Genomic DNA, 544,453 nt, shown 5'->3' on the forward strand with positions numbered 1-544,453 from the left:
TACTCCCAAAATACCAGCGCCTTGTCGCAAATTGATGAATTCAATTTGGAGTTTCCGAAAGGCCGCCGCCAAAGACAAACTTTTGTCGGGGAATATAAATAATGCTGCAGCATTAATTAAAGTTGCAAGTCCGAGTGGAGAGTAAAAACTGTACAGGACCTGAGGACGCTGAGTTGAAAACGAAACAGACGAGTCCATTTATTTATTTACTTTGGGGCTTTAATTAATTTTAATTATTGTATTTGCATTTGCTGAGGCCGGGGCTTGTTGTTTTTAAAACGCGATGGCCGGGAATGGAGGCGCGGTTTATGCAATTCCGACAGCCCGATATTAACGTTTAATGATAGGATACCATAATGACGATAATGATGACGGTTCTCCGCTAAGACAGAACGAGCAACAGATACGAATATATTGTGAATTCATAATGAGGACATAGGCCGTTGCGAGTGCGACTGAATAATGAATTAATCGCCCGTTTCAGCTGCTTTTTCCCGGGAACCTCCACGCCATTTATTACCGGACTACGGACTACCATTCCGGCGGAAAACTTTGATTACAATTCCCACACTTCCCGGCCCAAGGAGGGGAGGGGTGGGCTCTCGGTACCAATGGAGCACTTAACATATTATGCCCAGAGACATGGCGAAGATAGAGCACGGGCCATGCCAATAACAGACTTAGAGTCCCAATCGGCATTCCTACTTTATAAATAGCTTTAAATTGTCCAATGCCCATCAGAGTCGAATGAATATTAAATCGTGTCTTTGGGCTGTAATTCCGCTTTGTCATTTCATATTCCATGAATTTTATGGTTTGTAAGCCGACAACTTAAACTCTTTCATTTGGCCAATGTGTGTACCTAAAATCACCATTAAAATAATTAGTACAAAATTACATACTTAACTGAGGACAATACATTTTGCAAACATGGACAATTAGCAGTCTTATGGAGTGTTAAATTCTGAATTGGTTTATTGAATCCTATCAGTTTAGTGGGCTCCTTTAATGGCTTTGAGGTGTTCAATTAACAAATTAATTTCTTTTCAAACAATTATGGACAATTATGGATGAACATACATATAATGTTTTAATTCCTATTAAGTAAGAACTCTGTTCTGCCTATTAAGTATATTCCTATTTATGTCCTTAAATAATTTGTATTTAAACGTTTTTTTTCGCTTTTATATTCTGTATAACTATATTCATCTGAAGTATGCATAACAGATATATGCACTTTCTCCAGCGCTTTTTTTGGACTAAATACATTGTTTCTCTATACAAATAATCACCCCGGCAAGTGCCAAGTGTTTTCCGCCGTGCAACCGAAGCCGGAAAGCACGCGACCATAATTAGACTCAAGCCAGCATTAAGGCAGCCCGGAAGCATGTCCCGAGTCCTGGGTGCCCCTAGGGTCCTGAACGTCCTCGGACTGAATGGCGGGGCCTGCGTAGCATCACAAAACGGGCCTGGAAAGGATGGCTCTGGGACTCGGTCTGCTCTCCCAGACACGGACGAGATAATTATGGCAAATGCTTTGGATTTGCGAGGACACCAAATGGATATTAAATTTTTGCAGCCACTGGGAGGACTTAGAGGACATGGCCACCAGGAGTCGAGGCCCGTGGCCCGTTGCCCAGCTGTGCCTAGAAAAGGTTGAAGGTATCCGGACAGCAGGACAGCAGGACGCCAGGGCGGACAGGACAACAGACACGCCCACTAACATTAATGATATGGCATTTTCATTTTACTTGATGCCGCTCTCCACATAAATATCATTAGGCAGTTAATTTTGTATTTGCACTGGGCAGTAATTATCCTTGCGGAGGCTCCAGATGAACAGCTTAGATGGTTTTCGGTGTTTTGTTTTTTAGCATTTTGGCCCTTGGCCCCGCCAAAAAAAATAAAGCCCACCTCTCGACCTTTATACTTTATTGACTTGGGCGAAAATCCTTTTCTGGCTTTTGCCAAAACTTTTATTTAACTTGGATCATTGTTGTTGTTGTTTCGCATCTTGCCGCCATATTTTACGAGGCAAGGCAAGGCGAGTCGAGGCGAGTCCTTTTCAGTTCTAAACTCGAATTACGTTGAAATGCGCAAACAGCCAGCATCCCTGTTGCTCCTCGCTTTCATAAATCGCGGCAGAAAAATAAGTAACAACAAGAAGAGCAAAGAATAAAGCCCTGAATCCAGAATCCCCCTGAGAAAAAAGCATAAAGCAACAGGAGCTGCAGGGATAAGACAACAAAGAAGCTAAAAAAATGTTCACTTAGTCAGTTAATTAGCTGAGTTGCCCTGCAATTGATTTCCAGAAACCCAACCCAAAGGATAAGGTCCTGCGGCAAGGGTCCTGTCCTGCCGCCTATGCAAATACCGAAGCGATTTCCATAGAAGTCAACGATTACATTTTAGCCAGATTAAATAATTCTGGACTCCGTCGATGGATATTAATTGAGCAATCAGGATGCAGGTTACAGGGATATCCCTCAAGCAGCCCCAGCTTCGACTGTCAATCAGAGAGCCTGTGTTAGTCAAGGAAATATAAATTGGCCGATCCCAGTATGAGGTCCTTTTGCCTCGCCCCCACTCCTGGCTGGTCTCTACAAATATAGAATCAGGAATCAGGCTGCCCGATGTTGGTAAAATGTATTAATACCTGCGACATGGCCTGCCATTTGTAAACTGTTTTCTTTTTCTCAGGATTTATTTTTGGCCAGGCCAAGCCACGCCAAAGGTAAAGTAAATGTTGGTCCTTCGCCTCTGTACTCTGTTCTCTGTTCTGTGGCATTTTATGTATTTTTGTTTTTGTTTCTCGGTCCTGCTTAGTGTTTACTGTTTTGCCAGCTTTTTGCGGTGGAATGATTAATATTTGTGCACGCCCTTTGGCCTCCGTCCTGCATCCTGCCGCTCCTTGCAAAATCTGTGGGGAGCCATTCTAATTCTGAATCCAATTCCGATTCCACCCGATTTCTTATTTTTGGCATTTTTTTTATTTTTATTTTCGGACGACCAGCTGCCCATTTGGCAGGCGTGGCACGTCTGCCGGCCTACATTCCAAAACATTCGACGGGAGTGCGGACAGCCACCCAACCACCCACTCAGTCGCTTAACCACCCAACAACCCAGCCACCCACATGTATGGAGCCCACTTTGTTTGCTATGAGCCCTTTAAATTGACGTTACGCATCCACCCTGTTAGCCGACACGCACTGAAATCTTTATGAATGGGATGGCCCATCGACCAGCAGCACAGTGCCCTGAATTCTTAAAAAATATAGATTCAAAATACAAAAACATTTCTAAAAACTAAGTGTTTAATTAAAGGGATTAGTTCATTTAACAATTAATTAGAATGTAGAACTATAATCTCTATACCTATAACTATAAACTAAAAGAAGATGATACGATAATGTTTTTAAAAAAGTATATAAAAAAAGTATATTACTGTTTATAAACAATAAACACAAGAATTACATATATTCGAGACCACTGTCCTGAACAGTTCATGTGTGATGGCAGTCATTTGCATTTCGCTTTCATATTTTTGGTAAAAAATTACAATGTGTGCGACATGTGGCTGAAATAAATCAAAGCATACGCCCAGGATACGCAGGACTCAGGATTCGGAGGACTGTGGGAGGCAAAATTATGCGATGCTCTGATTTGTAGCCATTAGCTTGAAGCTTGCCAAGCAAATGTCATAAATTCCGAGGCTCAAAATTAATGAAAAGGCAAGCAATTTATATTGAATGAAGGGACACGGCACGGGCCGTGTGTACACCAGTATTGATATTTCAGCATCTTTCTGGGTAGTTCTGTCCTTGTTTTCTGGACAAAAATAGTGATGTCCCAAAATCTCGTACCGGAATTTATCTGGAAATTCATAGTACCATATCGAAGGTTACCGAATATCACACTTACGATCTAATTACAATTATAATTGAAAGGATTCTTTGATGCAGATCGACGGAGATTAGTTCCTTGATTCGTAAATGGTACTCCGTTTTTGCGATGCGAAATAGTTAAGATATACGCCAAAAAGTGAGAGAAAAGCGACGATCACACTTTTCCAAGGGCTACCAAGGGCTAAAATAAAATTTAAAGAATTTCAAGGATCCTTTGTTGCAGATAAACGGCGAATTCTACACAATTCTACAGAGCTTCAACGCATTATTTTAGGTGCTCTGCTTAGGAATTGGGTGCCTGTTGGCACAGATACAGGCATTGCTGGCTTAAAACTATATCCTACACAAATTTAATTCAAATTTGATGAAGCTGCAATGTCGACTGAAAGATGCTCCATCTGATCATTTCCAAGTATGTATAGATCTTCAACAAGAAAGTGCAACATTGGCTTAAGCTATCTTGGTTTCTATACGTCCAGGCACCCGGGAGCAGACTATCAATATCAGGAGCTGCACGGCATCAAAGAACTACCGGACCTATCATATTGCAAACACAAAGATGCCTGGGGCTTTGACCCCAAACATTTAAGTTCTTTATTATTTGTCTATTTACCCGGCATATCCAGTTACAAATTATAACGCCAGGTAAGATACATTGAACGATTAAGACAAATAATTTTAAATTGCCCGCTTTGGGAATTCAGTGCTGCAAAACGAGAAACATGCCCTAGAGGTGGAATGAAATGTGTATAGATAAACGGCGATAGTAACTATCGATAAGACAAGAGGTGGGGTAATAGGTGTGTTGGTAAGCGCCGATAGATACAGGCTCTCGAAACTCCATTTGTGGCCCGATCTGGCAACTCTGTGCATTTTTGGAATCAGCGTTCCAATGTCCTTCGAACTGCATCATTAGTTTTTCGATATCGAACAACTCATTTCCGACCCGATTTTCGAAAAACTGGAAAGGGGTTACATCACGTTTTTTCTCGATTTTCGCTGAAAAATTGATTGTCCGATTTCGGCGATTTTTGGGTCCATTTCGACTAATTTCGGGGCGCTGATTCCGAAAATGTACAGCGTTGCCAGATCGGGCTACAAACGGCCGAGATACAGGCTCTCGAAACTCCATTTCTGGCCCGATCTGGCAACGCTGTGCATTTTTGGAATCAGCGTTCCAATGTCCTTCGAACTGCATCATTAGTTTTTCGATATCGAACAACTCATTTCCGACCCGATTTTCGAAAAAATGGAAAGGGGTTACATCACGTTTTTTCTCGATTTTCGCTGAAAAATTGATTGTCCGATTTCTGCGATTTTTGGGTCCATTTCGACTAATTTCGGGGCGCTGATTCCGAAAATGTACAGCGTTGCCAGATCGGGCCACAAACGGCCGCGATACAGGCTCTCGAAACTCCATTTCTGGCCCGATCTGGCAACGCTGTGCATTTTTGGAATCAGCGTTCCAATGTCCTTCGAACTGCATCATTAGTTTTTCGATATCGAACAACTCATTTCCGACCCGATTTTCGAAAAAATGGAAAGGGGTTACATCACGTTTTGTCTCGATTTTCGCTGAAAAATTGATTGTCCGATTTCGGCGATTTTTGGGTCCATTTCGACTAATTTCGGGGCGCTGATTCCGAAAATGTACAGCGTTGCCAGATCGGGCTACAAACGGCCGAGATACAGGCTCTCGAAACTCCATTTCTGGCCCGATCTGGCAACGCTGTGCATTTTTGGAATCAGCGTTCCAATGTCCTTCGAACTGCATCATTAGTTTTTCGATATCGAACAACTCATTTCCGACCCGATTTTCGAAAAAATGGAAAGGGGTTACATCACGTTTTTTCTCGATTTTCGCTGAAAAATTGATTGTCCGATTTCTGCGATTTTTGGGTCCATTTCGACTAATTTCGGGGCGCTGATTCCGAAAATGTACAGCGTTGCCAGATCGGGCCACAAACGGCCGCGATACAGGCTCTCGAAACTCCATTTCTGGCCCGATCTGGCAACGCTGTGCATTTTTGGAATCAGCGTTCCAATGTCCTTCGAACTGCATCATTAGTTTTTCGATATCGAACAACTCATTTCCGACCCGATTTTCGAAAAAATGGAAAGGGGTTACATCACGTTTTTTCTCGATTTTCGCTGAAAAATTGATTGTCCGATTTCGGCGATTTTTGGGTCCATTTCGACTAATTTCGTGGCGCTGATTCCGAAAATGTACAGCGTTGCCAGATCGGGCTACAAACGGCCGAGATACAGGCTCTCGAAACTCCATTTCTGGCCCGATCTGGCAACGCTGTGCATTTTTGGAATCAGCGTTCCAATGTCCTTCGAACTGCATCATTAGTTTTTCGATATCGAACAACTCATTTCCGACCCGATTTTCGAAAAAATGGAAAGGGGTTACATCACGTTTTTTCTCGATTTTCGCTGAAAAATTGATTGTCCGATTTCGGCGATTTTTGGGTCCATTTCGACTAATTTCGGGGCGCTGATTCCGAAAATGTACAGCGTTGCCAGATCGGGCCACAAACGGCCGCGATACAGGCTCTCGAAACTCCATTTCTGGCCCGATCTGGCAACGCTGTGCATTTTTGGAATCAGCGTTCCAATGTCCTTCGAACTGCATCATTAGTTTTTCGATATCGAACAACTCATTTCCGACCCGATTTTCGAAAAAATGGAAAGGGGTTACATCACGTTTTTTCTCGATTTTCGCTGAAAAATTGATTGTCCGATTTCTGCGATTTTTGGGTCCATTTCGACTAATTTCGGGGCGCTGATTCCGAAAATGTACAGCGTTGCCAGATCGGGCCACAAACGGCCGCGATACAGGCTCTCGAAACTCCATTTCTGGCCCGATCTGGCAACGCTGTGCATTTTTGGAATCAGCGTTCCAATGTCCTTCGAACTGCATCATTAGTTTTTCGATATCGAACAACTCATTTCCGACCCGATTTTCGAAAAAATGGAAAGGGGTTACATCACGTTTTTTCTCGATTTTCGCTGAAAAATTGATTGTCCGATTTCTGCGATTTTTGGGTCCATTTCGACTAATTTCGGGGCGCTGATTCCGAAAATGTACAGCGTTGCCAGATCGGGCCACAAACGGCCGCGATACAGGCTCTCGAAACTCCATTTCTGGCCCGATCTGGCAACGCTGTGCATTTTTGGAATCAGCGTTCCAATGTCCTTCGAACTGCATCATTAGTTTTTCGATATCGAACAACTCATTTCCGACCCGATTTTCGAAAAAATGGAAAGGGGTTACATCACGTTTTTTCTCGATTTTCGCTGAAAAATTGATTGTCCGATTTCTGCGATTTTTGGGTCCATTTCGACTAATCTGGCAACGCTGGCAACGCTGTGCATTTTTGGAATCAGCGTTCCAATGTCCTTCGAACTGCATCATTAGTTTTTCGATATCGAACAACTCATTTCCGACCCGATTTTCGAAAAAATGGAAAGGGGTTACATCACGTTTTGTCTCGATTTTCGCTGAAAAATTGATTGTCCGATTTCGGCGATTTTTGGGTCCATTTCGACTAATTTCGGGGCGCTGATTCCGAAAATGTACAGCGTTGCCAGATCGGGCTACAAACGGCCGAGATACAGGCTCTCGAAACTCCATTTCTGGCCCGATCTGGCAACGCTGTGCATTTTTGGAATCAGCGTTCCAATGTCCTTCGAACTGCATCATTAGTTTTTCGATATCGAACAACTCATTTCCGACCCGATTTTCGAAAAAATGGAAAGGGGTTACATCACGTTTTTTCTCGATTTTCGCTGAAAAATTGATTGTCCGATTTCTGCGATTTTTGGGTCCATTTCGACTAATTTCGGGGCGCTGATTCCGAAAATGTACAGCGTTGCCAGATCGGGCCACAAACGGCCGCGATACAGGCTCTCGAAACTCCATTTCTGGCCCGATCTGGCAACGCTGTGCATTTTTGGAATCAGCGTTCCAATGTCCTTCGAACTGCATCATTAGTTTTTCGATATCGAACAACTCATTTCCGACCCGATTTTCGAAAAAATGGAAAGGGGTTACATCACGTTTTTTCTCGATTTTCGCTGAAAAATTGATTGTCCGATTTCGGCGATTTTTGGGTCCATTTCGACTAATTTCGTGGCGCTGATTCCGAAAATGTACAGCGTTGCCAGATCGGGCTACAAACGGCCGAGATACAGGCTCTCGAAACTCCATTTCTGGCCCGATCTGGCAACGCTGTGCATTTTTGGAATCAGCGTTCCAATGTCCTTCGAACTGCATCATTAGTTTTTCGATATCGAACAACTCATTTCCGACCCGATTTTCGAAAAAATGGAAAGGGGTTACATCACGTTTTTTCTCGATTTTCGCTGAAAAATTGATTGTCCGATTTCGGCGATTTTTGGGTCCATTTCGACTAATTTCGGGGCGCTGATTCCGAAAATGTACAGCGTTGCCAGATCGGGCCACAAACGGCCGCGATACAGGCTCTCGAAACTCCATTTCTGGCCCGATCTGGCAACGCTGTGCATTTTTGGAATCAGCGTTCCAATGTCCTTCGAACTGCATCATTAGTTTTTCGATATCGAACAACTCATTTCCGACCCGATTTTCGAAAAAATGGAAAGGGGTTACATCACGTTTTTTCTCGATTTTCGCTGAAAAATTGATTGTCCGATTTCTGCGATTTTTGGGTCCATTTCGACTAATTTCGGGGCGCTGATTCCGAAAATGTACAGCGTTGCCAGATCGGGCCACAAACGGCCGCGATACAGGCTCTCGAAACTCCATTTCTGGCCCGATCTGGCAACGCTGTGCATTTTTGGAATCAGCGTTCCAATGTCCTTCGAACTGCATCATTAGTTTTTCGATATCGAACAACTCATTTCCGACCCGATTTTCGAAAAAATGGAAAGGGGTTACATCACGTTTTTTCTCGATTTTCGCTGAAAAATTGATTGTCCGATTTCTGCGATTTTTGGGTCCATTTCGACTAATTTCGGGGCGCTGATTCCGAAAATGTACAGCGTTGCCAGATCGGGCCACAAACGGCCGCGATACAGGCTCTCGAAACTCCATTTCTGGCCCGATCTGGCAACGCTGTGCATTTTTGGAATCAGCGTTCCAATGTCCTTCGAACTGCATCATTAGTTTTTCGATATCGAACAACTCATTTCCGACCCGATTTTCGAAAAAATGGAAAGGGGTTACATCACGTTTTTTCTCGATTTTCGCTGAAAAATTGATTGTCCGATTTCTGCGATTTTTGGGTCCATTTCGACTAATTTCGGGGCGCTGATTCCGAAAATGTACAGCGTTGCCAGATCGGGCCACAAACGGCCGCGATACAGGCTCTCGAAACTCCATTTCTGGCCCGATCTGGCAACGCTGTGCATTTTTGGAATCAGCGTTCCAATGTCCTTCGAACTGCATCATTAGTTTTTCGATATCGAACAACTCATTTCCGACCCGATTTTCGAAAAAATGGAAAGGGGTTACATCACGTTTTGTCTCGATTTTCGCTGAAAAATTGATTGTCCGATTTCGGCGATTTTTGGGTCCATTTCGACTAATTTCGTGGCGCTGATTCCGAAAATGTACAGCGTTGCCAGATCGGGCTACAAACGGCCGAGATACAGGCTCTCGAAACTCCATTTCTGGCCCGATCTGGCAACGCTGTGCATTTTTGGAATCAGCGTTCCAATGTCCTTCGAACTGCATCATTAGTTTTTCGATATCGAACAACTCATTTCCGACCCGATTTTCGAAAAAATGGAAAGGGGTTACATCACGTTTTTTCTCGATTTTCGCTGAAAAATTGATTGTCCGATTTCTGCGATTTTTGGGTCCATTTCGACTAATTTCGGGGCGCTGATTCCGAAAATGTACAGCGTTGCCAGATCGGGCCACAAACGGCCGCGATACAGGCTCTCGAAACTCCATTTCTGGCCCGATCTGGCAACGCTGTGCATTTTTGGAATCAGCGTTCCAATGTCCTTCGAACTGCATCATTAGTTTTTCGATATCGAACAACTCATTTCCGACCCGATTTTCGAAAAAATGGAAAGGGGTTACATCACGTTTTTTCTCGATTTTCGCTGAAAAATTGATTGTCCGATTTCTGCGATTTTTGGGTCCATTTCGACTAATTTCGTGGCGCTGATTCCGAAAATGTACAGCGTTGCCAGATCGGGCTACAAACAGCCGAGATACAGGCTCTCGAAACTCCATTTCTGGCCCGATCTGGCAACGCTGTGCATTTTTGGAATCAGCGTTCCAATGTCCTTCGAACTGCATCATTAGTTTTTCGATATCGAACAACTCATTTCCGACCCGATTTTCGAAAAAATGGAAAGGGGTTACATCACGTTTTTTCTCGATTTTCGCTGAAAAATTGATTGTCCGATTTCTGCGATTTTTGGGTCCATTTCGACTAATTTCGGGGCGCTGATTCCGAAAATGTACAGCGTTGCCAGATCGGGCCACAAACGGCCGCGATACAGGCTCTCGAAACTCCATTTCTGGCCCGATCTGGCAACGCTGTGCATTTTTGGAATCAGCGTTCCAATGTCCTTCGAACTGCATCATTAGTTTTTCGATATCGAACAACTCATTTCCGACCCGATTTTCGAAAAAATGGAAAGGGGTTACATCACGTTTTGTCTCGATTTTCGCTGAAAAATTGATTGTCCGATTTCGGCGATTTTTGGGTCCATTTCGACTAATTTCGTGGCGCTGATTCCGAAAATGTACAGCGTTGCCAGATCGGGCTACAAACGGCCGAGATACAGGCTCTCGAAACTCCATTTCTGGCCCGATCTGGCAACGCTGTGCATTTTTGGAATCAGCGTTCCAATGTCCTTCGAACTGCATCATTAGTTTTTCGATATCGAACAACTCATTTCCGACCCGATTTTCGAAAAAATGGAAAGGGGTTACATCACGTTTTTTCTCGATTTTCGCTGAAAAATTGATTGTCCGATTTCTGCGATTTTTGGGTCCATTTCGACTAATTTCGGGGCGCTGATTCCGAAAATGTACAGCGTTGCCAGATCGGGCCACAAACGGCCGCGATACAGGCTCTCGAAACTCCATTTCTGGCCCGATCTGGCAACGCTGTGCATTTTTGGAATCAGCGTTCCAATGTCCTTCGAACTGCATCATTAGTTTTTCGATATCGAACAACTCATTTCCGACCCGATTTTCGAAAAAATGGAAAGGGGTTACATCACGTTTTTTCTCGATTTTCGCTGAAAAATTGATTGTCCGATTTCTGCGATTTTTGGGTCCATTTCGACTAATTTCGGGGCGCTGATTCCGAAAATGTACAGCGTTGCCAGATCGGGCCACAAACGGCCGCGATACAGGCTCTCGAAACTCCATTTCTGGCCCGATCTGGCAACGCTGTGCATTTTTGGAATCAGCGTTCCAATGTCCTTCGAACTGCATCATTAGTTTTTCGATATCGAACAACTCATTTCCGACCCGATTTTCGAAAAAATGGAAAGGGGTTTCATCACGTTTTTTCTCGATTTTCGCTGAAAAATTGATTGTCCGATTTCTGCGATTTTTGGGTCCATTTCGACTAATTTCGGGGCGCTGATTCCGAAAATGTACAGCGTTGCCAGATCGGGCCACAAACGGCCGCGATACAGGCTCTCGAAACTCCATTTCTGGCCCGATCTGGCAACGCTGTGCATTTTTGGAATCAGCGTTCCAATGTCCTTCGAACTGCATCATTAGTTTTTCGATATCGAACAACTCATTTCCGACCTGATTTTCGAAAAAATGGAAAGGGGTTACATCACGTTTTTTCTCGATTTTCGCTGAAAAATTGATTGTCCGATTTCGGCGATTTTTGGGTCCATTTCGACTAATTTCGGGGCGCTGATTCCGAAAATGTACAGCGTTGCCAGATCGGGCCACAAACGGCCGCGATACAGGCTCTCGAAACTCCATTTCTGGCCCGATCTGGCAACGCTGTGCATTTTTGGAATCAGCGTTCCAATATCCTTCCAACAGCGTGGGCCTTGATATCAATAATTCTGAAAAATAGCGGAAATTTTTTACCCTTAAATAAAACACACAATCCATCACTCGTTTTAATGAATACTACAGGTTACAGACTTAAAATATTTAAACTAATCTTGAAAGAAGCTTCTTAATTAATAATCTCTAAAATGCTATTCGGTTTTTTGAAAATTAATTCGAGGGGCCTTAAGGGCCATGAGTCAAAACAGTTTTCTAAAGGCATGTGCGACGACGCAATTTTTAAGATCCGGCGCTTACCAACACACATTATACCCCACCTCTAGTCTTATCGATAGTTACTATGGCCGTTTACCAATACACATTACATTCCACCTTTAGTGTTTGTCGTTTTACAACACTGACGTCCCAAAGCGGGCAACATAAAATGGCGTCCTGCTTAATTGCTTCTTTTTTAGCGCCTTCAACTGGGCCATGGCATTGGCCAGATCCTTTGTCTTGTAACAAGGGCTCCTTTAGGATGGACTTTCCGGAGGGGCTCCTCTTCAGCTACACCAAACATGCCCCGTTTGGTTACTGAAAATAGTAGATTCCGTGATACCAATAACAACATGAAAATCCCGGCGTACGTTTACCGACTCCACGTTGATAATCTTGCAGTTGAGTGGTACCACGTCAAGATCATCTTTCACCACCAGACAGCGGCTACAGTTCGCCTAGGACAGTATGAGCTCCTCGTTGAACCAGCAGGGGTTTTTTCGATGGGCCTCTGTAAGAAACATACTTCGATATGGCCTCATCATTGTTCTTATTGCATCGAATCACATTCGGCCGGCCTACGATGGGTCGATGGGGACTTAGGCAGGGTGACGTACAGCATCGGAACTTGGAAGCGCACCTTGTTACCAGTTACAATGCACGCGGTCTATTGGCTTGACGTCTTTCTTTATCATCACCCGCATCCTCTTCTATACAGTTTCATCAGGGTTGAGTCGCTGAATATTGGAACAAAAAATAACAAGTGCTTAAAGACGCGCAAGCTACTTAGCGATGAGCAAATCGTCATAGAGATGATAAAATCGGCTATCGGCGCTTACCAACACACCAAGTACCCCACCCCTAGTCTTATCGATAGTTACTATCGCCGTTACATTCCACCTCTAGGGCATGATTCTCGTTTTGCAGCACTGAATTCCCAAAGCGGGCAATTTAAAATTATTTGCCTTAATCGTTCAATTTGTCTTACCTGGCGTTCAAATTTCTAACTGGATCTGCCGGTAAATATACAAATAATAAAGAACCTTAATGTTTGGTGTCGTTTGGTAAATCTGGATATCTAAGATACAAACCAGCATCCAAAGAACGCCCCATTGTAGCCAAGACACCATCCAGGGGTGACGTCACGGCCTGCTATCCGATAAGGACATCAATATCCTTCGGGCTGCATCACAAGATCCTCATGAAATCGTAGGCCACGTCACTCATCGTGTCATCAGCCACGTTATCTTAAGTCTATCTTAAGGAACCCACTGAAACCACATGATCCGCGACGTCCACCTTAAATGATTTGGAGACATAAAAATCTCGAAACAGAATATTTTTGGGACTTTTTGCTTACTTCGTTTTTTTCACACACAGGCAAGGCTTCGATTTGGGCAAAAAGGACGAAAATGGGCTGGGGGTCTGAAGTGCGTTGTTGGTGTAAGCGGTTGTGGGTGTGCTTGTGGCAAAGACAAAGGGCCAAAGCTATTGTCGCCCCGGGTTAGAAATGACAGTTCATCACAAAAAGGTGTCGGGAACAACAAACAAACAACAGCCATTTACTTGTGTCATCGACGGGTGCCTTGACTCTAATTTTGATTGATGACTAAGCAGCAGTCCTCAAAACCTCCAACATCCTTTATGGTGTGCATCCTTCCGATCATAATCGATTGAATCAGGTAAGGGGTCCAGGAGTGTACCTATACCACCTATATTACTTATGATCACTCATCATGTTAAATTTATTGTGGCACTTTTCCTTCCCATTGCTAGTTTCTTATCCTTGGTTTCAGTCCCGTGATGCTGATGCCCCCGCAAGGAGGTCCTTTAGCTCGCTTATGCGATTAGGTTGAGTGCTGCCGAGCGATTCTTGAATCGTTTAGCAGTCAACGTCGAAGCCCACTTTTAACTTACACACTGCACCTGCACCTTGTCTTTCTTTTGTCCGAAGTCCTCAATCCTTAGTCCTTTGCCACGCTTCCTCTTTGGCTGCCTCCCTCTTGCTTCTTACGTATCTGGATCCTGCAGAAAGTGCATTTCAATTTCCTTCTGTGTTGACACGCGCTGTCATGCTTGTAGTTATTCTTATATCAATACCCGGTACTTTTAAGGTGAACGGATATTCTCTTAATAGTTTTGATATAAATAATGAAAGATTGGATTGGATTGGAAAAAGTTTTCAGAAGAGACTAGAATTGGCAGACCTGTTTTCCCAATTCAAGAGAAGAGTGAAGAGGTGAAATAAAAGCCTTTATAGCCTCTTCGCTTCAATTTATTCAATTTATCGCTTCATATTATACCTTTTTGAAACCTCCAAAAGTGCAGGGAATGTACAGTGTCGGGACTTTCCACCTCAGTCCTCCTACTTCATTCTGTTTATTATGACGCACACTTTTGCCCACACACCGGAGAACCTGCTGCATCATTTCCAAGCTTCTTCCGGCTTTTGTTTGTGATTCGATTCATAACTTTTTTCCTCCTGGCTAAAAATAGAGCCGTTCAACACCAGGAACAAGGCGCGCCAGAGCCCGGGCCTTTGCATGATATAAACAAGAAGAAGGAGCGTCCCCAGGACCATCAGCCTTTATCCGCCTTATCGTCGTCATTATCCAAATGCGCGGCACACTCTGCATACAATATACAAGACTCGGAACGCCTGGCCGAAAGTTTTCCAGGACGAAAAGCCGTGTAAATACGAAACAAGGCTCCAGCTACTGCTCCGACGCCGGCTGCTGCTGCTGCTCCTGCTCCTTCTCCTGCGCCTGTTCCGGTTCCTTCCGCAGTTCCTTCCTGCTCATCAAGCAAACAATGAAAGTCAAGTGCAATATTTGGCCACATTAAATTAATGTTCGCTATAAAGACGGGGGAATAAAATTCTGACCACCCAGGCCTGCACTTTTCCTCGACGGCTTATCAATGTTTAAACAGAGCTGCAGCCGGACCAAAAGCAAAAAATAATAATAATAAAGAGCAGAGCCTCCGCCCGAAACGGGACAGTCATAAAAAGTCTTAAATCCCGTTCCAAGACACAAACACAAATATGTTTAAGTACAAAAAGGTATTAGCCTAGGTGCTAAGTCCCATCGCCTGTATCCTGATGACCCAGCGTCCCAAGTGTCCTGCTGCGAATGTGTGACATGGCCGGACAAATCGGCTTGTAATTAATTAACATCTGACTTTTTGTACCTTCCTGTGGGGTAATTAGTGTGTGGTCTGTCTGGTTGCCCCCTTCCTCTTGGCTTTGCCCATTTTAATTAGTCCTTTGGCGATTCTCTAAAGTTTTTAATGGCCATTCGATTAGCTTGACCATTCGATGACAGACCATGAGCCCTCGCTCTCGCTTTTTACGAGTGTGTCCATAATGCATGTCCTTTTGCCCTATTTTATACCCTTTTCAGGGAGTCTATTAGTTTTCTTTAAAGAATCTTCTGTCAATAACTAGGGGATGAATTGATGCACGAGGTCGTGTCTTTGAATATCATTATTATTGGTAATTATTATTGGCCAGTATCTACTAAAAGCTTAAAATGTAGCGCACCTCTTCATTTTGCAGTCTGTTTGCAAGGTTTAGTTGCATTATCCTTTTATATATCCGGTTGTCCGTCTGTCCTCGTTCTTAATATTCATGTCCACAAAAACCTTCCCCAAGAGTATATAAACTGCGACTTCCAAAGCTACCTTGTGGTTTTTTAAGTCCCTATTTTTGTTTTTTCTGTCTTGCCACTAGAAGAGAGATGTCCTGTTCGATGGACGTGTCCTGGACGGGGTCAGTTTCCCATGGAGGAATGCAGGTTTCGCTTAGTGCGCTGCGTATAATTAAATCTGTAAGCCGCTTACTTATGGCTTCCACTTACTCTGTCCCCATCGCCATCTCCGTCCCGAGCCCCCATCTGCCAAGTGAAGCCAATTGGCACGTGTCGCCACCCCAGGACCTTCAATACGGACACGCAGCCACACTCCAGCCCACCAGGACTCCTGATGGATCCTGATTCCCTGCAAAGTTAATTAGATGTTGACTCCCCGCTAATTGGAGACAGACATTCGGGCTCCATTCTGGCATGCGTACCCGTATGTGTCATCCTCTGAGAAAAATATGCCTTTTAGGCTGGGAAGCCGGCAATTTGTCAAAATTTTAATTAAATTCCAGTTGTAAGTAATTGCATTTCCCTGAAGATGATGATTTTATTTCTATTCCTTCCCTCAATGTCTTGCTATTGCTGTTGGAATCAAACCAAATGCTCTTTGAACTGTCCATTAAATTCCATGAAGTGGACTGACTGCCCCGTGATGGCATTACTTCAAGTGCTTAAAAAAGGATCTGGGAAACCAAAATCCAGAGTCCAGGGTCCCGAGACCGGAGTCTGATGCGTCCAAAGCACATTACTCAAATCCACTTCCTCTGTGGTACTTGTATTTCAGGGCACGGAACCGGACACGCAACAATTCCATTTGCAGGACGTGGGGGAATTCTGGCCAGTTTCCCACATGCACTTTAAGAAAATGTTTATATTCAAATGGAAGCCTTAGTTCTTCATTTTTTTGTTGATTTAAACTTTTGTTGGGGTCTTAAGGTTAAAGGCAACCCGATTGAAAACAAATGACCAGTTTTTTACTATTTTTTTAAATACAAACTTTGTTTTGTTTCGTGTGCACTATTTTTGGCTAGTTTCCTTCAGCCGATGACCCCATGGCTCATTAATCCTTGAAGCCCTCATGTTAATTTTTGGCAGAATCATGTGATGAGTGCCCCGGGTCCTGGCCCTTTTACCTTTGGCCCTGTGGCCTCTTCGGGATTGCAGATATTTTTGGAGGACACGTATGGGGATCTGTGGGCGAAAGTTTAATTGCTAGGGGATTCCCAGGAGACGGTGGAGACACAAGGGCAGTGGTGGAGAAAGTCTTGCCACTGTTGAGCACCCGCAGGCCGAGTAATCACAATTTCTGCTCAATTGGTCGTCTTTTGCGGCTTGGGAGAGACAGAGTCCTGACGTCGGCGTCGCCCCTAGTCCTGTGGGCCATGCTCTAGACAGTTTAGTGACCCCGGGTTCAGGGAACCCTCTGCCTTCGATGGGCGCGTACATGCGGGACGGATTCCCAATTTGTAAGCCACACAAAAAACTGGGCAACATATTAAATATTTAAGCGTCAAGCCATAAAAATGCCAATTTTCCAAATATATAAATGAACATTCGCCATTTTTTCTTTCGGGTATGGCTGGCATATGCCATACGGTTGGTTTTTTCCTTTAAACAAAAAAGTTATAACCAAATATATGCGTATATTTCATCCAAGCCATCCATTTCTTGCGTTTTGCAATTCAAATTATGCTTAGCGTCGTGAGTTTTCATGGAGTATGGGATATGGGAGTGCCTTCTGCATCTGATTCTGGACATTCCGGTCTGGCAGTTGGCAGACCAAGGATACTCGTCTACGCATTCCCATCACCATTGCCACTCTAAGCCAACTATACAAGTTCACTGAAAAAACGAACAAGGAGGAGCAAAAATGAAAGGAACTGGGATAGGAAACAATTGGTATCTGCTGTCAGGAGCACTTTGCATCCACTTTGCATATTCGCTTCTCGGCGTCTTGGCCAGCCCGACAGGACATCGACAGGATACCGACAGGACCGAGGCGCCCACAGAAGAAGTTGGCCCAATCGATACACGTCCAAAAGGCCGGTGCGATCAATATCCTCTCGAGGCGTCAATGTCTTTCAAAGGATTCGAATCAACGAAATACAAGGGCAAGTAGTCATTGCTTTTTTGCAAGCAGGCCTTGACAAGATGTTTCGTCTACCTTGTCATTACAATATCCTACCTCATTCCAGTTTACATCCCCTACTGATCACAACAAGAACAATTTTAACTGTGATAGATTCTGAAAATAAAAATATATATTTTGAAAATGCCGAAACCGGGCTATAAACTAAGGAAAGCGGAGAATACAGTCTACTTGAAGAACAAAGTTGAGGTCGTGGCCGTGGAGGAGAAGTATATTGATGTGCTGAAGATCAACATGGAGGACTTTTACAAGGTTGGCGAAAAAAAGGCAAATGGTGGCGGGTCGGAAGTAGATTCATACAAGGTTTTCAATAAGAAAGGCTCGTGGACTGCCAGTAAAGCACTCACACCGACTGCTGGAAACAATCAGAAGGACCTACCAAGCTCCTCGAATGTATTGCTTGACGAGGAAATAACAAAATTATCCTTGGATGTGCCAGCGGACAACTCTGAAAAGAAATCTTCTGAAGACTCTTCTGAAATCTCTCTTATTAAGTTCGACTCTGAGAAAGATGGAAGCCCAATCTCCCCTAGTCTAGTTGATTCGGAGAAGGATGCTGTCGTTTGCGACGATCCATCATCTTCAACCTCTTCTCTTTCAATACCCTCTGGATGTTTAAAATTACAGTCAGTTGGTTCCGAAAGCGAACTAATACTTAAGCCCAGTACATCAGATTCGTCCAGCAGCCAGACGACCTTGTCCAAACGGGACTGCATGCTGTTGGATAAGATCAGAACCTCGAAGATCAGGCTTGGAAAATCTCAATCAGAAGAAATATGTAAGACCAGTTCCATACGGATGGAGGAGGCTCCTCCAATAAAATCCTGGAGGGGGGTCTTTGGGGAACATCTGCTCGTGGACTCCTGTTTGGGCGGGCGGAAAATCTTTGGGGTCCGTAAAAATATGGAAGCCAAGAAAGTAAAATTGAATATGGACCAGTTACTACTGGCCCCCCGGGACCCCGATCTGAGCAGCGATTTCCATTCCGATACAAGCAGCCAAACTTCGGCGAAAACTACGAAGTCGAGTGAGCAAAAACTGGGGGAAAATCTCGATACAGACGATGAGTCCTTCAAAGAATTTTCCGATGAAGGGATACCGGAGCTCAGCCAGGACGAGGCGAGCGACGACGACGAAACGTTCTATGACGTGCTCGACCATCCAACCGACGATGAACTGGTTAGACAAGTGAATGGACTATGTGACCGCGTCACAAATCTATCTTACATCAGACTGGGAAGGATTTATTCGGAACGCAGACCTGACGGGTCGATGCCCAAGGAGGCTCGTGAGGAAGCAGTTGAGACCGTAAATCGCCTAATTGTTCTGACCGCTCTGCGGAGGAACTCTTCAAATATTTAATGTATTTTCGTAATGTTGTTGACTAGTGAACTTTCAAATTAAGTGTTAATTAAATGCTTGGAGGTGTCCAAGTTTAGTTTACCATAGACCCTCTTAAATAAGCGCGTAAATTCCAAGATTTTATTGAAGGAGGAGGACCTTTATATGTACTTTGGGATAATAGTCGGGGGTCCTTTGTGCAACTGTTTGCTTGCAGAAATTAGAAAACTCCGAGGGGAGCCGGCTGGTTTGCAAAATTTGCAGTTTGTGCTGCCTGGCGATGCATCGCCAGATAAAACCAACCGCCGAGGTAAACAAACCTCCAATTGCTTTTTGCAGTTTCCCCAAAAGCAGGCAAAAAGGTGGTAGCAGGAAGCAGGTGGTGGGATGGGTTGGAACGGGGAGGGCTGCCACCTCACTTTGGCGGCTCAAAGAAAACATTGGTATTTGTTTTTCAAGAGTACATCCATTTATGGCCACATCACATCCGCACATCTCACGCTCCATCGCCTCACCTCCTGTCAACAAAATAAGGACCGTACCCCCAAAGTTTCTGCCAACATTTGCCGAACATTTGGCAGGACTCCTGGCAGGATCAGACTACATAGTCTGAGTAGCCGTGCAAGTTTCGCAACGATGACTAGCCGAAAGGCAAAAAAAAAAAAATAATAAAATAAACAAAGTTTGGGAGCAAACATCTAAACATTCAAACAGCAACTTTGCTTAACGAATTCAATTTCATTAGCACAACAAGCATAATTAAATAGAACATGCTGGCCGGGAAGGAGCGCTTGCACTGGAAACAAAAACGTGTGGTACACTTATAAGAAATTCTATTAACTGTTGCTGATTGCGTGGACTTTAGATACAATTGCAGTTGTTTATCCTAACTATCTACTTTCTTTGCCAGTGCAGAAAATGGTTGTTGGTCCGGGAATCGCGTCCGACTTCCTCAGCTTCCACCAGCGACATCTGTGTCGGTTTGGGCCAGCTTCTAAGCGGCTTAAATGCCGAAAAAGACGCGGCCAAACGCCTTCGAAGGCAAATTGAAAACGAAAACGGAAAACTTTTGGCCATTGACAAACGCATTAAGAGTTAAATCGCCTCCTGACTTGTGTCTCCTGGCTCTCCCCCGTGTCCTGGCTGCTGCCTGCTGCCTCCAGTGTCCCGGACCATCCTTTACTTGTCAATGACTTTGGCTAATTACTTACCGCCTGCCATCCTTTTCACTTTTTTTCGGGCATTCCTGAGTGGTCTCGATTCCCGCGAATTCATCGGATTAGAAAAGTTCCGGTTGAAAGGAAAGAAACGCAATGGCTGCCACGGGGAGGAAAGTGCCTGCCACAGTCTGGCAGCAGCTTGAAAATGCACCTGACACCCATGGAGATTACACAGTAAAGGGCTAAGAAATCCATTTTGCATTTTGCATTCCGCCGTCTCCGGCTAAAAGCTTCATTTCCGCTCGCAGGTCAAAGGTAAACTCACTTTCGGTGCGTGGGAAGCCACGCGAATTTCCAAGTATCACACGCTGCACCCGAGGTCCTGGAGGTATGATGAGGCACCTTTTACGCCCACTTCATTTGCCGGCAAGGATTACACTGGAAAAAAGGGCATAGATGGGACATGGATTAATTGATATAGTTTTAAAAATATTTAGAGCTAAGCTTGTAAATAAAAGTGTATTCTATTTATGAAATATAAGTGCAACGGAACCAAGGACCTTCATCTGATTTAGTTCGTTTAACCACAAGGAAATAGCAATGTAAAAGTGTTATTTTTATACCTTCAAGACCTTGGTTTTCATTAATTCCTAGAACCATTTGAGAATTAAAGGGATACTTCAAATACTTCAAAAGCACAGATCTCGAGGCACACACGTGCCCTAATATCCTTTTTGGGAAGTGTATATGTGTGTGGTGTCGCTTTCTGTCGCCACTCCCCTTGCCGCCCACTCCACTGGCACGCATAAATTGGCAAAATTTTAATTTTCCACTAGATTTGCGTGGATTTTGGTTCGGTTTCTCCGTTTCGTATCTTTTTTCCCGCCGGTGCCCGTTTTGCTTTGATTTTTTACACTCTCCGGCGTATTTGCTAACGGAATGGCCGGGGCAGGCGCAGGACGGAGGACGAAGGACGAAGGGCGGTCTGCGATGGCAAAATTTATGACTGCATCTCTTTGAGGTTTTTTATCCTGGATCTGTTTGCCGAGTTGCCTTCGCTTGCTTCATTTGCAAAAAAAAACTTTAGTACGTCTTTTCCTTTCCTTGCTTTCCCTTTTTTACTTTCTCCTTTCTATTTTTAGGAGAGTATCCTTTTAGATACCCTACTGGAATCATTTTTTCAAAAACTACCTACAGTTGTACTAAAGGTTTATTATATTTATACAACTATTTTATGCAGTTTATTATATTTAATAATTTTTAAAGGGCACCCCAGAGAGGCATAATTTTGTTTGTTGGTTTGTGAGATCCTTGTCATTGTCCTTCCGTCTGCTGGTGATTCCCTTTCTTGCTGCAGCTCCTGCCAGTAGTCCTCTTCCTGGCCGAGTCCTTGTCTGGCAAATCTCAAGGGATATCAGTTACGTGTCCTTGTCCTTGTTCTCACTCTATTCCCTTTTCCATTCCAGACGTATGACGAATAATTCCTTTTTGTTGATTTTTTCTTACAGCCAATAAAATATAGTTTTAGTGGATAAACTAATCCTTGGACCATGTCTCCTAGGTTGGGGAAGAAGAAATCATTTTCAAGACTTTCCATACCAATTGAATATCGCAGGGCTTTTGAAGTTGTGTGGCAACAATTGTGGCAACAGAGACGCTCCTTCATGGTGACGTGCTCCTCCGCAATTTGATTAATTTCCGACTTTTTTGCCAAATGATATGGAAAACCTCCCCACCCTCATGGATTCTGTCGGCGTTTTCAACTTGCCTGTGATTTATGAGTGAGATAAAAAGAAGTCCTTTCTGAGCGCCGAGCACAAAACTTTTCCCTTGCCAAAGATTGAACTAGGACAGGAAAGTATTTTTAGCCAGGCCAAGATAATGACACCAACAGCAAAAAATAATACAATATATATAGGAAGTTGGAGGAGCGTTTGAGGGCTTGGAGAGGCACAAACAAATGACTCGTGGCAAGTGGCAAGTGGCATCCATATGCCAAATGGGCTCATTAGAGAATGCCGGCGAAATCAAATTAAATCATGGCCCGTGGCAACGGAAAACGAGACGTCCTGCAAGGACACCGAACAAATCACACACAGCAAAAGGCAATTTAAACCACCACCGGACCATTGGGGTCAAAGAGGACCTCTTTTTAGTGCCCCAAAGGTCATTCACTCGCTTTTAAATGTGTTAGCATAAAATATATTTTATTTAATGCTGTGAGTTGCCTTAATGATATGCTACTTTATTCAAATTTTCATATTTTCATAAGAGTATTTGGGATTTCGTGATTTGCATATGGGAAGTTGGGGTTTGCGGACTCACAGATTTCCTTTTTAAGCGAAAAGTTATCATTCTTTTAATCCAGAATATGCTAAAAACTGATGCAAAGTTCTTTCAATTTCATTAAACAATGTCCTTGGGGAGGATTTAGGGTACATATGTACATATTTAGGTCACATCATTTACATTCTTAATGTTTAAAAAGTAGTAGGGAGGGATTACTTTCTTTACTTAAAATTTAATTGATTCATGAATTGAGTAAAGCTAGTACAATTACTTTGGAATAATGGCAGTTGATGTTTTTGCTTACAATTATTTCAAAAAAATTATCTTTATAGCCGCAACAAGGACAGAAGGACAGAGGATGTTTTTCAAATCCAATGAGGCATTATAAGGAAAGAAAACATAATAGTAAAATATAAATTACAAACTTTTAATTTTCGTTAACAAATGAGTGAAGTATGTTGCTCCTTGATCCATTTGACCCTTTAATCCCTGTCCAGGGAGCGCAGCTGCTCCTCTACAGCATCTCGGCAGGCCTCGTCCAGTTCGGTGGCCTGGATGCACTTCTGAACACCAACGAAGTCCCTCTTGAGGACGGCGAAGGAGCTGGAGTAGAGCATCTTGTCCTTGATGCGAGCCTGCGAAGGACACCACAGCATCAGGAAGAGCTTTTCCTTGAGGCAGGTGGACGAGGTACCCTGGCACTGGTGATGATACGCATAATCGTAGACGGCGAACCGGCATTGATTTTGACCAGGGCGTAGCAAATCGGCCAGGAAGTCCTCGTAGCCTGCCTCCCGCACCCCCAAGCACTCCACCCTGATCTGGCGCTCGTCCTCAATGGAGAGGATAGCGTAACGGTGCTGCTTCAGCTTCCGGATCTGCTCGAACACGTGCCGACACTCGCGGGTCAGGTCTATACCGGAGGCCATGGCTTCTCAGGAGTAAAGGACTAAAGCTCTCGGTCTCTGCACGGACAGGTGTTTTCTAAAAATACTAATAGAAATTTTGATTGCTCTGAAGCTGCCGCAAAATAAAAGCCGAGAATGTCGCAGTCAAAGCCAACTGGGCGATACACAGGAAGAAAAAACCTACTATAATTAGAGTTTTGCTTAGATTTTATGTGAATTTCTAAATGATGATAAGTTATATGAATTTTGTGACTAATAGAAATAAGTGCATTGGTATTTAAGATTTAATAATATATCTTTACAACATTTTTCTTTAAAAAGAAGGCTTTAAGAGCCAGAATCTAGAGCGAAAAAGTTTTAAGCCTTTATTTCTAGTCACTAGCAAACTTTTAAAGACCCACATAAAAATTTGCAAAAATTTCATTAAAAACTGTGCTTTAAAGTCTCCTAAAAACTCCATCAATTTATAGTATATGCCATAAACTCAAAAGGAAAAAAAAGCACAAATTTTGAACTAATAACTTTGAAAATCCCACCTTTATTCCATCAGCTTTATTACTTTTCTGTCAATTTTAATTTTGCACTGTTTTTTAATAACAAAAATATGCAAACTGCTGGAACATCACAACAAAAATAATATAAATTTATTGTTTTACGATTTTATCAATAACCCGACATTTTACTATTTTGGGTTTTATGATTTTTGCGAGCTCAGCTCCGAATGGGAACTTTTGCAAATTTTTTATGCGCCATGCCTTTAGGCTCATGAATATTTATGGCTTTAAGTTTCAGTTGAAAGCCACAGATGCGACTGCAAAGTGCTTACCACCTAATCAAATAGAGATAAATTTCAGGGCTTTCTGTAGTCCTGCCATTTGTTCTGCCGGAGCAGATGTGGTGTCCAATGCATGTTTGTGAATGCAAAACGGCTTAATGCCTTTTGTGGTCCATTGCAATGGGGAGGGTTGTCCTCCCACCTCCTTCACTTTTGTGGCTAATTCAATGCAACATTTTTAGTCAGGAAGCTGGAATGAAGCGGGAGGGCGCTGACGAGGGGCGCTCGGGTGACGAGCACAAGGATCTGGGCAGGACATTGTTTTTTCATTAAACTCAACAGTTTGCAGTTTTGCGCATGTGTGTGCCTGGCAAGTTGTTGCGACATTTCGACTGACAGGACAACAAGGCACATGAAACAGACCCCCACACAAGGGAACATGCAAACACCCACGTACACCCACGCCCAAGTGCATCCTGAATGAGTATTAATTGTTTAATGGCCTCCTGTTGGTTAAGGCACGAGTTTAGCAAATACATAGGCAGACTGTTTAATACTAGGTACTTCTCTCATATCCTTTTTCATGGAAGGATACTTATTTTACATTAAGTTTAAAAGATTCCTAAAAGGCTTTAAGGCTTTGGGTAAAATTTCGATAGATTTTCTTCATGTTTTCATGAATGTGTTCATGAATGAAGGAAACAGCTGTGGGGAGCTTTGTGGCCCAAGGAAGGGTATAACTTGTCTCTGAGCGATCAGATCCTTACGTGGAATACCTTAAAACAACCGGAAAAGTGTTCTCCATCATTCTCCATCACAATCTCCTAACCGAAATTTCGATAGATTTTCTTCATGTTTTCTGAAGGGACCCCTTTTGAAATGGAGAAAACGGCTATGTGGAAAGCTTGTGTCCTGAATATACAATTTATTGTTATTTCCTATATTTAAGGAACCTGAAATTTAAAGAAAATAATTCATTTAAGACACTGATTGAGGCTTTTTCAAGGCAAAATAAAGAAAATGTTGTATAATTTATTTATGGTCGCTTTTATGCTTTTCTAGGTCGTTACTTGTTTTAAAACAGGCATTGAGTGGCGGCACTCATCGACTTGTTTGCAATTGTACACATTATGTCTGAAAATGTCACAGGACTCGTCGGTTTGAGATCTGGAGTGCCGTGTTTGCCTTGCACTTCATTTCCTAATTAATCTGTGGCAGAGGCATTCACAACTTGGAGTGCCTTCCGCCGAAGAAATGGTGGCATCCATCTCAAGTGGATGCCGGCAATTTCCCAGTATCCTACACTCACCATGGGCCGCAGTTGAAGACTCCTTTTATGTTTTAAACTTTCATAAAATCCGTTCCATAATATTTAGGGCCTAGTATTCGCGATTTCCTTCCGGAATATAATGTCTGAAAATTATTGCCTGCAAAACTAGCTTTTCATCCCATCGTGCATCAGTAAATACTTGTGGGCGCCAACTTCCGGTAACAACACCTCCAAGAGGAAAATCCTCAAAACCGAATCTGTTCTAGGCTTTTTTAAATTCAATGCGCTCATGCATATTTAAGTACTATGTACAGAGATATATACATATTTATAAGATTTTTTAAATTTTTTTTGGCTTGTAATCAACATGTATGGCTTATACTTTTATGCCGCTAAAAGCCGCAGTAGTACAGAACAAATCCCGGGGGAGCCTGGGGCTGTAAATTAAATACAAAATAACGTAAAATACACTCGAGGCAGCCACAAAGCCCGAGTATATGGTAGTGGTACTGGCACTGCGGCAACCTAGAACAACAACCAGGGAAACCCCCCCAAAAAAAAGGGCCCTAAGGCAACACCCCTCCCCGAAGAAAAGGACGAAAAGAAAAGGAAACACCCAGACCCTCCTACCGACCTTGTTGGGAACTGAAAAAGCCGCCCGGCGGCCATTGTTTGGCGAAGATTTCGTTTTTATTACGCGTAAATGAAAGACATTTGTCGTTGAATGTCGCTTAGAATGCAGGAAGGAAGGGGCCTCCCACTATAGCACCCACTAAGCGACCCTCTAGACGACCCACTAGCCGCCCCCTTGGCCCGAAACACTTTGCATAGGCCGCGTGCTAAACGAAAACGATAAAAATCGCTTTATGGCTCCACCTGACCTTCATCCTCCGGAAAGTTGACCAAAAATGCGAATGATTAACAAGCCATCGAATAAGGTAAAGTTCATTCAGAAAAACCTTTATATATATATTTTCCTTTAATTAGATTTAAATCAAGTGCCATAAAAGATTGATGACGGCGATTAACAGGCCATCAAAAATGGTGCCTGGATAAAGAGGGATGTTAGCTAGACAAGACCGGAGACCTTTAAATTAAGAGGGGCCTAATAAATTTCCAACAAGTATTATATTTAAACATGGCTTTTCTTTTAGTCTAGTTTATGAACTTCTCTCTAGTTCTTGAGCCGAGAAACCCCTTTCATAAAAACGACAGTACCATATCACTGTTTTGCCAGAAAAGTTCGGAGAACCAAAGCCTTCAATGAGGATTACTTCGATTTTTATCCACCAAGAAACTATTTTAATGGAAAGAGGAAGTTGGAAAGGAAGAGGAAAAAAGGATGTGAGAAATAGAAAGGGTCACGGAAGTGAAAACACATTTTTGATTTAATTATTCTGATGCCATTCATTCCAGGCATTCAAATACACATTCCCATTCAAACTCCCATTCAATTCTTTCATTGATTTCCACACTTTTTCTTTTTTATTTGTTAGATTGTTAGTTTGTTTGTTCTCCTGTTTGTTTGCCGGAGCCCCGAGTCTATAGTCCCCCCTGTTGCCAGCTTCGAGGAACAAAAGAAGTCCAAGTGCACGTGCCACAACTGGGCCTACAGTTTTCTGCTGGTGCTTTCGATTTCTACGAAACCAATTAGTATGTGTTTCCAGCAACATGCTGCCACTTTAAGAGGCCATTGTCCTCCGCCAAACAAAACAATGCCGCGCACAGAGCCTTGAATTCTTGTACTCGCATAAAGTTCAGCAATTTACCACCTTACCGGGGACCGGCGCAAGGTAACCCCTTTAAATTGCTGGAAAGCCAAGCCATCGGCATCAGGTGCATTATCCTGGTCGTGAAAGGTAAAAACAAGTCAATGGAGGAGACTGCCGAGAGGAAGTGCCCGGCCATCATCTGCACCGAGAATCTACTGCTTAAGCCACTAGTTGTGGCTCCGGGGTTGTGTGTTTAATGTTCCCTATAGATCCGAGGACAGGGGTATATAGTTGGCAAACATTTGGAATTGATCGGGTATCTATATATTGCCGGTATGAGTGCTGGGCTTGACTTTATGTAGTTGGGTATGATACTGGGTTTTTGTAAGTTCTTTTACAAAAATTCAAGTGACTTCCCTTAGTAGTTCTTCCAAGCCCGCTAAAGAAAATTTTTCAAGCCTTTCTTCATTGGCAAGTACCGGGTATCTGTTGTCGGGACTGCTTACTCGACACTCTCCAAAGTGGGACAGCGGCATCGTTACTTACCTGTCGACACTTAGCAGCACTCCTGCGGCGAGCCTGTGACCTTCTCCGGATCCTGCCGCCCGTTGGCGTGGAAAAACAGCCCGCAGCCAAGTCAAGTCGGAAGACTTGACAGAAACGAAAACAATAACCTGGTCTTTTGGGGGCGGAGAGGGGCTGGTGCCGGGTGGCGGATGGCGGATGGCGGGGCGGCGGTGGAGGAGGTCACGGGTCGATGGCTAACAGGATACCAGGTCAAAGTGACTCTGCGCCATGTTAATGTGCGTGCATATATCGCTCCCACATTCTATTCCATTCTATTTTCTATTCCACAACAAAGGAAAGAAGCCAAAACAAGGAAAGCCATTAGGAACATCAAAGTTCATTTTTGGAATGGCTCTGGAGCCGTAAATTACCCGCAAATGGGTGCATTTAAAGTCGAGAATATTCTCCGGCATCCCGCAGGATTATCCTTTGTGCGGTTACTTCCGCCTGGAGGGCCGGGAGGTGCAGAATGGGGACGTGGGTTTCCGATTCCGCGTCCGCGGTGTCGTGGCAAATCCTCTCAAGGTTGTCTCTTCAACTGATGCACGGGAAATGAGAAGCGGCAATTAGCAAATGACAGCCGACGACGGCAGACGGATTTGGAATCGACTGGAGGCGCCGCAACTCAAAAAACCATGCTTGATTGGATGACTGGCTCGATTGATCTGTGGTTTGACACTGAAGGCAAGAGTCCCAGAGCTCCTAAAGGATGTACAATTTATTCCCCCCTTTGAATAACTGAATTTAAGCTCAATCATTTCTCTTTTGAAATAAATGTATTTCTCCAATTTTAAATTTCTTTTAATGCCATTTGCAGTCTGTTATAGTTCTCCAATGGGTCATCGATTCAAAGAAATAAGGGGCGTTTGAGCAATTCCTTTTTGAAATAGTTTGTGTTTCAGTTTCAGCATTGATTTCCATTCCAGAAAAGGACGTGGTGGCTCCTGCCCCTGTTCCTGCTCATTTGCCACACAAATGGCCAGAGTTTGAAATATTTGCACCAACTATTTTTGGCCAAAAGCAGAGAGAGCCCTTTTACGCAAGAACTTTTCGACCAGTGACACTCCAAAAGTCCCTGAGTCCAGTGACCACACCAAGCCCCCAATCCCCCCCTACATATGCCTTGTGGCGGTATGGACACGATCCCAATTGAATCCCAATCCGATTTCGCTTCCGACGAGTCCACGCTCTTTGACAGTCGTCCATGCAAATTACTTTCCAGTAGCAACCTCCCATAATTGGCATTCCTTACGGACGATTGCTTACCTGCTGCCCTGGACGCCTGGAGTCCTAGAGTCGTGGAGTCGTGGAGTCGTGGAGTCGTGTAGTCCTCGTTTTCATCCTCGCCATTGCACCTGCATCTCCGCTTGATTACATTTTCGGCCACTTAATGCAGCCGGAGCCTGGAGGCGAGCAAAAGCAGGGAACGCAGAGTCCTGTATTGGTTTCCATGCCGATTCCCCGTAATTTGTCTGCCGCGTAATCCGATTAATGGGAATTGCGGCGCATTAACACGACATCGGGTGATTAACGCGCATCCGTGCACCGTGTCCTTGATAAGGGGGGAATTCAATCAGATCTCTCAAAAATACGCCTCTATCTGTTTTAATTTATACTTCCACTAAATGGGATTTAAGACAGAGATTAAATACACCATGAAATGTAGTAATACAGCTGGGTGAAGTCCATATTAATAAAGTTATTTTATTTAGCTACGAGATAGTGGTGCCCCTCGCTGGTGCCCCTCGTTTGTCCAGCTCTCAGTTAATGGAGGATTCGGTTTGTCAACACCACGCCATACTCCGTGTCCTCCCCGGCTCTGGCTCTGATTCGGTCTCCACTTCCTGAGATGCTAATCAAAATGTAACTGCTCTTGGGCAATTAAAGTCGCAACATGACACGAGACAGGAGGCAGCCGGCAGGACTCAGTTGCGCCTTCCATTTGTATTCATGGCACAGAGACACACACACAGATGCCACACACACGGCTTTGGCATACCCACTAATACTTAATCATCCGGAGAGCACTGTATGCGGTACTGTGAACGGTGTCCTGGATCCTGCCGCTCCTTGCCGCCGTTTTGTGGGGTGGCTGCTTTTGGCGAACCTCGCGAACTGCCAACTTTTTCTGAAATGCAAATGAATGACATGGCGATGACACGGCAAGTTTAGTGACTGCTCCGGCCGCAGACTACAACTATACGGGAATTTCTATATGTAGATATTCAAGATATATGTATAGCCTCATTTACATAAGGAACTGTACGTTCATGGAGTGTGTTTGGGGCGCGGAAGCCTCCCTCCCACACAGAAAAGTCCTCAAATAACTGCGACAGTTGCTCAGTTTTGCATCCATTGACATTCCGAAACAAAAGGGTCCGTTGTGTGGACTGTGTAATACCCGGTACTTGGGCCCAACTAGTCTCTAAGCTTGCCACTCCAGCATTAGCATCCTTTCAATTAAATCCTTCAGCATTCCAGACTAAATAATAGTAATAGTACTAGGGGCATAAAATACCTCTCCAGTTACATCGCGGAGGCATAAACCGACAGAATATAGAATGTTGAATTATACAGCATACTAGGAAGGTAAGATAAACTTTTAGGAAATACTTAATTTCCCAATTAAATTAATACCTAATCTTTGCTGGGGAAGTTCTTAGAAAAATCAAACAGGACCTCCCCACGATCTATGTGCCTGTGGCAAACCGACATTCGATTGTAGTATACCTTTCTGCCCCTTGAGTATCGCCTGGAATATAGCCAGAGCGAATAGTTGATACCCTCAAAGGACCTGCCTTCTTCGATCCACTGACAGTCGGGCATGGAGTAGCAAGAGTCCCCTTCTAGGACCCTGGCGGAAATAATAAAATGCAAAAATATTATTTTTTAATTAAGTCATAATAGCAATGTCTGTTAGGGACCAAGGGAAAAGGCCGAAGGAGTGGGATGCGGACAGGCTAATCGGCAAAGGAGGCGGCTGGCGTCGCCCTGCCGAATGTCGGATGAATGCCTGGTGAATGCTAATGACCCGGGCAGGATGATGATGATGTCCTTGGAGGCGGGGCAGCATGATGTCTCTTCATATGCGGACGTGCTCACAGTTTTCGGCAAAACGCGCACGCAGTTTGCATATTTTCACATAATTTTGCACTCCTTCAAGGACGATGGCAAGTCAGGATGTAAAAGGAAATGGTCAAAGGAAATTGCAGGAGCGGAAAGCCGGTCCTCACTGGCCGTAATCTAAACAGTAATTACTTGTATCAAAAACTGCGCAGGGCAGGCGGACAGGCCAGGAAATTTGAGGTCAGAGTCCTTTTCGGCAAGGATATTCGTTACTAATTTAATCAATCTATTAATCAAAAGGGGGAAAACGCTTACTGGCTTACAGGGTTTATTGGAGGAAATTAAATTTAATTTTCCCGCTAATGAGAAACGCTTGCCAGAGGAGGCGGAAGTCCTTCGGTGGCGTGGCCAAACGCGGCCCCTCCTACCCATCCTCCTCGCCCCTTAGCACGTGTGAGTGTGTGTAATTTCTGAAAGTAATTTCGTAATTTGTTTTGGCAGCCAGAAAGTAATTTTCTGTCGGTGGTTTTTGGATTTGCGGCAAGAGTTCTTGGTTAACGTCGGGACTTTTTATTATATCCTTATGGCAAATATTCATATATCATGGCCGCGCACACACACATCCTGGCCGAGGCTGGTTGGCTGGGAATTAATCAAACTTCAAACGAGCTAGGGTCTAAGCACTAGGGTCTGGGGGAGCCCTAGCGAGAATACGTTCGAGAACAATTTAATGGCTTTTAGCTACAGATGGCGGTGTGTTTGGCTTAAGAGTATCCTTTAAAATATATCCTTTTCGCCTGCGGGCGAGCCAGCCAGTGGGGACTGCCCGTTCCGCAAGGATCGCTGCTGGTTCCTCACCTCCCAGTGCAAAGTGTAGAGCTCGTCGTCCTCGGACTCCGCCTCCCGGTTTTGCTCCAGTTTCTGTCTTGTCCGCATCTTGTCCGCGGACAGCTTGGTCTTGGACACGGACTCGCCCGGCCGAGCTTGCAGGGTTGGCGGCACATCGGATATTTCCAGACTGGACGACCCGGAACTGGGCTCCGAAATCCTGCCCCCTATGGCGCTTCTCCGCATCCGGTTAAGCTGGAGGCGTGGGAAGGCCATGTGCAGGGGAACTGGAAGTTGCCGCGACTCCTCCATCCGCTCCCTGACCATACCGGCGATACTGGGAATGGCACTAGGTGTAACGCCCACCGAGGGTCTGGACCAGCGGAAGACGGAAATCTCTGAGTCGGAGCTCTTGGAGGACTTCGTCTCGCTTTGCCCGGTGTCGTCGCCCCTCGAAGTGGGCACTGTGTCCAGGAAAGCGAAACGGTCCACGTAGTAGGGCTTCTCCGGTGCCTTACCAATTCCGGGCGTCATCTGGTACTCGATCATCTGCAGCTTGTAGACATTCAACTGATGCCGCATGCTGTGCACCCGGCTCCGGACAAAGGCGGCCGTCAAGTGGCTTCCCAGCTCCTTGGCTATCTTCTCCCAGGCCCCGCGCTTAAGCTCCACGTCCTCGTGCTCCGGCAGCGAGGTGTTCCACAGGCAGGACTGTCCTCCGTACAGGTCGACCAAGCGCAGATTGAACTCCTCGTCCTGACTGGAGGGCAGTGAGGTCGCCGCCGTCGCCTTTGCTGATTCTCGACGTTGTCGCTCCTGGCGACGTGCCTCCATCATTTTGGAGGAGTTTTCCAATTGTAAGGGAAAGCGATGAAAAAATATACGGTGGACATCAGACAGATGTCGAATAATTCAGAGCCAACTGAATCAGTAAGTGGGGCTTACTAAAATTCTGGAAATAACTAAAACTAATCCTAAAAATGTAGAAAGCGATCTACTCTTTTCTGTTTCTAAAAAAGTCTAGTTTAGGAGTTAATTTTGCGAGAAACAAAGTTTCTGAAAACATGAATGCACCAGAAGCATTCAAAGCTTTAGGAAAAACAATGTTCTTCCAGATAGTTGTCCAAATTAAATTAAAGAAAATCCCTTCTCCGACAGAAATATGTATATATTTTGATTCAACTTGAAAGAAGTTTCTAGTTACTTGGGTGTTCGCATTTTCTATTTTTTGGGCACTTTTCGGTTGCGGAAAGGAAAAGAAGTCTTTGAGTCTTTGCTCGGGGTTACAGCCGGTTGCAAAGTGCAAATTGCCTGGCAAGAAGCCCCTGAGACAGGAGACAACAGGACAAGGGACAGGGGACAGGAGACAAGAGACAGGAGTGCAGGCGAGCAGGAGAAGGACCCGGAGGAGAGTCCTTGCTAGATGGCCGTGATGGAAAAAAGAAAAGTAAGCATGCCAGCTATGCCATCACTCACATGCTCTAGTGCATCCGCATAATGCGGAAGGACGAACGGAAGGAGCGGAAGCCGTCGGAGGAAGGAAGGAAGGATGCAGGGATAAAGGGATCGGTGGCTCAAAGGCATCAGAATGTGGCAGCCACATAGTTGCCAGCCCCTGTTTCCGACAGCCAACGACCTGCCACAGAAGGTAACAACTTAAAGGAAACGCCAAAGGACAAAAGGACACCAGTATACCACAAAGCCTGGCAATAACCTTCAGTCGTTTCTAAGCCAGATTTCACTTTCATTCAATTGGTTTTAAATGCCGGCTTGTCGCACCTTCGAACACTTTGAAATTATGCTAGCTTCCGTTTAGTCAAAAGTCAAACCAGGCTCTACCCCAGAGACTAGACAGAATTAAATGACTAGATTGTATGACTTTCCCAACAATTTGATTCCATCGTACAGGTCGATGATCTGTTATAAACATTTATACTTTATAGAGAAGAAATCGCATTAGCGAACAGAAAATATACCCTTTTAATTTCAAAATACCGGGTCTGACACTTGCCGGCAAATTAAGGCTTGAAGCCCAGTATTAGTTGGCCGGAGCATTTGATTTGATCGCCTCCATAGTGTAGCAGGACCTCCGCTAATTGCCCGCCAGTTGATTGGGAAATTTTTGGAAATGTTTTTCCAAAATTAATGCCAATACGCGGCAAGCCTCGGATTGGACGGGATTACTGGGGACAGCTTAGCTTACTAACCCTATCAAGTAGCCCAGAGTGTGATTAATGTGGATTTTCCAGGAATCCCACCCACCAGGATCTCCTCAAGGCTCCACAGTTAATTATAATACGCACTTAATGCGACTTTTGTTTCTGCGGTTCCTGCTTTTCTCAAGCGGCTTACTTTTCTCCCACTCCCTCCAAAATATCCAGCCTGGTGCATTGCGACTTTTAAGCGCTTTAAATCATTTAATTTAATTGATTGAACAATGCGTTTACATGGGCCATTGAAGCCGATTGCATTAAGGAGATTTCAAATTTGTGTCCTTAATGAATTCAAGAAAAGAGCGGCGAGGAGCGGGCCACATAATTCATTGTATTGATTGCCCATTCAACGCTAATTAAGTTATTGTCCCTTTGATTAAATATTAGCACGTTGTTTTCAATTTGACCTCCCTGGGAGTTTTATACTTGTAAGTGGGTTGTTTGAGCTGAGAGTTCTGTGTGTGTGTTTTGTTTACTTAAGTACCGATACTTCCTTGTAATCCTTCCAAGTATATTTCTGCCTAACCTTATATTTATGATAGTTCTCCGTATCCGTATTGTTAATCTGTCTATCTTGTTTTGGAGGCATTTCCCTATTCTGTTTGTTATTCAATAATCAAGGCAATGCAAAATAACAAGCCTGTTGCGGAAAGTTTCGAGAACCAAATGCCTTTGGAGACAGATGATAGACAATGGATAGAAGTTTAAAGGACATTCCCAGATCTGGGCAATTCCAGGAATGCAACAAGAAAAAAACCAAGAAAAGAAATCGAATTCAAATTCCAGTTTATTTATTTTTCAACTGCCAGCACAGCATTTTTTTTATCCAAACACAGAAATTGCGCAATTCCAGGCTGTTTTTTGTTATTTTTTGGGCATAACCTTTGATAGAAGCGTTTATTTTTTGCGATATTGTATTTTTGGCGCGTTTTCGGCTACAAGTTTTCATAATAATTTGACCGTCAGGTTGCGCCTACTGGCTGCTGGCCAGCTCCCGCCATCCCGGCACTGTCCATCTAACCGAGAAACTTCCGAATAGACAAACGAAAATTTAATAAAGTCCGCCCCGGGCAACACCCCAGTCCGGTAATTGAGTTTTGATGGTCGAATGTCATAGGCCCGGCCCTCGTCCACGGCCACATCTGTTGCCAACATGTAAATAAGGATCTCTGCAAAGGCACTGAGGGAAATTCGGCTATTCGAGAGGATGTTGTTTTAAAAATAATGGTTTATACCGGAAGTGCATGCTAACTTGCTTTTAAGGGATAACTTATTTTTATTGCTTAGCATACATAATAAATATACCATAAAGGCTTAGCATAGTTTCTTTTTCTAATTATTCAGTCATTAATAATAAATTAAGATAACCATTTGATTAATTGTCATAGTGACATAGTGATACGAAAATGTGTACAATGTACATGGTATTGCTCAACAGGGCGTATGAGTAATACGGCTTTGAAATATTACTCATACGCAGTGTTGTTCAGCTCTGATTTGGTTTGTTCATTGTTTCCTATTTCTTTAAAATTCTTAATGATTTCAGTTAAAGCTACCTCTTATGAATTAATATGATTTCCAGAAAGTTGATATGAGCTTTTGTTTAATGAACCCGGCGTTAGTACATATTTAGGAACCTAACAGGTATTTTTAAGAAACTATGTTTTAAAGAACCATTTCTCAAATTTAAGGCTTAAATTTAAGGCCTAGTATATTTTCTTCTGGTGCACAAATTCCCACACAGGCAGTCGGCTAACGACATCCATTTGTCGCCATCGGCCGGCAATATTCGAGTCATCGTGGGGGTTCTTTGTCGCTGTGACAACCCCTCGAAAATGAAGGACGCAGGCTGCCAGGATACGCCGGGGCACGGCACGATGCCGCCGAGGACTCAAGGAGATGCGGAATAGAAATGGAAGACGTATGTATTTCATGGGGAACTATATTTACCGACAGCGAATTCCCTCCAGAATCGGATGCACTCTTCCAAGAATAGGTCCATTGGGATTCCAGCAGAAAGTCGGCACGAAATTAAGCGATTGTGGGCGGTTTCTGCGTGGTTAGATTGTGGGTGGGTGGGTGAGTGGTGACCTTGCAATCAATGGCCACAAATATACCGGATATAGGGCTCTTGATTTCGTTGCTAAATAAATATTTGGCTGCAAACCAACTAGTTTTCCCCGCCGGACTTAGCAATTCCCAACATTTCGGCATTTGGAACTGACAGTAGATTAATTTTACGCCGATTGTAAATGTTACGCCTTTAATATTTAATACTGGCGGGATTTTAATTAAAAATCAGAAAAGGCAAACAAAATAATATAAAGTATTTCTAGGTGAACGACAGGTGTGTGTTTTTTCCGAATTTCGGGGGGAGGCTTTTGGTCGGAAACGGCGGAAAAGCCAAATCCATGACAGGAAATCAAAAATATTCCCCAGCTGGCGCCATAAATGAGATAACAAGTTTGTAATTTCGCCATAATTGTGGGGGCCCTGCCTTCTGGCCTTTAGTCCTTTGGAACAGACACACAGATATACATATATACGAATTTCTGTTTTTTTATTAAAATCAAACTCTGAATCTGACTGCGGCACAATGGTTACAAAACTTTGTTTTCCATTTGCCTTTCTTGGGGCTGCAGGGATACGGCTTCTGATGGGGCGCCAAGCATCCGGGGCCACACGTGTTAGCAACAAGCCAATTAAGAACGAGTGTCTTGCCCGAAATTACATTCAGACTGCCAAAAAAATGGATGTTTAAAATCGGTTTTACAGTTTGTAACATTAAGGGGAAATTAATGTAAATAATACAAGATTCTACGGAATTGATTATTATAATTAAAATATAGAAGAGAAGTCTGTGCATTTCCAATTTCATCTTTATACCTCCACTAAATAGTAAATGACAAACGTAATGAAAGTGTTGGTTTTCCAATTTTCGCGCAAATTTAAAATCAAATTAACATATGATAAGCTCGTTTAATTAATTCCCTTGAGGATTGCGGCAGTTTCCATTAATTTGAATTTTTTTCGCCGTGCAAAAATAAGCGGCATTCCTGATTATTGGACATCCTCTTGAACTAGGGAGGGGAATGGATTGGGGATGGGGATATGGAGATGGATGGGGACAGCTACCATAGTCGCCGCCAACACCCACGAGATTGTCTCGATTGGCAATCGAAATTTGATTCATGACACCAGAAAGAGTGGCCAATAAAGTTTTTATATTCATTTTGATTTGATTGTGATTTTGGTTTTTCGATATGGATTTCAATTTTGTCGCTGACTCGGCTTGGCATACAGATACAGATACCGATACATTCTCTGTTCTATGCATCCTTTGCATCCTGAGAGTCAGACAAGTCCAACTCATCGGTTCATTTCCATTTCCAGGCCACTGGGTCCGATGCCAATTCCGAGACCCAATTCGATTAAAAACTTTAATGAAAACTTTCGAAAGCTGGTGAGTCGCCAGAAAGTGGAAAAACAAAGCAATAAAAAGGCCTTTGACCCTTTGGCTCGGTTGCTCTTATTGCGGCTCCACTGTACCGACTGACCTGGCCCTGGGCAATTGCCGAGAAATATTTATTATATTGTAAATATAATAAAATAGAGGGGCAGCTAGGGCAAAGGCCTTTGTGCGCATTGTTGGCAAAATCAAAGTCGACATCCCCCCAGGGCGCACTTTCTTCCCCACTTTCACCACCAGAAGGTATTTCACTCCCTCAGTGGGTTCTAGCTATTTTTTGTTCTGCTCTGATATTGATACCCGGTACTGGAGGAGGGCAAAGGTATGTTGCAATAGTGTCTTGTCTGTTTATATAATCTTAGAAGCTCAACAACTAGATAGAGATATTATTATTTCTTTGAAATAGCTCTTTACTTTAAAATTATTACAATGGGTATCATATACGACTCAAACACTAGTTCTTCTGTGGTTTATAGGATTGGTTAGAAATGAGAGGCCCTGGATAAAACTTCTTATTTATTTTTGCGATGTATCCAACCTTAAATAGGTAGTACCGGGTTGTATCATATGCACACTTGCTAGGATTGATTATCAGGAATTATATATATTTTTTGATTTTACCTACCCCTACATGTATTTAGAAATCACCGGGTATCACCTATTCGATACAACCAACTATGTTCACTTCTCTGGGCAATTTTTTTTTATGTGGCATGTGGCATCATTGGCCGTACATGCTGAAATTGATATGTCATTGTGCGGATTTGCAGGGGATTTTCGAAATTAATTGCGCTTAGAGTGCAGCATGTGTGTGAAATGTGAGGTGACAGGACTGGATGGCTCCCTTTAACAGCAGTTTTGCCGGATTTTTGTGGTAGATTTTAAGGCCAAGCCCAGAGGCCAAGCCGAAAAGCACAATCTGGGGAGGGACCCCAGCCAACAAAGCCCCACATATCCCATGAGTGAGTGAGTGAGTGCGGTTCTCATTAGGAATTCAATAAATTTATAAAAAATACTTCCAAAAGAATGCTGTTCTCGTTATTTTGCCCGCAGGCCGTGGCCAGTTGTGGGCAATAAGCGAAAATAAATTGCTAACCAGCCAACGCATTTAAGTTTCATCCTTAAAGCCACGCCAGAGAATACCAAAAAAAACTGTATTCAACAAAAATATTGAAACTGATGAAAGTTCTGGCCAAACACAACGACGGACTCTACCACGCCGATGGGAAAATATGGGCACAATTCCTGATTCTGTTTCGGCAGACAGTGTTGATGATTTTGACCAAAACACTGATGATGTTGACGATTCTGATGCCAATACTGATGATGGAGCCGTGAGCCTGATGTTGATTTATCGCCAGGACCCAGGAATCAGGACACAAAGCAATCGCTGGACCATGACAAATGCCCAAATGCCCAAAAGTGGCCGAGTCGACAGTTTCCGGGTTGGCCAACTGCACACTGGTCTGGGGTTACTCATGAAGAGGACGAGATTGCCTTGATTGAGCTCCAGTTTATGGTATCCAAATACCAGGGTCCATGGCCAATAGAAACATTTAATAAAGATTTGAACATATTACACATAATTCAATTATTCTTTTTAAAGAAACTAACAACGAATTTCATCACGGGTTTCAGAGAGTCTTCCAAAAACTCATAGCTTGCGAAGAAAGCCGTGACAAGGAACACGCCAACTATGAAACAAAACAGTATATTGAACATTTCGTCGGCTAGTTCCTGGGAAATAAACGGCTCCACATGGGGCTTCAGGATAACCCGGGCAATCCTTTCCCTGTCCACGCCCTGTCGTACAATGCGATCGCGTAGCATAAGAATGTGACTCACTAACTCATCGTCGTCTGGAACAGATGGGTTGGCCTCCTCCTTCAAGGACCTCGGCACCTCCTTTACCTTCTCAATCGGAGGCTCCTTGGAGGCAGCTGCGTCAAGACTCTCCGAGTTACCTAGGAGAATCTCCTTCTTCGATTTGGCGTCCGCTCGGTTATCCGCAAAAGATTTCCGTCTTTCTTCCGTCCCGCGCACCCGAGGTGCCTCTCTCTTCACGTAACGGAGGGTTTCATTGGACTTCTGGCTGTCTTGGCGATCCTCGGAAGCAGCTTTCAAATGAGTGTCTCGGGAAGCCTTGTTCTCTGTGGAAGTATAGGGAGGGAGAGGCCTAGGTTGAGGCTCTAGGTTCTCAGAGACGACCATACGGACAGGTTTTGATAGAGAGTCCGGTGGGACCAGGACCTTCTCCGAGTGGTTATTTCTGGAGAGGAGTAGTGGAAAGTCTAAGGTCTCGTCTAAGGACTCAGAGCCCAACACATTCATGTCTAGGAGTACTTTCGAGGTGCTTGGAAGAGGCTTCGTGACTGAATCCTTTATCTTATCCTTGGAAGCTTTCAAGTCAATGGTCAGAAGTTTCAGCTCAGTGATATCCTCCCTTTGGCCAGTTGTGGGTGCCTCAGTAGCAGTAGTGGGGACATGAACGACAATCTTGTATGAAGCTCTTTGTGAGCCGTCATCTTTCGGCATTTGGTCGAGGTCCTTCTTTTTGATTGTCAGAACGTTACTGCGCCTTTGCATGCTTATGGTTTCAGCTTCGTTTTTCAAGTCTACGGCTCTCTCAGTTTCCTTGAGCTTATCCCCAAAAGGATTTTCAGTTTTTCCCATTTTGTTTTCACTTTTTAAAATATAAGACTCGTTACGATGTTGATCAGAGAACTTTATGGGATTGAATGAGAAGTTTGAAAGGGCGGAGGCTCCATACAGTTTAGAAGTTGAAGTCCAGGCCTGTTTTGTTTTATATTTTCGATTTAAAAGAGAGCCTAATGTAAAACGTTGCACTTTCTTTTAGGGTAAGAAGAGTAAACAAAGGTCATAAAGTGTAGAGTCTGGCCAAGAAACTGCCAAGTTAACACAAATCCGGCTATCGTGTAAGAACCCGATAAGTTGCCCAACTACACTATGGCCCCCTTTTTATTTATCTTTTGCTTGCTTGCTTTTTTTGGCTTTTATTAAAGTGATTTTGGCCAAGTGTGCCTGCCGCGAAAAGTTGGTTTTCGGCCATTTCCGTTTCCGCGCCGCTGGCTCGGACTCTTTATTTGAGCGGGAAGAGGGTCAGGGCGGTTTGTGTGAAATATTTTCGGGCCCAGGACATAAAAATGTTGTAAAACAAAGCGAATGGGCTTGATGGAGGGTCGGAGGGGAAGGGATGGGGAGGTCCTGGACGCCTAGGCAGTGAGAGAGCCATCAACCAAGCGTGACAGAAACAAGACAGTGTCGTGGTTACCTCTGGATTTCCTCGAAGAAAGGCTTGTACTACCGGCTAATGTCCTTGAGTGGCAGGATACGTGTGTGTTAGTAGCTGGGGCCCCTCACATAACACAATTACGCAATCAAACAATGAACAAAAGAACTTTGTCCGCTTGCCCATTTGCAGTTTCTTTGTTGATTTTCAGATGAAGGATGTCTGTATGAGGATGCATGTCCTTGCCGCTGAAAGGAACGCCCATTCAAGAGTCCCCAGAGCAAATTCCAAAGGAAAGTGCTTAAAAAAGTGTCTATAAACAAGATTCTTATCAAAACATCAACGAAAATCCTTGAGAACATTCACAACGAATTAGTAATTCTTGAAATGCTAATTTTTTCTTCGGAAGAGATCGGCGGCTGACAACCAGAAAGGATTATTTTTCGGGTTCGTTAATTTTTCAGACACCCCATGCCACATTCCATTTGGCTGAGCCTGAAAATTAAAAACCCATTTTGAATTCGGGGCGCGTGACCTCACGACCCCGCCACAAAAATCAAGTGGACAATCAACAAATGCGAGCCAAATTGCAAGGACGTCGATGCCCGCAGGATTGCCAAACGGCGGCAGACAATGGCGGTTCATCAGCGGGTCCCCCGGATCGAGCGGAGTTCAATGACTGAGTGTTTTTCCAACAATTAAAACATGGCCAAGACATGGACAGAGCACCAAAATAAGATTGGCTCCTATATTTATGTTTTTAAGCCCAAGGAATAAGAATCACATACAAGGATATGCGATGTGTCAGACCCAAGGACATTAGGTGGCATTATATAGGCTTTGGCTTTGCATAATCCCAGCTTGTCGCCCAGCCCCAGTTCCGAACCGTTCGGGGGGAATGAGTAATGAGGGGGCCGCAAAAGGGACAGGACTCACTGCGTCCTGCAGGACAAGACGTGGGATGTGCGTGTGCAGACAGCAAACACGTCAATATGCCAGGGCCATAAGCACCAGACAGCCATCACATCCGGAACAATGAGCTCACAAATACTGAGGGGCGAGTCCTGCGAGAATCCTGCTGCCCCTCCCGCCCCCTCTCCCCGAAGGGTCATCCAGTAAATTAGCGACCCGACCAGTGCCCTGCCAGCTGAAAAATACCCGTAAAATTTGATGCCTTGTAATAAATTCATCGATTTGCTGGCCACGCAGGATAATAGACGTGCCTCGGTTTCAATCATTTGTCAAGATTCCCTTTTTTCGCACCAGAGTGGGGGCTCCCTCGAGTGCCGGCTGTTTATGAATATTCAATCATCTGGCCACGATTCTATTATCCCATGATTATATGCCGACACTTCGCCGAAAGCACCAGTGACGGGGACTCGGCTCGGGATGCTCTTTGTTGAGTTAAATAATTGGAAGCCAAAAGAATGTCTGGGAAGATGTTATATGTTTCTAGAGATGTACTATTTTCTAGAAATTATAAAAGCTCTTATTGGGCTTTGGATCTGATACTTTATACAAACAGAAGCAAAATAAACACATGTTTACTAACAAAGTTAACCAAATTAGGGATTGGCAAAGCCTCAATACATTCAGTCTAGCATACATAATAAGTTTCCTGAATATCCTGCCACTTAATGCCTAAAAACAGCAACGGAGAGACCGGCAAGTCGACAAAAGGACACACTCTTATGCCAAATAAGTTCGTACCACTTTCCTATCAAGGTTAAAAGCCCCAACGGACAGACGGACAAGCGGACTAGTAACACCTTTTGTGGATAAAAACGCCCAGAGCATGGACAATATTGCTCGCCGTGTAGTTTCCAGAACACGAGGGGGCAAAAGCAGAGTGCCCCCCGCGCAATTACGCGGAAATACTGATACCGAATACACGCATGTCGTCTCCCGGCCTCATGGCGGATTAATGGCCATCACTTGTCGAGCCAATCACGAAAGAAACTCATCATGCCCGGCGGGCCAGAGGTCCTGGGCACAACCTGGACACGGCAAACGGCTGCCCACTGGCTGGACTTTAATCAGGTCTTTATAGTCTCCGCAATCCAGCTCGATTTTCCATGGCCCCTGGTGGTTGCCGTCACCTCCTCTGGCGTTGCCCAGCCCACTTCCTTCCTTCCTTTTAATGGTCCTTCCCCACTCTATCCGGTTTGCGGGCGATCCGGATCAAAACAACAAGCGGGTGAGCCACTTTAGGGGCATCATTCCGTGGTGTTTGTTTATGCCACAGACGACGGACTGTGGACTGTGGACTGCGGACTACGGACTACGGACTACGAACTCCGTACACCAGACTACGGACAACGGACTTTGGTATCCGGAGCGTGTCGTGAATATTTATACGTATTTGATTAGAGTCTAGCTGATGTGGGGCATGTGGTGGCTGTGCAAGTTTGATTAGATCAACTATCCGGATATTGGTCCTGAACGGAATGTATCATTTAACGGGCCATATAATTGAGCGACCTGAGTTGTGGGTGACCCAGTTTCTGCAGAGTATCCGTACACTCATTTATTATCTACAGCTTATGTCTAGCGAATTACGACAAATAGTCCCCGGAGTGATGACTCCCCATTAGGCAGTTAATGATGTGGGTGGGCGGGTGGCGGTCTTATTCTCGGCCTGGTCCTGCTGGTCCTGCTAGTGATGTGGTGGCTCCGACAGGCTGTCAATAGACCATTGCAATTCCGCATCCTCTCTCCGGGTTATGATGCCGCAACTTTCTGCCGACGTTGCACAAGAAGTAATGAATAAAGGAAGGCCAAGGATGGGAGGAGGTGGACCGGGTGGAGGTCTAGGCCAGAGCCTCAGCGCCAGCACCAGAGGCATCATCAGGAGGTGGTGAGCCATCATCACCGAAGTCTCTGCAGCAGAGAAAACTTTTTCCGGGCCTGAACAGGGCACAGTGGTACTTCTGATAAATATGTGGGTGTTTGGGGCTTGGTTTTCAAAAAATATATCTGAAATTGAATAAAATTTCTTCTGGAAATACTTTAGGGATTATTTTATAAAACATAAAACCAACATAGTTTGGGCATGTTTTGTCAGACATCCGTCGGCCACGGGATTCGCCATAAATTAAATTACCCTGAGAAGCGAAAAGCAGCTTCTCTGGTTGACAACAGCTCGTTTACGGCCATACATCTTCCGGATTCCGGGGCAGGCCGGAATGGGCCGGAATGGGCCGGAATGGGCTGTCTCTGCTTTTCTGCATACGCCGACACTTTCGGTGCACATTCGCCGAAAGCCCGCCAACCTCTAGGTTGGGACTTCTCGAATAGATGCGTGAATAAAACAAATTGCAGTCTTTCGCTTCACTTCATTACTCTTGGCTTGGGGTACTAAAAAGGAGACGGATAGTGTCCCCATCCCCAGAAATTCAGGACAGCCAGGGTTTCCGGCTCTAGCTTCTCGATATACAATGTAGCTTATCATTTTCAGGAATTCTGTCCCACATTTTATACTTTTTTAATGGCGAAAGTAAGCAAAAATATAAACTGAGGAAGGGAGGACCAATGGAAGGATCAGACTCATGGCTCCAGCTTTCAAAATCACTTTGGAGCTTGTATCCGAGAGTTTGTTATCGGGATCAGCCTTTACGAGAGAGCTGTATATGAATTGCAACTCTTAGCAACGTTTATAAAAACTTTAAAGGTAAACTAAATATATATAACATCTTCAAAAATTTATACAAAGTATCAATCAAAAACACGTTTAAAATAGCTAAAGAAGAACTGCGTCAACGATTTCAAGAAGTTTTCGAATACCAACACAGGTCCTGCGAAGCAAGGATAGAAGGTCAGGAAAAGCATGCAGAAAACTAAGCAGTAGAGCAGCCTATTGACGGTCTTGTCTACGGAGTTCTTCCAAGCCACAGACTGTGGAAAAGGTTTCAAGATTGCCCGGGCCAGCTTCTCCTGGTCATGGTCGCCCATCTCAATGTGGTCACTCAGCCTACGGATGCAACTTATCATCAAATGGTCCAGTTCAGGTTGCTTCTGGGGTGGTATGGGGTCACTTTCCTTCGCCTTCCGTGTGAAGCGCAGTGTCTTGGCCAGCTTCACCTTCTCGGCCGATCCCATCTTGGAGGACGCTATCTTAATATCCACAACATCGCCCAACCGGACATTAGCTGTCTCGTTGGGAATCACCACTATATCCGCCCTCTGCGGGTCGGCGTCCTGTCCTTCATTACGGATGCATACTCTGTAGACCTGCCCCTTCCTCAATATGCGTACTTCAGACATCACTCTTTCTTCTTGGCTGGTAGCTTAGCGACTAAATACTCTTACTCTTTAAGATTTTGATCGGAGAAATATATACGTTATAAACCCAAGCCTACTTTGTTTAACTTACTCCTAATATCTTGAGGAAGTCAGGCCCTTCACTCTTCTGAAGGAATGGAGTCAATCCAAGGAAGTGACCCGATCGATGGAAGAAATACTTTGAAATAATAATAACTTAACATACTAATTGGAATAAAACACGTATTTTGAGAAGGTGCTGCAAAGGTATGGGAGTTCCTTTCTTTAACGTTTAAGACATTATTGCAAAGGCTTAGCGAACTGGGTAGGCCTTGTACGTAGGAATTTTGGAATATTTGGTATATAAGGAGGAGCTTCTGGGCGAGCAGAACCAGTTACTTGCTGCCTTATAAGCAGTTAAGAGCTCTCTTCTTTTCTTTTTCATTTATAGACACACGTTTTAATTTTGTCATATTTTTTTACTTACGACGTATATACTGCTCCAGTTTGTGATTTTTCTTCTTTGCTTATTTTTTAATTTTTCATTTTTTGTGCTTACACATTTACACCTTTACATTTATATTATTAATTATATATTTTTTTCATTGTGATCTTATTTTTATTTAATAATTTATTCATTCTTCAATTCAGTGGACTCTACTTACGACGTATATACTACTCTATGCTGGGTTCTCCAAGAATTTAAAAAAAATACTGTATCCCTGATTTAAATTATTTCTTATCTTGTAAAAAGGACTATACAACAACGAGAGTACTTTCACTTTTCGCTTTGTAATAAAAAGTGATGGGATAGCTAGTAAATACATAGCACTTGTTGATTGCCGGGAGGAGCAGCAAGGACCCCGGCGACAAACAGCTGAACAAACAGAAAGGGTTCCAGGCTGGCTAGGACTCTGCACTTTAAAATAATCATCTCTCTCGTCCTCGGAGGCGTGCCGGCTTTGGGGCTTAATTGTCGACACTGTGTGTCCTCGGAATGCCCTGACCGGAGATCCTTCTGAAGGCGACGAACCGAACTGGACCCGCACCCGGTCCAGATGAGATGAGTTCGCGGCAAGTCAACTCGGGTTGAGTTGAGCCGAGTGCAGGGCAAAGTACTGGGGTCGACGACGGAGGAGGAGCAGGACTGCGAGTTACGGGCTCGGAGACTATGGGGTTCCGGAGACCCTCGTCCAGGCATAAGCCGCTTGTGCTCGACTTAACGCGTCGCCTTTTGATGCTGCTGTGAACTTGCAATTAAAATGCTCACTTGGGGTCCTTAAATTAAAATGCAGTAAATGCAGGGCAGTAATGAAAGGACCACAGCACTCCCAGTGCTCACAGCCAGCACTCGATACACTGACACACTAAGCCAAAGAAGTGGAAGGCTTCTTGCCGCCGCTTAAGCTGGTTCCAAGCTCTCAAAAAGCATATGGAAATAAATCTCTCTAATTAACTGAATCTGAAATAGAACACTAGAGCCTGGAGTCCAGATGAAATGTGCACTATTATGGTTCTGTGTATGGAGTATAATGCAGATAAGTATCCCTATCCCTAGCCACTGAACTCTCATAGTATCGGAAATGAATGAAGGAGTTTTGACTCACTTTGCTTACCTTCTATTCAAACTCACTATTTGAATAGACATCTCCCACTCAGTCCCCAAATAATTCTCAGGACACACTTTTGAGTTAGACTTTTTATTTTTGCTGCAACCTTAGGAAGTTCAATTGAAACACCAATAGAGTTTAATTACGATTACGATTAAATACAATTACGAGTAGATAAAAAAAAATACTCGACTCGAGTCGATTCGATTCGATTCGATTCGATTCGAAAAAAAAACACGCACACGTACGAGTTCTAACGGTATAATATACATATTTACACCAATCGCCTTGGTGTGGGTGGGACGCCAACTTAGAGCTGGGGACTTTCCACGGCGGCGGAGGTGGTGTTCGAGTGGACCACCGAGTTGAGGACCTCGTTCCGCGATCGACTCCTCCAGGTGCCCATTCCCATGGCTTGGCCAGGATTGGGGTTCGCATTCACATTCATGTTCGGATTGGGACTAGGATTGTAGACGCCGGCCTGACTGGCGGTGGACTGGCCAGCTCCGCCAAAGCCAGCTGCGCCGCCTGCTCCTCCAGCTCCACCAGCACCAACCGGCATCCACGGCAATCCCTTAAAGGTATCGACAAAGGCCCGCCGGAAGCTGGCGTTCATGAAACAGTATGTGATCGGATTGCAGCAGGACGACGAGTAGGCCAGGAGCTGGAGGAAGCTGATGGCCGTATAGTCCACGTACTCGTACACCACCGGTCCAACCAGCATCGTCAGCGTGTTGATCACATAGAGCGGGGTCCAGCAGATGAAGAACTCCAGCACCAGGACGAACAGCATCTTCACCACCCGCTTCTTGCTCTCCAGGGTCTTGGCCTCGTTGGATCTGCAAGTAAGTGAGGCAGGTATTGGGAACAGATAAGTGGATGGTGGAGTAGGCTTCTGGTCTCAAAAATAACACAAATATTTAAAAAAAATAAAATTTGAATATTTTTAAGACTATTACACATTTACCTGCGAAGAGCAGCATCATGAACCCTAATGCTGGGCGAGGAGGTCTTGGCCAAAGTCACAGTTGCCGAGGTTGTTACCATATTAGAGTTGCCAGGTCTTGTTGCCAGAGTAGTCGTTGTTGTTGTCGTTGCCGTGGTCGATGTTGTTGCTGCACCTGCGTTGTTGTTGTTGCTGCTCTCTGGATTAAAAAGGGATTAAAAAAAATAACAAAAACAAGCATTAAAACTTTCGTGACTTTCTTTTTAAAATGAAGTCAAAAGCTTTATTTATTCGAAGCCATAATAAAGTTGTTAGGAGGGACTTATAAAGTACGTTACGTTGAATAAATCTAAGTAGGAAGTTGCTTAAAATGTATTAGATTTAATAAATATTAAAGTAAAGATTTTCTAAAAAAGAATTCTCGTTTGAGGCTCCTGAGTCCCCTACTTCAAAAATACAACTGTTTAGTCTTATTAATATTTAATATAAAAAATTAGCACACTCTTTGTCCTGCAGCGAACTTGCCACCAAGCAATTAAAAATTAACAAAAAATTAACTTACCGTTGTACACTCCGCCGGAGCTGGTCAGGACCAGGATGCAGTTGCTGCTGCTGCTTGGGCCGGGAGCTGCCGGGCCTCCGCTAGCGCCAGCTCCTGCCCCGGATCCTGCGGATGTGGCGGTTCCGGTGGCCTGTTGCTGCAGCATCCGGCTACTATCCTTGGCCATGCCGATGTAAAGAGTGCGCGTAATAAGGATGTAGGCGATGCAGAGGATGAGGAGGGGCAGGACGAGGAGCAGGAAGTCCAGCAGGATGTTGTAGAAGCGCTCGTATCCCTGGTCGGGCCATGTCTCGCGACACTTGCAGTATCCTGCAGGGGCATGGCAGATGCTAAAGGACAGCGGGGTGGGGGCAGGATAACGAACTCACCTGGCCGACTGGTGGGTATCAATTGACTGAAAAACGCAATGGGGCTCATGCAGAAAATACCGCCCAGCCAGATGACGCCGATGATCTTGTAGGCGTGGCTGATGGTCTGCCAGGAGCGGGATCTCAAAGGATGACAGATGGCATAGTAGCGCTCACAGGATATGGCCACCAAGGTCCACGAGGAGACGGCCACCGAAGCGGCTGAAAAATGCAAATAGTTCTCTTACAAACATAATCCTTAAATACACATTTTATTTTTGTGAAAGGGCTACCAAGGTGATTTAGGGGAAGTTTAGGGGAAAAGCGGAGTCCTTGTTAGTTCTACAGGACAGTTCGTAGGAGAATGCATGACACCCGCTAAGTTTCGATGACAAAATCATTAGAAGCCTACTCACAATAAGCGTAGTAGTTTTATCAAAACTTTGCTACCCATAGTCTAAAAAGAAGACAAAGTGCTGGCCCTATAATTTCGCAGCTTGTCACCACATCCTTCTCCTTGTTGTCGCCAACATGCAGAGCACACATGTCGACCCACACCCCGCGTCAAATCGCTTCCATTGGACCCTCATCCGCCCGAACTCGTTGCATTTTAATTACGCAATTTGCATATTTAACCATTTGGCTCCCTTTTCACTGTTTTCGCCACCAGCCGGCCAGGCAGCCGACAGTATCTAATCCGAATGTCCTGGCAAACGGGGAGCAATGCAATTTGTGCAAACTGCAATTAAACTATTCCCCTACCGTCTTCCAACATCTCCTACATGTTTTCTCGCCATCCCCCTGAACTTTTTTTACGGCGAACCTGCGTCGGCATTCTCACACCTCGTCCCTGAAGCCCACTCCCCGCCCAGGGACCTCGTCCTGGTGCCATAAAGCAATTCCCCGTCCCGTCGTTTGAGTGCACTTTACACGGACAAACACCGCCGTTCAATATGTACATTGTACATATCACCTCTCTGCGGCGGCGGCTGGGACATAAAAAACGGCATGTGTTGCATGTCCTGCGGCTTTATTCGAACTTCAATTCAATTGTTTCGGTGCCACAGCACGAAAAGAAAAGCGAATTGAAAGCGAAGGAATTTGAATATATATCGGGAATCACGTGGAAAAACAAAGACTATTCGAACGGCAACGAGTCACCAAGGCAGCCCAAAGTGGCTACACTTTGCAAATCTTATGGAAACTAGAAGAGCCACGATTTTTCTTGGAGTGCACTCGCCAAGTTTGCTGAGCTTACCTGGGCTGAAGTGCTGGCATTTGTGCGCCATAAGTCCGGGATTCCCCTTTTGACTTGTTTGTAGTTGATTTTCGGCGCCCCCCACCAGAATCAGATTCAGAATCGGAATCGGAATCGGAAAACTTAAAGGCTAAGCAGTTTGATTGATTCGACGCCTGCCGCGGCAACTCTTGACAACTAAATCATTTTGAGGAGTGCCGAGACGCCTCAGAGGGCTCTTTCCGAGGGTTCTCCGTGTGTGCCTGTACGAGTACTGTGTGTACATGTGCTGTGTTTGCAAAATAAAAAACCCAATTCAATTGGCAAATGCAAAACTGACAGCAAATAAAGAGGCAGCGGCAAATGACGAACCCAAATTGAATTTGATGTCCGTACTCCCGTCCGTCGCTAGCATCCGTTTGCATTCTATTTCGGCTAAGGCTGCTCTCTTTTGGGCCCAAAAACTGATTGAATTTGATTTGTTGGTAGTGCGGGCAGTCCACGCCTCCTCCTCGGGGGGCGTGCCGGTCCGTACAAGGCATCGGGAGCATGGAAGTCCGGAAAACGTGTTGAGCATATTACGCATACGACACGCAGTCCCCGAGTCCCGGACTCGCCCGCATAAATATGCGACTCTGACAGGCCGGAATTTATAAGCGTCAGTTGGGTGATAAAATTTGATTGCCGCAAATAAAAGGGGCATGGCCGTGGGCAGGATGTGGCGGCCCAAAAAAATAATAATAATCATTGTGACCACTTTCTCCTTTCGGGCCGGGCTGGATTACGGCTTTAAGTGTTCAGGTTTGCGTGTTTCTTTAATGAAGTAACATATTGCGGGGCCTTGAGTGGGATATGGCTCTAATAAAATAAAACTCCAATTAGTTGTATGTGAAAAGGGCGTTGATTCAACGTCCTTCCGAGGCTCAGCCTAATCAAAACTATGTCTCTCCTGTAGCTCTCCTTTAAAGTCCTTAGCACAGGACTAAGTCTAAGCAAGCAAAGTAAGAAATTGCAGAACAAATTAGAAATTCCCGTGCCACCCCCGCTGGCTCTCGGCCAATACAAAAAAGCCAGAAAAGTCTCCAAATTAGTTTTTAGGCCAGTGATTGACAAGTGAATGTAGGCGGTGACAGCGAACAGAAAGCTACTCCTCCGCCAGGTGACAGAAAGGACATCTACTAAGGACACTCTCTAGCTATCACTTCAATCGAAGGAATGCCTTTTATTTCCGTGGCAATTTTTTTGCGCACATTGTGCAGAAAACGACGTACACGGCCGGGCGGCGCCTTATTTTATTTTATTTGTAATTCAATCTGAGCTCTGCAGGACGAAACTCATTTAAATTCAATGATTCATTTCAATGTGGGATTTTGGAGGCGCCAATGGCAAACTTTTGCGGCATTTTGGGCTCCAAGCGAAGCCAGAGTTTTGCCCAAAAATTCTATTAAAGTTGAAAGAGAAACAAAGTTGCTAAAACGCTTGGCTTTTTTATCGAATTAAGTACTCGAAAGCGGAGATGGCGGGACGGGCTTCATCCTCCAAGTTTTCTCTGATGGGCCACTTTCCTAAGCCGAAAAACTCATATGTCTGGTGCAGATCCCAGCCAAAGCATCCACGATTCATATTAATATTGTTCTCAAGTGGCTTCGCAGAGGCCACTTCACGTACTGCAGGATACTCCTACTCCCGCCAGGAGCGCCAGGAGCACGGAGCCAGGACACAGGAGCTCTGATCTGAGAGCAATGCATTAATTAAAAAACTTCATGCTTAACAAATCCCAGAAGGCACAAAACTTTCCTTCTTTCGGAACAAAAGGGACAAAAGTTGTGGAGTAAGTTTCTTGGCCTAGAAGAGTAGTGGGAGTCTGTTTCCGTTTGTCCAATGCCCCGAAAATGAATATGAATCCTAAGAATCCAGGGGACCCTGGACTGCTGGACCAAGGACACGGTTCATGCAGGAACTTTACACTGTTTACGCAGCTTTCACAGTTTTTATTTACCTGAGAGCCAGCCGGCGGCCAAAGGGACACTTCTACCACGTAATATCCTGGCCAGGTGGACAGCAGTCGGTGCGAGGGGTAGGCCCAGAAGAAAATGACACTTTTTTTGAATTTTCGTAACTTATGTAACATAACGCCCCTAAAAACTGATGTCGAACACATGTTCCAGCGCCAGCCAGTGTATCCTGGGCAGGGAGCACGCGTGAAACGTGTCCTTTTTTCCGGTATTTTTGGCCAAGTGTTTCGGGATTTTATTGCCGTTGACAACTGCTCTGCGTAAGGATTTTTTGTGAGCCCGGCTTACCCGCCTTCACGTTTTTATTCCTGCCGACAAATAAGTTTTAATGCCCGTGTTCGGGATTGTACGGGCTTTTAGGGAGAATGTCACGCTAATTGCCGCAACCCTTGTCAGGGCTGTTGCATGTTGCATGTTATGCATATCCTAATGCTCAGGTGTCCTGTCACAGCAACGCCCTCGTCCTGGCCACGGCCAAATTGTCATTTAATTCCCCCTTGTTTTTTTTTGTTAGCTTTAAAATGTCAGGCATTTCATTGCGCTAGTTTTTTGTTTTTTTCTAGACCTTCCTTTGCCATTGGATATCTTCTGGTGTCCTCACTGTCCTGGCATCCGCAGGACAAAAGCTGGCAGTGGCAAAAGCGAAAGCGAAAGCGAATACGAAAACGATGACAAATTGAAAGCGACAGCCCTGACGACCAGAGTCCTGCCTCCGCGCCCGCGACTCGCGTCCAGGATTAAGGGATATGCTCCAAAGTTTACGCATTACGCAACGGGCCACAATTTCTAATTTCTGCTCCTAAGTAAAATATCCTGCGTCCTTGGGGCGTCGCCCGTTAATGCGCCTGCATCATAAACATGAACAGCCACAGCCACAGCCACGACAGCAACAGGACAACAATGGGAACATAATGGCATCGGTGGCACAAATCCCATTTAATTGTCTGTAGCGCCCCGAAATGACGCCTCGAGTTCCTTTTTCGTCCTTTGCGGGCCAGCTTGCCCGAAGATGTGGCAAATGTCTTTTTAATAGCCCCCACGTCCTGGCCGGCAGTGCCGACAAGTGTTTGATTTGAAATTATGTAATGGACCGCCGCCGAGCAGCCGACTCAACAAATCCTGATATTATGATTTCAATCTCGAATTGTTTTCGCTGGAATACGCTGGTCGAGACAATAGCTGGCAGGACAGGACTCGACTAGGACACAAAGGGTAGTCGTGGAGTTAAAATGTAACGAATGTGGGTATAAAAAACGAAACCAGGACACTGTTTGCCATTCTATTGACTATGTTGCCAGGGGACCCGAAATTGTGCGGTTCCCCTTTCACCTCTGGGACTCCGAAGTCCCAAATGAACTCCCTAGAACACGGCCAATAAAACGATCCACATGCAACGATAATCGTAAAAAATTATTTTAATGTCCGCCATCACACACACCCGCCCACCCCCATGCACACACAGCACACACTCCCACTAAGCTCCAATGAATATTTAGCAAGGATATCCACGAAAGTGTGCTTATGTATTTGTAATTTCGGCTAATTGAAGGCAGTTCGGGACTTTGGATGTCAAATATTAAGTGTTCCTCCTTTGGGACAGGTTGAGTCAGGACACGCCTAGGTCTCGACGGGACAATACCCGGTACTACAGCACAATTGCTCCTTAATCGCGATTACGGCTTTTTCATTTATTAGGAGAACAGCTCTTATATAATTGTACAGTATCTAATAGATACTATCTGTACTAGCAGTGGGCGGACATGGACTCGACATGGCTATATACGTCGGGAATGATTCCCTCTCCTTGTTACATAATTCGCACAAACACAGCATACTCCTCCCGTACTCTACGAGCAAAAAGGACAATCGAACCATGTCCTTTAGCAACTTACCCTGCGAGAATTGAAAGAGCTTGCACAGGAACTCCCCGAAGATGAAGTTACGCAACAGAGTGCCCACCAGGGTCACTGGCATGCAGAGCACGCCCAGCAACATGTCCGAGATGGCCAGGTTTAGGAGGAAAACGTTGGTGATGGTGCGCATCCGACGATTCTGGACCAGAGTGGATATGACCAGGAGGTTGCCCAACACGGCGAAGAACAGGATGAGGGTGTAGCTGGGTATCAGCCAAATGGGCATGCCCGAAGGCGTCGAGTAAGTCGAGGTGGAAGTGGAGGAGGTGGCGCCAGGACCTCCGCCAGCGCTAGAACCTGGGGCGGCGGTGCCGCTCGCAACCAAATCGTTATCCTGTATGGCATCCTCTAGGCCGCCACTGTCGCTGCTGTTGGAGTAAGCTCCCGTGCCGTTGTAGGGACCCGTCGACAGGGATACTATGTGCCCTGCAGCGCTGGGAGCGTTCGAGTAGTAGTCAAGGAGCGCTGCCAGGACCGTTTGGGCAGCATCCTTGGCCCCGTGACTGAACATCCCGTTGACGGGACTATCACTAACCACGTATACGGATCATTTTCGGCGGGTGACAGCCCCGATAAAATGTCCAAACAAAAAAAATGCAAAATAAAACCGTTAAACGACACACTAAGCAAATGTCAAAAGGAGAACGCTTGCGCGCAGGATGCGAACACGAGTTCCGCGATTTATGACTTGTTGTCCGGCGAACGACACGAGCTGGACTCCGAGACTCCGGGGTGCCTGATTTTACGGCTACCGATACGGATAACACGTCGTGGGCATCTGACCGACTCCTTCGCGGGCGGCCACCGCCTGGCAAGATGTTGCGTGGGCGTCGCCACTTGGCGCAAACTCACCACGACGACTTGTGGCGGCAGCATGTTGCGGCAACATGTCGAGCAACATGTGTAGGTACCTTGGCCAATTCCCATCCGATCCTGAGCGGAGTACCTTAAACGATTTGTAGCTCCAATCCCCTTCCTGTATCCTGATCCCTGCTAGCTCTAGTCCTTGTCTAGGCTAAGTCCTATTTTAATCCTCTTCCTGTTCTTCTTAACAAAGGGATTGTCATAAGGTACACGTCAGCCGTGGCGAAAACCTACTGTTGTGTTAGGTACACGTCAGCCTAAAAAAGCTATAATATATTTTTTTTTTAAATTAAATTTTAAATAAAAACAGCGCCCTCCTCCTCGATTCTCATAGGGTGCACCTAAGCTCGGCCGAAATTCGGAAAAAATATAGAAATTAAGTTAATTTAAGCTTTTATTTTTAGAGTTGTATCCTGATCCCTGCTAGCTCTAGTCCTAGTCTAGGCTAAGTCCTTTTTAATCCTCTTCCTGTTCTTCTTAAAAAAGGAATTGTCATAAGGTACACGTCAGCCCAAAAAGCTTTTTTTTTAAATATTAAAAATAATTAAATTTTAAATAAAAACAGCGCCCTCCTCCTCGATTCTCATAGGGAGCACCTAAGCTCGGCCGAAATTCGGAAAAAAATATAGAAATTAAGTTAATTTAAGCTTTTATTTTTAGAGTTGTATCCTGATCCCTGCTAGCTCTAGTCCTAGTCTAGGCTAAGTCCTTTTTAATCCTCTTCCTGTTCTTCTTAAAAAAGGAATTGTCATAAGGTACACGTCAGCCCAAAAAGCTTTTTTTTTAAATATTAAAAATAATTAAATTTTAAATAAAAACAGCGCCCTCCTCCTCGATTCTCATAGGGAGCACCTAAGCTCGGCCGAAATTCGGAAAAAAATATAGAAATTAAGTTAATTTAAGCTTTTATTTTTAGAGTTGTATCCTGATCCCTGCTAGCTCTAGTCCTAGTCTAGGCTAAGTCCTTTTTAATCCTCTTCCTGTTCTTCTTAAAAAAGGAATTGTCATAAGGTACACGTCAGCCCAAAAAGCTTTTTTTTTAAATATTAAAAATAATTAAATTTTAAATAAAAACAGCGCCCTCCTCCTCGATTCTCATAGGGAGCACCTAAGCTCGGCCGAAATTCGGAAAAAAATATAGAAATTAAGTTAATTTAAGCTTTTATTTTTAGAGTTGTATCCTGATCCCTGCTAGCTCTAGTCCTAGTCTAGGCTAAGTCCTTTTTAATCCTCTTCCTGTTCTTTTTAAAAAAATGGATTGTCATAAAGTACACGTCAGCCTAAAAAAACCTTTTGTCATAAGGTACACGTCATCCTAAAAAAGCTTTAATATTTTTTTTTAATATTAAATTTTAAATAAAAACAGCGCCCTCCTCCTCAATTCTCATAGGTAACACTTAAGCGGCCTAGAAACAAGAAATTATTTATTTAAGAATTAATTTTTTGTATTAATTATTTTAGTCATTGACCCATAGATCCTGGCAGGGATCTAGGACTACAATTAAAATTTTTTTTTTAATAATTATAATTTATTATTAATTTTTTCAGGCGGGTCCTGGCAAGATGGTTCCTCGAAAGCGAATACCACAGCGCCCCCCTGCGACAACTCCAACGACAGCGGCCTCGGCTTCGATCAGCACAAGGAGCTGCGTGCCTCGGCAGCGGCGATGGGGCGATTGTCGCCGGACAGCAGCGATCCAGTCTGCTGATGAACAGCGCTTTCACCAATACAGTGGCGGTAGCAGCGGCCGCAGCTGCAGTGGCACGAAACAATTTGCAGCACCACCAGCAGTAGCAGCAGCAACAATAACAAAAGCAACAGCAGCAGCACCAACAACAACAGCAACATTCACCGCAGCAGCACTTAATTCGAGCGATACCTGTATCAAGGTAAGTGTTATTCTTTTTTAATTTATTTCTTAAATATCAATTAATATAAATATATACAAAATATTTTTTCGATTATTTATCAAATTTTCTGGGGGGTCCCCTTCAAAAATGCATGGAGGGGCTATTTGGCCCATAGGGATGGCTATATCTTGGCCAATTTCCATCCGATTCGTGAGCGGAATACCTTAATCGATTTGTGGGCCAATTCTCCATCACTCTGCATCAAAATCTGAGAACAAAATATTTTTTCGATTTTTTATCAAATTTTCTGGGGGGTCCCCTTCAAAAATGCATGGAGGAGCTATTTGGCCCATTGGGATGGTTATATCTTGGCCAATTTCCATCCGATTCTTGAGCGGAATACCTTAATCGATTTGTGGGCCAATTCTCCATCACTCTGCATCAAAATCTGAGAACAAAATATTTTTTCGATTTTTTATCAAATTTTCTGGGGGGTCCCCTTCAAAAATGCATGGAGGGGCTATTTGGCCCATTGGGATGGCTATATCTTGGCCAATTTCCATCCGATTCTTGAGCGGAATACCTTAATTGATTTGTGGGCCAATTCTCCATCATTATGCATCAAAATCTGAGAAAAAAATATTTTTTCGATTTTTTATCAAATTTTCTGGGGGGTCCCCTTCAAAAATGCATGGAGGGGCTATTTGGCCCATTGGGATGGCTATATCTTGGCCAATTTCCATCCGATTCTTGAGCGGAATACCTTAATCGATTTGTATATTGTTCTTAAGGGTTTTTAAGGTAAGCAATCAAAACAGTTCATTGTAAGGGACAAAGTGTGACTGTTTAATTTTATTGAAAGCGTTTCACATACATAATATAAGCAATATAGATCAATAAGGTGAAATTACAAATTATTTTTGAACTGCGGGCGGGCTTTTCTTCGATTACAGTATGGAACAAACATAAAAGATCGATAAGCTACCGTTCGCACACGTGCAGAGCTGCCATTTCTCGTTGGGGACGTGACGTTGCCAGATCGTCAACAAACGAATGAACGACAACCCTGTGGAATCTTTTTGAATCTCCATCTGCGAAGAATTGACTGAATCCACGAAGAACCGTTGATTCGAACGGACTGTTGCGGCAGAGTATCTTTCTATCTATCTATCTTTATATCTGGAGCTTGTGCATTTTTTTTTCGGCTCGCCGTTGTGTATATTTTTGTTTTCGTTTGTCATTTTGTGTGCCGCCTCAATTAGTTCGCCGGTTCCCCGCCCCAACCGCCGGGCCATCCGCTCCTCCAAGTGCCGCACAGATTCATTGAACCCTCGACTTTTGAGATTCTCAGTCCCGCAGTTGCGGCAAGAGCAGCATCAGCGCCAGCATCCCCAGTTTCCAGTTTCAACCCATCCAGCGTATCCAGAATGTCGGACGGTATCGAGGTCGAGCAGATAGTGGAGAGCAAGCCGAGGAGGGTGAGTCAAGTTCCTGGCCAGATTGCCGATCCTCCCATTCCTTGTACTATTCCCCCCCCGCCCCTGTCTGTCCTTTCCCCCACTCCCGGGGGACTCTTTCCGGGGAGATATGCGGGCAGGAAAGTGGGAAGTGTGTGTGTATACCAGCAGAAAGCAATAAATGCGTCAAGGGACAATCGAAATTAGGGGGGCACATCCTCTGCTTGAGAGGCAAAAGATTATTTTTTTTTATTGATTCTATAGCCTAAAAAAGTACTGCTAACTGTAGAGTTTAAAAAGAGTGATCTGGAATTGAAAGTTGCCCTGGCTAAAAGACTATGTATTTTTATATTTCATGCAATTATTCATAAAAGTTATTCATTTAATGAATCACATCGTTTTTTTCCACCGTGTGGAAGGAGGTCCCCCCTTAATCCCATGGTACGATGGGGGCCAGCCCAAAAGAGCGAAGATACCGGGAGAGCGCCAAGAATCAGGAGCAGGAGAATGAAGGAAAAGAAACTAAAAGAAGGCAAGAGGGAGATATGCGACTGATGGAGCAGTGTGTATGTGTATGTGTGTGTGTGTGTGTGTGTGTCTGAGTGGTGGGCTTTAAATAACTCTGACTTCTGGCTCCAAAAAAAAAAAAGAACCGGAACATGTTGCCGGCTATCCCGTCTCTGCGGGGGCGTCTGCACACGCACTGCCACACACATACACACACACACACACACACCCAACACACGCACACACTCCCGACATGACCAAGTAGCAAGTATCAAGTTCAAGTGCACATGCGAACGATGCGGTTTCGCGTCCCCGCCGGCGGCATATACCTTTCCAAGATTACGGTTATTTCCAGCTGTCAAAATACTAATGGGGCTAGACCCCAACCGGAGAGAGCGCGGCAGTGGGAGAGAGAGCAAGAGTGGGTGGCAGTAGAACGAAAGCTATCTTTGGAATTCAGCTGATCGCAGGTTCATGTGATTCGCCCCAGCCGCCCCCCCCCAGCCACTTGAGTGCACTCCGGTCTAATCTTTACAGCTGCAATTGCTCCCAACAAAGAACTCCTTCACTCCGATAGCTTTGTTCGGGGGCGGACGGCAAGGAATTCAAATTGAAACCCGCCGGACCGGGTTCCAAGGGGAACAACCTGACACTTGACTTCTTCCATTTTTGGCGGTCGTCCGCACCACTCCCGCCCGGGGAATGAATCACTCAAGACTGCTCCTTTGTTTCCACCCCAGTGAGTCACCCACTGACTCGATCACCTCCCCAGTGGGGAAGCGGAGGTCCTCCTCCGCCCGCAAATCGCGGCCGACTTCCTTCCTTCCCCCAGTTAATTTTATATGCTCGTGTTGGAATCTCTGCGTGGAATCTTTGGTGGCCCGCTTATCTGAAGCCCATTAGTCAACAGGCGGAAAGCATATGCATGGAGCAGCGGGCGATAAAGCGGAGCACAGGCTAGAAACACTCTCATTTCGATCCGATTGCGAGATAAAATTCGGTCCTCTGCCCATACTCTGTGCGCTGCGGGGCTCCAAAGTGTTGGATGTACAACTGGGTGATACATACACACTGCACCTGCAATTCGCTGGCCGTATTCAGTTTCGTTTTCGTTGGCAGTTTTGCTTGCCGCTTTTTATGAGTTATATATATTATATATTGTACACACAGCACATACTGTATATATCTTTATAGGCATTCCAACTCACCATGCTTGGCTACGTTCCGATCGACTGAAGCATATTGCTCAGTTATTGCACATGCACTCAAGGCGGGTGGGGACTACGACCCGTATCTACACGGCGAGAAACGATCTTCGTACAGCCGTATTGATTTCCTTGTCGCCTTCCGAGGCGGGCGGGGCGGGCGGGCCTGAATCACGAGAGTCAGTTTATGAATCGTTTATGGAAGTGCCGCAGTGCCACTATCGCCATTACCATATATGGGGGGCCAGGAGTCGCCTTGTGACGCACACACTCGAGAATATGAACAAACACAATATATACAAATATATCGTACTGTCATACCCAACCCCATCCGACATGACTAACCCACCAGATTGTTTTTTATGATCTGTAAAATTGGAGCAAAATAGAGTCACTTTACTCGACACTAATTGGCCAAGTCCAGATCCCCAGATCCCCAGATCGCCGGGCCCAAGATACGCCGTACACACAGAAATTTCCGTCGTAAATCAGTTTCGACGCGAGTGTGTGCTGTCGCTTTGCGGCTCCTTATCAGTCCCGCCCCGGCGGAGAAACACACCCCCGACTCCGGGCCCTGGAGCCTCCTCCTGGGCGCAGTCGCATCTAATAATTTCTGTTTCTGTCGTGTTGTCACCACACCACACACAGTCACTGGTCGCTGGAAGAGATATCACGGAGGCCTTATCGGGCTTATCGAGTTGCTAATTTTAGGCCATCACGTATCAGGGCGGTACTTCCTACAGGGCAGAGTGTACACTGTACAGGGTACTCCCGCCTTCGCTACTAATCCAGTTCAGTTCAGTTCAGAATATACAATATTTCTGCAACGGTTCAACTAATTAATGCAAAACGAACGGGAGACCCAGCTCTTCTCGAGTTCTCACCACAACCACCACACAACGACAAAGTGAAGAAGCTCTTCTTGTGAAAGTTCGACTCTGGGTTTGGGGCTTTAATTGTCCGGCTTTTTGATATTTTCGGCAGACGAGCACAAGTTGCCGTTTGTCGCTGTCGTCTCCCCTCTCCAAATCCCCAAATCGCTTTGCGCTTTTCTAATTGATTTTTCTCACAAAACGTCCGGTCATTGAACGCATTATGAAGCGTAGCTCTTGGCTCTGGCTTCCAGCTACCAGAATACCAGCTCCCGGCCTCAACCCGATCTCTATCTGTATCTGTATCTGTATCTGTGTCTATTTTTGTTCCTTCCTCTAAAATGGAATAAAAACCCTACAGCACAATACCCGCATCTCCATCCCGGTTCCCGGTTTCGATCTCATTCGTTCAGACCCCAAAAGAGTCACTTATCAAAATCTGTGACCTGCTTTTCTGTCTGATTGAAAATTGTCACGCGTAAATTGCTTTCAATGAAGCGATCCGACGGAGCTTAAGACAATAAGAGCCAGACAATAACCGGCAATCGTACACCGAGAAAAATGATGGCTTCCTGTCACAGAAATAACTATAACTGAGAGATTTTTATAGAGATCTAAGAGAGAGGTAACTAGAGATATAAGATCTTGAATCCTTTCTTAATCTTCAATTTTACTTCAAGAAGCAGGCCTTTCTTAGAACTCCTTTAGGCCTTACCTTAACATTGAAAATATGTTTTCAATCAAAAATAAAACAGAGTTTTGAAAAACACATACTACATATAATCTTTCGACAGATGTATAACTATTTAAAACCCCAAACTTTTCTCTCGGTGTAAGAGCAGACTTAATACAAGGGCATCGATCCCAGTTGATACCATTTTCCAGCAGAAGTGCAACGTAATCCCAACATTTACGATGATAATAAACAAACACTCCGGGCACTAAAATGTGAACAAATAGTTGCTATGTATTTCCCGAAACTCGGCGCATGGCGTGCCGGGGCTTTGGCTTCTCTCTGACACGGAAATAAATCAAATCGGATTGGAATGGATCGAATTGAGTAAAATCGAAAGCGAAAGCCAGCCTCGAGGGCGGCTGGGCGGAGGTGGGGGTGGAGGTGGAGGTGGAGGCGATCCGCTCGGTCGAACCATGACAGCACTTCCTAAAATTACTATATTAATGCTGTTGTTATACCCCACAGATGCCACTGGCTACCTCGCTGGACAAGGACTCCATCCGCGAGGCCTACGAGGACGTGCGCTCCGATCTCACAGACACCGAGTGGGCGGTGTTCAAGTTCGACGGCCCCCAGATCGTGGTCCATGCCAGGGGCCAGTGCTTCGAGGAGTTCCGCCAGCAGTTCGGCGACTCGGAGCGCGCCTTCGGCTACATTCGCATCCAGATGGGCGACGAGATGTCCAAGCGCAAGAAGTTCATCTTTCTGACGTGGATCGGCCAGGAAGTGGGCGTCATCCAGCGGGCCAAAATGTCCACGGACAAGGCGCTCATCAAGGACGTGCTTAATGTGAGTACTTGCTCTCCACCACGTCCGATGGATGGACATTGAAATTCCCCTTGATCTCTTGCAGAACTTTGCCGTGGAGCTGCAGGCTGGCGTGGAGACGGAGCTGGACATCGGCCTGTTCCGGGAAGCGTTGAACCGCGCCGGTGGTGCCAACTATGGCACCGGTATCCGGGACATCTAGGCGTTCCTGCAATCGTAAAATTAAACTATTTTTTTTGTGCATCTCTTCAATCGCTTACCAAACTGCTCCTTTTTACTTAATTATGAATTAATTTTTACGCAATTTTAAATTTGTATATTTTACGTAATATAATACGAAAATTGTAACATTTATTCCGATGCGTTTGAGATTCCGGGCTTTTAGCAGAGCGTGCCATCGATGGGGAGATCGAGGACTTAATTAGGGTTCTCTTGGAACCCATCGTCAAATGGGAGACACGTTTCATCCATGTCATTTGGATAACACTTGGGATTTGGACTAAATTAGGGTTCTCTTGGAAACCCATAGTCATGTGGGAGACACTATATAATTTTGACAACACTCGGTGTTTGGAGTCAATTAGGATCCTCTTGGAAACCCATCGTTATATAGAAGACACTATGGAATTTGGACAACACTTAGGATTTGCACTTTCTAGTCTTTTTTTTGTTCTGTGCCGGCAAAGGCTTCGTAAAGACATCGATTACATCGCCCCACGCGACATCCAAGCTACTGGCTGTGTCGTTGCTGCGGATGAGCACCCCTCCGTAATAGAACCGGATCTTCTCCACGGGCGTCTTCGTATGTAGGCTATAGGCGCCCATCAGCGTGGACATCTTGGCGGTGTCCTTTATCTCGAAGCGCATCTGGCGCTCGTTGTCATCCACCAGCTTGACGTAAGTGCGCCCATCCCGCTTCACCGGAAAACATCTGCTCGTGGCACTGAAATCCGACATTAAAAACGAGGGTATAAAGCTCTACAAAACTTTTACTTTCAACTTAATCAGACCAAAAAAATAACTTTAAAAATTTATAAAATTTCGGATGTTGACGAAAGGAATACCGATTGAAGACTGATCTTTATGGGAGTTATCCGAAGCAGGACAGGTTCTGACAGTGGAGGTCAGACTACTTGGTTTCAGTTTTTAATAACTATCAGCTATGAAGGGGTATCCTTCAGAGTACCAGTTGGTCATGGGTTTAATACCTAAAACTATACATATTAGTACACAACGTAGTAGTACAACCTACTTTAGTATAGAAACTACACCATTGTTATGTCATATTATTAATATTAACCACCCATAGGAAGAGTACATTTGTTGAAATTTTACATTTTTATTATAATTGCCAAATAGGGTATTCAAAAGTTCTGCTAGTTCTGGACTTCTCTGGCCATCCTTCGGTGAAAGCCAAAAACCGGGGGCTCAGGTCTCATACTCGCACACATCACATCGGAGAGTGCTTCAATTTGAACAATTACATCGAATTTAGGAGTTTGAAAGTATCATCCCATCTAGAAGGAGCGGTAAAGGAGTCGATGACAGCACCCCATCGCATGGACAGGGTCTGGACAGTGTCATCCTTGTTGAATAATTACATCGAATTTAGGAGTTCCTTGAAAGTATCATCCCATCTAGACAGATCGGTAAAGGAGTCTATGACAGCACCCCATCGCATGGACAGGGTCTGGACAGTGCCATTCTTGTTGAATAATTACATCGAATTTAGGAGTTCCTTGAAAGTATCATCCCATCCCGACGGATCGGTAAAGGCGTCGATGACAGCACCCCATCGCATGGACAGGGTCTGGACAGTGTCATTCTTGTCGACCACCTTTCCCCGGTAGTAGAATCTGAAGTTCTCAATGGGCAAACCCGTGTGTATGCTGTAGGCGCCCATCAATCTGGCCATTTTCGTGGAGCTCTTGATCTGAAACCGATGAACGGTCTCTTTATCAGCCACAACCTTCAAGTACATGCGTTCGTCTTCATCCAGCTTGGAAGCCTTGGCTCCCCTACTACCCTTGGCACCCTTGCCCCGCTTGGCTCCCTTGGGAGGCTTGATAACCTGGTTAGGCTGGATAGCCTCGACCTCTGGGACCTCGTCCTCGACATCCACCTCGTCCTCGTCCTCGATGTCGTCGTCTATGATAGATACCTCCGGTGGTTCATGCTCAAAATCAACGGCTGCGTTGGGACTCTGGGGTCTCTTGGCATTCATAGACTTCTTGTAGGAAACGACTGCAGACTCTCCCCCGAGAGAGTTCCCTGAATCTTTGATCGAGATGTTGAACGAAGACGCGGTTGTATCAGACATAATTACTTAAATTCGAAGGGGCTTTATATAAAAATAAAAAGTGTAAAAATCCCAAAGTTATTCTATTATTACAAAATTTAGAAACTTGGCTGATGTTAGCTCTACGAAACCAGATTGTATACTGAACCTTCTACGAATCGCCCGAACTATTGTACATTTGACAGTTCACATCATGGACTACTATTTGTCTTAATTTTAAACTTAATCGTACATTCAATGTTTCTTTGAATTAAAAACTACTTCAAGTAGGCCGTGGGTTCAAGTACGACGAGGTTCTTCAAAATACATCGTTGCTGAACAACTACAGAGGTTTTTGACTGTGATGAAGGACTGTAATCAACAATAAAAACATAAAAAGGAAATTAGAAGACTAAAAGATGGACAAACGGATTACATACATGTCTGTATAAGTTATAATACGATACAATAGTATTCTACATAGAAATAGCGACTATGATGCCTTCGTCCTCATGATCTTCAGAGTAGCTTTCCTAACAGAACCTCAGAGGAACCTTGATCAGCAGACTGAGAGGTATATCAGACCTGATCTTCAGAAAGGAAACCGATCCTCCATCTACCCTCCCAAGAAACTAAAAATTACTGAGACACTATTTAAAATATTTTACAAAATATGTTTATAAAAAAATGCAATTTTGGCGTATTTCTTCTTGTTGTTTACTGAATGGAAAAAAAACGCTACGTCGTTCTTTCTTTTCGTCGTCTCATGAGTTGCGGACAGCGCCTGAAAGTCTTAGAGCTAAAGAGATGATGCATTTGAGTATGATGCGCAATATTTTGGATGCTGGATGCTGTTGTATATAGTTAGTCTAGCTGGAAAATTTCCTATTTTGCGTTACATAATTGCTGCAGCTGGCCAGGTAGGAAAAACGGCCTAGCGGTCCCGGAAAAGCACCGAATGGAGCGCATCAATGTCCACCTCCACGCCGGAGGAATTTGTAGTCACTGTGCGTGAGCTGCAGAAAAAATAATATGAGTCTCGACCACTCCTCCCCAAAGAAAAATGATGTAAGCTTACCTTGCCGAGTGCGAGGATCGATTGGACGAGTGCGGATTGACCAGCACACAATGCATTGGCTGGTCATCGAACTCGCGATGGTGGTACGCCTCCACAGCCATTTCGGCGTGCTCCAAAGTCTTGTATATCACCTCGGCAGTACCGGGGCGGACCACATGGGCATCGTACATGGGACCAATGTCGTTGAATAGCTCCCGAATATCAGCCGTAGTTACATTCGCATGTAAGTTGCTGACTAGAAGACGGTAGCCAGCCTTGTTGTTGGCCGCACCCAGGGGTGGAGAACGACGCGAAGATATCGATTGGGTCAAAGTAGAGCCAGAAGAGCCACCGACACCGCTGCCGCCACCGCTGCCAGTACGTCCACCACCACCGGCGCCGCCACGTCCACCTCTGGGGATGACCTGTCTTGCACTAGCCCGATTCCTGTTTTCATTGGCATAGATCCCATGAGAGACACGACGATCCGGTTCGCCGCCAAACAACCGAGCACGCAGCGACTCCGGAAGATTGGTAGTGGCCACCATGTTACGCTGGCGGCGCTCAAAAAGCTTATCAACCGTATCAGAACGGCCCACAATTAGCGGGGATGGCAGCGAGGGGCGCTCGATGCGATTGCGAGCCGCCTCGTATATGGCAAACGGGTCATTGGCAATGTTGTTCTTTAGCGGAGCCGTGGACATCTCCACGTCGTCGTCCCGATTTAAATCGTAGCCACCAAAAGTGTAGCGTGCTGGCGGCTGGTTAGTATAGTTTCCAAAATGCAAAGTGCGGCTTATTTCCTCTGGAAAAGAATAGTTTTCAACTCATTTCGGATAACATCAATGCCCTTTACTAACCCTCTTCCAGTTCTTGCATATTATCGTGATCCACATAGCCGCGAGGTACAAATGCCTTGGCAGCCGGGTTCAATTTGGTTGCGTTAAAGGGGCGCTCCAAGCGGCGCGTCGGAGGACCGCGGTCGTCATCAGACTCGGAATCGTAGGCAGCCTCGATAACCCCACCAGGCCGGTCAGACATGGTGATGGTGCGCTGTCCAAAATGACCCATGTGGACGCCCACTCCTCGAGCATGACGAGAGATGCTACGAGCATTACGAGACGATAACTCAGGCGGCAGGGACAAGGATTCCTCGTTCACATCAATCGGACGCTCCTTCTTACGCTCGAGCAGTAGCTGACGAGCATCGATGCCCGACTCTCGCATGTTTTGGTTGAGTATTTCGCGGGCATCCGCAATCTTGGCACGTGTCTTCTGAATAATTTTGTTTCGAGCATCAAAAGAGCGCGGCACCGGCTGATCCAACTGCATGCCCCCTGGTCCTGGTCCAGCCTTAAATGCCGGTTTATTAAGCAATCTAGGACGCTGCTTTGTAAAGCTCGCCGTACTGCAATTTATGCATTGAATACCCAATCTCCGATAAACGCCATTTTCAGTTCATTTAACTTACAACTTCTTGTCAATTGGACGGCCTCCTCCTTGAGAGCGCTTTCGCTCTATGATTTCGTCCAGACTTAGCTCGATGTCCATGGCTACTTAGTTTGTTTACGCGCGCTGCGCAATATCTATAATTCCAAACTTTACTAGATATGCGAAGGAAAACAACTTTTATATTTTCGGCGAAAAAATAATAAGACAAGCGGTGGCTTTTCAGTGATGGAAGGGCAAAAATCAGAGTGACCAGTTTAGTGTAATACAAAAAATATCGATTTGAAAACATCGATATTTTTTTTTTGCGATAATAGATAAATTTTAATATATTTTTGTTTTTATTTTAAATTGTATATTTCAAAATATTTATTTATTATTGAATTTTTTTCAATTTTTACATTCATTTTTGAATTTCTTGGTGAATAAATAAGACTCAATCGTATTTATTGATTCAGTGATTATTGACTCATTTTGGAAAATGATTACAATTTTATGATTTGTGAACCACAATTTACTTTAATAAATGCAACTCTATAACTACTGCGTCTTCTTATCGTCCTTGGAGCTCTTGCCAGTGGGCTCGTCCTTGAAGTGCAGGAAAACGAAGGAGAAAACAAACACCCCGATCATCATCGAGAAGGCGCTGGTGTAGTAGGGAAAAGCGCTTGGAATGAATCGCTCATACTGGGTGTGCTCCAAGGGACGCACTGACACCTGGGTAGTACTGTACAGATGCGTGTAGCCAACACGATCGTAGTCCACCTTGAATTGGTACACTCCATAGACGTCGGGGATCTTAAACTTGGCTTCGTAGGCTCCGGTCTTTGTTTGCTTCAGATAGGTGCGCACGAAAGGATCGATGCGGACGAACTCCAGCTGAATATCGTTGGCTTTGAAGGCACGCCACTGTCCATCCACTAGCTCCTCAATGGCGATGGTGTAGACGACGGGATCGGTGATGGTGTAGGCCTGCTCAGGTGGCAAGCGTTCACCTTCCTTGTTGTGCTGCACGGAGCCGACGCGAAGACGTCCGGTTTCACCAAACACCCACTGGCTGATGGACTCGGCTACAGCCCGATTTCCGGCCTGCTTGTGGAAGACACCACTCTGTGCGTACTGCACCGCCGTGGTGAAGCTCTCGTCGGAAAAGAAGACCAGTGAACCGGAGAAGACCACACGGGCGTTGTTCCTTGCCTGAAGGGCAGCAATCAGCAGGGTACCGCGGCCCACGGCATGTGGATAATCTGTGACACTGGAATCGGGGTTGTAGCTGTAGGCGCTGCTTTCGGCAGTGAGAACTTTCAGGACTAATGGATTCTCTTTGTCGGCAATAAGACCAGTGCCGCGATAAATCAGAGGAGCTGCATCCGATTTCCTGTTTGCTTTGCCCACTATGGTGTCCGCCTGGATAAGGTTCTTGGCTGAAGTAAGAATGGTGGTGTGGTCTCCAGCATCGCTGGCATCATAATTCAGATGGTCAATCACCGCCGCGTTCTCCTCGTCCAGTTCGAAGCCACATTCGGAGGCGAATTCACGCAGAGCATCGCCGGATTTCTCGCTACCCGCCACCAGAACATTACCGCCATCGTCCACAAACTGAGCCAGTCTTTCCACGCTGATGTCTCCGCCGAATTCCTCGACACTTGGGGCAAAGATGATCACGTTCTTGTACAGATACTCGCCATACCGCGAAAGCAGCAGACTGGAGTCATCCGCCAACTTGTATGTCAATTTGAAACCACGATCTGAAGAGAAAGATTTTGTTAGTTGGAGGAAATAAGAGGCAATATGATAATATAAAAAGGTATGAGCTTAGTATTCCCTAACAGACAGTAAGTGGCAGACGCCCTATATTTTTGTCCACGTCAGAGGTTAGCCGGCGTTTTCATTTTACCTTGCAACGATTTGAAGAAAATCGAGTGGGTTTCACGGATGGCCAGGTTGTCCAGTAGAACCAAGGTGTTAGCATCCGTTTCCAGGACCGCCTGGCAGTGGGTAAATGCCAGGACGGCAATTAGTAGAGCCTTCCACATCATTTTTCGAACTGCTTTCCGGCTCTTTTCACGAAACACACAAAAAAATGTACGGTCGCAATGTGGCCAGGTGCTAGTAATTTTTAAATATCCCATATTTTCCCTTTGATATTATTTTTAAATTGTTGTAATCGCTTTATTTCAACATAAATATTTTAAATTTAGACATTTTTTATATATTTGAACGCATTTAAATTATTAAACATAAATAGTATTTTTTTAAAACAAATTAAATTGTAAAGGTTTTTCGTACGGTCTCACTGCTGACTCAAAAACACAAGTTCTTAGGGTTTGCGAATTTTTTGTAAAAACTGAATTAAAATGGACATTTTTGAGAGCTTCTGCCGAACCTGTGGCAACGAGTGCATGGAGTCATTGAACATCTTCGATGAAAGCACCAGAACAATGGACAAACTGGTTCGAATTTCCGATTTGATGGCCTCTTGCTTACCTCCCAGTTTGCCGCCTCTGGATCCCGCAGATGATTATCCCAAGCAAATATGTCGCATTTGCCTAAAGAAGCTAACACTGGCCTACGAATTCCATCATCAGTGGCTCAGAGCCCACAGCGAGTTCAATGTGGCACTGAAATTTGAGCAGCGCAGGAAACGCAGCATTGCTAACAAAACAAAGCCATCAAAAACAGAGGAGCCACCACAAATACCCACAGAGCTCGTCGAGGAGGCTTCGCCGGAAGTAACAGATGCCGATTGGATGGGTTCCCTGACTGAAGTAGCTACTGCTCCTGTTCAAGAGCAGCAAGTCAAAAGTACTAGTGGTTTCGACAGACTCAGTTTTAAGTGCAGCGTTTGCAGTGAACGTTTTCACACTGAAAAAGCCTGCAGATTTCATTACAAATTCTCACACAAGGCTCAAGAATAAGCATTCTTTCAAAGAAATCTCCATTAGTCCATATTGCGTCTATAAAGCTTTCAACAGCAGGAATTGTCAATAAACGGGTGCTTTTTATAAGACCAAAGCTATCCTACAAAATCTAGTTGGATTTCAAAACGTGTAGTCTATGAAGTAAGCTCCACTAGAGAAAACATATTCTTCTGTACATTTAGATTTTTTTACTTAGCTTTAGCATGAACAAAAAAAAGGAAGGCTGAGAATGAGACTACCCGCTGGCGAAGATCCTATCCCATGTTCTGTCTCCATTCGTTTAATCGTCCTCATCGTTGCGCACCTTGTCGGCACGAGGATCGTCATGACGGAGGACAACATATCCCAGCTTGTAGCGACGGTTGTCACCATCGTTGGCATAGTAGTTGGCCACTCCGATGGTGGCCATAACAATTCCGCAAAGTGCCAGAGCAGATCCGCCGACAATATCGGGAATCTCGTTCCAGGCGCGCTTCAACAGCGACGTAGAGCCACGGGCAGCGTTTGCCGACATCTTGTAATCTATGCAATATATTTCCACATTAAATCAAAGCAGTTAAAAGCATTATTTTGCCAATATTTACCAGAAATCCAAGCGTTTTAGTTACACAACAAGAGGTAAGCAGCTGCTGCAGGTGATGGCACTGGGATATCGATAATTCAACACAGCTATCGTTACTTCACCTCTTTGTTACTTTTTCAAAAAGAAAGATCAATTTTATGCCAAATATTCGAGAGAGATTTGTAGTCAAGTCTTTAATGATTGCAATTATATGTTAAAATAAATATCTTTTCATTTGTGAAGGAAATCAAACTGAATACTAGCAAGATGTCGACATTGATTTGTGTGCTTTTTGTTAGGAATTTTTAACTTAAAAAAACAAAAAGGAACAACATATATATTTAGTTTTATATATTCTAGAAACTAAACTTAATTTATTAAATAAAAATTATGCTCGAAACAGAACACAGTATTTCAAAATTTGAATTTGTTGGCTCCATGCTTTAGCGCCACCTGGTCACACTTGAATTTCGTTCGCGCATCGTCTGAGCAAAAAAAAAAGACTAATTGAAGTCGGCGAATTTGGCTAAGTGAGAGTGCAACAAATAGGTAACTCTCGGATTGTTGTTGTTATTGATGCATCATTAAGCCAAACGGGGAACGTTAAAACAAAACCATTCGCCTGCCAGCGGGAATAAGACTGAGATTTTGCAGCTGGTTGTCCCCCACCGCCTCCGCCGACGTCCCTGCCCCTTCCCCCAACGGACGCCGCTGCCGCTGTTCGTGGATTGTTGTTGTTTTCCCCCAAAATTTTCGTTAGTTTTCGTTTCCTTGTTTGTTTATTGAAACGAAAGCAAGCCGAAAGTACAGCGGATAAGGAGCTGGGACAGGAACAGGACTAGTAACTGGATTAGGAGCAAGCGAAGGAGCCGGAAGAGCGCGACGAAAATGTCGAAGAACAAACTGAACCTGGTGCTGCCGCCGGTGAATTCGGAGGCAACTGGTGCGGCCACCCAAGTGGCTCCAACTCCGCCATTCAAAACCCCCTCGGGCACAGAGTAAATATCCCATTCAACCTACTAAATAGCATATAATGCAATTTTAATCCCAATTCTCGCTCCTCTCCCAAGTTTTCATTTATCAAAGGTGCTCTTTCGTGAAGTTTTTTTTTTGATAAGATTACAATTAAGTTACAAGCCCGATGATTCGAGGAAATCCAATCCGCCCAAGGAAAGAGAGTGAGACGAGAGAGAGAGTTGTCGGCCAGGTTGCTCTCTTTTTCGCTGGTGTGGGTACTTTGGGCCGTTCTTTTAGGCTTCTTTGATATGACGCAGGCAGCACACACACCCACCCACACCTGCAAACAGTGGCAGTCAAGATGCTAGAACTCGGAATCAAAATGCCATTTAGAATTTTAGAAACACCTGAAACCGTTGCATTTAGATACCAACTATCGTAAACGACGATTTTAAATTAAAGTTAAATTTTTTAGAATTAGTCGCCATTAAAAGAGGAATATAAAGTTCAGTAATTGGTAACATTAATTGGAAATAACTTAAGATTTCTCAACAAATCAATTTATCAAAGCTATTCACCAAGATTTTTCTATATTTTGTACAATGCAACTTATGCGGATGCTAGTGCACTAACCGCCATTGTAAACAGAAACCAAAAGAAATCGCGAAAGTGCACCCTCACCTCACAACCCACCACCCACCATCCAACCCTAAAAGCCCGAACCCAGTCCTGTAACCACTTCCCCTGGCCTCGAATCCAGTTTTCAAGTTTTCGTTTTGACTCGCAAAAATTCATTAAGAGGTTAAATTAAAGCACACACAGTTTGCTGGGCAAGCCGAAGACGAGCATCGATGCGCTGACGGAGACACTGGAGGGCCTGGACATGGACGACACGGAACGGAAAAGGATCAAAGTGTTCCTCAGCCAGAAGGAGAAGATCGGCGAACTCTCGGACGAGGATCTGGAGAAGCTCGGCGAGCTGGGCTCCGGCAACGGAGGCGTCGTCATGAAGGTCCGCCACACGCACACACACCTTATAATGGCCAGGAAACTAATCCACCTGGAGGTGAAGCCGGCGATCAAGAAACAGATCCTGCGCGAGCTGAAGGTCCTCCACGAATGCAACTTCCCGCACATCGTTGGATTCTACGGAGCCTTCTACAGTGACGGTGAAATCAGCATCTGCATGGAATACATGGATGGTGGATCCCTGGATCTGATCCTTAAACGGGCGGGTCGGATACCGGAGTCGATTCTGGGCAGGATAACGCTGGCCGTGTTAAAGGGCTTAAGCTACCTGCGCGACAAGCACGCCATCATCCATCGGGACGTGAAGCCGAGCAATATTCTTGTCAATAGCAGCGGCGAGATAAAGATCTGTGATTTCGGCGTTTCCGGCCAGTTGATAGACTCCATGGCTAACTCGTTTGTGGGCACCCGCAGCTACATGTCGGTGAGTGGGCTAAGGATCCGTATCCGGACTCCGTACTCTTAAGCGATGCTTCAATTGTATTGGGTAACCATAAGCAAGTTTGTACTCCTTACTAATCTTCCCTATTCTTCCCCATTATACAGCCGGAGCGACTGCAGGGCACTCACTACTCGGTACAGTCAGACATCTGGTCGCTGGGTCTGTCACTGGTGGAAATGGCCATTGGCATGTACCCGATCCCGCCACCGAACACCGCCACATTAGAGTCAATATTTGCGGACAATGCCGAGGAGGGTGGCCAGCCGGTGGACGAGCCCCGGGCCATGGCCATCTTTGAGCTTCTGGATTATATTGTGAACGAACCGCCGCCAAAGCTGGAGCACAAGATATTCTCCAACGAGTTCAAGGACTTTGTGGACATTTGCTTGAAGAAACAGCCCGACGAGCGAGCCGATCTCAAGACCCTGCTGGTACGCAATAAAACCCCTGCGAAGTACCTATTTGCATCTACTCTATCTATTGCAGAGTCATCCATGGATACGCAAGGCGGAGGTGGAGGAGGTGGATATATCGGGCTGGGTGTGCAAGACAATGGATCTGCCGCCGTCGACGCCAAAGCGAAATACGTCGCCCAACTAGATGCAGATGCAGCTGCAGCTGCACGGCATTCACTACATCTATGGCATCTCCGGCAACCCGGGGTCCCGCCGCATCACCGGCACCCCGATCCGATCTTCATTACCTTCCTATATCCGCTCACGCATACACGTTATTTATTTGTATGTAGCCATGTACTGTTGTATCATATGTAGGCGGGTATATATACGTTTTAGGTATATGCATGTTATATATATCCATTTCTTTCAATTCCTTCCAACCTCTATCTGTATGTGTCTCCCATCACAAGACCCCTGTCTCCCGATTGCTTTGGCATTGGCTACGTGTCTGTGCAACTTCGCGTCGCCGGCACACAAAGCCAGACAACTGAAAGAAAGAACTTGCAATTAAATCGAAAATAAAGAAATCGAAGTCATACCATGTACGGTGAGAAATTTATCCCGATTTGTGATTTGGTTGGGGGAGTCGGATCTCTTTGTTTTTGAGTTGCACAAAGGGGATGACTATTTCTGCACTATAAATTACCATATGGAATGTTTCCCTTGCAAGACTTTAGCGCAGAATTGATGACTTTCTGCATATGGGTCGGATTAGCACTGGTTCCTGGACAAATTCTTGTGATGAAGCTTTATTGTTAGGGGTTTTCTTTTGGTAGCCCCTGATATATGCAGTCAAAGGCATCAAGTAGGCCATGGAATCCTAGTAGGCTGTCGATCACTAACGTCAAAGCCGAATTCTGAGCTGGGGTCGGCTCCGGTCCAGCAGCCTCATTTGTCGACCGACTTCAGTGGCATACACATCTCAAAATCCAACAAATTTTCTAACCCCAACTCTTCGAAACGATGTCTAGGTTTTTGCGAGTATTTCGCCCGCTGCCACGCGCCCTGGCCCTGGCCATAAGAAACAGTCGGTTGGGTGGAGGCTCGGATCTGTCTGCCGCTCTGGTTGGATATGAGGGAGCAAGCTCCACTGGACGGAGGACAGCCGTGTATAGCCTGACTAGCCGGCGATCAATCACCACTGGCAGCTGGCACGGGCAGAAGGTGACTCGCAAACCGCTGGCGGAGCTGAAACAGCAGGAACAAGAACAGGAGCAGGACCGAAAAGATCATCAGAGTCTCAGTCTTAATCAGAATCAGGTGGAGGTGAGCCCATCGGATCGCCATCTGGTCGAGTTTCTAACCGGGGAAATCATTGAGGAACGCCGGGTGCAGTTGCAACTGAATGCGCCGCTTCTGGTGGACGACTACGTAGCCATATTCCGTGGCTCGGAGGTTGAGTTGGTTAAGACTACGCCCACGGAGCGGGTGAATATCTTCTTTAATGTTAGCAAGAGCGTGCCGCGCCGCGTCGATGACACCGCCACTCCGGTGCGGAGCGTTCCCAAGTTCGAAGTCCTGATCAAGCGGGGCGACGCCCTACTCTCGATTTACTGTCACTTCTCACGGACGGCCTTTAAGGATGGCAAGGTGGTGAAACCGAAACCGAACCAAAAGTGGCCCGACATCTTCTTCATCCAGGAAATGTCCTTGTACGAGCACGCCTGGAACGAGTGTTCATACACCATTGAGGCCAGCCTGATTGACGACAATCTCTACTGCCTTATTATGGAAATGCTGGCCGAGAAGGGGATCACCAACGAATTTGCCGTAAAGGTCTCGGACTTGGCCACCGCCCACGAGCATGCCTCATACATTGACTTTCTGGAGAACTTGTCCAAATTCGCGGTGGGCCTGCCGCCGCCACTTGGTGGCGATGATGGTGGCACCAAATAATTTGCTACCAGTCGGGCAGGCAAAATACCTTTCCATTTTTTTTTAATTTTCAATAAAGACGCCTCTTTGAACAGCGCGCTTCCATGCTAACAAGGATACTTTTCTATGGTGTTTTCCAACACTTTTTTCATGTCCTAGAGATGACATTTAAGCTTCATACAGGGATTAAGCTTATTTAATTCGGAAATAAAAGTATTTGAGGCTTAAAATAAAAAAGGTGACGGGTCTATTTTTAATGTTTAATTGTTTTTCTTGTATTTTTTTTAGTTGGTCTAGCAACATTGCCAAAAATCTAGCCATAAACGGCTAAAAAATAACCGTTATATCTGGCAACTCCAGCTGGGACGCCAAATCGAGCCACCTCTAGCTGGTATGTCAAAATAAATAAGTTACCAGTAACAGCTGTAGCAAGTTAATGGTATATAAAGGCCCCCAAACAAGTAGTGACGTTCTCTGATAAGCGATTTACAGTTACAGATTGGGGCTCAGAACGCAATTGCAGTAATGTGCGGGAGCATCTTCCTAGCTAATTGAAAACGCAACAGCAACAGCAGCAGATTGAATGGAAAACAACAAAAACAAAACTGAAACCGAAAAGAAAACAAAACAACGCAGAGAGTGTGGAGAGTGGAGAGCGCAAGAGAGGCCAGCGACAAATTGAGGCAAGACAGCAGGCGCGCGTTCTTTGTTGCAAATTATAGTTGGCTACGATCCGAACCATTCCACACCATTCCAATAAGCGTGCGGGGATCCAAGCGACCCATTCCGACAGATCCGACGACGACAATAGCTTCAAGACAGAGCTCCGATGCGGACGTGCCGCAACCGAAAGCGCTCTCTCTAAGCGGGACATCATCACAGGACAACAGCAGCCACATCAGCCAAATCAGCAGCATCAGGGCGCCATGTCGGCGGTCAACAATCAAAAGGAGAGTCCCAGCCGGGACTCGACGGCGTCCACATCCGGTCACATCTCCATGCTGGCGGACAACACAATGGGATCACTGTCCAGGGACTATAGCCTGGGCAGCCTGAACTCGACCGGAAGCCAGGACGAGTTCTTTCGGTGCAGGGATCATGCGGACAACATCCTCAAAAAGATGCAGCTCTACATGGACAGCCAGCAGCTGTGCGACGTGGTCCTGATCGCGGGCATCGATGGCAAGCGGTGAGTGCTGGAAGTGCTTAAAGTGCTGGAAGGGGTTTGGGCCTCCACATGGCCACATCCAACATATCCCCGAGACAAAGGAATATTTCTGAATTGGAAAGTTCATTAGCAATTCCCGCCCCCATCTCCCCCATTCTCCGCTGACCTTCACTTCGGCGCAGTTCACTTGGGTTCTTTGTCTGTTTTCCGTTTTCTCTGCTGCGCTGTCCCCAACGCAATTCCAACAGTAAACACTCACACACACGCTCATGCAGGCGGCAACAGTGGGGGGCAGGAGAATAGTACTGAAATTGCATTAAGCCGGAAGTGGCCAACCTACTTAAACTGCACTCTTACCTCTGAAGTAGTAGCCTTCGTTTGGGTTTTATTTCATCCAGGCTTATACTTTTTTAAAAGCTTCGGATTTATCCAATTCTTAATTCATAAATTACTCTTAAATATTTAAAAACAAATCCTAAAGGTAATGAAACTCTGAATGGTCAGTTTCCAAATGGAAATAATAGTTGATATGAAATAAATATTCGATATATGGGTGCTCCTATTGCTTTGTCCATGATTTCTTGGAAAGGATTTATTACTCAATTGTTATTAATTACGTTATTGTTGATATTGATAAAGCTATTACACTTTGCTTATCAACGGCACCAGCTGATAAATACATAATTAGTTTTATCATAAGTTTAAAAATGTGCGAATTCTGTAGGATTGGAATGAGTTTAGTGAACTGCTAGGAAGATCCTTCTTCCCCAAATCCCTATTGAAAACAAGGACAGCCCTATATTCTTGGTCGCTGCTGTGAACGCGTCGCACTAATTGCGACTTCTGCAGAAAGAGCGAACACGAGAGATCCCCAAAGCCCCACAATTGAAACCCTCGCACTGGGTTAGACAGAGACGGGATGAATAACAGTTGCAGTTCCGTAGTTTGTTTTGAGTTTGCTGGGGTTTCGGTTTCGGTTTCGGTTTCGGGGGGAGGAGGACCAACAACAGAGACGAGACTGAAAGCAAAACAAAAACAACTCCAGCGAGGAAAGATATAGATTCAGCGATGTCTGATCGAGATCTGTGTGCAGTGCAGTTGCAGCTTTATTTGATTTCTTATGCAGCTCGCTGCTCCGAACCGGTTTCGGGTCGCAGAAACCTGCCGATCTGTGCCATGGTAAACAAAGGGGCAAGAATCGAAACTCGCTACTCCAACTGGCATGCAGAGTGCACTACCATGGTACAGTGCGTTTCGAAACTGTGATATTTACTCATTTTTTATCTTGCAGAGTGCCTGCTCACCGTCTGGTGCTATCGGCGTCCAGCGCCTACTTCTCCGCCATGTTCACAGGATCGCTGCGCGAGACCAAGGAACAGGAGGTGACCCTCGGCGAGGTGCACGGCGACGCACTGCATCTGCTGGTGCAATATTGCTACACGGGGTTCATCGAGATGCGCGAGGATACTGTGGAGACGCTGCTTGCCACCGCCTGTCTGTTGCAGCTCAACTCCGTGGTCACTGCCTGCTGCAACTTCCTCGCCCGCCAGTTGCATCCGTCTAACTGCCTGGGGTTCGCCTTCTTCGCGGAGCAGCAGAGCTGCACCACCCTGTTGCGATTGGCCCAGGCCTATACCTGCCAGTACTTTACGCAAGTGTGCCAGAACCAGGAGTTCTTCCAGCTGAACGCTGACCAGCTGGGCAAGCTGCTGTGCAGCGACGATCTCAATGTACCCTCGGAGCAGGAAGTCTTCCACAGCCTGATGTCCTGGGTGCGTCACGATTCCCCCGCCCGGGAGCAGTACATCCCCGAGCTGTTGGCCTTGGTCCGACTGCCCTTGTTGCAGCCCGGCTTCATCATGGATCACGTGGAGAACGTCTGCAATGCTAACGAGTGCCAGCAGCTGGTGATGGAGGCATTCAAGTGGCACTTGATGCCCGAGCGCAGATCCCGGATCGCCACGGAACGCACCACGCCCCGAAAGTCGACGGTGGGTCGCCTCCTGGCTGTCGGGGGCATGGATGCTCACAAGGGCACCATCAGCATCGAGAGCTACTGCCCGCGGCTAGACAAGTGGACACCTTGGAAGCACATGACCGGACGTCGGCTGCAGTTCGGCGCCGCTGTGATGGAGGATAAGCTAATATTGGTCGGTGGCAGGGATGGATTGAAGACCCTGAACACTGTGGAGAGTCTGGACCTGAATACGATGACCTGGGCGCCGTTGAATGCAATGGCCACGCCGCGTCATGGCCTGGGTGTGGCGGTGCTGGAGGGTCCCCTGTATGCCGTGGGTGGTCACGACGGCTGGAGTTACCTGAACACAGTGGAGAGGTGTGTTATTTTCTTCTTACATAATGTGTATAAAATACAATTAATTTTAATCCAAACCAGATGGGATCCCGTGGCGCGTACCTGGAGCTATGTGGCACCCATGTCTTCAATGCGTTCCACAGCCGGGGTGGCAGTACTGGGTGGTCGCCTGTACGCGGTAGGAGGACGGGATGGATCGGTCTGCCATCGCTCCATCGAATGCTACGATCCGCACACCAACAAATGGAGTCTTCTGGCGCCGATGAATAAACGTCGCGGCGGCGTGGGCGTAAGGCTCCTGGGATAGTCTTGGCGACAAAGCTTAATGTATATTTTTGGTTTTCAGGTAACCGTGGCCAATGGTTTCCTGTACGCTCTGGGAGGTCACGATTGTCCGGCCAGCAACCCGATGGTGTGTCGCACTGAGACGGTGGAGCGTTACGATCCAGCCACTGATACTTGGACAATGGTGAGCTAGAAATGAATGCGATACGATTTATTTGTTATGATTTTTCCCGTGTAGATTTGCGCCCTGGCTCTGGGGCGAGATGCCATTGGGTGTGCCCTGCTCGGCGATCGTCTGATTGTCGTTGGTGGCTACGACGGCAACCAGGCCCTAAAGAACGTGGAGGAGTACGATCCGGTGCGCAACGGATGGAACGAACTGGCGCCGATGTCGTTTGCGAGAGCCGGCGCCTGTGTGGTGGCCATTCCGAATGTCATCCCGCCTGCGGCCCACCAGCCGCCGCCCAGTGCTACAGTTTAGTCTAAACCCACTCTTTTGGTTGCAGTGTAATGGCTGTTCAATGCATCGTAACTTGTCTACGGTTTTCCTTTCACAATTTCAAGAAATGAGAAGCAACAGATCAGAAGACTAGCTGGATAGTTAATAGATTTTGAATTGTATCTTGCAAGGCAATGTCTTGGAAGGGCAGCTACCTCTTTTGCCAAAACTATGCCTTTGAGTTGGATCAAGTTGAAGCTATGCATTTGGTGGCCATTACGCTGTAACCACTTCTATTGTAGTCGTTGTTGCTGTTGCTGTTGCTATTTGCTCGTGTTTTGAATAACCCGGCCAAGTTATGAGAAAGCGCAGCTCACACTCGCCTCGCTCTCGTCTGTGTTCTCCGACATGATTCCTTTTTCGGTTTGGTATCCCCGATCCCCGATCCCCCAGTTCCTAAACCCCTTTGGCTAAAATAGTTGAAAACAAAAGTGAACATTTCGTTGAAAATGTCCAGAGAAATCTCATAAATTTTAAGAAGTGCATGCTGCGAGGCTTTTCCCCCCTAGCCGTAATTAACCAACGTAACTTCATGAAACTCACTGTGAGCTAAGAGTTATCTCTACTGTAATTACTGAGTTCATTTATGTACCCATATCACACCCACCTGACCATCTCCAATCCACCCACTCCCTGGTGTTGTACACTGCATTTCGCATGCCATTTGGTGACAGTTGGTATCCAAGCATTCCATCGATATCGTCTATTCTAGGCTAAGACTGCGCCGAGCCAAAATTACAAAAATTAATTTAAAGACGAAACAATCAAAAAGACACCTACAACTGCTTAGTTTTAGTTAGAAAAGAGAAAGAATGTGAAGAGAATCTTGCAGCTACGATTCCGTTGAATGATTGAGTTTTGATTTCAGTTGCATGTTGCATCGTACCGTCATTTCGTGCCCCCGATATTAGCCAGTATTCCTATATCTTTTAACTCTCACATTCTGCATATATACTCTATATATATATACCTGTACTTTAGTTGTGTGTGTGTGCATAAAGAGACGAGCATTTATTTCTAATTGTTTATTATGTTTTTGTTTCTTTTTCTTTTATTCCCCCCCTATTCTGATCTGAACAAAAATCTGATCTGAACAAACTATTTTTGCATTTAACGCGCGCGTGTGTTCCGTAGAAAAAGAAGAAGTGGAAGCCTGTGAGATTGGATCCAATCTGCTACAGTAGGCGTCCAAGATCGGTCGAGTTTGTCGACTTCTATAACATGTAAATGCAAACACAGAAATCAAACAAACAAACAGACAACCAACAATCAAAACAAACAAACTATAAACATTTAAGACGCCCATCTGGGAATACAAGAAAGAGTACGATTCAAAAAACATCAATTCCCATTGACATTAATCAAGATGGAAGAGAATTCAAATATTACGTATTATTTTATATTTACACATATATATATTTTTACACAAAACATACACTATGCATAAACGTATACCCTAAAATGTATTTTTTGTAATAAAAACAAGTTGCATCGGTTTTCTTAACGATGCCAAGCTGCCAGTGCAAGAATAAAGTCCAAAATCTGAATCAAAATCAGTTTTTTATTATAAGTTATTCCCCAGACCCTTTCTAGAACCGAGGCCCCACGATTCCAAAACGGTGTCCCTTTTTAGGATCTGATGGATATTTTTCAAGATACATCCCTCGCAAGGGAGCACATGCGGGTTTTTGTGGCTGACCCCATTTTCCAAGGGGGTCCATCAGAAAATTTTGAAAAAAAAATGGAAAAAAAATTGCCTCCCATATTTTAATGCAGTTTAAAAGAGAATTTATCCACGATTCCAAAACGGTATCCCTTTTTAGGATCTGATGGATATTTTTCAAGATACAGCCCTCGCAAGGGAGCACATGCGGGTTTTTGTGGCTGACCCCATTTTCCAAGGGGGTCCAAGAAAATTTCCAAGAAATCCAAGAAAATTTTGAAAAATATGTGAAAAAAATTGGCCTCCCAGATTTTAATGCAGTTTAAAAGAGAATTTATCCACGATTCCAAAACGGCATCCCTTTTTAGGATCTGATGGATATTTTTCAAGATACAGCCCTCGGAAGGGAGCATATGTGGGTTTTTGTGGCTGACCCCATTTTCCAAGGGGGTCCATCAGAAAATTTTGAAAAAAATGGAAAAAAATTTGCCTCCCAGATTTTAAGGCAGTTTAAAAGAGAATTTATCCACGATTCCAAAACGGTATCCCTTTTTAGGATCTGATGGATATTTTTCAAGATACATCCCTCGCAAGGGAGCATATATAAGGTTTTTGTGGCTGACCCCATTTTCCAAGGGGGTCCATCAGAAAATTTTGAAAAAATTGTGAAAAAAATTGGCCTCCCAGATTTTAATGCAGTTTAAAAGAGAATTTATCCACGACTCCAAAACGGTATCCCTTTTTAGGATCTGATGGATATTTTTCAAGATACAGCCCTCGCAAGGGAGCGTATGTGGGTTTTTATGGCTGACCCCATTTTCCAAGGGGGTCCATCAGAAAATTTTGAAAAAAATGGAAAAAAATTTGCCTCCCAGATTTTAAGGCAGTTTAAAAGAGAATTTATCCACGATTCCAAAACGGTATCCCTTTTTAGGATCTGATGGATATTTTTCAAGATACAGCCCTCGCAAGGGAGCATATGTGGGTTTTTGTGGCTGACCCCATTTTCCAAGGGGGTCCATCAGAAAATTTTGAAAAAAATGGAAAAAAATTTGCCTCCCAGATTTTAAGGCAGTTTAAAAGAGAATTTATCCACGATTCCAAAACGGTATCCCTTTTTAGGATCTGATGGATATTTTTCAAGATACAGCCCTCGCAAGGGAGCATATGTGGGTTTTTGTGGCTGACCCCATTTTCCAAGGGGGTCCATCAGAAAATTTTGAAAAAAAAATGGAAAAAAATTGGCCTCCCAGATTTTAATGCAGTTTAAAAGAGAATTTATCCACGATTCCAAAATGGTATCCCTTTTTAGGATCTGATGGATATTTTTCAAGATACAGCCCTCGCAAGGGAGCATATGTGGGTTTTTGTGGCTGACCCCATTTTCCAAGGGGGTCCATCAGAAAATTTTGAAAAAAAAATGGAAAAAAATTGGCCTCCCAGATTTTAATGCAGTTTAAAAGAGAATTTATCCACGATTCCAAAATGGTATCCCTTTTTAGGATCTGATGGATATTTTTCAAGATACAGCCCTCGCAAGGGAGCATATGCGGGGTTTTGTGGCTGACCCCATTTTCCAAGGGGGTCCATCAGTAAATTTTGAAAAAAATGGAAAAAGAATGTGCCTCCCAGATTTTAATGCAGTTTAAAAGAGAATTTATCCACGATTCCAAAATGGTAACCCTTCTGGGATCGGCAATCCTTCTGAATTAGTTGAGACCAGGCTTCCCTAAGTTGTATGAGGAAATGTAAAGGATAGTAGGCCTGGGTTTCAATTTGAAAGATAGATGTGCTTAGTTTCCAAACATCTCATTCGTCAAGCAACGTTCTCGTAGCGAGTGTGTTTTTTGTGTGAAAAAAAAAGTATATTCCGGCGATCTAAAATATTATTGAAATCAAAATAAAATTTCCATTTCAAAATGGGAAAAACGGATAACCCTTCTGGGTATAAGCTGAAGGAAACGGAGAAAACCGTTTACCTGAAGAACGATACTGAGGTCATAGGTGTCCAGAAGAAGTACATTGACGTCCTTAAGATTAACATGAAGGACTTCTACAAGGTTGAGGACAAAATGGCAAAGGGAGACGGGTCCGAAGTACCTCCATATAAGGTTTTTGCTCAAGGTCCTAGTGCTTCTACTACGGCCCTCGCAGCTGCACAGAAGGAGGATACCACTGACCTAGCACGCTCGAAAGCTTCCAAGGATTCGCCGAAGAACGCAGCCTTGAAGAATTTGCCAAGTACCTCGAAAGTATTTCTAGACGGAAAAACGATCAACTTTGGGTACGAACCGAAGCACACAAGGGTATCCTTGGGCATGCCAGAGGACAACTCTGCAAAGAATAAGGAGCCACTGCGCTCCCCATCAATCTCCCCATGTAAGGGCGAAGCCATGAAGGTTCCAGTCCCCCCAAAGTCGCTATCAATCTCTCCCAGAAAGGTCAACTCTGACAAGGACTCATTTTTCCCGGAAAAGGTAGACTCGGAGACAGTTCCAGTGCCCTCGGACTCGCCACATATCCCTACCAGAAAGGTCGACTCCGAAGATGTTGTGGTCCCTTTAAAAGCGCCACCGATGCTTCCAAGAATGATAAACTCCGAAAGTGTTCCATCTCGCTCCGACATTCCACACATCCTTCCCAGAAAGGTCGGCTCGGAGAGCGCTCCAGTCCTTTCGGACTGTACACCAATCATTTCCAGAAAGAACAAATCTAAGCAAGGTATAGTCCCATCGGCCCCTCCAACAATCCGCATTCAAACATCTACATCTGGGAACAGTTCAGGTCTTTCCGATCGTTCCCCAATCCAATCGGAATCCTCGGACTCTGCATTAATTCTTTTCAGGAGGGACAACTCTAAGAAAGTTCTTGGCCCTTCGGATGTGCCACCAGTCCACCCCAGAAGAGTCAACGCTGCGAAGGATCTAGATCGCTCCAACTCCCCAGCAATCGTCCCTAGAAAGGTGAGTTCTGAAAACAATCCTGCCTCCAAGAACTCAATTCTTCCCACAAAGGTCAACTCTAAGAAAGTTTTAGACCACTCAGACTTGCCGCCAATCCACTCTAGAAGAGTCTGCTCTGAAAAGGTTCCAGCTCCGTCCGACTATTCAACTATCGACACCAGAAGCGTGAGTTCCGACATGAGCACTGTCTTCTCAGTTTCGGCATCAATTCCCGGAGAGGTCAACTCTACAAAAGAACTCAGCTCAGATGACGACTCATCAATCTCCGACTTTTCGCCAATCATCTTCAGGAAGCTCAACTCTATGGAAGTTGTGGAGCCTTTGAATTCGCCACCAATCCTCCCCAGGCAGTATAACTCTGACAAATTTGCAGTTCCTTCCGATTTCTCATCAGTCTTCCACAGGAAGAACAACTCTGAAAACAATCCGGTCCCCTTGGCTTTTCACCAGGACTCTTCCCCAACCACCCACAGGAAGTTTAATTCTGGGAAGACTTTAGCTTGTTCCGACTCTTCACCCATCCTCCCCAGAAAGGACAACTCTTACACGGCTCAAGTCCCTGAGCTCTCTTCACCAACAGCACCCGGAATGGCCGCCTCTGAGAAGAATCTAATCACCGCGGTTCCTCAATCTAGCCCATCAAGTGAGTCACGGCAATATTATTTATGTGGCATGTACTTCTTCCCTCCAAAACTCCCACAGCTTCCACAGCCGGTCGACTGGACTCCACCTCTGCCAAGGACCTTGGAAAATACAACTCTGAGGAGACTGAAGAAGAAGATGCCGACAGCGCCAAGGAAGATGATGCTCCGAAGGAGGACACATCGAAATCGAACGTGCTCTGGAAAGAGAGCTTCGGGGAAATTTTGCTTAAGAATCTAGAGGACAGTGCTATGAAAATAATGGAACCGCACGAGTCCCTTGAGGAGTCTTGCAATAAATTCGATCCGATTCAGTTTGAGAACGCTGCCAATGGAACTGATCCAAAACCTGATTCCAAGGATGGCGAAATCAACCAGACCTCCACTAGGGTCTCCAGCCAGGGGGAGAATGAGAAGCCTCGAATGCGCAGATCGAAGAAGAAGAAGGCTTACAGGAAATGCCTCAGCAATGAACAGCCTGGCCCAGATCCCCAGATCCTCCTGGCTCAGACAGAGACCGGCGAGCTGAAATTGGTGGATGTGGTTGACTTTACGCCTCCGTCCTCCAATGTTTCGTCATCTGAGACTCTAAAGGAGGTGAAAGTGGGGTCCGCACAGAAGCCGAAAAAGGAGGAAAAAGAGGAAGGCCAAAATCCAAAAGAGGAACGAGACAATGAGCTGATAAGCCACATCCTTAGGCTACGCGAACGCTATGAACAGGGTATAGACAGGGAGAAGATTGCCCGGGTAATCTTGAAGCCCCATTCAGAGCCTTTCATTTCGCAGGAATTGGCAGACAAGATTTTCATGAGATTTTTCTACTTCTCTATTTTCTTCTTTCTCTTCTTGTTTGTCTGTCCTATCTTTGACAGTCCTCCGTTGATAGAAGTCTTTCTGAAGGCTGTGATGCGATTCATTGTTGAGAATTGCAAGCGCGATATTTAATTATTTGTTTACTGTTTTTAGATTTTTAATTCAATAACGTAGCTACAAACTATAAAAACTTAATTATTTAGGCCAGGCGCAAAAGTGAGAGCTGATGTTCCTCCAAAATTATTTCAAGTAATGAATACTAATAGAACTCTGTCCAATTCAATGCTGAACGGGCTTTTTGCAAATTCCTTTCAAAACTATTTTTTCCAACATATTTTAGGCTGAACTCTGAAATTTATTAATGAATCGATTTGGAAATTTTTAAATTTGAATAGCCGTTACTAATGTCAGAATGTGAAGCAAACTTTATTCATAGATATTGTTAATTAAAATATATTTTGTTGTTGAAATGTTGACCCAAACGTGCTTTTTTCCTTAAATTGCAACTTATGTATATGTCAAGTCCTGACCGTTGTTGTTGTTATTGTTGTTGCTGTTCTCCATTGTGGCGCATCGAGTTTCAGCCCTGCACACTGTTCCAGTTCTGGTACGCAACTGCCGGCGTCCAACTGTCTACCAACTGTGCATACTACCAAACCTCGATCGGCGACAGCGACACAACGCTGTCGCCTCGCTACAACGGTACTTTGTAAAGCGACAAAATCCCAGCAACGGTTGCCTGGCAACCACACACTCACAGCGCAAGAGGCTGATACAATACTATCACTCTGGTGAAATACCCGAAATGTGTATTCGCACACACACACACACACACATATATCCGCAGCCACGCAGTCTCAATGCGCCGACACGGCCATCCTGACTCTAACACGACCTCGTGTAGAAAATAGCAGCATTCGAATTTCCTTACTTTATTAGACTGAACATTAAATAGTTTCATCCAATTTTCTTATCTTAACTTATAACAAATTATCGTATTGACTGTTTCACAAAACAGTATTCAGTTCCATAACTATAATTTTTTTTATCAATTCAATTCAACTTTTTCTTTCTTTCTCTTCATTTCTTTGTTTTACTTCTTCTTTTATATAATCCATTCTTCTTCATTATTCACTCCTATAGTCGCATAATCAAATACCCCACACGCCATGATCAAAACAAACAATATGTTTTGCACTTGTGCTTGCATTATATTTTATGGACTCAGTACTCTGCCATTTTCATTGGCCAGCAGTACAACTTTTTCACCCTTATTGGTGTACTTCATTTTCTTCTACAATACTCTCAGTATTTTCATCTTCACTCTTTTCTTCAATACTCTCAATATTTTCATTTTCACTCTTTTCTTCAATACTCTCAATATTTTCATTTTCACTCTCTTCTGTAGCGGTTACGTTTCTTTCATCTAAATTATTATAATCATCGTACACATTTAGCTCTTCGGGAACTTGCCCCTCTGGTAATTTTCTTAAATCCTCATGTGCATATTTATAATTTCTTTTACTAGTTAAAGACTTTAAAATGTACCTGTCACCTTCTAGAACTTTTACTATTTCAAAAGGTCCCCTAAATTTTGGACTTAGCTTGGTCTGGTGTCTTTCTTCGCTCTTAAGTAATACGAAATCTCCAATTTTGTGCCTTTTTATTTTTGCCTTATTTCTATCAAATCGTTCTTTATCATAAGCTGCACTGGCTAATACATTCTTTGCAGCTTGCGCTCTTACGTTTGGCAAGTCAATAACATTTTCTACATCACTAGGTGGAAGTAATCCCAATGGGCGTGCTACCTTTCCCAATAACATTTCTAAAGGACTTGCTTTCGTAGTGCGATTGGTTGTACAATTGATTGCCAACTGTACCTCTCCCAACGCATCCTGCCAAGATTGTGTTCCCGTTTCAACCGCCGTTAACATATTCTTCAACGTGCTCATAGTTCGCTCCACTTGGCCATTAGCTCGACTTGCACCAGTGGCTATCAAATGCAATTTTATTTTTTGATCTGAACAAAATTGACTGAACTTTGCGCCTGTAAAACACCTTCCCTGGTCAGCTATTATTCGGTTTGGTACTCCAAACAATGAAACGGCAGATTGAACGGCCCTTATACAACTCTCACTGTCTAATTTAAGACTATGACTAAGATAGACATATTTGGTAAACGCGTCTATCTGAACAATAACGTACTCCTTCTGATCACTCTTGCCACTTAATTTTCCTGTGATATCGATGTGGATAGTGTGCCAAGGAATAGTGACTTTTGGTATTGGATGTAATTCCGCCTGTATTTTTCCTGAAGTGGATTTTGACATTTTGCAAGTGATGCAGTTGTCGACAAATTTTTTTACGTATTTTGACATATTGTCAAACCAGTAGAAATCGTAAGTTTTATCTAATGTCTTTTCGAAACCTAGATGCATTATGGACTCATGCACTTGATTTATGACAGACCATCTGAAAGCTCGTGGCACCACTGGTAAGCAACGTGTTCTCCCATTTCTTTGTATCTTTCGATGAAGAACTTCTGCCCTTAATTCATAGGTTTTCGCAATATCTTCAGGAAGAGAAGAGTTTTTAAAATGTTTAACAATTTCGACTATGTCCACATCTCTACGTTGTTCAGCAATAAGCCAGTTGCTTGAAATTTCAGCTAAATTTACTCTTTTCTCTTCGACTATTTTTGCGGTTGTAGTAGACTTTTTTGAAAGGGGATTTCTCGATAAAAAGTCAACGTGTGCCATCCTTTTCCCTTCTCTATACTGAATATCGAATGTGAATTGCTGCAAATAACCCCACCAACGCTGTGCTCTGGGGGTTAAATCTCGTTTATTTCTCGCCGCCTTAAGCGAGTTGCAGTCAGTATAAACTAAAAAGTTCCTGCCCAGCAAATAATGTCGAAAATGCTTAATGGCGTTCACGACAGCTAAGGTTTCCAACTCGTACGAGTGATATCTTGATTCTGCCGGTGAAGTAGTTTTGCTAAAGTATTCTATTACCTGGGGTTTGTTATTAATTTTGTGTAATAAAATTGCACCGTACCCACTGCAACTGGCGTCTGTGTGCAATTCGATTGGATAAGAAGGGTCAAAAATAACAAGGACTGGTTTGTCGGTAAGAGTGGCAATAACCTTTTTCCGTATCTGTTCATGCTCTGTTTTCCAAATAAATTTGTTTTTATCTGCAGTTAAGAAATATAACGGTTTCATTAATTGTGAAAATCCCTTAATAAACTGTCGGAAATAGGATGCTAGCCCAATGAATTGTCTAAGTGAAGTGACTGACTGTGGAGGCGGAAGAGCAGTCAACGCTACAACTTTCTGTGGGTTTGGACGAATCTCACCCGCACTTATATTGTAACCCAAATATTGAACCGATGTTTTCAAGAATGAGCACTTTGTAAGATTGAATGAAAATCCAGCCTTTGTCAAAACATCTAGAACGATCTGTAATCTTTCTAGGGCCTCGCATTTTGTTGAGGCGGCTATCATGATATCATCCATATAGACGATGACAAAGGAATTTGCTAGATCCCCTAGCGCCTGTATTACTAATCGTTGAAAAACAGAAGGTGCGTTTTTGAGTCCAAATGGCATGGACAGGAACTCGTATTGACCATCCGGAGTCACAAACGCCGTGTACTCGATAGAATCTGAATGTAAAGGAATTTGGTAATATCCGCTGGCCATGTCTAGACATGTAAAGTAATTAACTCCCCCAAGCCTATTGATTTGATCTTGTATAAGTGGTAAAGGGTATTTATCAGCGACCGTATTTGAATTCAGCTCTCTAAAGTCAACACAAAGTCTGTCCGTACCATTTTTTTTCTTCACTAACAATATAGGGCTTGCATAAGGTGAGCAGCTTGGCCTAATTATATTGCATTTTAGCAGTTCATTAATTTTGTCCCTAACCAAATCTCGCTCGCATGGACTTAAACGATATGGCCTTCTCTGTACGGTTTTTGTTGGATCAATCAACCTAATTTTCATTTCGCCAATTCTGACTTTAGTACTTGGGATCCCAGTTATAAATGAATTTGAGTACTTTGCCAACAGTGAATGTAGTTTTATTTTATCTTGTCCCTCAAGCTCAGTATCAATATCGGCTGGCTCATTGCCGGTACACAAATTAACTACTTTGGTCTTTGAGATCCTAAATTGGTTTGATGAAATGACAATATCAAGACCCTGATTTAATATCTCACGGCCAATTACAATGTCGTTCTGCATATCATCATCGCCTATAACGTGAAACAAAATTTCAATACAGTAATCGTCAATTTTTACATTGCTTAATATTTGTACAGTACTACATATTCCATTGCTGCCGATACCTTTTAACATAACAATATTATTGAATCTTTTACCAGAAAATTTGGTACTTAGCTTTTCTTTTATCAACGAGCATTCCGATCCCGAATCGAAGGTGATTTCGAAAATTTGGCCTCTATGGTTCAGACATCCCTTTGGTACTGCAATACTGCACTGTTCCACTCGCTTCTCCCGATTGAATGCCTTGTTCCTATCGACTTCCTTCTTTGTACATTGGGTGGATATGTGACCCAATTCTCCGCACTTGTAGCAAGTTAAATTTGATTTTCCACGGTGATGAACATCATGCCTGCCATGTTGGATTTTATCAGTCGCGAATTGATTCTGTTGTTTCCTGAATCTGCATTCAGCCATTTTATGGCCCACTTTTCCGCAGAAATGGCACTCCATCGGTGATTGTTTTTGCCGTTTAGAATAAGTTTCAGCCTGATGCTCCATAGCGCCGCTTTTCCTTTTAATAAAAGTGAATGCTTTTAATTCGGACTGTAGATCGACTCTGGTTCGAACATTTGATGTGAAACTTAAACGCTGCAATCGGTGATCGAAGCTTGCCAGCAGCGCAAGGGTCACAGACACAGCAATCTCTTCGTTATCCATTTGACGCCATTTTGTTGTAAGTTCGGTAACCATGCGACTTGCATGAACAGCCAGACTCTCGCCATCAGTCGGTCGATTTGATAGCATATTAAGAAACATAGCGGCTGGTGTTTCTATAGTATCGAAGCGTTGTATAAACAATTCTTTAAACTCAGGCCAAGTAATTTCAGCATAGCACACTTGCGAAAGCCATTGCGAAGCACTTCCTTCTAAAGCCGAACTCAAGGCCATAACCAATGCACTGCTTCTCAACGTGTTTTCTTGTAAAATCACTTCCACCGTTGTGCACCACGATGATGCGTTGGCGCCTGATTTGTCTGGGTTGAATTTGGGTAGTTGCACAGTTTTGTTCTGCCCTGCATCAGGTACAGTTGTTTTTATGGCTTTCACTAGTTCAATTAAATTTTTATTTTGTAGCTCCATCAGGGCACGCCATGGTCCATCTAGTGCTGAAGGCTGGTGGCCAGATCCCACTTCTGATGTCAAGTCCTGACCGTTGTTGTTGTTATTGTTGTTGCTGTTCTCCATTGTGGCGCATCGAGTTTCAGCCCTGCACACTGTTCCAGTTCTGGTACGCAACTGCCGGCGTCCAACTGTCTACCAACTGTGCATACTACCAAACCTCGATCGGCGACAGCGACACAACGCTGTCGCCTCGCTACAACGGTACTTTGTAAAGCGACAAAATCCCAGCAACGGTTGCCTGGCAACCACACACTCACAGCGCAAGAGGCTGATACAATACTATCACTCTGGTGAAATACCCGAAATGTGTATTCGCACACACACACACACACACATATATCCGCAGCCACGCAGTCTCAATGCGCCGACATATATAAGATTTTGGTTAAAAAATGGTTTTATCTTGTTGTATTTTATGAAGGATATCCATAGAAACCTTCATGGGGATTTTAAAAAAGTCCCAACTTTTTAAGTGTGACTGTACTGAGGCAAAGAAAAATATTCCGTTTACCAAATAACACCATTTGCCTTTGAAGATTTTAAGGCTTTTTTCCTTGACAAAGAAAACTTTGAAGCGATTGTCTGGGAGTTCAATCAGTACCTGACGTGGGGTCGAATACTCCACATCTATCTCCCCATTCAGTTTATTATTTATTTATTTTTCTTTTCATTTAAATATTTTTCAATTATTATTTTATTTATAATATACAAATTTGGCATAAACCAGATAATCTATCCTGTTTCCAATATTGTAACTTTAAACATGATTTTCTTATTTTATTTTTTGAAAATTATGTTTTTCCAATTTGCTTCGTATGAAGCCTTATATCCATTTTTAATTAATCCCTGTGTTGTCTTGTCTCCTTTTCTTTTCTCATTTTCTTTTTCAAATGTCTTAATTTATTCAATAAATTATTATTCTAATAAATAAGCAGCAATGGTATGTCCTTGCGTTTGAGATGATAATGACGTCTTTTTCGAGTCCTTGATACGCATCGATAGTAAGCGGAGTAACAATCATGTCTTTTTTTTATCACTTTACCCAAGGAATAGCGTTGATAAACCAGATCCATATAATACAACAATTGAAAAATGTATGATTTAAAATTGTATTTATTGGAAAAATAACGTTATTTTCTTATCAATGAAATAAATCTAGTGTGTGCGGTCACACTATTCGAAAAAGTGTTACCCGATTGTTAAATAAATGTGTGATAATCTGGCAGCGCCAAAATATACCAGATAAAATACTAAATATAATGAAATGGTATCATAATACCAACATCATCAGAGACAACACCGAAAAACAGCCCCCCGCACACAAAGAAAATGCTGAAAAGTGAAGGAAAAGCGCTGGAAAACTCCGCCAATTGATAGTGGCCGATCGATTCCAATTGGGGAGGTTCCATTTGGGAGCTTCGTCCTGCTAAAACAAAGGGAGGTAATCCGGAAAGCGGCAGGCAATCCCCGTCCCCCGCTGTGCAACCGAGAGCGAGAGACAGGTAGTGGGAGAGGGAGAAGGTGAAGCAGACGGAGGAGTAGGAGAAAAGAAATAACAAGGATACTAGGCTCCGCAGAAAATGGCCACCCAAAGGACACAGATGCAGGCGAGGAACGCCAGTGCCAGTGCCAGTGCCAGTTCCACCGAATCCGACTATGAAACTCTAATGCAGAGACTACATATCGGCGGAGCAGGGCCAGGAGGCGGGGTACCACAGCAAGTGGGCGGAGCCCACAGCATGAGAGGATACCAACGCTCTCCGGGCGCCATCGAGAATTTCCTGCACGATAGCCAGCACAGTCAGCACTCGAATATACATCATCCGGACTATAAGATGTACGAGAGGAACAACATTATAGCCGCCTCCAAATATGCCACGCCCCGGCCCGTTGAGCAGCTAATGACGACAACGAATGGCAGTGCCCAGATCTATGCGCCCACCGCCCAAATCCTTGGCCAACGGATTGTGCCCCAGAAGCACTCGCCGGTCTACGAAAATCTTGAATTCTACGGCCAATTTGATTCGAATCACAAGAGGGCCCAGCCCCAGAGTCCTGGCAGCAGACAGAGCACCATGCTGAACGACTACCTTCTGATGCAGCCCATTCGCTTCGCCCACACGCCAGTGCCAGAGCATCCACCGCTAGATGCGCGGATGGGGCGGGGTGCCGGGGCTTCGGAGGAGCATGCTGCGCCGATCTACGAGAACATCATTCCCCATTCCGGGCAGAGGGCCCAGCCACAGGCCTCGCCGGCCACGGCCACCATGTACCAGGAGCTGCAGACCACCACTACCACCAACAGTGCGGGCGGATCCAACTCCAGCTCCACCAGTGGACTGGATCTGCATGCGTTGATGGCATCGCCGCTGCATCAGCGTAGCATTAGCAGCAACACGGCCAGTTCCAACTCGCTGGGATCGCCGACGCAGCGGTATCGCAACTTGTCCTTGCCCAGCCACCTGAGTCCCGTCCCCACAACGCACTCGGTGGCCAAGCTGCAGCAACACACGCCCATTAAGTCGCCCATCAACGTCTCCGTCAATCCCAACTACATCGAGGACATCAACAGCTCCGACTACGTCTGCATGACGGCAAATCTTCACAGGAATCCCGGTTTGGGAGCTGGACTGGCCACGGGGAAGGTGGCCACCGCAGGAGCAGCCCCACAGCGAGCCGTCCCAGAGCCTAGTGTTATGCTACCATCTACCTCGGGGGCAGGAGCTGTCGGAGTAGCGGCCCCTGGACTAACAGAGGCAAGTGCCGCCTCTTCAATGGCGCCTTCCTCATCGACGGCGGCATCGGCATCGGCAGTTCCTTCGCGGGCCACGCCCATCGCAATGACAGCCCCCTTGGCGGTGGCCACATCACCCACTCCCTCCCAAGGAAGCACCGGTAAGTGAACCGTTTTCCAGTAGGACCTGACACGACCAGCGGTCCAATGAAGAACTCTCTCGCCTCCTGTGATTCCTGGACCCCGGGTCGTGTCACAAAGCTATCTAATCCAACTAATGAATCGCAAATATTTGAAACCTCCAAACAATGCTGCACGCAGCGGTCAATGCCGCCCTGAAGCCCAGGAGAGGTAGGAAATGGGATTGGTTAGATTCCAATGGGGCCGGGGGCGGGCCCGAGGGCGGGTGGCGGGTGGGGGACATCAATCATCCATAAACCGGTTTGGCTGGGAATCCTTTACCTGAATCGCTAAGGGATGAGCGATGAAGTGGAAAAGGAGTCTGATTTTGGTTTCTATTTCTGCGTTATCAGTTCTTTGTGTTAATTATTCGTCAGTAGATCCATGATTCACTGCATCTGGTTGTGAAGCTTGGAAGTTTTAGCTACCTGGCTTATTTATTTTTTCCATTAACGATTCGCCGACGATGACTAAGCCCGACTCTGGGTGCGTCATCGGACTGAAAGCATGACCTAATCTCTGGCCAATTTCGAACAGGCCTCACCAAGAATCTGCTGCCGTACAGCGTCACCCCGCCGCGTCCGGCTGGACCCACGGAGGCGCAGCGCAAGATCGAGGAGCTGACCCGCCAGCTGGAGGAGGAGATCGAGCAGAGCGAGGAGCACGGCGAATATTTTGGTAAGAAAGTCCGCATAACACGAAGAGAATCCCTGATCTAATACTATTCTCCCAACAGGCATCTGCCACACCTGCGGCGAGAAGGTCAAGGGCGCGGGCCAGGCGTGCCAGGCCATGGGAAACCTCTACCACACGAACTGCTTCATCTGCTGCTCCTGCGGCCGGGCTCTGCGCGGCAAGGCCTTCTACAACGTGCACGGCAGGGTGTACTGCGAGGAGGACTATATGGTGAGTTGAGTGGCGTTCCTATCCACGATTTGAAACGTAATCCAGCCCCCGCTCTTCCAGTACTCGGGCTTCCAGCAAACGGCGGAAAAGTGCGCCATCTGCGGCCACCTGATCATGGAAATGGTTAGTACTCCCTCGCTCTATCCATCCCCCTCTATTTGATGGTCCCTCTCTGTTTGTACAGATCCTGCAGGCCATGGGCAAGTCGTATCACCCGGGCTGCTTCCGGTGCTGCGTGTGCAATGAGTGCTTGGACGGAGTGCCCTTCACCGTCGACGTGGACCACAAGATCTACTGCGTCAACGACTACCATCGCATGTTTGCACCCAAGTGTGCCAGTTGTGGAAAAGGTGAGCTCTCATATCTGATGGCCCTGTTGCTCACCCGAAACTAATCCTGTGCCTTCATCCAGGTATTACCCCTGTGGAGGGCACCGACGAGACCGTTCGGGTCGTCTCCATGGACAAGGACTTCCACGTGGACTGCTACATCTGCGAGGAGTGCGGCATGCAGCTGACGGACGAGCCGGACAAGCGCTGCTACCCGCTGGACGGGCGCCTTCTCTGTCGGGGATGCCACCTCCAGCGACTTGCCCTCCAGTCCTCGCCGCACGCCCGCCACCAGGAGCCCGTATGCGCCTCCTACCAGTATATGGGATAGATCTGTATTGGCCGCCGGAGGAGAAGCTGTCCTCTCTGACTGAAAAAGGAGCACAAAAGCATTAAAATTCATTCGAATCACGAACAAACTATCGCAATCAACATATTCCAACTACCAATTACCAATATTATTCTTAAACAAAGTGAAACAAATGCATTTATATACAAGAATTGCTAAAGAATGGCTTTTATTATGGCTTTTTTGTGGCAGTGCTTCGAAGACAGGGCTTTACTTTACTTTAAGTTCGATATGTGGTTTCTAGACTCGGAAAGTATTCTCTTTTTTAACTCGAAATAAATCTTTTAAAATACTTTTTTTTCTTTGTATATCTCGGCCAGTTTGCATCCAATCCTGGATCTGGATAGCCCAGAATGCAAAAAAAAATTAAATCTTTAATAGTTACTTTTAAAACAAAAACCTTTATCATTAATCCTTTATTATTACAGAAAACAGGGTATTCATGGTAATTTCTTAAGCTGGCAGTGGGCGGTGGGCAGTGTTAGTGCATAAGGATCTCCAGTTGGACGAGCCGTTGATTGGTCTGGTTGGGCATGCGGTAGGGAACACTGGCAGCCATGTTGGTCAGCGCCTTGGCTCGGCCGCGCAAGTGTCGCAGAATCGCCTCCAGGGCCTCGTTGCTGGCCTCCTCCTCGTACTCGGACGCCTGTCGAGCATTGCCCTTCGTCTTCACATACTCGTCGTATATGATGTCCATGGCGGCGAGCATCACATCCGGGAGCACCCTAATGATGTCCGGGCCCATGCGCTTGAGGTTTCCGACGCACTCGTCCACCTCCGCGGTATTGGCGGGTATCAGACGATTCTTGGCCAGGACATCGGACGCCAGGCGGGGCTGTCCGGCGTGCACAAGGTTGAAGAACCGCATCAGCTGCGTGAGCATCGTGTAGGTGGTCAGGATGTGGGACTCTAAGTCGGTCTTGCGCACAGCCAGTGCCCTGTCCAGTCTCGTGATGACATCGCACAGCCTCTCGCGGAGCGACCCGGGACGCTGCTGTTGGTGGACCACCTGCGATATGAGGGAGCAGGCCAGCCGCAAGGCCTTGTCCAGCTGCCCAGCGATGAAGTACAGCCGGATGGCCGACTCGAAGTTGCTACGCTCCGCCAGCTCGTCGCCCACCTTGCCGGCCAGCGTATACTGATCGCAGTCCAGGTTGGTGAATTCCGAAAATATGCCACTGAAACGAGAGACGGAAGGGATCAGCTGCTGGAATCGGAAGACGGGAATCACAGAGTGCTTACCCAAATAGGTGGCCCGGATCGGTCTGATCCTCGTGGCCGAAAACAAGCGCCAGCATTTGGTCGTCGGAATTCTCAACCAGCAGGTCGCAGACACAATTCAGCATCACGTTGCCGCCCTTCGGGTCCTTGAAGTTGCGCAAGAGGTAGTAGTACTGCAGCGCCTGGGCAGTGTCAGTCAGCTCGAAGCACTTGGCGTACATCACGATCAGACGGACCAGGTTGAGTCGCTTCATGGGCGCCGGGTCGTCCGGCTCGCAGCTCAGCAGCGGCGCCTGCACGGAACTCGGGGTGCCGAGCATGCAGAGCTCGTTCAGGGCAATGGCCATGTGAACGGCGTGGGCCCGATTCGCTTCCGTACGGGAGAGGAACTCAATGGCCGACTCGAACTGGCCGGTGAGGGCCAAGACCTGGAAGTACAGCGGGGCCTTTTCGCGGGCATTGAAGTAGTTCTCGCCGTACTTGTCCAGAATCAGAGACTGCAGGCCGGGGTAGGTCAGCTGTTCGATGTCGTAGTGGCGATTCTCGTTCAGACGAAGGATCGAGAGCTGCAGCCACAGGAAGTCGTCGATGGTGCGCATCAGCTCCACGTGTCCATCGTGGGGATCGCAGGTGAGCACTATGGCGAATACCTGTGGCATAGAAAGAGTTTGCACTAATTATACACATTCTGTAGGAGATATTCCCACTCCTCCACGCCACACTCACCGCCTTTTTGTAGGGATCGTTGCAGATACGCAGTTTGTTGTTGTAATCTAGTTTCAGTGAGGTCTCAATCTTTGAGGTTGGGGTCTCCGTATCGCCGCGCTTCTGAAGCATCATCAGCTTCAGCAGATCGGGACAGACGCCCGCTTCCTTGAGGAACTGAATCGCTGCCCCCAAATCACCGCTCCTCAAGCTGTAGTAGATCAGTGGCCATAGCGGCTTTCCCTCGCTGATGTCCTCCAGCCCGACTAGCGACCTTGGCTGGTAAAAGTTGACGCCCACATAGGAGGAGACCAGGTTGTAGGTGTTGGGGACTCCACCGCGGGCGGCCACGAGCAGATTCTTCTGGACGACCGAGTTCATGTAGGTCTTGTAGCGCCGTTCCAAGTAGGTGCGCGCCTGCTGCACGAATTGGGGTGCGGTTTGGCGGGTGTGTATGGGATCAGTACTGCGAACCATCGGCGTCACATCGGCCATGTATTCCAGCACACCCCACATTTCCTGCACGTGCTCGTCATCGAATTTCTCAGACAATTTGGCAAAAGTGGCAACCAGGTTTTCACGGTGCGTGCCCTGAATGTTCGCTTCGTTGTAGGCCTTGATTCTTTCGGCATACTGCTTCTGTATATCGTCCAGCAGGCGGGAATACGGTTGTGGATTATCGGCCATGGTCGTCCTCACAGTCTGGCGCTGTAATTCGGGGAAGATCCCTGGACGAGGGCCCACCAGAGCATTGAGAAGCACCTCCTTTTCCTCACCCCATTCAGCGTAAACGCATCGCCATTTCTGCCGTTCCACAGCCTCGAAAATCTAAAGAATGTCAGGAAGGGATTAGTTATTGAGAAACTGGCAAAGACTTCGAATAGACTTACACTGCGGTTGGTCTCTTCAATGACAGACAGAATGGCGTTCTCCCGCTCGTTCTTTAGATATCCCTGCACATCGGTGTCTGTCACAGGATCCAGGGGTTCGAAGGATTTTCGCGCGCTCAGCGACTCTAGCTTTTGCGACAGTATCGGGAGGTCCACGCCCTTCGAGCCAAGCAGTATATGACTGAAAATTAAATAGGCCTTTAAAGAAATCCCCCTAACATTTATTTAAAGCGAGAGCTTACGCTTGGAGATCATTGGTGCCGGTTTGGGTGACACGCGAGTGCAGTTCCTGGGTGGCTTGGAGCACCTGGGAGATGGTGCGCTCCACTCGCGGCATCTCCGTGTCCATCTTCGTCTCGTTGGTGAGGCGCTGGGCCTGTTGCAGCAGCTCCACCAGGTCCATGGTGATGGGGATAAGCCGGTTCGTTTTTTCAGGAAAATTATAAAAAAAAAACAAAATCGGCTTCCAAAGGCGCGTGCTAGTGTGACCAGAGTAGCAGTGTGGCCAGTGGCGACGCTGCTATTTCCAATTTTGTTGCAATTATTTGTGCAAAGATTTTAGAAAATAGGTAGAATTTTATTGTGATAGTTAATATTACGCTCACAAAAGACATTTAAGTCGATATTTTTAGAGCTCAGATAATAATATTACAGTAAAGACATCCAGAGCTTGCCCAACTTGTCAAACATGCTGGTGTCCAACTTAAAATCGAAATTAAAATTTCTCTCGTAATGACATACCGTAAGCATCACGGCGTATAGAATTAATTTTAAAGTAAATTAATAAATAAATTAAATTTGCTTTTACTTATTGGCAGCACTGAAAACAAACTGCTACCAAGCGTTAGCCACAAACAGATTAGGAATAGCACCTGGTCACTCAAGCCAACCCAAAGTCGCTGGTAAATTGCCCAGAAAACACATTCGAATCGCAAATTCCGCCTCGGCAGTCCGCAAATCAAAGAGCAGATTAAGAAGCAACGCCACAACGTATTTATTTAATTTTTTTTAACTACGAGATCTTCTCGTCTGTGTGTGTGAGTGTGAGTGATAGCTTGGTGTCGTCCAGTGACTGTGTCGGCGTCTGTGCGTAAGTGTGCGTGAGTTGGCCAAAAAAATTAGCACAACAAACAACAAAAGCGACAAAAAAAGAAAGAAGAATTCAAGAAACGCACCGCCAGTCACGCGGACAAAGCAAAGAATTCATTTTTGAACAAACTATCTATCAAAGACTACCCGAAGACCATGTCGGCCGACGTAGAAACGCAGCAGCAGGAATCCACCAACGGCACCAGCAAATTCGATGTGCCCGAAATCGAGCTGATCATAAAGGTAAGCGGAAAAGTTGGAAAACTGGGAAAAGTGCAACAACAAACATACATACGTATGTTGTATGTACATAAATGTGTATGAAAAAATCTACTTTGCATCCACACACACCTACATATGTATGTACGTGTGGCGTTGCGAAAATTTCCATGCAGCGGCGAGGGAAAATGCAGCAGCAGCTGCCGAAGCAACAAAACAAAATGAAGGGAGACTAGAAAAAAACAAAAACTGCCGTTTTTCTTATCTTCTTCTTCTTTATTCTCGCACTTTGCAGTGTGTCACAGAATACTATACACAATGGGGGTCAAGAATATAGAACCACTAGTGGCTCTTTTTTTTTGAAGAATATTAATTATAAGAAATATTGTAACAAAGAGGCAAGAAAAATAGTTATAATTAATGACTATTCTATAATTATTCTACAACTGTTTAGTTAGTAACTTACTGTTATTCTTAAACTAGTCATATCTTGTATCATAATCAATAACGATAGTTTTCTGCCTAACTAGCCCTTTCCGTGTGGCCTGGAGTGTCGATCCCCCCTTCTTCACACTTTTCCCCACCTTCTTCCGTTGCGCCTGTATCTGTATCTCTGTGTGTGTGTGTGTGTGTTTTTGTAGTTATTGTTTTTTGTAGTTTCTAAGCATCGCCAAAACCGGTTCCTCTTCCTCGCCAGCTCCAGCTCCCTGTCATCCGAAAAGAGCCAGAGCCCCACTCGTATCTGCATACAGAGGGAGTAGTGAGGAGGGGAGGGGGGTGGGCTATATCTGCACTTGTGGAACGTAGCATACTTCCCCCGATTCCTTATCTGCCATAAACTTTAATCACATTTCATTGCGCCAATTGCTCGACAATGCTCTGCGACTCCTGCTTTTCGGAATTCGTTTCCAGCCCCACAACGCCTCTATCTACATATGTTAGTCTGAGTGTCGAGTGTGTGCGAGTGTGAGTGTGTTGTGTGGTGTGTGGTGTGCTTGTGAGGGTTCTTTTTTTTTATCGTTTAGTGATTTCTAAATTTCTTGGCGCATACGTCATGCCCCACGTCCAAAGAACCGAAGAGAACACAACTGCCAACACCTACAGCGCCGGTCAAGGTGCTGGCGCTCATAAATCCCAAATTCCTGCTTCTTTGCTTCAAGAACTTGAAATTTGTATCTTTATTTCAAAAGTATTTACTTGAAATTGAGCCCAAAGGTACATGGTTTCAATTCTTCAGAGAAAAAACAAAGAAAACTCTTACTTTTAATCGCAATTGTGATTCCAGGCAGCAGATTCCGAAGTACAAGACCTGAAAATTAATTTTCCCACAATTGTGGCTCAGGAGGATGACTCCGGTTCGGTTCCCCACTGTTTGCCCAACTCATTGTGGTTGTTTTCGGAACACTTTGGAGCCGGAGCCCTGCTGCTTGTTGATTCTATCGAATCACTCGCTAGGCCGCACCCCGAAAGCCATGACTAAACCCGAGCCCACAGCTCCGTCCCTGCCCCCTGCCCGCTGCCCGCTGCCATTCCCAAAAATAAATGAATGCCACTCCGCTCCCTCTTCCTGTGGACTGTCTTCTTCTGCGGGAGAAAGTGCTGCGGGGCGCACCTGTTTCCTCTTACCTGAGCTCTCCTGAAGACTCCCAACCAAGACTCCCAAGGAGAGGAGCGCCGGCGGAAGCCTCTTTGACATAACTCGTTGCAGCAACGCACTCGAGCCTCCCAACTAGGGAAGGCGCAGGCAACGCAACATTTCCATTTTCATTTCCATTTCCATTTCCACATTTCCCAGCGTACTGGCAGCGTCGCTGCGAAAAAAAGTGAAAGTTCAAATTGGTGCGGAGGAAAGTAGGAGCTGCGAGCTGCGAGGCACTGGGCATCGGATCGTGGCATGCCTCTCTGTTCCGCGCGTGCAGGCAACAAACAAATACAAATGTGTTTTCTTGTTTCAAAGTGGCAGCTGAGGCAGTGGCAGTGGCAGGGGCAGGGGCAGGGGCACGGCCAGCACTCTAACAAAACAATCATTGAACGCTAAACAGGTTTTTCTCGTGCGCGCTTTTCCGCCTCCTCGGCTCGGCTTGGCTTGGCTTGGATTGGCTTGGCTCGGGTTGGCCGCTTCCAAAACAAGCTCCAAAGCTGGAGGAGTCGGAGTCGGAGTTGGAGTCATCGCCCACGCGATCTGCAGAGTTCCAGAAACTGGCGATGGCATCCATCGGATCGAATCAAAACAAAGCGGCGATCAAAACAAAACAAGAGCACGAACAGAGGAGCTCACTTTGGATGGGCTTGAAGATACTAATATTATAGAGTACTGATCCTAAATTCTAAAAACTAAACATAAACATAAAAAAAATAATATTTTTAACAAAAAATAAAACAAATACCTCATTAGTTGTATTGCCAGGCAAAGTGGCTTTTAAACTGGAACTTTCTTTGAAGAACTCCCCGTGGGAGAAGAGTAGTCTTCTGAGAACTGGCCCCCCTTCTGGGCCACTCAGGCCCTTGTTCGGCGCCCACAACGCCGGCGGCTGTCGGCCCTCGAGATGCCCCAAGGAAAGTGCGACTCTCTGTTGCCTCTTGAGGCAAGCAACAAAGGCGACAGCCCACACTGCACTTTTTAGACGAGCCAAATGAGCCCCTTTAACGAAAACAACAATGCCTGACCTACAGAGTCTGTGGACTGGTAGTTTATCGCTCGCAGGTTCCATAAATCACTCAAAGAAACCCCCTAGACCTTGGTGGCGTAAGATTCCATTTGGGAGGAGTGTTGTAATGGAGTGCTTACATAGGAACTGGGCTAGTGACTAAAGTCAACCCGATAAGCCCTGAAGCTCTTTCCAAAAATGATGATAAATTAGGAATTCCATATATTTTTATTCAATTATTGTGCAAACGTTGCGACACACTTTGTTCTCCTCTCTCGCCCTCACGTGCTCTGCTGGCATGTGCACAGTGCACTGCAAAAAATACTTCTTAAAAGATAAACTGTGGATTAAATGTTGGCATATTTGTTCTCCCAATTTAAGGCAGTTGAGGGCCTCGTTTTGTGACTTTAGTTGTCAAGAACCGCCAAGAAAACTCCAAACGCAACTCCCACTGCCACCCACTCAGCAGCAGGCCTGGTGTCTCCTCCTTCCTGCCGTGCCACACACACACCACATCACACCACATTACACACAATCTCATGTACAATTTTTGGACTCTTCAATTACCTTTCGCAACTCGCACATTATTTATTTCGAGTTAATTACCCAACGCTCTCAGGTTGTCCAACCAAACTGGCAATTAACTCGAAAGGTTCTGGACACAAATCTAGAGAGTGCTTGCCGGCTGGGAGTACAGTGGAGCTTGCAGAAGATTGCTGAATATGTATCTAACAGATACATGTTTCTCTCTTAAGGAATGTTCCTTCTAAGATGTATGATTATTATTATTACTATTAATACTATTAATACTATACTATTATTTCTTATTCATAGTATTTATTGATATGCTATTTATTATTATTTTATTGTATTTGTTTCAAACTGTGACTGGAGAACCCATTAGGCCATCACCATTTGCGGGCCAATATCTTGGCAGGCTGACTTCACCTGCCAGCCCGGCACTCGCGCTGATTGGGTTTCTATTTCTGATTCTACTATTTTGGCCATTACTTCATCGCCCCGCCACGACCGTCATCTTCGCTCCTCATCACCGTGCGGCGATAACTTCCGCCGACTCCGATAAGATACAGCGCACATCTCTGAGTGTGTGCGGGTGTGGGTGGGGGTGCTCGAAAGAAATAAAAGTCTTGGCTTGCCCCAAGGTTGCCTTGTCCCAAGATGCCACCTCGCACCGCCCCCCGAAACTTGATGATTTTCAGAAATGAAATTGTGGCGCTGCAGCCGTCAGCGAACCGGTTCCCGAAATAGATACTTTCTGCACTGCGAATAATTGTAGATACTTTCGGATAAAAGTATCTACTTGTGTTGTGTATTGTGTATTTTATAGATACAGTGACCAGAGGATACAGTCCCTTAGTGCCTCGTTTTAAGAGCTATTCCCACTAATTTCATTTTCCTATTAATTATTATTTTTTATTGACGATCGCCGCAAAAGGCTCCGACTTTACTCAACTTTTGGCTCTATCTTATCGCGCCCCGAGCCCGCAATTGAAAGGAAAACAAATCGAAGATGTGGAGGGCATTATGTAGGTGGATGGGAGTGCAAACACACAGATATGGGCGCAACAATAGCAACAGCAGTGGGTGGAATGGAATTCCAGCCGATAAGATAATCAATGCAATTCGACGGCCTCCGGAGGGCGCTTTAATCCCCAAATTCCCTTAAGATATCTTTTATTCAATTGCTAATTATTTAACCCCAATTGTGGCCATGTTGCAAGCTTGGTATTTGTTTTGTTTGCGGTCTGTGGCTCTTACTATTAGCCAGATGTTGCGCCATATATGGCCAAGTATCTGTATCTGTACGTGGCTCTGTGTATCTGTGAATGGCACTTGACATTTGCTAACTGCCTTTCGTGTTTCGTGTTTTGTGTTTCGGATTGCCGGCTCTCGTCATTTCTATTTTGAAAAGAAAACAGCCGTCAATTGCATCCGTATCTGTTGGATGTGCCAATACGTGTCTCTGTATCTGTATCTGTATCTGTAACTGGTGATTGGCCCGAGTGACTCCGGCCGACCTTTTGACGTTGCCACACGTTGTGCCGTACAATTTCCATTTCCATTTCCAATTTCTGCAACTCGCCCAAGTTATGACAGAAAACGCAAAGAATGCGGGCCAAGTTACAGATACAGATACAGATACAGATACAGAGCAATCCGGGTCAGTTGGGACTTTGTGGCTATAGATAGTTCTGTTCAAAGTGGCAGTACGTGCACAGTTAATGGCAGATATTGTATCGGGAAGATAGAAGAGCGCACAAATAAACCGTTTAAGCCTCGCGGCACAACTTGATACGGAATGTGGCAGTTATTATTTGTTCTTTTTGCCTTTTTTCACTGTAGTTGCTGTTGATTGTGTTTGCAGAGCCGTGTGGGCTGGGCTCTCAACTCAGTTCGCTTCAGTTCGGTTCGGTTCGGTTATTAAGCCATTAACACACACAGGGCAATGCTAATTAACTCCCAGCACTCGAAATAGTGTTTAATTGCCCGCAATTGGTGCGTAAAATTCAATTTGCGGCGCGGAGTTAGCGCGTATTAACTTAATGCTAAATGGATAATTACTAAGCCTCGTTATCGCCCCCGAAAGTGGGCTTCTTGAGGCCCTCTTGAGGCTTGAGTTTCTTGAATTTTTATTTGGAATTTGTCATTAGTCGTGGAAACCCCATTCAAAGCTTGCTTTTGGCGTAATATCCTAATTGATTTGTGAGCTTTTGAGGTTCCCAACCACATCTCCATAAACACTATGGAGTTATGGCCGCCCCAATGCCGAAGTTTTCAGTTTTCTGGCCGGCAGTCGTCGGCTGGCAACCTCGTTCTTGACTCGCGACTCCAGCCACACACATATGCATACTATTTGTGAGCCACCGCTTTACTCCAGCTCTGTACTCCCAACTGTGTAAAGGCAAACAGCCATGTGCCGGCTTATCTAACGAACGACGAACTCAAATATGCACAACAGCCTTATACGCACATCGATTGCCTGGCGGCCGCTGGGGCCCTTGAAGTCGAGCCGGCGGAGAGTACAGAGTTTAAAAAAAGATAAATAAATAGTGGAATATAGAGAAACAACACTCGGAAGGCTGGCAGCGACAGCTCCGATGACATCATCCCCGGCCGGATCGTCATCTGCTGCAGCCCCGCACAGTGGGCCCTGGCTGGGAGCTACTTGCTTCTAGACTCCTGTAGCTGCGTGGCTCTTAGCCTACTACCACTGTAGTTGCCCCCGCCCCTCCGTCCGTCTCTCTATCGCGGTTTCCCAGCGAGTGTATCTCATTCTGAGGTGCTGGCCTTGGCAGTGCAGCGGTGCAGAAGTCTCGTCTGGCTGGGATTGCTCTCCCCTCTTGGAGGGCATCCTGGCCCGCTTCCGGTGGCCCACACTGAGTGGAAATCGCATTGAAATGCCAACAAAAACGACGACGAGCGTCAATGGCTCAATGGCCCATCACGCGACGTTTATGGTGATGATGGTGTGCCGGCCTGGCGATGATGTCACATGACGGGAATGGAATTATGTTGTTTTATTTCGTTGAATTTGTTTGATTTGTTTATCGGTAATTGCCGGCACGCGAAGCCTCATTATGCAAGCTGGCTCCGAGGGGGAGTGGTTCACGCTGTCCAAGCGTTGATTGCTCCATTAGCACGGAGTTCAAGACACAAACATAGATACTCATCCCCTCCTTCGATGATCCTTTACAGGCCTCCACCATCGATGGCCGTCGCAAGGGCGCCTGCCTCTTCTGCCAGGAGTACTTCATGGACCTGTACCTGCTGGCCGAGCTGAAGACCATCAGCCTGAAGGTGACGACGGTCGACATGCAGAAGCCTCCGCCGGACTTCCGCACCAACTTCGAGGCCACACACCCCCCGATCCTGATCGACAACGGGCTGGCCGTCCTCGAGAACGAGAAGATCGAGCGGCACATCATGAAGAACATACCCGGTGGCTACAACCTCTTCGTCCAGGACAAGGAGGTGGCCACGCTGATCGAGAACCTCTACGGCAAGCTCAAGCTGATGCTGGTGAAGAAGGACGAGGCCAAGAACACCGCCCTGCTGACCCACCTGCGCAAGATCAACGACCACCTGGCTGCGCGCAACACCCGTTTCCTCACCGGCGACACCATGTGCTGCTTCGACTGCGAGCTGATGCCTCGCCTCCAGCACATCCGTGTGGCCGGCAAGTACTTTGTGGACTTTGAGATTCCGGTAAGTGTTCAGAGGGCATACTTGGGGACTACCATACCCCTACCATACCCTCCATAAGTAGATGCACTCGTCCTGTTGACCAATAGTGACTCACCTCTCCTTCTCCCTCTCAGACGCACTTGACGGCGCTGTGGCGCTACATGTACCACATGTACCAGCTGGACGCCTTCACACAGTCGTGCCCGGCCGACCAGGACATCATCAACCACTACAAGCTGCAACAGGTGAGTGGCATGCCCCATTCTATCGATCTCCAATCTAATGCTTGGATGCAATGCTTGCAGAGTCTCAAAATGAAGAAGCACGAGGAGCTGGAGACACCGACGTTCACCACATCCATTCCAATCGACATCTCGGAGTAGTTTCCTCGCCATGCTCGCCATGCAGCCCCCACAACATTTTGGATAACTTTACAATATCAACCCGACCGTAGAGGAAGAGCAGCTCCGCCACACACCTCCAGCTAGGACCACACACACACACCGTATACTTAGAGGATATAACCACCCATATATTATATAATCTACTATATATGAGCGAGGGCACGACAAGTGTTCTTAAGCAGCCGCGTTGCCTTTCCCCAGCTATGCTTAATTTAAAACCTAATTTTAAAGAAGTATCCACGACCTTGACTCTAATTAGCCCCGCCTGCCTGTTTTTTTACTTTTTTTTTTTTATTGTTTTTGGATAATATTAGCGAACTGCTCGTATTTGAGATACGACCTAGAGGTTCGTCCCCATCATGTCCACTGTTAGCCGCCTATCGGCCCCCGGATTTGGCTCCCTTTCCTGTACTTTTCATCCGACAAGGAGCCCTTATTCCCCATGTGTCTGTCCCGTATCCCCATCTTTATTTTTGCGCAAAATTACGATTTTGGTTTTTTTTTAACGCTCCCCGGCGCAAGTTGCCATTTTGTTCGCTTTTAATTTTTATTAAAATATTTTTATCGTAACAGGAGAAGAAAAAGAATTGAAAAGAAATATGAAGAGGAATGAAGAGTATTTTTTGTATTTAAGTGAAAAATTACAAATAAAAAACACAAAAAGACAAGCGCAGGGCTCTTATCTTAAGAAAGGTCTGGCCTAATCCCGCATAGAGTTGTCCGACACCTGGTTCCGGTTGCGGGCTGCCAGCCACGGCGTCTTGAAGGGCCGCACGAACTGGACACTGTTCCTGAGGCAGTCGGGCAGCAGGCTGGCGGGCAGGAGGCTGTGCAGGAAGAGGAGCGTCAGGTAGGCGGTGATGCCCCACACTCGCCGGGGCTCCACTGCGAACACGGGGATGCTGTAGCCGCTACGGAACTGGGTGTGCCGGGTGGCCGTCGGCTGGATCATTGAGTTGAGCGGCACGGTGAAGACCTCCTCCACCTCGTCTGGGTTCAAGCGCAGCTCGGCCATGTCGAAGTCCGGAATCACGCCCACCACCGGCACAATGGACGAAGTGCGCGGCAAGTGGATGACCATGGCCTCGCCCCACACTTGGACGCGGTGGCCTGGCAGTCCAATCTCCTCCTCCGTTTCGCGCAGCGCACATGCCACATAGCTGGCATCGTTTTGCTCCATTCTGCCGCCCGGAAAGGAGGGATGCAGACTGTGGCTGCGGAGGTTTCTGGAGCGGCGGGTGTACAACAAAGACACTTCGTCCCTGGGGGTTAGGATAGTGATTATTCTGTCTGGGCGAGTCCTTCGTCGGAACTTACTTGCCCCGCTCCTGGCAGAGGGCTATGAGCACGGAGGAGAAGTTCTTCTCGTGGTCGCTGGGCGGCAAGCCCCGGGGTCTCTTGAAAACTGGCAACTTGTGCATCTTCTCCATGCACTTGGTCCTGTTTTCCTCCCCCAGGAGGTACTTATAGTTCCCGGGGCTCAGCTGGAGGGGATCGGTCTGTTCCGGCACAGATACAGGAACGCTGGAGGTTCCTAGGTGGCAAAGAACGGGGCGATTCAGGAGTTTCAGACCCACCTTCAATAACTGGGGGGACAGGAGCACGAAGCTCCGCACGAAAGTAAGCGACATCCTCTTGGCTTGACGAAGAACTCCCAATTGAAACTAAAGCTATCATTCCCGATCTATATCTCTTTGATTCTATCTTATCCCTATCTGATATACTTTGTAAGGCCCATAAACGGTTATGGGAAACTAATTGATAGCGAGGATTAGCCAAAGGATTAGCAGTTACTGGGATGACTATACCCTTGCTTGGGCCATCGCTGGCCACTTGAATACATTCTATATTATTGCATCGCACATTACATTCAACTACAACAACAATTTGTACACAAAGAACACAAAGATTTTGGAGCATTGCTTGGTTCGACCAAAACAATATCATGGGGAGCGGATCGGCCCAATTACATTGGGCACTTGGCCTGAGTTGGAGTCGCTAGTTAGGTGGGTTAGATGGCAGCCGGTAGCTCCTCAGTCTCGCATCGAGGGATCGGTCGTACTCTGCTTGTGATGATGCGCCGGCTTGGGGGGAATCTTGAAGGGCCGGATAAACTTGATGTTGGTCTTGAGGCAGTCGGGCAGCAGGTTCGGGGGCAGGAGGCTGTGCAGGAAGAGGTGCGTCAGGTAGCCGGTGATGCCCCAAATACGATAGTGGTCCACTGCGAACACGGGTCCGCTGTAGCCGCTCCGGAACTGCGTGTGCCGAGTGGCCTTGGGCATGATCAGCGAGTTGAGGGGAACAATAAAGGCCTCCTCCACCTCCTCCATATTGAGATGCAGCTCGGATATGTGGAAATCGGGGATCACACCCACCACCGGCACAATGGACGAGGTGCGTGGCAAGTGCAGCTCCTTGGCCTCGCCCCAAACTTTAATTCGATCGCGTGGGAGACCGATCTCCTCCTCCGTTTCCCGCAAGGCGCAGTCCACGTTGCAGGCGTCGTGCGGGTCCCGTCTCCCGCCTGGGAAGGATATCTGAAAGCTGTGACTGCGCAGGTGTCTCGATCGTCGGGTGTACAGCAAAGAAACCAGGTCCCTGTGGTAGAAGGCAAACCATTAGAGAGATCTTGAGTATTATACACAAAAGTATAGTTACCAGATAGAGCTCTATATACTTTTAAGATATCTATCTATGAGATACAATGTACATTAAGCTCTACCCAGCCAGAACTTACGACTCCCGCTCTTGGCACAGGGCAATGAGAACCGAGGAGACGTTCTTCTCGTGCTTGTTGGGCGTGAGGGTCTTGGGACGCGGAAAGGCGGGCAGGTTCCGCATCTTGTCCATGCACCTGTGCTGGTTCTCCGCCTCCAGGATCGACTTGTAGTCGTGGGAACTCAGATGCAGGTGATCCGTGTGGGATGGTGGGGCGACACTGGACGGCGAGGAAACGGCCATCGATTCCGGCATGGATGTCCCCAGGTGGCGGTACTGAGGACTCAGTAGCTTCAGATGCGCCATCATTAGCTGGGGGGTGGAGCGGTTCGCCAGCACCAGGCCGCGCACGTTGGCCAGGGACATCTTCTCCGGGTTGACAACAAATTTGCTTCGATTATGTGTATTATTATGAGTTCAATGCTAAATGATGTAAACAAATGGGGAAACGAACTTTGGAATTGAGTGGAATAACAGCGAATGCTGTGCTGTTACGCGCAAACGCTGAACCGTTAAGTAGATCTGTACAAATCAGCTGACTCTACAGCTGTTAAAGAAGGGCGCAATATTTGAAATAAAAACTATTCCATATCCAAGACAAATATCTGATTTAAAATATATAGGCCCAACTCTTTCGTTTTCAAACTCTTCGGGTTCGCTTCTTTTTATTCAGAAGAAAATTCAGAACAATGTCCATTTTTTAAAACGTTTTATTAAAATTTGTCATCGCTTTGGGAGTCTGCTGCACAAAAAAATATATATTGCATTTATTTAATAATAATCGCCAGTGTTAACGCTAAATGTTTCTGTTTCCCTAGGTAATCGGTATGCAAAATGTTAGTTTGTTAGTCAATCGACAATTATCGACTGGTTTGGGGGGTTATCGCTTTGCTATCGTTTGTTATCGCCGTGCTATCGCCTCTTCACAATCCAGGCAAGGTACTGCTTACAATTTACAACTATTTAAACATTACTTTCGTTATTGGCGGCCGTCTGCTTGGCCACCGAGCCGGCTGCCACTCGGGTTCGGGTGAATTTGCTAATGGACGTGGGAGATGCCGTAGCAGCAGCAGCAGCGGCGGCGGCGCCGGCGGCAGCATCCAAATGAAGACTATTCCCGGCCGGATAGACACATCCTTTGCGACGACGTCCCGCCGGCGAGCCAGAGTTCCTATCACCGATTTGTACTAGGCTGGGCATGTCCTCGCTGCGGGTGAAAACGAACTCCTCGGACGAGAGCCGCTTCCTCACCCGTCCGCCGACCACATCCGGTCGCTTCCCGTTGCTCATCGGCGATGGAGAGGCGGGCGCCACCAAGGCCGGAGTCTCCAGGCCAGAGCCACCGCCCAGAACCGGAAAATGCGACTCCAGTACCCCCGGACGCATCAGTATCTCTTCGAGATGGGGTCCGCCATTCTGGCGTGCTGGCGTGACGACCTGCTCTAGCGAGGAATTGGCACTGTAGAAGCTTGTGTCCGTGGAACCCAAGCCCAGTCCGAGACTGGCGCCCGTTCCAACCGCGAGATCACTGCACTGACCGTGCTGGGAGCGAGTGCAGCATCCGCTCTGGGCATCCCGGCCACACGGACAGTGCGGGCACAGTCGCAGGCAATGGTCATCGGCTAGGATGTCGCTATCGCTGAAGGTTAACTTCTTGACAGGCTGAGCCTCCCTGGACACATCCTGCTCCCCTTCCAACGGATCCGCCGACTTGGAGGTCTGCGGCAACTGGGGCAGCCTCTGCAGACTGTGCGCCGAGGCTGACTCGAAGCTTTCGTCACTGGAGTCCAGACTGTGGTCCGGATAGATGCGCGGAAAGGTGACAAAGACGCGGCCCATTCGCTTGTACTGGTCCAGATTTCTGCTGTCCTCGGCACATCCTGCCAGGTTTTCCGTGAACTTGGGAGCCCGCCGCATCACCTTGGGCGTGTGCAGCTGCGACTCGAAGATGTCTTCGAGAGGTACCTTATGGGGCCCAACTGCCACTCCCATGTGGTGCAGGTACCGCTCAATACTGTTGGCCAGGCTAATGGGCACGCTGGTGCGCGATGAGACACTGGAGATCTCCGAGAGCGTTTCCGGGCTGGCCAATGGCGCCAGTCCGTACCAGTCGTCGTGAAGCAGGTCTACACCGGCACCTGTTCCTGCGTCCGAAGCCCTACGCAGAGCCTGCCGTTGGGCGAGGGGCAGAGTGCGAGGTTTCTTTTCCGAGTGCTGGCGCTCGAGGAGTACCCTTTCGCCCGACTGCCATCCGACCAGGGACCTCTCTTCCAACTGGCGGCCGAGCAGGACCGGGGGAGGGGTTGGGGCCATGTCGAAAGCCACCGCTTTGAGCCGGGGCACTGGTACGTCCTCCGTTTCAGGCTCGTGATTAGCAATCACTGTGCCCGTCGTCTCTGAGCTCATGAGGGATGGACTCTGCCGCAGAGCCACGGTGGCCAGGCTGTCGTCCAGAGCGCTTGATATGTCATAGGGGGTAAGGCTGCGGCCCAGAATGCTGCCCGCCAGGGAGGAGGCCTTACTGCCACGAGGTGGCATTGGTTGCAGGGGCATCGTACCAGTTCCACAACCAGATCCGTTCGTGAAGGATGTTTCCAGGCAGAGCTTGTGCTGGGCACTCGGCGTCAGTGGCAGGCAGTTGCTCAGGTTCGTGTAGGAACTTTGCGAGGGCCGTTTGCAGTGTGTCCGGCCATGATTCGTTTCCGTTTCAACTTCCGTTTCCGTTCCGGAGTTCGGTCTCACTGGATCCGAGTCGCCATTAGTGCTGCTATGAGCCAGCTCCTGGTGATCCGTTTCGGGACCCTCGTTCGATGCAGTGGAGAATGCATTGGATGTCTGGCGCTGGGGTTTGCGTGGCCCACTCGTTGTTACAACCTAGAGGAGAAGTGTCATGGATTAAATAATACCCTGTATTTTGGATCCAGCTTAGACGTAGTTTAGAGTCCTACTGTGTCTTTTAGTCGATTAATTGATCGATTGCTAGATAAATTTAGATCTTCTTCTGCGATAACTGCTTGACTGATGATTAATTTATCGAAATAATCGATTATTTATCCAGCAATCGAACCGATCAATCATGCTTTATACAGCTTATACAGTTACATTCAAATGCAGAAAGAGACGAATAGACGAATGTTGCGAGCGAGAGAGATTGAGAAAGCGAGCAAGTATGCAAGTATGCAAGTATGTATGTACAGTGGACAGTCGGACAGTGGGCTAGAGTGAAAGAGACAGATGCATATGCAGATAGCGTGTGACTAAGTACAGTTGAGTCAAAGGGTGAGTGAGTGGTACAGTTGCGCATATGGATTAAGAGTTCGATTTGGTGAGGAGTGGGTGTTTTTCTGGTTTTGGGTGGATCTGTGATCAGTGGGAGCTTACGGGTGCGAGACACAATATCGATATTCGTTGTACATACACAGCGAGTTCAATTACATTTAGAGATTATACAAAAATTAACGGGTTGTTTTTATTTTATTTGTTTGAGGTTAGGTTGAGAGCGGGAGAGAAAATATACATAGAGAGAGATAGAGAGAGAGAGAGAGAGAGACTTGTAATTCGGTTGACATAAGAAATTTTGTTTGGTTTTAGAGAGAGAGCAAAATGGAAAGTTGCTTTAGATCACTTGTTTAATGATTTAATTTGAGATTGACTGTTATTTTATTCTAATATAGAAGTAGAAGTAGGCGGGCAGCTGTACCTGGTATCAGTATTTTGTGTTGTCGTAGTTGTTGTAGTTGTAGTTACTGTCGTGTTATCATTACGTCTACGAGAGGTACATGCCTTTACGGTTCGATCTCTACAAGACACGACCTGTGCACATCATCGGGTAAGAACGATCGTATTTATCGTATTTGTATCGAAAATCGTTAAGTTTCGAAATCGAAAAGAAGCAGAACAAGAAGCGTTATTAAGTTCATCAAATTGTACACAAAGTTCGACTTAATTAGGTTTTGGGACTTTGGGGATAGACGGAGGTCCTTTTAGCTAGGATCCTTTTAGCCACTACTCTCTCACTGGCGTCTAAGCACCCAACCTCCCCCCAGCTAAGCCATTACATAAGCTTCACAACAACAACCATTCCCATGCAGCAGATGTTTCGTGTTCGTGTCGGTGGTTTGTGATTGGTGGCTTGTGGTTGGTGGTTAGTGGTTAGTGGGCTTGGAGTGTAAAATTCGAAATCAATAAACTTACCAAACCAAATCCGCATAAAGAACTCAAATCAAATGATCATTTTTCAACAAATTCAAACCAGATACTAGCGGTGAGTATTCCAAGTGCGTCCAAGATCCACAAACAGCTACTGAAACCTTGAAATTCTAGCAGAGCATGGGGAACTTACATGGGGAACTGCACAGATACCCACTCGACGCCTAGGTGTCGGAAATAATAAAAAGCATAATTCAAAATAAAAATTGGTGTATATTGATCGTAAAAATAAAGAAATCAATCCAGTTGAAATCCGGCCAGGGCCTCGACTCAAAGTCGAGATATTTCGCGGAGAGCATTGTGACACAGAGATTGGGAAACGAAATGCAATTACATTTGTTCAGCTTACTCGTTAATGGACAGACACGGGGAGTACTTAAGTGAATTACAAACAAAATTACAAACAATTTAAATATACAACTTAGGCGTAATTGTAAAGATTCAAGTCCGTTGTCAAGGCCTTAAATACAAAATAGTGGACTGGATCTGGATCTGGACCTTAAGGTTTGCAAGTGCTGGCTAAGTATCGGTTCAGTATCTGAGGACATTAAATCAAAATATCTTAAGCGACAATAAATTAATACAAAAAAAAGATGTAAATGTAACATTACTCAAAACTATAAACAATAAGCGATAACTCTTAGACTAGATACAATAAGATATTTGGGCATTTATGCTTGTCATGACTGAGGGAGTGTGGTTTTGTGTTCAAGTGGCTTTCTTTCAGGTGTTTTTAGTTTTTAGTTTTTAGTTTTCAAGTTTCAAGTAGTTTTTTGTTTCTTCCTTCCCAATGAACAGAGTCTGGACTAGTGGGCAAGGTAGAGACACAAGGACTAACTATATCGGTGCTGCGTACTCTATATAGATACGTTGCTCTAGGGACTATAGTTAGACTATATATATATACGATTCTAGGACAACGACGACGACCACGGGTGGTGTACTAGGAGGGTGATGTTCATTCCCATTCCACTCCAGTCCAAGTAGTCAGATCAACTGGCCGTGGAGTAGCTGTGCTCCGAGGAGCTGGGCCCGTCCTCGAACTCTGAAATTACCTTTTTGAGAGCGGCCAGGACCTTGTCGGGCATGTGATCCTGCAGCATTACCGGCGAAATCAGCACCTCGTCAAAGTCCGTGGAGTCTGCCCAGATGGCCTGGTAGACGGGCTCCCGATTCTTCAGGACATTTCTGCAAAAATACACAAAACAGCATTTAGAATCTGTTTCTATCTAAAGGTTTTCGAAATGAAATACAAACTACTTTCTATGGGGATATATTACACAGAGTTCTGCTAATCGATTTTTTACCACAAAAAGCTATATATATATATTTAATATCGTAGAAATCTGCTTGAGATTCCTACCAGTATGATTTTTACTGAAAGTTTTGGATCGAAATTCATGCTGGGTCTTCTAATTCTCTAAGAATCTAAAAAGGAACTGATAAGGACACAACTCGTGTGAGTGTGAGCAGGGGGGGCAGAGAACGAGAGAATGAGAGGGGGAGACACAAAGACAGAGATAGATTCTAAGAAAGGGATGGAATGAGACATGCAACAATTAACATGCAAAAATTATACAAGAACTCTATGAGATAGTATCTTAAAACAGAAATTTAATAGATTCTTCTTTCGAACACACAACAAACCAAACAAGCTAATCAAAAACACAGAGAAAGTGTGCGAAAGAAAGAGAGAGAGCGCGAGCAAGAGCAGGATAGACATAGAAACAAAGAAAGAGACAGAGAGACGGAGAGGGAGAGAGAGAGAGAGAGAGATAAACAAAGATAGAGATAGATGTTCAGTTACTGCAGCGCTGCTCTCAAGCTCTTCATCTTTCAATCTGTTGGATGCGATTTGTATCTGAATCTGAACTCTGTGCTGTAGCTGTGTGGGTGTAGGTGTATATGTGGACGTATGGGTGTGTGATGTGTGTGGGTGTGTGTGCCTACCTCCAACCACTGTCGTATTTTTGCCTGAAAGAATATTTTTGAGAATTATTTTCGTTTCTATTACGTTTGGGAGGGCTTTTTGGAGGGCTCGGGGGTTCAAAAACACAAATTTTCAACAAAAACACGTTCAGCAACACAAATCTTGAACAAAACAATACGAAAAACAAACCAAAACTTTAACAAGTGAGAGTAGTCGAGATATAGCCGACTATGTGATGCGCTGTCTTCGGATTTCAAATAAGTTCTTAGGCTGGACTTTCCTCTCCTAGGCCTGGACTTGCCCTAAAGATGGTTATATTTATGAGAAAATGTTGTGGAGAAATAAATTCAGAGTTTCGAGTTAATGGGACTACACTCTAATGGTCCCAGTAACTGAGACATCACGTTTCGTACGAGTAGTTACATAAATCTCACGGGCATGCCAGTCTTTGGACAGAAATTAGAGGTTTCGGTGGCGGAGCGCGAAGGGCCCGACCTCAATACTCGTGGAGTTCAGTGCCCCCCAGGTGCCAACCAGATCATGCACCGAGAAAAGTACTTAGTTTCAGGCAAGAGAGTATAGTGGTCTGAGAGCTAGTATCGAATGGGAGTGAATGGAGCTTGGTGGGTGATGTGACAGGCCCCAGTATCAATAGTCTAGCGAATGAGTAGGACTCCTGAACACCTGGCATATGAATACTCAATTTATGACCCATTTCTCGTACTGGGGCGCTGGGGTGAAGCTCAAGTCTAAGCAACTGACGTCATGGCGGTGAGTCAGTTGCGGATCAGTCCGGCATTCTCGCGACTCTCACTGGAGGCAGCTGGCAGCTGATAAGCCCCTCAATTAGCACGGACCTTGGTCAGAGACGCGGATCTGTGATCTTTGGCGAACTCGGATCTCAATTCGAACCAAACAAAACGACAACAAATAAATCACACGGGCTTTGGGGTCGAGGCGGAATCAAATGCGGATACGGATTCGGATTAACGCATTTAATTCTAAATTTGGAATCTTCTTTTCGTTTCTGGCCAATCGTCAACTCACTCTTCAGCCTTGGGATGGTGCCGCACTATGTGGATGATGCGGCCGGGCGGATACAAGGGCTGGTGCAACGTCAGAGCAATCGAGCTATCCGTCGGATGGGCGCTGGTCGACCGGGCAGTGCCACGTTCCTGGGGAAGAGTTCAGAGATACAATGTTATTGGAATGGCCAGCCAGTGGAATGGGAGATTTCAGTGGGAAGTACCTCCTGATACTGGTTTATGTGCGTGTCCTGGCCGGACATGTTCACCACGGAGGTGGGCTCCGGTCCACAGCCACAACAAATTACTGAGCAGGAGATTGTTTTCCACTAAAATGGGGCAAGAGAATGTAAATTTTAATAGTACTATCGGGGTGTCAGAGAAAGGACATCTACCTTGGGATCCACACTCCGCTGAATGGCATTTATCAGGTCGGCTCGCAGGGCTTCCATCTGGTTCAGGCCGATCCTGGGCACAACGTCCTTGCCCAGAACCACCGAGGTGATGAACGACTTGGAGTACTCCACGGCGGGCATACTGCAATTCGAAACAACAAACTACAGATCGGAAAACCAACAAGGAAGAGACCAAGCCCACCTGAGGAGTCCTCCAGGAGGAGAGTAGCTGAAGCACTGCAGAGTGGGATAGTCGGGTTTCAAGAGAATCGCCAGTATCGCCGCGGTTCCGGCGCCCAAGGAATGACCCACCAGCACCAGGTCGAAGGAGTGCGTCTGGCGATCGGGATTCCTCTGGAGCGCCTTCTCAATTATGTTGTCCTCCTGCAGCTTGTTCTTGATGTAGATCGCCGCCTGCACCATTCCCTTGTGGCCGAGCCAGTCGTCCCGCGGCGGCTGCAGCGGCAGCACCTCGCCCTCCGCATTCAGGTCCGTGAGTATGTCCTTCATGCTCAGGGTGCCCCGTATGCTGATCACTATCGCCCGGTGGGTGTAGTCGACGGCCACAAAGAAGGGCGTCTCGCCCACGTCCACGTGGTAGGTGGCGTACACGATGTCGATGTCGCCCATTTGGAGGGTTTTCTTCAGGGCGGCGTAGTTGCAGAGGCAGCAGTTGTCCTGGATCACTTCCGCGTCGTCGCCGCTGCCACAGAAGCAGCCAAAGCATCTGGGGGATAGGAAGATACATCATTCAATCTCATATCCAAATAAGTCATGATAACTTTTGATTATACGACTCCTGCCGCCCTCAAAAAGGTTGGCCCGGAAATGTACTTGTTCCCCTGCTCGTTAAAAAGTTTCAGTTAATAAAACTGAACTGAGAGAGCGTCCTGCCAGAGTCCTGCCACTCCCCGAAGCCTTGAAAATGCATTGCAAAATAAACTCACAAATTAACACGAAAAACGCCCCTCAAGGCTTCCCGATTCACAGCAAATGCGTAAACATTTCCCATCATAATGGCTTGTAGTTTTTTTTAATTAAAGCTCAAATTTGCTTTTGTTTATTCGTGTAGCACATGACACACCTACGCCCTGGCTGCGGGGCTTTCCGCCCATATTTGTGTTTGCAATTTTCACATTTTCAGGGAAATAGCTGACTGAAAACTGCACCGCCGCTGCATGGCAACTTTTTCCCCTTTTCATCAGATCAGAGAGTGGGTTTTTGCGGGAATTCCACGGAATTACAATTTTAATGGAGAGCACAACAAAATAAATCATTTCCTATGGCTTACAAATAAAATGTCCGATTTATTGAATTAAATTTGAGGCTTTGACGCAAACACAATACTAAAAGCTTTCAATTACTGGCCCGAGGAATGGTAATATAATTGTTGCAGCAAAAAACTCCATCAGATATAATATGTTTGTGTAAAGTGCTTTGATTTTGTCCGATTGATGTTGGCAGTACATTGGGTAATTGGGTTATTAAGAGCCCAAATTGATGGTTATTGGAGAGCTCTGGCTGCCTGCTTAGTTTGTAGCAACTATTTTGGCCAAGAACTGAACATTAAATAAATTACAACTCACTTCAGTTCCGGCAAGAGGTGCCACATCTTGGTCCGGTTTATGATGACGTACATGGGCCAGCCGTAGGCGCCCTGGGCGAAGTACATGTAGTGGATGACCGTCTGAAAGAAGTCGTAGTTTTTGGCATCGTTGAGTGCTAGGAACTGGGTACGCTCCGTGATGGGCACGCCGCTGAGGAACTCGTAGGTGCCGTTCTTCCTTTGCCTGACAATGGCCTCCCTCTCGAGGCGTTGGAACTTCCGGAGCAGGACCAGTCCGGCCACCACGTCCGACGGCACCACGTCCAGCTCCCGGAAGAAGTCGCTCAGCAGTCGGGCGATGTCCGTGAAGGAGTTCCGGTTCCGCTCCGAGGAGCCCATGCAGCAGAACAACAGGCGACAGCGATGGTCCCAGCTGTCCTGGTAGGCCCTCATCACCTTTCTGGACGTGGGAAGGTTGGAAAAAGGGGTTTGAATTAGTTATGGACTGTCTATCCCATACTGTCTATGTGTAATAAACAAAATATGTGACATTCACTTGCCTTTGCCGCCAATTTCGATTCATGGAGTTGCTTCTTTTGTAGTTGAATCTCGACTCCGTTTCCCGCATAGATCGCTGGTACTTCTTCATCTTCACCCACGAACGGCCTGCGGCGTCGAAGGTGCACCAGATGGTGATCAGGGTGATGACCACCAGGACCCAGTTGCAGATGATAATGGCTGTAAATCAAAGAATAATGACTACAAATCTAATCTATGTGAGCAGAACCTACCTATGTAGACCTTCTTGGGATCATCGATGGGGGAGGTGGAATAGTAATGTCCCAGCCAAACGGAGCCCACTATCAGCCAGGCAATGTCGAAGAGAATTACCACTGAAATCGAAATAGTTAGTAATTAAACTAGTTCAAGTAAATGCCAACCACTTACAGCTCTTGAGATATATCCAGATATTGATGGAGGTTCTCGCCTCGGCATCTAGAATACTTCCTCGCATCGAGATCACACATATCCCTATTTCTACGCATATTGAAACTGCAATTCAGACGTTATATGTTCAGATAGACAGATTTAATACTGTTCATTGAGTAATACTTACAAAAAAGTATCAACAAGTAGCCTATTAGGTGATAGAACAATAGTTTTACGCTTAAAATTCGTGTATTATACTCAAAGATAACCAACGAAACGCTAACGATCACAAAACTGTCACAACAAGCCGAGTATATTGAGTGGAATCGAAAGAACAGGAAGAAATGTATTTATTGTAGAGGTTTCTTCTAGGATCCAGGCTCTTTGGGGGGTGCTTACCATATAAAGTGTATAGTCAGGAGAAATGCACCTGGCACCACGAGATCATCAGAGCCCACAGACCAGCGGCGTCTGAAGACCACAAGTCCAGGCATCTGAAAGTTTGAATGGAAACTGGGATTAGTATTAAGTGGAGGATGATGTAAGGGAGTGCGTATGAGTAATAAATTCTTAAAATATATAAGTAGAACAGAAGACTCCTTGTAACCGAATCCCTGTCTATTGAATCATTGGAAGAACAAAGAAATTAGAGAGAAATTAATTGGAATTAATTTGAAAGCGCGGGCTGGCTGCTTTGGGCGACTTGTAAGCTGTTACTCGGATTATAATCCCCGACGGTGAATCAAGGCAGCCCTAGCAGTGTGTTTGTTTCAGTTTTTGTTCTATTCGATGGAATGGAATGCCGGCTGGGTGGCTGGTGGACAGGGGGTACAGTCATGCTTGCATGCAAATATGCCGCCAACCAGGCGAACGAAACGACTTGGGACAGCTTAAGGTCCCGGAACCGTCGCACTCCCAGCCCCCATAGCCCCGACAGCTCTCGTCACCCACACCGCCAATGTAAAGCAAAGCCAGATGGAACTACAGTCGAAAAAATATATTTAAACAAGATTTTAGTCCAGATATTGAAACTAGTAGGAATCGCCGTCAATCTCAATTACTATCCCCTTGTAAGATAGTTTATTTCACAGTGTAGGAACTTGTTTGGGGGCCCATGGGGAGGAGGCAAGTAATCATGTTCTCCCCTCCCTCGGACTCGACCGCCATAATCAGTGGCTCGACATTGCACCGGGGTCCGATAAGGCGGCTCCAACACGGAAATCGTACAAGGGAATGCATATATAGTTGCAGTGGCAACTACCATTTTTGCATATCCGGATCTTGGATCTTGGAGCTTGGAGCTTGGAGGGATTAGGCCCCAGACTGGAAATGCTAATGAAGCCAGGGCCATCGATAGTCAATATGGAATCGAGAAGTAGTCTGATCTCTTGCCAAATCACCATTCCAAGAGATATTTTCCCAGCCAGCTTCCCGGAGGTAATTGGCAGTATTTATAGAAGATACACTTTCCCCCGGAGGCCTCGGGGCGGCGAAAACAAACTTTACGAGCTCCGACAATATAAACATAAACAAGTCGGGCCATAAACGTGCCGATTGACTTTTGCAATGGAACTCAATATCTGCCCACTAATCGCCTTGAAAAGTGGAAAATGTGCCGGAAAACAGACTGGCGACGCACAGACTGGTAATTGGCCAGAAAACTATCATGGTTATTTGGCGCATTTTCATAATTATTATGAGCGGAATTAATAGCCGACGAATTACAAAATAAACAAACCATCAGATACATTGGAATGGAGGTACATACCTATGGTTTCAGAGACTAGTTTTTCGAAAAGTAGACCGAGTTGGGGGAAAAACAACAAACATGGCACGACGGATTTTGAAATTTTTTGAAGACACTGACACTTTTTGGCTATTTGGTTCTAGTAGGCCTTAAAAGCTGGCAGGGGAAACTAGAACACTCTGCCCATTAAACTGGGTGACAAGCAACTCAAAGTCGTCTCGAAACGAGCGACGATTACTTCATTAAAGCTTAGATAAACTTTCAATTTGAGGGAAATGGTATCTCTCGGTTTGCGCGGCCAGGTCGAGGCCGGGTTTTGCAAACTGAAACTTAATTACAGGAGCTGCTTCCTTTAATTAAAAGCAAACAACTTCAGTACATCTGATACTCTGACCTTTTGGGGAGCCATTTGTTTGTTTGTTTGTTTGTTGCCATTATTTTCCTGCCCAGGCTGGTCAGATTTTTGAAAGCTTACTCCTTGGGTTCTCCCAGCTCCCTGCTCCCAGCTCCCAGGAGTTCTATAATTTCAAGGTCAACAGTGTCCTTATCGGCAAGGATACATATTTACCTTGTCCAATCAAAATAGCAAAGGTGAGAAACGACGACCAGCTCCCAACACCCAACACCCGACACTGACACGGACACTGACACTTTCAACGGAAGCTCTCCGAGTAAGACAAAGGCCGACATTGAACTTTCGGCCAACAATGGCCAACAATGGCCAAAATGGTTAAATGGACAAATGCCGATGACGAGCCATGATTTTGCATTTATTTGCACACCATTTTGCTATTCATCAGACAGTCGACCAATGAGCCGTGCCATGGGAGCCGAGGACTCTGCAGAACCAACAATGGCCACAATGGAAACGTCCTGGACGGGCGGCGAAGCCTGGGGCAACTTCGGGAAAGCCATTAAAACCAACTGCAGGTATTGGCCATTAGCCCCCAGCTCATGCACGGGCTCTTCCTCTGTGCACTCGACGAAAAACCTGTGTGGCTCGCCTCTAATGGCTGGATAATTAATGGCCATTTTTTAATAAAACGAGACTCCAGAGACTCACCTTGATCTTGGGAGCTCGACTTCAAGTTGTGAACTGAATAGAGAGTTGGGAATGGAACGAATGAAATAAGATTTGCGACATATTTTAATGCATTTCCATATTCATAAACTGACTTATATCACAAGTTAGTGGGGAATACTGGCAAGTACTTGTAATAATACATATATCAACTACTGATGAGAATCATTTATTCAAAACAACTTATCCCTTTTTTTACGTAAAGTTTCAAACTCAAGAACTTATGGAACCATGCCCCATATTGATGGACCCTCTGGACATGGATCCAATATGCAAAATAGGTATCCAAGTGCAGTCCAAGTGTAGAAAAGCCACGCAGCTGTCGAAGAAGCCGCAGTGGGGCAAGGGCAGAGTAATTGATGGCAATTACTCCCTTGTTCCGTCCCTGTCGCATATCGCAGCGTATTCAATTATTCAGTTATTGCCATTATAAATGACGATAATTCCTGTCACGGTTATTGGCAAAATAATGATCCCGCCGGCCGCTCATTTCGCTTCATTTCGTTGATTAGCTTCAGTTGTGGCTCGGGTTCGGGTCTGGATCGCCCCATAAATCACACACCTGGAACTTTTTATTCAATTCTTTTAGTGTTTCCACTGCCCGATAAGATAAGTCACTGCAGCCAGCTCCTGCCTGCCACACAGTTTCCATATCTCTGCGATGTTCAAACAGGTGACACATGCACTCGATTCCACAATCTCCTGGCGGTAGATACCATCTGGGCAATAACAAAGAATCTCTGGTAAACAGCCTTGATGGCGGCAATTAACAACTGGATTTGTGATAAGCCGTCAGAAGCAATTCAGTTCGGTGCTGGATTAATTATTTACCCGACTTTCGGGCCAAAATCAATTATCTGAGTGATGGAGGGAGACTGGTACGAGGGAGTTGGTTCGATGAGCTCCTAGCTTAAAGGATTTCCGAGCCCTTCTCGGCGCTTCTCACGAAAGTTAGCTCTGGACTAGGCCCCGGACTACTCCCCCTTTCGTTCTCCCATCAAACTTTTTATTCGGACTGACTACCCCACAGGCATCCAAATTTCTCTCTTCTGAACAAATTCCAAATTCCAAAATACAATTCTCTGGTCATGGTCAAGGTTGTGGAGGACATCTTTGGGATCGCGGTGAATCCTTTCAACAAGCAGGCCCAGGTGATTCGGCGCTATACGATAACGAACACCAATCGGCTCTCGGTGTCCATAATCCAACTGGGCGCCACCGTTCACAGCATCAGTGTGCCAGATGCGTACCACCAGACGGCCGACGTGGTCCTGGGATTCGACGATGTGGCGGGCTACAGCAAGTACCGCGACTACAAGTTCGGCTGCTGTGTGGGCCGGGTCTGCGACGTGGTCAACAACGGGGAGTTCATCATGGACGAGCGGCGGGTGATTGTCTCGAAGAACCTGGACGAGAAGCACCAAATCGATGGCGGCTACGTGGGCTTCGACAAGGTCATCTGGGACCTGCACATGAAGCGGCCCGACGGGGTGACACTGCGGCATGTGTCGATGGATGGCCACGAGGGCTTTCCGGGCAACCTGGCCGTCATGATTCACTTCACCATCGACGACGACAACAGGTTCTTCATCCGCATCGAGGCCACCACCGACCAGACCACGGCGGTGAACATCTCCAACCACATCTACTTCAACCTGGCGGGCCAGAACACGGGGCTCGATGGGATCTTCGGCCACCGGATAACCATTGAATCGGACGAAACGATGGAGACCCTGGAGGGGCAGATCCTAACCACGGGCCAGTTCAAGGACGTGACCGACTCCGTCTACGACATCCGGCTGCCCGTCTTCATGGGGGACAGAGTGCGGCAGTTCGAGAAGAGCTTCATTCCCGGCTACGACGTGTGCTACGCCATCGACAAGGAGTTCGATGCGAATATAACGCGGTATGTCGGCCGGTTCCTTCATCCCGAGTCCGGCCGGTTCATGGAGATCTTCAGCAACCAGCCCAGCATACGCTTCGCCACGGCCAACAACTTTCCGCAGGAGCTGCACGGCGAGGAGCCGATCCTGGGGAAGCGGTGCACTCGCTACTGGCAGCACGCCGGCTTCAGCCTGCAGCCGCAGAACTATCCGGATGCCGTGAACCAGCCGGACTTTCCGCGCATCTTCATCAACCCGGGGGAGAACTACTTCCACGAGACCATCTACCACTTTGGCGTGCAGGAGTCGTGGAAGTGCTGCGCCGATCCCGACGAACTGGAGCAGATGGGCGAGGAGTCCATCAAGACCTGAGTGCCATCCTGTTTACTGCCGGTTGGCTGTGCTGTTCCCCGTTTCGGTATGTAATTAGTGAATAAAGTATAGCGAAAACAGGGAAGGGACGGGCAATTAGCGACCAGGAAGCCTGCATGAGAAGCGCGTAGAGGGGCCCTCGTGGGTGAAAATTCCGCTCGCGGGGCATCTGGCACGTCTCAGATCGATTGGGCATGTAACCCGATGGTCTGATGGTCTGATGGTCTGTGTACCCCAGATTGTTGACTGTTTGCTTCTGGCCATACTAAATTTAGCCCTGCCCGTTGCGAATCCGTTTACTTAAAGTCTATTAAAAGCAAAACCGGGCGTACGGGAAAATCGATCTATATTTAGATGGACCACGGCGATGGAAAGGCCTCTCTCCACTGGCAACTGTTTGGATTATGGGACCATTTTCCGCATATTTCGCAATTGGATTTCGGCTGCGGCTTTTGTCGCTGCAATTTTGAATAAATTATATTCGCATTTTCGCCCATTTAGTGGATGAGGTGGCTGAAAGGTAGGTGGGCAGCGCCACACACTCACTCACTTACTCACCCACTCACCCACTCGCCACTCACCACTCACCCACGGAAACTGCAGTTGCCCCCAGGGGTTAATTGCACTGGCCTTTGCCCTCCACCATCCCAGCACCTTCCTCCACCTCCACCTCCACCTCCTCGTCGTCGTCATCGTTTATGAATAACTTTATAAACCTGGGCCTGTGCCGCACACTCTGATTGCGGTTTCCACTTCCTTTCCGCCTTATTATATAGCTTCAGGATTCGTGACGTGCTCCCCTCCAAGCAATTAAAAAAAGCAGGCCCCGAAAAAATTCCACCGCTTAGCCCCACAAAGGCTCTGCACTCGGAGAAAAAGCTGCCAAAATGTAACAATTGCTTCTGAAACTGAGTCAGTCCTGGGAAGATGGTATAGACGGACACTAGCTGGATTTTTTGAGAAGCGCAGAGGAGGCACCTAAACGAAACTGTTCCTCCTAATTTTAATGAGATTCCTATTACGTTTTTTTGAATGAGAGGAATGAAGGGTGACGACCAGGTCGAGGGTGGGTCGGGTCGGATAGATGGTAGATGGTGGCTGGAAGCGAGCCTGCGCTTTGGGAAAGGTAAACACACGGAACATTTGGTGGCAGAGGGGCCCATTTGGTGGCCGGGGAGCCAACGCTTTTCGCCAACGACCCGCTAATGCTTTGTGGCCCAGCCCCTGGCTATGGGCTCGGTTTCCTTCTCGGTTAGTTTCTGGCCCGGCATTATGCGACACGCTCACTCTATTTAGCCTCCAGTGGTTTAGTGGGCCGGAATTTTAAATTATAATTGTGGGCCCAGGTTTACTTTAAGATTTATTCATCTCGCTGCTTAAAGGCAGCCGATTACAGCAAGTTACAGCAGTTTCATTTAAAAGGAGGAATATGCTAATGAAAAGTCAACTGTAGGGCGGGGGAATGCATAATGCTGTTTGTCCAGCTTCCAGCTAATTTAAAACTTAAAGGGGGGTTTTATCCGCTAACTGGAAATAGACTGCACTGGACAACTCTTCAACTCCCCGTGCGATCCGGTAAATTAATTAGTTTTGCTCGTTTTTGCGCCAACCTTTGATTTTTGAATCTTTAATCCGCTAATGGGAATTCTAATTACAGGAATCTGGTTATAAGCGCGACCTTCCGCTTACGCAACACGGATGGCTGGACAATTTGCTGAAATGTTCACTCGACATCCACGCATCAGTACGCATTTGTTCGGCTGTGTCCGGGGATTTAAGTTCTGTTATTTATTTTTACACGGAATTTGGAATTTGGATCAACAATGGGTTTTTGGGAAGCGCAGAGAGGGTCTTGATTCTCCTCAGGGTTCTATACTGGGCTTAGGAAAGCACTTTGAGAAGCGCAGAGAAGGGCTCGAGTGCTAGTCCCTCATCGGGCTAGCACCTAGAATCTAGATGGAATTAATTAGCAACAAAACTGATAGGCGTTTGACCCAAATTGCCCAGCCAAGGCCGAGCCGTCCGCTGTTGGCCATCGCGTCAATAAAGCACATCGGCCGTGTGGCTGATTGGCAGCCCATCAAAATCACCATCCCCGGCCTGGGAGGCCTTTGTGCTATTTGTTGCAATGGGATCAGTTTCGCACAAAGCCGAGAACCGAGAACTGAGAACCAAGAACCGAGAAGCAAGAGCCCCCCCAACAAAGTTGGCTCCCAGTGCACATCCACACAATTCACATAGTATATGTAGGAGCATATCCTTTGTCTGCGTGGAAAGGAAGAGGGCGGAGGCCGCGTCATAAAAACAATGTCATCCAAAGTAGGAGAAGGCAGCGTGTCGGACGGAAATCAACTAAAAGGCCAATGCCAAAGCGAGATGGGAAATCAGCGAAAGTTGCGGCAGGAACCAAACAAAAACAAAAGCAAAAACAAAGGCCAGAACCCAGCCCCAGAACCAGAACTAAAAGAAAGTTTTATGGCCATGATGACGAACCCGTTTAACGGCGATAGAGGCGATGATGGGGACGTGAATGGGGATGAGCTGGAGCCAGGAGCCAGGCCAAGACATTCAAGAGGCACACACATATTGAATATAGCACTGCATATGTCAAGGCTATGCCTTTCGATCCATCGGAGTTGGCTAATTTCGGGATTCAAACTGGAAACTCTTAGGAACATTTTTTGAGAAGCGCGGAGAAGGGCTCTAGAGAGTCTAGATACTCTTTTATCTCCTAGATACTCTTTTTTTATCCTCTGAATGGGCTCCTTTCCCACTGTATTTTTAATGGATTTGTTTTAGAGAGTCTCAGTAGCCACAAATTAAATAAAATAAAGCACTATAGCCTTAAGACACTTTGTGGCAAGTGCTGAGCCTTCTCCGCACCACCGCCTTTGTTTTGTTCACACCTAGTACTGTCACACTGTAAGTGACATTCCATGTTTGTTTTATTTCCAAAATATATCAATTTTCTTTGTGAAACAACCTGGAAACAACCGAACTGCTCGGTTTAGTTGGCGACTCTCCTAGCTTGCTGTTTTTGGGCCAACAAGGCCGAAAGCAGACCAGGAATGTTGCTCGTTTGACATTTTTAACCAATTTGCTGTGTGTGTGTGTGTGTGTGAGTGTGCGCTTACCCACACTAGACCAAATACCGCAAACACACACACCAGCACACATACACACAAAGGATAATTTCGTCCTGCTGGGAATCCTGCGTCCCCCGCTTCGGCGCTCCATCCCATTGTTTCTGTTGCGAGAGCTTTACATTGCTTTGCATTTTTAATTTCTTTTGCCCGCCTTTTATATCGCATTTTGGCATTTATTATATCCGATGGAATGTGGCAGAGCCTGGAAGCTCTGGATGAGGATTTCGGGGCCAAAAAGCTGGCGAGGAGGAAAGTACAAGCGGGAGGCATTCGAGGAATGCCTGCTTTGGATTCTTTTCCCAAAAAAGGGTTGTCTTTAAAAGGCCACTCAGTTGGGACCGAGAGTTTAAAATAGAATCAATTATATTTTTATTTTTAAGCTTTAAGGTTTAAACTAAGCAGAAATCTTAAGAATATCCATAAATATCTTTGGAATGCACTTTCTTCAACATATCCTTCTTTCGCCGGATTACCGGCTACAACAACAAAAACAACAACAAAAACAAAGCTTCTTAAAGCGTTTGAGGAAGCCTTTCGCAAGTTTTGTTTTTGTTTTTGTTTTTGTTTTCGCCCCTCTCCATTGTTATTGTAACTGTTGTCAGCCAGTACGGAGAGAGCGGAGATTACGAGAGCGAGAGACAGTGGGGTTGGGAGAGAGAGGCGTAACTGTAAAAGGGAAAAGGAAGTATGAGGGACGACGTGTTGAGTACCGCAATTTCTGTCTCTCTGTCTCCATCTCAATCTCCATCTCCCCTCCCCCTTTCCGCCTTTCTCTTTTCGCCGCTTCTGCGACGGTATTTACCCGCAGGCTGTGCAAAGAAAGAAAAGTAAAGAAAGTCCCAAAACCGGAAGAACGTCAGAAGCATTTCGAGAGCCTGCAAAAATATGCAATTGTTTGTGCCAAACAATTTGCCAAATAGGACAGGACAAGCCGTCAAACAAACAAGCGTCTCACAGAAACCAGAAAGGAGGAAAGTTTTCTTGGGAAACAAAGAGTCTGTAAGGAGGCCAGAGTAGCTCCTATTCCTCAAATCCCAAATACTTCTACCCAAAGTTGGAATAACTTCCAACACAAATTGGCCTTTAAAGTCAAGGCGTTTTAACATAAAAATCATATATTTCAGGTATACTTCTTAAGGTTATTTTCAGTGTAACCTAGAGCAAGAGAGCCTGGAGGCAAGAAGTAAGAAGAAGGCGGTTTGCCAAAAGACGGTGGTGAGTTTTTCAAAATTCACCCACCACACCCTCCCTCGAAGCCCCCACACACTCACACACTCGCACGCAGCACACACCTCTTCTGGCTCCATTCCGCAACAACCCTCCTAGAGTCGCCCGGACAGGGGCGTCGACAGTTGGGCTCAAAGGGGGATAACTTTTGAGTATTAACTGTTTCACATTAAATAATTAAAAACATTTAAATTTACAGATAACTGTAAAACACTTCAATAAAAGAGAGTTCTTGTCATTGCCCCCAAAACCGACATCCCCCCTTGACACGCCTCTGGGCGGCTAGAGGAGCATAGAGAATACGCGTGGAATGACAGACAATAACAACAGCAACAACAACGATTTTCATTCCAACACAAACAAAATCCGCTAAAACTCGCCGATGGCCATAGCCGCCGGGGGGGCTGAGGGGCTAAGGGGCTGAAGGGGATGGATGGGTGGTGGGAGTAGGGTGGGTGTGGCAAGGTGGCACAAGTGTCGCTTACGCTTATGGCGACAGCCTGGTAGCTTTGACATTTGCATGTGTATTATGCGTGACTCTCTGTGCTCCCAGAGTGTGTGTGTGTCCTGGAGAGTTTCTGCCAACAGACACACACACACTTGGCACACACTCAGCCACACACACCAGCATCACAGATGTGAAGAAAATCCTTCGAAGTTGGCAAACAGAAAGCAGGCTACAAAAATTCATCGACATCTCGCCAAGTTGGTGCTTTTTTTGGGCCGACAGCTCGATGGAACAAAGGACGTGATACGGACAGATGGTCAGAAGGATAAGTGACAGGACGCTTTAAAAGGAGGACCTCCTTCGAGCAGATCATTCACAGACTTTCCTCGCTTATATCACTCGCTTATTCCATAGTTCATATACATTTTATGGACAGTGCCGGGACAGGCCCGGAGCCGGGTATGCGAAGGTGAAACAACACACGTTGCCCTCGCCACAGGCATCCACCACTGGCACACACCCAGACACACACATGTCCTGCGACCTGAGCTCGAGTCCTGAGCTCACAGGGCTGCTGCTACTGCTGTCGTCCCCAAAAATAACTAACCCCCGAAGCGCCGCAGCCGCAGCCGCTTTCGCATCCGTAGTCGCTGTCGCTGCTGCCGTAACCGTAGCCGTAGTCCTACCCGGAGCCGGTGCCACGGAAGTTTTTTGATGGGGGAGGTCGAAGGCGTGGACTCCGGCGGGGGGGGCAGGGGAGGGGAGGGTGATAGGAAAGTGGAATGCCTGGACATGGAAGGACAACCACTATATACCGGCTTATTCTGTGTCCTGTCTGCCTTCCTTTGGCCTAGGCCATCCCCCAAGCTCCTGCTCCTGCTGTCCTCTCCCTCTCGTTCCTCTCCCTCCCCCTCCCCCTTCCACTTCCAATTTTCATTTTCCTTTTCCCGATGATGCCAAAATGCCACCACCCAGGAATGGCCACCCACCTTTTGGCCCACAGGGAGAGAAATATAATAATAATATGATTTTTTTTTTTAGAACCAATTAAATATATGTTTGTACTCTATTTTCCCAAAAACTAGGCTTGATTAGATGGCAATTAAAATTTAAAATATAATATTTTGTAGTCCATATTTTTTCAAAGTGTACTTTTGAGGCAATGCTTTCGACTGAAACCGAATACAGTGGCCGGCAGGCAGCAAGCGCCATCAGCGAATTTTCTGTCTATTTTTATCGCTTTTTGTTTAATTTTTTTAATTTAGCCCCCCCCCCCCCCCCCATTGCCCCCTGCCGTATTTGTTTTTCTTCAATTTTTTTCCAGCTTTCTGCCATCTCACTCTGGTGGCCGTTAATTTTCATTTCAATTTGCAAAATCATTTACACTTGCAGCAGTTCGAAGCGATTGGGGATGAAGGAAGGCTTTTTAGGGCCGGAAAGAATTCTAATCAGAAGGAAGCGGCAAAAAATGGGAGGTCCTGGGGGTGGCTCGGCGTCAACATCCTTTCAGATGGGCTTAAAGCTTATGCTTTTAATGCGGGGATGACACTTGCCTATCACTTAAACGGATGAATGGCCAAAAAGCAGTTTAAAGTTTAAACTAATTTTTACTAAAAAACTCAAAAAATTGTCTCAAAATGATGAGCCAAATCAGCCACCACTTTCGTACTAACATTTTTGGGCTTTTGGGCCCAAATAATCCACCACTTTCTGCCACGAAATTAGTTATCCAATAATCGGTGGCTTTGGTCGGGATTTTGGGCAAGTGGGATTTGGATTCTGAATCATTTTTGGCCTTATTCTGAATTATCTGAATTTTCCGGCTGCCGTCAAACTTTGCACTACATTTCGAGTTTTTGTCTCTCGTTTTGTGTGGTTTATTGTGCTGAGTCCACATTTTGGCAAAATCACAAACCAAACAGTGAAATCATCTACAGAAAGTAAATATATGCTTGAATGTGTGTATCTTTGGCTGTGGCTGGGACTCAGACGACTGTTTGAGAATGAAGGAAAGGTACAGTCTGCCCTCCGTACATTAGAACCCAAACTTGGGGTCAATAAGATTTAAGATTTAAATCCCAGAAGTTCATATAATTCATTTTTATTAAACTTAACCCATAAGTTTATACAAATATATATCTCTTACAGAATAGATACTGTATCTTTTTCTGTTTATTTGGAAAATGGAAAAAATTTGCAAAAAAAAAACAACAACAAATGTCATACCGCTATTTGTTGTTGCCAGCGCAACGCTGGCTGCAGTCGGGCGTCGCTGCTGACGCCGCTGCCGGCTGCGCCGTTGACTGCGCTGCCACTGCTGCTGGCTGCGGTCGAAAAAGTTGGCAACTTTTGATGGTGGTTTTTGGTTTTCGGTTTAATTTATTTATTTTTTCCTCTGCGGATTTTTCTCTTTCTTGGTTAGCGTTTTTCACTGATTTTCCAGCTTCTGCTGCTCTGGCGGCTGCTGTCTATTTTTTATGGTTTTTTATTTTCTGGCCACTTCTTTGGAACGAATTTCGAAAAAAAAAAAAAGCGTTTCACGCTTGGCTTCATTAGCATTACTATTGTGGTTGTGGTTGTTGTTGTTTCTGTTTTCTCTCAACACTTTCTAATGAGTTCAAGATACGGAAAACGGAGAAAGAGAGGGCGCCAGAAGAAATTCATTTCCCCAGAATCCCCAGTATTTATTTTCAATCGCATATTTGGCTTTTTTTCTTTTGGTAATTTAGGAGGAGCTACTTGGTAGTCTGGCCCACTTAACACTAGTTCCCAATAGTGCAGCTTGATTAACTTGTACGCCCATTGCCGCACTGGTGCGGGTGTCATTTAATCTCGTTTATATCAACGCCATCACCATCGTAGCCGACGTCGTGTGACATTATTTGAGGAGTTTCGCAGCAGTCTGCTAGGGGCGGGCTCGGTTGCATTTAACGAGCCTGAACTTTCAACCCGCACAGTGGCTGAAATCGCCCAATAATGAGTGAAAACAATTTTGAAAATAATCACTTCCCAGCCATTAGTCAAGAGTCAAAAGTTCAAAAAGCGATAACGGCAATTTTCAATTTAGTCATGACTAATCGATCGTGTTTATCAGTTTCTTATCTCTAATAAAAAACAATCACAAAAAACATCAAAACAATAATGGTTTTTGTATTTTAGTTGTTTATACAAAGTAAAGTAACATTTGCGAACATTATTTTAAACTGAAAATAGATGACTTACTATCTCTCCTTAATATTAATTAATTTTTTTAAAACTAAAAATTTTTTAAAACTTAATTTATATAAAACTGACAAATGCTTACGACTATTATTTTAAAATTAAACAGATACATTTTAATGAAATAATGCTCTTCCGCAACCACTGTGCCACCTGCAACCTGCACTGCTTCAGCTAACGGTATAAGACATGGCTCGAGCACCGACGGCCTTGCAGACTAATTACCGGTTACCGGTAATGCGGTCGCAGCGCAGTCGGCGCCGCAGCCTTAATCGCGCCCCATCGGATTATGTTGATGAGATGATTCCGCTGTGCGCTTTTATTTGTCTTTAATTCAGGTGTTTGCAGATCGATAAGTGGAAAGCGCTAACTGTAGCTGTAACCTCTTTCTCCATTTATTTTCTAGTTTTAGTTTCATTTACCATTCACTGTGCTGATTTATCCGCCGATTGCTATTTATACACGAACATCTATCTGGAACCACCACCGAGGAACACAAAAACAAAAATACCGGAGAGCACTACAAAAATTCGTTAATGTCCATCAGCATCCAAAGAGATTCTGCTGGCTGCGCTGCCTTAGCGGTTTCTGCCACTGCCACTGCCACTGCCGTCGTCGCAGTCGGCGTCGCCATGGCTGGCGCTTCTTTTGATTTCTTCAATTGTTTTTGTTGCTTTTTATGGATTTACACACGTTTACGTTTGTTTACGTTCTTCTGCTGCCGCCGCCGTCTGATTTTATTTCTTTTATTATTGGCGTCAGTTACTAGAACGCGATTTTTTTGCAATTTCTTTTATTGATTTACGTCGATTTTGTATCAATGCATCGTGCACTGTTTCGAGTTTGTCGTGATTTACGATTTTTCTGTTATATTTCTCTGACAAGACGCGCTCGCAGCGTCTCGGCAAGCGAAGAAAAAGAAAGCGCTGCTGCGCCCGTTCTGTCCGACAGCTTTCGCGCAAAAAAAAGGGCTCTTGAAATTTACCAAAGCGTCAAAATATCGATACCCTTTTATAAAAATGTACCTAACTATCGCTTGCCTATCGAAAATACGATACTTCAGACGATAGTTGGCAACGCGACACGGCTTCTCTCTTGAGATTAGAATCCACACTCATTTTCCGAGTAGGAAATTGGATTTGATTTCAAATAAACAGCTCTAGGACAAAGATATAATCAACAACAATGCATTCTTACTCAGAAAGTTTAAAATTCGATGCCATTATTTGAAATTAGTGTAGCCAAAATGACCCGGCCGAACTAAACACGTATCTCGGTAAATCGATAACAGATACATTTCACAGTGCGCGAAATGAAGATAATTTAAAATGTAAAAAAAAACTAATATATTAACATTTTAAATGTGTTCTATGCAGTTTTAAAATATATTTTCACTTTTTATATCATTTTATCCTTTTCAAGGACTAAGACACTGGCAAGAGGTATCCGGTTAACTAAATTATAAGTGATGTGGCTAATATACAATGGTTTTCGTATAAAATTTGATTTTCAAAGATCATGTTGTGATTGGATGCAAACCTAAATGCTAGTTGGGAGATAGCTCACTCCACAAGAACTGTATCACCGCAGGACAATTGCAGATCCCCAGTATCCTTGGAAATCCTTGTTATGTAAATGCCAAATCGCATGCGCCCGCTTTGGAGACGGGAAATGGTAGTCAGAGTTTCTGGAGAACGTTCACCGGTCTTCTGGTTTATGCAGATCATATCGCATCGCTGGCAAGGACCTTGCACCTGGAACTGGACTTTGCCAATGGACAGCTGCTTGAAGCTGAGCTCCTCGAAGGCCAAGCCGGTGTCAATGATTATGTTGGCCCGAAAACGATCCACCGTGTCGTCCAGGGGCTCCTCGAACTGAAGGGATCGCACCGAGGAGCGATTAACAAGCAAGAACTGAGCCTGATTCACCAGGCTGAGCTTCTGCTGGTCCTTGGAGGAGTTCCTTTGACCCGATTGCCTCAGCAGGCGGAGGCCGTCTTGGCCAAGATTCGTGCTCAACCACTCCGCAACTCGCTCGCCGCAATCCAAGCCCTCCACAGGCTGGCGACACACTTTGCTCACGCATTTCGCCGAATCGGCGGCCTGATCCTCAAGCGAGAGCGGCACCGACACGCAGGAATCTCCAAAATGCAGTTCCAGGACGTCATTTTTGATCAGTGGCCTGATCAGACACAGCTCCGTGCAACGCTTCTGGGTTAGAGCCATGCCGTTCATGTCCACGATCATCCATTCGCGGTCGTACTTCAAGCCCTGGTCCGTCAGGGGCCAGGATTTCAGATACCCTTCTATTTTGAAGGCAGCACAGGACTTCACCGGAAAGATGGCCATTTGAAGGAGTTTGGGCCTCAAATTCTGGACACGTTTCTGCAGCACAGGGGGCAGTTGGCCCGCCTGTTCTTCGATGAACAGAATCCTTTGCTGCGGTTTCGTGGCCAAGTAACTCGAGCGCAGCATTTTAAGCAGCTCCTCCACATCGTGAATCGTGGTCATGTAGCCGAAGGACACCCGCACTGCTCCAGTGGGCTGCCCATCAATCAGATCAAAGTAATCGCCACAGATCCTTCCAGCACGCTTGTAAATCGCATCCATTGCGTCGCCGTCGAGCCCCAAGTAATATTGGCAGGCTCCAATGTTGCAAAAGCAACCGGTACGCAGAAGAATACCATGCAGGGCAGCCACGCAAGCAATCTCACCGAAGCCCACATAGTCACCGCTGTCGGTGCGCACATTGAAGGCGACGATGCCGCCCTGTCGGGTTCTGTCCTGGTAGCCCGCTTTGTTGTAGAGTTGGATGAGCGGTTCGCCATTCGGATGTTTGAGTTGCTTCAGCTGGTCCTCCAGGTACTTGGCCAGGCCATGGACATGTCTGTGGAAACGTATAACAAGTAAGTAACGACTAGCGTAGCATTATGAATTTAACCCGCCTGGAAATCCTCTCCATGGTGGCCAGCTCCTTGGTTTTGGGTACTATTCTCTCCAGGGTGCGGAATCCCTCGAGCAGGCCCACAATCGCCAGAAATGGCAGGGTTCCGTCCTCGTACCGCTGGTGGAAGGACTCCCGCAGTTGATACTCCATGGTATGGGGATAGGCATAGTTGATGGTGCCTCCCCCGAAGAACTTCCTGTCTCTGAAAGCTTCTGCGCCCCGTTTGCTGACTAGCAATGCACCCACTCCCGTGGGATAGCCGAAAATCTTGTAGAAACTAAGGCACACGAAATCAGGGCGATATCGCTTCAGGTCCAGCGGATTAGTGGCTACAAAGGACGCAGCGTCCAGGCAGATATAGTAATCATTATTGCTGGTTTTCCCTTCCGTTCCCCAAATGTGTTTTCCTGGAGTGTGCAGGCCATTTTCCTGAATGTTTCCAATGGCGTCCAGGGGAATCTTGTAGCCACTAAAGTTGCACTGCGCGGAAAATGTAACCAGGGATCTGCCTGGATCTGTGGGCTTCTCTTTGGAGGAACCATTTTGAAGGGAGCATCCGGTGATTTCCCTTTCTGTTAGCATGTAAATCCCTTTGGCATGGCTGACCCTCTCCCGCATCCCCAGTACCGAGGTGTGATTCTCCTGGCAGAAGTGGAAGTTTCCGAAGGAGCCAAAATCAAAGTTTTCGGCGACCAAGGATAGGGAGGCCGTGGCGTTTGCGGTGAAGATGACGTGGTAGTCCTCGGAGGTGGTGTTGAAAAATTCCAAGACTCTGCAATTGTTTAAAAAGGTTCTCATTTTATTTCTGGTGCAACGTGGAAACTATGTCTTCAAAACCTCGTTCTCAATTACTCTCCCAAGAGATTAAAGTTGGCATTGCGTGTTTATAAACAAGTTATTTGTTTATGGAATTATTTAACAATACTATTTACAATGGGAATCGGACTGGAGCGTGCACTAAAGTGCAATGGAATAAATAATATTTAAAATATAAGGAAAATCGTAGCCCCTCCTGCAAGGGCATTACAATGACAACGCCCATCCAACATAGGTTATAGATCCCCGATCTGCACTGCGATTGAAACTCACTTGTATCGAACCTGGTCCACAAAGTCGCCGGTGAGGCGACAGGTGTGCGGATTGCAGATGACATTCCGTTGCAGTTGCTCTGCCGCCGCCTTCACCTGGCTTTCCGCGTAGAGGGTGGTGCCTGCATGATCCAGGTAAACACTCTTGTTCTCTGAAAATTACATTATATCAATCGCGGCTCTTGTTATCTTTTTTGTTGCGTATTTCACAATGTTGTTTAGCGTGCCTCTTCTTCTTCTTAACCACTTACCGGTAAGTCTAGAGAATTCTGCGTCGATTTTTGACTGCTCCGACTCGCTGAACTCCGGGCTATATAGCGTCATGTTTGGAACTGATAGGTACGTATGCGATCGGGTACTTATTTATATGGGAAAGCAATAATAACTGCTGCTAACAATAACAGGCGGCCATACTCTTTCCTGGGAGGTTGGCTTGGATGGGTGGATCGGTTGGATTCAGTTGGACACATCCCTAACTAGCGTCGATAATTTTGAAAATACTTCGATTTCCAATTAATAGATTTTTAAAAGTTAATAGTTCTTTTTTATTAAACATATTTTTTTCTATATCTTATCATGTAATAACATTTCTTGTAACAGCTGTTACCCAAGGGTATTCATTAGCTGGTATATAGTTTTTGTTCTGATAACGATCATATGTTCTAGGCACTGAAAAAAAATGTAAAACGTATATGGATAAAATATATGTATTGTAGTTAATTACTTACAAAATAGTTTTTCAATCATTCAGCAAACATCAATAAATAAATAAATTCAAAAGCGACTAATTAGTAAATTGAAAGTTATCGATAACTATCAACTTCAACTGGTAGTTCCATCCCTAACACCACTTTCCTCAAGTTTTTGTTTTCATTGCACATTTCACAACTTTAACAAATATTCGCTGAAAGGATGCCCAAGGAGAAGTCAAAATCCAGGAGAAGGAGTCGCAGTCGCAGCCGCGACAGGGAGGATAGCAGTCGACACAGGGAGCGGGAAAGGGAGCGAGAACGCGACAGGGACCGAGAGTCTCGCAGGGAAAAAGAGAAAGATCGTGAGCGTCGCAGGGAAAAGGATAAGCCCAGGGACAAAAGAAGGGATAACGAGAAGAGCCATAAAAGCAGCAGCCGCAAACGTCGATCCTCCAGTTCCAGCTCGTCCAGTTCTTCGTCCTCCGACAGCCCCAAGTCCCCGCTCGCCACAAGCTCAATGAAATTGCTTCAGACACTGGAAGCGCGTCGCCTAAAGGAGCAGCAAGAGCGCCAGCGAAAGAAAGAGGAGCTGAAGGCGCAGGAGACACCGGAGGAGAAGCGCGCCCGTCGCCTCCGCGAGAAACAAGCCAAGGAGCAGCGCCGACGACAGCGAATGGGCTGGGATAATGAGTACCAGACATATTCCAACGAGGACAACCCCTTTGGCGACTCCAATCTTACGTCCACCTTCCACTGGGGCAAGAAGCTGGAGGTAGAGGGCCTCTCCAATCTTTCAACCAAAACGGTGGAGGTGCTATCATTGCAGAAGCAACTGGAAAACCGCAGGGAACTCGAGAAGGTAAAGAAACGGCGGCAGGAACGGGAGCTGGAACGACAGGTGCGCGAGGACGATCTCATGCAGCAGCAGCGGGCCAAGGAGGCAGTCCAGTTCAGGGAGTGGCAGCGCCAGGAAGATCAGTTTCATCTCGAGCAGGCGCGTCTACGCAGCGAAATCCGGATACGTGATGGCCGGGCGAAGCCCATCGATCTGCTGGCCCAATACGTGGCCGCTGGCAACGCTCCCCTGGAGGAATCTCTCGAGATGCAAATGCACGAGCCATATATGCTCCTCAACGGGCTGCCCATGGAAGAACTCGAGGATCTCCTGGTGGACATCAAGGTCTACGAAGAGCTGGAGCAGGGTAAGCACATTGATTTCTGGAACGATATGATCACCATTGTACAGGACGAGCTGCAGAAGCAGCAGAAGAAGCAAGCCGAGAACAACTCAATGAATCAAAGGCGAGATGGCATCCACCAGAGCGTCGTAAAGGATGTGGCGGACATATTTCGGGGCAAGAACGCGCAGCAGCTGGATGAGATGCGCCAGCGCATCGAGGCCAAGATCAGTAGTCGAGCGGATGGAGTGGACATCAGTTATTGGGAGAGTCTCCTCTCCCAACTCAAGGCCCACATGTCCCGAGCACGTCTCCGGGACCGTCACCAGGCACTGCTTCGTGAGAAACTCCTGCTGCTCAAAAAGGAGAACGAAGACGAGGCAGCCCAAGAGGAAATGGCCATTCGGATTAAGAGGGAGGAAGAGCAGGAGCACGAGCTGGCTCAGCAGCAGACCGAAGCGACTGAAGGTCGCGAAGACGAGGATGTCGCTGAAGACGAGGACGATGACCCTCTGCGGGAAATCCGAGAAGCAGTGAATCGCTACCACGCCGGAAACTACAGTCCGCGTTACATACGCGAAGAGGACTTCACGGGCCGGCGGCTCCAGACGGAGGAAGACGAGGATGAGCAGGCCGATGGCGTTCTCTACGACGAGGAGGACGACGAACGAAGAATCCAAACGCAAAGGCTACACGTACTGCATCCCGAGCGGGCCGAGACAAACCAGCTGACGGCCCAGGAAGTCAAGATGCGAAACGAGGCTCGCCAGGGCATGCAGGGCGACGAGGCCGAGTTCAGTGTGGAGACCACACTGGATGCAGTGCCGCAGCTGGCCACCGACAAGTACCGCCCACGAAAGCCGCGCTACTTCAATCGCGTGCACACTGGCTTCGAGTGGAACAAGTACAACCAGACGCACTACGACATGGACAACCCGCCACCCAAGATTGTCCAGGGCTACAAGTTCAACATCTTCTACCCGGATCTAATGGATAAGTCGCAGACACCACAGTATTTCCTAACGCCCTGCCCCGACAACGGCGACTTTGCTGTCCTACGTTTCCACACGGGTCCTCCCTACGAGGACATTGCCTTCAAGATCGTCAACCGCGAGTGGGAGTTCAGCTACAAGCGCGGCTTCCGCTGCCAGTTCCACAATAATATCTTTCAGTTGTGGTTCCACTTCAAGCGGTATCGCTACAGGCGGTAAAGGACACACCTCTCCTGCTCGCAATTCGAAAAAGGGTATCCTGATTACTTTCCTTTTTTTTTTTTGTGTAAACATTTTGTTGTGCGAATAAATTTAAGAACAAAGGTATAAACTTAATGGAACATCTATAGGTTGCACTCTAGGTACTCTTAACATATAATTTTAAAATTGGTATTATCCCAAAAATAAAGTTAGCTGCCTCACATCAGGATGCAATCCTTGATGGGCTCCTCCCGCACTGTGTTCACAGACTCGCCGCGCTGTGCCCTCTGAACCTGATCCAAGACGCTGGCATGCTGCGGGAAGGCTAGCGAGGAGAGCTTCGAGTGCACCAGTTGCCCATCGATGGCCACCTCGAAGGATCCGCGGCGTCCCTGCCGACAGGAAACCTCCAAATCCGGATTGGACGCCAGCAGAAATTGCCGCAGGAGCTGGCACTGCCCACTAAAGTTGCAGGTCCCGCTAAGGGTGCAGAGTGGAGGGGTCATCAAGAGTGTCATGTCAAGGGTGTTCCAGCTCAACTCACCAGTACTCCACCTCCACCTTGACCATTACATAAAAATCCAAATAAAAAGGCCGGTTCAATCGGATGAGCTGTTTTGAAACTGCCAGTTTGTAGAGTTGCCAGATGGCTCCGGTGTTTCAAATAAACAAAACACGCAGATATATGATCTATATTTTTAACTTCAATATATACAATTTATATACAATACATTATTTAATTCTTATCATTATTTCATAATAATTTATAATTTAATTAAGAAACAAAAACTTGATCTACGTGTTCCGCTTCCACTGTTCCCCATGGGCGCCAACTGAGCGAAGCTTATTTGAGGACCATTGTTTTTAACTGGACTGGTCACTCTAAGGGACAATCGAGCGCACTGGTTGCACGTTGCGGCTTTATTTTACATAAATAAATACGTTTAAACAACACACAATGTCCACAGTGGGCGCCACAAGTAGCAGCAATGCTTCCAGCTTGTCGCAGGAGGCTGTCCGCAAGGAGCCCATCTTCCGGGAGATAAACGCTGAGCAGACAGACGAAGTGGTAGAGATCGAGTCTGCCTGCATGGGATGCTTCCAGACGGGAGTCACCCGCCTGTTGCCCACTAAGATTCCCTTCTTTCGGGAGGTAGTTCTGATGTCCTTCAAGTGTGACCACTGTGGATACACAAACAACGAGATGCAGTCCGCCTCGGAGATCCAGAAGTCCGGAGTTCGTATCGAGCTGGAGGTGAAAACCGTTGCCGATCTTAATCGAAGAGTTGTGCGATCGGACAACTCCAGCGTGAGCATACCAGAGGTGGAGCTAGAGATTCCAGTGCAATCGCAAAAGGGCGAGGTGACGACCGTGGAGGGAATCATCGAAAGGACCATTGCCGGCTTGTCTCAGGATCAGGACAAGCGGCGGATAGACCACCCGACGGAAGCAGCTACCTTAGACGCCTATATTGAGCGGCTGCACAAGCTCAAGGAGGTTACCACGCCATTCAGGGTGCTCCTCGAGGACATCTCCGGCAACAGCTTTATCGAGAATCCCCTGGCTCCGGCGTCAGATCCCCAGCTCAAAACAGCCCATTTTACGCGTACCAAGGAGCAGAACGAACAATTGGGTAGGTTTCCGGAGTTCTCCGACCCACAACCCAAACTGTATTATTCAAATGATTCCAGGACTCTACGAACAGAATCACGAGGAGCAACATCTTCTGAAGCCCATCGCCGAGGACGAGTGGCCTATAGAGAATCTTCACGGCGAAGTTCTGCAGTTCCCCACGAACTGTCCCAATTGCCAGGCGCCCTGTGAAACCAACATGAAGCTAACGAACATCCCCCACTTTAAGGAGGTAGTTATAATGGCCACTGTCTGCGGAACCTGCGGTCATAAGACCAATGAGGTGAAGTCTGGCGGCGGTGTGGAGCCCCAAGGAGTCCGCTTCAAGGTAAGGACGCCGTAGCAGATACCACATGGTCTATTAAAATATCTTTTCGTTTCTAGGTGCGAATAACCAACAAGGAAGATCTGACCCGCGATGTCCTGAAGTCTGAAACCTGCAGCTTATCGATACCGGAATTGGACCTCGAAGTGGGACCTCATGCGCTGTGTGGTCGGTTCACGACAGTGGAAGGCTTACTGGTGGCTATGCGAGACCAGCTGGACGGAACATTCTTTCACGACTCCGCCGATGAGACGACAAAGCAACAGATGAAGCGATTCCTCGATACCTTTGAGGCAGTCACAAAACTGGAAAAAGTTATCACGCTAGTCTTGGAAGACCCCGCTGGTAATACCTACGTGCAATCATTAAGCGACGATGATGCGGAGCCTGATGACAAGCTTACTGTGGAGCGGTACGATCGCTCGTTCCAGGATAACGAGGAGCTGGGTCTGAACGACATGAAGACAGAGGGCTATGAGCAGGATGCGTGATTGTGATGATCAATTGTAACACAATGGACTCGGCCGGACTCTGCATTTACCAATAAACCTTAAATCAAAAGTGTCAACTTAGGCTGAAACATTTTTCTATTCCAAATCAAATACGTTTCTTATTCAATGTGTCACTGATCAGGAACAGAATCTGGCTATTCTGTTCAAATTCGAATTATGTTTAGGTAACAAAATAAAAACGCATTCATATAAAAGTTTAAATAAAATTGGTATTCTAGAGGATTCAAATTGTTATTTGATATTAGATACTTGATTATATTCAAATTAGATATTTGAAAATATTCTTTGCAATTAAATAGGCTGTTCCCCTAGCTGGTATTTTTTTTGGTATTTTTCGCAATACCACGCGTTGGGCACACTTAAACAGCTACAATTTCGGCAAACAAATAACATTTTATTACAAACGTTCATTATAAAGGAATCTGGCTAATACATTGCCTCATCATGCGATTTCAGCGTCAGTGCATTGTGGTCAACATGCGATCAGCCATAGCACTGATCCTAATCTTCGTCCTGACCGGGATCAGGAATAGTGAAACCGCCAGCGGTGGAAACCAGATGGATCTCACAGATGCGAAATCCGATCACAAGGACAACAGCAACGCTAGCAACAATGGAAATGGCCACGGCAACGGGAACAGCAACGACAACGAGGTCTACGTGCCGTCAATGGGCTCAAATATGGTCTCCAAAAACGGCGGCGGAGTTTTAGATAACATAACCACGTACAGCAGCTCGAACTCGGTTAACAATAACAACATGCTCTGCCCATTCGATAAGGACACGCCTTGCGAGACGCTGCAGTTTCCGTGCATCCGGTGCGCCTACAACTACGGCTGCCTGTACGGCCGAGATGTGAATGTGACGTGCGAGATCATAGGGAATGTGCAGTGCCAGGGCGAGCGGAGCTTTCAGCGGAAAATGAACTGTCGGTACTGCTATCAAACGGAGCTATGGCAACAGAACTGCGTCCAGCGGGCCCATTGCAACTCTGCTGCAGGCAAATACTATCGGACGAACTGCACTGTCCACCAGGACGTCCTGTGCCTGGGCAACCGCTCCTTTACGCGAAACCTGCGCTGCAATTGGACGCAAGGCTATCGCTGGAGCACCGCCCTCTTGATCAGCCTAACTTTGGGAGGATTCGGAGCCGACAGATTCTATCTGGGTCACTGGCAGGAGGGCATTGGAAAGCTATTCAGCTTCGGCGGCCTCGGCGTTTGGACCATCATCGATGTGCTGCTTATCTCTATGCATTATCTCGGTCCGGCAGATGGGTCGCTGTACATTTAGTTTAACCGCGTTGGGTTGGTGGAGGAGGATCTAGAAGATGTGGGAAGACTGCAAGCCAAAAGCATAGAATCTAAGCAAATATTTCCATTACCATGTATATATTATAATAGGAGTGCTATGTAATCATCAAAAAATATTTATTAAAGTTTATGAATCAAAGCCAAAACAATAAAAGGATAGATCATCTGACGGGCAATCGCAGAAAAGTATAATTTTAATATATCTGCCTCTCTTTCTAGTTAATGAAATTACTGGCGTTTAATTTCTGTAAAAATTTTAAAATGATACCTATTTTTTTAAAATATAAAGATATTGTTTGATGTTTAAAAATTCATATGAAATTTGTATACAATTTCTGCATAATAATCTTAGCTTTTTCTTTTAAAAAGTTTCCTAGCTCTGGGAATTATAACTATTATTCTATGGATGCCACTGGGACATCCCCATCATCGCCATCGTCGAACTTAATGTGTTTTCCCAGCATCTTCGACACCTTCTCTCTACCTCGCTTTTGTTGAACGCGCACTTTCTTAGAGAGCTTCGCCTCGCGGTCCTGCTCGATCTTGCGCCAGTAGAGTGCCTCCGCCTGGCCCCGCAGGATCGTTAGCTGGCGCTCAGCACAATTCAACTGGCGGACGAGCTCCTCCGCGCCCTGGGGCGTGGACAGCCGCAGCTGAGCCACCTGGTCGCCCTCTTTGATGTCCACATACTTGATCTCCGGGTATTGCCGCATATCAGCTTTAAATTCCTTGACACTAGTACATGGTTCCAAGAGAGCACACTCCACTATCAGGCCAGGTTCGTATTTGAACAAGGGCGTTCGCTCCTGCGAGGGTTCCTCAGACTTCGTGGTATCTCCGCCGCCGGCACCATAGAAGTTCATGTTCATCTTGTGCACCGCCTTGCGTCGCTTAGTCGGGATGGGTCCCGCTTCACCAACAGGTTCCCCTCCTCCACCATCACTTAAGACGTCGCTGCTGGTATCCTCCTCTTTGGTAACCTCCGGCTGGGGGGGATTGGCGTGGTGGGTGATTGGGTGCTGATGCTGCTGCTGGTGATGCTGGTAAGGATGTTGCTCGCGCCACAGCTTGCTCTTGGCCTCGCTAACCAGGCGACGCTGCAGGTTCAAGTATTTGTTGCGCAGGCTGCTCCAACTGGTTTTGGGTAGAACTTTCAGCTCCAGGGCACTGGGATCTATGTTTGGCTTGTCTACCACTGCCTTTTTCTTGCGCTTACGGCGACGCTTCTTGGAAGTGTCCTCGCCGTCTTTAGTGTCCTCCTTGCGCTCCCCTTCGGAGGCTTCGGCAGTGGCTTCAGCGTCCGTTTCGCTGGCATCCGTTTCTTCTGCTGTCGAGGTTTCTTCGGGCTGTTCAACAGCCTCCAACTTTGCACGCTTTACGTCTAGCAGTTCTTCTTTGTTTTTATCGGTTGCCTCCCTTTTAAGGTTTCGCTTGGGTGGGTCCTCTGCTGAAATCTCTTCCTTCTGCGGCTGCTGCTCCTGTGGAAGCGCTGGCTGCTGCTGTTGTTGGAAGGACTTGATGCTGGCGAGCTCACTAGGATCTGTGTCCACGGCCAAGACTCCTTGAATTTGCGTAAAAGCCTTAACGGCCTTCTCCACAGAGCTGCTCTTTTCGAATTCTATAAAAGCGAACTCCTTGATTTTCTTCGTGCCAGGATAATGGGGCAGCGAGACGTACGCCACTGGTCCATAGCGACTAAAGACCTCCTTAAGCCAATCGTGGTTGGCATTCGCTGGAAGTGCCTCAACGTACAAGGTCTTGTCGTTAACCTCCCTCTGCACCGGTAGCTTGGTCTTCCTCTTCACCTTTAGCCCGCTTTCGTCCAGCTCCAGGAGCTGGGAGTTACCCAACGACTTGGCAATCTGCCCAACATCAAGGGTGAGCGTCTTGATCTTGTTGAAAGACAGGAAAATCTCCAGGGGCACATCTAGAATTTGAACACAAAATGGTAACAGAACAAATAGCAGTGTATTGGAGTCCCAAGTCCCACCCTCTGGAAGCATCCAGGTTACTTACACGGATCCTGGTCGACATAGCGTCGCAGGAAACGATCTTTACTTAAGTTAGCATCCCCAAAATAGAACTCCATTTGTCCCCTTATGGCGTTGTAGAGATATCGCTTTCTTTTGCGCCCTCCATTTGGCTTTGCCGGTGAAGAGGTTTCCGCTTCAGGCTCTACCTCCGTCTCGGTTTCCGTTTCCGCTCCCGGCGGCTCCTTGGGCTCCATAGCGGCTGTTTCACTAGGATCTGCCGGTTTCGTGTTCTCTCCGGTTACACCGGGTTCGTGACCGTGCTTGCGCTTGGTCATTTCTCATGAATATATCACAATAGGCAATTGTTTATTGCAAATTTCCATTTGATTCCTGGAACTTCTGGTAACGCCGGTTAGCTGTAAATGACAGGGTTGCCGGGCAAGCTTATTGTTCAACTATCGGTATAGATGACTATCGAAAAGAAGTTTTATGGCTTATAATTGTGTTTGTGGCGCAGAGAGAAAATAAATAAGTAGAGAATAGCGATCTCTTTATATTCTATGAGTATTTTAAAGAAATAAGAATAATTTAAAAGCTTCGAAACTCATTTCGTTTAGTTGAATGTAATCGATAGTACGAATCTATCGATATTCTGGAAAGTCGGCAACCCTGTTGATTGTTTTGGCGGGCACTGAACAGATGCTAAAATTGAGGCGTTTAGGTGTGTGTTTGTACAGTGCGCCGCAGCAATCGGCAACAACAAAACGAAAATAATAGTCAATAGGCAAAAGGTGTGTGTTTATTTACTCATTGCATCCGATACCGGAGATTTGCAGTATCAGCGCCACAGCAAAGTCCATAAAACCAAAGAACTTCGACGCTGAAAAGTCAATCGGCGACAGCGGAAATAGTGAAGCGTCCACTGGAATGCGTTGTTAACAACCGCTTTGTCCAGCAGTCATGGAGTCCATAGTGCTGCACTCTGATGTTGCGCGTCTGGTTTTGGGTGAGTCCTGTACCTCCAGTTATTCCTGAATTTCTTACTGAGCTACTTACGTTTGGGACTCATTCCAGGGTACTTGGTGAATCAGAACCTGACGCGAGCCGCTAACACACTGTGCCGCACTTCGCCCCACCTGCGCCACGAGTTTCTGGCCCTTAAGCAGGGCCTTCAGACACACAACTTCCTCAATGGCGGCCTGGAGGACATCATCTGCGAGCATGTCAAGATCACCGGACTGGGTAAGGATGCAATAAAGTGCTTCCTTTTCCCGATCGACGTACAGTTGTTTCCTTTTTATTGCAGTGGCCAATGCACTACAGAAGCTTCCCTTGGAAGCACGCCTCAATCTCCAGCAGCTGAAGTTGTCGGAGCGGGTCAACGAACTGATTTCCTTGTCGGAACGGAGCGCCAACAGCACCACCAACAATGAGAGCAGCACAACGGGAGAGGCCAGCAATTCGCATTCTCATAGGAAGCGAATGCGACGGTAATTCGGACGGATTGCTATTTCTTAGGTTTCACATATTATATTGTGATGTGTTCTCCGTTTCTCAGACGCACACAATCGCCGGTGGACACCCTATCCTCGCCTTCCAATAGCAAGCGTCCCCGGCTGCTGCCACCGCATTTCTTTTGCAGCGTCAATCGCGACAAGCCAAAGCATAGTTTCCTGGCCAATAAGGACGACCAAGAGGCGGGCGAGGAGGAGGAGGACGAAGGCAGCAGCACCACGGCCACCGAGGACCTGGATGAGGAGTTGGCAAGCGTTGACGGTCCGGGGCCGCGGAACAATTCCACCCCTCGCCAAGTCAACGCGGAGCCGAATTCCATTGTGTTCACACCGCAGACTATGCCCGTAAGTATAAAAAAAACTAGCCAAGAGTCTAACCAGTGACCAACTACCGTTCTCCAGGAGCTGGCTAGTGCGATTATCAAGAACCAGAACTTTCAAGAGACTTTGGTTAACAACATCAACATGGCGCTACAGTCGGTGACGGTAACCAATCCCATCGTGAGCTGCGAAGCCGTGTTGGACGGTCTGGTGAAAAATATTCTGGAGGCCACGGAAAAGGATCCGTCCTTCGATCGTATTATTCAAGAGGTGGTTTCGGGAGATACTCCATTGGAAGGTGCGGAGGAATCTCAGGTGGCCCCGGTTTTGAATCCGGCTCCGACAGTGATCACGGTAGGAGCACCGGCACCAATGGGGCCCATTGCAGTTCCAGATGCAGCAGAGAGCCGCGAACCCGTACCGCCACAAACACCTCTCATAATCCGCACAGCAGTTACTGCGGCAACAACTGGCACCAATGCCGATCCTAATTTCTCTATTTCAAAGCTGATTGTGCTAAACGCCAACGAGAGTGTCCAGAAGATACCCGGCGGGGAGTCTGCTAACTTGAGCTTCACCAGCGACGGGTTGAACCTGAACTTTGGCGATCCTACAGCCATGCTATCGGACGCGGATGCTGCTCAGGTGTGCGTGGATGCCACAACGGGGCAACTGACGTTTCCCATGTACCTCTCCAATGGAGGGCTGCTCTCGCACTTCCCTTTTCTGGTGAACAACGAGTGGGTGGCCCAGCAACTGGGACCCGATGCCTTCGCCAACGTGGAGGAGTCGCACATCGAAATCTCATTGCCGGAGCCCATTACCCTGTCGGCCAATCAGCTGCCGCCAAACTCCATCATCATTAACAGCGCCCAGAAGCAACCACCTCCGCCGCCGACATCCGAGCCGCCGGCGCAGCTAATAGCCGAGGAGAAGATAGCCCAGAAAGAGGAAGACAAGAAAGAGAAGGAGCGAGAGCACCAGAAGACGATGGCAGAGGAACAGCTAAAGATTCCGCCGGCCTCGCTGGACTCGTCGCGGCAAGTTATGGAGCGCGTTACACCCTCCACGGCGGGGATCATCAATGTGAAGGCTTTCCGCAGCCTTTCTACTCCGCGGAAGCGAACCTCTCATGTCCGAACTCTCACCTTCTCTCCCAAAGTGGGCGGTCCGTTGGGTGGTGGCCTGCATCCCACTACCCCGCTTTCCACGCGGCGTACCGGTTTTCTGGCCAAAGCAAAAGAGAAGCCTGTTATAAAGCAAGTGGAGATTATTCAGACCCCCACCGAAGTCAGCGCATACGAGTCCACCGAAGGTGTACCTCCGCTCTTCGCCATGGACACGGAGTGCAGCAATCAGACGGTGATCCGGGCGAATCCTCCTGCTGCTCCTTTGGTGGCCACTCCCAAGCGAAAACAGAAACGTCAAGCGGCGGTTAAAGCCTGCAAGCGGATTATATCGCAAACAGAAACAGAGGCCAAGTCAAATGACAAGCTTGTGAATAAGGACAACGAGAAGGGGAAGGAAAAGAATAAGGAGGAGAACAAAGAAGAGAGAAAGCCTCCACCCAAGAGCAATTCGGAAATCTTCACCGCCAATGATGACAGTCCTGAGGCCAGCAAGGAGAACGTACAGGAGGAAAAGGAAAAGAAGCTGTCTAGTGGTTCGGAAGCAGGAGCTGCAGCAACAGCAACCACAGCAGCCGACGATCTCATGGCCGCCTGGAAGCGGCAGTTGCACGGCTCCCAGAACGACCTAGAGAATCGGCTGCGGGAGATCAACTCCAAGCGGGAGGAGACCGTCAAAGCAGTCGGTCGCGTGAGACGACCCAAGAAGAAGGAGACCCCCACCACGGGCAGGACCAAGAAGACCAGCATCCTGGCCACTCAGCAGACCAAAAAGTCACCGGCAAATCGCAAGGTGGCCCAGCGAGGTGGCGGTGAGCCGGTGGAGAAGATTAGCATCAAGATAACCACGCCCCAGAAGCCAAAAGCCGTGCGAAAGAAGAAGGATTCCGTCAATAAGGAGCCAGCAAACGAACAGCCTCCCAGTGAACCTCTTGCGAAAGAGCAGGAGAAGCTTCTTGCTCCTCCTAACATGGCCATGCTCCTTGATACACCCTTCAAAGCATCTCCTAGAGCAGACGCGGCTGACGGACAGGCTGGAGGCACTGCAGGACAAGACGGAGCGGTCGGTGGCTCTGGGGAAGGAGGCTCCGCTATTCCACCCACTCCGGGCACTGCCATTTTGCCGTTGGATACCCCATATGGCAAAATTCCGACCAGTTCCTTCCTGTTTGGCTCGGACACGAAGAGTATTGTGAATACGCCCCAACTGAGTGCAATTACGCCGGGATTCCGATGCACACCTTTCGGCCAGAGGCCGGGCACTCCCCTGGGCAGCGCGGCCAAGACGGAGTACTCCTCCGGGAGCTCCTATTACCGACCGGACGAGGCGGAGCACACGGATGCGAATGCGCAGTGCGCTATCCAGCAATGGGAAGAAATGAAGGAGAAGCAGGCAGAGGAAGAAACGGAAGGCAGTGATCTCAAGAAAGGCAAAGAGGAGCAGATGGCCGAGGACGTAAAGGAGCAGCCTGTCCAAACGGATCCGGAGCCCCCACTGGTCCTAGCGGTGGAACCCACGGTACTGCGTCGGGTGCGTTCCTTTGGTTGCGAGGCAGTGGATAGTGCAGAGTCCGCCACTGCCGGCTCGTATCCGTCGGACCAGCAGCACCAGCCGCACTACAAGCTCCTGCGCGGTCTGCCCGAAGCAATTATAGAGGGCTCCAGCAACTCCAGCTCCTCGGCGACCAGTACCTCCTCCTCGTCCAGCTCGAGTTCCAGCTCCAGCAGCAGCTCCTCGTCAAGCTCCACGTCGTCACAATCTTCTCACGACGAAAAGGAAGAAGGCGAAGTGGAGGCGGACGACGCAGAGAAGAACGAGGAGATCCACATGAACGTGGAGTCCAAAGAGAGCCAGGTTCTGCTCAACCTGGACAATCTGTCCAACATCAGCAGCACGGAGGACGAGGAGTGGCTCAAAACGGCGGCTGCTGGCTCAGGGTCACAGAGTGCCGTGCTCCCAAGCCTCTCGATCGATAGTCAGCCGGGTCAGTTGCTGAGCCAGGACGGTGAGGTTCGCTATCCGATTAGAAACTGGCTGACGCCCAGCAAAGAGCAAGGTCATGAGGCGGCAAACACCAGTGGGCAGTTGCTGGCACTATGCGGAGTGAAAGATCCTCCCCCGCCTCCTCCGGTTGCGGATCTTCCACCACCTCCTCCACCGCCACCACCACTTCCAACAACATCAGGATCAGTTCCACCTCCGCCTCCTCCGACAGAGATTACACCGGACCCTGGTCCCTCCCAAATCAGCAAGGAGCAACGACAGCAGCTGGACGAGAAGCGCCAGCGAGTAATGGCCAAGGTCAAGGAGAAGGAGAAATTCCAGCCAGTCAAGGTACAGGCCAAGAAGACTGCAGCCAGCAAGAAGCTAACGGCCATCCGGGAGTCCGCCAAACTGGCTAATCCGAGCAGTCAGAAGTCGCCCAAGAAATGCGAACACCTGGAAGCCACCAAAAACAAGACAGCCAAGGCCGAAGATCCCCCAAAGAAGTCCCTGGAACCCGACAGCGCGCCTGCCACAAAATTAAGCAAACTGGCCGTGGCCGAAGAAGGAGAAAAGGATGAGGAGGCGGCAAAACCGGAGACACCGCCGGCCAGTGCGTTAGATCCGGCTCTGCTGATGGCCCTGAATCTGTCGGTCAAAAAAAAGGAGCCTTCAGCAACCAGCGTTGTAACTAAACCGAAGGCGCGAGCTGCTGTCGAGATTGCTGCCCAGCCGGCACCAGGAAAACGGGGCCGCCCCAAGAGGTGTCAGAACGGAGAGCCACCCAAGATCTCCATGCGCAGGTCCTCTCGACTGGTGGACCACAAACGTGAGTAGCAACCTATCTTTTCCAAAGTCTTTCTTTAATTCCCATTCTCTTGATCCGACAGCTGCATCTCCGGACCCCCCAGGTCCCAAAGCTACTGCCCAGGAATCACAAAAGACATCGAAGGCCCAAGCCAAGACCACCGCGAAGAAGCCGGTCAAGAAGAAAGTAGAGACAAGACCGCCCTCCACGACTCCCATGGGCTCCAGGCTGCCCCTGGTGGCCGAAGCTCAGACCACACGGGATTCCCCGGATGACCAGCAGCCGCCTGCCGTTCTCGAGCGAATTTCAGAGCAACCGCACGAACCGCTAAACGATGGAGCGTCCGACCCAAACGATAGCGACTACGAGTTGGACTTGTGTATGAGCAAAGATCTGGAGCGCCACCATTTTAGCTACAGCTACGAGGACAACGGCCCCAAGCTGGGTAACAATGTGGCGCGCCAACCGGCTAACTTCTTCAAGAACTACCAGATGCGCCTGATGACGGAGGACGACCAGCTGCACACCATGCGCATAGCCAATCCGAATCAGGTGTTCGTGGGCAAGCCGTTGGTGGCCATCCGGAACATCCCAAAGAAGCGTATACGCCGTCTGACCAGCAACAGTGGAGGCGTTGCAGCGCCGGCTGCCCCTTCGAATCAGCCTGCGGCCACATCCACGCCGCTGGTCGAGAAGTTAGCTGCGAGAAGCGCTACTCTGCCGCAGGACGAAAACGATCTGGAAGTCGCCAATATGTAAGTAGCATCGCCTTAGGGAAAACATGGCTGAAGTGAGCTTACACTTATTTTTCTTTAAACAGTAACACCAATCTCAGCGGTGGCGATAAATCGGAGGATCTCCAGGACAAGGATAAGAACCAGTCCAGCCACAGTGTGGAGATCGAGGACATCGAGTCAATACTGTCGCATCTCCATGGAACCTGATAGGATATACGCCGCAGCCCCCCGTATCCGATATGGATCCATACCATCCCGTCGCCGTCGCCGGAGTAGCCCACATCTTTCTCAGCTTTATAAGCTCACCTAGTTAAGTGTTTTTTGGAAAACCAGTTTAAAAATGAATTTTTCACCGTCGTATAACTGCAATCTAGGATCGTTTAGAATTGATTTCGTTACTTTTTAAGACGTACTTGATCTTTCGCCGATTGAATACCTACCTTTAATTTATTTATTTTCGTTGTAAGTGGACTAGGAGCAGGAGATCCCCAGCTGCTCCATCAAAACTACTAAAACATTCACACATTGCGTGGAGGTGGGCAGGAAGGATCGCTAATTTGGGATTCATTCGTGCCCCCACTCTCTATATACCAGAGTATATATCGTTACATATATAAATGCGCTGTAAATCAAGCCAAGTTGATTAGGTTGTTAAGGCCGCAGAACAAAATCGATGTTTCTTCATTATTTTTTTTCTTACCCATAAACTGAATCTAAGGAATAACCAAAGCTGGACTTTAATTTCCTCGATGGAGTGGGGGAAACGTCCTGGGTGTCTATCATTTCCAGGTGCTTTAAATATTCATACTTCCTGTGATGGGCAGCCACACGCGAAACTAATAATTGGCGTAATTGGGAAACAATCAAAAGTGACACCGCCAGGTCAGGGCGGACGTTAAATCTCGGCGAGTCCTCAAGGAGGAAGGTTAGCCATGGCCGGGCCTCTGATTCTGGCGCACAGTCTGGCGATCCTAATTTTCCAAGGAGTCCTGGCTGAAAACCTGAGAATAAGTGGGTAGTTCCGAGCGAAAGACTCCTCCATCTTAACATCCATTTCCCGTTCAGCCTTTTGGATTGAGCCTCTTCAGCGGGCGGAGTTTGACGCGGATATGGCGGTGGTGCTGAAGGAGCTGGATGTCCTGCAACTGGACACTAAGGTGGAGGATGTCTCTCTGACTCTGACGCGTTCCGAAGACGGCCAGGACATGCAACGCTGTATGAGGCGTGGGTCGCTCATGATACCGGAAACTAATCTTCATTTTCTATCAGTCTGTGAAATCCTCTCCACTGTGGGCACCAGCATTGTGATCGACATGACCTACAACCACTGGACCGAGGGCTATGATCTGATCCGCAGCCAGGGCATCGCCTATGTGCGCTTGGAGCGCATCCTGCGCCCTTTCCTGGAGATGTTCGGCGATTTTATGCGCCAGAAACGGGCCAACAACGTGGCCATGGTCTTTATGAACGCCCGGGACGCTGGCGAGGCCACACTCCAAATGCTCATCGGCTATCCGTTCCGCACCCTCATCCTGGACGCTAGCCAGGACGACCCGGGCCAGGATTTTCTGGAGCGCATCCGCGCACTCCGTCCGTCCCCCGCTTACGTGGGTCTGTTTGCCCGCGGCGGCGCCATGAACGGAATCTTCGAAAGGGTACGAAGTATCCAGTGTGGATGAGTAATTATTTCCTTTTCTTTCCAGGTTCAAAAAGCCGACCTTTTCCAACGACCCTTGGAGTGGCACTTTGTTTTCCTGGACACGAGGGATCGTGTGTTCAAGTACAAGCGGCAAGCGGAGCTGTCCACTCGGTTCACCCTCAATCCGCGGGCGATATGTCGGTCCATGGCTATGCCAGACCTCTACTGTGGCAGTGGCTTTACGGTAAGGATATGGTATGATGTTCTGCCCTGGCCTCATCCTCATAATCCCCCTCAGATTCAACGCGGAATGCTGCTGAATGTGCTGCGCAGCCTGATCGATGCGGCGCAAGTGAGCCCTGAGTTCCCGGTTCCCGTTTTTTGGGAGTGCAATGCCACAGACTCGTCGTCGGAGGCGAAGGACGGGACAGAAGCTTCCTGGCTGGACCTGGTGCACTGGAGCAACTTCTTGGCGTATGCCGCGCCACCTGAACGCGTTTCCGACGACTCTACAGAGTCCCTTCCCGGCTTGAGTTACGCCATCAACATTTCCGCCGGCTACTACAGCTCCGAGCATGAAGCCAAAACGGATCTGGCGGTGTGGTCGTCAGTGGGGACTCTCCGACTCCTCAACGAGACCATCAGCCCTGCTCGGAGGTTCTTCCGGATCGGCACCGCCGAGAGCATACCCTGGAGCTACCTGAAGCGAAATGAGCGGACGGGAGAGCTAGTGCGGGACCGGAACGGCCTGCCCGTTTGGGAGGGCTACTGCATCGACTTCATCATCCGGCTGGCTCAGAAGCTGAACTTCGAGTACGAGATCGTGGCCCCCCAGACGGGGCACATGGGCGAGTTGGATGCCCATGGAGAGTGGGACGGCGTAGTCGGAGATCTGGTGCGTGGCGAGACTGACTTCGCGATAGCGGCCCTCAAGATGTACTCGGAACGCGAGGAGGTGATCGACTTCCTGCCGCCGTACTACGAGCAGACAGGCATATCCATTGCCATACGGAAGCCCGTCCGGAGGACCTCGCTCTTTAAATTCATGACCGTGCTGCGACTGGAGGTCTGGCTGAGTATTGTGGCGGCCCTGATTGGCACGGCCATCATGATCTGGTTCATGGACAAGTACTCGCCGTACAGCTCCCGTAACAATCGGCAGGCGTACCCGTACCCCTGCCGGGAGTTCACGCTCCGGGAGAGCTTCTGGTTCGCTCTCACCTCGTTCACGCCCCAAGGTGGCGGAGAGGCTCCCAAGGCCATTTCTGGACGGATGCTGGTAGCAGCCTACTGGTTGTTCGTGGTCCTTATGCTGGCCACTTTCACCGCCAACCTGGCAGCCTTTCTCACCGTGGAGCGCATGCAGACACCGGTCCAGTCCCTGGAGCAACTCGCCCGCCAGTCGAGGATAAACTATACCGTGGTGAAGGAGTCGGACACCCACCAATACTTCATCAACATGAAGTTTGCCGAGGACACGCTGTACCGAATGTGGAAGGAGCTGGCCCTGAACGCCTCCAAGGACTTCAAGAAGTTCCGTATCTGGGACTACCCCATCAAGGAGCAGTACGGTCACATTCTCCTGGCCATTAACAGCTCACAGCCGGTGGCCGATGCTCGGCAAGGATTCGCCAACGTGGACGCGCACGAGAACGCCGACTACGCCTTCATACACGACTCCGCCGAGATCAAGTACGAGATCACTCGGAACTGCAACCTCACGGAGGTGGGAGAGGTGTTCGCGGAGCAACCGTACGCAGTGGCCGTTCAGCAGGGCAGCCATCTGGGCGACGAGCTGAGCTACGCCATTCTGGAGCTGCAGAAGGATCGGTTCTTCGAGGAGCTTAAGGCCAAGTACTGGAACCAGTCCAACCTGAGAAACTGTCCACTGTCGGAGGACCAGGAGGGTATTACGCTGGAGAGCTTGGGCGGTGTCTTCATTGCCACCCTGTTCGGCCTTGTTCTGGCCATGATTACTTTGGGCCTGGAGGTGATATACTACAAGCGGAAGAAGACCAAGCTGGAGGGGCCCATTACCCAGGTGCGTCCTGCGGACGGCTCAACTGCGACAGCCCCCCCAACTGCTGTCTCTGGCACGGCCAAGAAGGCTTGGAGCATTCCCACGGAGCAGGAAAAGCCGCCGCTGCACCCAGTGAAGGTATCGCCTCCGCCCTCGTTTGAGGTGGCCACTTTCAGGGGCAAAAAGTTGCCGCCAAAGATTACCTTGGGCGATGGCAAATTCAAGCCACGTCATGGCCTCCACCCGAGGAGAAATATTGGGGGCAACGACTCTCAGATGGGCTACATGGAATGAAGTATTAACTCTTGTTGTTTTTTTCTCTCTTGTGCACTGAATCGTAGTGATGTTGGAAGTTGTCTAAAATAAAGCAAACTCTATAGACTTCAAAAGCTTTCAAAAGTTTTTGAATTTGAATTTCAGTTACTGGGGCGCCACCTGGTCCCTCTGCAATTGCATGACGAGCTGGCAACCCTGGTATCTGGCAGCTGGCGCCACCTGGTCACACTTTTTTTAGAAGTCCATTCTCACCTTTCGCAAAGGCCATCCAATCGGCAAAAAGAACAGGAAAACCATTGAAGCTTGATTGAGTGTGAATAATATGAACTGTGACGGCGGACGCGGTTAATCGATTGCCATATTTTCGAACGCAGCAGGCACTGAAGTTACTGCCCCAGGTCGAGAAGGGGGAATAGTGCGGAAAAGTGCCACGACGAGACGTCGTCGGTGAAAAACGGGGAAAACTCTGCGATACTCTGCACGAAGACTTCTAGGAGCGGTGTCTGACTGCGGCATGGAAGTTGGACGAGGTGTTGGATCAATATTGTGGCCAGTGGCTCTGGCGGTGGCCCTCCTTTGCGCCCTGCCCCTACAAGTGTTCGCGCGGAAACATCATCTGGAAGTTCGCGTAAGTTCGCCGGCGGAGTGCCTAACTAATCTACGTGATTCATTATATTTATTTTACTTACGCCCCACAGAATGACGAGCGCCCGTACATAGCTCTGAGTACCTTTGGGTTCTACACCAACGGCCACCTGGACGTGCAGCTCAGCAAGCTGGCCATAGACGATGAAAGAAGCACGGATCTGGTGGGTTAACCGGTTTCTTATCGCCTCTACCACCTCTAAGCTTAACCCTTTTTTTTGCAGTTTGGCTTATCCCTGGATAAGACCACCATCGACCAGTTGAATCCATATGTCGACTCTCACCAGAACAAGTGCATCTTGGAGGAGGCTGTGTCGAAGCAAACCAGCGGGCCCATACTCTTCTTCGTTTTGGATCTGAAGGAGCTAAAGTAAGTTTTTTAGAGTAAGTTTCAGGATGTATTTGAAACTTAATTGCCTTTTTGATCCAGGGTTCGAGTGAAATGCTCGCCGGAGTGGACAAATATGCATATATACAATACCATATCTGGAAGGACTAAAAGGAACTCCCATCTGGTCAAGGTTAGTGACTCAGTCTTGTTTCGTCAGAGTCGCGAGGTTCCGCCACCCGACATGGCTGAGATTCCTGATGAGTCTGTGGAGGATCCTTTGGACGTTGAGCCTAGGGAACCAATGGAGCCGTTAAAGCTATCCTCGCCGTCGGTTCCAATTGCGGTGGCTGGAAAAATCGAGGGGCCGAAGGAAGAGAAGGCTGCCAATGATGAACAGCCCAAAGAGGAGGTAGCTGCCCCCAAAGTGGACAACTCTGTGAAGCCCCAAGCGTCTTCGGGCAACCAGAGTGAGGGTTCAGTTAAGCAAGAATCCCCACTAGTGCCCCAAGATGAGCCTATTATCCCGAAGAAAGAGGAGTCGCCGCCTAAAGAAGATCCAGCGCCAGCCAATGAATCCGTAAAAGTCTCACCAGCAAACTCTCAAGAAGCATCTGCTCCGGTGAACATTCCACCTGTCCCGGAAGCCCCACTTGATCCTGGAAACCCTCCTGCTGCAGCCGCTGTTCCGGAAGCTCCTGCTGAATTAGAACCCGGTCCGCAAAGCGAGGAATCTGATTCAGATGGTGTACCAGATCAATCAGCGCCACTAAATCCTTTGCCCCAAGATCCCACGGATGAGCTGTACGGTGTCGGCTCCTATAAGCATTCATCGGAGAACCTGTGCAGGGATTCCACAATGCCCTTGGGCAAGGAAACCATCCAGGGGGTGAACTACTACAGCTTCAACTTCTCCATGCTGGTGGCCACGCAGCACGACGAGGGTCTGTACAACGTGTACTTCCATGCCTGTCCGAACTACTACCCGCACACCAAGATTGTGTCCTTTAATGTGAGTAAAGACTGGCCATTTTGTTAAGAACGCGAAAATGATTATATGTACTCCTTCTAGGTGGACATCGAGGAGAACAACAATGGAAATTACTTGTCGGCTGGCGAGATGCCTCTGCCCGCTTTATACTTCATGATGAGCTTGCTCTTCTTTTTCTCCGGCCTGTTCTGGGTGTTTATTTTGAAAAAGAGCAAGTAAGTACGCATATTTTGTTTCTTATTGATCAGAATTAATTGGTAAATTATTCTTTTTCAGGCACACCGTTTACAAGATTCATTACTTGATGGCCGTGCTGGTCTTCCTGAAGTCTCTGTCGCTGATGTTCCACTCGATCAATTACCACTTCATCGAGAAGCGGGGAGAGCACGTGGAAACTTGGGCCATACTCTACTACATTGCCCACTTGCTCAAGGGCGCCGTGCTCTTCATCACCATTGTGCTGATTGGAACCGGCTGGACATTCATCAAACACATTCTCTCGGACAAGGATAAGAAGATCTTTATGATTGTCATTCCACTGCAGGTGAGTGAGGAGAAATACCATCACTATACTATACGCGGCTTCATTGGAACCATTTGTCTTCCAGGTTCTGGCCAACGTGGCCCAGATCATCACCGATGAGTCGGACCAAAGTGACGCCGAGTTCCGTACCTGGCATAACATATTCTTCTTCGTGGACCTGCTGTGTTGCGGCGCCATCCTGTTCCCCATCGTCTGGTCGATTCGGCACCTGCACGAGGCGTCCGCCACCGACGGCAAGGCGGCCATAAATCTGCGCAAGATGAAACTTTTCCGGCAGTTCTACATCATGATCCTCTGCTACATCTACTTCACCCGCATCATAGTTGACCTGCTGCAGATGACGGTGGTGTTCCAGTACGCCTGGCTAGACGAGATGTTCCGCGAGATGACCACCTACGTTTTCTTTGTGCTTACGGGCTATAAGTTCCGGCCGGTCTCCTCGCATCCATACTTCACGGTGCCCGACGAGGATGAGGACGACGACGAGGTGGAAGTGCTGACAGAGTCCGGTCTCACAGAGACAGTGCACCGGGTGAAGCCGCTGAATCGGAATAGTCACGCCGCTGGTGGCATCACTATCATTGAGGGAAACGACGATGAACGTGAGAATCTGATTGCTAAGCGGGAGTCCAGTCACGAGTACGATTAGAGAAGCCATGTTACATGCAACGCCACTCCACAACACACCACACCCTACCACTCTACACTCTACACTCTAGACTCTAGAAATATTCCCTGCATTAGTCCATAGCCTTTAATCTGTAATCAGTAATCTTCAGGGTCCTATGTATACGGCTCATTCGTCAAATGAGCCATCCAGCAGTTATTAGCCAGCATCCTTTCCTTCGACGATCCAATGTGTTAGCCCAATCTCACCAGGTGATCCTGGCATCCCCCGCCAGGCAATAAACACTTGTAAATAAAATACTTAATGACCTTGCTGCTGCTTGTGACCGACCTCTGACCCCTTATTTGGTTTAAGATACGCATAGAAATATACACAATTATGTAATTAAGTATAATTTTATGAATATAACAAAGCTTTAATATGTAGAAGGTTTATTTTCCAAGGGCATGAACTTTGACACAGCAGTTGGACATTGTATTCGTTACGATAATGTGGTATAGTTCATCCAGAACTCCTATACGTATGGAGCGCTGAATTTCGGCATAAACTGGATGGTGTAGATCATATATGTTCCAACGGAGCAGGCAATCTGTAAGAAGCAAGCAATCAGAAGGACTGGGATCACCCCAAAGAGTCACTGCACCAACCCGCGTGAGGAAACTGCAATCCAGGACGGTCAGTCCCATGCAATTAATGCTGATGGGTTGGTGTAGAAGTTGCAGCGAAAAGTTCTGGATCTGGAGAGGATATGTAGTTGAAAATTCCAGAACAGGGGGAAGGCTCACCTGCAGCGAAAGGTCGGGATAACTGCAGCTTCCGGAAGATGGCACGATGTTGTGTAGTTGATAAGCGATCCGGGGCACGTGAACCATGCAGCTCTGGGAGGCATAGACGAAGGCGGGTATCTCCAGCACGGCGGGTATGATCAGGAAATAGTCTGCAGTGACAAAAATCCTTGACTGAGGATCTCAATACTCTCGGAAAACCCACCTATGTTGGACACGTTGTTATAAATGGTGTAGTACATGAAGTAGCAGTCTACCGCTATCCGGATGTTGATCGAGAGCAGGACGGTGAGGATGGAGTAGTTGAAGGCGCCCTGGAAACTTCGGTACATTTCCCAGACACCGTTGTAGACCCTCTGTTTTTGGAGCAGCCGGCGCTGCAGAAAGGTCTCAAAGCCGGGAAAGCTTCGTCCCGTTCCGCTGCAGGCGAATCTCGAATACTCGGCCAGGAGACGGAGCTCCTGTTCCAGCTGGGCCAGCTGCTGACGGAGTAGCTCCATGTGAAGGATAAACTGGATGTTTCGGAGGTAGGTCAGGACCACCAGGGGCTCGTAGGTGGTCCAGAAGAGCAGAAACTGCTTGTTGATGGGCTGAATCCACCACATGACCACAAACATTATCAGCTCACACAGTATCAGGCCGTACAAGGTGATGATGAAGCGGCGGTACTGCCGGAACTCCCTCCGGAGACTACCGGCCTCCATCATTCGGCTGCTGAGCCGGAAGTGGAGGTACCAGAAGTTCGCCAGGTCTCGCTGGCTCGTCACTGTCTCCAGGTAAATGGCCAGCACGGCCAGCTCGGCAAAAACGTACTTTAGGGCGTCGTTGACGCGCCCAAACATGTCCTCCTGGTAGAGGAACTCCTCGTCGCTGAAGAGGCAAACCAGGACGAGGCCGCTTAAGGCCAGCAGGAGAAACAGGCCCCAAGCCCGCATCCTGCGCCGCCAGCCGGAAGGGTCCCCGTCCCCGGGCAGGGGCAGCCCGTGAAATCCTAGGCACTGGAACAGCCGCAGGTGGAAGTGCAGAACCTGGCCCCCTTGTCGGCTCATCGTGGACTGGCCACGGGCGAGCCAGCTCATCTGGAGCCGGGCTTATCCTCCGGTAAGATCTCCAATAAGTGGGCCAAACTGGCGATACAATTCCATTAGGCTAAGTGTGTGTGAAAGGGGGGATCTGATAGAAAACGGGGGGTCTAAAATGGGGCACTGAAGAAAACTAGAGTCTAATGTTAAATTTCTGTTTATTTATTATTCATCCAATAAGCACTGGATAAATATGAAATATTTAATAATAATAATAAATAATATACTGTTCCTTTGCGACTAAGCCGAGTGTGGTATTGTACCGATTCCCATTCACTTTTTAGATTTCTAGCAAGGCTGAATGAGTTCTCGCTGTGTTCGGAGTGGCATCATAATCTATTAAAAAATATATAATATATAAAATATCCATTATAATACACACACATTCCTTGGTTTCTGAAATATTTATTCGTTTTCAATCTTAGGATAGTTTTTGTTCAACTTACAGAGCTACGAAAAAAAAACACAAAAAGTCAATAAATACGTCTTAGGCATAGGGCACTGTATCTCTAAGCAACTCTACAAGTAGGGCCCACTGTACTGGTAGCCGCTGGAGCCGCCGTACCCCTGCACATGGCCCACGTTGTAGCTGTCGACGCCGCTGTACGTCTCGGCGGCAGCTCCGTTGAAGCCCGCCGACTCCGGCCAGTCGACTAGGGAGGGCCGGCGGCGTCGTGGGGGGGCGCCGTAGGTCTCCGCCGGATCCTCCTCCCCATAGGCATCCGCTAGCGGGACTTGGGGCGACGGCCGGAAATCACTGGAGCCACTGGACACGGGCCGGGAGTAGCCGTAGCCAAAGGAGCCCGAGGAGGACTCCTCGGGGGCCTCCAACGTGTAGGCAGGCGCCCGGTTCGCCTTGGAGCCGCGTCCCCCGGAGTGGCCAGAGTGGGAGTGGCCGTGACTGTGGCTGGATGGGATGTAGGCGTGGCTGGGTGCTGGCGGGGAGTAGCTGTAGCCCGACTCTGGCTCCAGATCGTGTTCAACGTGCTCCTCCACTGGCGCGGGTTCTGCGTAGGCGCCGATTCCATGCTTGCTGGGGTAGTGGTAGCCGACGTCCTCCTCGTCCTCTACGTCCTGGTGGGAATGGTGGTGATAGGAGTGAGAGTGCGCGTGGGAGTGAGTGTGCTGTTTGGGACGGGACTCGATCACCCTGTAGGTCTCCACACCATGCTCCGGGTGCTCCTCGTAGTCGTAGCCGTGCGGCCGGTGCTGCTCCTCGATGATCGTGTACGTGTTCACCTTCTTCTTCGGCGGAGGCGGGGGCGGGGGCGGGGGAGGCGCCTTCTTGGCGTACGCGTCCGTGAGGTGCTCGGCCAGCTCCTTGGCGTGGTTCAGGTAGTCCGCATGCTCGCTCATGTGCAGTGGCTTGTCCAGGTCCGACAAGATCACGCTTTCCAGTAAGGGACTCGGCTTGGGCCGCGACGGGCCTCCACCGGGCCTAGCCCCGCGACTCCGGAGCAGCTGGTGGGGATGTGGATGATGGTGGTAGTGGTGGATGACCTTGTGGGCCGGTGGCAGTTCCGGTTCCGGCGGCGACTCCTCCTTGGGCACATGCACCTTGATGTGGACGTACTCGTTGCCGAATCCGGAGACCAGCGGCAGCAGGAGCGTGCCGGAGAACAGAAGTAGAAGCATCTGCAGAGTGTGCTCGAGCGAGTCCATGTCGCCGCTTCGAGTGATCGTCACCTTATGGCCGCCGCCTTGCCAAAATTGGTTTAAACCGAAGTCTTTCTTTTGTCCAAAATTTATATACAAGAGCCGATGCTGGCCAAGCTCATGACCTACGAGCCCTCCGGGTGAAGTGGCTAATATCTTCAGGGCCACGTCGACGAGTGCATGCCCTTCTGCGGGCACTCTTTCCGCAATTTTGTTTTCTGGGGCGATGTGCGATGGCGGAATTGCGCAGTTCCCCTTCTTAGTGGACCTCTGGGAATTGTTTTATGATGCATGTGCTTCTCGTATCTCCCACGTCATAGTTTCCTTTGTCCTACAATCAATTAAATTACATTCCATTCTTTTCCCAGCAAGTTCCTCTATCAAAGTTCTCTCGGGGAGTTCATTGACTGGAAATCAAAGAATATACATACATATCAAGTATACGCACTGAGGGAAAATTCCGATGGGAACTTCTGTTGGCTTCCCTGGAAATTCCACGCTCCACAAGCAGTGGCAAACAGAGCCCCAAAGTCCACACAGTCTTTCGGCAGGTGAGAGCAGCAGAAGCAACTGTAAAATGTTATTTTCTTGTAATCACCGTTTGACAGCGCTTAGCAGCATCTCTCTTTTTAACTCTCGCTCTCTGTGGCGCTCGAGCAGCCCCAGATAGCGGTTATTTTGTTTTATTTGTTTTAACTTTTGTTTTCATTATTATTGAAATGCGCCACATAAAGACACACACACACGTATGCCACTTACATACATATACTTTTCTAGCCGCCAGGTGAGACAACAACAACAACACTAACAACCAACGAAAGTTAATGCCTTTAAAAAAATTCAATAATGAAAGCGACCGATCTGTTTCGCTATCTTTTTCGTATATTTTTCGATCGAATCGCTCCAAATTGCAGTTTTGGGGAAATTACAACGTAGCCATTCATAGGCCGCATTCTCACTTATATAATCGGTTAATGTTGTCTTAGTTATTGTGGTGTGTTTACCTCAAAATTAATAAACATTTAATTGTGATGCTAATGGGCGAACAGAAAACAAAAAGCGAAAAAAACAAGCTGAGAAAGTTGCCCCGACGATCATCATTATCGTCGCGAAAGCTCTCCCATAAAACAAAAAACAAATCCAAATAAATAATGCAAATGCAAGTGGCATATTGAGGGTACTTTGATAAATTCTAATTTATTCGCATTAGCTCCGAAAATCAATCAAACGTATCTGTATCTGCATCTCCAGTTCCCACGAGTCCAGTTCCCCAGTTTTCATGTTTTTTTCGTGGAAAACTACCCATCAGATGCAGGTTATATCCCCTCAAATGAAATGGAATTACAAACAGATTACTAATCAAAAGAAAAGGCGGCAAAACAATCGAAAAGGTGAAGAAGAAAACGTGTTTATATTCGACGGCGAAATAAAACAAAAGCGAAAATATTCATGGTCACCTAGTCAAGAGGAGGTGGTGGTGGTGGTGGAGGACGGCGGGCGGACGAGGGAAAGTGTTGGAAACAACACTGGCATATTACGTATACGCAGAGGAGGAGGCTAAGAATAAAGCCTATTAGGAGCTAATTGACTTAGCCGTGTAATATTCGAACCTTTCCAAAATCTCGAATAAAAAATAAACCTTATAAACCACTAATCGGTCAGATGTTTAAGCTCAGTTAAAGCTAATAGATCCAATTATCATATTTTTTGCCGAAATCCCTTCTTAACCCCTTAGTATTTAGCACCTATTAACGTAATCTCTTCAAAGATGAAGTTCAGCGCTTGTTAATACTTAAAATTACATTTATTTTTACTATCTTAGATCTAAAAAGTTTCTCTGCTTTTGATTAAACCTTTCCTTGACATAAAAATTAATCAAAACGATTGGAATCATACAAATTTATGCAACACTGCCACTTCATTCTGTGCATCAAAATGGCGCCAAATTTGAGCTTTTATTTTGAAATTTGAGCTATTTTGGCTCTTAAGCATTTTCTTGACTTAAAAGTTGCATCACTTTCGGGCGTTCTGGGACTGTAACGGGTTAAGTAACGCCTGTAATCGATAACGCGTACCGCCGCCGGCCAATAGCGGCCGCCGGCAGCGCTAACGTCAACGCCAGCGCCGGCTGAGACGCGACTGCGACGCTTGCTTGCGACAGCGCCAAAACAAAACAAATCAGTTTGAATTCTGAATTCAAGCGCTCTAGAACCCAACAAACAGCTGTCCCGCCAAATAGCCCCAGATATTACCACTTACAAAGAAACTCTTGGAGTTTCCCGCCCGCGTTTCTGTTTATACTTTGCTTTTGTGTGCTATCATTATCAAGTTATCAGGCTGCGAAAGCTCTCCCGCCGAGTGCATCAAGTTTCCAGTGCGATAAGCCCAGGCTCTACCACACCAACTGCCAGATACTCTAGTTTGGACGCTCCACAGCCCAGAAGAAGAATGTCCTCCGGAAAGATCCTGCCACGTCGCCAGGCTGTCCCAGTCCTCTACACCAGGGGGACGCACTATGAGGTTGGATTCGATATGGTGAGTACCTCGGGCTAGACCCTGACCCTTGACCTCGTTTAAGACTCCTTTGCCCCACCATCAAGTCACGAAACTTGAAAGTTAAGGCTAAAAATAGTGGGAAAAGTGGAAAAGTGTGGTGGAACTTTTCAAGGATATTTATAGACGGGGTGGACATTCCATAACATATCATAGAACTACATAAAAGCCGCAACCACAATGAAATTTAAAGTTCTACCTTGATAAGTGAACATGAAAGCATAAATCGCATGAAAAATTAGAGTAATAATCGCACTTTGGTGGAAAGTAGAGCACATCCTACATTTTACCACCAAGTGATAACCCAGAAAAATGACAAACTGGGCTATCTGGGACATGGGGGCTAAAAGCCGCAGATGGGCTCTATCTTTATGATAGCCCCCATAGGCCTCGATTAATTGGACAAGTCCCGGACCCAGACGTTCTTAACTAATGCAGTTCGTGATACTCGTGGCTTTGTTGACTTTTTCCCGACAATCGAGCCCAGAGCACTGGCTACACTTGACAAAATCTGCATGTGAATAAGATATTCAGATAGCTGGACCAATAATGTATGGAAAGCTATCCGGATCAACGGCCGTAACCCTAGCCACATCCGTTTGACGCGTCGTGCCGGAGGGGCCCACCCAAAAGTTCACTTCTGTTTCCAACAATTTGTTTATATTGCGAATAATTATTCATATTTTTTGTGTCTTAGTTGGAGGCTTTGTTTACACAGCCATCGATCGATCGGTCGTGATCGATTATGTTTCTTATTTCTTTACCTTTCAAGTGTCTCTGACCAGTACGAGTTCTGAAATCTGAAAAGTATATAATGAAAATAAAAAGCTAAATAAGCGATAGGGGGCGGCAGCCTCAGATCGTGCTCAAAATTGGAAAGCATTTAATCGTTTCGGTAATAATAATAATAATGAATACAATAATTGCAGGGCCGCACTTTTGGCTCGATGATCAAGAACTTTCTGATCTTGTCGAAGCCGCTGAACGAGACCTACTTGCCGCTCTACCAGTCCCCAAAAGGCCGTAAGTATCTGCGAGTGTGCCACTCGAATGTATCTGACGGATCTGGTCGCTCTGGACGCTGTGACTCATCCAGAACTAATCATCCACTTTCCTAGGCCAAATCTACAACGAGACCCTTGAATCGGTGAAGGACAGCTTCCCCCAGTATGTCCGCGAGCTGGAGGGCGTGGCCGACGGCGCGGAGGTGGAGTTCCATAAGGTGAGCTCCTCAAACCAAATTAATTAGCACCCAACGGTAAATAAGTTAACAAGCTAATGAGCTAATAAGCCGGGCATTAGCTAATTCTTAGCACTAGCCCGCAATTAAAGGCCCATTAAAACGAAGCCTAGGCATAAATATTGTAATTTAACGCCAATAGTTGCGTGGGAGGCGATTCTAACTGTTTACGTATCCATATCTTTTGTATTAGCCAGTAGTAGCCACAACCTCAGGTTGCAACTAGTGACGTGTTGGGTGTTGGGTGTTGCGTGTTGCATGTCGCTGGTGGCTTGCCGTCTGTTTCCAATGACAACATTAAATGCAATTTGCGAGTGCACTGCTCTACGGCTTACGGCTTACGGCTTACAGTGATAATGGGTCAAGCCAAACACTAATTAGCTCGAAAGCAAATTTTATTTATTTATACAATACAAAATAAATAATTAGTCGGATAGTTCGCGGCTTTAATTTCGTTTTAATGAATCGGACTTTGGCAGTTGCACAATCCTCTCAATCCCAATCGGCATAATTATAATATTATTAACTGAATAATTGACTGTTGTTGGCTGGCACTCGGGCAGTGGCGCTTAGGCAGTGACTACTGTGCCGGCGCAGTCACAAATCGAAGTGGTGACCGTGCAGAGCGCGCAGACATTGAACTAGTTCCGTTTTGCCGGCGTCGCTGCTTCTGCCAGCGTCGCTGTCTGCGCTGACCCCCCACTTGGGGGATGGGGGGACTTGACCATAAAAAAAAACCAAAAAAGAACTTGAATAAAAAGCAAACATATTGGGAAAAACGTAAAAGACAGATCTGCCTTTTATCGACATTAGAGTCTCATAAAAAAGGGTGCTTACAGTCTCCTCGAATGCCGCCTCATTTAAAGCCAATTTGTCTTTTGGCCAATACAATAAAAAACCCAGAAAAGCCGTCGAAAGAAGCCGGCAAAATACGGCTGACGAACCCTTGGTTGGCTTCTTCTTTGGGGTTCTTCGATCTGGGATTGGATTGTCTTTGGAATTCCAAGTGGCAGGCAGGGGATTGGCCGGCCGATTGGAGCCATCAATTAAACGGCTCATTAGCATGGCCGAGTGGAACCCGATAATGTGTTATAATTTCTGCGATCTCCGATCCGATCCGAGACTCGACTTGGCTTTGGCTTTGGCGTTTCTGCCAATTAATTGCACGCAAAAGTCGCCGCATGACGACCTTGGCCGCATCTGAATCTATTCGCACGCAGGCACTGAAAAAAATGAGCCTCAGAGATACAAATGTATCTGAAAGCATATTGCTTAGATTCTTTCAGTGTTTGGGCCAGTGATCTTGGTCGGACTTGGCCTAATGCTCTCCGATTCTCAGGTTCTCAGGTGTCTCCAACCACTTAGGCAATCTTTTTGAGTTATGGATGCACTTGTTGCCATTTATTGTTCTACTTTCATTACAATTTTACCATAACCCGTAATTAGCCGCGGATCAGGGCGCCCCAGGGCTAATCACTGATCGTCTTTAGCGATTAAGATTGTAATTAGCATCATGAGTGCATTTTGCTGGGATTTATGTATGATTTGCATGCTAATGCCTTAAAACGAGACTGATACAAAGTAACTAACTAACTATATTATACTGTAATCATTACACCATATCCACAGTTGTTCCTGCTCCACCTGGACGAGATCCTGCCGCAGGCTCTCAAGCACCAGCCTCGCAACAAGAACCAGCCCACTGGCTGCTCCACCATCATAGTGAACCAAAAGAACTGCGTAAGCTTACAGAGCTCTTGATGGACTATCCTGATCTAACTTAAGTGAATGTTTCCAGCGTCTTTTGGGCCACACGGAGGACGCCCTGACGGAGACCCTCAACCACTACTACTTCGTGGTGGCCCACATCGTCAGCGACAAGCCTCAGGGCAAGTACAACGTCAAGGAGGAGCACTTCATGTCGCTCTGCTACGCAGGACACTTGCCGGGCTACACTATGAACCAGAACCACCACGGACTTGTCTTCAGCATCAACACCATCAGTGCGGAGCTGCTGCGAAGTGGAAAAACTCGTAAGTTATAGTTTATTCCCATTACTATGTCACTTTAATGATTAACCTGTTCCTGTAGCTCGTCATTTTCTCACAAGAGCCCTGCTGGCCACCAGCAATGTGGATGATGCCTTCCGGGTGCTTAAGGACGCAGGAGTGGGAGCTGCAGATGCCTGTTCTGTGAACTTTACCTTCCTGGCGTAGGTTTCAAGTTCAATTACTTATCTATTAAGTAATATTTTAATAACTTTTTCCCTTCCACCCCAGTGATCCCCGTCAGATGTGCTTCAACGTGGAGGTGGCTCCCTCCCCGGAGCGAAAAAACGAATCCTATTTGAGCATCAAGGAGATACCTCTTGGCCAGCATAACTACCATGTGAATCAGTATGTATACCTACAGGACTCTTTACATATCCTTTATCCTTTAACCTTGTTTCCTCATTGCAGATTCGATCGCATCCGCCAGGACCAGGCCAATGAGCTGATGATTGATTCCAGCATCTCCAGGATGCAGACTTTCGGGACCTACAAGCCGCCGATGAGCGAACAGGATGTCCGGCACATGTTGGGCGACGTGTCCGGCGGAGTCTACTGCGTGTGGCGGGAGAACGGCAGCTGCGACGAGGTGGTGAAGACCATTGCCGTGGGTATTTTCGATCTCAACGCCAGGACGATGTCCTTGTACTCGGACAATCCCAGCGAGACTGAGCCGCACTGCCGTCTGCCCCTGCTCTTCAAGTAGTTTCTTCTCTTCGTTTCTTCCAACCGAGAAATCTCTTCAAATTTAAATAAGTTGGATCACTTAGATCTCCAAATCGTACTCATCCAGATGTTTCTAAAACATAATCCTTTAAACCAAATGTTCAGAGGTTTTTTTACTCAATTATTATTTTCTATTTTCCATACCACTCATGAATATCTGCATTTTATAGCTCAGACTAACCAACTATACAAAATATACCTTATATGGTACCTATACCTTAAAACAGACCAAGCGAGAAAGGTCTTCTATGGCATTAAACTACATCATTCTATATATTGGTTCTATACTATGGGTTTACCATACCACGATATTCAAGTAAACCCACAAACAATCTATTGATTTAACCGCAGATAACCAGAAGTTAAAGTTTACTCCACTGATTACAATCATATCATACTCCATACATATGCTTTGTTTCCCCAACTATAAAGGCTCTCAAATATTTTTAGATTAAAAGGATTAAAAGACAAAGGCTTTCAAATCCTTTCAAAATTCAAATTGAAACTCAGATATGTAACATGTGTTTTATAATAAATAAATGATATATTTTTTATTGAACGAAAATGAAAGTGGCAGTCCTGGCCAGAAGTTTGTGCTTACTGGCTAGTATCTTTCTGACAATAGATTGTCAAGGTAACATTTTGTTGTGACAAATGAAGAAAGTGATGAAAAAATGAAATTGGTTGTTGTTCTGGCAGTTTATTCTTTATTTTCCGTCTGCCTTCTATAGAATATTTTTCATGCTTCCATAACTAGAACTATCGACTTCCGCATCGATGAGGAAAAGGATGAAAGGCATGCTCGATTTGGCTATTTATATTTGGCTATTGGGTTGGGTTGTTGGTGATTTTTATGCTTTTTGTAAGCTCCCTGCTTTGCTTTCCAGGTTTGGCGTATGGCTGATGGCTGATGGCTGATGGCTGAGGTCTTGTGGCTTATGGCTTGCGGCTTACGGTTTCGGGCGTTTGGCTTTGGCTTCTCAGCTCTTGGTTCTCGGTTCTCGGTTCTTAGTTGTTCCGTTTTAAGTTATCCGTTTTTTGGGTTATACGTGTCGTTTTTCCGGCTACATCCGACTGGACATATGCAATATAATTGGCGTTAACAGTGCCGCGAAGAGGTGTGTATAAAATATAAACAGAAACAACCCGTATGTGGAATCAGGATTGGGTCGTTGTTCCGGTCGGGCAGTTCAGACGTTCAGAGCTTCCGTAGCTTGCTGGCGACGATGACGGGATTGTCGCGACGAATTTCGCTAGCGCCCATCTCGCGGTAGTCGAAATTGCATTCATGGCGGTCACTGTAGCGGTGGAAAGCGCAAAAGGTGCCGCCGCAGCGGCAGGGGAATCCGCCGGTGAGTCCGAGCTTCTTGCCGCACTTGTCACAGCGCTTCTTCTCCGTGTCCACCGCTGCCCCACCTCCGGCGTCGGCCTCGGCTCCTGCCCCAGACCCGGTGCCAGTACCGGCCCCACCTCCTGTGTCAGCGCCGGCCGTGGCTGCGCTGCCCTGTCCCTCGGCTCCAGATACCTGATCTTGATCCATTGGTTGTTGCTGATCTGGATGCTGCTGCTGGTGTTTCTTCAGTAGCTGTTCGGCCCCGCCGAATATGATGCTGCCCGGATTACCGAGCATCGGTGGCTCCGCCTCGACCTTCATCGGATGCACTTCCGCCTCGTGCTGCTGCTGGCCCTGCTGCTCTTGCTGCTCCTGCAGGAACAACTGCTCGGTGCCGGTTCCCGACTCCACAGACGACTGGCCGGCCATTCGGAAGGTGCGCGGACGCGAACGCGGCGCCGGCGCGGATGCGGTAGCGGAGACTGTTGTGTTTGCGGTTACAGTGGCCCGACTGCCATCGCTGCTGCTATTCGCGATAGACTCCAACGAATCCTCTTCCGGCTGAGCAAAATCGCGTATTTTTCGGTTTTTCATGCTTTCTGGTAATCCGAATCGATGATCAAAGCTCTCCGTTTGATTTGTTCTAATGTAACATATTTTCGAATTTAGCAGCTATGACCTACTACGTTCAACAATCGGCCCAGACGATGTTTTTTTAGCTTTTAGCCCGTTCTCACTGGCGCAGCAGGCCTCTGAAAATGCACTGTCTTCGAGCTGTCAAAATAAATTCCAAGGATCAAACTCCCCTCGGTCGATCTTCTTATTTTGCGAAAATTGGCGGGCTCAAAAGCTTCTAAAAAAGTTTCTCCTCGCATTCGATATTTCCTGAATGCCGATGTGTCACGATCCACATTGCGATCACTTTTGGGGCCAAATAATCGATTACGCACGGTATTGAGCGAAATTTGAATAAGTTTGAACCAAAAAGTGGTTTATTTGTGATCAAAACTTCCTGTAAGACTTATTATTTAGTTATTTCATCTTTCAAAAATTAATTCGGGTGGAAATTGGCCAAGATATAGCCATCTCAAGGGGCCATATAGGGCTTCCATGCACTTTAAAAGGGGATCCCCCAGAAAATTTGAGAACAAATTTAAAAAAAATGTTGTTTCTGGATTTTAATGCAGAATTGTAGGGAATCAATCCAGAAGTCGTTTAAAACATTCCGCTTAAAGATCGGGTGGAAATTGTCCAAGATATAGCCATCTCAGGGGGCCCTATAGGGCTTCCATGCACTTTTGAAGGGGATCCCCCAGAAAATTTGAGAAAAAATTTAAAAAATATTTTGTTTTGGGATTTTGATGCAGAACTGTAGGGAATCAATCCAGAAGTCGTTTAAAACATTTCGCTTAAAGATCGGGTGGAAATTGTCCAAGATATAGCCATTTCAGGGGGCCCTATAGGGCTTCCATGCACTTTTGAAGGGGATCCCCCAGAAAATTTGAGAACAAATTTAAAAAATATTTTGTTTCTGGATTTGGATGAAGAATGACGGGGAATCGATTCAGAAGTCATTTAAAACATTCCGCTTAAAGATCAGGTGGAAATTGTCCAAGATATAGCCATTTCAGGGGCCCTATAGCAGTCTCAAATTTGGAACCATTTTTGAAGGTTTCATAAATATTGGCCAAAAAATATATAGATTTCTCAAGTCTTATTCTAATTACTGTATTTTATCCCACAATTCCTTTCAGATTCCGTCAGAATCCCATCATAACAAAAAATACAAAATTTGTTAAGAAATGTTTGATGTGAGTTTTAAGGGAATTGTTTTGGGAATCGTTTAAGGTATTCCGCTTAAGAATCGGTTAAAAATAGTCAATAATGGGGCAATGTGGGTGAAAGAGAGTTTCTCAATCATTTTCCATGAATTCTCGCTTGACAATTGACACTTTCTGCAAATAAGCATGACAGATAAGAAACATATATTCGTCATTAAACCCAGACTGGTGTTCTACTCGGTATATGCCATAGACGATAAATATGTATATATCTGATTCCCCGCAGCGCTCTGGGGTGCTGTTGCTCCTGGCTTTTGAGTTGTTTTGTGAGGCGAAAATTGGCAGGGGCAGCTGCTGGTCGTCATCTGCTTTATGTTAGCACATGAGTCCCGGATGGATCACTGTATGGGCGGTGCGGATCATCCTCAGATCATGTGCATATGGAGCGCAGTAGGAGAAGCAGCCGGAGGTGAAACATTTTCGTAACATTCCACGCTGGCGTTTGGCTTGTAAACAAGTATTTTGCTTTTTGGGGATTTCTGAGGTGGAACGGTCGAGGATGGTGGATGTGGGCGGGTTAACCTTGCCAATGGCGGTGCAGAAGGCAGAATCCATGACGATACCACATCCTCATCCAAATCCAAATCCAAATCAAAATCAAAATCCACATCCAAATCCGAATTCACTTCCCCGCTAAGAAAACATCGCGCGCATTCAAAAGCAAATCAAATTGAATTCGATTCGACAGGCAACTGCAACGAGAGCAATAAAATTGATTGCGTTTAAGTGTATTAAAATCAAATGCGAAATTCTAATGCTTTTTCTCGTTCCTAGAGGCCAGATGGGGTCTGGGGACTGGGGACTGGGTACTGGGGCTTTGAAAATGTCCATGCCGGGTAATTGGCATTGAGGTGAATGAAGTTTGGCATGCCCGTGATGGTCGCCATCTGCCCCATGCCCCATGCCCCGCCATTAAAAATGCCAAGAGTGACCCAAACCGAAATATATTTCTGTATCCAATAGGATTTGTATCCAATGGCCCACATCGTCTAATATGTGGCTATATTTTGGTACTTTTCGTGAAACAATACAATTATTTACACAATAAACACAAATCATTGTATTTAAGCGCTCAAAAGTATGCAATATTTGAGCGAAAATCAACAGGGATTAAATAGTATTCATTTTTCGTAAAAAACTAAAGCTAAAACTTATGGTTAAGGTTGAGTTTTATGTTGTGACATAACTGTTGCCTCCATTTCATTAAATACTATTTAGTATTCATATTATAATCACGGAAAATGCAATTAAACTCAAATCGAGTGCGGGATGAGGTGAACAAACCATTTCCATTTCCATTCTTTGCCATTTTGTTTTTGCTTATACTTCCAATCAACGGTACTAGCCTTCCATGTCGAGAGACACATTTCCCGGTTCCGTTAACTGGCCTAGGCTAGAACGGGACGGCACGGGCATGAGTAGCGGTTCATTCAACGGCAAATTTGCCGCCATCTTCCCCAGGGACCCCCCACCACCCCCAAGAGCGCCCGAATCCGTGACAAAGTCGCGCAAAAATTTTAATTGCAATATTTTTTTGTGTCGCTAGCCGTCGTCGGTTTCGTCGTCGCATTGCATTTTAGCCTACCTTAAAATTATAAGTAAAATTAACAATTTTTAATTGACTCTGAAAATTAAAGAGGAGGAAAAAACTAAAACTATGACCGAAACAAAAACAAAAACAAAAACAACCAGAGGGGGAGGAAAATGGAACACATTTTCCGAAAATGTTCATAGATATTTTTGGGCGGCCTAACAAAGGGTACAAATGGGGTATGATGAGTCTCAATGTTTAATAATATGATTAAAAATATTTCGAATCATTACCAACTCAGAATAAGTAACTTATTCAGAATGCCAACTGTGCGTATGAGTAATATTTGCCTCTAGGGTACAAGGAAGTCCTCTCGAGGCTTCAAAACCTCCTTTTCATTTGTTTATTTTGTTACATTCGGCAGAAATATTATTTTAGTATCAGGCTAACGATAGCTGTGTGTTTTTTTAAATGCATTTGATTTTGGACTTTATATTCGAAAGTGTTTTCGTTCCGATTAACTTGCAATTAGTTTTCACCTCACTCCCCACCATTTTCATTTTCGATTTAATTAAATTTTTTATTTTACATGCGGAAGTGTGATTGTCGGTTTTTTGTGGGTGTTTTCAATCTGGGGACTCTGGGGTCTCGGGGACTTTGGGGACTGGGGTCTGTGGGGTTCTTCCGCCGTGACCACTTTGGTGACATGGACGACGACATGGCCAATGGTGGCGCCAAATTCTTCATTGCCAGCGGAGCGAAGCAAAAACGCGTCAAAGCGCCAATAAATTGTTGTTTCTTCAGCCTTTTTTTAAATTTATTCGGTTTTTTTCGTTAGTTTGTGCATATTTTGCAAGCCATTTGCATACATCGAATTTTGTTATAATATTTTAGTCGGATTTTGCTGCTTGATTTGCACATTTTGATATTTATGCATTTGCATTTCATTAAATTAAAGTTGTTTGCCGCTGTCGGAAGATTCGCGAATGCAGATTCTTAGCCAACTTGCAGTCTCTGCAATGCACCTAACACGTGAGTTCGCTTCGTTGTCATTGCCACATGCGGCGGCAGGGGCGGAGCGAAAGGGTCGGGGGCGGGTGAAAGTGCAGGCAGTGGCCAATTTGCAATTTGTCGCCTTCATTAAGTTTATTTTGCTCGCCGTCGAGGTGGCACTTCCCCGGCTCATGATCAGCGCAAATAAATATAATAATTGTATATAAATAATTTTTTACATATATTTAACATTTAGAATTCGTTTTGTCTGGGATCACATTTCCATGATCATGGCCCGGGTTTTTTGTCCACAAATTACCCGAAATTCCCTTGGAAACGCACCTGGAAGTACCAGGCAACCAGAAACCGGGAGAAAGTAAGCTTTCCCGCTCAGGTGCAATGACTCCATACACCGTTGGGTGGTAGCCTCGCCCCATCTCGCTTTCCCCACACAGTCGAATTAGCAGAGCTTTCATTTTCGGTTCGACTCCCGATTGGCCAATAATTGCTCTCTCGCTCCCCCTTTGGGCTGCACTTTCTGATAGTTAGAGGTGGGGCACATCCTATCGCGATGGGTGGGCTATTGTGACCTAATTAAGCTTATCCGGCGCTTGAAGTTGCTAAGATTCAAGAGCTACAGGATGCAGGTGGCGGACAGAACATACAAACGGTATTTCTTCAACTATCTGGAAGCCTTTTCGTGGAACTTAATAAATTTTAATCGCAATTGGGAAAACAGCGGGACTGTGAAATCATTTTCTGGGGTCATTACTTCCGCGGGCGATTGTCCGGTCCACTCAAGTGGATTAAGCCTCCTCCCGCAGTCACAGACACCTTGGCCCACACAGCACCCCCACTCCACTCCACTGCACTCCACCCGCTCCGGCGGAGATCGTTCATCATTCCGGGTGATGGGTGGCATTCTTGGCGCAACTCCAGAGCGCTGTCAGAAGAGCACAAATCCATGCCGATTTGTATGTACCGACATTTCAAAATGTTCAAATGTACATCCGCCAGCCGACAAGCCATCCGTCCGGATAACCGACCATCCGTCCGTCCATTCAACTGCACAGAAAAAAATATTATCCTAGGAATGATCCTAGTTCAAGTTCTGGGAGATGAGTTCTCTGTTAATTTTTGTCGATATTAAAAATACATAAACTCCTGAATTTAAACGTAATTGACTAGCATTTTCCTCCCTGTTTTTCTGAGTGTGAGTCTCCCTCTCGGCATTCCCATCACATCACTCGGAATCCGCACGCCGTTCATCAATCCATCCAAGTGGGCATCAGGATTTCTGGCGGGGATTGTCGCCTGCCACCTCCTGCTCCTGCCTGCCTCGCCCACAATTTCGAGAATCTTTTTGAGAATCGTGACTCGCTTAATTATTATTATTATTTTATATCTTTTTTTTGGCTTGGCCTCGTCATCGGCGGTCTTCGGGTGGCTTTCGTTCGTTCTCTGTGCTTTTTCGAATTTTCGGCTTTTCCGCTGAACTTTTCACATAAAAATCATGTAAGGCTGGAACACGGCGACAGTTTACTCACGGCAGTCGCGAAACAAACGCTGCAGGCTATAGAACTAGATCCAGATCGCTTCAAGATCAGATATATAGAATCAGAGATCGAAGGGACACATTATCGGGGATCAGACAGACTCTAAACTATTCATTGACTCCAAAATTGATGAGTTCTGTGACGCATCAAGAGTACTGACTATACATTTTTGATCCGATCGGGAAAACTGCATACACAAGTGATCCGAAAGGTCCTTGAAAGGATAACGCAAACCCTTTGAAAACTCAGTGCTTTTTTGTTCGAGTGTTTCGTGTCCGTGAGACTCAGAAGTGGCGTGTTTGGAAAAGTTTGAATAAGACCGAGAAACACCTAGAGAACCGTGATGATCTGCCCGAAAAGAACCTCGGAGCTGCTGGACCTTCACCTGGCGCCCTTCAAGGACAAGGATCCCGCATGGGAGATCGGCGTGTCGAAGATAGCCGGACGCGGAGTGATGGCCACTCGGAGCCTCAAGCGGGGCGAGATCATCTTCAAGGACAGCCCGCTCCTGATCGGACTGGCGGCCCACGAGGAGGACGCCCTGAATGCGTGCACTGTGTGCTTGAAGGAACTCCCGGACACGAAGTTCATGTGCCGGCAGGGATGCGGCCTGCCAGTGTGTCCTTTGTGCGCCAAGAAGAAGCAGCACAAGACCGACTGCGACATGTTCAAGTCGTGGGGCCCCAACGAGCCGGAGGTGGCCAACTCGGTGATCATTCGGCTGCTGTGCATCGCCCGGGCCATCAATCTGACCAAGGACCAGCGGGATCTGATCTACTGCCTGCAGGCGAACCTAGATAACAACCACCGCACCGAGGTGCGGAACGCGGCAAAGTGCTTCAAGAACTTCCCCACCGACAAGAAGCTGATCGAGATCATGAACCGCACCGTGGCCGTGATGAGGACCAATGGCTTCGACAAGACCACCGACCGGACGAACGACAACCAGGAGTTCAACTACCGCGCCCTCTACCCACTCTTCGGGGTGATGAACCACGACTGCATTCCCAACTCGTACTACACCTTCGACGAGAAGACCAACCACATGGTCGTCCGGGCTGCCGTCGACATCCCGGAGGGCTTCGAGATCACCACCACCTACACCAAGCTTTTCACCGGCAACATCGCCCGCCATCTCTTCCTCAAGATGAAGAAGGGATTCACCTGCAAGTGTCCACGCTGCTCGGATCCTACGGTGAGTAGGGGCTTCTATTTAATGTAACATTTTGGGAGCTTCTTTTGAGTCCCTTTGGGCTCGACAATTAAAGAGACTGGGATGAGTTTAAGAATAAAGGGTTTGAAGATGAAAAGAGTATAAGGATATCGGGAAGGAATCTAACTAGATAGACCCTACAGAACTAGATCTTTATTCCTTAGACTACGAAAGTAGGAAAGTGGGAGTCTCAGCCATAAATCAAAGTGAAGAAGTCGTGTTAGGGCCCTTTAGTGGTTCGCTTTGATATCCCGCAATGAAAGAGCCGCTGGGGACCCTGGTCTCTGCTTTTTGGCCATGTTTCTAGTCGGACTAGCCAATTGGATCGAAACTGATGATCGATGGGCCAGCTGTGTAAACTATTTAACCAATTAACCGAAGAAATAATCAAACATCTTTATTGTTTCGCCGAAGGCGATTGAGGTCGGCAGTGCCTTCGGGCTCTCGTGTTTTGATTTCTCACAAGGGAGTGTGAAATAAATTTTTGGCCAAACTACTTTGAATGATCCATCAAAGAAGCCATCGGATCGCTTCTTTTTGATTTTCCACATTTGCCGAGTCGGCTTTTCCGATTCCCCGATGGATGGAAAGACTTGCATTAAGGATTTCCGGCGCGCATCAAAAAATTCATCCGAAAACAATTAAAGATTTTCAATTACAAGTTCTCGTTTTCGTTGTTGATCTTGGCCATCAATATCTCTTGGATATATGTGTATGGGAGCATGTTCAGATACTCTTCCAGGCGCAACAAGTGGCACACAATCCGAGCCCCAAAAAATAAATAAATAATAAAACAACAAAACAAGGCGATAAACAATTTTGTTTATTTTTAACGGACTGAAAACAATTCAATTAAATCACAAATAAATAGACGGATTCCAAAAAGCTTCTTAATTCGCTTGGCGATATTTTCGGAAAGTGCCAGTCGCTGTGAGAACGACCATCTATATCTTTTCTATATGTTCTCTATGGAATTCGGGCATTGGTATTGATTTGATTTTTAATTCGATTTTTTTCGAATGGGTTGTCGTTTTGGCCATTTACTTACCCGTCTAGTACGCCATTAAACACTAACTTTAATTGTCTTAATTGCAGGAAAAGAGACCATAATTCGGGGAAGAATATTAATGGCGGGCAGTTAAAACACAAGTCAAATGGGCCATAAAAAGCTCCTCCCAATTCAAACAAATTAATAACGAGCCCCAAAATAATCAATAACAATACATTGTTGCCACTCAAGAGCCGAACTATAATGTAGATCGAAGGATATATGGACTGATATAACTACATTCATTATTTATCAAAGGAATGTGGCAAAAATTGGCAAAGATTCTATTTCGAATCGTGTTCAAAGTTTGAACACCAGGCAGAGTTCATAAATCACAAATATGACGACAAGCTTGTGATTATAAAATTCTAGGCTCCCCGGAATTATTTTAAAGCATTCTGATCAGAAACATATATATTTTAGTCTTTTGTCTTTTAGTCTTTTAAATATATATTTCTGAAATCAAACGATTGCTGTTGACAGGGAACTTAAATCTACAGGCAGCATGTTTTCGTGATTGATGATTAGATTTATACCAGAACAGTTCCAGAAGAAGAAAACTCAGTTATTGGTCTTGGAAGTCCATTTGTTATACATTGCTGTGTTATCCCCCAAGATCTATTATCATAATTTGTAAAGTGTCACCGGTAAAGCCCTTGACTCTGGCACGTGTTGGTGAAAATCAAATTATAGTCTGATTTATACTGGTTCGATGAACTGGCAAAGGGCTCAAACACTCGAGGAAATATATTTAGAAGCGGCGCACGTCGATCGCTTCCTTTGCTTTCGATCTCTCGGGCTTCCATCACCTGTTATCTGCTCCGGATTTTGTAGTTCTTGGGCCAATCTTGTGGATCGGAAATATTAATTATCTGGCTTAATTTACGATCAAGCAAATTGGCCAAGCGATTCAGATTCATATGCACAGATTCTGAATTTAATGGAGATGACGTGGCCACGGAGGACAGATACAGATACAGATACAGCTAGAGGAAGAGATAGAGCGTGTGTAGAGTGTAGTCGGAGATACAGATACTTTTAGGAATCGGTGTGCGGGGATATTTATCGATCGCACGAGCGAATATTAAAACGCACACGTAGCGACATCTTTTTTATTTATTTTGCCAATCCCAGAGATCGGCACGGACATATACTTTTAATGTCTGATATTGTTGTTAGGAGCAGTAGGAGGGGCAGGGGAACCTCACCCAATCCCATCCCAATAGCTGGGGGGATTATTTTTAGCTGGAATCGGAATCCCAACAATGCGAAAATGATTTTCATTAGCCGAGACATTTGGCCCCAATGATTCACTTGCCAAGAATCTCAAGTGTTTGGCTCACAAGTTCTCACGACCCCGATGTAATCGGGATATCACTGGCCCTTCAAGTGGGAGTTAAGGGTCTTATCTTTGGTGTCTATTGCGCTTTTATCTAGGGCTCTATTAGAGGTTAACTGCAAAGATCATTACTAATATCTGTCCCGGATCTTTCCGCAGGAGAAAGGCGCCTTCATCTCAGGCCTGTACTGTCGGGACACAAACTGCACGGGCCTGGTGGTGCCGGAGATCACCGGACTGCCCCATCCGAACTGGAACTGCCTAGAGTGCAAGCAGAAGTCCACCCACGCTCAGATGATGAAGTCCCAGGACTTCGCCAGCGGCGCCATCAACGCCAAGTCCAACTCGAACTCGCTCAAGACCCTGGTGCAGTACCTGAACGAAAAGTGCGCCAGCTTCATCCCGGACAGCAACTACGTGGTGATCGACGCCAAGATTACGGTGCTGCAGCGCCTGCAGGTGGGCCGTGAGGACTGCTCCGAGGAGTTGGCGGCCAACACACGGCTGCGCTACAGCCGGGACATCACCCAGGTGATGGATAAACTGGGCCTGGGCGACTCCCTGCTGCGCACCCAGTGGGAGGAGCTGCTCCGGCGTGAGGAGGAGCGCCGCGCCAAGCGGCAAGCCGAGGAGGCCGAGAAGCAGCGTAAGCTGGCGGAGCTCCAGGCGAAGGCCGCCGAGGCGGACAAGATCCTGGCGGCCTTCGAGGCTGAGCAAGCGGCCGAGGCGGCAGCAGGCACCTCCGCATCCTCGGCGGGAGATCCTGCCACCGCTCCGGCTCCTCCGCCGCTAGCCGAGTCCGTCTAGAGGATAGCAAACTAACTGGGTGTTTTCTTTTGGTGTATCTCGGGCGGAATTTCGGTTCGGGTCCTGATTTGAATGTCTCTCGACCAAAAAAATTGAAACTAGTGCTAGTCCCCTCAACCCCCACTCGGTCCCCACATCCGCCCCCGGATGACCTCCCCCTAGTTCTGTTCTTGTGTCTACTAAACTAAATAATCGTATCTGTATTTGTATTTATTGTATTTATTTATAATAAATTAAAAATTATACTCGACGAGCGCCTAATTCCTTGGAAACCGTGTGCCAAAATCGCCAATGTCTCGGGGGCTTTGGAATCGTTTTGTCAGAAACGTTTTTTAATCCATTTAGTCACGAATTTCTCTCGAAACAATTCTGCAGATACACTAATCTCGAACGGGGAATGATCGTTCCGCGCAATAATTCACCAATTCACCAATGAGAATATTTAAAGGAAGGCTCATAAAAACTGGGAAAAGTCATGAAAAAGTTGTAGTTCTTGCCAGTCTGTAAGTTATAGAATTATTCTGGAAAACGATTCAAAAACTTTGTGGACTTTATTCATAAATTTGTGGGGCATTTAATTCGATTTGGTTGCTTGCCGTTTGTTTTATTCGCCATTAAAAGTTGCAGTCGACTTTGGGCGGCCGTTAAAGTTGGCGGCCATATTCTATTTTTGAGGCCCCGACAAGTCCCCGCCCGGCGGATCCCCCTCCTGGCCACATTTTACGATCTAATATATATCCATATTCATAAGTTTTTCTATAGAAGCGAATGGGAATTCGCAGAGCGTCGATAGTCGATCGAGGAACGAATCGAATTTGATTTCGAATTTAATTCAGTAAACTGCTCATTAAATGGCAAAATCGTGTACATCGAGGTAATTAAATAAATCTCACTCACTGCGGAAGAGCCGCATGCACAGAATATATATGAAATTATATAGATTCCTGTTCGGTTCGGCTCCACCTGTCTCATCAATTTGTTCGAGAGCCTTCGCCTCACCGCCTTCCGATGTCATCGGGTGATCTTAATAGATGGCTCTGCGAACAGATAGATATATCCTATAGATCGGTGAGTCCATAAGCCTCGATACACGTACGTGTGCACTATATATCCGATACACATACCATACGATACCTATATCTGCAATAATAACAATAAAGCTCTTCGGAACAGGACCGAGCCAAACAAATTCGAAGTCTCAGAAATCATAAATAAAATTATAATAAAAATGCCAATAAATTATGTTGCATATAGATGAAAATAATGAGCCCCGGCGACGTGTATCTATCCGTCGATCTATCCACCTATCTATCTATCTATTTATCTGCGTATCTGGTAGGTTGCTCTTCTACATAGTATAGCCCGCATATCGCCTTGTCGCCTCAGATGAAAGGCCCCAACTCGAGGAGCTTGTCGCATGTGGCTGTTCTAATCACAAATGGCTTTTAGCCCGCGCCATTTTTTCAGTGACACGACATGGACGTCTGACTAGGGGGGGCTGTGATCTTGCAGTCGCTCCAACTTGATTAATTGCACGCATTTTCTGTTCATTTAGGCGACATTTGTTTGGCAACACCCTCGGAAGAAGGGGTTGCAAGCAGGAGTGATGGACTACGGGTCTGTTGTTCCCAAACTAGTACTATCTGGTACGCTCCGATCATTTCAATTCGCAATATTAAGGCTGTTTTCACAGGGTATCCTCTGAGTCGTTTCTCAGCCGACTCAGCCCAGTGTTGGAACCTTCAAGACCCTACGAGAATGAATGAACGATGTGACAATGGGCCCTGATGGGGCCTGTCCGAGGTAATGCCCGTCCAAAAATATGAAAAGTGAAAAATCAGAAAGGCGGAATAGAGCGGAAAAGTGGAAAAGCGGAAAAGCGGAAAAGGGGGTAACCCCCACTCAAGTCAACAGGCTGCTGTCCGAGTGATGGGGAAAAATAAATTCTCAATTGGCTTGCTTATTTTGGCATGCATTCGAATGTAATTTATTGTGCGCCTGCCGCGTTGCATTGTTTATTAATTAAATGCTCTGGTTTACTTGCCCAGGGGGGGTTTGCCTCTGTGTAATTTATGCCTTTTTAATGGGCGCCCCGTGGGGGTGGTCGTTGCATTTTCATTGCCATTGGCCTACAATCCGGACCTCTCAGACACGGGATTATTTCAAGTTTATTGCCAATGTCATGTGCCACTGCCAATGTGCCTGCCACTTGCCACTGCCACGCCACTGCCACCCACAATGTCCGTCAGTTAATGACCCAAAATGATTACAGCCTCGTAAATCAGAGCTCCATGGGACTGTATATATGGGTATCTATAGGTCGCCCCTGGCTGATCCCTCACAGATCATGTCCAAAAATATTTGGAGACGTGCAGAATGTTTGGTTGCTTACACGAACAAATTAAGAATTTATATATGCAGATGCGAATTAATGGGTCTGCTATACTATATATAGTACATACTTAACAGTATTCTTCTAAAATCTTAAAAAAGATACTCACTTTCAACTTTATTAAGTTTTAAAACATACTTTTTGGCTGGTGTTGCGATGTAGAATCTGTGTAGAAAAATGCTATAGACCTTATATATATTCTGCGATCTTGTAAACAAGAAAATAATCTTGCAGATTTCTTGATTTACTTTCCCAGCAATTCATACAAAATAAGTCTATAAAATAAAAAATGTTTAGCAGGCGATATAGCTCCTAATCCGATGCCCTCCTTAATCGCAGAACTGTAATCGGAGCTACTGCAATATTGCAATATTATGGGGACTGTGAAATAGAGAGCCATGAGAGTAAATCAATACTTCTAACGATCGTATCAGGGCACTCCCTGAACAGTATCTTATGGGTAGCTTTGTAAACTAAAGTGATCGGGAAGGCATGCAAGTGGCCACAGGGGGCCCGAAACCCCTTTTTAGATATTGAAATTAGATACTCTTTTGTCTTCCTGATTCCCTGTAACTACTCCTAAGAAATTAAGATAAAAACAGGCAGGTGTCCCAGGTAGAAGTATGGTCTATACAGAGCTGACCTTAGCCAGGGGTTCTTCGTGAGATGGTCCACCCCCTCGACGGCGCCCCTGCCCCAACATGTGGCCACGGAAAACATACAGTGGCGACCAACAGTACTCGCCCCCACTATAAATATTAAGATACTTGTGTGGCGACCGTGTGCTATGGCGACAAGATCTCCCCTCCATATGAATACTTTTGGAGCAGGCCGTGTATCCGAAGTAGCTTTGTTTATTTGGCGATAGTGGAAAATAGCACTGACGGCGACGGCGACGGCGACGGCGACGGTGACTGCGACTGCGACAGCGACAGTGACGCGGCTGCGACCGAAAGTCAACTTCGGTTGTGAAACTGCTCTCCAAGAATCATTTCCAATTTGGCGTTTCCAGTGTGAAGACCAATTCGTCTTATTTTCCCCCATTTCCCGCGTGTGTTTCGTAGTTTTGTGACTCGGATTGTGTTTGAATCTTTTTTTTCTGTGCCTTCTCCTAAACACTTCTGATCGCAGAGCTCTTTTCGCTTTAATTAGAAGCAATATCCGTCTTTAATCGGTGGGTATCTGTATCTGTATCTGGATTGTTTGCTGCCCAAATATGAAAAGGCGAAACAACAACAGCCCTGTTCTAAGCTCTGAACTTGTTTTTCGCATTTTCGACGCATTTTCGATTAGCATGAGAATCCATAATGAAGAAACTAAGTCGGAAACCTGATAATGCGGCCGAATGGGGGTCATGGGGGAGTCGAGCAGCTGTGGGGGGAGCTTGTTTATTAGCGGTTCAACTATTGTGTCAAAAAATAATCAAAATTCTACAGCTACATATATGGGGGCTCGAGAGCGGCGAGAGCCAGATGGCTCTGGAGAGCGAACATTTGAATTAATTCGATTAAGTTTTCAATGTGTTGTAATACACGTGTTGTAATCTACGTGTTTTCCAAGTTGAGCTGATTAGCTTTCATTCATCCACACTTTTATTTACGTAATGGAAACTAGAACTAGAAGTAGAGTACTTTACATCCTCTCTGCTCCCATTAACGATAAACTCTATCTTCGATCAAACACAAGAGCTCGCCAATTAAGTCTATTATCTCTCGCAAACAAATGGAAAAAATAGAACCACGGGCCTCCCATGAACATGACCTTCACTCGCCGTCCCCCTAATCGGGGCCCGCTCTTCGGGGGGTGGCCCCATTTTTTATTGTTCCAGCCGCCGAAAATTTCAATAAATAGAAAACAAAACTAAAAAATGGGGTGGTGCCACGCCACGCACAATCTCCCCTGCCCGTCGCAACCTTGACTGATAAATGATAACGCCCTTATAAATGATAAGCCAACTATGGTGCTAAAAGTACTCATAGATACAGTTGTTTCTCCGGCCGCGGCCGTCCAACTTTGCTCTGATAAGAGGCCAGTCGGCCGGCTACTCTGATTAGGAGCTCAGATTATCGGCATTATGCTCCTTCCAATACAATACCCCTCTAACATCTTCTCATTTCTTCCAGGTGAACTGCAGAAGCGTCCCTCGAGATGAGTCCGCCACAACTTCTCAGCAAAGACACGCCCGACATTGAGGTAGGTCCAGGTGCCACTGCCACCAATATATCTTTTATACTTTTACCCAAATGCAAAGTTACAGCTCGTACTCAATTAGTACGAGATAAGATAACACTAAGTGCCAATTGAAAAGAAACTAGGAATAATCGTTCGTTGGCAACCAATTGGCAGATTTTCAAGTGAATGATTAGAAAATATGATTTTTGAATTTGAATAATTAAAAACATGATTTTGAAAGGAGTCTATTGGAAAATGGTGGGATGCCCCGTGTGGCCTCAATCGAAGGCTGTATCTTCGGCAATATTCATCCGATCCTGAAGCGGAATACCTTAAAAGACTCGTGAATAAATCCTCTTCCGATCTGCATCAAAATCTCAAAATTTATTTTGCGATCGATTTTTTTCAAATTTTTTATGAGGGAGTCCCCGGAAAGGGATGGGATGCCCCATGTGGCCCCAATCGAAGGTTGTATCTTCGGCAATATTCATCCGATCCTTAAGCGGAATACCTTAAAAGACTCGTGGATAAATTCTCTTTCGATCTGCATCAAAATCTCAAAATGTATTTTGCGATCGATTTTTTTCAAATTTTTTATGGGGAGTTCCCGGAAAGGGATGGGATGCCCCATGCGGCCCCAATCGAAGGTTGCATCTTCGCCAATATTCATCCGATCCTGAAGCGGAATACCTTAAAAGACTCGTGAATAAATTCTCTTCCGATCTGCATCAAAATCTCAAAATGTATTTTGCGATCGATTTTTTTCAAATTTTTTATGAGGGAGTCCCCGGAAAGGGATGGGATGCCCCATGTGGCCCCAATCGAAGGTTGCATCTTCGCCAATATTCATCCGATCCTTAGGAGGAATACCTTAAACGATTTGTGAATAAAATTTGTGAATCCTTTTCAATCCTCCTGTAGGACCTGCTGGCTCTGAACCCGCGGGTCAAAACCCAATGCACGGTGGTGCCCACGAAGCAGACCAAGGAGAACAAGAAGCACTGGAAGCGGAACGCCGACCACGCCGCCCCGCCTTGCACGACTTTGGCTAACGACTTCTCGGACATCAAGCACACGACCCTGTCGGAGCGAGCGGCCCTCGAGGAGGCGGGGCGGTGCCTGAAATGCGCCGACGCCCCTTGCCAGAAGTCCTGCCCGACACAGCTGGACATCAAGAGCTTCATCACCTCGATTGCCAACAAGAACTTCTACGGCGCCGCCAAGGCGATCTTCTCGGACAACCCCCTGGGCCTGACCTGCGGCATGGTGTGCCCCACCAGCGACCTTTGCGTGGGCGGATGTAACCTGCAGGCCTCAGAGGCAGGCCCCATCAACATCGGCGGCCTACAACAGTTCGCCACCGAGGTGTTCAAGCAGATGGGCGTCCACCAGCGACGCACGCCCGAGGCGGAAGCCAATCCGCTTGGCCAGAAGATCGCCCTTCTCGGCGGCGGCCCCGCTGGACTCTCGTGCGCCACCTTCCTGGCGAGGCTGGGCTACCGCGACGTGACCATCTTTGAACAGCGGAAGTACCTGGGTGGGCTAAGTGCCTCCGAGATTCCACAGTACCGACTACCGATCGCAGCCGTGGATTTTGAGATCTCTCTGGTGAAGGATCTGGGCGTGCGCATCGAGACTGGACGCTCCCTGTCCACCAAGGACTTGACCATTCAGGTGGGATGCTTTTTAGACACAATGTGATTCACAAGATCTCATATCTCATATTTTTAGGGCCTCCTGTCGAGCGGATACGATGCTGTATTTGTGGGCATTGGCCTGCCGGAACCGAAGCTGAACCCGATCTTTAAGGGGCTCAGTGCCAGCAACGGCTTCTACACCTCCAAGAACTTCCTGCCTTTGGTGTCCGAAGGCTCTAAGCCGGGACTGTGCGCCTGCAAGGCGGCCGCTGGCCTGCCCAAGCTTCACGGAAATGTGATTGTGCTGGGCGCGGGCGACACGGCCTTCGACTGCGCCACCTCGGCATTGAGGTGCGGGGCCCGGCGAGTCTTTGTGGCCTTCCGGAAGGGATCGTCTGGCATCCGGGCGGTGCCCGAGGAGGTGGAGCTGGCCCGGGACGAGCGCTGCGAGCTGCTGCCGTACCTGAGTCCCCGCAAAGTAATTGTCAAGGACGGGCAGATCACTGCCATGGAGTTCTGCCGCACCGAACAGGACGATCAGGATGCGTGGGTGGAGGATGAGGAGCAGGTGGTGCGGCTGAAGGCGAACTTTGTCATCTCGGCGTTCGGCTCGGGACTGGAGGACGCAGACGTCAAGGCGGCATTGAGTCCGCTGGAGTTCCGTGGGGAGCTGCCCGTGGTGGACCGCGTGACTATGCAGAGCAGCCTGAAACAGGTTTTCCTGGGTGGAGACCTGGCGGGCGTAGCTAATACCACAGTGGAGTCGGTCAACGACGGCAAGGTGGCCGCCTGGGGCATTCACTGCCAGCTGCAGGGCCTCCCACTGAGCACCCCGGCGGCCCTGCCGCTGTTCTACACGGACATCGATGAGGTGGACATTTCCGTGGACCTCTGCGGCATCCGATTCGAGAATCCTTTCGGCCTGGCCTCGGCCCCGCCCACCACCAGCACAGCCATGATCCGGCGCGCTTTCGAGCAGGGCTGGGGCTTCGTGGTGACCAAGACCTTCGGGCTGGACAAGGATCTGGTGACCAATGTCTCGCCCCGCATCGTACGGGGCACAACCTCCGGCTACAAGTACGGCCCCCAGCAGGGTTGCTTCCTCAACATCGAACTCATCTCGGAGAAACGAGCGGAGTACTGGTTGCGCGGAATCGCCGAGCTCAAGAAGGACTTCCCCGAAAAGGTGATCATCGCCAGCATAATGTGCAGCTTTAATGAGGCCGACTGGACGGAGCTGGCGAAGCGGGCGGCCGAGTCCGGAGCTGACGCCCTCGAGCTGAACCTCTCCTGCCCGCACGGCATGGGGGAGCGCGGCATGGGTCTGGCCTGTGGCCAGGACCCAGAGCTGGTCGAGCAGATCTCCCGCTGGGTGCGCCGGGCCGTCACCCTTCCCTTCTTTATCAAGCTGACGCCCAACATAACGGACATTGTTGCCATCGCGGAGGCAGCGAAACGCGGCGGAGCCGATGGCGGATCGGCGATCAACACCGTGCAGGGCCTGATGAGCCTCAAGGCGGACGCCACTGCCTGGCCGGCCATCGGCAAGGAGCAGCGCACCACCTACGGTGGCGTCTCCGGCAACGCCACCCGACCCATGGCCCTCAAGGCGATCTCGGACATCGCCAGACGGGTGCCTGGATTCCCCATCCTCGGCATCGGTGGCATAGACTCCGGCGAGGTGGCGCTTCAGTTTATCCAGGCCGGCGCCACGGTGCTGCAAATCTGCTCCTCGGTTCAGAACCAGGACTTTACTGTCATCGAGGATTACTGCACAAGTCTCCGGGCACTACTCTACCTGAAGGCCAATCCGCCGCCGTCGAACGGCGCCTTCTGGGACGGCCAGTCCCCGCCCACTCCGGTTCATCAGAAGGGCAAGCCGGTGGTGCACCTGACAGGGTCAGGCAATGCCACCCTGGGCTTCTTCGGACCCTACCAGCGCCAGCGCGACCTTCAGCTTGAAGAGGTACGCCGGCAGAAGGGCGCTCTTTGGGACGCTGAAACGGGCGCTGTCCAGGAAACGCCAGTCCTGGAGAATGGCAGCGCACCGAAATCGGCGCCGCGCATCAAGGATGTCGTTGGAGCGGCGCTCGAGAGGATCGGGCCCTACAACAAGTTGGACAATAAACAGCAAAAGGTGGCGCTAATCAATGATGTGAGTGGAAAGGGTCTGTTTCTCTTTTAGGATTTCTAAAGACTTCTTTTTGCAGGACATGTGCATCAACTGCGGCAAGTGCTACATGACGTGCGCCGACTCCGGCTACCAGGCCATCGAGTTTGACAAGGAAACCCACATTCCCCATGTTAACGACGACTGTACCGGCTGCACCCTCTGCGTCTCCGTCTGTCCCATCATCGACTGCATCAGGTGAGTGTCCTCCTCTTGTTGCTCCTCCTCCTGTTTCTGCTCCTCCTTCTCCAGTAATCCTCGCTAATCGCCGTTTTCTCTCCGAATTTCCAGCATGGTGCCAAAGAAGATTCCGCATGTTATCAAGCGGGGCTTGGAAGAAAAGACCTTCTACACCCACGCCTTGAGCCAGTGCCAGTAGATCCTGCCCAGATCCAACCTAGTTGTATCCCTAACTGATATTACGTTCCATACTAAAATGAAATCAAAAATAAAATAAAATATTCAAGAGCAAAAATGTTTAATCTTCGTCCATCTGTGGCGACATTCCCGATTTGATGGGCGTTCTTTTTGGGTAACGCCCCCTCTTCGCCCGAAATTGATCTGAAATTGAAAACCCAAGTGGAGAGGCACAGTCGTCTTTCGGCTTCCAAGCGGATCGGACTTCTTTTCGCGTTCCTCTTCTGCGGAAATTATTTTTTTTAGTTTATTTGTTTAGTGAAAAGTGAAAGTTGAAAATGCACGGAGCTGCCAGGAGGAGCAGACTCCTCGTTCATTCAATCCTGATATTAGCCTACATTCTGGACGTGTCCCCTGGTGCAGATGGCTTTGTTAATTCGTAAGCATTCGAGCACTGTCCTTGGACAGCCGCAGGGATTCGGGAGACTGGATCTGACTTTCCAAATATTCTAGACCAAAAATAATCAGCAAAGATGGCAATCTTATTTTCGAGTCTGGGGCCAATCGAAACATCAGTTTTCGGCTGAGCGGAAGCTCAAGGCTCATCGTCAATGAGGACTTGGACGTCCTGGAACTGCTGCAAGCCACCGGTGGCGCCAAGAAGCGATCTTCGGCCGGCGCCGGCAAGAACGAGGAGTGGAATGCCGGCGAGGATGTGGATCTACGGGAGCTTGCCGATCAGTTGGCCGATTTCAATAGAAGGGCCTTTGGGCCCAATGGCCTGGACACAATTCTGCGCCAGCAGCAGAACAGGTAAGATTCAGTAACCTGCAGGACGACAACTTGGAGTCATGGAGTTCTCCTCTGGCATTGAACAGATCCCGGGGCTCCTTGGCGCTGATGCGACGCTACCAGACACGGCTGCGGATGGCGGAGACTAAACTGGACCGGCTGAAGTCACATTTAGAGACAGACAGCTGCGCCAGTGGACCTTGCAGCAACGGAGCCACCTGCTCCAACACATACAATGGCTTCCGGTGCCAGTGCCGGTCTGGATTTGAGGTGGGTTTCCCTTTGCCCTCCGATGAAAAAAAGGGGAGTATTCGGGGGCGTTGTTCATGTTTTTGTGTTCATTTCCAGGGACCGAGGTGCGAGCTGGACGTGAATGAGTGCTTCCTGTACGAGGGCACGGATCTGGGCTGCCAGAACGGAGGTCTCTGTCAGAACAACGTGGGCTCCTTCAGCTGCACCTGCCTGCCCGGCTGGCACGGGCTGCACTGCACCCAGCGAAAGGGGGACTGCTCCCTGGCCAGTTCCTGGGAGCTGTGTGGGCATGGAACCTGCGTACCCAGCGCCGACGACACGGGCTATCGGTGCCTGTGCGAAGCCGGCTGGAAGACCAACGGACTGACCCCCGTGTGCGGGGAGGACGTTGATGAGTGCCACGAGTCGGCCGCCCACACACCCTGCTCCACCAAGTGCATCAACCTGCCGGGCAGCTTCACCTGCGCCCCTTGCCCCGCCGGCCAGACGGGGAACGGCGTGAGCTGCCAGGACATGGATGAGTGCAAGACCAATAACGGCGGCTGCAGCCAGAGCCCCTTGGTGGACTGCATCAACACGTTCGGGTCGTACCACTGCGGCGACTGTCCGATTGGCTGGACCGGCGATGGCCGGACGTGCGAACGCAGTGCTCCGGCTCCGGTTCCTGCTTCCGGATCCAGCTCGGAGCTTTCCACCATAAGCAGCTGTGCCCAGCGAAGGAGCCAGTGCCATCCGGCGGCCAACTGCTTCGAGATCTCCGGCACGGCGGTGTGCAGTTGTCCAACTGGAATGGTGGGTACCGGATACGGTCTCACCGGCTGCGTTAACGGAACTGCCAAAAACTGCGGCGCCACGAATCCCTGTCTGGTAAGGATGCTTCTGGTAAGCATAATGATTATTTAACTTACTGTTACTCCGTAGAACAACGGTATCTGTCTCGATGTGGGTCCCTCGAACTTCACCTGTGTTTGCGGACGTGGCTTCCGGCCGCCCCTCTGTGAGCCCCTGCCAAGCCCATGCAGTGCCAATCCCTGCCAAAACGGCGGACGCTGTCGGGCCACCCAAGGAGCCGATGGCTTTGTATGTCAGTGTCTGCCCGGCTACAGGGACCGGCTCTGCTCGACGAGATTTAGCAGCTGCAATTCCCTGCTGAGTGCGGCCAGCGGACGGCTGAGGTATCCGCCAGAGAACGCCGGCTACGAGCACAACGCTCAGTGCGCCTGGGTGATCCGGACCAACGAGTCCCTAGTTCTCAACGTTACCTTCCACTCCTTCGACGTGGAGGATTCAACGGAGTGTCGCTTCGACTGGCTTCAGGTGAATGACGGTCGCTCGGCGGCGTCTCACATAATCGGTAGGTACTGCGGCAACCATTTGCCCCACGGCGGCAACATCATCTCTTCCGGCAATCAGCTGTACCTGTGGTTCCGCTCCGACAACTCAACGGCCGCCGCCGGCTTCGACCTTACGTGGACTTCGATGCTGCCGCAGTGCGGTGGCCGCGTGGAGTTCGAGACTCACGGGACATTGGCCTCCCCCGGATCGCCGGGCAATTATCCGAAGAACCGAGATTGTCAGTGGCATCTAGTAGTGGCCAACACGAAACGAATAAAACTGACCTTCTTCAGCCTGCAGCTGGAGCAGCACACCGACTGCAACTTCGACTATGTGGAGGTTAGTTCCACATAAAAAAATACCAGCCTTTTAATCCATACGCTTTGTCATTTTGAAACTCGACAGATTCAAGACGTCATATCCGGTGGGCAGATAGCCAAGTACTGTTCCAGTGGACCGCCGGCTCCTCTGCTCTTGCCCACCCATGAAGCGCGGATCCTATTCCACTCGGACGCAGAGGGCACTGACACCGGCTTCCAGCTGCACTACTCGGCGGAGGAGCGGATTCCGGGATGCGGAGGCGTTTATACCGCCAAAGAAGGCACCATTTTCGGACCCGACATCCGCGCCGGGGAATCGGCGTCCTGCGAGTACGAAATCCACTTGGCTGTAGGTGAGGTAATTGCGATCTGGTTCGAGATTCTAGAACTGGGCACCAACGAATGCCTGGAGATTTGGGATGCCAACGATGAAGGCAGCTCCTACCTGCAGGATAAGATTTGTGGCCCATTGGGCGGTGATTTTCCGGACTACACCTCTCAGTACAATCGCCTCAGGATCAAGTTCTTCGGTAGTTCCGGCATGTTCAAGATGCAATACAGGATGTCCTGCTACCAGTTGCTGGACAGTGCGGAAGGAACTGTAACTTCTCCGGGCTTTCCGAATAGAACCTTCTGGACGGACCAAATGTGCACCTTCACGGTTAAAACGTCAGTGGACACGGTGATCACGTTGAAGCTGATTGATTTCGACCTGGAAGACCAATACGATGGTTGCAGCCTAATGGTGAGTTTTGATTCAATATCGAAAACGAAACAACGAAGAAAATATATTTGAATATGACCGCCCTTACCACTTTCATTCCCGATACTATCGCATACCCCAATCGCATGCTTACCAACACTAGGCGAAAGCTTTAAGCTTTAAGAATTCGATATAAACAACAAGTCTTATCGGACAAAATTATTTTGATTGCAGATCAACGATGGGATGAACAGAAATATCCTGGGACCCTTCTGCGGCTCCACAAAGCCGCTGACGGAGTACATTAGCGTCACAAACTTCCTGCAGTTCCACCTGTCCACGTCCTCATCTACTAGCGGAAGGGGCTTCAAGTTCACGTACGTAGCTCTTCCGGCGGCCACCGGCCATTGCGGTGGAGTGTACACAAAGCCCGGCCAGAACATACGGCTGCATGTGGACGGTGAAGGAAATTATGACACGGACGCCCTTTGCTACTGGGTGATTGCAGCGCCCGCAAACAAGGTGATCCGATTGCACTGGCTGAGCTTTAGCTTAGAGGCCACCTCGGACTGCAGTAATGACTACGTGGAGGTGTATGATAGCCTCGATGTTAAGAGTGTCAACTACCTCAGCAAGTACTGCGACCACCATCTGCCGGAAGACTTGCTCACCCACTCCCGCCACTTGGTCATCAAATTCGTTTCGGATTACAGTGACTCCGAAGGCGGCTTCGAGCTGGCTTATACTTTCGAGGATCGTCCTGAATGCGGTGGTCACGTGCACTCCTCCAGTGGGGAAATTACTTCCCCGGGATATCCGGCGAACTACTCCAATGGCCTGCACTGTGACTGGCATCTGACCGGAGGCGTGGACAACAGGATGGAAATTCAGATAGAATCATTCGACTTAGAGATGTCCGTCAATTGCTCGGCGGATTACCTGGAGGTGCGGAACGGCGGCTCACCGGACTCGATTTTAATTGGACGCTTCTGCGGCAATACTATTCCCACCCGGCTCCCCGGATTCACCAGCGAGATGAGAGTGCTCTTCCACACCGACGTGGCTAGGAGCGGACGCGGTTTCAGGCTAAGGTGGCGACTGTTGAACACCGGATGCGGAGGCCGTTTAAAGGCCAACAGGGGCGTCATCACTTCGCCACGTTACCCGAATCCCTACCCCCACCTGGCGAACTGTGAGTGGCGAATAACCGTACACCCCGGATCCGAGATCGCACTGCTCATAGAGGACTTCGAGCTGGAACCCTGGAACAATTGCTACTACGACAGCTTAAAGATCTACGAAGGTCAAAAGACAGTTGGCCAGGAGCCAAAAATTAAGGTGTGCATGGACAAGTCGGACGGCGAACAACTCATCAGGATTCACGACCAGGAGGCAACCATAGTCTTTAACTCCGATGTCAGCAACGCCTTCCGCGGATTCCGGATCTCCTATGAGGCAAGTTGCGGGGTCACCTTAAGCAAGACCTACGGAACCATCGAGAGCCTTAACTACATGGAGCCCTTCGAGGACTCCATTCCGATCAACTGCACCTGGACCATCAAGGCGCCCCGCGGCAACCACATTCGCCTAGAGGTCTCCCACCTGGAAACGCACGAGGAGCACATACCCAATGGCCTGCCAGGCGGCCTGTACATCCTCGACGGCAACCGGACTCTGCAATTAACATCCCTTGCCTCTCTTAATTCCAGCGGCGACACTCTGACCGTGGTCCACAATTCAAGCAATCTGAACTTCCAACTGGACTACCACATCGACGGCTGCCAGCAGGAGCTGCGCGGCGAAAGTGGCTCCTTCCATAGCCCCAACAACCCGGGCATGTACCCCAACAACCTGGAGTGCTACTGGCTCATCGACGTTGGCAGTGAAATGGGCAGTGTTGTCGAGGTTACCATCTACCAACTAGATCTCGAGGAGAGTGCCAACTGCACCAAGGATGCGATAACGGTAAGTGAGTGTAGTACTGCCACTTTATATCTAAACAGTTCTTCGCCAGTTCTCCAACCACGCCGACGCGGTGCAGGCCCATGATCGCCATTGCGGATCGACATCTAAACTGGTCTTTACCAGTTCTGGCCACCGGCTGCACGTGCGCTTCATCTCGGACGGATCCCATAACGGTCAAGGGTTCGCAGCAACCTACCGTGCCGTGAAATCGAGTAAGTAAAGCGGTAGGAGACACCAACTCCTGGAAACTTACCTTATCATCTCCTATATGCATAGCTTGTGGGGGAAAAATAAGCTCCCGAAACGGGGTCATCCAGTCACCCAACTACCCGGGCGCGTATCCGGTGAACAGCCACTGCGAGTGGCAGGTGGAGGTGTCGCCATATCACCGGATCGTATTCGATGTGCAGGACCTGCAGCTGGAGGTGGCAGCGACCTGCAACTGGGACTACCTGGAGGCCTACGACTTGGGCGAAGACGAGCTGGAGGGTCGGCGACTCTTCCGCGTATGTGGCGAGGATAGTGACAGCAGCGTTCCCGTAATGAGTGCCAGCAACCTGGCCTTGGTGCGCTTCGTCAGCGATAATTCCGTTTCCAGCGCGGGCTTCCGGCTGCACTTCCACGAGTCCTGTGGCCAGCAGATCAGCATCGACGAGTCGGACTTTGACTACATTGAGCTGTCGCGGCAGGCGCCGCGGAACGAGAGCTGTGTGTGGGTCATCCAGGCCCAGGAGGCCACAAAGCACATCATCCTGACGACGACGCATATAAATCTGCGGGAGATCGCAGATTCCCAGTATCCCACCGAGGGCGATTGCATGCCCGCGGGCGTGAAAATCTACGAGGGTACCGAGGCCACCGGCACTCCTCTGCTCTCCTTCTGCCGCTCCCATCCGCCGGCGATTATCTCGAACGGCCATGCCTTGACGATCAGCGTGCCGCTGATGCTAGTGGAGGAGTTTGAGGCACACTACATGACCATGGATCAGGCCTGCGGCAGCGTGTACAACGCTCTGTCCGGGCGGTTCACCACGCCCTACTACCCGTCCTCATACCCGGCAAACATGGAGTGCACCTGGCAACTGATAGCGAATGCCGGAAACTCGCTCAGCCTCACCCTGGAGTCGATGGACCTGGAGGACTCTGAGGGCTGCAACCGGGATTACCTGGAGGTGCGGGAGAAGGACCCAGAAGGCGCCCTCATCGGTGTCTACTGCGGAAATACAGTGCCTCCGGTAATCCGCTCCAGGGGAACCATCTGGATGAAGTTCAAGAGCGACGACGACAACGTGGGCGAAGGCTTTATGGCATCCTACAATTACGGTGCGTACCACGTCTTACAGACTCCTCCGTTTGGTGTCGTCCTTTATAACACTTATTTTTTTTTTCTTTAAAGAACACCACAACGAACTGAATGGAACCGAAGGCGCTGTGGAGTCGCCCCATTATCCCAGCAAGTTCAAGAGCTCCGAGCCATACAGCTGGAGGATCACCGTGGACAAGGACTACGTGGTGGTAATCTCAATGCAGCATCTGCGAGATCTGGACCAGGCGCATCTGCGCTTCTACGATGGCTACTCGGATATTGGCTCCCAGATCCCACTGGTCGACTTGGAGGAGCCCATCCAGTCCAGCAGCAACGTCTTATACTTCACGGCCAGACGCGGACCCTTCCGGCTCACTTGGCAGCGGCTGTCCAAGGAGGAGCTGCGCTCCAACCGCACCCTGATCGAGCAGAACCAGAAGTGCGGAAACCAGCTCATCAAAGTGGGCAGGGCCATTCTGCTTTTCAAATCCCCAGGATATCCGGACGGCTACGAAGCCAATTTGCAGTGCGCCTGGAACCTAGTGCCCTGGAGCCCGGCCGTGCACGTGATGCTCACGCTGGACACGGTGGATATGGAGAAGTTCGGCGACGACTGCATCGCCGACTACCTGCGCATCTCCAGCAGCAGCGACCTGCAGAACTGGTCAGAGCCGAAGAAGATCTGCGAATTGCCGAGTGATGCCCCGTCGCGGACCTTCCACGGGACACCCTACCTGCGGCTGGAGTTCATTACGGACGCAAGCGTTAACCAGACAGGCTTCAAAAGCTTGCTGCGCACAGCGTGCGGCTCGGAGATCTTCGTAACTGGAACGATGCTACTGAATGTTACGGAAGTGCTGAATATTGGTCCGAGCGTCCAGCAGGACTGCATCTGGACGCTGAAAGTGCGCCAGGGGCGCCACATAAGATTGGAGTTCCCGGAAGTCGTACTCAGGAACAGCAACAGCCCCGCGGACTCTACCGGCTGCGATAACTTCCTGGTCCTGCGCAACGGCGGCGCTGGCGACTCACCCTTCCTGGGCAGAGGCAAGTACTGCGAGGACAACATCTCGGACGCACTGGAAACCTCCTCCAACACGGCCTACGTAAAGTTCCACCACAAGAGGGGCCCGATCCGCTCGCAGGTGACGATCCGCGTAATGGAAGTGGGCCAAGCCTGCTCCCGGCGCATCCAGCTGACATCCGCCAAAGACTCGGAGGTGATCAGCTCGCCCCTCTACCCGAATCTCCCCAACCCGCACTCGGAGTGCGTGTGGGTTGTGACAGCTCCGCCCGAACACCGGATCATGCTGCACTTTGAGGACCGGTTTGACTTGGAGGACCTCTCGAAGGACTCTGGCGAGTGCCAACGGGAGTTCGTCCAAGTCTTCGACGGCGGCACGGAGCTCAAGCCGGAGGTGGGTCGCTACTGCGGCAATCGCAAGCCCGACACCATCTATTCCAAAGCCAGCCAGATGAGGATTCGCTACTTTACGGACGTGGCCGAGCCACACGCCGGGTTCAAGGCCACCGTGAAGTTGGCCAGCTGCGGCGGCTCCTTCTACAGCTCCGAGGGCGTAATTTCTTCGCCCTCGCGAGAGCTTCTGCTGTCGCACATGGAGGACGGGAGCTCTATCCGGGAGTGCGTCTACACCATCGAGATGGAAAAGGGAACAACCATTGATTTGGAAACGACGAGCCTCTTCCTGCCCAGCGCAGAGAATGGCAACTGCTCGCAGCACACCCACATCCTACTGGAGGAGATGGAGCCGTACGGGGAGGAGGGTTTGGATCGCGTCTCCGACCAGCTCTACATATGCGGCTCGGACAACCGTCACCTCCTCGTGGAGACCAACAAGGTAGTGATACGCTACCGGATGGTGGATGGAGTGCCGCCCGAGTCCTACGTCTTCAGCTGGGTCTACAAAGCGGTGGGCTCGCGCTGTGGCGAGACCATCCATGCCGTCCAAGGCGTGCTCCAGACCCCCGGATACCCGGACGGTGTTACTAAGCCGGTGCACTGCATCTGGAAACTGGAGGTGCCCAAGGGGCGCCGCGTTAAGCTGGAAATCCTGGACTTTAGCATTCAACTGGAGCCTCCTTCCACCAGTAGGTCCACCTTCCGCGGCCGACTCACCGTCGCCAACGATCACAGGATGATCTCCATTCTGGGCAGGTACACCGACAGTGCGCCCGCGACGGTCATCTCCACTGACAACACCATGGGCGTCGAAGCCTTCCTGATGCCCATCTCCCGGCATCGGGGCATCAAGCTTCGTTTCAGCGCCTACGGACTGACCCAGTGCCGGCGCTTCGTCTTCGAAGTTGGGGACGTGAGCAGGGAGATCGCCTTCCAGAGGACCAATGTCACCCAGGCGGTGCACTGCAGCTACGACTTGACCCCGCCGGTCAACACAACCGCCCTGATACAGGTAAGTTATTTCTATTTTATGCCAATCCAGTTCGAGGACCAACTGCCACTCCTTCCTTGCAGGTCAAGGCGTACAACAGCAGCTCTACCATGATGCTTAGCTCCAGGCTCTGCTCCCTGATATCGCCCCTGAAGCTGAAGCGCCAGGACCAGTCGGAGCAGCTGATGCGCCGCATTCTGTGCGGCTTCGAGTCCCTGAAGCCGGACCAGCCCCTGCCCACCGTGCGCCTGCCCTTCCCCATCCAGCTGACGGTAACGGCGAGCGTTCGCAACGCCCTGACGAACCTGGTCCTGGGATACAGCTTGCAAGCCTGTGGTGGCATGATCGTCTTGGAGCCGGGTGACAGCATGGTGGTGCGACAGCCCAGTAACATGGCCGGCACCCAGGGTGCCATTGACTGCGCCTGGGCCATCGGTCCGGGCGTCTCGACCGCCGGAGAGGACGGCGAGCTGGCGCTACAAGACATCCAGTTGGAGGTTTCGGTGGAGCTGAACCTTCCCAGCCCCGCTCCTGCTGCAGGTTCAACCCTGGCGCCCTGCCAAAATCACTATCTGAACGTGAGTCCGCCAAAGTGGCAGGGGATTTGATGAATTCAGCTAACCCAATTGCTTCCACAGGTCTACAGTGGTCCCGACCAGAACTCGCCCTCACTGGGACTGTTCTGCAACAAGATTTCCGTGACGAACCTGGTGGTGGAGCGCGGTCTCTTCCTGGAGTACCACGCGGAGAGCTTCTCGCCCAATGCCACCTTCAACGTTTCGATCAAATACGGATCCGGATGCGGCGGCAAGCTTCAGTATCCGTACCGATCCATCGACTTCGGGGAGCAGTACAAGAACAACATGGAGTGTGTCTGGGAAGTGGAAGCAGAGCCGGGCTACCACATCGGACTCTCCTTCCAGGGTCGCTTTTTCATCGAGGACAGCAGCGGCTGCACCAAGGACTACCTCCTGGTCCAGCAGCGGAACGAGAGCACTGCCAACTGGACCGATATCCAGAGGATTTGCGGACGGGTTTCGCCGGGGCAGATCAACACCACGATGCCGTACATGCGGTTGACGTTCCGCTCCGACGGGGACGTGGTCGGCGACGGATTTCTGGCCAGGTTTGAGCGGAACTGCGGCGGAGTGCTGTACGCCGAGGAGGAGGAGCACGAGCTGGCTAGCCCGGGATACCCCACGGGCTACGAAAAGAACCTGCACTGCAACTGGACGATTTTGCCGCGGGACCCGCATGCCAGCGGCGTCCTAGTGCGCTTCCTGCACTTCGATCTGGAGAACTCACCCACAGGTTGCATCTACGACAACGTCACGGTGACCACCAACGACGACGATGACGGGTACATCGATAAAAGCAAGCAGGCCATCATCTGCGGAATGAAGCTGAAGCACGAATACCGGGCGAAGAAGTCCGTGAACCTGTTGTTCGCGACTGACAGCACCTACTCCGGCCGCGGCTTCCAGCTGATGTACACCAGCCGGGTCTGCGGCGGCGTCATCTCCCAGACAAGCATCGTCCAGTCGCCCAAGCAGCACACCGACAACAGCTTCCCGCCGAACAGCGACTGCTACTGGAACCTTACGGCCCCCCCAGGCCACAAGTTCACCGTCAAGTTCGAGAAGCTGGACTTTGAGGCGCACTCGGAGTGCATGTACGACGGCGTGGAGATCTTTAGCGGACCGGCTCCGGTGGAGGCCGAGAGACGGGGCCGTTACTGCGGCCGCATGACCGATAACCTGCCCATGATCAGCATACCGCGGGAGCGTGGTCTTATCCACAGCTTCTCGGACGAACGGGATCCGTCGCAGGGCTTCCGGGCCCTGGTCCGTGTGATGCGGAACTGCGACGAGGTTATAGCCCTCAACGGCTCACAGCGGTACACCTACAACAGGTTTAACACAGCCGGCGGCTATGCCAACGATCTCGACTGTGAGGTGAACTTCCAGGTCAACCGGGATCAGCATATCAGGCTCCAGTTCAACAGCTTCCATGTGCAGCAGTCCGCAGACTGCCAGAAGGACTTTGTCGAGCTGCGCGACGGAGCCGGTCCCTTCGCCGACCTCATAGGGCGCTTCTGCGGCCAGGACCTGCCACCCACTCTGGTCAGCACGCGGCACACTCTCTTCCTGCGATTCGTCACGGACGCGACGGGCAGCGACTCCGGTTTCGAGCTACAGATCAACGCCATACCCAGACTGTGCGGCTCTTCGGACATAAAGCTCGAGACGACTGGACAACAAATGGCAACACTGGCATCCCCGCATGTTGAGTCATCGGACGCGATCTCGGGGCTCTCCTGCTACTGGAAGATTAGCAGCGACAAGCCCATAAGCCTGCACTTCCAAGAGCTCTCGCTCCAGGTTCCGGACGCGAACGGTAGCTGTTCGGACGACTACCTGAAGGTGTACACTCGTGAGGTGAGTAAGAGTGGCAGCCTAATCCAGTAAGATAATACATCCCCACCTTTTACAGGATGCCGAGATGGTGAGCTCGGGCTTTAGCAGCGAACTGGTCATCAACGGCAACCAGGACAGGCGCAACTTCATAGACTACGCCACGGAGCACGTCTTCTGCGGCAACTCGACGCCGGACACCTACTTCTCGAACTCGAACGAGGTCTTCATGAAGTTCCACCGGAAGAACCGGACGGACGAGCGCGCCTCCTTCCGCGTCAATGCCATGGTCAGCTCCAACTGCCAGTGGCAGTACACGGGCCTCCAGGGCCGCGTCCACCTGTCGGAGACCTCCGAATGCGACGTGCTGATCAAGGCACCGGAAAACTACACCCTCAGCCTGTACTACACGGAATTGGTGTTCGGGGCCTACGACTGCGAGGAGGAGAACCTACAGGTCTTCGACCGGGGCAACCGATCCCTGCAGAAGGTCTGCGCCTACGTCGACACCGGCAAGAGCCTCTTCAGCTCCACCAACGAGCTGCGGCTGCACGTCAAGACGGGCACCTATTTGACCACTCTGGACTTGACCTACTTGGCCAGCCCAGTGGAGCAGGGACCCGGATGCGGGGGCCAGTTCTACAACACCGAGGGCCTCTTCACCAACCCCTTCTACCCGGCCAATATCCGGAACAACTCTGACTGTCGTTGGGTGGTCCGGGTGCCGAGCAACAACAAGGTGCTGCTCAACTTCGACGGTGAGTGTTTCTTTATCGGCATTGTCCTTCATCATTCACTATTTGAGTACTCCCACGCGTAGTGTTCAATCTGGGCAGCCGCAGCACCTGCCACACAGACTACCTGCAGATCCTGGAGCAGGACGTGGCCGGCGGAGCGGAGAAGGAGGTGCGCCGCTTCTGCGGGGACGACAATCCGCGAAGCTACATCAGCAAGAAGAGCCAACTGGTGGTCCGCTTCCACAAGACCGTCAACTACGACGGCGTGGGCTGGGTGATCCGGTTCGCCGGCGTCTACTCCAACTACAGGCCTCCCGCCTACCTCATGGGCGGTATGCCCTAGGCGGGATCATCCATCTTGTCGAATCATTCCCGGGGCCTCCCCATGGCAATCACTTGTGTCCCTCAAACGTATCCTTCTTCTCCATGATTTGTAAACGCATTAGTATCCTTAAAAGTCAGTTTCCTGAACAAATCTTAAATAAAAAGCATTTCTTGGTATAAACTAATGTATTCCTCATCGGAAACCTTGCTGATTAATAGCTTATTGATGTTCCTATTTAAATATTTTGGAAACATAACTTTTTGAAGCCCTGTGTCCTCATCGCTCTGGCATCTGGAATTTGTATTCCCACTTATTTATTTGTTAGTTTTCGGTTTTTGGTCAAAACACATTTCGAGCGGCACATTTGAATAGATATGACAGGCGCATCGTAAACCAAAAGTTTCGGATTGCATAACCCGATTCCGATTCCGGTCCATTGATCTGCCAAGTCGCCACTATTTGCACATCGAATCGGGGCGGAGGCTGATGCCGATTTGCATTTGGAGGGCCAACAATTGGACTGGGGCTGGGAACCACTTCCATCAGAGCCACCTCCAGCCACGGCCTGCCCCAACACAAGGTGCTTTGACACCCAAAAGCCCAAACAAAATACAAAACTGGCAGCAGCCAGTCGGGCGATAAAAGCCAATAGCTTAAGTATGTACAGTAGACCCTGGCTATCTAGAATCTCCCTGCCTTGTTTTGTGGCTCAAAAGCTGTTTGGGAAATGGAAAAATGATTCCATTTCAGGCCTCTTTTGGCTTCAATTGTACTATTCAATAATGGGAATTCGGCCTGTAGCTCCGATATTTGGCCATTTAGGCGAAACTGAAACTAAAAACCGAAAAACGTGCTGGTAACGGATCATCAGCAAATCGAAAGAGATTGGGAGCGACAGAGGGTCTAGGTTTCTTCAGCTTTTTTTTTTTTGGAGGCTGCGCATGCGCAACAGCGCGCATTAAATAATTTATACAAAAATGCACACAAAATTAACAAATTTGAAAACGATGTTGCATGATATAATAATCCGGCTGCGGCGATGCCGAGATTCCGATGCCCGCGATGCCAATCCACGATCTACGATGATAGCGTAGTGGCTTCGTAGCGGCTTCCCAGACCCAGACCCAGACCCAGACCTAGCTTTCTGTTGCAATACGCTTGCTTCTACACGGAGAGAAAAGTAGAGTAGAGTAGGAAAGTCAGGAATATATGTACATCAGATGGTCTGCATGGTGGGTTCTTCTCCCCCAGGCCCTTACAAGCCGTCAGTCTTATTGTACATATATGTAGTATGCAGAAAGTATATAGCACTATTTATGTAATATCCATAATAATCATTGCTACCCATTTTTGTCAGTGTAATTAGTGAAGCTCCCAAATCGATAATCATATGCAAAAAGCCGGTCAGTCGGTTTTCGAGGCTTGACCTACGACGCACCTTTCTCTGCCTCTGCCTCTGCTACCTGCCTCCACTGCCTCACCTGGCTGCTCTGCCTCTGTAAGCGGAGCAGAGCGTGGCGGCAGAGCGCATCTGCTTAGGGCTGAGCTTTCGTTGTAAGTTGTGTTATCTGCCTCAAGCTGTTGTTGTTTTCTATTTGTTTGTGTTTGCCGGCAATTTGTTATTGTTGCTTATGAGTTTGTTGGTCAGTTGAGGAAATCCATAGCTGATTGCGGCCTACAGGGTGTTTTTTCGGGAAGTACATGCATAATTGAATAATAATTATCAGATATCTGAAGCAAAGTGGAGGAACTAAAACATATTAATCATATTTCGTATAAATATATTCAACACAAACCCTTATAGTTCAACAGAAATAAAGAATAAATAATCTCTTTTTATTTATTCACATAATATCTCACATTTGCTAACCATAGATACTAGTTTTTGAAAGCATTTCTTCTTTTATTTATATAATTTATTAATCTTAGCCCACAGTTAAAACTATAAGCTTAATCCTTGCACTTAATCCTTAAAGTAGCGTCTGGTTTTCCAAAAACAGCTTCAGTTTTCTGAAATTCTCTTTGGGAATGCCAGAAAAAAGAATTCCCAGACCAGGCACCCTGTTCGGCCCGCAGACCATCATCTCTCAGGTGAGTTGCAAGAGCAACGGCTACGGCTACGGCTACGGCAACGGCAGGTGTGTTGAATCAATTCCGTGGGCCAGCAACGGCGACGGTGTGGTGATGGTGACGTCACGGCCTCAGCGCATCTAACGGTTAGCGGATCTCCGGCGGATCTCCGATCTGCTATCTGCGATCTGCTTGTATAAAAGCCGAGGGCCAGTGTGGAGAGAGGCATCATTCGCTGGCCGGGATCAGAGCGACGAGCATCTCCCAAAGGGAACTACGAGTGGAAACCCCAAAGAACACAAAACACAAAAATGAAGGTGAGTCTCAGGTCCTGGACCTGAACCTGAATCGGAAGTGGATTACGAGTGGAAACTAAACGGATTACCCAAACTATGTGTATCTGCAGGTCTTTGTCTGCCTCTTGGCCACTGTCTGTGCTTGCAACGCCACCTTCCTGTCCTTTTTGGGCGGCGGTGGCGGAGGTGGAGGCACCAAGACAACCTATGACGTGATTGCCACGCCCAGTGCCCGAGGAGGCGGTGGTGGAGGAGGTGGTGGCGGCCATGGCTACGCCCAGGGGTACGCCCATGGTGGCAGCTACGGCGGAGGAGGACACGGACACGGACACGGAGGCTCTTCACAAATAATCAAGGTTATTCTGCAAGAGGGTCAGGGCTACTCTAACGGCGGAGGAGCAGCGGGTGGAATTGTCTCCACTGGCTACAGTTACGGATCAGGTGGCGGCTCTTACGGCGGAGCATCTTATGGCGGACAGCAGCATGCCCAAATTTACAAGGTCATCGAACAGGCTGCGGCTCCAGTTCCAGCTCCAGTTCCCGTCTCGATTGCAGCCCCGGCACCCGTTCCGATTCCCATTTCAGTGCCCGTCGCTGCTCCCGCTCCGGCTCCCATTGCCTACCACGCCTCCGGCGGCTCTAGCGGCGGCGGCTACTCCTACGGCCAGTCCTACGCAGCCGGCCACGGCTATGGAGGCGCCTCCTCCTTCGACGCCCAACAGTTCAACGCCATTCTGCCCCAGATCATCCAACTGGTGCTGCAAGAGGACTCACTAGGCGGAGGTGGTGCCGGAGGAGCCGACGTGGCCGCCATCAACGGGCAGCTTATCAGTACGTTCGGATCCAAGGGCAAGGCCATCATCTTGAAGGCCGACCAGGCGCAGGGAGCCTTCTTCAAGAGCGGGCACGTGGTGCAGAGGGGCACCTTGAAGGTGATGCAGGTGCAGGAGCAGCAGGGTCGCAGCCAGCAGTCCCAGGGCGGTGGCTCCAAGGGAGGCTGGGGCTTTGGCGGCGGTGCCTCTTCCAATAGCGGCGGAGGCACCAGCGGCTGGAGCTCCGGTGGCGCCTCCCCCTCGGGAGGCTGGAGCTCAAGCGGCTCCTCCTCGTCGGGGGGCTGGAGCTCAAGCGCCTGGTAGGCACTTGTCCGCCTAGTTAGTTAGACCAAATGAATTACTTTTTTTTTGTTTTTTTTTTTCTATCCCCTACCTCTATTGTTATGTATTTTTTTCCTAGGCTAAAATCCTTCACAGTCATTACTGAAAATCACAAAGAAACACACCTCTTCATTATTAACTTAAATTATTTGTTAATAAACAATTATTTGAACCAAAACAAGAGTATTTTAATTGCGAAATGGCGAAATCATCATTAAAATGTCGAAGAAGAGCTTTTCTTTCCCACGATAATTATTCAAAAAATGTGTCGCAACAATGTTTCGAAACTCTCATTTCACGAGGCTCTCTTTAATTGTAATTGTTTAATAAATGCCGTAAATTAGTCAATATTTAATTTTAATAAAACGCCTCATAAAATTAATCATTTTATTTTCCCGCAAGCCGACTAAATAGGCCGATCGTTGGGCCAACATATTTGTTAATGGCCAAATTTTAATAACCATAAGCCGAATATGCAAAACAAGCCACAGATTTGTAACTTGTTGTGGGCTTGGGGCTGCGTTTCGACTGGGTTATATCATTACATAACGACTTTCATTGATGGCGACGATGGTGAGACGACGATGTCGGGATGATGGCCCTCGACCGGCAATAGTTTAGTTTGAATTGATTACCCGGTGGAATTGGAATGGGAATTGGACTTGGACTTGCACTTGGACTTGGAGTTGGCGACTTCGACCGATTCGGAGGCGTTGCGAAATGCTGTGACCCGAAAACCGGAACACCCGACCAATCATCCCAACCTCAAGTCCCAAGTCGAGGGTTAAATTCAAGAGGTGAAGAAAGAGGTGGCCGCATAAACGAAAGGTATTTTTCCAATTATTAGATTCAAAAACTACGCATGCCTGTGGAAAAGCGTTAAGCACATCCACTGAATTTTATTAATATTAAAAGCACAATAGAAATGGTTGTCGATATATGTATTTAAGTCTGTTTGAAAATAGATCCCAAATAACTGATTAACGATCGATTGCACCTGTCTGTGTCGGAATACGACCATGTCCATATAGCTGACACAAAGGTTGCTGAAGTTTTGACCCCAGAAATTAAATTCTTTAATCCTTTTTTTTATATTTATACGGCACAACCAGTTAAATATTATAATTCCAGGTAAGACTAATTTAAACATAATGGTACCTAATTTTAAATTGCGCGCTTGCAATTCAGTGCTGCGAAACGAGAAACATGTCCTAGAGGTGAAAGATAATGTGTATTGGTAAACGGCGATAGTAACTATCGATAAGACTAGGGGTCGCTTGTAATTTGTGTTGGTGAACGCCAATAGTAACTATCGCCTGCGACTAATCGATATTTTTATCATTCCTATGACGCTGCTTGCTCATCCTTATACCGACTTGCCAATCATTAAGCAACTACGTTTCTAAGCAAGTTTTATTGTTTGTTCCGCCAATTTGGCGACTCAACTGTGTAGAACAAAATACGGGTTATGATGGAGAAAGGCTGGCCCACCCGAGCACGTTCATTGTAATTGATAACAAGGCGCGCATCCAAGCGACGATGCTGTTCGACATACTATGTAAATCGGCGGGGTAGGCCTCTCGAACGTGTTTTAATGTTAAAGAACAAGGATGAGGCCATATCAAAGTATGTTGGGTGTGAATATTTATATTAAATTAATAATAATCTTCTATTTTTTATTTCAGCTGTGGAAAGAAACGGGCCATGAAGATAGCGGTTGACAAGGTGGACGTAAACGAGGCAGACATGTTGAATGCTTGTTTTGAGGCGTCAATCATCTTCGGGCTTTGCTGAAGCAGCTCTACCTTGCGAGCATGGATGTCTAAAAGCAGTTTCTCACAGAGGCCCACCTAAAAACACCCCTGGCGGTTCAACGAGCAGTTCATACTGTCCTAGGCGAGCTGCAACCGCTGCCGCTGGTGAAAGATGATTGCGACGTGGTACCACTCAACTTCAAGGATTATTAACGTGGAGTCATTGAACGCGATATCTACTATTTTCAGCCCTCAGGCGAGATCGATTACCAAACAAGGCATATTTGATGTAGCTGAAGGGGAGCCTCTCCGGAATGTCCATCCTGAAGAAGCCCTTGTTACAAGCCACAGGATCTGGCCAATGCCATGTCCCAGTTGGAGGTGCTAGTAAAGAAGCAATTAAGCAGCACCCCATTTTATGTGGCCCGCTTTGGGGTTTCAGTGTTGTAAAACGAAAAACACTAGAGGTGGAATGTAATGTGTATTGGTAAACGGCGATAGTAACTATCGATAAGACTAGAGGTGGGGTATAATGTGTGTTGGTAAACACCGGATCTTCAAAATTACGTCGTGGCACATGCCTTTAGAACACTGTTTTGACAAACGGCAGAGATACAGGCTCTCGAAACTCCATTTCTGGCCCGATCTGGCAACGCTGTCCATTTTTGGAATCAGCGTTCCAATGTCCTTCGAACTGCATCATTAGTTTTTCGATATCGAACAACTCATTTCCGACCCGATTTTCGAAAAAATGGAAAGGGGTTACATCACGTTTTTTCTCGATTTTCGCTGAAAAATTGATTGTCCGATTTCGGCGATTTTTGGGTCCATTTCGACTAATTTTGGGGCGCTGATTCCGAAAATGTACAGGGTTGCCAGATCGGGCTACAAACGGCCGAGATACAGGCTCTCGAAACTCCATTTCTGGCCCGATCTGGCAACGCTGTGCATTTTTGGAATCAGCGTTCCAATGTCCTTCGAACTGCATCATTAGTTTTTCGATATCGAACAACTCATTTCCGACCCGATTTTCGAAAAAATGGAAAGGGGTTACATCACGTTTTTTCTCGATTTTCGCTGAAAAATTGATTGTCCGATTTCGGCGATTTTTGGGTCCATTTCGACTAATTTTGGGGCGCTGATTCCGAAAATGTACAGGGTTGCCAGATCGGGCTACAAACGGCCGAGATACAGGCTCTCGAAACTCCATTTCTGGCCCGATCTGGCAACGCTGTGCATTTTTGGAATCAGCGTTCCAATGTCCTTCGAACTGCATCATTAGTTTTTCGATATCGAACAACTCATTTCCGACCCGATTTTCGAAAAAATGGAAAGGGGTTACATCACGTTTTTTCTCGATTTTCGCTGAAAAATTGATTGTCCGATTTCGGCGATTTTTGGGTCCATTTCGACTAATTTTGGGGCGCTGATTCCGAAAATGTACAGGGTTGCCAGATCGGGCTACAAACGGCCGAGATACAGGCTCTCGAAACTCCATTTCTGGCCCGATCTGGCAACGCTGTGCATTTTTGGAATCAGCGTTCCAATGTCCTTCGAACTGCATCATTAGTTTTTCGATATCGAACAACTCATTTCCGACCCGATTTTCGAAAAAATGGAAAGGGGTTACATCACGTTTTTTCTCGATTTTCGCTGAAAAATTGATTGTCCGATTTCGGCGATTTTTGGGTCCATTTCGACTAATTTTGGGGCGCTGATTCCGAAAATGTACAGCGTTGCCAGATCGGGCTACAAACGGCCGAGATACAGGCTCTCGAAACTCCATTTCTGGCCCGATCTGGCAACGCTGTGCATTTTTGGAATCAGCGTTCCAATGTCCTTCGAACTGCATCATTAGTTTTTCGATATCGAACAACTCATTTCCGACCCGATTTTCGAAAAAATGGAAAGGGGTTACATCACGTTTTTTCTCGATTTTCGCTGAAAAATTGATTGTCCGATTTCGGCGATTTTTGGGTCCATTTCGACTAATTTTAGGGCGCTGATTCCGAAAATGTACAGCGTTACCAGATCGGGCTACAAACGGCCGAGATACAGGCTCTCGAAACTCCATTTCTGGCCCGATCTGGCAACGCTGTGCATTTTTGGAATCAGCGTTCCAATGTCCTTCGAACTGCATCATTAGTTTTTCGATATCGAACAACTCATTTCCGACCCGATTTTCGAAAAAATGGAAAGGGGTTACATCACGTTTTTTCTCGATTTTCGCTGAAAAATTGATTGTCCGATTTCGGCGATTTTTGGGTCCATTTCGACTAATTTTGGGGCGCTGATTCCGAAAATGTACAGGGTTGCCAGATCGGGCTACAAACGGCCGAGATACAGGCTCTCGAAACTCCATTTCTGGCCCGATCTGGCAACGCTGTGCATTTTTGGAATCAGCGTTCCAATGTCCTTCGAACTGCATCATTAGTTTTTCGATATCGAACAACTCATTTCCGACCCGATTTTCGAAAAAATGGAAAGGGGTTACATCACGTTTTTTCTCGATTTTCGCTGAAAAATTGATTGTCCGATTTCGGCGATTTTTGGGTCCATTTCGACTAATTTTGGGGCGCTGATTCCGAAAATGTACAGCGTTGCCAGATCGGGCTACAAACGGCCGAGATACAGGCTCTCGAAACTCCATTTCTGGCCCGATCTGGCAACGCTGTGCATTTTTGGAATCAGCGTTCCAATGTCCTTCGAACTGCATCATTAGTTTTTCGATATCGAACAACTCATTTCCGACCCGATTTTCGAAAAAATGGAAAGGGGTTACATCACGTTTTTTCTCGATTTTCGCTGAAAAATTGATTGTCCGATTTCGGCGATTTTTGGGTCCATTTCGACTAATTTTGGGGCGCTGATTCCGAAAATGTACAGGGTTGCCAGATCGGGCCACAAACGGCCGAGATACAGGCTCTCGAAACTCCATTTCTGGCCCGATCTGGCAATGCCGTGCATTTTTGGAATCAGGACTCGAATTTCCTTCGAACTGCATCATAAGTTTTTCGAAATCGAACAACTCATTTTCGACCCGATTTTTGAAAAAATGGAAAGGGGTTACATCACGTTTTTTCTCGATTTTCGCGAAAAATTTTTTTGTCCGATTTCGGCGATCTGTGGATGCATTTCGACTAATTTTGGGGCGCTGATTCCGAAAATGTACGCCGTTGCCAGATCGGTTGAGAAATGGCCGAGATATGAGCTTTTGAAAAATGTGTACTTTCTATAGCTTATATCTCGGCCATTCCTGGTCCGATCTGGCAACGCTGTGCATTTTTGGAATCAGGACTCGAATGTCCTTCGAACTGCATCTTTACTTTTTCGAAATCGAACAACTCATTTTCGACCCGATTTTTGAAAAAATGGAAAGGGGTTACATCACGTTTTTTCTCGATTTTCGGAAAAAATTTTTTGTTCGATTTCCGCGATCTTTGGATGCATTTCGACTAATTTTGGGGCGCTGATTCCGAAAATGTAGGGCGTTGCCAGATCGGATGAGAAATGGCCGAGATATGAGCATTTGAAAAATGTGTACTTTCTATAGCTTATATCTCGGCCATTCCTGGTCCGATCTGGCAACGCTGTGCATTTTTGGAATCAGGACTCGAATGTCCTTCGAACTGCATCTTTACTTTTTCGAAATCGAACAACTCATTTTCGACCCGATTTTTGAAAAAATGGAAAGGGGTTACATCACGTTTTTTCTCGATTTTCGCGAAAAATTTTTTTGCCCGATTTCGGCGATCTGTGGATGCATTTCGACTAATTTTGGTACGCTGATTCCGAAAATGTAGGGCATTGCCAGATCGGATGAGAAATGGCCGAGATATGAACGCTAGAAGCTCCGTTTTCGCAAAGTGGTGCAATACCTATGTATATTACCAAGAAATTACATATATATTTGCAACAAGGGATAGAATATTATTTATTATTTATATATTTTATGTCTCTTATGTCTTCTTTGCAGTTCTCAACGAAAACGAGGACTCCATCGACGATTTGCAGGTGGAAACCAGACCTATGCTGATGGTAGACTGATGAATGACGGACTGGATGACTATGAGCTACGCCTGAGGGATCGAGATCAGCTTCTTCGTCACAGGATCATCGCCCACAACCTATGGAGGATCTTCAGTTATGTGTCGTCGGAACCTGTGCCCGCCCATTGGCTTTAGGCGAAAGTGGCGAAACAGCACCTCCCGAATGTTAACCATATAGTTCTAAGCATCTGTATGGACTAGATATAGTAGATATTGTTTAGTTATAACCTAGAATAGTCTGTATGATATGTATGATAATAAATTGAATAAAAAGTTGAAAAATTGTGTTTTTTTTTAAAGGGGGGTACCAAATAACTTAGATTTTTTCAAACTTAACAATTTTCCAGCATTTTTACAAGTTTTTCCGCATTTTTTCCAATTTTCCTAGAATTTTCTAAAATTTTCCGCATTTTTTTTTAATTTTTAAAATATTCCAGAGTTTTTCCAATTTTTTTAGACTTTTTCCTGAATTTTCTAGAATTTTCCTGAGTTTTTCAAAATGTTCCATAATTTTTTTATTTCTTGGAATGATTTGCACTTTTTTTGGCGCCTTCGGAAAGCTGTGACGTCACGAATCGAAGCTCAAACTGTGACGTCACGCATCGAAGCTCCAGCTGTGACGTCACGCCCTTAAGTGGCCGAAAATTTCTTAAGTTTTGGCCGCTACCAGGCTCGAAGTACTAGGCGAACAGAAACGACTAGTAGGTGGATTCGATTTTTTGAAAATGTTTTTTGTGAATATCTCGGCCATTTCGCGTCTAAGCCAGGATCGTGATAGCTCAAAAAATGCGCAAAAATACGGCCCATCTGTGAGGCTAACAAGATCTGGTGTTGGCCAAGTTAACACCGAGTGGTAAACAAATTTGGCCAAAACGAATATACTTTTAATTTCAAGTGTTTATATCTCGGCCATTTCGCAACCGATCTGGAAACGAAGTACTGATCCTGGATCCGGACATCAATATCCTTCGGACTGCATCACAGGATTCCCCCGAAATCGTAGGCCACGTCACACATTCCGATGAATTTCCAATCCGAAAAAACAGCTGCCGCTCAGCACTAAGCTGTTAGATTTCCGAAATCCTTTGATGCAGATCCAAGGATATGAAGGTCCTGATTCCAAAATTGTAACCCATTTTCAGATCGGCCTTGAAACTGCCGAGATATTCACATTCCAAATTATGAAAAATGACGTGTCCCGGTAATTTAATTTCCCGTTGGTGTTCCCTTTAACATTTTAAATAGTTCTGTTTGCCAGCCGATGCGCCTTTTTTTTGCGCATTTTTTGACCTATCGCAATCCTGGCTTGGATTCGAAATGGCCGAGATATTCGCAAAAAACTGTTTCAAAAAATCGAATCCACCTACTAGTCGTTTCTGTTCGCCTAGTACTTCGAGCCTGGTAGCGGCCGAAATTTGAAAATTTTTCAGCCACTTTTGGCCGTGACGTCACGGGTTGAGCTTGGATCTGTGACGTCATCACTGGGTGGTGTCTTGGCTACACTGGGTCGTCTCTTGGATACAGGTTTGTGTCTGAGTTTTCAAAATTGGCGGGTTCGGGAAAATATTTTTGAATTTGAATTTAAATATAACGGATCCACAGGCGCGGGCGGGAAACTTTTTTTTTCAAATTTGAATTTAAATATAACGGATCGAAAAAACTCAAGACATAAACCAGGACATCTAGGACACAAACCTGTATCCTAGACACGCCCACTTGTAGCCAGGACACCATCCAGTGGTGACGTCACGATCAGAGTGACGTCACGCCCTTAAGTGGCCGAAAAATTTTAAATTTTCGGCCGCTACCAGGCTCGAAGTACTAGGCGAACAGAAACGACTAGTAGGTGGATTCGATTTTTTGAAAATGTTTTTTGTGAATATCTCGGCCATTTCGCGTCTAAGCCAGGATCGTGATAGCTCAAAAAATGCGCAAAAATACGGCCCATCTGTGAGGCTAACAAGATCTGGTGTTGGCCAAGTTAACACCGAGTGGTAAACAAATTTGGCCAAAACGAATATACTTTTAATTTCAAGTGTTTATATCTCGGCCATTTCGCAACCGATCTGGAAACGAAGTACTGATCCTGGATCCGGACATCAATATCCTTCGGACTGCATCACAGGATTCCCCCGAAATCGTAGGCCACGTCACACATTCCGATGAATTTCCAATCCGAAAAAACAGCTGCCGCTCAGCACTAAGCTGTTAGATTTCCGAAATCCTTTGATGCAGATCCAAGGATATGAAGGTCCTGATTCCAAAATTGTAACCCATTTTCAGATCGGCCTTGAAACTGCCGAGATATTCACATTCCAAATTATGAAAAATGACGTGTCCCGGTAATTTAATTTCCCGTTGGTGTTCCCTTTAACATTTTAAATAGTTCTGTTTGCCAGCCGATGCGCCTTTTTTTTGCGCATTTTTTGACCTATCGCAATCCTGGCTTGGATTCGAAATGGCCGAGATATTCGCAAAAAACTGTTTCAAAAAATCGAATCCACCTACTAGTCGTTTCTGTTCGCCTAGTACTTCGAGCCTGGTAGCGGCCAAAACTTAAGAAATTTTCGGCCACTTAAGGGCGTGACGTCACAGCTGGAGCTTCGATGCGTGACGTCACAGTTTGAGCTTCGATTCGTGACGTCACAGCTTTCCGAAGGCGCCAAAAAAAGTGCAAATCATTCCAAGAAATAAAAAAATTATGGAACATTTTGAAAAACTCAGGAAAATTCTAGAAAATTCAGGAAAAAGTCTAAAAAAATTGGAAAAACTCTGGAATATTTTAAAAATTAAAAAAAAATGCGGAAAATTTTAGAAAATTCTAGGAAAATTGGAAAAAATGCGGAAAAACTTGTAAAAATGCTGGAAAATTGTTAAGTTTGAAAAAATCTAAGTTATTTGGTACCCCCCTTTAAAAAAAAACACAATTTTTCAACTTTTTATTCAATTTATTATCATACATATCATACAGACTATTCTAGGTTATAACTAAACAATATCTACTATATCTAGTCCATACAGATGCTTAGAACTATATGGTTAACATTCTGGAGGTGCTGTTTCGCCACTTTCGCCTAAAGCCAATGGGCGGGCACAGGTTCCGACGACACATAACTGAAGATCCTCCATAGGTTGTGGGCGATGATCCTGTGACGAAGAAGCTGATCTCGATCCCTCAGGCGTAGCTCATAGTCATCCAGTCCGTCATTCATCAGTCTACCATCAGCATAGGTCTGGTTTCCACCTGCAAATCGTCGATGGAGTCCTCGTTTTCGTTGAGAACTGCAAAGAAGACATAAGAGACATAAAATATATAAATAATAAATAATATTCTATCCCTTGTTGCAAATATATATGTAATTTCTTGGTAATATACATAGGTATTGCACCACTTTGCGAAAACGGAGCTTCTAGCGTTCATATCTCGGCCATTTCTCATCCGATCTGGCAATGCCCTACATTTTCGGAATCAGCGTACCAAAATTAGTCGAAATGCATCCACAGATCGCCGAAATCGGGCAAAAAAATTTTTCGCGAAAATCGAGAAAAAACGTGATGTAACCCCTTTCCATTTTTTCAAAAATCGGGTCGAAAATGAGTTGTTCGATTTCGAAAAAGTAAAGATGCAGTTCGAAGGACATTCGAGTCCTGATTCCAAAAATGCACAGCGTTGCCAGATCGGACCAGGAATGGCCGAGATATAAGCTATAGAAAGTACACATTTTTCAAAAGCTCATATCTCGGCCATTCCTCAACCGATCTGGCAACGGCGTACATTTTCGGAATCAGCGCCCCAAAATTAGTCGAAATGCATCCACAGATCGCCGAAATCGGACAAAAAAATTTTTCGCGAAAATCGAGAAAAAACGTGATGTAACCCCTTTCCATTTTTTCAAAAATCGGGTCGAAAATGAGTTGTTCGATTTCGAAAAAGTAAAGATGCAGTTCGAAGGAAATTCGAGTCCTGATTCCAAAAATACACGGCGTTGCCAGATCGGTTGAGAAATGGCCGAGATATGCGCTATAGAAGGTACACATTTTTCAAATGCTCATATCTCGGCCATTTCTCATCCGATCTGGCAATGCCCTACATTTTCGGAATCAGCGTACCAAAATTAGTCGAAATGCATCCACAGATCGCCGAAATCGGGCAAAAAAATTTTTCGCGAAAATCGAGAAAAAACGTGATGTAACCCCTTTCCATTTTTTCAAAAATCGGGTCGAAAATGAGTTGTTCGATTTCGAAAAACTAAAGATGCAGTTCGAAGGACATCCGAGTCCTGATTCCAAAAACGCATAGCGTTGCCAGATCGGACCAGGAATGGCCGAGATATAAGCTATAGAAAGTACACGTTTTTCACATGCTCATATCTCGGCCATTTCTCATCCGATCTGGCAATGCCCTACATTTTCGGAATCAGCGCCCCAAAATTAGTCGAAATGCATCCAAAGATCGTCGAAATCGGACAAAAAAATTTTTCGCGAAAATCGAGAAAAAACGTGATGTAACCCCTTTCCATTTTTTCAAAAATCGGGTCGAAAATGAGTTGTTCGATTTCGAAAAAGTAAAGATGCAGTTCGAAGGAAATTCGAGTCCTGATTCCAAAAATGCACGGCGTTGCCAGATCGGTTGAGAAATGGCCGAGATATGCGCTATAGAAGGTACACATTTTTCAAATGCTCATATCTCGGCCATTTCTCATCCGATCTGGCAATGCCCTACATTTTCGGAATCAGCGCCCCAAAATTAGTCGAAATGCATCCAAACAGTTCCTGTTTGAAACAGTTTTTTGTGAATATCCCGCCCATTTCGCATCCAATCCTACGAGATCCAATCCTGAGAGAATCCTACGAGATCCTACGAGAATTTGTATAAATTTCTTTTTGGGAACAAAAAAACCCCAAAAGGTATTTTGTCTCACTTTCAGGAAAGAACAAAAAAATTTATCGAATGGGCGGGTGAAGGATTTTGTTACAGAATGATAGAAAAAGGTTCTCCGATTGTTCTGAAGCTCTTCCGCACAAGGATCTGATGCTCTTATAAGAAATATCTTAAATAAATACGCAATTATATTTACGATATTACAAATACTTTTACAAAGTATAATTGGATTTATTAAGAAACAATAGTAATTAGCATAAGATTAAATGTTTCCGGTAACACTCAGTGGACACCGATTACGAATCAGTTGTATTGGATTTAGTTTTAAGCAGACGTTAATACAGACATGGACTTGGACCATTTCTCTGGCGCTTATCCTAGAATTGGATAAATAATACTATAATATGATCGTCGGTTGCCGTAAGATGGATTGCAAATTGCAGATTGGCTAGATTGCACGCTGGAACAGATGGGCCAGCAACTCGGCCTCGCTGAGGTCCATTTTGTATTTCTGGACGATGTCCTGGACTTTGAGGCGCCGTCGCACATGCGGTGGTTGGTAACTGTAAAGGAAATAACATAGAACCAAAAAGCTTACTATTATTGATCCCACTCACTTGTCGTTGTCCAGTCGCCGCCGTCGAGATATGTTCAATGCCGTCTGTCGCACAAGGTTGCCCACCACCCGCCGGCTCAGCACCATGCCGTCCACCAGCGGCGTGGCGAAGCTCATCCTGCCCGCCGGACCCTGCAGCTTCACCCGGAGCAGTCCCGAAAGCAGCGAATGGACGAAGATCACGTGGCAGTCAGCCGCCCGAGGCAGTTGAAGCGTGTGCAGCTCTTCGCCGGTGCGCGTATAAGCCAGCAGGTCCTCCAGCGGGAAGTTCAGGTAGTCCTCGTAGCTCTCCAGCCACACCAGGAAGATCTTGGCCGGGGCCTGAGCCAGCAGCGTCGGCTTTGTTACGTTGCCTTTCCGTCGCGTCGGCGGCACTGGTTCCTTGGCCGCGCTCAGCTCCAGGCTGAGATTCCTAGACTTGGTCTTAGCCAAGCCGGTATCGCCGTCGCCACGGGCCCACACGTTGCTAGAGCCGCTGACTTGATCGGCACTGGAGACGCTTCCCCCGTCACTGGAGTCGCTGTTGTGACGCAGATTCCACGCCGTGGGTACTACGAAAGCAATTTCCGAACACACATCTGCCCAGTAAAGCACCTTTTGGGATCCATTAAAGTTCAGGGAATCATTGGCGACGGGTCCCGTTCGCAGTTGCTCCTCCGGCGTTCCCTTGAGAGACCAAGAGTTGTGGGCGAATCCCGTCCAGCCCGAGTGTTCCGCTACCTGAACCGGCCATCCCAAAGTTTGCAGCATGGTGGCAAAGTGTGGATCCAAGCTCAGAGAGTGCTGCTCCTCGGTGAGATTTCCGATGATCTGCTGGGCACTCGTTTGTCCCGACTGAAAAGAAAATCAGTTGGTGTTGGCACTTTTCTTAACTCTTTTATATGCAAGTGTCTTACCTTTACGTAGAACACGTAGACAGTGTCGTGGGTCCTGGCGCTCAGCTTGTCCAACCTGTCGAGGTCTGCGGCGAAGGCCGTTGACTTGGTGTCCAGCACGATGAGCGGCCTCTGCGGCGGAGTACCCAGTGACTCGGCCGGATTGTGCGGATTCCGGCTCTCGAAGCCAAGAAAGCCAAAGTGTGAGAGGAAGAGGCGCGCTGCATGGAACTCGTGGCACACAGCCGGCGGCACACACTCCTGAGCGTGCGACAGGCTGTCGGCGCTCGTGTCCGCCTCCGCCCAGGCCAGCTTTTCGTGGATGCTCTGATTCTCCAGCATAGCCTCCAGGTCCCGGATCCCGCCCGCTCCGTACTGCTCGCGCATCTGCTCAATGGTGGGTATGGAGTAGTCCGCCACACAGGGCTGCACCTTGTCAACGCCCTCGGGAAAGTTCTTCTGCTCGCACTCCGGCCGCTGGCTGATGTCATTCATCGGAATGGGTCTGCCGGGGTTGATGGCGTGGTACTTGATGCCGGACTTGCTGCGCGGCAGGTGTCGCAGTTGCATGGTCCAGGCATGTCGTCCGAACGGGCCTCGAATGAGTACTGGTCGGGGGAAACGGAGATTATAAAACATATTTGGATGAATACACCAAAATACGTACAGGTCACTGTGGGCTGGGGGTCCTGGTCGTTGCCGAGCGGCTCCTCCAGGAGAGCCAGGATGGTGGAGTTCTCCGTGACAAAGTACTTGAACTTGGCGATGGCCTGTTCGCTGCTCGACGTGGCCGGGGCCATGGAGTTGCAGTGCTTCATGAGGGCCACCTCGTCCAGGAGTGAGGATATTGATTCGGGGCCGCACTCGCTGGGGAAGTAGCCGACCTGCTCAAGGATGATGGTCAGCAGGTTCTCCGCCGCGTCTCTCACCCGCATTGAGGCCGGCTTCAGCTCCTTCTCGTCCTTGAACTTGGGTATGTCGCCGCCCTTGGTCTGGCTTTTGGTGCCGGAGATGCCCAGCTCCACCACCTCCAGGACCGTCTGCAGGCAGTCCTTGTCCTGGAGCAGGTAGGGGTGCTGCATCAGCCAGGCGGCGGTGCACTGGAACGCGGCCACGATGGTGCTGTGCAGATCCTTGCTGTGGGCCGGAGGGGGCCGGGAGCACTGGTAGCAGATGTAGTCGCAGATCCACTTTACGGCCCGCTTGCACTCTAGAGCGTCTGAGGAGATTATCGTTAGATTCTGACTAGCTTCGTATATTTTCACTAAAGTGTCTACGTTGGTGGTTTAGTTTGGTGTTATGTTGTGGTTATTTACATTGATTTTCGGGTGGATCAGTGGGTTATTTAATTAATTGGTTTTTGGTGTTTAATTGTCAGTTTGTTGTGGTTTGTGGTTTGTGGTTTGTAGTTTGTGTGTGAGTTGCAAATCAAATATATATACACAAACAAATTGCAATCGTCAATTGTTGGATGAGTTCATGATGGGCGTATGGCGGATGGCGGATGGCGGATGTCGGGTTGTCGGGTGACGGATGGGAATTTGATGGTGGTGCAGTGGAGATGGTAGTTGGTGGTTGTGGTTGGTGGTGGCGGAGGTTCGATGGCGGTTAGAAAAAGAAACGCATCAAAAAAAAGAAAGAAAGAAAGACAGAAGAAAGTGGCGTTAGTTAGGTTAGTTGCTTTCATCAATCAATTACCATTTGTAAATTTCCGGGCTGCCGCACAGAAAGCATTCAACAGTTATGGGTTAAGATTTGGGGTTCGTGGGGTTTAGTGGTTAGGGTTATTGTTTTTTTTTTTGGTACAACAGTGGGGTTTCGGGGTTCAAAATATACACACACATGGGGGAAACAAACAAACAAAACAGAAGAGGACAGAAAACAAACAGACATTAAAATTGTAAAAGCAAAAAAGCCTCGGGAAGCATCCGAAGCTTTGCAGAGCGACTCCTGCAAGGAACTCCTGGAGACTATAGAACACAAACATTTAAGGTCTCAACCAAGAGCCGGATGAGCACACTCATTCCCAAGACAACCTCCTGGAAGGACTTCCTTGCAAGAGCTCAGAATGCATCATATACAATGAAACACATGCGAGCCGAGGCACTGGATCCTTTACCTGTCTCCCGTATGTGCAGTCTGGCCAATCCGGAGAGCAGCTCCAAGGCCGCCAGGGACACGTTCAGGTCGGTCTTCCACGAGGATATCAGGCGGTGGCAAACCAAGTAGGTGGCCCGCACAAACAAGGCGTGGGCGTTGTCTGGAAACAGGGAACAGCATTAGAATCAAACTAGTTTTCAGCCCGAAGCTATACGGTTCTTTGGCTCGATGGATTATTCTTTAAACTTGGTTAATTGCACAGAGAATGGAAAATGGACGAGCAATTAAAAAAGATCTTGGCTCTACAAAAGCAAAACCTTAACTTAACACAAAAAACAAAAGTAAAGTCCGTTTACCATATGGAAGCACTCCCTCCAGCTCCTGACCGAACTCGAATGACATGTCATCGGATATGGTCAGGCTGGGGTAGTCGTGGCCGGAGGCGGTGTCCCGTATGGAGCCCGATCCCGCCCCCATGGTGGCCGTCGTCTGGCCGCCCAAGCTGGCGGTGCCGGCGCTGACCAGCGAAGCGGAACGCTCCGAGCAGGCTGATGCCGCAAAAACACAGCCACACACACAAAAAGAGCGCGGAAAAAAACGAAAGTAATTAAAAAATAAAAATGTAAATAAATCAGGGGTATGGGTGAGGCGAAATCACCGATCCAACAGACCCAGTCGCCATACCTGAGCTCAGCAAGTTGGCCTCGTGGTGCTGGACGGCTCCCCCGCTGGAATTGTGCGACAGATGCGCCGTGGAGGCGTTTCCTCCGCCCAGCTCGGTCTCCTCGAAGGTAACCGCGTCCTGGACGCAGAGCAGCAGGCCTCCCAACAGCATGTGCGTGTTTTGGGCATCCGTTTCCACTTGCAGGGCATTCATCAGGATGTTCATGAGCCGCGACTTCAGCTGGATGAACGTGAATATCCTGTTGAAACAAAGGAATAAATAAAAGAAGTAAGAATGGGATTCCAGCTCTCACTTCTCGCTAGTTTCGCTGGTCAGATCCCTGATGGGCAGGCTCTGGTAGTGCAGCGGCAGGACCATGATGGAGAGGAGTATGTTGATGGCGGATCTCCGCAGCTCGGTGCGATTGAAGGCCATCGACTGGGTCTTCAGCTTGAGGTCCTTGTCGGGCAGCACGATCTCGAGGGCGGCAATGAACCCGGGCAGCAGGACATTGATGCCGTCCAGGTCCAGTCGGAAGAGGTCGCTGGAGTGCAGCAGGATGCTGGCCAAGGTCTCGTCGCACTCCCGCGACTCGGTGATCTTGAGGCACTGCTGCAGGGCCATGTAGAATCGGGCCAGGTACACGGGCAGGATCTCCTCGCCGGTCTTCTTCGCGCAAAAGATCTTGCACAGCGTCCCAATGGCCTCGGCCCGCCCGGACTCGTACTTGTCGATGGTCAGGGTGGGCGGCAGGGACTGCGGGTCGTTGAGGGAGTTGGGCTGCGACAGCGAAATGGAGCCCTTGCGGTGTTCCATGATCATCGACGAGGGTCGCTTACTGGCCTCGCATGCCTGTTCTGTTTGGTGGGAAGACACTGTTAGATGCGAGACTAGATCGAGGACTAGCCCTTTGGGCCACTTACTCTTCCGGTTCTGGCGCCAAGTGTCGCCGCCAATGTGCGCCGCCTCGAAGAGCCACTCGTGGAATACGTGGAGAATGCTGTTGCACTTGGGCCTGGCCACGGCGAGCTCGGTGCCCGCTCCCATTGAAGTCAGCGGCAGCGCTGTGGGTGGATCGGATCGGATCGGAGGGAGAGAGAGCGAGCGAGCGAGCGATTGAGCGCGTGGGAAAGAGAGAGAGGGAAGACGGTGGAGATACAGGGCGGGTTAGATAGATACTTATGGCATCTGTTAGATAGTTAGTTTGCTTTTTGCGGCGCGGCAGAAGCTCACACTCACACTCGACAAAATTACAGCCACAAATAATAGCATTCGAAGGGTAATTGAGGCCTTAATTTACAGCCAGGTTGGTTTTTGTTTCGAGTGTTGCGGGAATGGCAACCATTTAATACGGAACTGGTTCTCTCTGGATTCTGGAGCTCGGAAAACGTACTACCATCTGGCTGATCAAGGCCTCTGTTACCTTTTATTCGCTAGGTGCACTTACAGTTGATGCTGCTGCTGGCCGACGGCGGACCCGACGTCGACGTGGGAGTTGTGGGCGCCGGAGCAGGAGCTGACCCGCCGCCCGAGCCGGGAACGCTGGCCGAGCCGACAGGGATTCCCGCTCCGACGCCTGAGGCTCCACCAGCAGCGGAGACGGCGGTGGCGGAGGCGGAGCTGGAGACGGCAGCGATGGAGCTGGCGGCGGCCGCTGAGGCAGGGACGGCGGCGGCGGAGGTGGAGCCGGAGGCGGCAATGGTGGTGGTGCTGCTGCTGATCGCGTTGCGTGCACCGCCGCCCGTGAGGCCGATAAGCGAGGTCTTGCTCAAGCCTGATCCAAGCGATGATGCGGGGAGGCGAAGCCGGGGAGCAGGGAGCGGGGAGGGAGCAAGTGTGAGAAATTAGTGAGCGGCACAGATACACAGACACTGTTCAGATACAAAGGGAACAGAATAGAACAGAGCAGAGCGGAACATGCAATAATTGTGGGCGTACGAGTACATCAGCTAATTACAATGCATACTCGCATACTCGTAATCCCCGCCAGCGTGCGGAACAGTTACTCAGTGTCGGCGGGCAATTACTCCGAGATTATTCCACTCATGCCTCGGAACAAATTATGCGAAAGGAAAAAAATGAAATAGTACAGCGGAAAAATGTGCCAGCGAGCATTAAATGACGGAGGCAGAAACCAAAATGCAAACTCGTGAGATGGCTAAAACGTGTGGGGGTGGATCTATCGAGCTGGTTAAAAAGCAAGCTACGGCTACAACAAACTAAAATGGAGTGGCTTCGGGGCTCCGAAGTCCTGAGTGCCCTGGCAGGTGAGTTCTTACACATCTTAGCTTCGCATTCAAAGCTGAATTATTCGGAAGAGGGCTTCCTGTGGGGGCTCCAGTCTCCTAAGGACAGCCACCAGCCAACCTGCCAGAGTACGCTCATCTATAATGGTGACAACATAGAGCACAACATTCGGTGGTATTCCAAACTGAGAATCAGGCAAAAAGTCGCACCCTTCTGCTGTGTAATGGTCGGAGTCACGCTGAAGCTCTTCGCCAGGCGTCGCTGCAGGGGGGGTGTGGGCGTGGCAGAGGCCGAGGAGGCAGGGCCCACCCCGTCCGGAGCGCCGAACGAGATGCTGCCCACCACGCCGGCGGAGTGGCTGCCCCCGGCGCTGGTGCTGCCCACGGCGGAGGCAGTCGTGGCTAGGCTGCCGGTGGGCGAGGCACTGATCTGGAGATTCTGGTGTTGGCCGTGTCCGTGGTGGCCGTGGGCATGCCCGTGGCCGTGGTGGCCCATGATCGCGTTCAGGGCGGAGCTGGCCGAGCTGCTCATAAAGTTGTCGCGCAGAAAGCTGCCGGCGCCGTGCAAATGCAAGTGCGGATAGTGAAGGTGATGATGGTGATGCTGCGTCGGCGGGTTCGCGATGTTCGTGGCGCTGCTGGAGTGGATGAACTGCTGCAGGGTGGAGGAGGTGGCCTCGTTCAGCGAGTGCCGGATCTCCAGTAGGTTGGTCACTACACCCTCGTGCTGCTGCGGCGGCGGCTGATAGATGCCTGATCTCACGATTGTGTTTAGCCGCATTTCGGGTTGCGTATTTTAGATAGTTTTGATTTTGTTTTAAGAGGTTAGCGAAGCGAGAAACCAACGAGAGTAAGATATAGTATGGAGCAGTACTAGGGCTAGCCTACCACGAATCTAGGCCTAAACGAATTGCTAAGAGAAAGTCGGCCAAGCCGAGACTTTACAGGGCACGGTACTAGGATAGGCCTAGCGCTGGAATGGCAGCCACATGAATGGCATGCCCCTAACAGTACCGTGCGTTCTACGCTAAATACCCAACTCCACTTCGCATCTGCCTCGGAGATCTTACCCAGAAATGCGTCCACTTGGCTGGAGATCCCCTTCATGGCGTTGAGAAAGATCTGGGGCAGCTGCTGCAGGCAGGGATGCTGATGCGTCTCGGCGCCCTTCTCGTGTGTCAGAGCCCACTGGACAAAGTGTGAGGACTTGCTGATGATGTGCGGCGAACAGAGCGCCGTGGGATTGCCGATCATGCGCAGGAAGCGGTACCAGGTCTGGGCCACACAGTCATTGGACATGCCCGCCGGGATGAGCTGGCCGTCTTCGTCAGCTGTGGGAGAATAAGAAGAGCTGGCTTATTGAAAACCTCAAGCACTTAAGACAGTGGTTCATACCGTTTTTGAGTTGTGGAAAGGCTGGGCCGTAGCAGAACTCCAGCAGGCGGGCCGTGAGGGCGAGATTCACGCGGTTCCACTGGTCCACCAGGGCCACTCGATGCCGCCACATGGCGCACGACTCCTGCAGGGTCTTCCACATCGAGGGCGAGGGAAAACTGCGCACGCAGGCCAGCAGCCACACCTCGAACAGAACGGACAGCACCCGCTCGCACAGCTGGTCGCCCACGTCGTCCTTGACGGTGGGCGGGGCCAGCAATATCTCGTTGATGGCTAGCAGGAAGAGGAGTAGTGTGTCCCACGTCTGGCGATCCATCACCAGCGATATTTGGGCCGTCTGCTGGAGCGTTCTAAGCACCCGATGGCATAGCACTGCCTGGCGTTTGATAGTGTCGGCACCTGGAGGAAGGTGAGGAGGAAATAGAGATTATTCTCGTATTCGGTTTCAGCTGGAGGACATTCGATTCGAGCAACCTACCAAGCGTGGTTTGGTAAAGAAATGGCAAGACTTGAAATTTAGTTTAAGGTTTTTGGTCAGCAGAGTGTTTTGTCGTGGTGGAGGGGGTTTTCGCGGAACTATATACTTACTCTCGCCCTGGCGGGGCACGAAGAGGTTGTGGAAATGATTGATGATCTGCCGAGCGTACAGATTGGCGTCTTCACAAATGGGCTTCGGGACACTGATCCTGGGCTGCGGGTGCAGGGCAGTCAGCCACTCGCAGTAGACGTTCACGCAGTCCTTGATGGTCTCGTGCTCCTGCAGGGGCAGGGACAGGCCGAAGCATATCACATCCATGCACCACTTGACCTGAAAGATAAAACGACAAGCATTAATGAAACACCTACAGGTGGCGGCGGATTTCTCTTTCTTACTTCTTCATCTTTCACCAGGTGGCTGGGCTCGGCGTTCTGGGTGATGCCTAGGTTGGTCCCGAGCTGCTTCACCACGGAAACGACCACTTCGCGTCCCGCGGAGGCCGGGAACTTGTTCAGGACACTGAAGCACTGGGCCCCACAGCTATTGGCCGTGATTTGGGCCGACAAGGAGGCCCACTCCGAGTACATAGCGAGGGGGGTCGGGGTGCCCGGGATTAAGGATGGGGGTTATCGAGTCCGGGCAGTGGGATTCTCTGGCTAGCCTTCCCGCTCTTTGCGCTCTTCCCGCTCGATTCTTCTTATTGTTTATTGTGGCTCTCTGCTCGGATTTCACTTTGTTGACGTCAACATCAAGACCTCTGCTGCTGCTTCTTCTTCTGCTGCTGCAGGTGCGCCATGTTGTTGTTGCTGCTGCTGGTGTTATGGTTTTCCCTTGTATCGGTGGCTTTCCCGCTCTCCCGTCCAGACATGATGCACTTCACGGGCGTATGCACGGGCCAGGTGCTTGGCCAGGTCCTCGGAGGGTTTATGAATACTAGTTGGCGTGTTTATTAGACAATTGTATTCCGTGAGAGGCACCCAAAAGAAAAATAAAAAACACCCACGAACACATTCCACACACACACTCTAGTGGTGGACCATCGGCCATCGGCGGGAAAGTAATCGATAGTTCAGCAGGGCGCGCACTTTCAAATAATGGAGAAAAATTAAATAAAGATGCTTTCTGCTCTTTGTGTACTAAGTATTTAAGGTAGACCATAAAATACAATAAAGTTTTCATTGATTTATTTTAATGCCTGCTAATAACGCAAATAGACAAGCCGCTTTTGTTGTCTTAACAGAGAAAGTTTGAGAAAAACAAAAGCAGCATAATAGCAATAAACTTTACATAAATATACATAAAACAAAAGACCTTAAAACTACGTAACATGTAAGTCTAGAAAGGTGATTATTAATACAAAAAATATGGAACCTATCAAGATAGCTTACATCGCAAAATTGCAAGCTTTTAACTAACTACAAATTGAACTAACTGAACACTTTTATTTAATAAAAACTAAACGATAAGTTAATAAACTTACAAATTTGTTTGTGAAAAATGGCACTCCAACACCAAAATCAAAATCTTTTTACCCTGAAGCAAAAGCAAACAAGTGTTTATTATTTTTTAAACAATGTACAAGTCTTAATATTTGCTTTTGGGTTTTTTCTCCATTGAGGAAGCTCCGGCGGATTTTGCATAAATTTGCATTCCTGGTGCCGTCCGACGTGTCGGACCAAAAAGCATAATAGGGCGTGGACAATGCCTCATAAATAAAGTTTAGCCAACACAAAAAAGGAGAAAAACAATACTGGGGATTATCAAAAGCACTGCGCTTATGCCTCGGCGATGAAGTGGCAATCAATTTGCACAAGAATTCATCAACGATGCGGAGGAAGTGGCCAGAACTGGGTAGCCGGAGAATACGCACGGCACCTGGCCCAAAGGCCAGGAGAGGAGAACGAGTTCTCATTGTCTTGGCACTCTTTGACACTTTGAAAGGCGTCGTCGCCTCAAATAAGTTATGACGATAACTGGATAGAGGGTATTGGTAATTTCGGCAATAAAGCCATCGCTTAGACGTTTCTGGCCAGTTTTATTGCTCCACTTTTGGTTAGGCCCCTCCGGGCGTTCTGACGTTCTCATCGGGGGGTATATAAGCCTTCCAAACTCCAATCATTCAATCACAGCCCAGCCATCATCCAGCAATCCAGCTAGATCCGCAAAAAGTCAACTCAACCCCCAGAAAAATGAAGGTGAGTTTGGTTCGGAAAAGGATAAAGTTCTAAGAGTATTAAGGACTCCGAAAACCTTTTTTTTTCTGTGCTTTTGAAAAGTGTGATTTCCAAAATCAAGAGTGAACTTTGAAATTATAAAGTGATTAGTCAAGTGAAGCGTAAAACCAATAATCACTAAGACTGGCCTTAAATAATGGCATTTCATAATTCTAAAAGTCTAAAGAATGTCTCAAAAACAATTCAGTTACTGAATAAGCTTTCTCCAAAATAAAATTTAAACCATCTTCAAGACCAGCATCACCCTAAATGCCATATCCTTCTTAAGTATTGCTTTTGAAACATATGTATGTGATTACCAACGATGATCTTCTCTTCCAGTTCTTCATCGCCAGCCTCCTGATCGCCGCCTGCGTGGCCTTCGTCCAGAGCAGCGTGCTCCATGGAGCCGGCATCGCCTACGCCCCAGTGTCCGTTCCCGTGGTGCGCTCCGTGCCCGTAGTCCGCTCCGTGCCTGTGGTTCGTTCCGTCCCCGTAGTCCGCTCCGTTCCTGTTGTGCGCTCCGTGCCGGTGGTGCGATCTGTGCCCGTGGTGGAGTCCGTGCCAGTGGTGTCCTCGGTGCGCCTGGGACACTCCGCCGTGTACGAGTCTCCTCTGGCCTACGGTGGCTGGCTGAAGCAGAAGTAGGATGCTCCCTCCAAAGGAACGCCACTTTTTCTCTATCTGTATAAAATAAAGCCCGAATAAAACGAATAAGTAATAAAGTTGTCTGGATTTTTGGGGGATTAGCCACATCTTGGTGGGGCGAGAAGGGCAACCGAATACGGAACATGATTTACTGGTGGATCAGGTAAAGCACTAGATGATTGATGCTGATGTGGCTGGAAATAATTTGGCTTATAATTCGACTGGAAAGATCAAGTGTTAAAGAGGTAATGCCAAAGGTAAAGGTCGATTAGGGAAATAGATGATTATGCGACTTTCCGTGAATTTCTCCAGACAGTGCGGCATCAATTAAGCCGCATCACATGGCCGGAAAGACGATAAGATGGTCACGATTGGAGGAATGCTGGTTTGGCAACCGACCCGATGCAGCCTCTGATTTCCCACACTTGATTCACGGACAGGTGGCTCCAAACCCGATCTGCCCACTGACTCGGACACCGCCTAATTAGCCCTGCATTTACAGATCAAGAAATATGAGCAGAGATTTTCCGAGAAAACTTGGTCTACGGACTAGCGACAGGTTTCGAAGAGCCCATGTCGCATGCCACCCGAGTAGCTCTCATCGCTCATTCGCCCCGTTGGCCAATTTACAATGTTTGTGGCCAAAACAATAACAATATTATAATAGGTTTACAAGTGGTATGTGGAATGGGCCTGGCTTGCGCAAGCCTATATGATGGCCATCATCGTAGCCCCAAGATGAATCTGCAGGCCGGTTGACAACAGATTCGATTCCGACTGGCACTCACCTTGAAATCGCTGGGCTTGGATTGGATTGGATTCATTTTGATTCGATTAGGCTGGCTTGGGATGGGATGGGATGGGATGGGCTGGGCTGGGTCTCTGCTTTATGACAGACTGCCGGCCGCCTTGTGAGGCAACTCTCCGCCGCCCGTGTATGCAAATGACAAAACCTCAACCTAAAACTATGTAAAACTGAAACGAAAACGAAAACTGAAAATATGAAAGCAGCACTGCGAGAAAAGAGGTACAAATCTAGAAGTATTTGAATGAAATGTTGAAGGGAGTCACTTCGGAAGTGAGTTATGGAGAGAGGAGAAAGGGATTCTTTAGATTCTACTTCCTTACATGTTGGTTTAAGTATAGAACCTGTTGGAAATCGTAGTTAAATAGCTATTACTTCAGACTATGGCACATCATACTCCCATTTTCTTCCTGCAGCATAGGGCTCTGTTGTCCCTCCGTTGGATTCTCTCAGTGTAGCTGGCTTACCATTTTCATGCTAATTGTGGGAGCCTCTGTCGGAATTTCGGAAATGCAGCACAAGTCGGAGCCCGACTGGAAACTGGAAACAGCATTACCGCATAATCGAAAACGAAAACGAAACCAAAAACCAAAATTCCGAAATCGCAAAAGAAGAACCTCGTCGGCAGATGGGGAGTTTTTGGCTGGGTGCGCCGCCCCATCCGAATCTTAGGCCAGCCGAGCAGACCACTGGCCACCAGACTTGGTGAAAATGAATCGAAAGCTAATGCTGATGGGTCTGGGTGGTTTGGAAATCTTAATGAAACGCCTTTGTTCGCCCATGATCGCTTAATCGCTCCGCTTACATCGTATAAAAGACTAGCCCGCCGATCGATCGGACATCAGTCTCGTCTCTGCTCATCTCAGCACTCAAGGCGTTATCTCCGGGAATCGGTATCACCTCACCAAGTGGAATTGTAGTCAGCATGAAGGTGAGATATCCTTGGATATGGACTCGGACCTCTATATTTTTTTTTGAGTGATCAAGAGTGACAAAAACCTACAAACACAGTGAAAATGTTTCAAAACACATTCTGAAATTCAATCAAAACTTTTGGAAATCATACCGAATGTTTCAAAAACCTTTTTTTTGAAATCCTATACATTTAGGAGCGATTTTCAATCAGAATCAGATAATATGGATATACGAATTATGATTGAAAAGAACCTTAATGCTACAAGAGATTGAGAATCCACGAAATGTGCCTCCTAGTCTTAAAAATAATAGTCTGGGAAGGACTAATCCTGAAAATGCACTAACCACAATGCTTCATCTCCTTCCAGGTCTTCGTTTGTATGTGTGCTCTGTTCGCTGTGGCCAACGCTGGCTTCCTGGGTCTCCTTGGAGGCGGCGGAGGAGGTGGCGGCGGCGGCGGAGCCAACCTGAAGGGCGGATTCAGCCTGAGCGGCGGTGGTAACGGTGGAGGCGGTGGCAACGGAGGCGGAAGCTACCACGGAGGTGGCGGCGGTGGTGGTGGCTACCATGGCGGACACGGTCCCAGTGGCCCGGTCCAAGTCGTCAAGGTCATCCACCAGCAGGGCGGCGGATACTCCGGTGGCTACTCCTCTGGAGGATACTCCGCTGGCTCCAGCTATGGCGGCGGCTACGGCTACGAGGCTGCTCCCCAGGTCATCAAGGTGAAGGTCATCTCCGGAGGCAGCAGCGGCGGCCATGGACCCGCTCCCGGACCCGTCTACCTTCCCCCCGTTGCTGGCCCCGCCCCATCCTCCGTGAAGGTCATCAAGGTCCTGCAGGAGTCCGCCCCTCTGGTCAGCGCTCCTCTGGTTGAGAGTGCTCCTCAGATCGTCAAGGTGGTGAACGTTGCTTCCGGCCCTGCTCCGGCTCCTGCCTTCATCGGAGGCGGTGGCGCTTCTGTCGGTGGCGGAGCTGTGTCCCAGGTCATCAAGGTCGTCCACGAGAGCCAGGAGGGCGGATACTCTTCGGGCGGCGGATACTCTTCCGGTGGCGGATACGCTTCGGGTGCTGGCTACTCCGGCGGTGTCACCAAGGTGGTCCGCGTTATCCATGAGCACTCTGCCCCAGTGGCTGCCGCTCCTGCCTACGCTCCCATCGATGTGCCCACCCCAGTGGCTGCTCCGGTGTCTTCCTACCTGCCCCCTGTTCAGGAAGTCGCTGCTCCCGCTCCAGTCTATGCTCCTGCCCCAGTGGTTGCTCCTGCTCCGGTGTACGCCGCTCCTGCTCCAGCTCCAGTTTACTCCGCCCCAGCTCCAGCTCCAGTTTACTCTGCCCCAGCACCAGCTCCAGTTTACTCTGCCCCAGCTCCAGCTCCAGTTTACTCTGCCCCAGCTCCAGCTCCAGTTTACTCCGCCCCAGCTCCGGCTCCAGTATACTCTGCCCCAGCTCCGGCTCCAGTTTACTCTGCCCCAGCTCCGGCTCCAGTTTACTCCGCTCCTGCTCCAGCTCCAGCTCCAGTTTACGCAGCTCCAGCACCAGCGCCCGTCCTGAGCGTGCCCCATCCCGCTCCGGCGCCGGTCTTCGCCCCCGAGGAGCCCGTCCTGCCAGTGGGCCACGCCCCCGCCCAGACCTACGGCCCACCCGCCTACTAGAGAGGATCCTTCCTGCTACTACATCGAGCACCCTACCATTCCTACACAACGCCATGAGTTTAATTTAAGACATTTTTTTTACCACGCATTTTTTTGTTAGAAAATTAAAAGAGAAATTCCAAAAAACGCTAAACGTTTATTATAATTAGGGATAGCTATCGAAGAAATAGACACCGTAAACTTGACCTTCGGGGAACAGGTTTGGGGTTTCCACACTGGGAAAAATAGCGGCGCCTGGCGCCTGGTGGCTGGTGGTTGGTGGTTGCAATCGTTATGCAATTTTCCATTAGGCCATTTAACGAAAGTGTGTGGAAATTGGTCGATTTCGTACTATTACTAATTTATATTACAAAATTGATTAGCGCTCGAGAGCAGCCGAGAGACCAGGCTGGCTAATTCGTCTTGAGGCTGGGCCAGAATTTGCATAAGAAAGTTGGCGGGAGCAGCACATTCCAGCGCACAAAAGAAACGCCTTTAAATATGATTAAAGGCTAGAGGCCAGTGGATTAGCATAACGAGAGTACCACAGGGCGAGGAAATATCACACATTTCTCTTCGGCGAATGTTTAATCACTGAATTGGCAGCGAAACAGAAAAAAAATTACAAAAAAACAATCGAAGACTGTGACGAGGCGACGTTTGAAGTTGTTTGGTGATCACGGTCATTAATACGGATATTATGATTCGCTTTTTTATTGTTTCATAACGCCTTGCTTTTAAAGAGGATCGTTTATGTTTTATTAATTTCAGACACAAAACATCGGTTTGTGGATGTTGGTGGCGGTGTGTGTGGTGTTGTTGCTATTATTGTTGTTGATTACGTCTATTCGGCAGCCTTGACTAACGCCTCGGCGACTTCCACGGCGATGGCAGCCTCAGCCTTGGCCTGCAAAGAGGAATAAGGACATTACATTAGTTATGGTCTGGTATTTTGAACAAGAACTCCGTAAAGCTAAGAACTTTTTCACAAATGGTATTTAAAAGTATTCTGACAGTCTATCTTTCTTTCTTTCTTTCTTTATCTTTCCTATTTCAGTTCTTATAATCATACGTAGAAGTTAAAGACTCTTAAAACATAACTGATGTTGGGGCTTTAGGTTCTTTTGTAAAATGAATCAAGGAATGGTTTCCTCACATAGAAGTCTATCATGGAGATGCCTACTTCAACATAAGCCCGACACGATAAACCCTCACAAGATGATGAAAACTTTGCAATAGAATCTTATCTATCGCTAACACTATATCGCACCTTCTCGTCACCAGCAGAGCTCAACTGCGACTGGTACTTGGTAAGCAGCTGGCGAGCCTCGTTAATGTCAATGTCCTCGACATTGTGCGCCTCCTCGGCGAGCACCTGGACAGAGGAGTCATCGTTGACGGTGACAGAGCCGCTGGAGATGAAGAACTTGATCAGCTTGCCGTCGTTCTCCACCACCTGGACCACTCCGGGCTTCAGGACAGCTGGAAGTCAAATAATTGGGTGATATAACAAGATCGCAAGCGGAGAAGTGGCCCATGAAGGGGCAAGAACTTACCGAGGGTGGGCACGTGCTTAGCCAGGATACCGAAGGAGCCAGAGAAGGATGGCACATCGATTTGGCGCACCACGGCGGCATCGTAGAATGTCTTGTTGGCGGCAGCGAAGGTCAGCTTCATCTCGTCGGAGTAGCTGCGGGACTGGACCATGCGGGCGCCACGGGTGGCCAACAAACGGGCAGTCTTGGAGAACGACATTATGCTCTGTAGAAGGAAAAGAGATTTGCACCAGTTAAGTAGGAATACCTATTCATAATAACAAATAACCGATATTATGTAACTTTGTAGGTTAGGCGGCTGGACTAGCGGATCCCTTCCAGGTCCAGTTTAATCGGGCTCTCGCTCTGACGCCAATTTGGGAACCTGTAAAGTCGCTTTTTCTCTGCATGGCCTAACCTTTTTCTAGTTTTGAGTGATCTCGAACAAAAAAACAGAGAAAACTTTTACAATCTGTCGTAAGTGCCGCTGTTTTTGCCAAAATGCCAGTGTGGCCAGATTTTGGATGGACTAACATCGATGGAAAAATCGATATATAGAACATCGATATTTGTACCCCTTTTGGTGTTTAAAATGTGTTTTACATTCTCATGGCGCTTGAAAACAATTGGTTCTTTATTAATATGAATAAATTTAACTCTAAAATTGTGATTTTACCTTGTTCCTTTTTCTTAATTTCCACAAATTTGGTATTTTCGGTATTTTCTTTTTTATCCAATTGGAGTTCTAGAGTTGTCAGGCCAATAGGAAAGGCAAGTGACCAGATTTTCGGATAAGACATTCGATGGCCATTAAACCAAGTTTACTTTAAAATAAAGGACTCGTTTTTATATTAAGAAGGATAGATATACGTTATCAATGTTAAATCATAAAAAAAACATGGAAGAAAAATTCTATTTCCACCATCTTAGCATCATAAATCGTAAATTATGTGTGTCCATCTTCTTAAAGATTAATATTTTATATATTTCATAAGTAATCCCAGTGGTTGTACTATTTTATATAGATATTTCTGTGATTCTCGCAGTACCCGCTCAATTTTTTAAACTTATTGTGCAGAAACTCTGGCAGTATTTGCAGTGGAGCGATTGCCTGGTCCCACTGGCTGGCTGCAGAGGTACAACAACTAAGGTTGAAATAGAAAACAAACTGCAAGTGAAGAAATAGAGAAGCGCCAGAAGAGAAGAGCCATTGCCAATTTTCGTTTTCCGTTGGCCATAATCGTTGCATATTGCTTTTGGCCGTGCTAGTGTTGCAGTGTGTGTGTGCTGGTCCAAAGGAAGAGGGGAAACGCATCAAACTAGAATCAAACTAACATGTAAGTGCTTGTACAGTTATAATGTTTCAAAATCGCATCGCGTCACCCACACTTTGAAAGCTGCCAAAAACTGTACCCCATGCGTGTATGCGCTTGCAGATAGATTTTTTTTGCTATTTTGTTTTGTATACAAACGTTTGTGCGTGTGTCTGTGCTCTTGGCGTTTTATTTGGGGCTCTAAGGAAAGACTCTAAACAAATTGCGACTCCAAATCCTGCTCTGAAGTGCCCTGCTGCTGTTGCACACACGCAGCTGACTTTGTTGTGAAAGAAGGAGTGCAGAGGCGGCGTGGGGGCCCACAGGATTTTCGCATTTTCTGCATACACACAGCAGCTGTAGTGCGCAGGTGTGTGTGTGTTCTGTCGCAGCTGTTTGTGTATTTTTGTTTACCTCTCGCTCTCCCTCTTTGGGGGGCCTCGCTAGTCCTCTCTGCTTTTGTTGGCGTCGCAGCCCCCAGTAGCGTCACAACGCAATAAATTTCATGTTATTTTCTGATAAGAAAAACGACCACAATCGAATGTTGCTAATGCGGACTATATGTACATACATGTACTATATACCGAATAATATAAGCCTGATCCCAAGCCCGATCCAGTGCTCTCTCACCTCGGCCGCCTGCGCCGCTCTTTCTGGCTCTTTGTATTGCATCAGCTGTTGGCTTTGTTTTGTTTTCGCCTATCTGCCAGGCCGTTTTTTATCTGGCCGCTGCTAATCACCGTTCTATTTTATTTATATTTTCGCTTCCTCCAAGACGCGCAAAAACAAACGCAAAACAAGTGGGGGAGAGCGGCCAGAGACAAGTTTTTAAAGAGCAACGCCATTGACCCCCCCGATTTGGCGCAAGGGAGACGGCAACACACCAGAAAGGCGAGAACCAGAGGGAGAAACGAACAAAAACGAAAGAAACCCAAACAACAACAAAGAACAGCTGTGGGGAAGGGTGGCCAAGGAGGGGGGCGACCTGTCGGTCGTTGCTACCAGCAAACTCTTCCTCTTCTTCAGCTCCATCATCTTCTGGTGCTCTTCTCTCATGATTCTTTCGCACATTTTTTGTTTTTGACGGGCACCCCCGCTTCGTACAAGGCCGGGATACACCCCAGAAATACCTTTCGAACAAAGCAAAACGGCCAGAGAGAACGACGCAAAAGTTCTTAGCCGTGTTGACTTTTTGGCTAAAGGCGACGTCGACGTCGACGCCGACGCAGAAGCAGACGCAGAATAAACAGTAAACAATAAACAATATCAGCCGCAAATGAGGTTCAGTGATTGCGCTCCAAGAAGTTATGCCAATTAATGCGGTCTTGACAGGAGTTCTGCACAAAGAGTGCTGATACTGTGGCTTATTTTTGCCTTTAATTAACTAATTTCGTGTGCAATCTGTTGCAAGCGGCTGCACTTTCAACACGCGAAGCCAGTCACTTTGCCTCGCCATCGCGGTCGCAGTCGCTGCCGCGGTCGGCGTTGCAGTCGACGCTGACACACTACCGCGGTACATGAGTTACATACCTGGCGGAGTTACCGTTACCCGGCTGCTGTTGCTTTTACCATGACAGCACAGTGACGGCCAGCACATTGGAGCCGCCGGAGGAGATAAATGAAATCCGGTGATTAGAGCCGTTTAACGGCGGCAATCAAAACGACATTGTTGCTATAATTTGTCCAGCTGTTTGCCATTAAAACGCTGTGTTTCACTGCGGCAAATAGGCAGTACAGCTTTTGTTTAGGCAAGCATGTGTTTCGAACAAGTTTCCGAGCTGTTACCACTTTTCTGCACACCACTGTCCCCCACGCACATGAGCTTGCAAGAGAGGACAAGAAAATGGCAAAAGCCGCTTTGTTGCTTGCCCACATCGGGTGGTGGGGTCGTTTGGGGGGGACAAGACGCTAGAGGCGAGAGGCGAGAGAGAGCAGTAACAAGAATATTGTTAACATTTCTAACGGCAATTGCGGTTACCGTTTTCTATCTTCATCTTGTATCTTGTATCTGTCGTCTTGCAGCTGCGTCTTGATTGCAATCGCAAATTGCACGTAATTTGTTTGTTCATTGAGCACGCATTGTGCGTTGTTGCTCCAATTGTTGCATGTTTTTTGTTTGTTATTCAGCCTCAGCCGTTTTGCATTTCATATTTGTCCTTTATCGCTGGCGGCGCTGCCACCTGCTGCGTCTCAGTCGCAGTCGCAGTCGCAGTCGCAGCGCTGCCGCCGCCATGGGGTTCGCCCGCCGCCATGCCGGCAGAAAAACGGCAAGCCAGCGTCATTCGCTTTTCGAGTTTCGCGCTGCGCGCTTTGCTTTCCGACTTGTCGCGTGGAGAACTTGGCAAAAAATCTTGGCAAGAGCCAGCCAGAAGTAGTGCTAGGCGCTAAAAAATAAGCCCAAAAGGTGCAAAAAATTAACAGAATTCGCACGCAGAATAATTGTCGGAGCGAGAGAGAGAGAGAGCCAGCCCCAGTGAGTGACAAAGAACTTTTGCAGGCTCCCCTGCCTCTCTCTGCCCCGCTCGTCCTCTCCTGTTTTTGGTTTTTTTTTGTGGTTCAGTGAACTGTTGTTGTTTTGTTTGGTTTCCTGAAGCTACTGCTGCTACTATGATAAAAAAAAGAGCTAATTAATTAAGTTGGCTGACAGATTTTCTAATCGAAATGCAAATTATTTCTGGCGACACGCCCCCCGGGGCCACGGAAGGTGGGGGCGGATTCGATCTCTTTGTTGTCTGGGGCCAAGTGCATTTCCCTTTTATGCACTCTCGCTCTCTGCCCCTCTGCTTGCCCCGCTCCCGCTCCCGTTTGGCGCTCTTTGTTCTGCCAGGGCGCTCCTTTGGGTTTGGTGTTCTTTGTGCTGAAGTCGCCGGCGCAGGCAGAGCAGCCGGCGTTGGCAGCGGCGTTGTTGGCCAATTTGCATTCGGAGATTGAGCCGAAGGCGCTGATGACTGGGCAGCGGCGTAGTTGGCGGGAGGGGTCCTCAGTGCAGTCCCCTAGCAAAGCCCCTCGAGCCGCCCCTGGCAGAGTGAAAAAATATTGTGGGGCCTAATTACAAGGGCATCTACGCTCCTGGCGGATTCATTACTTCTGGGCCGGCACAAAAGCCAAAAAACAAAGCTCAGACACAAGAATGGGCGGAGATCCCTCCCTCAGACTTCCCCTCCGCCGAGCGAACCCCTCGAATTTTGACTCGCACGACCTCACCCCACTCCCCGAACGTATTCATTTAATCGGCCATTGTCTGCCCGTCTGCTCCGACTTCCTCGCAGCGAGAACCCTTCGCCTTAAGCTCTCCGCTTATCAATCGGTAAGCATCATCAATCGGCAAGGCCGCCAATGAATAACAATTAACAGCTTCGCCAGGAGCCACAAAAGGCACACGAAGGGAACTCGGAGAACTCGACTCACGACTGGAATGAATAAAAGATTGCGGGCTGGCATTATTCATGGGCATCCCGCCGTACTTGTCCTATTTAGCAGAGCCCCACCTGGGTTCCGCGCCCGAAAATCGGGCATTACACTTACTCAGACCCGGCTGGGTGTTTACGGCGAACGGCCATCAGTCGTTTAGCACCCGAGACGGCGCTAATGGGAGGAGAGTTCTCTCCAGTCGATCCCCGCCATTGCTCGGGGGTGGAGGTGCAGCGTTTTGCTGCCAAACTGTGCGTGAGTGCAACAAATATCTATTTGTGCGGGGTATCTGCACATGGCAAAGGTAGCATGGAATGGAGCCTACCCCTTAGAACCATCAAGTACTATCAGTCTTCTATGAGTTGTATGAGTCTTGCACCTATTGCTCCTATTAAAAGCATTATTAACTAGCCCTTGTCTTTACAGGGTACTCCCTAGTCCAGTGCTTTTCGCCTGTTCTCGTTGCGCTTTGTTTGGTTGCGGGGGTGGGCAATTATCCCTTGTGTGCTCCGTGTCTGTGTGCTGGTTGCCGACTGGAATTACCAACGGCAGAAAGATTGCAAATGGAAATCAATAATGGAAATGCCCGGCCATATCTAGCTTTTCCACCCCACCCCACCCCTCTCCGCCCCAGCGGCACTGTTTTTCCTTGGCTCGAATTCCCTGCTTTGCATAACAGACGTCGCATGCATTAATAATTCGCCTTTTGTTTCCACTTGCAGTTTCTTTGGCAGCCTGGAAATCTGATATAGCCGGGGATCAGAATCGGAATCAGAACCAGATTCTATAGCCGGAGAGGAGTCCACTGAATTCGCAGCAATTATAACTCAATGACAGCAGCCGAGCCAGTCTCCACCGACGCCGCCCCCAGTTAACGAACGAGAGAGACCCCAGGCGCGCGAGGGAGGAGTGGAGGAGCGACTCCGCTGTGGTCCTGGTCAAGGTAAGTGGCCCATAAATAAGTAAGCAGGAGCCGCAGGTCCAACTCGGCTAGCTCGCATTAATTGGCGTCAAAATAATCGAAAACTTTGTTCGGCAACTGGAAAACAAGAAAACAAGAAAACTAGTTCAAGGATCAGTATCGATTTCTATGAATTTGACCAAAGTTCAAGCTAAAAGCAAAAGTAGGTGAACACTATTGTATTTTACTAACCACTAACTACGATTTATACTGACTTACATATGTGGCCAAGAGTTAGAGGGCGGGTCTTTGGGGAACTCTGAAAAAAAGGCCTAAGATTCTGGTTATTTCCATTTCGAAACTTGATCGGAAGAATGAAATGTGCTGGGTTCCTCGAAAGTTTGGAAGATGAGATCCTCTAAAGCTAACAATCGGGCAGACGGATGGACAGTCTGACGGACAGACAGGCGGACAGAGTGGCGGACAGACGAGCATGGCAAAGATACTTGGAAGTGACTCTGATACAGAATGTACTTTATACACAATGGGCCAAATTACACCCTCCGCAATGGCTTGAAAGCTGATCATCTGTGTTGTTTGGAAGCGGACAGAGTTACGGACAGACGGACACACGGACACCTTCGAGATGCAAATGATTCCGACGACAAAAGCGCACAGAAACTGAACGACAGACTGCTAGAAGTTGCTACTATTTCCTTGAACACGCACCAAATTGAATGCTTTTTCAATCAAAACCTGAGTTAGACACCGAGTTGAGTTGCTATTAAATATGAAAAAAAAAACACGACTAAGCTATTTCTCCTCCTCAAATGACAGTTAAGAGGACCACGATAAGGACAGACAGGAACAAGACGAGGAAAGTCGACCACAAGCTACTATCCTGCTGCCTGAGATTGCCGGAAGGAGCTCCGCTTCACCCACAACATGGTGAAGACGTTCCAGGCCTACCTACCGTCCACGAACCGGACCTACTCATGTGTTCACTGCCGCGCCCACCTCGCCTCCCACGACGAGCTCATCTCGAAGTCGTTCCAGGGCAGCCAGGGACCGGCCTACCTCTTCAACTCGGTGGTGAATGTCGCCTGCGGGCAGACGGAGGAGCGGGTCCTGCTCACCGGGCTGCACGCCGTGGCGGACATCTACTGCGAGTGCTGCAAGACGCCGCTGGGCTGGAAGTACGAGCACGCCTACGAGTCCAGCCAGAAGTACAAGGAGGGCAAGTTCATCATCGAGCTGGCGCACATGATAAAGGAGAACGGCTGGGACTGAAAGACGATGGCTGGTTCGGTTGAATGGCTCGGTTGAAATCACCAAGGACGAAAGGACGCAGCGGGAAAGCAGCGAGTTCACATACCAGAAACAGAAAATCAAACAGTACGAACCACATACACGCATGGCCAGGCAGATCGGATCAGACACAGAGTGTATCAAATGGCTAAAGTCTGGGATTGGAATTGGGATCGGAGCTGGAGCTGGAGCTAGAGCTGGAGCTGGCACTGGAAGCGGCGAGCGACGAGTGGGATCAGGGACTGGCCAGGAGCAGCAGGTGCAGCCGGAGCGGTTTTAGCGATCGAGTTTTAGGGTACCACATTATATATATGCTATTTTATAGTGCATAACTCGTCGTATCTTATAGAACATCCAATCAGACAGACACCCACATACATACCACATACCACACACCACACACCACCAACAACAAACTACAAACTACAAACTACAAAACTACAAACTACATACATACTTACAGCTCGATTGGGAAGCTGGGGAAGAAGGATCTCTGCGCTGGACGCCATCTATCAGCCAGGCTTGATAGGACTCTCATACTTTCATTTGGGCTCATTGGGATTTTGATTTTTTTTTTTTTTTTTTTTCGTCTATTTTGTACGTGTTTAGTTCACCCTCGCACCGTTTGGCCCCGCTTGCAAGTTGCAACTGATTCAGTTGAGTGTTCTGCCCAAAACCCACATACGACACTAAAAATAAAGCAAACTTGCACTGCCAATAAACAGAGAAATGTTTAGCAAAGAACTGCAGGAATCATTTCGACCATCCATGGGGGGCATGCGACGCGAAACACACTCCAGCACATCCAGCACACACACCCATTTCTACACCCACCCAACACCCCACACTCCACACCCCACACCCACTCTCACTGTAGTAGTTATTTAATACTATAATTAAAATTAATTATTTAATGCTGGCTAGCTTGAAAGAAACAAAACACAAGCCCGGAAAAGAGAGATAAACTTTAATAACAAATTCTAATGTTGTCGATGGGCGAGCTGAACAATAAGGACGTCCTGGCCGCCAGATGGACCGACCGAAAGTCCTGGGCGTCGTCCCACTGGTGGCCTGGCCCTCTGGCGGCCCGGACGAGGGGGATATGAGCGGGCGGGATATGAAAGAAATTATAAAAATACAAGCACTCGAGGTGCGAACTTTAAGAGAATAAAATACACAAGAATTATATACAAAACACAGTATATGTACACAGTATATATGTATATTTATATATGTGAGAGATGCGTATTTATGTCGCAAATATCGTACGTTAATCAAATCTAATCGATGGAAGAGGACGGGCGGAAGGAGTCTTAGGGACTCCTACCAGGACGAAGGTAGCGGACGGACGAGCGAGGCGATTTTTAAAGCAAACGGATTATGAAAATGTAAATGCAAAAAATAACTGCCAAGAACTATTCAAGTTAAATGATGTTCTCTAAGTAGTTATGTAATGTATCTGAGGAATATATTTTGTGGTAGCATTAAATTAAATACGAAACTAAACAAGCGAGCAAGTAACGAATCAACAGAGTTCAATAAAAGCCAGATAAGCCCGAAGCTAAAAAAATACAATAATGAAATCGAGTTATGGAGTCAATAGTAAAATAGCTTTCAGTTTTCAGTGACTACAACTGCTTAGGTTCTCGTATCTAGTATCTCTATCAATTGGCCGTACTTAACTCGACACTCGACACTCGACACACTCTGTATCTTTCCGACCTAAGGAGCTGGTTTTGGAGAAGCTTTGAGCTTTGTTCGATCATTTAGGCATTGACTACTGTACTCCATGCATGTGATGCACCAGAAACGAAACAAGAAAACAAATTTTGAAACCAAAACCAAAAACCAGAGAGCAAACGAAGGAATTCATACAAAAAATAATTGAAGCGAACCGATGTTAGTATTTACATACATACATACCACTATGTACTTCACACGATGTGCATACTATACATACTTTCATGGGCATACGACATACATATGTTACATCCTAGAACGAGACCACCTTTACATCAAAACACATCCGACAAGTACAGTCACTCAGAAGATATTATATTGAATATTGAATATTATATTGTATACACACAGATCGTACATCGTACATGCATTCTATGTATTAACAAATCTCAATTCAAGATTGCAATAAAGCGCATTTTTAGCTCACTTCTGGGCGGGGAGTTCTTTCGGGAGGGTGATATAACACATAAGATACAAGATATAAGATACAAGATAGAAGGCACTTATATTCGATTCTTATAATCGCCTTTATTCTCGCACCACAGTTCACGCTTCTTTACAATCCAAGGAAGAGAACGGAATTGCCTGCGAGTGACAGTGACAGTGTCAGTGACAGTGACAGTATTGTAATGATTGTACGAGTGTCGATTATTATCCTAATTATTTACCAATTGCGTAAGAGTGTGCGAAGTGTGGTGAGTGTGTGGAATGCAACAATTCATGTCCGGTTATGAAACATGTTGGGGGCTACGTGTGCGGAGTGAGGTATATGCATGTGTCTATTGTAGAGACTGAAGTGTCGAGATATATATTCAATATTCTGCGTGGCAATGTCTTACGTGGCATGTGCTACGCAGGGTGTCCTGGGTGTGTAAGGGCGGTAGTTACATTTGTTTGGCCGAATAGTGTAATGAGTAAACAAATTATGTTTATGGGCTGTGACCAGTCAGTCCTCAGCTGGGCTGGTTACAGAGTGTGCATGTTGGTGTCCCATAGCGTATGTAGTGTCCTTCGGTGTGGGGGCAGTGTAAAGTGTAAAGTGTACAGTGTACAGTGTACATTGAACATAGAACATATAACGATCCTTGGCAATCGATAATGCTGTTGATAGTTTAGCTTGATGGCGGGATAGTGGATGGGTTATCGAACACAACGGTTGCAGCTTGTGTACTTGTCAATACGAAACGAAACGGCAATTCAATAGGCTATCATCCTCGGCATCATCAGCATATTGTCCCTCGCTCGTACTCGTGTGTGGTTGGAATGCTTGTGTCTGGCATGTGCGTGGAACGGGCTTCCGACTCCCACTCCCTACTTCCACTGGTTGCGCTCGTAGCACCACTTGGAAGACAGCCCGGTGATCGGGTTCATTTGCAGCTGAATGATTCGGCGCAGCTGGGCAGAGCGGCGGTCCTCCTCGAACGTCTCCGGCGGATCGTTGTACAAGTTCAGCTTGCTTATCACGGTGATGGCGCAGCCGATCGCCAGTGACCACAATCCGAGGCCCAGGACGAGCTTCCAGTCCGGGGTGAACTTCTGGAACTCTGCGTAGGTCTGGCAGAAGCTATGCCGGTACAGCATCTTCTTCTCGCACAGCGACAGCTTCTTCCAGTCGCCCAGCTCCTTCTCGCGGATGGCGCAGACCTCCGGGGTGAGCTCCCGGAAGCGGATGGCCGGAAAGGGGCAGTCCTGGCTGTCGAAGTAGATGGGGCGTCCGTTGATGCCGTAGCCGACCACCTCGCGGTCGCCGCTCATTATGCGGGTCTGGTCGCCGCTGGCGAAGCGCAGACCCATCACCACGCTAGAGTCCAGATGCATCGGTCTTGCACGCGGGAGCATCCGCAGTGCAGACATCTTGGCCGCGCCGCACCTGGCGAAATATAAACTGACAAATTTTTCATCAAATTTCGAATTCACTTCCTACGCTTTTACTTTTTTTTTTGCTTTTGAATCTTACGCACGTTTTCGAGACCTTTTTGAATTTTGATTATAGAGTTTATTTTCCTGATTTGCCGTCCGAACTGTTGCCTGTCCCGGAGGCAAATGAAGCTCTCAGGCCCGGCCTCCGATTTTATAGCTTGTAGGGAGGGCGCTGCCTACTACGATTTTGAAACTTTTCCCTCGAACTCCCTAGGCTCCTAGGCTGGGCCCTGCCAACTTGATCATTTCCGAGAGGTGGCAAAAACTCAGTTATTAAAGTGACAGGTGCTGGAACTATTCCAATTGGAGTGCCCTCCCAGCCAGACAATCAGTGTCCATTAAAGCCATTACTCTGATTGCCTTCTTTTGCGCAGAATGGAGAAGAAAGGAGCAGTACACGAAAAGTGCCAGGGGTCTGGGGTGGAGGAGAAAACCCTTTTGAGCCAATTCTGACATAGGTCAATTTAATTTGAAGAGATTGCAAAGTCAGAACGGAATGGCAGGATCTGTCACACGGCCCACCGAACCCCGGGCCGGAGGGAGCCCCATTGTCTTGTCCCTTTTCCTTTCGGGACGAATGGAGCAGGGGAAAGGCATCCAGTCACCCGCAAATGATTTCGTCGGAGGTGTTGAAGGGGAATCCCTTATTCGAAGGGCTGCCCCTTCCGGGAGGCGCAAGGACTTGTGTTTGATATTTTCGTGAACCATTTGTGGAGCTGTCAGCAGTTTTATTATTTTCCATTTTTTGTTCGAGGAATGAAATTGTGATGTCTTGATTGTCGGTCCCGACACGAGATGGAAATTGAAATTGAGTATTAGGAAGCGAGGGGATTGTTTGGTAATCATTTAAGAAGTTTATAAATTCAATTTAGGGGAAAAATGAATACGTTTTTGAAGGCCATAGTTATCCCTGAAGTCGTGTGGAGCTTGCTAACTCCATTAATATGCACTCATGGAGCCCCAGAAGTGGAACTCTTCCTACTTTCGACCTCCGACCTAGTCCAGACATCAGCCTTATAAATGATGCAAGGGGGCAGCTAGCCAGGAGGAGGAGAAGCTACACCCCCAAGAGGGGCCTTGAATGCCGTCTCCCTTTTGGGGCTTGTGAGCATTTAATTAATGTTGAAAGCCACACAAAAAGGCTTAAATGCCCAGATCCCACACAAATGCAGATGCACTTGACGACAAACGCAGTTAGAGATACAGATACAGATACAGATACAGATACAGTTGCTGGGACAAAACTGCAAATATAGATACACACGGCAGAGGATACACACTCAATCTATGGAGTAGCTGGCTGCAGCAATCATTTTTTCCATGGCACCATGTCAACGGCAACACACATGAACTGCCCGACAGACTACGGAGTGAATGGTTGGCTAGAAAGACTCCACCGGGACGGGTGCACTGCGCGGAAGAGGGCAGTGCTTCAGAGAATTAATATTCTATAAGCTTAAAACTAGTTTTACGAAGAATATAGGCCCAGGGCCTACGATACCGGACTTTTGCTGCCAAAATGCTACCCCGGATTTGTGCCCAGTGTCCTGGGTTGGTGGAGCATGAAAGTCAGAGAGTGCAGTGGCAGGAATCGAGGTTGGAATGCAAGCCAGGAGTTTGCTGGGACCTTGTCCTGTCATCACTTCACAAGTCTAATGGGCGCGCCACTGCTCGCCGAGTGTTCTGTTCAGTTTAGTGCAGTTAGTTGACAGCCAACGAGTGCCCCGGTCCCCTGGCATCCTTCCCCAGGACCTCCTTCGGGGGTCTGCTCTGTCATATGCACTGGCCCATCCATCGTTCGCCTCTCGTTTTCTGGAAACCGAAAAACGACCTCTCACAGTGGCTCAATCATCGCTGATATGCCCAAACCATTGGCTTCTGTTTTGTGCCCTTTTAAGGACGAACTGTTTCCCATTCCGCCCCCTCCAGGCCACTTTAGCTGCGCTTTTGGCCCCGTTCGCACTTTTCGCACTCCTCAGCAAATTCGTGGCCTGGAGGTATGCGAATTCTAAAGCGGTTTCGGATTGAATTCTGTTTGGGAGGCAGTCCAACAGCTCGGGTAGAATTGGGCCGAGTTTTAATTGAGAAAAAAGCGTTGCAGGGCTTCTTTAAAGCATCTTAAAGTGTTAGAAAGTGGAAAATGGTGTAGTCATACAGGGCGTATGAGCAATTTGTGAAATTAAGTAGCCGGCCCGGCTTGTTGGCTCTCTCACGTTCCATTTACTGGCCACCTTTTGCCCAAACTGGTTGTTTTCCGATCACTTGCCAGCTGCCAGATCGCAGAGTCCACCTTTACCAAAGGTATTCAACATTACCACGGTAATACAGGGCGTATGAGCCATTTGTGAAATTAAGTAGCTTGGTAAGTAGAACATGTTGTGCCATCCACTGGCCACTTTTTTCACTCGATTGTATCTGTATAGCAGCTGACAGGTCCCAGAGCCTTGAGAGTGTGTAAATTTTACGGTAATACAGGGCGTATGAGCAATTTGAGAGATTAAGTATCCGCCATGTGGGTTCTAGATCCCTGTGCTGGCCTCTTTGAATCCTATTTCGCACGCCATTGGCTCTTTTTTGATCACTTCAGCAGCTGCCAGATCGCAGAGTGCATTTTTCGCCCGGGGAGCAGCCAGGACACAGGCGACAGGAAGCTCTCACAAATTCCTGTCGCCTTTGGGCCTCCAGAGTGAAAAAGCGCATTGCGGCAGGGCCTGGCAAAATGCCTGAGTGCCTGGGTGGCCCCCTGTGTGCCCGGCAAGTGCCATAAAGTGACAAATCCATCAGCGTTCGGAAGCCAAACGATGCGCGTCGCAGCCCAGGAAGGGGCAGGCACGGAGCCAATCAGTTGCCACATTAACCGACCCCGTAAAAGGCGGCAAGTGCGCCTTTTATTTGCCACATTTTATTCGCAGAGTTTCCCCCAAAAACACACCCTCTTCAGCGCAAAAGCAACAATAGAGTTTTCCTATGCATCTCTGGCAGTTTGAATTAAAAATGTTCGCGCAAATATTGAATAAGTGATGGAGAGCTCTTCCCCACCCCACCCCAGCCCGAAACTAAATAAATATTTTTGCTGCTTGAATTTTATTTTTTATTCGCCCGACCGCTGCAGTTGAAAGCCGATATTAATGTTCGATATTTGCAGGTTTTTCTGCAAACTAAATTGAGTGTAAACTTCCGAGCCTCCCGGCGCATTATTTGTTCGTGCGGAACCCACATACGTGTGTTCGGATTTAAATTCAAATCCGCATATTTAATTCGAGAGTGATGAACCGAAAACCCATCCCGGCTACCACAGCCAGGCTACCTGGCAGGCAGGACAGGAAGGGTATCCTTTCTACGGATAATCCCTGATTGGCATTAGACCTCTTCCCCTCCCCGCCCGTTTTAAGTTAAATTTTAAGCTCCCGGCCACTTAAAAGCATATATGTATCTGTTGTCCTGCGAACTTGTTATATTTTTTGCGTCGTCCTGCGCGGCCATAAGCCGTTTATGCCCTTGATTTATTATGGCCCCACAAATCACCAACATGTTGCCACCCGCCGCCCCTTCCGGCCACGCCCCCCGCATATCCAGTGCGGCGTGCATTTTTAATGCTTTTCGAGGCGGCGACGGCGGCGGCGGCAAAAAAAAAAATAAACAAATACAGATATTTGCATTGTGCCCGGGGGTCCTCAAAGGAAGACGTCGGATTCAAGTTCGATTCGGTGGCGAGCACTTGAAGTTGAGCCCCAAATTCGCACACCCACACACGTGAGAGGGGGGATGGGGGATGGGGTATGGGGTATGGGGTATGAGGGTACTACCGAGCCTGCCACAAAAGTGATGATGACAGGGGCAAATGGAAGTTTCATGTATTATTATTACTTGCCGTGTTAGCTTTCATTCTTCTTGAGGTTTTTATTATTTTTTTTTCGGCTCTGCCCTAATGGAAGTCTGGAGCGTACTTGCCAAGGGGGTGTCGGGGGACTGCCACACCTCCAACCTCCAATCTCCTCCCTCCAACCTCCAGGTGGATAACAATTTTGGTAAACCAATTTGCTGGCGAAAAGAAGCAATTGATTTTACTTTGTTTGCCGCACACAAACACCAGCTCTGCGTATTTGTCGCTGGAATAAAACAAATTAGTTGCCTAAATATTTAGTTCGGAGAGTGTTTCCCTTCCTGTCCTCGGCAGTTGAACCATTTCCCAATTTAAACCCACCTGTGTGGAGCGCATCTTCCTCCGATCCGAAATAAGATTCCAGGTGCTCGGTAATCAATATGATCGGAATATAATTTCTGGTTCAATTTTCCCGGTGATTTTTTGCTCGTTCAGGGACCTTGTGGCAAATGTTGGTGGCGGGCAGAGCAAACTACTTGCCCCACGGGGCGCGAGGGGCGAGGGCGGGTCGGGTCGGGGAAAGGACACTGGGGGAAAGCAGCCAGGAGAAAGTAAGAGCGCTGATGCGAAAAGTGCTGAAAATGAAATCGTGTACGCATCGAGAGCATAAAACGTGCATAAAAATCTGTCATTTACATTGGTAAAGGCGTGAAAAATTGGCAAAGTCCGCCCTCCCGCGCTCCCTCTCGTTGAGCCACACTTTTCGCCGACTTTTCCCCTTCGGTTGTGCCCTCCGCCCCGCTCCTCCCCACTCTCCGCTTGCTCCCATGGCGAAAAGTTGGAAAAGCGCTGACGAGAACTCGGTTTGCCTTTGGCTGCCTTTGGTCCTGCCTCTGTTTTCCCTCCGCAAGATTTCCACTTTTCCCGGCTGCTCCCCCTTCTACTCACTCCGCCGCCCCGCACACCTTCTACTCCAGTTTCGGGCTGGAATACGCTTTATGAGAAATTCACAACTGCCCCTCTGCACCTCGAACTCGAACTGGAACTGGGAGCGGAACTGGTTTGTTGGCCAACCTACATATACATCGCTCTTTTTTCTTGCATGGGTAGTAAGGGCAGGAGAGGTCAAAGGTCACTGGGGGAAGCCAACCTGTTAGTTTAAGGCTTTAAGAGTAGATGCACATCGAGTGCCCATTCGATTCAGATTTATTTCTAATTAAACACTTCAAGCCGGGAGCCACAAACTAAAGTTTATTAATTAGCCAGCAAATTCCCAATATCAAATTAAATTAACTGGCGCCCTGGCATGCCACTTCGAGCCAATCAGAAAACAGCCCCATCCTGTGGCAAGTGGAAATATTTTAATTGAAATGCCATTGCGTACTCGCAATGGTGGCATGTTGCCACTGCCACAGTCCCATCACCCTCGTCATCGTCAGGAGCGGCAGCAGCATCATCATCATCATTAAAAATGTAAGCTCTGCGGGGCTCCGGGATTAGTTTAGAGTTGAAAGTGGGCACTCGAAACTCGGTAATCAAGTGAGCATCAGGAATAATTATGCGTCATAAAAATGCTGGCATATCCTGGGCAGGACTCGCCGAGAAGAGCCGGGGGAGAACTGCGAGATAAGAAAGTTGACAAATCAACATGGCATTAATTTCCCCAAAAATAAACCCAAAACGAATCGGATTGTGTCCCTCCCCGCCCGCTGGCGGCGTACCAATTACATTTAATTATCAAAGCGTTATGCAAATGCCGGCTGGCTGTTAAATAACAAAAATAACGCACCCTCCAGCCTCCGAGAATGAAAAAGAAATCAAATGCGGCGGAGTTTCAGTTTCTCGGGTGTGTCGTGTCCACACGGCCTTCCCTGTCCCCGACCTTCCTGGGAAGCAGTTTCCCGGAAAATGGAGAAATCTGTTTGAGGTTGCCCCCCCTCGGTCATGTAGCCGGACAGTCGGCCGACTCGGCAGCCCGTTTCTGTATTTATTTTTCTTGTTCTGCCGGAAGGACCACACGGACACTGTTGTCCGAAGCACATAAAGCCGCAGCCTGGAAGGGATCAGTAACAGATGGGCCAGGGATGCCTTCGGATTCTCCGAGTTACACAAGAAAAACTTTTCCCAACCAAAAATTCATGTTGAATTTTCACAATAGAATTCTTTCGGATTCTTGGTGTAGTTTTCATTTGAGACGCATGATTCAAAACGTGGGCGTCATCACGCCCTGCCCTAGGCCGGGCCACACGGCGTATGCTTAATATTGTTGCCACTTTGACGACTTGACCGCCTGCCCCGAGGATGTCCGAGGATGTCTGCTGCTGCGTGTGTGTGCTGGCCAAGTTGGACTCATCAGAGATGAAATGAGTCCGGTCTAGTGGAGTTTCCAGCCTCTTGAGCCTGTGAGGTGTTGTCGGCCGGCAATTAAAGGGACTTAATCAAAAGAACATTAAAATATGGCTCTGACAAGGCAGGACGGGGCTGGTAAATAGTAGGAGAGGCCCAAGGACGCAGGATCGAGGGAGAGGCGAAAACAGAAAACCGAAAACCGAAAACCAACCGGCAAACAACCTAATTAAGTTGTCAAAAATTCAGACTCTGTGCTCAGCAGCCCGAAAGAGGAGCGAGCCAAAAAGAAGGGCCAGCCAGAAAACAACAAAAAGGAAAACAAACAAAGGCAGTGCCAGTTATCCTGTGTAGTCCTGCCACGCCCCTTAGCTGGCGCCCTTAGCAGGGCCCCTTTATTTTTGGGTTTCGCCAATGTACGTGCCCAGCTTAGAGTTCTATTAAAATTTCAATTAAATGTCTTTCCTCCGCTTTCGGGTTCTGTCGTACTAGTACTTATGTGCTTTAATTATTGTTTTTCATAATTATTATAATTAAGGTAGCCCCGGAGGGGGACTTTTTGGGGAGAAGCGTAGGTGGCGCGGCCATTTTGTTGCCATTTGCGTGAAAATGTTTAATTATTGAGAAGGTCAGGAGGCGAAAGGCTGTTCGGAAGACAGCGGAAGACAGTTCGTGATTTTCCCAAGGACTGCAGCTTGTGGGGAGGGGAGAAGTGTCTCGGAAACTGCGTCACTTGGCAAGACAAACGAGCTGTGTTGTGGCAAGGAAGATGCAAAGGATAAACCTCTGAAACTTATCCGCAGGGCTGCCAAGGATATTCAGGCACTTGCAGACACTCTCCACACCGTTTTGCCCTCCTGAATAGGCATTTGATTACCATACTCTCGATTGCAGGACCACTCGAACCACTTACCGTGCTGGATAATAAAGCCGGCCCTTTCATTTCTCTAAGCCCACTCACCCCGGCGCCCAATCAGAATGTGGCGCGTCAAGTGCTGAATATTTGATGCGGCTGAGGGGCATTTAAATGATTAATTTGTATTTAAATTGCCGGCATTTATCTGGGGCCTGCCGCTCGGCAAAGGAGCAGCAGTGGCGTGAAAGTAGGCGAGAGTCCACAATTATGCGTAAATAATAAATTGTTGCTTTATTGAATTTCATTCCATTAAAATTTTACCACATAATGAGATGTGTATACATGTCTTATAGGGGTGTTGTGTGTGTGTGTGTGTGTCGCTCTGGGTGTGCTGTGTTCGGGTGTGGGTTCAATAACTTTATACTATTGTTATTTTTTGATACGCTGATACCTTTGAGGGCTGCCTCGTGCTGGCTTCGTTACGTTCTCCCTCCTCCACTCCACTCCACTCCGCTCCGGTACTGCGATTCCAATTAAATTTAACAGAATGCTCCTGCAGTTGCCGTCCCTCGTCCTTGGGCGTATCTCGTGTGGCCTTAGTCCTTGATATTTAACAATTTTAAATTAAACATTCTCGGACCGGCTTGAACTGCTCTCGGTTTCGGCTTCAATTGCTCCTCTTTCTGCCACTCACGTCCCGCTTTGATATGTTAATTACGCTGCATTGCATCTCGCATCTCCCAGTCTGCATCAGCTTCTCTGGCCATTCCGGCTCCTCTTCGTTTTCTCTTCCTTTCTCCGCTTGCGGAAAACTCGTGTCTTTAAGCTCGTAATTCGGCAGAAGCTTTGAGGAGCGCTTTCCCAGCACAAAGTATTGTTAATTTGCCAAGTTTGTGGGGGGGGAGTTCTCACGGATTACCGAGCGTTCCCTCGGACTGTCCATAAATTTAAGAGCAGCTTCGAGCCCTTCTTATCGTACAATGTTTCAGCAGCTTGGCGCCTCGTGTCTGCGTTCTACTAAACTGTCTTAAACTGTCTAAATAAACGCTTTCAAACTCAGTGCTTCGGTTAATCGTTCTACAAATTTTCAGTTTTCCGTTCAATTTTGAAACCTATTTCGTTGGATTCTCGCGTGCAGGGGCGGGCAGAAAGCGTCTACTTGGACTCCAAAAAGCAACTCTTCCTCGGAACTCGGAACTCCAATTAAACAAACTAGGTGGCCTATATATCCTTTTTTTCGATTATCACTTTTGATTTCTAACAGCTCTTAGAGTGTGTGTGGGCTGTGTGTGTGTGTGTGGGTGTTTGTGTGTGTGTGTCTACAGGTGTGTTGGTGTTATTCGCTATTTATACACAAAAAAATTGTATCTCTTAGTTTAAATTTTACTTCTGTTTTACCTTTTCTAATTATACCGATTACCGATTAATGATTCCACCAGACAAATGACTTCCTCGATAATTATCTCTAGATCCTTCGTCCTTCCTCCCTTCCTCCCTTCGTTCCTCGTAAAACACAAAACACCAAAAATTATACATCCGAAAGCGGCGACTATAATATAGTTCTAGATTTATGTTAAGACTTCTTGAGTTCTGAACAGGGCTGGAAAGCTGGAGAGGGCCTTAATTCCGATATCGATAGACTCGATTACTTCGATTAGTTCGATTAGTTCGATTACTTCGATTGTTAGTTAAAGCTGGCTGGCATCGGTTATTGTGGACTGGAGCTTCGAAAAAACAGGGGCTTCGAAAACACTTCAATATCAGTCTAGACTTTTCAGCTACGTTGGGGCAACACAGGATAACATTTGGGGGAGATGCGAATCTGATTCTTCTCGAGTGGAGGGCGCTCCTCACTCCGCTTCCGGTTTCCAACCCTGCTCTTCGACTCTTCGTACTGTCTCCTCCTCTACTGGGCCCTCCTCGAAGGACGTTCCCCTCTCGCAACCTAAGGCATCGCAAAGTGATTCTGCTGAAAGTCTTTGTGTCGCTCGGCCAGGGACCTCTTGCCGGTCAAGGACTCCATCCGCCGATCCGTGATGGCCACGAACGGAAGCCGCGACTGTCTGCGTCCGATTCCGATTCCGATTCCGCTTCCGACCAGCCCGGAGACCGGCGGGACGCCATTAGCATTGCCAGGACCATCCACCACCCGGTGGTAGACGAAGGAGTTCAGCGGCGAGGGAGCCCCCCTCGGTGGAGATCCTGCGGCGACTGCTGCTCCCACTCCTCCGCCGGCTGCTCCGGCCGCGCCTGCCGATCCTGTCGAGTTCTGGGTCCAGCTGCTCTGACCCCTGCCTGCCACGTTGGCTACGAACTGGGCGCTGCGACTGCGCGGTGTTCCCAGAAAGCTTCCCGCGATGGCCGGGTACGAGGGCAGCTTGAAGAGAGCTGGCTTCGGGGTGGAGGTCGGGGCTACCACCACCTGCACCTTTCCGGGCCAGAAGTCCGGGGCCTTCGGCTGCTGCACGGCCGGGTACTCGCCTTCCGGGGAGTCCTCCGGCAGGTGGTTGCTGAACGGCGTGGTGGCTACCGCCTCATCCGCCTGGCCTTTGCTGTCCTTGTGCCCGGCGGCACTCTTCTGCTGGGCAAACAGGTCCTCGAAGTGGTGCTGGTGGTAGCGACGCCGCTTCTCCTGCAAGTACTCGTCGTCCAGGTGCGGGGGCGGGGGGCTGCCGGCCCCACCCGCCGGCGGGAAGGCGGTGGGCGTGGGCAGGGTGCCCTCGAGCAGGTTCAGGAGCTGCTTGTTCCGCCGGTTGTACTTCTTGATGTACGGCGGCAGGTTGGCTTCCTCGCCGTTCTCCTGCTGGGCCTCCTCAAGCTCCGCAGCGCTCTCGTAGTCGTCGTCCTCGTAGTCCTCGTACAGCTCCGGGTGGGCCTCGCGGTAATGCTCGTCGTAGACCTGGAACTGCACCCGGGCTAGGTGCGGCCACTTGGCGTAGTAGCGTTCCAGGTGCTCCAGTTCGGTTATCTGGTGGCCTAGTTCCTGTTTCGGTGGCGGTATTGGCGGAGTGGGAGTGGGCTGGGGTACGGGCTCAGATCCTGGTGCGGCTTCTGGAAGGGGGGCGGGTTCGGGTCCGGGAGGAGGTGCTGCCATGGAGTTCTGTGCCGAGGGCTTCCTCTGGTAGGGATTACTGGGTCGCGAGCGCAGGTGGTTGGATTTGTGGCTGTTCTGGTGGTGGTGATGGTGGTGGTGGTTCTGCAGATGGTGGTGGCTCAGGTGGTGGCCCTGGTGGTGCCCCTGGTGGTGCCCCAAGGGGTGACCCCGGTGGTGGTGGTGCTTCAGCTCCACTCCGCTCTTGACGCCGTTCCTCAGAACCGGACTGATCCTGCGATACCAGTTGCCGTTGTTGTGGGCTATCAGCCGCTCCATCTCCGTGCGGTGCTCCATGTCCTGCTGCTCCTGCTCCAGGTCCTGGACCGGCTCCTGCTTGTCGTAGTAGCTCACCTGGCCCTCGTAGAAAGGCTTCGCCGGTCGCAGCCCCAGGGCGAAGATGGGCGGGGTGTGGCCCAGCGGCCGCTGCTTCTCCTTTTCTTTTTCCTTTTGCCTTTCCCGCTCCCGCTCCATGTCCTGCTCCTTCTGCAGCTTCTGGAGGTGTCGCGGCAACAAAGTTCCAGGTGTGGAGGCCTGGGGGTCCTGCCACTTCAGGTAGTCCTTGTACCGCTTCTTGTGGCTCTTGTGTCCTGTCCGCTGGCGGCTGCGACGCAGCGCCTTGAACCGCTCGAAGGCGCTGGCGGGGGTGGGCGTGGCTGTTGCCAAGGAGCCTGCAAAGAAACACAGAGAATGGGGAGAGTCTTTGTTAGTCACCGCACGCTGCTCCGGGGCTCGGAAGTAATAGATTTCTATTAGCCTGGCGGACATCCAGAGATGCCCATTGAAATAGGAGGTGCGTGGGGCATGTCCTTGCTGGGAAAAGTCCTGCCAAACCCAATGAAACACCCGTGCTTTGTCTGGGGAAAAAAATAACCCAAAATTAGATAAGTCCTTAGACATCATGAAGTATTTTTTTCCAGGGTACTAAAGGATGCTACAACCGCCTTCTACCGTCTTCTGCTCTCCTTGTGGACCCGCCTCAATGGCGAATCCTGAGATCCTTACAAACCGCACCAAATCCCCAATCCCAACACAAATTCATTTCATTTTGATTTGTGGCAGCGAGGGAGGCGCGGCCAGTCATAAAATGTTGCTGGATGACTTGCAGGGCAACTGCTGCGGCGACCCTCGGTTCGCCTTTCAATTTTAGTCCTGGCACGTCCGCCCCCCTCCCTCCCCCACGGAGCAGTTCATTTCGAGGAGATTTTGCTGCTTCCGCTGTCTGTGAATCCTAAGTCGTACATATACACAATATTTTGCTATTTTGCGGCCTTTATTGTTTAATGGCAGCAGGAGAGAAATGGGAATTTGAAGAAAAGCTGGGCCTGCCCTCCGGGGAGTGGGGGCGGGAGTCTTCCGTTTGATTTCCTGGCCAGGAATTGAAACATTTGCATAAATTCGAGGAGGCGGCCATCGCCTGAAATAATTCGGCACTTCGGGCTCTTTAAGAATTTCGCAAACTATCTCGCCCCATCTGGCTCACTGTCTGTCTTCTCCTTCTCCGCAGGTCCTGCTCCTCCTGCTCCTGCTGGAAATGCTCTGGGGATTTCCTCTACATATTTTCAATTTACGGCAAACACCCGACCGCACACACATGGCCCTGACTTTGACGGGAGCCTGGCAGAGAGGTCCGCTCTGCCGAACCGAAGACTGGCAGGACCTGCCAGAGGAATGCGGCACAGTGGGCTAAGAGCTGGCCATCGGAAAATACCAATCAGGAGGAGCTATCGGCCCAGACAGTTGGCCAAAGGATACTGGAATGCGGAACAGGGAAGCGAGTCGAAGGACAACTGGGGTAAGTGACTTTTTATATTACTTTCCGATATCTAATTGTTAAATGAAAGCCAAGGACTAGATCTAGATGGGTTCAAGTAGCTATAAGGCATATTCCCCTACAGAATCCTTAGAGCTAAGGACCACTGTGCCTGTCCTTCTTCTTGGTGTTTATTCCACAATTTTATATTTATTTTCGTATTAGTTTCTTGCCGATTCCTTGGACTTACCCGAGTGATATCGCTGTGCTCCAGAATCCAAATCGGCTTCCAATTTGCCAACCCCGAAGCCCTCCGCATTTCCGTCCCTCTCGTCCGCCTTCCCTGCCGGACTCTCCCACTGCCGCTGCTCCTCCGGGGGCGGCTGGGGCTCGGAGTACTCGTCGTCCAGGAAGCGGGCGGAGGACGCTCCCCGCCTGTCGCTGGCATTCCGTCTGGGATGCTGACCACTCAAGTAATTTTCCTCGGACTTTTCCGGATCGTATGTGGCCAGCTTCTGGTTGTAGTTGCTCCCCGTGTCGTAGTAGTGCAGCTCGCCCACGCTGGCAGTCTCCTCCTGCTCCTGCTTGATCCTGGCTATTTCATAATATCTATTTTCCGGGCTCTGAGGCTCCTTTGGCCCGAAAGCACTTCCATGGCGCTTCAGTTTGCGGCCAATTGTTGGCTGCTGTTGGGGAGTCCTCGAAGTTCGCAAAGTTGTGGTTGTCCTCGGAGTAGTTGTGCTGGTCGTGGTGGAGGTCCTTGCTGTTGTGGTGCTGGTGGTGGAGGTGGTTGTGGGCAGGGTGGTTGGCTCCGTCGTGGTTGTCGGCGGATAGTATCTCTTGGCCAATTCATCATTGTCAATGGACGACTTAAAGCCCTCCTCCTCCTCCTCCTCGTCCTCCTGCTCGTCCTCTTCCTGCTCCTGCTGCTGCTGCTGCTGCTGGTCCGATTCCTCATCATTATCCAGATTGTCCTCGATATCGCCAATGGCCGTCTCACCTGTCTGCACCTGCTCCGCCCCAATGGGTTTATTAAATTTTCGTTCGTTTAATATTTCAATAGAATCAAACAGCTGCGGCGACGACGGGTCCTGCTCCCTAGACTCCTTGGCATCCGTGGGATGCTCCTTCTGTTGATTTTGCTGTTCGTGCATGTTCTTTAATTTTTTATGCGAAAAACTTTGCCTGCCAAAGTTCGCGCTATCCTCCTGCTCCTCCACGGATGAGGCGGCGGAGGATGCGAGTTTCGATGGAAAATCTGCATCCCCGTCCCCGCCATTGGCTTCCCTTGACTTCCCGGCGGAGGGGGCTGGGGCAGGAGCCTCCTTATCGGCAACTCGCTCCTTATTGTTTTTCAATTTGTAGTTGTAGTGGCTTAAGTTGTTCTTCCTGCCCTTGTCCTTATCCTTCGCCCAGTCCTTGTCCTTGGAACGCTTGCTGGCATTGTTGTTCGGGTACTTCTTGGCGTCCAGGTAGACACTGAAATTCCTCGAGGTGGGCCTCTGGGACTCGAGTATCTGCAAGTAAATCAGTTTCAAGGGTTAGTTAGCTATCTAGTCTCTATGAGAATGGGATCCTCTCAAAATTATATTCTTCTGATCTAAAAGTATCGTATCGTTGGAGCTTCCTCCGGTATTTTTTGCAGTGCACTAGTGTACTGCTCTCAGAGCCAAAGAAAATCCAAGCCAGGGACTCAAAAGCGCTTTTCCTCCTTCCCAGGTACTTGCAAGGGCCTTCCCCGCTGCAAGGACCTGAGGTGTGGGGGCTCATGTGTAGTTTTGACAATAAAATGAAAGTTTCATTCCTAGTTCTCAGCAGCTGCAGCTCAAGTGTCTGCAAAATCTTTGATTAGGCCAGGGGGGCAGCTGGCTGGCTGGCTAGCAGCTTTATTTTATATTTCCCAGCATTTATTCCACTGCTTGCCACTGTTTTGTGTTAAATTGTGGGATTCTAAACTGGTTTCGAGTGCCCGACGCCCGACGCCCGGCGCTCCTCTCCTCGGTCTCGTTTCTTGCTCAAGTGAGCTTCAATGCAGGGCTCGTGGGCTCTTTCTTTGCCTGAAAAGTAATTTGACTTGCCCGCCAGCATTGTGAGACATTTCAATGGACATCCTTCGGGCCGACCGAGTGGGCGGGCGGGGCTGGTGGGCTGGGGGGCTGCGGTTTGGGGGGGTCAATGGTGAAGGGGCGCCGCAACCTCCTTTCGGTTCGGTTCAATAGAACTGACCTCATTCGGCGCGGACTTGAATGTAGGCTCGGGCACTCCATAAAGAATCTCTATATGAAGGCGCTTGTGCTTCGGGGTCTGCACTTGAAAAAATATCCTGTTCCTCCAACAAATACTTGGCTGGAAGAAATGGGGGCAGAAATGTACTCACAATATCAGCTGCCTCGGAGGCGTCGTCATCGGACTCGTCCTGCTCCTGATCTGCTTCCGCTGGGAGCTGCTTCTCCGGGTCTGGGTCCTGATCGTCGTCCTGGCTGGGGCCTGGGCCTAGCGGGGCCGAGGGGTACTGCAGTTGGGCGGAGACGCCGGCATCCTCGTCTTCAATGTCGCCGTCGTGCTGGTCAAATATGTCCTCCGGAATGGAGGCCTCTTCTTGCAAATTGAAATCTGAAAGAAAGGGGAACGAGATGAGTGGCGGGGCTGGACACGAAAAAGGACACTGCGACGGAGGAGCAGAAAGGTCAGAGCAGCTACAGAAGCCCAAGAATCAAGAACATGAAAGGGCAAAAAATGCGGTGTGTGCGAGTGTCCTTTTGCCTTTTGCTTAAACAAAAGTAAGCTGCTTGAATTGACTTCCACTCTTCCACTCTTCCACTCCTGAGTCCTGGGCCTGCTGAGGTGTGTGCGTGTATGTAGATCCTGCATGCACCTGACCCCGACAAAATAGGTTTTTACTCATGCCTGAATAGACAAGGATATTTTTGTGCCAGTGGTGGCTCCTTTATGTCCTGTCATTGACTGAATTGCCATTCCAGGACGAGCGTCTGCCAGCGTCTCTATAAAAATAAATTGGAATGTGTGTGTGTTTTTGCGGGCAGATGGGCGATAAAAGACATCGCAAATTGCGAGTGAAATTTCCTTCCACCCAGCAAGGACACCGAAAATATGCAGAGTATTCGGAGAGCCACGAAAAGTGCCTTTATTCTCCCAGTGCACTGGCAGGAAGGGGGCCTTCCTTCCTTCCTGCTTCACGGCCATTGTCCACACCTGGCGACGGAATTCAGTCAAGTTAATAATTTGGCCAGGCAGCTGCTCCACTTTCCTAGCCCCATCTCCGAGGGCAGAGGGCAGTGGGCGGAGGGCGGAGGGCAGAGTTATGGAAATTTTATTCAGCACGCCTTTTATTAATGCCGCTTGTTTTCTGTTTTCTGTTTTCTGTGCGGGCCTCGACTAATTAAATTCTTTTTACTGTGATTAAATTGACACAAGCTCTGCAAACACGGCCAGGAATACGGCCAATCTCCGGAGACAGAGGCGGCCTACTCCGGCTCCAGTTGGGAGGCCTCCTCCGCCGTCAGGACACTGAAAAGCAAAGTCGGGCTGAAGAGCAACAGAAAAATGCGAAATAAAATCACGCAAATGCTTTTTATGTCCCTCGACGCTCTGCGGCGACACGTTATGGAGCAGGAGCAGGAGCTGGAGCAGAGACAGAGACGGAGGCGGAGGCGGAAAGAGGGGGCAGAGACAAGGACGGCAGCCGAGCTGGGGTCCGCTCAAGTGGGCGTCCCATTGAGGTTGTCGTGAAGGCACAGTGGGCCGAACAAGGCAATGTGGAGTGGAAACAGTGTCTGCTGGAATATCCACATGCTTCGTGGACATCTCCCAGTATCCTTGAATCCTAACATCCTCCAACTGCAGACCAGATTTCCAGAGGCAGGGCCCACTGTGCCTTAGTGTGTCATCGCCATTGTTGCCCGGCTGTCGAGTGGATGGCTGCTTCATCTGTAATGCCTCGCGTGTCCTGCCAGATCCTCGGCTATCCTCGGCTGTGCTCTCCTCCTCCGCTCCCCGGCAGCGGGGTAGAGAGCGGGGTAGAGACTGTTTCATGCCATAATGAATAAATGTCGCATTAATTTGCACGCAGAGCCAGCTCCTGGGCGGGTCCCGTCCTCCACTGACTTTGCTTATTTTTCTTCTGAGCCGGCTAGACAAACAGCGCAAATCCCTGCCGAACACTGAGCCAAACACACGTACCCCCGCCCAGGACGTGCATGAATGTCATACGGAATCGGGTAAACAAACTGACCCCACTTGGCCCTCTCCCTCTCTGTGTGGCTCTGCCTCAGCCAATGCCACTTTCCCCTCCCCCTCGGCTAGTGCATATTTGAATTTTGTGGCACTCTAGAGTTTAATTACTATGCTCGTAATAAGCATGCTGCATATTTTAGTGGCACAACCCTCCTCGCTCAACCCTTGGCCCATGTTCGGTCCGGCCCGGCCATTTCCTCTATCCACTTTGGGCTAATTAATAGACAGGCTGGCGGACAAACGGACAGCCGGACGGACGGACGGATAGCTAACAGGTGGACACCGGACCGGACAGATGATTCAGCAGCTTCGCGGAGCAGAAGCAGGAGCTGGGGGAGCGGGGCCTTCCTGCCTTAATTAACCCATTATGGCCTGTTGGCGCTCACAACTTTTAGCATAATTATCCGGCGATCTATTTGGCCATTCAACTGGCCAATTTGTCCGTGAACATTTTTCTAGTTTTCCTTTTAAAGGCGGGCCGGAAAGGCCGGCAGCGCCAGGGGCTCCTTTGGCGGGAAAACTAAATGAAATAATTAAACCGATTAGACCTGGATTCTGGCCAGAGTTTTGCAATTAAACGGGAGGGAGCTCAGATAGCTCGTTTTGTTTATGCCTTTGGTTATTCGATTGAATGTAGTGCTGGCCTCGTTAAAGTTGGCCTTTCCCTCCGGGCTACGGACTACGGGCTGCACAAAAGCCTCCGCTCCGGCATATGGGGGCTGTGGCTGAGCGGCTGGCTGGGTATTTGTCATTGAAATTTATTTAGTGCATAGTTGGCGGCAAGACAACAATGGCGACCACAAAAGCCACTAAAGTCTAATTAAAATGTCCGCAACCGTAGCAGCGTGCGGGCGGAGAGCCGTTCGGTCCTCGAAAGCACATTTAAATGGAAAGTCGGAATTTGTTTGGCCCGTTGTGGCTCCTACTTAGTTTAATGGCCGAATGCGAAACTTATCCGTTCCGCTGACGTCGGAGGAGGAAAGTTTCTGGCGCGCCACGGGTCGTATGCGTAATACATGTCGGCGGCAGGCGGCAGGCGGCGGAAGTTGAGGAGACACTGGCTTTGATGTTTTGTCAATAAAATATCAAACGAAGCTGTTACGTGTGCGTAGGGATCCGTACGGATGTGACATTGAAAGCGACTTTCGACCGGATTAGAGGTTAAGGAAACGACGACATCGAACCATATTTTGCACATGCAGTTCCCTTTTCGAATGGGATTCCCGCGGATTACCTGGCGACGTGGACAAATATTTGCTCGCTGTAGGGGGGGAGGGGCGAAACAGCCTTAACCCCCGACCTAAACTATTCATCGATGTCATGGAATATTTAAACATAAGCTTAGCTAATGCTCCGGAGCTCCGCACGCCCCAGAAGGCACACTGATGCGCTGCCATGCCGGATGGCTGGGATGAGAGCGGAAAATGCCGAATTTCCATGGCCCTCCATTTAAATCGGCTTAATGCGCCCCTCCCCTTGCTTCCTCCTGCCACACACACACACACAGGACACACGCGGCAGGACATTTGCATTTTTATGATGCTGAAATTGCAACATATTCCCCCGAAAGAACAACAAAAATTGTTTCAAAATACGATAAATATATAACAAAGAGCGGGGGCCACAAAAAACACACACACGCCCGCCTTGCCATCAAATTCGGAAACAAAAAGTCCTATATAATGTCAACTTTTTTGTCAACCTTTTAGTTTCGCCAACTTCCCAACGATGGGAAAGTCCGCAGGACATGGCGGGAGGGATGCTCTGCTCGGCGTTTTGCATTAAAAAGTGCCACGGAATATGTTTAATAAACCGACAAAGCCATTCTCGTCCTACTTAATGTCTCGGCAGCCCCATCCTTTGGCCCCTCCCTCGTCCTGTCACCTGCTGGCCCCAAAAAATGGGAAAAATAAGGGGCAGCCCCGTCCTCAAGGCTTTAAGGAATCTAAATTCGAATTCGATTTTGGGGAAAGGCCTCTCTACCAGGACGAGTGTCAATAATAGACGAATAAAAAGGACACATATTTATGGAATATGGCCCATGTCCTGGACGAAAAGGACATATGGCCGCCTTGTTCAGCTGAAATGGAAATCGGAGACGGAAAACCGAAGCAACAGGGCCGGGAGTGTGAAAGGCGAGAGTGGCCTTGAGGGTTTTGGGCGGAAGGGGCCCGCCTCAGATTAGTTCTCAAGCTCCCCTCGCTGAGAAGGATACGGAATTTCTCTAATATGTGTGAGCGTGTGTGTTATGTGTATTTACGAGGGCCGCTGGAGGGCTCTGGTGTTTTTGTGGGCCGGCCAACCTGTTGTTTGGCTCGCTTTTTATGCCTTTGATTTGCTTTTATGGTGGCCTGCCCGCGCCTTCTGTTCGTGCGCTTTATGGCTGCCACAATGTGTGGCAGGGCAGCGGCAGAAAGTAATTTGCCTCACAGATGGGCGGCGGGCGAGAAACGAGAAAGGAAATAAATACGGCGGAAACGGCGGAAAACGATGCGGAAGAGCCATGTGTGGTGACTTAAGCTAAGCCGATTTCTTTCATTTCACTTCATTTAAGCCACCAGCCATGGCAGCTCGTCCTGCCTCCTTGCGGGGCCAGTGAGTCCTTGCCACTCTGTCTGTCGGACAAATTTGATTCACTTCCGAGTAATTATATTACAAAATTATCCGCCTCTTGTCAAATCTGGCCAGTTGAGGCGCAACAAAAACTGGTGACTGCAGTTTGTGGAAAAAGTGCTCATGTGAGATGTCCATTAAACCGATTACAGTCCTGGGGCGCCTCGCAGCCACGCCCCGCCGGACCACCCTCGCCCTCGCCATCTGCTGACGCTTCATCAACTTTTTGGGCTTTGTGCTCAGTTGAGTGTTAAGCGTTTTGCCACACACCCCCGCACATGCAGGAGGGGCTCAAACATGACCAGGCTCCAGCACAAGGATACACAGGCTCCAGACATGGCCATTGGCCAAACACAAACACGAACTCAAACTCAAACACAGGCACACGCACATGGGAGAGTGTTTACAAGGCCTTTACAAGGCAGCTGCGTGGCCGGGACGAGCAATTAATTGAACTCCGGCCAGGAGCAGGACTACACGGACGGCCATCAGCTCATAAAATCTGACTGTGCCGGAGCGCCAGGCAAACAAGGATAACGGGGGACCAGTGCAACAAAAAATATTTATTTTTTGTATATTTTTTTTAAGGAAAAATGGAGTTTTAAAGACAGAGAGCTTCCTACTGAGAGACTCCATATATGTCCTCAGTAAACAAAATACGTCCATTGGCATTGGCATTCAAGCGTGCTAAGCCTCTGCAAATCTGAAGGACAAAAGTCCTTGGTTTTTTCTTGCTGGGCCATGTGGCAGGAGTTCCGTGCCCCTTGGTGGCAATAACAGTAACACTTTGAGCAACAATCGTAGGCTGGAGCAAACACATGTCCTGTTTTGTCCTTGCCAGCCTATTTCCTTTCGCCCCCTTCCGTTATAACACATCTGGAGCCGAGTACTTCCGCCTCCTTGGGATGATTGGGGCTTTGTCTGGGATTAAATTTTCATTGCCGGCCGGAAGGGGAACAAATTGGAGCAAAAGGAAATAGTTTCTCAAATTTAATAAACTAATTAATTTGCGCAACTCTTTCGGGGAGCTCTCCCCCCGAAAGAGCAGTCTCCTTGCTCAAAAGCAGTCTCCTTGGCCCGAAGTTTGCACCACAAAGTGTCCAAACTCCTGATAGATTGCGCCCTGCCTGGGAGTGCCCGGGAGTGTGTCACATCCAATCTGTGGATCTAAGCTGATACAACTCCTCGCCCTGCTCCTTGCGGGGCAGGAAAACATCATTTACAAGCCGATGAAAGTTTCCACTTGCCAGTTTCCAGCTCCGTCTGCGAAACTTTTCACTTTGCAATCAGCCAGTTGGGGGCTCCCTCCCCCTTTCGGTTTTCGGGGCTTATTGTGGAATTATGCAAACCCACGCAGCCCTCGTAGTTGTCCTGTTTGGAGCTGTTGCGGCATCAACTTCAGCTGTTTTTCGCCATAATGCAATCATAAATCGGGGTACCAATCGGGGCACCAGGACCCACAGACTCGCTTTCGCAGGACATGTGTGCGCTCGACTGTTGTCCATTTGTTCTGCGAGTCCTGTTCAGATGTCCTGCCCCTGCTGCTGATACCACCTCTCTGTCCCTGTCCAAATGACAAACTCCGCAAACTACCGGAGACACAAAACAGGCCACTCGGAAACTGGGGGACTTCCTGCCGCTGAAGTTGAAATATGAGGCCTTTCTAAACGTTTTCCAAGCAACCATTAGGCAACATCCCTCCAGCTACAAGTTCAACGAATTAATATCAGAACTATCGTCCAAAAAAGGAAACACTCGAAGGTTAATTAGTCTTCTCCCGAGACCTCTCCTCCTTAGACTTCGAGGTCAATTGCAAAAATATATAACTCACATCATAAAGATCGAAAAAAATCTCAAAAATTTTGGAGTGTGGGATTTAAATGCAGATCGAAAGTAATTCATTCCACGAGTGTTTTAAGGGGGCAGGATGGTTTCAGGGGCTGAAAAAAAGCACATTTTTGCGATTTTTTTTCTCATTTCTGAGTGAATGAAATGATCCAATTTTTTTACACGATAAATGGCTATATTTGTAGAGTATTTAAGAATATTTTTTATTAAGAAATAATTATTATTTATTCCGTGACGGCAGTCGGCCGGAGTCGCTTCAAAAAATTGGTCTCTTGCGGTGCGTAAAGTCTGGCCTTACAGTGTTATCTAAAATCAAAAAATTGAATTGATTTACTTAAAATATTTGTTTCTTGTGCGGATGAACGAAACCATTTTGAAAAATGTGCAATTTTGGATTTTTGGCGCGGTTTCAAAGTCAAAAGTGCCATTTTTACATAAAAATCCGCCCATTTTTGCCCCTAAAAAAAGTAAAAACAATTAAAAAAAAAAAAGCGTTCGTTCATCCGCAAGTATTTATTGTATTAAAGATGTGTACAAAATTTTATTAAGATCCGAGCATTACTTTTTGAGTTACGTTACGCACCGACTTGAAAAAGTTGTTTTGAGCAAAACGCGTCTAAAGTTTTAAAAGCAATGGAAAGTATATGGAGAGAAAAAAACTAGAAAATCGGTATCTCAGCAAGTTTTAGTCCGATCGACATGAAACTTTCACAGGATATTCCTAAGATAATTTTCTATAATATAAAAAATTTCTGAAAAAAATTTTTTTTTGAAGTCTCAAACCATCCTGCCCCCTTAAGGCATTCCGCTTTAAAATCGGATGTAAATTGGAGGAGATGTATCCTTCGGATGATGACCCATTCGGCCATCGTGGCATCCCCAACATTTTAAAGGGGGTACATCATAAAAAATGAAAAAAATCTCAAAAATTTTGGAGTGTGGGATTTAAATGCAGATCGAAAGTAAATCCATCCACGAGTGTTTTGAGGCATTTCGCTTCAAAATCTGGTGGAAATTGGAGGATATGTGCTCTTTAGAATATGACCCATTCGGCCATAAAGGCATCCCCTAAATGTTAAGGGGGTAAATACATAGAAGTGCCAATGGCTGGAGAATCTGGCACCTGATTGCACCACTTTGTATTGAGATGTTGGCCTGAATTGCTGAAATTCCTTGGCAAAGAAAGAGCTCCGATGGAAATGGAAAGTAAATTGGAGATTCTGGCCAAGCTGCCGGGATTAGGCATTTAAAACTGGCTAAATGGGCGTATAATTAATATTTGCCGACAGACAGCTGGCAGACAAAGTCGGCCGGAGACCGAGGCGACACAAATAAATCACCGGGCTGTCAGTGTTTTGGTTTATATTTTACAAGCTGCTGTCAACGCGGGACAACCGGGACGAGATGGGAGCATATCGATTTAATTAAATATTAATCCTGGCAGGTCGCGGGGGCCACGGTGCGTATGAGTTATGTCGGGGGCCTGCAGCCGGAGGCCTCCAAAATAAAAGTGTGTGGCACGAATGCGGGGCAGACAGACATAGAGAGTGCCGTGCCACCTGTCGTGAGGAAAATGGCCTCACAAATTGCCTCTCGTTCGGCTTTCGGCGGGATTTCTTTGCCGGCTTCGTCTTTGCACTCTGCCATATTGATTATTAATTTCTATTCGGAATCCTATTTTTATGAAGCAGCCGCAGGAGCCGGGCAGGACCAGTAATATTGGCCAGAATTCAAGGACACGTAAATGGAATTTGCTACGTGCCACAGTGGAAAGCGGAAAGCGCCCCAAACACATAGCTCGAAAAAAAAAAACAGAACCAAACAAACAGAAACACTTCGAAAAGGAAAAACAAGCAATGCGGCGGTCGTGGGAGAGTGGGAGGGAAAGCGGACGAAGGATAATGGGGAACGGGAGCCAGAAGGGCCAGGGACAGACAACTTCAATGGAGGAATTATTTATTTTCCGGCTCTCTTTATTTTCGCAGAAAACAAAGGGCAAAGTACTAATTTCTGCTCCTTAAGGACTCGCCAAAAACTAAAAAATAACACATTCTGGCAGTTATTTGAAACGAGGCCCATGACTGATGTCCTGTCGGGCTGTCATTACCTTCTTTCACTTTTTGCGGGCTAGGCCGTACAATTTGCTCTTTATTGTGTGGGCGTGGGTGCTGGGGAGGGCGGGTGTGTGTGGTTGGATGTGTGCCAGTCAGGCAACAGCTGTGCCCCAAGGTCGTCCTGGCAGATATGGAGATAATGGTTAATGGATGGTTAATGCCAGGATATGGACAAGCAGCCCCCTGTCAGAGGGGGAATCCGCTTACTTCTGGCCCATAAATCGGGCAAACCTGAGCCTTCGAAAGTTTATCCGACTTCACAACTCAAAATAGTAATTAAAAGGTGGCTGTCATTATTAACTGGCCGCAGGGCGAATGCGCCATATTGAAATAAAGAGGCAGCCCACAGGGCGTATGCGCAATATTAAGTAGCCGCCCGGTAGGCCGAGAAGAGTATTCCATATTTGGCTTTGAGGAGCTTGGGAGCTCTTTTGTCGTGCGTGCAAGGTCAGAAAGTCCGCAAAGTCGGGTTAATTGGGTTTCCCATACAGGTGTAGGTATATATTCGTACTGGATATTTTAAAAAGCCCGTAATGGCTGGCATTTATCTACTCCCCAAGAAATATAGAAGAGATATGCTTCTAGCGCAATAGAAGAAATGGAAGCAAGTAACCTGCTTTTGATGGAAGTATCTTATTTGTTCAATTGATTCATAAACTCCACAGCTAGCAGTCCTGCCGACCTGGTCCGAAGTTCCTTCCTTCCGAGCCCCGTAACTTATCCGCCATTTTTCCAGCCAGGCTGTTGATGTGGCTCTGCGACAACTGCTCTCCTTGACTTGCGTGCCTAGGCCCAACAAAGTATTGGCCAACACGGCAGCACGGCTCCCCCGCTTGTGTCCTGGCAAGCTTTCAGCATTTTTGGTTTTGTGATTAATGAGCATAATTTCGAATATGAAGTTCCAAAAATTGTCGGCGCTCGCAGCTTCTGCTTCTCTTTCTTGGCCCTGTTGTGCTTCCTCTGGCTCGTCTTCTTGCTGAACATGTCCTCCTCGTCCTGCCCCTCCTGGAGTCCTGGAGGCTTCGTTAAGTGTGCAAACAGTAATTATAAATATGGGCGTCTTCGCACAGTCCCGCCCTCGCACGCCCCTTTCCAGCAGCAGCTTGACACTCTTCCAGCTACACTGGGAGGAATGACTGAGACCCAGTCATTGCAGCTTTCCTGCGAGTCCTCTGGCAGGACACTGCCGCAGTGTAGAATGAATAAAATTTATGGGAACATGGAAGCAGCGAAAATTTCGCCATAACGATAATTAGTTTTGTTTCCTGTCTCTTCCAAGTTCTGCGAACAGCGTTTTGCATTGCTCCCTGCCTCTACCCCTTCCTCTGCCCCTGCCCCAGCCCCTGCCCTCCGGCAGCCACCGCTCTCCTGCAGACATACACTTATGGCGTGCACTTTACACTGCACTGCATGAGTCAAAAAAGAGAATGAAATGGCGGCGAATTAGGTTTCTTCGGTTGAAGAATGGGGCAGGGTGGGTGTTGCAGGGGCGCCCATCCTTTTGATTAATTGCATGGAGCTACTTCCTCCTCTGCCCCCTCTTTTGATCCTTTTTCCAGGACTTTTTGCTCCTCAAATATTAAATTGTTGCCAGCGAGCGACAAAAAATGGTTCATAAAAGCGGAGCGGGGAATAAATCTTGAGTTCTTTCGCCTCCTTGAGAGTCCTTCAGTTGAAAGCATTGAAAAGGCACAATATAACCGAAAGGACCAATCGATGGGTAAATCATTCGAAGGACTTAATTGCCAGCTCCTTGCTGGAGCTCCTTGCGTGCTCGACTTTTCGATTTTAATTGCCGTTGAGGGAAGTGGCCAGCGAGCATCACGCCCACCCATTTATGGCGGATCAGGCGGCGAGTCCTGGCGAGGACCTTGCCCTGCCCCCATAAATAAGAAGGGATCGGAGGGATTGCCAATTGACCCAGATGGCCGGAAACGATCGGAAACGAGAGCAGACTGCCATATGCACTGCATTCCGTCAAATAAATCACAGCTGGCCCCGAGGCGAGGGTCCTGGCCAGGACCTAATGTGCCTTGGCCAATTGCTTGTCAAATCCTAGAGCGGGCAGCCTTTATTGCTATTTTTTAATGGACTATACAACGTCCTTGCCTTGACACTTTTTTCGCTACTTTGGCCAAAAACGCAGCCCAGAAATAGCCACGAATACCTCTCGGCTCCTTCTGTCGGCCATAAATGACTCATTTGTATTCATTGTTCTGGCCCGACGCGCCGGAAGGGGGGAAGGGGGCGTGGCCAGTTGTCCTGTTGTCCTGTTGCGGTATGAAGTGCGAATGAGAAGCCTCAAGTCGTTGGGGCTTTGGCCGAATGGAAATATTAAGTATACGCAGTGGCTGCACGCAAGCCAGGGGCAGGATTTAAACTGTATCTTCTTTGTGGTTGCCCGTCTGGTGGGGTTACCTATCCGAGATTGCCGGCCACTCTGGGCCCACTCGCACACCACCTACTCCGAGGACACATGACCAGGTGGCTGGAATTCGTGGCGGTCCTCCTGCGAGAGCCTCCCGCTCCGCCTTGTTCCGGAGGCGGCGCTAATGACATGCTGCTTAGGGTGTCCTGGTGTCTGGGCCGCCTGCCACGCCCCTTCGGCGCGGCATCCCACATGCTGGGGCACAGTGTGCAGCTAATTGGGCCAACGTGGCGCCATCGCCATCGTCCTCGTCCTCGTCATCGCATTTGCCTTTGCTTTTTGCCTCCTGCCTGTGCTCTTTGCTTCCACCAGCTTCCACTTCACTTCGCCTCATCCTTGCCACGCCCCCCATCGGGCGGGGAAGGGTCGGGGCGTGCCATGCATTATTTTTATGGCATCATAAAAATTTAAATTAATTTTTTTTGCTTCCACACTCGACACACGCTCAGCCTCACGCGTGTGTGGGGCATTTGTATGCAGCTGTTGTGCCTCCTTGTAGGTCCTGCGACTGTGGCCCCCCTCAGGCCGCCCCTGGCCAGTCCTCGATGCCCCAGTGGCTCTGGCTTCGATTTTTTAATTCGTTTAGCCCCCAGAAGTGCACTTGCCAGAGCCAGAGGTGTTGCGAAGAAGTCCTTAGGACGTAGGACTATCCAGTGTCCAGTCACCAAGGAAGGGATGTAGGGAGTAGAGGGCTTCTAAAAATTAACACTCAAGGACCAGCAAATAAATCTCGATTAATTAAACTAATATTTAACTTTTAACTCGAAGCTGTGCCATAACTCGGCTCTTAAAGTTCTCTCCGAACAAATGACTTTCTGCCCACTTTAATTTCAACTTTTTGGCCAGGACCTTTCCAGTTCTCCCCCTCTGTCTCTGCATCCTTCCCCTCCCCGTGTGTGGGAAATGCAATAAAAGCGAATTGTCTGTAAAATTTTTATTGCTGGCCACAGTTGGCGGTTGGAGTGGGTCGGGAGGCGGCAGTGCTCGAGTCCTGGCAGTCCTGCAGTTCCTGCCTCCTTGCGGTTTCGTTTTGCGAATCAGGCGAGTCTATTGAAATGTTTTCTAAATAATTAATCGGCCGCCGGCTCTTTGGGGGTCCTTTATCCGAAAGTGATTTTGGAACGGCTGATTACGGCTGGCTGGTAAGAAGGGAAGAAGGGGGCTGGAGGCAGGGGGGCGCCCTATTGACCGGGCCGATGGAGCGTGACTTTCTGCGCTTCGACTTCGGCCTCCTCAAGAGGCAGGGGGGGCGTGGGGCATAAATATGCATGCCGGCGCTCCTGTCATTATGCAGCAAACTATTCGTACATGCGGCAACTTGTGCCTTTCCTTCCAAACTTTCCTCAATTACAGCCCCCGAAAGTGGTGTTTCGGAGAGGGGGCTAGGGGGCGGGGACTAGGAGGGCGTGGCCGTGCAACCCTGATATAGAAGCATGCACAACAGATACTCTGGCAAGCAGTTCCTTCGAATATAATTAAATTATCCAATTAAACGGAAGAAGCTCTTGGCTTCAATCCCCATCTCCCAAGAAGTGGCTTCATATCCCGATCCGTTCTCGCATCTCGCATCTGCCCCCCGGTTCGCTCAGTGTAGAGACGTTCGTGTGCTTATGGGGGTCGTAAGTAACCTACTTTAAGTTCTTTTGGCTGCCATCCGCCATCGCCATCCGCCATCCGCCATCCGCCGTCGCCACCGAGCAGCAGCCAGCCGCGATTTGTATGCAGCAAATTGCCGACGTCCAAGAGCGGCGCGGAAGGACTCTGGGCCTTCAGTTTGCAGACGGCGGTATACAAAAATTAAACAACAACAAAACGCTGCCACAGAATTCGCGTGCCGAGCGATGTTCCCATTTCTCACTCAACTGCGCCCCATCCACGGCATGTACGGGACAGTATGTACATGGACTTGCTAGTACATAGCACTCTATGTGCACATGCTCCAGTCAAAAGTTTATGTGCCGAGCTGCAGCATTTGCATGTCAAACGGAGGCCGAGGAGCAAATTGCACAATCAGGAGTGGAGTGGCCAAAGTTGCGCTCCTCCGGCCAAGGAACTGCGATCTTGGGGCACAAAAGAGCTAAAAAGAAGCCCCAAATTAGCCCAGACTGGCCAGGGAGGAGCCGGCCCTTGTCTTGGATTATCACGCTCTTTGGCCGAATCTGCTCCTCGGATCAACCCACTTCCTTTGTGTTTACTCCTGAAAGGAGTCAGTTGCTTGGCGCTTAGTCCTTTCAGGAGAATAGACCATCTTGTGGCCCAAGTAGGCTATAAATACAGAGGGCCTCTGCTTAGGAGCTCCGTGTTTGGCTTTCTGCCGGGCCCTGCCAGGCCCTGCCATGCAAATGTAATGTGTGTCAGTCGTGCGCATAATTGCAGTTGCATCGCATGTTCACATACGTGCGGAAAGCGGCCCACCCACACCCGCCGAGAACCAGGCCACCAGGAGGCGAAAAATAGATTATTATAAAGGGAGAGCCAGCGGGGAGGACTGGACTCGGCTGTAATTGCATGTCGAGAGCCGGCGAATCGAACGCTTAATCACTTGAGCCGCATGCACGGGCTGCGATTAGTTTTTAATGCGCCCGATTGCCATCTGCCGACGCCGCCCAACTGGCCACCAACTGACTCAATTACTGGCTGGTTAAGTCCCTCTTCCCACTCAGGCACCTCACTTCCGATCGCTCCGCTTCAAGTCCGAGTCCGAATGTGCGAGTCATATCTCCAAGCTGGGAGCCTCCCATGGGGGCCTCTCCCGACACTGGGAAGCAAAAACTCTGATTGACACTAATTGGCTCGTTTTGCGACAGTCGACTTGGCTCAGGTGTTCCCGTTCGGGCTCCCCGCCCGCCACTTAAAATTAAACCCTCTGAGCCAAAGGCAAACAGACCGGGCCGAATGCGAGCGAGACGGGCAGAGCTTGTTAGGCAGAGCCACACGCCCGAAAAGTTCCCCAGAAACTTTCCCCAGACCGAGTTCCAGAGATTTATGCTGAAAACACACAAAGTGCCCGGCGCCTGCCACAGGATTTCGAATTCAATTCGATTCGAAGATAATCCCCTGGAGCCTGTGGCACAATTAATGCCCGTTTTAAATCACAAATGTGCTCGTTACTAATTTCCCTTCTTTATTTGATCACGCCCTTCAAAGACCACTCTGGTGATGGCCGCGGGAGGAGGCTGGCGTTAAACGCTCTCGGTGGCCGGCCGTCGATGGGCAGATTATTGGAGTTGAACTAACCATTAAGTAAATGCCTGGTGGGGGCCAGAGGTGGGGTGGCGTGGAAGGAGCCCCGGCCCACAGCCATAAATTTGTCTGCGCCATTTGCCTTCGGTGCCTGTGAAATTAATTCATTATCGATTTTCATTTTGTTTCATTTTGTGTGTTTCGTTGCCTGGTGTTTTCGTTGCTCTACGAAGGGGTTGCCGCGAAACGTTGAGGACGAGAAGGACCTCAACAACAAGGGCACAGTGTTAAGGAAGAGTATTTAATGGCGTGGTGGCGTTAATGCGACGATTCAAAAGTCATTGCCGCCATCGACATCCCCGGACGACGGGTTGTAGTATGATGTCTTCGAGTAGCATTATGAATGGATCGTTTACAAAGTCAACACAATTAAAGTACTCGTCGGACAGCGACCGCAGACCGAGACTGCGAGCGGGCGGCGGACAGGAAGCGGCGGAAGATGCCAATGGGAAGTGCGAGGACGAAAAACCCTTTTCAACTGCTCTGACACGACCAGACGTCCGGAATCCGTCAGGTAAACGAGCCCCCGGAGGTCTAAAGAGCTGGAGAGCTGGAGAGCTGGAGGGGCGTCAGTAGTGCGGCGGAGGACGAATGCGAATATGAAACGTGAAATATTAATGGGGTATGGAGCGGGGCAACATCGATTGGTGTCCTTGCTAGTGGTCATTTGAGGCACAGTGAGCCAATCGAAGTGTTGGTAAGACAGGTTTTTAAACATAGCTCCACTGAAGCCATCGCCTTTCTCCGCGCTTCTCAAAATGTCAACTTACTTAGTTGCTTTCAGCGCTCTTACGCTAGAGGTCTAGAGGTCTATCTCCATGCCACTGTCTCTGGCAAAGTTGTTCCTGTCAGCTTGCCCCTCTCCGCCATTGAGCTAGCTGCTAACCTTTTATTTAATTTGATGGGCCAAAGTTCAAAGGTGAGACTGCCTGCGACTGTGGTGTGGTGTGGAGTGTGTGCGTGCGCCGGCAATCGGGGATTAACATTTATTTAAATGGACTTTGTGCGTTTCTGAAACGGTCCCGCGGTTAGCTTGCCCCGCCCGGCATGCCGCGGCACTGGGGAAAGTGGCAACTGGCAAGTGGCAGGAATAGAAACGGAACAATGCACTGGTCGGTCGTTAGGCGAAATTTGTTTAAATTTGCTTTGTGGCCCAGGCTTTGTCTTCGCCCGCCCGGCGGGGTCCGCTCCGTTTCAATAATGCATGTGGTTGCCGTTCGGTCCTGGGTCCATTATGATGGGTAATTATCGAACTGATACTTTAACCTATTCCAGTCGGCCGATTGCCTAATGGCGGAGTGGAACAAGTACACGGCACGTAGGCGACACGTGGGAAAGCTGGCAGCTCCGGTCCGAAGTGCAGGACTGTGGAGTCCAAACCCCGCAACACTTTAGTGGCAAAGTCTGGCCGAAGGCGAGTTTGCAAACTTTCGCATCGAACTTCAGGGCTAATTTATTTTATGGTTTATTGTCATTTGGTTTTTGAGTCGGAGAGTCAGAGAGCCAGAGCCTCCCTGGGCTCTGCCTTTTTTTCCGCCCGCTCCTGCGGCCCTTGTGTGCCTCGCTTCTTGGGCCATAAAACAAAACAAGGAAGTGTGGCAGGGACGGGCAGACACAGGACTGAATGTTGCCAGTTTATCACTTCATTGAGTTCGTTGGCAGGCTCCCGGGGGACTGGCAGCCAGTGGGGGAGAGTGGCTGGGAAACGCTTGAGCAGATAAGTATATGAGCTGGCTCCGTGGGAGAGCCCAGTCCTGAAGCATAATGAACTTCTGCCTGGGCCTGGTCTCTGCCAGGACTTGGGCAACAAGTTTTCCCCGACCGGAGCACTTCTTAGTCGCCTTAGTCGTCTTAGTCGCACAATTTCCAGGCCAAAGTGCAAAGAAATTGTACACGAATCTGTGCGTCGGAGCCAGCCGTTGCGGATGCCTTTCCCTCTGAACCCTGTTCTAGGCAGCCACCTGTGCCCCGGAGGCAGCTCTCCTGCCACGCCCCCTCGCTGAGTGGCAGAGGACAGGGCCAGGACATGAAATTTAAACAAGCTGCTGCTGCAACAATCGTTGTGTCTAGACTCGTGCCCCGCAGCCCGCTCTCCCTCCTCGCTGTCGCATCTACTCCACTGCTTTCCACGACTTTCTTTCGCCTTGGCCTCTGGCTCTTTATCCTTTTCCCTCGTCCTTTGTCCTCCGCGGAAATCGCTCTGACCAGCCACCAGCCGCCAGTTTCGTTTTCCGCAGCAGGCCGTTCCATTTCTGAAAGGTGTGCGCGGTTTCTGCTCCGTTTTTTATGCATTTTGTGGCAAAAGCGAGGCTCCGAGTATCGCCGGCACTTGGCACATGAAAGCCACAAATGATAGCGGAGCTGGGAGCTGGGTGCGTGCCCCACGACGTGGCCCCCTTGATGTTGATGCTGCATCCTGCCTAAGGCAGCTGCATCAGCACTCCAGTTCCACTCCCAGTCCGGGCTAGAAGAGCCCGGGTGGCTGTCGCACTTCCAGTAATGTGACACTTTGGGCCGGGGCGTGTGGCAGCCACAACACCCGGAAGCGGGCCACCGACAACAGAGCCACCTCCTTGGCCAAAAAGCCAAATACAGGCTGCCAGCCATGGCTGAGAAGCTGCTGGATCGATAAGCATTATCCTCGGAATAAATATTAAAGCACAGAGCTCGAGGCTCCTTCGCCCCATAATCAGGACACAATCTGATGCACTTTCAACTCTTCCTCCGCCAAGCGGGCGCGGCGAGCGGCAAGTCCCAACAATTTATATTAATCATACGCAATGTGGTGCCAAATTGTCCCGGGCACTGCCAGCACTTAGACTCCAGCCCTCCTCGGACGACATTATCTCCGCCGGCGCTGTGCAGAACGACGGGAAAAGCAATCCGGTTCCCGGGCGCAGTCAGCCACCAAGCCACCGAGGAGGAGGCAGGCAGCCGGCGGGAGGCCAGGATCCGACGGATGCCGGCGATAAAAGCGCCGTCTAAAACGGATTGTGGTTTATTCCTAACGACCAGCACATAAAAATGAATTCCCGACAACTGCCAGGGCGGCGGGAAGGTGCTGGCCAATTGGCCAATCATTTTTGGTCACCGACTCCTTCGAGCTTCCTCGGAGTGCAGTGCCGAGCAGGGCCTGGCACCCTAATTAGGCTGAGTGAGTGGGCAAGGACAGTGGTCCGAGGACAGGAGCATTATTAATTTGCACTCGATTACCGTGCAGGACACGCAGGAGGGGCTGGGCGGCAGAGGATGTCCGATTTGAAGCCCACTCCCCGGACAATTGGATAGGATCGGCTGCTGCTTCGCTCTGTGTTTGTATTTGTCCTCGGACACATGGAAAAACAAATTTGTTTAATTAGATACTTCCCCGTAAATGGCAAACCAATGCGAATCAAAAATTTATGGCGCCAGGCGGGATGGCCGGTGGGGGCGTAATTGGAATTCAAAATTAGTTTGTCCAACTAACCGCTTCGCAAATAAATATTTTGCAATCCTGGAAGAGAAAACAATTAGCGCGAATATTGTTTGTCGACAGGACGATGGATGATCCGATTCGGAGCGGCCCTGTTGCACAGATTATGGGCGGGCTTTGGGGCGCCCCACTAATCCTGCCAATTAGTCCTACATTCTAATGGACTTGGATCGGAAGACTGCGGCCCGAAGAAGCCGATTATTTTGATTTGATTGTGCGCCCTGTCCTGGCCTGAAGTGATTAGAGGCCTAATTGGCTCAATCAAAGTGTCTGCAGTGTTAATTAAAAGCCTGCCTGGGCCCACGACCCGGGGCCCTGGCTAGCAAATCCCAATAATCGTTGGAATAATTACTTATCCTGCATGCAACTTTGCTGCCGAACCGACCGACTGACTGACTGCCTGACTGGCTGGCTGGCTGGCAAAAGTTTTGCGTGTCAGGTGGAAAGGTCGGAGGTTGCCTACTTAGGCACTCGAATGTGTTCCCCTTAATGAGCTGCGAAATAATTCATAAAATGCCAGGAGACTCTCCGGGCTGAGCTCCTCTCGATTCGCACCTCCGCGACTCCCGGCGGTCTGGCACTATGGCAGCTGTTTTCATTTGCTTTTGATTACAGGCTTAACAATTGTGGCCAACGGCAGAAACAGTTGGCCAACAGGCCGAAGAGTTGAAAACCAGCTTAAAACAGAGTTCCCAAGGCCACGACAAACAGTTGTAGCCATCGAAACTTTCCGACTTCCCAAACCGGACTCGAAACTGCAGCAGAAGTTTAATTAGACAATGGAGTTTGTGGAGCGGCTTTGGGCTTGAGGAGCTGGAGTGCAGGAGGGGCCTGGGGCCCGGGGCCTGATTTGATTATTTAGGCTGGAGCTGTAGTCTTGTATTTTGTTCGGCTCTTTCTTGGAACATACACAAGTATTGGAGCCAAATTTAATCTCTCTTTAAACTTTTATGGACCTGCTTATACTTTATTTGATAGAGAAGAGATTAGCCTAACATCCCTGCATCCTTTGCCTGCATTTTCCAGAGGAAGTGGCATGCCCCGCATGCCCCACAACATAACACGAGCAGAAGACCCAGCCCAGACTGCTATCGGGCCGTAATTTATGGCCAGCGGATGCAGCAGCCAGGGCACTAAAGTGGCGAGGTGTTGCCTTCGCCGGGAGCTGTTGGAGGCGATCGGGAAGGATGATTAAGGACTCAATATCAGCGCATAAGCGGTGCAACAAGTAAACGGGTGAGTCCAGGACCAGAAGCTATTAGTTATCCAGCCCTCGTCCTGGCGAGAGTGCTTTTGCGATTTAATTGCTTTCCGATCGGGGACCACTCTGCGTATGAGTAATGCGGTAATTCACTTGGCAGCTGGGCGCACGTTCTGTGATTTTGTGTGTTTTGTGTCACAATCACATTGCAGCTGCAATCGCAGCGAGTAGGAGAGCTTTTGAAATGTTTGTCAGTGCGGTCGGAGCGCCCTCCGCCCCGCAGGACCTCTCACTTCACCGGATTGGAATTGCAATTGCAATTTTTGCCGAGCAAACAAATATTTTTGTCGCCCATTTGCAGATGGCTATCGTTGTCTGACAACTCGGTAGCTCCGAGGATTAGGGACAGAATTTCCCAGAATGTGGCCGGGCTTTTGTCCTGTTTCGAGAGGACGCTGGCAAAGGACATTTCTGGTCAGTCTGTGGCTGGGACATGCAAGAGCAGTATTGATTTCAAATGGGACTCCTGCGAGCCTGTGAGTCCTTCTTCGATCTCCATCAGGGCGCCAATCGGGCATCTAATTTCCATTCTGGAACAACCGTTCCACACTCACCGTTCACGTAGGCCGCAAAGTCGAAGTCCTTGTCCGGGCGGGCTCCTCCCTCGTCCTCGCCGTCCTGCTGCTGCAGATCCTTGCCGTCAGCTGGCTTCAGTTTGGGCGCCAAGGAAATGGCGTCATTTCCGCCTGTGGCTTCGGCCGCGGCCAGGAGCCCCCCGAGCAGCACGAGAAGCAGGGCCAGCTGGCGGACCGCCCTGGGTCCTGGGTTGCGTCCTCCAGACATTGTCTCGGGACCGCCGCCGCTAATTGCACGCACGCGGAAGCGGAAATAACGCGGCACCGCTCGCCGGGGGTTCACTGGGATTCACCCGCGCAGCCCGCCGGCACCACCACTGGATACTGGATACACTGAGAAAAAAACCAGAGGCACTCCTCACTCGCCGGCAAACAAAACAGGCGTCGCTTTGTGTTCAGTTTCGGTTTCGGTTTCGGTTTCGGGTTCAGTTGCAGTCACTTGGGTGTCCTTTACACGTAAATCCTGAGCCGGCCAGGAGGCGAGAGGATCCGCCAGGGTGGGTCGCTGGGACACTGGGAGCAGCTGCCTGGCCAACGAGCGAGGCGCGATTGAGGCAGCGAAGCGGTGCCAGCCCCATATATCCTTTCTGCCACGGAGCCGAGCGTGTGTTTTGGCCGAGGACGGCTCGGGCAGGACTCGGCGCACGAGGCATATGGCCGACGCCTGCGCCTGGACAGGCTGGGGGAGGAGGCCAGGTGACTTGCCGGGGAGGGGCTGCGGGCCAGAAGTCACTTGCAGTTCATTTGCTCGACTACGTGACGCGTGCTTTCTGTTTCGGGGCGGTGATGGGCAGGGAAGTGCAATGATTCGCAGGCCAGGATAATGGCAAAGCGGTCCTGGGGAAATCGAAATTGTTTTCGTTTTGAAATGAAACCTTCGCCTCCATCGCCTCTCCTCCTGCGCCGCGGGCTGCGGTCCGCAAATGGGTTTGGGCCGCAAAGTGGCGATTCCATCAAATAATTATACAAATCAGTGGCCATGGCACTTTCTCGAAGCAAGTGCATCTGTTGCGCTGATTTGGCCTTTGAGCGCTTTGGGCGGGCTCTGTGCCCCGCGGTTTCTGCCACCAGCTGGTCCTGGGCGCCATTCGGCGGAGCACTTCCGCTCCCGCCGCCCTTTCCGGCGGGTCCCCCACTCTTAATTAAAACATTTTGCAGTTGATTTGCTCGGCAGTGTGGTAATTTGATTAGCGCTCTGTATTGGCCAGTCTATCTGAATCTGGACCACATTCCGTAGCTGTCTCTGTATCTGTATCTGTATCTGTGGCTGTATCTGCAGCTGCGTTAACGGCTCATCGACGGCCCGGAAAACATCCGCAAATAGCCGATGAAAAATTTAAAATTTCGGCAGTTCCATTAGCTTTTCCATTAAGCGCCAGGGGCCAGTGGGCAGTCATTAAATAGTAGGAGTCGAGGGCAGGACATGAATGCTTATATGAGCGGAGGAGCTAGGAGAGGCCTTGGGGAAGTCCGAGGGAGTCAGTGGCTGCTAATCACTTGTCCGTGGCTGTGCCCCAGTTGGCACACTGGGGGGTGGAGGAAGAACAGATGACCCGGAGCCCGGAGCCCGCAGAAAGTGTATCTTGTCTATTTGCTTTTGAAGTTTATGGCCTTCCGGACAAAGAAAGCAAACGCCTCGCGGAGCTAATCTAATTAGAGATGTCGGCCGGCATTGTTTCTCCGCGGCACGTTATTATTGTTATTGTTATTATTGTGGCGGCTGTGGCCATTATGGCTATTGTGACTGCTGCGGAGCTGCTCTGGCGCTGGGGCATTCCAGCGCGGACAATGAGGCGTATACTTGATGTGATGGAAACGCCGGCCGTAATGCGCTTATGGCCATTATTGTCCGACTCTGACTCCCACTCTGCCCCCGACTCTGTGACCCGGCTAGTTGTCGAGTTCTGGTTTTCAGCAGACTACCCCTCCGGGTAGCCGAAGCCCCTGGGCCAGGATCTCACGAGGCGCTAATTGAATTCCACGTCCTCGCGATCCGAATGCAGTTCACGCATCCTGTGTCTCCCGCCAGTGCCGCAAAGCCCGCAAATCGCACTGGAATGAGCGCAGAACTCAAAGCGCAAAATTCTCCAATGAAGGACATGGCTGGAAGGATACCCTTCAGAGGCAGTTTACTCCACAGATCAGAGTCTGGGGTCCATTGTCCTTTAGCTGTTTCTTGTTTACTTTGGCGTGATTAAAGGACAATCGGTTTTAAGGGATAACTATGACTTACTCTAAGGCATGGCTTATAAAAAGGAGTGATTAACTGACACGCTCTAGAGTGTATCCTTGGAGAACCGTAGAGGGTATCAGTAACGAGCGACAACCCACTCCTCGCGGCAGGATGTGCGAGGAGAGGCTCTCGCTGTTCGCCGAAACCGGAGTGATGACGAGGCAATTTGTTTAGGGCAGTTATGCATCATTTTGGGCGCGGAGAAGGACGAGGACGCAGGACGAGCAGCCAGGGCTTAGACTGGCAATTCGATTTGCGGGCACAATTTCCGGCCGCGCCAGGCTCCGTTACTCATTACAAGCGAATAAGCCCCGAGTCCTTGTGGTCGGGCCAGAATCAGAATCAGAACCAGCATCGACATCGGAACCAGTACGGGGAGGCTTTATTTACACATACACGGGCGGACGCGCCAGGATTTAGGTCCCGGAGGACGTGTCCGATGCCTATTGACGGCAGCGGTCCTGCGGGTAGTGGGAGCCGAGGAAGACCTTGCAGGTGGGGCAGTAGTGGCTCGTCGTCCGGCAGAAGTTGAGGAAATAGGGACACACACAGGCGCAGCAGCACCAGCTGGCAAATAGCGTTTGGAGATCCTTCCAGGCACTGATACATGAGGAGCTACTCACCCGAAAGTGCAGAGCCAGCCGGCCAGGGCGTTGGTCCGCGCGTTGGGGGTCCTCCGCACCTCCGTGATGATCCTCTCGCCGCAGGCTGGGCACATGATGTCCGCCGCCGCGTCGCCCAGCTTCGGCTGCGGAGTCAGGGCGAAGAAATCTGGAGGGGAGCAGAAGATCAGGACCAGGACTTAAGGAAGCACCTGAGGCACTCACTGCGCACCTCCGGCATGGGCAGACGCGGTGGGTGGACGGGCATCGGCCTGGGGGGCAGGGCGGGCGGCTCCTCGTCCTGCTCGGGAATGGTCTGCAGCTGGGGCAGCACCTCGCGGCTGAAGTGCGTCTCCTCCACGGCCAACTCGGCCATCCGGCTCCTTATGTGCTGGGGCTCCGCGAAGAACGTCCTGCGGCGGTCCGGGGAGTAACCGAAGTTCTCGAGCACCTGCGGCGGGGCGATGGCGTCCTCGTAGGTGGGCGGCTCCGAGGGCGAGAGGGAGAGCGGACGCTGGGGCGGGCTCGGGGGCTGCGTCAGGGGCGCGCTCTGAAGAGGGTGGTGGGGGAGGTCCGCTGCGGGGTCCTGGCCCTGGTAGAGCATGCGGTGCTTCTCCTCGGCCATCGGGCAGCACCCTTCTTAGCGGAAAGCCGGGCCCTTCGCCGCTTTTATTCTGTTTCTGTTTCTGGATGGGAGTGGGAGTGGGCTCTGGCGCGGATTAGGCCGCCGCAAAACAGTTGTCGATAAGTGGACTCCGCGCCAATTAACCAGCTGGCCGTTCCGGCGGGGCTGTCTCCGACAAGCACTGTCCACACCCGCCATGGCTCTTCAGTGGCATGGCTGCTGCACTGTCAGAAAAAGCGCTCGTTTTTGTTACTTTCTCGCTGACTGTTTATTGCTTTTCATAATTAATTTGCTCTCTGGCCGCTTTTTGCCCGCCTTTATGAAAATATTTTGTTGAATTTTCCATTATTTGCAAAGTATGCTGCTGCTGCTGCCCGCCCCTGTCGCCTTTGAAAGCCTTTTTCAGAAAGGACTCCCCGCCGCCTGTCACTGCCTCTGTCACTGCCACTTGCCACCTGCCATTTGCCACTTGCCACTTTCCACTTTGCATTTAATCAACTTTATCGGCATGCAGGTAAATTTATGCAGGTGCCGGAGAGCCAAAAAAACTAAAAGGTTTAGTCGAAATTATAATAAAATAATACATTTGCATATGAACGAGTGGCTGCGCTGGAAGAAAAAGCTTCGGGCTGAAATCAAAGCGTGTTTCAGGGGCCAGGACCTGGAAAGGAGATCCATCTGAAAGCCATTGCTTTGCAGTTGAAGCTGCTCTGTGAAATGTTTGTGCCTTTTGGCAACTGTCGCTGCATAAACCCGCCTTCCACTCCGAGGTGGCCATCGCTTTGATGTTTGATTTATTGCACACAGGACAGCCGGCGAGGGGGCGGCATGCCCGGGGTGGCTTATCGGCCAGCAGCCACGCCAGACGATTGTGAATGGCGACTGCAATTGGAAGTGACGGCCAGGAGGTCCTTGATGCATTCAGGTGCTGATTTGGACAAGCCGGTAAATGGATGCGACAGCCGAGCCGCTCGGAGCCGCTTTCCGACGTCAATATGCTATTTATGCCCGGGGGCGGACGGGAGACGGGTTAAGGTCGGCCTCTGGAATATTCATGGGCCGGGCTTAGTCCTTCGCAGGACCCCCGCCCACCCCCGCTCTGCTTGGCAGTCGTTCGATTCGCTCTCCCGACACCCCTACCTCCCGATTGGCCTCCGCCGTGCTGATTGCGGTTTTTGGCGCGGAAATGTGTGCAAATAAAAATAATATTTGAAGTAATTGCAATTAGCGGCAAAGGATCTCGCCTCCGAATGGTATCCCTATTTGCGAGGAAGTGCGTTCGTGCGAACTGCGATTGCGATTGCGAATGGGATTGGGATTGGGATTGGGATTGCGACTTCTTCCGTGCCTCAATTACACGGCAGGGAGGTGCCACTTTGAGATGAAAAGACAGACACAGGTGCGGCTGGGGAGTCAGTGGAGTGCCAGGGGGGGCGCCGGAAGGCGGAAGTAGTATCGTTAAATCCGAGATTTCATCCGTGCGAGGCCCTAAAGACGCCCGTCATTACTTTATTTGTTCGATTCCAATATTTTATTGCCACTCGCTTCTCTATAAATTTTCACCCTCAAGTGGCGAGTTCCGGTGGCGTTGTTGGCTTGTTAATTTGCCGAAAAAATAAACACACACACCCTGAATTCCAAAGGTGGCAGGACCCTGCTCCCCGCTCCCTCTTGGAGCGGGAAACGAAAACAAAGTAGGGAGAACAAAGAAGGAGTCGAGTGTGTTCCGAGTTCCGAGTAAAATAGTTAAAGTTATGAGCCAAACCGGAGCCAAAGAGCAGAGTCGACTCGCACACCACCCCGGGCACTTGAAGGGTGTGCGTGTGTGGGTTTTGGGACGCGAGTAATTCACATTTGGAGCACGTTTCGCTTTTATGCTCTTAAATGGCGAGTGTATCTGGGCAGCCCTCCGCCCGGCCCCGGCCCCGGCCCGGCCCAGGTCTGTGGCAAAACGATAATTTTGTTGATGATGCCATGATTATAAGTTTTAGCCTCCTCGCAAGAGCTCTCGACTTGCTGAAGGAACAATAGCTGCAGGAGGACTCTGCCAAAGAGGGCGACTCGCAGGATACCCATTGCTGGGCTAGGAGTGGCCCCACCCTTCGGGGAGCCCAAAATGTGTGCCATCTGCTAGTGGATTACAGGGTATCGGGGCGACCCCCGGACCTAAGCGCGTCTGCCAGCCGCGTATCTGTGCCACATGTATCCGTATCCGTATCCGTGTCCGTATCTGTATCTATTTCTAAGTAAATTACACACTCGGTCTGGGGCCACGGATGCGGTCCACATCCCGTGCGCGTGAATGACCCACATAAATAGCCGCGTGCCTCGAATCCGACGGCCCGCCAGTCTCTCCTCTATTGGCACGTCCGAAGACCAGAAAATACTTAAATCCGAGACCAGAAACCAACACGGGAAGGTGAACCATTCGGCAGACAATCGATGGACGATTGCACGCACTTTCCAAAATTTCCAGCTCTCGACTCGACTCGAATCGAATCGAATGATCCGTTCAATATTTTACACAGCCGTCCCTCAAAACGATGTGACATCTGGACAGGTTGGAAGGACACAGACCTCACGGACACTGGGGCTAAAAATAACATTCGGGGAAGGGCGTCAGGCTTCTTGAAATTGGATTTTGAAGTTTAAAGCTAACTTTGTGATGGAATTATCTGAAATTTTATATACATTAGCTAATAGTATTAGTTCCTATTTACAACCAACTAATGATGCATTTTATTTTCTAGGCCCTACTGTCCTGGAGATGGCCCGCAGAAGCAGATCCTAGCTCGTAAATATTGTTCACAGCATCGGTATCATTCAAAATTACCCGCAAATTAACCAGGCTTTCCTTTTTAGGCACCACTGTACTCCGGAGATAGCCATCACAGGCAGGGTCATATGCCAGGACCTACCAGGCCGCTACGCAATTCCTTGCCATAAAATATTTGTCTAATAAATTGTTTATTTATTGCCATAACGCATGTTCCGAGCTTGTAAGTAGCCATAAATCTCGATCATGACAGGGTGAGTCACACATCCCGCCCCACTATCCCCCCTTATTGATTTATTGTAATTGTTTTCCTTTTTCTGTGCAGGCACGAAAGTAAGCCGTTTGGAAGTAAGCCTCCGCAATGCCGTCGACTTGCAATTTCCATTTTATGGCCTACGAAGAATTCTGCTGCAGTCGGGGATGCCTGGATGCTTCAAGTTGCAGAATGCGGCCTGCTGGCTGCTGTCTTCGGGCCGTCGACAGGCAGTTAATGCTGTTTGCCAGCCAGATTTGGCCAGACGTTGTGAAAATGTTTGCACTGCACTTGCCAGTCAGGAGTGGAGGAGTCTTGTTATTATTGCTGCCGCCGCTGACGCTGCTGCTGAAGCCTCGCTAAGCCCTGCAGCTCCCAAATTTCTCCAGCGATGGAACAGGATGGAATCAAGACGTCAGCATCACTCCAGTCATCACCTGCATCTCGTCCTGCACCTCCATGCGCCGCAATACCTATAGAATTGAATAGAAGATAAGAAATGTCCGTTTTCGCTTCCTAATTATTGAGGAAAACTGTAAAATTGTATCGTATTGTAAAATCTATGTAAGCAGATCGTTAGGGATTGCTCTTCCGCATCGTTAGAGCCATTCCACGTCAAAATCGGATGAGAAATGTCAAAATATCGAAAAATAACCGAAAAAATTGAAATTCAAACGAAATCCTTGATCCTTTTCGATAATCCACATCCAATTTTGACGGGAATTGCCTTAAACGGTCCAGAAGAACAATCCCCACCGATTTGCGACCAAAAAATTTGTATTCATTGGCCATAACATGTTTTTGGCCAAAACGGTATTAGCCAAGTCAAGATTGTTGTTGTAAATAATAAATGTAATGGCCAAATGGTCATCTTAACCCATTATTGGGATCAATTTCTTTCGTTTGAGACATTCCGCATCGAAATCGGCTGAGAAATGGCCGAGATAGGGCCTCCGAAAAATTGGAATTTCGCGCCTTCGGCTGCGCCGTCGCTCCCTTGAAATTATAATTCCCAACCGCTTCTAGCGTCGGGCGACTATAAAAGAAATGCTGCTGCACCGCGGTCCTCTTGCAAAAACCATAAGAACTCAGCCATTTTCCATCCGATTTGGACGGGAGTGGTCTTAAACGATTCCTGGGAGCCGCTTTAAGCGATTAAAACAAAAAAATTTCCCAAATTCGACCAAACAATTTTTTATGTACAAATCTTGAATTTTTTTTGTTTTAATCGCTTAAAGCGGCTCCCAGGAATCGTTTAAGACTACTCCCATCCAAATCGGATGGAAAATGGCAGAGTTCTTAAGGTTTTTGCAAGAGGACCCCGGTGCAGCGACGCTCTATTTATACTTTTCCGCGCTTGAACCGGTTGCGAATTATAAAATGGCGGGTGACACAACTCGACTCAAAGCGGCAAATTTGAATTGTTTTGTGGTGTTTTCGCCGTTTTAGGTCGGATTTCGACGCGAATCGACTGAAACGAGTGAAATAACTTTTGAAACGGTTTGTTTACGTTTTTGTGATGCGCTTTTATTTGATGTTGCCATCGATTTACATTGTTTGAAGTTTATGATTTCTTAGAAACTACTCGCTAATGGTAAATGGAATGATGTTTTAACATTTCTGTGGGTCTGGGCGATACAAAAAGGCCTATCGAACTAGCTCTAATTACAGAAAACTAATATTAAATAAAATCGAAAAAAAACTCAAATCTATAAATTTTCTATATATACCAAGTAACTACATAAATTAAGATTCCATTAGGGGTAAATTAAAAGGTAAATCAGTCTGTGTGCATCCAAGTCACTGATAGCACTGGCTAAACAAGATAATATAAGCAACTAACTAACTAAGTTGTTCAATACAAGAAGTCGTAACTGGAAACACAACGGTACAACTAACATTTGTTTATAAAAGTAAGGGGTTTTGCAAAAAAATTTAAGTTTCATCCTCACATGAGTGCAACTGAGGGGTTCTCCGACTCGGCATTCTAATAACAAATTCTTGACATAAGTAGTTTTATTAACAGTTCAGATATGAAAAAACGAAGTCCTCTCTCGTGGAGTTGGTAGAACTTTCCCACCTAGGGGTTCCAGCTAACAATTTTAGTAACAAAGGTGGTCCTAATGAGCAGTACATATTTGCACAAACTTAATTTGTCATTTAAGGATTCAAGTTAAACATTTGTCAACACCACTTGTCGTTATTAGAAGCACAAAATAGTTAAATGGAGGGAGCAATCCGATTAGGGATTCTAACGAACATTTTTCGAATATGAAGAGTCTTAAATAGAAGTCTATGCTAGCAAATTAGAGTTCCACCGGCGCATGTTGAGTTGCCGCCTGCTGCTTCCGGTCGGAGATAAAAGGTGTTCCCCGCGAGAAGTCGTAGCATGATGAGTGTAACAAAAAATGAGTTTTCCAGCTCGCCGTGGCGCGTCGAGTGGAGTTTCCGGTTCTCAGGCCAGGCAGAAGAGCTTCCTCCAGAACGAGGGCGTGGGCGGCAGCGTGGTGGGAGCCAGTCCCTCCCAAATGGCTGTGTCGAAGAGATCCTTGACTTTGTCCTGCTTGAGAGAGAGAATTAATTAGTATTAGTGTTTCATATTTGAGTTGAGCTTAAATTGAATGCCCTGGAGTGTCCACAGTCCACAGTCCGTTTGTGAGTGACAGTTTTTAGGAGTTTAGGAGCCCTGCCCTCCCCCGACTACCTCTCATCTGCCATAGCACTTTCCCGGCAAGTTGTCGCCATCATCTGGATGCGAGGAACTTTACAATTTGTTTCAATCGCTCCATCTTCGCTGGGGCCCGTCTTCGTCTTTTGCGGGGAGGTTGCTGCTACCTTTGGGGAAATCCGCGCAGAGTGCAATGCTCGACTGACAGGCGCACGGCTGAGGAGCAGAAGAACCTCATTCATTCGGAAGTGTTGGGGCATACAAGGTCCTCCCCGCTCCCCGCTCCACGCTCCCTGGCCGAGAGCCAAGAGCCAAGAGCCGGGAACCGCACAATTATGATTATTGTGTGTCTGTGAGCCGTGCCAGGTGACAAGGCGACTCAAAGGACGACACCGAATGCTTGGGCAGCTCCCGAGGGAGCCCTAGTGAGCTGTGAGTTTGCTTTTCGTCTTTTTCCCTAGCTAGGATACACTGCCAACGGGGAAGTACTCTTCCTAGGACCTACGCCCCAGAACACATTTTACTTGTGAGCATTTTCCGAAGGACCTCTGCCCTGGAGCTAGGGTATTCCACTGCCCACCTAACGCCTTTAAATCTCTTCAAGTGTTTGCCCGAGACAGTCGGAGGCAGAGCGGCGGCTCGCCAGCCTTTCGGCTTTAATTAATATGAGGAGCTCCAGTCGCAGGACCCTCCCGGCGCCCCAACCCCAACGCCCACTCCAGACTCACCTGTGTGGCTGACGAAGTCTCGATGTATTTGGCGCCAATTGATGTTGCCAAATCCCAGGCGTCGACATACGAAATTGCTTTCTCGCCGCTTGTCTGAAAGGAGAAGAGGACGAAATCAAGTCAGCCTCCGGCAGATGAACCCGGAGAGGAATTTCATAAATATTTGAATTGCACAGCCGGCAGCCGGCAGCCCAGATAAGTAATGATAAGAACCCTCGCGGCGGGCTTAATAAATCAAATCAAATCAAAATCTGGGCGCCACAACTGGGCCTCCGACGCACCTTGAGCTTGTTGACGACATTCCGGTTGGTGCGCAAGTCGGCCTGCGTTCCCACCAGGATCAGGGAGGCCTTCGACTTGGCGAACTTCGGGGCCCACTTGTCCTTGATGGCCTGGAAGGAGTCCGGCCTGACCACCGAGAAGCACAGCAGGAAGACGTCGCTGTCCGGGTAGCAGAGCTCGCGCAGCGGATCCAGGGTGTCCTGCCCGGAGGTATCACAGAGGGTCACGTGGACAGGACTCTCGTTCACATTGACGTCGGCTGGAAGGAGTCAGAAGGAGGAGTTATTGAATCTGTGCTACAATGTATTGAAATGTGTTCCGTTGCATGTGGGATGTCTGCCAGGACCTCGAGGTGTGCCATTTTCGCCCCATTTTGTGGACGCTTTAATTCCATTTCGAAATATGCAAATTGTCCTTTGGACAGGCTGTCGGAGGGCAGGACTTTCGCAACATATGTGCCTGTATTTTCAGGTATTCTGCGCATATATTAGAGAGTCCTTGGGAGTCCTTGCGCCTGCAGAGCCTTAAAGTCGGGAGGGGCGGGAAAAATGCCAGACTCCGGCTGGGTAAATTAGTAAAAACTCGACTCGACTCGTCCTGGCAGGGAGACTCGTCCTGGCAGAGGGAGCAGCGCCCTCCCCCACAGCCACTCCCCACGTGGGCCGAGAGTGTGCAAAGAACATTCATATTTAAACGCAAGCGAGAATGATTTGAACGAGATGCTTAGCAGGACGAAAGGAGGCGTTGTGTTTGCCGGAGTACACTGGAAACATTTCCAGCTCGGAAAGGCAAGTCGGCTCTGCTCAGTCATTCCCCTGCTCGTCGACGAATCGGACGCAAAATGCTCGAGAAGCTCTCCGCCTGGTACAAGGACAACGTGTCCGAGGAGCTCAACTGCCTGGCCTGCCGCCTCTACAGTGGGTTCGGCCTCCTCGGCATCGGCGCCTACCTGCTGGTCCAGTCCAAGAAGCGCCCCAAGCCGCTCGAGAGCTACACCATGATGAGTCTGGCCGCCACCATGGGCGTCCTAGGCGTTGCCCGTCTGGCTGATGGCAAGTGCCCGGAGGACATAGACCGCGGGACCGTGGCTTCCGCAATGTTGCCTGTAATGGAGCCCGCCATGGAGCCTGCCAAGGAGCCCGCCATGGAGCCCGCCAAGGAGCCCGCTATGGAGCCCGCCAAGGAGCCCCTCCCCGAGTCCGGGAAGCCCCTCAAGTAGACCTAGGTTTCTACCTGGATTTTATAGATTTTCAATCGTTCTCTTTGGCGACCGGAATGTAAATTTCAACCAGAATATAATGGTGGCTCATGTAAGACTCGCCTTCTTTTCTCTCAGTGCCCTGCACGCCCGGCCAAGCAGATTTGACCTCGCCGACGGCGCCCTATTAAGCCCCTTCCGCCCTCCGCCCCCCTGCCATGTCCATGTCCTATCTAAAAGTTAATCATGGCAGGCTTTCATTCGATGCAGTGCCTCCTCCGACTGTTTGGACTGCGTAAATAAGGTTTTCCCGGCTGCTGCCCCGCCAGGGGATTTTTTAATCAGTTCCTCGCCTCCACGAGCCACATGTAGCACGTTGCTAGTTGCTAGTTGCTAGTTGCAGGTTGCAGGTTGCAGGTTGCAGGCTGCCGGCTTACAGCGAAGGTCGCTTCGCTAGCCAGGCCCATGGGTCTGCTCATGTAAAATAAATTTAATTTGCGCAGCGCCTGAAATTCAATACATTTGGGGGGCAAAGGCACCAGCACCGAGGCCCGAGAGCTGGCACAGGACTACTCCACTGGTGGCCCAAAATATGCCATGTATGTGGGAGTGATTGCCCCAGAAATGCACCTCATTTCCCCCCATTAGGGCGGCATTTTCCGCATAATTTCATTGTGATAAAGACAAAAAGGGTCGAGCCGAAACAAACACAGCTCCTCGGGAGGAGGGAGCTCCGTTGGGAGGGCATCCCATATCCTTCGACTATCGCAAGAGGCGAAAGTGAATCAATGCCGGAATGCCCCAGACAGGAGGAGCAGGGCGCGTGGCAGGGCGTGGCAAGGATGTGGCATTGAATGCCTTTTCTAGCTCTCCCCGCGCTCGCTTACAAAAGGGAAATTGTTTGCCAGCTCAGCTGAAAATCGCTTTACGCGGCGGCGAACAAAGAGGAGCAGGCCGAGACAATGGCGGCCGCCGGGACAAAGGGCTGGGGCGTCGTTAGCGGTTACTTCGCCTTACTGTTGGGTCCTGCTCAATGGGGAACTCGAGCCAACGCATCGTCTCGTGTGTGCGGCGGCGGAAAAGTGAGCAATTGTGTAATTGTGAGCCGAGAAGCCGGCTCCCAGGATCTGGATTGGATTTTCCATTTTCCCCATTTCCACTCCCCTCTCCTGCTAGATCTTATTGACACCAAATTGAGCCTGAGCTGCTCCTTCCTGCCATCCCCTACTCTCCTCCCAGCACAATTGTAGCCTTCTAAGACAGCCCCAAAAGTAGGCAACGCTTTTTTCCAGCTAGTCTCCACAAAGTGGAGACCTGATGAGAGCGCTGCGCCCCAAAGTATGCTGTCAGCTAGCGAAGAACCCAACCACTCCACGCACCTATTGTCGGACCAAGTCAATTAGCCGCCACCCACACACACCTTGGCCCCTAATTAGTTTCAAAACTTACGGCTAATGGCCAGAAACTATGCCGAAGTCTGCAGCGCAAGTGCACATCCAGCAGGCAGATTCCGGGAAAAGTTCAGACGAAACTACGCCAACTATTCGCAGTCCAAGGATGGCAACACGTCGTATGAATAACTTAGCGGGGAAAGGACGAAGGATAAGACATCCTGGACCCTGAATAGTGGCTCTTAAGAAGAGTTTTATTATTTCTTGGGAAATATTACATTAGCAAATATTGTAATCGAATCGCCTGCGTCCTGCATTGAGCCTGTTTTCAATTATCTGCTTCAAAGGACTAATTAGGCACTGTGGCAGCCGGAAAGGAGTTCCTGGGAAGCTCCGTGGCAGCGACGATTATCTGCCGGGCATAAACCCTTCCCCACCTACCCCCTCTGATAACACAATTTTTGGCGCCAAGCCCCCGAAGGGCAGAGAAGTGCAAATTCATGCAAAATTTTATTAAAATCAGCCCAGGGAGGGGGGGCTGGGGCAGGACGAGCTACTAGCTACCGGCAGCCTCGAGTGTCGGGGTAGGGGTCGGGAGGGGGTGTCTAAGCATAATTCCATCAATTGCCCGGGGGCGGGGGCGGGGGCGGGATAAAGGTGAAACACAAAAAGGCTAAACAAAGTCAAGTTTGCATATTTGGCGCTTCTGTCGAATAGCCACAGTTTTCAATTTCCAATTTTCCGTTCATTAAAATTCGTGAAAAGCCAAAACACACACCCCCTCCCCTCCAGCCGGCAGCCGAACATAATTTCCCCACTTCCGGCACATTTCGACACATCCCTCGAACGGAAAACCTGCTACGGATTTCACAAATTGGTTTTCAACAAAATGAAAAATTCATATACGTGCCCGAAACCCTAGCTAGGCAGTCAGTGCGACTCCAAGCGGAATCCTTGGATCCCTGAGTCCCCGAATCCTCGAACACACGCCCCTTTACAAAAAAAAAAGGAGGACGGCAGAACGCCAAATGGCGGCGACTTGTTGAAAGGGCCTGTGGCGCCACACACTTACCATTATAAATGTCCGAGGCCGTGGGTACGTGCTCGTGATTGAAGCGGTTCTCCAGATACGACTGGATCAGGCTCGTCTTTCCCACGGCGGCGTCGCCCACAACGACGCACTTGACCGACGGCTCCTTGCGTTTGTCAGCTGGAAGAAAATTGAGAAATTCATTAGTTTTCCCAACCAGGACTTGAGTTCAAAATTCTTAGACATTCTGCTTTAGAATTCGTTGAGAATTGGCCGAGATATGGACATGGCTAGTGGCCCCACATGGGGAATATGGATTTTGGAAGGGGTCCCATCGGAAAAAATTTGAAAAATAGGGATCAAAAATTTTGTTCCAGGATTTTGATGAGGATTGAAAGGGAATTGAACCACAATTCTTTTAAGGTGTCTCGCTCTAGGATCAGATGGGAATTGGCCGAGATATGGACATGGGAAGTGGCCCCACATGGGGAATACGGATTTTGGAAGGGGTCCCATCGGAAAAATTTGAAAAATAGGGATCAAAAATTTTGTTCCAGGATTTTGATGGGGATTGAAAGGGAATTAAACCACGACTCTTTTAAGGTATCCCTCTTTAAGATCGGATGGGAATTGGCCGAGATATGGACATGGGAAGTGGCCCCACATGGGGAATACAGATTTTGGAAGGGGTCCCATCGGAAAAATTTGAAAAATAGGGATCAAAAATTTTGTTCCAGGATTTTGATGGGGATTGAAAGGGAATTAAACCACGACTCTTTTAAGGTATCCCTCTTTAAGATCGGATGGGAATTGGCCGAGATATGGACATGGGAAGTGGCCCCATATGGGGAATACGGATTTTGGAAGGGGTCCCATCGGAAAAATTTGAAAAATAGGGATCCAAAATTTTGTTCCAGGATTTTGATGAGGATTGAAAGGGAATTGAACCACAATTCTTTTAAGGTGTCTCGCTCTAGGATCAGATGGGAATTGGCCGAGATATGGACATGGGAAGTGGCCCCACATGGGGAATATGGATTTTGGAAGGGGTCCCATCGGAAAAAATTTGAAAAATAGGGATCAAAAATTTTGTTCCAGGATTTTGATGGGGATTGAAAGGGAATTGAACCACAATTCTTTTAAGGTGTCTCGCTCTAGGATCAGATGGGGATTGGCCGAGATATGGACATGGGAAGTGGCCCCATATGGGGAATACGGATTTTGGAAGGGGTCCCATCAGGAAAATTTGAAAAATAGGGATCAAAAATTTTGTTCCAGGATTTTGATGAGGATTGAAAGGGAATTGAACCACAATTCTTTTAAGGTGTCTCGCTCTAGGATCAGATGGGGATTGGCCGAGATATGGACATGGGAAGTGGCCCCATATGGGGAATACGGATTTTGGAAGGGGTCCCATCAGGAAAATTTGAAAAATAGGGATCAAAAATTTTGTTCCAGGACTTTGATGGGGATTGAAAGGGAATTAAACCACGATTCTTTTAAGGTATCCCTTTTTAAGATCAGATGGGAATTGGCCGAGATATGGACTTGACTAGTGGCCTTATGTGGGGAACACGGATATGAAAAGGGTTCTATTATTTTTCAGTCCTCGCATCATAATTTGTACTTACCCTTTTTGGAGTTTTTCTCAGATTTGGGGTCCTCGTCGGCGGCGGGAGCCTTCTTGGACTTGCGCTTCCGCAGTAGGAACCGGGAGCCGCGGCCGCTGCTGGCAGCGCTGGTGTCGCTCAGGGACTGTTGCTGTGGAGGGGAGAAGTGGGGTCGGGGAGGGTTAAATTTTGGTGGGAGAAACTTAAAGCTGGGCTCAAAACTACACACTTCAGATGGCAATCAACATTTGACGATTGCCTGACACATTGCGCATACGCCCCGTGCGCTCCCCTGGCCAGAGTGGCAATTAAATAATGAAGGACGCAACACGGATTGAAGCTGCACGAGTGGGTGGGTGGTGGCCCAGAGGGCGGGTGTGAATCGGAGGGTGTGAACTAATGCCTGGCGCGACACCTTCGCCTCCGAAAGACCTACTTAATATGCACATACAAATTAGTCAAGAAGACGGCAGCTGTTCTCCGGGAAGTGCAGAGTCCCGGAGACAGACCGACTGGAAGTGGTGCAGCATCGGAGAGCGGGAGGGGCGCGACAGAAAATTGCGTATACGCCGAGTGCGCTGCTGGGAGTGGGCCGGGAGAGGTCCTCTTTAATCCCCACTCCCCATTGTCTATTTTTTGTCTTGTGGCCACAATTATTGCGCAAAATATTCAGTTTTATTTATTCAGTGAGCGGAAAAAAGGACGAAATGCAGGTCCTGGCTTTGCATTTAATTTACGGCCCCCAGTTATTACTGGCCGCTCTCTGCTCGTTGCGTTGAATCAAAAGCGTTTAGTGGCCAGACCAACTTTCCGCTTAAATTAATTACGGCCCGACGGCTGCCTGATGAATAAATATTGCACGATTTAATCCAATGGGTATAAATTATAGATTGCGGAGCGGCAAGTGTGGATGGCACTTTAAGTTGCGATTTGGGCAGGGAGTTGGGCCAGATCCGCACGCTGCCGCACGCTATCCGAATCAATATCTAAATTGCTGTACATTTTGTCGCCAACTCGAGGAGACCTTCTCGCACTTTTCCGCCCACGTCCACGTCCACGTCCACGTCCACGTCCACGTCCTTGCTCCTTCCTGCTGGCCATTTTCCGCTTGTTAGGCGATAATATCGCCCGACTGGCACAAAAGGAGAAGCGCCAATACAATCGATGGCCAAGAGCCTTCGATTGACCTTTTCGGCAAGTGCCGGATAGGATGGGAGATGGGACGGCCTTCAGTTCAGTCTAATCGCCGAATCTGGCAATTAACTTGAGAACTAAATGGAAATGGCACATCGCTTTCCGGCTCTGTTCGGCGCTGGCACTTTGATCAACTTTCCGTAGGATCCCTCACTCTGCCCGCCCCCGGATTAAATTAAATTAAACTTGCTCCGTAAGCCGACTAAAAATAATTCCTCTGCAGATACATAACTTCTTTTTGGCCGAAAGTCAGAGCCAAGTTCGGCTCCCAAGCCAAGTCCTGACAGCAACTTGCTGCCGGAGAACACAAAAAGCCCAAACTTTCGCCAAAGAGAAGTGCTTCTGTGTCGGAATTAAACCAAATAAGCCCTCGAACCGTAAGGGCCGTGTCACAAGCTCTCAGGACTCACAGGACTCGCAGGACCTTGCTCCTCCCCCTCTCCGGCCGCCGTAAATATGCAACTTTTTAATATATTTCCCTCGCTTTTCCAGCTGGCTTTCCAAAAATACTTATGTACTTGTAATTTTATTTAGCCGCTTTTTTGCGCAATTTTCCAGCATTTTTAGCCAAAAGTTTGCGGCTCTAACCCTTGACTTCGCAGCCGGGCAGTTGGCTCGAATAATTGCTGGAGAAATATGGCCAGGCAGGACGCATGGCGCAAGGACGCAAGGAGGCAAGGACGTGGTCACTGCAAACAGTCACTCTTTTCAACTCGAAAACTTTCCCAGAGCCCCGGCCTAAAAAATGAAATAAATCAAGCTAGAAGCCCAGGACCTTGCTGGCAAGGAAGTTTATTCAAAAACTTCTGGCCAGAGCCAACAAGCCAGCTCCGAAATAAAACAAACAGCCGGCAATCAATAGTGGTTGTGGTGTCTTTAAGTTATTGAATTCCTGCGTCCTGCGTCCTGTGGACTCCCGACCTGTCCCCTCCCGACCTGTCCCCTCGCATTGTCAGCGCCGGCCATTAAAAGTTTCGCCTGTAAATCCCGCTTAGAGTCCAAGGACGAGGCCTTGGACTGCGCGGGAGTCGTAAACTTGAGAAATGGGTCAAAGTTTCGGCTGCCAGACTGTCAAGAGCGTGAAAAATACCCAAAAGTCTGTGTAATAAGGCGCGAATAGCAGGCTACTTCCTTTTCGGGAAAGTAAACAAACCTGACGGGCTTCTCTTTAAAGAAAAGCAACAAATACAAATACAGGCTGTATCTCAATTTGGAATAGATGTTTTCCCATCGGAACTGATGCCATTTTCATTCATGAACACTCTGTTTTGAATATCTAAACTGTGGCGGCTGAACTTTGGCCCAAATCGACAGCCTCTCGACAGATGACGCCTTTTCCCCGACACCCTGGCACCCTCTGGCGCCAAGAGCGGAGCAGAGTGTGTTCAGATACAACTGCTGCGCTGACCACCAGCGGCTGTAATAGTTGCTTGGTCGAGAGGTAACCTCGTTTGCGTTTTTCCGACTTGTTTTCGCCTTTGTTTTGATGCAACAGCAACTAATAAAATTGCGGTCTATTTAATGGCATGCCACTTATTGCCTCAAAACACAGACACTGAGTGGCCAGGGGCGAGACAGAGGGAGGGGAGAGGGATGCAAGCATGCCTTGTTTGCAACTAAAAGCACAACCGCAAAAACCGAAACTAAACAGCAGCAATAATGCCGGCGAGCAAAATTGTTGAGCGCCGAAATGGACATGGAATTAGTTTCTGTATCTCGGCCAAGAGTTTGTCAGCGAGGCGGGTGGGGGTTGGCATGGAGTGCAGGTGCCACACATGCTTGTAATAACAGCATTATGCAACATCGCAGGCACCTGCACTGGCCCACTGCACTGGTCCTAAATGAAAATTTAATCATTTCCAGGCACTTGATTGCCGCCCGCCGCCCACCGCCCACCGCCCGCCGCCGTCAAAGGCTCCAGCTCCAGAACCCTTTTTAATAAAGCCATTCGCACAAATCCCATCCGATTAAGGCCTTTGTGCGCCGCGAGTAAATGAAGTGGCGTCATCATTTGTTTTAATCAATAAATTCCCTCCATTCCATTTAAAATCCATTCAACTTTAAGCCGCACACGGCGTATAGCCGTGCCGTGCCGTGCCGTGTTGTTTGCACATTGCTCATACGCCGTGTAGTCCGTGTAGGTTAAACTTTTAACATTTATCTTGTTCTCTGGTGCTGGCCAGTGGCAGTCTGGCACTCTTGTCCTCCTGGCTGACCTGACCCGTCAGGTGTTTCTGTTTTTATTTGTCCCCCAGGCCCAGGCCCAGGCCCAGGCCCAGGCCCGAGAGTATGCGACGGAATTGTTTCCCGGCCAAGTTAATTGGCTCTGCGGAGTGGCGCAATTAATAAATGCAGAGAGCAGTCGGCGGACGGCCCGACTACTACTTGTTGCAGGGCAGTTGTGGGCTGTGGGCTGTGGGTGCTGCAGACTCCCAAAAAGAATGGCCAGAATGCCAGCTGCTGTCGCTGACAATTTGAATGGCGTTGACAGCTTTCTTTGTTGGCATTGTCAGCAGATTGGAAGAGCCGGGCGACTCACTGGCGATGGGTTTCGGGAGTTATTGGCGAAAGGCAGCGGCAGGTCGGCCCGGCCAATAAATCACTTGCCGCATGCAGCTTATGTCTGCGAGTGTTTTTGCATTAGGAGTCCCGCTCGCCGCTCGCCGCAGCCACTGGTCGATTTCAATCAACGGCCAAACCGCCAGACAAAAGCCGCATGCAACAACCGCACTGAAATGTCAATGACAGAGCGCCGAAGCAGGTGCAACACACAATCTCTGGTTTTTTAGTTCGGAGCCTTGTCGTAATTGAGTCTGACTTGCAGCGAATAATTGGACTTCGTCACCGAAACTGATACCAGGTATTGGGGGAGATTTCGTCACTGATGTTCCAGCTCCTCAGGAGGCTCCCTAGCTCCACAACACAGTCACTGTCAAGTCTGGTCTGTTCCAAAATGGACACCAGATATTCATGGCGCGGCAGGCGCGTTCGTCACCAGTACTCCGCCCCGTCGAGGGCTTCTATTTGATCTTAATTAAGTCTGATTTGCGCGCGAATATTTATAAGATTTTCTCTTTGCAGATTCCCAACTCCCTACTCTCTGCTGTGTGTGCAGTGCAGGTCGTAATGAATGCCATGGAAATGTAATCCCCGAATCCGAATCCCAGTCCGTACGTAACCCTTCCCCTTCCTGCGCCGGCTGGCACATTGATTTGGCATTTGGGAGCTGGGACCTGGGTGGTGGGAACTACGAGGTGGGAATGGGGCTTAAAGCGGCTTTGAGAGACCGCTTGACAGTTAGATAAGTTGCCAACTGGCAAATGCAACATGCAACACGGCAGATTAACCTGCAATCCGTACACACAGCACCTCCCGCCACCCGCTCCCGCCCGCCGCCTTTTCGGATTGGTATCTCGCTCTGTGCCCCGTACTCTGTGTCATAATTAAAAATTCAGCAAATTACACATGCAACGACTGCGATGACAGCCAGCTAGTGGGGCTCCGTCTTCCTGCCACACTTGGCGGCACAACACTAGTGCCACTGCGATGAAAAGTATTGGTAAAGTATCGCTCGACCAGCGCCTGGTTCTGGAGCTATTCGGTTCTTCTTAATGGACTTCTTCCTTTCGAAACTGGAACAATTGTCCGTCCGCCTCTCCAGACCTCTCTCCGCGTGCCCCTCGCTGTGCCGCACGGAAGATGACGACCCCAATTTCGCACTTAACTGGCAACTTGCAACTCACAACTGGCAACTGGCAACTGGCAACTGGCAACTGGCTGCCACAGCTGTCCCACTCTTGTGGCAGATGTCTGGCTAGAACACAGCTCCAGCTCTCCAGTGGCATCTGCATCTATGCCAGCCCATCGAGTTAATTAAAGCTATTGCCCAAATGGAGCTCCGGCCGGGAATCAATCCGGGAGCACGCCCTCGACTTGCCAGCCCGGGTTATGGCCAGAAACTTTTTGGGCAAATATCGCTGAAGCGCTGCATTAAGTGTTGCAAGTGGTGGTGTCTCATGGCCGCCGAAAACCGGCTAGAGCGGCCATCTTTCGGCCACTTAGCCAAAAAGCCAGAAAGCCAGCTAGCCAGTTGGTCGCGCCAGGTTGCTTTCGGCCACCGCTGGCCCATCTGGCAGCCACTCCACTCCCCCCCCCACGAGGGGCAGCAATCAACGGTCAGACTTTGTCAGACAGTCCGACGACGCGAGCCAAAACAACTCAACTATGTGGCAAGAGACTTACACGAAAAGAAACGCAGAGACTCTGGGCCACAGCCCCCAGGCATAGGCCCCGGATGACTAAACGTATAGAGCCCAGTTGATATGCAAATCGGCTGCTCGGGTCGCCCTCAAACGCTGCACTTGTGACCTGCATTTTGTCTCAGTGCAGCCAATTACCCAACTGGCAGCAGTTGCAGCTGCAGCACTCGCAAATATTTCATTAAATGCTTTGTTTTTCGTCGCTGTTCCGCGCTGGAAGGTAAATTGATCTTAAGTGGCACAATTCGAGTGCCAGTGCCAGTGCCAGTGCCAGTGCCAGTCAGCAGTTGCAAGAAGTGCAGAACAAAAGTATCTGACGAATGCCATCAAATCAATCGCACCTGGTCTTGGGAAAGTGCTGTTCCCTCTTTCGCAACTGATTTCCCCACCCAACACTGTGCTTTCTATTCATATTTCCCAACTTCCCAGTCTGTGAGTCAGAACCCGGCTGGGCAGTGTAATCGATACGGCTCACTTATCGATCCGAATCGGCATGAGAATGAGAATCAGAATGAGTTGCCTGGCTTTGTGTTCTTTGCGCCACGCATCTATATATCGAGTATAAACAGATACTCCGTATATTATATATGGCCTGGTCTGGTCTGGCCTGGCCTGCTCTGAATGGCCGTGTAATCGAAGACGCTTTCGCAATTGGACTTGGATTTCGGATTGCGTGGCATTGTCACTGCAACTGTTCTCAATGAAACGCGCATGGAATTCCTCGCAGTGTAGGCCAGAGACCGCAGCCCCCAGCCCGCAACCCGGCCTTGCTTGCCAGTTTCCATATTTGCGAGCATGAGTCGGAGTCCAAAGTCTCTGTTTACAGTCTCTGCTTGCGAGCAACCTCTCGCTTATCACTCCCAATCCTGGCCAGAAACTCTGGCCACCCCTCTCCGGCTCTCCTATCTTGGCCTTTAAACCGAATTCAAATCCCATAATTACATTACGTGGCTAATGACTCTTGCTGGAACTCGAGTGTCTTTACTCAACTTTCTGGCTTTGGTTTTTGGTTCCTGGCGACTCTTGCGGTTCTCCGACTTCCCTTTGAGGCCAGGTCCTCTGTCCACCTCTCTCCACACCTATTGCTACTGTTCCTGAAACTCCTTGGAGAGAAAGGAGCAACTTTAAGCTCTCCTCCTTGTCCTCATCGCCGGCAGCCTCCTCCTCGCAATTGCCATTCGCGAATTCATTTCATTATTAATTCACGCAGCGCGCTTTAATCCCGCTGCCCTTTCGGGCCACTCGCACTTAATTCTTGTGCGAAATTTGAATTTCCGCCGCCCTGGCCTAGAGAGGAGGGTGGGCGGTGGCTGCCAGTCGGCGGGATGGGCAGACATTGACGGGCTGACTGACTGTTTGTTTGTTTGTTTCTCCGACTCGGAGTGTCTTGGGCGGGAGTGCGGCCAGATTGGGGCGACTAGTTGCCAGTTTCCAGCTGCCAGGTGGCTGGTGGCAGGTGAGTGAGCTTCTCTAGGCCACCACAAGGAACAGACAGACACCTCGCTGAAAGCAGACAGACTTCCACTCTCTAAAGGCACCCATTCCCCAAATCTCAATCAGCCAGAAAGTAAAAGATTTTCGATCGGAGACCGATCTCCTCCTCCACCTAGATAGTACTTCACTTACCAAGGGACTCTTGCTCATCTGGGGCGAGGGCGAGTCTGAGAGCAGTCCGTAGTCGGTGGCCTGCTCCTCCGGATCAATGCCGAAGATGAAGGGCCCGTCCTTGCCCTTGTGTCCTGCAGCTGGGGCAGGAGGCGGAGGCGACTGGTGGAACGTGTTCAGGACAGGGCGTCGCATACAGAAGTCGTCCTCGAAGCGGGAGGCGTACACTGGAGAGGGCGCCTTGGGGGGCACCCGGGGAGCCACTGGCGGGGCTGCCGGAGGAGCCAATGAAGAGAGAGGCGTCTGGGGCAGCTCCTTGGGGAAGTAGCCCGGCGGCGAGGCGCTGCCGCTGGACACGATCGGATGGGCCGGGGCGGGCTGGTGCACCGCGACGGGCGGGGGCACCGGAGTCGGCTTGGGCACCTCCTGGTGGAAGTAGCGCGACGGCGAGGAGGCGGCCGTGCTGCAGTCGCTTGACAGGGACACGTCCACGATGGACCTCTGCAGGGCGGGGGCGTTGGCGTTCAGCCCCTCTCCCGGGCGGTCGAAGCAGAAGTCGCTGGACTTGGCGGTGGGCGAGGGCGGGCTGCCGTAGGGGTAGCCGCTCTGCAGCGGGGGGCTCTGCAGGTGGTGCTGCGAGAGGGCGTCGAAGTCGTTGAAGCCATGGAGTCCCCGGGCGCTGTCCCGCTTCTGCTGCTGCACGTACGGCGAGATGTAGCTGCGCTGCGGGGGCGGCGGGGACAGCGGGGCCAGGGCCGACATGGCCGAGATGGCTGAGGGGGCGAGACCGGCGCCCGCCTTGCCCTTCTTGCCCCCCGCGCCCCCCACCACTGTCAGCTGGGGGCGGCGGTCGCCGAGGAGGGGCCGCTGCGAGTTGTTGTACGGATGGTTGCGCTGCATGCAGGCCGAGCTGAGGGACACGTTGTCCTCCTCGTCGTCCTCCTCGGGCTGCTGGCAGCGGTAGCTGGAGCGCAGGTGCTCCAGGTACTTCAGGCTCTTCATGTTGGCGTTCAGCGGGGGCAGAGGCGGGGGCTGGTTCTGCAGATGCTGGAGTTGCTGTTGCTGCTGGTGCAACTGCTGTTGCTGTTGCTGGTGCTGCTGCTGATGCTGCTGCTGATGCTGCTGCTGATGCTGCTGCTGATGCTGCTGCAGGTCCTCGTGCGCCTCCGTGTTGCTGCGGCGGCGGCCGAACAGCTTCGCCAGCTTCACAGTCATCCTCGCCGGCTGGCCGCAGAACTTTTTCAATTAGACTATCGCCCACTGGCGCCGTGACAGTTGGGGGCGCCTCCAACGACGCAAGTTGCCGGGCTGCAAGAGGGAGAAGGAGAGAGAGAGAGAGTGTTAGCCAGAGCAGATAACTTGCCACAAGTTGCGCCATTCTGAAGCGGCAGCAGCAGCTGTTGCAGGCGATGTTGTCTCCGAGCGCCGAGCAGCAGCGGAAGCTGTAATGGGATATGTCAGCCGCACTTGCCACTGCGGCGGTTGTGGCAACAAGGCCCGGGGGAGGCGCCTCTTCCGAAGCTCATATTAGTTCAGATGCCAAACAGGGAGGGCCGGCCTTCATTAATCCGACAGGATGGCAAGTTATTAGCCCCAGCCGGAAGAGTTGCAACATCGTGGAAGGAGGAAATATATGCCACATCGAACTGCAATAAAACTGTCTGATGCAATTTGTGATGCAAGTAGCTGCTGCCAATGTCGGAGGGGGCAGGAGATCCAGGAGCTGTCAACTGTCGACTGAATTCGTCAAAACGGAGTGCCGTGAAGAGGGAAGTGGTCATTTGCCGTGTCGAGCATACAAGGGGGCTATGGGGGAGCCAGAAGAAGAAGTCCACCCACCCACCACCACACGAGGCAGACCACCGCCAGACAAAAAGGAAACAATTTCCGACAAACATTCATAAAAATTGGCTTTTTCGCAGTCGATTGACATGAAGGAGGCCAGGCTTTGAGGCAAACAATGTGTCCTAAAAAACGAAACCTTTGAGGGTCAGCCTTTCGGGAGGACTCTGGTCCTCCTGACTCTGGCTTGATTCCTGGTTCCCCTGGCTCCCCTGCCGACCACCTGCCTCTCCAATTGTTTCTGTTTACTTTGCGTCTCTGGTCCGGAGTCTGCTCCTCCTGCCCTGCTGGGTTGTACGTGCCGCTTGTCGGACAACTGCAACAAAAGCAGCAACATGCAACACGACAAGGACAGAACAGAGCACACAGTGCAGTGGCCAGAAAAAGAGTCGGGCAGCAAAAACCAAATTGGAATTGCAGCAGACAGAGTCCAGGTCGCAAAAAACCAACAGAACAGAGCAAAAAGTGGGAGGAACAAAGTCATATCGTTGGGATGCACTGGGAGAAAAGGATGCTGACTGATTGTACTCCGTGGAATTCTGCAGAAGACTAGCTATGGGCAGAGAGCCCGAAGAATCGAATCTACAAGAAAAAAAGACTTTCTTTCGTTTATTCCTCAAGAAGTGCCTCTTTTTCTGCCAGTTTTTGGACGAAATTGGGAAAAAGTGAGTGCCACAAGTGGGTGCCTCGTGGAGGACTTGCAACAAACTACAGGCGGCGATAAAAGGGGGGGTCCTCTAAAAAGCGGCCATAAAAAGAGAGACGCAGAGCCCCACCAGTCAAGGTCCGGCTGCTGGTGATTGCGGGGCGCAAATGTTAATGAGACAAAAAGATGTGGCAGATAGGGGCCAGAGGCGGCGAAGGGGGCTGTCCTGGGGGGCTTCGGAGGCACAGGGGGCTGCCAGGGAAGCACGAACAAAAAACAGAGACAGGCGCCGTATAAAAGGGCCGCAAAGAGCAGGCTTTTAACTTTGGTTGTCTGGCCAGCCCAGCAACGATCCCTTCAGCCGTGGCCCACAAGCAAAGTTAGTTGTCCTGGCCTCCTCCTGGCCTCCTCCTGGCCTCCCCCATCCCTTCTCCCCCCCCGACTCCCCTGACTGGCTGATAACGGTTTCTGGCTCGAGTGAGGCCTGGCTGTCTGCCTCCAGACCTTGTCTCCCCTCCGATTAATCTTCAAGGTTTCTGCCACTTTGTGCTTTATGCTCTCTGGCCCTAATTGGGAGCTAATAACTTGGCCGATTGAAGCCGCCTGTCGGCTTATCCTTTGCCACTTCTTGGGCCCTGAGTTGGCTCGCTTTCCTGCTTCCTATGTGTTGGCCAAAACGTGGCAGCACTGCCATGGAGTGGGGCAAGTGCAGCGAACAATTAGCCCCAGAATCGAAGTTCAAACGCAGTAATCTCCGAGTTGCCTGTATCTTGTGGCTTGTCTTTGGGTCCTGCAGGTGCAAGGACTTCACAAATAAATCTGCGCGGGAACCGGTTTCGAGGCCTCACCTCCTTCGAGAACAACTGAGCCGCATTCGGGCAGGTAGGCAGCCGCCATCCAGAGAGCTGACCCCTCACATTATGAGATACATTTCGAGCCGGCTATGTATCTATTAGATACAAAGACAATAGCAGAGCAACAGCTGTCGCTTCAAGATCTTCTGGATGGTTCTTTGTGGCCCGAAATCGATTAGATTCCAGGGGCCCAGCTGCCGCAGAAACACAAAAGACTCGACTGGGAACTGGAACAATTTTTCGGATTCATTTCCTCCGCTCCGCTCCGAGCGTGTGAGCGTGTGAAGTTTCTATCTTTCAGATTCTCTTTGCAGGTGCCGAGGCTGTGGCAGCAATTAAATGTCATTGCAGCAAGGTATCTGTGTGCCCGAGAGATGCGCTCCTCTCGGCCGAGAGGCAAATGCCAGCAAGAGCAGGCTCCAGAGACGGCCGAGGGAGTTGTGGAGTTACTATCGCATCACGCGCATCTACAAAATGATTTCACACAGCAACAGCAGAAGATACAACGGCAGGAGATACAGATACAACCACTGTGGTGGCAACATTAACTTGCTCTTTCATTATCGGCACATCGTTATAGGCGAGAGCTGTTTCTTCTGCTGGCTTGTCGTCACATTTGTCGGCGGAGGCGACGGGCAACGGGCGACAGGCGACTACGACGTTTATTTATTTTGCCCTTTAACTATTTGGGCAGCCACGACTGCCACGGCGGCGGCAGATACGGCAGCAGCCGAGCCAGCACTGAGAGAAAACTGGGGCACAAGCAGACAGAGCCTGTCGGTGATTTAAATTCAATCTCTAGACTGAGATTCAGCTAGAAAGTGGAGTGTCTTAAGTGCCTGCCTGTATGATACCCGGTACTTCCCGAGTATCTTTTTATCTTTTACTCACAAATTTACTCACAAAGGCCTCTTTCTGTCTATTATTATTTCAGAAAGCTCTGCTAAGTATATTCTTACTCTATACTATGCTACTCTATACTATATCTACTCTATTTCTGTCTATAGATTCTTAGTCTTTCAGATTCAAAGGGACTTTTTGGTCTACTTTGAGTCTTGAATATTATTCCCGTCTAAGATTTACCTAAAACTTTATACAAACTGCAACTAGACTATCCTCCATTGATTTTTCAATCCCAAAGACCTGCACAAGTTTCTCTCCGTGCCACAAGCTACGATAACAACAAGCGGTCTTTCTTTCTTCCCCCATCTTCTCGGGTCTCGGGTCTCGGGTCTCTGGTCGCCAGTCCCTCCAGTCCAGGGAAGATGCACCTTGATTAAATTCCAGGAATTGAAAAAATCTCTTAGTCGCAGACGCGGACGGACGGACGCTTGTTGATATTTACCCAATGATCCGGGGAGGCGGGTGGAGAGCTGGGGTGCCCCGCCTACTCCAGACCGTCTCCATTAATGATGCAGCAAATTGTCTTTCTCCGTTTCTCTTTTTCGGCCCTCGGCCCTCGGTCCGAGAGCAGCAACTTGCAACAGCCAGCGCTACTGCAAGCTCGGAAAGTGTTGCAAAATGTGAAAGGGAGTTCGCCTTTGTTGTTTCCCCCGCAACGGCAGTGCAGCTGAGCGGAAAGAGATGCCCCGCGAACTGTGAGATACCCGGCACTCCTGAGGCATGTGGCAAGTCTTCGGGAGACTCTCTTAGGAGACCCCTGCCCTTTGTCATATTTGTCCAAGCCACACAGCCCGTGTGTGTCTTTCAATTATTTTCAGAGTGTTGCAACTTCTAGTCTCCGGATGGCCTGCTCTGAGAGGTATCTGCCAGATACTCGGCCTCTCGGCCTCTCTGCTTCGCTGTTTTCCACTTTGCGATTCGATTTTTCCACACAATGGGGGAGCCCCAGCCCCATCCCCAGTCCCATCCCCAGCTCCAGCCGGGCCTTAAAGATTCTCTTTGTTGCTTGGCATTTGGCTGCAGTTCCTCCTGCCGAACTGTGCCCCCTCGGACGCCTCTCCCCGCTGCTCCCACCGGCTCCCAGTGGCTCCCAGTTGCCGTGCTTGCCTTAATGATTTTACATTTTTTACACAAACAAGCCACAAGCCAGTCTTTCTTTTATTTTCCAGTCTTTTTTCGGATTTCGCTGGCGGCGGCAAATGCAACTCACGGAAAGCATTCAAAAGCAATTAAGCGCTTTCTTCTCTGCCCCAGCGAGCACGGGAGAGGGAGGGGGAGGGTGCCACACATGAGTTGGAAATGTAATATCATCAATCACTAAAAAGACTGTAAGGAAAAGTCTTGCCAACTGCTTGTCTTGGCAACCTGGAAACTGGAAGTTCTCTCTTTCCAGACTCTGCCCTGCCGCAGTCTGAAGCCACCTCCCTTTTCGCCGAGTGTAGCCCCCGAAACAACAGACCTAACTCGATTATGCCGGGCTACTTCTAAAAAGTCGAAAAGAACCTCTTTTTTATCACAGACATGCGGAGAGTGGAGAGTGCTCCGAACTGAGAGCCAAGCGGTGTAATCATATTTGCCCCATCTCCTGATGGGGGCACTGGGAGAAGACTCTGCAGGACTGCCACTTCCCTAGAGACTTCTCAGATAGACTCTTAGTCCCTTTCTCGCAGTGCAGTTGCCAAACCTCAGAGCCAAACCGCAACAGGTAATTGGTGCCGCTTGCGCGTTGCAAGAACTTTAATCAATTTTTCAGATATTTTTCTTTCGTTTCTCGTTTCTTGTTTTTCGCTTTTCGCTTTTCGTGCTACGTGCTACGTGATGATGATGTTGCTCGGCCCGGTCTCAGTATGGGTGCCTCAGTGTGTTGCAAGTGGCCATAACAACCGAAAACGGCAACCGAAATGGCCAACACAAACTGCCCCTTGTGGAAAAGCAAATTACTGGGAATTTGGAAGGTAAGACGGCCGGCCAAGTTGCAGCCAACTTTTCAAGCGGCAAGCGGCAAGCGGCAAGTGGCAAGTGGCAAGTGGCAGAGGCAAGCAGCTAACGTGGCCAATACATACCGACTTGCTGCGCCATTCTTTTTGCAAATTGCCGCCAGTTCTCTGAGGTAACCGATCAGATGCCCCATGAATCTTGCGGCAAGTGGCTGGGCTTCCGCCAGAAGGGATCTTCTGGCCTGAACGGTTCCTGGTCCTGGTCTTGCGGCCTATCGCCTCTCGGTCCCACTTCCCAGAATTTGGCGACAAGTGGCACTCATCGCTGCCCCAACTTTCGCAACTCTGATTGCCGCATTTTCGAGGCTTTCAACATGGCTCCCAAGTCCTACAGTTTTGTGGCGTGGTGTCTCGATCCCCCCGCCGGTCGGAGCCTACTCAAGGCTACTCAATCACAGCCCGGAGCCGAGCACTTCTGAGTCATGAAAAGCAGCCAGACTGTGGAGTTGGCAGTTTTATGCAGCGCCACTTGGAGTGGCGGGGAGTGGGGAGGCACAGACTGGAGCGATAAAAATGACACATGGGGGCTCACTTCGGGAGAGAGAGTCCTCTGGGCAGTGACTTTTGGTGGGCGGTGGCGGGGGAGGCTTCCGATCGAGTTAGTGGCATGGAGATATGTCTCTAATTTCGCCAGGCAACACCCACGCCGGCTCCCAGCTCCCTCCCCGGCCTATCAAAACGGAAAATATTTGCATTCAGAGACGAAAAACAAAACCATAAATATTTTCCAGCAAATGCAATTAATAGATAAGAAGTGGAAGGAGATTGCAAGTGGGCTGGGGGATGGGAATGGGGGATGGGAGGATATTAGGTCATCTGGCGGGGGATCTGGTGTCATGTCATTGTAAGGCTGCCCAAAAAAGACCATTATTACGAAAGGCACCTCTTGGGACCCTGTCCTCGAGGCTCTTTGTCTGGAAGCCCAGTCTCCGAGCCCCGGCCAGACAGTCCTCTGGGCCGAAGAGACCAACTCTGTGGAAAGACTGCTTTGATTTGCAATTGCAGCCAGAGCCACAGACCCGAAAAGCAACAAGAAGCTGCGGGGCAACCTTGACGCACATGCCCTTTAATGGGGACTTTTATTTCACCTTCTGCGGTCGGCTTTTTGTGCGACTCACCTTGAGATACAATGCTGAGATACAGAGCCGTAGCTGTGGGGGAGGAGGGCGGTGGGGGGATAACATGATTTACAATCCAGCCGACTAGGCCGACCAGGTCTGTAATTGCGCCCTTTTTCGTATCTGCCCGGGCCTGGAACCTTGGAGTCCGAAACCCGAAAGATCTGACTCGGACTGAAGCCAGGTGGCTTCGTGGGGCAAGCAAATCCGCTGCAGGGAGTGACAGAATCATTCAAGACTCGGTCCAAAGGCGGGTCGTGGAACAAAGTCCAAACAACAACCTCAAACACAAACACTCCGCCGAGCAGCCGAGGCGCGGAAGCCGACTCCTGGCGCCTGGCCGTAAAAAGGTGGAAGTAAACAAAGGGGCAGGTAAACAGGGGGCGGGGCGGAGAGGCAGAGTCTCCGAGGGGCCTCAGATGGCGAGTCGGACGAGTGGCGGAGGCAGGTGTCTGGCGGAGTCTTTGGCGGAGTTCCTCTTCAAGTCTCTCTAAGGCTTCCAAGAGGATCAAGGAGCCACTGGATTTGTGTTTCATATTTGAGCTACTGCCTCCCCTGGCTCCCGCTTCCGAGTGACCCAAATCCCAGCCACATCGCCTAAAGAGTGGCGACCCACGGCAATTAGACGACCTTTCGCCGCCAACAGCCCACAGCGATAGCGCCAATTGCCTTCCAGTACGGCCTTCCAATTAAAGATGCCCGGCAATTAATTAATTGGCCGCGTCTCTGGGAGAGCTGCCTAATTCCATGGCGAGGAGCCATGATTAGTCTTGGGTCTCTGTCCGAGCCATTAGGAGCATGCGATGCTTGTGGCAGTTGCAGTTGCACTTGCAATATTCATTGCATAAGAGTGTACCTGCCACTGCCGCTTGCCTCTGGCCGGCCAGGCTTGTGGCAAGTAAACAAATGTGGCGTGTGAAGGGGTCAACCCGGCCACCTAATTGGGCTCCGCCGTGGAGTTCACCTGTTCCTGCCTCCGCCACCCAGCTCTGCCACTCGAGACACACATAAATTGTGTTCACTGTACAGGGAAGACTCTTGGAGAAGTTCCTAGCTAGCTCCCAGGTCGTTGCCTCGCCTCGAGTGGCAAGTGCAGAGCCCCGTTAAACGTATTTTAATTACAGAAGCAACAATGTGGGAACGGCGTCCATTAAACGGCAGAACAGAACAGAACAAGGCCCTGGGAGGGCCGCGACGGAGAACGGCGGTTAAATTAATCAGAAAGGCAAACAGCCAGCCAGCCAGCCAGCCAGCCAGCCAGCCAGCCAGCGGGCCAAGAAAAACACAATTCCGGCCCAGCGGAGAGCGCATTAAACAAATAGCAATTGGGCGAAATTGGCAACAGGACGGGCTCTATCGAAGACTAATTAGGGGAGAGCGGTTGCCCCGCAGCTGCCTCTGCCTCTGCCTCTGCCTCTGCCTCTTGGCATTTTCACACGCTGGCCTCGCCGGCCCCCCCTCCTCGAAATGCAAATGGAGGAGCCCATAAGCCCATCATAATTATGGAAAAAAGCCGAAAAGTTGACAACTTGTTGGCCCTTTTGTGGACCTCGACCCGGAGCGGGCCATGGCACTAAGTTTGGGGAAAACATGCAGCCGATTGCGTTATCAGCTTGAACTCCGTTCGATTTCCATTGTACTCTTCTCCAAATGAAATTAATTTCCGCTCCGAGCGAGTGCTGCCCTGACTCCTGGATACCCTACAGCAGGGCTTCAAGACTCTCCTGCAGTTCATGTCTGTAGAGAAGCGATTGTGAGCCTCTATTTAAAGATATCTTACTGTTTTCCCCATTATTCCTTTGCAACTAAAACAATTTCAGACTTTAATCGAGTGCTGCACTGGCTCCTAGATACCCTACTTCAAAGCCTCTTCCCCTTCAACTCTGTCGAATGGCAGTTGCACGTGTAGGGTATCCAACTGCCTCAGATGCCACTTCCACGGAGTCCCCGAGTGCCGTTCTCTGCCACAACCGGCAGAGAGTTGTTGTGATTTTCGCATAAATTTGCAATAATTTATGCAATGCCTGGCATTGTTCGAGGCCCGGACCAGAGTCTTCCAGCCAGAGTCTTCCAGAGCCAGAGGCTGGCATTTTCCCCTCCGCTTGTTTATCGGATTTTTTATTGTCATTTGTGTTTTTATTGAACAGTTTGTGACATTTTACGATTTTCAAAGTGAAAGGTACATATTTGGTGGATTGCTGCGCGAAGAAATGCGGACTTTTCGGCTCTGGCTCTGGCTCTGGCTCTGGCTCTGTTGGGTTTTGTTTTTCAGGCTGCAGGTACTTGCAGCTGGACTGGTTTTCCGCGGGGGGAGCTGGGGCTGGGGCTGGGGGGAAAAACTGCTCCATAAAAGTTAATAAGCGGCAAGTGCCAGTCACGAAGCGGAGCGAAGAGCCCCCCGTTCTACTCGGCGGAGTGAGTCATGTGCCTCCCGAGGACTTTCTCGTGGCCCCCAAACCGGTCAGTGGCGGAGTGAACAAACCCCCCCCCCCACCCCCCCCTCCCCCACCACCCCTTTGGAAGGCGCGAAAACAAACGCAATTAACTTGGCCGAAAATACGCAGAAAGACTCGCAGAAACACCAAAATAAATACGGAAAGAAGTTCTTCTGCCGCGGAAGGTAAACACGTGGAGAGAGTGGCCCTGGCACGAGTCCAAGAACCGGCCGGAGAGGGCCCTAGCCCAGCGGGGAAATCGATTTTTAAATAACTCGCGCACTCATTAGGAGTCGCTCCCATCGGCACTCCCCTCCCCTCCCCTCCCCAGGAGGATCTCTTCCATGGGCACTCACCTCGGAGCTCCAGAAGCCAGCAGGTCCTGGGAAGAAGGAAGCAGAATCGTGAGTCTCAGTTGCCAGTGTAGGGGGAGGAAATAAATCTGAATGGGCGGAGGACGAGGGCGGCGAGGTAAACATCATGTTGCAAGTGTTCGATAGCCCAGGGAGGCGGGGCGGGCGGGGCGAGGAGCCATGGAGCCATCCACGGCGAGTGGATAGCCCGGATTATGGCTGCAGAACTAACAAGCCAAAAAAATGCCAGCATAAATTTTAGGACAGGAGCAGGAGGAGGAGCAGGAGCAGCAGAGCTAGGGAGCTAGCTCCCCCTCACTTCTCCTCGTGTGGCAGGCAGTCTGGAGAAGCGGCAGCTGCGACCACGACCTCGGAGACGGGCAACATACGCAAATGCAGGCGGAAATTTATGAGGAGCCATTCGCCGGCAGGACTGCCACAAGTGGCCGAGAAGATGGGCCAGGGGGCAGGACTAGGGGACTAGGACTAGTGACAAAGGCAAATAAATTACAGCATCATTTGCAGGCAATGGGGTGGGAGTGGGAGTGGGAGTGGGAGAGGGGATGCCCCAAAAGGAGGAGCCAGGAGCAGGAGGAGGAGAAAGCTCAACTGCTTCCGAAAAGAAAGGAAAGAAGAAGGAGACTCCAATCAATGGCCAAATAATTACAAGCTCCTGCTCCCCGCCACTTCTCTCCTCCGCCACTCCGCCACTCTGCCACTCCCCCTCCCCAACCCCTTCTCTTTCGCTGGGCATTAATCAACGGTAATTGCAGACGCCCCCGAGAGGAGGGGATCCTCGCCTCACCTCCACCTCGCTCTTCGGCCAGGAGTCTGCCTCTTCCGAGAGCTCTCCCGCTCTCCATCAGTTCTTCGCGAATTATGAATTGAAGCCCGCGGCCATTACTTACTCCCTTTTTCCCCCTTCTTCCGGCCAAGCAATCCAAAAGATACTGTATCTTGTATCTGTGTACTTCTCTTGTAAGAGAGCCCCCCGCAAAGAGGCTTCTGACTTCTTCAGATGCCCTTCTCCAGAAAGAGGTTTTGGGGGAAAAGTGCGCTCTGAAAGCTAGACAACTCCATCCACACATGGACCTACTTTTATGCCCGCCACTGTACTCCCAACAGGCACTTCCAAGCGCTTTTTCGGCATTTGCCGCTCGACTGACGCCTCTTGTTGTTGTTGCTGGCGGACATGTTGCTGAGATATTGTTGTTTATGTTTCGGCTTGTTTAGTTGTGTTTTCTCCACGCTTCTCCCCACTCTGCCCCCTGTCCCCTCCCCCTCTTTATCGCTTTCTTGAAATATTACGTATACGTATCGCCGCTCGAGCAACTATTGTGGCTTTAATTGGCCGGCTTGGCTTGTGTTTCCACAGTTTTTTATTGCACTTTTTAGCTTTTTTAAGTATTTGATTGATTGTTGTTGTTGTTGTTATTAGAGACAGACAGTTATTAACTGGCAGATTGCACATTTCTCACTCAATTTCCACCCAAGCCAGGCTCCACTGTCCCAGCAGACCCAGCAGCAACAAACTCGAGCCAACATCGCCAATCGCCCATAATAATAATTGATAAACACTCGTCAGGTTCATGAACTCCACTCACGCCCACCCCCACCCCACTCCCACTCACACACTCTCATCAATACACTGAAAGAAACATAATGATAAACGATAAAAATAAACGAAATCAGAGGCTGGAGGCTAGAGGAACAGAAACATCATCGTTTTGCCATTTCTGCGCCAGTTTCTTGCCATTATTTTTAGCTTCGGTTTCTGAGTCACTTGCGGAGATGGAAGGGGCATCCCCTCGCACTCCCCCTCTCTGCCGCTGCCCACCTTCTAGTCCAAATGGCCTTTTAATTGTCCCACAAAAGGAGAGCAGCAAGTCGAGGCGGCCGACTCCGACTCTCCTCGGGCCATTAAAGTAATTATGGAAATTCGATGATTTTTACGCATTTGGCGGCAAATTGATTTTGTTCTTCGGCTCTTGTTCCTCCTCCACTTTGGCACTTCTCGACCTGGAGGGGCAGGTGGGTTCTACCTTGGAGGAGCACCTGCACAGAGGGAAGACAGGGGACCCACCTTGGAGAGGTTCGCAGTCCAACTAGGGCGAAGGTTTCATATGTTTGAGAGGCAATATACAACCTACTTCTATTATATTATTATTTTTTGTAGAATTGTGATAGATTGATGGAGTTTTAACTACGATTCTTTTGAGGTATCCCGCTCTAGGATTGGATCAGAATGGGCCGAGATATGGACATGGGAAGTGGCCCCATTTGGGGAATACGGATTTTGGAAGGGGTCCCATCAGGAAAATTTGAAAAATAGGGATCAAAAATTCTGTTCCAGGATTTTGATGGGGATTGAAAGGGAATTGAACCACGATTCTTTTAAGGTGTCCCTTTTAAGGATCGGATGAGATATGGCCGAGATATGCACTTTGAAAGAAGGGAAGGGAAGAGGAGTACCGGGTATCATGTTGTGGAGAAAAAAACTAAGGGATATCCGGTACTGTCCCTCGAGTGAAAGGGCAAGGAGGTGTAGGTGAGTAGTGAGAAATAGTTCATGATTCCCGGCACTCTTGGAAGGAGAAGTCGGTCCATCAAGGATACCTGACACTTGCGATACTCGGAGAAGAGTGGCAGGCAGGCCTCCAATCTGAGAGCTCGGTAGAGGTGAGATCCGAATGCCAACTAGATCTGAATTAATTAGTAACTGATATCTGTATCTTCTCTTTCCCAATGTGGGAACTCTGGGCTGTCTATTGTTATCCACTCGCTGCTCCCCACCCGCTGGACCCACCTCCCCACTGGTCATGGACCGGAGCCAATCGGTTTTGAAATGCAATAAAGCGTGATTCTCAAAACTGAAGCGTAACGGGCAACGAACGAGCAGCCAGCCGAGCTGCACAGTATCCACACAAGCCATTCCACTGGGCACACACACGCCACACCACCAGAGAGTGTGCTTGCAACACAAACACCTGAAGCGCGACAGAGGGAGCTTGTAGGGCCCTCTCCGCTGCAGGGCCACATCGGGGTTAAACTGGGGCTGGGGGCTGGTGGATGGAGGCTTTGGGTAGAAAATCGAAAGTGACCCAGCCCTGCCCCCAGCTCATCTCGCACTAACCCACAAAATCAAGGTGACTTCGCTCGGGTGGCTGCCGGCGAACAAAGTGTGCAGCGGAACGGGGCGGGGCGGGGCGGGGCGTGCTCAGGTGAAAACAGTGCGAGTTCGGATGGAAACTGCACGGAAGTGTTCGGCGGAGAAATCGGATTGCTTCCCAAATCCCAGGCAGATTGGAGGCCAGTAATTATGAACCAATTTGGGCGCGTTTAGGCCGCACTCTTCTGGACCGAAGGAGCCTCTTCTCAGGTCCCAGCTCCCAAGGATGACAATGAGCAGATACAGATACTGATTCTGCAGTCTGGCGCAGATACACAGATACACATATACAAGATACAAGATACAAGATACAGTTGCCGCAGCAACCGACTGTGAAACGCCCACAAAGGCACGCTTATCGGGCTTATCATGCGTGAATGATAAATGGACTTGAACCGCGCACTTGGGGAGCCACCCCCTCTCCCCTGCCTCTCCCCTGCCTCTCGCCTCTTATGCTTTTCGGCTGGAGGAATCCCCTCCGCGCGCTTATCGCTCCGTTTGCATTGTCAAATCCACTCCACGAACTCCGGCCACAGACAACAAACAATTGCAACATCGAACAGAGCCCCAAATTGAATAAACAAGTCGGTCCCTGGCTGGAAAGTTTCCACGAGTTCCCTAGTTCTCTAGTTTGGTCGATAGCCGATATTCGTGTGACATTTAAGTTGGGGACCTCCTCCGGGGGGGGGCTCCTCCGACATCCGACATCCCTGGGCCTGCCCCCCAGCTGTCTGTCAGCTGTCTTGGACTTCACTTTCGGCCGCCCCCGCCCCCGCCCTCGATTGGCAAGACTGCTCTCATAATTTGCATTGACCTACAGATGTCTGTAGGTCCACCCCGTCCTGCTCGTCCTGCCCTGGAGGCTCCCCATGTCCTGGTCCGAACGAAAGAATGCACATGCCACATGCAGTGTGTGGTGGCTCCTGCTGCACCCCTGAAGAATACAAGCCGGCCTGCACTGGGAGAAAAAGGATGGCCCTGAAGGACCAGGACCAGGAACATTAAGGACGAAGCTCTCCTCCAAGGACTCGGCACTGGCCCTCTTAGAGGAGACAGTCTCTCCTCCACATCCTGTCTTCACTGTCTTCCCAGCAAACTTTCTCCGAGTGCAGCCTGTCAGGCAGTTGCATATTCGCCCAATCTCCCCTCCCCCACCCCCCTCAGATCCTTGCCCCAGGCTTGGTCCCCTCCACCTCCACCCCCTCCCCTGCCATGTTATGTAGCACACAATTTACTGGCTCAACTGTTTCAACTTCAATTACAGCTTGGATGTCGGAGTGCGGATTCCAGGGTACGTGTGTCGTGTCAGTGTCCTTGTTTCCCGCACTGCTCTGGGGGACTCCCTTCCCTCTCCTCCCTCCCGGCCAGTTGCGGTTGTTTCATTCCGTTTTGACAAACATTTTGTTTGTTTGCCACAAAAGATACGAGGGGCATTATGAGGAAGCCACAAAACCAGAAATATGTTCATAAAAGGCACGCCAGCTGGGAGTCCTTGCTGAAATTAATGTCTATTTGGGTTTGGGGGGAGACTCTCCCCACCCGGGCTAGCTTCGGGAGAGACCTCCCAGTGGCTGCTCCCCAGCCCACTCGCCCAAGAGCAGGTGAGCCCTGGAGGCGGAACGCGATAATTTCCAAACTAAAAACTGCATCCGACGAATACCTGCGCTCTCCAGTGGCCAAGTGGCTGTCAGAACTACATATCTGGGGCTGTGTGGGCTGAGGGCCAATTGATGGGTTAATTGGGCGAGTTCTCGGGGGGCAAGGCCGCAGTCGATCGAGTTGCCCCTCCCCAGCTCCAGTTCCAGTTACAGATAAAGTTCCAGGGATGCCGGGGACTTCCTACTTTCCAGGCCCCTCGATTAATTATTTCCTCGCATTATTATGCAACACTCCCCTCTCCCCTCTCCCCTCTCCCCACTCCCCACTCCCCACTCCCCGCGCTCTGTTGGCACTCATCCAGCTGTATATTATTTCATCTGTCTCCGTAACAATTCGCTTAACCAGTTTGATTGAATCGTGTTGGGGAGTAGTAGGGGAGTGGGAGGCGGGGGGCTTTAATGCAATTTCCCCACTCCCCCCGGCCACCGCCCAGCCCCCTTAATTGGAATTCCAATTTGGCGGCAGAAAACACATCCCGCCACAGCCGCAACAACAAATTGTTTTCCATCTCATTATATGGCGGCGGTGGAAGTAATCCGTAATAGGTTGGGTCATCCCGCAGCTCTGGCCAAACTGGGCTTTAAAGCGCGCTCCTTAAAGGCTCCACTGGCAGTTCCCCCTCGCAGTTCCTCGCAGGACTCCAGATTGCCGAGCAAAGTGCGCGGAAAGCAGAGTCAATTTGCCGACTGGCGAGGAGCGCCCGTTTTGGCGCTTTTCCGGGCTTGAGAGCTTGGGAGCTCCGGGAAATGCAATTTCCATATGGCTGCCAGAAAATGTACAACACTTTGCTCCAGATAACTCCGGATAACTCGACCAGAAGCGCCCACAACCCAAATCTCCAGTCGGGCGGAGTGCCGGAGGGTGCCGGAGGCTGTGTTACATCCCGGAATCGGGGAATCCTGGCAGTGCCTCCTGGGAATCACCTCGGTTATTGTTTCAACATTTTTATCTGCCCGCCCCCCCGACAATAGGAGCGAAAAACAACAAACAGGCAGAGAGCGGAGGGCGGAGGGCGGAGGGTAGAGGGTCGGGGGTAGGAGCCAGGAGCCAGGATAGAATAAAAAATGGAGAAGGGTGCATTACACATGCCAGGAGTGCGTCTGGGCATAAATCCCCATTTAATGCCGCTACCCTTCTGGAGTCTGGGGACTTCCCGGCAGGACTCCCTTCTAGACACATTTTTATGGTATTTTATTGGTATTTTTTGCAGGGCAACTGCTCGCCGCCACTGGGTCTGCCTCTGGAAGCCAGGAATTCGTTGCATTCCGCTCTGTTTTTTGTGGCAGGAAAGTTTTCACCCCTGCCCCGCCCCTTTCGTCCGTAGCACTCCCCTGCGACATGAATTTTTGCCGAAAACTGTTCTCTATCTCTGCTTTGTTTTTATTTTTGAACCTTTAAATGCCTGTTGTGTCTGCCCCGGCGTGTGGCAGGTGGGAGAGCAGGCTCCGCCCAAGCCCCGCTTCTGGACAATGGGCGATAAGCCGCCTAATTCAAGGGGGGATTACCAGAGCACTGTGTGCCTGCCGCGCGCTCTCCTTATTTATAGAAGTGGCGACTTATCGGGGCACTTGGGGAGGTGGAGGTGGCAGGGAGACTGGCACAGACCTGATAGGCGCCAGGCGATCGCGGCTGAATCACTCCCCGAGAAGATATGACATCGGGGCGGAGGTCAAGCCCCAGCGGCTATAAATACCCATAATACCCGGCGAGGGCTCATATCAAGGATTGAATTTCCCGCCTCGGGGATTATGGCATCTCATTTGAGAATGGCTCTCTCCCACTCACACATGATTATGGCATCTCAGGGAGAGGCCAGGAGGGGGAGCTTTCAAACGGGACACGGGAGAGAGCCGGAGAGAGAGAGAGTGGGAGAGTGGGAGCTTAGCACGTAACCCATTCAACTTGTCACCCATTTTGCTTATCAATTTCACTTTCAATTTGAGCCTCCCTTCCATTTGCCAGGAAAAGTGAAGGCGATAAGCTTGCACTGAGAGAAAATTAGTTGATCCTCTAATAAACTTAATTAAAAGTTAAAAAAAAAATATAAGGGATGTATTGATACTACTTTTTTTTTATATTTTTATTAAAAAATTAATTAAATTAATTTAAATATTATGTTTATTGGTAATATGTTTTCTCTCTGTGCTTTTGTTTGCATCTCTGGCTGCGCCACTCGAAGCGCTTTTCAATTAGCTTTCAAAGAAATAAAAACAAGCCTCGACATGTCCAAATGCGTTTTCGGCTCTCGATAAAGTTGCAGTCTAAAGTTTATTCGAAGGTCAACTGCAGCAGCTTAGTTTCTTCTTCTTCTTCTTCTTCTTCTGCCTCTCCCAATTCCCAAAGCGACCAAGCGAAGCCCCACAAAGTGCAACGGAAAACCAGATACCATCAATGCAGAAAGAGACGCAGCATTTGAACACAAATTCATGCTCAGACAAGATGAAGAGAAGCGAAGTACGCAAAAACAACAACAACTGCTCGAACACAATGGGGCCAGCAAATCGAAGCAGCGTAGCGTAGAAGAAGAAGCGCGACCCAGGTAATCACTACCAAACGGCACAGTGGGCCTCCCATTAGAATATTAGTCATAAATTCAATTTAAATTATACATTTTATAAAATACAATTAAAACTATTAAGAAAAATAAAACAGGGATAAAACACATTTTTTATGCAATTTTGTGAATAAAAGCCTCAATTCGACCCACTGCCTGTGGTGGCAGGAAACCGACAAGACGAAAACGAAGAACTGGAGGGAAAAGGGAAAAAATGAACCAAACAAAAGGTAAAGGCAAAGGTAAAGCCGAAGCAGCTGCCGCTTTTCCCCGCTTTGCGATCGCTTTACCTGGTCCTTTATACACTTCATTCTACCCCCTCCCTCTCTTCCATACCTGGCCGTTTTGGCTACTGAAGCGTGTTAGAGCAAGCGAGAGGGCCAACAGCAATAAACCTGCTGCAATGGAACGAAAATTTGCATGAACGCGGCTGGAGGGAGGGGAGGAACTGGAAGTGGGAAATGGAAGAGAGGAATTTGAAACCGTTGCGGATGTGTTTTGGGAAACACACATAATCCCAATCGAATTTTACAATTTATGGAACTATAGCCCGCCGATGCAGGTAGAGTTTCCCTCGTGTCTCAAAATCGCATCTCAATTGCGCACTGTTTTCCCTGTTTATGAAGTGTGAGAAAGGGAGATAGGCCGTGCGGGTGGCGGCAGGTAACAGAACCGTAAAAGTAATCCGGAAATTTCCACACGCGCTTCAAAGCGATACACGAAATATGAAAAAAGAAACTCAAAAACGAGCCAAAGCTTAAGTAAATTAAATGCAAGTCGAAAGTAATTTTCCCCCGCTGCCCAAAAAGGCAGTTAATAATAATAGGCCGCCACGAGAAGCGCAGGGGCTCAGAAGCAAATCAGTGAAAGCGAACATGCCGCAACTTGCGTACATATGTATAACGGGAACAAGACTCACCTCAGATCCACTCGAACGCTATTCCAAATAATTGCTTGTTGATTCCAGATCCAGTTCCATTCGATTCTTGAAGCAGAAAACCAAAAGACCACAACAATATTAATTTTAACTGTCATTCACAATTTCACCATGAATGGGGGGAGTATTTACTTTTTTTAAACGATTTCTTAAAGGGTGTTCAACACCTGCGCGCAGGCGCAACTTGCACAAGCTTGTATGTAGAAATGCAGAGTCTGTTGTGGCGGCGTCGCTACGCCAATCGACTCAGTACCGCTTTAGCGTCACAGAAAAAAGAAAAAAAAAACATCAAAACAACGGCCAGCAATCGAAACGAAATACGAAATATGTAACTGCAACGCGACGCGACGCGATCCCGCACACCTTTTCCGCTCGAGCAGCTTGATTATACCTGTTGTTGATACCTGAAATTGTGCAGCTCCTTGTACGATTGTGGATACCATTTCCGCTTTACTTTGAAATACCAAAAATCCGATCGTGAATTTCCTCACGATCCTAAAGCGAACCCTTGAAATACCAAAATTTCGACATATCGTTTTTAGTATTGTCTGATTTACTGTGTTTGGTTACTCTAAAGTTTACATACATGCTTGGGGCCGTGATGGGAGATGATTTAAAGCTATCGATAGTTGAGCTGACACGGTAGAGGTGGAAGATTAACGATAATGCAATCGATACTAGATCTAAAACAGGGCTGAACAACTTGTCACGATGTATTTAGATCCACTATCGATAACTGATCTAAAAATTCGATTTCTAAAATTCGATTCATTTTTAAAAAGATCCCGCAAAAAATAAGACGAGACTGCCAATGAATTTCACATCTTCCCAAACCCGTGTCAATCAACGCTTCAATAAAAATCCACATTTGTATAATAAACAAATAAAAGGATGAATGTTGAAAGGGGTTTGCACCCGCTTTTCCACATTCTAATTTATTTATATGATTGGCATTTTCAGCTTTACGTGCATGCCGAAAAAAAACATAAATAATTAAATAGAATTAATATTAGGTATTTTAATCATAGACTTTACATTAGTGGAAAAAAGTTCTTGGAGTTTTCGAATGTTATATTAAAAATCCTCTTCACATCCTGCTACTGGCGGAACTTGCTCATTTATACTACAACCATTGGAGTAGACTGTTAGCAAAATCAACAAACATAATCTAATGGATTCTCTAAAAAAATAAAAACAATTCTCACAAACTAGGAGTAACATGTAAAGGAATACACACAAATCAGTAAAATTAAGTCTAAAATATGTACAGGCATTTGCGTAGCGAAGCTTTTGTTCAGTTTAAACTTTAAACCTCTAAATAATAGTTTACTTTGTTTCAGTATTTAGTTAGTTTTAGGTGGCGGCTTTCTTCGCCTATTTATACATTCTCAAGTACAATAAGTCGTTTTAGTTTACTTTTGTTTTAGTTCATACAATTTAGTTAATATGTGTATAAACGGTTACAAATTTTGAAAAATATTTTATTTTGATTTAGTTAAAGTTGTATTCTCATTGGTTTACTTTGTTCTAAATTGGGAGATAAGTTAGAGATGAAAAAATGGAAAAGTGATTCGCTATATAGGTCCTTACAATTAAAAAAATGTTTCATAAATTTTGTATTTGCAAGCGAGCGACGACGATTGACAAAAAATTTGTAGCAATTTGTTGCATTTAGTTTGGTGTATGTAGTTGACTGGCGGCTGCCCCTAAGCTAGAATATATTCAATATATATACATAACTATAAACCGTAAACATATCTTTAAACTGCAACTGCAACAGGACCTCCGTTTATATTAGCATCTGTACTGGTATTTGTATCTATGTTCGCTGCTGTATAACTAGGATATATATGTAGATATATATTGTAAATGCGTCGAGTTATATATTTAATATATATATATAGATCTATGTTTGGTTTACTATGCGTGTGTAGGTATATATATGACTGCGCCTGAAATGGGCTGGAATGCGCGCTTGATTTGGCTTGAAATTTTACAAAATGGCAGAAGGATAAAACTTAAACTAAGTTGAGCGACAGTTGCTTGACTCTTAATCTTCTCGTTCCTGATTCTGACCTGACCTGACCTGACCTACAACTTAAACGGGAGGCTACGAACAGAATCTCCTTAACCCTCGCTCGAGATTTTTGGGATGCAGAATATCACATAGTCAGACATTAATATATACGACTAAAAGTTCTTTTGTGTTTGATTATCCAGGTGTCCTCTTCAGACATGCAGTGTGGAAGAATCCAGCGAGGTTCGCGACGATGTCCGTCCGATTAGTGTAGTGGTGTCCGTGTCCAGGAGAAACCTTTTGCGCTGCGGACGAAGGAAGAGGAACATGACCAATAGGACCAGGAAGAAGGTCAGTGCCCCGAACACCGGAAAGACTACGCCCCCGAGCTCGCTGGGCGGCGGCAGAGCACTTATGATGTACACCCGATCGGTTGCATGGTTGCGATTCTTCTGAGGGTGCTTCCTGGTCGTAGCACTTGTGGTCGTGGTGGTCGTGCCCACCAACTGGCTGGTGTCCACATTCAACTTAATTGAGCGCCTCGTCAGACCAGTGAACTGAAAAGCGAGAAGTATGAAACGGATACCGAGATACGGAGCGAGCACTGAGCTGCTAAGTGGCAGAGTACTTGTGCCCAATTGCAGCAAAAGTTGGATGCCCAGCGTTAAGACATACCCGGTGCTTGCATTTGACCTGGATGTTGTAGACGGTGTCCGGCCACAGGGAAAGCTCCGCCCAGGCAGTATCCGTCAGCAGGTTGCCAATCAGCCCTCCGCCGGAGACCTCCCAGGTGATCAGGCACTGCCGCGAAGCGTTGGCTATGGCTTCGTCCCAGCCAATGTCGGTCAGGACCAAGGACACCTGGCGCTGGGCCTTCAGCACCCGCAGCTCGAAAGGCGACTTTAGGTTTTGGCAGCACTGCAAAGAGTCCAAAACAGATGGAGTGAGGACGCAGCCCAAAGAAAGGAACAGGAAACGAAACAGAACAGACGCTTTATTCTCTCCCTACAGTAGAATAACTCAAAAGCAATCCTTTCATGATGTATCTTTTCCTATATACCATATATAGAAGACATAAAACTCACCTTTGTGCAATCGACAGACCCATCCGGTCCACTGCAGTAGTGCCAGCCGCTGGAGCTTTTGGAGAGCTGAAAAGAGAATAGTTGGGATCATTTTAAAAAGAATCACGACAGAGATTGGAGTGTGAGATTGGATAAGGATAAATAAACCCAACTGCCGTGACAAATAGGGATTATGGTACAGACGAAATTGGTCGGAAATGTCAGAATGGTGGAATGCCACTGAAAGACACAGCCGGTAATGAGCCGAAACAGTAGGTGGTTGTTTTCTTTACCGATGTGTCCCGCCCGATTGAGATTTGTTGATAACCAGGGTTCGGGTTCGGGGTCTGGGTCTGGGTTCTGGGTTCGGCGACTTACCTGCTGATTGCAACTCTGGTGGCATCTGCTTAATTGCTTGCTGCTGCCGGCCATGGGCAGTGCGACGTCAGAGGCTGGGGTTGGGCCACGGCCAGGGGAAGGGGCAGGGGCAGGGGCGACCAATGCAGGTAGGGATGCCTTTGCCCCTGACCCCGACACGGACCCGCTCCCCGAGTTCGATCCCGATCCCTCCCCCTGGGCCAGGGAAAGGGCGGTGAGTGCGCAGGTTATGAAAGCCAGCGAATGGAACATGTTACTATTTTGAGCCTCTGTTGTGTTGTGTCTCCTCCGTGCTCCGTGCTCCGTCCTCTCCTGCCCGACACTCCCTCCTGTGTCGATGGGCGTGGGCGTTAACTCGACAGTCCTTCGAGTGTGTTTGTGTATGTAGGTATCCGGGTATCCGCGTTCGGGTATGGGAATGGGTATGGCAATGGGTTTGGGGCGTAGGTGTGGGTGTGGATGTGGATGTGGGCGTGGGCGTGCTCAGCAGATTGATTAATTGATTGATTTTGTTTGTTTATTTTCGTATCAAGTGTTGTTGGGATTGTTGTTGGGGCTGGTACATAATAATCGCGGCAGCACCCACTCTCTCGCTCTCTCCGTCTTCAGCCTCACATGCTGCGCGAGGACGATACAGAAAAGGCAAACAAATAAAGAGTTATCGCTGATACTCCCCCCTTCCACTCGCTCTGCTCTTCCACTCTTTCTATTTTCCTGTCGCTCCGCTTCCTCTTATCTGTTATGTTTGGCTGCTATTTTTTTCATTTTCTGGCTGCCCATGGGCGGGGATAAGCTGGAGTGAGAGTGGGCGGCGGAGCTGGGAGCTGGGAGCTGGCCGGGAATGGCCCAGTTGTTTGACTTTGTTATTTGAGCACCGCCTTTTCGGCTCGACTCCTCTCAGGTAACAAGCACACACGTGGAAAAAAATGTAATAGAGGGAAGATAAATAAAGGGTACACCAACGAAACAGCAACAACAAACACACGCGCGAAAACACAAAGTGGTTGCAGGAAAAAGCCAATCTGGCCATACGCCTTTTATCTTTTGGGGAGGGTTCCGCTAAAAATTCACAACCGTATCAAATAAGCACGCCTTTGAAACGCGACACCGCAGGCACTCTATGATAATTTTGAAGAGAACTGGGGGACACAAATTAGCGAGAAAAGTTTGATCCAAAAAACTGTCCGCGCACAGAATCTTCAAGGACTGCTTCTTGTTGGAAGATAGATTGATAAGAGCGCTTCCCCGCAACTGAAACTGTCTCTGCGCCAGTGATGGGAGACCACCTGCGATAGTATGGATTGTTCTTTGTCCGATATCTATCGTCGTTTCGATAGTTCTTTAGCGCGAGACTTCAAATTTTAGCGCCATATCGAATTGTTCAAATAGTTTTAAAATAAATAGAAGGATTATTCATTATAAAATGATTCACCTAATCTCTATTTTAGTGATTCACTTGAAAACATAATGTATGTGTATATAATACACATATTTGAAATAAGTAGTCAGTGTCGAGATCTTCCTTTGATTAAACGAAATTGGTTGTTTATTTCGGTTCAAATAGTTGTTGAAATAAGTATATAAAAGGAAATGATGATACAAAAATAATAATGTATTGTACAATATGTTAATATTATTAATTTTCTCCCCTCTCCCTCGCTCGCTCTATTCGAAAGCACAGCGATCTCCTTCCTTTTCATACAGAGGTGTAATTTAGTTATAATCATAATAATAATTAATAAATCTTCTTCCTTTCCTTAATACCCTTCGTTTCTTTGAACGGAAAGTAAAAGGATCTATAGTTCTAGGCTGCGTCCTGCTCCTACTCCTGGTCCTCTCCTCTTCCTCTTCCTCTTCCCCTTCCAATTACAATTAAATATACATAATAATCACAGTGCATTCTGGATTATGTTTTGTTTTTGACTCTCTGCTGATGCTTATTCTCCGATTAAGTACGTACACACACGAAATAACAATACGTAATATTTATCTGCATGGTAGCGCGTGTCTGGCTGTGTGTTTATTATGTATATATTAAAATATAAATACTATAGGTATGCAGCGGGCGAAACAATTTGAATGTCAGGAGGAAAAGCAGATTTGGTTGGTTGGGAATATTAATTAAAACATTATATGTAGAGTAACAAATAGACTGCTTGAATCGCTCCACTCTCCTACTCCGTTCCTACTCCAGTTAAGGGTCTAGCTCTATCCTTTTAAATGCTTCTTTCCTAGATAACTCTTTAATATATTTTCTGTTCTGTTAGCTGCCGTTTCGGGGAATAGTGAGTTTGACTTTTATTGTCTTAAATTAAAACTGAAGGTTGTCTTTTCCACACAAGAGCTTTTACACACGATAATTTACAAAAAAATATTAATAATCCAAACATAATAAAAATAATGAATTTGATTTAACAAGTAGTGTGTTTATATATAGATATAAATTAGAAAAAATAGCCGTATATATATATAAGTTAACTGCTCTGCTCTGCTCTGCTCTGCGTTATCTGCTCGCGAGATGGTTTTTCTATATAGCTCCCCTGAGCGATGCTGACCGGCTGGCTATATCCTGCAATATCCTGCAATTCAAAAACAGTCCGACAAACACTGTGCGCCAATACGAAAACTGCTCTGCTCTGACCTAGATGCAATTGTGTGGGCGTGTCGGTGTGTGTATACATATGTGTGTTTGTTAACTTATTTTACAAGAAATGGGTGACAACCAAAGTGTGTCCTAGTGTTGCTTTTGCTGTTGCTGCTTCTGCTGCTGCTGCTGCTGCTGCTGCTGCTGTTGATTTTGAATTTTCGATATTGGGCTAATCCGATTCGGCTTTAATACAGTTGCAGTTCTATTCGGTCAGCGGGGAATTTTGCTCCGGGAATCCGCTGACCTCCGTCTGTTCCACTTGCTGCTGGCCATCGAGCGCGTACTGGATGCGCAGTCGCATTCGCAACGTCGCCTACAATCGCATACAAGTATTGTTAGAATGTGTGGAACGCCTAGAATATGACGTGCATAAGATAACTCACATTCGACGTGGCCACCACTCTCATTTCCTGCGTGATCACCCCGCCCGGAGGCAGTAGAGAGCCGGATGGAGTCAGCATCTGCAACTGGAAACTTCTCTGCACTGCCGCCTGTAAAATATGAGAAGAGAGAGATCGGTACACGCTAGGAGCGAGAGAACAGTGGGGTTTACCTTCACCAAGTACTGCTCCAGAGTGTTTTCTGAGCTGTTTGTGGTGGTCATGTAGATGTGCATGCAGTCACTGCCCCAGACGGCCACCAGCTGCACCAGAAGCCCGTCCTTGTCCAGCGCCGTCATCCTTGGACCCTGCGGAGGCTATAAAAACCGATTTAAATGTTGTACAAAGCAAGATGTTTGCTTACTCACCACTACTATGTTGTTGGAGGATGTTGTGGGGTTCAGATCTCCCAGAAGACTGCCACCAGAGTTTCCGTCAATAAGGTTGCTTCCGCCGGTGCTGCCAGCGGACGCCGCCAAAGGAGCTCCTCCGCCCAGGCCGCCCAGCATGCTGCCCAGGTCGTTTCCGTTTGTGGCTATGCTGGCCGATCCGTCCAAGCCGGAGCCAAATCCACTCAGATCCAGACCGCCTAGTATGTTGTTCATGTTCGCCGCACTGCTCTGGTTGTTGTCCTCCGCCTGGGTGAGAATTCCTCCACCACCGCCTCCCGGAGGCACGCCCGTCGTCGCCATGGACGCGGCCGACACGTCCAGGTCGAGTAGATCCAACAGATCCTGATTGTGGGAAACAGGAGCTACCACGTCGTTTGCGTTCCGCGAGTTCTTTTTATGCACGGCATTTGAGAGATCCGTGGCCGCCACCAAGTCTCCGACACCTCCGCCCCCGGACAGGTCCGTGCTTCCCAGCAAATCAAGTAGAATGTTCTGCAAGAGTTAAAATTAAGCAAGACTGTTGCTCATTATTGGATCATTATTACAGACCGTATTATCGCCCAGAGTGTTCATATTGCTTTCGATTATTGAGTGTCCACCGCAGTCGCCTTCAACGCCGTTCTCGACAACGTCCGGACTGTTGTCGTCAAAGGAGCCGCCGCCGCTCTCTCCGTTCTGTGAGCTTATCCTGCTGATCTGCATCGCTGGCATCTTTTCCAGGAGCGGGGGGCGCAGGTGCTGGTAGTGGCCAAAGAGCTGGGTGAACTCCACGCCACGCTGCTGCAGGTCCACGTTTAGGTGGCTGCCAAACGAGGTGATGAGCGCCTGGATTTCTCTGGAGAGCAGATAGTCAGCGATGAGGGCTACAGGACATAGGGGTGGTGTACTTACTCCACGCACTGCTGCAGACGGGTGCTTAGCTTCGCTAGGGAGACCAATGCATATTGCTTACTGGTGGTCGAGACTTGAGCAGAGGTTAAAAACTTATGGTACACGGCGATCAGATCGCTCTCAGTGGGCCGTTCGAACTCTGAGGGTGGAAAGATACTGTCAACATGATACTGTATGCTTTGAGGATCCCCACTTACCGTCTTCGTTTGCTCCGTACATGAACAGGTCGCCATACTCGCCTATGGCCCAGACGGCGACCTGCAGCAAGGGCTGCTTGTCCTCGCAGTGATTGGCCACCTGCAGGGACTCCCAGAACCTGTTCGTGATGTACGTCTGCTCCGGAACGGGACTGCTCGACACCAGCTGTATGGTGGAGGAGACAACGTCGTCCCGCACGTAGTTCCCGGCCGCGATGAGCACACTCAGCTGCGTGTCCAGGTGCCAGCGGGTGTTCGGCGAGTAGCGTTCCGCGGCGAGGATCATACCCGAACTGCACTGAGCCTTGAACTCGGCGTCGGCCTTCTCCAGGAAGAGCAGTAGCTCTTTGGTCATTGTACGTATGTTTTGTGCATTAATCAGAGCGAACGAGAGCTCCATGGCACGGCGCCGTATAGACACGTCGGGGTCTTTCAGACACTCCAGGATTGTGGTCCGATGTCGCTGCACTGCCGAGGTGTCTGCATGCACGGTCCGCAGCAGGGTGTTGAGGGCCACGTAGCGGATGTTCTTGTCCGAGTTAAGAAGGAAACGACCCAGTATGTTGACGGCCAGGACGCGCAAGCCACCCTCAGAGCTGGAAAGCGGAGAATAATGAATTATTGAAATGCAAATTGAAGACTTTAAGATTCAATGCCCACTCACCGGATGTCCATGATGGAAAGTACGGTTTCGTAGAGGATCGTGTTGCCTACGTTCTTGCTCGTCTCAGTGTTGGTTGCCACCTGAGCCAGGATGTCGTTCATAGCCTCGGAGGCGTCCGGATCATTGTGACCGAGGATGCGCAACAGGCGAAGGATCTTCACCTGCAGGAACGGGTCGCTGACCCCGCTGACGTCGTGCTCCGGCGAGTATCCACCCAGTATCAGGTTTTTCAGGATGCGCACCAGGTTCGGCACAATCTGGGGGTTTCAATTCGGTTGTATTAAAGGACCTCAACTCTCGCAAGACATAAAGGAACATAAGAGGTGCTTATGCGTGTGAAGGGCGGATAAACTGTACAAATTGGAAGAGTGCAAGAAAGCCAAAGGGGAGAAGGAACTAAGGCCCGACTCGAGTCCCTCGAGTGTCGAAGCGTCTACGAAAAAACGTAATATACAGGAGTGTGTGTGTTTGCATGAGGGATATTGAGTCTTGCCAAAAAATTGCGTTTAGCCGGGGCCAAAAGGTGAGTTTCTGCTACAAAATGTGTATGTTTTCAGGCTTTGATGGCTTATGATTCTAAAAGTTATGATTCTCAAGACACCACATCTTAGAACAAACAGGCAGCTCCATATAGACAATGGTAGCTTCTTCGACAGCCACTTTACAAAAGCCAAATAGCAATTAAAATTCAATTTCGGCGCTCTGAAACATATACATAGGCAGTCTGCAACGAAGCCGCACACATTTAGTGGGTGGGCTTTCATTTTGGCGCGTTCTTATAGATACTGTGTGTGTAGGTAGAGGGCGGGAGACAAGTATATTCTAAGTAGGCACAACAATCATACCTCTCGGTTTCCGCTATCCTGGCAAGTATATTACAACAAATTTCATTTTGTGTTTGCGAGGTATTCGATTTCGGTCAAAAACAAACAAGCGTTAATACATTTTAAATATACAGGTTTCGATCAAACAATAATATAGTGGGTTGTGGGTAAACATCGGCATGCATACGGGGTTTCGGGGATTATGTTTTCGTACGTGGGTGGTGTGTGGGGAATAGAGATTCTAGGACAAAAACGGCAGGTATATGTACACAAATATCGAGTATAGCTAACGATATGGGCGCGTTACTCGTATAAAAAACTACAAGCCGTCTGGAGGCGTTAGTTGTTTTGGTTTGTGTTCTTAGCGCTTTAAAAATGAACAAAATCCCTAAGACTGCCAGGCCGTAGAAGCCGCAGCTGCAGATGAAGTAGTCAAGTCTGCCGGTGATTCTGATTGGGTTTGGGATTGGACGGTACTCCCGTGCCTCCACTACGGCCACGCCAACTTACCTTCTTGAAGTGCATCAGCGTGTCGGAACTGTTCTCGCACATCTCAGTGATCAGCGTAACGCCAGTGATCAAAATTCCTGCGGAAATAGATGAGTTAGCCGCAGCTCCTCCATAGAAATTATTATGTGACTCACCGTGATTCTTCTCACTCAGCAGGGAACGTGTAGCCGGCAAGAAGATCTCCATGAGCTCAGGCACCCGGCGGATAACGCGGAAGGCGCAGAGCGTCGCCTTCTTGCGGATGTACGTATTCGGCGACTTCATGAGACGCTCCACCTCGCTGGCCAGATCGCGCGCCATCTCCGGCGAGGCGATCGCCCCCAAAGTGCACAGGGCCAGTCCTACTACGAACTGCGTGGAGCTGTTCAAGTCGCTGCAGGGAGAATGAGTGGAAATCAACACCTTCTATCGTATTTCATCACAGCCCCGATTCTTACTTCTTCAAGCAGTTCGTGATGAGCAGGTGGACGTCCTGCCGCTCGTCCAACAGCAGCATGGCGCCCAAGTAGCCGATTCTCTTGTCTGTGAACCGCGTGCTGGCCGTCAGCTTAAGGCACTCCAGTTGGCCAAAGTGAGCCGGATAGCCGAGCATGTGTATGTAAAGCAGCTTGGCAATATTCCGACAGCTGCCAGAGTACATCGTATAAGTTTGAGTAAACAGCAAGGGGGCAGGGGGAAGGGGGTCTACACTCACCGCCAGACGGAGTCCTCCTCGCGAAACGTGCTCCGTATGTAGGCGCACTCTTTGTTGACTACCGCCCGCTCCTCGGCCGCGGTTCTGGCGGCGCGTATCTGTCGGATGAGATCGCGCAAGCGTGTGGGCGTAGGCATTCTGACTGTGGGCGGACAAAGAACACGTATTAATTGGGTCTCGTTGGCCAGGGCCCTGAGGTCTATGGTGGGGCCATCCCCCGCCGATGCAGCGCTCCCCAGTGTGGCTTACCTCTCTCCACCGCTTCTGTGAAAGCTTGCCGTATGGTGGCCATATTGAAGGCAGGATTGAATCTGTCGAGAAAATTAGAACGGTTAGACATTTTCGAATGTTACAGGCTGGCAGGAGGGGGCAGTTACCCATGCTCAGAGTTCATTGTGAAGGCAAAAACGTTGAATCACTGTGGGGAGCAGCTGGATGGCTCTGCTTTTCCTTCGTTGCTCTGTTTTGATGGTTTTCTCTATAGGTAGGGCTTTCTTTGTCGCTAATATCTTTCCGGTCTACGCACTCTCGTTTTGTTTATGTTGAATGTCTGAGAGGCGTGGCAACAACACAGGTCCTCTGCAGATCGCTCGCCCACGAATACGCTAAAAACTGCCACAGTCACGTCAGTACGCAAGCCAGCTGCCGGCCGCTACTTGGCTGCACTTTTGCAGCCCCCGCTCCTACACTCCCCGACTACACCTGGGGCCTACACAGAAGGGGCGCATGCAATAAATATATGAATTAGAGCTGACCTCTGTTGTTATGAAACTGACATCCGTGCGTCTGTGTGCGTGCGCAACCTTAGAGTGCCGCCTGTGTGCGTTTAAGCCACAACACACATGATCTTTATCTTCGGAAAAAGCTCACAAACGGATTGTGCCCGGGTGCTAACTGCGCCGACAAATCTCCGAGCGCAATGCAAATTGATTGAATTAAATATGTGTGTCACAGCCCCGCTTCACACCGACACGGAACTGGAAAGCCCAAGTGGACCGTGGGCCCTACGCTCTACGCTCTACCCTTGTATTCTGGCCGACCACGTCTTGAACAATTAGGCCCGATGTTGTGGCCGAAATACTGGGCAGCCCATAAACAAAACAGCTGCCGTCATCGGTAGCAGCATAAATAGCTGCTTATTAACTCCTTCCCACAAAAACCAAATCGGAACTATGACTGATGGCCAGGTGCTGTTGATATTACGTGTTTTGAGGGGCTGTTTTCAGCATGATTTTGGCCTTAAGTCTTCCTGCTGTCTCAGAAACGTATGCGATTCACTGGAAGACCCATACACAGATACAAAGCACACACACACAGACACACCCGCAACTGACACACACACGCAACTTGGCGTATGCTTTTTGGGCCAGGAAAATCCCAGTTGTGGTTATTCAGCAAGCAAATTAGTTTGCATGTTTTGGCCAGGTGTGCAGCACACCTCGGCTCTTTTGATCGCCCGGTTGTAGGGTTATAAACACCTGCCACTCCGCGTCGCCGTCAACTTCCAATGCAAAATTTTACAACGCGACAAAAAAACTGAACACACACAACTGTTCTTGGGCTTTCCACTTGTCTTATTTGCTGGAATGTCTCTTCAAATCAGCGGCTTTCCACTGTAGTTAAGCTTAGAACATAGTCACACGGCGCGTTCGCTGGATGTTCACAACTTTAATTCCACAAAACCAACGTAACAAGTAAAAAAAAAATTGTTCGTGGAGAAGAGTTGGATGAGCGCAACAGTAGTAGTGGATGCCAGTTAGAGATGTGTTGCAAAAACATCTAAGCACTATCGTAATAGTGATGGCCAGATCGCCGATATCGATATTTTAGAGACTATTACGATAGTTATGGCGGTGGCCAGTTAGAGATGGGTTGAAAATCCAACGCGCGCACTATCGTTAATAGCGATGCGGACACTAGTATCGATATTTTTTAGAATGTCGCGATAGTTTAGAGGCTTATCAGCAGTCTCCCATCACTGGGAATAAACTATTTGAATTAAGCTTGGCTTAAATCATCTTAAATTAATATAATTAGGAGAATTTGCTGCCGGAAATCTCATCCTGCTTTGTTTTTTCCTATGAACATCCCCAATCCTAGTTACGAGCGATAGTATCGGCGCTTCCTCCACAAAACAATAAAGTTATCTGGCGTCGTGGACATATTAGTCATTTAAGTTTTTGTTTTTGTTATGTTATATTATTAATAACAATACCAGTCTTATATATTGTATTCTAGGTCTTCTAGAACTTTCAAAATTCGGCCTTTTTGGTCCTTTGCTCATTTTCTTGTACCTCAACAATGTCTTCATAAAATATGCAAATATTGGTTTAGTCTACCTAAGATTTCGATGAGATAAACCAGGCTGCCATATGGATGGGCCAAGTTTTTCTTCACTTTCAAAACGCTTACAAGATTATTAGCCGTATCATATCATAATGGGAAATAGATAACGCGGAATGAGGTGCACCAAAAACTAGCGAGCAGAAGTGATTTCTTTTTTTTTTAAGGAGCAATTTAAAAACGCGCCCACATATGGCCACACTAAGGCGCAATAATACAATTTTAAAACTCAATTTTGAACGAAATGCCTTAGCACTCACCTGCGGTTATTCTCGGGGGGCAAAACGCTCCAGTCCTGCTCGTAGTACGGATACATGGTGCACTGCTATGGGATCCTCAGTTTAGACACCCTCGAAACCTAAGGCTCTCACGGGGGAATGGGAATGACTGCGATAAGCAGAAATGCTTATGTGTTATCTAATAAACACTAACGGGTAGCACGGAGTAAACCGCACCAATGTGCCTGGCTCCACTCTCTCGACTCTTAATTTTTCAAAGTTTTGATCATTTGCGGCGCGGCCCGAGCGGTGGAAACTCCTGCGGAAGACTGGCAAAACGCAGAGGCAGTGCAACCAATGCGGTGTGCCAGGTGAGCGTGCACGGTGTTGTTGGTGGCACAGCTTGGCAAGGCACAGTGCCCACTTATCTATAGACTGATAATGCTCTGTGCCGTGCCAGTACCGTGAGAGCCAACAGAAACACACAAAATACCGGCTGGTCGTTTCTTTTCACGGATAAGCAAAGGTGTCATTGACAACCGCCATTGGCCATTAAGGGAGCGCAGCACTTTTAGATAGCAAGCACGGCACTCTCCCGCCTGGTACGGAAACCCAGAGCCCACCCACTCCTATAGTTTACGTTGGCGACGATTTCGGCGATCTCTCCACAGTAAAACTTTAAATAATTTATACATTTTCGAAAGATTTAAAAGATAAAGTTACAATTAGTTTTCCCGTCGAAATCATAACATTTATAAATAAAAAAGTTCTAACTGAAACTAGACTTAAATGGAATTGTTAAAGTAAAGAAACGGAAATTGGAAGGGGCTTCTTTACAAATAAAGTAGGTAAAACAAACAAGCGTTTACTGGGAACTTCGAAACCCCACCGACCATAGATGGTTCCGGCTTGACTGTAGCAATCTAAAAATATGTATATATTTTTTCAATAAGTTAAACTTTTCCCATTTTCCAGATTACTTTCTTCTTAGCCTAAATCGTTGCACTTAAACTGCACTAATGAGGGGATGCGACAAACTGCCGCTTTCATAACAATATGTATACACACAAGTGACTCACAATCTCCCTAGATATCAATTAAGCGTAATCTAGCCTTAAAAGTACAAAAATACAATTCTTGTTAAAGCCATTGATGAAAAACGTTGTGCAGCTATGGCGCTTAGCAAGCTAATGGGTTATGGGCTAATCATTCTCCCGTGGCGGGCGCACCACCGCATGCCGCTTTATAGCCTCCACCAGCCAGATGATTCCCTCGTCAACGCCTTCGCCATGAAGAGCTGACACGGGAATGGTAAGGCAATCTCGACGGCCGATCAGAGCTCCGGCCTGCTGAAAGACTGGCTTTATCTCGCGCACACCCATCACGTCGGGCAGGTCCTGTTTGTTGGCCAGAATTAACAGCGGGACTCCAGAGAGCAGCTCGTTTTTGATCATTTTGTCTGGGGGAGAGTTGCAAGGTTACTTGGAGAGACTTCGAACAAGTCCATTTGTAGTCTTTACCGAATATAATCTTGGACTCATCCATACGCTCCCGGTCATTGGAATCGATTACATAGATAACACCGTGTGACTCCTGGTAGTACTTGTCCCATAAGGATTGCAGTTCCTGCTGTCCACCGAGGTCCCAGAAATTGAGGCGCACCCCTTGAATGTCGATAGTTCCAATGTTTAAGCCCACTGTGGTGGTGATCTTGTTAGGATTCAGTCCTTTGTAGTTTTTGGTGAACTTTGTCTTTGCTGCCTCCAAGTAAGTCTGCGTCGGTAGAGTTAAAAAACATTAATATCTTTACTTCGATAATGATTGACAATGTATTATTATATGAGACTATATTTGCACAAATATGGCAGCTGAACATACAATTTTTATATTTCCTAGGCCACATGAAGACGTGTCTTACTTAGGTTTAAGCCGTACCGTTTTTCCAGCATTGTCTAATCCTAGGATTACCACGCAGTAGTCATCCTTCTGTGTCATATATTTGTAGAATCCATGGAGCAGTGCGTACATCGTAAATACTGTCTCCCTTTTTCAAATAACAATAATAAATTAAAATTAATTTTGTTGTCGCCGAAACAATTAGTGATGGTATTCGTTTTAGGGCTGGAAAACAATATCGATGTTTCATCATCAAACAAAACCTCAAACACTATAATAAGTAAAATTAAAAAGGGACAATAATAATAATGTTACAAGAAATTTGTTTAAAAGCAATGTAGAATATAAATTATTTCGCAAATCTTTAAAAGGCTTTATATCGAACCAAGTGGGCAGTCCCCTTCGATTTACCCATTCCTAAGTATGACCGTATTTGGCAATGACACTTATAAAACAAACCTGGCAATCCTAGTAGGCTTGTGTGTTCGTATGCGTGCGTGTTTTTCCACTAATTCCATTGTACATTTCCTGCCTGCTGCTAAAAGTTCAACAAAAGCCAGAAAGCCAAAAAAGATCCCGCAGTCATGTCGCTGTCGAGCCTTTTGCCCACGCCGACGAATGCGATTTGGGATCGCGAGGACGAGCGTCGCTTGGCCGCCAAAGGAGCCCCGAAAATAGGAGCCTTGGTGTCCGCCAAAATTGCAGCGCCACCGTACGGGCAGCGTAAGGATTGGATTCCCCGGACGGAGGCTGATTTCGGCGATGGAGGTGCTTTCCCTGAGATTCATGTGGCGCAGTACCCACTGGGTAAGATTCTCATCCCGAAGGGTTTCATTCGTACTACAATTCCCACCATTTTCCGCAGGTCTCGGTGCCCCGGGAAATGTGGGCAAGAAATCCGATGCCCTGGCCGTTCGTCTGGATGACAAGGGCAAACTTAAATATGATGCTATTGCACGGCAAGGTCATGGCAAGGATAAGATTGTCTACTCATCAATTTCGCAGCTTCTGCCCGCAGAAGTTTTAGCCGAAGATGCGGATGAGCTGCAGCGGCCGGATGAGGAAACGGTGGCTGAAACCACTGAGGAGACACGTCTGGCCTTGGAAAAGCTGACCAACCAGAAGATTACCTCCGCCCTTCCCGTCCGCCACGCCCAGAAAGCGGGTCCTGCCCAGTATATACGCTACACGCCGTCGCAGCAGGGCGATGCCTTCAATTCCGGGGCCAAGCAGAGGGTCATCCGGATGGTAGAGGCGCAGCTGGATCCCATGGAACCTCCAAAGTTCCGAATCAATAAAAAGATACCTCGAGGACCTCCATCGCCGCCGGCTCCAGTGCTCCATTCCCCGTCCCGAAAGGTGACGGTCAAGGAGCAGAAGGAGTGGAAAATACCTCCCTGCATATCAAACTGGAAGAACGCCAAAGGTGAGATAGAAGTTGTGTAGCTTTGTGTCCCATTTTCACTGATAATCCTGTCTCTTAGGCTACACGATTCCTCTGGATAAGCGCTTGGCCGCCGACGGACGTGGACTGCAGCAGGTCCACATCAATGAAAAGTTCGCCAAGATGGCCGAGGCCCTGTACATAGCCGATCGTAAAGCCCGCGAAGCTGTCGAAGCGCGCGCCCAGCTGGAGAAGAAACTGGCTCAGAAGGAGAAGGAAAAGAAGGAGGATATGCTCCGCATGATGGCCCAACGGGCACGTGAGGAACGAGCTGGCTTGCGCAACCCCGAGGGAGCCGAGCCATCCGGTTCGGGGGCGGGCGGTTCTGAGGCTCGGGAACGAAGTGACTTAAGGGCGGATCGGCAGAGGGAACGACAACGCGATCGCAATTTGCAGCGGGCGGCTCCCGAGAAGCGAACAAAACTTCAGCGCGAACGAGAGCGCGACATATCTGAGCAGATCGCCCTCGGCCTGCCGGCCAAAAGTGCCGGGAATGGAGAGACACTATTCGACCAGCGCCTCTTCAACACCACCAAGGGAATGGATTCCGGATACGGGGATGACGAGGCCTACAACGTTTACGATAAGCCCTGGCGTGATTCCAACACACTGGGTGCTCACATTTACCGGCCAAGCAAACAAGCTGATTCCGATAACTACGGCGGGGACTTAGATGCCATTGTGAATACAAAGCGATTTGTGCCGGATAAGCAGTTCTCCGGCGCTTCCAGGGAGGCGGCTGCCGGCCAGAGGAGCGGCCCTGTGGAGTTTGAGAAGGAGGAGGATCCCTTCGGCTTGGATCAGTTCTTGAACATGGCCAAGAAGGCGCCGAAAAGGGCCGAGGAGAAAAACAACGAGCGCAGCAGCCACTCAGACCGCAAGCGCAGCAGACGCGACTAAGGCTTAAGTTTATGCATACGCTACAAACATTAATTCCTCATCTGGATTATCATCAACAGTTTTTTTTACTACTTCTTTGACTTGGGCAGAATTTCAATTGTAATCACAGGACGCACTGGGGTTTTCCATAGAAACTACAAAATAAATATAGATACAACTATGTACCATTTTCACAGAAACTACATTAATTTATATTGACCTATATATTATATATAAATATATAAAATATATATATATATATATAATATGACCTATATATATAAGGTCTGAGGGTTCTATGGGGTGGCGGGGGATCCGAGGTACACATTACTTATTAACATCTCGGATCTAATAAGGATTACTAAATTTGGTTTCAGTTTATCGATTTTCACCGTACATATAAGTTTAGTTTTAGATCAAGTAACATTACAAAATAAACCATTTTTTTGTTTTTTTTATATACTATTGATTATTGGGACGAATTTATTGATTAAAGTCATGTGATAACGAAAGTTTTTTGAATTTGGCGCCACGCATGGAAGGGCTGGTCGTTTTTCTATGAGGGAGCAGCATGCTGTCCAGAAAAATGTTTTCAATTCTATGGTTTGAAATATTCTTTACGCCCAATTTGAATCATTAAAATATAGATAAACAAAATATTTAACTCGGGTGTCTCAGAAGTCATACCTAGGCGGGATTTTTTCGCTACACAGCCACTGGTCACACTGGGTGTGACATTGAGTTGACTTTTGATTCAGTTTAATTATTATATTTACCCCTAAATAGTGATTCGCCAATAACCCAGCATAGAACAAGAGCGGTTAATAACTCCACTGAACTATTTCCCCATAGGATGCGCCACGGAGGCGGATTCTAGCAGTCTAGGAAGCGACCGGAGTCTGGACGACGCTCCACTAGCTGGTGAACAGCAGGCGCCTCCGACAGCGTCTCTTCCTGCTTCTGCGGGGGACACAACAACACAAGATCCCAGCCGAACCGAGGTCGTTATGTAAGTATAGCGGGCTGGTGATTGTAAACAACAAATGCAAACCACAAGTGCACCTTGCCAAAGCCCCAAAACAATAACAAAGGAATTCCGCCTGGTCCGGGCACTGGCTGGTCAGAACTCCCTTGTGTTTATAGTTTGGGATCAGCATGTTGCTCAATCTATATTATTTATACGTTTAACCTTGCAATATATGTATATACAATTGAAAATGTGCATGTATCCCGGGACTTCTAATAAGACTAAAACCTCCAATCTTTCAGAGAACCCAATCCACGATGCGTTCTCGGAGCAATTCGGGCGTCCGCCTGGACTATTACCAGCGCATAGTCCACCGACTAATCTTAGCTCACCAGGAACCCGTGACCGGGTTGTTCCCCGCCTCCAACGTGAATTCGCATGCCTGGATCCGCGACAATGTTTATTGCATTCTGGCCGTATGGGGACTGTCGATGGCGTACAAAAAGATCGCCGATCAAGATGAGGACCGGGCCAAGTGCTACGAGCTCGAACAGAGCTGTGTTAAGCTGATGCGCGGCCTTCTAATGGCCATGATGAACCAAAAGGACAAGGTGGAGAAGTTCAAGATGACCCAGAGTCCGTATGACTCTCTGCACGCCAAGTACTCCAGCAAAAATGGCTTGCCCGTCGTGGGAGACAACGAGTGGGGTCATTTGCAGATCGATGCTGTGTCCCTGTATCTTTTAATTCTCGCCCAGATGACGGCCTCGGGACTGCAGATTGTCTTTTCCTTGGACGAGGTGTCCTTTATTCAGAACTTGGTTTTCTACATCGAGTCGGCCTACTCCATACCGGACTATGGCATCTGGGAGCGTGGCGACAAGACCAATCATGGTACCAATACAATAATATATATCACTTATAAACATATGAATCGGATTCCGCATCCGTATCTTTGTTATTTTGATTAAGATTCATGAGTGGGTGACAGGAATTAACTAAACTGCCTTTCTAGGTGAACCCGAGCTGAATGCCAGCTCCATTGGCATGGCCAAGGCCGCTCTCGAGGCCATGAACGAGCTGGATCTGTTCGGGGCCCGCGGTGGTCCCGCCAGTGTCATCCATGTCCTGGCTGACGAAGCCCATAAATGCCAGGCGGTGCTTCAGTCAATGCTACCTCGCGAATCCAACTCTAAGGAGCTCGACTCGGGACTTCTGTGCGTCATAGGCTTCCCCGCTTTTGCTGTGGACGATGCCCAGTTAATACACAACACCAAAGACGCCATTCTCTCCAGACTGCAGGGAAAATACGGCTGCAAGCGGTTCCTTCGCGACGGCTACCGCACTCCCAAAGAAGATCCTTCAAGGCTCTACTACGAGCGTTGGGAGCTGCGCATGTTTGAGAACATTGAGTGCGAGTGGCCGCTGTTCTATTGCTATCTGATCCTGTTCCACGCCTTCCAGAGCGACAAGCGTGCGGTGCAGGACTACGCAGACCGTTTAGAGAAGATAATGGTTCGTTCAGAGGACGGAATACTGCTGGTGCCGGAGAGCTACGCGGTGCCTCAGGATTTGGTGGGTTTCGAGTACCAAAAGCCAGGCTCGCAGGTGCGCGAAGTAGTCGGTCGATGTCCATTTTTGTGGGGCCAGTCTTTGTTCATCCTAGGACGCTTGCTCCAGGAGGTAAGACATTCGTAATTATTTCTTTTCCTTGCTAACCGTCATTTGTTTAGGGCTTCCTGGCCGTGGGCGAGTTGGATCCGTTGAATCGACGCCTGGGCGCACAGAAGAAGCCCGACGTGGTCGTCCAAGTGGTCATCATTGCCGAGGACAATGAGATCCGGGACAAGCTTGCGGAGCATGATCTGCATGTGCAGACCATAGCCGAGGTGGCCCCCATCGAGGTGCAGCCGGCCCGAGTGCTTAGCCATCTGTACACTTACTTGGGGCGCAACCGCAAGTTGGGCCTGAGCGGCAGGAAGTCGCGCGACGTGGGCATCCTCAGCACAAGCAAACTGTATTCTCTCAAGGATCGCATCTTTGCCTTCACCCCGCAGGTAAGTTGGAGTCCCCAGCCCCGCCTAATCCCCTGAATTCTTCGAATCCCGGCCAAACTTCTGTTCCCAACCTCTATTCTGTTTAAAACTTTATTTTACTGTATTTTTCAGGGGTGCAAATGGGGTGTTATGAGTAACTGATTCACTTTGAACTGAGTTCGTGTCAAAATTGCAATTGATTAATGTCCTAGTTGACGAATCTCCATATAGTAGCTCTTATGCAGTTATAGATATTCTATTTGCAACCCTGATCCTTTGAATTTATAGTTGATTTATACCCCGTTTGATTTATACCGTATGTATTAGTTCGCCGACCTGTCGCGCTTCTATATCGCATCCGATAACGAACTCATGATCGACATCCTCAAGGGCGAGATCAATTTCCTCAAGTCCGCTTGGGATCTGCTGGGTCGTCCCCTGGTCACCCTGGTGCTGAAGCGCATCCACTTAGGTCGGTCCGCCGGAGCGAGTAGAAACCACTATACGCAAGACTGCTTGTTACATCACTACATGCCTCTTGACTTATTATTTATTTCTATTATTAAACCCCTACCATTAATGAGGTGTGCTACGCCACCGATGTGTGTTCTCCCCCTTCCTTTTCATTTTTTATGGTTTGCTCTCTGTTGTTTTTTGATTAAATGGCCAAGGTTTGCTTCTGGTAATGGTATTCTGTATTTTTTTATTATTTAAATTAATTGATTAAATGATTAATTGACAAAAACACACACACACACACACCGCGCACTTATGGTTTTTGTAAATGAATGGGCCGCGTGGGGTTCTCGAACGGACAAGGACCCTGGGCAACCCCTTCGTAGTCTTACTTTTTGCTAATTAGTCTGTTCTTGTGTTGCCCTCCAGTTTGGTTATGGAACAATTACATTCGCACGGACACGCACACTGTACCATATAGAAAACAGATCATAACTCACCATGCCATACATACGTATTTTTAGAAACCTTAGCGAACTTTATTTATTATTTAGTTTGGCCCCCCCCCCATGAGCTGCTCTGAAATTCTGTTTATAAACGCCCCCTCCCCCACTTCCATCCCAACAAATTGGCCAAAATGCATACCTGAAAATGTGATACCTGAAATAAAAGCAAAACAAATCCTTTCTCTTCTTTATTTTATCCAATCGATGATTGAAATAACAATGAAATTCGAATGCAACCAATACAACACAATCAATACAAATCCAACAATACTTGCAACAACAACTGCAAACTGCAACAACATACTGCAACATAAACACACAGCATATCGACTATGAAGAATACTATACCACACGCGATCCCGACTTGCTTGCCAGCAATTTTACCACAAATTTAGCCTTCTTGACCAACAATTGGCGCCACATGTTGGGCAGGCCGACAATCACACTAATGGCAACCCACTATATGCTAGGTAACTACCCATAATCCAAACCAAAATCGAAAACAAAACCAAACCAACCCCATCTCGATTTACATAGCCACATGCTAAATTTGAATCCAAGTCTCCCTCCAGTCTTACCTCTACTCTACCCACTCTGCACTCCAGCAACTCCTGCAAACAAGCACTCAGAGCCAAGATCCTCTCGATACATGTATATTCGATATATGTACAATAGACTACATATATGCTTCACTATGCTACTTACACTCGACCTTCGAACCCCGCTTGTGTCTGCTTCAGTAACGTCCTGATTGCTTCTCCGGCCTTCGACACGGTTTCTTCTTCACGTTTGCATAATCTAATCGTAGGACACTTCTAATCGCTACACTTTACTAACCAGTCTCTACTAATTCACTTCAAAGCTCTCCCCTCCAAGGTTCAGGCCTGTGATCCTCTAGAGAAATAACTGACACGCAAGCTACCTGTAAACTAACACAGTCCTTCGCTTCAACCTGTGCTTTTGTGTGCGAGGTTACCCGTGATCCTTGTGGACACTCCCTACCCCAAAAGCACGAAGCACAAACTGCTGATGGTGTTGGCCTGTATGAAGAAAACTGTATATAACGACTATATTGGCTATTTTTTGTGACTAAGTCGTAGTCTGTAAGCCACGCTTCTAACAAACAGACCCCGCATCCCAACCAGATCACCCGCATCTCCATCATTTTGAATCCCACCATCCACCTCCGAGTAAAGCTAACAAAACTCTCAAAACAGATCAGGAGAAGATACCTCTGGCCATGATCCAGACCATGCGGAAGCTGAAGTCTGGCTACATCAACGGCACCCGCGTGATGTTGGGCAGCCTCAAGGACTTCCTCAACACCTCGGCCATTACGGACCTGAGCTTCCTGGGCAGCACGGAGGACGGCTACCCGGACCGTCTACACCCGGACGTGCAGACCTACTTGGAGGAGCACCTGCTCCGCTCGTTCAGCAACCGCAGCACCATGAATCTCCGAGGTGGCCAGCTTCGGCCCAGGACCCTGAGGCGGCGCATGTCTTGCAAGGGAGCCATCAAGAAGACCCGCTCCATCAATGTCGACTGTGAGTAGTACAGCAGCTATCTACCGTCTCTCTCTAATCTGTGTTCTTCAGCCGACAACCTTGGCATGGAGGGACCCTCGCCCCTAACCGAACGCCGTCTGTCCTCGATCGTTCCTCCGCCCTGGCTGCAGGCCAACAAGCAGAGCCACGTCAGTGTGTTTGCCACCACTCCGGAGGAGGGTCCCAGCTCCCCGCTGCAGCTGGGCCACGAGCTCTCCGTCCGGGAGAACATCTACCCGGTGGATCCGCACAACAACCGCTCGGCGATCGACAGGCGCAGCGAGTTTGTTCGCCAGCAAGAGAGTTAGTCTCAAATAGAGTATCTTTTGTTATTTTTAATTTGTCGCAGTTTTTAATTTAATTTTTTGTAACGATTATGTTGTTTTCTGTTTTCATTTCTTACGTACACCTTTGTATATGATTTCGATTGATTATCCGCCGATTGCGTTGCAAATCCGATAGTAACCGTGCCAAAAATTCTCATCCAACGCCATCGCGCGGAAACCAACTTTGCGGACACAGAGGTGGAGGAGCTGATTGCCATGCTGCGGGAGACCGAGAACCTCGAGGAGCAGGGCGACATTCTGCAGTACCTGGTGGACACCCAGGGCCTGGACTTTAATACGGGTGAGCACAGGACCATACTCATTTAGGTTAAGGGCGCAGCTTTCGCCTTGTAGTTGAGCCATTTTGGCGAACCGAAACGGGTTTCAGACATCCCAGGTAACTCCATTCGGAATCACCCGCCCATACTCACACTCAGGTGCACATCGGGCTTGGTAGTACCCGGAGAATAAGTTGGTGGGACTATGCTAATGACCAGACATTCAATCCCTGTTTTCTTCATTCTTTGCCGTCCTTGTCTTGCCCGTGTCTCGTGTCTTGTTCCGTGGTGTTCCCAACCGAATCCGCTTCTCAGACGGCCTGGGATTCAAGAATAAAGCGGATGACAATGCTAGTGCCACTAACAGCGCCGGTAAGTCCCGGAGAACCTACATGTGTATGTGTTTCGATTGTTGTTGTTGTGTGGGCTTTTGAAACGTGAACCCCATCTTCCTCCCATCCTTCTCTCCAAAGTCCCCTATTCCCACCCTATGTTCCGGATGTTCCTACTTGGCTCCTGTTCCTCTGGATGTTCCCATCCTGCTATTAATGTGGCATTTAATTGGACCATTACATGTTACACCACACATCTTGACTTCTTTTGTTGAAAACTAGATTCTACACTCATTTTTATTTCGACTTAAATACTATTTAATTATTTAACATTTTATTTTCCTCTCTCCGCCTGCGCCCTGGCATCGAAACCCATCTGCACTCATGTGGCAACCCACTTACACACCGCACACGCACATCCCGACTGCTCCATTCACACTAACTCCATTCGTGCCTCTTCCATATTTCCGTCGAAACAATAATTCCTACTAATACTAACCCGTAACCATACCTGCAACCGCAATCCGTAACCCGCAATCCGTAATCCGTAACCCGTAATCCGATAATGGTAAAAGAACTCGAGCAAGCGTTTGTTGACGAGGTGGTGCTGGGACTGGCTGGTAGTGGTGGTGGTTTTGTTGCTGAGGCTCCTGGTGGCGAGGAAACAAAGAAGAACCGGTCGCAAGGGGTGCTGCCCACGGTCATCATCGATGCTGCTACAATTTCCCCAGATCCAGACAGCGCCGGAGGTCAGAGCGACCACAAACACAGCCACAAGGTCATCAGCCCCGACTCCCAGTCCAACTCTAGTCACATCAACAACAGCAATAGCAACAGCAACAGCAGCAGCAGCCATATCCATAGCAACAGCCACCACCTTGATAATAACAACGATTCTTCCCAATCCGAAGGCATGCTGGAGGAGGGACGCGTGGTCACCGTGCGGGACCTGCTCAAGGGACTATACGAGAAGGCTTGCCAGCAGAAGCTCTGGGGTCTTGTCCGGCACACGGCCGGCATGCTGGGCAAGCGGGTGGAGGACCTGGCCAAGGCCGTGACGGATCTTCTGGTGCGACAGAAGCAGGTCACTGTGGGCATGCCGCCCAACAACGAGCACACCATTACGGCCCCCCTGCCGGAGGTTGAGCTGCGTCAGCTTATCCACGATGTGAGTATCCTTTAAGACCATTTTTCAAAAGCTCCTGAGACAACTTTCCCTCTTCCAGGCCTATGGGGACGACGAAAGCACGGCCATGCTGACGCAGGAGCTCATGGTCTACCTGGCCATGTTCATACGCACCGAGCCGCAGCTGTTCCACGAGATGCTGCGTCTGCGCGTGGGCCTCATCATCCAGGTGATGGCCAAGGAGCTGTCGCGCACTCTCAACTGCGACGGCGAGGCGGCGTCGGAGCATTTACTTAACCTCTCGCCCTTCGAGATGAAGAACCTGCTGTACCACATTCTTAGCGGAAAGGAGTTCGCCGTCAGCAGCGGTGAGTTTCAGCTTCGGCATCTACACGACCTGCTCCCTAAAATCCCTAAAATCCTACTCCTCTCATCCCCCAGTGGCCCGTGGCAATCTCTCCATTGTCAGCTGCAAGAGCAGTCGGGTCAGCAAGAAAAGCCAGATCGGCTTGGGCGATCCGGAAGGAGAGGATGCCCTGATAGCAACCATCGACGACCGACAGGGCCAGTGGCTGCGACGCCGCCGTCTGGATGGCGCCCTAAACCGCGTCCCAAGGGACTTCTATTCGCGTGTGTGGACGGTTCTGGAGAAGTGCCAGGGCCTGGCCATCGAGGGACGAGTCCTGCAGCAGAGTCTCACCCAGGAGATGACGCCCGGCGAGTTGAAGTTCGCCCTGGAGGTGGAGACGGCTCTGAACCAGATCCCGCAGCCCGAGTACCGACAGCTGGTGGTTGAGGCACTGATGGTTCTGACCCTGGTGACCGAACACAACATGGTGCCCACTTTGGGTGGCATCATCTACGTGGAACACCTCGTGCACAAGGCTAATCAGCTGTTCCTCGAGGACCAGCGCAAGGTGCAGGGCGATGCCACGCTGTGCTGTGCCAAAATCAAGGACGGCAAGGAGCAGCAGCAAGCCGCCTCCGGAATGCTGCTCTGCGGCGGAGCAGCCTACATCTGCCAGCACTTGTACGACAGGTAAGCGCCTCATGAACTTGCACCTTGCGAGAAAACATTGACCCGTTTTTCTACCTCCTTTCAGTGCCCCCAGTGGCAGCTACGGAACCATGACGTATATGTCCCGGGCGGTGGCCCTCGTCCTGGACTGTGTGCCGAAGCACGGCGAGATGGAGTGCGCCATTTCATAGAGGACTCTGGGTCCTGGAGTCCTGAAAATCTCTCCCTCTTTGAGATTTGTTAGTTTTGATGTTGTATCAAATATATTTCTTAGAACTTTTTTAAATTTAATTTGTAACTCGTACATGTTAATAAATTTAATGCAGAATTTCAAATGTCATCTATGGCCATGCCCACGAGCATGTCTATGCCTTGGTCAGTTTTATCAGATCTTTAAGCCCTGATGGATTGGGGGTTTCTCGCATATGGCCCACTTGGATGTCCATATCTTGGCCAATTTCACTCCGATCCCTAAGAGGGATACCTTGAACGATTTGTGGTTCGATATTCCATCATTCTGCATCAAAACCCCAGCACAAAATTTTCGACCCTATTTTTTCAAATTTTTCCCAAGGGAAGCCCTTGTAGAATGGGGGTTTCTCGCATATGGCCCACTTGGATGTCCATATCTTGGCCAATTTCTCTCCGATCCCCAAAAGGGATACCTTGAACGATTTGTGGTTCGATTCCCCATCATTCTGCATCAAAACCCCAGCACAAAATTTTCGACCCTATTTTTTCAAATTTTTTCCAAGGGAAGCCCTTGTAGAATGGGGGTTTCTCGCATATGGCCCACTTGGATGTCCATATCTTGGCCAATTTCTCTCCGATCCCCAAAAGGGATACCTTGAACGATTTGTGGTTTGATTCCCCATCATTCTGCATCAAAACCCCAGCACAAAATTTTCGACCCTATTTTTTCAAATTTTTTCCAAGGGAAGCCCTTGTAGAATGGGGGTTTCTCGCATATGGCCCACTTGGATGTCCATATCTTGGCCAATTTCTCTCCGATCCCCAAAAGGGATACCTTGAACGATTTGTGGTTTGATTCCCCATCATTCTGCATCAAAACCCCAGCACAAAATTTTCGACCCTATTTTTTCAAATTTTTTCCAAGGGAAGCCCTTGTAGAATGGGGGTTTCTCGCATATGGCCCACTTGGATGTCCATATCTTGGCCAATTTCTCTCCGATCCCCAAAAGGGATACCTTGAACGATTTGTGGTTCGATTCCCCATCATTCTGCATCAAAACCCCAGCACAAAATTTTCGACCCTATTTTTTCAAATTTTTCCCAAGGGAAGCCCTTGTAGAATGGGGGTTCCTCGCATATGGCCCACTTGGATGTCCATATCTTGGCCAATTTCTCTCCGATCCCCAAAAGGGATACCTTGAACGATTTGTGGTTCGATTTCCCATCATTCTGCATCAAAACCCCAGCACAAAATTTTCGACCCTATTTTTTCAAATTTTTTCCAAGGGAAGCCCTTGTAGAATCGGGGTTTCTCGCATATGGCCCACTATGTGGTTCGATTCCCTAACATCTGAAAGTCGATATCGAATCGAAAAATGGCTACATATGTTAAAAATTTTATTTTTGTTAAGCATAAATATCATTGATTTGTCTTGGGGTTTTGGTTGACGTTTTGCGGTTTTGTTAAACTTATATTTTCGCAGCAAGTGTGTACAAAATTGCGTTGATTTACAAGTTTAGTGTTTTCGTTTTTGCTTCTTGTTGAAGTTTTTATGTTTAGACATTTTTGAAATGTGTTCGAACAGTGCCTGCTGGAACAGTAGTTCATTAATTATTAGGGAAAAAGAAATCACACGAGGAGATAGAGTTAAGCGAGAAAATGTGTAGTGTGTAGGGCAAATGTAGTATGTGATTGGGTTGTGGATGTGTACAGAAATGCTTTTCTTTCTTTTTTGTTAGTAAACAAAACATTTTTGTTTAGCAATTAAGTTAAACGAGTTGGGAATTTAAAAAAAATAGTGTCCTAGAACGAGAATACTTGATCGCTTAGCAGTAGCCCCTGTCGGGAACGCGCCGGCGCGGAGCGCACTTAATAATGTTGTCAACGCGCAGGATCATCTCGGCAGCTTCGGAAGCGGACATCAGGACCTGGCGCTTCACGGCAAAGGACTCGGTGATGCCCAGTTCGCGGACATCTGCCACCTTGCCCTGCTCCATGTCCAGACCCAGCTGCTGCTTGCCCTGGGCATGTCCGGCGCGGAGTTCCGAGATCAGTTGGGCTGAATCGTAACCAGCGTTGTCGGCGATCGCTGTGGGCAGGGCCAGAAGGGCACCTAAACAGGGAGGGAGCCATTAGAACAACATACAAAAGCAGCTGGTATTCAGGTCTACTTACGGGCAAAGGCTTCAATAGCGATGGCCTCCTTGCCGGGTGTCTCGGCAGCCTTCTTTAGGACGGCTGTGGCCATCAGAGCCTCGGAGCAGCCGCCGCCATAGATGATGCGCGACTCCTTCACCGTGGCAGCCAGGACGCACAGGGCATCGTGAAGCGAGCGGTCAGCCTCGTCCAGGATCTGTTGGGTGGCGCCGCGAATCACAATCGTGCAGGCCTCGCCCAGCTTGACGCCGCTGAAACGGAGAAGGGTGTCCTCGCCAATCATAACCTGCTCGATCAAGTCGCACTCGCCAAGCTTGACCAGCGAGGGATTTTCGAACGTGGACACAATCTCGCCGCCCGTGCAGTAGGCCAGGCGCTCAATGCCGTCAAAGTCGGCGTGCTCGATGGACATCACCTGGGCGTCGGCGAACAGCTGCTCCGGGTAGTTGTAGATGAGTTGCCGGTTGATGAAAACGTTGCACTGGTGCTTGAGAATCTTGTCGACCTTCTCCTTCATCTTTTCCTTCTCGGCCATCTCCAGGTCGGCAATTTTAGCCAGAGAGTCCACCTTGATGCTGCTGCCGAAGACCTTAATCTTGTCAGTGTCCATCGGCGTGTTGGCAATGAGAATCTTGGCCTTCTCAATCTGTAATAAAAGGGCCAAAGGATTAACACACTTTATCGCAAAACACTTTCCTAAGCATCCACTTGAGTCTCGCGCCGATGACTTTCACTGTCCACCAAACTCGTCAAAATGGCTGTGATATGACATCAAATACGCATAAGTCACAGTCATTTCGACGCGCTGGGAAACAGGTAATGAAGCAGAAGCGGGACAAGGCACTTAAAACTTGACCAAGAAAATAAACAGAATACTGACGCGCTGCGGCTGGTGCACGCCCGGCTTCTTGTCCAACAGGAAGCCCTCATCAAGGAACGAATCGCCCAGGGTGCCGCCCGACTTCTTGATAATCTGGATGGACTTCAGTTCGCCGGAGCCCTTGAGGCGCAGGACAGCATCGACTGCCAGGTTGGCAAAGAAATCCTTGTGCTGGTGGAGAATCTTTGAGGAGAGGGTGGTGCGGGCAATGTTCAACAAGTCGTTCTTGAACTTCTCGTCGCTGGCCGAGTTGTCCTGGGCGGCAGCAGTGAGGGCCTCCAAGGCAACTTGGGTGGCCTGACGCCAGCCGGCGACGATGGTCTGCGGATGCAGCTTCTGTTCCACCAACTTCTCTGCCTCACGCAGCAGCTCGCTGGCCAGCACTGTGACCGAGGTGGTGCCGTCGCCCACCTCCTCGTCCTGCACACGCGACATGTCGACCAGGATCTTGGCGGCCGGATTGTCAACGCCCACAGCACGAAGGATGGTGGCTCCATCGTTGGTCACTTCCACTTGGCCGGCATTGCGTCCAGTGGCCACCAGAATCTTGTCCATTCCTTTTGGCCCGAGGGTGCTCTTGACCAGATCGCCGATCGCGATGGCACCAATGAACGAGGACAAGCGGGCCATCTCGGCCTTCTCCTCCTGTGCCTCGTTCTTGAGCACACGCACGGGATTCAAGGACATCTCCTGGAAGAATAGAGACGTTGGGTGAGTAAATGCTGAATACCACACCATATATTCCTACCCATGCTAACTAATACTCTAAAGTCCCGATCCGCTTTTCAGGATTTGGAACCATGCCAGAAGCCGGTTACCCGTAAAATGGTCAACTGCCGACCGGTTCTGGCCATATATAGGAGCTCGGCATGAAACACGATCCAAGAGTTCTACCGAATGTTCAGTGCTTCCACCTTTGTGGACTTATTTCTGTGAAATGGCTGTCACCTATTCCGATTACCGAATGATTTGGCAAAGATGTTTGTGATTTCCCCGAATTAAATAGGCGCCATGGGCTCGGGGCTCGGACTCTGTAAGGGGAAGTTGGTTTTCAGGGGAAACTAAGCTTTACGGAAGCCTGCAGCTGCAGCCAAACGCACTTCCCGAAAGTAATTCGAACTACAGACTTTAGAATTATGCGACTATTCTGGTGGTTGTGCACTTGACAGTGCTGCAATTTCCTGCAATTAAACTGCAGTAAAAGCTATGAATGGATCAAGTACAAATTTTCTTTACAAATTACAGTTTTTGCAGCACGTGACAAGGGTTTACGGCAAAAACAAAACTTGGCATTCGTTTCAATTCTGCACAAGGAAGTACGCCTAATTCAGGTGTATCAGAACGATATGAACTTTGTTTTATTTCTCTCAGTGCATTGTCGGCTCGCCCTAACCTCCAAAATACAGGCACGAGAGAGCGGCCTCTGCGGAGTGAATCATCCGTCGGCCGCAGAATAGCGTGGATGACATCTGGAAGGTTCTTCGAAGCCTTCTGTCTTAGGCTGACCACTTGGACCAGCACAAGGATAGCAGGCAACTGGGCAGAAGGAATCTTCTGGAATGCACGCTCCGCCAGCCGCTCACGTGCCTGGCCCTACTCTAGCGGAATCAAAGCAACGATGCCGCCGCTCGCACACCCGGCAAACGAATACACCGAATCTCTTGTTTTTGTCAATGAAAAGTATCAGAATTTTCTCGCAATCAATTGCTCGCGCCGTAAACTACATAAAAAATTTGGTTTTTTCAATTTAAATTACCATTTTCACTGCTTTATAGGATGTTTTTTGATCACAGAATTTACAAATTTACCACACGGGTGCAAAAGGTGACAAAGAAAATGGTGGTGTTGCCAGTAGGGCTGTCTATATTTCTCTAGTTTGCCAAAATACCGTATTTTTTGATATTTTTTGTTTGGTCCCACTACCATACACACAAATGCTCGCTCTGGAGCATCTGCGATAGTTGATCTAAAACATCGATACATTTTTTATATAAACAGGAAAATTCCAAATAAATACTAGTTTTTCCAGAGCGAATTGCGATAGTTTGACTAAAATATCGATATATTGATAATCAATTGAAGAAAAATACCAAATAAAAAACCCATCCATGGTGCCATCACCGGCAGGGCTCGAAAAAGAAAAAAGTTTCAAATGAGCCGGAATTGACAATTTTAAGTTTCTTAAGCTTTATTATTTCTAACACCTAAAATAGTTCTCAATAATTTACAAAACAAAAAGGCGAATATCCCCTGTGTAAGGCGTAGCTTCACGAACTTGTGGCTTTTTTGTCCAACTTTTTAGCCTTTTTGGCCTGCTTTTTGAGAAACTCGCTCTTGTCAAGGTTGTTCTGGAAGAAGGTGGTTTCCTTGCGAGCCTGTGACACTTCAGTTTGGAGCCGTTGTTTGTGGACCGCCTGCTCATAGTTCATACGTTCCGTGAGGTGTACCCACTTGAAGCGCGGTAGGTACTTCATGCTCCACAGTGAGTCGTAGAATTGTGATTTCTTCCTTGTCGATATCTGTTTGTTATTCAGTAAAGGGACAATTTGCTTGGCCACACGCTTTGACTCGAACTCCACCCAGCCCTCGGTGAAGTGGATGTTGTACTTCTTTCTTTTCTTCTTAGCCTTCTCGCCTGGTTAGTTCAAGAGAGAGATTATTAGTATAATTACTTAATACAATCGTATTTTAACCTGCAAAGCAAACTTACTAGAAACCTTTTCAGGCTGCAGGTAGACTCGTCCTACTTTTCCAAATTCGCTCAAAATTTCCTTTAGGCGGGTTACATTCATGTGCTTGGGTATGTTTGATATGTAGATGATTCCCTTCTTGCGTTTCTTGACGGCAACGGGGCCACTGGAGCTCACTTTGAAGTTGGCCAGATCCATTTCGTCGTCGTTGTCGCTTTCTTCCTCAGCGCCTGTCGACGGAATCTCTACCTGGTCCATGTCCTCAGGTATTTTATGTGCTATTTCTGTTACAAACTCTTGGTGTTGTTTTCTATTTGATAATAGCGTGGTAAACGAATTCTTTACACGCTTTTTGGGATGTGAGTTTGAAACTGCCGATAAGAGGAGGAAATATCGATAGTTGCGTTTTAATCGGAAAAACAATTCAAAGATATAATTTATTTTTTATATATATTTAAGCAGCAAAATATATATTAAAGGGTAGAAGACACCAACTCTCAATCACCCAATGGAAACTCTAAAACAAACTCCAGAATTTACGTTTCCGTCTTTTCCCCATCACCGGCGCCGGCCAAAACAGACTCCTTGCTGATCTCCAGGAACGATGCTTGCGACATCTCCGTGTCGTCCTCCTCCTCCTCGACCTCCATCTCGAAAATCGTCATTTTTCGCTTTCGATCAGAGAGAACTGTGGCCACTTTCCGGCTACCAGAGACAGCTAGCATCTCGCACACGCCATCCAATCCCTTAAAGGCGACTCCATCAGCAACGTCGTGGATACTGTGGGTCACTGTGGCTTCTTTTAGTTTCACCAGTGTTCCCATTTGGTGCTGGGTGCTCTGGTTTCTGGCTGCAGCAAGCGAGAATTGTATGAAGTAGCTGTGTGGCCGGATACCGGGAGCCGATGTTGTGGTCTGCGCCAGCATGGACAGTGCCGACTCATTGTAGAATTGAAGATCGACGAAGCGCAGGTGGTAGAAGTCCTCGTGAAGGGCTGGCGTGAAGATACCAGGTTGCAACTGGATCTTCGTGCAGCGCAGCAGACAGTCTCCTGCTCTGCTGACCTCTAGAATCATGGCTTCCTGCCAGCTGATGGTCAAGGCCAGCATATCACATTTTGTATTCTCATTCACGTAATAGCTGCATGTCACAAAGTCCCGATCCTCCAAGGCTTCGCCTGGTTCCATGGGGGGCAGGTCGGCACAAAGAACCGCCGATGCTAACTTGAAGCTTCCACTTATACTCTCGGTGGGTTTGTGGAAGACGGCGTCGATGGCGTTGAACATTTTGTCCCGTTGCTGGACCAGAGAAAGTTGCTTGTCGTGTGGCACAAAAAGATTGCAGTGGTTCAGGCACTCATTCTCTGCTACCATCTGTTCCCATAGCTGGCTGGGGTCCTTTGTGTATGGCTGCGTCAGTTGCGCGTTTTCAAAGTACTGCCCCACGCGTTCCAGGTTGAACTTGTTCCTTGTGGGTGGTGGCGTTTCTGATAGCAAGTCTGCTTCCGATTCATCTTCCTCGTCGCTACGATCCTCGATTTCCGGCTCCATAGAGCACAGGAAATCGGCCAATGCTATATTCTCTTCCTCGGTCAGAACAAGATCATCGGGTATTTCCTGATGGGATAGCCGCAGAATGGTGAATATCATCCAGGCGTGGAAAAGCTTCATGTCGTACACCAGTGTGTCAATGGTTTTCTGCATTTCGTGAACCTTCAGGACAAAAGCGCCACAGGCCCGCATCGCCTCGTTGGCCATTTCCGGTGAAATGAGGGACTAGAAAGGATTTAAATTTTAAAGATCCGATTTCATCTTCGAAACTCTCTTACTGACCTCAAAGAAGTGCGACATGCGACCGAAACCAGCAATTGTGTTTAGAAAGTAAATCATGTTGACGGAAGCTGCATTGAGTTGTTTGAAAACCAATCCTTGTAGATTGCTCAGACTCAGATCTACGGAGTTCGCTATTTTCTTGAAGCCCTTCTCCGACAAGGTGCTGCATAGGAGGAAGTCATAAACATTAGGATCTTCAGTTAGCGGCGCAACTCACTCGAACAGAAACTCCTCCACCTCAAAGGTGGCGAAACCAAAGACATGCAGCTCCATGAAGTGAGCGGAAATCAAACCGTAGGGCTGAGCGTTTGCATATTTGGTGAGCTTGTTGTCCATTTCCAGCTGCACGGTTTCCCATGCCTCCGTCAAACATTGCTGGGTGTCGTTGATGTAGCTTTTTAGGTAATAGAAACATTAGCCACAACTCTACGCCAGAGATTTCTTTCGGTGCTTACTTCTTAGTCTCCAGAATGTGGGCACAATGAGTGGCTAACTCCAGCATGGGGGCCATGCACTCCTGTAGAACTTGGTTGTGGAAGTGCAGCATCTTCAGCTGCTGGCCGTCCCGAAGCAGCGCATAAATGGCGTTGAAGTCGCCGTTAAGTCGGACATCGTACACGTCGAACTGCTCGGGATGCAGCACGTGTTGGGTAAGGTCAATGCTGCCAGCCTGTAAGGCCCCCAACAGCAGCAGATGCACCTTGCCACTCCGCATGATGACTACCAGGAAACAGGGCGAGCCCTTCGGGAAGGATTTTTGGTCGAGAGTCTTCAAGCAGGGATCGATGTTGGTCAGAGGCTGCAGCTTGGGCAGGAACTTCCGGTGCTTGTCCTTCGCATTGCAGGTGTAGGTGCCTGAACACGGGTTGGGATTCAGATTATATCGAACAGTACACAAAAGGTGGAAAACAAATCACTGCACCCAGGGTCTCCTGCGAGTTAATGGCCTTGCTGAAGTAGACCTTCTTGATGTCGTCCTCGTAGATAAGGCCCGAGATGATCGTCTCGCTTTCTGCGTCCAGGAGAGCCACCTTTCCGTTGCTGTAGCCCACTGCCAGGAGAGTCTCGTCCATCTGCCAGCTGAGGGAGCGCACACGCACATCCTCGCCCGGGGTGGGAAAGGTAACGATTTTCTGCCAGTTCAGTCGCTGGATGATTACCTCGCCTGCCGGAGTGTATTCGTTTGTAGTACATACTTCTCGAAGGAGTCTTGCGGCGCAGCAGCAGCGCCAGCTTACCCTTTTCTGTGCCGTAGGCGATGAGGTCCATTTTGTTGTTCCATTCCATGCGCTCCACGATGCAGGTCATGTTCCGGGCGCCCAGCAGCTTCATGGAGCTCGTTTGGGCCATGTTTTCGGTTGGGTCGCAGCCGCCACAGCTTCCTCACATTCAAGTTGGCAATTTAGTTTTGAGTTTGCACTTTGCCGGCGTCTGTCAGAGGTCTATCGACTTGGCGGAGATATCGATTGCACGGCAATCGTTGGGCGACTAAAATACCCAAACTCCGACCCATTTGAAACCAATAAAAAACGAAGAATCTATTCGTTTCATTCAAAAAAATTTTATTCCAGTTTTTAGCTTGAAGTAATCGAAAACTACGTTTATTTTAAACACAATTTAATACATCTTTTTCAACTGTGTCTTAGGAAAGTGCCTTGACAATTCCACTAAATGCTTGAATTTAGGAGTATAACTCAAACTGAACGGAGTATATTCCTCGTTCGTATTTTAATTCTGTTTTCTTAATCATAACTGCCCTCTCATTATGGGGAGAAATGTGCCCATTTCCAGGATGGGTTGTTTAGGCGCAACATTTAAATTACTGAGAAGGCAACTTTCCTCGAAAAAACAATAATTTAACGAAAATCATGATGTAGAGTCGAGTCCCTATTTCCGTTTTATTCCAAGGAGGGGCTGAACCGAGGGCTTCGACTGGCGTCATCTGATCGTCCAAACGGACAAATGTGTTTTGTGTGTGAAACTATTATTTTTTACAATTAACCGCTTAGATTAGACTTATTATCGGAAGCCACTAGCTTCTCCGTCCTACACACTTTTATCCTTATCTTAGCCCGTGCCACATACACACACATGCACTTGTACGCAAGGACGTGATCGGGCAGACGTATTAGGAATTCATAAACGAATAAACGAAAAAAAATTGCCGAATTTGAACTTAGTATTAATTTGCCTTGAGAACTAGCGACGGTAACTTTAGTAAATAGAGATTTAGGCTTAAGGACTACGCTACAATATATGCATATGTGTGTATAAACGGACCGGCGTGTATGTATCCATACAGATTTAGGTCCACAACTGGGATTGCCCGGCACCTAGTCGTCGGTCTCGCCATTCCCCATCTCGCTGCTCTCCTCCGGCTTGATGTTTTCGTCCTGGTTAATGCTCTCTGCCGGACTACCAACATCCTCGTCGTTGTCCCCCTCGGCTGTGCTGCCGCCGGGCGTTCCAACGCTTCCCGATGCAGTGTCCAGGCCTCCGTTGCCTCCTGACCCGCCGCCTCCTGCACTGCCGTTTCCGTTGCCGTTCCCGCTGCCGGTGTGCCAAGTAAGGCGCTCCTCGTAGAATTGGATCACCACCTGGGGACAGCGGATGTTGGCCAGCTTGGCCGGCACCAGATCAGCGTGGTCGCTGCCCTTCCATTTCATTAGGAACATCAGGTGGCCGGATGAGTCGGTAGCGCCAAGAATCTTCGATGGCTCCAAGCCGCGCTCGAAGCCGATGAGCTTCTTCTGTTCCTCCGTCTCGTCCTCCATGAAGCTCTTGCGCTTGCTGCGAATTGACTCGGGGGTGGATGAGGTGGATAGCCGCTTCTTGGTTTCTTTTTTGTTATTCTTTAGAGACTCTTCAAAGTTGGCGATGAGGTCTGGACAGTCGAGATTTTCCACCGGCTCCCAAGTGTTTTCACTGCGCGGGTAGCCTTTCCATTTGAGGTAATATTCTGTGCGACCGTTTACCGTCCGCTTGTCTTCCACACGTTCCACTGAGAATTCGGCCATTGATTCTGTTTGACGTTTCTTGGTTTTACGTTTTCTGCGTATTTAGCCGTTTGTCTCTTTCTAGTTTCCTACTTTTTAGCGTCCTAAAAAAAATTATTTACCTTCGTCGTTTTGGTGCCGATAGAAGAAGAAGAACGGCGTACGTGCGGTAAGTGATGCACCACTCGTTTGTTGCGAATATCGGCAAGTATCTCCCGCGCTGCGAAATCAAGGAGGCGATTGGGGAAAGAAGAATAAAGCTCATTTATTAAAACAAATTCATGAAATATGAATTGTTTTTAATTGCGGGACTTTTTACAAATAAAACAAAACAAAAAAATTCTCGTCACTATAATTGTGTCATCCCTAGTGCCATTTCCGATAACATTCAACTAAGCAATCGATAACCAAATCGTTCTGTTACACGTGAGGCTCTTTTTGAAGTAAACAATTTTGAAATAAAAGCTACCGAAAATGGGCGAGTTTATAGCTGAGATGCAGGAACGTTTGCTCCCTGAGTATGAGCAAATGAAGAATTACAATGTATTCCTCCCGGAGCAAATTAGGTAAGTGCGCGCCCCCTTATTGGATATGCCGATCCCCGGTACTCATCCTGTCGCTTTCTTTCGCAGAGAAATTGTACTTCGCCGGGAACGTTTGTTCGTAAAGATTTCTAAGAGCCAACAGAGCCTCAGTGACTACCTTGAGTTCATATTGTACGAAAAGCAAATGCACCAGACCATATCCGACAAGGAGAAAAAGATGCATGTGAAGCTTACCGGTCTTAAAAATGCCGTTTCCATAAGAACTATGCGTCTGTACAGAGAAGCGCTGGCAAAGTTTACCCATGATAGGCGCCTCTGGAACAACTGGATAAAGTTTAGCAAGAAGACCAACCCAGTCGAGGTGGCTGGCATCTACGAGAAGATGCTGCTGGTGGGAAACACTCTCAAGCACATGTCTTCGAATTTGTATTAATGTTTGTCTTTCAGTACCATGGGGACGAACCGGATTTCTGGGTGGAGGCCGCCGAGTGGGTTTATGAGCACAATCGTCTGAACGTCTCCAGGGTTAAGGACATACTGCTGCGAGGCCTCCAACGTCATCCAAGTTCGGAAACGATTAACAAATGTTTCTTTAATATTATGCTAAAGGAAGCAGCTTCGGCCAGTAGCGAACGCAATCTGGCAGAAAACACCCTTTCAGAGCAGGATGTTAAACTGGAGCACGTGGAGGCCGTCTATCGTAACAGCATGGCCAATATTACAAAGCTGGACTACTTCAGAAGTCTCCTCGAGATCTGCGAGGAATACCACGAGCTCACAGGTAAGGTGCAGCGTAAGATTATCGATGATATGCAGGAGAAGTTTCCTCGGGAACCGGGGCTTTGGGACCTACTGGCACAGCGCGAGCTGCGTGGCTTCCATTTGGGCGACTTGTCGGAGGAGGAACAGGATTCTAATAGCGCCGACGAGCCTCTCAGCAAGAGGTCACGTTCTGTCAACGTCCGCTCCATGAAGCGACGCATTGAGCTCTGTGTCGCTGTCTACAAGTCGGCAGTGGAGGAGCTCCAAACGGCCGAGATGTGGGACAAATATTTGGATGCCATGGTGGCTATGAGTACTGACGGCAACGTTGAGCGCGTTCTGAAGCAACAGTGCCTGGCGGATGCCTTGCAAGCCGGCCATCACTCGCGTATGATGAAGGTCAAGTACTATGCCATTCTACGGAAAATGCTCTGCAGTGCTCCCAGTGGCCTGGAGGCGGCGGTCACCATTATCACAGAAGCCTTGAAGAACGACTCATCCGTTGAGATGCACGAACTGCTGCTTGTTACTCACATTCAAAACGACAGTGAGTCGCTGGTCTATGAACTGTTCCAGAAGATAAAAAGCAACATGGGCGCAGAAGCCTTGCCGTTGTGGAAGAGCACCATTTTGTACTACAAGACCCGTAAAGACAGCCTAAGTGAGCGCCGACTGGACGAGATCTATGACCTTGCCTGCAAGTCCGCCTGGCCCGAGTTTGGGGAGCTGCGATTCGATTACTTGCGCTACTTGTGGCAGGAACGCTCCGTGGATGAGGCGCGCAAGGAGTACGCCAAGCTGGCCATCCAGCCTCCCATGTCGTTGGAGATGCACCGCCAAATGGCTCAGCTGGAAGCTAGTGTGGCAGTACGGGTAAGATGAAACCAGGAAAGCAAGTTGAAACCTCTTTACATATATTACCCTTTTCCACAGGAGAATGCGAGCATCAAATACTGGCGCATGTGCTACGAGTTTATGGCCTGCTATTTCGGAAAGACAGAGCCGCGCATTTGGGTGGAGTACCTGACCTTCGAACGTGATCACGGCGAGACCAAGAACATAGCCCTGCTCACCCACCGAGCCCTAACCACTCTGGAGCCCCAATACGTAGCCGCTTTCGAGTCCGAGCGGGCCCTGGCCTATGTAGGAGCCTCTGTGGAGACGTAATTGGTAGTGAGCTTGTAGGGTGCGTGGGAAAGGTTCGCATACCAAGTTCTTCAACCCGTTTTTGGAAAATGTTTTAAGAAATTTTGTTACTAGACTTAGTTTATAGACTAAATATGATAGACTTTTAATGCGTCTACCTTAAATGAGTGATATTACATTGTACGAGAACTTGAAGTCTATTGTTTTGGTTGGTTGTTCAGCTTGATTTCCACAGGACCTCTCCAGGCCTCCTCAGTGGCGGGCCATTTGCGTCTCGCTTTATAGCTCGCTCTGCCGCCATTTCTGCCGCCGCTTCTGCTTCTGCTTCTGCCTCTGCCGACTGCGACGGCGGCACGGTGTGAGCATGGCTATCCGTTTCAGCTTTATTCAGTTCGCTCGCCGACGCCGTGGAATCAGCACACGCACCGGAGACACCCTAACCAATCAGTACGATCCGTAATCCTGCCCGAAGACAACCAAGTAGAGAGCCGAGTCCCAAAGCAGCGCCATGGAGTTCAACAATCGTCTTCTGCTTAAAATCATCGAGCTGGTGAGTGATCTGATAATGAAATTAATTAAGGAAAGCAGATAGAGTCATCAATTAGGTCTGAAGTGTGCCTCAAGTGTCACTTTGTTTATTCAGAAGGTATATTGCGAGCCTTTTATTCAGATATGATAACTGAAGAGCTCGTTGTTTTTAGGTTCAGCATATAGATACATTCTTTATAATGCTTTATGTTGTAGCTCATATTCATTGCCTCATAATAGCCTCAACCCCGCTCTGTCCTTCCTGCCTCCGGCTTTGTTGAGGAAGGCCACATAAGGGCAGCTGGGGGAATAACCGGTTTTGGGACCAAAACAAATTCCATGACTTCACTTCTTCAAAGCAGTGCGTAGTGCGTAGATTCGGGCTTGGAGGGTAGATGATAGATGATGTCAGAACCAGATGAAACGCACCGCTCATCCTTAGCTTCGATTGTTGTGGGCTCTGGCCATGACCGCTTTGTTCCGGGGCTCCCAGAAGCAAATTGCGCGGCTGAAACGCCCATGATTTCGGATATGATGTCACCCGCCATTCTCCGATTTATGTGATCTCAGCAGAGGCCGGGCTCGGCAGAGATCCCAGCTCATCCCATGTGCCGGACTAGCTCGTTCTCTTGCGCAGTGCTCAGTCGAATTTAATTTTATTTTTGATTCTCCAGGTGTGTCTCGCTGGGCGGTAATTGACTTGCAAATTGCGAAACTGCAATTGTCGGGTTTAAATTGGGAGTAGGACGGCCCTCGCAACACCTTTTTGGCCATTCAGCCTTAACGGTTCTGGGCCTTTCCCTTCGAAGCCTCCTATTTCATGGTTAACTTAGTCCGGGCTATTTTTGTGGCTCCACTTGGATCGTAAAAGGTTCCCCACTCACATAACCAGAACCAAGAAGCAGCTTGTTTATTTTACTCTCGGACTTGACACACGAGATTGTTTATTGGAATCAGAATCTGAATAGTGCAGCCGATTTCCTGCCTGACTCACTCTGCTTGGATCACGTACTCTCCTATACTATATAGTCTACTGGGGCCATTGCATTGAGATTTGTTTGTATCTCTGAGGCAGTGGTCGCGACCCTGGCTGTTTATGTTCATTATTTATCAGCCTGCACGGATGATTCAATTGGCGCGGGTAGCGGCCACAATTGGCATATGTATATATGGAGGCAGATTCCGGGCTCCTTCTGAGTTCATCTCGTCCATTAAGTATTTGTTTTCTTAGCAAAACTTAACTACTACTCAACTCGGAGCAACTCAGCGACGTGACCCACTTTGGGGCTCAACACTCGATATTGCAATGCGGATCATGTCCGTCCGATCCGACCCGACCACACCCCCCAACTTGGCTACTGGCTCTGACTAATCCGCAGCGTGCTGGCAAACAGCTCGCCAGTGATGTCATCACCTCACATGGCCAAAAGCGAGGAGCCGGCACGCATTGCGCATACGCCATGTGGGATCGTCGGGCGGTCGCTCGATCGGTCGGTCGCTCGCTCGGTCTGTCTATTGCATTGTGAAAACAAATGGGAATGCTCTCGGAATAGCTAATTGGCCATGACTGGGTCGTAACTACCAGACCCCCTCTATCCGCCGCTCATCCTCGTATCGGCAGAACATCATCATGTCATTTAGGAGGAAAGAACACCAAATGGGAGTCCTTCTGGGAGACCGAGTGGAGCTCAAGCCTAAATAAATAATATGTAGTTGAGTTAATTAGCTTAACGAAGCATTATTCATTGCTTATTTTTAGTAGAAAATTCCTGAAGGCTCTTAAATGTCTTAACAGCCAAATAAACGCCTCAACTGCAGATCTCTGCGGCGCATTTGTTGTTTATGTTTCGCCTTTTTCCCGAAACTTATTTATTTGATTTGTGCTGCGGGTGCGAGTTCGAGCGCCTGCCTAGCCTCTATCTTCCCCTTGTACTCCCGCGCCATATTGTATCTGGGTAGTATCTTTATCGTACCCTTGTCCCTGCGGCCAAAGTCAATGGCACGTCAGGCGTCGACATAATGAATGGCCCATACCGGGCCATATCAATTGAAAATAAAATTGATCTGGGGCTTTTGAAACTGGCCTTTCCTGGGGCCTGGGGTTGCTCATCGGCCATCCGCCGAAAAGAAGTATAGACCACCAATGGCATTTGCCTCTAAATCTATTATTGGCTAATGCCATAAGTAATTACATGCGGCCGGGGGCTAATGGCGAATTCGGTAATTATTGACACACATCGACCACCTCTCCCAAAAGCAAATAGGTGATCCAGGGACTAGGGAAGCGGAGCCCCACCCACGGACAAATGATATTATTTACGCCAAATAATGTCGCATCAGGATGGTCCGCCACTCTAATGACCTAACGACCCTCTCGCATTCCAAAGCAAACACACGGCCATCGGGAAGGGCTAGTCCGTATCCTGGGGGCTGGGGCTTCCGCAGGATTAGGCCAATTAGCAGATCCGTCTGCTAATTGATTGATGGCTGGCAGTTAGGGGGAGGTGGGAGTGCCGCCTTGCCTCCAATGTGTATTCAATTAGGTCCGTTATGGGTGTCGCCCATTATCAGCGTGTCAATATCCCCATAGTTCCATGCTTGATAAGCAGAGCCCCCCTTTAATGCGCCGGCTTTTGTGGAGTGAGTGTGGAGAGCCCCAACAGGCACCTCAACAGGCACTCCTGGGTACTACTCTCCTATTCCCTATTCCCATGTTTGATCCAAACAATGGACAGTTTGCAAATTTAATAAGTATTTCCATGCGCTTCTCTGAATTTTTCGGAATCTCTATTTTTGAAGGCCTCCGACACACCTGGGGCCCGTAAACGCCGGTCCTCGGCGGGCCAACTTCCGGTCGTTTCGGCCAGCATAAACAGAAATATATCTCTGAGACACTGCAAATAGAAATAGATTTAGCAACCGGCCATTATAAGCAACAAGTTTTTATAATCGCTCCTTTTCTTGAATCCCAAAGGCCATTTCCATCGCCTGCATCGTGATGTACGAGGTGGACGGGGCCCTCTCCTCCCGGCCCCTCATCGTGTGCGGCACCATTGGCGGCTTCACAATCATCTGCGGAGTCTTGCTCATCGGTAAGTCCATGACACTCATCCTCCTCCTCCTCAAAATCTAATACGTCCAATCCACAGGCCATGTCATCAACTCCCTGGTGGAGAAGCGTCTGAACGCCCTCATCTCCCTGATTGGCTGCGTCCTCTTCGTGGCCTCGGGAGCTCTGGTGATCGACGAGTGGCATGATGCCAGGCTGCAGACGGACAGGAAGCGCAACGCCATCGCCGCCGGATCCCTGATGATCATCAACGGAGCCGTCTTCCTTCTGGACACCCTCTCCATTTGCCGAACGTAAAGATCGTCCAGCCGCCGTCCCTCTATACATCACTATATATGATAATTTTTTTTTTGAACCGAAACTCGAATATTTAACTCATGAAGAATCTTGAAGAACCCTAAAGAATCTACTATATATGTATATCGCTATCTTCTATGTACTGCACGCTATGTAAATGTCGTGTACCTTTCGCTTGTGATCTGTCCGAACCGTGGGCACTGAGATCCCCCCTCGGGGAGTGTCCCAAATCCATAAAATATATACACTGCACACACATTCTGCTAAATCACACACAACTGCTGGTTGTTTCTGTTCTGCGGCTTCTGGTTAATCATAACACGTCTTTCGTCACTGTAACTGAACGCCATCTGGAGGAGTGTCTTCGGGAAGAGCGCGATGTCACGTGCCGGCCGTTACCAAAAAGGAGTGACTGCCAGGTGGAAAGGTTCCTCTTCCCCGGAGGAACTGCTTCATCTTGGATTCTGTGTTGGATTCTACAACTGGTCCAGTCCAGAAGTGCATATGGTTAAAGGATTTCGAGTTGAAACTCCATTTAAATCGCTTCATAAGCCCCATTATTTGTTCCTGCCACGGACTTGGTTCCATTTGTTCCACCGTTTCCAAGCCTCAAACTTATAATTGTGATTGATGTTGTAATCATAGGTATTATTTTAATATTTCATATCCCTTGCTTACCGATTCTGCATGAATTCGAACTGAACAGTCGCAGTGCAGTGCCAGTACTGGCGGAAGTTCCAAAGCCGAAAAGCCCCCCTGAGATAGAACGCTTCTGAGATAGAGGAGTGCGCAGATACGGATGCCCAGGACGAATAAGGAGCTTCAGATGGACGCCAAAGACTTGAAACCGAATTGTGATTTAAATTTACGTTTATTTGTTACCTTTTTTTTTGTATTTTATTGTGTAATATTATTTTTTCGGAAAGTGTTGAGGTCATTACCTCTTTTCCATTGATGTTTTCTTCTGGGAACTAACTTGGTCTGGCCGATCTCTGGCGGAGATTACGAAGTACATGATAATTGGCTGCAATTACGTCTCCGGAGCGTAAACTTATTATTTGTCGACTCCAGATCCCAGGGCCAGGTCAGGGTCACAAGGGGCTGGGACTTTTCTGTCTCATCTCATTCGGGTTTCGAGTCGGAAGCTGTTTTTTTGTGGCGAGGAAGAGCTAGACTGCGCGATGGCCGAAAAGATGTCCTGCGACTTCGAGATCAAGGGCCAGGTCCCCAAGGATGCCTTCGAGATGTTCGCCGTGGCCCAGGCCAAGACCCTCGGGCTCCGGGGCTACATCACCCAGATCAGCGAGGACACCTACAAGGGCGTACTGCAGGGCGAGGGAAAGGTCATCGAGGCCTTCCAGAAGCTGATCACCACTGCCGGCGAGTACGTGGCCGCCATCAAGGAGTTCGTCATAAAGAACATGAAGGCCATCCAGGAGTACACCTACAAGAACTTCGAAGTTCAGTTGAAGAAATAGGACTGAGGACGAGGGAAATCCCTAAACCATATATATTTTTTTAGAAAAAAGTTTAAAATTATTAGTGGCATCTCTTAACCATTTTTGATTACTACTTTTTATTTATCAAAGTTGACTCTGACAGGTCCTTGAGGAATAATCGGTTATCCAATAACTCCCATTACAGCCCTGATTCTGGGACCCCAGACCTACTCCTGGGCAAATTTTCATTCGAGTGCCAGCCTTCATAGCACTCGGATCGGGCTCTTATTTTCCTAATATTATTTTGTTCATTTCAAATTAGTCTCTAATTTTTATATTTTTTCCTGGGATTTTATTTTTATTTACAATTTTTGTACAATTTGTTGCTAATTGGATATCTTCTAACTTTAATTTACTATTTAATTTTTGAATTTTTGAATTTGAAACCAATATGCTAATAATAGTATAATAATAATGAAATATTATTGCTTGTTGCAGATTACATATGTTGGAATCGGATATGGTTGGATGGGAGGCCTCCTCCTCCTCCCATGAATGTCCCAGGACAGATCCTGCCCCACCCGATTCAATCACCCGATCGTGACTAATAAGCTAATGGGGTCCGAGGGGGATTGGCCTTGATCGGCGATCAAATGTAGGATATCGTGTGCCTCGGATGCGGCTCGTTTTTCTGGATCCAGAGTTTCCGAATCTCGCAGATACGCACGCCACCTCCCGAGCACCCGGCATGCAAATCAGAGTATCTGCGCTGCGATCGGCAGCACTGAGAGAAAAGCACTCTGGCCTTCTTCTTCTACTTTTCCCAACGTGCATCGATCGAGTGCACTTATCTATGCACTCGCCAAGCCACCAGCCACCAGCTACCAGCCACCAAGCTACTCCTGCCCAGCTCCCCTGTCTGGCTGCCACTCGATAATGTATCTGCCATGATATATGGACAGCTAATCTATCATGGCCCAAGCAAGGTTTCCATTTTATGGGTCAATTTGCGGACATGTTTCTCTATCTGCGAGTGTGCGCTTATTTGTATCTGTATCTGTGTATCGCAGTATCTGTATCTGGTGTGCAACAGGTAGTCAAGTGCCTGCCAGTTCTTCCGAATGCTTTTTTTGCCACGATCGGAGCAAGTCCGCGTGCCACAGCAGACCCAGAATCGTCAGAGCAACGCGCATTAGTCCCAGACTTGATCCCAATCCGAATCGGACCTGGACGCCATTTTAGGATTAATCAAAAATAGATTTTTGCGAAAAGAACCTAGATTAGCCCACTTAACTTTTCTGACATAAGAACTACGCAAAGCGGTACTCCTAACTTTAAAAATTAGCTAGTAAGCCTCTCCCCCATTGGAGACTAAACAGCCGATGTGCCATCACTGATCGGGGGGCTCCACCGCTGGCTCTGTCGGCGTCGGAGCCGAGGCAGAATCACGGCCACGGCCCCTCCGCCCCACGCCCCGCGCTCCACGCCGCCTGTGGGGCTGAAGTTGCTGCGCTGCTGCTCTGCTGCCGCTCTGCCACTCCGTTGCTCTGTCGCGGTCGCTGGCTGGCGCTCAGTCTGACTTTGGCGCTGGGACGTGAAAGTCGCAGTCGCAGCCGCAGCCGCAGTCGTAGTCGTAGTCCAAGCCGCAGTCGGCCGGAAAAAGCGAAGGGAAAACCAGCAATCTGGGACCTTTGCAGGTGCAACGGTTTTTTGAAAACAGATTTGTGTTTTTTTTGAGTGCGACTTCAGTGAACACGAATTTGGAATCAGTGGCAGAGCCAGTGGGAGAGCCGTGTCTTGGGGATCAGTGTCTGTGGCCAGAGGTGTCGCGGGAACAGGGAAACCATCAAAATAATGCAGTTTCTGTGAGCGGGCCACCAACCAACGAGTATTCCGAAAAGAAAGGATATCCAGCGAGGCCACTACAATCACAGGACAGGAAGAGGTAGAGGTGAGTAGTACTTCCTAAGGTGCACTTCGATTACTCAGATGGGACTGAGACAATAGACTAGTGGACTAACTAACAAGTGTTCTGTTGGAGTTGTTGTCCGATCCAGTCAGAGACCCATTAAAGTGGGGATACTATGAGTCCAGACCTGGAAATAGACTTTGGATTCGGAGCTCCCACTGGCCCAGCTCTTCAGTCTCTCACTCTGGCCCAAGACTTTCGAAGAACCATCTTTGACTATCGAGCGGTTTGGATTTTTCCATCGAAGATTCAGCGAACCTGTTGACCGCACTGGCAAAAAGCGGAGAAGGCCCACTCCACGCCGAACGGCCAGCACTCGAGACCCGAATCACAAAAGTATGAAAAAGAATATGAAAAAGTAAGAAAACGCTCTGTCCTCTGCCCAGCCTCTGGAGAAGTTCGCGGATCGGGCTTCGAGCACTTTCCTCCGGCTGGCTGGCTGGCTGGCTCGCATTACTGCTTCACTTTGTTGTAACTTTTTGTTCGTAAGCTCGTAAACTCGTAAAGCCCATAAAGTGCTCCACAGACGGAGAACGGCTGGGGCAGATACTTGACCTATCCGAACCGGGCCTCTGGGGGCACGATGGGCTCGACTCGGGCAACTTGACCGAGTTTTTGCGTTTATGGCTTGGGCTGGGCAGTTGCACTTGGCCCAAAAATGCCTGCCCCAGAGTGGAGCTTCCCGAGGATCCCCTACTTCTGCACTCACTTACCGCACCATTATCGCCGCGGTTGAAATCTAATTTCTTGGCTTTGTCTTCCCAGCGATTTTGGCATTACTTTGTGCCATTTTCTCTTGTGGCTCGGCCGGGTCGGAGCGGGTCGGAGCGGGTCGGAGCGGGTCGGGTCGAGAGGGAAGCGAATTGAAAGGCACTCGCTCGTGCGCAATTAAGGCCAAGTGCGCCGAAAAATATGATTTCGTTCCACGGGCACTGGAAGAAAAAGCCAAGAGTTGCCCAAAAATGGCAGAAGCAGAGTGGAGTGGCGAAAAGACAGAACGGAGAAAAGAGGCCACCTTGGAGTGCGGAGACTGCTGTGGAAGTGGAAGTGGAAGTGGACCAGGCCGAGATTCACTTTTTATTATTTTTTCGCCAGAGTTTCCTTGGAGCTCCTCCGGGGGCGGGAGCATGCGAGGAGCTGGTGGAAATCCGGTCCTGCCGCATACAGGTTGCACAGATTTATGATCACTTTTGATGCCGCTACGGAGGTGGAGCGCAAGTGAAAGAGGGTAAGGTGGCTCTCGACTTGAGTGACTGGGACACTGGAGGAGAGTGGACTGGAGAGTGACACTGCGAGAAAAGCCTCTGTTCTAGACGGTCCTGGGTCTCCAGGTCACTGATCAACCTTGTTACTCTGCTGGCTCCAATCTAGCTATTCGATTGTTAATTAATTGCCTCCAAAGTTCAGTCTCCTGACTCACACCACTTGACATTTAATTGGAATAATTGTTGCTCTAGGAGGGAGGTACTATGTGGCTCTAGAGCTCTAGAATTCATAGAACCAGAGCTCTAGACCACATTCGAGTGGGGCTCCAGACTTAAGCTGATAAACAAAGTGGCTTCCACTGGACCTGCGCCTACATGGAGTTGAGGAACCCTCGGCTTAGCCACTTCCGTTACTTCCAGGAGCAGCTCCACTACCACCCACCCATGCCACATGCCCCATGCCCCATGCCCGATCATTGAGTGGTTTGTTCGTCTTCTTATCGCATCTAATTACCGGCGCGCCCAGAGATTTTCTCACCATTCATCGGCGATTCGTGTTTTGCATTTTTGCATTTATTTTCCCCTCCGCGTCCGAAGTAGGAGTCTTCGCCGCACCACATATGCTTTAATTTCGAGGCGGGGAGAGATAACAATTACGAAGCAAGATAACTCAGTAATAAGTTGCATGGCTAGGAGCATTTTTAGTTTCTGTTGTTACGGTTAATGGGGAATAACTATTCATGAGACTTAAACGGGCTGGGCCTGGGCCGGGGCCGGGGACGGGGCCTGGTTGGAGCGAACGGGGGCTTCTCCGGCTTCACAGATCTCTGGCTTTCCATCAAAAACAACGAATCAGAAACACCCACAGTCGGATCCACACAATCGAAAATCGAAACCATCCATGCGGGCTCGAATCAAATCAAATTTGTAGTCCACTTTTGTGGCCAAAAACAAAAAGAAGGCAAAACAAACAAAGCAGAAACAGCAACCGAAAGAATGGTGTTCGGAGTCCCTCTCTATATATAGCCAGAAGCCATAGGCCGAATGCCCAATTGACCTTAAATTATTGCCATTGTCTGCCCGACTGGCCGTGGCGTTGGCGTTGGCGTTCCAACGCCAAAATGTTTCAAAATTCTCTATGATTTTGGCTAAATGCTCTGGGCCAGCATATTTGGCTTTTGGCCACATTTGGCGGGCCATGCAAATCGGGTTTTATCTCTCTGGTATTTTCGTGAGTGTGCTTCACTTTTTCGGTCAATTAACCTGCGATATCCGGGCAATTACGAATGCAGAGCAGGCAGCTTCAGAGCCAGAGCCAGAGCCAGAGCCGGAGACATGCCACATGCCACATGCCTCATGCCGCATGCCGCATGCAAGCTTTCACTGGCCACTGGTGCGGCCGAGTTAGCTGGCCACCTGAGGTAGGATCCGAGTTCCACTAGAAACAGGAAACTTTCCCACGTACCAGGTGTACCCTTTCGGGTCTTAGCACCAGGCCTGGTCTTTGAGTTTGGCTCGAAAACTACAATAAAGTGGCCTAAATCGAGTGGTAATGTGGTGTGCAGTAGAGGTGACAGGACAGGACAAAGTGCCTCCTGTCCTGAAGAGAATCATATGCCTCCTTGAGACTCTCTCGTCATGCCCCGAAACGAGGCAAGAAGACACACAAATTTCGCACAGCCATCAATAGATGTGGCATTTGGCTCCCCAGGGGGGAGTCCGAAACGCCAAGTCAGCAGAAACTGGCAACTGCCGGGGGCCTTAGATCTCGTGGCGAATGCGATGGGAATGGAACCTGAGATCCAGAGCCGAGCGCCAATCCGATCCGTTCCAATCCGATTCTGGGAGAGGGGAGACCTGCCGGGCTGCACCTTTCACTCACGATCGCTGCTGCACTGCGAGAAATGAAAACAAACAACTGGTTTGTTTGGATCCTTTCAGCGGCGCACTGGGTTCTGGTTTCGTCTTTTGGCAGAAATCTGTTCAGATTAGAGGGGCTTCGCTGGGGGAGTGGTGACTGGGGTCGCCGGGGGAGGCGAGCAATGCTAGAACCGCGCTCCCACGATCTCCCGCCAGCAACCAGTTGACTCAACCGGGGCGCACACACATCCAACGAATATGCCGGGTTACGTGATTGGAGCTGCGTTGAGGTGGCTCTACGATTTCCTACTCGAAAGCACGGCTCAAGGTCACTCCCCAGGCCCCTCCCCAGGCCCTCCCCAGAGTCAACAAAGCCGCCAAAGCCTTTTATTTCGGGCTTTGAGGCTCGGGAGACCCCCTGCTTCTGTCCCCCCGTGCACCATATAGGTGGGATCTATGGCGCCGGCTATCGTAATCGTCTTCGTAAGAGATGTGACGTCAGAGCCAAATGCATCGCTGCCCCATGACCTGTTGCAATAATCGAAAGTGAACGAAGAGCCCCACAGACACTCAGATAGTTTCAAAATCGAACGCCACAGAGACCGAAACAGAAAAACAAATATAAAACCTGAAATGCATATCGGTCTCACATGGATTGCGTCTGAAGGAAAGTTTGAAGAAAGACTGCAGCCACGGAGTTTAATAATAGACTGTGAGCAGCAGAAGAGCTTACCTTTCGTCACGGCTCTGCAGCTCTGGCTTAGTACTTTCGTAACTGCCAATACTGGACGGCACCGTCCATGGGGCACTGCGGAGCTAGTACCGCCGTCCTGCACCCCCATCCCTCCCAAGATCTGATCGCAATTATCTCTGGCCCGCTCAGCAGCCGCTGGCTTGTCTAAAATGAATTCAATTAAAAACTCACAATCGACAATAAATAACCCCAGTTTCGGTTTCGGTTTCAGTTTCTGTTTCTGTTTCTGTTTCGGTTCGGCGGCATTTTCTCTCCTCCGACCCAGACTCGGACTTCACGGCACTCGGTCGAATGCAAAAAGCCACAAAAGTCAGTCAAGAGCCAGGCGAAACAAGGCAAATACGAGTACTTGGCGGAAAGTAAACAAAACAAAGCCGAGATCGGCGAATCGGTGACTCGAATGCGTTGGAACAGTGCTTTCGGAACGGGCTAAAAGGGGCCGTATTTTGAATGAGTCAGAGAGCCATAGGACTATAGTCTGTGGGGGTGGACTTTAAGGTCTATACATTCCCTAAGAGCTGGCAAGTTCTCCTGCTATCTGTGGCAGGGAAGAGGACTATCTTATCAGTCGGTGACCGAGTTAGGGGACTGGCACTAGGCTGGTCATCCCCCCATGAATGCAATCAGGGGCCCAGTGTGCCTGCCAGACCCAGACCCAGCACTGTGATGTGTATTTGTGTTTTCTGAGCCAAGGTAGTTAGCACTCGGTATGCATAAAATGGCCAACTGCGAACTGGCTAACAGCCCGACTGGGCTAACTGGCGAGCGTGGGAAAAAGCATTGGCTAAGCTCAGCTGGGACCAGTTTGGCGATTTGTTTGTGGAACTTAGTTCCTGCAACGCATATTACTCATACGCCGCGTGGCGCACTTTTGGGCACTTTTTTCCGCCACACTTTGGGGTCAAGATACCCGACCCAATCGATGCGGATCTGCGGCTCTGCGGCTCTTCGGCTCTTCGGCTCTAAAGACTTTCATTCATAGAAACTTTCAACAGGCCACAAAAAATCTGACGGACAATAAACAGAAAACAACACATTCCCAAAGTGACCATCAAGAATTGGCTGGCAAAACTGGTTTTTTCGGTTAATTCGGCTTTCAGTTTTCGGTTTTTAGTTTTCGGTTTGCGGGCTTCAGCCATATTTCTCCGCACCCTGGCAGAATACATTTTTTCGCAGATACATTTCGCAGATACATTTCGCAGCCAATCTAACAGCCGGCTGCCGAGGGGGGCGCCTCCGCCGAGGGGTTTCGCAATCAGAAGTAAATAAATTACATTGGCAGGTAAGCGACTATGTCGTCTTTGTCCGCTCGGGCTGATTGCTGTGGAAATTGTCGCCGTTGGAAATCGGCGGCTTTGTTTGTGGCTAAGATTTCCAGTTGCCGCACTGGAGCGTTGCAGCAGGGCCCCTGCAGACCCCCCCGGCAAACTGCTGGCCATTTAACAAGCCAATAGACACAAAGCCGCGACACACAATGGTCACACACGTCGCGCAGATACAAAGATACGAGCCGCCAGGCAGATACCTGGATACACTGGTCGTCTTCGGGAGCAGTCTCCATCTAATTTGTATCTCCAGATGATGGAGCATCTCTTCTGTTCTATGGTAATCTGGCAGAAGCTCTGCCAGACTCTGTTCGCACCCTGCTCCCCTGCCACTTATTTGTTGCAGTGTATCGGCCACATAACCGGTCGCCGCCGAGCTTGATTGACAGTTATCTAACCGTTCCGAGTTAATACAAGTGCTTAACGGTCGGGCCCCGTGGAGCTGCGACACTTGCAACAGCGATCGCTGCGGGAAGCGCAGGAGCACTTATCTGCCACTGATAACTGGGGCAGTTGCCGGGCCGGACTGGTTCTTGGACTGAGAAAGACGCTGGCAGAGATCTGTGGCGATTCCGGGAAATAGAAAGCCTAGGGAGCTGGGATTGGAGTTAGAGCAGTCCTTACCTCTGACTTCAACGGCTTCTGAGGACAGCTCTGGCTCTGAGACTCTGGCCACTCGACATCTTGACCTTGACCTTAGCCCCGATTTGATATCTCTGGCACCGTGAGGGCCAAGAGCTTGATCCACCAGAGGGCAGGCCACCCAGAGGGGAGCGGAGTCGCCAAACCAGTTGGCCAAGAACTTTTCGTTGGCCAAGTTTCGAGTGGCCTGCTATCGCCCAGATCACGCGGATCACTCGGATCGGACCGGGGGACAGATGGAAATTCTTGGACAAAAACAAAGAAATATGGGTCATGCGACACCAAACGAGAAAGTGCCAGCTTCAGACCGTTAGAAGCCACTTCGAGATGAATGCCTCCAACTCTCCGGGGACTGTGGGCTTGGCCCGAAGATCCAACTGGAAGAGCCAGGCTCGGAGCAGTCTTTCTTTTTTATAATTTCTCCATCGCCTGGCGATTCTCGGCCGTTTCTAGGCTGTGTCTTAGCCATTTGTAATGGAGTGGACCACCAGAAAGCCCCGAACCGAGTGGCTTCCAGCGAGTATCGTACCAGAGTGGAATGATGCCACAAAAAGGCCCCAGGGAGTGGGGTACGTTACCCGTTGAGCGGCAAACGACATGGAGGCGGGCTAGATAGAAAGATCTGGATAGGAAGTCGGGAAAGGGTGGGGAAGCACAGGGAAGTGCTTCGCTAATAGATTGGCTGAAACCCCTCATAACCGGATTAAGTGGCTCTTTCACCTTCTGGTTCATTAATTGGCTTGCATGTCCGAAACTGCCAAGCCGGGTCAGCCAAGCAAGGTCAGAGTTTGGAGTTTCGTTTCTTGATTTGAGTTTATAGAGCCTCGGAGACTTCCGACATGAAATAGATTATTCCGACTAATAGTACTTAACTAATAGTGTCCCGCTTTCCAGCTCTCTCGGATGTCGGCCGCTACCCACATGGCGTTGCCAGCCCACGCCGTGGACCCTCCGCCCGGGACGCCGCCGGTGGCAGTCAACGCTGGATCAGCCTGCTCCAGCCTCACCCTGCCGGCAGGCAGGCGCGGCCACAAGCGCAGCGTCTCCCTGGAGAACAACGCCCCGCTCGCACTGCGGAGCACCCCCAACCTGGGCCAGTCCTCGCTCGGGTCGCCCTTGCTGCACTTCAGTCAGGGGACCCCCGGCCAGGGACAGCCCTTCCACACAGGCACCCTCAAGTCGCGCCAAGAGCAACGCCGCCTCAGCCAGAAGTTCGGTAGCCACAGCAACTTGGACGACGAGGGAGTGGGCGGAGGCGTGGGTGCGCAGATGCGAAGCAAGTTCCAGAATATCCGTCAAATGTTCGAGCTGAGCCGCAGCTGCGTAGTCGGAGGGAGTGGCGGCGGGAGTGGCAGCGGCGCATCGACCAGCGGCCCAACCGCTGAGGAGGAGGGGCTCCAATCTCTGCCAGCAATGCTCTCCCAGCAGCCACAGCCGCTGCGCCGGACCACGCCCATTGCCGGCGGAAGTCGCCACCACCAGGGCGAGGCGGAACAGGTGAGGCAGCACCGGAAGAAATGGCATTTTCTAAACGATTTACTTCCAAATACTTTTTGAGCCAAATAGCTATAAGTTGAGGTGAGCACTTCCCATCAACGTAATGTTTACTTTCCAGAACGGCAACTTTCTGCGGCCAATCGCCTTCAAGCCGATTCCATTCGAACCGGACTACCGCATCGCGTGCCAGCAGCAACAGCAGAAGCTGCAACTGCAGCAGCAGCAGCAACAATTGCCACAGCAGGCGGCTGGCCAGGTGGGGGAGCGGTACGGCTATGGATCGACTCCCTCCCTAGCCCCTCTGCCTGCAGTTTCCCAGAAGTTTGGCAGTAAGTAGCGCCCCAAATACTTCTTCAACTCAACTCCTTCTAAAAACAGGGGTCCTCCATAAAACTCACCTGAAACTGTCTATATCTTGACCCACAATCCATAATCAATATCCATAATCCCCATAAGTGGGCCGTAGCCATGTCCATATCTTGGTCAATTTTCATCCGATGCTCAAAAGGAGTAGAGATTCGTAGCTCCATTCTCCATAAATCTGCATCAAAATCCCAACACGAATTCATTTTTTTCTGATGGGACCCCTTGTAAAGTCCAGGATCCCCAATTTGGCCTCACTACCATGTCCATATCTTGGTCAATTTTCATCCGATTCTCAAAAGGAGTACCTTAAAAGATTCGTAGTTCTATTCTCCATAAATCTGCATTAAAACCTCAACACGAAATTTTGGATCCCTATTTTTCATTTTTTTCTATGGGACCCCTTGTAAAGTCCAGGATCCCCCATTTGGCCTCACTACCATGTCCATATCTTGGCCAATTTTCATCCGATTCTCAAACGGAGTACCTTAAGAGATTCGTAGTTCCATTCTCCATTAATCTGCATCAAAACCTCAACACGAAATTTTGGACCCCTATTTTTCAAATTTTTTCTATGGGACCCCTTGTAAAGTCCAGGATCCCCCATTTGGCCTCACTACCATGTCCATATCTTGGCCAATTTTCATCCGATTCCCAAAAGGAGTACCTTAAAAGATTCGTAGTTCTATTCTCCATTAATCTGCATCAAAACCTCAACACGAAATTTTGGACCCCTATTTTTCAAATTTTTTCTATGGGACCCCTTGTAAAGTCCAGGATACCATGTCCATATCTTGGCCAATTTTCATCTGATTCTCAAACGGAGTACCTTAAAAGATTCGCAGTTCTATTCTCCACAAATCTGCGCCAAAACCCCCATGTAAAATCCACAATCTTCTCTATTAGAAACTCTATTATTGCCAACTGGTATACAATTATAACCATTAGTCCCATTCCATCCCAAGGTACTACAGATCTGCGTCACCTTGCTGCCCGACGCCGTAACCACCGCATCCTGCAGCGATCTGGTAACGAAGATGCCTTGTCCCTGGACCTGTTGGGAAGTGGAAGCCATGACAGACCCGATGGAGCGAGCAGGTTAGTTTGTGATTTTCAATCCTTGTGCCTTCCATTCTTGATGGATTTGGAAATTTGCAGCAAAAGCAGCGGCACAGTGGTGGGAAGCAGTGATCTGACACCGTCGCCCTCGGACTCCGGTATCTCGGAGCTGGAGGCGGCGCTCAAGGACCGCGACTCAGAGCTCTCCTACCTGCGCCAGGCCGTGGAGCACAATACAAAGGTAAGAAGACGTCCACAAAACCTCTTTCCTATTGGTAATCCTTTTCCCTGTCGCTGTCCAGGACAAGGAAGCTAACTGGGAGCAGGACAACCAGCGGCTGAGGCTCTTCTACGAGGGACAGCAGCGGGAGAGCCAGCTGAAGCTGCGCAAGATGGAGCAGCTCCTGGGGCTGCAGCAGTTCCAGCTGAAGCAGCACAAGCTGCGCCAGTCAGAGCACGTCGGCCGACTGCAGCAGCAACTGGACCACGCCCACTGCACATCGCAGCAGCTGCAGCAGCAGCTGGAGGCGCTCAGGACGCAGTTGGAGGACAGCGAGTGGCGGGTGTGCGAGCGGAACGGGGAGATAGCGTTGCTCAAGACGCAGCTCAAGGAGGCACACGTAAGGCGGAAGGATAGCTGAGGTTACTAGACCCACTGCCAATAACTAAACTCTCTTCCAGCTGGAAATCAATGCCAAGGACCATGCGATTGTCAGCCTGAAGCACAACAGGGTCGGTGGCAGCAGCAGCTCTGACCCAACCACAAGCCAAAGTCAACCAAAGCAGCCGGCCTCGGAGGGGCAGAAGCAGCAGCAGCTGAAATCCTCACTCGCACTTGACACGCAGCAGCTTCAGAAGATAATCACCCTCAAGGACCAGGTGATCGGGGCGCTCACCAGCGAGCTGGCGAAGCTTCGCAAGGAGCTCTCCGACCTGGCCATCGCCCACGAGTACGGCGAGGAGCCCTGCGGACGCTACACACGGCTGAAGCAACAGCTCGACAATCTCAACGAGATCTGCCAGAAGACTCGCAGCTGCACCACATCCTCCCCAGCACCTGCGCCCAAGGAGCTGCCCAAGCTGGATGTCCTGGTGCAGGGACTGCAGATTGACCCGGGCCATGGGGGAAAGTCCCATCAGCCGCTCCAGCCCCTTCAGCCGCCTCAGCAGACGCTGGACACGCTGATCGAGGAGTCCACCACGTATGCGGAGGACATTGCCAAGCTGCGCCAGAAGCTGGACGACTTCCGGCTGAACCTGGAGCTGGAGAAGCGGCAGTGGAGCGCCGAGAAGGACAAGGTGCTGGGCTACCAGAAGCAGCTGCAGGCCCACTACATCCACATGTACCAGAAGCTGCGCTGCCTGGACTCCCAGGTGGAGGCAGGAGCTCCCAACGAGGAGGGGAAGGGCGGGGGCCAGAGGGCGAAGGCCGCCAACGGGCACTAGAGGGGGAAGCAACAAGTCCTTGCTCCAAAAGACACAACATCCGTGTCCAGGACCAGTCCAGGACTATCCAATATTTTTTTGACAATACGCATATTTAATTTTGTTTTTATTATTTTACAAATTATATGTGGATGTATATGATTAATTTATTAAATGTAGCTGCACAGAAGGAGAATTGTGATTCTGCATACGTGGAGGGGTCGTATGTGGTTGGATATAATATTTATATTATATGTGGGTGCTCGCACCTCCTCCTACGCAATGTATATGCAATGAAATAAAAGTAAATACAAACATACGAGTAGTGATGTAATAATGTAATAACAAGTACTTCGTTTTATTGACGACGGCTAAGGATAGTGTGCAGGATCAATAAATGGTAGATGACTCAGCTGGGCTCTAGCATACTTTAATCGTAGTAAAAAAAATTCAAAAAAAAAAGGACACTAAATACAATCTTTACGCAGTTACAGTTACAGTACAGTCGTACAGTTAACGCCAAATGCCTGTCCTGGATTCAGCAGCTTGTCAGGGGCAGGATCACTAAGTATAACACACCAGGAGGATCGACTGGGGGAGCTGTCTGCGGAAGTGATTCAATTCTTGTCAAGTATTAAAATGCGTATCCTTTCTTTGGCTTGTTCGGAGAAACAGCGGCAATACGTTCATTTCTGGAGCAAAGGACACTCAACAGGACACAAACGAAGTATTTCCTGCTTCCTTGGGGTTCAAAAGAGCTGAATAAGCACTTCAATAGATTCGTTTTCAGGATCGGTTTCGAAAATGAGTTATTGAGTGCCTATCCCGTTTTCCAAAGCGTTCATTCTGGCCGGCACCGGGACTCTCCCGTTAAGATATTAGATATTGCTTGGATTTCAAGGGATTTTAAGGATATAATGCCGTATATGGTATGCGTCTAGCTCCCCACATCGATCCACTTCACACACACACATTCGCACTTAACTACAGCTAGGACAAGGGCTGGCTGGCAGGACTCAGGCGCACTCTTCCACGTACGTGGCCGGGAAGATCCCGATGTGGTTGCGCAGCGCTCCCAGCCACCAGCCGTCGTCCTGCTTGGCGTGGACCTCGATGATGTCGCCAGGACTCAGTTCCAGCTCGTCGTAGAGTTTCGGGGTGTAGCTGTAGAGGGCCTTGCAGCGCCCCAGGACAGGACCGTTGCCATCCGGCTGCGAGCTCTTCTGCAGGTCCTGAGCGTTCTGGTAGAAGTGCTGTTGCTGCGTCTGGAGTGGCTGAAGCGGCTTTGCAGGCTGCGGCAGCGGCTGCTTCTCCAGACACTCATCCTCGTCCTGCGAACTAAACTCGTCAAAGTCCGAGTCCTGCTGGTTGGAGCCGCCGTCCGCCTGGCCGCGATCGCTGCCCCCCAGGTGGTGGTGGTGAGCCTGCTGGATGTCCTGCTGGTTCGACAGGGTCTTGGACTTCACAGAAGACGCCACGGCGGCGTTCGTCGTCGAGATTATTTTTGGCTGGCTGGTGAAGTTCGTCTCTATGTTGCTCTTGCTGCGGCTGAACTGCTTGACCACGGAGCTGATGTCCGTGCAGGACCCGTTGCTGGTGTTGGTGCTGTGCAGATGGGAGCAGTTGTCCTCCGGCAACTGGTGGTCCTCCTCGGCGTTTATATCCGTGACGTCATGGGCAAGGAATCCGGCCGAGTGCTGCTGCTGCGACTTGTCGTTGTTCTTCAGCCAGTTGGGCACCTTCAGGATGCTCTGTTGCAGGCCAGTTCGGTCCCGGGTGATCTGGATGTGCTGGGCTAGGGGATGGGTGGTCCTGGGCTTGTGGTCCAGTTCCAGGAGGGCAGAGTGCAGCTTGAGGCGGGCGCCCTCCAGATAAGTCAGCATGGATCGGATCTGCCAAAGAATACAAATAGAAAGAGTGGAAGGATGAAGAACCACCAGGAACTCACGTGGTAAAGCTTGTCAGTAATGTTCTGGTGCTCCTGGTTGTTCAGCGACTGCGACAGGCCCCTCAGCCCGTCCCTGGAGCGGCGCTCCCGCTCCAGATCCGTCTTGACTAGCTGGAGGAGCTTGATGAGGGCGTGCTTGCGCCGCTCCCGGTTCATGGCCAGAGTAGTGTGCTCGCAGTAGAAGTCAGGCAGGAGCTGCTCGCTGGGGCCCTCCGAGTTGCGGCGGATGTTGCGCACCACCTGCATGTCCTTGGCCACGTTGCAGGCCTCCAGCTGGGGCTGCAGTCGGGCGCTCAGCCCGCCGAGGATCGGGTTCATGTCGGCGATGAGGCGGGCGTACTGCTGGGCGAAGTTGTGCATGTTGCCCAGACGCTGTTGCTCGCTGCTCTGCAGCTGGGCGGATCCTCGCAGGACTGCCATCTCCCAGTCAACGCGGGCGCGCTCCGCCCGGACGCACAGGGTGTAGTACTCGACGTCGGCCCGCTTCACCGCCTCCTCCGCCTTTTTGCGCTTGTTGTCCAGCTTCACGCAGTCCTTCTCGGCGGACTTGAGCTCCTTCTCCGCAGCCTGCTTGTTGGGTCCTTGGTGCAGGAGGGCGATGGAGGGCGACTTTTGGATGCGCACGTCCAGCATCGCGTCCTGCAGCTTCTCGTTCTCCCGGGCGGCCGTGTGGGAGGCCTTCTTCGCCTTCGCCTCGCTAGCCCGCCACTCGCCCAGGACGCGAGCGGCCTTGTCGACATTGCTCTCCACCTGGAAGGGAAGATCGTCAGGATCGGGGGAAGAAATTGAAGGGAAAGGAGAACTCACCGCCTTGCGGGCCTTGTGGTGTCCTTCCACCACGCTCTTCAGCGGCTTCACCAGCTCATCCGTGAGCGAGGCGGCCAGCTGCCTGTGGATGTCGCTGCGGCTCTCCATCTCCGTGGCCACGCCCCGCCAGGCGTCCGCCACGCTTCCGGGGATCTCCCTTCCAGCCTTGTTCAGTTTGTTGGCCAGCTTGGACAGCGACTTTGAGTAGATCAGCTCCGAGTCGGCTCTGCAGGATCAACCGGAAGAATTACGCCATGAAGTTGGTTCTAGAGGACCCACTTACCTTTCCTGGAGGACGAAAATGAGCTCCTTGCTGAAGTCGCCACCCTGCTTGACGTATCGCCGCAGTTCCTCGAAGCCATTCTGTCCCTGTGGAAGGAAAGATAGGAACTTTAGAAAACAAGACAGAGCCAAAGAGATTATCCTGCCCGCTATCCTTTGCCCTCCCAGACCAACTCCTGTACCTCATCCTTGAACCGCTTGGCATGCGGCGACAGGTCCTCCTCGCTGTTCCGCTGCGACATGGATGACTCCATTTCGGTGCGCTCCGTGACATCCTCGCAGCTCTCGGTGACGTCCCGGCGACTCCGCTCCGGCGACATCGACTGCCGGCCGGGCTCGGGCGCGGACTGGTTGAGGTTGCTCCGGGACTGTGCCAGTCGCTTGAGCGGCGTCTGCTGGCGCACAGCCTCCTTGATCCTGGAGCTCTCCTCGCCCAGCCAGTGCTTCATGCCGTACCAGCCCTTCCGGAGCTTCTCTTTGTTGTGGCTGAAGTTGATCAGCGTTTGGTTCTTGTTCTTGAGGAGGGTGATCCTCCGCTCGTTGGGCCGCAGCTGGTCCCGGTGGGTGCAGTACTCCAGGTCGATCTCCCGGCTGAAGTCCTCCGTCTCGTTGATCTGCCGCGTCAGCTCCTGCAGCTCGTCGATCGAGACGAACAGGTTCTGCGCATTCAAGCTCTGGTAGCTGACGGACTTCAGGTCGAAGTCGAACTCGTCCTGGCTGCTGCTGGCCAGGCTTTGGTGGGAGCTCTGCCGCGAGCTGCGCTGGGAGTTGACCTTCGAGTTCAGCTGGAACGAGTCCAGGCTCTTGAAGTGCGGCTGCTGCGCCAGGAACCCGCCATTCGGAATAGGCGATCTCTCAAAGGTGGGCTTCCCAGCAGGCACGTTCTCCTTGTTATCGCTCGCAGCCAGGCTGAGCTCGCTGGTTCCGTACAGTTCCGGCAGCTCGGGCAGATTCAGGTCCGGGCCCAGGTGTGCCGGAGCAGTGACGTTCATGTTGAGGGCCATGGAGTTGGACTTGTGCAGGTAGACCTTCAGCTCGGTGCGGTGCAGGTTCTGGACAGACTGCGACTGCATGTGCTGCCTGGCGATGCGGGGCTTCCTCATGGGCGGTTCCACGACTGGGGACAGGGGCGGCGACTGGCAAGGAGTCGGCGGCAGCTCCTTCGGTTCCTCCGCCTGGTGTGTGGGCGTTTCGAAGTTTTCTTGCTTCTCCGGTTCGGGCTCGGCTTTCTTTTGCTCCTCCTCGTACGGAGTGTCCTCCACGGACTCACAGTGCTCATCCTCCTTCATCATGTCCTGTGGCGTGCTCCTGGCGTCCACGAACTCGTCCTCATCCGAGCTGCGCGGCGTCAAGGTCCTCACCACGCTGGAAGTCTGGGCTATCCCGCCCCCGATTTGCTTCAGTCTCGCCTCGGTGACATCGAAGCGGTCTGTGTCCAGCGTGGTGGTGGATATCAGGACGGGAGCCCCGATTTCGAGGCGATGGTCCTCCGAGTGGCTTCCGGTCATGTTGTAGCTCCCGGTGTGCTGCTTGCCTGGCGACTCCCCACCGGCAGCGTTTCCGCCACTATTCAGGTTCACGCTGCCGAGGTGGCGGCGTCCCAGCTTGTTTCCCAGCACCGAGTACCGTTTTATCCGGCCCAGAAATCCTTTGGGTCCATTGTTGTTGTTGTTGCAGTTGTTGTTGTTGTTTTGGGCAGTGTCCGCCTGGGGAAGATCGGCCATGGCGGCGCTGTCTTTGCCGCCCAGCTTAAACTTGTGCACCCGCAGGTGGTTCATGGTCGGCTGTTGGATTAATTATGACGTCAGCAAAATAACATAACACTACATTGCAATTTATGCGCTTTGTGCGTGTGAGCGTGTGAGCGTGTGTGTGTGTGATGACTCTCGCGGAGTAGCCAAGACAACAACCAAGGCAGCACAAGAAGAGCGAAAATATGAACCGCTACTCCAGGGGTTTGGTGAAATGGGGAGCCCCACTGGAAGGGATGCTGTTCGTCCTCTTTCTCTTTCAAAAGGACACAATTGATAGGAAAATGGTGAAAGGCACTTGGATTATCAAATATGGAGTAAACGCGTTTCTAGGTAAGTCGCAGTTTCGTTCTTGCGGCTATTAATAGCTTAAGATTGAAATTCGAGGAGGGTTGCCCCCGGCCACCTACATTTGTTAGCTGTCCGACCCTCCCATGGGGGTAGCTCCCACGATGCACCTCTATCCCCGTTAACTAAGTAGACTGCTTAAGCGGCCGACGCTAGGCCGCTGTTCACCTAAATAAAGGCTTAGAAAAACAAACAAACAAAGCGTAAGAAAAGGGGGGTGGGGCACTATTCAAGAAAGGTGCAAGGGAAAAGTCTCCACCTTCGGTCCCGCTCACTCAACTCCCCACACCACAGCTCTCTCGCAGAGCGCGCCGCTCTCCCCGTCTCTGTGTCCTCTGCTCCACTTTCGGAGCAGGTAGTGATTACAAAACGGTGCAGTTTGTTTATTGAGGCGCAGCTGAAGGCGAAGCACAGATAGAACCGATTGATGGGTCTAGGAACGCAGTCCCCAGTATAGGGGACAGTGGCGGCCGGGGGCATAGGTAGGTAGCGCTGCGTTGGCCGCTCTCTTTGGAGACTTGGCTAGTGACACAATTTGAACCTTTACATTAATTCGCGGGCTCCACTGTACTAGCTCTGCTCGCTTCTCCGCAAGACGGATCTTTCTACTCTTCCCGATCCTCCGTGCTGGTAATTAGACTAATATTTTATTTATGAACTGTTTACTTTCGAGTTAAGCCCGCTAATAGTGATTCCCCGCGAGTTCTGAGCCCCCAGCCCTTCCCCTCCCGCTCGGGTGAAATGCAAATTGTTTTTATTTCCCAGAGCTCCCCGAGCAAATCATATTTTCTAACTACATCTGTGCATATAACTCTGCCCAACTCCGATTGGAGCTGCCGCTGGCGCAGCGGAGGGCGGAGGTGGCGGCGCAGAGCTGGCGACAAGCGGCAGTCGTCAATGGAGCTCATTAAGCCCCAGTTGCTGTAACTGTATTGTGATGTAAGCCCGAGCTTTGCGAGCGTTCTGCTCAGGCCCAGGCACAGTGGGCCTGGACGCGAAGATGCAGCTTTAAAATGCAGTCTTAAAACAGCTGCCTTTTACTGGCAGGCATATCGAGGCCTCGTTAACAAAATCAATATTTACGTTTTTGCAGCAACTGGACCGGACAAGCTATCCCCTGGCAAGTAAACACTGGGACACCGAACCCCCACTGTACCCACTCGTGCAGCCTGGCGTGGATGTATCTGGGTTGCCTCCGTTGCACTCGCCGCGATTCAAACGGCCGACGTGCGAAACCGTAGTAAGTAAAGCAATTTAATTACACTTTGCACTTGTTTGTTGCTGGGGCTAATAGCATTTGCTTCGTGGAGAGGCCCAGCAGAAGCAGAAGCAGAAGCAGAAGATGCACCGCGAAACAAGGGTAAACGAATGCAAACAAGGTGCCGGGGCTCAAGGGGTTAATCATTCCACTCCGCTCCGGCGGATAAGTCACGTTCCAGGCCGTCAGGGGGCTGGAGTTGGACGGAGTGGGTATGGATGAGTGGATCAAGTGGATCAAGTGGATCCAGTGGAGTGTGTGGCAAGTCAAAAGACAATTCAACTAATGAGGGGACTTAGCAGTGACTTAGAAGCTCAGTCCAGTACCCTGTTCTATAACACGAGCTATCAAAGTAGCAGGCTATCCAGACTATTTAAGGGCAGGAGGCACTGGAGGACCAAACGCATGAAACCTCCAATTACCAATGTCCATGCCAAGGTCAAATAACATAAATTATGGCCGGTGGAGGGCCGAAAACAGCCAACAACGAGTCTGGGCCTGGTGCTGCCCGTGGGTCCGGGGCAGGCCCTATAAATAGCCCTGCAATTGCAGCCACCGACAATTCCAGTCCCGCCTCTGCCAGCCCCTCCCCCCATTACGGCGATTTATGATTAATAAAAGGAATTAATCGCCAATATGCCAGCGAGGAGCCTCCGGCGACTGCTTCTGTGATTGCACAAGTTCAAGGCCGTGGATCAAGATTCAAGAGGATCCACGCCGAGGTTCCCATGTCGCCCAACCATTTTCGGGAGCGCCGACTGGATTTTGGCCTTGTACTGGCTCATGTCCTCGCTGGCGGATGGAATCGACTTGCACTCGAAGTTCCGCGACGGTCAACTGACTGGCAGTTGGACGAGCCTTCCGCTTTATAGCTATTAGAACATAAACTGGGAGCGGTTTCATTTTGTATCGAATGTATCAGATTGTGGCAGACACCTGCCGGCCCTTTGGTTGCCTGGTACTGCCCTATTCCTACAAACCCGAGGTGCGAACACCTGGACAGAGTAAACCATTCATGGGATACCCATTTCCACTAAAAAGTGTCCCCTTCGGAGTCGCAGAGATCCCCGTTTCCATGGAGTGATATGAGTAGAGAGTAGTAGAGTCATGGTCGTACATAGATGGGATCTTGTAGCGGGTGGTTGTCGTAACTGATTGCCCGGAATTAGTCTAGAATCTAGATCCACGATATGATGCGCATTATCTCGAATAATGCCCCGGAAAATAAACAAAACGTTGCCAAAAACACGGCCAGACCTGCCCTCCTGCCCTTAACACGTCGTGTGGGATCGGCTGATCTCTCGATCTCTTGATCCCCCGGAGCAGGCCAAAAATAAAGAGTATATAAGGCGGAATACTGAACAGAAATAACGAACGTGCCTCGTCGCCCTCCATTCTATTCCACTTACGCAAATATTTTCTCAACTTATCGCGGGATGTTGCGCCAATGCGCCAGGTCTGGGACCCGAATGCAAAAATGATTCTCCTAATGGGCGAATTATTCAGTAGAGCTCTCGTGCTTTCCCCGCATTTCTCGAATGCCATCGCGGCCGGAGAGATACCTTTTTGCTGCGAAGTACCAGCGTTAGCCACTTTTTCAATGATCCGCACTAGACTCGGGCGGATCGCGAGATACAGCCTCAGATAAGCAGCATTTCTCAGATACACGGATTACAGTGAACGATAAGCAGCTTGGTGAAATTCCGCCCTATCTTTGCGGTTTCTCAGGTGGCAGAATCTGCCACGTAATCGCCACGATCTGGGAAACTAAGCAAGATTAAAGATGAGAGCATCTTCTTCTACTCCGAGATACATTTCAGTGTCCACGAACCTTCTTTGGGGCACGAAAACAGAGTATTTGACCCCCAAGACCTTGGTTAATTGAAAACCCGCCCCCACATTAGAGGCCTACTCCTAATGGTGCAGCTTCGGAGCGCTTCCCTGCAAAAAGCCAGCACTGCGAGGCTGGTGCAGCTCCCCAGGCAGGGGCAGGGCCTAACACAATTAACCCGCTACGGAGTGCCGCCCCAATCAACTCTCTGTAAATGTCATTGACACGGCGGGCATGGTGCAGCCGAGCAACAATGGACAGGGGCCCGAATATAAAGGCATTTGGGCTCTGCTGCCAGTGGCTTTGTTTCCTCCACATTCTGGCTGAAAGCCTCGGCGCTGGCCGTTAGACGGCATCCATTCGGCGCTGCTGGCCCTGAGCGAGTCTGTCAATCTTGTTAGAAATGCGTTTGTCTTTCGAAAGGGCACGGAGAATCCGTAGCGGAGGAGGAGGGGGATCAGAGGAGTCCCCTTGAAGACGCGGCCAAGAAGCGGCTGCATTTATTTTTATTCGACATTCGGTCATTTGGGCTTATGCTTTGTTTCTTTTTATTGTCTCGTATTTGGAATTTGTTGGGTTAAGTATTGCCTCGTTTCAGAACGAATAGAACAGTGAGGTCTTCGCAGAGTGTTTCTAGATACTAGATACTAGATACTAGATAGATTCATGAAATGTCCCATCAAACGAAATCAAATGGTTATTGGCTACAAGTCCTGAAGTGTGTATCTTAGAAGAGATCTTCTAATCCATCCCCGAAAGGTCGGTGGAACTACTGGGGCTTCCCTGTACCTTCAACTTCAACTTCAACTTCAACTTCAACTTCAACTTCGACTTCGACTCGTAACGGTTAACAGGTATTCAGCAACTAAGTTATGCGAAGAGCCAAACAATTGCCGGCCATAAATAATTATGCTAATCGCAGGCCTACCAAAGACCTGCCATCAGCAGCGAACATCCATGTAAACAGCCCATAGAGAGTCTATAAATACAGGCACAGGTACAGGCGTCGGATACCCACACACGCCCAGGGTATCTGTGTAGGGGCGCCTAGATGCGTAGCGGCCAGATTCAGCTTTTATTGTGTTCTATTTGGGAATCGTACAGAAACAGAAATAATTGGCACATTTTCAAGATGCTAGGCACAGATTTTGGAAGAAGACTCTGCTCTGGGGCGCTGCAGCGCCTCCTCAGTCGGTGCAGTCGGAGAACAAGATGAAAGATACTTTCGGCCATCTGACAGATGCGCTGCTCGTTTGTCATCCGACAAACTTGGGCTAGTTTTGGAAAATGCCACAAGGTCGCCGAAGCGGATAGCAGCAGCCAAAGGCGCAACAAACTACACTCTTCTGAGTGCACTTGCGTCAGATACATTTATAGCTCGTGGTTGCATCTCTGCAGGAGGCGACTGCTCTGGCGGTGTCTTTTGGCGGAGCAGCGCCTGCCCTCCACACTCCTAGGGCCCCATCACTTCGAAAGTCACACGAAAGCGCTTCTCACTCAATTCCAAATGAAATCAATCAAAAAACGATCCACTGCACTCAGGTGCCGCTGTTGTTGCTACTTCGCACATATCGTACTTCACACACACACGGCCACTCGAAAAAAAAGGCAATTAGATACTTTTGTTCTGCGGTTATGCAAACACAGAACGTATCTATCCGAACTGGTGCAAAAATTACCGAAAATGAATAAATATGTAATTATGAGAGCGCCTCTTATTATTGTTATTGTTATTGTTTTTGTTGCTGTTGCTGTTGCTGTTGCGGGTGCTGGTGCCTCTGGTCGGCAGCGGCGACATTTACATTTACGCGCGACGTCGGCGTTGGCGACTAAATTTAGAACAACGCAGGAGCAGCGACGTCGACGAGTTGCGACGTCCCCAACACGCGGCAGCAGACTAACCGCTCTGCTACGCCGGGGGCTCTGCCAGAACGTTGCGGCAGCGGCAGCAACACTGGGAGCGAGAGAGTGCAGCAGAGAGAATACGGCAGTGGAGCAGAGAGACCGAAAGGGGAGCTCCCAGAGCTCGCCGCGCCAGCGCAGGTGAGCTGAGACGCCGCAAACTGGATGCTGCAACTGGATGCCGCAGACCCCCTGCCTTTCTTGGCCCATTCCCCCAGGCCGGCTGCCCCATCTTGTTGCAGCACTGTTGTTTTTGCTTCTCTGCCGCTTGTCAACGCGTAGGCCAAATATTTGAATGGGGGCTGCGGCGCCTAACGTCGTTCGTCTTACGGTACCAGCGCTGGCGGCTGCGCAGCATGCAAAGCGGTACTCTTTGATTGGCCTGCCAATATACCGTTGCACAGTGAGGCCTAATTGGGAGGAGGCATTATTTATTAATTAAGCGGCCGATCGATAACTGGCTGAAATTAGAGAGGAAAGTAACTCGGAGAGGTCGGCGTGTCAAGAGTGGCGAGTCATGAAAACCTCCTCGAAGTGTCTCTGAACAGAATCCTTGAAATACTTTGTCAAATTGGTAGTCGAGTAGGTCCTTGACCCAGATCCTGTAAAGGTCTAAGCCCCTTAGCCAAAAATCCTTACAATTACTTCATCTGAAGAGAATCTTCCTTCCGGAGCTTTGATTTTTCTCCCATAATCCATTTCCTCGAGTAGATGTTCTCCAATTTGTATCCAAGTCTGTGCCTCCAAGTCTGCGTCCAGCCGCACGGGGGCTTCACTGTGCCCCATCGACTGTGCCCCATCAGCCTCTGCCGAGTGATAAAATAAATTTAAGCAGCATAATGCACGTGCTGAGTGGCGGAGACGTCGCCTCTGGCGAGTCTGCCGTTGACAAGTACCGGTATTATGGTCGGATCTTCGGATTGCCGGATAGCCGGATCGTTGTGTCGTCGGGTTCCCGGTTGCATAATCGCAGCTCTACACTCGACAAAATTTGTTAGTATCTGGCTGGCTGAAATGTTGATTTTGCGATCCATGAACACCGTCGTTACAGAATGGATTTGGCTTAGAAGGAGAGTATTTTTTTGAGTGCCTCATAACGATGCGCTTGCGCCTAGTCGCGTTGCAGATTTATGCGGCACGGAGGCGGTGGCAAGGGATGGGCAGGTTACGTTATTATAATCGGAATCGGAGGAAACCGTTCACACGAACTGCTGTTGCACTTGCCGCTTGACCGACATTCGCGGGCTCGGAACCCGTACAGCGGGTTTCTGGTAACGAGCACTTTTTCGGCGCTTGAAGATTTGAATTAGCCAGCGTTCTGGCATTTATGAGATTCCTCGGCGGGTATCTGAGTGACTGAGAGCTGAAACAGACTTACTTGTCATTCGAATGGTGGATGGTTGGTCTGGTCTGGACTGGTCTGGTCTGGGACGTTGCAAAAATAATATTTCAAGAAGTAACCGTTGCGCTTACCTGCGGGCGACAGAGATTGGGAAAAGATTTTCACATGAATTAGTCAAAGGTTAAGTCGGGCGGACGAGACAGGTGGAAGAATAGGGAATGGGTCTATGTTTAAAGCAAACCAACACCACTAATAACATAGTTAGTAATACATCCATCACCTCGGAAGAAGAATATAAAGTCAGTAACGTTTTTTTACTTAGTTTTCAAAAGGAAAAGCTTTTAGCCGATGCCGCCACCAACATGGCTGCCAAAATGGCCGCCATGGCCGTGTACTAGCCAAGTTTCCAACCAGAAGTTGTAACTACATTTTATTTTACATTTCATTTCAGCTGCCTCTAGGCCTCTTTTTAAATACATTTTTTAGTGATGACTTGGAACTTAGACTTGCTAATTTATTCATTACTAGCAGTACCCTGCCACGTTTCGCTGTGGCATATTGTTGTTGCACGCATAAAAAATAAGTCAAACAAAAAAGAATAATTTTCAAATTAATTAAATTCTGTAATACTTGTGGGTATACAATATTCTTTGTTTCTCCTCCTTAATCATTCATTATTATTTCTGTATTTTAGTACATAGGTTGCTCTTCACTTAAGCACCTTGTGATACACGACATTTTTTGTTTTATTATCAGGCGCAAAAACAAACAACGCAGATGGTCTTCCGACCCGTGAACATGCCACGTATAATTGACCATGGGAAAAACATGAATGTTCTAGATTTAAACCACAAACTTTTAAGGATTGGCCTTGTGATTTGTTGATTGTCATGGCAAATGCAAGACGTATCGGAAATTGAAGTCTTTTAAATTCAAACGGCATATCGGTTGGGATCATCGGGATCCTCGGAATGAGAACTTCCTCACCTTTGAATTTTCCTATCATTATCGTAGCGTAAATTACATACATTGTTCATCAATTTACTAACCACCAAACGCGTACCGTTGCACAGTTTTGGTTGGTTTATGTTTCGAAGCATGATTACTACGGAGCCAACCTTTAGGCGTAAATTGTGCGGTGGTAAGCCAGGCACGTCCAAAGAGTTTAAAAATTCAATTGGATAGTTGGTGGCTTCATCTTCATTTGTGACGCAGTCAATAGATTTGAATGAATGCATTGTTCCAATGATCTTATTTTGAATTATGTAGTTCAGGTCATCTACATCTTTATTCTTAGCCGCTAAAATTGCTCGCTCACTCAACCATTCATTATTTTTGTAGTTAGAAATAATATTTGGAAATACATTGTTGATAAGTTCGTCTTTTGATGAGACAAAATTACAGAAATTATTTGGAAATGATATTAAACCGCTCGTTTCTATCTACAAAATAAAAACCAGATTCTTTAACTACATTCTATGTAAGTACAAAAATAAATACCTTAAATGTCGGATTAAAACCTCCTTCTTCGATAATGTCTGCCCCAAATGACGTCATTTGGAAACAACTATTGTATTTTCGAGTATTTGCAAGAAAGTGGCGTGATTCTTGTGTTTCGCCGCAAAGCAATGAATACAATGGCTCTTGTGGCGGAGTCAACACTGGCAATTTCACTTTACCATTAACGCAGCATAATCCAGGCGTTTCTCCGGAAAACTTTAATGCACCACAATACTCGCAAACAACGTCCATTTGCCCAATGCAAACGCTAGGATGCAAGCTGTAATCATTGCTGCAATCGTATCGAAACGCAGCTCGATTCAAATCAGCTAAATATCTGCGTCGCAAATTGAAATCTATTTGAGAAGCACGAAGTCGAGCCATACTATTGCGGCGCTGTTCACGTGCAATTTCTCGTTCTTCTTCAGTCCTTTCATATGCAATATTTTGTATTGTTCTTGCATTACGGCTTCGTCGGGAAAGATTCGACCGTCTTGGTCGCGGCATTATTAATTAAACTTCACTTCACTTCAATCCACTTGTTAATTATTTATTTAATAGAAATAGTTTTAATATTGATTTCAGCGCAACACAATCTTTTTGGTTCGTTGTTAAATTTGAGAGCCTGACTATGAATTTGACTTCGTTTGTAACTGATTTGACATTTTCTTCTTAGCTGTCTGCCTAAATAAAAAAGTATGGGCCAGGGAGGAAAGGGAGGAACGCTGTCGAACGGGACAAAAAGTATCCTATGTCCTTCTCCTGGCTCTAAGCTACCTCCCTACCAATTTTCACTCAAATCTGTTCTTCCGTTCTTGATTTATAAGATGTGTAACATAAAACACGTTGTTCTTTTATATATATAGATTTTCATGACTGCCGATCTTACATTGTTTTGATGTAATTAGCAAACAATTCTGACTATCGTAGCTCAGACAAGTATCGTCCTATCAGATACTCTACGTGACTAATCTTGAGGTTTTCTCCGAATTGTTTCATAAATGTCTTGGACAATTGCTGGCTTCTGTTTTTGTGGAATTTACTTGGAAGATTACTCTCAAATGCTTGTTACCAGTATCTGTCGTTCTCCACGGCAATAGTATGTTTGTTTATTAGCGAAATCTTGCTAAACGCCGACAGGTAAACTGGTTTAACAATCAGAACCAATTCACACACGAAAGTGGGGCTATGGGGGTGACAAGGTGAGCAGGTGGCAAGGTGAGAGGGTGATAGGGTGACGGGGTGAAGGCGAGGGGGCGTGGCACAGTAAAGGGAAACACACATAATAAATTAAACTTCGATGGAAACTCTCGATGGTCGGAACGCTCCAATGGGGCTGATGACACCGGATCACAAGTCATGTTAGATGGATTCTGTTTAGTTTGGTTCGTTATTGGTGGCGTTGTTGCGGATCGGTGGATCGGTGGATCGGTGGATCGGTGGATGGGATGCGACGGATACACAAATGTGGAGCCTGGAACAGGTTCGGATGCGGACACTGATGCTCGGGTGTTCGGGGGACTTACCTGAGCGTTACCCATTAGAGCATCCTCTGCTGCGGCCTCTAGTTCTAGCTTGATCGGCAGGACCTCGTCCAAGTTCGCGTAGATCGGCTGATCCTCGCTGAGGCTCTGGCGCAGATTGCGCCTCTCGTCCCTTTGGCCCTTCTGACTCTTCTGGTCCTGCTGACTGCCCGCCTCCTGCTCGTCCGGCTTCTGCCGCTTCTTCAGGTGGGCGTTGAGGTTCACCGCCGACTTGGACTTGGCTCTGGCGAACCGGGCGGAGCAGCGCAGGGACTTCAGCACGCCGTAGGATCGCGCGTTCGCGAGCTTTTCTCCGGAGAGGGGAGAGAGATATAGGTACGTATATATAGAGGAAGAGACAGCGCAGGGGATTGGGTGGCGGTGGGGGCGGGGGCCAGTAGTGCTCAGAGGGAATTATTAAAATTATGTTGAGATTACTTGCTAAGTAGTGTCACAAATAACTAGTGCTAATCGCTAATGAGTAGTTAATGTTAGTAGTTCAAGCAGAGCAGGTTATAAATGCGCTTAGAAGGAAGGTTCAGAAGAGGTTCTACGAGCATGAAGTCATCAGCAAACGCTCCTCGTGCGACAAACAGCCGACAGCCATTTATCTCCAAGCGATTACCACCTACGTTTGCCATTTCAGGTCTCCAATTTATGCATCACAAAGCAAATAATTATTTTTTAAGGGGCTCTGCTTCAATTAGCGGAGCCATACCCTTACGCGGATGAAGGGGAGCGGGGGCGAATGAGTGGCGGAGGGCGGAGGGCGGGAGGGCTCGGCCTGGGCCTGTTCACTTTCTATTGGCAGTGTGGCGGCTCATGGAGTCCATGGCTATGGCTTGCCAACTTCCGGCAGAGCGGAAAATGGCTTCGCGGCTGAAAACGGGCCAGGTGAGCCCAGGTGCCGGCCTGCGGATGATTCAAGGCGCTGTCGGAGTCTACCCAGGCCTGTTTTTTTCTATATATAGACACATGACCGAGGCGACCGCAGCCAAGTCAGTGCCTGTAGATAAAACCAATGAACTAAGTAGCAGGTAATGACAGTAAATAAATGATGCACTGCGAGAAAAGCACTGAAAGACCATAGAAGGGGTCTGTAAGCCCTCCATTTGTGTGTAAGCCTTGCACCGGAGAGTGCCCCTAAAGCCCAATCGAATAGTTTGGGCGTGTCTCCATAACATATTCATAATGCCTATTAAATGCCACATAAAATAGGTTTCTCCCAGTGCACTTACTGCGCACTTGCGGCTGGCATTGCCAAGTGTTCAATTGCAACAACAAATCACCGGCAATTGCTCCACCAACATTGCGCATACGCCCCGTGGCCTCTCACTCGCACACTGTGCCAGTACCATACCATACCATACCATACTATACTAAACTATACTATACTGGACCCCAGAGCTCGTGCTTCAGAGTGCTTCTGCCTGAAGTGGGCCAGCAGCCAGTTGGCTGAAAACTGGAAAACTCGGTTCTCGTTGCCGCAATTGCCGAAAGAAAGTTCACATGTTCGCGTAGAACAAGTCGAACCAGTCAAGGTACACTGGGAGAAACGGCAGGCCCTCTCACGAGTGCAGGGGGCAGGTAGACCTCGCAAGCTCTTCTGCGATTGTGTGCATGATTTACGTGAGACTCAATCATTCATTGATTGAAGTGGGCCTCCCTGTGGGAATGACTTTGAACTCAAGGCAACACAGGCAACCCTGCTGGCACTGACGCAAGGCGGAATCATATTTGTGAGCTTTATGAGCCGGAAGGTTGCCCAACTGTTCCAGAACTGGAACCAAAATGTGGGGGGATAGGCCACTGGGAAATGGGAACTGGGAACTGGCCCAGACTTTTGAAACCGAGCTCGAACTGGAGCTGTTTCTCCATGTTTCTAAACTGGAAAAGATAGCCTCTGTAACTTGCGAAGCTGCCCCCTCCCAGCTGTGATGCACTCAATTCGCATTTCGTTACACGCTCCACAGAGCAGCCACAATGCCAGCTAATAGCTCGTCTGACACTGGAATCGAAGAGTGACGCTTCTGCAGGAAGCGTTCGGCGGAATGGATTAGACCCACCCATCTGGGTAGCCCCTGGCCTTCTGGCCCTGGACCCGCCCAATCTACAAATCTACAAAGCCCAATGCAGTCGTGTTGTTTTGCTACAGATCCGACTCAAGTTCAGCGAACTCTCGGACAGCAGTGGCCCAAGGAGAACGACTCGAGCAGCCACCAGATCGACCGACTGGTAGTAATCACCCATACGCACCGTGGGGCACCCCAATTACGAGTGGACTCATGAGACACGACTCAGAACTCCTTGTCGAGGACATCGCTTCTCTCCGCCCGAATTGCGCCACTTTATGGTCGTATTTCCCACTCGCTGTTTGTTTACTCCATCAGCCGTGCAATCTTTTGTTTTGGCTGGCTGACTAATTTGGCGTGGCATTTTGGCCAGAACTTATCGGACCTCTGCGGAATCGCAGATCGCCTTATCAGAAGGCATTCCGCTGCCTTTGTGCCAAAGACTGCCAACTTGGGGCCAAGCAATCGGGAGTGGGAGTTCTGCCACCAAGTATAGGTCAGTGCCGCGAACTTAGGGGGCGATAGTGACTAGCCACGCCCAACGGGCCACGGGCTACTAGCTCTTGATGACACACGGAACACCCATGGCGGAGCAACCTTATCTGCCATTTATTGGGTATCTCCAAACAACTTTTTCCATTCACGTAGGCCCCTTATCTATGGCTCGTACATTTGAAGTCATTCGAACTCCAGAATGGGTGGAATGGGCGGATAATGACAGTGTCGGATCGGATGTGAATATTTTCAGCAGAGTGCCTTGTGTGGGAGAAGCCGTCAAAGGTGAAAGCACTGGGCGAAAATGGTCGCGGAAGCAGCTGGATTGAGGAAGGCCCAGGTGAGTCAACAAGACAATAGTTCATACAAAGGTATATGGCTGGGATCGGAAGGCAGAGTTCAGTGGCTAAACCTATATATCCCCCGGTGAGAGACATTCGAATAGAAACTGCTGCCTTTTCGCTCAGAATAACATGGATTTCACCTGCAAATCGTCATCGAATGGCAGACTACCAATTGTGGAGCGGAGAAAGGAAAACAGCGACTCCATTGAGGCATTTGAATACTTTCCAACTGGCGAGAAACGAGAACGTTTCTGCCTTTTCCCCGAGATCGGCGACCCATTGTCTGAGTATCTGCCAGATACACTTGCCGTTGCCTCCGGCACAGTGGCCGGCTCGGCTTGGCGTCTGCTCCGCGGACTCCGTAATGAGGTCAGAGCCGTGGTCTCAGCACGTTTTTGTTACCAATTTGATGTTTGTTTTCGTTCGCTGGTCTGCTTTGGTTCCCCGGCTCGGTCACAGTCTGAGCCGAAAATCAATTACCGTTAATGCTGCTCCACATACCCAGATACACCTAGCATTGGACGTGACTTGGCTGGAACTGGCACTGGCACTGGAACCGAACGGCGCTGAGACCTCTGGGCCCTGCCCAAAATCAAGTGCACCCAGCTGAAGGTCAGAGTCTCTGGCGCGAAAAGTCTCTGGCTCCGAAGATGGAAACGACAACCGCGAACAAATATGGTAAAAAGTGGCCTATCTTTCTGGCCATATTTCTCGAGCGGGTTTTCTTTTCAGCTTTATTAGCTGGCTAGGACTGGGTGTGCATATGTGTGTGCATACAATGTGAATTAAAAAATCTTTCGCATCAACAGGCAGCCGCGAAAACAAAATAAATAAACCGTAAAAAAGAGCAACTATAATAACAAGTCGGGCTAATGGCTAATGGCTAATGCCACCGCGATCCATTTTAGCGACTTTCACTGTTTAATTGTCGCAAAATTTCATTTATCTCCACACTCGTATTTCGCCAGCAGTACTGCAGCAGTAGCAGATGTATCTGTTCGCTCGACGGCAAGATACTTGGCTGGTCGAGTAGTTGGCTGGCTTATATAAGCCGGCCAGGGAGTTGAGGGCTTTGCTCCACAGAGGCAGGGCAACTAGCGAAAGAAAGTGTCTCATGAGCTGGCTGGGAGCTCTGGATTCTGGCCAATTGGGAGTGGAAGGTCGTGCTTCCTGGTCACTAGAAAACTAGAAACCGCTGATCTTCGAGGGCTCCAATGACCACCTCCCAAGCCTCCTAGAGCAGCGAAAGTGTCGCCGTCGCTGGCCGAAATCTAATCATGCAACTGCAGTCCGATTACTGACTGGCTCATAACTTTGCCAACCAGTTTCCATTTCCAAAATCACGAAGTCAATCTTCAATTGAAATCTAATCTGGCCGAAAGGGGAGGGCTTTTGGGGCCGAAAACCAGAAACTGCCTGCACAATGAGGCGATGGCTTCCCAGATAATTGGCCAGCCACCAAATTGCATATGATCACGGACCCCTGAAAGTGGCTTTCCTCCTTCGAAGCTCGCTGGAGTTTCCTTCCGCGAACCCCATTTGAATGAGCTCCCTCCCACTCTTCGCAGTCTTTCTTTCTCCTTTGTGGGCCTGCCCGCCGTCTCTGCGAAACGAGTCTCCGGGTAATTAAAAGTTCATTGTCATGAGCGGGCTCCTCCAGCGAGTTGTTGAGAAAACTATTTTGCAATGCCCGCCCGAAATGGGCAGACGCAGCTTCCACGAAAATCCCCACACAACTTCCACATCGCCTAATGTGTTTTTACTTTTTAGCCACTTTTTTTAGCCACTTTTTTGGCCACAGATTTTCCCACATGAAAAACGATGACAAAATGCGCAGCCATCCAGCAGCGTCGGCGTCATCGTCATCGTCATCGTCACATTGAGTGAAAGTTGCTGATGACCATTGTGGCGGTTTTTATTTCGCTTTTTTCGAGGGGCCATGGCCAATGGCTCCTCGACGGTTTTCCGCAATTGAACTTGGCGCTTGGGAGTCGGCTGGCACCAGGAAGCAGACTGCATCTGCATCTGCATCAGCATCTGCAGCTGCACCTGCGCATCTTGCGGCCTCGGCAGAGAGCCGGGCCCAAACCCAATTTCGGCCACAAGATAATCGCCCAGCGACGTCAGAGCCGACTTTTGCGCAATCGGCTGCGCCGGCCAACAGGTTTCTGGACATTCGTGTCTCTTATTTGCGGGTGGAGAAGTGCAGCAGTGCCGGGAGAAGCGGCTGGGACCCAGCCGGAGACCTTATCACGAAGCGCCAAAAAGCTGGCACATTTTAATGGATCATTAAGCGATTATCGCCCCGATAACGCACTCATGACATGCGAATGCGAGCACAAATTCAGTCGAGAGGAGGGGCCTTATGTCCGGAAGGCAGCTTGTACCCCCACCAAGGGGTCTAAGATCCTTAAAGCGGAAAGCCTAATCTTGGACGAAAAGAATCCATCACAATCTCATAACCTCCATTTCGATAGATTTAATTGGAGTTTCCTGAATGGACCTGAGTTTCAAATGGAGAAAACGCCCATGTGGGGTGCTTTGTGTCCCCAAAGAAGGGTATAACTTTTCTCATAGCGATCAGATCTTGACGTGGAATGCCTTAAAACAATCGGAGAACTATTCTCCATCATTCTCCATCACAATCTCTAAACCGAAATAGTTGATAGTTTGATAGTTTTTTTGGAACGAAGGGGGTCCTTATTCCCTTTGGAAGGATAGCTTATTTTTGGGGCTTCTTGAGATAAATAACATGGAAATATATCTCTGGTTGGTTGAATCTACCTTGCGATCCACAAATACCACACAGTTGTTGGAAACGATTTCTATAACCGACCCAGTTGGAGCCGTGGTGTTGCATTCAAAATTTTGAACTTTTCTTTATCGCTAATTTATTCAAAAACTGTTCGATTTTCGCTTGTACCTTTGCATTCGAAAAAATTTAAAGCTCAACACTGAAACTGCTGTAGATTAGCGGAGAAATTTGATTAGGTTGTTCCAACGACCTCGACCCCGTTGTGACCTGTTCGTTGCGTTAATAAAGCGAAGTTTTGGCGCTGCAAGCTCCCTCGCAGAATCCGCAGATCTCAATATCGCGGCCCCATTACATACACGGAGATAACTTAGATTGAGTTGGAAACTGATAGCTTAAAGTGCCAAACCCGACCGCCCAGGGCAGAGCTACATTGCAACATTGAGGCCGGGCCCTGTACTTTAGGATGACAGTGCTTGCCCCATCCACGAATTGCACTGGCGAGTTGCGAAAATTCGAAAATCGGGTCATCCGAGAGATGCAAGGGGCAACGGGCAATGGGCAATGGGCAATGGGCCAATCGAATCGGGTTATAGCTGGCGACACGGGTTAATTAACGATTTGGACCAATTAAGTCTGTGGAGTGACGAGAGGAGGTGTGTTAGAGGTTGTGCAAAGTGTGAGGAAACTGTGGCAGCTTCTGTGGCAGATGTTAGTGCAGATAGAGTGCGTGCATCCAGCGGATACTCTGCGGTGCAGTTAGTCGATGATAAGTGTGTCAGGCTTCTTGGCTTACTGTGCTCTGCGACAGACCGAACCCCGTCGAGGGACTCGATCGCAACTCACCCATGAATTATCGCGGAATTGTGACATGTTTCGTAGCGAAAGCCACTACGAGATAACACGGTCTATAATGGTGCAGCCGATGATGGACGATCAATATTTGGATATATTCGAGTCGGTTTAAAAAGCAAACATTTACGGGATTGAGCGCGGACTTTCCGCGGCGCTGTTTACTTTCAGTTTCGACGCTGCCGTTTCGATTTCGCGAAACTCGCAGATTTTTTATAGTTTTGCTTAATTTATCTAACCAATTTGTTAGCTAAGCCGGACCAAACAAACACACATGCATAGTACACCGTACACAGTACACAGTACCCAGTAGACGGGACACACCAGGCAGACACACACCCAACGGACGAGCGTCACGCATGAAGAGTGCCTCAGATACTTTTGTATCTCGGTGCCTTCAGCTTTTTCGGGCTGCTTTCTGAGGCGTAACTGCGCTATTACGTGCGACAACTGTAACACTCGCCACCGCAGGCAGATGCACACAGCCCAACATTCAGATACATGCACGGACACTGATGCAGATACAGATACAGATACCACTCGGTACGGACTCGGCAGATACCGGGCTGGAAATACTTAAAGGCCCAGTCATTAGATACTAAGCTTAGTGGCATTCATTTACTTTTTCGCTCTGGCACTAACAAAAATAATAGCACAAAAACAAAAGTGTAGATCGCGAAATAATTGGTAGGAGAGTGAGCTTCAAAAGCACTGCGCGCGCCGAACCGACCACTTTGAGTTTGGGCCGCTAACTGAATCGCTATCTGAATCTGGCTTTTGTATCTGAACATCGGGGAGCTTGACGATTGCCGCTCTACGCTCTACGCTCGCCGCTCCACGATAGAAGCTCCACGACACCGCTCAGCGATGCCGCTTTCTAAACGCTCTCCGTCCACAGTACGCCAGCTCGTTGATCTCCCCTCGCGACGAGGTTTTCTTTTTGCCAAAGCAGCAAGTTCACAGCAACAGTATCTTACAGCAAAGGCTATCTTGCAGCAAATTTGGTTAGAAAACGTTCGCTCCCTTCGATTGGGGCCTAATTTGGCGATCCAGGACTGCGTCCAGTAATAAAAAATTGTTCTTGAAGAAGCCGAGTTACTGGCACTACCTTTCCAGCGCAATCTGCAATTTAAAATTCAACTAGAGGCAACCAACGATCATTCTGTAGTTTTTTAAATCAAATTTTTCTAGGATTTACGCCAGGAAAATGGTCCAATTCCATGTCTGTATCGGCGTCTAGTTACAAAATCTAACTGTTTGGGTTTACTTCATTATATTGATTTTTCTTATCCGGCAGTACCAGTTAAAATTAATAGCGCAAGGTAAAACATATTAAGAGAGGTATATTTTTTAAATTTACCGCACTTATTATTAAGTGTTGGAAAACGATAAACACGTGTCAGAGGTGGTCGATTAAGTGTATTAGAAAACGATTATTGTAACTATCGATAAAAAAATCTCTATGTATATCGATATTTCAATGTGTTATCGATACTAGCTGACTTGCTCATCCCTAGCTGAATCCCTCATCTCTAAGCGCGTGCTTTCTTTTAAATCAATTTACGATGCTTAAACCATATATTTATTGTAGAAAAAAACAGTATAAAAGTGGCGAATAAAGAACGCTTTACAGAACTGCTTCACACGAGGATAATGGATAACCTTGTCAAGCTAGGCCACCCAGCCATCTTCATCGTAATCGGGGACTAAACGCACGACCAGGGTGCCGATCCTTTACGCCATCCTCGCTAAGTCGACGATGAACACCGGCCTAATGTGTTTTGGTGGAAGGATTAAGTCATATCACTTCGAGTAAATTTGTTGTAAATCCTTCTCTTAAATCTATAATAACCTTGTTTTTCTATTTTCAGCCATAGAAAGAAGCTGGCAATGAATGGCGGTTGGCAAGGTGGACGTAAAAAAGGCAGACTTGTTGGATGACATTGATTGGGAATGGGATGGACTAAGCAAGGTTCTTAATGGATCTTTGGGAGACCAATGCCATGGCACAGTTTGAGGCATTAGTAAATAATCAACTGAAGCGGAGCACCTCATACAATCTGCAGAACTAAAAGCGCGTGCTAGAGGTAGGACATAATGTGCATTGGTAAAAGCCGATAGTAACTATCGCAAAGCATAGAGGTGGAATATAAAGTGTGTTGGTAAACGCTGATAGTAACTATCGATACGCAACTTATCGATATTTTTATCATCCCACTGACGATTGCTCATCTCTATGCCGACTTGCAAAACGCTCAGAAACTTCCGTGTCTATGAACACTTTTTTTTTGTTTGTTTCACCAACTCTGGATTCAACGCTGGTTAAACAGCGTCATTGTAAGCAAAAAGAACAGGAGATGGTGAAGAAGACAGTAGAACAGGATACGGCTGACGACGGAGAAAGGCGTCAAGCTCATCGTAATTGGTCGCGAACATGAACGAACCTGTGCGATTACCACACCAAGTCGACGGGGAGACCGGCTGAATGTGTTTTGGTACTAGACGAACAATAATGAGGCCATATTAAAGTAAGTTTTTTGTGAATCCTGCTCGAAAATCTATAGATATCTCTTATTTCTTTTTTCAGCCAATTTTGGACACCAGCGAACACAAGAGCCACCCTGCTTAGTTCAGAAATACGTCGGTCAAGTACACCAATCTAGAGGGCGGACCATAGGCAAAGAAAGGAGCCAATAAAGGTAAATCAATATATTTATTATGAGATTTTTGCATATTTTAACAAACTTTATATATCCAAAACGCTTTAGAGGAAGCTTAGATTGCTGAAGGGACAGATTCGGCCAAGGATCCGGATTCCCATTCTGAGCACCACATTAAGAGTGGCATGCTGCACGCCGGAAACCAATCGAAGGAGGAGGAGCTGCAGTCGCTAAGGCTTTCCCTTGACTAAGGGACCAGATCGCAAACAAGCTAGGCAAGCAACAGCGGATGGAGCTCAAAAGGCTACTGGTTGGCGGACGGAACAGAACTGGCGGTAGTAGCGGGCTTTCTATACAAATTTGAGTACGTATTCTGTGGGATTCGGGAAAGAACGGATGATTGTTCCTATCCACACACATATTTATTTAATTCTTTTCGTTGAATTTGCCTGTAATATTCCCTTTCTTTTGTTTCAGTGGCGTGAAGTGACTGGACTGGCCGTCGGAGCAGCTTGAGAATCGTCACATGGCCGCACCGCTTTCAAAAAAGGGAAGGAATTCGAAGCAGAGTCGCGGCCAGCAGAAGGCACAGATTTAACATGGACCACATTGGGGCGGGAATCATTTAAGTAGAAATGCAAAGGCTTAACTTCAAAAAGAAATTATTTTGTGGGCTTATCTTAATAAAAACTTGTATCTAAAATTTTGGCCAAAATCCAAGTGGCGATAACGCCAAATGGCCATTTTTGCATCTTAATTCATTATTGGGCTCAATATATTTCGTTTGAGACATTCCGCATCGAAATCGGCTGAGAAATGGCCGAGATAGGGTCTCCGACAAATTGGAATTTCGCGCCTTCGGCTGCGCTGTCGCCCCCATGGTTTTATAATTCCCAAGCGCTTCTAGCGTCGGGCGACTATAAAAGAAATGCTGCTGCAGAGGATTAACTTTTCATGTCCATTAAAACTCTGCCATTTACCGTCCGATTTGGACGGGAGTGGTCTTAAACGATTCTTCGGAACCGCTTTAAGCGAACTATGCAAAAAAATTTCGAGATTTCAACTTATTTCGATCAAAAAATTTTCTATTGTGAAATCGAAAAACTAATGATACAGTTTGAAGGACATCCGAGTCCTGATTCCAAAATTGCATGGCGATGCCAGATCGGACCAGGAATGGCCAAGATATAAGCTATAGAAGGTACACATTTTTCAAAAGCTCATATCTCGGCCATTTCTCAACCGATCTGGCAACGGCGTACATTTTCGGAATCAGCGCCCCAAAATTAGTCGAAATGCACCCAAAGATCGTCGAAATCGGACAAAAAAATTTTTCGCGAAAATCGAGAAAAAACGTGATGTTACCCCTTTCCATTTTTTCAAAAATCGGGTCGAAAATGAGTTGTTCGAATTCGAAAAACTAATGATGCAGTTCGAAGGACATCCGAGTCCTGATTCCAAAAATGCATAGCGTTGCCAGATCGGGCCAGGAATGGCCGAGATATAAGCTATAGAAGGTACACATTTTTCAAAAGCTCATATCTCGGCCATTTCTCAACCGATCTGGCAACGGCGTACATTTTCGGAATCAGCGCCCCAAAATTAGTCGAAATGCACCCAAAGATCGTCGAAATCGGACAAAAAAATTTTTCGCGAAAATCGAGAAAAAACGTGATGTTACCCCTTTCCATTTTTTCAAAAATCGGGTCGAAAATGAGTTGTTCGAATTCGAAAAACTAATGATGCAGTTCGAAGGACATCCGAGTCCTGATTCCAAAAATGCATAGCGTTGCCAGATCGGGCCAGGAATGACCGAGATATGAGCTATAGAAAGTACACATTTTTCAAATGCTCATATCTCGGCCATTTCACAACCGATCTGGCAACGCTGTGCATTTTTGGAATCAGGACTCGAATGTCCTTTGAACTGCATCTTTAGTTTTTCGAAATCGAACAACTCATTTTCGACCCGATTTTTGAAAAAATGGAAAGGGGTTACATCACGTTTTTTCTCGATTTTCGCGAAAAATTTTTTTGTCCGATTTCGACGATCTTTGGGTGCATTTCGACTAATTTTGGGGCGCTGATTCCGAAAATGTACGCCGTTGCCAGATCGGTTGAGAAATGGCCGAGATATGAGCTTTTGAAAAATGTGTACCTTCTATAGCTTATATCTTGGCCATTCCTGGTCCGATCTGGCAACGCCATGCAATTTTGGAATCAGGACTCGGATGTCCTTCAAACTGTATCATTAGTTTTTCGATTTCACAATAGAAAATTTTTTGATCGAAATAAGTTGAAATCTCGAAATTTTTTTGCATAGTTCGCTTAAAGCGGTTCCGAAGAATCGTTTAAGACCACTCCCGTCCAAATCGGACGGTAAATGGCAGAGTTTTAATGGACATAAAAAGTTAATCCTCTGCAGCAGCATTTCTTTTATAGTCGCCCGACGCTAGAAGCGCTTGGGAATTATAAAACCATGGGGGCGACAGCGCAGCCGAATGCGCGAAATTCCAATTTGTCGGAGACCCTATCTCGTCCATTTCTCAGCCGATTTCGATGCGGAATGTCTCAAACGAAATATATTGAGCCCAATAATGAATTAAGATGCAAAAATGGCCATTTGGCGTTATCGCCACTTGGATTTTGGCCAAAATTTTAGATACAAGTTTTTATTAAGATAAGCCCACAAAATAATTTCTTTTTGAAGTTAAGCCTTTGCATTTCTACTTAAATGATTCCCGCCCCAATGTGGTCCATGTTAAATCTGTGCCTTCTGCTGGCCGCGACTCTGCTTCGAATTCCTTCTCATTTTTGAAAGCGGTGCGGCCATGTGACGATTCTCAAGCTGCTCCGACGGCCAGTCCAGTCGCTTCACGCCACTGAAACAAAAGAAAGGGAATATTACAGGCAAATTCAACGAAAAGAATTAAATAAATATGTGTGTGGATAGGAACAATCATCCGTTCTTTCCCGAATCCCACAGAATACGTACTCAAATTTGTATAGAAAGCCCGCTACTACCGCCAGTTCTGTTCCGTCCGCCAACCAGTAGCCTTTTGAGCTCCATCCGCTGTTGCTTGCCTAGCTTGTTTGCGATCTGGTCCCTTAGTCAAGGGAAAGCCTTAGCGGCTGCAGCTCCTCCTCCTTCGATCGGTTTCCGGCGTGCAGCATGCCGCTCTTAATGTGGTGCTCAGAATGGGAATCCGGATCCTTGGCCGAATCTGTCCCTTCAGCAATCTAAGCTTCCTCTAAAGCGTTTTGGATATATAAAGTTTGTTAAAATATGCAAAAATCTGATAATAAATATTTTGATTTACCTTTATTGGCTCCTTTCTTTGCCAATGATCCGCACTCAAGATTGGTTTACTTCATCGTCGTATTCCTTGAACTGAGCTGGGTGGCTCTTGTGTTCGCAAGCAACCAATTACGATGACATTGGTCATAGGTCAAGCACCGAAAGTAGAAACGCCCTGCATAGTTGGGGCCAAACGAAAGGCGTCCAACAGGACTGCTTCGTTCACATTTCATTTGCAAATGTCTATTTTCTTAGCCCGAATCTTTTCATGCCTGAAAGGAAAATTAGAGATTATTATAGATTTTGATCCAGGATTCACAACAAACTTACCTCATATGGCCTCATCCTTGTTCTTTTAGTACCAAAACGCAATTTCGGCCGGTTTTGCCGTCGACCTAGGGTGAATGTCGCACATGGTCGTCCTGTTACGCTGGACGGCATTCTTCATCATCTTCATATTCTATTGTCTTCTTCGCCATCTGAATGATGCTTTTTTGCTTGAAATGACGCTGTTTAAGAAGCGTTGAGTCCCGAATTGGTGGAAAAAAGCGTATTTATAGACGAGGAAGTTTCTTAGCGATTTGCAAGTCGGCATAGAGATGAGCAATGACGACAGGGGTGATAAGAATATCGATAAGTCGGTAAGTCATAATATATCGATGTCGATGCGATACTTACTATCGGCATTTACCAATACACATTATTTTCCACCTCTATGCTAATCGATAGTTACTATCGGCATTTACCAATACACATTTTGTTCCACCTCTAGCACACGTTGGTCGTTTTGTAGCACTGAAATTTGAAAGCGGGAAGTTTAAAATGAGTCGCATTTTTGTTTAATTTTTATTACCGCAGGTGTGGTGTTCCTGGTTACTGTAGATCAAGGTTCAATCAGGACGAAACTTGGCTTAAAACACAATCCATTGGCCAGATGACGCTCCTGAAAGAAAATTATAATATACATAAACAGAAAAACTATATTTTTGGTGAAAAAATGCTTACGCTGGTGTTAATGTCTTTTCATGTTGGGGGATGTGAGGGTTCGGTAGTGGTTTGTTTCCGGACGCGTCCCGCTCACCTGTTGGAATAGAAACCAAGTTAGATTAGGCCTTAATGCATTATTATACTTTTGACATACCTGATTCGCGTTCAATTAGAAATTTCGAAAGAGTAGCGACTCCACTTTCCATTTGTTCCTAGGAATCTGTTTATATTATAAATTATAAATTATATTATTATGATGTTATAATTTAATGTTTCAATATCCCGTGTACCATTAAAACTGTCCGTTTTTGAGTTTGAAATACCAAAAAAAATTTATTTCCTCGTAATAGAGTGATGGAAAATATTTATAAGCAATTTTGTGGATGATATCGTTTGGTGGTCAAATACTTGCGATTAGCTAGCTTAAGTTGATAGTGTTTGGGGTTTATAATTAATTTTCTTGATTTTACAATTTTGCAACGTTTCTGTCGAGGTAAGGAAAGGTCTAGAAAGGTTCGGGCTTTGCATCTCCAGGAAGTATAATTTGGTGGACAGATTTAAAGAGCATGCTTTTAGATTGATAGACTTTTACTTTAAGGGGGAGTCTCAATAACTATTGTACAGCTATGTCTGGCCTATTATCAGATTTGTGTGTTTCTGTGGGAGTCTGTGGGAGTGATGTACATATATACACGCTGCATAGCCAATCCAGATGCTAATACGTTCTCAAAGTCCACTCAATTGCCAGAAAGCAATACCTGTTCTTAGCTGGAAAAATTAATTTTAAATTTATATTCGTAATTTAGTAATTTCTAAATGCTACTTCAATTTTCGCTTTTCGTAATCTTAAGTAAAATTGAATCAAATTCCTCAGTGCTTGCAGTGCATATCGTACTTAGTAATTCATGTTGCCTTTTGTTTTTCGATCTCTAAGTTTATGCTTAGTGACTAATCCAAAAAAAGTAAATATGTGTGTTGTATGTATATTGATAAATGGGGGCTGGGGGAGTCTAGGGATCTGGGTGTGTCTGTGTGTGTCTGGGATGTATCTTACAATGTCTCAGTATCTAGCAGACTACAGGTATCCGAATCATCTAGAGCTAGAGGTGTATGTACAATTTACAGTAAAGCAGTTTAGAACTCTTCGATAGAAATACTTTCAGACTTGCGTAAGTTTATAATTAAAAGTAAGTTAATAGTATATAGCAGTTGTATATCAGTAGAGGGGAGAGTCCTGTCTTAGCTTCGATGTCTGTCCTTTTGTTGAGCTAGCATGTGGTATACATATATAAATCAGTTGGAAATCGGATTGAAGTTCTTCGAAATATTTACAGGGACTAGGTAGGCGCGTAAATACCATAAATAAGTTACATTTACATATATATGCTTTATTATAAATATAATATATATATAATATAAATATATATATTCTCGTATATATATCAATATTTATATATACTTCTGTATGTGTACTGTATGCATAAGTATTACTTTTTTACTTCAAAGAGCGTTAGGCATTCGCTAGGTAATATGTTTTAATCTGCATCTGCATCTGTATCTGCATCTGCATCTGCATCTGCATCTGCAGCTTAGCATTCTCTCGTTCCGTTTCCGTATCTGTATTTTTATTTGTATCGAGACCTTTACAATTTTGGGTTGCCTTACTAGCTAGGTTTTCATAAGACTTGCGATTCATGTTCTCTTCATATTTTGTTCAACTCTTTCACTTAAACGATTCGAAAAAAATATATATATGTCTGTATATATATTTAAATATATAGCTTCTATAGTTCTTATATACACATTATGCATATGCAGTTTATGCCTTCAACTTGTGAACTTTATGTGGCTGTGTATCTGTATCTGTATCTGTATCTGTGTAGTATATCTGTGTCTGTGTCTGTATCTGTATCTGTATCTGTGTCTGTGGCTTCTCAAGTTTTACAAAATCCATGAAAATATATCTTTTAGTTTAGCTTGGACCCGGTTGTTCTCCGAACAGCTGTGAAAGTGCCCAGCTGCGGCACTCCTTCTAGCCTGTCTCCTCGCATTTGTCTCCTCATTCAACAGCTATCCTTTGCATCATCCTCCCAGGATGTCCCTCCACAAAAATCCTCCGACTACAATTTCAAATTTTCAGCGCTGTGTAAAGAATAGCAATAAGTTTCCTAAAATTAACCGTGTTGTGACAGAGTTCCCGTTCCCGTGTCGTCTGGGTCTGGGTCTGGGCCTGTGTCTGTGGGTGTCGGTTAGTGGCATAGTTGGTAGTTCCAGGGGCTAGCAAACGCCTTCTCTGCTCCCAGCTCTCTGGCTAAATTCTCTAGATTGTCATTTGCTAATTATTCCTAGTACTCTGCTCTACTGAAGCTGACCTAGTTGGTTCTGAAATAGTTGTCTTGGAAAAGTACTGCTTGGTTCGGAATGAGCTCTTAACTCTTGTAAACGTTTCCGTGTCGTAACCGCCTTCCATCCGCCTTCGCAACACTCGACTATGTTCAACTATTCATTGGCAACTCGTTTTCAACGCATCCTTTGCCGGCGCAGGGGGCCTGTGTCCTGCCATTTGGGACCCGGATTGCTAGTGGGCGGGGCACACCTTCGGGGGGCATCGCGGGCAGCTCGCCCCGAAAAACCCGGCAGCCCGGGTCCCAATCGATTCTGCGAGTGTGTCGCCTCCCGCAGCGGCAGGGGACTCGTTTGCGCGAACGCGTGTGTTGAAATCCAAAACATAATTACGGCGGAACGGGGGCAGTGTCCCGGCGCAGTCCGCTTCCCGGGAACCAGAGCCACGGCTCCGGGGAAGGCCAGGGCCTGCAGGGACCTGCCGCCGTTCGGCCACGTCTCGTAAAGGTGTCCGATACCTAGTCGTTCGGGTGCCTCATCAATCAATCAATCAATCAATCTGTCAATCAATCAACCGATGCTAATCGCTACAGTCTAACGCCTACGCCTATCGTCTATCGCCTATTATGATCTACGTGCTATTTATGATCGTAAGCCGAAAAGAACGTGGTAACATAATTGACTCCCGACCCGCGTCTGCGGCCGAGGGATTCGGAATCGAAGCGGAAGAAAACATCCTTCTTCTGTACATCGCATCGTATCATTATTGAGATTAGTTTAGATTAACGACTATGTAATATAAGTATTGTATCGTAGTTACTTTTGATTCTATAAGGTATACATATATGAGTTTCGCTAACGTAGGGTTCTTGCTTCTCGTGTTTTGTGTTCGGGTGGGGAAATAGGGGGTAATAGAGTGCGGATGGCACGGACAGTCCTTGTTCTAACTGGTTCTCGGAATTCAAGTCTCTCGGTCTGAAACGCATTGGATGTAGGATGTAGGATATAGGATATTAGATATAGAATGGGGCTGAAGCATGGGGCCATGTCTAGGGGGTTGTGCATTCTAGTCTGTGCATCGGGACCGTGTCAGTGTGTTCTTTGTGTGTTTGCGAGCTGGGGGTCCTGGGGTGGTCCTGGAGCGGGCCGCAGGACACCCTCGCTCCTCTAATCGTGCTGCTGCTGCTCTGCCTCGTTCTCGTTTTGGTTTCTTGACAAGAGTATTGAAATCTCACTTAGCCTAGTCGAACTCCAAAATGTATACATTAGACGTTTAATATTAAGAATTACGTGTTAGTTAGGGCGACTAAATATTTGCTCGGTGTGTCTGTGATTGATTATCCTTATGTACAGCAAATGCTCCTCCCTCCTCGCTCCTAGCTCCTAGCTCCTAGCTCCTCGCTAATATCAATTTCGCTCTCGCTCCCGCTTGATAATTTTGCGTAATTAATTTAGATATCACAATATAATCATTAAACGCCACCGCCCGCCTCGCGACGAGCGACAACCAGCAGAATTTCGATCTGTTCTGATTCTGACTCTGTTCTTAAGTTAAAATAAATCGGATCAAATATTGCCTACCTCGCTTCCTCGCTAGCTCTCCTCTACAATGCAGTATTCTTAGTTTGCTGCCTTCAGTTTCAAGTGCCGTGTGTGTCTTGAGTGTTGAGTGATGAGTGATGAGGATGAGGATGAGGATGCGGATGAGTGATGAGTGTGGTCTGTGGTCTGCGGTTCGTATCCTTTGCTTAGATCATATCATATATGGTATAACTTGCTTGGTTTCTCGTACTTGCTAGTTCGAACAAAAAGCAAAAAACTAGTTGAAAAAAAAGCGATTATCATTAAAGTATTCCTTATGGGTGAATGCTTCTTCGCCGACCGCCTCCGCCGACTGTCCTGCATCCGTCGTGCATCCGTCTGTCCTTAGATCCTTAGATCCGGGTCTGCACCTCCAGGTGCATGAACCGCTCTTGACCTGGACGATTTGGTTTGGAATGTGGTTTTGAGGTTTTGAGGCGTTTATGTACAAGGTAGTGTCCATCGTCGATCCAGTATTGGGTGTTGATTATTTTGCAGGGAAAGGAGAAATTCGCAAGATTAGTGGGCCTAGATTACGCTTACTCCTTCGCTTCGCTTTCGTGTTGTGGGTGTAGGCAGGAGTGTGGGCTGTGGGTCTGGCGGTACTATCTAGCGATTTCTCTACATGGAGGGGGCCGACGGCGATGTATTCGAGTCGTTGACTGGCCAGGCGCCGTCTGCGGGCTGGGGGGTTCCCTGCTTACTTTCCAAATAGGTGGCGATCTCGTTGGCGTTCTTGTTGAACGCCACCATCATGGCTGTGTTCCCGCCGGAGTCGCGGGCCTGCAGGTTCGCTCCGGCGGCCACCAGCATCACGCAGATGTCGCGGCGGTTCTGCTCGGCGGCGATGTGGAGGGCCGTCTGTCCCCTGGAAGGATTTGGACAGGGGGTTAGACAGAGTCCTGGACGAGGCGGAGTGGGGGGGGGCGTGAACTTACCGCTCCTTGTCGGCCATGTTGATGACGCGTCGAGTGGCGCACGAGATGATGTATTTGACAATGTCCTTGTGGTTGTATTTGCAAGCAAAGTGCAGGGCCGTCTGTCCGTTCTTGTTCACCGACTGCAGTGAGTATCCTTGTTCATGTAGTGCACGTAACTGGAAGGAGGAGGGAACTGAGTTAGGGGCTGGCCTACTGACTGGGCCTAGGCTACGTCTACAGATACATTCTCTAAGGTCTACGGATAAGTGGCAAGAGTTAAGCTACCATATTGAGATCGCCGCTCTGGGCTGCTAGTAGTACGGCATCGGAAGTTTGCTCCAGTATAGGGCTATTGTTCGAGTGTGTGTTGGGTGTTGGGTGTTCGTTGGGTGTGTGTTGTGGTTCGTGTGCATGGAAGAGTAAAGAAACAAAGAAAGTTCAGACATCAGTTCCGGTTGTCTTCATCCGAGGCGTTTGATATCGAAATGTCAATGATACGAGTACGAGTACGAGTACGAGTTACGACTGAGTCTGAGACTGAGACTGAGACAGAGACAGAGACAGAGACAGAGTAAGGCGGAAAGAAAGAAAGAGAGTAACCAAAAAGAAAGAGATAGCCAACACAGAGAGCCAGGTGGGGAGAGAGACAGATAGTTATACGGAGTACCTGAATCCATAACCAAAAACGTCTTCGTTGAAACTGAACAAACGGTCTTTGTTGCTGCATGCAGAAGTAGTGGGATGTTTCGAACAGAAAGTTAATCAGAAACCAGAAATCAGAAATCATTAATCGTCAACCAAAGCAAATGCAGAAGAGGAGGAGGACAGGTGGAGATATAGAGAGGTGGCACTAGACCGTGTACGAGATGGCGGACATCCATGAGCAAAGCGGGTGAGAGAGCGAGGTGATCGGTGATCGGTGAGGGAGTATGGATAGGGATCGCTTTTTACCTCTTCCACTTCATCACTTTGATGGGCTTGGAGCCAATTTGCAAGTCCTCATCTTTGTGTGTCGGAAGGTGTTAGGAGTGTGTGTGTAAAAGATAGTTACAAACTGTTAGTAGGCGCAAGTAAGAGTACACGGTTACAGCTAAATATCGAGATAAGTAGATCTTCTAGGTTTCTAATGCCAGCCAACACGACAACTAGTTCAACAGGACCCTCGGCCGACGGGTCCACTACCAAGGACTATGACTATTGCAAGGCGTTACACCTACCCGTTCCCCGTGGGGGGCACCCCTTGGTGTGGTTTCTGGATGGTGGTGTGGTGGGTCGGGTTGAGTGGTGGTTAGTTTAGGGATCGTTGCGAATACGGTTTGGTCCTTGCTACGGCTAACTGTGACTGTAAGCCGGGATTATATACCAGTTAGGGACAGGAGTGGTCGTATTTAATGCTCTACTTACATGCGATCGTGGCAAGGACTAAGCTGTATTCGGCTCCTCACGGTTAAACATACAGTTTCATGTTACTTATGTATGGGCGATGTATGTGTGTGGGTGTGCGGGAGTAGTGGGTGTGTGGTGGGGGTGTCTTTGGGGGCGGGCGAGTGTCGTTCGCAGTGTGGAATGGGTTCTATGCCCACAGTTGCCGTCGAAGCAAGGGCTTAAGGGCCTGATCCTCTATAGATTCTATAGATTTTTGAAATACTTTACAGTCTGACATTTCTGGAGAGCTCGGAATGCCATCCTCTAGGACTCTAGGGATGGTACTTCGACGGCAGCTGCTATGAGCCATGCTCGAGGGACACTCTCCGGCAACGAGGACGACAGTTATGACAACAAAACATAAAACTCTAGTGAAAATAACGCAATGCACAAATTATATGAACCGAGAGCCCCTCCACTCCGCTCCGCCCTCTCAAATTCGGTTAGTTCTGGGACTGGTACTGGGACTGGGACGGGGACTGGGATTCGGGGCGTGGGGAAGATCAGATCTCGACGCGACGCTTGCGGAAGTGGAGGTGCAGGATCATGCGCCTGTCCAGGTAAGGCAGCTGCTCGGCCACCTGCTGCTGGAGCTCATCCAGCCGCTCCTGCAACGGCTCCGGATCCGGGTGCTGGCTGCCCGCCGAGGGCCAGCACCCGGCCAGCCCCAGCCGTCTGAAAGCCGCGCCCGCACCCGCGCCCATGTCCATACCCGTGCTGCCGGGGCCGCGGCCCTGGGCCTGGTCCAGCTGGCGGCGCTCGTTCTGCGCCTGCCGCTGCGAGAAGGCCGCGAAGGAGCGCTCCTGGTCCGGGGTCTGGGGCATCGTGGCCGCCTCGTGGTCCAGGATGTACAGCTCGTCGATGGCGATGTCGCAGATGTAGTGCAAGTGCTCCTGGGCGCGGTCGATGCGGAAGTAGTGCTCCGCGGTGCAGGCTGCAGGGAGGCGGGAGTCGTTACGAGTTCTCCGAGGCGTAGGAGGGATGCTACTCACAGTCTATGAAGCACCAGTCCTGGGAGACCTTTGGGTAGGATATCGACTCCTCGAACTTGGCGTTGAGCATGTTGCGCACATGCTCGAGGTCGCACTGGGACTCGATCTCGATCTGGCCGAGCTTGTTGGCCAGCTTCCGGAGCATCTCCTTGTCGTAGTGGTACTGCTCGTACTGCTGCATGGTGACGCGCAGGATGTGCAGCTGCATCTTCTCCAGTGGGTTGACTCTGCAAAGGCACATAAATTGTTACTGGGAGGGTCTTCTGGGGCACCTCGTGGGATCATCACTCACTGGACGTCGCCGCGTCCGTGCTTTCGCTTGGAGAGCATCAGGGCCTTGTTGAGCAGCTCGATCTCGATCACCGAGGGCTTCACCCGGCAGGCCTCCCCGTCCACCTGCATCGGAATGGTGCGCTTGGTGATGATGCGCGCCTTCCGGCACTGGCAGATGCAGGTGCCGTGCATGCCCGCCTGCAGCATGGGCAGCTGGTAGGTCGTCAGGCCCACCACTTCCATCAGCCCGTCGTCGATGGAGGGCTTCGTGGAACCGAAGGAGTCGTTCCACGGATGGGTGCCGCCGCCATAGCTGTGGGGGGAGATGGTTAGTACCTCTCTTGGTAGTGGAGAAGCAATCCCTCACCTGGGGATGTTCAGGAAGAGGACGGCATGGCAGCCGGCGTCGCGAAGCTTTCCGGTAAAGTCCTGGCCATCGCACTCGAGCGTCACCCACTGGGAGAGGTTGCGGTACTGGCGCAGGATCAGGTCCTTGCCGCCCATCTGGCCGTAGTACATCTTGTTGCGCAGCCGCGAGTTGAAGCGCTCCGGATGGGCCTCCCGCGCCTCGTGGAACTCGAGGGCGATGTGGGCGTCCACGCCGAACGAGAAGTAGTTGTTGATGACGTTCAGGGGCACGTTCGCCTTGCTCCTGTCGACGTGGTCGTCGGTGACGTCGTCGTTGGGAGTCACCTTGACGCGCCAGCGGTCCATGAGGACGCACTGCGACATCCCTATCTCGCGCAGAATCTTGCCGATGGGTTCGTCCGTGTAGCCCTGCAGGAAGTGGGTTCAAATAAGTAAGTGTTCCTGCAAAGGGAGCCTGTGGAGCACTTACCCCGCCCCATCCGAGGGCGCGAGCGAGATCATTGCCGGTGCCGAGGGGCAGCACTCCGACGGCCGGAACCGGCTGCAGGGGCGGATGGATCGTGTCCAGGACGGACAGGACCCAGCCGACGGTGCCGTCGCCGCCGCAGGCCAGCACCCTGAGGTTGGGAGCCTTGCGGAACATGTCCAGCCTGCACGGAAGGAATATATTAGAAGGAGTTTACATATTTTCGAATACACACTACTCACCCCATCTTAGGGCCACCCTGGGTGAGATCAAAGACCTGGCGCGGGTTGAGCAGGTGCTGGAACTTGCCCAAGAGCTTCACGCCCTGGTTGCCTCCGGACTTGGGATTGATGAAGACTACGACCGGGATCACCTCCGGCGAGGGAATCGGCTTCACGATGAAGGCGCGCGGCTCCTTCTTCTCGTCCTTCTGGCCCTTCTGGCGGCGCTGGGTCTGCTTCTTGCTCTTGCCTCCGGCCCCACCTCCTCCTCCTCCTCCGCCGGCCGAGGATCCCGCAGCGGCATTGTTCTTGTTGCTGACGCGTATCGAGGACTTGAAGTTTCCCTTGCTGGGCAGCTTGACGATCCAGGAGGGGGGCACGATGATGGGTGCATAGTTTCCTGCAAGGACGCACCAAAAACGAAGTTAGAACGGTCTATTTCGAGGTGTGTGTATCTGTGTGTGTGTGGGTGGAAGGAGCTCAAGGATGGCCAGGCAATTAAATTCAATTTGCGGCCTTTAAAGAAAAGTCTCAGCCGGAGTCGGGGGCTATTTGGGGCTATTGTGGCCCGCATAGCCCACATACCAGAGGACAATTACGGAGGTCGCTCGGCATCCTTGGTGAGGGGAACACAAAGAACTCGGACCAGACAGTTCCGGAGCCGTGGGGTCAGGGGTCAAGATGGCTTCTTTCAGCCTAGCTCGGCCGGCCACAGGCCTCGTTCTCGTCCTCGTCCTAGTCCTTGCCCTTTTGCGAACACGGACGGCGTGGCTAATGGCTGCCGTGAAGAGTGTGTTAACAAGACGCTCATTGGGACACTTTAGAGGACCAGGATGTGGCCGGGAAGGGAGGACAGAGTCCCGGATGGGAACCGTCGATAGAGTTGTAGTTTGTAAATAACCGGAGACTGCCATCCGGGCGGGGGCCTAATTAAATTAATTAGAATCGGTGGAAAGGACTACCTGGATTGTGAAAGATGTATTGTACTTTGCAACAGCCTCACTACTTTCAGACAACAGACAGACCGAGTTATGACCAACAGTGTTGGCCAAAAAGTGTTGAGAAGGCTCAGAAAGTAAATTAGTAGGTCTGAGTAGGCCGTGGCCCTCGGACTGGGTCCAGAATTGTTTGGGAGGTCAGCTGCCGGCCAAAAAATATTCATTCGGCTGCCAGCCTTCGAGGCAGCCGTTTCACATTTATTCTCCTTCCTGGTCTCAAATAATTTATTTTGTTTTCTTTTTATTTTTTAATACTGAGATGGGCTGCTGAAATCTTGTTTATATATTTGAGGTGGCTCCTTATTTTCTTATTTTATTTTTATTTTACTTCTATTTTTAATATCTAACCGGGCACTCGTCTTTAGCAGCTTGGCAATTTGTGCTTGGTTTTGGCTGACTTCTTTCCTTATTTTTATTTTATTTAATAAATATTCAAAACTAGAGGGCCCAAGCCCTAATACATTTCCTTTTTTATTTTATTTTTTTTTATTTTTGCACTGGCTAAATCGACGATGAGGATCCGGCAGAGCAGAGGACTTAATTAAGTCCCCGGCCCACCTCTTATTTGCATGCCCGTCACGTAATTAATCAGAGGACAGTGGGAAGGATCCCAAAGCAGTAATAGAGGGAGGAAAGGAGCAACACTCACCCAGACGACACTCCTCGCCGATTTTGGCCTGGTTGAAGCACGACTCCTTGTTGTGGTAGATCTCGTGGCACCAGGCGCAGGACAGCGCCACTATCTCCTTCGACCCGAAGAGCTTGCTCTGCACGGCCTGCTTAATAGATAGAAAGTGAGTGGATCACATAGGATAGCCGTTATCGCAGGGGTTTCTGGCACTACACCTTACTCTTCTACAGCTCGCGGATGGGATGTTAGTTTGGTTAATATCTCATACGCTTTTATTTTAATATTTTATTTGTCCTTCTTATTATTTTCTTATTTTGATTCATATTTAACACACTTGGGTGCTTTGTAAATAAGCATTAAAGCTTTTTGTACTACTGATATTTTATGACACTTTATGATACTTATGATAGTGTTATTTTGGTTAGTATCTGCTTTTATTTTAATATTTTATTTTGCAAACTTCTTATTTTGTTTCATATTTAACACACTTGGGTGCTTTGTAAATAAGCATAAAAGCTTTTTGGACTACTGATATTTTAAAATATTATGACACTTTACGATACTTTGATGAGATGAAGCTTCTTTTATTTGAATAATTATTATTTTGTAAATCACAAGCACTATTGGTTAATGCAAAAGCCAACAGGGGCTACCTACTATATAATACTTTGAGGAACCTATGGCTTACCTTTCCGCACTGCTTGCACTTGCCCTTCTCCAGCTTGCGGTGCACCCAGTGGTGGTGGGTGGTGGTCTGCTCCCGGTACTGGCGGATGCCCACGTCCCGGTAGGTCGGCTTGCACGCCAGCTGCGACTTCTCGTTCACGAGGGGGATGCAGTTCTGGTGGGCGATCAGCTGGCAGGCGGAGCACTTCATCCGCTGGCCGCTCTTCTGCGGGAGGAGACGAATATGAATGTGAATCTACCACAGGAGGTGCCTATTCTTAGGAGTGCCTTTGGTGCCGCGCACTCTCGCCCAAACCGCAGCCAAATGAAGGACCTGTCACTTCGCTAAGCAAACTTTGGCAATTAATTGTCGATGGCGTTGCGGTTCCACCTGCCTCCTCAGAGAAACCACAGTGCCTACAGTGCTTGTGCCTGGGCCAGGCCATTTAAAGAGGACATTGGCTACCCTCCTGTTGGGCTCCAATCCACGGAGTTTCGAGTTTAAATATGACGGAATATGACGGCCAGGAAGCTGCTACGACTGGCCTCTCCTCTCTACAGGACCTCCTCGCAGAGGCATACCATCTTACTGGGCCAATGGAGATGGCGATTAGACAGGCTTCCGTGGGCAGCCCCCACTAACACTTCTGCTGACAACGAGCCTGACAAAGTACTCTCCTGTTACTTCTGCCGGGCTGCCCAAAACTGATGACACGCCCATCGCTCTTCCTCGGCCCCCGCCCCACTGGCCCTCACCAGCCCCCACTAGCCCTCACATGGCCTGGCCTTATCCGGATTTTATTGCGTGAATGTCGGACAAGCACGCAATAAGTAAATTACACTCACATGAAGCCCCCCTCCCATTTCTCGTGCCGGTGGCACTAATTGAATTGACGGAAGGCCCCCCGCACCGGGCCGGACCAGGGACAGGGACAGGGTACTCACAATGCACTCCTCGTTCAGGCAGCAGAGATCCCCGGAGGCGGAGGTGGGCTTCCAGTAGTGCTCGCCCTGCACCGCGTTCTCCGTCCAGTCGGGCACGATCCGTATCGGTCTCCGGGAGTTGCTCGCCGAAGCGGTACGCCTGCTTGTTGGGAGAGAGAGAGAAGGAAAGGTGAAAGCAGGAATACGAGGACTACGAACACTTCGGAGAAAGGACTTGGACGCTCTGCACTCGACAAGTTCTGAGAATGGGTGTCCTGCGAAAGGGCGATTAGGAGAAGAGATTCTATTTTTGCAGACCATCCGCCCACAACGTCTGCCACCTTTCCTCCTCCAAGTGGAACACCTTTATGGATATCTCATATTGCTGGTATTTGCTCTTCCCCGGACTCACCTCTTCCGCCGCCACGCCCCCAGGGAATCGAGCTTCCGCTGCCGGAAGGCCGACTTCCGTTGTATGCCGATGGAGGAGCGGCGGAAGCGTCGCACTGGGGCGCCCGGCACGCCCCCTGCCACAGCTGCCGAGGACCCGCTCCCGGGCAGGCCCTCCTCCGTCCAGGCCGCCATGGGTCCTGTGTGGGAGCCGAAGCTCTCCCCGCGCTGCAGTCGCCTTCTGGCGCTCGGCAGAGGCAGTGGAGGCGGCAGGGAGGATGTGTCGCTGCTGCAGGAATCGCTGCTGCTACTGCTGCTGCTGCTGGTGCTGCTCCTGTGTGCGACACGTCCCCTTGCCTCTGTGCCTCCATCTTCGTCCTCCAGCTCGTCCTCCGTCTGGAACTCCTCGCGCACCGCGTGAAGTAATCGCTCCATGCCATAAACCGATGCCAGATTGTTGCTGCCACCGATACTGTTGCTGCTGCCGTCAATGTTGCAGTTGCTACTTCGGGGGGTGTTGCCGCTGCAAGTGGCACTCTGGAGGTGGCTATTTGTTATATTGTTGCCGCTGCACGAGGCGCTGTTGCAGTTGCAGCCAATATTGTTGCAGGTTTGGGAGGTGCAGCCCCCTGCAATATCGCCGATATTGTTGCAGTTGCAGTTGCAGTCGCTGTTGCTGTTGCTGGTCCTGTGGCGAGTGCTCTCGCTGGTGTCCTGGATACTGTTGCTGTCGTTGCTCTTACTGCCCAGATACGATATGAACATGGTCTTTCTGGTGACTTTTTTGTCCGCAATGGTTGCTTTGTCGCGTTTTACATTTCACTTCACTTCATTAGGCATTCGTTCACTTTTTGCCGCTCATTTGCATTCCGATTCCGGCTTCTGCTCCGGCCCACTCCGGTTGTCCGACGCCGGCTCTGATGCCGACTCTGATGCGGTTCTGCCGCGACTTCTGTTTCTATTTCTGCTCTTGCCCGTTTTTGTGTCCGCGCCCGTCATTATGGCGCAAAAAGATTGCCGGAGATTCTGTTTTGGCTCGAGCTCATTATTATACGATTTTGTACACTGCCCCCCCGCGATGTGGGGTACATCACCACTCACACCCACCCGAGAGTGTGCAGGCAGCCAGAGGACAGCCACCTCCCTGCGAGTCTTCGCTTTTAAACAGAACCCTCTTGCATTTCAGAGACTTTATCTGCGGCAGGGCATCCGAGAGTCGCCGAGGCCAGGCTCTCTTTGGGGGAAAGGGAACTTTGACCGGCCGTTGTTTGGATATCAAGATGCCACGCCCTCGCTCCGGCCACCTCCACCGCCCTCGCCCCGCCCCACCTCTATCTGTCCCGCTTCGCCGAACACCAGAGCCCCCGTGCGTGCGCGGCTAATACGTTGGTATGCCTTTTGTTTATGCTTTATAGGCAATGTAATTAAATTCTTATCAGATGGAATACATACGGGGAAATGTGACTCGTTTATGTGCGATATACGTGTGTACCTCGTACCTTGTTTTTTGTACGTTTTTTAGAGAGCACTAAGTGCCCAGGGGGAGGGCTGGTCTGGAGCACTGGTGGCCTGGAAAATTGCAGGTCTGCCTTTTGAAACGCTTTGCAGATTTTCCATGTCAATTGTCAACGTTTGCGGCAACTTTTTACCTCTTCCGCCCAGGATCCCACGACCTCTTCCTGCCACGCCCCTTGCGGAGGTAGCTTTTTAGGCGCGTTTCAAGCGCGTGTTGTGCGCTGTTTCTGACGCGCTCCTCAAAATTTGGCATTCACGCTTGATTTGAGGGTAAATTTAGCGTGTCCGTGTGTTTGACATGAACTGCGAGCTGCGAGCTGCGACCTGTGACCCCTCATCTGACAGATTGCGCATCTAAAAATATTAAATACCTTTCAGAACTCGCCGGAAAAGTGTGTAAGCCGTTCAACGCCTGCGAACAGGAAGGAAGAGGCGGGAGATTGGAAAGCAGGCCGGCAAATGGCGTCGGACGAGTCCCAGGACGAGGCTGCTGAAAGTGCTGCTCTCCACTCAGAAAGTTGCGAAATTGAATTGCAAATCAATTTGCCGACTGCAGTCTTAAAATATCACAATGTCCGCCTCCCTGCCTCCTCGGCCAGTGAGATGGAAATCAATGCCGGGACGGCTTTGTGCTAATAGTTCGTCAAATACTTGGGCGAATCAATAGGATTCGCAATTGCGAAGTGCCTTTTAAAGGCTTCCGACCCAGCGAGGCGGTCCGGTGCACAATAAATCACCAAAGCAGGAGCTATAATCCTCTGGAAGAACTGTTTAACACGCCAACTAGCGAAGCGAGCTAAGTACTGCACTGGCTGGCCAAGTTTTCAGCTTATAGTTTCAGGCTCGGGCCACTCTCCCCGGCGAGAAGTCCCTCGAAAATTGGCAATCTCTCCCGATTCCTAATTCCTAATTAGACACCAAATAACGAGCCACAAAACAAAGCGATGCGACAGCCAGGGAACGCCACCAGAACTTGAAACGCAATTTCAATTCAAATGTGATTAATTTTAATGTCGACCGCCTTTGAAGAGGTCTGGACTTTGCCGGCGAGGGCGGGCTGGCTGGCTGGTTGGCTGATTGGGTGGGAAAAAGGTGGAAAAATGAATGAAAAAGGCGGGTGGGGACGGAGGCTAATGAAAGGCAGACTGTCGCCACGGAGGCGGAGGCAGGGGCAGGATCGAGATTCAACTGGGGCAGCGTCAGCACCTCTCGCTGGCCTCATTGACAAAATCAATAAAAGCCTTGAAATATTTTTACGTATTTGAATAGTGACACTTGCGTTTGTGCTCGCACTTGCCAGCCACAGACTCTTCGACTTTGGCATCATGAAAATACAACTAAATAAAAATATTATAGCCCGAAACGAATTAAAGAGCGTGCCCCAGCCAGAGACCAGCCAGCGGGATGCACTTTTTCGGAATTGGCATGCAAATAGCTCCGATGGAGGGTATCCTCCCAGACTTTATGTGATTTGTGTATCCGAGGAAATGGCTGTTCTTTGCGACGCCATTCCCCCGGGGACTTCGAGCCACTGATGCGTTAACCCTTCAAGGACCTGCGAGGGGCCCTCGAGGCGTCAAGCGCTTTCTGAGCTTCCATTAATAACCGCCCGTAGCCCTGTGCTTTAAATAGATCCTGGCCAGCTATGAGTGCGGGTATTTGCATTTGTGTTCCAAATTTGCACACAAATATGTACGGGTGAGCACCGTCCATTCATTTGCACATTTGAGCCAATGAAAAATCCGTTTGAGCTCTCCGAAATGAAAAATTATCTGCACGTCCTGGCCATCGGTTTCGTCCTAGTTCTGGTAGTGGTGCTGGTCCTGTCTCCCCATCTTCCCATCGTCCTCGTCATGGCCGTCGTTTGTGATTGCGATTAATGCCCGCGCATTGGAATTGAAAACGTGGCAACAACTTTTGAGCATCGCAGCTCCCGCCTCTGCCACTCTGCCGGGGAGGCGGCAGCAGCAACTTGAGCTGCGAATGCCAGCCACTCGAGAAAAGGATTTTAAGCTAATGAATATTAACAATAGCAACCGGAGGGGCGGGCCAACTAGAAGGGTTGCCTTTAAGCTCCACCCGGAGAAAATCGGGGATTTTCCTCTCCCAGTCTGTCGTTGAAGACTTAAGCACTCCGGAGCTGCCAGCCCATCGGAAATAATTGGGCAAGAGTGCTCAGACCTCGGGCCTTGCCTGGAAGGAGTTTGCGGAGCTAAGCTCCTTTTCTCCGAGTGTAGGCTGGACAAGGATGCAGCCGGAAAATGGTCACAGATTCGGGGAGAAAAGGAGGAGCCCAGAACGACTATCCAGGACTAAACGATACAAGCAAATGAAATTAATATTCTTAATTGGCATTAAGCGTTTGCTTTCCGGGTGGGGTCGGGGCTCGTGGCTCGGGAGCTCGGACGGCAAACATTTCAATAAGCAAAGTGGCGCTCATCCGAGCGGGGAAATGATTTCCAAAAATTCCACACAAATCGCCACAATTGGAAGCCAAAATCAGTGATAAATTTTAGAGTTTTTGTGGCACGACACCAGCCAGCTTCTTGGCTGCCAAAGGGACCTAGTAATCTTCGCTTATCAGGGGAAAACAAGAAACAAAGGCAAAAGACTGCCTCCCCGTGGGCACGAAATAGTATAAACAAAGGTATGGGCCGGCGAGCGGGTGCCTTGAACCCCGGGGTCTGCCTGTATCTCACCTGTAATTACTCGGCTTCCGTTCCGGGGAAAAAACTCGGCCCCACCGCTAATCTATTGCACAATCTCAGAGTTATCTGGGGCTGATAGAATTTATGAATGAACCTAAGCAAACAGGGTCTGGGAGTGGGGAGGTTGGAGTCACGAGGCAGGGGTGGAGGAGCCTCTGGCCGAAACTCCAACTATTCCAGCCAGTCCAGTTGAGATTCCCTGCTCTGCTGGCCGCAAAAAGAGATGACGACCACTCTGTCGACGCTAATGTGCTTTCTAGCTGACTTTCTGTTGGATTCTGCGGCTAAAAATACTCTAGTTAATTATGAGAGCAGGCGGCGGCGGCGGCGGCGGGCACCGCTTCTTATATATAAACCGCTGTCAGTGTCTTGTGCTTTCGGCCCGACAGGTACACGAGGCGCTGCCCCGCCCCTCCTTGGCTCAACTCTAAACCAATTCACCAGAGAGGGAGCACTCTATCCGACCCCAAGTGGCCACTGATTTCATTTCAACCTGAACCTGCCCGGCTCACGTGGCGGATGAGCATCTTTGGCCGAATTAGGTGGGCGTGGCGCGTGGCGTGATGTTTTCGGCCGGGCGCAGCTGGCACAACAAGACAAATCAGAAATAAAATAAATAAAATAGAATAAAGGCGGGCGAGGAGCGCCAAATCGACAATAAATCAAATCAAATAGACGACGTTCTTAGCACTGCTCCTCCTGGCCCCCAGGGCGGGCATCCTAAACCCCTCTTCCCAGTTACTCCCATGGGCGGTGAATGGGTGCGAAATTCTTGAAATGTCACGGCTGGCAGTTCACAGCCTCTGGGTTTCAGGTGCCTTCCACCGGCCACCGGCCACCGTGGCAGAGGTGGAAGAGCGCCAAGAACTAGAAATAGAACCCCATTGTCTCTGTGATGGCTTTCGCCGCAGTGTCCATCGGCGAGTGCAGCCGAAATATGGAAAATATCACCCGAAGATCGCTCAGGCCCATTAAAATCGTATTAAAATGGCACTGACTTGCAAAGTAAACACCATTTGTTGTTACATCAGGACGGGCAATGTGTCCTATGTGTCCGACAGCCTGGGACCGGGGAACGGACATTAATCGCCGAAAGACGAGGCGGAACATGTGTACATGTTTCGGGCGGTTTCGGGCGAGTATCTTGTAAATACTTAATAATTGCGATTGGGCCAAAGTCCGGAGCAAGTTGAAGGCTTGCCAAGAACATGCCACTGACATGTTCGAGTCTATACGCGATCCCATGCCCCCTACGATGATGACTAGAGCACCCCGCTCGCCTGCTCTGAGCTCCGCCCCTGACCCTCGCCGACGGCCGGTTTGCGGTTCAAGTTCATCGATTAATTTAATTGCAGTTCGGCCATTTGGCTCAATTAAAACACTTTGGCAATTTTCGACATTTTCGGCATCTGCGGGTGTCTTTGTGTCTTGGCCCGGAGCTATCAACTGACCCGAACGAGCGTCTTCTGACCCGGTCTCTCGGCTTCTGTTTTGCTCCCCGTCCGATTTGGCTTTCCCCTTCGCTGTTTGCACACTTTCGATTATTTTCTCGATGTCTTGTTTGTTTTCCGAGCGATGCACACACTTTTCTGCGGTCTGTGCCGCCCGGGGTCACGCTCCTCCGCACTGGGCTTTCCCGGCCCCGCGGCTTGCTTCATTATTCAATTAATTACTGCTTTCACATCGCGAGGGTAGCGTTCTCCCGGATTTCCTCTCGGCTTCTGCTCTGGGTTCTTGGGTTGGCGGGCGGCAGCATCCAACCGCACAAGGCGACTGAGCGGCCCAGCGAGCGATCGAAGCCAACACGGGCAGCGGCCGAGGCAGCGACGGAGGCAGCCACTTTGTCACCTCAACGCGCTGCGTGGTGAGTTTTCCCCACAGGGATGAGCAGCGATCTAACTGGAAAACTGCCCAGAGGAGAGGGCTATAAATACCCGGTACTTGGGCCGAGAGTTGGCTGAAGGGGCACTCTCAGGCAGTCTCCCTCTCCAGGTGGGCTATCTTGGGGCTATTATGTCAGGGCCCGGAGAGATAGGGCCTCAGATTAGATAGGTGTGATCCGAGAGGCCTCGAGATCCCCTCGAACTACTACTGTTTCCGAAACAGCACCCCAAATCCAGAGGCAGAACCTGCCATCACTGGCTGCGATCTTCGCGACTTTGGATGCGAATTTCCCTCCGGCCCCAAAAATGGTGACATTTTCTACACAGCTCTGTCGCTGCCTCGGCTGCTGCTGCTGTTGCTGTTGCTGCTGTTGCTGCCTCAGCTGCGGCTGCTGTCGGCGGCGTGTGACGTCGTCGCTGACGTTGCTGCGGTCGCTACTTTGTCTCCCGCCTTGATTGCTCAGATTCGCTTGGCATATTTTCGCTTTGTGCCTTTCAATTTGCATTTCAATTCTGTTCTGCTCCGCTCCGCTCTGGTTTTCTGTGCCGTGCTCTGTTCCATGCGCCTATCCGCACCTCCGCGAGGCCTCCGCCGCCACCCACTTTCCACCCGCCGAGCTGCCACACATCCCGTGCTGACGTAGATGTGGCAGAGGAAAGCGCGCAAAAAAAGACCAAGCAAATATTTCATAAAACTTAATTGTGGCTGAGGCCCCAAGTAGATGATTGTTGTTGGGCCTGCACGGCGAGAAAAGTTGTCCCGATCGGGGAATAAATCTGCCGGATGGGACGAGGAAGTCGCTCCCGGAATATGCGGACAGTAGGAGCTCTAAACCGTGGCTCCATTGAATATCTACTGAACTAGTCACATAACTTCTCAGAGTGTTCTTGCCACCGATGTTGCTGCTCCTGTTGCATGCCGCGTGCGTCAGCAACACGCGGAACTGGGCGGCAAAAGTGAAGCAAGAATTAAAAATACAAACAAAAATGGAACTGGAACTGGAACTGAGGGCGGACAAAGCGAATCGTTTATCATCTGGCCTGCTCTCTGGAGCATCGTGCTCTAAACTCTTAACAGTCTTGGAGAAATTGAAGAACGATTTCTCAGGTGCTCAGCTCCAGGTCCTCCCGAGAAAAACTATGGGGCCATTAGTCAGTATCCCCCGCGCCAAGTCAGAAGTGCCAGTAACTTAAGAGCCCGTAAATTAGGCCCAAGCTCCCCCGATCCCCGCGATTTCGGGAATCGTTAGCTCAATCAGGGAATAAAGAAATTGTGAAACACAATCGCGTCCCTCGAGTCCTGTATGCTAATTCCATGTCCGCCCGCCAACTCCTGCATCCAGATCCAGCTCCAGAGCCAGTCAAAATACAGAAGCAGAGCAACCGTTCAGGACCGTGTACAGTAGTTCCCCCCGGGGGAGTGTTTTCATAAAATTATTTGCCCCATTGTCATAAAAGTTGAGTTAACTTTCTGTTTCTTCTTGTTCGATGGCTGCTTTTGTGGTCTTTGTTGTTGTCTTCGGTGTTTTGGGGGTTTGTGTTTGGGTTGTTCTGCTTGTGTTGTTGTTTAGACGGCGAGCGAGTGGGGACTCGGAGCCATCGGATTGTCTGAGGACCCAAAAGTCGCATGAATGAACCGCACACGCCTCGGGGACAGCGGCCGGGGAAACCGAAGAATGCGAACGGAACGCATGGCTGAGTGCCTCGTGCACTGAGCGAAATACGTCTTCCAGGGCGTTATAGTCGAGCTCGAAGGACCAAACTCGGAACTGGCAGTGTTCCTTCGAGTGGCGGAGGGCGTGATTGGACTGCAGACCGCATCCGAGACCCAGAATGAATGACTGCAGTGTCCGGCGTCCGGAGTTTGTCGCATGATTGAATGATTTTATAATATTTTACCATTTTATCGACCGAGAGGTCGTTGGACCCGAATCCGAATCCGGATACGGAATGGGAGTGGGAGTGGGAGTGGGAAATTGGAGTAAATTAAACATATCAGTCAGTGGTCAATGGGCATCTGAGGGAACGCCACGGAATGGCCGGAATAGCCGGAATGGTGGCCGCAAACGGCCACCCGATAATAACGTGTCGCGCTCCGGTATCGTAAATCAACAAATCCAACTTTATGACATGCCCCCCCTCGCTGCGCCACTGCCGTCTAATGGGGCGCCCCCGGAGAGGCGGCTCCTAATGGCTATTGTACCGCAGGGGCTGCAAATGGCCGTAAATTGGGGCAACAGCAATCGGAAATTAAAAAAGACGATGCCCCGCCGTAAAAGGAATCGACACCGCATTTTAATACCTGCAATAATATCACTTCCAGCTAATTTCCATTTTCAGTACTTATCTTGAGCGCAAAAGCTGTGGGCAGTCAAGGGTTAATCGGGTTGTACATACCTGGAAATAGAACGTAAAAATAGCGCATTATTTCAGGGAATATTATTACTCTTTCGTAGTGCAGGTGCATGGAATGAATGATGTGGGCTGTTGCTGACATCCCCATTAATATCTCCCAGTAGAGGGAACTGAACTTAATCTCCAACAGAACGTAAGTAAATTAATAAAATGAAAACTATAAGGCGTATTCGTGTTTGTTTCTGCTTCAAGGATAAGATGTCCTGGTGGCCTGCTCTAAGCTTATTAATTTCCCGGAGAATGGAATCGAGTTTCAGGACAAGCCGGCGCCACAGGAAGGCACACACGCACCCGGAGTCCCAATCTAGCTAATCCATCAGAGGCAACTTCTGAATTATCCATATCCATATCGGGTCCTTTGCCAGGACCGGGAAGTCCTAACGGCCCTCGTGGTTGAGCCACAGGCTAACAAATTGGTTCGTCACTCTCACACCTCTCTTTCTAATGCCCTCGTCCCTCCATGGGGCGATGGGATGCGCGAAACGGACAAGCGGACACCCGGACAGCGGACAGCGGACACTTTGTTTGAATATTATTTATGAGCGGCTTTTGTTGTAATTCAAGGAAATCGGCTGGCTGAGCCAATTGCCTTCCCTTTCATTGGGTATGCCGCTGTTGGGACTTGGGTTTGTCAGAATTTCAAAAAGCACTTGCTTTTTGGACATCTCTCAGAGACTCTCAGGGAAGTGCTATGGATAAGGTCTATAAGCTGTCCCTTCAAGAGTATTGGTTCATTCAAAGAAACCTTGATTGTAACTTCCAGTTCCCTTTTTTCCGAACAGGACATCATTTATTCAAGGATGCTTTAGGCAGGGCGCTCGGAGGGTCGCACATGGCGAAAATTATGGATTGCCCGAAGCGGCGATGGGGCGGCCGGGAAACAGTAGTTTCGTTTCTAATTAGGCTTAACTTGGCGGACGTGGGCTCACTCCCGGACAGCGGACAACGGGCAAGGACTACGGAAAGCCAACCAGTGGGTGATGGGCGGATAAGCAAGCAAGCTGGCAGACACCGTAGGAGGCAGGCCTCACATGTCGCCCGAAAACACACGTGTCACCCATCAGCTCTAGGCACTCTAGGGCCTGCCCAGGTCAAGTGGGACAGCTACGACCGCAAAAAAGGAAGTCAGGGTCCGGTGGCAGGCTCCAGTCCAAGTCAGAAATTTATCCAAACAAAACAGGCCCAATTATGAGCCGGGCCCTGGTCCGGCAGCGTCCGCCCGCCACTGATCCCTTAATCCTAACCAGGGCCACGTGTTAAGCTCGTTTTAATGAGTCAATTTAAAAGTTTGCCGGTCCAAAAATAGCCACCCAGATCGGTGGGTTGTGGGTCGTGGGTCGTGGCTCCTCCGTGGAGGACAAAGCGAACGCGAAAGTAAACAAAGAAAGTAAGCCATTAAAGAGTGTTTCTGGGCGGGCTGCCGAGCTGGGGCTGGGCGGAAGCTGCTTGCCGGGACCGGGATTTATTTTTGGCCGGAGATCCCCAATTTTGAATAGGAAGCCCGAAACGTCTGCCGAGTTCTACGAGTAATATGCAAATAATGTTCTTCTCGCCCCATTCCGAGTGACAAAGGAAATGTGGCAGCTTCCAGCAGGAAGTCCTAGTTTAAAGTGTGTCCTTAAGTGACTTTCTTTTGTGTGTTTGGTCCTTAAATAAAATAATTAAAGTGTTTAAACAACTCATCCAGTCGCGAGAGAAATCATAAGCTAAGGAGGATAAGGATAACCCCACATGGTACATACCCATCTGCGTAGGTGGCCGTGGATCCTGTCATGGCCAGAGCCTTGTACCGGGCCTGCTCGTCCGTGGGCAGGACGATGTCCACCGACCGCGACCGGGTGGCGTTGATGTTCGGCACAGTCAGGAAGCAGCCGTCAGCGCTCGGCTGCAACTCCTCCGCCTTCGGCCCTGACGAGAGCTTCGAGAAACACGAGTCTACGGAGGCGGCGCGGTCCCGCTTCAGGTCCGGCACCGTCAAGTAGATGTCCCGCACCACGAAGGCGCTGTGGAGGCTCGAGCTGGGTGGTCCGCCGGTGGTGCCGCCGGCGAAGAACGGCGAGATCGTGGGCGAGCCGCAGGTGGCCATGGTGGAGGCCTCGTCCATCGAGTCGGCGGTCTCTACGGACGACTTGTTGTTGTCCACCTCTTCGTGGGACACGTTTTCCAGGGAGTTGCCAGTGGGCTCCACGAACACCGCCTCCTGGCGGGATATAGACCGCCGACGGGTGCGCACAGGGAGGCCCATGGCCGCTCCGGCGTCGTCGGAGTCGGCGGCGGTGCAGGATATCGAGGCGGTGACCGGCGGCACCAGGGGGCAGGGCGAGAGAGGCGGCGAGGAAGGATCGATGGGGAAGAGGGGCGGCGAGGGATAGTCGCCGTTGGTGGGGCTCAGGGTGAAGGTGATGCCACAGGGAGTGGCCGGCTGGGGCGGCAGCAGGGTGTTGCCGAAGTGGGGTGATCCGTGGTCCGAGTTCTCCAGGCCCTCGTCCTCGGAGGTGCCGGATGTCATGGAGCTGCTTCCGATGGTGTGCCGCCGCATCTGGCGGGGCAGCCGGGCGCGGGACTCCTCGATGCTGCTGCCCAGGCTCATATTGCCAATCCGGATGTCCATCTCCTCTGCGGCGTCGTCGTCTGGGTCATGCTCGTGCTCGTGCTCCGACTCGAGAGCCCTGGCCTCGTCCAGGCCCGAAGCGAGCTCAGAGGACTCCGTCTCACCGCCCGCTGCTTCGCCCTCCTCGTCCTCTGCCTCGTCATCGTCGTCCTCCTCGTCCTCGCTCACCTCCGAGCTGGTGTTGCTCAGGGCACTCAGCTCGCGGTGGTCTATGAAGTAGCGTTGCTCCGCCGTCATCCGACGCTCGTACTCCTCCAGGTAGTGACAGTGGATGCAGGGTGGCGGCGTCTTGGTGGAGGAGCTGCGTCGAGCCTTCAGCCGGCGGGGCACCTCCAAGAAGGCGCCGGAATCGTCGCTGCCCACGGAAGCAGCCGCCGAGTCGAAACTGTGCGACCGCTGCTGGTGGGCGGCTAGCGGTACCTGCAGGAAGCCCGCCTCCGAGGAGCGCTCGTCCGCCGAGGCGGAGGAGGAGGACTGCTGTTTGAGCAGCTGGGCCGAGGCCCGCTGCGCCTCCAGTTGCATTTCGTCGAAGGAAGCCGAGCGCACCTGCAACGAGCGTTCGGGAAGAATCACAGGAGGATCGTAATTGGGGGGCAGGAGGCGCCACAAGGACAAAACGAATCGACATGCAGAAGCACAAAATCAGAAAGCACAAAACCGACAAACTCAAGACAGCACCAAGGCTGAACCAAACAACTAAAAACTCGCACAACAAAATGATAATCCACTGAAAGCAGCAACACAAAAGGACTTAAAGGACATAAAGGACAAGGACTGGAACGCACTCGAACTTCTACCAATCGAAACCAAAAGAAGACAGAAAACAAAACATGCTGCACACCACACACTCCACATCCGATTCATAAATAAGACTGTATACTTCTCCACCTTGGCCAGACCCTACATGGGTCTATAGAGTCTGTGGAGCCTGGGGACCCCCGTTTCCGGGTATACCTGCTTAGGAACTTCGAGGCTGTTCTGCATCTTCATTTCTGCTCCTGTCGGAGTGCGCGAGCGCGTGAAGGTGGTGCGTAGACGTTGCATGTTGCAGATTGCTGTTGCTGTTGCTGTTGCTGTTGCTGGTTCTGGTCCTGGGTCTGATTCTGGTGTTGATAGTCTGGCTGGTGGCTGATGCTGTTGCTGGTTCTGTTGCTGTTGTCTCCGGGCTTAGTCGCTTCTGGCCAACTGGTTTCTGTCGCTGCGGTCTTGGGCAGCTCGACTGTGGACGGCTGTCGCCTCTACGGCTGCTGCTAGTGCTGCTCGGGCGCTTGTGGATCCTGTTGCCGGAGCAGCAACTATTGCCTGTGCTGTTGCTGATGCTAATGGGTTGTCTATTGTTGGTATTGCAGTTGTTGCAGCTTCCAATGATGCGGTGGCTGTTGTCGTTGTAATGTGGTTGTCACTGGTTTTTGGATTGATTTGTTGCTGTTGCAATTCGTCGATGTTGTTACTGTTACTGTTGCTGTTGCTCTTGCTGTTGCTGCTGCTGTCGCTGCTGCTGTTGTCTCTTTGGTTTTTACTATTGCTGGTTGTAGAGTTGCTGTTGCTGATGCTGTTGCTGTTGCTGCTGCAGTTGTTGCTGCTGTTGTCGCTGCTGTTGTTGTAGCTGGCTAAATGCTGATTGACAATTCTGATGCCCAATTCCATTTCGATGTTGATTTTCTGCCAAAGTTTTTTCCTTCTATTTATTTTTTCTGGGTGTGTCTGTCTGTGGCTGTGTGTGGTTCTTATTTTCCCGGGGGCGAGAGGTTGTTATTTCTGTTGATATTGGTATTGATCTTGTAGCGGTTGCTGCCCCTGCCGAAGCGTCCTCGAAGCGCTGCGATGGTTCTGGCCGCCAGTAGCCCTGTTGTTCTTTGTCGGCTGTCGGCTTTTTGTTTTGCTTTTAATTAATCGAAAGTTTGCGCTGTGAATTGCAGTATCGCGAAAAAGAGAGGCAGAGGTTGATTACGTTAGTTTAGTGATTAAAAAGCGTTCTCCGGGGAGCTCCACCTTCCTCTATAAAAATATTGGCATCAAACACCCGGCAAGCGAACAAAGGCCGGAGCGAAAAGGCAGCAAAAACTGCTCAGTTCGCCCGCCAAACTAAATTGTGCTGACCAATTCCGCCTCCAAAGGCACCCCCGCCCACCCTGCCACTTCAACTTCCCAACTCGCACAAAAGCAGCTGGAAAATCGCACATCGAAGGCCTTCGCAAATTGAAAAATCCCTTTATTGCCCGGGCGCGCTAAATTGTTTGTTTGAAGCATTTTCGAAAAAGTGCTGCCAGTCGGGCAGACTGGCTAGTCAGTCGGCACAGAAGGGTTAAGTCCAACTAAGCGCGTCGAAATGGGTTAAGGCCCGGCTCTTTGTGGGCCTCTGGAGTGGATGGGCTTCCTCGCAGCCATCACCTTTGGCTATCACCCAAATACTGTCAGAAGCGGGGACGTATGAATATTTATGGACAGCCCCCATGGAAGCTTTCCTTGCTAATTGACACGATTACGTAGAGCTCACACTTTCGAACACAATCTGGTGGAGACTGTGGAGGCTCCCAAGGATGCCCAGGAGCAATCAGATTCCTTGAATCGTGCTGCTCTTTCACCTGGACAGGGATATTCTTGTTTGCCTTACGAGGCGGTGATTTGCAGTTCTTTTTTTGTTTGCGTTTCCTTAAAGACCTCCCACTCCCACCCTGCTTCCACTCGGATTACTATTCTATTCTATTCCAATCCATTCCCACAACACACAAAGGACACACGGGCCACAGAGGACATAGGGGGCACAGGAACGGGTCGCAGGACACGTGGGTGCAGTTGAAAGTGCTAAATTGACGAGTGATGCGGTTCGATACGGCTCGGTTCGATTCCGGGGGATGCGGGAGATCTGCGGGCAGGTGCCCGGCGCTATCCGGCCGGGAAGGGGGCGCCACAGAGGCGTGAGGGGGATGAGGAGGAGGACGGTTTCGTTTTACAGACAATAGGTGGCTAAAGGAAAGCAGGACGAACAACAAAAAATCCATTATGGCATAACTCTGGCATGTGCCGCGGCTCTGCCGAGTGGAGGAGCGTGTAGCATGTGGCGTGTGGCAGGAGCGAAAGGGATGCGGCCGGACAAAGCCAGCCTGTGTGGGTGCAGGTTGAAAGCGTGAAATTAAATGAAAATGATATAGCTTTGAAATTGAATTCCATAGAAATGCCGAAAATCCGCTCCACAGGGGCGGGCTGGGGCACAGGGGCCTCGAATGGCAATTGGAGAGCCGAGAGGAATTTGGAAAAGTGCGTAATTAGAAAAGGTGGGAGCGACAATGGACTGGTCGGACTGGACCAACAGGCCTGGAGCTCTATTCAGAGTGCAAGTGCACTCTCCTCTCGGGTGCCGAAGCCTACTTTCGGGCTGAGGCGGATGAGCAATTTATTGAAATGCCAAGAGTTCGAAAGGGAAGGCCTCCGCTCGCCCAATTAGTGGAGAAGCGACAGACCTTATTCTCGCAGCAGCAAGCCACTTTCCTTCCGCTTTTCTGCATCGTTTAAGGGCCAAAATCAACACACAAGCCCGCTGGAAAACAAACATTTCAAACACGCTGCTCTCCGCCACCTCTGCCCCTTGACCGGCCCGGCCCAGCCCCCTCCGGGCCGCCCCTGGCGGGCTTCCAACTTCCCTGATGGCCTCGTAATTGTTCGGAGCCCGCGCGGCACTAAGTAAAAAGTTTTGTATAATTTTTCATAAAGGCAGCCCAACGAGCAGCCACAACAATAAAAAATCAACAAAAAACAGTGAAGTGAGCTCGGAGAGGTCTCGGTCTCGGTCTCCGGCTCGACTCGGGGCGCACCAAATGGAGCAACTGGGGACTCGGTGGCGTATGAGGAATGTGCCTTTATTATGTGACTGAGTGAGGCCCCGCCATGGAGCCACCCCCTCCCGTTCCGGGAATCTCAGGAGGGGAGTTGAGCGGAGCTGCCTCCTCTTAGCCTGACCCATTAAAGGTGCCACAGAAATAAAGGCGCTTCACTTACGGGCCATAAAAAATTTTGTAAAATTAATTTGCGGCCCAGCTTATCCTGCGATTTGTCATAAAAATGGGGCCTGTGGCCGTGGCTATTGATAATCCGAATTTACGGCGGATTGATAATCTGGCCTGCTGAATTCCGGACCCCGGATTCCGAAAGGATCTGGCTAGTGAGTGGCGCTGCGTAGTTTCTCGGGGATTCTGTGGCGATTCCCGGAACTGACCTTAATGGGAAAGTTGTGCCGAAAGGGGTGCTTCTATCAGCTTTCTGCGAAAATCAATTCGGAAACTTTGCCAGCTAGGAATGGATTTAATTTGGGCGAGTCCGAGCTCACTTCCACATTTTAATTTCACAGGCACTGGAAATTAACTCGTGGCGTTTTCGCCTTCAGGACGAAGGACCAGACGCGGCAAATTAACTTGGTCGGGCGAGGAGCAGGGCAGGAGCTGGGCAGGAGCTGGGGGAGATCGGGTGCCGGATAAGTTGTCTCAAATAAAAGAAGAAAAATATGTTAATTTCAATTAATTGTTGGCAGTAAGAAAAGTTGCCGAAGACCGGCGAAAGAAAAATTAGGGAAAGCGGAGAAGAGTTTCCGCTTGATGGGGTAAGTACGGAGGCGTTTCTCTTGGGTTTGGGTCTGGGTTGGGGCTGGGGTTCTTGGGGTTCTTGGCTTTCTTTATTTATTTACTTTCCTCCTTTTTGGCGGGCTCCACAATTTGCTGCCATTTGTCGCTGCCAGCGAGAATGTGTTTTTGTTGCACTTAATGACTGGTGGGGAATTTAACGCGAAACGCTTTCGCTTTCGCTCCGCCTTCGCTCTGGCCCTCGTCCTGGCCACGAAGTTTGTATTCCGGGAAGTTCGGCTGAATATTTAAATAAATTTTGACAGAATAACTCGCCAAACAAACGAAAAGTGAATGGAAAAACTTTTTCCCGCCACCTCTTTCGCTTCGTGCCCCAATTTTCCCTCGCTCGCATCCAATTTTTTGTTCTGCTTGGAGCACGTGTCCTGGGCCCGGGCCACAGGTCCTGGCGGGGCCCTGATCGGGAGCCCTCGCCTTCGGAGGACGTGCCCGATGATTTGGCATATTTGTCAATGGAGGCCCGTGCGAGATTGAAATGTGAGCAGGGCCGCCGAAATGGGAAGTGCTCCTCTTTATCTCCCAGCTGCCGGGCGCTGCCTTCCACTTTGAATTCCAATGCGAATCGAATCGATTCCTCCCCCTGCCCCCGCCAAGTGGGTCAGCGGTGACGTCGGTAGTGGGCGGGTCAGGCCGAGACATACCTAAGAAAAGGGTTGCCAGCTTGAGCGATTGCTTCCACTTGAGAAGCCTCTCGTCTCTCGCCTCTCGCTGGGCGCCCTCCTGCAATCTCAATTGATGCCGAGCTGGGCTGCAAGTGGAGCAGGTTAAGTGCAAATCCTTGTAGCCATCGAAGGACCTGGCGTCCTGTGCGCGAGTGTGCGGGTGGCTGTAGGTGTGACTGACACAGGCCAACGAAATTTCATCCATTTCCATGCCCATTTCCATTTCCATTTCTAGGGAAAGTAGCGTGTAACGCTCATATAATTATCAAAAGTGACAGACAAGTAATGAGAGGAGTGGGAGGAGGAGGAGGTGGCTCAACAGTGGCATAACCCCGTCAACAGGGGAGCATTCCTATCCTCTTGGAATTACAGCGCCAGCTCAGAAATCAATAAATGAATAGCGAGGAGATGAGACCCATTGTTCTGGGACCCTTGGCATTTCAGGGTTAACTTCGGAACTCTAACTCATTGGCATTCTTCAGCCTCCCGACCCCGACCCCGACCTGGAGCACCCGCCTGTGCCTGGCAGCCTCTCAAAGTCAATGGACGGCCGCATTAGCCGGAGGAGCCAGGAGGCAATATTTGATATCCACTTGCAATTATGTCAGCACACACTGGCAGAGCTCAGCCCGCCGTCTCTTCCAGACGGATGGACAGGCGGACAGGCGTCCAGTGACATATGGGGGCACTGTGGCCACATCGCACCAGGGTGCTAAGGCACCGAACCCCTCTCGCACAAAAGTCAACAGCCAAGTGGTCGGGAAATTAGGGCATTTAACATGCGGCTGGTAAAAACGCTTGGCCGGGCCGAGAAGAGAGCAAACAAGGCCGATACGCGCTAAACAGTTGCTCAATAGGTGAGATTGTTCTGGAGGAGATTGGGGCTGAACGACCAGGCCGATACCCTGGTTAGCCCTGGCCCTAGGCCCAAAGCAGCAAGCTTCCGAGTCCCCAGCAGCCGGGTCCAACCCAAGCCTCCCGAGAAGCAGCGCATGAATGGGAACCACTCATCCTACAGGGCCAGTGGAAGACTACACGTCTTTTACACAAACGAGGTGCTAACCAGCTGGGCACATAACAACGAGCCGGAGCACCTGAGAGTGGAAACATCGAGGCTCCAATCGCAATGAGCCAGCGCAGTTAGACGCCCCTTGGTAATTTGAAACTCGTTATGGCAGAGGTGCTAATCAATTTTTAAGCAGCTTCGACCACAAACAGCCTTCCCTTCGCTTCGCACGAAAAGAAGCCAAGTGAAGAAACTTCCACTCGCCCAGTTAGAAATCAAGTTCAGTTGTTCGACAAATTTCATCCCGAGCGGTCCACTTCCGATGGAAGTCGTCTATTTTTTTCGAGTGTGTGTGCAAGAAAGTGCCCGTCCCAGGACGGGACAGCATCCTCGAAGACAAATAATGAATTTGGCAAGATGTCGGAATAGCTGAGAGCACAGAGGATCGAGCGAGTCATCGACCGAGACGAATTCCAAAGCGGCTATGCCTCATCTAGTCAATTACATTACTTTGACACTTTCCACGAGGGATGCTGCAGTGCCTAGTTCCATCTAATCTCCTCTTGGAAGTCCTGGCGAAAGCCGCCAACTTTGTTCATCAGTTTGGGCCTGGGCTCCATCTAAAAGCCTTCTATTGTTGCGCCCCCAGCCTTGACCTGCAACCCGGTGCGCTGCACAGAGTCTGCGGCGATTAGGGGCCACCCACTCCCCGACCAAGACCGAGGGCTCATTATGCTTATTATAAATTGCAAACAGTTTGCGATAAATACCCGGGGGCGGGCAGTGTTTAACGTAAAGTTTGGTGTTGCCGCCGCATGTTGCACCCACAAAAGGCGGGCGGAGGCAGGCTGCTGCGTGCCAGTGAGGCTGTGTGGCAGTGATGCGTGTGCTGGATTTGTTATCTTCCGGGCAACACAACAATGGGCTGCCGTTTATTGAAATACCCATTGAAAGACCCAGCAGCGAATGCAATCAACAGAAGCCCAAGCAGCATCAGAAACTGAAACAGCAAAAGGCTCTGTGTTCCGGACTCGGGATTCCGGGCTCCGGATCCGGCCTTCTAACTTTTTCCATTAACGCTGAAAGGAAACGTCACTCGCATGTGTGGGGAGGGACTGGCAGATGTGTGGACTGGCAGGATAAATAACTAGGGCACGAATAAACATACAGGGTCGGGAGGAGGGCTCCACCAGCCCAAAACTTTGCGCCGCCCAGCAAGTCGGATCCAGCACCTAATCCTCTGTCGGCCCTAATTAGCCAAGTCACTTTCAATTGCGAAAGTTTCGGGATGCAAATAGAGGACATGTTGCTCCTCAATGGCTGCAAGTCTGGACGGCAATGGCCCACTTACGAGGGGAAAGTCTTTCTCCGGGAGGTCCCTCCGTAGGGCTGGCGAGTAGCAGGGCCCATGGACGCAGGCCATGGAGAGGAAAACAACAATTAAGCGGATAAGCCGGAGGATAATCCGGCCCGGGGCGCAACTAAAGACCTCGGGACGCAAGACGACGGTGAAAGGTGTCTGAGGAAAAACAATTTCCATAAACATAAACAAACCCACCGTCGGGCGCATAATCAAGTCCGGCAGCCAGAGTCGCCGCAGACACAATCTAATTGCAAATTGTGTCGCACAGTGTACGGACCAGGAGCAGGGACATGGAACCGGGGACCGGCAGGGGAAAACTTTGTCCTCGGACCTCGAACGGCCCCCAAAATTGATCGGCGTTATTCAATGGGATTTATGTATGCACGGTCCCGAGTGGCCGAAAACTTTTATTTATTTACAATTTGTTGCCATTTGTCTCAGTCGGCTAACTTTCGCCAAATGTCCCTGGGACAGTGGCTGCGAAAAGTTGGCGCTGACTAAACACTGAACACGCCGCCACAAATTTATGCCCCTCGAGTTGCGCCAAGTTTTCAGTTTCAGTTTCAGTTTCAGTTTCGGCATCGGTTTCCATTTCAGTTTGGGCTCCACTCCGCCACCACTGATGGCGTATCCTTTATGTTTTTATTTCGAGTCCATTCCGGGCCGGTTATTTATTTTCCACACTTGAACAAATACATCAAAGGCCAGTGTGTGCGGGCGGCGGGAGTGTGTGTCCTGGCGGGCGGGGCCGCAACAGGCGAGTGCGAATCGAGTTGTAATTCATTTGGCACTGCGAGTGGATGCAAACTCGCTGGTGTGAATGAGCAATTGAATGGCAAATACCCCTGGTGACCCCTGACCCACCGCCCCGTCGCCACCGAGAGGCATCAGTTTCAAGGATTACATGCAGCAGGGCGAGGGCCTGTGGCGGGAGGAGAGCAGAGCCTTCCTGAGGCAGGTGAGTTGTGTGGCGGCTAAATTATTTCCAGCTCATACAGCAAGACGAGGCTGCCCCCTTCGGAATCAGGGACACTTTTTGAGGACTGCCTCAAGGACGACCCAGAACTGTTGCTGCAGCCTCGATCACTTATTCATTAATTGCATTCCGCCCTGGCCCCGGAACGGGCCGGCAAAGTGATTAAAACTGTGCGCAATTAAATAATTGATACGGCACTTTATAACCATAACAAATTACTTTAAAATGCAGTGTGGCAATATGGCAGGACCAGAACCGATTACCCCGATGCCTGACGCCCCATGCCCCATGCCCCATGCCACACACCCAATGATTGTAAGAATGCTTGCTAAATAATTGATTATAGCGCCTGGGGCAGCACAATACTCCACTCAAATATGCAGCCGCATTTGGTTTATTGTTAATGGACAGGATGATAGAGTGCAGGATGGAATTCGGAGCGCTTCCCAATCGCTTTTCATTCTTGGGTTATTAATTTTCCACCTAGCTGGCCCGGGGCCCGGGGCACGTCCGTAAAATTACCTCCCACACGCACACCCGCACACCCGCACATGTGGGATGTGCGACGTGGGATGTGGCACGAGGCGTGTTTGCTGAGCCTTTCTGAATATGCGTTCATCCGGGCTGTCAGCAAATCGAAATCACTCGAAAATTGTGCTCTAAATTCGGCTTACACAACGCACCAAGGTATGCAATATTAATGGGAGGGGCTGTCGGCCTCCCCATCCGCATCCGCCTCTGCCTCGTCCAGTAGCTCCTGCTCCGGCTATGGCCGTGGCTATGGCATTTAAATCTCCGGTGTCAAAAGGTCTAAAGTTCCGGACAGCATCCAGGCCTGAGCCGGACCGAGGTTGCGTGTGTAATAATTATGATGAATTAATAAACAGAACGCACAAACGACAAATGAATGCCGGGCCAGTGGCTAAACAGCCTGATGGACTGCAAGAGTGGGAGGCCCTGCCCGCTCCGACAGTTGCATTTATAATCAGCCTCAATTATTTAGGAGTGTTGAGCGCAGGAAGCGCAAAACATGTCGGCTGTACATTTAATTACACATTTCAAGCCCACGGCCTCCGCTTCTAGCCCAGTGAATCGGATTTTAGCCAAATAGCCCATTTTTTTAGGGCCTATTAGCTCGACTGCCTTGCTGAGCGAAAAACTTCGGAAATCATTCCGCTGCCAGGACCTGTCTATAAATCAGAACTTTGTCGCACGCTCCTCCGCACGGCTGACTGATTCCGGGCGGGAGTCATGTTTTGCGGCTAATTAAAGTCACAACCCGTTGATGTGTGCGGGTGCTCGGTGCTCGGTACTCGGTCCTCGGAGGTCCTGTTGCCAGTTGCAATTAATTCCAACATAAATTTGCACTTTCTGTCGGGTGTTTGTTGGTCCCTCGCTTCCCCAGCCACCTGCTGACTAGAACCCGCCCCACTCCCACCCCGACTACTCCCACCCGTGCACTGCCAGAAAGTCAGGGCCTGAGCCCGATGTCCTGCACGCTGGCAACTGGACCGTTTCTCTCTCTGTACGCTGTACGCTGTACGCTGTACGCTGTACTCCGTACTCTGTGCTGTGTACTCTGCGGTGACCTTGCCTGTCGCCACTTCCGTTTCATTCTCTTGCCCATCTGGTCCGGCCCCAACTGTTGCATGTGTGACCCAATTTGCCACCTATCTCTGTATCTTAGGATCTCCCATATGCCACTATAGCCGGTCCTGTCCCAACTTCCCATCCCATCAGTCTCCGCGTTGCCAATAAATTTTCATACCAAACGACTTGCCACAATAAGAAGAAACAGGCCCAGAAATAAAGGGCCGGCCGAGCAATTAAATGGCCACGTGCTGCTAGGTCCTTCGGGCTCTAATTCTTTTTTTGTGCTTTTTGCGCACTACATCACAGTCCTCTGTGTCCGAGTCCCGGACCCGGGCTCCGTCCGGATGATTAAACGAAATTTACGAGTACTCCGCCGGGCAGTCGGGAGAGTTCGAGAGTTTTGCATAGTCCTGCCCTGTCAGAGATTGATGGGCCGTGTTTTGTCTTGGCAGCGGTGAAGGGAATTCGGGCCGGGTTCATTATAGGCCGGCCCACACGGCGTATGCGTAATACGGTCACGGTCAGGCACGGTCACTGTCACGGTTCCGGGAGTTGTCACTAGCTGGCACCCGCGCGGGGAGTTGTCAGGTAATGGGCTAGGAGTGCAGGCTCCCCACGGCCCAAGCCCGAAAATAATTCCAAGTCTCCAGCTTTAAGCAAACAATAGAGCATCCGGCACACATTCTGGCAGCCAGCAGCCAGGCAGCTAGGCAGCCAGGCATTCCGGCATTCAGCCATTTCGACAGCAAATCAATAAAATATTATTGGCTGCAAATACCCATTTATAAATAGAAAAACTAAATCCGAGCCTGAGCGCCTGTTATGCCGTTTTCGGAGCTGTCCGAGTCCCCAGTCAATAGAGAGCCCTGGCAGCAACATCGTCATCCGGCATCCTGTCCAATAGATGGTGACGGCTTTCGATGTCCATGTCCCCGTGCATGTCCATCTCGCTGTCGATGTCGGTGTCGATGGGATGTTATTCAAAATCCAATAATAAGCCCAACAATTATGCAGGACAGGCAATAAAGTGCCGGGCAGCGAAACAAATGTGATGCGATGGCCCAAAACTACAACTGACAGCTTGCCGGCGCAAAGGATGCGCAGGACGCGGACACGGATGTGGCTGTGGAGCTGGATCTGGTTGGGGGCCCATGATTACGAGCTGCAATGGCGACGCGTTGACAGGTCTGGTCAGGACGCCGCTCCCCCGGGTCCTTGCCTCGTTTTAGTTTCCGTGGCGTTGCTCTTTTTACGAGCCACGGGGAGTGCGGTGAGCTGCGAGTGTTGTTTTTTACGACAAGCAGCCGTTTTATTGCAAGTGTCGGTGGCCTCGTCTGAGGTTATTAAAGTTTCAGCCGCGCATTTGGTGTGAAGTCGCACTGCGGCGAGTGCCTGGGGCTGTTGCAGCCACACAGCCCCCACAGCCCACACAGCCCCCACAGCCCCCTGTTTATTTTGTGCTGAGAAATGCAATCATAAAACGTTCAAGGCCCCGAATGCAGTGCGACGATAAGATACGGAGAACAGGAGAGCCACTGCGCTGAGGCTCCGGGGCAGGAGCTCCTAGGAAGGCGAAACAGCGCCAGCAAGGTACTCCTTGCCCGGGGGAGCGCTATTCCGCCCCCACAAGTGGGCCCATTAAAGTCGCCATTTGTGTAGCCGCAAACGAACTCCCCGCCTCCGGCAGCTGCCAAATGGCTTTGTGCATTCGGAATGGGGCGGGGGCCCAGGTTGTCGGGGGTCGCCCCTAAAAACATGAAAAGCGAGGCCTCGAGAGCGTCTCAGCCGCCATTCAGGCAACTAAAAGCCCGTAAAAGCCTATTGACACAAATCGGGAAAATGGGGAATAAAAATAAACCGGAATAGATCGGAGAGCAAGTCGGGCGAGCGGCCTCGGAACCAGAGGCACAGATATGGCTTTTGTGGGCCATTCTCGGTCTCCTACTCCGTCCTGCGAAGTCGGAGGTCCTCGCAGAAGAGCCACAGAGCCACAGAGCCGAGAATGATATCCCAGAGTCGTAAGCTAGTTTGGATTGTTGCGGGAAACAAAGCCCGACTATCAGCCATCCTGTTTGGCTAACAACATAAAAGCCACCGTGGAGGGAAGGGCCAAGGCACGGAGCCCTAAGCTGGAATCGATGGGACGGCGGATGGGGAGAGGAGCGAGTATGGCGGGCAAATATTTTCCACGGAGGCGGAAGACTGAAAACTGGAAATGTAAATATGAAAATTGAATCAGGGACAGGCGGTCGGAGACGGCTGTCATCTCGCAGCACACACGCCGTAAGCCGGAAACGGATCTGCGAGAAAAGTGTAACGGAAATCGCCCACAGACAGCGGTCCGGAGGCAGGTGGGCAGAGGGTGGCTGGTTGCTGGCTGCTGGTTGGACGGTGGATGGATGCCTCCGTAAATGCAATTAACAGGGTAAACAATAATAAAACTTTAGTAATAGCAAAGAGTCAACTCCGGTTGCTGCTGCTGCCGATAAACATGTTGTTCGGGCAGCTCGTGTTCCATTCACTGGACCCCAACCTAAACAAACAGAACAGAACAGAACAGAACCCAACCCGAACCCGAACCCGAACCCGAGACCCCAAATGTTTCCTTCCCTTTTATTTGCTTTGGCTCGGGGGCATGCAAAGAGAACAGATATGTACATAATTCAATTCCCCTATTGGGCAAGCAGGCCAGCAGGCCAGCAGTCCATAACTGGCCCGGCAATTACATCGCAATTAGAGCCGAATTGGAGAACAACAAGCCGGCCAGATTGATCCAATTGAGGTGTGACAAATCGCGGGAATCATCATTAGCGGCCGCAACGACTAAATCAGTGGGCCGCCGCTCGCACATCCTTCAGTCGGTCGTAATTAGCCGCGGCGAGCGCCTCTCGAGCCATGGGCGGTTGTGGCAAGATACTGGGCCTCCTGAGCCTGCTCGGCCTCCTGCAACTAGCCAGGCAGGTGGGTGCCGTTTTTTTTTTTTCATTTTTGTTCTGTGCCAGATCAGTGCCTAGCAGTGAACTAATCCGACAAACTAATTATCCTCCCCGCAACAGCACTGCTACACGATGAAGCTGGTGGGCATCTCGAGCTGGGACACGCCCGCCTACAGGCTCAAGATGAACATGTTCCTCAAGAACAACTCCCTGTCCTCGGTGACGACGGTGCACCAGGACGTGGCCATTCCGCTGTGGCACCTCGTCCTGCTGCAGCACCCCCGAAAGCGCGGCTCGGGTCCTGCCCCGTCGCGCGTGGAGCTGCCCCGGATCCTCTACAACTCGACGACGAAGACCTGCGACTTCTGGAAGTACATCCGCCACGTCTCCGCCTGGAATAACGTCGCCAAGCTGATGCTCTCGAAGAACGCCAGCAACATGAGCCTGGCGTGTCCCCTGAAGGCCGGCGTCTACGTGATGAACCGAATCCAGGTGCCGCCGGACACGGCGCTCCTGAAGTTCATGTACCACCCGAACACCATCTACTCCCTGGAGGGCACCGTCTACGCCCTCAACCCCAAGGACAAGGTCTCCAAGAAGGTCCTCTGCCACTACGAGGTGAACGCCACGATCTTCAAGTCCTGCTGACGGGAGTGTCCTTCATCAGGACAATCAGGCCAATAATATTACTATTTTTTTTAGCCGCTTTGGCAATGTAACAATAGGCTTGTTTTCCCCTTGTTTTTCGCAATTTCACAATAAACCGAAGCACGATCGGGGAACTAATTCGATGAACGTGTTTTCACACAGAACAGAATAATAAGATAATCAAATTAGACCCGGCTCTGGCCCCACCCCCTTAAAAATCTGTATGCCGCACTCTTTCCGGCCTAATTACGGGCGAGTGATACGTTGTGAATGGTCATTATATTTAGAATAGTCATATAGCCTAGTATAGTATGTTGTTTTGGGTCGAATGGAGCCTCCAAGCCCCTCCGCATGATTTGTGCCATGTGTAGGGGTATTTTTTGGAGAGATCTGGCGAAGGAAACGGGGCTGCGATGGTCCTGCCACCTGTGCGTGCTGCACGGCAGCGAAGGGTTTCTAATTAAGTGGGAAATCAAAGGGAAAAGGAGCTCGCTTTTGAGCGGGCCACGAGTACTGGTGCTAAGATACTCGTACAATTAGGTCCGCCACACCCTCTGCCCTGCCACTTTCCACCGCGGTTCCGTTTCCAGGACGCAAGCACTCCTTCCTGGGAAAGTCTGGCCGCGGAGGGCAGCCCACGAACTCGCGGCCATCATACGTTTGGGGTCGAGCGCCAGTGGCATTTGCATTCCGCATCTCGCATGACCACACGCACCTGTCGGCCCTGTTCAGAATTCAATCGCCGCATCGGGCATAAAGTGCAAGTATGTCTCGAGCCCGGCCGGCCGCAACAGTTGCAACTGTTGAGCCTCGCGGGGATGTTCGGATTTCGGAGCCATCGCCCGGCCCGCAGCCACAGCCCCCTTTGCGAGTTTCGGCCAAAAACAACTGGGTTACGAATAAAGAGCACGGGACACGAACGACCTGGGCTTCAGGTGGGACCTCCTTGAGCATGGCTAATCCCCAACCCCGCTCCCGGGCCAGGGCCGGCTGAGCCGCCAGGACTCCCCAGACAGCCCCCGCCCCCGCCCCCGCCCCAGCAGCAATCGGCATAAAATATGCGACGCTTGCATGCCAGAGACTTATTATTAAAACATAAAATTTGCATGCAAGCCGCAGAGCCGGCGACCCAACCTATATATTCAGAACAGCTGCGGTCAGGATGATAGCGGTTTAGGGATAACCGGCAGCGGGCTGCTCTTCGGGAGGTGGTATTTAAAAAATTATAAGCGCTGACATCGGAGCCGGACTCGGAGTGGAGGACTATTTATCCAATTAGTTTGTGTTTCCAAATGGACCTGAAACGCATTTGCTTTTCATGACCAGCATTCCAAATTGACCTGCCGGAGGCGACCCGGCGAGCACCTCGAAGGAGTGTCCTCCACGTCCACTATTATCCTGGCTACGAGTGTGCCGGATAAGCCCTCAGAATAAGAAAAAAGGAGCACGCCGCCCGGGCCGTGGAGATGGCAGGATATATAAATACGTGCCTGTTTGTACTTTTATGTGGCGTTTGGCAATTTGAACTCGTGAATTTTGCACGGAACGAGCAGAGTAAAGACAATGCCCCGACTGGCAGGACCTCTCTGGGATGGGGATGACGGCGCATTAGACAAATTTGGCCAGTTTATTTACTGGCAACAGTTCCAGAAGCCAGTCGCAGATGCTAGCGCTCAGTGCTCGGCGGATTGGAGCCGGTGGGCAGGGGGCGGCGCTGTCTCCGAGCGGTGATTTGTTGGATGTTTATGCTCCCGAAGACAAAAGGGTGCCGGTGATCAGCGATAAAAACGTGAAGCCTCCGCCCTGCTGGTCTGCTGGCCTGAACATGCCTTTAAAGCCGAAAGGTTCGCCGGAAAGCCATTAAATTCCGCCCACTGCCCCGCCATTTAAGGTTAAAGTTCAGGCCGCAGAGGCCACGCTCCGTAATTAACAAGCTCGCGGCGGGCCGTTCGATTCGCTGATCCGCGATTTGGGGAAATACCATTTAGAATGCATGTGGAAGTGCGGGGCGAAGGGATTTCAAAATTGTGTCCGGACACAATCGTCCAGAGAGGACGTAATTATGGGGCTGGGCCGAAAAACGCACCAATCATGTTGCCAATGAGGGGGCCGGAAAGCACCTGAACTGCCGCCCGCCCGAGGGCTTTAGTTCCAATTCAGTTTAAATGCGCAGCTCGGCAGAGGAGCGATGAGGTGGCGGCCAGAGGCCCCTTCTCCCACGGCGTTATTAATTTTCCAAATGCACAATGTTTTAAAGCGGCGGAAAGCCCTAAACATTCTTTAAAACTTTGTGGCACAAAGTCAGGTGTTAGCCGAAGTACAGCCCCAATCGTGTGTAATGAATGCGGGCTTTAAGCTGTCGACGGGGAACTTCTTTTCACACATCCAGGTGCGCGCCCCAAACCCTTTCCCGTCGTTAGGCAACTGGCTTTGGCAACAGGCGCTTGGCACTCGGAGTCTGCCATCTGGCATCTGGCATTGGGGGCTGTGCGGCAATTACTTCCGCATTAAGCCGCCATCCACTCAGATACAAAGGAGCAGGCCACGATCCCCACACATCCAGGCGGACATCCAGGTCCTTCATGGCCCAGTTACACTGGCCATTCCTGTGCCAGGCCTGGGATAATTGAGCATCCCACCTGTCCTCGGGCCAGACTGGCATTTTATTCATCAAATCACGTGTTTTTGCGGATCCGAAATACTTGACAAGTTACAAAAAATAACGCCCAGGCTCGGCACAGTCGGCGGCTTGCGTCTATTCCTATTTTTTGTTTCCAGCAGCAGCGTTTCCTTTCTGGGCATTTTGTGGTAATTAGAGTTTCATGTTTCGCCGCAAAAACGGCCCGGTCCGGATTCCGGAAGTTGCTAGCCAACAGGACGCGGACGCGGGAGTGGACGAGGACGAGGACGAGAACGTGTTGCTTAATTACACGCATTACCAAATATCGCACATACGCCATGTGGCCCCCGGCAGGACTCGAAATAAACCGGCGCACGAATGAGAATGAAATACTCCCGACCTGGAGGGCTTAAGAGGGCTCCTCATCCACTTTATGCCCAAACCGAACACATAGGCTCTTAATAAACTGCTGGATATCTTGACTCGGATTTGGCTCGGAGGACATGGTTAGCCAACTCCCGATAAGCAGTCACAGGACCTCAGTCCTGGCTCTCAGCCCGACAAGTCCCAAGGGGCAGAGGGCGGGCGTGGCGGCAGGAGTCGATAAACCCTAAATGGCCAAAATGGCAACTGCACTTTAGCAGCAAGCCCGTCTTGGCCAGTCCTGCAGGGAGCAGCCGCCTTCGTGCCCAGGCGATAGTCGAGTCACGGCAATATTCAGATTACACGATACCATAGGATGCCACGCCCTCGGGGGGCGGGTCAGGAGGGGCTTCCAAGGAGCAGGTGGGAGTGGGGGGCCCAGAAACCGGCGCAAAATAATTGTTTTCCGTTGAGCAATAATTTTCTATACCTTTTCCCGCTGCCGTCCCGGAGAATTCCCCCGGCAGTTGCCCCCAATAAGCTTGTCAGGGGGCGTGGCCGGGCAGGGTACTTTATTTGGCCCAGCAAATTGAGTTAAGTGTAAAGGTACAAAGAAGGACAAAAAGGAGCGAAAAGTGCAGGCAGAATGCGAAGAAAAGTGACGAGGGCCAAGCCCTGGCCGGGAGTGGGAGTGGGAGGCATCTGGGCGGAGAAGCGGAGGGGCGGAAGTGGCACCCATTTTTCGCAACTTTGGTAAGTGGTAACATCATAATATTATTAAGAGTTCTGAGAGACATTACGGCGAATAGATGGCGCTTTCGTCACTAACGACATCCAAGGGATCAGGGCGCCCTCACCCTGCAGCCAGTTTACCAGGAGGTCCTTCGTTTACTCCTTATTTATATCCTTTTAGGGCCCGGGAATCGGCCAGATAAATGAGCTCTTGCTCTGCAACACAAATTAAAACAATATATTTTCGGGCAGCAGGAAATCAACATGTTGGGAGCGCATTTAGGCCAAGATTGCATATATCATGATGTTATTTTAATGCCCCGGGCAGGGCAGGGCCTGGATCTCGGCGGTCATTATAGGTTAGCTTCCAGCCCCACCTCCGACCCGACCCGGCCGACCTTCAGCCCCGAGCATCCGCATCCGCATCCGACGTGCACATTAATGAGGCTACAAAATGAGCTCCTAAATGACCAACAAAAGGAGGGAAGCCCGACGAAAAACTGCGGCTTGCAAAAACCGAAAAACATTGTTGCGGCAATTGTCTTGTCTTGGGAGTAGATGTTTTCGTTATTGTTGGCTCGTTACTCTACTTTCCTTTTCATTACACACAATGGCTGTGGGTGTGGGGTGTGGGTGTGCTGGGTGGTTGCAGACATTGTTGCATCCTGGAGCTCGCCCCATTCAGCGTTAATTTTATGGATCCTGTTCAACTAAAGCAGCTCATGAATCTCAGCCTGCCACATTCTGCGGGAGGCACTGGGAAAAAAACGAGCAGCCAGGACTCAGCCGAAGGATATCTGGCAAAAGGATACAATTAACTTGACAAATGACGACTGTGTAGGGAACTGCACATGGAACACTATACCAGCTTTTATAATTAAGGATATTTATATGCAACCCGGAGTAAAGTGCATTCTGAGGGCCTTCCTCGGTGCTGCACTCCACTTTCCGCGGCAAGTGGCAAGTAAAACAAACCAAATAAGAAGGATAAACATTTTAAGGCGCAACTCCCTCTGAAAGCATTTCTCTCTGAAAATTATTACTGAAGTGGCCTTCAGTCGCCGCCTGGCAGCTCAACCTATTTTCGAGACGGGCTTCCTCTTCCGACCCGAAAACAGGGCCGGGGCAGAGGCAGAGGCAGGAGCAGGAACAGGAGGAGCCGTGGAAGAGCCAGTGAAAGTGCAAACTTTTTAGGGGAAAAGGCTGCCACAAGGAAGGGGCAGGAGCCCACATGTATGGCTTTTGTGGTCAAGGAATTTCCAGACCAGCGATGTTTGGCCAAAGGCTTGACTTTGATTTTGGTTTTCGGCTTGATTCTCCCAGCCGCCTAATGGCCAAAGAAGTCATGTGTAAAGCGAACAAGTTTAAGGATTTAAGGATTTAAGGAGTGTCCTTCCGGCACTCTCGTTCGAAATAGTTGCGAGAACGATGATGTTAAATGCATCCAATAAAACAACTGTCAGAAATGCTTGAATGCAATCCCCGAGCTTTCAGCTCCGAGGGCACACAATTTGTTAACCTATCCGTCGATTTTCGGATTCGGTATTCCACGGATGGCTTCTGTGACACGCTCTGTTTGCCGTTCGGCAGCTGTCAGCTGAAGCAGCCGCGATCCGGGCTGTTGTTCTGGGCCGGGCACATGTGTTACCTTCTTGAATTCCGGCAAAAAGGCAAGAAATCTGCATATTTCGGCGGGCGTTGTGTCTATCGACTCTCGCCTGAAAGGCTCTTCAGCAGCTCCTCCGACTCCGACTCCGAGTGCGTCCAGGTGTCAGAACGGGGCACTGGGGGTCAATGAACGCTCCGCTAACGACTGACACGTCTCGAATTAAACGGCCCAAATATTTCACTCCCAGAAATCCATACAAATGGCTCTGCATCAATTTGATGCAGCGTCTCTGATGAGGGTTTTCGGCGGAGCGGTTAATCGGAGGTTGTGTTGTGGTGGAAAAGCAATTTGTGCGTCTTTATCTTCATTCCGTTCTCCACTGCGTGCCACTTCGTGCCACTCCGCCCTCTAGCAGGGCCACCCCGTCCGTTTATGACACAGTTTGTTTTTCTAAAGCTCTCTGTCATCATTTGCCTGAGTAATTGCCGGATAAAGTGCTGGCAAAATGGCCCCAGTTGTGATTTGATGGGCATTGGCACTTGCAACATGTTGCAACTAGATGCAGTAACCAGCCCCAGTCCAGTCCTTGGGCCCTTCTCCTTGGCCTTTCTCCGCCTCCTCGGGGATTTGCCTTTGTTGCTTTATTGTTGCCATTTAAACATCTCTTGAATGTTACGAGCGGACATAAAAAAGGGAGATATGGGGCGGGAGCAGGACTGGGCGGCGGCCAGTGGGCGGAGTCGGAAAATATGTCAAGCGTGTGCGGAGCGATAAACCAGAAAGAAGAAAGATGCAAACTGCAGCCCACTCGCAGATACAGCCCCCAGATACGCCCACATATGCAGATAGTGTGTGGTGTGAGCGCTGTGCGGTCATAACATGAGGCGCCATTTAACTGCATTGCGTGTTGGCTTTTTAATGGCTCCTCTTAAATGCATGGGATACGCCAGGAGTGGGGAGCCCTGAGTGACGGAAGACCCGTTTGGGAGGGGGCCCGTTCGAGACCCGCAAGTGATGGATCGAAGAATTTCCCGTATGAATACAATGTGAAGGTGATATCTCTACCATTCTGCACCCAAGAATAGCACTTTTGATCCCTATTTTTCAAATTTTTCCTATAGGACCCCTTGAAGAATCCTGGAACCCCCACTTGGCCACCCTTCCATGTCCATATCTCTGCCAATTCTCGTCCGATTCTCAAACGGAATACCTTAAAAGATTCGTAGCTTCATTGCCTATTAATCTGCATCAAAACCCTAACACGAAATTTTGGATCCCTATTTTTCAAATTTTTCCCATGGGACCCCTTGTAAAATCCTGGAACCCCCACTTGGCCACCCTTCCATGTCCATATCTCTGCCAATTCTCGTCCGATTCTCAAACGGAATACCTTAAAAGATTCGTAGTTTCATTGCCTATTAATCTGCTTCAAAGCCCTAACACGAAATTTTTGATCCGTATTTTTCAAATTTTTCCTATAGGACCCCTTGTAAAATCCGGGAACCCCCACTTGGCCACCCTTCCATGTCCATATCTCTGCCAATTCTCGTCCGATTCTCAAACGGAATACCTTAAAAGATTCGTAGTTTCATTGCCTATTAATCTGCATCAAAACCCTAACACGAAATTTTTGATCCGTATTTTTCAAATTTTTCCCATGGGACCCCTTGTAGAATCCTGGAACCCCCACTTGGCCACCCTTCCATGTCCATATCTCTGCCAATTCTCGTCCGATTCTCAAACGGAATACCTTAAAAGATTCGTAGTTTCATTGCCTATTAATCTGCATCAAAACCCTAACACGAAATTTTTGATCCGTACTTTTCAAATTTTTCCCATGGGACCCCTTGTAAAATCCGGGAACCCCCACTTGGCCACCCTTCCATGTCCATATCTCTGCCAATTCTCGTCCGATTCTCAAACGGAATACCTTAAAAGATTTGTAGTTTCATTGCCTATTAATCTGCATCATAACCCTAACACGAAATTTTTGATCCGTATTTTTCAAATTTTTCCTATAGGACACCTTGTAAAATCCTGGAACCCCCACTTGGCCACCCTTCCATGTCCATATCTCTGCCAATTATCGTCCGATTCTCAAACGGAATACCTTAAAAGATTCTTAGTTTCATTGCCTATTAATCTGCATCAAAGCCCTAACACGAAATTTTTGATCCCTATTTTTCAAATTTTTCCCATGGGACCCCTTGTAGAATCCTGGAACCCCCACTTGGCCACCCTTCCATGTCCATATCTCTGCCAATTCTCGTCCGATTCTCAAACGGAATACCTTAAAAGATTCGTAGTTTCATTGCCTATTAATCTGCATCAAAACCCTAACACGAAATTTTTGATCCGTACTTTTCAAATTTTTCCCATGGGACCCCTTGTAAAATCCGGGAACCCCCACTTGGCCACCCTTCCATGTCCATATCTCTGCCAATTCTCGTCCGATTCTCAAACGGAATACCTTAAAAGATTTGTAGTTTCATTGCCTATTAATCTGCATCATAACCCTAACACGAAATTTTTGATCCCTATTTTTCAAATTTTTCCCATGGGACCCCTTGTAAAATCCGGGAACCCCCACTTGGCCACCCTTCCATGTCCATATCTCTGCCAATTCTCGTCCGATTCTCAAACGGAATACCTTAAAAGATTCTTAGTTTCATTGCCTATTAATCTGCATCAAAGCCCTAACACGAAATTTTTGATCCCTATTTTTCAAATTTTTCCCATGGGACCCCTTGTAAAATCCTGGAACCCCCACTTGGCCACACTTCCATGTCCATATCTCTGCCAATTCTCGTCCGATTCTCAAACGGAATACCTTAAAAGATTTGTAGTTTCATTGCCTATTAATCTGCATCATAACCCTAACACGAAATTTTTGATCCGTATTTTTCAAATTTTTCCTATAGGACACCTTGTAAAATCCTGGAACCCCCACTTGGCCACCCTTCCATGTCCATATCTCTGCCAATTATCGTCCGATTCTCAAACGGAATACCTTAAAAGATTCTTAGTTTCATTGCCTATTAATCTGCATCAAAGCCCTAACACGAAATTTTTGATCCCTATTTTTCAAATTTTTCCCATGGGACCCCTTGTAGAATCCTGGAACCCCCACTTGGCCACCCTTCCATGTCCATATCTCTGCCAATTCTCGTCCGATTCTCAAACGGAATACCTTAAAAGATTCGTAGTTTCATTGCCTATTAATCTGCATCAAAACCCTAACACGAAATTTTTGATCCGTACTTTTCAAATTTTTCCCATGGGACCCCTTGTAAAATCCGGGAACCCCCACTTGGCCACCCTTCCATGTCCATATCTCTGCCAATTCTCGTCCGATTCTCAAACGGAATACCTTAAAAGATTTGTAGTTTCATTGCCTATTAATCTGCATCATAACCCTAACACGAAATTTTTGATCCCTATTTTTCAAATTTTTCCCATGGGACCCCTTGTAAAATCCGGGAACCCCCACTTGGCCACCCTTCCATGTCCATATCTCTGCCAATTCTCGTCCGATTCTCAAACGGAATACCTTAAAAGATTCTTAGTTTCATTGCCTATTAATCTGCATCAAAGCCCTAACACGAAATTTTTGATCCCTATTTTTCAAATTTTTCCCATGGGACCCCTTGTAAAATCCTGGAACCCCCACTTGGCCACACTTCCATGTCCATATCTCTGCCAATTCTCGTTCGGTTCTCAAACGGAATACCTTAAAAGATTCGTAGTTTCAGTGCCTATTAATCTGCATCAAAACCCTAACACGAAATTTTTGATCCCTATTTTTCAAATTTTTTCCCATGGGACCCCTTGTAAAATCCTGGAACCCCCACTTGGCCACCCTTCCATGTCCATATCTCTGCCAATTCTCGTCCGATTCTCAAACGGAATACCGTAAAAGATTCGTAGTTTCATTGCCTATTAATCTGCATCAAAACCCTAACACGAAATTTTTGATCCCTATTTTTCAAAGTTTTCCTATGGGACCCCTTGTAAAATCCTGGAACCCCCACTTGGCCACCCTACCATGTCCATATCTCTGCCAAATTTCATCTGATCTCCCATATAGCAGGTCCACCATGTTCATATCTTCCTTATCCTGCCAATTTGATTCAGATTCCTAGGCGGAGTATCTTAAAATATCTATTATTCAATTAAATTATTAACATAATCAACCCATTTAATTTTGATTGAAAGACACCACAGGGATCTAGGTGGTCCCATCGCATGCTATCACCAGTTTCAGGGTCGATAAGGTTGGCAAACAAACAATCAGACAGAACAACATCTGTTGTCGGATCGGATGGCCTGTTCGGAAGGAGCAAAGACCGGTTCAGAGACACGTCATGCAAGCAAACTCTACACGGAAAGAATATATGTAGCTTCAAGATTCTTCGATTTGTAAGTAAAAAGAAGACTGATTGTGCAGATTATTTCCCTTTAAGGTTCCGGCTAACAGGCCCCCTGCTTTTTCCAGTGCTCAAGAGAGAGAGATAAAAGGGAGACGGCTCCGAGATAAGCCCCACCCGACGCACATATAACCCGATCCGGCGGAGAGGGCCCTCAGTTGACCGACGACTCTTCGCAGCGATGGATCGGTGGCAGAACCGTGTGGCAGTGGTAAGTGGCGCAAGCTCCGGAATCGGGGCCGCCTGCGCCCGCCTACTGGTAGCCGCTGGGCTCCAAGTGGTGGGCCTGGCGAGGCGCACCGAGCGCCTCCAGAAGCTCAGGGAGTCCCTGCCAGAGGAGCAGCGAGGGAGGTTCCACCAGCACGCCTGCGACGTGTCCGAGGAGGCGCAGGTGAACGCCGCCTTCGACTGGATCGAGCGGGAGCTGGGCGGCGTGGACGTGATGGTGAACAACGCCGGCATCGTCCTTGGCGGCCAGCTGATCGACATGCCCACAAAAGACATCGCCAGCACCCTGCAGACGAATCTCATGGGCAGCATCTACTGCACCAAGCTGGCGGCGAGCAGCATGCGCCGGCGGCAGGTGCCCGGACACCTATTCTTCGTGAACAGCACGGCCGGGGTGGCCGGCTACAAGCCGGATCCGGCGGACGAGAGCCTCAACGCCTACACGCCCAGCAAGTTCGGACTGACGGCCGTCCACGAGATCTGCCGGCAGGAGCTGATCCAGCAGGGCTCCAAGATCAAGACTACGGTGAGCATTTCGTGGGTTCCCCGGAAGTCGGGATCTAATAAGCATCTTCCTCGTTCCAGAGCATCAATCCCGGCTGGGTGGCCACCGAAATAGTGCCCGACGAGACCAAGGCCAAGCTGGGCGAGGTCATCCTGCAGGCGGACGATGTGGCGCAGGCCGTTATGTACGCCCTTGCCACGCCCCCGCACGCCCAGGTGGAGCAGATAACACTGCGGGCGGTGGGCGAGTACTTCTGATTCTGTTCTGATTCTGATTGCGATTCGACTTTCGGCGATAAGAAGAGGCCCCGGAAGATTAGGTGGCTGGAAGATAGTAGGCCGAGCAATCGACACGAATGCCAATCAATTGAAGGGGAACGACCTGAGCAAACACTCCCACAACCACGCACACACACTACACCACACACTATACACACCAGCACAGACGCATAACACACAAGCACACATGGTTGACCACAAAATTGTTTGCACACTTTTATTGTAGCCGTTTGGGTTATTTGTTTGAGGAGCAGTTGTATCACCAGCACTAAATAAATAATTCAGTTTTGTAATTCAACATCGATGCATACAGAGTGGACAGTTCCAGCAGGACCAGGACCAGGACAGCGGGCCTGATTTGGAATCAGGAGACGAAACTTTAAACGAGCTAACGGCAGAGGGCTAGACAATGAACCGGCAGGAACCGGACTCCCACACAAAGGTTAATTGCTGCAGGAGTAATAGATAGCAGGAGTCCCGGACAGCCCCCACTAACCCGGACTCCGACTCCGGTTTTCGCACAAAAACACTTTGGAAGCCATTTGAATGATTAAATTAATTCGGCTCGTTCGATCATAAAAAGCGTACATGGAAAGCCAAAAGTTTGATGTGAGCTTTTAGTTTCGGCCAGAATAGTTGGCCAACTCGGGGTGTGCGGCGCAGAAAGTTGGTTGCCGCCACCACATAATCATGAGAATAATTTGAAAATTTATTTCCGGCTGCGGCGACTGGGGGACTACTACATAGATGAATGGCCGCTCCGGCTCTGGCGCAACTCAGCTCAGCTCGGCTCGGCTCTGGGAAAATATTAAGTATACGCACTGATCTCAACACGATTTGGTACTTAGGGCCGCGAACCTCATTGGGGCATGTAATTGCACTCGCTTAGGAGCGAAATTAACAAATTTCCAACATTAGCGCCGCAAACGCAAACTTTCTCGAGGCTGCGGTCGTTGGCTGCTGGAGGCCGCCGAAGGAGGGGCCGGCAGGACGGCCAGGACCCATATTATCTCAACGTAATTATTTTATTTTATTTTTTCAACACCCCTCCCTGGGCTCTGGCAAAGTTTGGGCTTCTCCAGTCCCTTTCCCAGCGCCCTGCCCCTCATTTGAATGCTCGCATTTCGGCGGAAAAGTGAAAACTTTTTTCGAACCTTTTAATGACAGCCCGTCGCAGCCTCACACATGCCCTCTCCGGGCCGGGTTGCCCCGACCCGAGGGGTAGGTAGCCGCTGTTCCTCGCCAAGGGTATTGCCGGCTTCGGCCAGCCGAATTCCGAATTCCGGCTTCCGTTTTGGGTTTTCGAAAAAGTTTTGTGATATGTGAGAGGGCGCCTTGCCTGCCTGCCAAGTGTTTGTGTTCCTAGATGGAGCCGACGAAGAAGCACTGCCTCTGAGTGTGTGAGCTCGTTTGGGGCTATTTGTGTTCTTGGCAAGAACGCAGAACGCAGGACCAAGGACCCGGGCCAAGGACTTAGGCGCCTGTGTCAGTTAGACAAGTTTCCCTTTGTGCGGCAGCCCCAGGCCCGCGCCCCTCGACGCACTTCACTCATTTCCGGCATTTTGTTTTAATTAAATTTATAACAAATGTCATCCAGCGGCAAACTTTTCAGCCGGCACCCGGCATGCGGAGATGTGTATGTATATGCGCTGCACTCTCGATTCCCGGAGCCTCTAAGAGCCAAACTAGCGGCGGAAGTAGTAGTCCTCCAGCCGCCAGCCTCCAGGCTCCTGGCTTCAGGCGCTCGGCGGATTAAATGAAATTTATGCGAAAGATGAGGGTCATCCAAGGAAGCCCTTGAGCTCGAAAATGGTAATGGTGCTCAGGGAGCTACAACTGGGAGCTGGGATTTATGTACCTCCCGGTTCTATAGCTCAGCTGAACAAAGTTTCTGATGTCATTTCCAATTTCGCCAAGGTGATTAAAATAGTTTTAATGGCAGCTACCGATGCTCCTGATTTCTGTTTTCTTCTCGAGAGAAAGCCTCCCTCCGAAAGCCGAAAACTTTCATTAAACAAACACGCTCCAGGACGCGGGAGGCCCATATTTAAACCTCCTTTAGAACTTGGATCAGGCAAGGCCACTCTGCTCGGTTTGATTCCGAAATTTTCATTTAATTCTGGACAAGTTTTGCCGAAATTGGCATTTCCAGGAACCATGAGACGCAAATTCAATTTAAAAATGTGCAGCAAAGCAAGTTGTGTAATGAAAGCTTTCTGGGCGAATACTTTCCGGCTTAACCCGGTTAAGTGAAATTCATTTTTGGCCAAAGGACCTCGCCCGGCTGCATATATTTGAAGGATCTGAGAAGGCGGCTGCAGAGGCGGAAGCGGAGGCGGAGGCGGAGGAGGTGGCAGTATGTGGACATGGCCGGGCACAACAATATGTAACATGTTTATGGCATTTTAGCCTGCGGCCTCCGGGCGTTCGAGCTTGCTTTTTTGTGTGTGGGGTCCTGGGGAGTCCTTCCTGGGGGGGAGGGAATACAACATGTGCGTGTGGGCGAGTCGATTGAGGAATTTTCGGCCAGGTCGCACAGAATGCAGTGCAGGATGCAGGCAGGCAGGCAGCCAGGCAGGCGGCAGGAGCAAGACTGCGGTTCCTGTTAGTTGTGGTGGTTTGCGGAGCTGCCCGTCTGCCATCGACATGTGCTTTGTGCCCGTAAACTTGGTCACCCGAGCGGTGGCCCGCCGAAAGGCCACTTCTGGCATTCTGTTCGGGACATCTGTGGCGAATATGCGAATCTGATGACCTTTGAGGCCCGGTCCGGCCCGGCCCTGCCTGGCCCGAAACGCCGAACACTGAACACCGAATGGCTCCCTCCTCAGAAACTCAGAAACCGAAAATAGCCAGAAATAACCAGAAATTGAAATTGGAATCCAACAAGGCCAATTTGAGGCTGGTCCTCCCCATCCACTCGACGGAAATGAAATCTGCAACGGGCAGGACTTGGGCCCCGAGAATCCAGAGCCTAAATGATACTATTCTCCCCTACTTTCTCCAATTTCCATTATTATTGCCGGCCTAATCCGGAGTCCTGGTCATTGTCGACAATTTGCAGAACAACAGGAACGCTCAAAGCTGCCACCTGGAGCTGCAAGTGCTGCATTCTGATTCGGATTATGGTTGCTGATTGATGGGGTCCGCTCAGGAGCCGCTCCAGAGACAGAAATTTGATAAAACCTTAAGCTGGCATTTGCACACGGCTCCCCTTCCGGGAGCAGCCGGGGCAGGACTAGTTTAAACAATACCAGAGACAATCAAACTGCACAAATATTAGTTACAAGTTGCCAGGGCCTCGAGGAGGGCGGGGGACTCGGACTCCGACTCGGACTCGGAGCATCGGAGGATGCGAGCAGGGATGCCTGGCTGGAAAAACATTGACAATGCAGTCGGCAAACACATTTCGTTTACTTTGCATTTTCATTTAATGAAGCAAAAACAATGCCGCTGGTGGCATTCAAAACACGCCTGGTAGTTGGAGTCGGAGCATGAAGCGATTCGCCCCAATCTGCACCAATTAAGGAGCATAATGGGCTTAAGCCCCGGTTCGAAGAACCCATTTAGCAGCGGCCAGTGCAAACACTCTCCAGCTCCCTGCTGTAAACACGGCGCAAAAACTGCGGAAATAGGTTTTAGTTAGCATCGAATGCCCCGGCATAAATCCGGAATGCATCAAACAGAGTAAAAGTAAACATTTTTTCGTTGCGGCGCTGTTGGCGCCATTGAATTTCACGTACTCCGGCTCTTTAGCGGGGCTTAAGCCCCAGCCTCCGTGCTGTGGAAAAGCGGAGGCAAAAAGTGCGGAATCCGTGACCGGAATAGGACCCGGACCAGGCCCTAGACCCGGCTGGACGAGGGCGGGGGCGATGACGACGGCGCGTGCGGCGTATTAACTTATTGCCCCTTGCACATAAATTGCAGCATAATGTTTCGCTTACATGATTACGAACTTTCCACAGCTGCCTCTCCGGCCTGCAGCGGCCAGGAGGGGCGCGAGGCGGAAGGTTCAAACGGAAAACTTGTAGCGCTTTGTCGGATTGTAAACAGAGCGGGAAGACAAAGGGACGGCGAGGACGAAAAGGCAGCGCGGCAAAGGATCAACTTTGCCAGGGAGAGGGCTGCTCCCGCCGTAATCGAGTTCCCGCTTTTTATTCGGTGTTATTTCATTTGCTTTGGTGTTAGTCGAGCGTGCTTGAGACTCGAGTTTCTGCTCTTTGTGTGGGCGCAGCGGTGTGTGCCACGCCCACTGGCTCCCCTCAGGGTTTGCATATTCAAGGCACTATCCCGCCGGATCGGGGCTGGAATTCCAATGGAACAGCTGCCCCGCATGAGGTTGCATTGCTTTTTTCAGGAAATCAAGTGCATCGGTTCGATTTCAGATTAAAGCCACGGTTCTTAGCCCGGCTTGGCAGGGCTTCTGAGCCGATTAGTGACGACACAAAAGCCACTAGGACTAGGGCTGGAGAGGCCACAACAATGGGAACAAAGGCCACCAAGGCGCGACGGCTCAGCTTCCGCTTCCGCTTCCGCGTCCGCCCAGCCCTCCGTCGTATTCTGCAGAAAAGAAAATCGCAACATTGTACTTTATTTATTTTATCCCCCGGCACAGCCAACCTGTTGACTTGCTATCTCGGGTAGAGCCGAGTAATTACACGTAATACGCCGGACGCAGCAATGACACTCGCCGCGAATTCGCAATCGATTATGCGACCGATGGGGCGACAGGACAAGCCGGAAGCAGGCGTCCTGGCCTCTCTCAGGTGCCATAAAAGTGTCAGCGGCAGCTGTGGAAGTGCAATCTTCGTCCTGGAAAGTGTCCCCTCGGCCGCTGCCAAGAACACGCCTACTCAGCCATGCGGCCTGCCACTGAGTGCGGAAATTTCTTTTTCATTCTCGTTCGAGTCAAAAAAGGGGGCTCAGTGTCCCCCGAGAGAGGGGAGGGAAGGCCCTCTGAAATGGTCCCTAGGTCCCTAGTGATTTGCATGCCGAATGGCTGGTAGTTTGTTGCCGATAGAAAGTGGCTCCGCCCTTTTGTGGCATTAAGCTGATTTGATTCGACAACCGCCTGCTAGCGAGTTAATCCAGTTCCAGGTCGAACGGCAGTGATGTGCTGGATATGAGGACTCTGCGCTGCAATGCCAGTCACTGCCAGGCCTCTTAATTAACTCGCTATGCGCTGTTTCATTCCAACACTGTCACTCTCTGCGCCCGACGAAATCCAGTTACGAGGCTACGCTAATTGGCCCTGACCTCCGATTTTTCGCAGCTCATTAAGCCCGGCAAAGTTTTAAATTTCTGCAAAACACGCTTTTTTATTCATCCCAATGTCAATGGTGATTAATTGCGAGCCACCTGCTCCGATGACGCAAATTCGTAAACTAGCCGACCTCCGGGCCAACTCCATTACCAACTTTTGATTTTTTCCGGGCCATAAAGCCACGGCACTTGCGACTTTCGAATTATGGTACCTACTCCTGCCACAGAGCTCTCTCTGTTGAAAAAAAGGAATAAAAATGAGCCTGGCATGAAGTTACTCGACTGGACAAAAAACAAAGTTTCCAACTTGCAACGAACAACACGCCTATCGTTTTCACAAAGTGCAGGGGGCAGGCGGCAGGGGCGTGTCAAACGGGGGTCAAACTGGAAACAAAGTTTTAATACATATCTAATAGCGATACTGAGCCATCAGGAAAATTGCCGAAAGTGCATGACCGGACGGGAGGACAGCACGGACGGGACAGCAGAGGAAAAACAAGCCGAGAGGCAAAAATATTCATTGCGGCTAATTGCGAGTGTGTCGAGTCGCACTCGAGTCTGCCTGGGTCGACTTTTGATCGATGCTATTTGCACTAATTAAAAATCCATCAAGTAATGAAGCAACGAGCCAGCCCAGACCAGCCCAGCCCAGCCCAGCCCTGGGGCCTCCGAACTAATGCCCTCAATCGAATTAGGGCAGTCAAGTGATTAGAAAGTAGTCCGTGTCTCAGAAATGCTCGGATAACTGAATAACCATTCAATTCAATTATGTGATCCGGGAGAAGTTGTTCAAAATGCATCCATTATAATATTTGTGAGCAGCCACACCACCTTATCGTGTCAATCGCCCAATCCCATTACGAGTGGGCTAATGGCATGTCTCTGCCTCTAATCTCGAAGAGCCGTCCATATGCATATCATGCGGGTGACACCTCCCGGCCAAATAAACACTGATATTTTGGCCAGATCGGAGCTCGAAAGGACAGTTACATTCATATGTGCTTTCCCGGTGATTAATAGCCTTCATAAATTCGAGCGAACTAGGCGGCACTAGGACAGTGGTCGCCAATAAAATGGGAGCACTTGGCCAGTCCATGGTCGCTTGTCAACTGGCGGCCAAAACAAACAGCGAATTGGGCAACAAACCAATCGATTATGCAGCCCCAGATATCCTTTGGACTTCCTTCCGCCCCCGAAAGTGTCCAGCCTCCGGGCGCTGAAGGCGGGCTTTGGGCAGAGCCCTCGACGGGATTAGCTGTGCTGAGCCTGCCCCATAATCGCTGGCCCAAGTCCAAATCCGTCCCCGGGCGTGTATTTATAGCATAACTGTGGCATCATTGAATATGCACGGGTTCGTTCGTCATTACAATTCAAATTCAAATATTTATGCGGCCTTTGTTTTGCGAAGCACTCTTATTTATTTATTTAAATTTTCATTTTTCATTTGACGTCATTTCGAATCGATGCGATTCGATTTGTTTCGATTTCCCCTCCCAGCGCCCAGCTCCCATCGCCCAGCTCCCATCGCCCAACTCCCAGTGCCCTGCTCCCAGCGCCCAGATCCCCTTCCGCTTTTTTGTCGCCTCGGAGCACTCGCTTTCCTTTGTTTTATTGATTACGCACATTTGAAAATCAATCAGCGGGCCAATCGCTCGGGCACATTGACTGAAGTTTTGTTTATTTGTTCATTTTCCAGTCGCTCCCCATGCCGCGGAGGGCATACCCGTTCCCCAAGGCGTTTCGGAGGCCTTGTAGTTTGAAAAGTACTTGAGCAAGGCAGGGGAGAGTACCTCTGGAGGAGCTTTAATGTGTGCTCCTAATGGCCCGACAGTAGCGGGGCTAAGAGGCTCTTCCAGCGCTCTGGCTCTGAGGTCACGGACACATATAATTCTTGTATTCCAGACCATCAAAGTGATTTCTGGCACTAGTTTCGGAGGGGCTCTTCGCTTTATTAAAGTCTTTGGGGAAGAAATCTGCATGCCAGAACGCAAGGTCACGGGAAGGCTTCAACCTTTTGAACCCGGGACTCCAAAGGAAATTGCTGGGCTGCCCCTCCTGCAGGGTCTTCGCCGTGGACAAAAGGACAACACATGCTCCGAGTGCCCTCTCCAGGCACTGCACACAGGACATTTCCTTTATGTTTGTGTTGAAAGGAATGCGAGTCCGGCGAGCTCGGTTCTGCTCTCTAACTGCAGGCAATTTTTCTATTTTCCACATCATTAGTTTTCAATGAATATTTTTGTTGCTGGCGTAGTTTTCTGCTGGGTTAAGTTTCCTCCACCTCCACCTCCACCTCCACCTCCACCGCCCCCGCCCCAGCCATCCATCCCGCCCATCCTGCCATAAGCAAATAAACTTATAAATTGGCCAGGACGAAAACAAAATCGAAGGAAAAGAGCAGCTAGCAAGTTCAATAGCAGCCATAAATCAAAAACACTGCCCGGGGGAGAACATGATGGAAAAGCTGAGGTCTTTCTCTCGGTTCTCCTGGCAGGACCTGCCTCCTCCTGTGGGAGGCCCTTGTTCTGTGGGACAAGTGCGTGTGGCGAGCTCCGGGCAATTGTAATAGAATTAGTTTATTTTTTCGTGTTTCGTATTTCGTATTTGACTTTGGGCCGCACGTTAAATAGGCGATATGGGCGGCGACTGGCCCGGAAAATTCATGCACGAGCGGCCGTCGGGGGCCATTTGAAGTCCAGCCTGCTGCGACTGTCCTGCGATGTCCTGCGGCCCGCCATCATCTTAATTATCACCTTCAATTATCACTATCATCATCATCTTCATCGCCGATGTCGTCCCCAACGCAAACACAACAAATTTCACGCCGCCGGAAAATATTTTGCCCACGAATATATTTTCCGGCCAAATCAAGCAAATCAAAATCAAAGCAAATACTCCGATACTAAACAGAATACGGTTCTGTGGGCATTGACTTCCCGCCGTACATTACCGGGCCGGGGCCAGGGCCAGGGCCAGGACCAGGACACAGGACATAGGACCTGAAGTCCTGCCTGGAGAATCAAATCAAACGCCCGCTTTTCCGCTTATTGCGTCGGTTGAACGAACATTTAATATTCGGAAACGGTGCCCCGAAATGGTTCCCCAGAATTATGCGCAGTTTAAAACAGGAGTCTGGCAGCACGTTGTAATTACGCCACAGTTTTGTCATTTTTTAGGGGAAAACTGGTGCCCCAGGAGCCCCAAATCGGCCATTACAGAGCACCCTGGGGAAGGGCCTCCGCCGTGTCATCGGATGTGAAGCCGCAAATTACGCTTTTCCGCGAAGCCGGCACTATCTTCCGGTTAATTTATCTAAAATTGTGCGCTCTGGTGTGTCAGTTTGATACTCTCCCCGGCCTTTGTGATTATTAAATGCAGTTCCTTTGTTTACACATCCTGGTTAATTTATTTCGATTTCAGCCGTGCGGTCATTTGTCCGCCCGCAGTTCATTTTGCGCCATTTGTTATTATTTGCATTTACATTGCGGTCGCTATCGCTTTGACTAATTGCCAGGACTGTGTGCCACAAAGGACCCGGGCCAGGACAAAGGAAAACAATTGCCGGAGAGCTGCTGAGGCAGCGAAAAAGTGCAGTCGGGCAGACTGGCAGGCTGGCAGGGAGGCGGGATTAATTCTCCCGACATGTAATTAACCGGTTTACATTAGAAGGCATTCCAGAGACAGCCAGCCAGAGCCAGTGCCAGAGACAGAACGAGAAGAGCCAGCCAGAAGCTCGAAAAAATGAGGGTCTCATATGTAAATGCAAATGACCGCAAGAGCCCCCCTCCAGGACCACAGAAAGCAATTTGTTCCAAGCTTCGGGGCTTCTGGGGCAGTCGCGGAAACATTTCAGCCTCACATCCGAGGGAAAAACCGGTGGATTAGGGCTTTAACTCAGGATTTCCCTAAAAAGCAGCCCCATCCAAGTACGCAAATTCAAGAGCTCCTGCCATTTCGATTAGAAAAAGTGACAACGATGCTAAAAGCTGGAAATGAAATAAAATTTAGGACGGTGGACCCCGAGTCCTCCTAAAATGCTTCTACTCTCGGGCCGAAAGTTTGCCTCTAATATTTTATTTATATTTCATTAAATATAAATGCGTTTGCCTTCGAGTTAAGTTGAGTTTCAGTTGCTTCTTTTATGTGGCTGCCTCGTGCTCCCTGCTCCTGCTCCTGCTCCTGCTTCTGTTCCCGCTCTTTTTGGCCACTGAGCCTCATAATCTCAACCCATTCAGGACTCGGGCCAACAACAAGTTGCCGACGAACTTTTTTGGCCAGTCTGGCCAACCGCTTGCCTGCCCCTCCTGCCGTGCCCTGCCCTGGCTCCTGGAAGCCCCGGTCTGGTCGGTCCTTTCGGTTAAACAAAACAGCACATAATAAAAACAGAAGAAAAATAATAATAATAATAAAAGCTGGGCGGGACTACAAAGGAAAAGGACTGAGAAAGAGCAGCAAAAGCAGGAGCAGGAGCAGAGGCAGTGGCACAGGCAAGAGCTGAAGCCACAGCCACAGTGGCAATTATAAAATAACAAAAATTTGGCCGGGAAAACAAAACAAAGGCCATTGACTCTGGCTGTGGCTTAAAGCAGTTGTCGGTCCTAGCCGGGAGTTCATTTTGGGTCACGCGGATTCGATTCAACTCTTTTGTTCCTTCGTGCCCCCAAAAATATGCTTCGAGTTTAAAGGCCCATGCACTGCGGTCCTTTTCGGAGGCTTCTGGCGTTCTGGCAGGACTGTAGGGCTGCCGAGCGCCTCCGCCACTTCATAAATACTTGCCAATGGGCCGCACAATAGCAGAAAATCGATCTAAATTGTTTGCCAACCCGGAAACTGCTGGAAGTCCAGCGCAGTTCAGTTTAGTTTGGTTTAGTTTAGTAGGACTCGTTGAGGGTTCAACGACACGCCATAAACAGGACGAAGACGAAGACGAAGACGAAGACGAAGGCGGAGTGGAGGTGGAACTGGAGGTGGAGGTGGAGGTGGAGGTGGAGGCAAAGTGTCCTAGTAGCAGGTCCTTGTTCTCAACGATTGCGTGCCATTTATGAAGCCATTTCTTGAGCACCATTTGACACCTTGGCCCCGATAAGTTGAGCAATTTATGTTACATGGCAGGGGCAGGAGCTTGAATTTGTCATCACAAGTTTGCCCAGCGACGGGCGGCGGGGGCCGAGTTGTTGACGTTGTTAACCCATTTGGAATAATTCATTAGGTCCCCGACAGTGACGAATAGCTTCAAAACGGACCTTTTAATGGGCCGGGGCACAGGTGATTGGATGGTGATTGTGGCTTTGCAGCCCGTTTCGGGCCATTCTCTCGAAATAGACTCCTTGCGGGCGAAAAGTGCACATTCGGAATGATTTCAATTATTGCCCCTCGGCCGGCGCCAATAGAAACGTTAATTTGAATGCGGACAGTTCGATTTGCTTGCGGCGGAGGTCGAGGTGCCCGGAGCCTTGTCCCTGGTGCCTGGAGCCTGTCATTAATTATTGGCTCACGTCAGCGTATTTATGTTGTTACAAGGCGTTGAAATTAATTACCCACTTTGACAAAGCCCCGGCTCCCTCCGGGCCCTATTTGTTTATTTTTTACTTCGTTCCGATACCTTGAGCTGGGCTTTCGTGCTGGGGCATCGGTTCACGCCTCTTCGGCCGCCATGGCTGACCAGCAAGTTCTCTGATTAATTTATTAGAGCCCGCTCGTGCCGCCCAGCCGCCTTGTTGCGGGATGGTGTGCCCATTGTTTGGCTCCAACAATCGGAAAACAATTATTTACGTATAGTCAGCAGTTTAGCGCCGGAGCCTCTGGGACTTCACTGTCACGGCCTGCAATGGCGGAAAATTGACTTACTCCGCCGTAGAGCGACACTTGCTGCAGTGGCCCATGCAGGCCCCTGAAAAGTAGGCAACACTTCCCGCCCACCTCCTCGCAGTCCTGTCCTGGCCGCCTCAAAGGCCACTGCCACTGCCACTGCCTAATTAACCCAAAATTTTCTTTGGCAAATTCAATATATCGCTGCCGGGCATTGTGCTCGGATACATATTGATTCCTTGGGCGCTGCCGGGCGCTGCGGGGGGAGGTGCAGTGGCCTCCCTCGCCTCAAAGGATGTGGCAAGGACTAATTATAGCCAGACATGCAGGCTGCTTCTGCCACACACACCCCCGCCCCTCCCGCGGCTGTGGCGTCGTGTGTGTGCAGCAGAGAGTGTGCTTTTTTGCAACGAAAATAATTGTTGCTGAAAGCGAACCTAATTGAAATTTATTTCTGGCGGAGCGTAGAACTCGCGAGTTCGTTAATTTTAATTTTGTTAATTCATAACGATATCAAACATGCTTTTTAGCGAGTGGCCCAGGCCCAGGCCCAGGCCCAGGTCCAGGAATTTGCGTTTTTTTCCGATTTAATTAATTAATTGGAATTCGCACAGAGGACTTTTCCGCTGCGGCTTCTAGTTGCGATAGTTCCTAGTCCCGACATGGATCAGTTTCCATTCCATTTGCAGTCCCCCTTCCTCTAGAACTGCACTCGCCGCAGCTAAAAGCTGGCGCTCTTTATTTGCCTCATCTGGCTGATGGCTAATTGGCTGATGGCTTTGAATCGGCGTCGAGTGCCCGGCTACATAAAAGCCAATCATCGGGCCTTAATGAATGATTTTAATAGGCCACCCACCGCCCTCCCACGCCCACCAACCCACCAACCCACCAGCAGATTCTTTCGCTGGCAATTAAAAAAAGCAGCGAAAACAAAGCATCATCCTCCGAGGCAGTGGCAGCCCCCGCCAGACTTTGCATATTAAAAAGCTGACCGAGCTCCGGCAATAAATTAAATTGAGTATCGAAACCAATACAAAAGCATCATTTCATTTATGATACGCCCACGCTAGGACGGGCGGTGGGAGGAGGTCCTGCCACACCACCCACTGACCACCGCCCATTACTGCCACCAGCCACCAGCCACCAGCCAAGGCAGCTGCCGCCTGTTGGTTTTTGAGGTTCGCTTCGGTTTATTTTCATCCTGTTCATCCTCTGCCCTCGATTCAATTTCTGCCATGATAATTATGTTTTTTTCGCGCGGTCTTCTTATTTTGGTGTTGCCCCGCCCCGCTCCTTGCCGCACCGTTTGTGCCTTGACAGCATTTAATTCATTTAAATGCCTCACAAAGTGAAATATACGAGGTTCCTTTTCGCCTCCGCCTCCGCCTCCACCGCGCCTCGCCTCGCCACGGTTTTGGTTTCAGTTTCATTTTCAGTTTCAGCGCGGTTTGCGAGCGTTTTAAAACGCATCGTAAATTTCTGCTCATTAAGGAGCGAAGAATGAAAAGGACGCGGCGTGTCTCAGTCGGACGCGGCCTAATTGGCTCAACGAGATGTGTCCTTTCAGCGCTAGTTGGGATTTGTGACTCCAAGTCCTAATTAGCCGCAGATTGTGGCGCTTCCACTCGACGACTGAAACTAAAAAGGATGTCAAGCGGGAGGACTTTTATCGGCGCTCCCCCTTTCAATCATCATTTCAGCAGAGTGTCCTGGCTGGCCAATTTTTTAGGGCACTCGCCTCCATCGGCCAGGAGGCTCGCAAACCCTTTATGCCTTTTTGTCGTTGCTCGTAAAATCAAAGAGCAACAAATGTAAGCGTTTCACATTTTCGGATGCACTTAAGCCCGGCCGAGTCGGAGCTTACTCCCCGCCGCCCTCCCCGCAGGACGACAGTCAGGCTGGAGGCTTAACCGACCGCAACAGGTGCAAACAGCCACGCCCCGCCCGGCTCCCGCCCGTTTAAAATTGGCGCGCCGAACCGCCGTAATGGACAAATTAGTGGACTCGCCCCCCGAAGCCCGCCTCCCCGTCGTCCTGCGTGTGTGTCCTTAATCGAATGGGCGTAGACCCAAACACAACAGAGCCAAACAAAAAACGACTGCCAGGCAACAACAGCCGATGGCCAGGAGCAAGAACAACAGCGACAGCGACAGCAGAAAAGTCAACAGGCGGCGGGAGCCTGCGGCGGATTCAAAAATGAATTTCCACGGCCGGACACAGGACGAAGGACGAAGGACGAAGGATGCCGATTTGGGGCGGCCTTTGCTCCGTTTTTTGTTCCTGTTCAGGAGGCCTGGCGACACACGGTGGCCAAATATTTGTTTCCGCATTTTGATGCTCTTTTAAAGTCCTTAAAGTTTGAGCAGAGGCGTAGAAACCTATTTTCAGGGGGGTCTCTGTGCTGGGGACTCGTCCTGCCGCAATTCTTTAATTAATAAATTGAATAATTCAACACCCAGCACCCAGTTGAGGCCCTGAGGCCCCTGTGCTCCCTCCTCGGAATGTAGTTCTGACTTCCAATATCTTCCCGCTTTGAAGTGTGAGAGCAACGCGAGTGCGGGCTCCAAGAACTCCAGCCCTGTTTGTTTGAATTTGACGTCCTTTTTATGTGTTTTGTTGCCTTTATTTACAGTTAATTTTTATATATTTCGTCCTCGACGCTCCCCATCTTTTCTGCATCGTTTTATCCCGTGTCGTGGGCCCTTGTTTTTATTATTATTATTTTTTTACGCCGCCCGGCTGTTTCGTTTTGTAATTTAAAAGAGCTTGTCGCTTGTTGCGGTGGCTCGGCTTGCCGCGAGTTGCTCTCCGTTGTTGTTGCAACTTTAAGTCAAAGTTGAAGACGCAGCAACCGCGAGCTGGCAGCGACTGTTTACCCGGAGTGTGTATTGGGGGCGGAGTGTGCTGCGAAAAGTTGGAGGCCAAGTTGTAGTTGGCAATGCGAAAATTTACGTTTTCATTGCGCTTGGCTTCCCAGGAGCGGCAGCGGCAGCGGCAGCGGAAGCGGGGAGCAGGAGGATACACACACGCACCACACCCACTCACAACAACCTCCACACACGCACACCCACGACGTGCAATGCAATTTCCAGAGCTCTCCCTGCGGCGACATTCCGCCCGCCTCGCGATTCGGAGTTATGCGTCAGACAAAAGTTATTAAAAAGTCTGGCTGCCGGGGCAGAGGCCACCGAAACAAAAAAATCTTCAAATGAAAATAATAATAGAGGCAAGGAAAGGAGAAATTAGGTTTCTGCTGCGAGGAACGCAGTGGAGAACACGAAGCCCTGGAAGCAATTCTGCTTCCTATTTCCCGCGGGCTCCACTCACTTTCATCCTGTCCGGACTTCACTTCTGAAATAGAATATTTTTCATATGCCAGCCGTCCTTCAAGACCTCAACTGCGGACTTCCCCAACTATTGCCTGAATTCCATGGGAGAGCTGTGTCTCAATGAAGCTCTAATGTTTTATTTAACCTGTTTTTTTTTTTTTTTGGAAATGTGGCCTCGTCGAACGCCCAAGGAGGCTTCGCCCAGGAGGCTCCCACAAGTTTGCCACGAATGTGTATCCTGGCCCACTGAAAGAGTAGTTCCTTAAATTGAGCTGCCAATTATTTCCGAAACCCCTTCAGAGCCAGCTGCTGGAAACTGCTCCACAAAAGTTTTCGATTCTGTGACTCCGTTTAAAAGTGAGCTCTCCCCCCATGCCTTCCAATTGGGCTGTCAATTATTCTGAGTCCACTTTAAGGATCTCCTGCACAAGGCCTGTAATAATAATACAGAGAGCGTTTTGGAGGAAACTTTAGCTGGCGCCTGGGAGGGCTGTCAACTTGCTGCACCCAAAGTTTCCCGGGAATTTCAATGCAAAAGAGCTTGTTAAAGTTGCAGCTGCCAAAGCCAAACCCACTTAACCGAAACCGGGCGGCCATAAATCACAATCTCGGCCATCTAGCTGCAGTGCGAGTGCGAGTGCTGGTGGCCAACTGGTGGTCCGGTCTCCGTAGTCTATGTTTCCCTAAAAATTGATAGAATTTTAAATTTCATTGTGCACAATTTTCATATCGAAACTTAATGTTTGTCGTGCTGCTGCTACTGGTGCTACTGCTGCCTCTGCTGCTGTGACGTCTATTTTTGGCCGCACAATTGTTTGAGGGCTTCTCACAACATTTTCGATCCAGAACGATTCGGGTAACAGGATTGGGGGCTGGAGACGGGATTGGGGCGTGCGATTGTGGCAGCGTGGCGTGGGAGTGGCAGGGGATGGAACTGGCTGGCGGCAAGTTTTCGCTTTGAAATGGAAATTGTGGAAAATGTTGAAGCTGCTGTCTGGCCTGGACATTGAATGAAAACAAAAGTGCTGGCAAAAGTTTGCACAGCAGCTGACTGGCCCCCACTCCTCGCCCGTTTTTCGACAGGCCGTGAGAAGGAGCCAGTACACTGCACGAAAATCCCACCAGCCCACCAGGCCCCACTACTGGGGGCCACTTCTGGACGACGTGTCGTTCGCTTCCAGTGCACAGTGGAGGAGGACGCAGAGGCAGATGTGATTGTGCAGGAGGCGACAATGCATCAAGGAGGGTCCTAGTTAAATCAAATAAAAGGAGCAGGAGCACAAAAACTCACACAGTCGCTCTCCATCAAAAAAAGCACACGCCCTCCCACACGCATCCGTCGTAAATTCTTGTATCCTTACATCCTTGCACAAACAACGAGGAGGAGCCCAATAAGCTCTTGCCAACTATTTGAGCACCGTTTTACTTCCCCTGGACAACCAGGACGGGTGCTCTGGCCTGGATCCAGGACATCGCAGGCCGAAACAAATCACAGCCGGCAGGGGAGCGGGCGGGAGACTCGTTGGCTTAATGCAATGTTAATAAACTATATTTATTTATTAAAATAACTTGCCAGGCACTCAGTATCCAAACTTCAGATGATTTAGAGAAACCAGCCCAAATAGTTCCCGGGAAACGGAATACGTTATTTGTGGGACAACCCCACTCCTGTACCGCCCCACTTGAGCCGAATTTTGTGCATATTCATGCTAAGCATTCCATTAGCAAATTAGTTGGCGATTCGGAGGCGAGTGGAGGACCACCTGGCATGCTCTATAATTTATGAGGCCCGGAGATTGTTCCGCCCGGGTGTTGCTTGAAGGAAGACATATTTCGGCGCTGAGGAAGTTGCAAAAAGAAGGGCGCGACAGCAGGTGCTTCTCGACGGCAGAGGCATTCTCAGAGGAGGCTGGGGCAGGAGTCCCTTTGGCGACAGTAGCGGGGCAACCCAGATCCAGACGCAGGCTACTGGGCGTTCAGCGACTGCGGTTGGGGCGAATAAAATACATTAGAACACAATAAAATAGACAACGAACTGCTGCTCCTCCGCCCTCGCCGGGACCCGAACTGGGTGTTCCTCGTTGCTGGCATTGATTGCCTCTGGAACGAGTTCGTTGCTCATTTGGCTCGCCAGTCGCCTCCGAGTGAATGACTCCTAAATTGCGAGAAACAAGACAAAGTGGCAAGCACTTTTATGCGCACATGCACAGCGCCAAATAACTACTTCGAAATCAGGCATTATCTATGCCATCCTGGAGCGACTGCTCGACCCGAGTTCCAGTGTGATTGTGGGAAAAAAGCACCACTTCTGCCCGTGCTGACACATGTTCCTATCTCGACTTTTCGCCCGAGGATCTTTTGCAATTTTATGCACTCTGCCACAGCCAGCACATTGGCAAGGAGCCATTAGCGAAAAAGCGAACGAAAATAAAAGAGGAGCGTCCTCGGAAAGTTTTCCTGGGGCGCGCGGAATATGAGATAGCCGTTTATCAGATGCAGCTTTTGACGGCTTCGCGAGAGGGCCACGAGGAGCATTTAAGCCAGAGATTAAAGGCCAGAGAATTTAAGAGTCCTGCCACTGTGATTTCAGGCATCCAGCTACTGCAGCACTGTTTTCGGGGCCATAAACTAAGCGCCAAAAGGCGAGTTCTGTTAGCAACGCGGGTTCAGACTCGGAATGCAAACAGAACCAGGCCAAACACCAGCACTATTAAATATCTGCAATTGTCTGTCGCTGTATTTCGTGCTCGTTTCATTCCTCAGCTCCGTTTTTATGATTTTCGCCGGAGGAGCGGAGGAACGAACGAATAAACACATGTAGCCGGATAATAAAAAATGAAATAGAACAGCTCAGACAGACACGAAATAACAATGAAACTAAAACTTTAAACTGTCTGTCAAGTTGCAGGGATATCAGCAAGGAGCGAGGAGGAAGGACCCGGAGCCAGGAGCCAGGAGCCAGAAGCCAGAAGCCAGAAGCCGGGAGGAGAGACAACGAGAGGAGCCAAAGACAAATGCCAAACGCCCTCCTGTCACTTATCGAGTAACCCAAGTAACTTGGGTCCCTGAGCTGCTCCGGCAGGACATGCAGCGGCGTCCTCCCGTGACCCCTTTCGGTCCACCCCGGCCCGGAGTGAACTCTCCGCGGTGAACCTTCAACCCGGTGGTCAATTAGCAGTCATTGACGTTTTTAATCGACACTAAGCGCCTGCCAGGCTTTAAATATTTCATTAAGCCTCGACTGACGAATCGCAGGCTTCAATTAGCGAACCGAACCGACATCCCTGCTGATTGCCGCCCGACTTATAGTTCAAACACCTCGAAAGCAATGGCTCCAAGTGTCTTCCGTTTAATTTCAATTACCTGCCACGAAGAAAGGTGTTCCTGCAGTCCGAAACTAGGCCCCTAATTGAATAACCAATTTCGGAGCTCGGTCCGTCGGATGCCTCAATTTGGGTAGCACGGCTCAGAGAAACTTTGGCTCGGACTTGGCCGAGTATTACCGGGATATGGCTGTGACTACGGCAATGACTATAACTATGACTACCGGGAGGAAGGACTCGCCGACGCCTGAAACAAACTTCGGAACAACTTAAGCCACCACGTTCACGGCCATCACTCTGGGAATTTTCAATGGGAAGGCGAGGAGAAGTTTTGTCTTTTCCTCCTTCGGAAAGTGGAAGGCGCCAAGTCGGGGAACTTGCCGTGGCTGTGTGTGTGGGAAAATATGATGAGAGATGGTTCAAATGAGTTTCCAACTTTGCCAGTGCATAGATTCGATCGAAACGTGACTTCTTCGCAGGTGCGTCTGCCCGAAGACAGCGCCTTCCTGGCATGTGAGACCGGGATTTCAGGCACGGCTTATGGCTCGTGGGGGAAGGCACTGCATTTATCTTCGTCCTCGCCCATGCATATCCCATCCAGCTCCTAAATAATTGATGCCCACAAGCCGCAAAGAGACACACTTAATTTATCAAGAACACATGTATGAATATTTGCGGAGCCAAGTAGCTTTTCTAATTGGGGCGACAAAGAAGTGCCAGAACACAGTCTGATCTCGGAGGGCTTGTGGACTGCTTGTAGAGTGGGCGTGTATCGATTCTTGGGAAGTGTCTATGCCCGGCCAGTCGCTCTAAACAGGCTCCACTGTTCAGCAAATGAGGAGAAAAATCAAGTGGCAGGTAAGACCCAACTAATTGCTTCCCCGAACCGAGGAACGTGAGAGCTGCTGCACAGCATTAATTGCAAGTATTTTGCCACAATTGCAAACGAAACGAGACGAAACGAAAAGTGTTCAAGGCTGCCAGGCTCACCTTGAGGTATTTGGCACGGGTGAATGCGCTTTTTGACCTACTGGATGCCGGATGCAGGATGCTGAATAGTCGATACTGGTTGCTGGTTACTGGTTACTGGTTACTGGTTACTGCCTGGATCTGGGCTTGAGGTTGAGGGCTGTGGGCTCTTGACACGTGTGCTCTGAATGGAGGCAGTGGAGGAGTGGAACCGCGCAGTGGCAGTGTTTTCAGATGGTTTTGAAATAATCAGAAACGTACCACAGATTTCCGGAGTGGCTCTGTTCGTGTGTGGCAGCGGCGCGTGTGTGGCAAGGGGGAATACCATTTTCAATCATTGATGATTAATCAGACATCAGCTGCTAGCTAACCCACTAAGTCCTCCCGTGGAGCGGAGAGCCCTTCTGCGGAACTCCTACTCCTGCTCCCGCTTCTATTGCCGCTGATGCTGATGATGATGATGAGAATGAAAATGAGGCAGGGATGAGAGCCCGCCCGCTTCCGCCAGCCTCCTCGGCAGTAAATCTGTTTTGGTTGCTTCATTAAAAATTAAACAGTGCGGCAATTTGCGGAGGGCTGACGGCTGAGGGCCATTTGCATTAACATCAAATCAAAGCCGAGCAGCTCACTGAGTGTGTATACTACACTTTAATAAATTCGGCTTGCCAGACGACGGCAAACAAACGATTACCCAAGTTTTAATAAAGTCCCTGCTCTCTTCCACGCCTCCACTGCGAGGAGAAGACGCCGCCCGAGGCGGCAGTCTACGCCGCTTCTTTATTTTTGGCGCTGCATAGTTTCCTGAGAATTCGCCAGCAGCCTCCCAGCGGAGGCTCCTGCCGCCAAAGTTGCCGCTTGAATGTGTATCACAAGCTTAGTTAAACACAAGGATTGAGGGTCCGGTCCTGGTCCGAGCCCATTCGTCACATTGTTTTCGTAATGCCCGTCGATTAGGGAAGAGCGAAAAGTTCATTGGAGCATTAAGAGCTCGGGCCCGAGCCAGAAAGGAAGCCAGAAAGAAAAATTCCGGTGAAATGTGTGCGGGAACTCGCAAACAAATAGAAAATTATATATGCACATTACGGCGCAGATTTTGCCACTTGACACAGCAGGAGAAATTTTATTTTTTCGCCCTTTGTTTTTGGCTTTTTTCGACCATATTTTTTCGCTCCTCATCTCCATAAATAATTCAGCAAGCCGAGCAGAAAGTGACAAGCCAAAACGCAGCTCTGGCCATAGTTTTTGCGGCCGTCTTTTCATAAGGAATGACGCTGCCACAAAGCGGCGCCTGCCCCGAGAAGAGACCTTCGCAGAGGACCAATTGTCTCAGGTCGGCCGAAGAAATCCCCCTATGAGTTGTTAACATATTAAGAAGATTTCACTTAAGTACGCCCGACATCCTATTACGCAGAGACCGAGGACCGAGGACCGAGGACCGAGGAGGTTAATGATGAGCGGAGGCTCTGCCCAAAAAGTAGGCAGCCCATCACTCTGGGCCGCTGTTCCTCCGGGCCGAAGGTCGAAGCCTGGGACCTGGGACCTGGGACCTGGGACCTGGGGCTGGGGGATGCGTCGTAATGAAATGTGTTTCAAATTGCCCATAAAACTGTGTCCGCCCGGCGAGAAAGCTGGAAGCGAACTCCGCACATGTGCCGCACTAGACGTCATTTTAATAAAGTACGTTTAATGTTGACAATATTGCGCTACCCTTTTTGGCAGCAAACTAGGCAGGGCCGGGCTTAGTGCGTCATGAAGGAGGTCGCCGGGCCGAGAGGTTGATTTAAAGGCAGTGGCGCAAAGTGGATTGGAACTCGTGTTTCCCGCATGCATGGCCCGCCCCTCCTCGGCCCGATATGATGTATTATCTGCTCCCGAATTGAGTGTGTAAATTACCTGAAAAAACGCTTCGACTTAATGACAACAATTCCATTAGAAATGATTTATGAACACGGGCGCCCACTCGCAAATCACTTGGCGCTGCTTACCCTTTCTCGCGCCAGGTCGGGGCCCGAAGGATATGAGAAGGCGAAATTCCGGCGGAGCGGCATGTGTCTGTGAATTTGCGCAAACGAGTGCGTGCTATTTGGGGCGTGGCCCAGCCGAAGGGGGGGCGCACTTACAGTAACTCACACACACTGCCGCCCTCGTAAAGACACCCGCCCCCTGGCAGCCGAACGGGCATATTTCTGGCATGATTTAACACTTAATTAGCTGCGTTTTCGACTCAAGTGTCGCCCCATCGTTGTCAGCAGTGGCTCGTGGCACACCGGGCGTATGAGTAATCGCCCATGCGAGGCTCACTGGAAAAAGTTTCGCTGGGAAAGCGATCAGATCAGGGCGCGGCGATTCCGGCCGAGAATCAAAGCCAACAAAGAAATTAAGAATTCATTAAGCACTTGACTCCGAGCCACAGCGTGTGAATCAAAAATTCGCCAGCAGATTTGTTTTCCGTGCACCCACACCCACACACCCACACCCACACCCACAGCCGCTGCCAGATGTGTGAATTATTAAATAAGCAACATGGCGGACAGCAGAAATGATGAAAAATAAAGCCGGGTGTTGCATACTTCCCGGCGGGGCCCTCCCGCGACACACTCGTGGAGCCTCTTTGGAAGAGGTCCTCCCCCCGAAGTCGGGCGGCCGCTTAGCAGAAATAACATTCAAATGCCATCCGAGGGAAAACACAAACAAGGAGCCATCAATGGGGCTATCCCCGGCTTGTGATTCTCTAAAATACCCAATAATCTGCTCGCAGGAATAAGTAAGAGCCGAGTAAGCACGAATTCGGCTCGCAGAGTAAACAAACACTTCTGTTTGCTGTTGCCCCACCACGCTCCTGGCGCTCCTGGCACTTGGCTTTTCGGCCCAAGTAGTCGCTCGAGACCCAGACTGGAAAGTAGTTACTTGTCAGAAGTAATCATTTTCAGCTGCCGGGCAGATAATTGCGTTTCTTTCGCCCGCTCCGGCTCTCCAGATTAATTAAATGAAGGGCAAAATGGAGAGTCTGGGCGGGCGGAAATGAAAAGTTTCTAACGGAAATAAAGAGCTGCTGGAATAAAAATAAATGCAGCCCACCCACACTGCTCCGGCGAGTGCAGCATCTCGAGCCATGCATCCCGAGCTAGTCGCTCCGAGCCTCTCACTAATTAGCCAGGAATTTCTAATTGAAATTCTGCATGCTGTCTCTGTGCAGAGAGTGGCCGGAATATTTCTTGTTTATGCGAATACACTTTTAATATTAATATGTGGGGCCTGGGCGTGGGAGGAGGAGTGCATGTTGTATAAAACGATATTCCTCTTATTCCTCATTCACTTTTCGGTTCGGCATTCTTTGGCATCGACGTCCTTAAGCCCGACTCCTCGCTCCGGCCTCTCCGGCCCGGATAGCCCGTAGTACGTACTATGTTACGTACAAAATAAATAATTTCATTTGACTTGCAAATGTTGGCTGATGCCACGCAATGGCAGGCCACTCTCAGCTGAGCCCTCTCGACAGGATCCGAGTATCAGAGTCCTCAGTGCTCAGGCTCGGAGTGTGAGCAGGAGCCATAATGCCAGGCATCAGCTACATGGCCGACAATAAAGCCAGCAACAACGAGGCAGCCGGCAAGGAAAACAATGCCAAGAACAGTGCAAACAAAATGGTAGCAACAACGCATATGAATGGAAGGAACAACAAAGGCGGGAAAGTGCCGAGGGTGGCGTGGCGCTTATGGAAAGGACCTCTGTCCTTATGCAAAATACTCTTTGGGCATATTGGGCAGGACGGAGCTCCCAGGCAGGAGAGTAAGCCGGAGCAGCCGGAGCAATTAAAAATGTTATTTCGGAAGCATTCCAAGGTTTCTATTTACGCACTTTGTTGGCCAACACAAATTGCATACATTATACATTTTAATTCGTTTCGGATTAGGCAAATATTGGCCAGTCTTCGTGCGAGATGGTTGCTGATGGACGCCAGAAGTGAAGAAGTCAGCTAACTATCCGAAAGAAGCACTCTAGACTGGGCCTGGAAGGGTATGTGGCTGGAACCGTGACCCGAGACTGCTTCCTCGGCCACTTCCTCAGTCGGCTGGGGCTACTCACTTTCTCTGAGCCGCCCTCGAGTGCAACACACTCGAAAGCCTGCCACTCGGCGTAGGCTGCCGGCGCGACTAGGGCGCGTTTTTAAACGCCAGCAAACCGCCAGCCCAGGCTGGGGAAGACCGCGCTAAAATAATCAACATGGCAGAGCGCCACAACCCGCTATCGGACGGCCGCGGCTGCAGCCTACAATGCGCGATCAATACATATTCATTAAAAATTAATCAAGCCCCCACTTATGCTTTTTTGTGGCCCGGAGTAATATAATTTTAATTTCGCATTGGCGCGGGGAGGGCTCCCACTTATTGGCCTGCATTCCCACTGTCGGCACTCCACACGGCGGCGAGTGGGTGCGTATGAATGAATTTATATGTAATTTTAACGTAATTAACACACGACTGGGCCGGGCAGCCGGGCAGCCGGGCAGCCGGGGAGCCGGAGGGGCGATAAAACGCAGCCGAATCGCCGAGGAAACGCATTCAAACAGCAAGCTTTTAATTAGCTGCACCCTGGCAACGCCGCGAAGAGCCATCAGCATCCAGTCAGCAACTTTTTAAAGACTCGCTGCAAACTGCTGACCGCAAGGATCTGTTCTGCTGGGCGGCTGTCCCCCGAGGCCCCCCGAAGCTGCGCCCGCGATGACATTTTTGCAGTCGCAGATAAATGCGAGGGGGTGCTGCGCGGAGGAGGAATAATTACATGGCCGGGCAGGGCCCAGAGCTCCTTGCCAGGCAGAAAAGGACTGTAAAAGCTCAATATTTTTAATGACAATAGCACTTGCCAGAGCCCTAAAGTCAAAGGTTATCCTGCAGCTTCAACGGAAAGGAAAAGTGAGTTGAATTCCATTCCATAATACTCTCAAGGTCCGCCAGAAAGGTCGGAAAAAACTAAGGCAGTTAATTGAAACTCTGCTATTTTGGAAAATAAATACTCGCTTGTGAGCTCGGCACCACAAAGCGCTCCCTCGGCCACTGAAAGGACCACAAGGATCCGGCCATTAGGGCGCGTGGCAACCCTAATGCATTCTGAAGTATTTGCGGTTCACTTTTGGCAATGTCGCATTCGTCAGCGTCAACTTAACGCCATTTGCCACCCACTGCGGGCCTGGCTCCGTATCCTTGCTGGCTCTGGCCGTGCTTAGCTCGCTCCTTATCCTTGCCACTGTGGCGGCTGCTTGGGCGCTGTCGCCGCTGTTATCCTGACTGTCATATTTGCGGCTCAAGTGCTGCACTTTATTATTTTTAGCGTCGTTGTCGTTGTCGTCGTCGTCGTCGTCTTCGTCGCAGTGCTGTCACGGCCACGCCCCTCTATGGCCCCCTCCATCCGAGTCCTTGCGCCTGGCAGCCCTCCCGTCCATCTGCGGTCCTGGCTCTTTGCTTATTGACGACGCAGCAAAACTGATGATGCAAATATTTGTAGCAGGCCTTGTCGGACACCCCAGTCGAACAGGGGCACTGCGAGAAAGCCACTGCCTCAGGACGCCGGTGTAGAAGGACTAGGCAGCGGGGAGATTGGGAGTAGTCGTGGAGCAGTGCTCAGTCGGCCAATTCCTGAAAGTTTCTCGCTTTTTAGTGCAGCCCTCCCCCATTTGCAGTTATTGCACTTTGTCTGTTTGGCTTCGGGTGTTGTGATTAACAAGTAAGCTCGTGGCTTTCAGGAGCTGTCTCTGGCTGTCTCCCTTCCGTCTGGGCCCTACAATAGCGACAAGAAGCACAACTTGTGTAAAAACAAAAGCCACACGAACAGAGCCAGCAGCAACAATGAGCGCCGCAAACTTGGTGGCACAGTGTTGTGGGTCTGGGAATCCTGTGCTCTGGCGTCTTAATTCTATTTTCCAGAGGCTATGGGGGCGGCTCCCCGTCCCCCCTACTTGAGAGAGCCAACAAAGCGACACGATGGCTAAAATAATAAACACTTTAAGAGATTGTTGGCTAATTGGACTGGATTTTATGTTGTGTTTGCCAATTTCTGGCAGGGCCATTTGCATTTTCAATCGGGATTAGCTTGCCACTCGCCTGACAACTGCTCCTGACGGGCCTCCTGGCCAATTTCCATTCAAATAAATCTTAAATGTATTCAGGCTCCGTCAGCTCTTGCTGCTCTTCGGACAAATCCAAAGAAAAATATTTGAATTCGAATTCAAAGACCGCCGCCGCAACTGTAATATATTTTCGCGCAAATATTTCATGCGATCCGACTTTCTATTTTGATTTGGCAATTAATCTGCGATTTATTTGCACGAAACGAAAACATTCCCATTCCCATTTCCATTCCCATTCCCATTGCCACAATGCGATTCAATTGCTCGCTTCTGTTGTTCCTTATTATTGGTCCAATAACAATTAATGCCGCTCCCAAGACGTCACGTGTGGGCACGATTCCCCGATTTCGGTACAATTCAATCCGTCCACCCAGCCAGTCAGCCAGTTACCAAGTCGGCCAGTCGGCCAGCCATCCGTCTATCCATACATCCATCATCCATCATCTAGCCGCAATCGAAGCGATCTGTCTGCATTGTTTTGCCTAAAAATAAACACTTGGCTCCCCCGTGAATGTGATCTGCTGAGAGCCGCAGGTCCCCCCGACCTGAACATTCTGTGTTTATCCATCCATCTTTGTTTGTCGGATCCGGGGATCTAAAAATCGCCCTGACCACGTCACAGAATCTCAAACACCTGGCGGCGACTGGGACCATGTCCACAGTTTTACTTTCGGCTCGTTACTGTTTCCATACTCTTGCCAAATTCGCCTCAGGCCTCAGGCCTCAGGGCCCTGCAGTTTCCATTTCATTTTCATATTTTCCCAGCCAGCCTCTGCTCGGCCGGACATTTATCTAATCGAATGAATCAATTGCAGACACGGGGAATGGCTTCTGCTATGCATTTAATTAGTTTTTTGTCACTGAAGCGTTTGCTTGCACTGCCCAGCGCTTTCTGGCCGAGAGCGCTCGCCTTTCGGGCCAACTCATTGGGCGTGCGAAGATTAAAGGCAGGCAGGCAGGCAGCCAGTCCCCACTCCTCCACTCCCCCACAAGCGGTAATTAATGTCCATTTAAACACACAGGGGCATTTCGGATCGTTAATGTGCCCGGGGCGTCATTAAAACTATTTGGACGGCAACAGGCAATTACAAACTGTCGGACGAAAGGTCAATCGGTCAAGGGGTCAGCCAATTGATACTTTAGCTGTCGCCCGCCCCCGCTGGACACTGACAGCTGATAAGACTGCCGGACAAATGACTTGATTTAAGGCGACGGGACAATGGTTGAATTGATTTTCAAGCAGAGGCGAAAGTGGAGAAGTTCAGGGAATCACTGCAGGTCCTGGCATCACATTAATCCGAGGAGCTGCCAGAGTCCCTGCCCGCCAACCAACCCAATCAAAGTTTCGCAGCCAAGACAAATATTTCCCAAACAAATGCACTTTGTCAACGCAGTCTTTTAATTAGCAAAAGTTGCCGGTGGCAAGGCTTCCGCAGCAAGGCAGCAGGCTTTGCAACCTTGCAACTTCCAGCCAGAGTGAAGCTTTTTCAATTTTCCAAAGAGCAGATAAAGATCAACATTCGACCCCAAGTTGTGTGGCAATATAAAGCCGCGAAAACCGAAAAACGAAGACCAAAAACCAAAAAGACAACCCAAGCCATTAAAGAAGCATAAATCAGGGCAGAAAAAGTTGCAGACATCTATGCATACGGAGTTGACGGCGTATGTGGTATGTGGTATGTGGTATGTGGCACTGTCTATCGACGCCTCCCTCAGAGTGCTCATAATCATTAATTTGCATAACTTTTTGTTTCGCCCGCCGCCGTGCAACATGTCGTGCGAGCTCTGCGGTCATTGAACGATGCCCATGATTGTCACCGGGGCGAGGAGACTCGCAGAGCACCGCCCACATCACCATTACTATCAACATGACGCCCCAAATGCTACACGCATTAAAATAAAAAGCACATTTGTCATTATTTTCTTTGCTTGGCATTGACAAGGACCTTGGCCGTGGCCCCATGTCGCCCCTCCCTGGGACACTTCCTTCCACTCTTTGAGGGACAGCGGAGGGAACAAAGTTCAAGCGAACTATTCGGAGAACAAAGTTGGCATCGGGCGGCAGCCGTAAAAAGGGAACTCTATTCGTTTTTATGTTTCGATTTGTTTTTAGCATTTTATTTCGGGCAGAGGCCGGCCTGGCCAGAACCACACCAGAGCCAGAACAAGGCGTTCAATTGGATATTTTGGGATGTTTGTGGCTTCAGAGTTCCTGGAACTCGAGCTCGCTGCCCGCTCTGGCCAGGTGGATAATAGTTTTCGGCTAATTGTGAAATACTCGTCCCAGAAGCCGGGCAAGACCAACAGCAGCCGAATAAAGTGTATCTCAGAGGACGGGTTCAATGCCTCGTAAATATTTTTCGCTTTTCGGCGACGGCGACGGCGACAGCGACGGCCACCCACCAAGCTGGCCCCCTTTGTTTGTCGGCCAATCCTTAATAATAGTAGATGATGGAACAAAAAGGGAACTGCTGAGAGCAAAGCTCAGCACAGCAGTCGCAGTCGCAGCTGTCCCTTTGATAGATGGCCCGAAGCGAGCTGAAATGGCCAAAACGAGGCAAATTTGTGATGCGAAAAACAAGTGTGAATAAGCTTTGGTCCTTAGCCCATTTATGGCTGACACTGGAGAGCGACTGTCCGTCTGTCCGTCTGTTAGTCTGTCAGCCTGGATTTATGAAACTCTGGCCCGAAGTTCGATCCCCCAACTGGCCGCGGCGGAAGGGGGAGTGCGACTGGCGCAGCTGCATTGGCACAACTTGAACTCAGAAGCAGAATTGAAAACTTCAAGTGGCTCCTTTCCGCCAGAGCAGCAGAATAATAAGAAAAATAAATAACTAAACAGTGAGACAGACAGAGCTGAGCTGGCTGGCGATGGCCGGGAAAGTTGGCCAGAAGATATTGAATAAGTTTGGTGGGAAAGCGGGCTCCGCATCAATATGTGCATTTATTCGAAAAGTTTGCTCCCAAAGTGATTAAAAAAATTGAATATAAAGTTGGAGGATCGCACTCGAGAATTTCCATAAACTGATTTGAGTTTGTGAGAAATATTTAATGGACAACTTGTAGCGCAGTTCTGTGCAGTACTAGCATGCCTCGAAAGTTGGCCGATTCTCCGGCTAATGCTAGTATATTGCAGCACAAAGTGCATTACCATTTCCGACTAAGTCGGCTAATGCCGACTAATTAGCAAAGTCGCAGCTCGGAAGGGCCTGGTGGCGCATGGAAGGGGCGCATGGAAGGGGCGCATGGTCAAGGACGTCCAGGAGCTAGGGCATCTCATCTGGCTAAGCAGTTTATATGCAAATTTTATGAGCTGTCAACGTGGCCGAGTGTTTCGTCGTGTGCTTTAGCTTCAGCCCCGTAGAAGCCATTGAAGTGGGCCGAAAAAGAGATGTCCCTTCAGTGGACAACAAGGGTTAAGCCTAGAGAGCTCTTCTGGGCTGGAACTGGGGCAGGGGCAGGGGCTGGGCCTGGGACTGGACCATGGACGAAGGCACAGGCAGAAAATAGCAGAGCCAGAAGCACTGGAAGGCACACTGTCTGGCAAACAACCCTTTTCGCAGTGTAATTCAACAATCCTACTTCATTTATTCATGCCAGGCCAAGAAAGCAAAGGTCAAGAGTGCGTCCGTGTGCGAGGGAGCTTGTGTGAGAGTGTCCTGCCAGTGCTCGGACCAGTGGGTATGGCCACGCAATTAAGACGCTGGTGCACGACGACAAAGGGCCAAGACAGGGACATGTGCATATGGATTGCTTTGATGTGCCAGGAAGTATGCGAGAGTCCGGGACTGCGTCTGGAGCCGACGTCGGATCTGCAGAGACGGCTGCCACCTACCTCCGGACCTGCGAATCAAACAGGCCATCCATCACTCGTTTATGCCACTCTCATGTGGAAATCAATTGCCAGTAGTAGCCATAAATAAACGGCTTTAAGACCCGAAATGTTTGGCAATTTGTTTTGAATCATTTGAAAACAAGTGCGAGAGTGGCTTCCATTCGATTGGAATTCGAGCGTTTCGGGAAATTCAGTCCTGGCACACTTGACTGCCAGCGGAGCCCTCTCTTTAATTACATTTAACGGAAGCCCCTGGAAGCAGCCAGGTACGAGTTGCCAGCAACAATCAGCATGGCAGAAGCCACCCTCTAAAAGTTGGCCCTGATAGTTGGGCTTTTCCAGCCGGGCCAGAGTTTTTCCGGCTCGGTAGCTAGGAGCGTAAAAAGCACAGCTCTCTGGCAGCGAGCAGGGAGCAGGGAATGGAGTGGCGCGGAAAGCCAAAGCGCGTGTCAATGACTCCTGGGTAAATAACAATAACAATAAAACCGGGTGGGTGGCGGCTCCTTCGGCGACAGCCGCCCTCTGTTATTGCAGTTTGTCAAATTCCGGCCCTCCCCAAGGACTTGTTTCGGGCCCCTATTTAGTTGTACCTCGCCCCAATATTTGCTCGCTTAGCTCTGTTTGGCAATCGTTTGAAGATTGCCGATTACTGGATTATTCACCCTGGCACTCAATCAGTGGCAGATTGCGATTGCAGTCGAGAGTCGAGCACTGCACCCACGTCGTATGCGTAACGTCCTCGGTTGCCACGGCTCCTGTTCCCCCTCCCCCTCCTGGCTCCGATTCCTACTCCTACTGCCACCCCGACTTGTCCCTGCCTATTTGCATTTATCATTGGCAGGCAGCAGGCAGCAGCCGCAGCTCGACAGCAGCGACAACACTTTTGCATGCAAATACAGCAGACGCCAGCCCCTCGCTGGCAGTTAAGCACATGTGCCGAGTCGCCCTCCTGCCGCTCGGGGGCTTCCTGTGTCACCTGCTGCTGGTTGCTAGTTGCCGGCTGCTTAGCGAATGAACACTGTGGCGAGGTGTCGCAGGAAGTACTTCACAAAGAGTATGCGATGTGCGATGGAGATCTGGAGGAAAAGGGTTCCTGTTGGGCAGCTAGGTGACCGATCCCATCCCAAGCTGATTCCCCCAATGCCCAAATTAAAATTGAAAAACCTTCGCTCCCAGTGGCCGACGGTGCAAGATTAATGGAGCGGCAGGTTCGGAGCCACTGTGCGGGGCTTCGTGGGCGCCATAAAGCGCACAAGTGCCAAATTGCTTAGGCAAACTACGTTAGTTATTACAGACTACGGTAACGGCGGTTGCTACGCTACTCTGGCCCGGGGGGCTCGTACATGTATACGCCATCCATCTGCCTCCGAATCGAGGCGAGTCAAGTTGCCGCTGCCATTAACGTTGCCCTTTGTTGTAGCTCCCAGTTGTAGTTGCCATGGCCGTGCATGGCTCCTGCCTGTCATGTGTGCCGCGGCGCTTTGACACGAGCATAAATAGCCGAAATTGGGTTTTCGAATTGGAATCGGCCCGGAATCGGAATGGCCAAGTTGCCGGATGGGCTGCCCGTCCACAACTGCCAATTTGCTGTCCGAAGACGGGCGGGAAATGGATAGGCCTTCTCTGCCAGAGTGGGCGTCCGGAACTATCCGAATAATCCTCCTGGCTCCTGGCTGCTTACTGCAACCAGAGATTCCCTGAGGGAGCTGGCAGATAGAAGCTCCTGAGACCCGATAACTGAGCACCCTGATCCTCGGCGCCCGGAATTTGCGGCAACATTGTTTTCCACTTAAAACGCCATCAGGTCTGCGATACCTTCCATCATAATATTTATTTGGCCACATGCCCCGGAGCCATGTTATCGGAATTACAGCGGCGTGATTGATGGCGGAGGTGTGAGGGCTGGCGGGCGTGGTGGCGTGGGGGCGTGGGGGGCGGATAATAAATTGCCGGGAAAACGATGCCGAAATGCCTGAATGCGCTCTCATAATTTCCAAAATTTAAACTGCAATTCCTATTAATCAACGGCGCGCCCTGTCGCCCTGTCGCCCTGTCGCCCCGCGCTCTGTCAAAAATAATAATAAAATAAAACAATCTGCAATCAGAATGTGTTGCATATGTGCGGCCCCTGCCGCCCCAGAGCTCCCGCCGCACTCCTCCGTCGAATAGCCGCGGGATCTTCTGCTTTTTCTGCTGTTTTCCCATTTTGATGTGTGTTTTTATTGGATTTTATACGCAAGTCCCCGAAAACAAGAGGAGTGCAAAGAGCGACGAGTGCAAAGGAATGAAAATTGAATATTTTATTCGAAACAAATGAAACACGAGCAGAAAAACAAAGCCAAGCCAACAATTGAGACATAAAACGCCCGTACATAAAAGGAGAGCGTGTTGTGTGTTTTTATGGAAAATGCGAAAAAAGCGCATAGAAAAGTTTCCCCCAAATTAAATATTTACGTTCGGCAAACATTTGTTATTAAAACACTTCGAGGATCCTTTAAAGCGTTTAAACGGTACGGAAACTGGACAGAAACTGTTCGCAGTCCGTCTCAAATGGCCTTCAGAGTCCTAACCATTACTCGATTGAAACCCAAACGTGGGAGCCCCGAACAGGATCTCCGCGGACGGGAAAGCAGGCCAAGTTTGATGGGAAAGCCGTGCTGTTTCGAAACTGAATGCAATCAAAGAGAAACGGAGCCAAGCCGAAATCCAACGAAGAAATCCAGCGCAGCTGACAAAAAAAAAACGGCGGAAAAACAAGCCCCAAAACCAAGGAAGCACAAACAAGAATCCTGCGTCGGTTAGCTTTCCTGCGGCGGTGGGTGGAAGCCAAGGATCTCCCTCCCCCGTGCTGGTCTCTTATGTCAGAGAAAAGGCGGGGAATCCGGCGGTCACGCGCCAATACAAGCGCTGCAACTGGCTGCCATGCAGTTCCTTAAACGCGGCGATTAGCAAAAGGACACGTACGAGAGCGGCGAAGGATGGTCGGCGCGGTGCGCGGGCGGATGTGTGCCAATGTGGCAACAAGTTCGGTTAACGAGCCGGGCCAACATAAGGGCCAAATCCTAAACCGGGTGGCCACGTTGTGGCCTACACTTTCGGCGGCCCGCTTAGCACAACTGCACACACGGCGTATGCGTAACGAGTGGGACCTGCTGGCATGCTGGCATGCTGGCATGCCACTGTCTCGATTCGAATTCATTTCGTTCTCGACTGTTTGGCCAATGATTTCCTACGGGACGAAGCACGGAGAGTCGAAGACAATTTCTCATTAAATCATTTCATTGACACATGAAACGAAAAGCGCAGAAAGCAAATAGTCGGAGGCTGCGGTGCTGGGGCCAAGGAGCAGAACAATGAATGTAGTGGCCATTGACACGGAAAGCTGGAAGCGCAGAGGCATTCCAAGTATTTAATTCAAAGGGGGGGCCAGCAGGAATCTGCTCTGGCAGTGGGTGGATAGTTTCATCGCCCACAGCCCTCGGAAAACGGCTCGATAATGGCCCTTCAGGAGCTCTGTTTCGGCGGAATAAAAAAGGATTTCTGCGTAATTAGTGCTCGCAAACGCGCCGCCCACACGGCACTCTTCTCCACAATCGGATGCCACAACAGTGCAGCATCCACTCAGGCCCGACATTGGTATTCGTCGAAGCACTCGAACACTCACTTTCGAGTCCCTGAAGCACCACTAGTTCTTTTTAGCAGCGTTTTTGAAACACAATTAACCGAAACGCAATTAACCGAAAGCTTGCCTGGGCTGTTGTCTGATGCCAATCGAGAATCAAACACAAATCTATTCCGTACTTACCGATTCGCTTCAGAGTGTTTCTAGGGAACGCACTTTTCAGTCGTTCGAGTCCAGAGAGAATTTCGAGCACATTTTTGAAGTCTTACGCGTCGACGGATTGGACAGCAAACACGATAGAATGTGGCTTATCTTTCAGGTGACTGTCTTCTTCTCAGGTATATCTTCTGCCCAACTACTTGCGTATCGTGGCTGGTTAGACTGGTTAGTTAATTGTGGCACAACACTTAGAAGCACAAACAAAAAAAGGAGTCTACTTCGCAACTAATACAGGTATGTATGGTACAGGTGACGGTGTGTCCCGAGCGGGGATCCTATGACTGTCTTTGAGAATGTTTGAGAATGTCTGCTTTGCTGTTCGGTTTGTTTTGCTTGGCTGCTGGCTGATGGCTGCTGGCTCCCAGTGGCTGCTGCTGTCAGGGCACAACGCGCCTCGTCGACCGTTCAAACGAAACTGATGCGAAGGCGCCCCGGCCGAAGGAATATAAAGGGAGAGCCGCCCAGCCGCAGCGACAGCAGAGGCGCCCGCTCGGCTCCCGTCGGGCTCCGGCCGAACCGACATAAACACCTGTAAGCAGCCCCCGAGATGCCGGGCCAGAGTGGGCGAGTGGGACGGAGAGAGTTGGAGCGGAGTACGGTGTACGGCGTACGGCGTACGACGTACGGCCGTACAGAAGGCCGTATCGCTCTAGCTCTCTGGCTGGCCGCTCTCGCTGTTTCGCTCGCGCCTGTGAAGGCGGAAGGAAACTCAACAGTTGGCACATTATTCCGCGTAGAGAGAGTCGGCGAAAGTGGCAACTGGGAGGCGGAGGAGGAGGGCCAGTGGCGCAAGTAGGGGGAGTGGGTGGTTGGGTGGTTGGGCGGTTGGGGCAGCAAAAGAAATGTTCATGCCATTTGGTTGCCATAAACTTTATGGCAATCGTTTGTTTGGTGTTTCGAGTTTAAACGGCGAACGCCGAACCGAACATGGCCACAAGTGTCCCGAAACTATCGATAATTACAGGGCGAGGAGAGTCCTTTTTGAATTTTAATTGCAGTTTGGGACAACAAGCTCTATAATTTCAGTTTGAAGCCTTAGCATGTGGTTTCCCGGAGCGGGTTCCTCTGGGTCTGTGTCCTTTGCAACGCTTCATCGGACCCGAATCCTCCACCTTCAGTAGCGCACCTACAAGTTCCAGGAACATCCCATCTATGGCCTTGGCTCTCTTTTCGATAAGATCGGGCTGCAGGCTGAGGGCCTTAAACTTTTCCAAGGCTCCAAGGATGAGATCAGTGCTCTCCTGCTTCAGGCCGAACCTCTCGAGTGCTCCCCTGAGACTCTCTGGGTGGGGAGCAGCGTGGCCAGCGGAGACATCCGAGGAGCGCACACGATGGACGGAAGGCGCCCTCAGATCGAAGGCCATGCCGGAGACGGCCAGCAGGAGGAGCAACCCGAAGCACCCAGTGTGATGCATTTTGGAATGAACGGCCTCGCGGAGGCAGCCCCTTTTAAACCGTGTCCCAGCGACCGTTAAAAAAGAGTTATGGCTTCGGCAACAAAGTGTATTTTGTTCAAACAGATAAGGCCAACAAACTGTATTCATTCTTTCCGCTTATCGAAGAGAATGCATTTGCTAATTACGCGAAGGAATAAGCAATCGACCAACTGGGGGGTGAGTTTTGCGGAAGAGATTCCACTTTCGGAGGTTCGGGCGGTTAACAAAAATATAATACCAGTGGAATGGGGAGCTTCCCGTCTCACAGACCCTTCTCCAGGGTGACCCGCATGGCCCTGAGCATTTCCGGCAGCAGGGCCACATGCCCGTCGATGCACTCGATGGAGCACCGCTCCAGGTGGCAGTCCCCAATGCCCCCCAGCATCCGGTGGCACTTCTGCACGCAGGCCTCCAGGCGGTTCTCGAAGTCCGACAGCTCCTGCTGGACGTAGCAGCGGGCCCGGGTCAGGGGCAACTGGCAACGGTCGACGCACCGCTGGACCGCCTCGGCGCTGGCGTCCGCGTCCGTGCAGCACTTGGTGGCGCAGACGTGCATCTGCACCTGCAGCTTGCGCAGGTACTCGCGGTCCAGGTCGTCCAGGGCGTTGATCATCGCGTTGTCGATCCGCTCGCGCTGTTCCTCCACACTGGGGTTCTCGTCGTTCATTTTCCTCGGCTCGGCTGATCGGTTCTCGACAGGAATGGGGGTCTGGGAAACAGTTCTCTGAATGCTATGACTGCCAGACCGGAGCCTACGCCTTTGATTCCGAACGGGGCAGTTCCCGACTGGTTGCGCCGAAAGGTATGCTATGTTTTCCCCAACCACCCACTTGGAGCGCTCACTTTTAGGCATTGCGGGTTAATTAAATATTTAATCCATCCAGTGGATACCTTGTCTCCAAGCCAATCAATGAATCTTATTAGCCGGCTATCTGCGGCGGCATAAGCCCAATCAAATTCCAATTAACCGCTAAATGGCATCTCAATTAATGGCAGTCGGCAATTACAAGCACGAATCCAACAACACGCCGGCTGGCAAGAAACAATTATTGATTCCCTGCCACCGCTATCGATTATGCTGCAATTTTTGTCGGTGACCCAAAAACATTATTTCTACAAAGCAATTACGGCCCGCTCCCGCTCCCGCTACAGCTGCCGCTCCGCCCAGCACAAATTATTCATATGAACATGTCCGTGGCGCCGTGATTTATTCACGTGCCACATGTACCAGTGCCAGGCTGCATAAACGCCACCGATTGATAAGACAATGAAAATCTTCGCAGGTCGACAGCGGCACGAACCAGGGCAGCCTGGCACACTTTCTGGCCAAAATCGGGCTCTGGCACTCCGAGAGCAGAGCCGCTCTCCGGGCTCTGGGCCGCATCGAACTGTCCATCAATCCCATTGGGGAAGTCCTCCGAGCTCCTGACCGCCAGTCGAGCGTAATGACATTAGAAGCATATTAAAAACAGGCCGGTGGGTTGGGGGTGGAGCGGGTGGAGTTGCACAGGCACCGCCCGCCCCCGCTCTCGCCCGATGACCAAATTCGCTCCATGCCCTGCCGTCTATCAAGGGGCAATCAATGGCTACATGTAGCCATAAAGCATTTGTGTCTGACAGATACACTCGGGCCCGTGCTCGGCGGGCTCATAGGTGTGCAGACGAAAGCAATCGGCATGTCAGTTGAGCAATTTAAAAAGGAGCGGCACTGGGCGGCGGGCGGCTGGCGGCGGGACGAAAAAATTATGTGCCACGAGACAATGGAGGGCGGACGTAGACATAGCTGGGTAGTGGGTAGTGGGGTGTCTAAAAAAATGTTTCCACATTATTCAAATGAAATGCTCTTTATTGTCTGCCAGCAAATCAGAATGGGACTCTGCCGGGTCGGTGGGTGGAGTAAATAACAAAAGCGAGCAACGAGGGCAGCGCAGAGACAGATGGAACCAGATATTAGCTTGCACGGCGGCCTGAATTCCGCAAAACTAATTCCAGATTGGGAATTCGCTAAAAAAACAGAGCCAATTAGCCAGGCAAACCTCCACATCTATTTATGCAATGAACTCCAGGCCTCGCGATTAGCGCCAGAGTCATAAGTAAGTTTGAATATAAATGGGGGTTGCCTGTGGAGGAGACTCGGCAGAGTCTAGAACCGAAGACATGCGCTACCTTGGCCTACTACTCTTCCTGGTCGCCTCCGGACTGGCCCTCAGTCCTGCCCACAGCATGCCACAGGACACGCCAAGCGATCACTTGGCAGGAGTGTCTGGATCGCAGCCTCGGCCAAAGTTCATGACTGTGCTGGAGATACGGGTCCTGAATTTTCTGATGAGCATCGGAATGTCGGAGGACTTCTCCTTCAAGTTTCTCATAGTCCTGGGAAAGGACAAGCAGGCGATGCGACAGCTGAAGGCATTCATGGACGATATCGACAACGAGCCGGAAGACACTCCAGCCTACGAGGAGAAGATTGCCAAACTGAAAGAATTTATTACGAACCTTGAGAATAAAAGCTAGAAACAAAGCGCGGGTCTTTAAACCAATCAAGGACTGTCAAGGACAATCCATTTCCCCCAGTGTACTGCTCTCCACAGTAGACAGTAGAACAAAGGAGCTGGCAAGGAATTGCAGAAATTGTACGAGCTGCAAACTTTGTACCGCTTATCGGCGTGTGTCAAAATGTAATGGCTGGTGCGTGGGTGCTCGCGAGTGGGTGTGTGTAGGAGCCGTGTGTGTGCAGGACACACGGGCATGGGGTGTGGTGTGCGACGCGCTGACTGCGCCCGGGCTGAGTGTGAGAAGTCGACCGAGACGAGCAGTGCAGGGCAGTCACTCGAACCGAGATGGAAACCAAAGATTGCAAGCCCTGACATCACAGAATTAGACTAAGTACAGTGGGCTCCCGTTAGGGCCTTCAACGGTAGTAGCAGGGAGCGCATTCTGGCCTCTGAAGTACTGTGAAAAGCCAAGGGCTATTATCCAGGAGAAGAGGCACTCTTTCTCTGTTTTAATTTGTAATAAATGCGGGAACCGCGCCCTGGCACCTCCTCTGGCTCGGAAATCCACTCCACACACAAGCCGGGCATCCGAAACTTTTTAAAGATCCTTCAGGTTTTATGGGCTCCCTGCCGCAAATGGCCCAATTGAGATTCATCGCCGTTCTCTTTTCTGGGCACAATTTTCGGGCCAAAATTGGTTCACCTTTTGCGGGTCCCCGCATGACATTCAGGATGTTCCAGAGACAGCGCCACAACGCGATATGAACCATGACGCCGAAAATGGGAACAGCGAGATGTGAAAATGCGAAATGCGAAAATACGAAAAGGCGAGGATGAGGTCCTGGCTGCGCCTTCGGACCCACAAAACTTGACTGCACTCGGCGGCTGGCAAACGGCTGACATTCAATGGGCCATCGCCTAGGCCTATGCGGCCTATGCGGCATGTGAGGCAAGTGGGGCGCTATAACGCCGCATCTCAAAGTGGCAAGTCAAGCGAAAAGGCGAAGGATATGCGGAGTAGAAGCAGCACGCCAAGGACGCTGCGACGAATACGGCAGCGACTGTCCTGTCCTGTCCTGGGCGATATGTTAATTTGGCCTAAACTACCCACCAAAGGAAAATTGAGGATGCGAGATGCCAGGATCCGAGAATTCGAAAGTGAAAGCGAAAGCGAAGCCGCGTCCTTCGCCGTAAATCCCAAAGGCGAAATGTGTCATACATTCGCCAGTTAGCAGGAGATTTTAGAAACTAGGAGGAAAGGACGAGCATACCCCGGCATGGGGCAGTTGTGATTTATGCTTCAGGATGCGACAGTATTTATGAAAATAAATCAGGTTTACCACACATCTCCCGCATATTTAGGAGCTTGTTTCGACTTCGATTTAAAGACATTATTGTGGAACTTCCTTCTAAAAAAAGGATGCATAAATCACTGCCCAACTAAAACATTCTAAAGAGTCTTACAGACACAAACTATTAGCTAATAGACTGAGAGTTGTTGAATCCCAATTAGGGATATGATTTATAGCACTACTATTCAGTTTCTGAAATATTTATTGATTCTAAAAAGTACAGGGTACTCGGAGGACCTGCTCTGGACTCTGCCAGAGATGCTTTAATGAAAGTTGGGCCATTGTGGCGCCCACCAGGACACTTCCTCCCCGCCCCGACACGCCCCCCGATTGACACATTCGCCCAGAGACACGACTCACATATAGAACACATCCGCCCTGCCCCTGGGAAAGTAAAAAAGAACACGACCCACACCTTACTGTCAAATTTAATGCGGTTCGCTGTTTATTAGATTTGCACAAATGGCATTTTCGGGAGTAGGTTGCGCCGGGGCGGGTCAGGGCCAGGGCGGGTGGCTGGTGGCTGGTGGCTGGGGGACGAAGGTCCTTTCTAGGCGTTAAGTGCTTGTTGGCGGAGCAACAAAAACAGGCACGGCTCCGGGTCTATCGGCTGCCAAAAAACCGACAGCGAAATTATTGAAAATTCATTTAAATGTCAGCAATGCTGAGAAGCTTCAAAATGGCGCAACATGTCGTATGCGCAGTATTAAATATTAAAACGTTTACATTATTAATAACAAATGGTGCGGGCTGGAGAGATTTCTGGGCTGGGGCGACTCCGCGACAGGCGAAATTAAATTTTGTTTCGGAGAGACCGGCAGCGGAGAATCAACATATTTATGAGTGTTATGAGTGCGAAATGCAAGTAAATCCGATTGTAAATTAGAACGAAAAAGTACGACATGCGGCGGGCTGGAGGTGGTGCTGGAGCTGATCCTGGAGCTGGGGCTGGGGCTGGGGCGGCAAAAACAAGCTCCGAAAACAAAACAGTAAAGGACTGAGCAGGACAGGCCGGACAGGGCCGGCCAGGACCCGTCGGGACAGAATAGACTCCCCGGCGAACAAAGAGAAAATTAAATCAGCGATGCAATCGATGATATCCAAAAACTGTCAACACATTGCAGTCGCCGGCCTGCACTACAAAACAACAATAAAAATCGCGGACAACGACGCGGACAAATGTCCTGTCCTGTGTCCGAAATCCTGTGTATTTCGATTGTCGCTTTCAAGGACCGCCTTCCGCAGGACCTTCTGTCCAGTGCACAAAGGCCAGTGCCGCACCAGGACAATGGAATTTAATTGGCAGATAATCAGCCTAATCATTTTAAATAAATGTGTGCGCCGCCAGCACGGAAGCTCGCCGGGAATACGCAATCCAGGACCCAGAGCCCAGAATCCAGAATCCAGAATCCAGAGTGTAAGCAGTTCGTAATTAAATATTTCCATACATTAATTAATGCAATTGGAATTGATTTTTGTCCAGCCAAATATTAAATAATGTAATGGCGAAAAAACGGTCTGCAATCCCCAATGGGTTGTGAATTCAAATTTAACGACAACAGTGGATGGTCTGATTGCACAGGATGCATGGAAGTCCTCTGCGCTCCCCTCCGCTCCGCTCCGCTCCGAATCGTCCTCCTTCTTCCGGCTGTCATAAAAATCAGCGGATGGAAATGCGAACTGCGAATCGTGAATCGTGAATGCGAATGCGAATGCGAATGCGAATGCATTTGTCGAACATTGATATTCGAGGAAAAGTTAACTCCAGTGTCATGTTTGGGGCTCGTAAAATCAACTCTCATGGCTGGAGTTTTCGTTACGTTCCGGTTGCATAATATCAATATCAATTTCGCAATTTACCCCGCCCGGCCCGCGCCCCATTGTTGTCATTGTGGGGATATGGCCTCCTAAACGCTCCCTCATTACCAGCGAATCGATTCGATCCAAAAGAGAACAATCCGAGCACCCGCACCCAGCTCCCAGCTACCAGTTACCAGCACCCAGCACCTTTCCGCTTTCCATTTCTCATCCATCCCGTGTACATTTTTGTTGCCTTTTCGTACAATGGAGCTCCGGGAAACGGAGACGTCAACTGGGCGTATGCGTAACGCTCACAATGCGAAAGACTAGAAAGCCAAAAAAATGTATATATATCACATGGCAGACGGAAAAAACAAGGAAGTCGGGCAGCAGGAGCAGGGGAAAAGGATACAACATGCCATGGGTATGGGTATGGGTATGGGTATGGGTTACAAAAAGAGATAACTGTAATTATTGATTGAGGAATTTGATTGAAATGTTATGGATACATATTTTTTTGGGCCCAAAGGCATTTTTTCCTCCCCAAACCGATGCGTACAAGTGTATCTATGTTTTGGCAATGTTTGTTTCAAGTTTCATGGAAATTTCTTTTGAAAAAGTATCTGCACAGCCATCCTGTCACTAAAAATGATTAGCTTCCACTTCTGAGTTATTACAACATTTAATATTTCAGTTTTTCTACCGAAATTTTAAATATTTGTGTTGTGAAGCCCATCTGGCTCTAAGCGTCCTTTGTTAAATTTCTTTGCGGCCCAAAACGTGTCGCCTCCGGCCACCGGCCTCCGACCTCCTGGCACGCCCCTCCTGTCACCGCCTCCAGCCTGGTTAGCGGCTGGTGGAAATATGATTACAATGGTTGGCAGACAAAAACTTCGTGCCAGGTGGGAAGGTTGTCAAAACGAATACATGTCCGACCGATGCGTGCGATTACCGCGGGGTGAAAGCGTACAAAAGAACAACACGGAACACATGAAAGGGGGTCGGGCGCAGGCCCAGGGTCCTAAACAGGTGAGCACGGCAAACAGGATTGTTTGTCTGCGACACTGAAATGTTTAAATCGGCAGGCAGGAAACCCTTTCACGTTTAATCTAATGAAAATATTAATTATATTATATATATATTTTAGCTAGCTATATAGATGATTGTAGGTGTGATAGTATAGATGTGTTACATAGCTTATAGTGGTAGCTATTGGCCTTTTGCACCTCCCAACTCGTTGCGCATGTGCGCCCGGCCTGGTATCTTAGATTTTTATGAAATGGGAGCTCGACACCTCATCTCATTTCCCCCATTCATTTTACAATTTTCCGCTGCAAGTCTCTTCGGGATTAGAGTCGTAAAATTCAACAATAAAGAAACAAATCGATATTGTATATCTGTGCATCAGAATCGCATTTAAACGCATTAATGTTGTCGGGATAGTAACTACCTGGAGTAATGTGCATGTTGTTTTTATGAACTTTTGCATATATTCGCCCGCCACCTTCTTTTCAGGCTGCTTAACTTAACGACATCATCGTAAAATGGTTGGTTGTACTCACGTATCGCTGAAAAGAAAGAAAAGAATGCATGAAAATCCATTCCGAATTAAAATCAATAAAAAAGTATGATATACAGGTTGCTACGTACACAGGTGCCACCAAGCCCACTGATATCTATTTTTCAAATTTTTCCTATGGGACCCCTTGTAAAATCCTGGAACCCCCACTTGGCCACCCTTCCATGTCCATATCTAAGCCAATTTTCATCCGATTCCCAAACGGAATACCTTAAAGGATTCGTAGTTTCATTGCCTATTAATCTGCATCAAAACCCTAACACGAAATTTTTGATCCCTATTTTTCAAATTTTTCCTATGGGACCCCTTGTAAAATCCTGGAACCCCCACTTGGCCACCCTTCCATGTCCATATCTCTGCCAATTTTCATCCGATTCTCAAACGGAATACCGTAAAAGATTTGTAGTTCCATTCTCCGTTAATCTGCATTAAAACCTCAACACGAAATTTTTTATCCCTATTTTTCAAATTTTTCCTATGGGACCCCTTGTAAAATCCTGGAACCCCCACTTGGCCACACTTCCATGTCCATATCTCTGCCAATTTTCATCCGATTCTCAAACGGAATACCGTAAAAGATTTGTAGTTCCATTCTCCGTTAATCTGCATTAAAACCTCAACACGAAATTTTTGATCCCTATTTTTCAAATTTTTCCTATGGGACCCCTTGTAAAATCCAGGAACCTCCACTTGGCAACACTACCATGTCCATATCTCAGTCAATTTTCATCCGATTCTCAAACGAAATACCGTAAAAGATTCGTAGTTCCATTCCCTATTAATCTGCATCAAACCCCCAGAACGAAATTTTTGATCCATATTTTTCGAATTTTTCTGATGAAAAGTATCTTGCTTCCGCTTGGAGAGTATCTGTGAGTTCGCTCATCATCCCAACTCACAAAGGCACTCACATATTTACTTTTCCTTTCTGTGCTCTCGGACAATTTCACTTAAAATGTTGTCGAGTTCGCTCTATTGGTGTTCTCCTTCCCCGGCAGTGGTGGGTCCCAAAGCGGGGACCCGCTATTGAAATAAGGCCTTTTGGGGGTATGAGTGTGGGACCTGGATGTGCGTGAGGGTGTGGCAGTGGGAGTGGGGTGGGTGTGCGTGTATAATAAGCATAACAGCTTGGCAGCCTTGCTTTGGCTCCGACCGAAACGACGCTGCAGGCATCACATATTTTTGCAAGCCACTAAAATGCGCGATTCGGAGCGACGCAAACTACGCAAACGAAAAAAGGCTCAGCGAGTGGCAGCAATAAAAGCAACCTCACAGATACACACACACAGCTGCACTCGCGCACGGATACAACCGCCAAACCACTCGCAAATGTAGGTGCGGCGAAATGCATGGGAAAAAGGCACGTCCCCAAGTATCATAGCTATTTCATACCCTATTCCTGGGACGATCGTCCCGGGGGCCCTTTAACTTCACACAAAATTGATTGCATATTGGAAATTTGGCTTTAAATTCTTCTTAAATGGCAAAATACTTCTTAGCTTAGATCTTTTACGGCAGAAGCTGTATAGGTATAAATTTTTTAATCACTAGGTTGCTTCTATCCCATAGTGTTCTGAGATAGTTCTCTTAAAGTTGAATAAAAGCGGGAAGTGTGTTCCAGCAATTCAGCGACCCAGCCATAAACTTAAACTCGAATTTTTGAAACAATTTCTAAACACACATTCTAGCTGGCATCATGCTGAGCCAGAAATTTCCTTGCTGTGCTCGGCTGCTTTTGTGGCATATTTGTGCCGTATTTTTTGTTTTGTGCATTCTCAGGTTTTGTGGATTTTGGGGCATTCTGGGCGTAGAGTGCAGGGTGCAGGGTGCAGAGTTCAGGCGGCAAGCGGCAGGCGGCAGGAGCCCCAGAAAATCTTGCAAGGTCGGGTCGACAGCTTGAGCTGCAGCTCCCATGCAGATGCTACAATTTCGTCGGCATTAAAGCCGAGCCACAACTTTTTGACAGAGGCCAGCAGGGGTTAAAGCCGAGGGGTTAACTGCACATACTACTGGAGCTGGGAGCTGGGAGCTGGAAGCTGGAGAATGGGAAGCTTGGCATGTCAAAGGACATTCCTTCTACTGCCCCCAAAAGATTGAGGAAGATCGCCCTACCAGCGAAAATTTCAGCATTAATTGCGAAGGCGACCTGCAAATGTTTATTCATATTTCATCTGTTATCTCGGCCAGGGTCAAAGGCCGCGGTATTTATCAACGATTGTGGCCTCGAGACCCAGCCGAAAACAGCCAGCTAGATGATTAATTGATCTGCGGAAAGGGGTACGAGAAACCGGGCTCTGGATCTAATGGGGAATTAAGTCAGTCTCTGAAGGACTTGTTCCAGGTAATATATGGAGTACACATTGCACATAAGGATGTTAAGTTTCCAGTTCCCCCTCGCAACGGACAGACTGTCTGATTTTCTGCACAATTAACCGACTTGAAATGTTGCCAAAAAATTGTAAATATTTACAACCCCCGGGGCCCCAGTTGGCGGCAAAAGGATAAGGCGCGGAGGTGGCTGCCGGGCTGATCCAGGTAATGGCTGACACCTCCATCAAAAGGATAGGGCTGATCCAGGTAATGGCTGACACCTCCATCAAAAGGATAAAAAGCCGGCGTACTTCATTAATTTTAATTAAGCGCCCAGAGCATGGCGAAAACGTGAGACCGAAAAACACGAGACCAAAGGACCGCGGCGACGATAACAACAAGGACCACGGGTGGCGAAATAGGAACTGCAGGACCCGGAGCAGAGATGCTCACATCCAGCGTGTTGAGCAATCTCCCATTCAGCCATGAAATGAGTTAAAATACAATCTCTGGTGGAACTTAAAGGCGGAACCTTAGAGTCCTGACCCTACCGAGGGGCTGCCTCAGAAAAGCCACAATTTAACGCCGATTTTCATTATTTTCCCGTCTTGGCAGTTTTTTGTCAGCTTGTCAGCTGGTTAACCCCAGCTCCTTATTGGGCTTTAGTTTTGAGTGACTGTCGGCCTCATAAATTTATAAACATGCAGGCTGCGGCCAACACTCGTTTGGCTTTCTGTCCAAACGCAGCCGCACAACTTGAAACATTTCAATTCGCCTGCGGCCCGGAGTCGTGGGCTGAGGGCCGCACTGAGGGCCGGGGTGGCTGCGGGAAAGTAGCTGATTGGGGGAAACCCTCTCTGGCAGTAACTTGGCCAAAGGGTAAAAGTAAGCACCAACAGGTTATGGCAAAGTTGGGATAGCTGAAGCCGTAAAGGAACTGCCTAACTGAATGGAGTCGGAGTCGAAGTCGGAGTCGGAGTCGGAGTCGGAGTCTGCTAGGCGAAATTCTACAATTTCCCAGTCAGTTTGAAATTAATTTCTGTGCCCCTAGATAAGTTAACAACTTGAAGTGGGAATTGACGGGAGCGGGAGCGGGACAGGGAACAGGGAATTCAAATTTCAGGCAGGAATAGGGAAGTAGTTCTCCAAGGATTTTAGTGGCGAAACTTATAGACAGAGATGGACCCGATAGGAACTCAGAAACTTGAAGATTATGTCTTTCATTAGACACAAGGAGAAACCAAAACCCAGTACTTGTGTTTCTCTTTCATTGACACGATTTCCAATAACAATAACCCCGGAAAACCTTAACCTGCGGAAGCCCCGCCTGCGACTAATCGAATTAGGGCACCCCTAAGCGGATAAATCGGGGAAGCCCCTCCCGGGGAGTACTCACTAATCCAGCATTTTGATGTCCTCGTCGCTGTCCTCCTCGTCCTCGTCCCCCTCCCCCTCGCCGTCGTCGTAGAAACGAGCCTCGTCGGCGGCGTTCGAGCCCCCGAAACGCTCCCGGCTCCTCTCCCGACTCCGCTCCCGGCCAGGCATCCCGTTACTGGCGTTGCTGGGCCGCTGCTGGCGGCCCCGGGACACCGTTGGGGAGTCGGAGGCGCCGCGGTTGCGGCGGTTCCTGGCCGACTGGACCGGCAGGCCCACGCCCTGCTCCAGCTCCTCCTCCTCCTCGTCGCTCTCGATCTCAATCTCGTCGAGATCCCGCTGGCTGATGCTCCGCTCGGGCATTTTTCGCACCACTCCTTTGTCTTTCAAAGTCAATCAAAACTCTTGGGGAGAGCACTCTAAAAAAATTCGTCCGAAGTAATCCAGTAAATGCCGTAAAGCCCGCGAACACTGCCACACTCGTGCCACTGAGACTTGCACCGAACGCACTCGAAACTGCAATTGGCGATGAAAGCAGTCCGGCGGCTGGCAATTGGCGAAGGCGGCTGGAAATCGGCGGGCCTTTCTGGGGCTTCACATCGCGAGACCTTAGGCGGAGGTGCACCACACGGCTAATTCAATTAGCGGCCGGCCAAGGAAAGTGGCGGTCGGAAGGCGTACTCTCGACCAGAAAGTGCCCTGGCCCGGATCCAGGCCCCCGGAATACGGGTGGCCCTGTACACCCCCCGAACACAGGGTAGCGCCCAGGGCAGCCACAGGAACGAAACGGTCAGTCCAAGAACATGACGCTGGCCACTTGGCGTGTCTGAGAAATCCAAGAAGGCACACAACAGTCGCAGTAGATAAAGCAAATAATGCCGAAATGGGTCAGCGATTTTCGGGGGCGGCATTGTGGCGATGGGAAGGAAGCCCTTGCACGTGCTGCTCACCTGCGATAGGTGGGGGCAACGGGGGAAAGGTGCGAGGGGCTGCCGAGCTCGACACGTCCCTGGGAAATGTTTTGGCCAATTGATGTAATCAAGTGCTCGCATTACCCAAATTGTGATTGGAGTTGGCCGGAGACAGATTGGCTACTGAGGCTGTGCCTGGGAGGCGAGCGATTCAGGGATACCCTCTGCTAGGGTATGCCGGGCCTGCGTGCCTTTCTTTCGGCCGCCCACAGGGCGAAATTATAACCAATTATCGACTTGGCTGCCAGTCGGCTCTGCCGTAGAAACAAAACCATAAAAATTAAACGAGCTGAGCCCAAACAAGCCGGGTTTAATGAGCCATTTCAATGCCGCGGAGGCGCAGGTTCGAGTCTGTGCCGGGAATATCAACATTTATATGCATTTTCAACAAAATCTGTTTTGATAAGACTATAAAGTAAAGGAAATGAGTGCCAGGGAGAGGAGAAAGTGGTCGAACTGAAGGTACCCTTCGGAGAAGTGTACGTATATAAGGTAAATAGATACAAACGATAGATTGCTTATTTCCCGCCAAGCTAACTAATTACGCAATCTAGGGAGTGTGTTTTTTAAACTCTCCAACCTGATTCTCAAAAAAAGTCACACATATCACACTCGCCATAAATCTGTCGGTCGGACAGCAAAAAAGCGACAACAGACGTCTCGGATTACCTCGGATTTGTTGTTAGGCCCCTCTGGACCGCCTAACAAATCGCTCTCCCGAAGGTAATTGTTGTAAGCAAGTGCTGGTCCAGGGCCTTGTCGGTAATGGTTTTGAATCAGATGCACTTGAATCAGAGTCGTTGCACCAGCGACGATTCGTATGCGAATTATGCGGCAGGGGCTCGGTCAATGCCAAGGGCACGAAACTTATTCCGGCAACTGTGACGAAACAGCGCTGCGGTCGGCGGAGCAATAAAAAACACAAAAGACACACTGCCACGAGCGAGACAGCGAGAACAAACAACTCCAAAGGTGTCAACTGAGACAACCTTCCGCGGAAGACAATAGAGCTGCGCGAGACTCGCTCCGAAGAGTTTGCGGAAGAAGTAGAAGCCTCAAGAGCTTCCGAGTTGGGCTGCTGCTGCTGCTGCTGCTGCTGCTGCTGGCTGGGAGGAAAGTCATGCCGTCTAAACACATGCAGGAATGCAAGAGGCCCGAAAACCACATGATTTCATTAAGAAACATTTATTCGACGCGAAGACCATCGAGTGAAGCAATTATAATCGGTTGAACGACCGTAGGCCCCAGTCGGAAGATAGCGACTCTCAGCCGGAACAGTGTTTGGGCCGAGTCGGCGAGCAGCATTCGGCCAAGTCCAAACACAGAACAGAGAAGATATTAATCCAAAAGCAGCGGCTGCCAGGCCATAACAGTGGCCATAATCGCAGTTAAGGCGGGCGTGTGTTCAGCCTCAGTAGAATGCGAAACAATTAGCCGGAATGAAGTCGAAGCGGAATAAGCCACGAAATAGAAGCAGGCACGCAGGCCGGCAGGGCGGTCAGGACTAGAGGCTCCCAAGTGCCCCCAGACATGAAGGGTATCTGCATTAATCATCCGCAGTGTAGGCCCACCCTCCCGCTAAGCATATCGAAGTAGATAAAGATCTTCCGGCCACTTCCAGCAGTGATAACGATGATGTTTCCCCCACCTCCTAGGCGCCTACCTTCTTATCAAACGGGAGCACTCTTCTCTTATCGGAAAGCCCAAGAGGCAAACACGTTGGGAAACGAGCGTTAAACAAGACAAATTATTGAAGATCGCAAGCTGATAAAAGCCCCGAAGCGTGTAACTATTTCCAGAGAGTGTAAATACTCATACAATATAGTTATGGAGCATTTAAAATTAAGGCAACTGCACCGCATCGAGTGCAAATTAATTAAAGTTCGTTTAACCTGATTTCTGTGGGGTCACACTTGTCGAAACGGGATCAGAGCCCCCTCTGCTCTTTCCCTCTCTTTGGCAGCAGCAGAGAGCGCCGAAGAGAGGGCTCCCAAGAGAACGGAGTGGAAACAAGTTCAAGGCCAAGACCGCTCTCTTTTGACTCACCTGCTGGACGAACAGAAGTTGCTCTGCTGCTGCTCCACCTGATCCTCCCCTGGCTGGCCGGTGTAGGCGGCGACGACGGCCACCTCTGACGTCACAGGGCGGTAGATCAGAGGCTTCACATTGCGCTCAAAGTCGTCGAGGAAGACGACGTCATGGACGGGAATCAGTCGGTGGTCCCCCACATTGAAGGGCAGGTCCCTGAAGGGGCCGGTGAAGAGGCAGCGGAGGGGGGACGTCACCAGGACAGCGTCCTCGGAGGGCAACTGTGAAGAGGAAATGAATTAATTTTGATTGCTACATATAAGCACGAGTCTACAACTCTATTCGCCTCCCAGTACGCCATTATACGCAATAATAAATTGTAATATAAGTAATTTTTATTTATTAACTTTTAATTATTATTATTATTATTAAAGGTAGAGATGTTTACAGAACTAAACTATCTTAGTGGGTATAGCATTGTTTTATTAGTCATATTATTATTAGTCATATTTATTCTAAAATACATGATTAAATATACATATGTTTGAGAAATGTGTTTAAACAAATATTAATTTTTGGATGTCAGCCATTTTGGATGCGTTTTTGTTTCATTCGAACCTTTATCTTCCCATTGGCCGCTGAGAACATTGGGAACTTCCTAACGGGACTTTTCAAAGAGAAGCAACATGTTGCAGTTCCAACATGTCGGCTGTTAGGGAGTCGCAATTGAAACCTTTTGAGACGCCAGCGTCGCGTTGGTAGTTTCTGTTTCTATTGATTATTTCTACGGTTCGTGAGCTATTACTTCAGATTTTTACTTTCAACTCAATTGAGTTGACAAATATGGGACAAAACAACAAAAACACACACACACTCGCGAGAACTTGCACAATTGACCGAAACAAAACAACGAAGCCCGAAGCAATGTCTGAAGCGGCTGCGTCTGCGCCTTAGCTTCTTAATAAATAAAACAATAATCACTTCGAAAACACCGCGAATTAAAGCAAATAGAAAACTCGCGACGATTTAAAATTATCTGATCGGATGCCGATTTGAAGCGTCTCCGATTTGACTCCCGCTTCGGCGACGCTATCTTCCAATTGGTCCAATGGGATCAGCAGCAAGAGATGGCCACTTGGCGTCCGCTGAGGTGCAATATCACCGCCATAGAGATGAGAGATTGTGAACTTATCGATCCTCGGCGCCTATCGATTAATAGCACACTCTGCTGTTGCATTCACATGCGTCTTGTTCAAATTATTTGTACATTTTTTTCTTAAACTGCGTATCTCGAAAGTGTTTCCATATTTTAAATAGTTTGGCCGGAATAACTGAAATAATAATGGTCGGAAACGATAACACAACCAGAATTCCATCTCTATCTACCATCGTCCGCTTTACAACACTGGTTTTTGGTGCTGCCCATCACTAGCCGAACAGAAGCAAGCAAAAAAAATCCAAACGCAAGCAAGCGTTGATTTTGCCGACTTCCTCTGTCTCAAATTAAGAAAATGTCATTTTAACCAGTCTACGAACATACCAGGTAAGTGAAGCACACATCAGAAAAGAAATATTTAAAGAAAAAACAGAAAACTCTAATACAAAACAATTGTTAGTGGCCACACGCCTGTATTTGTCCATGTTCTTGTGTATGTGGGCGCTTGCACTTGATTGTGTTAATAAAGCGGCAAAAATCACAACATAAGAATCAATAAAAACGTTTTTCCCGGCTTGCAGCCGTATATTTCAACGCGAAATAACTCATTTTAGCACGGCAAACACCATTTTAAACCCCTATCGTTAAAAACCAATCCGCGGATGTACCGCGGGTATCGATACGCGAGTGCAAGGGAGACGGAGCGATCGGATGCACAAAAACCTTTTTTTTCTCACAAATTGATGATTTCTTGCTTTTGCAGAATCCTCGAGAACCCTAAAAAGCGACAGCAAACTTCTAGGGAAGACAGAAAGTCTCGGAATCTACTTTACATTTAAGCGAACCAAAAAACAACAAAAAGGTGAGCCTGGGAGCCGAATAAAGTGATTCGCCCAACCTGGTCCAAGATATTCTAACATTTTGTGTCCCCCAACAGATCACGAACATGTCGCACACAATCCTGTTGGTCCAGCCGGGAACTCGCCCGGAGACCCGAACCTACTGCGACTACGAGAGCGTCAACGAGTGCATGGAGGGCGTGTGCAAGATCTATGAGGAGCACCTTAAGCGCCGGAACCCCAACACCCCGACTATCACCTACGACATCAGCCAGCTGTTCGACTTTATCGACACTCTGATGGACATCAGCTGCATGGTTTACCAGAAGAGCACCAACACCTACGCCCCCTACAACAAGGACTGGATCAAGGAGAAGATCTACGTGCTCCTCCGCCAGGCAGCCTTCAGCCCCAACGCCTAAACTAAAGCCAAAAACAAGTAACCCTACAGCTAATATATACGCACTCCTCATTTGTATAAACTGAAACACTTAATCAAACTGACGACAGCCAAGAGGAAACGGCACTAAAGGATACACAGATGTGGGAGCAGCCCAGCCGGCAGACGACCAGAACGAGAGGGGCTCGAAACAATGACGCTAGTGTGGATGTGGATGCTCTGCTTTTAACGTTTCCTGCTCGACGGAGTTGGTTATATATTTAATTTTTTATTAATTTGCCTGCTTTCCAGTTGGATTTGAAACAATGCAACACAAGAGGAACCAGAAATCACTGGAAAGCAGACAAATACAAAGAGAACGAGAAACTGTTTAAATTAGAAATGGAAAATTTTACTTTATATGTACCAATATAATGTATATACACTCAAGCTAACCCATAGTTTATTTAAATACGAGGCTCTGAGCAGATATGATAGCTATGTATATCTCGTCAAAGGCCACCCGCTGAGCGTGCAAATGTGCACAGACACGCCTCCTGAAGTGGCCAGCAAGCCGCCAAATGTTTAAAAACGCCTAGTTTGGGGCTAATAGCCCATAATCAGTAATTTATTAGTGCCTAGATTCCCCACCCTTTGAGCTGCCGATTACCCAAGTGGGAACCCATTTAGCAACCAAATAACTAGACAGTACTTGACTGCTACGAGAAGTGGCACTCTATTAGAGGGTTCCGAACGGAAACTGACTGGAAGAGGCCTGCCCAGATCTCGCCCTGGGTAATAAACCCGAGCCCCCGGAGGCGATAAACCCAAATAGTCCACACAACTTTATGGGCCAAGCCAGATTGAGCTAAACAGAACCTTTGCCCGCAGATGCCAGATGCTGGGTGACCTTGGGGAGGTGCCATATCCAATCCCATACGATCCGATACGAATGCGATCTAGCGGCGGTGGGTTGGGTTTTCAGAACCGCTTGGCTGCGCTGCATTGAACTTGGCATGCGATATTTAATTAGCTCCGCGACAGCATTTCGTTCAATATACATACATATAGTAGCAGTTGGCGGCTTTCGGTTGTGTATGGACGTGGCTTACACCCCCCACAGCCTCATAATGGGTTACTCCTTCCCATGATTCCAAGGCACACTGCGAATCGCATTCAAGGTGAACACAATGTTTATCTTATGATTGGGAGGTCAAAAGGCACTTCGTAAGAAGCTACCTCACGACTCCGCCAACTTACAGGGTATGCGAAAAGTGTAGCTCTGGCAAAAATTATGGTTTTTAGAATATTTCTCAAACTGGTTTTTGTTGCATTGCCGGGCGACGGCTTACCCCTCCGGCTACGGCCGCCCTCACCCTCGGTGCACGCACTTTCAATGTCAGTTTCCACGTTTTTGGCCACAACAGAGACGGGGCATCTCACACATCTGTTGCCCTCTCTTTCGCTTTGGTACACAGTTCACAAGAATACTTGAAAATCGGTTGGGTTTAGGTTTCAGTTTGTGGTAAAATCTATTCTTAACCGGCATTACACATTTAATTGGCTAAACAATAAGCGTTAAGGCTAAAAGGGGGAGGAGTGCTTTTTGGACCTGGCTAATAGCGCATCTGCCTCTCTGCTGCAGCCTCATTCTCCACCTCATACTCGTACTCCAGCTCCACTTTCGGTTTCGCGCGACTGCGACGACTTGTTCCGGCGCCCGGTTTCTTGTCCTTCTTGGATTTACTGTCGGCGGATTTCTTAGCGGGCACTTTCAGATCCTGTTGCGATTAGCAAAATTAATTAGGTGTTTGAATCTCTTTTTGAATTCTCGGTTGGCAGTTTGCTGGAGCTTCTGAGCTACTGAGTAGAACTCTGCGCGGTGCACTGAATGAAAACGACAACTGAATGAAAAGCGGCGATTGCTCGAAAGCTCTCACACGGCCGGAGATCGGATCGCTTTGCGACCGCGGACAGAACCCGTTTAGCCATTTCTAATTATGGTAATTCCCGGGGTCTGTTATTCGGAATTTTCGTAAAAGGCTCGATTTAATGAAAAACATTAAAAGCCAGAAGGGAATACATTCAGGACACACTTCCTTAAGGCATCTATGGTAAGATTGCGCAAAGGATGCGGGAAGCCAACAAATTGCCAACTGAAAACAGGGTAACATTTTTGGAAGACCCACCTCAATGTCGTCGCCATCTCCGTCCTCGTCGGACTCGCCGAAATCACTATCCATCTCCACCTGCTCCCTCTGCCCGGAATCGCTCTCGTAGGCATCAGAGTCTGCATCATCTTCATCTTCGTCTTCATCATCGGTGTCTGCTTCCACGAACTCCTCGTCGAGCAGTGCCCTGTGGACTTCGGCTGCTTCGCGCTCCTCATCGCCATCCACTTCCATCTCGCGCTCCAACTCCTGCTCCTCCTCGTCCTCCTCTTCGTCTTCATCCTCCTCCACGCGCTCAGCTTCCAGAGCCTTGTTGAAAGCCGTCTGCGAGAAGTTGTATATGTCCCGGTAAGTGCCGTTCTTGAGACGATCCATCAGCGCCTTTTCAATGTGATTGTCGATCTTGGCCGCCACCAAAGCCTTCTCCTCGCGCCTAGCCTCACGCCGCTCGATCTTGGTGGACAAGGGCACGATCAGTTTCTGGCGGCGCAGCTTCAGCTTTCGCATTCGCATCAAGTATTGGGTGATCTTCAGGAAACGCTGTTTATTCTTGGCGATCATGTACTTCGGCCAGAAGACCAGGTTCTCGTTGATCTGCTCGATGGCCTTCTCGAAGTTCCTGGACAGCTTGATCCGCTCCCACATCTTGCTGGGCATGTGTGCGCGCTCGGCGGTTTTGATGAACAGGTAGATGATGCCCTTCTCCTCGCGCACGGTGGCATACTGAGAGTTGGCCAGGGGGCACGTTCGCCGGGTGCATAAGCCAGTCAAATTGTACTCATGCCGGCAGAAGGTGCGTGTGTCGGTCCTGGTTGGGAATAAACATAATTAATACCATATATACACTTATTTTATCAGCGGATTCCAAAACTCACTTGACTTTGTGCGAGCAGAAAGACTTGTTGATGATGCTCCAAACGACCTGCAAAAGAAGCAATCTGTTTTCACTTTATCTTTTGGTTTAGCATGCCACCAGCTTACATCGTCGTGCTGCATCTTGAAGCTGTTGATTTATCCTCTAAATTCCAAACACAATATGGAACACGTGCAACGAGCGGCAGCTTCAAAAAAAGGAAAACACTAATAGCGATGACAGTATTGATAGTTGTGAGTAGCACACTAAAATCGATAACAAAATATACCAATTTAAAATACCAGATTGTAAACTACTATTGCATTAGCGATGGTACATCAATATATAAACTTATCGATACTATCGTCACGACACGCACAATCGTTTTCCAACACTAAAATATTAATAGTCCTATCGATAGTTACATAGAGATGTGCGATAGTAGCATAATAGCCATGCGGTAAGGAACCCGCGCAAAAATAGGATTCCGGCACCGGCGTCGCTTGAAAATCTGGTTAATATTGTGTAGAAAACCAGAGCTGCAAGGAAGTAGCGTCCTGAAAACGTTCCTGGGCCTAGGTTCAGAAGGATAAAGCAAAAATGATCGCACCGGTAATTATGCAAGCCGTCACTGGCTTGCCTCTTTTGGCCATCCTTTTTGTAACCGCTCTGGCTATCTTCAAGGGCTACATGAACATTCGGTGAGTTTGTGGATTTCTATTATGCATTTATAAATGATTTCAATACCTTCTGCGTCTAGATCCCGCTACGACGCCCATGTAAATTGTTGGTTCTGCAATGGGAACACTCGGGTGCCCTACCCAGAGCGGAATAGCTGGAACTGCCCGCACTGCGACCAGTATAACGGCTTTACCAAGGATGGCGACTACAACCGCGACATGACCTCGCAGCGGGACTGCAGCCATAATTCCGACAAGAGCCACTCGCAGGGTAGCTCCAGCATATGCGCCAACTCCTACTACGCCGACGTCCTGGCCACAAATCCTGCACCCGCCCAGACCAACGGCCTGTGTGACCTTTGCAACGAGGCGCAGCGGCTCAAGGTGGAGAAGCTCTCCCAGTTCGAGCCAAAGAACGAGTCTCGATTCGAACAGGAGCTCAAGGTGTACAGGTGAGAAAGCCTTTGCTGAAAGGTGATTGGGGTTTATTTATTTTCTTCAAGCAGAACCTGGGGACTTCGTGATCGATAGAATATGATAGATATCCAATTCCACAGGGAGCAACTGGAGCAACAGTTCCGACTCTGCAGCAGCTGCGAGCGACACGTGAATAAAGTCTTGCACGAGAAAAAAAAGATGGTCCTAGGCTCCAAGTTCCTCAACTTTATCATCAAGGGAGCTGCGCTCCTGAAGCAGCCGCACTTCAACCGGCTCGCAAACGCCAAGCGGCAACAGAAACTGCGCTTCTATCGCATGGCGATGACCCTGCTCACTTTGGGCAACATAGTATGCCTGCTCTGCCATCTGCCGCAAGCCACCGGCGCCCAGTTCAAGTGGCTGCTGGGCGACTTCTTTGGAACGATTATGTTCAAAGTCTATTCCCATGGACTGGCACTCGTCCGAGTATTGATGGGCAGTGTGGGAAGTCTCCTGGAGAAGAAGGAGACCTCGGAGAAGCTGCTGCTCTACGCTAGAACCTTCGGCAAACTATTGCTCTACTCGGTCGGCCTCAACCAGCAACAAATCCAACAGGCCACATTCGCCACATGTTTCTCCAACCTATACCCGTACGCCATGCTCGCTCTGAGCTTCCTACACAAACTGAACGATGGCCTCAAGTTTACACGGTTCACGGTTGTCCTGCTCATGTGGAGTGCGTACGCGAAGAGCCAGGATCTCGTGCCGCATATTGACGACGTGGTCTTCCTGCTTCTAGGCAGTGCGGTCACGCTGGTCCTGCTATCCACGGGTCGCTCTAGTCGGCTCAAACACCCATCGCCGGACGAGACCGCCGGAGAGAGCTTCCATCGCCTGTGCGCCGATGAGTGCATCAGCGACGAGGAAACCCTCAGCCTCCTCAGCCAGCAGCTAAGTGGATGCAGCAGCACTGTCGGAAACAATAACAACAGCGCCAGTAACATGTCCTTGCCATCTGCGTCCGTTTGCATGTCTCCGGCCCCGACGATCTCGCCTAGGAGCGTCCATATGGCGCCGGCTTCAGTGCTCTCATTGGGCGCACTTCGTCTGTCCAAACACCAGCAGCAGCAAGAACAGCATCATCAGCAGAACCTGGGATGGCGCTCCAACTACGGAGGAAGTGGTGTTCCCTCGATGATATTCCAACAGCAGCTGCAGAAGCCCCCCGCTGCAAGGCAGATGGAGTCGCCTTGGTATCGTCACTCGACCACCAATCTCAGCCAGGGCCAGGCCTTTGCCAGATCCACTCAGAATCTAATCAACCCCTCACGGCTGCCGATGTCGAACCGGAATCTTGGTGGGGGCGATGTGAGTGCCTGGGTGGCGGCCAGCCAGACTATTAACCAGGACCTAGGCACCGCCAGCCTGATGCGGCATTACGAAGAAAAGCAGCAGCAGCAGATCTCGCGCACGTCCTCACAGTCATCCGGCTTTGAGTCGCAGCCCGCGCGCATGGAACCGCAGTGGGGAACCGCGGGGACTGCTCCGCCCATGAGCGACTACGGATGGCCCGAGCTCCGGGAGAGCCAGCGGAACCTAGTCGTGCCGCCTCTTGGCTCGCCGGCACCAACCCTAGCCTCTGAGTACCAGTTCTTCGGAAGAAGTAACGTGCAGCAGATGCCGCTGCCTCAGCAGGCGCCTCCGTCACAGCAGAAGCCCCTGCAGCAGCAATCGATTCAGCCAGGCGATCTACTCCGGAAGTGGATTGAGAGCAGTCGGAAGATGTGAGGCGTCGTGACCAGGAGGCAGATATGTCTGCCGAGAAGGCCCACTGAAGAAACTCGTGGTCAATTATTGACTTTTGATATATTGGCCCTCGAGAATTAATTTATTTCAATTAGTAGGTTTAATTTTTATTTCGCCCAAAACAATTGTGCATACAGGATCGGAGGCATAACGCTTGTGTTCAAGGAATGGTTCCCCACTGCCAAACTCAGGGTTTAACTAGACACTTGAATTCCCATTGACTATGTTACTATTTTATAATTATATTACGTCTCTGACACTAAGATTTAGAAGTGTTAGGGTTCTAGGTACTCCAAATCTAAGGAGAGGCTCTCGTGTTCATTTTTTAATTGAAAAAGACAAACCAACACAACAGTTTAACAAACGAACTTTTATCATACTATACTTTTACTATAATCTATATAATTTTTGGCTTGTGATTATTAACCCAATTTTTTTTTATTGGTAATTTGAATTTTATGAATTAAATAAATATATTCTTGTGTTATGTATTACTTTAACAGTCAAATTTGTGTTTTTAAAGGCCAACTTACTTTTTTAGCTTTTTAAAAGCCCGCTTTACATTTCAAAACTTATAGACGTTAATATATTAAACTAGTAATCGGCTTATCGATGGATCGACGAATCGATCTGGCAACTCTCTGCCCACCGGCAAATCAGCGGTTCCGAAGGGCAACGCAAAAGAGACGGGAACAGAAACAGACAAAAAGTGCATCAAAATGACGAAATTAGCAACAAGCGGCCGAGGAATCTAAAAGTAAATAGCAAATATAAATAATTCGCACTGGCTGGCAGTGGGAGACGCCGAGGCGGAGACAGTAACGAGGCGGAACACCAAATCGGAATCAAGTCGAGTCGAGGAGAACAAGATGAGCAGTCGCCAGCGGACGGTGATTATTTTCAAATCCGGATCGGAGACGGACGATGTGTACACGGAAACGCTGGAGAAGCATGACTTCCAGCCGGTCTTTGTGCCCACTCTCAGTTTTGGGTTCAAGAACCTGCCCGAGCTGCGCCAGAAGCTCCAGACGCCTGACAAGTACGCCGGAATCATCTTCACATCGCCACGCTGTGTGGAGGCGGTGGCCGAATCCCTGAATCTCGGCCAACTGCCAGGCGGGTGGAAGCTGTTGCATAACTACGCCGTGGGCGAGGTGACCCACAATCTTGCCCTCAGTTCCCTGGACCAGCTGTTCACCCACGGCAAGCAGACGGGTAACGCCCGGGCCCTGGGCGACTACATTGTGGAAACGTTTGACGGGTCGCGGGACCTGCCCCTGCTCATCCCCTGTGGCAACCTGGCCACCGACACGCTTCTCTCTAAGCTAGCTGAAAATGGCTTCGCTCTGGACGCCTGTGAAGTCTACAACACGCTCTGCCACCCAGAGCTGGCGGAGAATGTGGAGAGAGCGATAGCTACGTATGGGGACTCCATTGAGTTCCTAGCCTTCTTCTCACCGTCCGGCGTCAACTGCGCCCAGGAATACTTTCGCAGCCGGAACCTCTCGATGGACAAGTGGAAGCTGGTGGCGATCGGGCCGAGCACACGTCGTGCCCTGGAGTCCCAGGGCCTGAAGGTCTACTGCACCGCCGAGCGGCCCACAGTGGAGCACCTAGTGAAGGTCCTGCTGAACCCGCAGGACAGCAGAGAGCGCCTGCTCAAGGAGCGGGAACGACTGGCCATGGAGAATAATAACTAGGAACATAAGCTCTAAGAATTTGTGGAGGAGGATTTTGTAAAGTCTGAGATTTTGTAGCTCCTTTCGATCGGTCGTGGAAAATGTGCAAATATGTGGTGTATACATTCAATAATATTGAAGTAATTAACTTTTAACTAGAAATCAAGCTTTGGCAGTCAAAATCTAATTATGCACTAGAGTCTAGACGAAATTGTAATAATATACTTGTACAACCTATTGGGTCTTAATAGTATAATTAAAGAATGTATGTCAGAATTGTAAAACAAGTTTAAGGAGTCTAAGATGTACAATTCTAAACTGTATTTGTCGAAGATCTAAGACACTGGTGGTTTAACGAACGCTTTTAATCTTCAACCAAAATCTAACAGCACCAAGAATATGAATCTAGATTTACAATTTCCACTCCAAACGCCGAAAAAAGACTAAAACCCATTGTTTTTTCTCTATTGACCTCCGAACGAGTACAAAATTAGCGGGCATCAAATGCCGGGCAACGTTTTCGATCAAGCTAAATAAATTGTATCTAAATTTAGAGTTTGTGTACTTTTGTGGGTCAAATGGGTCTAAAGAAAGACAAAAACTAGATGTATTAAGGTGATTTCTTCCTTATTTAATTGTATCTTTATAGATAGAATTTTTAAACAATCTTGGTTACATATTAAAGGAAGCTTATAATATGAATTTCATAGTTTCAATGTTTAAATTTGCCGCCTCAGGTGAAAGTTTAATTCTGTTGGAGATCTGGCATCACTCTTCGAGATTTATCGATTCATCGATAGTTTTCCGCGCCACAGCCAAGCGCTCACGAACCCATCCCTTTTATACCAACAGTTTTTGTGTTTCGTTTCGCTCTTTTTTTTGGGTTTTTTTATTTCCGTTTTTCCTCAACGCCGTGGAAACGAAGAACATTTAAAATTGCGAAATATAAAACACGTGGATACTCGAGGTCGAACCACATTTGCCAAAGTCCTGAAAGCATAACGGAAATGTAAGTTAGAAATTCCAACGCACAAGCGAAAAAAGCGCAACAAGCCGCCACACGGACACAGGCACCTACTCTCTTTCACGCTGCCCCTGTCTCTCACTCACACACACCATCGCACACACCGGCAAAAGTTGAGCGTTTTGTCGCCCGCTTTGGTTTTTTATTCGCTTATTCGTGTTTCGTTTGTTCAGCGACGACATCGAATTACTTGTCGTGTGTTTTTTCCGCAAGAAAACAATAAATAAAGTACATTTTTATCGTACTTATTCCAGTGCGAAGCATAGCGACTGGGCGCCGCAAGGGACAGAAACAAAACAACGGAGTGCATGTGTGCCTGTGAGTTAATCACTTTATTTTTCTAAAACTTCCATCTTAGCCCCCTCGATCAGGCTCTTGGGCAAAAGTTAAAAATAAGCGTTAAAAGTTAATGCAAAAGCAATGCTGAAATACCGGTACGCCTCTCTGTGTGTGTGCAGGGACAGAGACAGAGGCGGTGAGAGAGGGAGAGAGGAGAGAGGAGAGAGGAGGAGCGCCTGGCGTGAGTCATTAACCGGCATTTAAAAAAAGTTAAAAAGAAAACACGAAGAAGCCAAGTCAACGCTTGTGTTCCCAAATTCAACTCCCAATTCTATCGAGCTTTATTGTTTATTCCGCCCAACCGACTCCCCAGCACACACACCCGTCCAGCGCAGACAAAGGAGCTTCCCGTCCAGCGGAATCAGTTACTCGGCTTTTTTCAGAAAGGAGCGAATCGAAAATTCTGCAGCTGCTCCTCAGACTCGGCTCAGTTCGCGTAGCTTAACTTTTGGCTGTTCTGTGTGTGAGGAAGCGTGTGAAAATTGCAGCCGCCACTGCCACTCCAACCACCGTTTTCCAAAGTTTTTCATTCTAACATGGAGAGGTAGAGGAAGAGGTAGAGGTACTCGGGTATGCCGGTCCGCGTGGACAAGGTGCTGTTTGTGTGCCCTCCGGTATTGTGTTACTGCTTTGTGTCTCGCAAGTAGCTCACTTCCGTCTTTATCGAGTGTCCCTTGTGTCGCTCCCTCCGCCCAGCTCACCTTCGGTAATATTTATCCCATTAGCATGAAGTCGCCCTTTCCAGTTAGAAGCTGCGTGAGGCGCTCCTCTCCCGGCAGATTAGCTGGCGATCAGTGATGGCAGCTCTGGAGGGTTAGCTGGGAGCTAGCTAGATCTCTTCCGCCACCGCCACCCCACCACCTGTGGAGCCCCCAGCTCTGCCGTCCTGAGGTTCGGCTTTAAAAGCAGCCATCTCTGTCGACTGATGGCTCGTCTGATGGCCTCTTTTCAATACGGGTTCGAGAAGCTGTTAGAATTCCAGTTCTTCGGCTGGCTCTGCGCCTGCTCGTATATTATTATTTATTATTATTGAACCGGGGCACTTTGGGGCGGTCTTTAGGCCCGAGCGTCCACTGCTTTCTTTTGTGATATGTCATTGTCAGGGTCTCTGTTTCTGTTTCTGTTTCTTCAATGGGAGAGCTGAGGCTGAGGCTGAGGCTGTGAGTCAACCGATCTCGTCTAGCATCTGACCGTCGCTTCCCCCACCACCAACCACCTAACACCAACCACCCCTTCCCACTCCCCTTTCACACATTCTCCGGCCAATTTGTAACGGTTTTGTGTGGCACTGAGAAAGCGACAAAGTCGTCAGCTTCTCCATTTCTCATTTCTCAAACGAATGCCGTTCAATAAGCCGAAACAAGTTGCCCGGGAATTGATCGAGTCCAACGACTACGCGCTTGGAGCTGCGGCTTAACGCCATTAGAGAGAAGTTAGGGGCCAGGATGATGGACCCACAGAGTACCCATTGAACTCGGAGTCATGCTAATCCGAAATGGATAGAAGAAAGATAGATGTCTGTAGGAGCCTCACTCCCCACATTTGTTTGTTGGCATTTGGAAGCCGAAAAGTCTGCTTCCGAGAGGAGCTCTCTCGCGTCTCCAGCCGATCTCTATTAGCTCATTTATCTACGAAGTGGATTGGACTTTGCTGTGGCCTGCATCTTATTTCATTTTGATGCGCTCGCAAAAAGTAATGGGTATGGAGATACGAGAAATGCAAAAATAAAACCTGTTTTGGAGGCCAGTGTTGCCATTTTCGCGAAATTCGTGTGGCTGCTTGCCAGAGTCTCCGCCTCCATCCTCTGCCGCTGCCGCTGCCTTCTCGCTCGCTCTCTCTCCTTTCTCCACTGCCTTCCAGTTAAGACCCCAAAGGAGGTAGGACAGGAAGGAGCGAGGAAGTCAGGTAAAAGGCACCCAAAAACTCCAGGTAAAAAGATGGGAGCGTGAGATCACGCTGGGAGCTCTCGACACTGCTGCAAGTCAGCAATGCCATCGCTAAGAGCACCCACGACTTGCCAACCGGGAGCAGCAGTTCGCCAAGGTCCGGACTCCGAGCTGTGTGGATATGTGGATATGTGGATTTTGGCATTGAATACACAAAATTCGCGACACCGAAAACAACTGACGTCATATGGCTGCGGCTGCGTCTGTTTGCCGCCCAAGTGTGCGCTGAATTTGTATTTATTTATTCAGAAATACGGAGCAGGCGAAGGCCCAATGCTACCGCTCAGGTACAGTGAACCCCCTGACTGGCGACAGCGGGTGGGAAGAGAGAGACCTGGGTCTCAGAGTCCCCCTTCCAGTCTGCCCTTAGTCCCTTGAGGCGACACCCCCACCCGACCTATCTAGATGCTCGCAGGGTGGCCCCACTGTACCTGCAAGCTATTGCTTATTTTTGCACGATGATTGCAATTTGAATTATTGTGTTTTCGCCGCTTTTTCGCTGCGAACTTGAAATTTCGCGATAAAAGGAACGGAACTCCCTCTTCTTTCTCAATTTCTCCCGCTCTTAAATTGCCCTCGAATTATCCGCTCTTGTGTTTGCTCAGGCGTCGGCTTTTTGTGCTTTTATTTACTTTCCTCTCTCTCTCTCTCTCTCTCGGCCTCCCATTTCATTTTTTATTATTTGGGATTTGGGTGCAACAAGTGTGCGGCGTTGGGTTGGCTGTGTTTTTGTTTTTGTTATTGTTTTTGTACCGTTTTTATGTTAATTAACCAAAACGAGTTGCCGTCGTCGTTTCTGTTTGTGTTTTGTTGTTATGCTTGACTAGTTAAGCGCATAGAGCGAGGGGCAGAAAGAGTGGGCCCCAACCCCTGAGAGAGATGGAGAAAGAGCGAGGTCGATCGTTACGTAATGGGGGAAAAGATGCTTTCAAATTTGCAGGCGTTGCCACCTGACCAAAAGTGGGCCCTCTGCCCCCGCCCCCACATCCAGAAAAACACTTGTTGCTCTCCGAAAACTTCAGGAGCTCCACTCTCTTTCGGGTAGTTGATGTTCTCTTGTGGAGTCTGCTGTGGATCGTTTAAATTGAGGGAGAGAGGGAAAAATATGAAAATCTACGGACCTTTGCTGTTTTCCAAACTCTCCACTTGCATTTTGGTCTGGAACTGCAGCGGCCTCTCTTAAAAGAGAGCGCGAGGAGCGAGAGGTACTCCCCGCCTGGGCTCTATTTTTGGAAGTCCCCGATCTTCCAGATGCCAAGTTTAAGACTTCCAGCCCGCCCTTCACCCATTTCTCGAGATGCCGCGGCGCGTGAGAAATTTATCAACGCCATGAAGGGCTGAGTGGGGAGGGGGGCTCACAAGATCACTTAGTGGGTCACTCCAAGAGGGTGGGGAGCTCAGACACTCCCATTGGGAGCTCCCAGGGTCGCTGGGGCTTGATTCTGGGAGGGAGAAGGCCCTCTTGGGCGAAGCTTGGGATGTAAATGAAGTTAAGTATCTGGGAAGTGCCGGCTCCGTCGTTCTTTGTATTCGCTTCTGCTGGCAGCGACCTCCGGCCGCCCCGGACGACCGCCCCGCCCTCCCTCGCAGAGACACTCCACTCGCCCGTCTTCGTATCTTATCTTTCTCTTTTCAACTTGCACAACACTTGCGTGGGCTTTTACTTTTCTTCTGGCCGTAGCTGCTGCTCGTTAAGTGCTTTTGAAAGTGAAAGAGCGGAGCGCTGGCAGAAAAGAAACCCTCGAGGAGGAGCTGCCAGCCGCGGAAAGAAAGGAGGACTCTGGAGTGTTACAATGGCGGTATGAGTCTGTTGGCTAGTTGGTTCTGTGGCCTAATGTGCTGCCCAGTTCCAAGCCGTAGATTTTCGTTCTGGCCAAGTTCCAAGAGCTGCTTCGATTCCACTCTCCATCAGCCCGATGGCGCGGCTGATTAGGAAACCGTGTACCCATCCGATGATTGCGTGAGCCACTTGAGATAACTGCCGGAGCTCCTTCCCGCTGAATTGCATTTGATTTCGCTGAAGAATTTAATTTGTGTCATTTATAGACGCAGCTTAAGTTCTCCTTCTGCCTCCGAGATAAGGCTGGCGCTGCTGTCGCTCGTAGTTTCAGTTTCTTTTATCAATTGTCGAGTTGATAAACTATTTCGCGCTCCAGGGCCTACGTAAGGTTCTAAATTTAGCTCGGTTAGCTACGGCTTTTATCCCAAAATTGCCTATAAAAGGCGAAGAGCTGCCATTGGGCTGGTCTACCGCCTACCGCCGGCCTCCCCTGCCGAGGGTTCACTGTACCTTTCCCCCCGAGGTCCTCGAGGGCGCTACTGGCGATATGCTCGTATCGCACTAATGCTTCCAAGTGCGTGTGCTGGAATGTTCGCCCCAAGGTCTCGAATAGCTGATATCGGTTACAAAGTTCTAGCGAATGCGACCAACTTCTTGCCAGGCACGGGCACGGGCACGGGCACAGGCGCCGTTTGTTTGTGTTTCTGTTTCCAATTCCGTTGCCTCGGATCGACTTACCGTATCTTGGAAGTTGGCGACCGATGCGGTTTCGACACCAGACGAGGTTGCCCACCCCATGCCCCCTCTATACCCCGGGGGTTAGGCGACGCAGCTCCAATAACTGCGTCGGATGATTGGCATCTCGGCCCGGTATCCGAAAAGTCTCCAAAGTGCATCCCGTGCGGGTTAAGCTGCTCTCCACTATGCAATGAGTCTTTAATGGGCACTAAGTGAGAGCGAGTGTCAGTGAGAGTGCGAGAGCTATCTTTAAGCTCCACGCCACGCCACCCCACCCCCTCCACTCCTACTGCCGCCACTCTCTTCAATGGCTGTTATAAAATTTTGCTTAACTTGCTTACGCAGGCAAAGGGAGCCCGGAGCCCGAGTGGAAGGCGGAGAGAGAGAGAGTGTCTAAGCGGGCTCCAAGCAGCGCTCCCACTCGCCCGGCTCTCTCCCAGTGTTGGGAGGTCTCGCTTTAAAAAGGCTAAAAGGCAGGTAAAAGCGGTTAGATCCCGCTATTAAGAGAGGCATTGGCGGTAAAAGCCTCCAAGTTGGCTCTTACAACTGGCCAGGTGGGGCGAGAAATTGGCCAAGTCGGCAGTTCTCTGGCGTGGAGCAGCGCAGCGGCAGAGGCAGCGGCAGCGGTGGAGCTCGGCCACAAAACTGAGACAGTCGCGACGGCGCGCTCGTTTCAAGCAGACGTTAACGATTTGGTTCTTATCCAGCGACCCCCGCTCTGAGTGCGTGTTGTGCTTGTGTTTGTGCCCTGTGCTACTGCCACTACTGTTCTCGTTCTCTCAGCCGTTCTGATTCTGATTTTGGTTGTGTGGCTTTTGGTGTGGCCTACCACTCTTACCACTCTTCCGCTGCCGCAGCTCCGACTTTTTTTTCGTGTGTTCTTTGGTGTTTATGCCGCACGTATCTCGGTGGATCTGACCCCAGAGGAAGCAGCAGATCAGCGAGCAGCCTGCAGGATCCCCCAGAATCGAAAGCAGCGAACTGCGGTTGGTATTTGAAGCTGAAGCGCACCTGAGTGCATATGCTCCGGTGCAAGAGAGTGAGTGAGCGAGTCAGCAGCTTGTGAGCGAGCGAGCGTCTCGGTGTGTGAGTGCGAGAGAGTGGAGTGACCGACCAGAGGTGGACAGTCAACGGCTTTTCTAAACTGACATACTTTCTAAAAAGCAGCAACAACCACCAGAGGCAGCAAATCTCTCGGCCAGTACCAGCAAGTACAGTGATCTCCCGGTAGGGGGGACTCGTACGGAGACTGAAATGAAAATAATCTTAAGTTTTAAAATATCACGTTCCTGATCGCACCAGTCCGGTGCTGAAAGCTTCACTGTTGGGGGGCCTAGAGCCGCACACAATCACTGCAGGCTGGGGCTGCCCCCTGCCACTCCCCCTTTGGCGGCCCACAAAAAGCTGAAAGACTGGTGGCGGACCAGTGGACCTGGCCAAAGCTAATCTGGCCGAAACTAACTGTAAAATGTCATCTACTGCTATTTGCGGTGGCAGGTCCAGCCGCCTGGCTATGGCCAGAAATGCACTTCCTCTCGCCGAGTCCGGTTGTGGCCCGAACGCTGTGCCCAACTTGGCCGAATGTCTTGTCCAGCTCTCGGATAGCAGCGCTCCCGAAAGACATCTTTCGATGGCTGTTGGCGTTTCCCAGAGTGCAGCTCGTAACGTTTGAGGCAAGAGCGTTTTATGGCCATCAAAATCTTAATTATGATGGATAAAGCACTTTTTCCGAGTGCCAGTGGAGGGGCAGTGGAGGGGGCCTCTGCCCGCGTCATGCGATCGTCAAGCTGCGCTGCCGACTTCGGACGCTCTGCGCGCGTGTCTCAATGCATTTAAATTCGCTTTTTAATTTCTCAAATAATAGAGTAGTGCATATTAACGTTCAATTTCAGCATTTTATTATGCCCCTGCCCCTGCCCCTGCCTCTCTCTCCGGCTGTGTTTATAAATGAAATGTTTTATCAGGTGCATAAGCCTGCTTAATCTGCACCTGACGCTGACCGCGTGCTTTCAACACAAAAATGCGAGGCACAGTGCTCCCTCGACATTGGGGATTCGGAATAATGGATTGCCTCGCTGTCTAGGATCCTTGGCCATTGTTTGGTTGCAACCACGGTTGCACGGAGCCAAAGTCCAGTAACTCGTTTTCCAGAGGCCACCTGTTGCTTGCCACCTGTCGGGACGGCTCTTGTGGGCGGTGGGTGGAAGGAGGGGGTACTGGATAGCTGGATAGCTGGCTAACTGGCGAGCGGAGAGAGGGCCAGATCATTGGCCGCATTGCTGGCATTCCGCAGCTTTCTTTTGTTGTCTCTCGCAGCCTCCAAAAGTTGCTAATTTCGCCGTTGGCAGCCGCGCCCGAGAGCCCAGGCGGAAGACTCTGCGCGCGGCTCTGAAGGTCTCTGGGAGAGGAGTCTATAAACAATTCGATGACGCTTCACTGGTTTTCAATAAATTCGACTTATTTGCATAAAATGCCCCATTCCACATTCCCCCCACCCCCTGCTTGGTGCCTGGTAGTGATTATTGTTGTCATTAGCACAAATGTCAAAATGTTTCTGGAAACAGGTTGATATTTTACCTCTTACGAGGGAGGGGCCTCGGGTAGCTTGGTACTCCTCGCAGCGACAGTCAGAGTGGAAATAATTTGGGGGGTTCTGGCGGCAGACCCTCCAGGGTAGCCCCCACTTCTAGCTCCAGCCCATCGGCTGGGCTGGAAAAGTGCACACGAAAGCTCAAAAGAGCTAGCTCAAGGGAGCTAGCTCGCTCGAAAAGTGTAAGACAAGCTTGGGCAGCATCTACTTCAGTTCGCCTCTTTGGCTTCTCATCTCATCTCATCTTTTGTGTTTTCCGTTTTTGAATACTTCAATTACACTTGCGCCCCTGTGGTGGTGAGCTCGTCTGGGCTTCGACATCGATGGGCACGTTTCCACGTACGCGAAGGTGAGGAGGCGTGGCAGGGGCGGCCAGGGGGGCAGCGAAAGATCGCCAGACATATTGCACTTGGTTCCAAGTTGACTCCAAGACGCCGACTGTGACTGTGGCGGAGGCAGAGGCAGAAGCAGAAGCAGAAGCAGCAGCAGCAGCAGCGACAGCGACGCTTTTTCGTGTTGCGTCAAAGTTCAAGGTGTAGAAATAAAAAAACCACAAACACACATATGTATGCCTTGCGATAAATCTCCGGGGCCGTGTGCGGCGATAATAACTCCATGAGCCGCCTTTTCGAAATTTTTCGAGCCTGAGCTCATCACTGAGCTCGTTTTAACCTCATCGCCGACACGATTGCCATTATTAGTACTCTATTACTACTGAGGCGACGCACACGCTTAAAAATAGTCGATTAATAATTGAAGGAATGACTAATGGCTGGCTGGCTGGCGAGGACTGTGATTGCTGCTTGCTTGGCGTGAGTCAGGTGTCAGAAGGTGTCAAGATCCCGCCAGAAAACGAAACCTATTAGGGAAGAGCTAAAGGTGAAGTGCGGCTAAAAATAGTCTCCGAGCTGGGTTGTTGAATTAATTGAAGGTGAACACTAAGGCTTCGAGCTGAAGGCTGGGAACCAGTGGGAAGCATGGGGCAGACGCCAAGCAGAACTTATTGGCGGGCTGTGATAACTCTGCTCGGTTGGCATTAAAATTGCTAATGCGATTGACCCGCCCGCCTGAGGGGCGAAATGGAAAGTGGCGTTGCAAGATGCAGTTTCCAGTATTAGATAATCGGCGGATGTGCGGCAATTAGCCAACACTTCCGCCGCCGAGCCGCCGAGCTTTTCCAACACTGCTGCACACCTGCACTCACCTTGTCGCTCAGCCATCTGCCACTGGCCCCCCCTCCCCACCCCACCCCTTTCATCGAAATATAATCATCTCCGCTTTGTGGAAAACAAAAAAAAAACAAAAGTTAGTTGCCATGGCTGTCGGGTGTTTGTTTTACTTTTTAATGTTGTTTCTGCGGCAGCTGTGTGTGAGGTGCTGAGTGCGATTGTCTCTGCCGAGCGCCTGTGCCTGTGTGTGCACATTTTCATTAACGCTTATTTGTTAATGGCTCTAGCTCCGGCGCTGGAGCTGCTTCTCTCCCTGGCAGCGAATAAATCAATCAGGTGGAGAGTCCATCAGGTGTCCTCCACCGATAGATCATCGAATGATCTCATGATCTCATGAGCTAGCACCTCTAGACTCTAGAATCTGCATTTTATCCAGGTGGGATTAGCTCCTGAGTCACCTCCCTATTTGGGACGCTATCATAACAAAACAAATACGGAATTGAGTCACTAATCCGGCTAAGTGAATTGCCGAAAAACAGATTATTAATTCGGGGCGTTATCAGGTGCGTCAGGTATTTTTATGCCCCCTAATTGGGCCCGCTGCGGCGGCTAATAGGGCCAAGACAGCAATACGGGCCGCGAGCAATTGAAGTTGGGCCGCATACGTCGGATCGGCGTATGTCTAACCTCAAAACCCAATGTCACGCATACTATTTGCCCTGCGGCCTTAGAGCTGTCTCCAGTCCCCATCTCGCCGTCTTTATCTCGTCGCTATTGTTCGCTGCGATATTTGCTTGCCAATCTACGGAGCCACTCCGGCGTTTAAGTGAAATTTAATCAGTCCGTCCCGCAGTGCAGCAGTTTCTCGCAGTGTAGCAGACTCGAAACAAAACGATATGAAACGGAATGAAATGAAATTAGCCAACAAGCCGAGCCGTCCCTCGGCCAGTCATAAATAAGCTGCGAATAATATACGGACGGGGGACATAAAAATAAATAATGCCAGATGGAGCTGGCTCTGTCTCTGTCTCTCTGGCTCGCTATTAGTGGCCTGTTGCATCATAGATCGGCGTGCCTCGGCGCACAGTGCATGCAAATTGTGTGCGTTTCATAACCTCCGGAGTCTCAGTCCTCCCCATCCTCCTGCTCCCCGCGGATGACAATTCATTTGACAATTGCCGCTCGTCGTTTTGTCTTTCGCGAATCGACGCTTAAACAATTGTCGAACTCGGTCTGACAGCGAAATGAAAATGAAAACGAAAACGAAAGCATTAGCCATCGAAAGACAGTCGTAAATAAGCCAGGCCAGGCCAGGCCAGGGCAACAAGTGGGCTGGGCGCAGCAGTTGGCCCAATAAATAAGCGACACGGGGCGGATGAGTAACGTGCTTGTTTACATACTCCGGTGGTGACTGTACCTGTACCTGTACCTGTACCTGTACCTGTACCTGGCCCATCTCCGGCCAAAACACTGCTGTCTGGTAACTGGTTTCCAGTGGGGGTCGGTGCTGTTTGCCTTTTCTGACTGGTGCTTTGGGAATTTGGCGGTGAATAATATTCCGATTGAATGCGCCCGAGTTATGGCCACTGCGAGTCGATAATTACGTGGCGCGTTTAGAACTTTTCTATATTTGCTCCGCTGGACGTGATTTTGGCGAGATGTTGTTCCCCACAATTATGGGAGCAGCTTACGATCACCCTGTTCCTGAGTCAGACTCAGGAGCTTCTGCCTTCAAAAACTCTAAACTCGCTAAGAAAGCCATGAATTACCCCCCAACTCGCTCCCCACCTCCCCCCAGAACGCGAGCTGTCAGCCCGTCGGTTATCGACTCCTATCGGCCCTGGTGTCTTGTCGACATGCGACCCAATTGCCTGTCTGCAACTATTGATGTTCCATTCCACTTCCCATTTATTTGCCGATTTCTAATAGTGTTTGCCTTGTTGCCAGAGACAGAGCCTCCCCCCCGCCCTTATCAGGAGTGTGTTCTGGGCCCCGGGTCCCCTATTTGCCAATTTCTAATTGTTTTCCCCCATCTGCCCCCCCTGCCCTCTGGCATTGTCTGCGGCCCGCTCGTATTGTTGTTCGGTGAGGCATATAAAATATTTTTAGGCCAATTGGCCGCGAGTGTGTGCGGGGAGTTAGATAAGATATGCACATGATTTCATTGTAAACGCTGTTGGGTCACTATTTGCTGTTGTTGCGTTGTCGCGACTCTGGCTCCGACTTCGACTCCGGCCGGAAGTGGCTGTGACAGCATTAGCTGCCGGGCCGACTTGGTTCCTTTACGTGCCTCCCAGCCCCCAGCCCCCAGCCTGGCACGATCGGCAGCCGCAGCCCTTCCAGGTCGCTGCTCCAGCCCTGAATGTCGTGTGGGAGGACCGCAATTGAATGATGCGGAGAGCACAGGACCGTGGCATTATAATTGCTACCTCAAATGGCCGGGCTGATAAGCCCCGGCCTCTTATGTAATTTGACCCAATTAAGATTATCGATTCAAAAGTAATAATAACAGTGGTAATAGTGGCACTGAACATTTCAGGGTGAGCTCTGCCGCGGACGTATCACGGCGCAAATTACCTCTCCGACAAAACTTTCCACTGATTGAGCTTGGGGCTTCCCCCTCGCCCCCGGCAATCGGCCAAATTTGTCAGCCAGATAAACCAACACACGGCGAACAATGGCCCCGCCTCCGGGCCGAGTGGGGTGCTTTGCATGCCAGCTCTGACAATTGACGAAAACAATTAACGGCGATCGGTCGGATCGGATGGGGGATGGCGGATGGCGATGCGAGGGGCGTCCGGAGCAGTTACATAATGTGGAGGGGGCGCTTCAGGTTCTTCAGGTGCTTCACAAGGAGCTAATTGCTCGGATAGAACTGAACCACAAACTGGCAGATGGGCAGAAGGGCCTGCTTCTGATGTGCCATGTTGATCTGCCCTGATGTGGGGCCTCCCGTCCAGACAGTCATATGTTCCTTACGTGCCCGATTATGTTTGCTCTCCGCTATCTGCCGCGTTTAAGCCTAATTTGCTTCATTAGCTCGTCACATTTGTTATTATTCCCCCGCCCTCGATTAACATTTGTTTTCAGTTCTGGAAGAAGAGAAATTGACGTCAAGTTGGAAGACTATTCTCTACAGTTTCAAAGAGGGTGTATTAGTTCAGGAGGTGGCGCAGTGGACCCTCCACTGTACGGGGTATCTCGGACTCCACACTCCACTGTTCTGGCCGTCGGGTTGATGAATTGCTTCCACGCTGTCGGACTTGTCGCTCGCTGTTGTTGGGATTTAATGAACAGCTGTGGGGCTCGGATAGATGGTGCAAGAATAAAACAGAGAAAACACGACTAAGTTCTAATGTAATTAAGATTTGTGCCGCGCGGCTATTTGGTTTGTTTTTTTATTCCCCTGCCCCGGATCCCGAATTCCGGCCATTCATAAGCCACGCCGGCCGCACATATAGCTCCATTATATAGTTTACTTGGTCAGGCCGATCGCACCATTGCCTGCCGTGGCGCATTTTAATTATTGGACTCGAGCGACCCAGGCCCCAAGCCCGAAGAGAACCACGAAAAATGACAAATAATTGTTGAAATTAAAAGTGCCCGCCAGACGGAGACGGAGACCGAGACTGGGCGGAGAAACAAATGAAATGCCCATTATTATAGACTTTTTTTTAACAGAAACGTGAAGAAAAGTAAAAGCTGCGAGTGGGAGGAAGGAGGGGGCGCTTCCCCAGTTAAAATAATGGATTTTAAAATGCGCCGCGCATACGCAATGCCAGTTTTCCTTCTCATTAAGTGTGTTGGCTCTGCGAGGGGTTCCGGTGACCAAACAATAAACGAGATTTCGGCCCCGCTCAGGGTCCACTTTTGTTCATTTCTCTTTTAAGTGAACCCATTACTGTGGTTAATGGATATTAAACACAAACACAGGCAGTAAGAGGCTCTCGGGGTCGGATCTCGATCTCGATCTCGATCTCGGCGAAGCCAAAGTTATGTTATGTAAGCCTCCCGCCTTTGGACGCGCGATCTATCAGTTATGACTGCAGAGGCTCACTTATTGGCCGAATTAATAGCAAAATGCCATCTAAAGTGGCGGCTAAAAAGGAGAACCTGGAGGGCCAGTCCTCCATCTCCATCTCTAGCTCCATCTCTAGCCTGGGAACGGCTGAAATCCCCCAGTGTCATTAGACTCAACTTACACGCCATTCAAATTAAAGTTTAAATGCCCTTCTGTAGTATTAATTGCAGATAAACTTGCCAAATCATTTCCGCGAGCGGCCGGCGATCAAAGTTGCCACAGAACGGGGCAAAAAATCTAAATAAATGAAATAAAATCGCAATCAAGCTGGACGAGAGCCAGCAGAGGAAGTGACGCACTGCGATCCCCAGAATCCGACTCTATTCATTCATAAAATCGGCGAGCGAGCGAGCGAGGCACAAAAGAAAGAATCGAGGCAGGATGCACTTAATCACGGCTCCCTGGACCCGGGCCTGGGCCACTCGGTTCTCTATTCACGCCTCAATCGGATATCAGGCCGAAGGAATTCGCAGCCGTTGATTAGCTGGGCAAACAGAGCAGGGCCCAGAGCACAGGCCCCACCGAAAACCCCTTCACGACAGCAGCATGAGCTCATTTCACTCGCTGCTCGAGGAGCCCTCTTCAAGTTCACGCAGTGGCGATAATAAATGCGGCATGATGTCATAATTTGTGAAAACCCGAACAAATATTTTTAAGCAGAAGCGGAGTCTCGATCCCCTGGGACCGTGCCTTCAAAGGGGCTATTGTTTCCAAGGGGACTCGCCTGCCAAGCCGAGAGCCACGCTTGCCGAGTCGAGAGCAGTCTTGCCACTTCTGTTAACTCGGCGCTAACTCACCAATTCATTATCCCGCCAACAGCCAATACATTAGGGCCTCAATGACTCGCTAACGACGAGGTGCTCGCCTGGGAAAGTTCAAGTGTCAAGTGCGTCGGATTTAATTGGGTAGAAGCTCGCACACACTCGGCAGGCCGGCCTTCCCCGCTCTAAATATAGCCTTTTCGCCGAACGCCAATGCAAATATCAAGTGCACCCCAAATAGGGGGCAAGCACTCTCCGAAAACAAAATTATGGCGGACAAATTTGTGAAGAGCAAACTGGCTGTCAGGTGCTGGGATTAAAACTATTCCATTATGGGGAGTAAACAAGATTTTGGACTGTGGCTCTGGGCTTCTAATTGGTTGCTGGAGGCGCTTAGTTTCAGTTTTCAACTCGGAACTGCTTCGTTTTCAGACTGTGCCTTCTTGAGGGCCCTGAGAAAGCGGCCAGTGAAGAGCTATTTGATCAATTGGGTGACTAACCGCCCCCGAACGGGCTGCTAGCTCTTATTTTGGCCTTATTGCGCTGTTCAGTGGCATTGGGTGCACTCTGCTGTCTCCGTGCCAGGGAAATCATAAATACTTTTGAGTCTATACCGCGTAGTGCCTCAACTACACTGCTAGGGCCCTCTTTCGCTCCGCTTATAGCCGAGATTTGTCATCCTTCTGACTGATTCACTCGAGCTCTGCCTGGGAACGTTTTATCGGAATAGCAGTTGTGGCCCCATTATGCGGAGTGCCATTACTCTGCCGCCTTAACGTTCTTTGGTATAAAAAGCGAGTGCTTTGATTTTGTGCAGCCTCAGTGAGGTGGAGCTGCCGGTCGGTGAAATAGCTGCTAGGCTAGGGCTAGGGCTAGGGCTAGGCTAGCCCCCAAACAACTCTCGACTGATTAATTTTTTTTCCTTTTTCCCATTTCAGATTGCAGCACACAGTAGAAGCCACGAAGGGTGAACTCGACTAAGCCAACCAGTCAGGAAGAAAGCAATTCGAATCCGTCAGAAAGAAAAGACAGGAAGCAGCAAGATGTCTCCGAAAGCGGTGAGTGGAGGCTCGAGGAGAAGCCGTAAATTGCCAGAGCACTGATTTGGCCAGAATCTGATAAGTCCAGACGCACACTGCTGGAGTCGTCAGTAAATTAAAACAGATTTAACGAAGAAGCCAGCTATCAGCCATCAGCTGCCTCGCTCTTATCGCCGGCACTCGAACTGCAATTGTCGTCAATTGCAGAGTGGGGGATCGGGGATCTGGCATTCGATGGAGGACTTCCTAGCGATAATCGAAAAGGGGGGATGGCCACCCAAAGACGTCATAGTTTCGCCCACTGTTGACGTCAGTAGTTCTGTTCTGTTGTTTGTTTTCCGATTTCTTTCGACATCCTGCCCTCTTGGACATTTGCCAAAAAGTTTCATCATGCTTCTGGCGCTTCTGGCGTGCGGATTTTGGCGGGCAGGGAGGGAGGAGGAGTCGTCATCGATACCCTCGAGAGACGCTTCCTCCCTCGGGGTCTTAGTCTCGGAGTGACATGCGTGGACATCGAGGAGGAGGAGATAGCCAAATCGGTCGTCTTATCGCAGAAAATTTGATGGCATTCCCCTGTGCTTTGGCTAGTGATGGATGGACGCAATTGGGCTTATGGGGCTGCGATCACGTGTCTCCATTACCGGAGAGGCGGAGAAGTGTCGCCGATCGAGCAGAAAGCCGTCCAGCCAGTGGAAGTTTCTCCGCTAATCGTGCCTGAACGGTTAGCACAACTTTCCCTTTTTTCGCCGTGGATTTTCCTCAAAATACGTTATGCGTTTGCCCGGCTGTTTCCCGGGCGGCCCGGGAGGGGTTAATTGCTCTCGGAGGCAGAGGCTCCGATAAAGTAGAACTGACAGCGAACGCCTCGTATGATTGACGCTGATTTGTTTGCCCACCTTGGGCTGGGTCTATTAGGCAGTGCCTGCGCCTCGCCGCCTGGCTGCCTGGCCGCCTGGCCACTGGCTACAGCACAGGTCGGGGCGGCAGTGGCTAGAGCACTTCCAGTTGGCGGGTCTTCCAAACCCCCAATGTTCTGACCTGTGGTGTGCCGAGCGCGGACCCAGCCGACCTCCGGGGTCGGCCTTTGTTGCCTCTGTCTAATTTTAGATGCATAATTAACATGCAATTCATATTAACTTGACAACGAATGACTCGGACAAATGTGTGAAGCGCCCATCGCCCATCCACGTCCCCATCCCATCCCATCCCGTGCCCCCGAAGGCACAAATTAAGTTCACTTCTGTTGTTTCTTGGCATTTGGTCTTCGTTCTGCCGCTTTCCCACTGTTTCTCCATTTCTGTTTTTTCTGCCTTTCCAGCATTTTCCATTCCTGCCCCTGCCCAAGCCCATGCCCATGCCCATGCCCATGCCTGTGTCCATGCCCATGTCCACGACTTTCTGCTTTCCTCCTCTCGTTTCGGCTTAAAACGTGCCGTGACTTTTCCATTTTCCTCAGTTGCCGCCAGACAACCCAGAGAACCGCACTGAACGCGTCGCGCTCCGAGGCCTTCCCCCGGAACTGAACATTTTCCCAGCCGGAGATTTGCATAGAAAAGCGTAATAATTCAAAAACTACTGCGGAACCCCTTCTCGGTGCCCAAAATGGTCGTCGTCTCCGACAGCCGTGTCCGTCTCCCGCGCTACGGCGGAGTGAGTGTTAAGCGGAAAACGGTACGGAAATTCTTAGTTCTAGAGTCTGAGAGCGTGTATCTTCGGCTGATCCGAATCAGTGAGACAGTTTCATTGCTGGCTACTGCCTTCTGGAAAAAGCGTAAAACTCAAAAAGCATGCTTTTGAAAACGTTCGAAACTGGTTATGAGCGAACTTCCGTTTCCAGCAGCAGTTTCTAAACACCAAAGGGAGGGGGGCTCTTAATGCGAAACAGAAACAGAAACTGAAACCGCGTTGCATTAACCCAAAAACGTTAATTGGATTGAAATGAAAAACGTTTTCAATTTCCTACCATTGTGTCACGTTTGATATGCATTCAGAAGCAATAGCAGCAGCAGAAATCAGAAAAGCACAAAAGCACAAAAGCGGGGAAAAGGCAAAAAGCAAAAGCGAAAAGCAAACAATGAGCCCAAACCGAGCTGAACACTAAATACTAGTGAACTAGAGAGCCCGAGCGATAAAAACAAAACGGCCAGAATGATGAAATTGGCCTGGAAGTCGAACAACTCAAAATTCGGTTTCGGGTTAAGGCTGGAAGCGGTTCCCATGGTTGCAAGTGGGCCAAAGCAATCGAAGTGGAAATCGCTATCTGCCACTATCATTTTGAACTAGCTCCGACTGTTAACCCCAATCAGGTGCATGGGGGGTTGTCCCTTTCGGCCATCCGGGGGGCCGGAGGAAGGGAGATCCTCCACCTTTCTCTTGTATAACTATCCGGTCTGGAACACGCTCTCCTCCGAGCCGCCCCATTGTCACCCGAACTGTCATGCCTGATTGATTTTTGCTTCATGCCGAGCGTGATTTTCCGCTGCGGCCCGCTTTCCTTTCTCGGACCCATCTCGCTGTGTTTTCTTTTCCGACCTGGCTGGCTGGCCTGGCCTGGCCCCCTTTGGCCGTAAGCCCGACTTATGCAAGCCAAGTTAGTTGGCTTTTGCGAAACGAGAGCTCTCGGCACGTGCCCTCCCCACATGTTGGGATGGCGCGCCGCTCAAATCCCGTTAATCCATCGGACACTGACAGCGTTGGGCAAGCGATGGACGGCGGATGGAAGCCACCCCCCGCACTAAGCACTACGCACATGGCACATGACCGCGTTATCGACAAGTATCAGGTATTCCGGCGCTCGAACTTGCAAATGAAGTCGCGTTGTACTTCCATTTGCACGAATTGGATTTGATTGTGCCTTGGAGAGAGTCTTGGAACTCGAAACCAAAGGCCTAGTTCGCTCGAAAGGTTGGGCTATGGGGTAGAAACTAAGGCGGGAGAGTGTCAGTAGCAATAGTTTGTATCCTAAAGATGTTTGGTTTAGTATCCCTACATCTTGGGTAAGTAGAACTAGGCCTGATTAAACTAATTACCAAACTCAAATAATTACCTCCGCTTCCTCCCCACAGCTAAATGTGCGCGTCACGACAATGGACGCGGAGCTGGAGTTCGCCATCCAGTCGACGACGACGGGCAAGCAACTGTTCGACCAGGTGGTGAAGACGATCGGCCTCCGGGAGGTGTGGTTCTTCGGGCTCCAGTACACCGACTCCAAGGGCGACTCCACATGGATCAAGCTGTACAAAAAGGTAAGAACTTCTCCACCCCACAAGTTGGAGAGACCACTGGTGGATAGTGGATAGAGGCTAAGAACTACTTGTAAGGAACACTAACCGATCGATGGGTGAAGGCCATGTCTAAAATATTGTTTGTAACCTTTGCAACGACTGCCTGCGTAGCCCGAATCGCCGGCCATAAAGACCATTAAGTATTTGAAGCGCGTCAAGAAGTACGTGGACAAGAGGACGGCCGACAGCAACGGGATGAGCCAGGCGGAGACCAGCGAGGAGGACGACGACGCCGACGATATGGTGGGCTGCCACGCCGAGAACCAACACCAACCCGCAAGCCCCAGGCAGAACTCCCAGCTAGCTCCTTAGACCCTGCCCCCGAAGTCTAGATTTCGTAGCATCCTCTAGCCTTGCCTTAAGCTTAGTCCCAGGGAATCATAGCACCTACTATCTACTAATGATCTAATTCTAAATATTCTTTTGTGTATTGTTTACTGCTGCACCCAAACTACAGACTGGATCAATGCCGTTTTCGACTTGGGTAACACTCAGCTCCTCGCACCTTAGCTACTTTCGTTTATGATTTGTTTCCATTTAGTTATTTTTCTTTATTTGGTTATAGTTTAAGCGTCAATTTGAGTGCGTATTCTAACTCTGCAGTGTCCTTTTCCCCCCACAGGTGATGAACCAGGACGTGAAGAAGGAGAACCCCTTGCAGTTCAGATTCCGCGCCAAGTTCTACCCAGAGGACGTGGCCGAGGAGCTGATCCAGGACATCACACTGCGCCTGTTCTACCTGCAGGTGAAGAATGCCATACTGACCGACGAGATCTACTGTCCGCCAGAGACGTCCGTGCTGCTCGCCTCCTACGCCGTGCAGGCGCGCCACGGGGACCACAACAAGACCACCCACACAGCCGGATTCCTGGCCAACGACCGCCTGCTGCCGCAGCGCGTCATCGACCAGCACAAGATGTCCAAGGACGAGTGGGAACAGTCGATCATGACCTGGTGGCAGGAGCACCGCAGCATGCTGCGCGAGGACGCCATGATGGAGTATCTGAAGATCGCCCAGGATCTGGAGATGTACGGCGTCAACTACTTCGAGATCCGCAACAAGAAGGGCACCGACCTCTGGCTGGGTGTCGATGCCCTCGGCCTGAACATCTACGAGCAGGACGACCGTCTGACGCCCAAGATCGGCTTCCCGTGGTCCGAGATCCGCAACATCTCCTTCTCGGAGAAGAAGTTCATCATCAAGCCGATCGACAAGAAGGCGCCGGACTTTATGTTCTTCGCCCCTCGCGTCCGCATCAACAAGCGCATCCTGGCCCTCTGCATGGGCAACCACGAGCTCTACATGCGCCGTCGCAAGCCGGACACCATCGATGTCCAGCAGATGAAGGCGCAGGCGCGCGAGGAAAAGAACGCCAAGCAGCAGGAGCGGTAGGTTTTTGTGGTCACTCATCAACTTTGGAACTTTGCTAATCATCCTAATTTGTTTTTCAGTGAGAAGCTCCAGCTGGCACTGGCTGCCCGCGAACGCGCCGAAAAGAAGCAACAGGAGTACGAGGACCGCCTGAAGCAGATGCAGGAGGAGATGGAGCGTTCGCAGCGTGACCTACTCGAGGCCCAGGAAATGATCCGGCGGCTGGAGGAGCAGCTCAAGCAGCTGCAGGCCGCCAAGGACGAGCTCGAGCTGCGCCAGAAGGAGCTGCAGTCGATGCTGCAGCGCCTCGAGGAGGCCAAGAACATGGAGGCCGTCGAGAAGGCCAAGCTCGAGGAGGAGATCATGGCCAAGCAGATGGAGGTGCAGCGCATCCAGGACGAGGTCAACGCCAAGGACGAGGAGACCAAGCGGCTGCAGGACGAGGTGGAGGAGGCCCGTCGCAAGCAGGTCAGTGCGGTAAATTGAAAACTATCCACCTTCCCAAAGAATCAGCAATAAATTCGAGTCGAATCTTGGACTTTCAGGCCGAGGCCGCCGCCGCTCTGCTGGCAGCGTCGACAACGCCGCAGCACCACCACGTGGCAGAGGACGAGAACGAGAACGAGGAGGAGCTGACGAACGGCGACGCCGGCGGCGACGTCTCCCGCGACCTGGACACAGACGAACATATCAAGGACCCCATCGAGGACAGGCGCACGCTGGCCGAGCGCAACGAGCGCTTGCACGACCAGCTGAAGGTAGGTCCAATGAGTTAGACTCCTCGTTTCACTAAGTATCACCATTCCCTTGATTCCGTTCCTGCAGGCCCTGAAACAGGATCTGGCGCAGTCGCGCGACGAGACGAAAGAGACGGCAAACGACAAGATCCATCGCGAGAACGTCCGCCAGGGTCGTGACAAGTACAAGACGCTCCGTGAGATCCGCAAGGGCAACACAAAGCGTCGCGTGGACCAGTTCGAGAACATGTAAGGCTCCTCCGGCTTCGGCTCCGGCTCCGGCTCCGGCTCCAACTCCGGCTGCCGCAGCTCCAGCCCAGTGCTGGAGAAGAGGGAGACAGAGGAGCTGAGGCTCCTCGAAATGAAAGAGAAAGATATAACTACAAATCAAGATAATATAAAAGAGATGGTGAAGAAGAAGCAACAAACATAATTCCGGTCGCAGCGACCTCCAACACTGCAACTATATCCCCCCCGGCCACACCCCGTCCCCTCTCGGAGAGGACCCTTCCTGCTAAGTTGAAAAAGCGAAAATATTAAGGATAATTATTGTTTGACCGCCGTTTTTGTCAAGTAAAAAGAGAGAGAGATAGAGAGAGAGCGCTCGAGAAGGAGGAGGAGAGAGCTTGTATAGAGAAATCGAGAAGAATCAGCCAGATATACTTTACCTAACACCCCCACGCCCACACGCATATTATATATATATTGTATAACCGACAAACACGGCCAGGACGACCAGAAGCAGAATCAAATAAGGACAATCGGAGAGCCAGAAACGAAAACACCATTTTTCCCCCAAAAATAGAAAATCTACACATTTCTCCTTTTCCCAATGGATTCATAGAGAAAACGGACCGAATAGTAATGGAAATCAAAACAACAATAACAATAACAACAACAGAAACAGCAACAAACAACAGTCTACTACAACAAATAACAAAAAAAAAAACAGAAAACTATTTGCATTTTTCCCCCGTTATAATTATTATTTTTATTATTATATAATTACTATTTTTTTTTAAACTTGTATAATTAAATAAGAACTTGATTAATTGTTTCTTAAATTAACTTGAGAGAGAGCAACAAACAAAAATGAGAAGAAATATATAAAGTATTTTTCTCCCTTTAATCTATTTTTGTTTTGAAAGAAAAGGAAAGATTCTTAAAAAAAGAAAACGCGAAAACAAACAAAAACTATTGTGAAAAAAACCAAACAAAAAGTTTTTAAATTAAACAATAAAAATGTAAAACAAAACAAGCGACTGCGTTTTTTTGCGATTGCGTAGATGTTACATTGTTTTAAGAATGTTATAGTCAAATAATTAAGTAATTTTATCACTAAGCTTTTTCGGAAAAGTGTCAAGACTAAGCCAGACTTAGCAAGACATGCCACATTAAAGGTGCTTTTATAAATGAGCTTTTTGTCCGACTAAGATTTCGGATAAAAGCTATCTACAATTTGGCGAGTATAAAGCTGAAAGCTTTGTGTAAAAGATACAGTTCGCCTTGGAAGTATCTACTTGGGCTGAACTCTCTTACCAAGACTGGACTTTGTTACCAATAGCTTTCAATTTCAAATGTAACGTTAAGATTGAGTCCAATCCAAACTGAAAAGATATTAATTTATAGAGTCGTTTGGGTATTTTTACTAGCGCTTTATTAATGCAAATGTCAAATTGATAACAATAGATACATCGGCTATGTATGTGTTTACATATAGTTCGATTATTTAACTATATTATGTTTACAGATATCAGATATCGGGGCATATGTGAACTGCATAGCAAAAAAAAATAATTAGAACCTACCAACCGCGCAACTTCGGATATTAAAGAAAAAATACAAAAAAAAGCAGGTAAGTTCCGAGACGATTCAGATCCGATTACCCTTTTCGATGGAATCCTATACAGTAAGGTAAGTCCTCTTAACACGATTTCTCTGAAGGCACATAAGTACAGGGGCTGGCGCCGGATTGGAGTCCCCAATCCCCCATTTAAGGCGCAGATTGGGCGGGGAGGGGTACATAGAACATTAAGAACGCATTGCTGCGGCAATTGAGTATGTGTCGAGTCGTCGTAGGCAGCTGCCACTGTGGTCTCCTTATCCTAAATCTTCGTTGGTTATTTGGCCTGTGGCAGAAACCTCTCGCTGCAGTCCTACACTCCTAGAACTTAAGAACTACATATGTTTCTTTGAGCACTTCTTGATTCGGCTTGGTCGAGTTGGCGCTGACGAGCTTATAGTTGGCCATTCCCCACAGGGGTCGCCCTGTGGTCTGAGAGTTCTGAAATCTTCAAGTATTCCTGCCACTCCGTAACATGTCTTGTCCAATAAACTAGGTTTCGTTGCACGGCTCTATATAAGTATATGTATGGTATGGTACGCCCCACGGCTAGTAGGGGTTAACTGCTGCCAGACCCACCCGTCCTCCGGACCTGGCGAACACCGGCTCCGCGTAGCTGTGTCTGTAGCCCTTCGGCATGCTGTTCAGCTGCTGCTTTCCGGGATTGCTCGCTCCGGAGTCCCCCACCGGCCTCGAGGGCGGCGGGCCTGCACCTGCCGGGGAGGGGTAGCGCTCCAGGTGGCCGGAGTTCTTTGTTTCCACGTATTCCCGAGAGTGAGCACGTCCGCGATCTCGATCTCTTTCCCGTTCACGCTCACGTTCTCGTTCTCGTTCGCGTTCCCGCTCTCGTTCCCTTTCCCTTTCCCTCTCGCGCTCGCGCTCTCGCTCCCGTTCTCTGTCGTGGCGATAAGGATCTCGGGAGTGCTCCCGCTTGTAGTCCCTGTCCCTCTCCCGCTCCCTGTCTCTGTCGCGGTGACTCCTCTCCAGGTGCCGGGTGGACTGTGTGGGCTGTGGCTCCGGTTCCCATTCGCCGCGCGACCTCGCCCTAGACCGACTGGGGGCCACGTCGGCGTGACCCACCACTTCCTCCACCTCCTCCTCGCCCTGGCTCCACTGCTCGTAGGTGGTCGGCGGCTCCATTGAGCCACGCCGCCTGCGGGAGGAGGACCTGTAGGGGTCCCGGCTGTGGACTTCCCGCTCTTCCACGTCTGGGTAGCGGTTTACAGGCGGTCGCTGCTCCATGGCTCGGAATTTGTCCTTGGCGTCGTGGAAGCGGTCTCTCTGCGAGCCGTGGGAGGGTGGTGGTCCGAACTCGCGCTCCCTCTCTCGCTCGCGCTCCCTTTCCCGGGTCTTGGGAGTTCCCTCGCCGTAGCGCATTCCCGTTGACTTCATCATCTTTTCCATGGACTGGATGTACGGGAGACTCTCTGCCTCTCGGTAGGGATTGCGGTCCCGAGACTGCTCACGATCCCTGTCTCGCTCCCTCTCCCTCTCCCGTTCTCTTTCCCTGTCCGCGTGCCTCCTCTCGGTGGTCCTCTGGCCCAAATCCGTGCCCCGGTGAACGGCGGCGTATTTATTGTGGCCCGCGGCCAGTGGCGGCGGAGGAGCTGGTTCCTCCGGCTCGACATAGCGCTGGCGATACCTCTGCCCGTCCGGAGAGTCCCCGCTGTAGTTCTTCAGGAGCTGCTGCTTCTTGGAGGTGTACTCCAGGAACTTCTGCTTGTCGGTGAGGTTCTCCTTGCGGTGGGCCAGGTGTCCGTGGTGGCCGTGTCCCAGTCCATGGCTGTGCAAGGAGCTCGGCTGGAGCTGCTCCGGGTCGGAGTCCTCGAAGTCGTCGAGCGGATCATCCAGGCGGGAGCGGGACTTGCGCTCCCTCTCGTGCGACAGCTTCTTGTTCAGCAGCCGGTTGATCTCGTTGTACTTGTCCGTGTCCCGTAGCTTGCCGGAGGTCTGTCCCGCGTGCTGGTGCTGCTCTTGCTGCAGGACCCGGTTAAACTTGGCATCGTAGTCAGCCGGACGCATAATGATGGGTTTGATCTCGTCCTCGCGGTTCCAGGACTTGTTCGAAATGGATGCTGGGGTTTTGGTCCGATCTCTGTCCCGTTCGCGTTCCCGCTCCCGTTCTCGATCTCGTTCTCGCTCACGCTCCCTCTCCCTCTCCCTCTCTCTCTCCCTCTCTCGGTCCCTCTCCCGCTCCCTCTCGCGCTCGATCTCCCGCTCCCTGTCGGTCTGTCGTGGCTGATACGGCTTGGCGGGCAAGTCCCTCAGGTAGCTGTCCTCCGGAGGTTGGACGGCGCTCTTTCGCTTCAGCTGCCCGTTGTGGGGCATGGCGATCTGCGAAGGCTTCAGGGCAATGACCGAGTTGTCCGCCTCGTTGGACCAGTGCTCGTCATCTGAAAAGGCGTGAAGGACATTGTAAGGGACTCCTAGGATTCTGAACTTTCAAATACTCACCGCTGGAGCTGTTGAGTTCCTGGCGCTCCGGGCTTGGTGCCAGGTCAGAGCCAATGCCCGAAGATCCCCGCGACGAGACCTGCTTGCCGTTGGCATTCGCAGCAGCAGCTCCTCCTGTGGCGCCTCCGGCTGCTCCTCCGCCAGGATTAACTACGTTTGGATGTCCAGGCTGACCCGGTTTGGGAGCGCCCCCCACAATGAGGGCATTCCGGCACCGCCGCAGCTCGATGGCTGTGAGATTCCCCTTAGAGCGATGCACCGTGTCGTAGTCCCTCGGGGGCAACAGCAATGGCGGTCCGTTCCCGTTCAATTTGGCCCTCAGCTCGGCGGCCAGGGAATCGAAGAGGTCGCTGTTCTGCTGCGGCGTCAGGGGCGGATGGTGGAGCAGTGGATGCCCGTGTCCGTGCGAGTTGGCGTGGCTCTGGGACTTGCCGTGCGGCGGGGAGCGGGATACAGGGGAGGACCCTGCCAGACCCTGCTCTTGTCCGTCACTGCACTCAGACTCGCGGGTGCTGTTTCCCGTGTCGCTGCCCAATGAGCTGCTGAATCGCTTGGGAGAGGACGTCTCGTGGCGCCTTCCCTGGTAGCCCCCAGTTCCTCCTCCGCGGGCGGACTCTCCTCCGCCGCTCTGTTGTGACTGCAGTGGGTGGTGGTGCTGGGACGAGGGTCCTCCCCCTCCGGAGGACTTTGCATTGGATTCGTGCCTCTTGTCCCCCCCGTGGCTGTTACTGGAGTTCATGGGGATCGGTGGAAGGATTCCCAGCCTGCAAAAGACAACAAATTTATGTGAGAGAGTGTGGAAAAGTCGGTTTTTTTTATTTTTCTCATGGAGCTCCCTTGAGGAGATGGGGGAAGGTCTTAATGCGACAATGGGTCCACTTGCGATGGTCATATCTCAGCCGATATACATCCGATCCTTACACGGAATACCTTAATGGATTTGTGGATGGATTCCCTATTAATCTGCATTAAAACATTGGATCGACATTTTTTATAGATTTTTTGTTATTTTTTCTTATGGAGCTCCCCTCAGAAGATGGGGGAAGGTGTTAATGTGGCAATGGATCCACTTGCGATGGCCATATCTCAGCCGATATACATCCGATCCTTGCGCGGAATACCTTTATGGATTCGTGGATAGATTCTTTATTGATCTGCATTCAAAGATTAGATCGTCATTTTTTTGTAATTTATTGCTATTTTTTCTCATGGAGCTCCCTTGAGGAGAATGGGTAATGGCCTAAATGTGAAAACGATTAGGAATCGATTCTGTAAACAACTAGCTGTCTATTGGAATGGATTACAGTCGCGCCAAGATCGGTGCTGAGTCCGTGATGGGTGGGGAGTGCTCTCCGCCTACTTGCACGGCGGAAAGCCTCGTAATGCTCCGTGGGAAAGCTGTGGAAATCAGCAGGCAAGCCAATTACCCGGCACAGCGACTCTCCTGAGAGCTTGCCATTATCATGACCACCGTCATCCAGCACCAGTACCATTAGCATCATCATCACCATCCCGGTGGCAGGGCGATTACCACGATTACACGTCAAGCGCTTGGATGGACGGCATTATTCCACGCGAGTGTGTGTCTAATGGAGTGCCTAAGTGGCTGCCTCGGCAACTGCAACTGCATTTGCAACTGCTTCCTGCTCGGCACAATTAGTTAAAAGTTGCACAACAAAAGTGCTAAAACTTGAAACCCGAAACACTCGCCGTTAAGATTACAAGTTTGTTTTATGAATGTGGTGGCGTGCCCCCTGGAATCGCGATTACCTGGTCTCCAGCTCCTCAAAGCGCTTCTGGTTGTCCGGCCGGTTGATGAGGATCTGCAGCTGTAGGTGCAACGCCTCCGCCGTGGTCTCCGAGTCGCAGCGGTAGGCGTGGACGTGGAGCGGGCACTTGGTGGCCGGGTTGTAGAGGAGCAGGACGCAGGCGACGATGTCGTCCGTCTGCACGGAGCTGGTTATGGCACTGTGGGGGATCAGGTGCTTCGAGGCCCCCTGAAAAGAATAAAAAACATGCAAATGTAGTAGGTTTTCTCAGGTGGGTGAACCTGAAAGGCGACCCACTCTCAGCCCTGGACAGACCTACCTGGACAATCTTGATGCCCTTGTGGGACACCTGGAGGGTGACCTTGAGGGGCTCTTGGCCCCGGGATCGGTCGACGAGATAGGGCAGCACCGAGTTGATCACCCGGGCGCCCCGCAATCCCTTCGCCTCCTCGGCGCCCAGGAACCAGACATAGTAGGAGGCCTTCTGGACGTCCCGACGCAGGCGCAGCGCCATCTTCTGGCCGGAATGTGCGACGTGGGCACACTCAACGAAAATGCGGCTACTCTTCTGAATGGGCTTCTGTGTTCCGAGTTAAATGGTAGTTTTCGTTAAAGGCATCTGAAAGCAGGAAATATTTATTGCGAGTTTTGGCAAGCTGGCACAGTCTGGGTCTGGGCCAACAAAGTCTGGGCCACGTTACATCATGTGCATTTCGTAGGTTCTCTAAAAACAACTATTTAAAGTGGCAATAAAGCGGGCTTGCAGCTTCTGGAGGGGAGTTGTTTCTGAACGATTACACGGGCGGCTGGACGTCTAGCAATTAAAATAATTATCGCTCAAATGTTTTGTTTTATAATCCCTCTCTTAAGCCATGGCCCTGGCAGTGACTCTACCATGGAGTCTATTTGGTTTTCGAATTCGGAATTCTTCAAGAGTTAAGAGAAAGAAACCGTTCCAATGTCGCGTTAGCTCTTCGCCGATAGCCGCCAACAGAACCAGAAGATATGGAAACCGGGTTGGACTCCCCAGGCCCCTAACTGTAAAGTTCCACTAAAAGCATCCCAAAGATGGCCCAGAACGCCATCGGTAATCCCATTAGAGGAGTGTCTGGCTCGCCCACGTAAGAGGCTCCACCGAAATGGAAACCAGAGACTATACCGGAGAATATTTGTATGATTAATGACACCACGAATCAGATGGCGAGTGCCTAGTGTCACAGAGACCTGTGGGGGACTCGAATGAGACTGAAACGGAAACTGGCATGCCACTCTGTTGCAGGTGGAAGGTGGCAGGAGGTAGCTAACGGCAAGCCAGCGAGACGGATTCAAATGCAATCTCTTCATGTGTCATAATTATGTGAGAAAACGAGAAAACGAAACAGCCGCGGAGGAACCGTCTCAAAACTGGGCCCGAAATCGAACCGGCCAAGCCAGCGAACGGTATTAACTCGTCCCACAGATGTTGGAATACCATTATTATGCACCTAAAAAAACAGGGGGCTGGAAGGTGGAATAGTTTATCGAATTTTGAGAGTCCGGTAGCAAGAACTTAGCTGGGGATTTTGGGAAAATCCACGAACCAAGAAGACCATGTTTATACAGACATTGACCTTGGGGCTTGGAAGATTTTGTTTCTGTGCACGAACGAGATCCCCCAATAACGCTTCTAATCGATGATCTTGTGCGACTTGTTGTTCGCCGCCGCGTAGGCCAAAAGAATCTCGTTTTCTGTTTGTCAGTTATGCATTCAGCTCGACAACAAAACCGCAACGAAAAGTCGAATAAACGAGGCTCGGAGCAGCAGTATCTATCAAAGCTATATGGCATGAGCCAGGCTTATTGTGGGCCCAGCCAATTTGCATACGACGCAGACACAGAAGTGGCTAAGGAATTCATACCGCATATGAACACAAGACTGGCGAACAAGCGGAATAAATAACCCAAAATCTGATACCAAAATATATTGGAGAACGAGAATGCATAATGGCCGGATTGGAGTGTCAAAAACACCTGGCGATACGTTAACTTCCAAGTTCTAGTATCTAATAGTGCAGAGTGTGTTATAATGAGTGTCTCAGAAGAACTCTGATTACTCTGGGAGGTATCACCGGAGAATGGACAGAACTGGTTGCCAAGACACTTCCTTTGTGGGACCCGTGATTGATGGACATTTCGGTATTGCAGGGTGTGTACTGAATGGTGGTGTGGAATGGTTCTCCATATATTATTCATGGATTTCTCAATGTATTCCGGGCCTCCTTAGAGAAACCCCACAGTTCTGGGCCTAGAAACCCTTGTCGGGCGGCCAGTGCGCAGATTTACATTTTATGGGAATGTGTGGAAAGACCCGGCGCGGATCTGGGGATGCGGGCTGGTACACCAGTTGTAGGTAGGGACATTAGCATAAACAATCCGTTTGGTGATCAGCGGAGCAGCAAATAAACAATTTGCAAAGAGATCTTTTGTTGTGCCGGACCGTCTCAGGTTTTTTCCCTTTTCATATCTGTATCTGGACACATCTGTGTCTTTTATGTGTATCTGTGTATCTGGGGGATCTGTAAAGTATCTGGCCATAATAACACGAGTCTCTGGCTCTCACGAACCACTTAATATTGATATCTTGTTAATCATATTAAGTTAATGGCCTGAATGTTGCCTTTTGACCGCTTTTAGGGCTTTTGTTGTTGGTCCTATTCGCCGTGGAATGGATGGCTCGGAAATGGGTTAAGCGCATTTTCCGTTGTCTTTCGGAATTGGTAACACACACAGCGACACACAGAGACACAAATCGCACTTTGGCACTTGCACTGTTTGTTTGTTTGTCGGCTCGTTGTTTGGCTTTTGTTTTGCGATCTGTTGGATGTTTCTGTTTCTGTTTTTGGCTTTTTGTTTCCGCCTGGCATTTATTCTTTGGCCGCTTCTGCTCCATTTCGAGCTGAACTCGATCAATGAACCGTTTAAGTCTCACACACAGATACACACGCACACGCACACACACTCGCTCTCGCACTCGCCCCGAAGTGGAGCGTTTAAATTTCTAAAAAACTTATTTGATTAACGGTAATTGCGAAGAGAGTCTCCCTCTTTCTCCCTCTCTCTATCTTTCTCCATGCACACACACCTTTGCGGGCAGAAACTATTCCACAGATACACGTATGTATCCACAAACAGCAAAAAAAAATGTTAACAAAAAGATACAGCAATCCGTGAAGTTCTTTCTCGGTTTCTCGCGGCTCTCGCGCGTTTTTTGTCGCACAGAAAACGTCTCAACGCTTCGACCGCCAGCAATCGACTGACTTGGGTAACTGCCTCTGGAAACGGCCTCAGCTAGTGGTTGGCCAGATCCCCGTCCCCTCCCCGCTGCCTCCTCCTCACTGCCATCTGCGTCTGAGCCACCGAACTGGCTCGAAGCGACTTGGCCGAGCGGGGAGTCGAACCCGAACTTGTTTCTCGTTTGGTTTTCAGTTTTGAGTTTTGAGTTTTGAGTTTGCGGCAAAGAAAGTCCGTACAGTGGGGCCTCGACTGTGCGTTCTTTGGGTCAGCCATCGGATGAGGAGATCCCCGATCTGGCCCACTGTGCTGGAGCGCTGGAGTGCTGGAGCACTGGAGTCTTGTGCTGGAATGTGTTGAAATTAAAAGTTGTTGGGTTTTTGGGCGCAGCACCACCAGCGTCAACTTTGCGGCCCTGGCCGGAGTGTTGTTCTTCTTGCTGTTGTCTTCGCCGACTTCTTTTCATTTTAGCCTTTTTTTGTTGCCTTTGTTTTTGGCTTAGACAGGTGTACGGGCGCTATTGTTGTTGCCACTGGAGGTGGCATGGTGGCTCTGTGTCTTGGTGTCTTGCTGGCTCAGTGGTGGCTTGAGCCAAGTCGAGCTGCTGCTATTGATATAGCATTGAGCACTTTTTGAAAAGCCGTCCGTCGTGCATTCTACAAGTTTTCCATCCACCACCACCACCACTCGGCCAACATTGATTGTGGTTGCAAAAAGTAAAAAACAGAAAATCAGAAAATCAGAAAAAATGGAAAAAAGATACGAAAAAATGAAAAACTTGGCATTTAACTTGCTGCCGTACTTCGGCTTCTCTCCGCGGAGTGAAATCTGGCAGTAATTCTTGTGCCCATACTGGGGTACCTGGCACTGGCATTTTCAAAACGGAAATGTTCAAATTCAGCCAAGGTGTCGATATATCCACCGCTCAGTTTCGGTTTCTGGCCCAGTTGCCTTTGTCGCTTGGCCCAAAAACACACAAATCAAGTCTTGTTTTCAAATATTTCCTCTGGCTCTTGTGTATGGTTTTGTTTTTGATGGATTGTCGAAAAGATAACGCAGATCAGACTGGGTATGGGTATGGGTATGGGTATGGGAACTGAATCGCACTCATAAGTGGAGCGTATATCTCGATGGGCCCTCCCAATAATAACTCCATTTGGGGCTCTGTTTTCGGTTTCTACAATCGCCCATTTCCCTCTAATGTCTTTTTATCCCAATGAACTCGTAACAAGGTGCGGTCATCCAGTTGCTTTATGGAGTCTCCTTCCCAAACCACCGAAAACCACCGAAACCCATCAGCACTTCCTCAATTACGCCAAGAAATGGCTCCATAAAACGCCTTGTAATGCATTTTGTGGAGCAATTAACGGGTGATGGGGCACAAACTGCGAAGGGTCAGAGGTCGGCAGATCAGAAACTGAAGATCGAAAGATCGAAAGAGAGGTGCTCCCCATAAGCAAATACTGCAAATGCCATGGGCCGGTCGTGACAATATCCAAAACAGATAATGGAACAAAGTTCAGACTCGACACTTTGTTGGGAAAAACAGCCACTACACTGATAACAATTTAACGACCTTGCTGGCTGGCATTTTTGGCAGGCCCATAAATGCATTTTCGGCACGTTTTGCGAGCCCAGTAACTGCGATTTCTCTCGCTATTGGCTCTTGCCTTTTTTGGTTTTTAGTTTTTAGTTTTTAGTTGATAGTTTCTTGGCTTTTGATTTTCTGAGTTGCTATCTCGCCGATTTTCCCAAATCCCTGCTAACCTGCTGACATGAAAAGGGGAGCGCAGGCGGGAGAAAACCAAGAGGGGCCTTCCAAACAATTGCCAAGTGGAATTTCACTTTCCTCCGATGGAAGATGGAAAAACTAAAGGCCGAGTGAAATGAGAGAAGCACAAAAATTACACATGATACGAGACATGATAATTCGCAATTAAATTCGGCTTCGGAACTGGTTGCTTAAATATTTATATATATATAATTTTTGGGAGAAATCTAGAGACGGACAGTGCCAAGGCCGAGTCAAGGAACAAGTGGCAGGAGGCAGAAGACTGCCACGCCCAGAGCTCCACTAACTGATTTGTGTGGCAAGCAAGTGCCTGCTTTCTTTTGGGTTCGGGCTGTTGGCTGGTTAAGCGATTTTAATTGAATCGCAATGAGATGGCCGAGAAGTGGCCAGCGATACTATACAGATACTACATACAGAGAGAGAAATCGAAGGGGGTTTGGTGGGAGCCTTAGCAGGGATTGTAGTGGGGCTGTTGCCCATTTCAGTGATATACTTCTGACATCTGCCTCAGCACTCTGTTTAGCAAGGCCTTTTGACTCGTACTTGTTACTAGTGTTTGTTTACAGTGCACAGGTGCCCCAAGTGTCCGAGAGTGGAGAGTCGAGAAACGCGTTAAACCGCTTTTGATTTTTATATGTGGCCGGTAAAAGTGGGTAATCATCATTAGCCGAGGCAAAACCAATCACTGTGCCAGCTCTCGGCCAGAAGCCCCATACGATCCGACCCGATACCCATCCCCGCCCGGAGATTAGGCCTCGGAGAGAGTGTGACACCGCCGAGTCAATGGAAATGAAAACAAAAATGAGGAGATACAAATTAAAACATTTCCAACTAGCCTGCCCGGCCACTCGATCGGATTTGTGAAAACGAGGCGGCCGATCTGTGGCTCGAAAGATTATGTTTTCCTCACTGACTCGGGCAGGTGGTAGGTGAAGTGAAACTCTCTTCTAAGCTCAGCTCCGAATTTGTCACCCGAATCTCGGCAATTAGTGTTCGGAAAGCAAATTTCTCCCAGCCCCAGTCAGTCCCAATCCCAGTCCCAGTCCCAGTCCCAGTCCCAGTCCCAGTCCCCGTCCAGTTTGCATCGAATTCTCCCCAGATTTGAGGAATATTTTGACGGTCCTACTCTCAAGTGAGCTAGTCAACAAGTTCGCAAGTCCCCACCCGAGCACCCTCTACCCCCTTAGAGACGGGGCTGTGTGGGTTTGCGAGATCCCCCCGGGAGCCCCGGCGAGCCGACAAAAGAAATTTGATCTATTTCACGTGATTAGCGCAATATAAATTGCTTCGGAGCTGGAGCCGGAGAAACGGAGTGAGAAAAGAGGCGAGAAGAGATGACTTTGGAGATCTGCTGGCGGCGTTGATCAATTGAAGACTGAAATACCGAAGATTGAAGAGTGAAGCCCCGAAGATTGGGTGAAACCGTATTGAGGTGTGTCATAGAACAGGTATATAAAGTAAGACAATATCAATATAAGTCTGGGGAGTGGCAGCAGCTCCTTGATGAACCAAGTGATTCAAATCGATTCATTCAGTTTTCTAAAATGTCCGAACTGGGTTGGGGTTCAAATCCCATCAACAAGCCAGTCGAATTTGTGGAAAACGCTAACCAGATGCCTCAAAGTCTCTCCTTCCTGCCCCAAACGTCGAAAAACAGTAACAAGCTTGGCTTGTGCCTTCAATTGTTCGGGCATTCCTGGAATTGGTCGAAGCAAGAAGTTCAGAGACTACAAGCCACAAAGACCTCCAAGAACTTGCCCCCAAAAGAGGCAACTGAAAAATAAGCAATAAAGTGGAATAAAATAAAGCCACCAAATTAAGACACGCGTCCGAAAAAGTTCTTGAAGCAAGACAGAAGACATTTGAGAAAGGGGGGATAGCGGTACCGGATAGTACGGAGTACGGGGAGTAATTATATCATTTAATTTCGGTTAGACAGAGCCGGAGCACTTAAAGTACAGGTGCCCGCATCGAGAGACCGGCTCTCCGCCCTCCCGGATTGTAATTGCAAAGTTACGAAGCGTTAACACCGCGTGAAGATCGGCCAACTTGATTGGGATTTCGGCTTTTAGGGTTAATTCCCGCGCCGGCTGTTTTGGGGCTTATGCAAGGCCCCGATGCTCTTGATTGATGTTCCGCTTTATCGGGCAATTAATCAATGATTTAAGGAGGAGTATTAGGGCGTTTAGGCCTTCCATTCCACCTGGGGGCTTAAATTAAATCCAGTATTGAATGGGACTGATGGAAAGCTTGGTCGGCTCGATCGGAGAGACGGTAGGTAATAGCTTAATGCAATTATTTTGGATGCTAGGGACTGCCAATACCCGTGACTCATCTTCGCCCTTTCTCCCAGCGGAGTGCGGGTCCGAAATTTCTATTTATATTAAAAATTATAAAGTGAAAGTGCAGCGGTCAGTCACTCGATCGGGCAAACACAACGCAAATCAATTACTTGTCAATACGTAAATGCGAACATTTATGGCATTTGCTTTGTATTGTTTTGTGTTTTGTGTTTTGTTAGCCGGGCTCGGAGCCATCTCAGTCACCTTATTTATCGACTCATTACACATTATTTGCCCAGCACTCGGCACTCGAATTTCGTGAGTGTTTCATTTGGCAGCTGCATTGTATAATGAACAACAGCAGCACCAGCACCAGCACCAGCACCAGCAACAAGGCATAATAATTATAATTTTCCTCTAATGACAATGTATAATGTGCAAATAATTGTTGGGCAAAAAGGCTGGACGTGGAATAAAATAAATAGGCAAATATAAGAGGCGATTTGCCAACGATGATGTCCCAAAACAGACGACGGCAGTTTTGAAATGAGACTCAGATGGTGGAGCAACTGGGAGGGCCTGCAAATGTTTGGCCAATTGGCTCTATCGAAACACCACAAAACTACGAATATTAATTATAATCTCGGCACTCTTAGCTCGTGTCGGATCGGACATTTATCTCAATTACAGTGCTTTCGCTACTCCCCTGACATGCTAATGCCTAGATGCCCAGTGTGAGATCATTAAGAATCTTCTGCCTTTTCGATTGACGAAATGGTTTTCGCCCCGACCCGACCGACTTGGCCAAAACTCGTTTCAGCCAATTCCAATCGATTCAGCTATTCCCGTCGATTATTGCCTCTGCGGCTTTACGTCTGTATAGGTTACATCATGATGTATTATGGGCAAGACCGTAGAGGAAAAAACCAGGAGGTGGGCACAAAAAACGATACCTAATCAACATGTGAACAACTTTTCATCCGGCTCTCGTGTCTAGGGTTTGGTTTTTGCTTCCTGATTGCGTTTCAGCCCCTCTGACAGGTGCTGATTAGCTCACAACTCTTCTGTTGCAGCAGTGGCAGTTGCAGTTGCAGTTGCGATTTCTGTTGCAAGCTCAGCCTCAGTCTCAGTCTCAGTTTCAGTTGCAATTTAAATGCCAAAAGTTTCTGCCTTTTCTCCCCCTTTGCGAGCTGCGTTTTGTCATTCTCTGGGTGCGTGCGCCATAAATAACTCTGGAATTGCTCCCGGCTCCGACTTATGTAAGTTTTATGCGCTTTTTATGCACCCAGGGTTCAGGACAGCCCCGCAAAACGGCGAAGAAACAAAAGACTTAGGACGCGAACTTTTTTTAGGCTTACCAGTTTCCGATTCAGATTTCCCCGGGGTTGCTGCTCTCCATGTGGGGATGGCTCAGAACTGAAATGGAACGAGAACATTAAACGAATCAGAACACTTTTCGAATTCAGAAGCTTAACTCCTCCAGCACCATTTTGGGTCGAGAGTATCTAAGGTTCGTCTTCTCTGTGGTCGTGGATTTTATTGTAACTGCTTTTGTGCCAGGCCGAGCGCTGCTTCTACTCGCTTCCTATTAATTTATGTTAATTATTTTTAAAAGAAAAAGCCACACCATGTAAGCCCCTCGTCTTCGGGGGGTTTTGGGTTGCTGGGTCTTCTGCTCTGACGCTCTCTTCCCCGCTTGCTTTTTTCTCAGCTGGGCACACACAAGTTCACTGACTTGTTGACAATGAATTGACAAAAGCCCAATCCCTGTCCCGAGCCCCTTCTATCTCCGGCCGAGAAGATAGCGGTCGAAGAAAGAAAGAGCTCCGAGACGAGGAAGCGTCTTCAGTGGGAAGAGCCCAACAATGGCGATGATACCACAAAATGCCAGCCCATAAGTACATTACACACATGAGCTTCTTTCAGGTGCTCGAAGGTGTGCGAATGTGGCAAGAACACTGCCCCAGAGGTGAGAGAAATTCCCGCCAAGAGTTTCCGATTCAGTCCACCGAACTATAAGAACTGCAAATAGATTCAAGAGTTACTCAGAGCGCCCTGAACGAGTGTACTTACTGCTGTTCTATGGATCGAAATTGAAGCTCCGATCGATCGACCCTCGCAGACTCTGAAAATTAAGACGATTTGCCGAATCGCCTCCGGCAACCTCAAATTAAAAGGTTGCGTTTATTTTCGGTTGGCGGAGTCTTCATACTCTATTAGGTTCTGGCTTAGAACCCGATGACGATAATGATGCCAATGATGGTCCGATGAGATGGTCGGATGGCTGATGTCATGACAGGATTTGGAGCCGGTTTGGCTTTTTAATTCGCTTTTTGCTCGGCAATTAAATAACTTTTTGCACCGGTCGGATGTCGGATGCGGGAATAACAAA

The 544,453-nt window shown here is 49.0% G+C and overlaps 72 protein-coding genes and 3 long non-coding RNA genes across 172 annotated transcripts in view; 39 read left to right on the plus strand and 36 right to left on the minus strand.

Moving 5' to 3' along the window:
* Nucleotides 1–23,136: 23,136 nt before the first annotated feature.
* On the minus strand, nt 23,137–23,811 carry LOC6501985 (cofilin/actin-depolymerizing factor homolog). Its single transcript, XM_001966780.4, has one exon. The coding sequence runs from the start codon at nt 23,657–23,659 to the stop codon at nt 23,213–23,215; it is 447 nt and encodes a 148-aa protein (XP_001966816.1). The 5' UTR covers nt 23,660–23,811; the 3' UTR covers nt 23,137–23,212.
* A 7,887-nt stretch (nt 23,812–31,698) lies between these two features.
* LOC6501984 lies at nt 31,699–32,804 on the minus strand. Its single transcript, XM_001966779.4, has one exon. The coding sequence runs from the start codon at nt 32,691–32,693 to the stop codon at nt 31,806–31,808; it is 888 nt and encodes a 295-aa protein (XP_001966815.2). The 5' UTR covers nt 32,694–32,804; the 3' UTR covers nt 31,699–31,805.
* Nucleotides 32,805–46,733: 13,929 nt separating this feature from the next.
* LOC6501981 (cholecystokinin receptor type A) lies at nt 46,734–54,477 on the minus strand. The gene is made up of 5 exons (XM_001966776.4): nt 53,658–54,477; nt 48,535–48,735; nt 48,167–48,475; nt 47,626–47,803; nt 46,734–47,497 (listed from the first exon to the last, which is right to left on the minus strand). Exons 1-5 carry the CDS (start codon nt 54,187–54,189, stop codon nt 46,969–46,971), a joined length of 1,749 nt encoding a protein of 582 aa, XP_001966812.1. The 5' UTR covers nt 54,190–54,477; the 3' UTR covers nt 46,734–46,968.
* LOC116655133 lies at nt 51,871–53,165 on the plus strand. Its single transcript, XR_004310291.1, has 2 exons — nt 51,871–52,025; nt 52,329–53,165. It is a non-coding gene; the product is annotated as an uncharacterized LOC116655133 (long non-coding RNA).
* A 2,939-nt stretch (nt 54,478–57,416) lies between the features above and the next one.
* On the plus strand, nt 57,417–62,292 carry LOC6501847 (coactosin-like protein). Of its 2 annotated transcripts, none has more exons than XM_001966774.4 (3): nt 57,417–57,871; nt 61,636–61,959; nt 62,024–62,292. In XM_001966774.4, the coding sequence occupies exons 1-3, from the start codon at nt 57,821–57,823 to the stop codon at nt 62,138–62,140; spliced, it is 492 nt and encodes a 163-aa protein (XP_001966810.1). In that variant the 5' UTR covers nt 57,417–57,820; the 3' UTR covers nt 62,141–62,292. The 2 variants fall into 2 exon arrangements, with proteins under 2 accessions (XP_001966810.1, XP_044573183.1); XM_044717248.1 differs by lacking the exon at nt 57,417–57,871 and adding an exon at nt 60,561–61,059.
* On the minus strand, nt 61,377–64,394 carry LOC26515192. The gene is made up of 2 exons (XM_044717247.1): nt 62,199–64,394; nt 61,377–62,146 (listed from the first exon to the last, which is right to left on the minus strand). The coding sequence occupies exon 1, from the start codon at nt 64,256–64,258 to the stop codon at nt 63,656–63,658; it is 603 nt and encodes a 200-aa protein (XP_044573182.1). The 5' UTR covers nt 64,259–64,394; the 3' UTR covers nt 61,377–62,146; nt 62,199–63,655.
* Nucleotides 64,395–64,917: 523 nt separating this feature from the next.
* Nucleotides 64,918–66,995, minus strand: LOC6501979. Its single transcript, XM_001966772.4, has 4 exons — nt 66,745–66,995; nt 66,134–66,681; nt 65,295–66,078; nt 64,918–65,232 (listed from the first exon to the last, which is right to left on the minus strand). Exons 1-4 carry the CDS (start codon nt 66,822–66,824, stop codon nt 65,151–65,153), a joined length of 1,494 nt encoding a protein of 497 aa, XP_001966808.1. The 5' UTR covers nt 66,825–66,995; the 3' UTR covers nt 64,918–65,150.
* Nucleotides 66,996–67,152: 157 nt separating this feature from the next.
* LOC6501978 (dolichyl-diphosphooligosaccharide--protein glycosyltransferase 48 kDa subunit) lies at nt 67,153–68,829 on the minus strand. Its single transcript, XM_001966771.4, has 2 exons — nt 68,620–68,829; nt 67,153–68,470 (listed from the first exon to the last, which is right to left on the minus strand). The coding sequence occupies exons 1-2, from the start codon at nt 68,759–68,761 to the stop codon at nt 67,263–67,265; spliced, it is 1,350 nt and encodes a 449-aa protein (XP_001966807.1). The 5' UTR covers nt 68,762–68,829; the 3' UTR covers nt 67,153–67,262.
* Nucleotides 68,830–68,925: 96 nt separating this feature from the next.
* LOC6501848 lies at nt 68,926–69,743 on the plus strand. The gene has a single exon (XM_001966770.4). It carries the CDS (start codon nt 69,080–69,082, stop codon nt 69,638–69,640), a length of 561 nt encoding a protein of 186 aa, XP_001966806.1. The 5' UTR covers nt 68,926–69,079; the 3' UTR covers nt 69,641–69,743.
* A 73-nt stretch (nt 69,744–69,816) lies between these two features.
* LOC6501977 lies at nt 69,817–70,411 on the minus strand. The gene is made up of 2 exons (XM_001966769.4): nt 70,228–70,411; nt 69,817–70,165 (listed from the first exon to the last, which is right to left on the minus strand). Exon 2 carries the CDS (start codon nt 70,155–70,157, stop codon nt 69,924–69,926), a length of 234 nt encoding a protein of 77 aa, XP_001966805.1. The 5' UTR covers nt 70,158–70,165; nt 70,228–70,411; the 3' UTR covers nt 69,817–69,923.
* A 224-nt stretch (nt 70,412–70,635) lies between these two features.
* On the plus strand, nt 70,636–73,646 carry LOC6492918 (dual specificity mitogen-activated protein kinase kinase dSOR1). 2 transcript variants are annotated; one of them, XM_001966768.4, is made up of 4 exons: nt 70,636–71,203; nt 71,976–72,615; nt 72,738–73,064; nt 73,120–73,646. In XM_001966768.4, the coding sequence occupies exons 1-4, from the start codon at nt 71,094–71,096 to the stop codon at nt 73,231–73,233; spliced, it is 1,191 nt and encodes a 396-aa protein (XP_001966804.1). In that variant the 5' UTR covers nt 70,636–71,093; the 3' UTR covers nt 73,234–73,646. The 2 variants fall into 2 exon arrangements, with proteins under 2 accessions (XP_001966804.1, XP_014759620.1); XM_014904134.3 differs by having other exon boundaries at nt 71,985–72,615.
* A 408-nt stretch (nt 73,647–74,054) lies between these two features.
* LOC6501849 (complement component 1 Q subcomponent-binding protein, mitochondrial) lies at nt 74,055–74,987 on the plus strand. The gene has a single exon (XM_001966767.1). It carries the CDS (start codon nt 74,055–74,057, stop codon nt 74,985–74,987), a length of 933 nt encoding a protein of 310 aa, XP_001966803.1.
* Nucleotides 74,988–75,279: 292 nt separating this feature from the next.
* LOC6501850 (kelch-like protein 5) lies at nt 75,280–80,785 on the plus strand. Its single transcript, XM_014904135.3, has 7 exons — nt 75,280–75,405; nt 75,459–76,155; nt 77,426–78,469; nt 78,530–78,737; nt 78,795–78,917; nt 78,972–79,208; nt 80,367–80,785. Exons 2-7 carry the CDS (start codon nt 75,893–75,895, stop codon nt 80,457–80,459), a joined length of 1,968 nt encoding a protein of 655 aa, XP_014759621.1. The 5' UTR covers nt 75,280–75,405; nt 75,459–75,892; the 3' UTR covers nt 80,460–80,785.
* Nucleotides 80,786–82,779: 1,994 nt separating this feature from the next.
* On the plus strand, nt 82,780–85,794 carry LOC6501851. 5 transcript variants are annotated; one of them, XM_001966765.4, is made up of 3 exons: nt 82,780–84,208; nt 84,263–84,501; nt 84,561–85,794. In XM_001966765.4, exons 1-3 carry the CDS (start codon nt 82,815–82,817, stop codon nt 85,442–85,444), a joined length of 2,517 nt encoding a protein of 838 aa, XP_001966801.2. In that variant the 5' UTR covers nt 82,780–82,814; the 3' UTR covers nt 85,445–85,794. The 5 variants fall into 5 exon arrangements, with proteins under 5 accessions (XP_001966801.2, XP_032308224.1, XP_032308226.1 ...); XM_032452333.2 differs by having other exon boundaries at nt 82,780–83,858; nt 83,910–84,501; XM_032452335.2 differs by having other exon boundaries at nt 82,780–83,858; nt 83,922–84,501.
* Nucleotides 85,795–91,955: 6,161 nt separating this feature from the next.
* On the plus strand, nt 91,956–95,373 carry LOC6501852 (LIM domain-containing protein jub). 2 transcript variants are annotated; one of them, XM_014904139.3, is made up of 7 exons: nt 91,956–93,618; nt 93,779–93,808; nt 94,175–94,315; nt 94,374–94,543; nt 94,604–94,666; nt 94,728–94,893; nt 94,956–95,373. In XM_014904139.3, exons 1-7 carry the CDS (start codon nt 92,304–92,306, stop codon nt 95,201–95,203), a joined length of 2,133 nt encoding a protein of 710 aa, XP_014759625.1. In that variant the 5' UTR covers nt 91,956–92,303; the 3' UTR covers nt 95,204–95,373. The 2 variants fall into 2 exon arrangements, with proteins under 2 accessions (XP_014759625.1, XP_001966800.1); XM_001966764.4 differs by lacking the exon at nt 93,779–93,808.
* Nucleotides 95,374–95,622: 249 nt separating this feature from the next.
* LOC6501976 (nuclear pore complex protein Nup93-1) lies at nt 95,623–98,553 on the minus strand. The gene is made up of 5 exons (XM_001966763.4): nt 98,280–98,553; nt 98,038–98,218; nt 97,169–97,975; nt 96,464–97,092; nt 95,623–96,399 (listed from the first exon to the last, which is right to left on the minus strand). The coding sequence occupies exons 1-5, from the start codon at nt 98,438–98,440 to the stop codon at nt 95,703–95,705; spliced, it is 2,475 nt and encodes an 824-aa protein (XP_001966799.1). The 5' UTR covers nt 98,441–98,553; the 3' UTR covers nt 95,623–95,702.
* Nucleotides 98,554–98,894: 341 nt separating this feature from the next.
* On the plus strand, nt 98,895–107,271 carry LOC6501853 (chloride intracellular channel exc-4). 2 transcript variants are annotated; one of them, XM_001966762.4, is made up of 4 exons: nt 98,895–99,369; nt 105,711–106,220; nt 106,334–106,444; nt 106,505–107,271. In XM_001966762.4, exons 1-4 carry the CDS (start codon nt 99,283–99,285, stop codon nt 106,580–106,582), a joined length of 786 nt encoding a protein of 261 aa, XP_001966798.1. In that variant the 5' UTR covers nt 98,895–99,282; the 3' UTR covers nt 106,583–107,271. The 2 variants fall into 2 exon arrangements, with proteins under 2 accessions (XP_001966798.1, XP_044573181.1); XM_044717246.1 differs by lacking the exon at nt 98,895–99,369 and adding an exon at nt 104,493–104,510.
* On the minus strand, nt 107,206–108,248 carry LOC6501975 (nucleoside diphosphate-linked moiety X motif 8). The gene is made up of 2 exons (XM_001966761.4): nt 107,921–108,248; nt 107,206–107,865 (listed from the first exon to the last, which is right to left on the minus strand). The coding sequence occupies exons 1-2, from the start codon at nt 108,232–108,234 to the stop codon at nt 107,304–107,306; spliced, it is 876 nt and encodes a 291-aa protein (XP_001966797.1). The 5' UTR covers nt 108,235–108,248; the 3' UTR covers nt 107,206–107,303.
* Nucleotides 108,249–108,386: 138 nt separating this feature from the next.
* LOC6501974 (nucleoside diphosphate-linked moiety X motif 8) lies at nt 108,387–109,821 on the minus strand. Its single transcript, XM_001966760.4, has 2 exons — nt 109,341–109,821; nt 108,387–109,201 (listed from the first exon to the last, which is right to left on the minus strand). The coding sequence occupies exons 1-2, from the start codon at nt 109,685–109,687 to the stop codon at nt 108,637–108,639; spliced, it is 912 nt and encodes a 303-aa protein (XP_001966796.1). The 5' UTR covers nt 109,688–109,821; the 3' UTR covers nt 108,387–108,636.
* A 192-nt stretch (nt 109,822–110,013) lies between these two features.
* On the minus strand, nt 110,014–133,456 carry LOC6501973 (diacylglycerol lipase-alpha). Of its 10 annotated transcripts, none has more exons than XM_014904202.3 (14): nt 132,902–133,456; nt 119,756–119,850; nt 119,544–119,650; nt 119,375–119,479; nt 119,218–119,319; nt 118,987–119,164; nt 118,467–118,886; nt 117,083–117,607; nt 116,881–117,022; nt 116,710–116,814; nt 116,508–116,635; nt 115,481–115,504; nt 114,586–114,718; nt 110,014–112,195 (listed from the first exon to the last, which is right to left on the minus strand). In XM_014904202.3, the coding sequence occupies exons 1-14, from the start codon at nt 132,902–132,904 to the stop codon at nt 110,285–110,287; spliced, it is 3,978 nt and encodes a 1,325-aa protein (XP_014759688.1). In that variant the 5' UTR covers nt 132,905–133,456; the 3' UTR covers nt 110,014–110,284. The 10 variants fall into 10 exon arrangements, with proteins under 10 accessions (XP_014759688.1, XP_014759684.1, XP_014759691.1 ...); XM_014904198.3 differs by lacking the exon at nt 132,902–133,456 and adding an exon at nt 122,167–122,210; XM_032452330.2 differs by lacking the exon at nt 110,014–112,195 and adding an exon at nt 112,967–113,134 and having other exon boundaries at nt 132,902–133,454.
* Nucleotides 122,811–124,524, plus strand: LOC6501854 (galactose mutarotase). The gene has a single exon (XM_001966758.4). The coding sequence runs from the start codon at nt 123,273–123,275 to the stop codon at nt 124,437–124,439; it is 1,167 nt and encodes a 388-aa protein (XP_001966794.1). The 5' UTR covers nt 122,811–123,272; the 3' UTR covers nt 124,440–124,524.
* A 372-nt stretch (nt 133,457–133,828) lies between the features above and the next one.
* Nucleotides 133,829–137,149, minus strand: LOC6501972 (molybdenum cofactor sulfurase). The gene is made up of 4 exons (XM_001966757.4): nt 136,765–137,149; nt 136,515–136,665; nt 135,424–136,197; nt 133,829–135,365 (listed from the first exon to the last, which is right to left on the minus strand). Exons 1-4 carry the CDS (start codon nt 136,835–136,837, stop codon nt 134,042–134,044), a joined length of 2,322 nt encoding a protein of 773 aa, XP_001966793.1. The 5' UTR covers nt 136,838–137,149; the 3' UTR covers nt 133,829–134,041.
* A 156-nt stretch (nt 137,150–137,305) lies between these two features.
* LOC6501855 (cactin) lies at nt 137,306–139,711 on the plus strand. The gene has a single exon (XM_001966756.4). The coding sequence runs from the start codon at nt 137,426–137,428 to the stop codon at nt 139,592–139,594; it is 2,169 nt and encodes a 722-aa protein (XP_001966792.1). The 5' UTR covers nt 137,306–137,425; the 3' UTR covers nt 139,595–139,711.
* LOC6501971 lies at nt 139,703–140,238 on the minus strand. The gene is made up of 2 exons (XM_001966755.4): nt 140,121–140,238; nt 139,703–140,056 (listed from the first exon to the last, which is right to left on the minus strand). The coding sequence occupies exons 1-2, from the start codon at nt 140,144–140,146 to the stop codon at nt 139,795–139,797; spliced, it is 288 nt and encodes a 95-aa protein (XP_001966791.1). The 5' UTR covers nt 140,147–140,238; the 3' UTR covers nt 139,703–139,794.
* A 196-nt stretch (nt 140,239–140,434) lies between these two features.
* LOC6501857 (zinc finger protein ZPR1) lies at nt 140,435–142,102 on the plus strand. The gene is made up of 3 exons (XM_001966754.4): nt 140,435–141,210; nt 141,269–141,537; nt 141,594–142,102. The coding sequence occupies exons 1-3, from the start codon at nt 140,535–140,537 to the stop codon at nt 142,023–142,025; spliced, it is 1,377 nt and encodes a 458-aa protein (XP_001966790.1). The 5' UTR covers nt 140,435–140,534; the 3' UTR covers nt 142,026–142,102.
* Nucleotides 142,103–142,364: 262 nt separating this feature from the next.
* On the plus strand, nt 142,365–143,369 carry LOC6501858 (TM2 domain-containing protein almondex). Its single transcript, XM_001966753.4, has one exon. The coding sequence runs from the start codon at nt 142,491–142,493 to the stop codon at nt 143,337–143,339; it is 849 nt and encodes a 282-aa protein (XP_001966789.1). The 5' UTR covers nt 142,365–142,490; the 3' UTR covers nt 143,340–143,369.
* Nucleotides 143,370–143,459: 90 nt separating this feature from the next.
* On the minus strand, nt 143,460–145,772 carry LOC6501970 (la-related protein 7). Its single transcript, XM_001966752.4, has 2 exons — nt 145,376–145,772; nt 143,460–145,286 (listed from the first exon to the last, which is right to left on the minus strand). Exons 1-2 carry the CDS (start codon nt 145,665–145,667, stop codon nt 143,755–143,757), a joined length of 1,824 nt encoding a protein of 607 aa, XP_001966788.1. The 5' UTR covers nt 145,668–145,772; the 3' UTR covers nt 143,460–143,754.
* Nucleotides 145,773–145,994: 222 nt separating this feature from the next.
* LOC6501859 lies at nt 145,995–152,552 on the plus strand. The gene is made up of 7 exons (XM_001966751.3): nt 145,995–146,338; nt 146,407–146,574; nt 146,639–146,822; nt 146,891–147,191; nt 147,249–151,107; nt 151,169–151,841; nt 151,907–152,552. The coding sequence occupies exons 1-7, from the start codon at nt 146,293–146,295 to the stop codon at nt 152,028–152,030; spliced, it is 5,355 nt and encodes a 1,784-aa protein (XP_001966787.2). The 5' UTR covers nt 145,995–146,292; the 3' UTR covers nt 152,031–152,552.
* A 155-nt stretch (nt 152,553–152,707) lies between these two features.
* Nucleotides 152,708–155,871, plus strand: LOC6501860 (ionotropic receptor 25a). Its single transcript, XM_001966750.3, has 5 exons — nt 152,708–152,834; nt 152,889–153,038; nt 153,093–153,478; nt 153,527–153,706; nt 153,761–155,871. The coding sequence occupies exons 1-5, from the start codon at nt 152,756–152,758 to the stop codon at nt 155,774–155,776; spliced, it is 2,811 nt and encodes a 936-aa protein (XP_001966786.1). The 5' UTR covers nt 152,708–152,755; the 3' UTR covers nt 155,777–155,871.
* Nucleotides 155,872–155,992: 121 nt separating this feature from the next.
* LOC6501861 (protein GPR107) lies at nt 155,993–159,319 on the plus strand. Its single transcript, XM_032452420.2, has 7 exons — nt 155,993–156,386; nt 156,457–156,567; nt 156,628–156,773; nt 156,834–157,743; nt 157,804–157,937; nt 157,999–158,266; nt 158,331–159,319. The coding sequence occupies exons 1-7, from the start codon at nt 156,273–156,275 to the stop codon at nt 158,913–158,915; spliced, it is 2,268 nt and encodes a 755-aa protein (XP_032308311.1). The 5' UTR covers nt 155,993–156,272; the 3' UTR covers nt 158,916–159,319.
* Nucleotides 159,320–159,368: 49 nt separating this feature from the next.
* On the minus strand, nt 159,369–160,746 carry LOC6501969 (gustatory receptor 8a). The gene is made up of 4 exons (XM_001966748.3): nt 159,885–160,746; nt 159,680–159,831; nt 159,542–159,631; nt 159,369–159,483 (listed from the first exon to the last, which is right to left on the minus strand). Exons 1-4 carry the CDS (start codon nt 160,726–160,728, stop codon nt 159,409–159,411), a joined length of 1,161 nt encoding a protein of 386 aa, XP_001966784.1. The 5' UTR covers nt 160,729–160,746; the 3' UTR covers nt 159,369–159,408.
* Nucleotides 160,747–161,150: 404 nt separating this feature from the next.
* LOC6501968 (SKI family transcriptional corepressor 2) lies at nt 161,151–163,136 on the minus strand. The gene is made up of 2 exons (XM_001966747.4): nt 162,849–163,136; nt 161,151–162,748 (listed from the first exon to the last, which is right to left on the minus strand). Exon 2 carries the CDS (start codon nt 162,421–162,423, stop codon nt 161,281–161,283), a length of 1,143 nt encoding a protein of 380 aa, XP_001966783.1. The 5' UTR covers nt 162,424–162,748; nt 162,849–163,136; the 3' UTR covers nt 161,151–161,280.
* Nucleotides 163,137–164,591: 1,455 nt separating this feature from the next.
* LOC6501862 lies at nt 164,592–169,549 on the plus strand. The gene is made up of 8 exons (XM_001966746.4): nt 164,592–164,952; nt 165,900–165,993; nt 166,089–166,192; nt 167,840–167,950; nt 168,009–168,243; nt 168,302–168,422; nt 168,490–168,606; nt 168,670–169,549. The coding sequence occupies exons 1-8, from the start codon at nt 164,866–164,868 to the stop codon at nt 168,962–168,964; spliced, it is 1,164 nt and encodes a 387-aa protein (XP_001966782.1). The 5' UTR covers nt 164,592–164,865; the 3' UTR covers nt 168,965–169,549.
* Nucleotides 169,550–170,025: 476 nt separating this feature from the next.
* On the minus strand, nt 170,026–171,059 carry LOC6501967 (zinc finger A20 and AN1 domain-containing stress-associated protein 12). The gene has a single exon (XM_001966745.4). The coding sequence runs from the start codon at nt 170,909–170,911 to the stop codon at nt 170,183–170,185; it is 729 nt and encodes a 242-aa protein (XP_001966781.1). The 5' UTR covers nt 170,912–171,059; the 3' UTR covers nt 170,026–170,182.
* A 5,144-nt stretch (nt 171,060–176,203) lies between these two features.
* On the plus strand, nt 176,204–180,895 carry LOC6501863 (SET domain-containing protein SmydA-8). Its single transcript, XM_001966744.4, has 2 exons — nt 176,204–177,433; nt 179,998–180,895. Exons 1-2 carry the CDS (start codon nt 176,582–176,584, stop codon nt 180,643–180,645), a joined length of 1,500 nt encoding a protein of 499 aa, XP_001966780.1. The 5' UTR covers nt 176,204–176,581; the 3' UTR covers nt 180,646–180,895.
* A 3,106-nt stretch (nt 180,896–184,001) lies between these two features.
* Nucleotides 184,002–189,491, plus strand: LOC6501864 (dihydropyrimidine dehydrogenase [NADP(+)]). Its single transcript, XM_001966743.3, has 6 exons — nt 184,002–184,211; nt 185,161–185,230; nt 186,131–186,883; nt 186,941–189,001; nt 189,057–189,214; nt 189,308–189,491. Exons 2-6 carry the CDS (start codon nt 185,186–185,188, stop codon nt 189,393–189,395), a joined length of 3,105 nt encoding a protein of 1,034 aa, XP_001966779.1. The 5' UTR covers nt 184,002–184,211; nt 185,161–185,185; the 3' UTR covers nt 189,396–189,491.
* A 95-nt stretch (nt 189,492–189,586) lies between these two features.
* LOC6501866 (cubilin homolog) lies at nt 189,587–204,309 on the plus strand. Its single transcript, XM_001966741.4, has 14 exons — nt 189,587–189,812; nt 189,887–190,186; nt 190,252–190,435; nt 190,514–191,284; nt 191,339–192,091; nt 192,158–192,817; nt 193,010–194,740; nt 194,790–194,952; nt 195,017–196,063; nt 196,137–198,478; nt 198,541–199,035; nt 199,096–200,895; nt 200,951–201,629; nt 201,692–204,309. The coding sequence occupies exons 1-14, from the start codon at nt 189,712–189,714 to the stop codon at nt 201,949–201,951; spliced, it is 11,286 nt and encodes a 3,761-aa protein (XP_001966777.2). The 5' UTR covers nt 189,587–189,711; the 3' UTR covers nt 201,952–204,309.
* A 70-nt stretch (nt 204,310–204,379) lies between these two features.
* Nucleotides 204,380–205,631, plus strand: LOC6501868 (loricrin; the record flags this gene model as incomplete). The annotated part of the gene is made up of 1 exon (XM_032452351.2): nt 204,380–205,631. A coding segment is annotated over one exon (1,056 nt), but the record flags the coding sequence as incomplete, so codon positions are not given.
* A 1,165-nt stretch (nt 205,632–206,796) lies between these two features.
* LOC116655114 lies at nt 206,797–207,621 on the plus strand. 2 transcript variants are annotated; one of them, XR_004310266.1, is made up of 3 exons: nt 206,797–207,079; nt 207,139–207,393; nt 207,457–207,621. It is a non-coding gene; the product is annotated as an uncharacterized LOC116655114 (long non-coding RNA). The 2 variants fall into 2 exon arrangements; XR_004310265.1 differs by having other exon boundaries at nt 207,139–207,621.
* Nucleotides 207,622–216,329: 8,708 nt separating this feature from the next.
* On the minus strand, nt 216,330–225,582 carry LOC6501966 (ral GTPase-activating protein subunit beta). Of its 17 annotated transcripts, none has more exons than XM_032452295.2 (17): nt 224,908–225,582; nt 224,623–224,842; nt 224,513–224,542; nt 224,035–224,433; nt 223,710–223,970; nt 222,850–223,392; nt 221,841–222,167; nt 221,317–221,457; nt 220,707–221,250; nt 220,414–220,652; nt 220,086–220,277; nt 219,749–219,889; nt 219,328–219,345; nt 218,297–218,848; nt 217,651–218,237; nt 216,756–217,588; nt 216,330–216,701 (listed from the first exon to the last, which is right to left on the minus strand). In XM_032452295.2, the coding sequence occupies exons 1-17, from the start codon at nt 225,097–225,099 to the stop codon at nt 216,587–216,589; spliced, it is 5,334 nt and encodes a 1,777-aa protein (XP_032308186.1). In that variant the 5' UTR covers nt 225,100–225,582; the 3' UTR covers nt 216,330–216,586. The 17 variants fall into 17 exon arrangements, with proteins under 17 accessions (XP_032308186.1, XP_032308183.1, XP_032308197.1 ...); XM_032452292.2 differs by having other exon boundaries at nt 218,297–218,902; XM_032452306.2 differs by lacking the exon at nt 224,513–224,542.
* Nucleotides 225,583–226,545: 963 nt separating this feature from the next.
* Nucleotides 226,546–227,450, plus strand: LOC6501869. The gene is made up of 2 exons (XM_001966738.4): nt 226,546–226,707; nt 227,068–227,450. Exons 1-2 carry the CDS (start codon nt 226,702–226,704, stop codon nt 227,371–227,373), a joined length of 312 nt encoding a protein of 103 aa, XP_001966774.1. The 5' UTR covers nt 226,546–226,701; the 3' UTR covers nt 227,374–227,450.
* Nucleotides 227,451–229,103: 1,653 nt separating this feature from the next.
* LOC6501870 (skin secretory protein xP2) lies at nt 229,104–231,545 on the plus strand. The gene is made up of 2 exons (XM_001966737.4): nt 229,104–229,109; nt 229,462–231,545. The coding sequence occupies exons 1-2, from the start codon at nt 229,104–229,106 to the stop codon at nt 230,743–230,745; spliced, it is 1,290 nt and encodes a 429-aa protein (XP_001966773.1). The 3' UTR covers nt 230,746–231,545.
* On the minus strand, nt 231,423–232,815 carry LOC6501965 (ATP synthase subunit delta, mitochondrial). Its single transcript, XM_001966736.4, has 4 exons — nt 232,678–232,815; nt 232,281–232,485; nt 231,995–232,206; nt 231,423–231,631 (listed from the first exon to the last, which is right to left on the minus strand). Exons 2-4 carry the CDS (start codon nt 232,477–232,479, stop codon nt 231,569–231,571), a joined length of 474 nt encoding a protein of 157 aa, XP_001966772.1. The 5' UTR covers nt 232,480–232,485; nt 232,678–232,815; the 3' UTR covers nt 231,423–231,568.
* A 379-nt stretch (nt 232,816–233,194) lies between these two features.
* Nucleotides 233,195–283,911, plus strand: LOC6501871 (protein yippee-like). Of its 6 annotated transcripts, none has more exons than XR_006507708.1 (8): nt 233,195–233,209; nt 233,285–233,596; nt 237,706–237,926; nt 254,476–254,763; nt 275,720–275,929; nt 282,740–282,783; nt 282,852–283,019; nt 283,091–283,911. XR_006507708.1 is itself a non-coding variant. In XM_014904140.3 (3 exons), the coding sequence occupies exon 3, from the start codon at nt 238,830–238,832 to the stop codon at nt 239,172–239,174; it is 345 nt and encodes a 114-aa protein (XP_014759626.1). In that variant the 5' UTR covers nt 233,229–233,596; nt 237,706–237,926; nt 238,722–238,829; the 3' UTR covers nt 239,175–241,358. The 6 variants fall into 6 exon arrangements, 3 of the variants coding, with proteins under 3 accessions (XP_014759626.1, XP_044573241.1, XP_044573242.1); XR_006507706.1 differs by lacking the exon at nt 233,195–233,209 and adding an exon at nt 238,722–239,487 and having other exon boundaries at nt 233,229–233,596; XR_006507707.1 differs by lacking the exons at nt 233,195–233,209; nt 254,476–254,763; nt 275,720–275,929; ... (1 more) ...; nt 282,852–283,019; nt 283,091–283,911 and adding exons at nt 238,722–239,487; nt 239,542–241,358 and having other exon boundaries at nt 233,229–233,596.
* LOC6501964 lies at nt 241,441–243,021 on the minus strand. 2 transcript variants are annotated; one of them, XM_001966734.4, is made up of 2 exons: nt 242,894–243,021; nt 241,441–242,817 (listed from the first exon to the last, which is right to left on the minus strand). In XM_001966734.4, the coding sequence occupies exon 2, from the start codon at nt 242,784–242,786 to the stop codon at nt 242,244–242,246; it is 543 nt and encodes a 180-aa protein (XP_001966770.1). In that variant the 5' UTR covers nt 242,787–242,817; nt 242,894–243,021; the 3' UTR covers nt 241,441–242,243. The 2 variants fall into 2 exon arrangements, with proteins under 2 accessions (XP_001966770.1, XP_044573240.1); XM_044717305.1 differs by having other exon boundaries at nt 241,441–242,802; nt 242,894–242,990.
* LOC6501963 (midasin) lies at nt 250,143–277,091 on the minus strand. Its single transcript, XM_001966733.4, has 4 exons — nt 276,509–277,091; nt 257,099–257,334; nt 254,972–256,238; nt 250,143–253,639 (listed from the first exon to the last, which is right to left on the minus strand). Exons 1-4 carry the CDS (start codon nt 276,735–276,737, stop codon nt 251,823–251,825), a joined length of 3,549 nt encoding a protein of 1,182 aa, XP_001966769.2. The 5' UTR covers nt 276,738–277,091; the 3' UTR covers nt 250,143–251,822.
* Nucleotides 279,123–282,713, minus strand: LOC6501961 (cell death-inducing p53-target protein 1). The gene is made up of 3 exons (XM_001966731.4): nt 279,590–282,713; nt 279,386–279,533; nt 279,123–279,329 (listed from the first exon to the last, which is right to left on the minus strand). Exons 1-3 carry the CDS (start codon nt 279,987–279,989, stop codon nt 279,206–279,208), a joined length of 672 nt encoding a protein of 223 aa, XP_001966767.3. The 5' UTR covers nt 279,990–282,713; the 3' UTR covers nt 279,123–279,205.
* A 358-nt stretch (nt 283,912–284,269) lies between the features above and the next one.
* On the minus strand, nt 284,270–317,947 carry LOC6501958 (nuclear receptor corepressor 2). 6 transcript variants are annotated; one of them, XM_032452310.2, is made up of 9 exons: nt 317,842–317,926; nt 317,583–317,705; nt 317,433–317,498; nt 299,005–300,291; nt 291,947–292,076; nt 290,358–290,495; nt 286,696–286,955; nt 286,415–286,507; nt 284,270–285,581 (listed from the first exon to the last, which is right to left on the minus strand). In XM_032452310.2, the coding sequence occupies exons 4-9, from the start codon at nt 300,196–300,198 to the stop codon at nt 285,474–285,476; spliced, it is 1,923 nt and encodes a 640-aa protein (XP_032308201.1). In that variant the 5' UTR covers nt 300,199–300,291; nt 317,433–317,498; nt 317,583–317,705; nt 317,842–317,926; the 3' UTR covers nt 284,270–285,473. The 6 variants fall into 6 exon arrangements, with proteins under 6 accessions (XP_032308201.1, XP_014759682.1, XP_001966763.2 ...); XM_014904196.3 differs by lacking the exon at nt 317,583–317,705 and having other exon boundaries at nt 317,842–317,947; XM_001966727.4 differs by lacking the exon at nt 317,583–317,705 and having other exon boundaries at nt 317,855–317,945.
* On the plus strand, nt 287,469–288,010 carry LOC6501872. Its single transcript, XM_001966728.4, has one exon. It carries the CDS (start codon nt 287,538–287,540, stop codon nt 287,913–287,915), a length of 378 nt encoding a protein of 125 aa, XP_001966764.1. The 5' UTR covers nt 287,469–287,537; the 3' UTR covers nt 287,916–288,010.
* A 374-nt stretch (nt 317,948–318,321) lies between the features above and the next one.
* LOC6501957 (transmembrane protein fend) lies at nt 318,322–322,202 on the minus strand. The gene is made up of 4 exons (XM_001966725.4): nt 320,910–322,202; nt 320,553–320,618; nt 320,143–320,385; nt 318,322–320,024 (listed from the first exon to the last, which is right to left on the minus strand). Exons 1-4 carry the CDS (start codon nt 321,159–321,161, stop codon nt 319,680–319,682), a joined length of 906 nt encoding a protein of 301 aa, XP_001966761.1. The 5' UTR covers nt 321,162–322,202; the 3' UTR covers nt 318,322–319,679.
* Nucleotides 322,203–322,428: 226 nt separating this feature from the next.
* On the minus strand, nt 322,429–330,975 carry LOC6501956 (AP-1 complex subunit gamma-1). Of its 6 annotated transcripts, none has more exons than XM_014904189.3 (16): nt 329,587–329,897; nt 328,486–328,720; nt 328,358–328,419; nt 328,109–328,250; nt 327,852–328,040; nt 327,549–327,787; nt 327,415–327,491; nt 326,926–326,943; nt 326,081–326,337; nt 325,417–326,012; nt 325,220–325,358; nt 324,878–325,163; nt 324,305–324,820; nt 324,110–324,253; nt 323,940–324,047; nt 322,429–323,869 (listed from the first exon to the last, which is right to left on the minus strand). In XM_014904189.3, the coding sequence occupies exons 2-16, from the start codon at nt 328,500–328,502 to the stop codon at nt 323,759–323,761; spliced, it is 2,901 nt and encodes a 966-aa protein (XP_014759675.1). In that variant the 5' UTR covers nt 328,503–328,720; nt 329,587–329,897; the 3' UTR covers nt 322,429–323,758. The 6 variants fall into 6 exon arrangements, with proteins under 6 accessions (XP_014759675.1, XP_014759676.1, XP_001966760.2 ...); XM_014904190.3 differs by having other exon boundaries at nt 328,486–328,817; XM_001966724.4 differs by lacking the exons at nt 328,486–328,720; nt 329,587–329,897 and adding an exon at nt 330,712–330,975.
* A 360-nt stretch (nt 330,976–331,335) lies between these two features.
* LOC6501955 (ADP-ribosylation factor-related protein 1) lies at nt 331,336–332,803 on the minus strand. The gene is made up of 3 exons (XM_001966723.4): nt 332,605–332,803; nt 332,190–332,442; nt 331,336–332,128 (listed from the first exon to the last, which is right to left on the minus strand). Exons 1-3 carry the CDS (start codon nt 332,695–332,697, stop codon nt 331,872–331,874), a joined length of 603 nt encoding a protein of 200 aa, XP_001966759.1. The 5' UTR covers nt 332,698–332,803; the 3' UTR covers nt 331,336–331,871.
* Nucleotides 332,804–333,013: 210 nt separating this feature from the next.
* Nucleotides 333,014–335,088, plus strand: LOC6501874 (puff-specific protein Bx42). Its single transcript, XM_001966722.4, has 3 exons — nt 333,014–333,372; nt 333,431–333,991; nt 334,050–335,088. The coding sequence occupies exons 1-3, from the start codon at nt 333,150–333,152 to the stop codon at nt 334,907–334,909; spliced, it is 1,644 nt and encodes a 547-aa protein (XP_001966758.1). The 5' UTR covers nt 333,014–333,149; the 3' UTR covers nt 334,910–335,088.
* A 485-nt stretch (nt 335,089–335,573) lies between these two features.
* Nucleotides 335,574–343,824, plus strand: LOC6501875 (probable phosphorylase b kinase regulatory subunit alpha). Of its 10 annotated transcripts, none has more exons than XM_001966721.4 (13): nt 335,574–335,897; nt 336,158–336,749; nt 336,871–337,538; nt 337,589–337,912; nt 338,219–338,363; nt 340,071–340,400; nt 340,452–340,703; nt 340,863–341,027; nt 341,320–341,376; nt 341,912–342,504; nt 342,563–342,830; nt 342,904–343,501; nt 343,566–343,824. In XM_001966721.4, exons 2-13 carry the CDS (start codon nt 336,173–336,175, stop codon nt 343,669–343,671), a joined length of 4,083 nt encoding a protein of 1,360 aa, XP_001966757.1. In that variant the 5' UTR covers nt 335,574–335,897; nt 336,158–336,172; the 3' UTR covers nt 343,672–343,824. The 10 variants fall into 10 exon arrangements, with proteins under 10 accessions (XP_001966757.1, XP_014759632.1, XP_014759634.1 ...); XM_014904146.3 differs by lacking the exon at nt 338,219–338,363 and adding an exon at nt 339,176–339,323; XM_014904148.3 differs by lacking the exon at nt 338,219–338,363 and adding an exon at nt 339,176–339,323 and having other exon boundaries at nt 342,068–342,504.
* A 1,233-nt stretch (nt 343,825–345,057) lies between these two features.
* Nucleotides 345,058–348,606, minus strand: LOC6501954 (T-complex protein 1 subunit beta). The gene is made up of 4 exons (XM_001966720.4): nt 348,467–348,606; nt 346,711–347,400; nt 345,849–346,476; nt 345,058–345,786 (listed from the first exon to the last, which is right to left on the minus strand). The coding sequence occupies exons 1-4, from the start codon at nt 348,467–348,469 to the stop codon at nt 345,500–345,502; spliced, it is 1,608 nt and encodes a 535-aa protein (XP_001966756.2). The 5' UTR covers nt 348,470–348,606; the 3' UTR covers nt 345,058–345,499.
* Nucleotides 348,607–348,880: 274 nt separating this feature from the next.
* On the minus strand, nt 348,881–349,693 carry LOC6501953 (pre-rRNA-processing protein esf2). The gene is made up of 2 exons (XM_001966719.4): nt 349,421–349,693; nt 348,881–349,345 (listed from the first exon to the last, which is right to left on the minus strand). The coding sequence occupies exons 1-2, from the start codon at nt 349,656–349,658 to the stop codon at nt 348,978–348,980; spliced, it is 606 nt and encodes a 201-aa protein (XP_001966755.1). The 5' UTR covers nt 349,659–349,693; the 3' UTR covers nt 348,881–348,977.
* A 140-nt stretch (nt 349,694–349,833) lies between these two features.
* Nucleotides 349,834–352,733, minus strand: LOC6501952 (anaphase-promoting complex subunit 4). Of its 2 annotated transcripts, none has more exons than XM_014904188.3 (6): nt 352,471–352,733; nt 352,155–352,397; nt 351,688–352,087; nt 351,456–351,626; nt 351,233–351,395; nt 349,834–351,175 (listed from the first exon to the last, which is right to left on the minus strand). In XM_014904188.3, exons 1-6 carry the CDS (start codon nt 352,580–352,582, stop codon nt 349,937–349,939), a joined length of 2,328 nt encoding a protein of 775 aa, XP_014759674.1. In that variant the 5' UTR covers nt 352,583–352,733; the 3' UTR covers nt 349,834–349,936. The 2 variants fall into 2 exon arrangements, with proteins under 2 accessions (XP_014759674.1, XP_001966754.1); XM_001966718.4 differs by having other exon boundaries at nt 351,450–351,626.
* Nucleotides 352,734–352,771: 38 nt separating this feature from the next.
* Nucleotides 352,772–354,509, minus strand: LOC6501951 (chromobox protein homolog 1). Its single transcript, XM_001966717.4, has one exon. It carries the CDS (start codon nt 354,247–354,249, stop codon nt 353,566–353,568), a length of 684 nt encoding a protein of 227 aa, XP_001966753.1. The 5' UTR covers nt 354,250–354,509; the 3' UTR covers nt 352,772–353,565.
* Nucleotides 354,510–354,559: 50 nt separating this feature from the next.
* LOC6501876 (U3 small nucleolar RNA-associated protein 6 homolog) lies at nt 354,560–356,876 on the plus strand. The gene is made up of 4 exons (XM_032452473.2): nt 354,560–354,794; nt 354,861–355,164; nt 355,221–356,408; nt 356,469–356,876. Exons 1-4 carry the CDS (start codon nt 354,703–354,705, stop codon nt 356,700–356,702), a joined length of 1,818 nt encoding a protein of 605 aa, XP_032308364.1. The 5' UTR covers nt 354,560–354,702; the 3' UTR covers nt 356,703–356,876.
* Nucleotides 356,877–357,062: 186 nt separating this feature from the next.
* Nucleotides 357,063–360,854, plus strand: LOC6501877 (protein snakeskin). Its single transcript, XM_001966715.4, has 3 exons — nt 357,063–357,231; nt 360,184–360,301; nt 360,359–360,854. The coding sequence occupies exons 1-3, from the start codon at nt 357,190–357,192 to the stop codon at nt 360,574–360,576; spliced, it is 378 nt and encodes a 125-aa protein (XP_001966751.1). The 5' UTR covers nt 357,063–357,189; the 3' UTR covers nt 360,577–360,854.
* Nucleotides 360,855–361,624: 770 nt separating this feature from the next.
* On the plus strand, nt 361,625–362,137 carry LOC6501879 (acylphosphatase-1). The gene has a single exon (XM_001966714.4). It carries the CDS (start codon nt 361,758–361,760, stop codon nt 362,052–362,054), a length of 297 nt encoding a protein of 98 aa, XP_001966750.1. The 5' UTR covers nt 361,625–361,757; the 3' UTR covers nt 362,055–362,137.
* A 1,427-nt stretch (nt 362,138–363,564) lies between these two features.
* On the plus strand, nt 363,565–374,433 carry LOC6501880 (leucine zipper putative tumor suppressor 2 homolog). Its single transcript, XM_001966713.4, has 7 exons — nt 363,565–363,966; nt 370,665–371,267; nt 371,386–371,596; nt 372,596–372,728; nt 372,789–372,930; nt 372,992–373,309; nt 373,371–374,433. Exons 2-7 carry the CDS (start codon nt 370,674–370,676, stop codon nt 374,133–374,135), a joined length of 2,163 nt encoding a protein of 720 aa, XP_001966749.2. The 5' UTR covers nt 363,565–363,966; nt 370,665–370,673; the 3' UTR covers nt 374,136–374,433.
* A 4-nt stretch (nt 374,434–374,437) lies between these two features.
* On the minus strand, nt 374,438–395,884 carry LOC6501950 (nostrin). 5 transcript variants are annotated; one of them, XM_032452465.2, is made up of 6 exons: nt 395,116–395,884; nt 388,610–388,912; nt 377,153–377,238; nt 376,870–377,095; nt 376,063–376,812; nt 374,438–376,006 (listed from the first exon to the last, which is right to left on the minus strand). In XM_032452465.2, the coding sequence occupies exons 1-6, from the start codon at nt 395,140–395,142 to the stop codon at nt 375,131–375,133; spliced, it is 2,268 nt and encodes a 755-aa protein (XP_032308356.1). In that variant the 5' UTR covers nt 395,143–395,884; the 3' UTR covers nt 374,438–375,130. The 5 variants fall into 5 exon arrangements, with proteins under 5 accessions (XP_032308356.1, XP_044573485.1, XP_032308355.1 ...); XM_044717550.1 differs by having other exon boundaries at nt 395,744–395,882; XM_032452464.2 differs by lacking the exons at nt 388,610–388,912; nt 395,116–395,884 and adding exons at nt 377,334–378,935; nt 384,019–384,249.
* Nucleotides 379,654–398,484, plus strand: LOC26513717. 4 transcript variants are annotated; one of them, XR_006507801.1, is made up of 8 exons: nt 379,654–379,732; nt 380,344–380,490; nt 396,713–396,933; nt 396,993–397,208; nt 397,452–397,649; nt 397,709–397,820; nt 397,890–398,145; nt 398,259–398,484. It is a non-coding gene; the product is annotated as an uncharacterized LOC26513717 (long non-coding RNA). The 4 variants fall into 4 exon arrangements; XR_006507802.1 differs by lacking the exons at nt 379,654–379,732; nt 380,344–380,490 and adding an exon at nt 391,499–391,513; XR_004310305.2 differs by lacking the exons at nt 379,654–379,732; nt 380,344–380,490 and having other exon boundaries at nt 396,636–396,933.
* A 1,953-nt stretch (nt 398,485–400,437) lies between these two features.
* Nucleotides 400,438–495,356, minus strand: LOC6501948 (eye-specific diacylglycerol kinase). 19 transcript variants are annotated; one of them, XM_032452462.2, is made up of 23 exons: nt 494,834–495,355; nt 491,111–491,116; nt 413,897–414,035; nt 412,974–413,177; nt 412,304–412,433; nt 410,678–411,056; nt 410,439–410,619; nt 409,968–410,377; nt 409,620–409,913; nt 409,328–409,554; nt 409,048–409,269; nt 407,862–407,913; nt 407,578–407,631; nt 407,196–407,259; nt 406,929–407,086; nt 406,695–406,858; nt 402,221–406,387; nt 402,085–402,160; nt 401,933–402,022; nt 401,410–401,874; nt 401,102–401,351; nt 400,777–401,032; nt 400,438–400,663 (listed from the first exon to the last, which is right to left on the minus strand). In XM_032452462.2, exons 1-17 carry the CDS (start codon nt 495,172–495,174, stop codon nt 406,344–406,346), a joined length of 3,069 nt encoding a protein of 1,022 aa, XP_032308353.1. In that variant the 5' UTR covers nt 495,175–495,355; the 3' UTR covers nt 400,438–400,663; nt 400,777–401,032; nt 401,102–401,351; nt 401,410–401,874; nt 401,933–402,022; nt 402,085–402,160; nt 402,221–406,343. The 19 variants fall into 19 exon arrangements, with proteins under 19 accessions (XP_032308353.1, XP_044573483.1, XP_044573482.1 ...); XM_044717548.1 differs by lacking the exons at nt 491,111–491,116; nt 494,834–495,355 and adding exons at nt 424,529–425,943; nt 426,352–426,866 and having other exon boundaries at nt 401,410–401,651; nt 401,813–401,874; nt 402,221–406,858; nt 413,897–414,038; XM_044717547.1 differs by lacking the exons at nt 491,111–491,116; nt 494,834–495,355 and adding exons at nt 424,529–425,943; nt 426,352–426,866 and having other exon boundaries at nt 401,410–401,651; nt 401,758–401,874; nt 402,221–406,858; nt 413,897–414,038.
* LOC6501881 lies at nt 436,128–439,443 on the plus strand. Its single transcript, XM_001966707.4, has 2 exons — nt 436,128–438,592; nt 438,688–439,443. Exons 1-2 carry the CDS (start codon nt 438,527–438,529, stop codon nt 439,213–439,215), a joined length of 594 nt encoding a protein of 197 aa, XP_001966743.1. The 5' UTR covers nt 436,128–438,526; the 3' UTR covers nt 439,216–439,443.
* On the plus strand, nt 449,092–450,275 carry LOC6501882 (farnesol dehydrogenase). Its single transcript, XM_001966706.4, has 2 exons — nt 449,092–449,720; nt 449,780–450,275. The coding sequence occupies exons 1-2, from the start codon at nt 449,148–449,150 to the stop codon at nt 449,954–449,956; spliced, it is 750 nt and encodes a 249-aa protein (XP_001966742.1). The 5' UTR covers nt 449,092–449,147; the 3' UTR covers nt 449,957–450,275.
* Nucleotides 483,441–484,684, minus strand: LOC6501945 (protein FAM136A). The gene has a single exon (XM_001966704.4). It carries the CDS (start codon nt 484,566–484,568, stop codon nt 484,164–484,166), a length of 405 nt encoding a protein of 134 aa, XP_001966740.3. The 5' UTR covers nt 484,569–484,684; the 3' UTR covers nt 483,441–484,163.
* Nucleotides 495,357–497,191: 1,835 nt separating the features above from the next.
* On the minus strand, nt 497,192–499,109 carry LOC123256979. The gene is made up of 2 exons (XM_044717555.1): nt 498,429–499,109; nt 497,192–498,091 (listed from the first exon to the last, which is right to left on the minus strand). Exons 1-2 carry the CDS (start codon nt 498,456–498,458, stop codon nt 497,825–497,827), a joined length of 297 nt encoding a protein of 98 aa, XP_044573490.1. The 5' UTR covers nt 498,459–499,109; the 3' UTR covers nt 497,192–497,824.
* Nucleotides 499,110–499,195: 86 nt separating this feature from the next.
* Nucleotides 499,196–500,634, plus strand: LOC6501884 (protein enhancer of rudimentary). The gene is made up of 3 exons (XM_001966700.4): nt 499,196–499,353; nt 499,730–499,828; nt 499,904–500,634. The coding sequence occupies exon 3, from the start codon at nt 499,913–499,915 to the stop codon at nt 500,225–500,227; it is 315 nt and encodes a 104-aa protein (XP_001966736.1). The 5' UTR covers nt 499,196–499,353; nt 499,730–499,828; nt 499,904–499,912; the 3' UTR covers nt 500,228–500,634.
* A 1,057-nt stretch (nt 500,635–501,691) lies between these two features.
* On the minus strand, nt 501,692–503,471 carry LOC6501942 (protein MAK16 homolog). The gene is made up of 4 exons (XM_001966699.4): nt 503,337–503,471; nt 503,231–503,277; nt 502,374–503,163; nt 501,692–501,965 (listed from the first exon to the last, which is right to left on the minus strand). The coding sequence occupies exons 1-4, from the start codon at nt 503,349–503,351 to the stop codon at nt 501,801–501,803; spliced, it is 1,017 nt and encodes a 338-aa protein (XP_001966735.1). The 5' UTR covers nt 503,352–503,471; the 3' UTR covers nt 501,692–501,800.
* A 150-nt stretch (nt 503,472–503,621) lies between these two features.
* Nucleotides 503,622–506,611, plus strand: LOC6501885. 2 transcript variants are annotated; one of them, XM_001966698.4, is made up of 3 exons: nt 503,622–503,909; nt 503,969–504,340; nt 504,446–506,611. In XM_001966698.4, the coding sequence occupies exons 1-3, from the start codon at nt 503,809–503,811 to the stop codon at nt 506,091–506,093; spliced, it is 2,121 nt and encodes a 706-aa protein (XP_001966734.1). In that variant the 5' UTR covers nt 503,622–503,808; the 3' UTR covers nt 506,094–506,611. The 2 variants fall into 2 exon arrangements, with proteins under 2 accessions (XP_001966734.1, XP_032308358.1); XM_032452467.2 differs by lacking the exon at nt 503,622–503,909 and having other exon boundaries at nt 504,232–504,340; nt 504,395–506,611.
* A 137-nt stretch (nt 506,612–506,748) lies between these two features.
* Nucleotides 506,749–508,343, plus strand: LOC6501886 (uroporphyrinogen-III synthase). Its single transcript, XM_001966697.4, has one exon. The coding sequence runs from the start codon at nt 506,981–506,983 to the stop codon at nt 507,809–507,811; it is 831 nt and encodes a 276-aa protein (XP_001966733.1). The 5' UTR covers nt 506,749–506,980; the 3' UTR covers nt 507,812–508,343.
* Nucleotides 508,344–508,613: 270 nt separating this feature from the next.
* LOC6501887 (moesin/ezrin/radixin homolog 1) lies at nt 508,614–529,780 on the plus strand. 11 transcript variants are annotated; one of them, XM_014904152.3, is made up of 9 exons: nt 508,614–508,799; nt 523,157–523,276; nt 526,324–526,503; nt 526,654–526,785; nt 527,000–527,026; nt 527,165–527,931; nt 527,995–528,391; nt 528,460–528,672; nt 528,740–529,780. In XM_014904152.3, the coding sequence occupies exons 2-9, from the start codon at nt 523,262–523,264 to the stop codon at nt 528,902–528,904; spliced, it is 1,896 nt and encodes a 631-aa protein (XP_014759638.1). In that variant the 5' UTR covers nt 508,614–508,799; nt 523,157–523,261; the 3' UTR covers nt 528,905–529,780. The 11 variants fall into 11 exon arrangements, with proteins under 11 accessions (XP_014759638.1, XP_044573486.1, XP_014759642.1 ...); XM_044717551.1 differs by lacking the exon at nt 508,614–508,799 and adding an exon at nt 508,974–509,132; XM_014904156.3 differs by lacking the exon at nt 508,614–508,799 and adding an exon at nt 514,256–514,603.
* Nucleotides 529,781–530,291: 511 nt separating this feature from the next.
* The window catches only part of LOC6501941 (zinc finger CCCH domain-containing protein 13), a 32,861-nt gene continuing 18,699 nt past the window's right edge, over nt 530,292–544,453 (minus strand). Inside the window, exons 3-7 of one of the 2 annotated variants that reach the window (XM_014904187.3) lie at nt 543,420–543,477; nt 535,037–535,336; nt 534,719–534,945; nt 532,949–533,712; nt 530,292–532,887 (exon numbers count right to left, since the gene is read on the minus strand). In XM_014904187.3, the coding sequence (XP_014759673.1) occupies nt 531,044–532,887; nt 532,949–533,712; nt 534,719–534,945; nt 535,037–535,231 (3,030 nt within the window). In that variant the 5' untranslated portion in view covers nt 535,232–535,336; nt 543,420–543,477 and the 3' untranslated portion in view covers nt 530,292–531,043. Of the gene's footprint in view, nt 532,888–532,948; nt 533,713–534,718; nt 534,946–535,036; nt 535,337–537,838; nt 538,047–543,419; nt 543,478–544,453 lie in introns of those variants that run through there. The other variant, XM_001966695.3, reaches the window with a different exon arrangement.

The sequence above is a fragment of the Drosophila ananassae genome, chromosome XR, assembly GCF_017639315.1.
Source record: "Drosophila ananassae strain 14024-0371.13 chromosome XR, ASM1763931v2, whole genome shotgun sequence".
Classification (NCBI taxonomy): domain Eukaryota; kingdom Metazoa; phylum Arthropoda; class Insecta; order Diptera; family Drosophilidae; genus Drosophila; species Drosophila ananassae.

Bases quoted from the DNA above. Each gene is read 5' to 3' on its own strand.
- LOC6501985 (XM_001966780.4), bottom strand. From the start codon at position 23,659: ATGGCCTCCGGTATAGACCTGACCCGCGAGTGTCGGCACGTGTTCGAG.
- LOC6501984 (XM_001966779.4), bottom strand. From the start codon at position 32,693: ATGATGGAGGCACGTCGCCAGGAGCGACAACGTCGAGAATCAGCAAAG.
- LOC6501981 (XM_001966776.4), bottom strand. From the start codon at position 54,189: ATGTTCAGTCACGGGGCCAAGGATGCTGCCCAAACGGTCCTGGCAGCG. The intron at 48,736-53,657 runs GTAAGTTGCTAA...TGCATTTTTCAG, and splicing joins GCTCTTTCAATTCTCGCAGG to CCGCTTCGGTGGCCGTCTCC. The intron at 48,476-48,534 runs GTGAGTTCGTTA...ATGCCCCTGCAG, and splicing joins GATACCCACCAGTCGGCCAG to GATACTGCAAGTGTCGCGAG.
- LOC6501847 (XM_001966774.4), top strand. From the start codon at position 57,821: ATGTCGGACGGTATCGAGGTCGAGCAGATAGTGGAGAGCAAGCCGAGG. The intron at 57,872-61,635 runs GTGAGTCAAGTT...TATACCCCACAG, and splicing joins TGGAGAGCAAGCCGAGGAGG to ATGCCACTGGCTACCTCGCT. The intron at 61,960-62,023 runs GTGAGTACTTGC...GATCTCTTGCAG, and splicing joins TCATCAAGGACGTGCTTAAT to AACTTTGCCGTGGAGCTGCA.
- LOC26515192 (XM_044717247.1), bottom strand. From the start codon at position 64,258: ATGTCTGATACAACCGCGTCTTCGTTCAACATCTCGATCAAAGATTCA.
- LOC6501979 (XM_001966772.4), bottom strand. From the start codon at position 66,824: ATGGACATCGAGCTAAGTCTGGACGAAATCATAGAGCGAAAGCGCTCT. The intron at 66,682-66,744 runs GTAAGTTAAATG...CATAAATTGCAG, and splicing joins CGTCCAATTGACAAGAAGTT to TACGGCGAGCTTTACAAAGC. The intron at 65,233-65,294 runs GTAAGCTTACAT...TTTTTTCTGCAG, and splicing joins CGATCCTCGCACTCGGCAAG to CTCACGCACAGTGACTACAA.
- LOC6501978 (XM_001966771.4), bottom strand. From the start codon at position 68,761: ATGATGTGGAAGGCTCTACTAATTGCCGTCCTGGCATTTACCCACTGC. The intron at 68,471-68,619 runs GTAAAATGAAAA...CTTTCTCTTCAG, and splicing joins TTTCTTCAAATCGTTGCAAG to ATCGTGGTTTCAAATTGACA.
- LOC6501848 (XM_001966770.4), top strand. From the start codon at position 69,080: ATGGACATTTTTGAGAGCTTCTGCCGAACCTGTGGCAACGAGTGCATG.
- LOC6501977 (XM_001966769.4), bottom strand. From the start codon at position 70,157: ATGTCGGCAAACGCTGCCCGTGGCTCTACGTCGCTGTTGAAGCGCGCC.
- LOC6492918 (XM_001966768.4), top strand. From the start codon at position 71,094: ATGTCGAAGAACAAACTGAACCTGGTGCTGCCGCCGGTGAATTCGGAG. The intron at 72,616-72,737 runs GTGAGTGGGCTA...CCCATTATACAG, and splicing joins GCACCCGCAGCTACATGTCG to CCGGAGCGACTGCAGGGCAC. The intron at 73,065-73,119 runs GTACGCAATAAA...TATCTATTGCAG, and splicing joins CCGATCTCAAGACCCTGCTG to AGTCATCCATGGATACGCAA.
- LOC6501849 (XM_001966767.1), top strand. From the start codon at position 74,055: ATGTCTAGGTTTTTGCGAGTATTTCGCCCGCTGCCACGCGCCCTGGCC.
- LOC6501850 (XM_014904135.3), top strand. From the start codon at position 75,893: ATGTCGGCGGTCAACAATCAAAAGGAGAGTCCCAGCCGGGACTCGACG. The intron at 76,156-77,425 runs GTGAGTGCTGGA...TTTATCTTGCAG, and splicing joins GCGGGCATCGATGGCAAGCG to AGTGCCTGCTCACCGTCTGG. The intron at 78,918-78,971 runs GTGAGCTAGAAA...TTTCCCGTGTAG, and splicing joins CCACTGATACTTGGACAATG to ATTTGCGCCCTGGCTCTGGG.
- LOC6501851 (XM_032452332.2), top strand. From the start codon at position 82,815: ATGGGAAAAACGGATAACCCTTCTGGGTATAAGCTGAAGGAAACGGAG. The intron at 84,502-84,560 runs GTGAGTCACGGC...AAACTCCCACAG, and splicing joins TCCTCAATCTAGCCCATCAA to CTTCCACAGCCGGTCGACTG.
- LOC6501852 (XM_014904139.3), top strand. From the start codon at position 92,304: ATGGCCACCCAAAGGACACAGATGCAGGCGAGGAACGCCAGTGCCAGT. The intron at 94,667-94,727 runs GTTAGTACTCCC...CTGTTTGTACAG, and splicing joins GCCACCTGATCATGGAAATG to ATCCTGCAGGCCATGGGCAA. The intron at 94,894-94,955 runs GTGAGCTCTCAT...GCCTTCATCCAG, and splicing joins GTGTGCCAGTTGTGGAAAAG to GTATTACCCCTGTGGAGGGC.
- LOC6501976 (XM_001966763.4), bottom strand. From the start codon at position 98,440: ATGGACCTGGTGGAGCTGCTGCAACAGGCCCAGCGCCTCACCAACGAG. The intron at 97,093-97,168 runs GTGAGTGTGGCG...TCTATGCCACAG, and splicing joins ACGATCCCTACAAAAAGGCG to GTATTCGCCATAGTGCTCAC. The intron at 96,400-96,463 runs GTAAGCACTCTG...CTCTCGTTTCAG, and splicing joins GATCCGGGCCACCTATTTGG to TGGCATATTTTCGGAATTCA.
- LOC6501853 (XM_001966762.4), top strand. From the start codon at position 99,283: ATGTCGGCCGACGTAGAAACGCAGCAGCAGGAATCCACCAACGGCACC. The intron at 99,370-105,710 runs GTAAGCGGAAAA...GATCCTTTACAG, and splicing joins AAATCGAGCTGATCATAAAG to GCCTCCACCATCGATGGCCG. The intron at 106,445-106,504 runs GTGAGTGGCATG...CAATGCTTGCAG, and splicing joins ACCACTACAAGCTGCAACAG to AGTCTCAAAATGAAGAAGCA.
- LOC6501975 (XM_001966761.4), bottom strand. From the start codon at position 108,234: ATGTCGCTTACTTTCGTGCGGAGCTTCGTGCTCCTGTCCCCCCAGTTA. The intron at 107,866-107,920 runs GTAAGTTCCGAC...CCTAACCCCCAG, and splicing joins CTCTGCCAGGAGCGGGGCAA to GGACGAAGTGTCTTTGTTGT.
- LOC6501974 (XM_001966760.4), bottom strand. From the start codon at position 109,687: ATGTCCCTGGCCAACGTGCGCGGCCTGGTGCTGGCGAACCGCTCCACC. The intron at 109,202-109,340 runs GTAAGTTCTGGC...CTTCTACCACAG, and splicing joins CTGTGCCAAGAGCGGGAGTC to GGACCTGGTTTCTTTGCTGT.
- LOC6501854 (XM_001966758.4), top strand. From the start codon at position 123,273: ATGGTCAAGGTTGTGGAGGACATCTTTGGGATCGCGGTGAATCCTTTC.
- LOC6501973 (XM_014904202.3), bottom strand. The intron at 116,815-116,880 runs GTAGATGTCCTT...GCCCCATTTTAG, and splicing joins AGCGGAGTGTGGATCCCAAG to TGGAAAACAATCTCCTGCTC. The intron at 112,196-114,585 runs GTAATTTCAGAG...CTTCTCCTCTAG, and splicing joins TCCTGGCCGCTCTCAAAAAG to GTTGTAACAACGAGTGGGCC.
- LOC6501972 (XM_001966757.4), bottom strand. From the start codon at position 136,837: ATGACGCTATATAGCCCGGAGTTCAGCGAGTCGGAGCAGTCAAAAATC. The intron at 136,666-136,764 runs GTAAGTGGTTAA...TGTAATTTTCAG, and splicing joins AGAATTCTCTAGACTTACCG to AGAACAAGAGTGTTTACCTG. The intron at 136,198-136,514 runs GTGAGTTTCAAT...AAACAATTGCAG, and splicing joins GTGGACCAGGTTCGATACAA to AGTCTTGGAATTTTTCAACA.
- LOC6501855 (XM_001966756.4), top strand. From the start codon at position 137,426: ATGCCCAAGGAGAAGTCAAAATCCAGGAGAAGGAGTCGCAGTCGCAGC.
- LOC6501971 (XM_001966755.4), bottom strand. From the start codon at position 140,146: ATGGTCAAGGTGGAGGTGGAGTACTG. The intron at 140,057-140,120 runs GTGAGTTGAGCT...CTGCACCCTTAG, and splicing joins AAGGTGGAGGTGGAGTACTG to CGGGACCTGCAACTTTAGTG.
- LOC6501857 (XM_001966754.4), top strand. From the start codon at position 140,535: ATGTCCACAGTGGGCGCCACAAGTAGCAGCAATGCTTCCAGCTTGTCG. The intron at 141,211-141,268 runs GTAGGTTTCCGG...AAATGATTCCAG, and splicing joins GGAGCAGAACGAACAATTGG to GACTCTACGAACAGAATCAC. The intron at 141,538-141,593 runs GTAAGGACGCCG...TTTCGTTTCTAG, and splicing joins CCCAAGGAGTCCGCTTCAAG to GTGCGAATAACCAACAAGGA.
- LOC6501858 (XM_001966753.4), top strand. From the start codon at position 142,491: ATGCGATTTCAGCGTCAGTGCATTGTGGTCAACATGCGATCAGCCATA.
- LOC6501970 (XM_001966752.4), bottom strand. From the start codon at position 145,667: ATGACCAAGCGCAAGCACGGTCACGAACCCGGTGTAACCGGAGAGAAC. The intron at 145,287-145,375 runs GTAAGTAACCTG...TTCAAATTCTAG, and splicing joins CTATGTCGACCAGGATCCGT to ATGTGCCCCTGGAGATTTTC.
- LOC6501859 (XM_001966751.3), top strand. From the start codon at position 146,293: ATGGAGTCCATAGTGCTGCACTCTGATGTTGCGCGTCTGGTTTTGG. The intron at 151,108-151,168 runs GTGAGTAGCAAC...TTGATCCGACAG, and splicing joins TCGACTGGTGGACCACAAAC to CTGCATCTCCGGACCCCCCA. The intron at 151,842-151,906 runs GTAAGTAGCATC...TTCTTTAAACAG, and splicing joins GATCTGGAAGTCGCCAATAT to TAACACCAATCTCAGCGGTG.
- LOC6501860 (XM_001966750.3), top strand. From the start codon at position 152,756: ATGGCCGGGCCTCTGATTCTGGCGCACAGTCTGGCGATCCTAATTTTC. The intron at 153,039-153,092 runs GTATGAGGCGTG...ATTTTCTATCAG, and splicing joins CGGCCAGGACATGCAACGCT to TCTGTGAAATCCTCTCCACT. The intron at 153,479-153,526 runs GTACGAAGTATC...TTTTCTTTCCAG, and splicing joins TGAACGGAATCTTCGAAAGG to GTTCAAAAAGCCGACCTTTT.
- LOC6501861 (XM_032452420.2), top strand. From the start codon at position 156,273: ATGGAAGTTGGACGAGGTGTTGGATCAATATTGTGGCCAGTGGCTCTG. The intron at 156,387-156,456 runs GTAAGTTCGCCG...TACGCCCCACAG, and splicing joins AACATCATCTGGAAGTTCGC to AATGACGAGCGCCCGTACAT. The intron at 157,744-157,803 runs GTGAGTAAAGAC...TACTCCTTCTAG, and splicing joins CCAAGATTGTGTCCTTTAAT to GTGGACATCGAGGAGAACAA.
- LOC6501969 (XM_001966748.3), bottom strand. From the start codon at position 160,728: ATGAGCCGACAAGGGGGCCAGGTTCTGCACTTCCACCTGCGGCTGTTC. The intron at 159,832-159,884 runs GTGGGTTTTCCG...TTGTCACTGCAG, and splicing joins TAACAACGTGTCCAACATAG to ACTATTTCCTGATCATACCC. The intron at 159,632-159,679 runs GTGAGCCTTCCC...TATCCTCTCCAG, and splicing joins ATCCCGACCTTTCGCTGCAG to ATCCAGAACTTTTCGCTGCA.
- LOC6501968 (XM_001966747.4), bottom strand. From the start codon at position 162,423: ATGGACTCGCTCGAGCACACTCTGCAGATGCTTCTACTTCTGTTCTCC.
- LOC6501862 (XM_001966746.4), top strand. From the start codon at position 164,866: ATGTCCTCCGGAAAGATCCTGCCACGTCGCCAGGCTGTCCCAGTCCTC. The intron at 164,953-165,899 runs GTGAGTACCTCG...CAATAATTGCAG, and splicing joins ATGAGGTTGGATTCGATATG to GGCCGCACTTTTGGCTCGAT. The intron at 166,193-167,839 runs GTGAGCTCCTCA...CCATATCCACAG, and splicing joins CGGAGGTGGAGTTCCATAAG to TTGTTCCTGCTCCACCTGGA.
- LOC6501967 (XM_001966745.4), bottom strand. From the start codon at position 170,911: ATGAAAAACCGAAAAATACGCGATTTTGCTCAGCCGGAAGAGGATTCG.
- LOC6501863 (XM_001966744.4), top strand. From the start codon at position 176,582: ATGATCTGCCCGAAAAGAACCTCGGAGCTGCTGGACCTTCACCTGGCG. The intron at 177,434-179,997 runs GTGAGTAGGGGC...ATCTTTCCGCAG, and splicing joins CACGCTGCTCGGATCCTACG to GAGAAAGGCGCCTTCATCTC.
- LOC6501864 (XM_001966743.3), top strand. From the start codon at position 185,186: ATGAGTCCGCCACAACTTCTCAGCAAAGACACGCCCGACATTGAG. The intron at 189,002-189,056 runs GTGAGTGGAAAG...TTCTTTTTGCAG, and splicing joins AGGTGGCGCTAATCAATGAT to GACATGTGCATCAACTGCGG. The intron at 189,215-189,307 runs GTGAGTGTCCTC...CCGAATTTCCAG, and splicing joins CCCATCATCGACTGCATCAG to CATGGTGCCAAAGAAGATTC.
- LOC6501866 (XM_001966741.4), top strand. From the start codon at position 189,712: ATGCACGGAGCTGCCAGGAGGAGCAGACTCCTCGTTCATTCAATCCTG. The intron at 194,953-195,016 runs GTAAGTAAAGCG...CTATATGCATAG, and splicing joins CTACCGTGCCGTGAAATCGA to CTTGTGGGGGAAAAATAAGC. The intron at 201,630-201,691 runs GTGAGTGTTTCT...TCCCACGCGTAG, and splicing joins GGTGCTGCTCAACTTCGACG to TGTTCAATCTGGGCAGCCGC.
- LOC6501966 (XM_032452292.2), bottom strand. From the start codon at position 225,099: ATGTACTCGGAGTGGGCCTCCTTGTCGGCCCAAATCACGGCCAATAGC. The intron at 220,653-220,706 runs GTGAGAGCTGGA...TTGTTTCAACAG, and splicing joins ACCAGCGAAACTAGCGAGAA to GATATTCACGTTCATCCAGC. The intron at 219,890-220,085 runs GTAAACGGACTT...CCCTGTTTCCAG, and splicing joins GGAGGGAGTGCTTCCATATG to ACAACGCCCACGCCTTGTTT.
- LOC6501965 (XM_001966736.4), bottom strand. From the start codon at position 232,479: ATGTCGTTCTCCAAGACTGCCCGTTTGTTGGCCACCCGTGGCGCCCGC. The intron at 232,207-232,280 runs GTAAGTTCTTGC...TTTGACTTCCAG, and splicing joins TAAGCACGTGCCCACCCTCG to CTGTCCTGAAGCCCGGAGTG. The intron at 231,632-231,994 runs GTGCGATATAGT...TCCTCTTTGCAG, and splicing joins GCTCTGCTGGTGACGAGAAG to GCCAAGGCTGAGGCTGCCAT.
- LOC6501871 (XM_014904140.3), top strand. From the start codon at position 238,830: ATGGTGAAGACGTTCCAGGCCTACCTACCGTCCACGAACCGGACCTAC.
- LOC6501964 (XM_001966734.4), bottom strand. From the start codon at position 242,786: ATGTCTGCACTGCGGATGCTCCCGCGTGCAAGACCGATGCATCTGGAC.
- LOC6501963 (XM_001966733.4), bottom strand. From the start codon at position 276,737: ATGTCTGGAGGACGCAACCCAGGACCCAGGGCGGTCCGCCAGCTGGCC. The intron at 257,335-276,508 runs GTGAGTGTGGAA...CCTTTCTTTCAG, and splicing joins CTTTGCGGCCTACGTGAACG to ATTTCAATTTGCAAGAAGAG. The intron at 253,640-254,971 runs GTAAGTCCAAGG...GTTTCTTTGCAG, and splicing joins AGCACAGCGATATCACTCGG to GCTCCTTGGCAACAGCCACG.
- LOC6501961 (XM_001966731.4), bottom strand. From the start codon at position 279,989: ATGGCCGAGGAGAAGCACCGCATGCTCTACCAGGGCCAGGACCCCGCA. The intron at 279,534-279,589 runs GTGAGTGCCTCA...GCTCCCCTCCAG, and splicing joins GCCCATGCCGGAGGTGCGCA to ATTTCTTCGCCCTGACTCCG. The intron at 279,330-279,385 runs GTGAGTAGCTCC...GCTATTTGCCAG, and splicing joins GGCTGGCTCTGCACTTTCGG to CTGGTGCTGCTGCGCCTGTG.
- LOC6501872 (XM_001966728.4), top strand. From the start codon at position 287,538: ATGCTCGAGAAGCTCTCCGCCTGGTACAAGGACAACGTGTCCGAGGAG.
- LOC6501958 (XM_014904196.3), bottom strand. From the start codon at position 300,198: ATGACTGTGAAGCTGGCGAAGCTGTTCGGCCGCCGCCGCAGCAACACG. The intron at 290,496-291,946 runs GTAAGTACAAAT...ATTTTCTTCCAG, and splicing joins TGAGAAAAACTCCAAAAAGG to CTGACAAACGCAAGGAGCCG. The intron at 286,508-286,695 runs GTGCGTCGGAGG...TTCTCCTTTCAG, and splicing joins ATGTCGTCAACAAGCTCAAG to ACAAGCGGCGAGAAAGCAAT.
- LOC6501957 (XM_001966725.4), bottom strand. From the start codon at position 321,161: ATGTTCCATTCGCTGGCTTTCATAACCTGCGCACTCACCGCCCTTTCC. The intron at 320,386-320,552 runs GTGAGTTTTATG...GACTCTTTGCAG, and splicing joins GGTCTGTCGATTGCACAAAG to TGCTGCCAAAACCTAAAGTC. The intron at 320,025-320,142 runs GTATGTCTTAAC...CTCGCTTTTCAG, and splicing joins AGGTCAAATGCAAGCACCGG to TTCACTGGTCTGACGAGGCG.
- LOC6501956 (XM_001966724.4), bottom strand. From the start codon at position 330,767: ATGTATCCGTACTACGAGCAGGACTGGAGCGTTTTGCCCCCCGAGAAT. The intron at 324,048-324,109 runs GTAAACCCCACT...CATATTTTACAG, and splicing joins TGGAGCAGTACTTGGTGAAG to GCGGCAGTGCAGAGAAGTTT. The intron at 323,870-323,939 runs GTGAGTTATCTT...ATGCGATTGTAG, and splicing joins GAGTGGTGGCCACGTCGAAT to GCGACGTTGCGAATGCGACT.
- LOC6501955 (XM_001966723.4), bottom strand. From the start codon at position 332,697: ATGTACGCACTGCTCCATGGATTCTACAAATATATGACACAGAAGGAT. The intron at 332,443-332,604 runs GTACGGCTTAAA...CTACCGACGCAG, and splicing joins TAGACAATGCTGGAAAAACG to ACTTACTTGGAGGCAGCAAA. The intron at 332,129-332,189 runs GTAAAGACTACA...ACTCTCCCCCAG, and splicing joins TGAGTCCAAGATTATATTCG to ACAAAATGATCAAAAACGAG.
- LOC6501874 (XM_001966722.4), top strand. From the start codon at position 333,150: ATGTCGCTGTCGAGCCTTTTGCCCACGCCGACGAATGCGATTTGGGAT. The intron at 333,373-333,430 runs GTAAGATTCTCA...CATTTTCCGCAG, and splicing joins TGTGGCGCAGTACCCACTGG to GTCTCGGTGCCCCGGGAAAT. The intron at 333,992-334,049 runs GTGAGATAGAAG...CCTGTCTCTTAG, and splicing joins AAACTGGAAGAACGCCAAAG to GCTACACGATTCCTCTGGAT.
- LOC6501875 (XM_014904146.3), top strand. From the start codon at position 336,173: ATGCGTTCTCGGAGCAATTCGGGCGTCCGCCTGGACTATTACCAGCGC. The intron at 341,028-341,319 runs GTGAGCACAGGA...TCCGCTTCTCAG, and splicing joins GGGCCTGGACTTTAATACGG to ACGGCCTGGGATTCAAGAAT. The intron at 342,831-342,903 runs GTGAGTTTCAGC...CTCATCCCCCAG, and splicing joins GGAGTTCGCCGTCAGCAGCG to TGGCCCGTGGCAATCTCTCC.
- LOC6501954 (XM_001966720.4), bottom strand. The intron at 346,477-346,710 runs GTCAGTATTCTG...CTTTTATTACAG, and splicing joins GCGTGCACCAGCCGCAGCGC to ATTGAGAAGGCCAAGATTCT. The intron at 345,787-345,848 runs GTAAGTAGACCT...CTCCCTGTTTAG, and splicing joins CGCTATTGAAGCCTTTGCCC to GTGCCCTTCTGGCCCTGCCC.
- LOC6501953 (XM_001966719.4), bottom strand. From the start codon at position 349,658: ATGGACCAGGTAGAGATTCCGTCGACAGGCGCTGAGGAAGAAAGCGAC. The intron at 349,346-349,420 runs GTAAGTTTGCTT...TGAACTAACCAG, and splicing joins GCAGCCTGAAAAGGTTTCTA to GCGAGAAGGCTAAGAAGAAA.
- LOC6501952 (XM_001966718.4), bottom strand. From the start codon at position 352,582: ATGGCCCAAACGAGCTCCATGAAGCTGCTGGGCGCCCGGAACATGACC. The intron at 352,398-352,470 runs GTAAGCTGGCGC...ACACTCCGGCAG, and splicing joins CGCCTACGGCACAGAAAAGG to GCGAGGTAATCATCCAGCGA. The intron at 351,396-351,449 runs GTGAGTTGCGCC...CCTCCTATGCAG, and splicing joins GTGGAGGAGTTTCTGTTCGA to CACCTTGTCGGAGAAGGGCT.
- LOC6501951 (XM_001966717.4), bottom strand. From the start codon at position 354,249: ATGGCCGAATTCTCAGTGGAACGTGTGGAAGACAAGCGGACGGTAAAC.
- LOC6501876 (XM_032452473.2), top strand. From the start codon at position 354,703: ATGGGCGAGTTTATAGCTGAGATGCAGGAACGTTTGCTCCCTGAGTAT. The intron at 354,795-354,860 runs GTAAGTGCGCGC...TTTCTTTCGCAG, and splicing joins TTCCTCCCGGAGCAAATTAG to AGAAATTGTACTTCGCCGGG. The intron at 355,165-355,220 runs GTGGGAAACACT...TTTGTCTTTCAG, and splicing joins TCTACGAGAAGATGCTGCTG to TACCATGGGGACGAACCGGA.
- LOC6501877 (XM_001966715.4), top strand. From the start codon at position 357,190: ATGGAGTTCAACAATCGTCTTCTGCTTAAAATCATCGAGCTG. The intron at 357,232-360,183 runs GTGAGTGATCTG...TGAATCCCAAAG, and splicing joins TGCTTAAAATCATCGAGCTG to GCCATTTCCATCGCCTGCAT. The intron at 360,302-360,358 runs GTAAGTCCATGA...TCCAATCCACAG, and splicing joins CTGCGGAGTCTTGCTCATCG to GCCATGTCATCAACTCCCTG.
- LOC6501879 (XM_001966714.4), top strand. From the start codon at position 361,758: ATGGCCGAAAAGATGTCCTGCGACTTCGAGATCAAGGGCCAGGTCCCC.
- LOC6501880 (XM_001966713.4), top strand. From the start codon at position 370,674: ATGTCGGCCGCTACCCACATGGCGTTGCCAGCCCACGCCGTGGACCCT. The intron at 372,931-372,991 runs GTAAGAAGACGT...GTCGCTGTCCAG, and splicing joins CCGTGGAGCACAATACAAAG to GACAAGGAAGCTAACTGGGA. The intron at 373,310-373,370 runs GTAAGGCGGAAG...ACTCTCTTCCAG, and splicing joins CGCAGCTCAAGGAGGCACAC to CTGGAAATCAATGCCAAGGA.
- LOC6501950 (XM_032452464.2), bottom strand. From the start codon at position 378,929: ATGAACCACCTGCGGGTGCACAAGTTTAAGCTGGGCGGCAAAGACAGC. The intron at 377,239-377,333 runs GTACAGGAGTTG...TTCCTTCCACAG, and splicing joins CCAAGCGGTTCAAGGATGAG to GGACAGAATGGCTTCGAGGA. The intron at 376,007-376,062 runs GTGAGTTCCTGG...ATTCTTTGGCAG, and splicing joins TTACTGACAAGCTTTACCAC to ATCCGATCCATGCTGACTTA.
- LOC6501948 (XM_044717548.1), bottom strand. From the start codon at position 426,441: ATGCAACGTCTACGCACCACCTTCACGCGCTCGCGCACTCCGACAGGA. The intron at 413,178-413,896 runs GTGAGTACCCTG...CTCCTCCCGCAG, and splicing joins GCCTGAACGAGGAGTGCATT to AAGAGCGGCCAGCGGATGAA. The intron at 409,270-409,327 runs GTGAGTAGCATC...GCCTCCCTGCAG, and splicing joins GGACTGGTGCTTCATAGACT to CCTGCACCGCGGAGCACTAC.
- LOC6501881 (XM_001966707.4), top strand. From the start codon at position 438,527: ATGGGCGGTTGTGGCAAGATACTGGGCCTCCTGAGCCTGCTCGGCCTC. The intron at 438,593-438,687 runs GTGGGTGCCGTT...TCCCCGCAACAG, and splicing joins TCCTGCAACTAGCCAGGCAG to CACTGCTACACGATGAAGCT.
- LOC6501882 (XM_001966706.4), top strand. From the start codon at position 449,148: ATGGATCGGTGGCAGAACCGTGTGGCAGTGGTAAGTGGCGCAAGCTCC. The intron at 449,721-449,779 runs GTGAGCATTTCG...TCCTCGTTCCAG, and splicing joins GCTCCAAGATCAAGACTACG to AGCATCAATCCCGGCTGGGT.
- LOC6501945 (XM_001966704.4), bottom strand. From the start codon at position 484,568: ATGAACGACGAGAACCCCAGTGTGGAGGAACAGCGCGAGCGGATCGAC.
- LOC123256979 (XM_044717555.1), bottom strand. From the start codon at position 498,458: ATGTTCTCAGCGGCCAATGGGAAGATAAAG. The intron at 498,092-498,428 runs GTTCGAATGAAA...TCCTCTTCACAG, and splicing joins CGGCCAATGGGAAGATAAAG to TTGCCCTCCGAGGACGCTGT.
- LOC6501884 (XM_001966700.4), top strand. From the start codon at position 499,913: ATGTCGCACACAATCCTGTTGGTCCAGCCGGGAACTCGCCCGGAGACC.
- LOC6501942 (XM_001966699.4), bottom strand. The intron at 503,164-503,230 runs GTGAGTTTTGGA...ATTCCCAACCAG, and splicing joins TTCTGCTCGCACAAAGTCAA to GACCGACACACGCACCTTCT. The intron at 501,966-502,373 runs GTGGGTCTTCCA...TAATCGCAACAG, and splicing joins GAGATGGCGACGACATTGAG to GATCTGAAAGTGCCCGCTAA.
- LOC6501885 (XM_001966698.4), top strand. From the start codon at position 503,809: ATGATCGCACCGGTAATTATGCAAGCCGTCACTGGCTTGCCTCTTTTG. The intron at 503,910-503,968 runs GTGAGTTTGTGG...TTCTGCGTCTAG, and splicing joins AAGGGCTACATGAACATTCG to ATCCCGCTACGACGCCCATG. The intron at 504,341-504,445 runs GTGAGAAAGCCT...CCAATTCCACAG, and splicing joins CAGGAGCTCAAGGTGTACAG to GGAGCAACTGGAGCAACAGT.
- LOC6501886 (XM_001966697.4), top strand. From the start codon at position 506,981: ATGAGCAGTCGCCAGCGGACGGTGATTATTTTCAAATCCGGATCGGAG.
- LOC6501887 (XM_014904151.3), top strand. From the start codon at position 524,861: ATGGTCGTCGTCTCCGACAGCCGTGTCCGTCTCCCGCGCTACGGCGGA. The intron at 526,504-526,653 runs GTAAGAACTTCT...CTGCCTGCGTAG, and splicing joins GGATCAAGCTGTACAAAAAG to CCCGAATCGCCGGCCATAAA. The intron at 527,027-527,164 runs GTAACACTCAGC...TTCCCCCCACAG, and splicing joins CAATGCCGTTTTCGACTTGG to GTGATGAACCAGGACGTGAA.